General features: G+C 47.1%; 2 protein-coding genes across 4 annotated transcripts; one reads left to right on the top strand and one right to left on the bottom strand.

Annotated features, from left to right (window-relative positions):
* Positions 1-114204: 114204 nt before the first annotated feature.
* LOC147692641 (DNA-3-methyladenine glycosylase-like) lies at positions 114205-115648 on the bottom strand. Its single transcript, XM_086939545.1, has 2 exons — positions 115581-115648; positions 114205-115192 (listed from the first exon to the last, which is right to left on the bottom strand). The coding sequence occupies exons 1-2, from the start codon at positions 115646-115648 to the stop codon at positions 114349-114351; spliced, it is 912 nt and encodes a 303-aa protein (XP_086795671.1). The 3' UTR covers positions 114205-114348.
* A 49-nt stretch (positions 115649-115697) lies between these two features.
* LOC147692640 (uncharacterized) lies at positions 115698-350211 on the top strand. Of its 3 annotated transcripts, XM_086938820.1 has the most exons (6): positions 115698-115916; positions 140961-141165; positions 199057-199191; positions 242053-242187; positions 289987-290194; positions 347962-350211. In XM_086938820.1, exons 1-6 carry the CDS (start codon positions 115828-115830, stop codon positions 349767-349769), a joined length of 2580 nt encoding a protein of 859 aa, XP_086794946.1. In that variant the 5' UTR covers positions 115698-115827; the 3' UTR covers positions 349770-350211. The 3 variants fall into 3 exon arrangements, with proteins under 3 accessions (XP_086794946.1, XP_086794949.1, XP_086794947.1); XM_086938821.1 differs by lacking the exon at positions 242053-242187 and having other exon boundaries at positions 115699-115916; XM_086938823.1 differs by lacking the exons at positions 199057-199191; positions 242053-242187.
* The last annotated feature ends 226505 nt before the right edge of the window (positions 350212-576716 follow it).

The following is a 576716-nucleotide window of genomic DNA, read 5'->3' as shown; positions in this document are numbered from 1 at the left end:
CTACCAAGCCAATTCTTTTACTGGAATGGAAACAAGCTTCCGGGGACCAGTTTCTGGCATTACAGCCGTCTTCGGCCCGGCTTGCTTGAATCCTGATGGTGGAGTGAGCAAGGGACTCATGTCTGAGCATACCCTTCCACGCTTATGGTGGACAAAACGATTCAGAAAAGGGGGTGGTGATGGACAGAGTATCTGAATTAAGCAGAACACTCCTACCCAGTCAACAGATCAGGGCTTGATCCATCATCGTTTTTTAGCTCACTGCACCATCCCAGCTCAGAACCTGGCTACATGCAAATTAGTCTGTCCCTGGTCCAGTGCATCATGGGAACAGGGCAGACCAAACTACCAAGCCGATTCTTTCACTGGAAAGGAAACAAGCTTCCGGGGACCGGTTTCTGGCATTACAGCCGTCTTCGGCCCGGCTTGCTTGAATCCTGATGGTGCAGTGAGCAAGGGACTCATGTCTGAGCATACCCTTCCACGCTTATGGTGGACAAAACGATTCAGAAAAGGGAGTGGTGATGGACAGAGTATCTGAATTAAGCAAAACACTCCTACCCAGTCAACAGATCAGGGCTTGATCCATCACCGTTTTTTTAGCTCACTGCACCATCCCAGCTCAGAACCTGGCTACATGCAAATTAGTCTGTCCCTGGCCCAGTGCATCATGGGAACAGGACAGACCAAACTACCAAGCCAATTCTTTTACTGGAAAGGAAACAAGCTTCCGGGGACCGGTTTCTGGCATTACAGCCGTCTTCGGCCCGGCTTGCTTGAATCCTGATGGTGCAGTGAGCAAGGGACTCATGTCTGAGCATACCCTTCCACGCTTATGGTGGACAAAACGATTCAGAAAAGGGGGTGGTGATGGACAGAGTATCTGAATTAAACAGAACACTCCTACCCAGTCAACAGATCAGGGCTTGATCCATCACTGTTTTTGCATCATGGGAACAGGGCAGACCAAACTACCAAGCCAATTCTTTTACTGGAAAGGAAACAAGCTTCCGGGGACCGGTTTCTGGCATTACAGCAGTCTTCGGCCCGGCTTGCTTGAATCCTGATGGTGCAGTGAGCAAGGGACTCATGTCTGAGCATACCCTTCCACGTTTATGGTGGACAAAACGATTCAGAAAAGGGGGTGGTGATGGACAGAGTATCTGAATTAAGCAGAACACTTCTACCCAGTCAACAGATCAGGGCTTGATCCATCACCGTTTTTTAGCTCACTGCACCATCCCAGCAAGGGAACCTGGCTACATGCAAATTAGTCTGTCCCTGGCCCAGTCCATCATGGCAACAGGGCAGACCAAACTACCAAGCCATTCTTTTACTGGAAAGGAAACAAGCTTCCGGGGACCGGTTTCTGGCATTACAGCCGTCTTCGGCCCGGCTTGCTTGAATCCTGATGGTCAGTGAGCAAGGGACTCATGTCTGAGCATACCCTTCCACGCTTATGGTGGACAAAACGATTCAGAAAAGGGGGTGGTGATGGACAGAGTATCTGAATTAAGCAGAACACTCCTACCCAGTCAACAGATCAGGGCTTGATCCATCACCGTTTTTTAGCTCACTGCACCATCCCAGCTCAGAACCTGGCTACATGCAAATTAGTCTGTCCCTGGCCCAGTGCATCATGGGAACAGGGCAGACCAAACTACCAAGCCAATTCTTTTACTGAAAGGAAACAAGCTTCCGGGGACCGGTTTCTGGCATTACAGCCGTCTTCGGCCCGGCTTGCTTGAATCCGGATGGTGCAGTGAGCAAGTGACTCATGTCTGAGCATACCCTTCCACGCTTATGGTGGACAAAACGATTCAGAAAAGGGGGTGGTGATGAACAGAGTATCTGAATTAAGCAGAACACTCCAACCCAGTCAACAGATCAGGGCTTGATCCATCACCGTTTTTTAGCTCACTGCACCATCCCAGCTCAGAACTTGGCTACATGCAAATTAGTCTGTCCCTGGCCCAGTGCATCATGGGAACAGGGCAGACCAAACTACCAAGCCAATTCTTTTACTGGAAAGGAAACAAGCTTCCGGGGACCGATTTCTGGCATTACAGCCGTCTTCGGCCCGGCTTGCTTGAATCCTGATGGTGCAGTGAGCAAGGGACTCATGTCTGAGCATACCCTTCCACGCTTATGGTGGACAAAACGATTCAGAAAAGGGGGTGGTGATGGACAGAGTATCTAAATTAAGCAGAACACTCCTACCCAGTCAACAGATCAGGGCTTGATCCACCACCGTTTTTTAGCTCACTGCACCATCCCAGCTCAGAACCTGGCTACATGCAAATTAGTCTGTCCCTGGCCCAGTGCATCATGGGAACAGGGCAGACCAAACTACCAAGCCAATTCTTTTACTGGAAAGGAAACAAGCTTCCGGGGACCGGTTTCTGGCATTACAGCCGTCTTCGGCCCGGCTTGCTTGAATCCTGATGGTGCAATGAGCAAGGGACTCATGTCTGAGCATACCCTTCCACGCTTATGGTGGACAAAACGATTCAGAAAAGGGGGTGGTGATGGACAGAGTATCTGAATTAAGCAGAACACTCCTACCCAGTCAACAGATCAGGGCTTGATCCATCACCGTTTTTTAGCTCACTGCACCATCCCAGCTCAGAACCTGGCTACATGCAAATTATTCTGTCCCTGGCCCAGTGCATCATGGGAACAGAGCAGACCAAACTACCAAGCCAATTCTTTTACTGGAAAGGAAACAAGCTTCCGGGGACTGGTTTCTGGCATTACAGCCGTCTTCGGCCCGGCTTGCTTGAATCCTGATGGTGCAGTGAGCAAGGGACTCATGTCTGAGCATACCCTTTCACGCTTATGGTGGACAAAACGATTCAGAAAAGGGGGTGGTGATGGACAGAGTATCTGAATTAAGCAGAACACTCCTACCCAATCAACAGATCAGGGCTTGATCCATCACCGTTTTTTAGCTCACTGCATCATCCCAGCTCAGAACCTGGCTACATGCAAATTAGTCTGTCCCTGGCCCAGTGCATCATGGGAACAGGGCTGACCAAACTTCCAAGCCAATTCTTTTACTGGAAAGGAAACAAGCTTCCGGGGACCAGTTTCTGGCATTACAGCCGTCTTCGGCCCGGCTTGCTTGAATCCTGATAGTGGAGTGAGCAAGGGACTCATGTCTGAGCATACCCTTCCACGCTTATGGTGGACAAAACGATTCAGAAAAGGGGGTGGTGATGGACAGAGTATCTGAATTAAGCAGAACACTCCTACCCAGTCAACAGATCAGGGCTTGAGCGCGGGAACAGTCAAAGCAGTCACGTGCCTGCACTCCAGAATACTTGCGAGCACCTTGCTGCCCCTAGCGCGCCTAAAGGCCCAATGGGAGACTGACCTGCAGCGAGAGATCCCGGATACGACATGGGCCCAATTGGTTCAGAGGCCCAGGAAGAGCACTAGAAACGCCCGATTCCAACTAATACAGCTATATATCCTACACAGAGCCTACCTTACCCCGAATAAAATAGCACGATACTTTGGAGCAGTGGACGCAGTGTGTCCTAGATGCGCGCAGATAGAGGCGGACTTGCTACACATGCTGAGGGACTGCCCGCACTTGCAGGACTTCTGGAGAGAAGTGGGTGACACCCTGAACGAGGTCACGGACAGGGAAATACATTACGATGGCGCAACTACACTCTTACACTGGTTTCCACACACACGTAAGACTAACCTGACAAGCAAATTCATAGACATGGGCCTACTCCTTGCGAAGAGGGAACTCACCAGGGGATGGAAATCTAAGGTAGCGCCGACACACCGGAAATGGCTAGATGAGTTTCAGAAATGGGCGGCAGCAGAGAGCACGATCAGGTATCAACTGGCACGACGTGGACCTGACGGGAAGGCTCAGGAAGCAGCACTAGCGTGGGAAATTCTAGTCCAGGCACTCAGGGATAGTACAGTGGAGAGTGAGGAGGAGGGGGACGCAGAAGACCCGGGGGTTCCCGAGGTAACGGTGCCAATCCCAGCGCCTACCACGGACACACACACTCATTAACCCACTACAGACTCCGCAGGTCACCAACACACTTCAGAATACTGCAAACCGGGCACGGGACGCCATAGAACACCAGAGGGGTGGGGGGGGTGTTGAGAGGGGGGGGGGGGAGTGCAGCAGCCCATCGACATCGTATTTTGCAGATCACCCTGGCCGGAGGCTGGATGGGGGGTGTAGGGGGAAAAAATTAAAAGCAGACAGCGGTAGATCACTGGATACGCCATCGAGAAATGGCGGCAACGATACACTATGTGAGACAATTGCCACCCGGCCCCAGGGATGCGGGTAATAAGGCTGTGTAAATAATTGTTAGCAGGAGTGTGAGACATTGGGATCCCGCATATACGTACTTGCATACTAACTGTACTGCTTAACTTGGAATCTGCAATAAAAATTGTTTTACAAAAAAAAAACAGATCAGGGCTTGATCCATCATCGTTTTTTAGCTCACTGCACCATCCCAGCTCAGAACCTGGCTACATGCAAATTAGTCTGTCCCTGGCCCAGTGCATCATGGGAACAGGGCAGACCAAACTACCAAGCCAATTCTTTTACTGGAAAGGAAACAAGCTTCCGGGGACCGGTTTCTGGCATTACAGCCGTCTTCGGCCCGGCTTGCTTGAATCCTGATGGTGCAGTGAGCAAGGGACTCATGTCTGAGCATACCCTTCCACGCTTATGGTGGACAAAACGATTCAGAAAAGGGAGTGGTGATGGACAAAGTATCTGAATTAAGCAAAACACTCCTACCCAGTCAACAGATCAGGGCTTGATCCATCACCGTTTTTTAGCTCACTGCACCATCCCAGCTCAGGACCTGGCTACATGCAAATTAGTCTGTCCCTGGCCCAGTGCATCATGGGAACAGGGCAGACCAAACTACCAAGCCAATTCTTTTACTGGAAAGGAAACAAGGTTCCGGGGACCGGTTTCTGGCATTACAGCCGTCTTCGGCCTGGCTTGCTTGAATCCTGATGGTGCAGTGAGCAAGGGACTCATGTCTGAGCATACCCTTCGACGCTTATGGTGGACAAAACGATTCAGAAAAGGGGGTGGTGATGGACAGAGTATCTGAATTAAGCAGAACACTCCTACCCACTCAACAGAGCAGGGCTTGATCCATCACCGTTTTTTAGCTCACTGCACCATCCCAGCTCAGAACCTGGCTACATGCAAATTAGTCTGTCCCTGGCCCAGTGCATCATGGGAACAGGGCAGACCAAACTACCAAGCCAATTCTTTTACTGGAAAGGAAACAAGCTTCCGGGGACCGGTTTCTGGCATTACAGCCGTCTTCGGCCCGGCTTGCTTGAATCCTGATGGTGCAGTGAGCAAGGGACTCATATGTGAGCATACCCTTCCACGCTTATGGTGAACAAAACGATTCAGAAAAGGGGGTGGTGATGGACAGAGTATCTGAATTAAGCAGAACACTCCTACCCAGTCAACAGATCAGGGCTTGATCCATCACCGTTTTTTAGCTCACTGCACCATCCCAGCTCAGAACCTGGCTACATGCAAATTAGTCTGTCCCTGGCCCAGTGCATCATGGGAACAGGGCAGACCAAACTACCAAGCCAATTCTTTTACTGGAAAGGAAACAAGCTTCCGGGGACGGGTTTCTGGCATTACAGCCGTCTTTGGCCCGGCTTGCTTGAATCCTGATGGTGCAGTGAGGAAGGGACTCATGTCTGAGCATACCCTTCCACGCTTATGGTGGACAAAAAGATTCAGAAAAGGGGGTGGTGATGGACAGAGTATCTGAATTAAGCAGAACACTCCTACCCAGTCAACAGATCAGGGCTTGATCCATCACCGTTTTTTAGCTCACTGCACCATCCCAGCTCAGAACCTGGCTACATGCAAATTATTCTGTCCCTGGCCCAGTGCCACATGGGAACAGGGCAGACAAAACTACCAAGCCAATTCTTTAACTGGAAAGGAAACAAGCTTCCGGGGACCGGTTTCTGGCATTACAGCCGTCTTCAGCCCGGATTGCTTGAATCCTGATGGTGCAGTGAGCAAGGGACTCATATCTGAGCATACCCTTCCACGCTTATGGTGGACAAAACGATTCAGAAAAGGGGGTGGTGATGGACAGAGTATCTGAATTAAGCAGAACACTCCTACCCAGTCAACAGATCAGGGCTTGATCCATCACCGTTTTTTAGCTCACTGCACCATCCCAGCTCAGAACCTGGCTACATGCAAATTAGTCTGTCCCTGGCCCAGTGCATCATGGGAACAGGGCAGACCAACTACCAAGCCAATTCTTTTACTGGAAAGGAAACAAGCTTCCGGGGACCGGTTTCTGGCATTACAGCCGTCTTCGGCCCGGCTTGCTTGAATCCTGATGGTGCAGTGAGCAAGGGACTCATGTCTGAGCATACCCTTCCACGCTTATGGTGGACAAAACGATTCAGAAAAGGGGGTGGTGATGGACAGAGTATCTGAATTAAGCAGAACACTCCTACCCAGTCAACGGATCAGGGCTTGATCCATCACCGTTTTTTAGCTCACTGCATCATCCCAGCTCAGAACCTGGCTACATGCAAATTAGTCTGTTCCTGGCCCAGTGCATCATGGGAACAGGGCGGACCAAACTACCAAGCCAATTCTTTTACTGGAAAGGAAACAAGCTTCCGGGGACCAGTTTCTGGCATTACAGCCGTCTTCGGCCCGGCTTGCTTGAATCCTGATGGTGGAGTGAGCAAGGGACTCATGTCTGAGCATACCCTTCCACGCTTATGGTGGACAAAACGATTCAGAAAAGGGGGTGGTGATGGACAGAGTATCTGAATTAACCAGAACACTCCTACCCAGTCAACAGATCCGGGCTTGATCCATCATCGTTTTTTAGCTCACTGCACCATCCCAGCTCAGAACCTGGCTACATGCAAATTAGTCTGTCCCTGGTCCAGTGCATCATGGGAACAGGGCAGACCAAACTACCAAGCCGATTCTTTCACTGGAAAGGAAACAAGCTTCCGGGGACCGGTTTCTGGCATTACAGCCGTCTTCGGCCCGGCTTGCTTGAATCCTGATGGTGCAGTGAGCAAGGGACTCATGTCTGAGCATACCCTTCCACGCTTATGGTGGACAAAACGATTCAGAAAAGGGAGTGGTGATGGACAGAGTATCTGAATTAAGCAAAACACTCCTACCCAGTCAACAGATCAGGGCTTGATCCATCACCGTTTTTTTAGCTCACTGCACCATCCCAGCTCAGAACCTGGCTACATGCAAATTAGTCTGTCCCTGGCCCAGTGCATCATGGGAACAGGACAGACCAAACTACCAAGCCAATTCTTTTACTGGAAAGGAAACAAGCTTCCGGGGACCGGTTTCTGGCATTACAGCCGTCTTCGGCCCGGCTTGCTTGAATCCTGATGGTGCAGTGAGCAAGGGACTCATGTCTGAGCATACCCTTCCACGCTTATGGTGGACAAAACGATTCAGAAAAGGGGGTGGTGATGGACAGAGTATCTGAATTAAACAGAACACTCCTACCCAGTCAACAGATCAGGGCTTGATCCATCACCGTTTTTGCATCATGGGAACAGGGCAGACCAAACTACCAAGCCAATTCTTTTACTGGAAAGGAAACAAGCTTCCGGGGACCGGTTTCTGGCATTACAGCAGTCTTCGGCCCGGCTTGCTTGAATCCTGATGGTGCAGTGAGCAAGGGACTCATGTCTGAGCATACCCTTCCACGTTTATGGTGGACAAAACGATTCAGAAAAGGGGGTGGTGATGGACAGAGTATCTGAATTAAGCAGAACACTTCTACCCAGTCAACAGATCAGGGCTTGATCCATCACCGTTTTTTAGCTCACTGCACCATCCCAGCAAGGGAACCTGGCTACATGCAAATTAGTCTGTCCCTGGCCCAGTCCATCATGGCAACAGGGCAGACCAAACTACCAAGCCATTCTTTTACTGGAAAGGAAACAAGCTTCCGGGGACCGGTTTCTGGCATTACAGCCGTCTTCGGCCCGGCTTGCTTGAATCCTGATGGTCAGTGAGCAAGGGACTCATGTCTGAGCATACCCTTCCACGCTTATGGTGGACAAAACGATTCAGAAAAGGGGGTGGTGATGGACAGAGTATCTGAATTAAGCAGAACACTCCTACCCAGTCAACAGATCAGGGCTTGATCCATCACCGTTTTTTAGCTCACTGCACCATCCCAGATCTGAACCTGGCTACATGCAAATTAGTCTGTCCCTGGCCCAGTGCATCATGGGAACAGGGCAGACCAAACTACCAAGCCAATTCTTTTACTGGAAAGGAAACAAGCTTCCGGGGACTGGTTTCTGGCATTACAGCCGTCTTCGGCCCGGCTTGCTTGAATCCTGATGGTGCAGTGAGCAAGGGACTCATGTCTGAGCATACCCTTCCACGCTTATGGTGGACAAAACGATTCAGAAAAGGGGGTGGTGATGGACAGAGTATCTGAATGAAGCAGAACACTCCTACCCAGTCAACAGATCAGGGCTTGATCCATCACCGTTTTTTAGCTTACTGCACCATCCCAGCTCAGAACCTGGCTACATGCAAATTATTCTGTCCCTGGCCCAGTGCATCATGGGAACAGGGCAGACCAAACTACCAAGCCAATTCTTTTACTGGAAAGGAAACAAGCTTCCGGGGACCGGTTTCTGGCATTACAGCCGTCTTCGGCCCGGCATGCTTGAATCCTGATGGTGCAGTGAGCAAGGGACTCATATCTGAGCATACCCTTCCACGCTTATGGTGGACAAAACGATTCAGAAAAGGGGGTGGTGATGGACAGAGTATCTGAATTAAGCAGAACACTCCTACCCAGTCAACAGATCAGGGCTTGATCCATCATCGTTTTTTAGCTCACTGCACCATCCCAGCTCAGAACCTGGCTACATGCAAATTAGTCTGTCCCTGGCCCAGTGCATCATGGGAACAGGGCAGACCAAACTACCAAGCCAATTCTTTTACTGGAAAAGAAACAAGCTTCCGGGGACCGGTTTCTGGCATTACAGCCGTCTTCGGCCCGGCTTGCTTGAATCCTGATGGTGCAGTGAGCAAGGGACTCATATCTGAGCATACCCTTCCACGCTTATGGTGGACAAAACGATTCAGAAAAGGGAGTGGTGATGGACAGAGTATCTGAATTAAGGAGAACACTCCTACCCAGTCAACAGATCAGGGCTTGATCCATCACCGTTTTTTAGCTCAATGCACCATCCCAGCTCAGAACCTGGCTATATGCAAATTAGTCTGTCCCTGGCCCAGTGCATCATGGGAACAGGGCAGACCAAACTACCAAGCCAATTCTTTTACTCGAAAGGAAACAAGCTTCCGGGGACCGGTTTCTGGCATTACAGCCGTCTTCGGCCTGGCTTGCTTGATCCTGATGGTGCAGTGAGCAAGGGACTCATGTCTGAGCATACCCTTCCACGCTTATGGTGGACAAAACGATTCAGAAAAGGGGGTGGTGATGGACAGAGTATCTGAATTAAGCAGAACACTCCTACCCAGTCAACAGATCAGGGCTTGATCCATCACCGTTTTTTAGCTCACTGCACCATCCCAGATCTGAACCTGGCTACATGCAAATTAGTCTGTCCCTGGCCCAGTGCATCATGGGAACAGGGCAGACCAAACTACCAAGCCAATTCTTTTACTGGAAAGGAAACAAGCTTCTGGGGACTGGTTTCTGGCATTACAGCCGTCTTCGGCCCGGCTTGCTTGAAACCTGATGGTGCAGTGAGCAAGGGACTCATGTCTGAGCATACCCTTCCACGCTTATGGTGGACAAAACGATTCAGAAAAGGGGGTGGTGATGGACAGAGTATCTGAATGAAGCAGAACACTCCTACCCAGTCAACAGATCAGGGCTTGATCCATCACCGTTTTTTAGCTTACTGCACCATCCCAGCTCAGAACCTGGCTACATGCAAATTATTCTGTCCCTGGCCCAGTGCATCATGGGAACAGGGCAGACCAAACTACCAAGCCAATTCTTTTACTGGAAAGGAAACAAGCTTCCGGGGACCGGTTTCTGGCATTACAGCCGTCTTCGGCCCGGCATGCTTGAATCCTGATGGTGCAGTGAGCAAGGGACTCATATCTGAGCATACCCTTCCACGCTTATGGTGGACAAAACGATTCAGAAAAGGGGGTGGTGATGGACAGAGTATCTGAATTAAGCAGAACACTCCTACCCAGTCAACAGATCAGGGCTTGATCCATCATCGTTTTTTAGCTCACTGCACCATCCCAGCTCAGAACCTGGCTACATGCAAATTAGTCTGTCCCTGGCCCAGTGCATCATGGGAACAGGGCAGACCAAACTACCAAGCCAATTCTTTTACTGGAAAAGAAACAAGCTTCCGGGGACCGGTTTCTGGCATTACAGCCGTCTTCGGCCCGGCTTGCTTGAATCCTGATGGTGCAGTGAGCAAGAGACTCATATCTGAGCATACCCTTCCACGCTTATGGTGGACAAAACGATTCAGAAAAGGGAGTGGTGATGGACAGAGTATCTGAATTAAGGAGAACACTCCTACCCAGTCAACAGATCAGGGCTTGATCCATCACCGTTTTTTAGCTCAATGCACCATCCCAGCTCAGAACCTGGCTATATGCAAATTAGTCTGTCCCTGGCCCAGTGCATCATGGGAACAGGGCAGACCAAACTACCAAGCCAATTCTTTTACTCGAAAGGAAACAAGCTTCTGGGGACCGGTTTCTGGCATTACAGCCGTCTTCGGCCTGGCTTGCTTGAATCCTGATGGTGCAGTGAGCAAGGGACTCATGTCTGAGCATACCCTTCCACGCTTATGGTGGACAAAACGATTCAGAAAAGGGGGTGGTGATGGACAGAGTATCTGAATTAAACAGAACACTCCTACCCAGTCAACAGATCAGGGCTTGATCCTTCACGTTTTTTAGCTCACTGCACCATCCCAGATCAGAACCTGGCTACATGCAAATTAGTCTGTCCCTGGCCCAGTGCATCATGGGAACAGGGCAGACCAAACTACCAAGCCAATTCTTTTACTGGAAAGGAAACAAGCTTCCAGGGACTGGTTTCTGGCATTACAGCCGTCTTCGGCCCGGCTTGCTTGAATCCTGATGGTGCAGTGAGCAAGGGACTCATGTCTGAGCATACCCTTCCACGCTTATGGTGGACAAAACGATTCAGAAAAGGGGGTGGTGATGGACAGAGTATCTGAATTAAGCAGAACACTCCTACCCAGTCAACAGATCAGGGCTTGATCCATCACCGTTTTTTAGCTTACTGCACCATCCCAGCTCAGAACCTGGCTACATGCAAATTATTCTGTCCCTGGCCCAGTGCATCATGGGAACAGGGCAGACCAAACTACCAAGCCAATTCTTTTACTGGAAAGGAAACAAGCTTCCGGGGCCCGGTTTCTGGCATTACAGCCGTCTTCGGCCCGGCATGCTTGAATCCTGATGGTGCAGTGAGCAAGGGACTCATATCTGAGCATACCCTTCCACGCTTATGGTGGACAAAACGATTCAGAAAAGGGGGTGGTGATGGACAGAGTATCTGAATTAAGCAGAACACTCCTACCCAGTCAACAGATCAGGGCTTGATCCATCATCGTTTTTTAGCTCACTGCACCATCCCAGCTCAGAACCTGGCTACATGCAAATTAGTCTGTCCCTGGCCCAGTGCATCATGGGAACAGGGCAGACCAAACTACCAAGCCAATTCTTTTACTGGAAAAGAAACAAGCTTCCGGGGACCGGTTTCTGGCATTACAGCCGTCTTCGGCCCGGCTTGCTTGAATCCTGATGGTGCAGTGAGCAAGGGACTCATATCTGAGCATACCCTTCCACGCTTATGGTGGACAAAACGATTCAGAAAAGGGAGTGGTGATGGACAGAGTATCTGAATTAAGGAGAACACTCCTACCCAGTCAACAGATCAGGGCTTGATCCATCACCGTTTTTTAGCTCAATGCACCATCCCAGCTCAGAACCTGGCTATATGCAAATTAGTCTGTCCCTGGCCCAGTGCATCATGGGAACAGGGCAGACCAAACTACCAAGCCAATTCTTTTACTGGAAAGGAAACAAGCTTCCGGGGACCGGTTTCTGGCATTACAGCCATCTTCGGCCTGGCTTGCTTGAATCCTGATGGTGCAGTGAGCAAGGGACTCATGTCTGAGCATACCCTTCCACGCTTATGGTGGACAAAACGATTCAGAAAAGGGGGTGGTAATGGACAGAGTATCTGAATTAAGCAGAACACTCCTACCCAGTCAACAGATCAGGGCTTGATCCATCACCGTTTTTTAGCTCACTGCACCATCCCAGCTCAGAACCTGGCTACATGCAAATTAGTCTGTCCCTGGCCCAGTGCATCATGGGAACAGGGCAGACCAAACTACCAAGCCAATTCTTTTACTGGAAAGGAAACAAGCTTCCGGGGACCGGTTTCTGGCATTACAGCCGTCTTCGGCCCGGCTTGCTTGAATCCTGATGGTGCAGTGAGCAAGGGACTCATATGTGAGCATACCCTTCCACGCTTATGGTGGACAAAACGATTCAGAAAAGGGGGTGGTGATGGACAGAGTATCTGAATTAAGCAGAACACTCCTACCCAGTCAACAGATCAGGGCTTGATCCATCACCGTTTTTTAGCTCACTGCACCATCCCAGCTCAGAACCTGGCTACATGCAAATTAGTCTGTCCCTGGCCCAGTGCATCATGGGAACAGGGCAGACCAAACTACCAAGCCAATGCTTTTACTGGAAAGGAAACAAGCTTCCGGGGACTGGTTTCTGGCATTACAGCCGTCTTCGGCCCGGCTTGCTTGAATCCTGATGGTGCAGTGAGCAAGGGACTCATGTCTGAGCATACCCTTCCACGCTTATGGTGGACAAAACGATTCAGAAAAGGGGGTGGTGATGGACAGAGTATCTGAATTAAGCAGAACACTCCTACCCAGTCAACAGATCAGGGCTTGATCCATCACCGTTTTTTAGCTCACTGCACCATCCCAGCTCAGAACCTGGCTACATGCAAATTATTCTGTCCCTGGCCCAGTGCATCATGGGAACAGGGCAGACCAAACTACTAAGCCAATTCTTTTACTGGAAAGGAAACAAGCTTCCGGGGACCGGTTTCTGGCATTACAGCCGTCTTCGGCCCGGCTTGCTTGAATCCTGATGGTGCAGTGAGCAAGGGACTCATATCTGAGCATACCCTTCCACGCTTATGGTGGACAAAACGATTCAGAAAAGGGGGTGGTGATGGACAGAGTATCTGAATTAAGCAGAACACTCCTACCCAGTCAACAGATCAGGGCTTGATCCATCACCGTTTTTTAGCTCACTGCACCATCCCAGCTCAGAACCTGGCTACATGCAAATTAGTCTGTCCCTGGCCCAGTGCATCATGGGAACAGGGCAGACCAAACTACCAAGCCAATTCTTTTACTGGAAAGGAACAAGCTTCCGGGGACCGGTTTCTGGCATTACAGCCGTCTTCGGCCCGGCTTGCTTGAATCCTGATGGTGCAGTGAGCAAGGGACTCATGTCTGAGCATACCCTTCCACGCTTATGGTGGACAAAACGATTCAGAAAAGGGGGTGGTGATGGACAGAGTATCTGAATTAAGCAGAACACTCCTACCCAGTCAACAGATCAGGGCTTGATCCATCACCGTTTTTTAGCTCACTGCACCATCCCAGCAAGGGAACCTGCTAACATGCAAATTAGTCTGTCCCTGGCCCAGTGCATCATGGGAACAGGGCAGACCAAACTACCAAGCCAATTTTTTTACTGGAAAGGAAACAAGCTTCCGGGGACTGGTTTCTGGCATTACAGCCGTCTTCGGCCCGGCTTGCTTGAATCCTGATGGTGCAGTGAGCAAGGGACTCATGTCTGAGCATACCCTTCCACGCTTATGGTGGACAAAACGATTCAGAAAAGGGAGTGGTGATGGACAGAGTATCTGAATTAGGCAGAACACTCCTACCCAGTCAACAGATCAGGGCTTGATCCATCACCGTTTTTTAGCTCACTGCACCATCCCAGCTCAAAACCTGGCTACATGCAAATTAGTCTGTCCCTGGCCCAGGGCATCATGGCAACAGGGCAGACCAAACTACCAAGCCAATTCTTTTACTGGAAAGGAAACAAGTTTCCGGGGACCGGTTTCTGGCATTACAGCCGTCTTCGGCCCGGCTTGCTTGAAACCTGATGGTGCAGTGAGCAAGGGACTCATGTCTGAGCATACCCTTCCACGCTTATGGTGAACAAAACGATTCAGAAAAGGGAGTGGTGATGGACAGAGTATCTGAATTAAGCAGAACACTCCTACCCAGTCAACAGATCAGGGCTTGATCCATCACCGTTTTTTAGCTCACTGCACCATCCCAGCTCAGAACCTGGCTACATGCAAATTAGTCTGTCCCTGACCCAGTGCATCATGGGAACAGGGCAGACCAAACTACCAAGCCAATTCTTTTACTGGAAAGGAAACAAGCTTCCGGGGACTGGTTTCTGGCATTACAGCCGTCTTCGGCCCGGCTTGCTTGAATCCTGATGGTGCAGTGAGCAAGGGACTCATGTCTGAGCATACCCTTCCACGCTTATGGTGGACAAAACGATTCAGAAAAGGGGGTGGTGATGGACAGAGTATCTGAATTAAGCAGAACACTCGTACCCAGTCAACAGATCAGGGCTTGATCCATCACCGTTTTTTAGCTCACTGCACCATCCCAGCTCAGAACCTTGCTACATGCAAATTATTCTGTCCCTGGCCCAGTGCATCATGGGAACAAGGCAGACCAAACTACCAAGCCAATTCTTTTACTGGAAAGGAAACAAGCTTCTGGGGACCAGTTTCTGGCATTACAGCCGTCTTCGGCCCGGCTTGCTTGAATCCTGATGGTGCAGTGAGCAAGGGACTCATGTCTGAGCATACCCTTCCACGCTTATGGTGGACAAAACGATTCAGAAAAGGGGGTGGTGATGGACAGAGTATCTGAATTAAGCAGAACACTCCTACCCAGTCAACAGATCAGGGCTTGATCCATCACCGTTTTTTAGCTCACTGCACCATCCCAGCTCAGAACCTGGCTACATGCAAATTATTCTGTCCCTGGCCCAGTGCATCATGGGAACAGGGCAGACCAAACTACTAAGCCAATTCTTTTACTGGAAAGGAAACAAGCTTCCGGGGACCGGTTTCTGGCATTACAGCCGTCTTCGGCCCGGCTTGCTTGAATCCTGATGGTGCAGTGAGCAAGGGACTCATATCTGAGCATACCCTTCCACGCTTATGGTGGACAAAACGATTCAGAAAAGGGGGTGGTGATGGACAGAGTATCTGAATTAAGCAGAACACTCCTACCCAGTCAACAGATCAGGGCTTGATCCATCACCGTTTTTTAGCTCACTGCACCATCCCAGCTCAGAACCTGGCTACATGCAAATTAGTCTGTCCCTGGCCCAGTGCATCATGGGAACAGGGCAGACCAAACTACCAAGCCAATTCTTTTACTGGAAAGGAACAAGCTTCCGGGGACCGGTTTCTGGCATTACAGCCGTCTTCGGCCCGGCTTGCTTGAATCCTGATGGTGCAGTGAGCAAGGGACTCATGTCTGAGCATACCCTTCCACGCTTATGGTGGACAAAACGATTCAGAAAAGGGGGTGGTGATGGACAGAGTATCTGAATTAAGCAGAACACTCCTACCCAGTCAACAGATCAGGGCTTGATCCATCACCGTTTTTTAGCTCACTGCACCATCCCAGCAAGGGAACCTGCTAACATGCAAATTAGTCTGTCCCTGGCCCAGTGCATCATGGGAACAGGGCAGACCAAACTACCAAGCCAATTTTTTTACTGGAAAGGAAACAAGCTTCCGGGGACTGGTTTCTGGCATTACAGCCGTCTTCGGCCCGGCTTGCTTGAATCCTGATGGTGCAGTGAGCAAGGGACTCATGTCTGAGCATACCCTTCCACGCTTATGGTGGACAAAACGATTCAGAAAAGGGAGTGGTGATGGACAGAGTATCTGAATTAGGCAGAACACTCCTACCCAGTCAACAGATCAGGGCTTGATCCATCACCATTTTTTAGCTCACTGCACCATCCCAGCTCAAAACCTGGCTACATGCAAATTAGTCTGTCCCTGGCCCAGGGCATCATGGCAACAGGGCAGACCAAACTACCAAGCCAATTCTTTTACTGGAAAGGAAACAAGTTTCCGGGGACCGGTTTCTGGCATTACAGCCGTCTTCGGCCCGGCTTGCTTGAAACCTGATGGTGCAGTGAGCAAGGGACTCATGTCTGAGCATACCCTTCCACGCTTATGGTGAACAAAACGATTCAGAAAAGGGAGTGGTGATGGACAGAGTATCTGAATTAAGCAGAACACTCCTACCCAGTCAACAGATCAGGGCTTGATCCATCACCGTTTTTTAGCTCACTGCACCATCCCAGCTCAGAACCTGGCTACATGCAAATTAGTCTGTCCCTGACCCAGTGCATCATGGGAACAGGGCAGACCAAACTACCAAGCCAATTCTTTTACTGGAAAGGAAACAAGCTTCCGGGGACTGGTTTCTGGCATTACAGCCGTCTTCGGCCCGGCTTGCTTGAATCCTGATGGTGCAGTGAGCAAGGGACTCATGTCTGAGCATACCCTTCCACGCTTATGGTGGACAAAACGATTCAGAAAAGGGGGTGGTGATGGACAGAGTATCTGAATTAAGCAGAACACTCGTACCCAGTCAACAGATCAGGGCTTGATCCATCACCGTTTTTTAGCTCACTGCACCATCCCAGCTCAGAACCTTGCTACATGCAAATTATTCTGTCCCTGGCCCAGTGCATCATGGGAACAAGGCAGACCAAACTACCAAGCCAATTCTTTTACTGGAAAGGAAACAAGCTTCTGGGGACCAGTTTCTGGCATTACAGCCGTCTTCAGCCCGGCTTGCTTGAATCCTGATGGTGCAGTGAGAAAGGGACTCATGTCTGAGCATACCCTTCCACGCTTATGGTGGACAAAACGATTCAGAAAAGGGGGTGGTGATGGACAGAGTATCTGAATTAAGCAGAACACTCCTACCCAGTCAACGGATCAGGGCTTGATCCATCACCGTTTTTTAGCTCACTGCACCATCCCAGCAAGGGAACCTGGCTACATGCAAATTAGTCTGTCCCTGGCCCAGTGCATCATGGGAACAGGGCAGACCAAACTACCAAGCCAATTTTTTTACTGGAAAGGAAACAAGCTTCCGGGGACTGGTTTCTGACATTACAGCCGTCTTCGGCCCGGCTTGCTTGAATCCTGATGGTGCAGTGAGCAAGGGACTCATGTCTGAGCATACCCTTCCACGCTTATGGTGGACAAAACGTTTCAGAAAAGGGGGTGGTGATGGACAGAGTATCTGAATTAAGCAGAACACTCCTACCCAGTCAACAGATCAGGGCTTGATCCATCACCGTTTTTTAGCTCACTGCACCATCCCAGCTCAGAACCTGGCTACATGCAAATTAGTCTGTCCCTGGCCCAGTGCATCATGGGAACAGGGCAGACCAAACTACCAAGCCAATTCTTTTACTGGAAAGGAAACAAGCTTCCGGGGACTGGTTTCTGGCATTACAGCCGTCTTCGGCCCGGCTTGCTTGAATCCTGATGGTGCAGTGAGCAAGGGACTCATGTCTGAGCATACCCTTCCACGCTTATGGTGGACAAAACGATTCAGAAAAGGGGGTGGTGATGGACAGAGTATCTGAATTAAGCAGAACACTCTTACCCAGTCAACAGATCAGGGCTTGATCCATCACCGTTTTTTAGCTCACTGCATCATCCCAGCTCAGAACCTGGCTACATGCAAATTAGTCTGTCCCTGGCCCAGTGCATCATGGGAACAGGGCGGACCAAACTACCAAGCCAATTCTTTTACTGGAAAGGAAACAAGCTTCCGGGGACCAGTTTCTGGCATTACAGCCGTCTTCGGCCCGGCTTGCTTGAATCCTGATGGTGGAGTGAGCAAGGGACTCATGTCTGAGCATACCCTTCCACGCTTATGGTTGACAAAACGATTCAGAAAAGGGGGTGGTGATGGACAGAGTATCTGAATTAACCAGAACACTCCTACCCAGTCAACAGATCCGGGCTTGATCCATCATCGTTTTTTAGCTCACTGCACCATCCCAGCTCAGAACCTGGCTACATGCAAATTAGTCTGTCCCTGGCCCAGTGCATCATGGGAACAGGGCAGACCAAACTACCAAGCCAATTCTTTAACTGGAAAGGAAACAAGCTTCCGGGGACCCGTTTCTGGCATTACAGCCGTCTTCGGCCCGGCTTGCTTGAATCCTGATGGTGCAGTGAGCAAGGGACTCATGTCTGAGCATACCCTTCCACGCTTATGGTGGACAAAACGATTCAGAAAAGGGGGTGGTGATGGACAGAGTATCTGAATTAAGCAGAACACTCCTACCCAGTCAACAGATCAGGGCATGATCCATCACCGTTTTTTAGCTCACTGCACCATCCCAGCTCAGAACCTGGCTACATGCAAATTAGTCTGTCCCTGGCCCAGTGCATCATGGGAACAGGGCAGACCAAACTACCAAGCCAATTCTTTTACTGGAAAGGAAAAAAGCTTCCGGGGACTGATTTCTGGCATTACAGCCGTCTTCGGCCCGGCTTGCTTGAATCCTGATGGTGCAGTGAGCAAGGGACTCATGTCTGAGCATACCCATCCACGCTTATGGTGGACAAAATGATTCAGAAAAGGGGGTGGTGATGGACAGAGTATCTGAATTAAGCAGAACACTCCTACCCAGTCAACAGATCAGGGCGCGATCCATCACCGTTTTTTAGCTCACTGCATCATCCCAGCTCAGAACCTGGCTACATGCAAATTAGTCTGTCCCTGGCCCAGTGCATCATGGGAACAGGGCTGACCAAACTACCAAGCCAATTCTTTTACTGGAATGGAAACAAGCTTCCGGGGACCAGTTTCTGGCATTACAGCCGTCTTCGGCCCGGCTTGCTTGAATCCTGATGGTGGAGTGAGCAAGGGACTCATGTCTGAGCATACCCTTCCACGCTTATGGTGGACAAAACGATTCAGAAAAGGGGGTGGTGATGGACAGAGTATCTGAATTAAGCAGAACACTCCTACCCAGTCAACAGATCAGGGCTTGATCCATCATCGTTTTTTAGCTCACTGCACCATCCCAGCTCAGAACCTGGCTACATGCAAATTAGTCTGTCCCTGGTCCAGTGCATCATGGGAACAGGGCAGACCAAACTACCAAGCCGATTCTTTCACTGGAAAGGAAACAAGCTTCCGGGGACCGGTTTCTGGCATTACAGCCGTCTTCGGCCCGGCTTGCTTGAATCCTGATGGTGCAGTGAGCAAGGGACTCATGTCTGAGCATACCCTTCCACGCTTATGGTGGAGAAAACGATTCAGAAAAGGGAGTGGTGATGGACAGAGTATCTGAATTAAGCAAAACACTCCTACCCAGTCAACAGATCAGGGCTTGATCCATCACAGTTTTTTTAGCTCACTGCACCATCCCAGCTCAGAACCTGGCTACATGCAAATTAGTCTGTCCCTGGCCCAGTGCATCATGGGAACAGGACAGACCAAACTACCAAGCCAATTCTTTTACTGGAAAGGAAACAAGCTTCCGGGGACCGGTTTCTGGCATTACAGCCGTCTTCGGCCCGGCTTGCTTGAATCCTGATGGTGCAGTGAGCAAGGGACTCATGTCTGAGCATACCCTTCCACGCTTATGGTGGACAAAACGATTCAGAAAAGGGGGTGGTGATGGACAGAGTATCTGAATTAAACAGAACACTCCTACCCAGTCAACAGATCAGGGCTTGATCCATCACCGTTTTTGCATCATGGGAACAGGGCAGACCAAACTACCAAGCCAATTCTTTTACTGGAAAGGAAACAAGCTTCCGGGGACCGGTTTCTGGCATTACAGCAGTCTTCGGCCCGGCTTGCTTGAATCCTGATGGTGCAGTGAGCAAGGGACTCATGTCTGAGCATACCCTTCCACGTTTATGGTGGACAAAACGATTCAGAAAAGGGGGTGGTGATGGACAGAGTATCTGAATTAAGCAGAACACTTCTACCCAGTCAACAGATCAGGGCTTGATCCATCACCGTTTTTTAGCTCACTGCACCATCCCAGCAAGGGAACCTGGCTACATGCAAATTAGTCTGTCCCTGGCCCAGTCCATCATGGCAACAGGGCAGACCAAACTACCAAGCCATTCTTTTACTGGAAAGGAAACAAGCTTCCGGGGACCGGTTTCTGGCATTACAGCCGTCTTCGGCCCGGCTTGCTTGAATCCTGATGGTCAGTGAGCAAGGGACTCATGTCTGAGCATACCCTTCCACGCTTATGGTGGACAAAACGATTCAGAAAAGGGGGTGGTGATGGACAGAGTATCTGAATTAAGCAGAACACTCCTACCCAGTCAACAGATCAGGGCTTGATCCATCACCGTTTTTTAGCTCACTGCACCATCCCAGATCTGAACCTGGCTACATGCAAATTAGTCTGTCCCTGGCCCAGTGCATCATGGGAACAGGGCAGACCAAACTACCAAGCCAATTCTTTTACTGGAAAGGAAACAAGCTTCCGGGGACTGGTTTCTGGCATTACAGCCGTCTTCGGCCCGGCTTGCTTGAATCCTGATGGTGCAGTGAGCAAGGGACTCATGTCTGAGCATACCCTTCCACGCTTATGGTGGACAAAACGATTCAGAAAAGGGGGTGGTGATGGACAGAGTATCTGAATGAAGCAGAACACTCCTACCCAGTCAACAGATCAGGGCTTGATCCATCACCGTTTTTTAGCTTACTGCACCATCCCAGCTCAGAACCTGGCTACATGCAAATTATTCTGTCCCTGGCCCAGTGCATCATGGGAACAGGGCAGACCAAACTACCAAGCCAATTCTTTTACTGGAAAGGAAACAAGCTTCCGGGGACCGGTTTCTGGCATTACAGCCGTCTTCGGCCCGGCATGCTTGAATCCTGATGGTGCAGTGAGCAAGGGACTCATATCTGAGCATACCCTTCCACGCTTATGGTGGACAAAACGATTCAGAAAAGGGGGTGGTGATGGACAGAGTATCTGAATTAAGCAGAACACTCCTACCCAGTCAACAGATCAGGGCTTGATCCATCATCGTTTTTTAGCTCACTGCACCATCCCAGCTCAGAACCTGGCTACATGCAAATTAGTCTGTCCCTGGCCCAGTGCATCATGGGAACAGGGCAGACCAAACTACCAAGCCAATTCTTTTACTGGAAAAGAAACAAGCTTCCGGGGACCGGTTTCTGGCATTACAGCCGTCTTCGGCCCGGCTTGCTTGAATCCTGATGGTGCAGTGAGCAAGGGACTCATATCTGAGCATACCCTTCCACGCTTATGGTGGACAAAACGATTCAGAAAAGGGAGTGGTGATGGACAGAGTATCTGAATTAAGGAGAACACTCCTACCCAGTCAACAGATCAGGGCTTGATCCATCACCGTTTTTTAGCTCAATGCACCATCCCAGCTCAGAACCTGGCTATATGCAAATTAGTCTGTCCCTGGCCCAGTGCATCATGGGAACAGGGCAGACCAAACTACCAAGCCAATTCTTTTACTCGAAAGGAAACAAGCTTCCGGGGACCGGTTTCTGGCATTACAGCCGTCTTCGGCCTGGCTTGCTTGAATCCTGATGGTGCAGTGAGCAAGGGACTCATGTCTGAGCATACCCTTCCACGCTTATGGTGGACAAAACGATTCAGAAAAGGGGGTGGTGATGGACAGAGTATCTGAATTAAGCAGAACACTCCTACCCAGTCAACAGATCAGGGCTTGATCCATCACCGTTTTTTAGCTCACTGCACCATCCCAGCTCAGAACCTGGCTACATGCAAATTAGTCTGTCCCTGGCCCAGTGCATCATGGGAACAGGGCAGACCAAACTACCAAGCCAATTCTTTTACTGGAAAGGAACAAGCTTCCGGGGACCGGTTTCTGGCATTACAGCCGTCTTCGGCCCGGCTTGCTTGAATCCTGATGGTGCAGTGAGCAAGGGACTCATGTCTGAGCATACCCTTCCACGCTTATGGTGGACAAAACGATTCAGAAAAGGGGGTGGTGATGGACAGAGTATCTGAATTAAGCAGAACACTCCTACCCAGTCAACAGATCAGGGCTTGATCCATCACCGTTTTTTAGCTCACTGCACCATCCCAGCAAGGGAACCTGCTAACATGCAAATTAGTCTGTCCCTGGCCCAGTGCATCATGGGAACAGGGCAGACCAAACTACCAAGCCAATTTTTTTACTGGAAAGGAAACAAGCTTCCGGGGACTGGTTTCTGGCATTACAGCCGTCTTCGGCCCGGCTTGCTTGAATCCTGATGGTGCAGTGAGCAAGGGACTCATGTCTGAGCATACCCTTCCACGCTTATGGTGGACAAAACGATTCAGAAAAGGGAGTGGTGATGGACAGAGTATCTGAATTAGGCAGAACACTCCTACCCAGTCAACAGATCAGGGCTTGATCCATCACCGTTTTTTAGCTCACTGCACCATCCCAGCTCAAAACCTGGCTACATGCAAATTAGTCTGTCCCTGGCCCAGTCCATCATGGCAACAGGGCAGACCAAACTACCAAGCCATTCTTTTACTGGAAAGGAAACAAGCTTCCGGGGACCGGTTTCTGGCATTACAGCCGTCTTCGGCCCGGCTTGCTTGAATCCTGATGGTCAGTGAGCAAGGGACTCATGTCTGAGCATACCCTTCCACGCTTATGGTGGACAAAACGATTCAGAAAAGGGGGTGGTGATGGACAGAGTATCTGAATTAAGCAGAACACTCCTACCCAGTCAACAGATCAGGGCTTGATCCATCACCGTTTTTTAGCTCACTGCACCATCCCAGATCTGAACCTGGCTACATGCAAATTAGTCTGTCCCTGGCCCAGTGCATCATGGGAACAGGGCAGACCAAACTACCAAGCCAATTCTTTTACTGGAAAGGAAACAAGCTTCCGGGGACTGGTTTCTGGCATTACAGCCGTCTTCGGCCCGGCTTGCTTGAATCCTGATGGTGCAGTGAGCAAGGGACTCATGTCTGAGCATACCCTTCCACGCTTATGGTGGACAAAACGATTCAGAAAAGGGGGTGGTGATGGACAGAGTATCTGAATGAAGCAGAACACTCCTACCCAGTCAACAGATCAGGGCTTGATCCATCACCGTTTTTTAGCTTACTGCACCATCCCAGCTCAGAACCTGGCTACATGCAAATTATTCTGTCCCTGGCCCAGTGCATCATGGGAACAGGGCAGACCAAACTACCAAGCCAATTCTTTTACTGGAAAGGAAACAAGCTTCCGGGGACCGGTTTCTGGCATTACAGCCGTCTTCGGCCCGGCATGCTTGAATCCTGATGGTGCAGTGAGCAAGGGACTCATATCTGAGCATACCCTTCCACGCTTATGGTGGACAAAACGATTCAGAAAAGGGGGTGGTGATGGACAGAGTATCTGAATTAAGCAGAACACTCCTACCCAGTCAACAGATCAGGGCTTGATCCATCATCGTTTTTTAGCTCACTGCACCATCCCAGCTCAGAACCTGGCTACATGCAAATTAGTCTGTCCCTGGCCCAGTGCATCATGGGAACAGGGCAGACCAAACTACCAAGCCAATTCTTTTACTGGAAAAGAAACAAGCTTCCGGGGACCGGTTTCTGGCATTACAGCCGTCTTCGGCCCGGCTTGCTTGAATCCTGATGGTGCAGTGAGCAAGGGACTCATATCTGAGCATACCCTTCCACGCTTATGGTGGACAAAACGATTCAGAAAAGGGAGTGGTGATGGACAGAGTATCTGAATTAGGGAGAACACTCCTACCCAGTCAACAGATCAGGGCTTGATCCATCACCGTTTTTTAGCTCAATGCACCATCCCAGCTCAGAACCTGGCTATATGCAAATTAGTCTGTCCCTGGCCCAGTGCATCATGGGAACAGGGCAGACCAAACTACCAAGCCAATTCTTTTACTCGAAAGGAAACAAGCTTCCGGGGACCGGTTTCTGGCATTACAGCCGTCTTCGGCCTGGCTTGCTTGAATCCTGATGGTGCAGTGAGCAAGGGACTCATGTCTGAGCATACCCTTCCACGCTTATGGTGGACAAAACGATTCAGAAAAGGGGGTGGTGATGGACAGAGTATCTGAATTAAGCAGAACACTCCTACCCAGTCAACAGATCAGGGCTTGATCCATCACCGTTTTTTAGCTCACTGCACCATCCCAGATCTGAACCTGGCTACATGCAAATTAGTCTGTCCCTGGCCCAGTGCATCATGGGAAGAGGGCAGACCAAACTACCAAGCCAATTCTTTTACTGGAAAGGAAACAAGCTTCCGGGGACTGGTTTCTGGCATTACAGCCGTCTTCGGCCCGGCTTGCTTGAAACCTGATGGTGCAGTGAGCAAGGGACTCATGTCTGAGCATACCCTTCCACGCTTATGGTGGACAAAACGATTCAGAAAAGGGGGTGGTGATGGACAGAGTATCTGAATGAAGCAGAACACTCCTACCCAGTCAACAGATCAGGGCTTGATCCATCACCGTTTTTTAGCTTACTGCCCCATCCCAGCTCAGAACCTGGCTACATGCAAATTATTCTGTCCCTGGCCCAGTGCATCATGGGAACAGGGCAGACCAAACTACCAAGCCAATTCTTTTACTGGAAAGGAAACAAGCTTCCGGGGACCGGTTTCTGGCATTACAGCCGTCTTCGGCCCGGCATGCTTGAATCCTGATGGTGCAGTGAGCAAGGGACTCATATCTGAGCATACCCTTCCACGCTTATGGTGGACAAAACGATTCAGAAAAGGGGGTGGTGATGGACAGAGTATCTGAATTAAGCAGAACACTCCTACCCAGTCAACAGATCAGGGCTTGATCCATCATCGTTTTTTAGCTCACTGCACCATCCCAGCTCAGAACCTGGCTACATGCAAATTAGTCTGTCCCTGGCCCAGTGCATCATGGGAACAGGGCAGACCAAACTACCAAGCCAATTCTTTTACTGGAAAAGAAACAAGCTTCTGGGGACCGGTTTCTGGCATTACAGCCGTCTTCGGCCCGGCTTGCTTGAATCCTGATGGTGCAGTGAGCAAGAGACTCATATCTGAGCATACCCTTCCACGCTTATGGTGGACAAAACGATTCAGAAAAGGGAGTGGTGATGGACAGAGTATCTGAATTAAGGAGAACACTCCTACCCAGTCAACAGATCAGGGCTTGATCCATCACCGTTTTTTTGCTCAATGCACCATCCCAGCTCAGAACCTGGCTATATGCAAATTAGTCTGTCCCTGGCCCAGTGCATCATGGGAACAGGGCAGACCAAACTACCAAGCCAATTCTTTTACTCGAAAGGAAACAAGCTTCTGGGGACCGGTTTCTGGCATTACAGCCGTCTTCGGCCTGGCTTGCTTGAATCCTGATGGTGCAGTGAGCAAGGGACTCATGTCTGAGCATACCCTTCCACGCTTATGGTGGACAAAACGATTCAGAAAAGGGGGTGGTGATGGACAGAGTATCTGAATTAAACAGAACACTCCTACCCAGTCAACAGATCAGGGCTTGATCCATCACCGTTTTTTAGCTCACTGCACCATCCCAGATCAGAACCTGGCTACATGCAAATTAGTCTGTCCCTGGCCCAGTGCATCATGGGAACAGGGCAGACCAAACTACCAAGCCAATTCTTTTACTGGAAAGGAAACAAGCTTCCGGGGACTGGTTTCTGGCATTACAGCCGTCTTCGGCCCGGCTTGCTTGAATCCTGATGGTGCAGTGAGCAAGGGACTCATGTCTGAGCATACCCTTCCACGCTTATGGTGGACAAAACGATTCAGAAAAGGGGGTGGTGATGGACAGAGTATCTGAATTAAGCAGAACACTCCTACCCAGTCAACAGATCAGGGCTTGATCCATCACCGTTTTTTAGCTTACTGCACCATCCCAGCTCAGAACCTGGCTACATGCAAATTATTCTGTCCCTGGCCCAGTGCATCATGGGAACAGGGCAGACCAAACTACCAAGCCAATTCTTTTACTGGAAAGGAAACAAGCTTCCGGGGACCGGTTTCTGGCATTACAGCCGTCTTCGGCCCGGCATGCTTGAATCCTGATGGTGCAGTGAGCAAGGGACTCATATCTGAGCATACCCTTCCACGCTTATGGTGGACAAAACGATTCAGAAAAGGGGGTGGTGATGGACAGAGTATCTGAATTAAGCAGAACACTCCTACCCAGTCAACAGATCAGGGCTTGATCCATCATCGTTTTTTAGCTCACTGCACCATCCCAGCTCAGAACCTGGCTACATGCAAATTAGTCTGTCCCTGGCCCAGTGCATCATGGGAACAGGGCAGACCAAACTACCAAGCCAATTCTTTTACTGGAAAAGAAACAAGCTTCCGGGGACCGGTTTCTGGCATTACAGCCGTCTTCGGCCCGGCTTGCTTGAATCCTGATGGTGCAGTGAGCAAGGGACTCATATCTGAGCATACCCTTCCACGCTTATGGTGGACAAAACGATTCAGAAAAGGGAGTGGTGATGGACAGAGTATCTGAATTAAGGAGAACACTCCTACCCAGTCAACAGATCAGGGCTTGATCCATCACCGTTTTTTAGCTCAATGCACCATCCCAGCTCAGAACCTGGCTATATGCAAATTAGTCTGTCCCTGGCCCAGTGCATCATGGGAACAGGGCAGACCAAACTACCAAGCCAATTCTTTTACTGGAAAGGAAACAAGCTTCCGGGGACCGGTTTCTGGCATTACCGGCCTGGCTTGCTTGAATCCTGATGGTGCAGTGAGCAAGGGACTCATGTCTGAGCATACCCTTCCACGCTTATGGTGGACAAAACGATTCAGAAAAGGGGGTGGTAATGGACAGAGTATCTGAATTAAGCAGAACACTCCTACCCAGTCAACAGATCAGGGCTTGATCCATCACCGTTTTTTAGCTCACTGCACCATCCCAGCTCAGAACCTGGCTACATGCAAATTAGTCTGTCCCTGGCCCAGTGCATCATGGGAACAGGGCAGACCAAACTACCAAGCCAATTCTTTTACTGGAAAGGAAACAAGCTTCCGGGGACCAGTTTCTGGCATTACAGCCGTCTTCGGCCCGGCTTGCTTGAATCCTGATGGTGCAGTGAGCAAGGGACTCATATGTGAGCATACCCTTCCACGCTTATGGTGGACAAAACGATTCAGAAAAGGGGGTGGTGATGGACAGAGTATCTGAATTAAGCAGAACACTCCTACCCAGTCAACAGATCAGGGCTTGATCCATCACCGTTTTTTAGCTCACTGCACCATCCCAGCTCAGAACCTGGCTACATGCAAATTAGTCTGTCCCTGGCCCAGTGCATCATGGGAACAGGGCAGACCAAACTACCAAGCCAATGCTTTTACTGGAAAGGAAACAAGCTTCCGGGGACTGGTTTCTGGCATTACAGCCGTCTTCGGCCCGGCTTGCTTGAATCCTGATGGTGCAGTGAGCAAGGGACTCATGTCTGAGCATACCCTTCCACGCTTATGGTGGACAAAACGATTCAGAAAAGGGGGTGGTGATGGACAGAGTATCTGAATTAAGCAGAACACTCCTACCCAGTCAACAGATCAGGGCTTGATCCATCACCGTTTTTTAGCTCACTGCACCATCCCAGCTCAGAACCTGGCTACATGCAAATTATTCTGTCCCTGGCCCAGTGCATCATGGGAACAGGGCAGACCAAACTACTAAGCCAATTCTTTTACTGGAAAGGAAACAAGCTTCCGGGGACCGGTTTCTGGCATTACAGCCGTCTTCGGCCCGGCTTGCTTGAATCCTGATGGTGCAGTGAGCAAGGGACTCATATCTGAGCATACCCTTCCACGCTTATGGTGGACAAAACGATTCAGAAAAGGGGGTGGTGATGGACAGAGTATCTGAATTAAGCAGAACACTCCTACCCAGTCAACAGATCAGGGCTTGATCCATCACCGTTTTTTAGCTCACTGCACCATCCCAGCTCAGAACCTGGCTACATGCAAATTAGTCTGTCCCTGGCCCAGTGCATCATGGGAACAGGGCAGACCAAACTACCAAGCCAATTCTTTTACTGGAAAGGAACAAGCTTCCGGGGACCGGTTTCTGGCATTACAGCCGTCTTCGGCCCGGCTTGCTTGAATCCTGATGGTGCAGTGAGCAAGGGACTCATGTCTGAGCATACCCTTCCACGCTTATGGTGGACAAAACGATTCAGAAAAGGGGGTGGTGATGGACAGAGTATCTGAATTAAGCAGAACACTCCTACCCAGTCAACAGATCAGGGCTTGATCCATCACCGTTTTTTAGCTCACTGCACCATCCCAGCAAGGGAACCTGCTAACATGCAAATTAGTCTGTCCCTGGCCCAGTGCATCATGGGAACAGGGCAGACCAAACTACCAAGCCAATTTTTTTACTGGAAAGGAAACAAGCTTCCGGGGACTGGTTTCTGGCATTACAGCCGTCTTCGGCCCGGCTTGCTTGAATCCTGATGGTGCAGTGAGCAAGGGACTCATGTCTGAGCATACCCTTCCACGCTTATGGTGGACAAAACGATTCAGAAAAGGGAGTGGTGATGGACAGAGTATCTGAATTAGGCAGAACACTCCTACCCAGTCAACAGATCAGGGCTTGATCCATCACCGTTTTTTAGCTCACTGCACCATCCCAGCTCAAAACCTGGCTACATGCAAATTAGTCTGTCCCTGGCCCAGGGCATCATGGCAACAGGGCAGACCAAACTACCAAGCCAATTCTTTTACTGGAAAGGAAACAAGTTTCCGGGGACCGGTTTCTGGCATTACAGCCGTCTTCGGCCCGGCTTGCTTGAAACCTGATGGTGCAGTGAGCAAGGGACTCATGTCTGAGCATACCCATCCACGCTTATGGTGGACAAAACGATTCAGAAAAGGGGGTGGTGATGGACAGAGTATCTGAATTAAGCAGAACACTCCTACCCAGTCAACAGATCAGGGCGCGATCCAGCACCGTTTTTTAGCTCACTGCATCATCCCAGCTCAGAACCTGGCTACATGCAAATTAGTCTGTCCCTGGCCCAGTGCATCATGGGAACAGGGCTGACCAAACTACCAAGCCAATTCTTTTACTGGAATGGAAACAAGCTTCCGGGGACCAGTTTCTGGCATTACAGCCGTCTTCGGCCCGGCTTGCTTGAATCCTGATGGTGGAGTGAGCAAGGGACTCATGTCTGAGCATACCCTTCCACGCTTATGGTGGACAAAACGATTCAGAAAAGGGGGTGGTGATGGACAGAGTATCTGAATTAAGCAGAACACTCCTACCCAGTCAACAGATCAGGGCTTGATCCATCATCGTTTTTTAGCTCACTGCACCATCCCAGCTCAGAACCTGGCTACATGCAAATTAGTCTGTCCCTGGTCCAGTGCATCATGGGAACAGGGCAGACCAAACTACCAAGCCGATTCTTTCACTGGAAAGGAAACAAGCTTCCGGGGACCGGTTTCTGGCATTACAGCCGTCTTCGGCCCGGCTTGCTTGAATCCTGATGGTGCAGTGAGCAAGGGACTCATGTCTGAGCATACCCTTCCACGCTTATGGTGGACAAAACGATTCAGAAAAGGGAGTGGTGATGGACAGAGTATCTGAATTAAGCAAAACACTCCTACCCAGTCAACAGATCAGGGCTTGATCCATCACCGTTTTTTTAGCTCACTGCACCATCCCAGCTCAGAACCTGGCTACATGCAAATTAGTCTGTCCCTGGCCCAGTGCATCATGGGAACAGGACAGACCAAACTACCAAGCCAATTCTTTTACTGGAAAGGAAACAAGCTTCCGGGGACCGGTTTCTGGCATTACAGCCGTCTTCGGCCCGGCTTGCTTGAATCCTGATGGTGCAGTGAGCAAGGGACTCATGTCTGAGCATACCCTTCCACGCTTATGGTGGACAAAACGATTCAGAAAAGGGGGTGGTGATGGACAGAGTATCTGAATTAAACAGAACACTCCTACCCAGTCAACAGATCAGGGCTTGATCCATCACCGTTTTTGCATCATGGGAACAGGGCAGACCAAACTACCAAGCCAATTCTTTTACTGGAAAGGAAACAAGCTTCCGGGGACCGGTTTCTGGCATTACAGCAGTCTTCGGCCCGGCTTGCTTGAATCCTGATGGTGCAGTGAGCAAGGGACTCATGTCTGAGCATACCCTTCCACGTTTATGGTGGACAAAACGATTCAGAAAAGGGGGTGGTGATGGACAGAGTATCTGAATTAAGCAGAACACTTCTACCCAGTCAACAGATCAGGGCTTGATCCATCACCGTTTTTTAGCTCACTGCACCATCCCAGCAAGGGAACCTGGCTACATGCAAATTAGTCTGTCCCTGGCCCAGTCCATCATGGCAACAGGGCAGACCAAACTACCAAGCCATTCTTTTACTGGAAAGGAAACAAGCTTCCGGGGACCGGTTTCTGGCATTACAGCCGTCTTCGGCCCGGCTTGCTTGAATCCTGATGGTCAGTGAGCAAGGGACTCATGTCTGAGCATACCCTTCCACGCTTATGGTGGACAAAACGATTCAGAAAAGGGGGTGGTGATGGACAGAGTATCTGAATTAAGCAGAACACTCCTACCCAGTCAACAGATCAGGGCTTGATCCATCACCGTTTTTTAGCTCACTGCACCATCCCAGATCTGAACCTGGCTACATGCAAATTAGTCTGTCCCTGGCCCAGTGCATCATGGGAACAGGGCAGACCAAACTACCAAGCCAATTCTTTTACTGGAAAGGAAACAAGCTTCCGGGGACTGGTTTCTGGCATTACAGCCGTCTTCGGCCCGGCTTGCTTGAATCCTGATGGTGCAGTGAGCAAGGGACTCATGTCTGAGCATACCCTTCCACGCTTATGGTGGACAAAACGATTCAGAAAAGGGGGTGGTGATGGACAGAGTATCTGAATGAAGCAGAACACTCCTACCCAGTCAACAGATCAGGGCTTGATCCATCACCGTTTTTTAGCTTACTGCACCATCCCAGCTCAGAACCTGGCTACATGCAAATTATTCTGTCCCTGGCCCAGTGCATCATGGGAACAGGGCAGACCAAACTACCAAGCCAATTCTTTTACTGGAAAGGAAACAAGCTTCCGGGGACCGGTTTCTGGCATTACAGCCGTCTTCGGCCCGGCATGCTTGAATCCTGATGGTGCAGTGAGCAAGGGACTCATATCTGAGCATACCCTTCCACGCTTATGGTGGACAAAACGATTCAGAAAAGGGGGTGGTGATGGACAGAGTATCTGAATTAAGCAGAACACTCCTACCCAGTCAACAGATCAGGGCTTGATCCATCATCGTTTTTTAGCTCACTGCACCATCCCAGCTCAGAACCTGGCTACATGCAAATTAGTCTGTCCCTGGCCCAGTGCATCATGGGAACAGGGCAGACCAAACTACCAAGCCAATTCTTTTACTGGAAAAGAAACAAGCTTCCGGGGACCGGTTTCTGGCATTACAGCCGTCTTCGGCCCGGCTTGCTTGAATCCTGATGGTGCAGTGAGCAAGGGACTCATATCTGAGCATACCCTTCCACGCTTATGGTGGACAAAATGATTCAGAAAAGGGAGTGGTGATGGACAGAGTATCTGAATTAAGGAGAACACTCCTACCCAGTCAACAGATCAGGGCTTGATCCATCACCGTTTTTTAGCTCAATGCACCATCCCAGCTCAGAACCTGGCTATATGCAAATTAGTCTGTCCCTGGCCCAGTGCATCATGGGAACAGGGCAGACCAAACTACCAAGCCAATTCTTTTACTCGAAAGGAAACAAGCTTCCGGGGACCGGTTTCTGGCATTACAGCCGTCTTCGGCCCGGCTTGCTTGAAACCTGATGGTGCAGTGAGCAAGGGACTCATGTCTGAGCATACCCATCCACGCTTATGGTGGACAAAACGATTCAGAAAAGGGGGTGGTGATGGACAGAGTATCTGAATTAAGCAGAACACTCCTACCCAGTCAACAGATCAGGGCTTGATCCATCACCGTTTTTTAGCTCACTGCACCATCCCAGCAAGGGAACCTGCTAACATGCAAATTAGTCTGTCCCTGGCCCAGTGCATCATGGGAACAGGGCAGACCAAACTACCAAGCCAATTTTTTTACTGGAAAGGAAACAAGCTTCCGGGGACTGGTTTCTGGCATTACAGCCGTCTTCGGCCCGGCTTGCTTGAATCCTGATGGTGCAGTGAGCAAGGGACTCATGTCTGAGCATACCCTTCCACGCTTATGGTGGACAAAACGATTCAGAAAAGGGAGTGGTGATGGACAGAGTATCTGAATTAGGCAGAACACTCCTACCCAGTCAACAGATCAGGGCTTGATCCATCACCGTTTTTTAGCTCACTGCACCATCCCAGCTCAAAACCTGGCTACATGCAAATTAGTCTGTCCCTGGCCCAGGGCATCATGGCAACAGGGCAGACCAAACTACCAAGCCAATTCTTTTACTGGAAAGGAAACAAGTTTCCGGGGACCGGTTTCTGGCATTACAGCCGTCTTCGGCCCGGCTTGCTTGAAACCTGATGGTGCAGTGAGCAAGGGACTCATGTCTGAGCATACCCATCCACGCTTATGGTGGACAAAACGATTCAGAAAAGGGGGTGGTGATGGACAGAGTATCTGAATTAAGCAGAACACTCCTACCCAGTCAACAGATCAGGGCGCGATCCATCACCGTTTTTTAGCTCACTGCATCATCCCAGCTCAGAACCTGGCTACATGCAAATTAGTCTGTCCCTGGCCCAGTGCATCATGGGAACAGGGCTGACCAAACTACCAAGCCAATTCTTTTACTGGAATGGAAACAAGCTTCCGGGGACCAGTTTCTGGCATTACAGCCGTCTTCGGCCCGGCTTGCTTGAATCCTGATGGTGGAGTGAGCAAGGGACTCATGTCTGAGCATACCCTTCCACGCTTATGGTGGACAAAACGATTCAGAAAAGGGGGTGGTGATGGACAGAGTATCTGAATTAAGCAGAACACTCCTACCCAGTCAACAGATCAGGGCTTGATCCATCATCGTTTTTTAGCTCACTGCACCATCCCAGCTCAGAACCTGGCTACATGCAAATTAGTCTGTCCCTGGTCCAGTGCATCATGGGAACAGGGCAGACCAAACTACCAAGCCGATTCTTTCACTGGAAAGGAAACAAGCTTCCGGGGACCGGTTTCTGGCATTACAGCCGTCTTCGGCCCGGCTTGCTTGAATCCTGATGGTGCAGTGAGCAAGGGACTCATGTCTGAGCATACCCTTCCACGCTTATGGTGGACAAAACGATTCAGAAAAGGGAGTGGTGATGGACAGAGTATCTGAATTAAGCAAAACACTCCTACCCAGTCAACAGATCAGGGCTTGATCCATCACCGTTTTTTTAGCTCACTGCACCATCCCAGCTCAGAACCTGGCTACATGCAAATTAGTCTGTCCCTGGCCCAGTGCATCATGGGAACAGGACAGACCAAACTACCAAGCCAATTCTTTTACTGGAAAGGAAACAAGCTTCCGGGGACCGGTTTCTGGCATTACAGCCGTCTTCGGCCCGGCTTGCTTGAATCCTGATGGTGCAGTGAGCAAGGGACTCATGTCTGAGCATACCCTTCCACGCTTATGGTGGACAAAACGATTCAGAAAAGGGGGTGGTGATGGACAGAGTATCTGAATTAAACAGAACACTCCTACCCAGTCAACAGATCAGGGCTTGATCCATCACCGTTTTTGCATCATGGGAACAGGGCAGACCAAACTACCAAGCCAATTCTTTTACTGGAAAGGAAACAAGCTTCCGGGGACCGGTTTCTGGCATTACAGCAGTCTTCGGCCCGGCTTGCTTGAATCCTGATGGTGCAGTGAGCAAGGGACTCATGTCTGAGCATACCCTTCCACGTTTATGGTGGACAAAACGATTCAGAAAAGGGGGTGGTGATGGACAGAGTATCTGAATTAAGCAGAACACTTCTACCCAGTCAACAGATCAGGGCTTGATCCATCACCGTTTTTTAGCTCACTGCACCATCCCAGCAAGGGAACCTGGCTACATGCAAATTAGTCTGTCCCTGGCCCAGTCCATCATGGCAACAGGGCAGACCAAACTACCAAGCCATTCTTTTACTGGAAAGGAAACAAGCTTCCGGGGACCGGTTTCTGGCATTACAGCCGTCTTCGGCCCGGCTTGCTTGAATCCTGATGGTCAGTGAGCAAGGGACTCATGTCTGAGCATACCCTTCCACGCTTATGGTGGACAAAACGATTCAGAAAAGGGGGTGGTGATGGACAGAGTATCTGAATTAAGCAGAACACTCCTACCCAGTCAACAGATCAGGGCTTGATCCATCACCGTTTTTTAGCTCACTGCACCATCCCAGATCTGAACCTGGCTACATGCAAATTAGTCTGTCCCTGGCCCAGTGCATCATGGGAACAGGGCAGACCAAACTACCAAGCCAATTCTTTTACTGGAAAGGAAACAAGCTTCCGGGGACTGGTTTCTGGCATTACAGCCGTCTTCGGCCCGGCTTGCTTGAATCCTGATGGTGCAGTGAGCAAGGGACTCATGTCTGAGCATACCCTTCCACGCTTATGGTGGACAAAACGATTCAGAAAAGGGGGTGGTGATGGACAGAGTATCTGAATGAAGCAGAACACTCCTACCCAGTCAACAGATCAGGGCTTGATCCATCACCGTTTTTTAGCTTACTGCACCATCCCAGCTCAGAACCTGGCTACATGCAAATTATTCTGTCCCTGGCCCAGTGCATCATGGGAACAGGGCAGACCAAACTACCAAGCCAATTCTTTTACTGGAAAGGAAACAAGCTTCCGGGGACCGGTTTCTGGCATTACAGCCGTCTTCGGCCCGGCATGCTTGAATCCTGATGGTGCAGTGAGCAAGGGACTCATATCTGAGCATACCCTTCCACGCTTATGGTGGACAAAACGATTCAGAAAAGGGGGTGGTGATGGACAGAGTATCTGAATTAAGCAGAACACTCCTACCCAGTCAACAGATCAGGGCTTGATCCATCATCGTTTTTTAGCTCACTGCACCATCCCAGCTCAGAACCTGGCTACATGCAAATTAGTCTGTCCCTGGCCCAGTGCATCATGGGAACAGGGCAGACCAAACTACCAAGCCAATTCTTTTACTGGAAAAGAAACAAGCTTCCGGGGACCGGTTTCTGGCATTACAGCCGTCTTCGGCCCGGCTTGCTTGAATCCTGATGGTGCAGTGAGCAAGGGACTCATATCTGAGCATACCCTTCCACGCTTATGGTGGACAAAACGATTCAGAAAAGGGAGTGGTGATGGACAGAGTATCTGAATTAAGGAGAACACTCCTACCCAGTCAACAGATCAGGGCTTGATCCATCACCGTTTTTTAGCTCAATGCACCATCCCAGCTCAGAACCTGGCTATATGCAAATTAGTCTGTCCCTGGCCCAGTGCATCATGGGAACAGGGCAGACCAAACTACCAAGCCAATTCTTTTACTCGAAAGGAAACAAGCTTCCGGGGACCGGTTTCTGGCATTACAGCCGTCTTCGGCCTGGCTTGCTTGAATCCTGATGGTGCAGTGAGCAAGGGACTCATGTCTGAGCATACCCTTCCACGCTTATGGTGGACAAAACGATTCAGAAAAGGGGGTGGTGATGGACAGAGTATCTGAATTAAGCAGAACACTCCTACCCAGTCAACAGATCAGGGCTTGATCCATCACCGTTTTTTAGCTCACTGCACCATCCCAGATCTGAACCTGGCTACATGCAAATTAGTCTGTCCCTGGCCCAGTGCATCATGGGAACAGGGCAGACCAAACTACCAAGCCAATTCTTTTACTGGAAAGGAAACAAGCTTCCGGGGACTGGTTTCTGGCATTACAGCCGTCTTCGGCCCGGCTTGCTTGAAACCTGATGGTGCAGTGAGCAAGGGACTCATGTCTGAGCATACCCTTCCACGCTTATGGTGGACAAAACGATTCAGAAAAGGGGGTGGTGATGGACAGAGTATCTGAATGAAGCAGAACACTCCTACCCAGTCAACAGATCAGGGCTTGATCCATCACCGTTTTTTAGCTTACTGCACCATCCCAGCTCAGAACCTGGCTACATGCAAATTATTCTGTCCCTGGCCCAGTGCATCATGGGAACAGGGCAGACCAAACTACCAAGCCAATTCTTTTACTGGAAAGGAAACAAGCTTCCGGGGACCGGTTTCTGGCATTACAGCCGTCTTCGGCCCGGCATGCTTGAATCCTGATGGTGCAGTGAGCAAGGGACTCATATCTGAGCATACCCTTCCACGCTTATGGTGGACAAAACGATTCAGAAAAGGGGGTGGTGATGGACAGAGTATCTGAATTAAGCAGAACACTCCTACCCAGTCAACAGATCAGGGCTTGATCCATCATCGTTTTTTAGCTCACTGCACCATCCCAGCTCAGAACCTGGCTACATGCAAATTAGTCTGTCCCTGGCCCAGTGCATCATGGGAACAGGGCAGACCAAACTACCAAGCCAATTCTTTTACTGGAAAAGAAACAAGCTTCCGGGGACCGGTTTCTGGCATTACAGCCGTCTTCGGCCCGGCTTGCTTGAATCCTGATGGTGCAGTGAGCAAGAGACTCATATCTGAGCATACCCTTCCACGCTTATGGTGGACAAAACGATTCAGAAAAGGGAGTGGTGATGGACAGAGTATCTGAATTAAGGAGAACACTCCTACCCAGTCAACAGATCAGGGCTTGATCCATCACCGTTTTTTAGCTCAATGCACCATCCCAGCTCAGAACCTGGCTATATGCAAATTAGTCTGTCCCTGGCCCAGTGCATCATGGGAACAGGGCAGACCAAACTACCAAGCCAATTCTTTTACTCGAAAGGAAACAAGCTTCTGGGGACCGGTTTCTGGCATTACAGCCGTCTTCGGCCTGGCTTGCTTGAATCCTGATGGTGCAGTGAGCAAGGGACTCATGTCTGAGCATACCCTTCCACGCTTATGGTGGACAAAACGATTCAGAAAAGGGGGTGGTGATGGACAGAGTATCTGAATTAAACAGAACACTCCTACCCAGTCAACAGATCAGGGCTTGATCCATCACCGTTTTTTAGCTCACTGCACCATCCCAGATCAGAACCTGGCTACATGCAAATTAGTCTGTCCCTGGCCCAGTGCATCATGGGAACAGGGCAGACCAAACTACCAAGCCAATTCTTTTACTGGAAAGGAAACAAGCTTCCGGGGACTGGTTTCTGGCATTACAGCCGTCTTCGGCCCGGCTTGCTTGAATCCTGATGGTGCAGTGAGCAAGGGACTCATGTCTGAGCATACCCTTCCACGCTTATGGTGGACAAAACGATTCAGAAAAGGGGGTGGTGATGGACAGAGTATCTGAATTAAGCAGAACACTCCTACCCAGTCAACAGATCAGGGCTTGATCCATCACCGTTTTTTAGCTTACTGCACCATCCCAGCTCAGAACCTGGCTACATGCAAATTATTCTGTCCCTGGCCCAGTGCATCATGGGAACAGGGCAGACCAAACTACCAAGCCAATTCTTTTACTGGAAAGGAAACAAGCTTCCGGGGACCGGTTTCTGGCATTACAGCCGTCTTCGGCCCGGCATGCTTGAATCCTGATGGTGCAGTGAGCAAGGGACTCATGTCTGAGCATACCCTTCCACGCTTATGGTGGACAAAACGATTCAGAAAAGGGGGTGGTGATGGACAGAGTATCTGAATTAAGCAGAACACTCCTACCCAGTCAACAGATCAGGGCTTGATCCATCATCGTTTTTTAGCTCACTGCACCATCCCAGCTCAGAACCTGGCTACATGCAAATTAGTCTGTCCCTGGCCCAGTGCATCATGGGAACAGGGCAGACCAAACTACCAAGCCAATTCTTTTACTGGAAAAGAAACAAGCTTCCGGGGACCGGTTTCTGGCATTACAGCCGTCTTCGGCCCGGCTTGCTTGAATCCTGATGGTGCAGTGAGCAAGGGACTCATATCTGAGCATACCCTTCCACGCTTATGGTGGACAAAACGATTCAGAAAAGGGAGTGGTGATGGACAGAGTATCTGAATTAAGGAGAACACTCCTACCCAGTCAACAGATCAGGGCTTGATCCATCACCGTTTTTTAGCTCAATGCACCATCCCAGCTCAGAACCTGGCTATATGCAAATTAGTCTGTCCCTGGCCCAGTGCATCATGGGAACAGGGCAGACCAAACTACCAAGCCAATTCTTTTACTCGAAAGGAAACAAGCTTCCGGGGACCGGTTTCTGGCATTACAGCCGTCTTCGGCCTGGCTTGCTTGAATCCTGATGGTGCAGTGAGCAAGGGACTCATGTCTGAGCATACCCTTCCACGCTTATGGTGGACAAAACGATTCAGAAAAGGGGGTGGTGATGGACAGAGTATCTGAATTAAGCAGAACACTCCTACCCAGTCAACAGATCAGGGCTTGATCCATCACCGTTTTTTAGCTCACTGCACCATCCCAGATCTGAACCTGGCTACATGCAAATTAGTCTGTCCCTGGCCCAGTGCATCATGGGAACAGGGCAGACCAAACTACCAAGCCAATTCTTTTACTGGAAAGGAAACAAGCTTCCGGGGACTGGTTTCTGGCATTACAGCCGTCTTCGGCCCGGCTTGCTTGAAACCTGATGGTGCAGTGAGCAAGGGACTCATGTCTGAGCATACCCTTCCACGCTTATGGTGGACAAAACGATTCAGAAAAGGGGGTGGTGATGGACAGAGTATCTGAATGAAGCAGAACACTCCTACCCAGTCAACAGATCAGGGCTTGATCCATCACCGTTTTTTAGCTTACTGCACCATCCCAGCTCAGAACCTGGCTACATGCAAATTATTCTGTCCCTGGCCCAGTGCATCATGGGAACAGGGCAGACCAAACTACCAAGCCAATTCTTTTACTGGAAAGGAAACAAGCTTCCGGGGACCGGTTTCTGGCATTACAGCCGTCTTCGGCCCGGCATGCTTGAATCCTGATGGTGCAGTGAGCAAGGGACTCATATCTGAGCATACCCTTCCACGCTTATGGTGGACAAAACGATTCAGAAAAGGGGGTGGTGATGGACAGAGTATCTGAATTAAGCAGAACACTCCTACCCAGTCAACAGATCAGGGCTTGATCCATCATCGTTTTTTAGCTCACTGCACCATCCCAGCTCAGAACCTGGCTACATGCAAATTAGTCTGTCCCTGGCCCAGTGCATCATGGGAACAGGGCAGACCAAACTACCAAGCCAATTCTTTTACTGGAAAAGAAACAAGCTTCCGGGGACCGGTTTCTGGCATTACAGCCGTCTTCGGCCCGGCTTGCTTGAATCCTGATGGTGCAGTGAGCAAGAGACTCATATCTGAGCATACCCTTCCACGCTTATGGTGGACAAAACGATTCAGAAAAGGGAGTGGTGATGGACAGAGTATCTGAATTAAGGAGAACACTCCTACCCAGTCAACAGATCAGGGCTTGATCCATCACCGTTTTTTAGCTCAATGCACCATCCCAGCTCAGAACCTGGCTATATGCAAATTAGTCTGTCCCTGGCCCAGTGCATCATGGGAACAGGGCAGACCAAACTACCAAGCCAATTCTTTTACTCGAAAGGAAACAAGCTTCTGGGGACCGGTTTCTGGCATTACAGCCGTCTTCGGCCTGGCTTGCTTGAATCCTGATGGTGCAGTGAGCAAGGGACTCATGTCTGAGCATACCCTTCCACGCTTATGGTGGACAAAACGATTCAGAAAAGGGGGTGGTGATGGACAGAGTATCTGAATTAAACAGAACACTCCTACCCAGTCAACAGATCAGGGCTTGATCCATCACCGTTTTTTAGCTCACTGCACCATCCCAGATCAGAACCTGGCTACATGCAAATTAGTCTGTCCCTGGCCCAGTGCATCATGGGAACAGGGCAGACCAAACTACCAAGCCAATTCTTTTACTGGAAAGGAAACAAGCTTCCGGGGACTGGTTTCTGGCATTACAGCCGTCTTCGGCCCGGCTTGCTTGAATCCTGATGGTGCAGTGAGCAAGGGACTCATGTCTGAGCATACCCTTCCACGCTTATGGTGGACAAAACGATTCAGAAAAGGGGGTGGTGATGGACAGAGTATCTGAATTAAGCAGAACACTCCTACCCAGTCAACAGATCAGGGCTTGATCCATCACCGTTTTTTAGCTTACTGCACCATCCCAGCTCAGAACCTGGCTACATGCAAATTATTCTGTCCCTGGCCCAGTGCATCATGGGAACAGGGCAGACCAAACTACCAAGCCAATTCTTTTACTGGAAAGGAAACAAGCTTCCGGGGACCGGTTTCTGGCATTACAGCCGTCTTCGGCCCGGCATGCTTGAATCCTGATGGTGCAGTGAGCAAGGGACTCATATCTGAGCATACCCTTCCACGCTTATGGTGGACAAAACGATTCAGAAAAGGGGGTGGTGATGGACAGAGTATCTGAATTAAGCAGAACACTCCTACCCAGTCAACAGATCAGGGCTTGATCCATCATCGTTTTTTAGCTCACTGCACCATCCCAGCTCAGAACCTGGCTACATGCAAATTAGTCTGTCCCTGGCCCAGTGCATCATGGGAACAGGGCAGACCAAACTACCAAGCCAATTCTTTTACTGGAAAAGAAACAAGCTTCCGGGGACCGGTTTCTGGCATTACAGCCGTCTTCGGCCCGGCTTGCTTGAATCCTGATGGTGCAGTGAGCAAGGGACTCATATCTGAGCATACCCTTCCACGCTTATGGTGGACAAAACGATTCAGAAAAGGGAGTGGTGATGGACAGAGTATCTGAATTAAGGAGAACACTCCTACCCAGTCAACAGATCAGGGCTTGATCCATCACCGTTTTTTAGCTCAATGCACCATCCCAGCTCAGAACCTGGCTATATGCAAATTAGTCTGTCCCTGGCCCAGTGCATCATGGGAACAGGGCAGACCAAACTACCAAGCCAATTCTTTTACTGGAAAGGAAACAAGCTTCCGGGGACCGGTTTCTGGCATTACAGCCATCTTCGGCCTGGCTTGCTTGAATCCTGATGGTGCAGTGAGCAAGGGACTCATGTCTGAGCATACCCTTCCACGCTTATGGTGGACAAAACGATTCAGAAAAGGGGGTGGTAATGGACAGAGTATCTGAATTAAGCAGAACACTCCTACCCAGTCAACAGATCAGGGCTTGATCCATCACCGTTTTTTAGCTCACTGCACCATCCCAGCTCAGAACCTGGCTACATGCAAATTAGTCTGTCCCTGGCCCAGTGCATCATGGGAACAGGGCAGACCAAACTACCAAGCCAATTCTTTTACTGGAAAGGAAACAAGCTTCCGGGGACCGGTTTCTGGCATTACAGCCGTCTTCGGCCCGGCTTGCTTGAATCCTGATGGTGCAGTGAGCAAGGGACTCATATGTGAGCATACCCTTCCACGCTTATGGTGGACAAAACGATTCAGAAAAGGGGGTGGTGATGGACAGAGTATCTGAATTAAGCAGAACACTCCTACCCAGTCAACAGATCAGGGCTTGATCCATCACCGTTTTTTAGCTCACTGCACCATCCCAGCTCAGAACCTGGCTACATGCAAATTAGTCTGTCCCTGGCCCAGTGCATCATGGGAACAGGGCAGACCAAACTACCAAGCCAATGCTTTTACTGGAAAGGAAACAAGCTTCCGGGGACTGGTTTCTGGCATTACAGCCGTCTTCGGCCCGGCTTGCTTGAATCCTGATGGTGCAGTGAGCAAGGGACTCATGTCTGAGCATACCCTTCCACGCTTATGGTGGACAAAACGATTCAGAAAAGGGGGTGGTGATGGACAGAGTATCTGAATTAAGCAGAACACTCCTACCCAGTCAACAGATCAGGGCTTGATCCATCACCGTTTTTTAGCTCACTGCACCATCCCAGCTCAGAACCTGGCTACATGCAAATTATTCTGTCCCTGGCCCAGTGCATCATGGGAACAGGGCAGACCAAACTACTAAGCCAATTCTTTTACTGGAAAGGAAACAAGCTTCCGGGGACCGGTTTCTGGCATTACAGCCGTCTTCGGCCCGGCTTGCTTGAATCCTGATGGTGCAGTGAGCAAGGGACTCATATCTGAGCATACCCTTCCACGCTTATGGTGGACAAAACGATTCAGAAAAGGGGGTGGTGATGGACAGAGTATCTGAATTAAGCAGAACACTCCTACCCAGTCAACAGATCAGGGCTTGATCCATCACCGTTTTTTAGCTCACTGCACCATCCCAGCTCAGAACCTGGCTACATGCAAATTAGTCTGTCCCTGGCCCAGTGCATCATGGGAACAGGGCAGACCAAACTACCAAGCCAATTCTTTTACTGGAAAGGAACAAGCTTCCGGGGACCGGTTTCTGGCATTACAGCCGTCTTCGGCCCGGCTTGCTTGAATCCTGATGGTGCAGTGAGCAAGGGACTCATGTCTGAGCATACCCTTCCACGCTTATGGTGGACAAAACGATTCAGAAAAGGGGGTGGTGATGGACAGAGTATCTGAATTAAGCAGAACACTCCTACTCAGTCAACAGATCAGGGCTTGATCCATCACCGTTTTTTAGCTCACTGCACCATCCCAGCAAGGGAACCTGCTAACATGCAAATTAGTCTGTCCCTGGCCCAGTGCATCATGGGAACAGGGCAGACCAAACTACCAAGCCAATTTTTTTACTGGAAAGGAAACAAGCTTCCGGGGACTGGTTTCTGGCATTACAGCCGTCTTCGGCCCGGCTTGCTTGAATCCTGATGGTGCAGTGAGCAAGGGACTCATGTCTGAGCATACCCTTCCACGCTTATGGTGGACAAAACGATTCAGAAAAGGGAGTGGTGATGGACAGAGTATCTGAATTAGGCAGAACACTCCTACCCAGTCAACAGATCAGGGCTTGATCCATCACCGTTTTTTAGCTCACTGCACCATCCCAGCTCAAAACCTGGCTACATGCAAATTAGTCTGTCCCTGGCCCAGGGCATCATGGCAACAGGGCAGACCAAACTACCAAGCCAATTCTTTTACTGGAAAGGAAACAAGTTTCCGGGGACCGGTTTCTGGCATTACAGCCGTCTTCGGCCCGGCTTGCTTGAAACCTGATGGTGCAGTGAGCAAGGGACTCATGTCTGAGCATACCCTTCCACGCTTATGGTGAACAAAACGATTCAGAAAAGGGAGTGGTGATGGACAGAGTATCTGAATTAAGCAGAACACTCCTACCCAGTCAACAGATCAGGGCTTGATCCATCACCGTTTTTTAGCTCACTGCACCATCCCAGCTCAGAACCTGGCTACATGCAAATTAGTCTGTCCCTGACCCAGTGCATCATGGGAACAGGGCAGACCAAACTACCAAGCCAATTCTTTTACTGGAAAGGAAACAAGCTTCCGGGGACTGGTTTCTGGCATTACAGCCGTCTTCGGCCCGGCTTGCTTGAATCCTGATGGTGCAGTGAGCAAGGGACTCATGTCTGAGCATACCCTTCCACGCTTATGGTGGACAAAACGATTCAGAAAAGGGGGTGGTGATGGACAGAGTATCTGAATTAAGCAGAACACTCGTACCCAGTCAACAGATCAGGGCTTGATCCATCACCGTTTTTTAGCTCACTGCACCATCCCAGCTCAGAACCTTGCTACATGCAAATTATTCTGTCCCTGGCCCAGTGCATCATGGGAACAAGGCAGACCAAACTACCAAGCCAATTCTTTTACTGGAAAGGAAACAAGCTTCTGGGGACCAGTTTCTGGCATTACAGCCGTCTTCGGCCCGGCTTGCTTGAATCCTGATGGTGCAGTGAGCAAGGGACTCATGTCTGAGCATACCCTTCCACGCTTATGGTGGACAAAACGATTCAGAAAAGGGGGTGGTGATGGACAGAGTATCTGAATTAAGCAGAACACTCCTACCCAGTCAACAGATCAGGGCTTGATCCATCACCGTTTTTTAGCTCACTGCACCATCCCAGCTCAGAACCTGGCTACATGCAAATTATTCTGTCCCTGGCCCAGTGCATCATGGGAACAGGGCAGACCAAACTACTAAGCCAATTCTTTTACTGGACAGGAAACAAGCTTCCGGGGACCGGTTTCTGGCATTACAGCCGTCTTCGGCCCGGCTTGCTTGAATCCTGATGGTGCAGTGAGCAAGGGACTCATATCTGAGCATACCCTTCCACGCTTATGGTGGACAAAACGATTCAGAAAAGGGGGTGGTGATGGACAGAGTATCTGAATTAAGCAGAACACTCCTACCCAGTCAACAGATCAGGGCTTGATCCATCACCGTTTTTTAGCTCACTGCACCATCCCAGCTCAGAACCTGGCTACATGCAAATTAGTCTGTCCCTGGCCCAGTGCATCATGGGAACAGGGCAGACCAAACTACCAAGCCAATTCTTTTACTGGAAAGGAACAAGCTTCCGGGGACCGGTTTCTGGCATTACAGCCGTCTTCGGTCCGGCTTGCTTGAATCCTGATGGTGCAGTGAGCAAGGGACTCATGTCTGAGCATACCCTTCCACGCTTATGGTGGACAAAACGATTCAGAAAAGGGGGTGGTGATGGACAGAGTATCTGAATTAAGCAAAACACTCCTACCCAGTCAACAGATCAGGGCTTGATCCATCACCGTTTTTTAGCTCACTGCACCATCCCAGCAAGGGAACCTGCTAACATGCAAATTAGTCTGTCCCTGGCCCAGTGCATCATGGGAACAGGGCAGACCAAACTACCAAGCCAATTTTTTTACTGGAAAGGAAACAAGCTTCCGGGGACTGGTTTCTGGCATTACAGCCGTCTTCGGCCCGGCTTGCTTGAATCCTGATGGTGCAGTGAGCAAGGGACTCATGTCTGAGCATACCCTTCCACGCTTATGGTGGACAAAACGATTCAGAAAAGGGAGTGGTGATGGACAGAGTATCTGAATTAGGCAGAACACTCCTACCCAGTCAACAGATCAGGGCTTGATCCATCACCGTTTTTTAGCTCACTGCACCATCCCAGCTCAAAACCTGGCTACATGCAAATTAGTCTGTCCCTGGCCCAGGGCATCATGGCAACAGGGCAGACCAAACTACCAAGCCATTTCTTTTACTGGAAAGGAAACAAGTTTCCGGGGACCGGTTTCTGGCATTACAGCCGTCTTCGGCCCGGCTTGCTTGAAACCTGATGGTGCAGTGAGCAAGGGACTCATGTCTGAGCATACCCTTCCACGCTTATGGTGAACAAAACGATTCAGAAAAGGGAGTGGTGATGGACAGAGTATCTGAATTAAGCAGAACACTCCTACCCAGTCAACAGATCAGGGCTTGATCCATCACCGTTTTTTAGCTCACTGCACCATCCCAGCTCAGAACCTGGCTACATGCAAATTAGTCTGTCCCTGACCCAGTGCATCATGGGAACAGGGCAGACCAAACTACCAAGCCAATTCTTTTACTGGAAAGGAAACAAGCTTCCGGGGACTGGTTTCTGGCATTACAGCCGTCTTCGGCCCGGCTTGCTTGAATCCTGATGGTGCAGTGAGCAAGGGACTCATGTCTGAGCATACCCTTCCACGCTTATGGTGGACAAAACGATTCAGAAACGGGGGTGGTGATGGACAGAGTATCTGAATTAAGCAGAACACTCGTACCCAGTCAACAGATCAGGGCTTGATCCATCACCGTTTTTTAGCTCACTGCACCATCCCAGCTCAGAACCTTGCTACATGCAAATTATTCTGTCCCTGGCCCAGTGCATCATGGGAACAAGGCAGACCAAACTACCAAGCCAATTCTTTTACTGGAAAGGAAACAAGCTTCTGGGGACCAGTTTCTGGCATTACAGCCGTCTTCGGCCCGGCTTGCTTGAATCCTGATGGTGCAGTGAGAAAGGGACTCATGTCTGAGCATACCCTTCCACGCTTATGGTGGACAAAACGATTCAGAAAAGGGGGTGGTGATGGACAGAGTATCTGAATTAAGCAGAACACTCCTACCCAGTCAACGGATCAGGGCTTGATCCATCACCGTTTTTTAGCTCACTGCACCATCCCAGCAAGGGAACCTGGCTACATGCAAATTAGTCTGTTCCTGGCCCAGTGCATCATGGGAACAGGGCAGACCAAACTACCAAGCCAATTTTTTTACTGGAATGGAAACAAGCTTCCGGGGACTGGTTTCTGACATTACAGCCGTCTTCGGCCCGGCTTGCTTGAATCCTGATGGTGCAGTGAGCAAGGGACTCATGTCTGAGCATACCCTTCCACGCTTATGGTGGACAAAACGTTTCAGAAAAGGGGGTGGTGATGGACAGAGTATCTGAATTAAGCAGAACACTCCTACCCAGTCAACAGATCAGGGCTTGATCCATCACCGTTTTTTAGCTCACTGCACCATCCCAGCTCAGAACCTGGCTACATGCAAATTAGTCTGTCCCTGGCCCAGTGCATCATGGGAACAGGGCAGACCAAACTACCAAGCCAATTCTTTTACTGGAAAGGAAACAAGCTTCCGGGGACTGGTTTCTGGCATTACAGCCGTCTTCGGCCCGGCTTGCTTGAATCCTGATGGTGCAGTGAGCAAGGGACTCATGTCTGAGCATACCCTTCCACGCTTATGGTGGACAAAACGATTCAGAAAAGGGGGTGGTGATGGACAGAGTATCTGAATTAAGCAGAACACTCTTACCCAGTCAACAGATCAGGGCTTGATCCATCACCGTTTTTTAGCTCACTGCATCATCCCAGCTCAGAACCTGGCTACATGCAAATTAGTCTGTCCCTGGCCCAGTGCATCATGGGAACAGGGCGGACCAAACTACCAAGCCAATTCTTTTACTGGAAAGGAAACAAGCTTCCGGGGACCAGTTTCTGGCATTACAGCCGTCTTCGGCCCGGCTTGCTTGAATCCTGATGGTGGAGTGAGCAAGGGACTCATGTCTGAGCATACCCTTCCACGCTTATGGTGGACAAAACGATTCAGAAAAGGGGGTGGTGATGGACAGAGTATCTGAATTAACCAGAACACTCCTACCCAGTCAACAGATCCGGGCTTGATCCATCATCGTTTTTTAGCTCACTGCACCATCCCAGCTCAGAACCTGGCTACATGCAAATTAGTCTGTCCCTGGCCCAGTGCATCATGGGAACAGGGCAGACCAAACTACCAAGCCAATTCTTTAACTGGAAAGGAAACAAGCTTCCGGGGACCCGTTTCTGGCATTACAGCCGTCTTCGGCCCGGCTTGCTTGAATCCTGATCGTGCAGTGAGCAAGGGACTCATGTCTGAGCATACCCTTCCACGCTTATGGTGGACAAAACGATTCAGAAAAGGGGGTGGTGATGGACAGAGTATCTGAATTAAGCAGAACACTCCTACCCAGTCAACAGATCAGGGCATGATCCATCACCGTTTTTTAGCTCACTGCACCATCCCAGCTCAGAACCTGGCTACATGCAAATTAGTCTGTCCCTGGCCCAGTGCATCATGGGAACAGGGCAGACCAAACTACCAAGCCAATTCTTTTACTGGAAAGGAAAAAAGCTTCCGGGGACTGATTTCTGGCATTACAGCCGTCTTCGGCCCGGCTTGCTTGAATCCTGATGGTGCAGTGAGCAAGGGACTCATGTCTGAGCATACCCATCCACGCTTATGGTGGACAAAACGATTCAGAAAAGGGGGTGGTGATGGACAGAGTATCTGAATTAAGCAGAACACTCCTACCCAGTCAACAGATCAGGGCGCGATCCATCACCGTTTTTTAGCTCACTGCATCATCCCAGCTCAGAACCTGGCTACATGCAAATTAGTCTGTCCCTGGCCCAGTGCATCATGGGAACAGGGCTGACCAAACTACCAAGCCAATTCTTTTACTGGAATGGAAACAAGCTTCCGGGGACCAGTTTCTGGCATTACAGCCGTCTTCGGCCCGGCTTGCTTGAATCCTGATGGTGGAGTGAGCAAGGGACTCATGTCTGAGCATACCCTTCCACGCTTATGGTGGACAAAACGATTCAGAAAAGGGGGTGGTGATGGACAGAGTATCTGAATTAAGCAGAACACTCCTACCCAGTCAACAGATCAGGGCTTGATCCATCATCGTTTTTTAGCTCACTGCACCATCCCAGCTCAGAACCTGGCTACATGCAAATTAGTCTGTCCCTGGTCCAGTGCATCATGGGAACAGGGCAGACCAAACTACCAAGCCGATTCTTTCACTGGAAAGGAAACAAGCTTCCGGGGACCGGTTTCTGGCATTACAGCCGTCTTCGGCCCGGCTTGCTTGAATCCTGATGGTGCAGTGAGCAAGGGACTCATGTCTGAGCATACCCTTCCACGCTTATGGTGGACAAAACGATTCAGAAAAGGGAGTGGTGATGGACAGAGTATCTGAATTAAGCAAAACACTCCTACCCAGTCAACAGATCAGGGCTTGATCCATCACCGTTTTTTTAGCTCACTGCACCATCCCAGCTCAGAACCTGGCTACATGCAAATTAGTCTGTCCCTGGCCCAGTGCATCATGGGAACAGGACAGACCAAACTACCAAGCCAATTCTTTTACTGGAAAGGAAACAAGCTTCCGGGGACCGGTTTCTGGCATTACAGCCGTCTTCGGCCCGGCTTGCTTGAATCCTGATGGTGCAGTGAGCAAGGGACTCATGTCTGAGCATACCCTTCCACGCTTATGGTGGACAAAACGATTCAGAAAAGGGGGTGGTGATGGACAGAGTATCTGAATTAAACAGAACACTCCTACCCAGTCAACAGATCAGGGCTTGATCCATCACCGTTTTTGCATCATGGGAACAGGGCAGACCAAACTACCAAGCCAATTCTTTTACTGGAAAGGAAACAAGCTTCCGGGGACCGGTTTCTGGCATTACAGCAGTCTTCGGCCCGGCTTGCTTGAATCCTGATGGTGCAGTGAGCAAGGGACTCATGTCTGAGCATACCCTTCCACGTTTATGGTGGACAAAACGATTCAGAAAAGGGGGTGGTGATGGACAGAGTATCTGAATTAAGCAGAACACTTCTACCCAGTCAACAGATCAGGGCTTGATCCATCACCGTTTTTTAGCTCACTGCACCATCCCAGCAAGGGAACCTGGCTACATGCAAATTAGTCTGTCCCTGGCCCAGTCCATCATGGCAACAGGGCAGACCAAACTACCAAGCCATTCTTTTACTGGAAAGGAAACAAGCTTCCGGGGACCGGTTTCTGGCATTACAGCCGTCTTCGGCCCGGCTTGCTTGAATCCTGATGGTCAGTGAGCAAGGGACTCATGTCTGAGCATACCCTTCCACGCTTATGGTGGACAAAACGATTCAGAAAAGGGGGTGGTGATGGACAGAGTATCTGAATTAAGCAGAACACTCCTACCCAGTCAACAGATCAGGGCTTGATCCATCACCGTTTTTTAGCTCACTGCACCATCCCAGCTCAGAACCTGGCTACATGCAAATTAGTCTGTCCCTGGCCCAGTGCATCATGGGAACAGGGCAGACCAAACTACCAAGCCAATTCTTTTACTGAAAGGAAACAAGCTTCCGGGGACCGGTTTCTGGCATTACAGCCGTCTTCGGCCCGGCTTGCTTGAATCCGGATGGTGCAGTGAGCAAGTGACTCATGTCTGAGCATACCCTTCCACGCTTATGGTGGACAAAACGATTCAGAAAAGGGGGTGGTGATGAACAGAGTATCTGAATTAAGCAGAACACTCCAACCCAGTCAACAGATCAGGGCTTGATCCATCACCGTTTTTTAGCTCACTGCACCATCCCAGCTCAGAACTTGGCTACATGCAAATTAGTCTGTCCCTGGCCCAGTGCATCATGGGAACAGGGCAGACCAAACTACCAAGCCAATTCTTTTACTGGAAAGGAAACAAGCTTCCGGGGACCGATTTCTGGCATTACAGCCGTCTTCGGCCCGGCTTGCTTGAATCCTGATGGTGCAGTGAGCAAGGGACTCATGTCTGAGCATACCCTTCCACGCTTATGGTGGACAAAACGATTCAGAAAAGGGGGTGGTGATGGACCGAGTATCTGAATTAAGCAGAACACTCCTACCCAGTCAACAGATCAGGGCTTGATCCATCACCGTTTTTTAGCTCACTGCACCATCCCAGCTCAGAACCTGGCTACATGCAAATTAGTCTGTCCCTGGCCCAGTGCATCATGGGAACAGGGCAGACCAAACTACCAAGCCAATTCTTTTACTGGAAAGGAAACAAGCTTCCGGGGACCGGTTTCTGGCATTACAGCCGTCTTCGGCCCGGCTTGCTTGAATCCTGATGGTGCAGTGAGCAAGGGACTCATGTCTGAGCATACCCTTCCACGCTTATGGTGGACAAAACGATTCAGAAAAGGGGGTGGTGATGGACAGAGTATCTAAATTAAGCAGAACACTCCTACCCAGTCAACAGATCAGGGCTTGATCCACCGCCGTTTTTTAGCTCACTGCACCATCCCAGCTCAGAACCTGGCTACATGCAAATTAGTCTGTCCCTGGCCCAGTGCATCATGGGAACAGGGCAGACCAAACTACCAAGCCAATTCTTTTACTGGAAAGGAAACAAGCTTCCGGGGACCGGTTTCTGGCATTACAGCCGTCTTCGGCCCGGCTTGCTTGAATCCTGATGGTGCAATGAGCAAGGGACTCATGTCTGAGCATACCCTTCCACGCTTATGGTGGACAAAACGATTCAGAAAAGGGGGTGGTGATGGACAGAGTATCTGAATTAAGCAGAACACTCCTACCCAGTCAACAGATCAGGGCTTGATCCATCACCGTTTTTTAGCTCACTGCACCATCCCAGCTCAGAACCTGGCTACATGCAAATTATTCTGTCCCTGGCCCAGTGCATCATGGGAACAGAGCAGACCAAACTACCAAGCCAATTCTTTTACTGGAAAGGAAACAAGCTTCCGGGGACTGGTTTCTGGCATTACAGCCGTCTTCGGCCCGGCTTGCTTGAATCCTGATGGTGCAGTGAGCAAGGGACTCATGTCTGAGCATACCCTTTCACGCTTATGGTGGACAAAACGATTCAGAAAAGGGGGTGGTGATGGACAGAGTATCTGAATTAAGCAGAACACTCCTACCCAATCAACAGATCAGGGCTTGATCCATCACCGTTTTTTAGCTCACTGCATCATCCCAGCTCAGAACCTGGCTACATGCAAATTAGTCTGTCCCTGGCCCAGTGCATCATGGGAACAGGGCTGACCAAATTTCCAAGCCAATTCTTTTACTGGAAAGGAAACAAGCTTCCGGGGACCAGTTTCTGGCATTACAGCCGTCTTCGGCCCGGCTTGCTTGAATCCTGATAGTGGAGTGAGCAAGGGACTCATGTCTGAGCATACCCTTCCACGCTTATGGTGGACAAAACGATTCAGAAAAGGGGGTGGTGATGGACAGAGTATCTGAATTAAGCAGAACACTCCTACCCAGTCAACAGATCAGGGCTTGAGCGCGGGAACAGTCAAAGCAGTCACGTGCCTGCACTCCAGAATACTTGCGAGCACCTTGCTGCCCCTAGCGCGCCTAAAGGCCCAATGGGAGACTGACCTGCAGCGAGAGATCCCGGATACGACATGGGCCCAATTGGTTCAGAGGCCCAGGAAGAGCACTAGAAACGCCCGATTCCAACTAATACAGCTATATATCCTACACAGAGCCTACCTTACCCCGAATAAAATAGCACGATACTTTGGAACAGTGGACGCAGTGTGTCCTAGATGCGCGCAGATAGAGGCGGACTTGCTACACATGCTGAGGGACTGCCCGCACTTGCAGGACTTCTGGAGAGAAGTGGGTGACACCCTGAACGAGGTCACGGACAGGGAAATACATTACGATGGCGCAACTACACTCTTACACTGGTTTCCACACACACGTAAGACTAACCTGACAAGCAAATTCATAGACATGGGCCTACTCCTTGCGAAGAGGGAACTCACCAGGGGATGGAAATCTAAGGTAGCGCCGACACACCGGAAATGGCTAGATGAGTTTCAGAAATGGGCGGCAGCAGAGAGCACGATCAGGTATCAACTGGCACGACGTGGACCTGACGGGAAGGCTCAGGAAGCAGCACTAGCGTGGGAAATTCTAGTCCAGGCACTCAGGGATAGTACAGTGGAGAGTGAGGAGGAGGGGGACGCAGAAGACCCGGGGGTTCCCGAGGTAACGGTGCCAATCCCAGCGCCTACCACGGACACACACACTCATTAACCCACTACAGACTCCGCAGGTCACCAACACACTTCAGAATACTGCAAACCGGGCACGGGACGCCATAGAACACCAGAGGGGTGGGGGGGGTGTTGAGAGGGGGGGGGGGGAGTGCAGCAGCCCATCGACATCGTATTTTGCAGATCACCCTGGCCGGAGGCTGGATGGGGGGTGTAGGGGGAAAAAATTAAAAGCAGACAGCGGTAGATCACTGGATATGCCATCGAGAAATGGCGGCAACGATACACTATGTGAGACAATTGCCACCCGGCCCCAGGGATGCGGGTAATAAGGCTGTGTAAATAATTGTTAGCAGGAGTGTGAGACATTGGGATCCCGCATATACGTACTTGCATACTAACTGTACTGCTTAACTTGGAATCTGCAATAAAAATTGTTTTACAAAAAAAAAACAGATCAGGGCTTGATCCATCATCGTTTTTTAGCTCACTGCACCATCCCAGCTCAGAACCTGGCTACATGCAAATTAGTCTGTCCCTGGCCCAGTGCATCATGGGAACAGGGCAGACCAAACTACCAAGCCAATTCTTTTACTGGAAAGGAAACAAGCTTCCGGGGACCGGTTTCTGGCATTACAGCCGTCTTCGGCCCGGCTTGCTTGAATCCTGATGGTGCAGTGAGCAAGGGACTCATGTCTGAGCATACCCTTCCACGCTTATGGTGGACAAAACGATTCAGAAAAGGGAGTGGTGATGGACAAAGTATCTGAATTAAGCAAAACACTCCTACCCAGTCAACAGATCAGGGCTTGATCCATCACCGTTTTTTAGCTCACTGCACCATCCCAGCTCAGGACCTGGCTACATGCAAATTAGTCTGTCCCTGGCCCAGTGCATCATGGGAACAGGGCAGACCAAACTACCAAGCCAATTCTTTTACTGGAAAGGAAACAAGGTTCCGGGGACCGGTTTCTGGCATTACAGCCATCTTCGGCCTGGCTTGCTTGAATCCTGATGGTGCAGTGAGCAAGGGACTCATGTCTGAGCATACCCTTCGACGCTTATGGTGGACAAAACGATTCAGAAAAGGGGGTGGTGATGGACAGAGTATCTGAATTAAGCAGAACACTCCTACCCAGTCAACAGAGCAGGGCTTGATCCATCACCGTTTTTTAGCTCACTGCACCATCCCAGCTCAGAACCTGGCTACATGCAAATTAGTCTGTCCCTGGCCCAGTGCATCATGGGAACAGGGCAGACCAAACTACCAAGCCAATTCTTTTACTGGAAAGGAAACAAGCTTCCGGGGACCGGTTTCTGGCATTACAGCCGTCTTCGGCCCGGCTTGCTTGAATCCTGATGGTGCAGTGAGCAAGGGACTCATATGTGAGCATACCCTTCCACGCTTATGGTGAACAAAACGATTCAGAAAAGGGGGTGGTGATGGACAGAGTATCTGAATTAAGCAGAACACTCCTACCCAGTCAACAGATCAGGGCTTGATCCATCACCGTTTTTTAGCTCACTGCACCATCCCAGCTCAGAACCTGGCTACATGCAAATTAGTCTGTCCCTGGCCCAGTGCATCATGGGAACAGGGCAGACCAAACTACCAAGCCAATTCTTTTACTGGAAAGGAAACAAGCTTCCGGGGACGGGTTTCTGGCATTACAGCCGTCTTTGGCCCGGCTTGCTTGAATCCTGATGGTGCAGTGAGGAAGGGACTCATGTCTGAGCATACCCTTCCACGCTTATGGTGGACAAAACGATTCAGAAAAGGGGGTGGTGATGGACAGAGTATCTGAATTAAGCAGAACACTCCTACCCAGTCAACAGATCAGGGCTTGATCCATCACCGTTTTTTAGCTCACTGCACCATCCCAGCTCAGAACCTGGCTACATGCAAATTATTCTGTCCCTGGCCCAGTGCCACATGGGAACAGGGCAGACAAAACTACCAAGCCAATTCTTTAACTGGAAAGGACACAAGCTTCCGGGGACCGGTTTCTGGCATTACAGCCGTCTTCAGCCCGGATTGCTTGAATCCTGATGGTGCAGTGAGCAAGGGACTCATATCTGAGCATACCCTTCCACGCTTATGGTGGACAAAACGATTCAGAAAAGGGGGTGGTGATGGACAGAGTATCTGAATTAAGCAGAACACTCCTACCCAGTCAACAGATCAGGGCTTGATCCATCACCGTTTTTTAGCTCACTGCACCATCCCAGCTCAGAACCTGGCTACATGCAAATTAGTCTGTCCCTGGCCCAGTGCATCATGGGAACAGGGCAGACCAACTACCAAGCCAATTCTTTTACTGGAAAGGAAACAAGCTTCCGGGGACCAGTTTCTGGCATTACAGCCGTCTTCGGCCCGGCTTGCTTGAATCCTGATGGTGCAGTGAGCAAGGGACTCATGTCTGAGCATACCCTTCCACGCTTATGGTGGACAAAACGATTCAGAAAAGGGGGTGGTGATGGACAGAGTATCTGAATTAAGCAGAACACTCCTACCCAGTCAACGGATCAGGGCTTGATCCATCACCGTTTTTTAGCTCACTGCACCATCCCAGCAAGGGAACCTGGCTACATGCAAATTAGTCTGTCCCTGGCCCAGTGCATCATGGGAACAGGGCAGACCAAACTACCAAGCCAATTTTTTTACTGGAAAGGAAACAAGCTTCCGGGGACTGGTTTCTGACATTACAGCCGTCTTCGGCCCGGCTTGCTTGAATCCTGATGGTGCAGTGAGCAAGGGACTCATGTCTGAGCATACCCTTCCACGCTTATGGTGGACAAAACGTTTCAGAAAAGGGGGTGGTGATGGACAGAGTATCTGAATTAAGCAGAACACTCCTACCCAGTCAACAGATCAGGGCTTGATCCATCACCGTTTTTTAGCTCACTGCACCATCCCAGCTCAGAACCTGGCTACATGCAAATTAGTCTGTCCCTGGTCCAGTGCATCATGGGAACAGGGCAGACCAAACTACCAAGCCAATTCTTTAACTGGAAAGGAAACAAGCTTCCGGGGACCCGTTTCTGGCATTACAGCCGTCTTCGGCCCGGCTTGCTTGAATCCTGATGGTGCAGTGAGCAAGGGACTCATGTCTGAGCATACCCTTCCACGCTTATGGTGGACAAAACGATTCAGAAAAGGGGGTGGTGATGGACAGAGTATCTGAATTAAGCAGAACACTCCTACCCAGTCAACAGATCAGGGCATGATCCATCACCGTTTTTTAGCTCACTGCACCATCCCAGCTCAGAACCTGGCTACATGCAAATTAGTCTGTCCCTGGCCCAGTGCATCATGGGAACAGGGCAGACCAAACTACCAAGCCAATTCTTTTACTGGAAAGGAAAAATGCTTCCGGGGACTGATTTCTGGCATTACAGCCGTCTTCGGCCCGGCTTGCTTGAATCCTGATGGTGCAGTGAGCAAGGGACTCATGTCTGAGCATACCCATCCACGCTTATGGTGGACAAAACGATTCAGAAAAGGGGGTGGTGATGGACAGAGTATCTGAATTAAGCAGAACACTCCTACCCAGTCAACAGATCAGGGCGCGATCCATCACCGTTTTTTAGCTCACTGCATCATCCCAGCTCAGAACCTGGCTACATGCAAATTAGTCTGTCCCTGGCCCAGTGCATCATGGGAACAGGGCTGACCAAACTACCAAGCCAATTCTTTTACTGGAATGGAAACAAGCTTCCGGGGACCAGTTTCTGGCATTACAGCCGTCTTCGGCCCGGCTTGCTTGAATCCTGATGGTGGAGTGAGCAAGGGACTCATGTCTGAGCATACCCTTCCACGCTTATGGTGGACAAAACGATTCAGAAAAGGGGGTGGTGATGGACAGAGTATCTGAATTAAGCAGAACACTCCTACCCAGTCAACAGATCAGGGCTTGATCCATCATCGTTTTTTAGCTCACTGCACCATCCCAGCTCAGAACCTGGCTACATGCAAATTAGTCTGTCCCTGGTCCAGTGCATCATGGGAACAGGGCAGACCAAACTACCAAGCCGATTCTTTCACTGGAAAGGAAACAAGCTTCCGGGGACCGGTTTCTGGCATTACAGCCGTCTTCGGCCCGGCTTGCTTGAATCCTGATGGTGCAGTGAGCAAGGGACTCATGTCTGAGCATACCCTTCCACGCTTATGGTGGACAAAACGATTCAGAAAAGGGAGTGGTGATGGACAGAGTATCTGAATTAAGCAAAACACTCCTACCCAGTCAACAGATCAGGGCTTGATCCATCACCGTTTTTTTAGCTCACTGCACCATCCCAGCTCAGAACCTGGCTACATGCAAATTAGTCTGTCCCTGGCCCAGTGCATCATGGGAACAGGGCAGACCAAACTACCAAGCCAATTCTTTTACTGAAAGGAAACAAGCTTCCGGGGACCGGTTTCTGGCATTACAGCCGTCTTCGGCCCGGCTTGCTTGAATCCGGATGGTGCAGTGAGCAAGTGACTCATGTCTGAGCATACCCTTCCACGCTTATGGTGGACAAAACGATTCAGAAAAGGGGGTGGTGATGGACAGAGTATCTGAATTAAACAGAACACTCCTACCCAGTCAACAGATCAGGGCTTGATCCATCACCGTTTTTGCATCATGGGAACAGGGCAGACCAAACTACCAAGCCAATTCTTTTACTGGAAAGGAAACAAGCTTCCGGGGACCGGTTTCTGGCATTACAGCAGTCTTCGGCCCGGCTTGCTTGAATCCTGATGGTGCAGTGAGCAAGGGACTCATGTCTGAGCATACCCTTCCACGTTTATGGTGGACAAAACGATTCAGAAAAGGGGGTGGTGATGGACAGAGTATCTGAATTAAGCAGAACACTTCTACCCAGTCAACAGATCAGGGCTTGATCCATCACCGTTTTTTAGCTCACTGCACCATCCCAGCAAGGGAACCTGGCTACATGCAAATTAGTCTGTCCCTGGCCCAGTCCATCATGGCAACAGGGCAGACCAAACTACCAAGCCATTCTTTTACTGGAAAGGAAACAAGCTTCCGGGGACCGGTTTCTGGCATTACAGCCGTCTTCGGCCCGGCTTGCTTGAATCCTGATGGTCAGTGAGCAAGGGACTCATGTCTGAGCATACCCTTCCACGCTTATGGTGGACAAAACGATTCAGAAAAGGGGGTGGTGATGGACAGAGTATCTGAATTAAGCAGAACACTCCTACCCAGTCAACAGATCAGGGCTTGATCCATCACCGTTTTTTAGCTCACTGCACCATCCCAGATCTGAACCTGGCTACATGCAAATTAGTCTGTCCCTGGCCCAGTGCATCATGGGAACAGGGCAGACCAAACTACCAAGCCAATTCTTTTACTGGAAAGGAAACAAGCTTCCGGGGACTGGTTTCTGGCATTACAGCCGTCTTCGGCCCGGCTTGCTTGAATCCTGATGGTGCAGTGAGCAAGGGACTCATGTCTGAGCATACCCTTCCACGCTTATGGTGGACAAAACGATTCAGAAAAGGGGGTGGTGATGGACAGAGTATCTGAATGAAGCAGAACACTCCTACCCAGTCAACAGATCAGGGCTTGATCCATCACCGTTTTTTAGCTTACTGCACCATCCCAGCTCAGAACCTGGCTACATGCAAATTATTCTGTCCCTGGCCCAGTGCATCATGGGAACAGGGCAGACCAAACTACCAAGCCAATTCTTTTACTGGAAAGGAAACAAGCTTCCGGGGACCGGTTTCTGGCATTACAGCCGTCTTCGGCCCGGCATGCTTGAATCCTGATGGTGCAGTGAGCAAGGGACTCATATCTGAGCATACCCTTCCACGCTTATGGTGGACAAAACGATTCAGAAAAGGGGGTGGTGATGGACAGAGTATCTGAATTAAGCAGAACACTCCTACCCAGTCAACAGATCAGGGCTTGATCCATCATCGTTTTTTAGCTCACTGCACCATCCCAGCTCAGAACCTGGCTACATGCAAATTAGTCTGTCCCTGGCCCAGTGCATCATGGGAACAGGGCAGACCAAACTACCAAGCCAATTCTTTTACTGGAAAAGAAACAAGCTTCCGGGGACCGGTTTCTGGCATTACAGCCGTCTTCGGCCCGGCTTGCTTGAATCCTGATGGTGCAGTGAGCAAGGGACTCATATCTGAGCATACCCTTCCACGCTTATGGTGGACAAAACGATTCAGAAAAGGGAGTGGTGATGGACAGAGTATCTGAATTAAGGAGAACACTCCTACCCAGTCAACAGATCAGGGCTTGATCCATCACCGTTTTTTAGCTCAATGCACCATCCCAGCTCAGAACCTGGCTATATGCAAATTAGTCTGTCCCTGGCCCAGTGCATCATGGGAACAGGGCAGACCAAACTACCAAGCCAATTCTTTTACTCGAAAGGAAACAAGCTTCCGGGGACCGGTTTCTGGCATTACAGCCGTCTTCGGCCTGGCTTGCTTGAATCCTGATGGTGCAGTGAGCAAGGGACTCATGTCTGAGCATACCCTTCCACGCTTATGGTGGACAAAACGATTCAGAAAAGGGGGTGGTGATGGACAGAGTATCTGAATTAAGCAGAACACTCCTACCCAGTCAACAGATCAGGGCTTGATCCATCACCGTTTTTTAGCTCACTGCACCATCCCAGATCTGAACCTGGCTACATGCAAATTAGTCTGTCCCTGGCCCAGTGCATCATGGGAACAGGGCAGACCAAACTACCAAGCCAATTCTTTTACTGGAAAGGAAACAAGCTTCTGGGGACTGGTTTCTGGCATTACAGCCGTTTTCGGCCCGGCTTGCTTGAAACCTGATGGTGCAGTGAGCAAGGGACTCATGTCTGAGCATACCCTTCCACGCTTATGGTGGACAAAACGATTCAGAAAAGGGGGTGGTGATGGACAGAGTATCTGAATGAAGCAGAACACTCCTACCCAGTCAACAGATCAGGGCTTGATCCATCACCGTTTTTTAGCTTACTGCACCATCCCAGCTCAGAACCTGGCTACATGCAAATTATTCTGTCCCTGGCCCAGTGCATCATGGGAACAGGGCAGACCAAACTACCAAGCCAATTCTTTTACTGGAAAGGAAACAAGCTTCCGGGGACCGGTTTCTGGCATTACAGCCGTCTTCGGCCCGGCATGCTTGAATCCTGATGGTGCAGTGAGCAAGGGACTCATATCTGAGCATACCCTTCCACGCTTATGGTGGACAAAACGATTCAGAAAAGGGGGTGGTGATGGACAGAGTATCTGAATTAAGCAGAACACTCCTACCCAGTCAACAGATCAGGGCTTGATCCATCATCGTTTTTTAGCTCACTGCACCATCCCAGCTCAGAACCTGGCTACATGCAAATTAGTCTGTCCCTGGCCCAGTGCATCATGGGAACAGGGCAGACCAAACTACCAAGCCAATTCTTTTACTGGAAAAGAAACAAGCTTCCGGGGACCGGTTTCTGGCATTACAGCCGTCTTCGGCCCGGCTTGCTTGAATCCTGATGGTGCAGTGAGCAAGAGACTCATATCTGAGCATACCCTTCCACGCTTATGGTGGACAAAACGATTCAGAAAAGGGAGTGGTGATGGACAGAGTATCTGAATTAAGGAGAACACTCCTACCCAGTCAACAGATCAGGGCTTGATCCATCACCGTTTTTTAGCTCAATGCACCATCCCAGCTCAGAACCTGGCTATATGCAAATTAGTCTGTCCCTGGCCCAGTGCATCATGGGAACAGGGCAGACCAAACTACCAAGCCAATTCTTTTACTCGAAAGGAAACAAGCTTCTGGGGACCGGTTTCTGGCATTACAGCCGTCTTCGGCCTGGCTTGCTTGAATCCTGATGGTGCAGTGAGCAAGGGACTCATGTCTGAGCATACCCTTCCACGCTTATGGTGGACAAAACGATTCAGAAAAGGGGGTGGTGATGGACAGAGTATCTGAATTAAACAGAACACTCCTACCCAGTCAACAGATCAGGGCTTGATCCATCACCGTTTTTTAGCTCACTGCACCATCCCAGATCAGAACCTGGCTACATGCAAATTAGTCTGTCCCTGGCCCAGTGCATCATGGGAACAGGGCAGACCAAACTACCAAGCCAATTCTTTTACTGGAAAGGAAACAAGCTTCCGGGGACTGGTTTCTGGCATTACAGCCGTCTTCGGCCCGGCTTGCTTGAATCCTGATGGTGCAGTGAGCAAGGGACTCATGTCTGAGCATACCCTTCCACGCTTATGGTGGACAAAACGATTCAGAAAAGGGGGTGGTGATGGACAGAGTATCTGAATTAAGCAGAACACTCCTACCCAGTCAACAGATCAGGGCTTGATCCATCACCGTTTTTTAGCTTACTGCACCATCCCAGCTCAGAACCTGGCTACATGCAAATTATTCTGTCCCTGGCCCAGTGCATCATGGGAACAGGGCAGACCAAACTACCAAGCCAATTCTTTTACTGGAAAGGAAACAAGCTTCCGGGGACCGGTTTCTGGCATTACAGCCGTCTTCGGCCCGGCATGCTTGAATCCTGATGGTGCAGTGAGCAAGGGACTCATATCTGAGCATACCCTTCCACGCTTATGGTGGACAAAACGATTCAGAAAAGGGGGTGGTGATGGACAGAGTATCTGAATTAAGCAGAACACTCCTACCCAGTCAACAGATCAGGGCTTGATCCATCATCGTTTTTTAGCTCACTGCACCATCCCAGCTCAGAACCTGGCTACATGCAAATTAGTCTGTCCCTGGCCCAGTGCATCATGGGAACAGGGCAGACCAAACTACCAAGCCAATTCTTTTACTGGAAAAGAAACAAGCTTCCGGGGACCGGTTTCCGGCATTACAGCCGTCTTCGGCCCGGCTTGCTTGAATCCTGATGGTGCAGTGAGCAAGGGACTCATATCTGAGCATACCCTTCCACGCTTATGGTGGACAAAACGATTCAGAAAAGGGAGTGGTGATGGACAGAGTATCTGAATTAAGGAGAACACTCCTACCCAGTCAACAGATCAGGGCTTGATCCATCACCGTTTTTTAGCTCAATGCACCATCCCAGCTCAGAACCTGGCTATATGCAAATTAGTCTGTCCCTGGCCCAGTGCATCATGGGAACAGGGCAGACCAAACTACCAAGCCAATTCTTTTACTGGAAAGGAAACAAGCTTCCGGGGACCGGTTTCTGGCATTACAGCCATCTTCGGCCTGGCTTGCTTGAATCCTGATGGTGCAGTGAGCAAGGGACTCATGTCTGAGCATACCCTTCCACGCTTATGGTGGACAAAACGATTCAGAAAAGGGGGTGGTAATGGACAGAGTATCTGAATTAAGCAGAACACTCCTACCCAGTCAACAGATCAGGGCTTGATCCATCACCGTTTTTTAGCTCACTGCACCATCCCAGCTCAGAACCTGGCTACATGCAAATTAGTCTGTCCCTGGCCCAGTGCATCATGGGAACAGGGCAGACCAAACTACCAAGCCAATTCTTTTACTGGAAAGGAAACAAGCTTCCGGGGACCGGTTTCTGGCATTACAGCCGTCTTCGGCCCGGCTTGCTTGAATCCTGATGGTGCAGTGAGCAAGGGACTCATATGTGAGCATACCCTTCCACGCTTATGGTGGACAAAACGATTCAGAAAAGGGGGTGGTGATGGACAGAGTATCTGAATTAAGCAGAACACTCCTACCCAGTCAACAGATCAGGGCTTGATCCATCACCGTTTTTTAGCTCACTGCACCATCCCAGCTCAGAACCTGGCTACATGCAAATTAGTCTGTCCCTGGCCCAGTGCATCATGGGAACAGGGCAGACCAAACTACCAAGCCAATGCTTTTACTGGAAAGGAAACAAGCTTCCGGGGACTGGTTTCTGGCATTACAGCCGTCTTCGGCCCGGCTTGCTTGAATCCTGATGGTGCAGTGAGCAAGGGACTCATGTCTGAGCATACCCTTCCACGCTTATGGTGGACAAAACGATTCAGAAAAGGGGGTGGTGATGGACAGAGTATCTGAATTAAGCAGAACACTCCTACCCAGTCAACAGATCAGGGCTTGATCCATCACCGTTTTTTAGCTCACTGCACCATCCCAGCTCAGAACCTGGCTACATGCAAATTATTCTGTCCCTGGCCCAGTGCATCATGGGAACAGGGCAGACCAAACTACTAAGCCAATTCTTTTACTGGAAAGGAAACAAGCTTCCGGGGACCGGTTTCTGGCATTACAGCCGTCTTCGGCCCGGCTTGCTTGAATCCTGATGGTGCAGTGAGCAAGGGACTCATATCTGAGCATACCCTTCCACGCTTATGGTGGACAAAACGATTCAGAAAAGGGGGTGGTGATGGACAGAGTATCTGAATTAAGCAGAACACTCCTACCCAGTCAACAGATCAGGGCTTGATCCATCACCGTTTTTTAGCTCACTGCACCATCCCAGCTCAGAACCTGGCTACATGCAAATTAGTCTGTCCCTGGCCCAGTGCATCATGGGAACAGGGCAGACCAAACTACCAAGCCAATTCTTTTACTGGAAAGGAACAAGCTTCCGGGGACCGGTTTCTGGCATTACAGCCGTCTTCGGCCCGGCTTGCTTGAATCCTGATGGTGCAGTGAGCAAGGGACTCATGTCTGAGCATACCCTTCCACGCTTATGGTGGACAAAACGATTCAGAAAAGGGGGTGGTGATGGACAGAGTATCTGAATTAAGCAGAACACTCCTACCCAGTCAACAGATCAGGGCTTGATCCATCACCGTTTTTTAGCTCACTGCACCATCCCAGCAAGGGAACCTGCTAACATGCAAATTAGTCTGTCCCTGGCCCAGTGCATCATGGGAACAGGGCAGACCAAACTACCAAGCCAATTTTTTTACTGGAAAGGAAACAAGCTTCCGGGGACTGGTTTCTGGCATTACAGCCGTCTTCGGCCCGGCTTGCTTGAATCCTGATGGTGCAGTGAGCAAGGGACTCATGTCTGAGCATACCCTTCCACGCTTATGGTGGACAAAACGATTCAGAAAAGGGAGTGGTGATGGACAGAGTATCTGAATTAGGCAGAACACTCCTACCCAGTCAACAGATCAGGGCTTGATCCATCACCGTTTTTTAGCTCACTGCACCATCCCAGCTCAAAACCTGGCTACATGCAAATTAGTCTGTCCCTGGCCCAGGGCATCATGGCAACAGGGCAGACCAAACTACCAAGCCAATTCTTTTACTGGAAAGGAAACAAGTTTCCGGGGACCGGTTTCTGGCATTACAGCCGTCTTCGGCCCGGCTTGCTTGAAACCTGATGGTGCAGTGAGCAAGGGACTCATGTCTGAGCATACCCTTCCACGCTTATGGTGAACAAAACGATTCAGAAAAGGGAGTGGTGATGGACAGAGTATCTGAATTAAGCAGAACACTCCTACCCAGTCAACAGATCAGGGCTTGATCCATCACCGTTTTTTAGCTCACTGCACCATCCCAGCTCAGAACCTGGCTACATGCAAATTAGTCTGTCCCTGACCCAGTGCATCATGGGAACAGGGCAGACCAAACTACCAAGCCAATTCTTTTACTGGAAAGGAAACAAGCTTCCGGGGACTGGTTTCTGGCATTACAGCCGTCTTCGGCCCGGCTTGCTTGAATCCTGATGGTGCAGTGAGCAAGGGACTCATGTCTGAGCATACCCTTCCACGCTTATGGTGGACAAAACGATTCAGAAAAGGGGGTGGTGATGGACAGAGTATCTGAATTAAGCAGAACACTCGTACCCAGTCAACAGATCAGGGCTTGATCCATCACCGTTTTTTAGCTCACTGCACCATCCCAGCTCAGAACCTTGCTACATGCAAATTATTCTGTCCCTGGCCCAGTGCATCATGGGAACAAGGCAGACCAAACTACCAAGCCAATTCTTTTACTGGAAAGGAAACAAGCTTCTGGGGACCAGTTTCTGGCATTACAGCCGTCTTCGGCCCGGCTTGCTTGAATCCTGATGGTGCAGTGAGCAAGGGACTCATGTCTGAGCATACCCTTCCACGCTTATGGTGGACAAAACGATTCAGAAAAGGGGGTGGTGATGGACAGAGTATCTGAATTAAGCAGAACACTCCTACCCAGTCAACAGATCAGGGCTTGATCCATCACCGTTTTTTAGCTCACTGCACCATCCCAGCTCAGAACCTGGCTACATGCAAATTATTCTGTCCCTGGCCCAGTGCATCATGGGAACAGGGCAGACCAAACTACTAAGCCAATTCTTTTACTGGAAAGGAAACAAGCTTCCGGGGACCGGTTTCTGGCATTACAGCCGTCTTCGGCCCGGCTTGCTTGAATCCTGATGGTGCAGTGAGCAAGGGACTCATATCTGAGCATACCCTTCCACGCTTATGGTGGACAAAACGATTCAGAAAAGGGGGTGGTGATGGACAGAGTATCTGAATTAAGCAGAACACTCCTACCCAGTCAACAGATCAGGGCTTGATCCATCACCGTTTTTTAGCTCACTGCACCATCCCAGCTCAGAACCTGGCTACATGCAAATTAGTCTGTCCCTGGCCCAGTGCATCATGGGAACAGGGCAGACCAAACTACCAAGCCAATTCTTTTACTGGAAAGGAACAAGCTTCCGGGGACCGGTTTCTGGCATTACAGCCGTCTTCGGCCCGGCTTGCTTGAATCCTGATGGTGCAGTGAGCAAGGGACTCATGTCTGAGCATACCCTTCCACGCTTATGGTGGACAAAACGATTCAGAAAAGGGGGTGGTGATGGACAGAGTATCTGAATTAAGCAGAACACTCCTACCCAGTCAACAGATCAGGGCTTGATCCATCACCGTTTTTTAGCTCACTGCACCATCCCAGCAAGGGAACCTGCTAACATGCAAATTAGTCTGTCCCTGGCCCAGTGCATCATGGGAACAGGGCAGACCAAACTACCAAGCCAATTTTTTTACTGGAAAGGAAACAAGCTTCCGGGGACTGGTTTCTGGCATTACAGCCGTCTTCGGCCCGGCTTGCTTGAATCCTGATGGTGCAGTGAGCAAGGGACTCATGTCTGAGCATACCCTTCCACGCTTATGGTGGACAAAACGATTCAGAAAAGGGAGTGGTGATGGACAGAGTATCTGAATTAGGCAGAACACTCCTACCCAGTCAACAGATCAGGGCTTGATCCATCACCGTTTTTTAGCTCACTGCACCATCCCAGCTCAAAACCTGGCTACATGCAAATTAGTCTGTCCCTGGCCCAGATCATCATGGCAACAGGGCAGACCAAACTACCAAGCCAATTCTTTTACTGGAAAGGAAACAAGTTTCCGGGGACCGGTTTCTGGCATTACAGCCGTCTTCGGCCCGGCTTGCTTGAAACCTGATGGTGCAGTGAGCAAGGGACTCATGTCTGAGCATACCCTTCCACGCTTATGGTGAACAAAACGATTCAGAAAAGGGAGTGGTGATGGACAGAGTATCTGAATTAAGCAGAACACTCCTACCCAGTCAACAGATCAGGGCTTGATCCATCACCGTTTTTTAGCTCACTGCACCATCCCAGCTCAGAACCTGGCTACATGCAAATTAGTCTGTCCCTGACCCAGTGCATCATGGGAACAGGGCAGACCAAACTACCAAGCCAATTCTTTTACTGGAAAGGAAACAAGCTTCCGGGGACTGGTTTCTGGCATTACAGCCGTCTTCGGCCCGGCTTGCTTGAATCCTGATGGTGCAGTGAGCAAGGGACTCATGTCTGAGCATACCCTTCCACGCTTATGGTGGACAAAACGATTCAGAAAAGGGGGTGGTGATGGACAGAGTATCTGAATTAAGCAGAACACTCGTACCCAGTCAAAGATCAGGGCTTGATCCATCACCGTTTTTTAGCTCACTGCACCATCCCAGCTCAGAACCTTGCTACATGCAAATTATTCTGTCCCTGGCCCAGTGCATCATGGGAACAAGGCAGACCAAACTACCAAGCCAATTCTTTTACTGGAAAGGAAACAAGCTTCTGGGGACCAGTTTCTGGCATTACAGCCGTCTTCGGCCCGGCTTGCTTGAATCCTGATGGTGCAGTGAGAAAGGGACTCATGTCTGCGCATACCCTTCCACGCTTATGGTGGACAAAACGATTCAGAAAAGGGGGTGGTGATGGACAGAGTATCTGAATTAAGCAGAACACTCCTACCCAGTCAACGGATCAGGGCTTGATCCATCACCGTTTTTTAGCTCACTGCACCATCCCAGCAAGGGAACCTGGCTACATGCAAATTAGTCTGTCCCTGGCCCAGTGCATCATGGGAACAGGGCAGACCAAACTACCAAGCCAATTTTTTTACTGGAAAGGAAACAAGCTTCCGGGGACTGGTTTCTGACATTACAGCCGTCTTCGGCCCGGCTTGCTTGAATCCTGATGGTGCAGTGAGCAAGGGACTCATGTCTGAGCATACCCTTCCACGCTTATGGTGGACAAAACGTTTCAGAAAAGGGGGTGGTGATGGACAGAGTATCTGAATTAAGCAGAACACTCCTACCCAGTCAACAGATCAGGGCTTGATCCATCACCGTTTTTTAGCTCACTGCACCATCCCAGCTCAGAACCTGGCTACATGCAAATTAGTCTGTCCCTGGCCCAGTGCATCATGGGAACAGGGCAGACCAAACTACCAAGCCAATTCTTTTACTGGAAAGGAAACAAGCTTCCGGGGACTGGTTTCTGGCATTACAGCCGTCTTCGGCCCGGCTTGCTTGAATCCTGATGGTGCAGTGAGCAAGGGACTCATGTCTGAGCATACCCTTCCACGCTTATGGTGGACAAAACGATTCAGAAAAGGGGGTGGTGATGGACAGAGTATCTGAATTAAGCAGAACACTCTTACCCAGTCAACAGATCAGGGCTTGATCCATCACCGTTTTTTAGCTCACTGCATCATCCCAGCTCAGAACCTGGCTACATGCAAATTAGTCTGTCCCTGGCCCAGTGCATCATGGGAACAGGGCGGACCAAACTACCAAGCCAATTCTTTTACTGGAAAGGAAACAAGCTTCCGGGGACCAGTTTCTGGCATTACAGCCGTCTTCGGCCCGGCTTGCTTGAATCCTGATGGTGGAGTGAGCAAGGGACTCATGTCTGAGCATACCCTTCCACGCTTATGGTGGACAAAACGATTCAGAAAAGGGGGTGGTGATGGACAGAGTATCTGAATTAACCAGAACACTCCTACCCAGTCAACAGATCCGGGCTTGATCCATCATCGTTTTTTAGCTCACTGCACCATCCCAGCTCAGAACCTGGCTACATGCAAATTAGTCTGTCCCTGGCCCAGTGCATCATGGGAACAGGGCAGACCAAACTACCAAGCCAATTCTTTAACTGGAAAGGAAACAAGCTTCCGGGGACCCGTTTCTGGCATTACAGCCGTCTTCGGCCCGGCTTGCTTGAATCCTGATGGTGCAGTGAGCAAGGGACTCATGTCTGAGCATACCCTTCCACGCTTATGGTGGACAAAACGATTCAGAAAAGGGGGTGGTGATGGACAGAGTATCTGAATTAAGCAGAACACTCCTACCCAGTCAACAGATCAGGGCATGATCCATCACCGTTTTTTAGCTCACTGCACCATCCCAGCTCAGAACCTGGCTACATGCAAATTAGTCTGTCCCTGGCCCAGTGCATCATGGGAACAGGGCAGACCAAACTACCAAGCCAATTCTTTTACTGGAAAGGAAAAAAGCTTCCGGGGACTGATTTCTGGCATTACAGCCGTCTTCGGCCCGGCTTGCTTGAATCCTGATGGTGCAGTGAGCAAGGGACTCATGTCTGAGCATACCCATCCACGCTTATGGTGGACAAAACGATTCAGAAAAGGGGGTGGTGATGGACAGAGTATCTGAATTAAGCAGAACACTCCTACCCAGTCAACAGATCAGGGCGCGATCCATCACCGTTTTTTAGCTCACTGCATCATCCCAGCTCAGAACCTGGCTACATGCAAATTAGTCTGTCCCTGGCCCAGTGCATCATGGGAACAGGGCTGACCAAACTACCAAGCCAATTCTTTTACTGGAATGGAAACAAGCTTCCGGGGACCAGTTTCTGGCATTACAGCCGTCTTCGGCCCGGCTTGCTTGAATCCTGATGGTGGAGTGAGCAAGGGACTCATGTCTGAGCATACCCTTCCACGCTTATGGTGGACAAAACGATTCAGAAAAGGGGGTGGTGATGGACAGAGTATCTGAATTAAGCAGAACACTCCTACCCAGTCAACAGATCAGGGCTTGATCCATCATCGTTTTTTAGCTCACTGCACCATCCCAGCTCAGAACCTGGCTACATGCAAATTAGTCTGTCCCTGGTCCAGTGCATCATGGGAACAGGGCAGACCAAACTACCAAGCCGATTCTTTCACTGGAAAGGAAACAAGCTTCCGGGGACCGGTTTCTGGCATTACAGCCGTCTTCGGCCCGGCTTGCTTGAATCCTGATGGTGCAGTGAGCAAGGGACTCATGTCTGAGCATACCCTTCCACGCTTATGGTGGACAAAACGATTCAGAAAAGGGAGTGGTGATGGACAGAGTATCTGAATTAAGCAAAACACTCCTACCCAGTCAACAGATCAGGGCTTGATCCATCACCGTTTTTTTAGCTCACTGCACCATCCCAGCTCAGAACCTGGCTACATGCAAATTAGTCTGTCCCTGGCCCAGTGCATCATGGGAACAGGACAGACCAAACTACCAAGCCAATTCTTTTACTGGAAAGGAAACAAGCTTCCGGGGACCGGTTTCTGGCATTACAGCCGTCTTCGGCCCGGCTTGCTTGAATCCTGATGGTGCAGTGAGCAAGGGACTCATGTCTGAGCATACCCTTCCACGCTTATGGTGGACAAAACGATTCAGAAAAGGGGGTGGTGATGGAGAGAGTATCTGAATTAAACAGAACACTCCTACCCAGTCAACAGATCAGGGCTTGATCCATCACCGTTTTTGCATCATGGGAACAGGGCAGACCAAACTACCAAGCCAATTCTTTTACTGGAAAGGAAACAAGCTTCCGGGGACCGGTTTCTGGCATTACAGCAGTCTTCGGCCCGGCTTGCTTGAATCCTGATGGTGCAGTGAGCAAGGGACTCATGTCTGAGCATACCCTTCCACGTTTATGGTGGACAAAACGATTCAGAAAAGGGGGTGGTGATGGACAGAGTATCTGAATTAAGCAGAACACTTCTACCCAGTCAACAGATCAGGGCTTGATCCATCACCGTTTTTTAGCTCACTGCACCATCCCAGCAAGGGAACCTGGCTACATGCAAATTAGTCTGTCCCTGGCCCAGTCCATCATGGCAACAGGGCAGACCAAACTACCAAGCCATTCTTTTACTGGAAAGGAAACAAGCTTCCGGGGACCGGTTTCTGGCATTACAGCCGTCTTCGGCCCGGCTTGCTTGAATCCTGATGGTCAGTGAGCAAGGGACTCATGTCTGAGCATACCCTTCCACGCTTATGGTGGACAAAACGATTCAGAAAAGGGGGTGGTGATGGACAGAGTATCTGAATTAAGCAGAACACTCCTACCCAGTCAACAGATCAGGGCTTGATCCATCACCGTTTTTTAGCTCACTGCACCATCCCAGATCTGAACCTGGCTACATGCAAATTAGTCTGTCCCTGGCCCAGTGCATCATGGGAACAGGGCAGACCAAACTACCAAGCCAATTCTTTTACTGGAAAGGAAACAAGCTTCCGGGGACTGGTTTCTGGCATTACAGCCGTCTTCGGCCCGGCTTGCTTGAATCCTGATGGTGCAGTGAGCAAGGGACTCATGTCTGAGCATACCCTTCCACGCTTATGGTGGACAAAACGATTCAGAAAAGGGGGTGGTGATGGACAGAGTATCTGAATGAAGCAGAACACTCCTACCCAGTCAACAGATCAGGGCTTGATCCATCACCGTTTTTTAGCTTACTGCACCATCCCAGCTCAGAACCTGGCTACATGCAAATTATTCTGTCCCTGGCCCAGTGCATCATGGGAACAGGGCAGACCAAACTACCAAGCCAATTCTTTTACTGGAAAGGAAACAAGCTTCCGGGGACCGGTTTCTGGCATTACAGCCGTCTTCGGCCCGGCATGCTTGAATCCTGATGGTGCAGTGAGCAAGGGACTCATATCTGAGCATACCCTTCCACGCTTATGGTGGACAAAACGATTCAGAAAAGGGGGTGGTGATGGACAGAGTATCTGAATTAAGCAGAACACTCCTACCCAGTCAACAGATCAGGGCTTGATCCATCATCGTTTTTTAGCTCACTGCACCATCCCAGCTCAGAACCTGGCTACATGCAAATTAGTCTGTCCCTGGCCCAGTGCATCATGGGAACAGGGCAGACCAAACTACCAAGCCAATTCTTTTACTGGAAAAGAAACAAGCTTCCGGGGACCGGTTTCTGGCATTACAGCCGTCTTCGGCCCGGCTTGCTTGAATCCTGATGGTGCAGTGAGCAAGGGACTCATATCTGAGCATACCCTTCCACGCTTATGGTGGACAAAACGATTCAGAAAAGGGAGTGGTGATGGACAGAGTATCTGAATTAAGGAGAACACTCCTACCCAGTCAACAGATCAGGGCTTGATCCATCACCGTTTTTTAGCTCAATGCACCATCCCAGCTCAGAACCTGGCTATATGCAAATTAGTCTGTCCCTGGCCCAGTGCATCATGGGAACAGGGCAGACCAAACTACCAAGCCAATTCTTTTACTCGAAAGGAAACAAGCTTCCGGGGACCGGTTTCTGGCATTACAGCCGTCTTCGGCCTGGCTTGCTTGAATCCTGATGGTGCAGTGAGCAAGGGACTCATGTCTGAGCATACCCTTCCACGCTTATGGTGGACAAAACGATTCAGAAAAGGGGGTGGTGATGGACAGAGTATCTGAATTAAGCAGAACACTCCTACCCAGTCAACAGATCAGGGCTTGATCCATCACCGTTTTTTAGCTCACTGCACCATCCCAGATCTGAACCTGGCTACATGCAAATTAGTCTGTCCCTGGCCCAGTGCATCATGGGAACAGGGCAGACCAAACTACCAAGCCAATTCTTTTACTGGAAAGGAAACAAGCTTCCGGGGACTGGTTTCTGGCATTACAGCCGTCTTCGGCCCGGCTTGCTTGAAACCTGATGGTGCAGTGAGCAAGGGACTCATGTCTGAGCATACCCTTCCACGCTTATGGTGGACAAAACGATTCAGAAAAGGGGGTGGTGATGGACAGAGTATCTGAATGAAGCAGAACACTCCTACCCAGTCAACAGATCAGGGCTTGATCCATCACCGTTTTTTAGCTTACTGCCCCATCCCAGCTCAGAACCTGGCTACATGCAAATTATTCTGTCCCTGGCCCAGTGCATCATGGGAACAGGGCAGACCAAACTACCAAGCCAATTCTTTTACTGGAAAGGAAACAAGCTTCCGGGGACCGGTTTCTGGCATTACAGCCGTCTTCGGCCCGGCATGCTTGAATCCTGATGGTGCAGTGAGCAAGGGACTCATATCTGAGCATACCCTTCCACGCTTATGGTGGACAAAACGATTCAGAAAAGGGGGTGGTGATGGACAGAGTATCTGAATTAAGCAGAACACTCCTACCCAGTCAACAGATCAGGGCTTGATCCATCATCGTTTTTTAGCTCACTGCACCATCCCAGCTCAGAACCTGGCTACATGCAAATTAGTCTGTCCCTGGCCCAGTGCATCATGGGAACAGGGCAGACCAAACTACCAAGCCAATTCTTTTACTGGAAAAGAAACAAGCTTCCGGGGACCGGTTTCTGGCATTACAGCCGTCTTCGGCCCGGCTTGCTTGAATCCTGATGGTGCAGTGAGCAAGAGACTCATATCTGAGCATACCCTTCCACGCTTATGGTGGACAAAACGATTCAGAAAAGGGAGTGGTGATGGACAGAGTATCTGAATTAAGGAGAACACTCCTACCCAGTCAACAGATCAGGGCTTGATCCATCACCGTTTTTTAGCTCAATGCACCATCCCAGCTCAGAACCTGGCTATATGCAAATTAGTCTGTCCCTGGCCCAGTGCATCATGGGAACAGGGCAGACCAAACTACCAAGCCAATTCTTTTACTCGAAAGGAAACAAGCTTCTGGGGACCGGTTTCTGGCATTACAGCCGTCTTCGGCCTGGCTTGCTTGAATCCTGATGGTGCAGTGAGCAAGGGACTCATGTCTGAGCATACCCTTCCACGCTTATGGTGGACAAAACGATTCAGAAAAGGGGGTGGTGATGGACAGAGTATCTGAATTAAACAGAACACTCCTACCCAGTCAACAGATCAGGGCTTGATCCATCACCGTTTTTTAGCTCACTGCACCATCCCAGATCAGAACCTGGCTACATGCAAATTAGTCTGTCCCTGGCCCAGTGCATCATGGGAACAGGGCAGACCAAACTACCAAGCCAATTCTTTTACTGGAAAGGAAACAAGCTTCCGGGGACTGGTTTCTGGCATTACAGCCGTCTTCGGCCCGGCTTGCTTGAATCCTGATGGTGCAGTGAGCAAGGGACTCATGTCTGAGCATACCCTTCCACGCTTATGGTGGACAAAACGATTCAGAAAAGGGGGTGGTGATGGACAGAGTATCTGAATTAAGCAGAACACTCCTACCCAGTCAACAGATCAGGGCTTGATCCATCACCGTTTTTTAGCTTACTGCACCATCCCAGCTCAGAACCTGGCTACATGCAAATTATTCTGTCCCTGGCCCAGTGCATCATGGGAACAGGGCAGACCAAACTACCAAGCCAATTCTTTTACTGGAAAGGAAACAAGCTTCCGGGGACCGGTTTCTGGCATTACAGCCGTCTTCGGCCCGGCATGCTTGAATCCTGATGGTGCAGTGAGCAAGGGACTCATATCTGAGCATACCCTTCCACGCTTATGGTGGACAAAACGATTCAGAAAAGGGGGTGGTGATGGACAGAGTATCTGAATTAAGCAGAACACTCCTACCCAGTCAACAGATCAGGGCTTGATCCATCATCGTTTTTTAGCTCACTGCACCATCCCAGCTCAGAACCTGGCTACATGCAAATTAGTCTGTCCCTGGCCCAGTGCATCATGGGAACAGGGCAGACCAAACTACCAAGCCAATTCTTTTACTGGAAAAGAAACAAGCTTCCGGGGACCGGTTTCTGGCATTACAGCCGTCTTCGGCCCGGCTTGCTTGAATCCTGATGGTGCAGTGAGCAAGGGACTCATATCTGAGCATACCCTTCCACGCTTATGGTGGACAAAACGATTCAGAAAAGGGAGTGGTGATGGACAGAGTATCTGAATTAAGGAGAACACTCCTACCCAGTCAACAGATCAGGGCTTGATCCATCACCGTTTTTTAGCTCAATGCACCATCCCAGCTCAGAACCTGGCTATATGCAAATTAGTCTGTCCCTGGCCCAGTGCATCATGGGAACAGGGCAGACCAAACTACCAAGCCAATTCTTTTACTGGAAAGGAAACAAGCTTCCGGGGACCGGTTTCTGGCATTACAGCCATCTTCGGCCTGGCTTGCTTGAATCCTGATGGTGCAGTGAGCAAGGGACTCATGTCTGAGCATACCCTTCCACGCTTATGGTGGACAAAACGATTCAGAAAAGGGGGTGGTAATGGACAGAGTATCTGAATTAAGCAGAACACTCCTACCCAGTCAACAGATCAGGGCTTGATCCATCACCGTTTTTTAGCTCACTGCACCATCCCAGCTCAGAACCTGGCTACATGCAAATTAGTCTGTCCCTGGCCCAGTGCATCATGGGAACAGGGCAGACCAAACTACCAAGCCAATTCTTTTACTGGAAAGGAAACAAGCTTCCGGGGACCGGTTTCTGGCATTACAGCCGTCTTCGGCCCGGCTTGCTTGAATCCTGATGGTGCAGTGAGCAAGGGACTCATATGTGAGCATACCCTTCCACGCTTATGGTGGACAAAACGATTCAGAAAAGGGGGTGGTGATGGACAGAGTATCTGAATTAAGCAGAACACTCCTACCCAGTCAACAGATCAGGGCTTGATCCATCACCGTTTTTTAGCTCACTGCACCATCCCAGCTCAGAACCTGGCTACATGCAAATTAGTCTGTCCCTGGCCCAGTGCATCATGGGAACAGGGCAGACCAAACTACCAAGCCAATGCTTTTACTGGAAAGGAAACAAGCTTCCGGGGACTGGTTTCTGGCATTACAGCCGTCTTCGGCCCGGCTTGCTTGAATCCTGATGGTGCAGTGAGCAAGGGACTCATGTCTGAGCATACCCTTCCACGCTTATGGTGGACAAAACGATTCAGAAAAGGGGGTGGTGATGGACAGAGTATCTGAATTAAGCAGAACACTCCTACCCAGTCAACAGATCAGGGCTTGATCCATCACCGTTTTTTAGCTCACTGCACCATCCCAGCTCAGAACCTGGCTACATGCAAATTATTCTGTCCCTGGCCCAGTGCATCATGGGAACAGGGCAGACCAAACTACTAAGCCAATTCTTTTACTGGAAAGGAAACAAGCTTCCGGGGACCGGTTTCTGGCATTACAGCCGTCTTCGGCCCGGCTTGCTTGAATCCTGATGGTGCAGTGAGCAAGGGACTCATATCTGAGCATACCCTTCCACGCTTATGGTGGACAAAACGATTCAGAAAAGGGGGTGGTGATGGACAGAGTATCTGAATTAAGCAGAACACTCCTACCCAGTCAACAGATCAGGGCTTGATCCATCACCGTTTTTTAGCTCACTGCACCATCCCAGCTCAGAACCTGGCTACATGCAAATTAGTCTGTCCCTGGCCCAGTGCATCATGGGAACAGGGCAGACCAAACTACCAAGCCAATTCTTTTACTGGAAAGGAACAAGCTTCCGGGGACCGGTTTCTGGCATTACAGCCGTCTTCGGCCCGGCTTGCTTGAATCCTGATGGTGCAGTGAGCAAGGGACTCATGTCTGAGCATACCCTTCCACGCTTATGGTGGACAAAACGATTCAGAAAAGGGGGTGGTGATGGACAGAGTATCTGAATTAAGCAGAACACTCCTACCCAGTCAACAGATCAGGGCTTGATCCATCACCGTTTTTTAGCTCACTGCACCATCCCAGCAAGGGAACCTGCTAACATGCAAATTAGTCTGTCCCTGGCCCAGTGCATCATGGGAACAGGGCAGACCAAACTACCAAGCCAATTTTTTTACTGGAAAGGAAACAAGCTTCCGGGGACTGGTTTCTGGCATTACAGCCGTCTTCGGCCCGGCTTGCTTGAATCCTGATGGTGCAGTGAGCAAGGGACTCATGTCTGAGCATACCCTTCCACGCTTATGGTGGACAAAACGATTCAGAAAAGGGAGTGGTGATGGACAGAGTATCTGAATTAGGCAGAACACTCCTACCCAGTCAACAGATCAGGGCTTGATCCATCACCGTTTTTTAGCTCACTGCACCATCCCAGCTCAAAACCTGGCTACATGCAAATTAGTCTGTCCCTGGCCCAGGGCATCATGGCAACAGGGCAGACCAAACTACCAAGCCAATTCTTTTACTGGAAAGGAAACAAGTTTCCGGGGACCGGTTTCTGGCATTACAGCCGTCTTCGGCCCGGCTTGCTTGAAACCTGATGGTGCAGTGAGCAAGGGACTCATGTCTGAGCATACCCTTCCACGCTTATGGTGAACAAAACGATTCAGAAAAGGGAGTGGTGATGGACAGAGTATCTGAATTAAGCAGAACACTCCTACCCAGTCAACAGATCAGGGCTTGATCCATCACCGTTTTTTAGCTCACTGCACCATCCCAGCTCAGAACCTGGCTACATGCAAATTAGTCTGTCCCTGACCCAGTGCATCATGGGAACAGGGCAGACCAAACTACCAAGCCAATTCTTTTACTGGAAAGGAAACAAGCTTCCGGGGACCGGTTTCTGGCATTACAGCCGTCTTCGGCCCGGCTTGCTTGAATCCTGATGGTGCAGTGAGCAAGGGACTCATATCTGAGCATACCCTTCCATGCTTATGGTGGACAAAACGATTCAGAAAAGGGGGTGGTGATGGACAGAGTATCTGAATTAAGCAGAACACTCCTACCCAGTCAACAGATCAGGGCTTGATCCATCACCGTTTTTTAGCTCACTGCACCATCCCAGCTCAGAACCTGGCTACATGCAAATTAGTCTGTCCCTGGCCCAGTGCATCATGGGAACAGGGCAGACCAAACTACCAGGCCAATTCTTTTACTGGAAAGGAAACAAGCTTCCGGGGACCGGTTTCTGGCATTAAAGCCGTCTTCGGCCCGGCTTGCTTGAATCCTGATGCTGCAGTGAGCAAGGGACTCACATCTGAGCATACCCTTCCACGCTTATGGTGGACAAAACGATTCAGAAAAGGGGGGTGGTGATGGACAGAGTATCTGAATGAAGCAGAACACTCCTACCCACTCAACAGATCAGGGCTTGATCCATCACAGTTTTTTAGCTCACTGCACCATCCCAGCTCAGAACCTGGCTACATGCAAATTAGTCTGTCCCTGGCCCAGTGCATCATGGGAACAGGGCAGACCAAACCACCAAGCCAATTCTTTTACTGGAAAGGAAACAAGCTTCCGGGGACCGGTTTCTGGCATTACAGCCGTCTTCGGCCCGGCTTGCTTGAATCCTGATGGTGCAGTGAGCAAGGGACTCACATCTGAGCATACCCATCCACGCTTACGGTGGACAAAACGATTCAGAAAAGGGGGGTGGTGATGGACAGAGTATCTGAATTAAGCAGAACACTCCTACCCAGTCAACAGATCAGGGCTTGATCCTTCACCGTTTTTTAGCTCACTGCACCATCCCAGCTCAGAACCTGGCTACATGCAAATTAGTCTGTCCCTGGCCCAGTGCATCATGGGAACAGGGCAGACCAAACTACCAAGCCAATTATTTTACTGGAAAGGAAACAAGCTTCCGGGGACCGGTTTCTGGCATTACAGCCGTCCTCGGAATCGTTTTGTCCACCATAAGCGTGGAAGGGTATGCTGAGATGTGAGTCCCTTGCTCACTGCGCCATCAGGATTCAAGCAAGCAGGGCCGAAGACGGCTGTAATGCCAGAAACCGGTCCCCGGAAGCTTGTTTCCTTTCCAGTAAAAGAATTGGCTTGGTAGTTTGGTCTGCCCTGTTCCCATGATGCACTGGGCCAGGGACAGACTAATTTGCATGTAGCCAGGTTCTGAGCTGGGATGGTGCAGTGAGCTAAAAAACGGTGATGGATCAAGCCCTGATCTGTTGACTGGGTAGGAGTGTTCTGCTTAATTCAGATACTCTGTTTATCACCACCCCCACCCCCCTTTTCTGAATCGTTTTGTCCACCATAAGCATGGAAGGGTATGCTCAGATGTGAGTCCCTTGCTCACTGCACCATCAGGATTCAAGCAAGCCGGGCCGAAGACGGCTGTAATGCCAGAAACCGGTCCCCGGAAGCTTGTTTCCTTTCCAGTAAAAGAATTGGCTTGGTAGTTTGGTCTGCCCTGTTCCCATGATGCACTGGGCCAGGGACAGGCTAATTTGCATGTAGCAAGGTTCTGAGCTGGGATGGTGCAGTGAGCTAAAAAACGGTGATGGATCAAGCCCTGATCTGTTGACTGGGTAGGAGTGTTCTGCTTAATTCAGATACTCTGTCCATCACCACCCCCCTTTTCTGAATCGTTTTGTCCACCGTAAGCGTGGAAGGGTATGCTCAGATGTGAGTCCCTTGCTCACTGCACCATCAGGATTCAAGCAAGCCGGGCCGAAGACGGCTGTAATGCCAGAAACCGGTCCCCGGAAGCTTGTTTCCTTTCCAGTAAAAGAATTGGCTTGGTAGTTTGGTCTGCCCTGTTCCCATGATGCAATGGGCCAGGGACAGACTAATTTGCATGTAGCCAGGTTTTGAGCTGGGATGGTGCAGTGAGCTAAAAAACAGTGATGGACCAAGCCCTGATCTGTTGACTGGGTAGGAGTGTTCTGCTTAATTCAGATACTCTGTCCATCACCACCCCCCTTTTCTGAATCGGTGAGAAGGTCTTGGTTCACTCTTGAAACAAAAACAAGGTGAACAGGAGGTCACCATAGCCTTTGCTTCGAGGTCGTTGAGGGGTGACGAAGGGCACTACTCTACCATTGAGAGAAAGGTTCTTGAGGTCTATTGGGCGATTAAGACATTCATAAAGTTTTTGTGGGGTGCTACGTTCCTGGTGTGTACTAACCAAAACCTTACAAGAGGTCTTTGAAAAGAGGACCCCATCGCAAGACCTCTGCAACTCCCTCGCCTCATACTTCCACAACAAGATCACGGACATACACAGCAGTTTCAACAACCAACCAACGCACACCACGACCGACCAGCCACCCCCCCCCCCCACCACCACCCTCCACGCCTGGACCCCGATCAGCACCGAAGACACCATCCGCACGATGAACTCCATCCACTCCGGATCACCGACCGACCCCTGCCCTCACCACGTCTTCAACAAGGCCGACGCTGTCATCGCACCCCACCTGCGAGACATCATCAACACCTCCTTCGACACCGCCATCTTCCCTGAAAGCTGGAAACACGCCGAACTCAGCGCTCTACTCAAGAAACCAACAGCGGACCCCACCGACCTCAAGAATTACCGCCCCATCTCGCTTCTCCCGTTTCCAGCCAAAGTCATCGAGAAGACCGTCAACAAGCAGATGGCCGCCTTCCTCGAGACGAACGGATCCCTCGACCCCTCACAGTCCGGCTTCCGAGCCAAACACAGCACCGAGACCGCCCTCATCGCCACCACCGATGACATCCGAGCCCTGATGGACAATGGAGAAACAGCGGCCCTCATCCTCCTAGACCTCTCCGCGGCATTCGACACGGTCTGCCACCGCACCCTAGTACGGCGCCTCAGCAACATCGGAATCCAGGACAAGGCGCTGGAATGGATCATCTCCTTCCTCGACGGAAGAACACAGCGAGTCCGCCTACCACCGTACAAGTCAGAGGCCTCCGAAGTCATCTGCGGCGTCCCCCAAGGATCATCCCTGAGCCCCACCCTCTTCAACGTCTACATGAGCCCCCTCGCGGCCATCGTACGCAAACACCACCTCAGCATAATCTCCTACGCCGACGACACCCAGCTGATCCTCTCCCTGACCAACGACCCCGCCGCCGCCAGAGCCAACCTGCACGAAGGGATGAAAGAGGTAGCCGAGTGGATGACGACCAGCCGCCTGAAACTGAACTCCGACAAGACGGAGGTCCTCATCCTGGGCTCCTCACCCTCCGCCTGGGACGACTCCTGGTGGCCTCCCGCCCTGGGCACCGCACCCAAACCGACAGACCATGCACGAAACCTGGGCTTCATCCTGGACTCCTCCCTCTCCATGACCAGGCAAGTCAACAGCGTCTCCTCTGCGTGCTTCAACATCCTACGCATGCTACGGAAGATCTTCTGGTGGATCCCCACAGAGACCAGGAAGACAGTCACCCAGGCCCTCGTCACCAGCCGACTGGACTACGGCAACGCCCTCTACGCCGGGACCACCGCCAAGCTCCAGAAGAGACTCCAGCGGATCCAAAACGCCTCAGCCAGACTCATCCTCGACATCCCACGATCCAGCCACATCTCCGGACATCTGAGAGACCTTCACTGGCTCCCCGTCAACAAGAGAATCACCTTCCGCCTCCTCACCCACGCACACAAAGCCCTACACGACCAAGGCCCGAGCTACCTCAACAGCCGAGTCAACTTCTACGCTCCCAAACGCCACCTCCGATCAGCCAACCATGCCCTCGCCGCCGTCCCCCGCATCCGAAGAGCGACTACAGGAGGAAGGTCCTTCTCCTACCTGGCCGCCAAGACCTGGAACTCCCTCCCGTCCGACCTGCGCCTGACCCAAGACCACCTCTCCTTCAGGAAGAAGCTGAAGACCTGGCTGTTCGAGCAGTAGCGGCACCCCCCCCCCCAGCGCCTTGAGACCCTACGGGTATGTAGCGCGCTTTATAAGTGTCACTGATTGATTGATTGATTGAGTCTGGATTTTATTCAGATGAGGATCTGCAAGTGGCTTGTTGCATATGGTTCACCATGAAGTTCTGATTGACCATTTGTCGGCCTGCGGGATACATGGCAATGCTTGGAACCTTTTGAAATCTTTCCTGATGGAAAGAATTCAAACTGCGGATTTAGACAAAGCCCGCTCCAAACCCTTTTCCTATCCTTGTGGACTAGCACAGGGCTCCTCCCTTAGTCCCACACTCTTTAAGGTTTATGTGTCACCCTTGGCGGTTCCGATTAGATCCCTCAGATTCCAGTTAACATCCTATGTGGATGACATGCAAATCGTGGTGTCTGTTCAACTTGGCCAGAAGTCAGAGAAAGGAAAAAAGTTCCATGACTGCATGAAAGCGGTCACGTCGTGGATGACCAGGGACTGGCTGAAGTTAAATTACGGCAAAACAGAGGTCCTTATTTTGGGAAATAATGCCAATTTCTGGACCCCTGACTGGTAGCCGGAAGACCTAGACCCTAAACCAACTAGGAAAGCTAAAAATCTGGGGGTTATAGTTAACAATAAACTCACCTTTGGGGGCCAGATAATGCAGTTGCCTCCGCTAGCTTCCACCTCCTTAGAATGATCAAGAGAATTATGCCATTTCTACCGGAAGACAGCCAATGTATAGTATAACATATCTCATCCCCTCACGTGTGGATTATTGCAACAGCCTTTATCTTAATATTCAAAAGCAACATTTAAACAAACTCCAAAATTCCAAAAACTGCAAAATTCAGCAGCCAAACTGCTGACTAGTACACCAAAATGTGCATCTGTTGCGAATAAAATAAAAAGGCTGCACTGGCTTCCAGTCAAACGACAGAAACAATTTAAATCATTGTGGACGGTTTTTAAAGCCCTTCACGGAGTTAGGCCAGATTACCTAAACAGTGTTTCATATGGTATTTCTCCAGAAGAGTTCTTCGTTCATCAGGAGCCAAAGGTGTAGTAATACCCTCCTTTTAAAAAAGTCAACTGGGTGGAAGAAGTTTAATTACCTGTGCTGCAAGGGCTTGGAACGAGCTTCCTTTCCATATTAGGAATGCCAATGAGCTCATGACATTTAGGAGTGTATTGAAAACCTGGCTTTTTCAATGCATAGGTCATTAGGTACTCCTCTGTTTGGAAGGCAGTAGCTACCACCAGGACCCCTTCGGGCAACTGCTGCGCTTAAGAAGTATATTTAACATAACATAACACTGCAGGACTTTTGGTTTGTAGTTTCCTACTTGCCTGGAGTGGATAACAAAGTTGACAATTGTCTGTTCACATTAACACGCAGTTGCAGTGGTGATGATTATGTGGATCACTGATGGAAGGATGATATTAAGGTGTGCTTTGTGACAGGGGGTTGTGTTTCCGAGATTGAATGGGAACAGGAAGTGGAAAAGATGAAGTGGTGAAGGACATAGTCAATTTAGTCTAAGCTAGGGAGAGTAGTTGAAAGAAGCTTGAATGGTTTGCTGGGGCTTTCAGTCTTTGATGAACTGTCAGTAAATAATGGGATTCTTATTGAAAGGTGGCTGGTTGGTTCCCCCACAGGGTATTAGAGAACGCTCGATTCAATTGGCTCATGATCGTCATAAGGGTATCAGCAAGATCAAAAAGCATCTTAGATGCTTTTATTGGTGGCCTGGTATGGATCTCACCATTGAGAGAATTGTGAGGGACTGTTGTGAATACAGGATGAGTGATATTGGCTTGAAAGTAAAAACTTCCCCCATGATTTGCAGGGAGAGTTTTGGAATAGAACTTGATATAATTGAACCCATAAATGTGGGCAGCACTTCAGAGTATGTTTTGGTGGCCATGGACATGCTTTAGCGGTGGCCTGAGGAGGGGGTTACTGAGATTGATACTGCTGCTGTCATCAAGTTTCTAACTGAGGTGTTTGCCAGAGAAGGTAATCCTAGATCGATCTTGACAGATAACAAATTGCAATTTAACTCAAGGAAAATGGAGAAGTTTCTTAGGGAGAGGGGTATTTCTCACAAAAGGAGTGCCCTTTATCACCCAGAAACAAACTGAATGATTAAGAGGTTCAATAGAACTTTGAAGGAATTGATACAAATTGCTACATGCAATGTGTGGATTGGGTCCAATCTATTACGAGAGGGGTGAAGGAATACAGATTCACACCTTCCACCACAGGTTCTAGTCCATTTGTGTTGCTCAAAAACCGCAGACCTTATACAGTGGTGGATCCTCCTTGGGTGGAGAGTTATTGTAAGAGTGGTATGAAGTCTTGAGAAAAACACAAAGGAGAGAGTTGTGTATGCAGGAGAGGAAAATATATGATGCTTTGCAAAGCTGTTAAGCCTTTGCGGATAAAGGTTAGTGATGTTGTCAAGGAGAAGCTGCCGGAGGGAGTTAAATGTATTTCTCAGTTCAGTAGGTCATTTGTAGTGACAATAGTGTTCCATGGTACAGCCAAGTTGGATGATTGTCGCATCTGGCATCACAATCATCTGGTGGTAGTGAAGATTATTTAATTTGGTTTTGGGTGCTTTAATAGAGGAGGCAGGTGTGTGGAAATGTGCATCCTTTGCTATTTTATGTACCTCTGTGGTGCACTTATTCTTTATTCCACAGCGTATTAGTACGCAAATTCTAAGTGGGAATGTATATAGTTGAATGTATGCAGTAAGAGACAGTTATAGAGAAAAGATGGTTTTTAGAAGTCAGAAAATGGGCGCACTGCCAGTATGGAAGCACTATAGGATAAAGTGGAAGGTGGTGCAACTGGGTGAGTGGACAACCATATAACCACTCAAAGGAGAAGTAAGCAAGCTATACTAATCCAAAATTACGATAAGAGACATACCCTATGCACACACTCAGTAAGTATAAGAAGGTCACAATGTGGCCATAAACAAATTTGCAATTAAGTGCAGAGAAACAACAGTAATTCACAAAGTAATAAGTAGTTAGTGCAAATAAATGGACATATATTAGCAAAAAAGTCTTGATCTTCTTGTTTAATGTATCACAGCTTAAGAACAACCAGCCGACACGTGTTTCATCGCATCTCGCGAATCTTCAGGGCTCTGAATGGTTGTGCTTGGACCAAGAAGTCGCTCTTCCGGTGATAATTCCGACCCGGAGGGGCCCAAGACCAGCATTAAATTCAATAATCAAGTGGAATTAATTGGCTTACAAGCGTAATGCGCTCTTATAGGTCACCCGGGAGATAGTATAACGATCAAATAGTGTCAATTCACTCAGTATCAAGTATTCCTACAACGAGGACTGATAGAGGTCGCTCTATGGCCTCGTGCAAGTTGCCGTCTGAAGACGTCTTGTTCCCTTCGTTTCTCCCGGGTCTCTGTGTTCGAAGTGCGAACACAATCTTTCCAATTGAAAATTCCAGTGGATCAAAGAACAATGCACGTTATTTCCTTGCCATCAAAAAGAATACCAGTCTGAATATCTGCCAAGGTGAGCACATAGCCATATGAAACAATGCCAAGAGAATGTTTACTCTGTCACTAATAAAGATGCCTGCTGGCGGTGGGAGGGTGGGCAAATTAGCAGAGAGCTCGCTGTTGCCTGTGGTAGAGGGCCTGCAGTTAATGAACACCTGCAGCCAATGAGAGGCTTGGCAGTCCAGCTAATAGATCACAGCCATGAGATACACCCCCTCCACACCACCAAATGACCTTCCTGGCAGTAGATTCAAGGGCAAAGATGCTGGCTTATCATGGGTCAGGTCATGCAGATGATCAAGACAGCACAAGAAGTACACAATTAAGAGGAACAGCAAGAAGAAAGGAACTTAGCAGAGATGTTAAATTGAGGCTTTCCACATACTACCAAGCAGTCACCCACAGACATGCCCATATCTGAATGGGCCACTGATGCCAAATCAGTGAAGGTGTGTTGTAAATTGTCAGCGATCAGGTTAGCGTTAGCAGAAGCCATCATGTATTTAGAGGCTACTTTGCCCGTTTTGTGGAATCCATTTTGTATTTCTGTCAGCCATTTTGTATGCCATGTGCCACCTCGTGTTCACCATGTGCTCTGACCTACCTTTCTGTTAACTGCTCTTGAAATCAGCCTAGAGACGAGATAAATTTAGCATCTTCCACCTTCGCACATGCTCAGTTGATCTTGCAGCTTTCTTTGCAGCTGCCACTAGAATGCAACTGTCAGGATGTGTTTGCCAAAAACAGCCACTGTTAGCTCCTCCCACTTGTTGACTGTGCATTTTCTGTATGACCATATATGTACCTAAAACCAGCATGTACTTGTAACGCCTTCATTTGAGCCCATGTGGGTTTAAAAAGTCCAAGCTCCTTCCTTCAGACATTACCGAAGGGTGCTGTGTGAATGTAGTTTCACCTCATGAGGTTTAATAAATCTTTTATTTTCTATTCCAGTTTCTGTGCCAACTTCTACTCTATGGTCTGAGGACTCTGTGTAGAGAAGGGAGAACCCCTAGCACTGGTAGGCCTTGCTGAGGCCCATCACCACAAATTGGCGCTTCCAACGCGGGGCTCATCGGCAACTCGGATGCCCGAAGGACTGGTCGAAACGAAGGATTGAAATTCCTCTTTGGATGCGATCGCTGCATGAGGAGACCCGAGTCTTGGCAACCACAGCATTTTTCCTTTCTTTCTGATCTGACCATCCAGGTGGTGCCGGTCCTCGACTGAGATCTCTTCTGTTGATTCGCCGTGCAGTGATCATTTGGTCGATTTGAGAACTTGGCACATGGAACCTGGACACCATTTGATTGGTAAGAGGCGTTCTGCGGCACTTGCTTTTGGTTTTTGATGCCTTGGATTGGTAAGGTAGTTTAGTAACACTTACTGTGGCTTTTGATTTGAATGATTGGCCAATATTGGTATTTGTATGTATGTAATATATAAATTGCAATTTATATAGGCAGGTAATGAGGAGATTTTTTCTCTATTTGAATTTGTTTGAACTGCGCAACGTACGAAGAGTACCTTAAGTGCTACTTTAATTATAATACTGAATATTTTGCACTATTTTTGGCATGCCTGTTTCTAGCACACTTCATAGGATGTGTTGCTTTTGTAGAGGTACCAGTTTGAGACTCTATGAAGCACAGCCGCCCATTAACCCCCCCCCCCGAGGGGACGCCTAATAGGGACATGTATATTAAGTATGGTATTTCTTCTATAATGTACAGCACTTTATGGAATAAATATACTCATAAGGATCCTGAGTTGCGTTGGCCTATGCATGGGTCATTTGATTTGCGAAAGACTCAGGATGTAGAAAAATGTATGTTTAAGCGAAAGACTAGGCAAGATATGTTTGACTGTGTGAATGTGGGAGAAAGAAGTGCGTGAACGAATGAAGCATGAGCAAGAAAGAACAGCGATCCAGTGACCCTCCCCCCCTAACACTGCTTACATGGAACGTACATGGCTTGGGAGATGAAATAAAGAGGGGCCTGGTACTGCAGGCCCTCAAACGTCAGGCCCCAGTGCTGGCCCTCTTACAGGAAACACACCTCACTGGCACCTCATGTAAGGCACTAGATAGGTGGGGATACAAGATGGTGGTGTACTCGGAGTTCTCGTCTGGCTCCAGGGGAGTAGGCATATTGATACAAAAGCATGCCTCTTTCATAATACATCACACGAAAATGGATGATCAGGGGAGATTTGCAGCCCTTCATGGTCAATGGGAAGGCAAACCTGTTAATGTGGTGTCGGTCTATATCCCCCCGGCTCTGCATGCGGTGGCTTTGCCAGCCCTTGGCGAGTTTCTGCTTGCTCTGCCGGAGGGTGATCTTATAATCGGGGGCGATTTTAATGCCACGATGGATAGTAACCTGGACAGATACCCAGTGAGGACGCACACACCAGTCACCTCTCGCCTGCAGGGTTTCACAGAGGCATTTGGGCTTATTGATGTCTGGAGGCACCGCCACCATGCAACACGACAATACATCTTTCACTCGCATGTACACAATAGCCTATCCAGAATAGAATATTTCCTGACCTCCGCAAGTAGTCTGCAGAGTGTCGACAACATAACAATAAAACCCAGAGGCATTTCAGATCACTCGCAAATTCTGTTGACTTTCTCGCACCACCATGAGGTTCGTAGACGGCTCTACCCTATATACCCGGGCTACCTGCAGGTCCCGAAAATCCGAAAAGAGCTCCGCAAAACCACAAAGCATTTTTTCGAGGAAAACACTCCATCTGTTAGCTCCACGACAAATCTATGGGAAGCTTATAAGACCGTAATTAGGGGACAGACCCCACGCCAACATCTTCGCATGCACTGCGCCATAAACAACAACAATATGTAAATGTAAATGTAAATGTATTGGCATTTATATAGCGCACTACTTACCCGTAGGGTCCCAAGGCGCTTCGACCGCTGCTAAACCCTTCCTGGCTTCCCTGAGAGATGGTCCCTTAAGGGTATCTCCAGGGTGAGACCAGGCATCCCCGGCGGTCTGGTGGGGCCGTTAGTGAAGATGAGGCAAGCTAATGCCCAGAGTTGCCGAGTGTGATCGCTGATCAGAGTGGGCACCGAGGCGAGAGAATTATCGAGTCCGCTGACCCTGGTCCAGAAACCTGCCGCGCCGGGAATCGAACCCTGGTCCCGGGCCGTCCTCTGCTCTCGGGTCTGCCGCCTCTAACCAGTGAGCCACACTACTGGTGTGGTTTACCATTTAAAAGAAGTAGTCTCAGCACAGCTCAAGTCCACCAGACACAGGGTATATGATATAGTGGACAAGGCTGGAAAACTCTTTGCATGGCTAGATAGACGGGAACAGGGAACTAAGGGAATAGCACAACTACGGACAGCGGAAGGGCGGCTAACAACAGACCCACAAGAAATAATACATATACTGGCAGGGCATTTCCGGACAAGTTACACACCAACATCAAACATTACAGAGGATGAAGCTGCAACCGCCATTAAAGATATAGTTATGCCCAAGCTAACTCCAGAGGCTGCCCTGGAACTGGAGGCCGACCTCACGGAGGAGGAACTGCAAACCGCGATCCGATCACTGCAGTCAGGCAAAGCAATGGGACCGAATGGGGTCCCAATCGAATTGTATAAACATATGACAGGCATTGTTACTCCGCACCTATTGCAAATGTACACTGACAGCTTAGATAGGGGAGAATTGCCGCTCGACCAGCGATTAACCACGATAGTGGCGATCCCAAAACCTGGGAAGCCTCCGACTGACTGCGCCTCTTATCACCCAATCTCATTGCTCATTGCAGAGGGTAAAATACTTGCTAAGGCACTGGCCAGTAGGCTAACACCTCATCTCTCACATCTAATTCACTCAGATCAATACGGCTTTATGTCGGACAGAAACACTGCATTAAACCTCAGACGCCTGCATGGGGTACAAGATCCCAGCCCTGCAGGAACCGGCGGTGGTGATCTCCCTGGATGCGAAGATGGCCTTCGATATGGTTGAATTGAATTTCCTCTTCGCGGTCCTTCACCATTTTGATTTTGGACCCAAATTTTGTGCATGGATCCGCCTCTTATATACCAGATCTTGGCGTGTGTGGCGGCTAACGGTCATCTCTCTGATAACATAGCACTAGCTAGAGGGACGCGCCAGGGATGCCTCCTATCGCCGATACTTTTTGCTTTGGCACTGGAACGCCTGGCGGCTTGGATTAGGGGAGAACCACTGATGAGAGGCATTCAATGGGCGGATGGGTGGAAGGACCGTGTCTCCCTCTACGCAGATGATATTTTGGTGTACTTGACCGATCCTGAGCATTCCCTGCAGGTCCTCCTTAAGATTTGTGATAGTTTTGGAAAGGTGTCAGGATACACCATCAACTGGTCCAAGTCTATTATGTATGTATTACGCGGCCCCACGTCTCACAGCAGATTGCCCACTTCTTGTTTCGCAGGACTCATTTAAATACCTTGGCATTCATATCACACCTAACTCTGCAGACTTTTTTTCTAAAAATTTGGCGCCCCCACTGAAGCGTTTGAAGAGAGATGTGATACACTGGGAGTCGCTCCCCTTAACATTGTTGGGGAAGGCGGCGTTGTTCAAAATGATGGCTTTGACTCGTTTTTTATACGTTCTTGAGAACACGCCACTTCCAGTGCCTCTGAGATAGTTTAAGCAAATAGCGGCTCAGGTGTCTACGCTACTATGGGGCAACAAGCCAGCACGAATTGCGCAGGCAAAGCTCCACAGGGGGTGGTACGATGGAGGAGTGGCACTCCCTAACGTCCAATTGTATTACTGGGCAGTACATCTCAAAGTTATAAATCAATGGATACACGCCTCTCAGGGTGATCCAGCATATCAGGCAGACAGGTTTCAGCTGGGTAAGGGAACTGTACTGGCGGCTCTCTATAACAAAGGCCAGACTTCAAAGCTAATAGGTCCCACAAAGCCCACAGTCATGATATGGCACATAGCGCAGACACGGCTGGGATGGAATGGAGTCATTACACGGCACAACCCGCTTTGGGATACTAAACGACTAGGGCACCTGAGAAACAGCAAGGGCTTTGACCAATGGGAAAACATAGGCATCTCTACAGTGGGAGACCTACGGGACAAAGGGAAGGTAATCCCGTTTGAGCAACTCAGGCAGCAATACGAGCTTGCACCATCCAAAGCTTTTCGCTATGCACAGATTAGACATGCACTATTAACGGTGCTACCGCCAGACACTGACGTACCAGAGGCCTCTCCGTTAGAGAACAGACTTCTCACAGAATGCATGCAAAAGCGAGCCACATCCGTCACCTATTGTAAGATGATTAATAACTTACCCGACCCGACAGTCGCCCTCCGAGAGAAGTGGGTATTGGACGTCGGGGAGTTAGACGATACAGAATGGCAGGAGGCATTGTCTTCATCTAAAGAGGTGGGTATACCCTCATGGCTTAGGCTGGTGCAGCTCAAAATACTACACCGCACATATCATACTAGGTACAATCTATATAAAATGGACCGAGCACAGCATCCATATTGTCTGAGAGGTTGTGGGGAGGAGGGATCCTTCTTTTACACATTGTGGGACTGTCCCAAGATAGCCGACTATTGGAAAATGATATCGAGAACAGTGTCACAGACGGTAGGGATATCGTTGGTCCCAGAACCACGCAGATGCCTGCTAAATGTGTGGGAACCCAATTTTCTTTCGCGCCATGCAAAAACGTGGGCCACCATGGGATCAATGTTGGCTAAGCACAATATAGCGCAGAAATGGGGAGCAGTGGAGGGGCCATCGCTGACTGCTTGGTGTACGGACATGGACATGGCGATGCTAGCCGAAAGAACATTATTCATAAATCGGAGATGCCCCCAGAAATGGAGCAAAATATGGGGACCATGGAACAAATATCGGGGGATGTATGCGTGCCGGTGCCAGAGTGGGATGACGACAGTTCTGAAGAGGAGGGATAATGTCAATATGGGGAATGGTTTTACCGGATTGTCCAATGTGTTGGCCGCAATTAGCCAAAATTGTACAGGTGTTAAAAGTGCATTAATATGGTGGTTATGTAAACTCATTGTAACATGTGATCATGTCCAGCCTGTCTTTATTGCTGAAGTTGTTAATGAAAATAAAAACTGAATTTACAAAAAAAGAAAAAACAGCAAAAGAACATTTATGCGAAAGCAGTAAGTTAAAAAACTAGGAAACAAAAGAACTAAAAGAGAGAGAGGATAGGGAGCGCCATTTACAGGTAATTGGCCAATACGCTGTTAGGCAACCCCTTTATCCTATCCTTAATAAACCCCAAGATGATTTCTTGTTATTAGATTGTTCTCCACCTCCGTATATTTTCCCTTCCGCTCCTCATAAGTCAGATGAGGAATCTTATACAGATCAGGATAAAGCACGAGAAACTTGTTCTATGTTGCCCACTGCGCGTCCTGCAGAGCTTAGATCTGCTACTCGCAAAGCCGCCCGTAATACTGCTTCTGCCTCTGAACTTTTGGATGACATGAAAAATTGGCAGGAAAGGGAGCAAGTATATTTTACAGAGGTGTTTGCCGCAGAAGTAGTTGAACGGTTTAGGAAACATTCTGAGGAATTGGAGCCTGTTGATATAGCAAATGATTGTAAGCAAATTTTTGAAGGTCTTTTTCTCTTTTCTCAGGTGGCTGACTATCAGGCGTTTGGTTAAATTACGTGATGAGGCAGTCCGTTTGCGAGAGGAGAAAAAGGCAGCAGACGCAGCTGCACAAACATCTCAGACTAGCGTGGCACAAGTTTCTATCTTCGGAACAGATAAGACTATGATAGTTCATGCAAAACCTATGCAGGAAGCCGCGCCTTTGTTGGTTCCTCCTAGAGGAGAGGGAACAGATGATGATAAAAGTTCTGCCGATTTGAAGGGTTACTTTATTTATAATTGGGTCTATACTCCTTGGAATAGAGCAGATGTAATGGCCTTTAAAAATGCATAGCCTGATCCGCGCAAAAATCCAGCAGCTTTTTATGAGGAAGTTGAGGGTGCCATTAGCTCTTGTACCATGACTTTGCCTGATATTCATTTGTTTTTCGGATTGATATTGCCGCCTGACATGTGGAGAACTGTGCGTAAAGTTGATGATCGTGCAACTTTTGGGGCATTATGGTAAGAGTAAGAACAAATTGATGTAGAGCGGGAGCCTGCACAGAAACTGTGTAAATTGCTTTTAGATCTCCCTACAGCTATATTAGTTAAGTTAAAGACTATTATTACCCCTAAAAAGATAGAGTGGACTGTATTAGCGTCGTGTAAGAAACAGGCAGATGAATCGGTTTCAGATTTTTTTTACACGCTTTGAGGAGGCATTCCACGATTTCAGTGGCCAGTCATTGACAGAAAGACACGAGTAGGCATCTGTCGATAAAAATGTTGCAAACCTTTTGCCAGGAATAGCTAGTCGCCTAAAGGCCAGTGAGAGTTCATGGACTACCTCTTCTCCGGTTTCTCTTTTGACTATTGCTCAGTATTATGAACGCCAGGAATTAGAAGCGAAGGGTAATGAGGATAAAAAGACTAAAGAGTTGAAAACAAAGGTTATGTTGGCTCAGGCTTATTGTCCGCCTTCTAGAGGTAATGATAGAGGTGGACGTGGATCTTATGGTTCGTCTTTTTCTTCTTATGCTCGTCCGAATGTCTATTGACCAGTGTGCGTACTTCAAGAAATGTGGGAATTGGATTTCTGATTGTCCAGTGCTGCGTGCTCAGCAGTGTCCACCTGGTCGGGGACAAATGAGAAATCGTTCAGGATATCCAGGGCCTAGAGGAAGCACAAATGATCGTGCTAGGTTTGATGCTAATACACGTGGGCAGGATGGGTTTAACACTTTTGCTAGAAGGAACCAATATCAATGTCCGACTATGTGCCGCCTGATTTTCAAGATTCTGCTTATGCATAGGATTGCCTAGGATGGGGTAAGGAATCAGTTGAAGTTCCAGTAGATCAGAGGGGTCCTTATGTTACAGCACATGTTTTGGGTTCTACTGATAGTTTCTGGTAGATACAGGAGCTACTCATTGCGCCTTATCTAAACAATTGGTTCCAAGGGCTCCCATGTCTGGCTCAACCATTACATCGATAGGGTTCGATGGAACGCCTTCTCTTAGCCCATTATCACAACCACTCGCATTCCATGTTGATACATTTACTGCTCCATGTCCATTTGTGCGCTCTCCGAACACACCAGACAATATTGTGGGTCTTGAAATGCTCAAGTATTTCAGGGCTACGATACAATGTTCTTCTAAAGGAGTGCGTGTTATTTTGACTACCCCATGACTGAGATCTTGTTTGGTTAAAGAAGATACTGCATAAGCTTCACTCCCTAGTGCTTTGTGTGATACTTCAGACACTGATGTAGGACAAATGGTTATTCCACCAATGCATATTAGTGTCAAGGAGGGCGCTTCATTGCCGCGCGTGCCTCAATATAAAATTTCTCAGGAAGGCGAAGAAGCACTCATTCGCATTGTCCATGATTTGGTTAAAGTGGGGGTTGTGGAGGAAGTCCCTTACAATGTTTGTAACAGTCCTATTCTGCCCATTTTGAAAAAGGATACGGATACTAGGATTTACAGATTCATTATTGATATGCGAGAAGTTAATAAGATTGCAGTACCACAATACCCAGTGGTTTCTGACATAACAACACTACTTACTTTGGTTCCCCCGACAGCGACTACATTTAGCGTGATTGGTTTGAAAATGCTTTCTTCTCGATCCCTATTCATCCTGATAGCAGATATTTGTTTGGTTTCACTTTAATCGATCATACAGATTTTGTAGAATTCCTCAAGGGTACACTGAGAGTCCTAGTATCTATAGCCAAGCACTGAAAAGACAACTTGATTTTTTCGTCTTACCTAAAGGGGTGGCTCTCATTCAATATGTCAATGACATCTTGTTGGCAGCCGATACGACTGAACTATGTGAAGAGTGTACTTTATCTTTGCTTTCTTTTCTTTCTACACACCATCATAAAGTGTCACGAAAGAAATTGCAATATTGTAGACCGAAGGTAACCTACTTAGGTCACCTTCTGTTCAAGGAGGGTCGTGCACTTACATCATATCGCATTCAAGCAATTTTAGACACACATGTACCTTCCACTCAGAAAGCTGTCCGTGCATTCATTGGTCTGACCTCGTTTTGTAGGCAATGGATATTAGGGTTTTCTCACATTGTAAAACCCTTGCTAGCACTTTTGACGAAAGATACTCCAATGCCCCTCCCATGGACAGATGAATGTGCTTTTCGACAGTTACGTCAAGCTCTTTGTTCTACACCAGTGTTAGGCACTCCAGATTACACGAAGCGTTTTACACTCTATGTACGCGAAAAAGATGGATGTGCATTGTCAGTTCTAGTACAAACACACGGTGACAAGCAGTGTCCCTGTGCATATTTTTCAGCCGTCCTTGATCCTGTTGCTCGTGCATTGCCTGGGTGTTTTTGTTCAGTTGCAGCAACAGCTAGGTCCATACGTCAGAGTGAAGGAATAGTGTTGTCACACAAACTGTTGGTGCTATTACCCCATGCAGTAGATGCCCTTTTGAATCAGACTAAGACACAACACTTAACTAGTGCTCGCCTCACAGAATATGAATTGACACTGTTAGCACCTCATATTACCTTGAAGAGATGCGCGACACTGAACCCAGCCACTTTGTTACCATATCCTGTGACTCAGTCTCAGTCAAAGGAGCGTCACGATTGTATATTCCTTACTCAGGAACAGACAAAGGGTTACATCGATTTGCAAGATACCGCCCTTCCAGATGTAGATGGGGAACTGTGGGTTGATGGTTCCTGTTTGAAGTTACCAGATGGCACGACCTCAGCTGCATATGCAATTACGACACTTCAGACAGTAGTGGAAACAGCTCGCATACCTCAGAAGTCGGCTCAAGCAGCTGAGTTAATAGCTTTGACACAAGCGTGTGAGCTTAGCACTGACTGGTGTGTGAACATCTATACAGATAGCCGCTATGCTTTTAGAGTGGCCCATGATTTTGGCCTGCTTTGGAGGGAAAGAGGCTTTCTTACATCCCAAGGGATGCAGAGAATGCATGGAGAATTAGTGCATAACCTTTTGACTGCACTGACATATCCGAAGAAGATAGTGAAGTGTAGCTCACACAAGAAAGTGACTGACAAGACAGGACAAGGTAATGATTTTGCTGATCGGGTAGCTCGTGAGACTGCAATGCAACGAAGCACTACTTCTATGTACGTAGTGAATTGTCAAGCTGAGCGATGACATGATGCTAGACAGGAAGTGTTAGATGTACATAGATCTGCTTCTGTAGCAGAACTTGAGCAATGGGCTAAAGAAGGAATATTGGACGATGAGGGTTGTTGGCACAACAAAGACATGGATAAATGTAAATTGTCTGCAGCCTATTTACAACCTATTGTTCAAATGGCACATGGGTTGGCACATGTTGGAGCTCTAAATTGCTTACTCAAATTTGGGAGCATCCTGAAATTGCCAGCACAGCTAAAAGAGTAGTACAGTCCTGTTTGATCTGTTGGCAGTATAATCCTGGTAAAAGGACACGAACTCCTACAGGAGGGTTTGCTACACCAACTGCACCTTTTGAAGTTTTGCAGATGGATTACCTCCAACTTGAACGCTACCATAATCTGAAATACTTCCTAGTGGTGGTATGTGCCTTCAGTAAATGGATAGAGGTATACCCTACAAAGGATAATACTGCTCTCACCACAGCGAAGGTGCTTCTAAAGGAGTTTTTCCCTAGATATGGTGTTTGTAAACTTTTGTGGAGTGACAACGGATCTCATTTTATTGGGCAAGTTGTTGAGCATGTCCTGAAAAGATTAGGGATCAAGCAGAAATTCTATGCAATCTTCCACCTGCAATCAGCAGGATTAGTGGAGAGGTACAACGCTACTTTGAAATTGAAGTTGGCGAAAATACTGGCTTCGACGTCTTTAAAGTGGCCAGGTGCACTACCCTTGGCATGGTTGTCCATAAGATCGGTGCCACATTCACGATCTGGTCTTACCCCATATGAAGTGGTCTTTGGGAGACCAATGAACATTTGGAGAGTTCCTAAGCCACGCCCCATACATGATGTTCCATGTGTTCTGAAGAATGATTATTTGGCACAGTTAACCTACAGTTTGATCTCTATTCATCAACAGGTTCGAGAAGCTCTTTCTGACAGATCTACAGGTGAGGCCGATGAACTAAATCCTGGCGACCACGTGATGGTCAAGGTCTTCGACAGATCTAACAGTTTGGAACCGAGGTGGCGAGGACCGGAGCAAGTGCTCCTTGCGACAAGGACTGCAGTTTGAGTGATGAATCGAAAGAATTGGGCCCATAGTACTCACTGCAAGAGAGTACTACCTACCTTGGTGGAACCTGCTGTGTTGACCGACCATCGAGAGATTCTGGAGATGGAGAAAGGTCAAGCCATCTCACCCGACGAATCTGCGGAAGTCTTCCCGGACCACACGATCGCTGGAGAATCCCGATATCAGCTGAGACCAAGGAAAGAATTTGCTTTGCCGAAAAAGACTGGTTGAGCTACCGCCCTGGGTTAGTGAAACGGAATGCCGATGTGGCAAGGGGGGGGGGATCAGTCCTGCATAGTGTAGTGACACCCGTCTTGGCCCGTGGTGAAGAAATCAACGACTGCCCAGGGATAAGAGCTTCAACGAGTTTGTAGAAAGATCAATCATCGCTGTTGCTAAAATGTATAACAAAAGAATCATTTGTGCTGTAGGGTTTGTTGTTGCTCTGGTGGTTATGGCAATAATCACCTGGTTTGTTGAGTAAGTGGCTTCTGCTCTACAGCTTTTTGTTGCCACTACTACAGTACCATTGGAACATCACTACTTCACGCTTCCTTATCACGAGGAAGCATCGACAATCCTACTTAAACAACACTTTTATTCAAATGTTGCATCATACACATAATGCCACGAATACCACCAACTGTTGGGTGTGTGGGATGATACCTGCTCACCAGAAAAAGGGAGGAACACCTTTTGTTCCTTTGCCGTTTTCCCATAATGGTTCATGTCAAGCTTGGTATGCACTTTTGTTTGCTTCTGGAAAGCCTTCAGTAGGTGGGATTAACTTCCACCTTAATTGAGTATGCTACCAAGATAAAGAAGATTATCCAGAAGCTAAAGGGACAGAATGGGAAGAGTATCAACCTGACAATATTTCGACACTAGATGTCTTCACGAATATGAGAACTATTAAGAACAATGGACCTTTTGTAATTTCTGTTACTAGAGCTAAAGCAGATTTGTGTATTAGTAGTTTTGGGAGAATTCCAGTAGGAAGGAGTGAGTGTACAGTGGTACTGACTATTGAAGGTGCCAATAATAGCAGTTTTACTGCCTCGCGTAATACTTACTTAGTGTGTGGCAATAAGGGAAATTATCAACTACCTGTTGGGTGGTCAGGGATTTGCTATGTATCCTTTCTATTGCCCCCTGTGTTTCTGGCACCTGCATCTTATCACAGAGAATATAAACTTTATAATAATATCTCTAAGAACCGAAATAAGAGAACAATAAGTATGGACGAAGTCAATCAAACTGACACTGCTCTACAACAATGCGTCTATTTTAACTTAGGATTGTTCTTCTTTGTGGGTGCTGCATTGAACAGCAGAAAGATAAGGCGATTGACTCGTGTTGTGGAAGCTGTTACCAATCAGACAGCTATGGCACTTGGAAACATTACAGAGGAGCTACAAGTTGCGAGGAATGTGGCACTCCAAAATCGCCTGGTATTAGATGTGATTCTGGCTGATCGAGGTGGTGCATGCCGGATCATTGGCAGCAGCTGTTGTGTCTTCATTACGGATCACTCGCCTTCAGTATATGATGCAATCTCTAAACTGCATAAGATTGCTGCAGAAATTCACCCAGAGACTGGTACATGGACATTTTCAAACTGGATATGGACACTCTTTATCCTTTATCGCTTGGGGCTGGAAGCTACTGACTGTTCTATATATACTATTGGTGATACTATTTACATGCTGTGTATTTATACAATGTGGTCCCATGCTTTGCTCTATTTGCATTACTGCTTCTACACCTGCCAAAAGAAATGTTTCAGAAATGAAAGCCCAACAAATGCTAAATAAAGAGATCACTGAACTAATGAGCAGCGATGTAGAGGATGCACATCCAGATTACCCCAGATAAACGAATGTCTTAAGCGAATGCTAAAAGGGCTGTCTGTTGTAAATTGGCAGCGATCAGGTTAGCGTTAGTAGAAGCCGAAGCCATCCTGTATTTAGAGGCTATCTTGCCCGTTTTGTGGAATCCATTTTGTATTTCTGTCAGCCATTTTGTATGCCATGTGCTACCTTGTGTTCACCATGTGCTCTGTCCTACCTTTTTGTTAACTGCTCTTGAAATCTGGCTAGAGACGAGATATATTTAGCATATTCCACCTTCGCACATGCTCAGTTGATCTTGCAGCTGTCTTTGCAGCTGCAACTAGAATGTAACTGTCATGATGTGTTTGCCAAAAACAGCCACTGTTAGCTTCTCCCACTTGTTGACTGTGCATTTTCTGTATGGGGAGAGGTGTGGCGCTGCGGCAAGGGTGACTGACTCTGGAATCTGGGGATCATGGTTCGATCCCCGGGGCCGGCGGCAGATTAGCCCAGCACCATGTGACTCTGGGCAATAGCTTGCTTAATCTTCCCGACAGCCCTCAGCGACTAGAGACCCTAACGGGCGATGGTTTGAGCTTTACAAATGTGGATTATTATTATTATTATGACCATATATACACCTAAAACCAGCATTTTGTACTTGTACTGCCTTCATTTGAGCCCCTGTGTGGGTATAAAAAGGACCAAGCTCCGGGGAGACTATCGCAAGGGGACTACTGCTGGAACCTACCCTGACCCGGGCAAAACCACAGCTGGGCATTGCGCTCACAAGCGCTCCTTCTTCTTCTGGGCACTTCGGTCCCCCCCGCCGCCACCTACATCTCGCGGCCGCAGAGCGGGGAGACTACATCCCCCAGAGTTCCCGGCGGCCCTGCCCACACACGCCGGCTGACGCGCACGGAGGCGCTTAAATCATCGGCGCTCCCCTGCAGGAGCAGGAGACTATCGCGAGGGGAGTACTGCTGGAACCTACCCTCAACATCATCTCCTACGCAGATGACACCCAGCTGATCCTCTCCCTTACCAACGACCCCGCCAGAGCCAACCTTCACGAAGGGATGAAAGAGGTAGCCGAATGGATGAAGAACAGCCGCCTGAAACTGAACTCAGATAAGACGGAAGTCCTCATCCTGGGATCCTCACCCGCCGCTAGGGACGACTCCTGGTGGCCCCCCGCCCTAGGCAGCGCACCCAAACCAACAGACCACGCACGCAACCTGGGCTTCTTCCTGGACTCCTCCCTCTCCATGACCAGACAAGTCAACGCCGTCTCCTCGTCGTGCTTCAACATCCTGCGCATGCTACGTAAGATCTTCCGGTGGATCCCCATCGAGACCAGGAAGACGGTCACCCAGGCCCTCGTCACCAGCCATCTGGACTACGGCAACACCCTCTACGCCGGAACCACCGCCAAACTCCAGAAGAGACTCCAGCGGATCCAGAACGCCTCAGCACGACTCATCCTGGACATCCCCCGTCGCAGCCACATCTCCGGACACCTGAGAGATCTGCATTGGCTCCCGGTCAACAAGAGAATCACCTTCCGTCTCCTCACCCACGCACACAAAGCCCTACACAGCCAAGGCCCAGGATACCTCAACAGCCGCCTCAACTTCTACGCTCCCAAACGCCAGCTTCGATCGACCAGCCACGCCCTCGCCGCCGTCCCCCGCATCCGTAGAGCCACCACAGGGGGACGGTCCTTCTCCTATCTCGCCGCCAAGACATGGAACTCCCTCCCCACCCACCTCCGCCTGACCCAGGACCACCTCGCCTTCAGGAAGCAACTCAAGACCTGGTTGTTCGAGCAGTAGCAGATCCCCCCCCCCCCCCAGCGCCTTGAGACCCTCTGGGTAAGTAGTGCGCTATATAAATGCAATGATTGATTGATTGATTGATTGACCCGGGCAAAACCACAGCTGGGCATTTGCGCTCACGAGCGCTCCTTCTTCTTCTGGGCACTTCGGTCCCCCCCGCCGCCGCCTACATCTTGCGGCCGCAGAGCGGGGGGACTACATCCCCCAGAGTTCCCGGCGGCCCTGCCCACACACGCCGGCTGACGCGCACGGAGGCGCTTAAATCATCGGCGCTCCCCTGCAGGAGCGGGAGACTATCGCAAGGGGGCTACTGCTGGAACCTACCCTGACCCGGGAAAAACCACAGCTGGGCATTACGCTCACGAGCCCTCCTTCTTCTGGGCACTTCGATCCCCCCCCGCCGCCACCTACATCTCGCGGCCGCAGAGCGGGGGGACTACATCCCCCAGAGTTCCCTACGGCCCTGCCCACACACGCCGGCTGACGCGCACGGAGGCGCTTAAATCATCGGCGCTCCCCTGCAGGAGCGGGAGACTATCGCGAGGGGACTACTGCTGGAACCTAATTTACAAGGTTACGCTCTCGCAACTACATGTGCGGTAACAAACAGAGTACAATGACCAAAAGGAAAAGAGGCACAGAATCAGATTCTTTGGTGTATATCTCCTTGTCACAGCAAGATGTAGGTTTAATTTTCTCCAGACTTGAGAAATGTTACATTCGCCGACACGTGTTTCGTCGTGTGCGGTTGGGTCAACACGACTCTTCAGGGCTTAAACTTCAATTCCAAATGTTAGGTTTGGAGTAAGTCTGGACCTTGTTATCTATGTTCACTATGTAACTAGTTAGACTCGGAATTATCAATAAAATGGAAGCGTTACACCAGTAAGGTCATACGTGTGGTGAGTATTTCATCTGGTTATGATCCCGCCTCACTGGTAGGTGATGAGTCTCGAGTTTAGGCGCTGAGTACGTCTGCGTCTCAGGCGGAAAGCCGGGAGGGGATTCTTCGGTTGTGCTCACGAAGGAAACGGGTGCGTCTCCTCTACGGCGGTGTACCGTTACTGCTGGAACCTACCCTGACCCGGGCAAAACCACAGCTGGGCAGTGCGCTCACGAGCGCTCCTTCTTCTGGGCACTTCGGTCCCCCCCCGCCGCCGCCTACATCTCGCGGCCGCAGAGCGGGGGGACTACATCCCCCAGAGTTCCCGGCGGCCCTGCACACACACGCCGGCTGACGCGCAAGGAGGCGCTTAAATCATCGGCGCTCCCCTGCAGGAGCGGGAGACTATCGCAAGGGGGCTACTGCTGGAACCTACCCTGACCGGGCAAAACCACAGCTGGGCATTGCGCTCACGAGCGCTCCTTCTTCTGGTCACTTTGGTCCCCCCACCGCCGCCTACATCTCGCGGCCGCAGAGCGGGGGGACTACATCCCCCAGAGTTCCCTACGGCCCTGCCCACACACGCCAGCTGACGCGCAGGGAGGCGCTTAAATCATTGGCGCTCCCTGCAGGAGCGGGAGACTATCGCAAGGGGACTACTGCTGGAACCTACCCTGACCCGGGCAAAACCACAGCTGGGCATTGCGCTCACAAGCGCTCCTTCTTCTTCTGGGCACTTCGGTCCCCCCCGCCGCCGCCTACATCTCGAGGCCGCAGAGCGGGGGGACTACATCCCCCAGAGTTCCCGGCGGCCCTGCCCACACACGCCTACTGACGCGCACGTTGGCGCTTAAATCATCGGCGCTCCCCTGCAGGAGCGGGAGACTATCGCGAGGGGACTACTGCTGGAACCTACCCTGACCCGGGCAAAACCACAGCTGGGCATTGCGCTCACGAGCGCTCCTTCTTCTTCTGGGCACTTCGGTCCCCCCCGCCGCCGCCTACATCTCGCGGCCACAGAGCGGGGGGACTACATCCCCCAGAGTTCCCGGCGGCCCTGCCCACACACGCCGGCTGACGCGCACGGAGGCGCTTAAATCATCGGCGCTCCCCTGCAGGAGCGGGAGACTATCGCAAGGGGGCTACTGCTGGAACCTACCCTGACCGGGCAAAACCACAGCTGGGCATTGCGCTCACGAGCGCTCCTTCTTCTGGTCACTTTGGTCCCCCCACCGCCGCCTACATCTCGCGGCCGCAGAGCGGGGGGACTACATCCCCCAGAGTTCCCTACGGCCCTGCCCACACACGCCAGCTGACGCGCAGGGAGGCGCTTAAATCATTGGCGCTCCCTGCAGGAGCGGGAGACTATCGCAAGGGGACTACTGCTGGAACCTACCCTGACCCGGGCAAAACCACAGCTGGGCATTGCGCTCACAAGCGCTCCTTCTTCTTCTGGGCACTTCGGTCCCCCCCGCCGCCGCCTACATCTCGAGGCCGCAGAGCGGGGGGACTACATCCCCCAGAGTTCCCGGCGGCCCTGCCCACACACGCCTACTGACGCGCACGTTGGCGCTTAAATCATCGGCGCTCCCCTGCAGGAGCGGGAGACTATCGCGAGGGGACTACTGCTGGAACCTACCCTGACCCGGGCAAAACCACAGCTGGGCATTGCGCTCACGAGCGCTCCTTCTTCTTCTGGGCACTTCGGTCCCCCCCGCCGCCGCCTACATCTCGCGGCCGCAGAGCGGGGGGACTACATCCCCCAGAGTTCCCGGCGGCCCTGCCCACACACGCCGGCTGACGCGCACGGAGGCGCTTAAATCATCGGCGCTCCCCTGCAGGAGCGGGAGACTATCGCAAGGGGGCTACTGCTGGAACCTACCCTGACCCGGGAAAAACCACAGCTGGGCATTACGCTCACGAGCCCTCCTTCTTCTGGGCACTTCGATCCCCCCCCGCCGCCACCTACATCTCGCGGCCGCAGAGCGGGGGGACTACATCCCCCAGAGTTCCCTACGGCCCTGCCCACACACGCCGGCTGACGCGCACGGAGGCGCTTAAATCATCGGCGCTCCCCTGCAGGAGCGGGAGACTATCGCGAGGGGACTACTGCTGGAACCTAATTTACAAGGTTACGCTCTCGCAACTACATGTGCGGTAACAAACAGAGTACAATGACCAAAAGGAAAAGAGGCACAGAAGCAGATTCTTTGGTGTATATCTCCTTGTCACAGCAAGATGTAGGTTTAATTTTCTCCAGACTTGAGAAATGTTACATTCGCCGACACGTGTTTCGTCGTGTGCGGTTGGGTCAACACGACTCTTCAGGGCTTAAACTTCAATTCCAAATGTTAGGTTTGGAGTAAGTCTGGACCTTGTTATCTATGTTCACTATGTAACTAGTTAGACTCGGAATTATCAATAAAATGGAAGCGTTACACCAGTAAGGTCATACGTGTGGTGAGTATTTCATCTGGTTATGATCCCGCCTCACTGGTAGGTGATGAGTCTCGAGTTTAGGCGCTGAGTACGTCTGCGTCTCAGGCGGAAAGCCGGGAGGGGATTCTTCGGTTGTGCTCACGAAGGAAACGGGTGCGTCTCCTCTACGGCGGTGTACCGTTACTGCTGGAACCTACCCTGACCCGGGCAAAACCACAGCTGGGCAGTGCGCTCACGAGCGCTCCTTCTTCTGGGCACTTCGGTCCCCCCCCGCCGCCGCCTACATCTCGCGGCCGAAGAGCGGGGGGACTACATCCCCCAGAGTTCCCGGCGGCCCTGCACACACACGCCGGCTGACGCGCAAGGAGGCGCTTAAATCATCGGCGCTCCCCTGCAGGAGCGGGAGACTATCGCAAGGGGGCTACTGCTGGAACCTACCCTGACCGGGCAAAACCACAGCTGGGCATTGCGCTCACGAGCGCTCCTTCTTCTGGTCACTTTGGTCCCCCCACCGCCGCCTACATCTCGCGGCCGCAGAGCGGGGGGACTACATCCCCCAGAGTTCCCTACGGCCCTGCCCACACACGCCAGCTGACGCGCAGGGAGGCGCTTAAATCATTGGCGCTCCCTGCAGGAGCGGGAGACTATCGCAAGGGGACTACTGCTGGAACCTACCCTGACCCGGGCAAAACCACAGCTGGGCATTGCGCTCACAAGCGCTCCTTCTTCTTCTGGGCACTTCGGTCCCCCCCGCCGCCGCCTACATCTCGCGGCCACAGAGCGGGGGGACTACATCCCCCAGAGTTCCCGGCGGCCCTGCCCACACACGCCGGCTGACGCGCACGGAGGCGCTTAAATCATCGGCGCTCCCCTGCAGGAGCGGGAGACTATCGCAAGGGGGCTACTGCTGGAACCTACCCTGACCGGGCAAAACCACAGCTGGGCATTGCGCTCACGAGCGCTCCTTCTTCTGGTCACTTTGGTCCCCCCACCGCCGCCTACATCTCGCGGCCGCAGAGCGGGGGGACTACATCCCCCAGAGTTCCCTACGGCCCTGCCCACACACGCCAGCTGACGCGCAGGGAGGCGCTTAAATCATTGGCGCTCCCTGCAGGAGCGGGAGACTATCGCAAGGGGACTACTGCTGGAACCTACCCTGACCCGGGCAAAACCACAGCTGGGCATTGCGCTCACAAGCGCTCCTTCTTCTTCTGGGCACTTCGGTCCCCCCCGCCGCCGCCTACATCTCGAGGCCGCAGAGCGGGGGGACTACATCCCCCAGAGTTCCCGGCGGCCCTGCCCACACACGCCTACTGACGCGCACGTTGGCGCTTAAATCATCGGCGCTCCCCTGCAGGAGCGGGAGACTATCGCGAGGGGACTACTGCTGGAACCTACCCTGACCCGGGCAAAACCACAGCTGGGCATTGCGCTCACGAGCGCTCCTTCTTCTTCTGGGCACTTCGGTCCCCCCCGCCGCCGCCTACATCTCGCGGCCGCAGAGCGGGGGGACTACATCCCCCAGAGTTCCCGGCGGCCCTGCCCACACACGCCGGCTGACGCGCACGGAGGCGCTTAAATCATCGGCGCTTCCCCCGCGTCGCGGGACGAGCCGGGCGAAGCCCGGGCAAAGGGCGGGCCCTCTGTGGCCCTCAGAGGCCAGAGGAGGTCGGGCGGGCGCACCCCTCTAACATCATCAATTAAGGTACCCTAAACTACCTCTGACTGTTTGACATTTGTGGATGAACTGTGGCATACTTTCACCTTCTTCCCACATATGCATTGAGAGGGTCAAACCGCCAACTTATATCCAATTGACTTGCTTTTCTTGAATTCCATTGAACTATATGGTGCACGGCCCATTACGTTGCATCAATTGTTTCCTGTCCTGCCTGAACAGAATTATTATTAGAACCTACATTGTGAATTGATTAGTATATTAGTATTCCTTTACTATGTCTTCAAGGGGCACCCGCTGTAAAACCGTAGCCGGGGGAGCTCCAGTGATTGGTCCTATAGACAACTTTATAACTAGAGCTAACGCTGCCATAGACCAGGGCATTTTACTCTTGGAACGCAGGGTCTCGCAAGATCGAGCCCAAGTGAAACGATCATCCCTTGGTCTTATTGCATCGGCAATTACACCTACCCAGGCTAGACCTAGTAATATTAGACCCTTAATTGATGTACGTGCTGATATCCACACTATACCAAACGAGGTAAATCTATCTGCATCAATCCCATTGATAGATTCTGAGACAGACACAAGTACGGATCTGGAGAAAACTCCCAACTTACCTATCAATCCTACCCCAGAAGAAATATCCGTAGACAGCACGAGGCAATTAAGAGGTAGGTGGGAGGGTGCTATTCAAAAACAATCATAACATGAATCAAAGCCCTGTACGTCTAAGGTTAGGAAACATAGTATGCTTAAACGAAAGACTAGGAAAGGTGCTAATCTTAACCCCCACCTAAGTACGAGCAGGACAAAGGAGACTATTGAGGTAGACAGTGAGGAGCATCAAGGGGGGATGAAAGGCACTGATGGCAAACTTGATGCCAACACATCAAATGACCGCTTGCTGGAAAGAATGGGTGAACTACTTAGCATCTATTTGTCACCTATAGAAAGTAGGCTCACTCGTATAGAAAAACAAATAGCTGAATTAAGTATCCCTATCAAGGATATCTCCAGAGAGGGTGCTGCCAGTGGTGCGGGAGCTAAATCAAGTTCCTCAAAATCTGTATGCACCAAACCTAAGAACCCCCAAGAGCCAACCATAAATAAAATACCCAAACCTCCGCAGGTCTTAGATAAAGGGACTACTGGTAATCAGTCAGCAGTTAACCCTAGCACTACTAATGTAGCATTTGAGTCAAGGAAGGACAAAAATACTGAACAACCGAAGGGGATCTCTATGAGTCATTCCCATAACCCTTCTAATGATTCCCTTATGGTTCAGCCTCTCCAAAAAACTACTAGGCAGATTCCATCACGCATTAATTTACCACCTGAGTGCGGGGCATACGTGTTGGTCCTAGTCAATGTTTCAAAACTAAGGAAGGATCAAGAAGAAACCCCCATATCCCTCAAAAACAAAACTTTACACTGGCTAATTGCAAATTGCAATTTTCCTATAGAAGGGAGATCATCCACACCCAGAGAGTGGGCTGGATAGGCCCACTGAGAAAAAAGATTGAGGGGGGACTGCATAACATAACAATAAATTTTAAAAACTCCCAATGGGCGGAAAAAACATTGGCTAGCGCCCCATTACCCTCACCATGGGAATTTAATACTACCCTCCTTCCATTAGGCTATTTTTACAGACATCTGATATCCCCTAAACAAACTATGGCGAATAATTTCGTAATCCCGCATCAGGATTTGAATTTTGGAGCAAGGATTAAGTCTCCACTTTTTTCCCAGAATCAAGATTTTAACTATCTGAATGGCCCTACCTGGCGTCACCAGGCCCCAATGCCAGCACATCCTCTGCACTATCCACAACTCCCAACCATGCCCCACTATGACCACAGGGAAAGGTCATATCCAGTATTTACCTCCAATCAATACACACCGATGAATGAAGCTAGGCCACTATTTAATATTCCCACTCGTAATCGGTTTGAATACTTTACCAATCTAGATGAGCGGGACTGACTGGATAAAACGGCCGATAGTAATACCAGTAGTCAAGATTTAAATAACAGAAATGAGGGACACTTATCATTAGCTGCAGGATGTATAAATCAGAACAACCCAGCGAATAATATGAATGCTGATAGTGCCCCACTAGTAGTTGTCAATACCATTAAGGACACACCGAGGAGTGTTGGGAGTAAGCCCACCAATCATCGTAGTATCCATGGGTTATCAATCCTCAGCTGGAATGTGGCTGGGCGGGAACCTAGGCTTTCAGACCCCGCATGGGCTGAGATAATTGACGGCATGGACATTCTTATGTTCCAGGAGACATGGGCTGTTGGGAATTTATATATAGAGGGCTACCACTGTTTTAGTATAACATCTTCCAAACCCAGTTTTGGTCGAGCAGTGGGCGGCTTGTTCATTGGGATTAAGATCTTGGCCGGTGGTTCAATCAGAGACTTGTCCAGTGATAATTCGAATATTCAAATCCTTGAATATAAGCTAAAGTCAAAGACCAGGATTTATTTAATTTCAATTTCAATTTAGCTTTATTCGATTTAAAAAATATAAATCATAAAAGCATACAGATTATTAAAAACAGTCACAATAATTACATCTCGCTAAAAATAATTGTTTACACAGTTAAAAAGAAACAGTTTTTTACAAAGTTTAACATCAAATCAGTTAGGGGCTTCCCCTGTCTAAATTAATGTATTCGGGGAAAGTAAACATGGTTTGAAGTCGGCATTTTATAACCATATTGTACGTATACATTTCTGACCCTCTGATGACTACTCTCTACTATTGGTCTTGACGGGGTGAGATAACACGCCCTAGGATAAAAGTCATGTAATTGCCATGTGGATATAGGGCCATCTCCCAGTTGGGGCTGCCAGGATTGTAGATAGGGGACGACATTATCATTTCTAAATCTTACCAGGACAAGGTACCCTTTAATGTCCTTAGGGAGCGGTCCCAACCAACCCACCCTTCTGACGCTTACTATCGAGCCGTCAATATTAGGTGGCAAGGGTCTATTTTTCGTTAGCCAAAAGATGACTTTGTTTCTTAAGTCGTGCTGTCTCTCAGGTATTCCTTTCTTAAGTACTGGGACACCCGAGAGAACACATACAAAAGGGGCGGCTATTGGGGGTAAATTTATATGGTCACTTCTGCCGGAGTTGATACCTTTGTTGTCGGCTATGACAGTGTGAGGGATTGGGCCTAATGTCGACCTTACTTTGGGGGTAAGCCTCTGGGTTGTAGTGGATCGGCTACCTGCGTTTTGATTTTTCCGAGTTGTCCTATGTTCAACCATTGTTTTATTCCCACTGTTATTGCTTTGAGTAGCTGATTCGTGCACCACAGTGGCAGGTAGAACGGGTTCCTGGCTGGGTTCTGCCATGTTCTTTATTAGTGATGTACTGGGACTAATTTTTGTCTCAATTTCACTGAGCTTTTCTCCCAGACTATTTATTCTTGCTATCAGTGGGGATATAATAGAAGTAACAAGCCGTTCTATAAGGTCCAATAAAATTGCCTGGGAAGTAGGAGCAGGAAAATCTAAACTATCATGTCTCTTAGCTGCTGATGGGGTAGGTGTAGTCGTTGCTAGGGGGCTTGGACACAGTTTTCGTTGTTTGGCTTCATCCCCCAAGCGTGTAGTCCCGTGTCGCTTCCTTTTGGCGGGTGGGATGTGAAGGGGCGCTGCATGATTACTGTTAACTGTTACAGACGAAGATGGGGAGAGAGCATCTGATGTATTACAGTCTATCAATAATGGCGTAGTGGACTGGGCATTTGGGGTTACTAGGGGGCTAACCAGGACGTGGAGTGTCTCGGTTACATAGTCTGCAGCGACATACTGGGTCTTACAAAGGGCATTCAGTTCGTCAAGCAAGGTGGATCCATATACCACATCAGACGTCTGTGTGGCAGTGAGATTGCAAAGCACGTTTTCTGTGGGAAAGCGTTGCTCTAATCTGTCTAGTTCATGAGTGATAGTTGAGGTTACCCTTTCTAGATAGCAATCCATGGGCCCAGTGACCTCACTCCTCTGCGTACTACAGCTCTTAGAAGCCACCTTAGGTGACATGGAGGTAGTAGATCAACAGGACAGTCTCAAAATGAAATAAATAGCGAGGGCTTTAGAATGGGCATGTGACACCTTTTACCTTACAATCGAAAACCAAGGGGACAGGCCCGGTACGGTCTCCTCTGGCCTCTGAGGGCCACAGAGGGCCCGCCCTTTGCCCGGGCTTAGCCCGGTCGCGACTCGCGGTGCGAGAGGTTCTCCTCACTTTTACCCGCACCTCCGGGCGCTCCGCTGACGTCACCCGACCGCCAGGGCACCTGGGGGATGTAGTCCCTTGCCCTCGCGGCGGTCTGGATGCTGGCGCTATTGTCTCAACAGCCGTTCCCATCACGGCAACAGGGTTATGCAGCAGGTCCTCCCCAGAGCGTCCACCTCACCAGTGACTGCTTCCCCAACAGCGCTCGGCTCTCCTCACTTTTACCCGCGCCTCCGGGTGCTCCGCTGACGTCACCCGACCGCCGGGGCACCTGGGGGATGTAGTCCCTTGCCCTCGCGGCAGTCTGGATGCTGGCGCTGTTGTCTCAACAGCTGTTCCCCTCATGGCAACAGGGTTATGCAGCAGGTCCTCCCCAGAGCGTCCACCTCACCAGTGACAGATTTATTTAATTAATTTTTATAATAATGATTTTGACCATGTACCGAAAAAGAATTTTCTGGCACTGTCAAAGGTTCTAAGCAAACTAGAATGCAGTTTATCATCTGATACAGAGTCAGAATTTTAATTGGGGGTGATTTCAATGCTAAATTAACAAAGAATCATGGGATTGAGGATAGGACTTACCAAGCGGAACGCAGGGGCACTGAACTAGTTAATATATTATCTGAATTTGCCCTTGATGACGTCATGAGAATAGGTTATAATCCTAGTGCCCCCCATGCCCCCACGTTTATAAGTAGGGATAGCAGCTCCACTATTGACTATATATTCATGTCACCCCATTTAATAGATCAGTGACGGTGACATCATTCAGTGATCATAATCCATTGATAGTAACCCTGAACCTTGCACCCAGCCCTGTTTTTATGAATATGAACGGTGCAAGGGATATTACACCCTCAATTGATGGCTTACGTTTAAAATGGAGGGGGGTTGACTGTGGGGCAATTTTGGATAGCGTACAAAACTCACTCCCACACTTGATTAAGTTTTGCCTGTCTATGAATGGTAATCATGATAAGATAATCGCTGATTTTGAAGTTCTGTGTTCTACTATAAAAATTCTTTTGTCAGTCCCATTACCTAAGGAAGGTAAAGATCCAAGGTGGTTCGACTCAGCCTGCTCATTGGCTAATAAGGAACTAAGAAAGGCACTTAATGCCAAACCTAGGTGCAAAATGACCATCCAGATAGCCAGGAAACAATATAAAACTAAAATAGCAGAAAGAAAGGCAACACTACTCTCTGAACAGTGGGAATCACTGGTGATCAGCGCAAATTTGGGCGGCAGCGGTCCTTTTTGGTCCGCTGTTAGGAAAACAAGAGAAATGGGTAAGAAGCTTACTCCAATTAGCTGCAATATAATCAGCAGTCTATGGGAGACCCACTTCTCTAAAATGTACGCAGCCCCACCAGAGGAGCCGCTTACTTCAAATTTAGGACAATTGGGCGGGCTACAGATTGAAGCCCATGAAGTTGAAATAGCTATAAAAGAGAGCCTTGGTAACAAGGCACCTGGTCCTGATGGTCTGCCCATAGACATCATCAAATACAACTCTGATTTATGGGCGCCAATTCTCCTTAATGTTTTTAATAGCCTGCCAACAGCGGCTATGCCGGCCACATGGGCAACTAGCGTTATCGTCCCAATTTTTAAAAAGGGAGATAGGACAGAACCAGCTAACTACCGCCCGATCTCCCTTTTGGATAACACCTTAAAAATTCTGGGACGTATAATCTATAATAGAGTACTTGAAAGGACTGAAGACACAGACTTATTGGATCCATGTCAGATGGGATTCCGGAGTGGGGTAGGAACAGTGGAGCAATGCTTGAATCTGAAACTAATAATTGATAAGTATAGCATTGATCGATCATCTCCTACCTACCTTGCTTTTATGGATCTCTCATCCGCCTTTGATCTAGTGAATAGATCCAAACTCTGGACATTCCTTTCAAACAATGGTTTAGACGACACCCTTGTCAGGTTCCTTGCCCATCTGCATACTGACCTGAAAGCACGGGTCAGAATCGGGATGGGTGGTGAAGTCTCAGGAGCCACTGACATAGGCAGGGGGGTGAGACAGGGGTGCGTTTTAGCACCCCTGTTGTTTATTATTTATATCAATGGCCTATCCAATTGCCTGAAAAAAGTCACTACGGATGTTCCGACAGTCTTAGGGAAACCTTTACCAGGGCTTTTATATGCAGACGATGCGGTGCTTATGGCCCGCACACCTAATGCTCTTCGTCTACTTGTTCATAGCTTTGTTCATTTTATGGAGGGTCTAGACCTGCGGGTCAATTTAAAAAAATCTTTTATTATGTCTTGCGGTCCCAGCAAAAGGAAGCTCAACACTATACAGATAGGCACAGATAAACTTGAATCTGTTCCCATATTTCCTTATTTAGGAGTGGTTTTCGCTGCGAACGGCTCGTGGAGTGGGCATTTGGCCCACGCCACGAGCAAGTTCTCGAAAGCCACCAATTCTGTTTTGAGTCTTCCTCGCCCATCGAAAATTGGTGCCACTAAAGCTATTTTAAATTTTTTTAGATTACAGTGCTCACCTGTTGCCTCATATGGAGCGGAGGTTTGGGGGTCGGGAAGCAGCCACTGCATTCAACGGGAGGAAAGCCGTTTTTGCAGGAAAATATTGGGCGCCCCGATCTCATCCTCTGATTACATTTGCCATAGCGAATTAAAACATTCCATACATAAGTGATTTTATTAGAGCCAGACCAGCACTTTTCTAGATCAGAGTCTGGAGGAATAACGCTGCCGTCCTTACACAAAACATTATAAAATACTGTTTAAACTGTGACCACGGGATGGCGATTCCATGGCTCTCAGAAGTTTTTAAAACACTGAGTGCAGTGGATAGAGGCAATTTATTTACTGATCCTACTACAATTGAAACTAAGGATAATGCTGAGGTTAAAAATGCACTGTATGCACTTTACAATATTGAACGGATAGGAAGAGAATCCCAGAAATCAACTGTTGCAAAATATCTAGGGAATGAACTGTGTAGACAACCTCTCCCGCCCTATCTCTCCCTACCTATGACTAGCTGGGAGAGATCTCTTTTGTTTCGCCTAGGAGCGGGTACAGTGAAATTTTTGTTGTCTTTCCCATTGGGGCATCGACATAGCACTGACTTTAATCCGTGCCCCTGTGATGGTGTCAGTTCACAGGATGATTTGCACTTCCTATTCTTTTGTAAATTTTATCTTGGATATATCAAATGGCTTTTAACTCCTTATTTTAAGAAACATAGACCACTCTCACTTAATGAGTCCTAACAGAATGTTGGTTTCCCTGGATTCTGATGAACTAATTTTCCGCACCAGCACTTTTCTGAGACTGATTACATGAGTGCGCAAAATGATGGAAAATCCCTGAAATCAGAAATTAGTCTTACTGGAGCTGAATTGTATGGAATTTTAAACTGTGATATTTTTAAATTATAAAATTTTCTTTATGAATGTATATTGTAATGATTTGTTGTTTTTAACTGCGGTACTTTTATGAATTTTATGAAATTCGAATAAAGGTCTTTTGAACTTGACCAAGCTCCTTCCATTCAGGGTGCTACTTCATACATTACCGAAGGATGCTCTGTGAATATAGTTCCACCTCATGAGTTTTAATCTTGTATTTTCTATTCCAGTTTCTGTGCCAACTTCTATTCTATGGTCTGAGGACTTTGTGCAGAGAAGGGAGAACACCTAGCACTGGTAGGCCTTGCTGAGGCCCATCAGCACAGGTTGATTCACTGAAGGTGAGAGAGAACGCACCAGTGCCTTCTGTGGACCAGGTATAGGTGCACAACCAGGGACTGCTGTGTGTGGCATAGCCAAAGCAATGGTGAACCATGCTAGGCCCGAGACTGATGCAACAGATTATTTTTCACCTAGCAATGGCTCATGCTTCACCCGGGCTGCTCAAAGGGCTGTAAAAAGTGCATTAGTGTTCATGCTGGGTTTGTGGTTCTCATTTTTCCTACCATGCCTTCTGCAGTCCTAGTAGTGGAACAGGATGGCTTGGCTTAACGCTGCCTCCAAAGATACCACTTATTTCCTGATGCCTATTGACCCCCAACTGTCCTGGCAAGGGGGAACAGAATATTTCTTTGCAGGGAGGAGTGTTGGACCTCACGGCAGTTAAGAAAACTACAAAATTTGCTAATGGCACACAGCTATGGCTCAGGATGAAAAAGCCTTGCTACTTTGTATTAACGCCCTTCACAGCAACTTGAAAGAAGAACTAGCATCATTTAAGTTGTTGTCAGAGTCTTGGCAATAGAAAAGATGGAAAGAGTGGAGCGGTGGATGGATACTTGTGCTGGAGGGGTCGAGATGAAGAGATTGATGGGCTGCTAGAAGAGCCAAAGAGATGAGACCAAGTCTCTAAAAGGGACTTGTACTTCCCGAAGAAACTAAATCGAGACACTGGACGATCTGTGAACAAGTACACAATGATAAGGAAGACTGCTGAGATTTGTGAAGTCCTTCCTGGGAAATCCAACTAGGTCCTTGATCCAGTGATCGATAAGTGTTGCATCGCTGGGAAGATGCCTGGAGTGAGGGGAGGCAATAGTGACCGAAGAGACATTCATGCTAACAAGTTAATCCTATTTGTGCCCCTTTAGCACCACTATGTTTATTGTAGGGTTATGCTAAGATGGGAATGATCATTTGTTATTCACGGTACCAATCCATTTGGGGGGCCAAATTCATGGCAAAAAATGACCTACTGTGATGTATTAGGCAGTTTGCTTTGAGACCTTTCTCATGAGCATCTTTTAACAAACACATTAAAAAAACAATCATTGGAAATGCAAAAAAATGCTTTGGGAGCCTTCTTCACAAACATTGTGCTGCAACCTAGGCCTTTTGAAATCCACATACTTATTTACTAATCATGGTTAGGATTCTTACAACAATGTTACTAGAACCAATATATCTAAATTAAATGTAGCCCAATAATTTATGGCGTACAGTAGTATGCAAGAGATTTCTGCTTTTGTTATTAAAGTGTCAAACCGGACATCAATGTAAATTATTTATTTTATTACAAAAAGAGCCCGAGGCACAACAGATGAATTGTACAAAAAAGTGGGGGGTTTGTTTAAACAATTAAAATAAAAACACAGGTTTACAAATATTAGATTGAGATAATGCAACTAAAAGTAGATATCCCTCCTCTCAAAACGTTTCCAGAATAATTCTGCAGTATTTGGAGCTCAGGTGTGACCTTGAACAAAGTACAATGATAATTCAAATAACTGCAATAGAAATGTAAAAGCAATTTGCTGTAGCTGTTGGATCAAACTAAATTGAGGGCCGTTCTGAAACCTGACAAGAAAATAGCGGAAGCAGAGCATCCATACATCGCAACAAAACACTCCACATTTTTTTTATGTGGATGGGTCCCATGCCTGCTTGTATATGTAGATAGTTGCGATTCAAAGTTACAACCAAGACAGTTGACTGATAGAAGTTCTGTGAGCTGCATTTTAAAGTTAATTGGCCCTTAGTTTGTCAACTATCCCGTAAATCACTGCAGTCGGTAAACAGCAGGGTACAGAATTACTTATTCCTTGCAGGGGGACATACAATAAACCTGTGAATACGTCTGAGGATCAAATACACATTTTGTTCTTTTACAGCTCTCCGCAAGGTTCAGTGCCGGTCTAGCTGCAATAGCGGCACAGGAGAGATCTCTGAAGAATACATGGCTGGAAACCTTGTGGCCAGTAAATTTTGTGAAAGCCTGGTAGATTTATTTTTACGTTACCTTTGTAGACCATCTGTCGCCTTAAGCTAAGGACACGTTGGAAGAGGCCTAGGCGTGTTCCTAACGCTCAAAAGGCAGTGGTAAATGCTAGGCCAATTTATTTTAAACCCGGAACCCAAAGGCTGGGTTGTCGAGTGGAATTAAAAAAAAAATTGTTACGTTTATTTTTTCCAAATGCGAAAATGTAACGCAATAAAGCTATAAACGGTATTTCCATAGGTCAATATTCTGAATTATTTCCACTGTACAGAGTACGTTTTAAGAGGCTCATCCTCCCTGTAGGCGCGCCGATCCCTAGCTGCTCTCCTGCTCGGCGCTCTTGTTCCGCACACTCACGCTGCGATTGCCCAGTAGATAGAAACGTATGGCTTTGGTCGCCCACTCTCCAGCCGAGCTGCCGATCCCGATACGGGTCGCGCTCACTATAGCCGCCTGAGGGTCCTGATCAGATTCCACCCAAGCGTCTGGATCACTGGTCAGGTCCCTGCGATCGAAGCTCTTGTCTATGGCTAAGGCTTGACAGATCTTTGAAGGTCCGTTGCAAAGCTCCCAGTCCCGAATAGGCTTGCAAGCCTCCTTCTTGCGGCGTGCACCCCGGGCTTCCCGCATGCAGTCCAGGCCCTGCAGCGGCTCAAGCGCCCGCAGCAGCACGGCTGCCCCGTCACCCTGGCTTGACACGTTCAAGCAGTAGTACATGCCATAAATCTGGTAAACGTACATGGTCCCAGGTGCCATGAACATAGCCACGTTCCTGCCCGTACGCCGTCCACCCGCGGAGTGCGAGGCCTTGTCATCCCCGCCTAGATAGGCTTCTGTCTCCACGATGCGGCCGCGCAGCTCATCCCCACCAGGCAGCCTTCGCGTCAACACCTGCCCTAACAGGGCTCGAGCCAGGTTGACGCACGGACGATCAAAGAACTCTGGTCCGAGTCGCGAAGTATTGATGACTGGCCTGGGAACAGGTGGGCTGACAGTATCCCTGTTCTGAGTCGACAAGCAAACGGTATTCGAAGCCGGGACATGCGACTTTTTTCCTGGTTCGGTAAAAGCAACAGGCACAGTTTCCGAACGCGCAGCACATCTTCCCCTTCTCGCTGTTAACTTCTGACAAGCGCGGCCATCTTGTAAAAGAACGTCTCTAAGGCCCTGTATTCATAGAGCTAGAAGAGAGACTATCCTGATCATCTGTTCCAGGCGCTGACATTTGTTAAATAAATGTAACTCCTAACAAAGACCTAACTAAAATAACTGGTAGTGAAGACGGTGCAACAGCTGCGAATATGACGTGGGCCTCACCCCTTTCAACCTTGGAACATGCAACACGGGAAAATCCGCACCCAATATAAACCCCACCCAACTGTTGCATCAATCAAACGTCTAGTCAGTTACGAAATTGTGTCCGGCAGACCGTTTAATGACGGCTGAACGTGGGGCTTTCTGTGATTAAATACGCAGAACTGGTCAGTCTTCAGAGCAACAGGCTAACTAGTAAATCCTATTAAAGGTGCCTCAATGACATAGTTTACCGTGAAAAATTAGAATGAATATTTATGCACTGAAGTTTCCAAATTCTTTCGCCCAAGATAGTAGCCATATTGGAACGGGGTGAAAGTAGTGTGTCTTCTCTTTTCATGATGGCTATCATAGAGATGACAAAGGAAGATAGTGGCCGAACGGAGTAGCCATCTTAGGTTAGTGCAGTGACTGTACTGACCTATCGAGTTGTTTCTACGCAGTATATGCCCCCTGTAGCGGGGTTAGCAACGATTTAAAATGCCACAATATTGCGTGGCTGTAAATTGCAGAAATCGCTGTAAATCCAGATGTCTGGATGCACAGGGGAGGCCCATCACCTTTCATAGGTAAGTTCCAACACTTTTAGCATCATTTGGCGTTACGTCTGTCTATTAGTCTGCGTCATCCAGCATGAGTTAGTTGAGGGAAGCAAGAATAGCGCAAAAGCAAACGGAATTCCGAAGAACAGTTCAAGACCACGTATAGGGATTTTGACAACATTTGTGCCTTTTCATAAGTGGGTGGTGGTTTGTTGTTAATGTAGAGATAGTGATCGCAGATTACTTTATAAGTGTTATAAGTGTTGTCACTGTCCACATCATTGTTTTCGTTATTTTTATTAAAGGATGTATGTGTGCCCACTGTAACCTTCGTGGTTGTACACCACAAGTTACATGCTATGTGTGTACATAGAATCCCCTGCATCTGAAAGGGGTTTATTATTAGTACACCATGTGTAATAAACTGTATGGCTTTCCAGAATAAGACAGTTGTTTTCATGCTTATGTGTGTACATAGAATGCCCTCATCTGAAAGGAGTATACACTGTGTAATAAACTGTATTGCTTTCCAGAATAAGAGATTTGTTTTCAATGTATGCGAAATGCGTACTTATAATTGCTCCAAGGACAGCTTTGAGCTGTCTGTTTGGAAAATAACTCTTGCGGACCTTACTAAAAACTTTTATAGTAGGCTTGAAGCTCTCCCATTGGTAGGATTTTGTTATCACTTTTAGTGTGCTTGCTTCTTATTCGATTTCTTCTATTCCTCTCTTCTTGTGTTTTGTTCCTTCCCCAAAGCACAGCTTATTCACCATCTTTAGATTGACTTGTATTCTTCCACTACTCACATATATTTTAGTTTCTTTAAGCACTCCATGGGGATCGTCCACCACTCGCTGTCTCCGTTGTGGGATGGGTTTTGTTCCATACCTGACCCCATCCCATATGTTCCCTGGTGCTCCTTCCTTGACTTTTTAAATTGTTGAAATTTTTTTTGGTAATTCTCCCTACCCCAAAACCCCCAGCGTCAAGGTTGTCCTTTGCTCCCTGCACTCCCCCTCCGTTGCTCACTGCCAACTTGCAGTCTCTATAAACATGCATATTAATAAAAAGGTTAGTAATGTTAGATGAAAACTGTATTGTGACTGCTGATGCATTTATCTTGGGTTACAATAAAGTAGGTTGTTGGAAAATTGCGGGTACTATACCCTAATTGTGTCGTTTTACCATCCTGTAACTCGGGATGGAACCTGATTGAATTATTATTATTATTATTATTGCATTTATTGAGCGCACAGCTACCCGGAGGTTTCCCGGCGCTTGCCTTGGGAACCCGTCCTGGCTTTTCCCTGTGAGATAGCCCCTACAGGGCATCCCCAAGGTGAAAGCCAGGCATCCCGCCGCAGGGGGGCCGTTGTGGAGATTAAGCAAGCTTAATGCCCAGAGTTGCAGAGTGAGAACCCATGATTAGAGCAGGCACCGAAGCGAGAATTATCGAGTCCGTGGACATTTGAGCTCAAGACCCTGCCGCGTCGGGAATTGAACCCTGGTCCCGGGTCTGACCTCAGCTTCCGGGTCTGCCTGCTCTACACCGTGAGCCACACTTCTCCGCAATTATATACATGGAAAACATCGAACCACTACTATTGTTGCACATTCATATACATGAGGTATTATACCCAATTTAATCCATTGACATTGATGTAATTAACCAACCTGTCGCTGTGTCCTTTGATGAACCGATCTGTAAAGTTTTTCTTCCATTGAATGTAACTTTATTGGAAACACTGTATTGGACATGACACTGACTCCGTGTATGATTACCAGATAAAATGTTAATGTGTCAACTAGAACGCTGGATGTCTAAAAATCACAATTAATGTTATTTTGATATTCATATTCACGCCAAGAATTGTTAGTTTTGTGGATGTATAGTACCACACTTTGTTTATGTTCACTAATTGTTGCGTTGTGCCCGATGCTGATTGTAATACCTTTAAGAGCCCCATGGCCCCTGTCAGGGGTTATGTGATCAAGATCACGGCTGTGGTTGAAACGCGTTTTCTGTCTGCTGAACGAACGCCTTTACCGCTGATCAGTGTGGCTGAAGAATCATCTATACCTGTGATTATTCTTGTGAAACATATATATGTATATATATATATATGAGGCAAAGAAACGTCTTCAGGTAGCGTAGCAATGAGACACGGCGAACCCGCTGAATGGTGCAATTTTCTTTTATTAAATGCTCGACACCAAAACCGCTATCACGCGTTTCAGCCCGAGAAGGGCCTTGATCACATGACAACATTGAAAAGGCGGAGCTCTCTTTTTAAAGTTAAATAATTAATGACATATTAAAATGCTAATAGACATAGAAAGCATACTAGTGCTTTTCTTAAAGCCGGGTGTCATCATCATGTGCCAGAATATATAACTGTAAAATACATAGTTACAGAGCATATTGAAAACGTTGGAAGTCTCAATAAGTTAGCAGCATATTGAATAAATATAAAAGCCTATAAATAAATATATATGTTTTAAAATTCATATAAATACCCACATTTATGCTGGTAAAACTCTGTTGAATTCTGATCACAACAACTCATATTGATAAATACAAAGATGGTTGGGAACTAATAAAGCTCATATATAAAAAAACTTCAATCTCCCTCAAACTATCCCTATTATTTAAAATTCATATGAGTGATGTTTGATGGAAACCCATACACATATATTAAAAAAAGGTTAGTAATAATTAACAAGCACTGGCATAGCCAATAGGTCTAGCTTTTGGGACCTTATAAGTATTTAGTTATGCAGCACAATATCCTTGGTGCAACAACATCAACTGTTGCATGGCTAAACACTTATAAGTTCCCAAAGGCGCGACCTATTGGCTATGCCAGTGCTTTTTGGGAATGTGGATGTACTGGCATGTGGAGATAGGCATCCCTGAGGTCGATGGAGCACAGAAAGTCCCCTTGATGCTGTAGAGGGAAAAACTGTTTGTAAAGTCACCATCTTGAAGATTCGATGGGGAATTAATTTGTTGACCCCTTTCAAATCCAATACAGGATGAAAGTCCCCTGAAGCTTTCTGTACTAAAAAGATTATGGAATACTAGCATTAGTGCAGAGGAACCAATCTGATTAGGGCCTTCTAGAGTAGTAGGTGGATGCCGTAAAACAAAGTCGGCTAGTGAAGTACCAACTGAGGAACTGGAGTTTGACAGAAGTGCTGTGGAGGCTGACTTTGGAAAGGCACAAGATAACCTCCTGCAATGACCTCTAATGCCCAGGCGTGTGTGTCGGAGACATTGCATACATCTATAAACTGCTGAAGTCTCCCTCCACTAGTGTCACTTTTGGATAGTCAAGCTTTGAGAGGAAACTGGGTGGAATTACTGGAAGTGGAAGGGACTGGAACCGGGATTTCTCAACAGACAGGGAGCTCTGGCCACAGCCCTTGCCTCGAAAGGGCTGACCACCCCAAAATGATCTTCCCCATTGCCCCTTAATGTGAAAATCCTCTACCTCTTGTGATACAACGAACTGGAGCCAGTAACTTCTTTTTCTTCAAAGATTTTTTTTTAACAATTTCCTCCAGCTGCTGTCCAAAGACCTTCTCCCCCGTGAAAAGGGATCTTCATCAAGATTGCTTTTTGTGAAGCATCAGTTTTTCATGACCGCATCCAAATATGGCGCTGTGCTGCAATAGAAGCACGCTGCTGCACAAAGATTATCAAAAGAAATGTCCGAAAGAAATCAAACTTGTTTCTCCATTAAATACATCACTGCAGAGCAATTTGCTACCTCGTTCAACGGTTGGCGAGCGACTGAAAGTCGTTTAACAGGGACTGCACCGGGTATGTGGTATACGCATTGGCATGAACTGCAAAATTAGATGCAACGTACACCATTTTCTTTCTTTTACCCACCGGATCCGTGGGTAATATGTCTTCAGAAACTACCATACCCTGGGTAGCCAGCCCAGCCATCAGGTTATCCAACTTGACAGATGTTGAAAATTCCTACAAAAATGCTTCAATAGGATACCTCTTCATTAAAACCGGAGGGAAGGATTGTTTCTCAAAATCGTTCCACTACTGGGACAAAACCCTCTAACCTGCACCATGTAATGGAAAGGACTCTGGTTCTATACATTGGTCCTGTAGAAAAAAATCTCTTCTGATGAGGGATGTAAGGGGGCTCAAAACCAAAATTCGCCTCTCCCGCCAACCCTCCTGCCTCTACCGAGGCAAGTTCCATTGCTAAATGATTCCAGAAGCGAGTGTGTTGCTGTTGTACTCCCATATATTATGGCAAAGGGAACTCTCGGGAAGACGCGATAACGCCATGCCAATATGGGATAAATTTGCCTGAAAAGCATAACCAGGGAAATATCCTACCACGCATACCCCACCTCACAGAGGGACAGAGAAGGCAATGCAAACCTAATGACTGCCACGCAAATCATCGATTGGGCACACACGGTCCCATCAGCCCAGGGGATTGTGAAGACCATGCCTACAAATGTACAAGGAAGTCGCTAGAACAGAACCCCAATGAAAATAAAAAGAAATAAACTTAAAATATCTTCATACTGGGCAAGACATCATATGTTCACAGAAGAAACAAGTTTGACTAGGAGAGGAGGATGCAGCAGGGGGGAGAGGAGAGAGGAGAGAGGAGGGGGCCTGCGCCTGTTTCCCAGAGGGAACTATCTGTTTGCAAGTTAATTACAAACAGATGTTTTCAAAGCTCGCTCCCGCAAGGGAATCGGCAAACGTGCACGTGTTGCCATTGAAAGCAATGCAATGCTGCATGTTTTTGGGAGCAAAACCAAACCGATTTCAAGAGGTCTCCTCCTATGCAGCTCATGCGCGCGCTGCGTAGGCGAGCTCTAAAAAAGGTTAGTGATGTTCTAGTTTGGTGAAAATGTCTGTTTAAATGTAACGAATAAACTAAAAAATACTCTGACATTCACCAGTTATATTTATTTCAAGTAACTATAACTCACGCCCCGCCATGCACAGTGTTGTCGGCAATGATGCCCTTCCAGAAGTCGTATTTATGTTATCAAAAATGTGATAGACTATGTCATGAGTGATGTAATATGAGTGATGTAATATGTGAGGTCATAAGCAGTGCATGGTGAGGGTGTGAGTTATAGTTACACTCGCTTTTTTTTATTGGTTTCTGCAATCCCCCCGGGACACTTGCTGGAGTCAGCAAGCTTTCTTTGCTCCTGTGAGAGAGTTGCATGAGAAGGGGAGCCCTGCTGGCTCAAGCGAGTGTCCTGCAAGATTGCAGCAACCCCCAAAAAGTTTTTAAAATAAATGTGGGGGTCTATCTGGAACAGAGTTCCCATGTCCTGGAATTGTAGCTGCAACATTTTTCCTCATATTGCAGCCAGCCAATCGCAGAGTGAGCTCCCTTGTGACTCGGGGAAGCCTCTCACTCCCACGGGAGTGAGACAGCAGACAGGAAAGAAGCCCCCTCGGCCAATCAAATCACACTTTTATTTGAAGTTGCGTGTCTGTGGGTCTCACGCAGAAGAACCCAATCGCCCAGTTATATATATATTTTGAACCTTTATTTCTTAAAATCCACTAATGGATTTACACTAAGAAAAAGCATGCTTTCTGTCAAATTCACAGGAAAATTATGTTTGGCATCAGCCCTGGCTTGAAGGATCACCCTGAAACTTTCAAGGAAGAAGCTGAGATGGATGTTTTTTTTTTCAAAAGTTTTGTGAAGATTCATCAAACGACACCAAAGTTGTTAGTAAACCAAAATTGTGTTTTGGGACCCCCTTTTTAGGGCTCGCACCTGCGTTGCAATGCGTAGCATTGCTCGCGCAGAGAGAGCCCTTTTGTATGGGGTTTTAAAAGCTGACCACACGCTTGTGCGTGTGATCGCTTTCGCCGTCGTGCATTGGCTTTTGCATGTTTTTTTGTTTTTTTTACAAAAAAAGGCACGCGATTGGGCAAAGGCGGGCTTATGTCCCGCCTTTGTAACGTCCATTCCAGACGGTGGCTAGCACTCGCAGTAGCGCGCGTTCACCTCGCTGCCGCGCTCCCTCCCCCGCTCCTCTGTGGTCCACCACACTACTTCCGATTCCCGGCCCTGCTACTCTGTGTTGTGCGTGCACCACTGGTTGTTCCCTAAGTATTAATGCTTATTTAAAGCAGCTCAGTCGCGTGCCTAGGCGTAGCGCGGACCTCCACACTGAAAACAGTCCCAGCAGAGCACACTCGCCCCGTCAACCGTCGCCGTGTGTCCTAGTTAGGCATGGCACAAACGTGTTGTGTATAAGTTAAAAGTATGGCCAGCATGCTGCTCTCTCTCCTTGAAAGAGCTCTGTTTGTTTTGGTAATAGCGGCCGTTGGTTGCACTCCCCGGGCAGCCTCCTTCCCCTTAACCTGGTGGGAGCGGACCAGGCAATCTGCCCATTGTCGGCCTGCATTCCCCTGTCTGTCGGGGCAACTGACAAATGGGGTATTTAGGTTCAGAATTCCAGCCTCCTGCCCCCTGGGCGATACCCCGTCCCAGAACCCTGCCAGCGCCTCCTGCCCAGCTCACGCTACCAATAGCCCTCTCTAGCAGTGTATCCGATGGTGCAGCCCACCCCCATCTCGCCACTTTTGGATAGTCAAGCTTTGAGAGGAAACTGGGTGGAATTACTGGAAGTGGAAGGGACTGGAACCGGGATTTCTCAACAGACAGGGAGCTCTGGCCACAGCCCTTGCCCCGAAAGGGCTGACCACCCCAAAATGATCTTCCCCATTGCCCCTTAACGTGAAAATCCTCTACCTCTTGTGATAGAACGAACTGGAGCCAGTAACTTCTTTTTCTTCAAAGATTACATTTTTACTTGACTATTTGTCTGTCTGCGTGCTGGACTGTCTGTTCGGTGGTCTCTCTATATGTCAGCCGGACTGTCCCCTCACCCCCTTAACTGCCTGTCTAGCTGTCTGTCACTTTGTCAAATTGCCTGTCTGCCAGTCACTCGGTCATCCTTCTCACGGAGCGTCTCGTTAGGCCAATCGTTCCTGTGCCCCTCTGCTCGTACACACTGTGCCTTTGCACCCTACTGTCCCACTCCGTGCATGCATGCTGTGCCTAGCACCTCTCGCTTTCCATCCCTCTTCATACACTGATTTAGCACCCGCCTCCCAAACCACCACCCAGTGTACCTCTGCGGACACATACTGAGCCATGCACGCTGTGCATGACACCTCCCGTGCCCTTTTGGCATTCCTCTGAATGCACACTGGGCGTGGCACCTCTCTCGTGCCTCTCCCGGTAACCCACTGCATGCACAGTGCCTGGCACTGTATCGTCTCCTCTCCTTTTGCACGCATGCAGTGCCTTGCACATCTCCCCCCTCAGCCCCTCTACGTGCATCGCTGTAGCATCACCTCCCTCTCTCTTCGGGCACACACTGTGACTGGCACCTCTCATTTCCCTCCGGTACGCCTCTGCGTGCATAGAACTGTGTTGCCCCTCTGGTTATGCATGTGATGCCTACCACCTCTCCGCTCCTCTGTGTGTGTTTAGCTGTAGTCCTCTCTGCAAGCACACAATGCCTGGCACCCTTATTGCCCCTTTCTAACTGTGAATGCAGTTCGTGCCTGGCACCTCTCGGACCCTTCCCCCATGCCAAAGGCGCCCCCTCCCCGATGGGCGCAGGGTGCGAGGCCTGTTTACAACGAGTGCAAACAGTGTGACAGCTGCTGGCCCCGCCAGCCGCTCAGCTCACAAAGCGCTCATTATGGGGAAGGGAGCGGCGAAGTTCTGGCACTCTACCTGCATGGGTACATTTGAAAGGCAAGCAGACGTGCCTGCTCCTTCGGGGCCTTCTCTCTCTCACTCGGCTGCAGCGGGGTGGGAACAGCCCTTTCTCACAACTTTCCCCCTATCATGGGCCGCCTGCCTCCTGTAGCACGTCTCAAGGCTTATCTGTGAAAAACAAAACCCACCGCCCCTCCCCCCAACCCTCCCCATGGGGACAATACCACTGAATTCTATGAGACTGTGCCCCATAAAAGTATCATCCACAAACATAACACGCATATGTGGCAATAAAGAGTAGTTTCTCTGTTGCTGAATGTTACATTTTTAGATCAACATATTTATCTCTGGGACGATGTGTGTTTGTAGGGAAGCCGGTGGGTTGGTTCTTTGGAGTGTTAAATTATTGGGAAGTTTGAGACCAGTCCAATTAAAACAAGCATTTGCAATGCAATAGGTCTCGCATTTGCGAGAGTTTCAGCTATTAGCATTGCAAATGACAATGCCTTTTATTTGTTTTACACACCAAAACATAAATAAAAGACATTGTCATTTACAATGCCAAAAGCTCAAACTTACGTAAATGTGAGTCCTATTGCATTGCCAACTCTTGTTTTCCTCAGCCCCTGCTTGAGGGATCACCCTAAAACTTTCATGGAAGGAGCTTAGATGGATGATTTTTTTGTGTGGAAAGTTTCATGAAGATTCATCAAATGGCGCCAATGTTATTAGTAAACCAAAAAATGTTCTTCCTATGGTAACTAGATCCTAACTATACATACACAGTGGCGACTGCCACACTTATATATTAGTTATAGTTAGGGTTCTTAGAGATGGGAAGCCCTAGGATTTTTGCTTGCTAATAACTTTGCCACCATTTGACAAATCTTCTCTAAACTTAACAGACCTATTGCTTTTTCTACATTAACAGATGATGCAAAGTATTGCAGTGATTCGTTAAGGGGGTGCAAAGAAAAAGATCGGGTCTCGAAATGCATTTTTCCACCAGTGCATTTTACATAGACTTTATACTCTGCCATACAGTAAAATGGCTGAACGGATTTTAATGAAAAGTGGCAGAAATATTGCTTGTGGTCTGTAGATGATCCCTTTTGGTAGTAGATATAGTTTTAAAATTATAAGGCATTTAAACTTAATGATGTATTATGCTACGGTATAATGCAGTATTTTCATTGTATTCCGCAGTACCTGCCGATGACAAAGCAGTATATGAATGGTAAATAATCTAAACCCTTTCGCCTACAATAATACATAAATTATTATTGGACATTACCGTAATTTGTCATTATCTTTGACAAATATACTCTTTTTCCAGACACCTCCATCTGTGTTGCTATATATGAATGATTTATTTGTACATACTTCTTCAAATCAAGCTACAAATTCATCCATAAAACTGCAGTTACACTGTCCTCATATAATTATCTCAATAAACAGACGTCCCAAAGCATATTTTCCGCCGAATCAGTCACAAGATAGTCCTCTTTCAGTTCAGTATAGCAGTTGCCTAATATTCGCATACTAAACATCCGATGTCATTAGGCCGACAGTCTTTGAATTAATCGTCTTTTTTCAATTATCTCCGTGGATCCCTCCCATTATGTAGTCAATGTGTTTCGGCCCATTGATCTCAGCTTTTAAAATGAATCATTGTAGGTCATATCCTCAACTTCTTGAAATGTGTATATACATTTATATACACATATGCTTACACCTGTGCATTATGTATGACAAAACAAATACATCATATAGACAGCACGTCAATAAATCCCTCCCTTAAACAAATTTCAGCAGAGCCAACCCAACCTCTAGAACCAATGTAAAGATATCGAAGACCGTGGTTAAGTCAGAGATGTCGTGCAAAGAATGTATCAAACTCTTAAGTTTATCAAGGTGATGTAGAACATTATATGTAAATTTCAAGTGTACGACCACTTGTTACTAAAAGTAAGCAAGCGACCACGTGCTCCTCCGAGGTTTAAATACACATGCCTCTTGAATTCAATCTTAGACTAGTTACCTGGAGTGGCTCTTGGCTAGTAATATTCTTCACTTTGGGATATAGGTCTTCACAATCTCTCGCATCAGCTCTCCACGCAAAGATAACATCTCATGAAGACAATTTTACTTTAATATCTGCAGCGCAAAAAAATTGTAAACCCTTGTTACTAAGGGTCAGAAAGTAGTATGTTAGAACACCTCAGAGGGTAAACAATAATTTGAACAGAAACTCTAAATTGGGTTACCGGCCAATGTGTCACCTTGGCATCCAATTACAATATTATGAAGAAATGCTGTGCAAGTTACAGTGCATATAATTTGAGTTCGAAAGGAGACCGTGTAGGAGTGCGTGCAATTTTGAGGCTCAGCGTCTTTCCAAGTATATCTACTGGCTGCTTAGTTCAGTACAAAAACTATCAAACGTCCCTAGAAGTAAACCTAACTTCTGTCTGTGACAAAATGCAAACCAGTGGTCTTGAACGCCACAAATAAAACTGTCCATTTGATATTGTTGTCTGTGTGTCCCATAGATTCAAAGTGTTGTACCAGTGGGGCCCCGGTGTTTTGAGACTAATACGTAACCTGTGTTGTAATATCCAGTTCTTGGCTGGTTGGCTGGTTTAGCCAATGTATCGTTTGTAACATGGACAAAAGGTACAATAAATCACATTTTTGGTGTTAGAGTTAGAGAATATTTGTTGGTATAAGGCGTGTCCATTAACTGCCATTTCTTTAGTATTGGTTATGAAGTTGCAAGCCATACAGTTCCCACACTAAAATGCCCTATTATAGATGGTAATCCTAACATTGCAATAAGTCTAGCTTGATTCTTTTTGGCTGATTTAACCAGATGCTGCTACAAAGTTTTTACCCCTTTTGAAGTAAAACAGAGACTTTGGAATGGTAAGAGGACTAAAGGGGTAGCCGTTTCTCTTTGGGGGGACAACAAGCTTTCCCAGGGGGTAAATCCCACCCCATCAGAGCATTCCTGACTCATTTTTTGAGGTACCCTCTATTCATGAGCTTCTTACAAAGCACCTCTATTAGCGAAATAGTCCTTTCCTACGGGAACAGTTCCTACAAATTCTTACGTAAGGCAGATCTTCTTTAAGGTATCTAGAATGGCTTCTGTCAAAGTGAAGCATTGTATTCCTATCAGTCAGTTTGGTGAACAGATTTACAATTAACCTTTAGTCATCTACTGTAATCCAAAGATCTAAATAAATGAGTGTTTTTCTACTTGATGACACCATGAAGTGTAGGTCTGATGATCTAGCATTTAGCCAAACATACAATTCAATCAAAGTGGTGTCAGAGCCTCGCCACATGAGAAAAATGTCATTAATATATCAATGCCATGTAACTATTTGTTTTTGTACATATTGTCATCTACATAATCCATTTATCTTCCAAATAAGACATGAAAATATTCACTATTTTGGGTGCAAAGGCACAACCCATAGTTACTCTCTTTACCTGCAGAAAGAGTTCATTTTTAAAGAAATTCTTCTTCAGGCATAGGATAGCATGTTCTAATAAAAAAATCAGTGGGCACCATGTGTGGCTGAGCTTTCTTATTCAGGATGTGTCTCATAACTGCAAGAGTTTCGTCCTGTGGAATATTGGTGTATAAGGACTCAATGTCCAATGATACCAATATTTCTTTATGGTCAATGGGCCATATGTATCAATGTTGGGTTTTGCGATTCTCAAATAGCGATTTTTAGAGAATCGCTATTTGAGCAAAACGCTATAAAAGTGGGATTTGCAAATAATTTTGCGAATCCTACATATTACTTAATCGCGAATCGCAAATTGCAATTCGCAATTAAGGAATACCTCCCCATTCCTTCCTATGGGCCTAGAGGCCCCTAGGAATGAATGGGAAGACATTCTTAATTAGAAAATTGCAAATTGAGAATGCAATTTCAAGGGTACAAGGGTGTCAAAAGGACACCCTGTTGCTCTCCTGAAATAAGCATGGGTGCACATGTGGCGCACATACATGCCCTAAGAGCATGTATGTGCGTTATGTGCATTTAAGGAATCGCAAATTGTGATTCCTTAAATGCAATCGCAAAATAGGGAATCGCAAACTTTGCGATTCCTTATTTTGTGAGGTAGTTTTGCCTTAATACATACCACTAAACCAAATTGCAATCACAAACGCTGAAATTCGCAGAATTTCAGTGTTTGCGATCGCAATTTTGCTCGATACATATGGCCCAATATCTTTTGCTTCATATTTCAAAATAAAATCCATGGAATCTTTGATAAATGCTTTAGTCTCTCCTACAAAGGGTTTTTAGAAAAAAGTCAATATATTTTGCCAATATTTCTAAAATTGAACCGCATCCTCGTCCTGAAATGAGTGAACATCAAGGCGGGTCTTGTGTGTTCTTATGGATCTTTGGCAGCACACAGAAAACCGGGATGCGGGTTCTTTTTTTATTTAGAAATTCAGATTCTTTGTTAATGGTTCTTTGATGATCCACTGCTATCTTGGTGATGTCTAGAATTTGGTACCATAATTCTACTGTAGGGTCGTTCGTTATCGTATGGCAATGTCCTTTGTTATTTAAGTTGTCTCAAAACGTCATTGTCATATTTGACACAGCCTAACGCCTTTGTCTACCGGCTTGATCACAATATTTGGATTAGTACTCAAGGACTGTAAAACTAACTGTTCATCACCGAGAGGTATTGTTGTACAAAATGGTGTCTCTGATACAAAGAATCAGCCTCTCAGAGAATAGTTGCCTCCAAGATAATCATCTCCGGAGGCACGGCCGTTGTAGGGTGGCAGTAATTAGATGTATTCTTAAATCCCATTAAATTCCTATCTTCACTATTTGTGAAGTAAATCTGGAGTCAAAGTTTTTTCAAAAATTGTAAAATTTCTATTTTATGATCTTGGAGCATATCCGGTACAGCTGACAAACCTTTACTCAATAGCGATTTTTCAACTTTTTTTAATGTTTGAAGGGACAGATTATATATAGGAATATCATTGGGGGGGTGGCTAAGCAGGCTGAGATGGCGGACGTGCTGGGTTAAGGCTCCGTCATCGGGCATGAATCTCGCCTGCTGCACCCAGGTGGCTGAAACTGAACCTGTAGCTGTCGGAACACCACAGGGGATCGGCACTGGGCTCCTCACCGAGCCAGCACAGAGCAGAGAAAACAAGTCCTGGGCAGCAGCGGAACCAAAATGGTGACCGCCGGACTCCGGGGCTGACGCCCTTCCCTGCAGGCCACCTCATCGGGCTCTGGCCCTGCTGCGACACCCCTCATGGGCAAAAACTTCACTGTTTCAGCTGTGAGAAAGGTGAGGAACGGGGAACCGTAACTCGACCTTCGGCAGACGGACACTGGTGCCCGCTAGAAACCCTGACCCTCCCCCACATCAGAGAGCAGTAGGTGCGAGAGCGCGACCTGCCGCATAACATACAGAAGCGCGCCTTAGCACAAACAACCCATGTCGGCGCCCTAGTGGATGACAGGGGCCCCTTGACGAAGAGGTATTGTTGGGGAAGTATCGTGCACGCCGAGCCCAGACGCTCCTGGAGTCAAAATGACAGCCATCGAGCAGTGGTGGTGATCCTGAAACCCTCTAACACCCCCCTGGGTGGCAAGAGGCGCCACAGAGACAACACCCAGATCATGACAGGTCCCAGCGGCAGCTCAGCCTACAGTGGGTGACCGTGTGCAAGGGAAGAACCAACATGTAGCACACAGAGGTCCTCAGGTGCTTTTCTGTCGCCCCCCCCCTTCCCCACATCAAGTTACAGCAAGCACAAGAGGGCAGGTGCCCGCATAACACAGGGAAGCACCACAGAGCAGGGGAAACCCATGCTAGTGCCCCGGTGAATAACGGGAGTACCCCCTGTGAGGAGCAAGGAACTATGGCCAGACCTATGGCGGACGCATACTGGCGCCCGCCTGTTGCTCTGACCTTCCCGCCACATAAAAAAACAGCAGGAGCTGGAGCGCAACCGGAGACATAAAATACAGAAGTGCTCCTGGGCCCACACGGCCCACACCGACGTCTTAGTGGACTGCGGGGGCCCCTCGATGAAGAGGCAGATCACGACAGGTCCCAGCGGCAGCTCAGCCTACAGTGGGTGACCATGTGCGAGGGAAGAACCAACACGTAGCACACGGAGGTCTGCAGGTGCTTTTCTGTCGCGCTGCCCCCACTCCACATCAAGTTACAGTAAGCACAAGAGGGCAGGTACCCGCATAACACAGGGAAGCACCACAGAGCAGGGGAAACCCATGCCACAGCCCCAGTGAATAACGGGAGTACCCATGTGAGGAGTGAGGAACTATGGCCAGGCCTCTGGCGGACGCATACTGGCGCTTGCTTGTTGCTCTGACCTTCCCCCCACATAAAAAAACAGCAGGAGCAGGAGCTGGAGCGCAACCGGAGACATAAAATAGAGAAGTGCTCCTGGGCCCACACCGACATCTCAGTGGACTGCGGGGCCCCCTCAATGAAGAGGCACCTTTGAGGGAGGTCCCTACACACGGTGCCCAGGCACGCCTGGAGTCAAAATGGTGGCCATCGTGCAGCAGGGGTGATCTCTGGGTTGGTCTGTGCCCCCTGGATGGTGAGAGGCTTTTCAGGGACAACACCCAGTTAAAGACAGGAACCAGTTGCAGCCCGGCCAACGTCGGGTGGAAGTGTGCAGGGAGACATTCAACACGAAGCGCACAGAGGTCGTGAGTGCTCTCCCGTTGTGCGCCCCCACCACATCATCTGACAGTAAACACAGGTGAGTAGGCACCCGTGCGACACAGGGAAGCATCACATAGCGGGAGAGGCCCATGCCAATGCCTCGGTGAACAACAGAAGACCCCCGAGAGGCCGAGTCCAGGTATGCCACACACTTTGACAATGGCCATCACTGGGCACCGCTGATTCCTGAGACTGATGCTTACCTCTGGGGGTGACGAGAGGTGCCTCTGGAACTGCACTTTGACTGTGAAGAGGGCCCGCCGCAGATAAAGCAGCGGGAGGCGGTGACCGCACAGGAGAGTAACGCAATACGCCATCTGGATCAGAGTCTTACCACACAGCGACCATCCCCACCTGAGAGGGGGCACGACTCCCCCGACCAACCAAGCAACACTCAGCCAGAGAACATGGGTAAGCATCGCGCCACTGCAGGCCCGGCAACGTCCGTGGCAACACAAGACACCTCTACAGGCGTTAGACCACCACAAAAAGGCGTGATGACCCCACTAGAACTGACCCTCTCTGAAAAGATGGATAAAGAATTGGCAGCCATCGAACATTCGAGAGTATCAATGGAGGAGAGGCTTGGCACCATAACCACAGACATCACTCTGCTCAGGGATGACCATCGCAAGTTTGTGGACAAAGTGTCAGATGGCGAGAAAGTAATTGCTATCATGCAACCCTCAATCAAAACTCACCAAGAGACCCTGCAGACCCTACTAGGGCGCATAACAACCATGTATGAACGCATAGATGACCTTGAAGGCCGCTCGAGGCGATGCAACATCTGTGTCCTGGGACTCCCGGAGGGAGTTGAAGGCACTGGCTCCATTGCATACATGGAAGCATGGACTAAGTCCTTAAAGCCGGTCACAGATCATACCGCATTTTCCTCTATCGAAAGGGCTCACAGAAAACCGGCGCAGAAGCCCCTGCCGGGACCCCTCCTCGCCCGATGCGGGCAAAATTTCTGCATTTCAGAGACAGCAACGCGCTGTTCAGAGCAGCCAGACAACACAGCTCCATCCAGGTCGAGAACAAACAAGCAATTCACTTCCCGGACTACTCCCAGGCGGTGCAACACCAAAGATCTTCATTCCTTGACATCAAACGCCGACTACGACTAGGGGGAATACAATACTCACTGTTCCCAGCCCGGCTTAAAATTATGCACGAAGGGTCCACCATATTTTTCAGCCGTCACCTGAAACGACAAAGCAGAAGAACCATTCCTGACATGAATGCCCAATCCATGGGATCCCCAGATTTGGAACAAATCATAGCCAAACATCGGAGGGTCATGCAGGCTTCTGTGGAGCTCCGACCATCATCACCCGCTACAGACTCAGACAGAGGTCCGCACATCTTCTCGTCAGGAGAGGAGGAGGGCAGTGAAGGGACAATATTGCGTGTGGACTCAGTGGCCCCGCCACTGGTCACACTACAAACTGCTGATACACTGATATGAACAACAACCAGCAGATCATGTGCACAGGGCAACCCTGTAAGCCACACTACTATGTAATACGAGGTATGTGGCAGACCGAGCAGCTCCGATAGTGATAGCTTGTCTATTCTTAGCCCACCAGGCGCAAAATGATCCTGCAAATGCCACCAGCGAGTGTCACCTAGTAATTGTGTGCCAGCACCCTCCTAATACTTCATAGTATTAGGAGGGTGGCTGCGAGGGCCCCCCGCAGTACACTAGAATGAGTTTGGACGTATCGCCAGTTGCAATAGGTTCCGAGTATTGGGATTTTTCCCCACTTGTTGTGCTCCCACACAAAGTTATACTTCACTGCACTGTACACGCCTACGCACATAGATGAGGTGCTACTGCCATACCTGGGCTGCAGGATCAGACAAAGCTAGGGATGTGGTTCACGGTTCGGCACTGCGCCTAGTCACACTACCTTCCCTGGACCCCCCCTTACCAGTACATGGCACATAAGGGAAGTGTCCCCATCCTCACCCTGAACGTGTTAGGTATGCACACAGCACGCAAACGATATGCAGTATATACATTCATAAAGCGGCAGGATACACAGATCGCACTGCTGCAAGAAACCCACTTGGTAGCGAGTGAATTAGAAAAACTGCGCTGGCACAGGATATTCTGCACCACAACATATTCGGCCTATGCACGGGGACCCTTAAATGCAACGCCCAGGGATTCCATTCCAGCAGCTATCCAGAACAATAGACACAGATGGCCATTATGTTCTCCTGCATGAGCTTTTGGATGGCCAACCAGTGTTCCTGGGAAGTATCTATGTGCCAAACACTGCCCAGGGAAAATTTTGGGACTCACTCTCGCACACATTAAGCTCATATACCCAGGCCCCATGGATGTTGGGAGGGGACAATAAGTACATGCAAAATACCTTCCTAGACAGATCCTATGTGCAGCACCCGGCCTCCCCTATAGTAGCGCATGTCAAACGCTTCACAGCATGGGCAACACACTGAGCTTTGACTGATGCATGGCGCTCCAAATATCTGGGCCTTCGACTCTATTCATTCCACTCGATCCCGCACGATCTTAGGGTCCGCTTGGACTGTTTCCTCTGCTCCTTCTCCATTTTGCCCAAGATACAGGAGACTGAATATCTGGGTATGATGCACTGGGCCAGGGTCAGACTAATTTGCATATAGCCAAGTTCTGAGCTGGGATGGTGCAGTGAGCTAAAAAACGGTGATGGATCAAGCCCTGATCTTTGGACTGGTTAAGAGTGGTCTGCTTAATTCAGACACTCTGTTCATCACCACCCCCTTTTTTGAATCATTTTTGTCCACCATAAGCGTGGAAGGGTATACTCAGATGTGAGTCCCTAGCTCATTGCACCATCAGGATTCAAGCAAGCCGGGCCGAAGACGGCTGAAATGCCAGAAACCGGTCCCCGGTAGCTTGTTTCCTTCCCAGTATAAGAATAGGCTTGGTAGTTTGGTCTGCCCTGTTCCCATGATGCACTGGGCCAGGGTCAGACTAATTTGCATATAGCCAAGTTCTGAGCTGGGATGGTGCAGTGAGCTAAAAAACGGTGATGGATCAAGCCCTGATCTTTGGACTGGGTAAGAGTGGTCTGCTTAATTCAGACACTCTGTTCATCACCACCCCCCTTTCTGAATCATTTTTGTCCACCATAAGCGTGGAAGGGTATACTCAGATGTGAGTCCCTAGCTCATTGCACCATCAGGATTCAAGCAAGCCGGGCCGAAGACGGCTGAAATGCCAGAAACCGGTCCCCGGTAGCTTGTTTCCTTCCCAGTATAAGAATTGGCTTGGTAGTTTGGTCTGCCCTGTTCCCATGATGCACTGGGCCAGGGTCAGACTAATTTGCATATAGCCAAGTTCTGAGCTGGGATGGTGAAGTGAGCTAAAAAACTGTGATGGATCAAGCCCTGATCTTTGGACTGGGTAAGAGTGGTCTGCTTAATTCAGACACTCTGTTCATCACCACCCCCTTTTCTGAATCATTAGGGTCCTGTCCGACCATGCCGCCCACTCGAATACCTTGACGTGGCCACCACCCAGGTCCCCAGTCCCAACTTGGTGCCTGCCCAAAGAATGCCTAGATGACCCATTCTTTAGACAAACTCAAGTGACACATATACAAAATTTTTTCAACGAGAATGCGCACACAGCGACCACCAGCACAATGGAATAGAATGCATTCAAAGTGGTAATCCAAGGCATATGCATACAACACATCTCAGAGGGGCGCAAAACCCTAGAGCGGGGCGTAGTCGAAAAGGAGCACGCATTGGCCACTTTAACGCAAGCAGCAGATAGAGGGGAAGCCACCCCGAGTAACTGGCGCTAAAACCGCATATGCAGAGACGCTAGCAGACATCCGTAGGTATAATTTTAAAGCACATGCAACTAAGGTACACAAGGAATAGAACAAGGCTGGCGTGCTGCTGGCTTGGCTTGTGAAACAAAACACTACCCTCCCACCGATCACTGAGATACGCAGTGTAGCTGGTACCCTGGTACATCCTAGAAGTCTTTCAGCAACACTACAAACAACTATATGCTGCCCCAACCACAGTAGACTCTGAACCATTCTAACTATTCTACCGATTCTTAAGCATACTCCCCCTTATATCTCGGACTGATCGACGTACGCTAGACGATAAAATCACTGCATCGGATGTCACGCAAGTACTTCAGGTGCTGGCTACATGCAAAGCACCCGACCTGGACGGATTCCCCCTAGAGTTTTTGCGTACCTTCTCTATACAACAGGTGCCTCAGCTGGTAAAATGATACCAGTTGACTTCAGATGAGGGAGAGCTACCGCAATCCATGCTTGAATTAGTAATAGTTTCCTTTCTTAAACCGGACAGGGACCCCCACCATGCATGATCACACCAACCTATATGCCTGTTACCAGCAGACTGCAAATTATTTGGGACAATACTGGCGGATAGATACTCCCCAGTCCTCCGTACACTGATACACCCAGACGAAATTGGGGTTGTGCTGCGGAGGAACACCTCCTACAACATTAGACACCCTTTCCATGTCCAGGATCGGGTCCACAATCATTTCCCGCACATCACATGCCTGGTCCTGGATCTGGATCAGGCCTTTTACACCCTGTGTTGGCTCTATCTCCTTCTGGGTCCTACAGAAGATGGGAGTGGGACTTCACCTGCTCACATTCACTAAGCTCTTATACACTAGACCAACTTCCAGAGTGAAACTAGGGCCCTACTTGTGGCCATCATTTCCAATACTTGGGGGCACAAGGCAGGGCTGTTTGCTCTCCCCCCCGGCGCTTTGTGATGGCAATGGAGCCCTTCGCTATCCGCCTTCACAGGAAGGGAGAAAAATGGGGCATACCAATTGCGGGCATGGTCCACGAGGTGTCATTATACGCAGATGATGTCCTCATCTACATCCGTGACATCACATCAGACCTCACCCCTTTACTTACCCTACAAGACTTCAAAATGGTGGCATGTTTACGGGTCAAGTGGACTAAGCCCACAATATACCCACTCTCAAGCGGTCCCCCCCCCATCCCCCAGCAACTGCGAATGGGTGGACACCACATTCCATGTAGCTCCCAAGCATTTCGATACCTAGGAGTACGGTTGTACCACATGCCACAGGACATGTACAAGGGAACCCATCGTAAGACTTTAGCCAGGTCCTCCGTGAATTTCTGGAAGGATCTCCCACTGGTTCCCATAGGGAAAATTGCAGTGGCCAAGATGATACTGGTCCAGCGACTGCTATATTACTTTACCAATCTCCCAGTGATCCCCCCCCCCCACCCCTTTTTCCGGGAACTGAATACCCTCTTTGTTACCCTCATCTGGGGAACAGAACGCTGACGAATAGCCCTAGCCAAACTACAGCGCCTATGGATCAGGGAGGTCTGGGTGCTCCCTCCTTCAAGGCATACTTCCTGGTGGCTCAGCTGCAATGGGTGTCACAGTGGACTGCAGGCCGCGCAATGACAGAAACTCACACAATTGTGGGACCTGTTACAGTCCCAACTATACATCATATGCTGCTACAGGGTGCAGAGCCTATTCAAGATGGCCCACTCCAGATAGCAGTGGCACAAGCATGTCTGAAACGCGTACACAAAATGAGCTGCACAACTCCTATGTATTCCCCTATACAACTACTGGTGGGCTTTCCCAAAGGCCGAAGTCACTACCCAGAGCGCGCATTACGCACGTGGACTGAGCACTCTATCACAGAAGCGGGAGCCCTGTTTACAAACGGGCAACTGCAGATGTTTGCAGAACTCGCCGCTGATACAGACCTCCCAAATGGACAATTTCTCACACATAGGCAGCTACTGGTAGATTGCCGCAGAATGTGGCACACTATAGACACGGAACCGCCCACGCACCCAGTCTTGCATACAATCATGCAGATGGGTCCTGGGTGACTTTTAGTGACATGGCTGTACAAAGCACTGTGGGTACTGGGCGCGACCACTCTTAACATATGGGAAGCAGAGTTCCAAAGGTCCCTCCACGATAAAGAATGAGAAGACGCACTTGAGTTCCCTAAAAAGGAGTCCTGCAACTACTGCTTCAAAAACATACAATATCACATACTGCACCGTCCATATCTAATCCCTAGCTGCTACAATGCTATTACCCAAACACACACCTCACCTGCCCCAGATTCCCAGAACCCAGTGCTTCATTCCTCCATATGTTTTGGGATTGCCCGGCACTTCGCACATACTGGGCCTCGATGCACACCACCCTACTAGAGGTAACAGGGCTTACAGATCTTAACACATGGGAGGTCTGTTCACTGGGTATAGCCAGGCGTTGAAAGCACCAAAAGGTGGAGGCACTGTTCGTCTCCCTAGCGATCCTATTAGCGAAGAGATGTATAACAATGCATTGGAGAGCTCCAGGAGGGCCATCGCTTGCGGCTTGGATGGGAGCGGTTAACAAGTGGGGAGCCTCAGAAGAGGAGGTGCTTAGGTCTGAAGAAATTCGAGGCACTCTCTAACACCACATTTCCATTCAATGGGCGACACAATTCTATGTACACAAACGGGAGGCAGCAGTTGAGCCACCCGCACAGACCACCCCGCCTCTTACAGAGGAGGCGCGTTGGGTAATGCGCAGAGCACTCCCCCCCCCCCCCCCCTAAAAAAAAATGATATTTAGAAAGGCGTGGCCTCCCAACCTGAACATGAATAACAACTAGCATATCCCATGCAGACACCCCGCGCCACGCAACCTAGAGTCTGACACCGACCAGATGGCCTACAGGCCCTCACAAATATGTGATAGCTCCTATACAGTGAATCCCAGTTCTTGTTACTCATGTTGAAGAGTTATGTTCCCCCCTTTAAAATAAAACACAACAAGCGGTGTTGTCTAACACCGGCACGGTAGGTCAGCACAAGAACAACGGTACGTCATACAGGCAACAACATATGTTTTCACGCCTCCCCTAGGAACAAGGATGTTTGATATGTTATAATTTATGCCCACGCCTAATGTTACTGCACCCGTAAACTGTATGGCAAGCGGAAACTGTACTGTATACCCTCAATGATCTTTCACGGTGTATGTAGCCTGCATAATAACGAAATGCCATTAAAAATATTTTACCCCCCCCCCCCCCCCACAAAAATATAGAAATATCATCCACCTCTACCAACATTTGGTCTTCCCGTGAGTACTGGTGTACTTTAAATTTAAAGACATAAAAAATACCATGTACTACACTACATTTCTCAAATATAGTGTACTACAATGTATTTTCAAGTTTTTACTCATGTATTTATTTATTTTAATTTACAGAGGACCGCGGTATTACATAGCAAGTACTGCGGTACTTACAAAAAGGTAAAAGTATATTAAGTTTGTAAAAAAAAAAAATTACATTTCACTATACTATATTTCGCAAATATAGTGTACTAGAGTGTATTTTTAGTTATTTACATATTTTTTTTCCAGTAACTACCACTGTAATTTCTAGGTACTAGCGCAGTACAACGTAAACGTCACAAAAATATATTAAGTAATAAAACTACTCTTGCTTACCTTTGCCTACTTATCTAAACTGCTTCATTCCTTCCTATGCACTCATACAAGGAGCTTCACTGTTGTGTGGCAGAAAGGTAGGGAGCAGAATCGCCTGTCAGTTTATTTTAGCATCAGGTAGCAAGTGTCCGACAAAGTTTTATTTCAAGAAAAGTTAGCCATGGGATACTAATGAAATCCCCAGATGTGAGTGGACTAAGCTCTGCATCACCATTTTGAGCACAGACTCGATGATCTGTGTAACAAGCATTGCAAATTCAGTAGTTCTCCACTCCAAAAGGCCCTGCTGTTTGCTTTGTGTAGGAAAGTACCCTCTTCTGGCATGGTTACCCCCACTTTTTGCCTGGTACAAGATGTGATTTTGGCTGGAAGTGCACTGGGTTGCTGCTAACCAGGTCCCCAGTGCCAGATCTCTTTCCCAAAATTTAATTGTTCCCCCAATTGGCAATACCTTTAGCACCCTCTATAAGTCCCTAGTAAAATGGTACCATTGGCACCTAGGGCCTGAGGTACTAAAGAGAATCCCCCAAGGGATGCAGCACAAATTGTGCCACCCTAAGGTATCCCTCACCAAACTCAGGCAGGGATGCTATCGCAGGCTGCGTGGTCTGGTTCAGACAAAAGTGAAAACATGACCTGTCACACATCCCAGTGTGCCATGTCCCTTAACACTTAAAGGGCTAAGGCAGGTTGCTTTATATTACATGTGAGGGCATACCTGCATGAGCAGATATGCCCCTGTGCTGGTCAGTCTATTACTACCAGTGCAAGTGAACAGGGAAGCCATTAAGAACATGTATTGGACACTGGTGAAAATGAATTCCCCCGCTACATGATGACTTCACTGAAAATAGGGATGTTTTGCATCAAACATCTCATATTCTCAAGCCCACCCTGATTCCAATGGCGGATTTGTGATTACATGCACACAGAGGGCACCTTAGAAGTGCCCCCTGAAAACCTGGAATCAAGCTATCCTGGCTGAAGAGGGGGAAACCCTGAAACCGGTCCTAGGATGCTTGTTTCCGGTCCAGGGAGGACCTGGCTTGGCAGTTCGGGCTGGGCTGTTCCCATGAGGCACAGGGTCAAGACTGATTTGCATATGGCCAGGTCTAAACTAAGGTGGTATGGCGAGTAAAAGAATGATGGATTTAACCCAGATCTCTTTACTCGGGGTGAATGTTTTGATTTGTTCTGCATTCCGTCCATCAATTATGTGTCTTTTGCTTTCTTAGTTCACTACTGGCATAGTTTTCAGGGTGCGGGATGAATCGATGTTTCTGAATTTATGTTTGAAAACTATCACTTAAAAAGAAATTACTTCTCAATGAAATGATTTAATCTGATGTACTAAGATGAAATGGCTCTGAATGTTAATGAAATACTTTTTTGGATTTATAAAGAGATCTTATCATATGTTTACACTTTTGCTGCAATATGTCCTTAAAACCGAAGTTGTTCCTGAAGTTAAAGGTGCAGGACAACCTAGTTATTTCCTTTCTTGAACTTTAATTAACGTTTAAATAAAGACTTGCCTGTTTATCTAACATCTTTATAGGTCAAGCATTCAAGACCTCTTGTATATACTTTAGTATGTACTTATTATATACTTATATGTGTATGTACTTTGTGGGCTCTGGAAATCCGCTCTAGAACTTGTCTGCTTCCGCTTAGGGGCTTTTTTTCTGTTCAACTGTCTCTGTTTAACTGTCTTGATAGAAAACGACCAGCAGAGGTCAGTAAAATACCGGAATTGCTTTCTGCTGAGGGACTTTCTTTTTTTAAATTTTTCTGGCAACTGCCTCTATTTAACTTTCTTAATAGAAAACGACCAGCAGAGGCCAGTAAAATACCAGAATCACTTTAGCATTCTCTAGATTCCAGTCCATAGAAATTGTCTTCCACGAGCACCCGTAGACAATAATATTTTTTTCAAATATTGTTTTTTCAGTGATATAACCACCGAAGGCCCTGATTTTATAATAAAAACAGTGTTTTGGACTATACCATTTCCCACTGAAAGGCAATATTTCTCTCCATGTGTTCCCTTACCTTGCGTGTCACGCAGTTTGGTGCTTACTTTCCCTCCATGTTAAAGAACAGTAGATGTTTCAGCACCCAGGCTAATGTGCTGCATAGCTAAATGCATATAAGGTCCCAAAGGCGAGATCGATTGCATTGCAAATGCTTGTTAATCATACTTCTGATTCAGAGTAACCAGCAGCCTAGTCCTTCTGTTGACCAGGGGGCCGCATGTAAAGGTCAGGGGGGCTGCATGTAAAGGTCAGGAGGGCTGCATGCGGCCCCTGGGCTGTACTTTGAGTATCACTGCTCTACACGATTCTTAACCCGTTAACCCTGGCGAATATTTCACCGCAGTGCGGGTGTTCCACGGAGTGGGCGGGGCTGCGTCGGCCGTTCGCAGCACCAGGGAGGTAGTGCTTGCGACGGCCGACGGGAGCACGGAAGGGGTTAAAATGTGTTCAGAAACGATAGTGGGATGTTGATCTGCTTCTGCTGAAACACTGAAACAAGTTACACTTGCAGTTTAAAGTATAAACCCTTTCCAGTTTTCTGGGATTCCGAGAAGTTAGAATCTTATGACTTGAAACAGTATTTCCACTTTTGAGTTTTATGGTTGGGGTATTTCAGTAATGTAGGAGAGTTCTATAGCTCGAGGTTGAAAAATAATGGTAATTTGGGTAGTCCTCATTTAAATACTATTAAGCACTGTTTATAATGACGTACATCTGCATGAAATCCATTCTCATAATGGTATTTCTACTTATTACTGGTAGCGATCATATGTTTCTATTGTGTACGTTTTGTGTTTCAGTGATACAAAATTATGTTAGCTGTTTTAAATGTCTACTGCAAAATAATACTTGTAAGACCCTTCGTTTCAATGTTTCTGCATCACCATATGAGGGTATGCTTCAAATTTCTAGCAGCGGTTTCTTTTATTTCAGTGATGGTAGAGAAATCCTTCATTTGTGTGTTCTAGATTCCCAAATGAGCCCGATAGAAGGCAGCAATGGATAGCAGCTGTTTGCCGGACTGGCGAAGAAGAGAAGCCCTGGAAACCCACAGCTTGCAGCTGTGTCTGCTCTGTACATTTCACCGAAAGCTGCTTTGATACAAGTGGAAAAGCTGTTCGAATTCGGAAGGATGCTGTTCCGACAATTTTTGACTTTCCAAAAACAGATGAGGTTAGTGATGAATAAAAGTCCTATGAACGTGCCCCTTGTTATACATAGCTAATAATTGGCTTCACTATCTCTGGCCCCATCATTTAAACCAGGGGTCTCCAACCTTTTCTGTAATAAGAGCTACTTTTGTTCAATTTAACTCATCGAGAGCTACCACTATTGTTAGTGTTGTAATACTGACTACAACAGACAATAATGCATAAGTGGGCACCTATGCAAGACATAGAAAGTAAAAGGAGGACCCCTTATCTCTCAGATTTGGGACAGGGGAAGTATGATGTAAAACAGAGATGTCCCACACATTTGCCACTAAGTTGGTAAGGAGTGGAATAATGTTACTAAATTAGTTGTTGTTGTTTAGCAATACCAATCGCACAGATGTAGATGGAAAAAGGAGTTACATTACTAGACATAGGCCAACCATTATAGTCATTTAACAACCGGCAAATAAACCAATATATGACATATAGCATTTAAATTCAAGTCAGGATTAAAACAGAAAAGAGAAAGCCAGAAAATTGTTTTTTGGAAAAATATATATCGTTTGAATATTTATTCAAGTGTTTACATTTTATCGCAATCATAACAAAACATTAAAAATTACACATACAGTATATTATACATTTCATTAAAAGCATAAAAAATCACCAAAGTAGACAAAACAAACGTTGGTTTAAAAGTTCGTAAGAACAGGGGTCGACGCAGCGTTTCGGTTAAGAACTAACAATAAACCCCCTTCTTCAGGACCAAGTTCTAAAAAGAAACAGACAATTACTTTTTTGCGCATACATTTTTTACAGACACAACATATCTCCAAAAAAACATTTCTAGTTGGCTAAATTTTTAGATTTTTAGGGGTTGGCACTAGTCAGAAGCCTAAATGCAACAAACATACCGCATGCATTAAGCGGTATGCACAGCGGCTATTACGCTGGTCCGGAACATTATTGTAGTTCCAAATCCTCAAGATATAATTGGCCAAACGCGATAAACACACCGCATACATCAAATGGGCTGCACAGCGTTAGTTACGCTGTCCAAAACGCTACCAATATATAGAGTTAAACAAACGAGGCTTCACGTGACAACCCGTTACCCAATCAATAAGCAGGATACTGCCCGCCCAATTAGGAATGCGGTGCTATAAATATTCCAATACAAGCGTCTTCCTGCTACTTTCAATTTCGACCAGAATCCCGGATACGCTGACGGAGTAGGAGCAGGGAGGCCTAATCTCATTTCCCAGGTAAGCTGAAGGCGACAGACCACGTTACTTTCGAACTCGCCCCGCGCCGAGCAAAGTCCGGTTAGCATTCGGGCGGCTCCGCGCTTTATTACGCATTAGGTCTTGATCTCCTGAACCTGCTAAATTGGTGAGCGGAGCCCTACATATTTAACAAATCTTTATCGAGTGATGTGTTATCATTTCTTGAAGGGCTATCAGACAAGCCGGCGGGCGGGCTTCTAAAGACACTAGACTAAGCCCTAGCGAACGGATTTTTATACACACACTTAATGATTGAATCTTGCAGTGTCCTTGCCCTGTGGTTATATAAATTGCAATGCAATGTTACGTGTTATACACAGAACAAAGAAGTAGACACGTTATATAACTACACGCCACCATAGGATATCACTACTACCATTGCTAAGAGACATATGGTAGAAAAATTGGTCCTGATAAAAACAAATTGAAGCACTACATTGATAGTTCGTTATAGGGCAATATGGCCAGAATATTGGGCGCTACTGCACCGCTATGCCTTAATTACAATATAGAACTAACAGGCTAGTAACCACTAAAATCTTCAGCAACACCAATAGTACGAGGTTGCACATTAAATAATAGAGTTAATGTCTTGATACCCTATGGTAATAATATACAGGACAAAGACTAAATGAATAGTGACTCTAATAATAGTCCCTTCCTTTATATTATCAGCGGCAGGTGAATCCCCGCCAGGGCAGGAACGCCATATCTGCAAGACAAGCAAATTGAAAAGCTCGTGAAAGTTCTTAGGTGCCAGTAAATTAATACCTGGGTAAGTACGAATAACTACAACCACATAGGATATTTGATAATCACTCTTTTATTTGCACTATGGTAACAGAGGTATATTTATTTACAGCACTTTTTAAACCAATATCGGTGGCTCCTACTACCAGAGCGTGAACCCTCCCAATATGAACACAAGGTAGCTATGTGCTATATTGACTAGTACTACCAAAGAAAAATATAAGCACATTAATGATTTATCCATACTTTCATTATCACCCACAGAGATCAATATTGTGTATGCTATATCAAAAGCACTACGAATTCAATAAAGCACTGTCCGGATTTCTTAATCGGGCGCAGGCACTCCAGGATATATCTGGAAGCCAATGCTAAATACAGGTAATTGTGCTGTCTTTTGGACATGATGAATAAGATGTCTTTGCCATAAAATTGACACATTAATAGACTCTGGGATCCTTTTATAATTGACCCTATTGATTGGATAGTTGCTTTAACAATACCAATAAAATTAAAAAATACCACCAGCTTCTGACTAGTGCCAACCCCTAAAAATTTAGCCAACTAGAAATGTTTTTGGGGAGATATGTTGTGTCTGTAAAAAATGTATGCGCAAAAAAGTAATTGTCTGTTTCTTTTTAGAACTTGGTCCTGAAGAAGGTTGTTTATTGTTAGTTCTTAACCGAAACGCTGCGTCGACCCCTGTTCTTACGAATTTTTAAACCAACGTTTGTTTTGTCTACTTTGGTGATTTTTTATGCTTTTAATGAAATGTATAATATACTGTATGTGTAATTTTTAATGTTTTGCTATGATTGCGATAAAATGTAAACACTTGAATAAATATTCAAACGATATATATTTTTCCAAAAAACAATTTTCTGGCTTTCTCTTTTCTGTTTTAATCCTGACTTGAATTTAAATGCTATATGCCATATATTGGTTTATTTGCCGGTGGTTAAATGACTATAATGGTTGGCCTATGTCTAGTAATGTAACTCCTTTTTCCATCTACATCTGTGCGATTGGTATTGCTAAACAACAACAACTAATTTAGTAACATTATTCCACTCCTTACCAACTTAGTGGCAAATGTGTGGGACATCTCTGTTTTACACCTATGCAAGACTACTTACTACCAGCGATCACCTGAGTGCATCAGACATGGTTGCAAACAGAAATGTATGGAACACTTTGTCAATATGGAATGCCTCTACATGGGTAGTACATAACAACCATAGCTGTGATGACTCTGGCACCAAGAAAATACGATTTGGAAAAGGTCTTCCCAATGCCACATTATTTATCACTCAAATATCAGCTTTAAATATATTTTGGAAATTCAGCCATTCTTCTCCAAATATCAGCTTATGAGCTTCTAAAAATAAGAACATTTTTGTCTCAACTATATACTCTAAAGTTTGGTATACATATATTAATTCAACCAAGTAAAAGCTTCAAAATTTAGTAGTCTGGGTTGCACCCAGGAGAGCTACTTACAAGTACCCCGAGAGCTACCAACAGCTCACAAGCGACTTGTTTGAGAAGCCTGATTTACACACTAGCAATGATCGTTGCACACCTAAGAGGTGCAAGAAGTTTATGTTGGTATGGCAGTGCTTAATTTGTAAAAAATTAAGTGCCAGGGCCCTCATCAGGAGGCCACTGCAGTCTACACCACCCATTGCACCTGCCAGCGCTGCCAATGACAGTACCAAACCTACTAACCATCACACTCCTCCAAATGTGACAATTCAGACTATTGTAGATCCCCAACGCTATAAGATTAGCATGGGTGCAGGTAACAGTCATTTTTACGTATATTGAATTAGTACACAACTGTTGTACTCACTCTAAATCGGACAAACAGCCCACCATGTGGCAGACTGTCATAAGTGCTGGTGCTGAGCACAGGAAACCACCGGCTCAAATTAAGCACTGCGGTATTGACTGGGATTATGTTCTGCCTTCAGTCTGCTCTGTCACATGACTGTACAGTAATCTCGATTATTTGTAGAGGCTGCAAAAGAATGGTACGGGCTGCACTGAAGGTTGAGTTGTCTTTGGGGATGGCATATTTGTAACTCTTCCTGTAACTTCACACCACCTACAGTGGAGTTCAAAGACAGTAGATGTATCATCGGGAAGTGCACAGTGTAAGTCTGCAGTACATCAGTAGAGTTCTTTCCTGCCTTAAGAATGCCACTGGGCTGAAAACCTTATCCATGGCACTTTGTTTTGTCGATGTATTTTTAAGCAGGAAACAGTGCCACTCATTACAACAGCATTATTCTTGGTCGATCTATTTCATTCACTAGGCATAATACAATGCATTTGAAGACCCTCTGATAATAACATGAGTCCACCGCCTTCTACCCTCCCCCAGAACATAGAGGGATCAACATTGCATTGTTAAAGCAAGTACCTTCATTCAAATCAATACAGAGAGGAATAAGTTATGTCAATATGAATGCTTATCCTCCTAGGTTCCTCGCATCATCTGTCAAATAGTCCCATTGATCTCCATCTAGAGACATGCGAAACTCGAGGCTCCATTCCTCAGAGCATCCAATTGTGGTCTCTATTTAACCGCGAAATTCAAATGTGTACGGTCAACATTACTTATTGAGCATTCCAGTATCAAGATTGACCCTAGTCTGTAGTACCACAGTGATACAAAGGGCATATATCTTTTTTTCCAGTATGAAGCCTGGGTTATTTTTGTTGCCCCAAGCACTGGCGCGTTACATACCATGTTTTTCTCAAGACATTTGTTAACTTGCGGTCTGAGTCCCAGTGTCACAAGCGATGGGTCCTTGCGGCAAGGGGTGACCCAATGACAGCTACTTTATGTGCAGCACTTTTAAAACGGTTTTAGCATATGGCATTTTCTTCATATATGCAGTGTTGTTCCCTGAGTTCCACAGCATCCCCAACAGCTGGGACTGACCCCCCCGATACTTTCTTTTAAAGCACAGTTGGGTATAATGCCATTCATGCATTATTTAATAGTGGACTTCTCTATTTTTAATACTCACCAAGCTTTTATGCAGGTCTTGCCTTAATATTACCCTATGTTGCGGTGTAATCTCACTGTCCAGGGCTTTTCGTCACTTACATATGTGAGACCATGTTGTTATTTAAGATGTCGTCTGGAGAATCGAATGGAGATCTCCAGTAGGAGATTCAGCTTTGGTGTTCGTGTTTCAAACGTTTTTCTTTTCTCTTGTTGCTGCTTCTTTTATTACCTCAGTCCCATCCACCTGTTTAAGTCTATTTTGCATTGGTTAAAGCATCAAATCTTCCCTTTCACTAACATGTTTGATTTACAGCTTCCCTCTCTCCATTTCCCACAACTCCCCTTATGTAACTCCGAAGTGCAGGCAGAGTTAAACAGAATCTGGGTACATGGTGAGGGAAATGTTGTCACTTTTTTTTCTCTTAACTGCTTTATCCCACACTGTCAGTGTTATCACTACTGTTGAACTTAAGTATGCGTTGGGTGGTCTATGTGAATTTATAGCCATACATTGTCCCACAGAGGCCAGCCTGTTATCACATGATCCATATGTAACCAAATTCTATTCCACCATTTTAACCATTCCATAATAATTCTGAGTTGGGTAGCCTCGTAGTATATGTGCAGACCCGGTAACACCATGTGCCTTTGCATTCTGGCTTATTGCAAGATTCTTCTGGAAATGATGGATTTAGGTTTATGCCATATGACTCTTGTTACTTGGTTATTACCGTATTTGCTCCAAGAAGACACCCTCCACCTGAATAGGGAGAGCATGAAACTTTGTGCAAAAATCTTGGCAAGGCATTAATTTCAATTCTGTTTATTCACCCTATCCATAAGACATATAAGGGTGCCCACCTGGGGTATTCCTTAAATTAAATGATTCACCTTGAACAGATCTTGAATGGCCAGAGTGAGCTTGACCCCCAGATATTTAATACATCGTCCTGCCCACTTAAATTTACTGTGATTAGTCACCATTAGGGAGATTTTTGATAATTATGTTTACTTTTTCGACCAGGTGTCCTGGCCTTCGTAAATTGTCATGGGTCTACTGGTCACCCACCCCTACCTACCCACTTTGAACTGGATGTACCAATTCTGGAAGTATCCGCTCCAACCTCATTGCAAATATCTTTGTATGTAATTTGGTATCTATATTAAGAAGAGTTATCGACCTGTAGGGTGAGCATAGTTATTCGGCCTATCTGGTTTGGGGAGTACCATTATCATTGCCTCTTCCACTGAAAGTGCTATAACACTCTCCTCCACACAACAGATAAACAGCCTTGTTAGTCTAGAGATTAGTTTCTCTGCATATAGTTTGTAGAAGGCTCCAATAAGCCCATCAGGACCTGATACCTTCCTTATAAGCCTTGAGCACTTTTATTGCCTTTCCTACTTCTTCCACCCCTATTTTTGGAGGGTTGTAATTTGAGGTAAACTAGCCTTTTTGATATATTTTTTAACACCTTCTGGTTGCATGTGTCTCTCGTATATAAGGAGGCATTAAATCAGCAGAACTCCTCAACTTTTTTAGCCTATGATGTCGGAGCCATTCATTAGTAGCTGTATTTATTTTAACATAGTCCCTTTCTTGTTAGGTCTCGCCTGTCGATGCGCATGCGCATCGAGCAAGCGAGACTATGGGGGCTTATCCACTCTTTGTCCAACTTGCAAGGAATCGTGGCGATTCCTTGCAGTGCCCGTGACTTTTAAGCTCAATGCGCATGCGCATTGAGCTTAAAAGCGCGTGCACATGCCCCCAGCCGCCTGCCTTGCCTACTCTCCCGCCCCCTCTCTTCTTGATTGCACGGCCGCTAGGCCGTGCCTCCCCTACTCTCCTCCTCCTACTCTCCTCCCCCCTCCCCTTATCTGGCCTTCCCTCCGTCTGTTCCCTCTCCCCGCTCCGCCCCCTCCCCTGCCCGCCGTGTCGCATTTTTTTTTAAATCACCACTTACCCCCTACCCCCCAGCAATTCCAACACTGACGCCGTGCTGTATATGACGCTTTGGGGAGACGTGTATGCGTAACCACATCCACAGAGTGTTATTGTATTGCAGTGTGTGGTAGCGCTGCAGGAGAGATTTTTCCGTCGTAGCACTAACACTGGGAGGGGAGCCTGCAAGCAGAGTGTAAGCTCTTCCTGTGGCTCTGGGGACCGGGAGGCTGTTGTATTGCAATCCTTCTCTGTGGAGTTAGAGCACCATGCGGCAGTGTGAGCCCCCAGGGTTACAGGACAAAGGTGACCACTCTCATTGCGGCTGCCTGTTTGTGCCCTGCCTTTTATTTATTTATTTTATTTATTTATATGCTTCTATAGCGCCTGAATAGACCCCCGAAGGGGTATCTCTGCGCTTTGCCATCCAGGCGAAATCTGCTACTGTACCCGGACAATACCAATAGATAATGGGGAAATAAAGTTAAATGCTAGAAAAGAGGTAGGTTTTCAGGGTTTTACGAAAAAATAAGTGATCAGAACTGAGTTTTAGTGAAAGAGGAAGGGTGTTCCACAGAGCAGGCCCAGTATAGGCCAGAGCCCTACCTCCTTGACGGGCTTTTTTAATCTTGGGAACCTTGAGGAGTTGGAGATTGCTAGATCGTAGTGCACGGCCCGGGACATATGGTGTAAAGACTGTGCTGAGAAATTTCGGGCCTATCCCCATCAGGCATTTGTGAATTGTACACAAGATTTTAAATTTGGTCCGCAGTCGCACTGGCAGCCAGTGCAGTTCCGTCAACAGTGGCTGGGAGGGAGTCCTAGGTGGAGCATTCATGACTAACCTCGCAGCCGTATTCTGGACCACCTGTAGCTTGTTAAGTTGGCCTTCATTAGATGACAAAAGAAGGCCATTACAGTAGTCCAGTCTGCTAACGACCAGAGCCTGGACCAAGGTCTTTCTGTGGTGATCTGGGAGAAAAGGAAACACCCTTCTCAACAGAGAGATAACCCCAAAGCAGGTACCAGCAACCTGGTTGACATGATCTTTAAAAGTCAGTGACTGATCAAATAACACTCCTAGATTTCTTATGGTCTGCTTGGGGATTGGGGTGGGTCCTAGTTCACCAGGCCACCAATCACTGGACCATAATGTTGCTGCTTCCCCGTAAAGTACAACCTCGGTCTTAGTCACGTTGCACTGTAAGCAGTTGTTGGCCATCCATTTGGAAACTGCCCTCATTCCTTCTGCAAATGTTCTTTGTAAAGCAGGGGAGAAGGTCTTAAAGGGGAACAGAAGTTGGGTGTCATCGGCGTAGGACACCGGTATAAACCCAAACGATCTCACTAAGTTAGCCAGGGGGGCCACATATACATTAAACAATGTGGGGCTCAAGCATGAGCCCTGTGGCACACCCCTGGTGAGCTCCCTGGGGAAGGATTTGTGGGAGCCCAATCTGACTTCCTGAGATCGACCGGAAAGAAAGCTCTCCATCCAGGACAGGGCCACACCTCCCAGTCCTATCTCTCTCAGCCGGCAGAGAAGCAAATCGTGAGACACCGTGTCAAAGGCAGCGGATAAGTCCAATAGCACCAGAATCATCGACCCTCCACTGTCAAGCGTCATCCTGATGTTATTGGTGACAGCCAGCAGGGCGGATTCGGTGCTATGGTTGGGCCTAAAACCCGATTGCGAGGGATCTAGGCCATCCGCTGTCTCGATATAGTTGGAAAAATGGGTGTTCACGTGCTTCTCTGCTAACTTGCCGATGTAAGGCAGGAGAGAGATAGGTCGGAGGTTAGTTAGATCCGCCCAGGGTAGGGTCGCCTTCTTCCTAATTGGGTTTACTACCGCAGTCTTCCATTCCATGGGGACTTGGCCTTTGGCTAGGGAGGTGTTAATAACTGCCTGGATCGAGGGGCCTAAGATGGAAATTAAAGGGGCCACCATTTTAGCCGGAAGGAGGTCGTTGGGGGAGCCTGTTTTCATATGGCCAATGAGGGTTGCCAGGTTTTGATCTGTGACGGGAGGAATGACAAACAGGGAGTTTGTAGCCTGAATACTGGATTTAGCTTGGGGAATGGATGTAGAAGCCCCAAGTTTAGAAGTTAGAATTTTATCATAAATCAGGTTAATTTTTTCTTCAAAAAATACCGAAATTTCATCACAAAGTGATTGAGAAGCATCTTCAGTGCTCTCAGTGGCTGCAGGTTTAATAAAATTTTGCAAAATTTTGAATAGTTCACGCGGACAATTTCCAGCCTCTTCCAGTTGTACGGAGAAATGAACTTTCCTGGCTAGTTTTATTTTTTTATAATATGCTGACTGAGCCTCATGAAAGGCTTTCCTGGCCTCTTCATTTTTAGATGATCTCCAAGTTTTTTCTAAACGCCTGCATTTCTGCTTTTCCTTTCTCAGATCAGCTGTATACCACTTCTCCTGTTTGGAATGGGGGAATTGCTTGTGTAGTTTGAGAGGAGCAAGGGTATCGATAGCGGTTTTTAGGGATTTATTAAATTTCTCTAATGCAGACTCAGCAGTGTCTGCATCCGTAACAATAGGTTGCACCCAATGTTTGTGTAAGTTGGTCGCTGAGATTTTATGCCACTCTCGCCGAAGAATTGGTGGGAGCAGGGTTTTTTGTGGTCGTTTAATTGGACCAGCCAAATAAAACTCCACCAGAAAATGGTCTGACCAAAAGATCTTTTTTGCAGGCAGACATCGTACTTTGGTGCTGTTAGAGAATATAAGATCCAGGGCGTGGCCACCTGTGTGTGTGGTACCGTTGTTAATTATTTTAAGCCCCAGATTCGATAAATCAGTTGTTAAGTGCATGGTTTCAGGCAGTTCTGGAACATCCATGTGTATATTAAAATCCCCGAGGAGGATAAAATCTTCTTTTACTTTTATGTGGGGGGCAAGTGTTTCCAGAAGGAGCAGGGAAAAATCGGGGTTAGGGATAGGCGGACGGTACAAAAGGGCTCCTTTCCAGGATATATTTCCTAATGTGATTTTAAAAATCATTATTTCCATCATTGTAGTACATATTTTATCTAAAATAGTAGCCTTAAACATGTCCTTACATATAATTGCCAATCCACCCCCTGTTTTATTGGGTCTATCCACATGCATGATTCTGTATCCTGAAGGAACACCCAACACCACAGCAGGTGTTGTGTGGGGTTTCATCCAGGTCTCAGTGAAGAAACATAGATCAGGTTGTTCCGTGTGAATAAGGTCCCAAATCTGTAGTTGGTGTTTTGGCATAGAACGCACATTTAAAAGAAGGCATTTGAGTTCCGGGGGAGTTGTGGTGATAGCAGCTGTGCCCTGAGTGCAGTCCTCGGTCAGGTCTGACTGAAAACGGCATTGTAGGCATGAAAAACTCCCCTCAAGCTGTTTATATTGTAGCCGTGTATCACAGCTCACCCTAGGCTGCAACAGTCGGAGGGTTTGGGGTGTATACGTGATAAGGTTAGTACCTTCAATATCAGGAAGCATAGTTGGATACTTTGCGACCACCGCGCCTCTGTCTGCCTCGTCCTGTCGCGGACGGGCGCAGACGGGCAGCTCTTTGGCTGGTCTTCGGCGTGGCCTCGGATATGCTGCGCGCGATCGCTGCGCGCTCACAGGGGGCGATGGCTAAATAGGCCCTCCAGATTGGTGCACTAGAGCGCTAACCGCTCGTGGAGTGTCCCAGCAGGAAGTGACTTCCACTGGCAAGTAGACCTCTGCTGTGTATGGAGGGGGTGGAGATCCAGCATGGCTTTTCCAACTCACCCGGCCAGATCTGCTTTCTCAGCCCGCTCTCCTCCCCCTCTGTGTCTGTTGGGATCTTCGGCAGAAGTTGGTACTCCTGAAACTACCTCCCCACCCTCACAGCTGGATCGTGGCTGCCAGAACTTGGATGACCCCTTTCTATCAGTTATTGCCCCGCCTCCCCTGGCCCAACTGGTCCCCCAGTGGTGGTGGCTTTGGAGGTGGCGTGTTATCGCTGACTGCTAGCATTTGCCGTTTTATACAACAACATTTGGTCATTTAAAATGTGAGAGATGGTAAAAGCCTGTTGTTTTTTTTTTACCCCATGTTGTCGTGCCTCTAATCAAACTTTAACGTGAAAGGAGAGTACGTCTGCGCTACATCGATTTCAGAGATACCACGCAGAAATGCATTTACTTTTATTGTCCAACGGAGTCACTAAAGCAGGGAGAGTATGTAACAACAACTTTCGCTCGCACTCCCCCAGAATGTGCCCTCATTAATTGGATGCACTATGCAAGAACTTTCCAACTCTCGCATTGTAAATCGTAGTTCAATATCTCTACTTGTGCTCTTGTCATGTTAACTCTAATGTCATTTCTGTTTCCATTAATTCTAAAGGGCTACAACAACTGATAATTTGCTACTGGTAGCACGCTTGCACAGGGTATTTTTTTATTTTTTTATTTGAGTATTATTTGTTCCACCTTAGATCTTAATTCTTTAATGGTCCATACCTTTTGCAATCAAAGTAATCCTTTACTCACCCTCACCCTCACCAACCTCAACCCCTCACCCTCACCCTCACTCACCCTCACCCTCACTCACCCTCACTCACCCTCAACCCCTCACCCTCACTCACCCTCACCCTCACTCACCCTCAACCCCTCACCCTCACCCTCACTCACCCTCAACCCCTCACCATCACCCTCACTCACCCTCAACCCCTCACCCTCAACCCCTCACTCACCCTCACTCTCACTCATCCTCACTCACCCTCAACCCCTCACCCTCACTCACCCTCAACCCCTCACCCTAACTCACCCTCACCCTCACTCAACCTCAACACCTCACTCACCCTCACCCTCACTCACCCTCAACCCTCACTCACCCTCACTCAACCTCAACCCCTCACTCACCCTCACCCTCACTCACCCTAAACCCCTCACCCTCAACCCCTCACTCACCCTCACTCTCACTCATCCTCACTCACCCTCAACACCACACCCTCACTCACCCTCAACGCCTCACCCTAACTCACCCTCACCCTCACTCACCCTCAACCCCTCACTCACCCTCACCCTCACTCACCCTCACCCTCACTCACCCTCAACACCTCACAATGACTCACACTCACCCTCACACACCCTCACCCTCACACACCGTCACACACCCTCTGCATAACAACACCTCTCACACCCTCACTCACCCTCACACACACTCACACTCACGCAACGTCACACACCCGAAGCCTCACACCCCCTCACTCACACTCACCCTCACACCCCCTAACCCGCACACCGCCTAACGCTCACACCCCCTAACGCTCACACCCCCTAACGCTCACACCCCCTAACAATCACCCCCTCACTCTCACCCCACACCCTCAACCCCTCACCCTCACCCCCTCACCCTCACCCTCACCCCCTCACCCCCCCACCCTCACCCCCTCACCCTCCACCCTCACTCACCCTCACACCCTCAACCCTTCACCCTCAACCTCTCACTCACCCTCACTCACCCTCACTCGCCCTCAACACCTCAGCCTCACCCTCACTCACCCTCAACCCCTCACACTCACTCACCCTCACCCTCACTCACCCTCAACTCCTCACCCTCACTCACCCTCACTCACCCTCACCCTCACCCTCACTCACCCTCACCCACACTCACCCTCCCTCAACCCCTCACCCTCACTCACTCTCAACCCCTCACCCTCAAACCTTCACCCTCAACCCCTCACTCACCCTCCCTCTCACTCACCCTCACTCAGCCTCAACTACTCTCACTCACCCTCAACCCCTCACCCTAACTCACCCTCACCCTCACTCACCCTCAACACCTCACTCACCCTCACCCTCACTCACCCTCAACACCTCACCCTCAACCTCAACCCCTCACCCTCACTCACCCTCACCCTCACTCACCCTCACCCTCACTCACCCTCAACCCCTCACCCTCACTCACCCTCAACCCCTCACCCTCACACAGTGCAATAGGTCTCAGACCATTTCAGTTAGAGCTTTAAGAAATGTTTATGGCTTTTTTTATTTGTAATTCTTTAGCATTGGCTACAGGAAACAAAAATGCTAAACATTTACAAAAAAAACCCATAAACAATTCTAAAAGCACTAACTCTAATGGTGCGAGACCTATTGCATTTCCAATGCTTGTTTTTCTCTTTAAATTCCCACTAGTGGTGTTCATATCTTGTCTCTGGGGACAAATGGCAATTGTTTCAACTGTAGGAGGATTACTTCGACCTTCTTGGTGTATGCATCACTCAATTGCCCTCAAAGTGTTAGTACCCTCTGGCGCAGGGGTACTGAAGGATGCGCCTTATATTGGATTTCCACCTTCTGAAATTCCTCTTCTAGTCTTTGGGTTGCATAGGCCCGAAGTGCTCAGAAAACAATATCTTTCCCCTGAATCACAATTTTTTTAAATAGAATTTTCAACTTTGGAATAGCATTTTTCCGACGTAGATGTAGTGCAGTGGGGATCTGTTCCCTGGTAGCCAGTGCTCCAGTCAGTAAGTAGAGTCTGTAACAGAAAACTACGTCTACCATCACTGGGCCACCGTCATACATTATCTTACAGCAATTTGCAAACCTCACCCAGGTGGGCCCCTGTCCCATATGACTATACTGAAGCTAAAACCTTCTCTGGGTTATACATCAGGTGGTAAAATCTTAGGTGTGACAGTCCGGCCCGCCTGAGAAGTACATGCTAAAGTCCATTCTGAGTGTCTTATCTGGAACAGTCTGGTCTTTCCCCAGTTAACACTTTCGTCCAAAGGTGCCTAGAATCTCCATGATTATCAGCCCAGAAATGTCTCGCTCTCCAATGTATATCAGGAGGTCATCAGCATAGAGGGATACCCTGTCTTCGTGAGTGTCTGACCGCTGAAAGTCCTTCAACTGGTAGCCATTTCTGAGCAAATGTGCCAAAGGGTCCACCGACAGAGTGAATAGCAAGAGTGACCGTGAGCAGCCCGCCATTTACCTTCTGTAGTTAAAAGGGGGAGGAAAGAACTCCCCTCAATTTAACTCGGGACCAGGGTGACTTGTGTATTATCCTAATATAAGAAAGCTATGTGGGACCGAATCCAAGGTGCTCAGTAGAGCAAATAAGTAAGGCCATGACAGAGTATCAAGTGCCTTTTCAAAATCCGTTCATAATATGGCCGGAGGGTAGCATGATCGGATGACCATTGAGATGGCTTTGTGCAGTCTGTGAATGTTATGGATGGTATAGCGGCATCCCATAAATCCACTCTCGTCTATGTGTTGCAGGTCTGTCACAACAGTGACTAGTCTCATGGCCAGAATTTTGGCCAATATTTTCGCCTTGCTATTAATTAGCGAGATCATTCTGTACAATGTACAGTGGTGTGCTTGTTTCCTGGGCTTCAATATAGGCACAATATGTTATTCTTCCAGATTGTGCGTGAGGGAGCCAGCTTCTCTGGCTGTAGTTTAGAGGTCTACGGCAATTGAGCAAGTATGCCCGTTTGGCATCTACAGAACCCCATAGGAAAGCCATTGAGGGCCCAAGGTTTTTGTTAGGAGCAAGATGACTTTCGTTTCGCCATCAGCTGTTAGGGGTTCATATAGTGCCATGCACTGGTCTGACGTGAGTTTTGGGCAGTTAATAGTGGATATATAGTTGCTCATAGGGTCTGGTGTTGCGGACGAGGAATCAGTTTACAGGGATACTGTCAGGGTGCCCCACAAGATTACCTGTTTCTTGCAGAGAGACCTCGCAGAGACGACATGAGCTATCGCCCTCACGCCCACCTTACCCCACTTTAGAATTTACAACAAGTTAGGATGAAGATGGGAATGGGGAAGGTAACTAAAAATGGCATGATGATGTCAGGAAGGTAGTAAAGGATGTCCCTCTGTTCGGATGAACCGTGGACACCAGCTGGACAGGGAGATAAGGGAATACCTGTTACTGATTTGCACAGACAAACCTTCAACCAATCATTAACATAAATTCATGCGGAAGTCAGCGGTTACCTCATTCTTTGACATCATGGATCAATAGCCATCTTGAGGATAGAACAAAAAGGCGTGCCACAGGGACTAGCGCTTCTGCGTGGTGTACAGAAAACCAAACAGCGCTCCTGCCAAATGAACCCAAAAAGCAAACAGCGCTCCTGCGCAATGTACCAATGTTCAAACAGCGCTCCTGCGCTATGTATAAAAACCCAAATGAAAAACAGCGCTCCTGCGCGGTGTGGCAAAAAATTAGGAAGAGAAAGAATGCGTTCTAGTGCTTCAGGGTAAAGTAGCAACACAAGGGCACTAGCACTGAGGCAAGATCAATAAGCGCTCCAACACTTCATCGTAAGGTCATCCGTACACAAACAAGCGCTCGTGAACGGCAAAGCAGAAGTGCACTCCAGTGCTTCAAGGCAAGACAGACTAGCGCAGTAGTGCGGAAAAGGCAAGGTCATGGGCACATCAACAAGCGCTCCTGCGCAGTTAGTTGATGAGCTAACAAGCACTCCAGCGCGGCGAGGATTACCTGAAGGACGTTCAGGAACACGGCAGGCATCCGGCAAGGAAACTTGCGAAATCCGAAGCGCTGAATCGGGGGAAAACGCTACTGTTATCCGTATTCCCCCGGAAGCGCTGGTGACGTGGTAGCGGTTCCGGCAAGGAAAGCTGGACCGCTAACCACCGGAAACCCCAGAAGTGAGAAGGCTCACTTCCCGCATGAGCCGCGATCAGCCGCACACAAGCACCCAGGTAACAGGGAGAAGGGTGGGCACAGACGAACCATGACCGCATCGCCGCCCAAAACAGAACCCCTACCCTCAACAGCAGAATCACACAGGGGTGGCAGGACGAGGGCTAAGCGGGTAACTGACATGGAAGGCGCGAACCAACCTGGAAGTGTGGCGAACATGTGACAGACCTCTCTTCCGGACCATAACCCTTCCAGTCAATCAGGTAAAAGAGCTTCCCCCGGTTACGACAGGAACCAAGAATAGCCCAGACCTCGTATTCAATGTGATCATCCCAGAGAACAGGAGAAGGAGGGGAGGGCACATTGCGCACAGGGTGAACGGGACGTAGAAGGGAGACATGGAAGACAGGGTGTATTTTAATCTGAGAAGGCAACAAGAGTTTCATAGACACACGGCTAACTACATTCTCGATCACATAATGTCCCACAAAACGGGGCAGCAGTTTTTTGGGGCCATGCACATTCAGATTCCGAATGGAGAGCCACACCCTGTCTCCCTTTTTGTAGGTGGGTTCCCTCTTCCTGTGTTTGTCCGAGAACTGTTTATAGTACTCCTTGGCCTTGGCTAGCTCAAACTGGGCATGCTGCCAGAGTGTACAGAGCCTGGCATGGTACGCCTGAACCGTAGGCAAAGGACTGTTCTGTGGTTCTTCCCATGGCATAGTTCTAGGATGTTTGCCCTGGAGGCAGTAGAAGGGAGACATACCGATGGCAGAATGCTTGTTGTTGTTATAAGCGAATTCCACCATCCACAGCACTTATACCCATTCCTTTTCAGCTGACAGAAGTAAGCAATTGAGATACTGCTCCATGGTGTGGTTGGTTTTCTCGGCTTGACCGTCAGTCTGAGGGTGGTATGCCGATGACAAACGAACGTTCAAATCCATGGTGGTGCATACCTCATTCCAGAAACGAGACACAAACTGCGAACCCCGGTCTGTTATCACCACAGACGGTATGCCATGAAGCCTCACCTTGTTTTGCTGGAAGACTGCTGCCATTTCGGCTGCCGAAGGTAGTCTCTTCAGTGGTACAAAATGAGCCATTTTCGTGAGATGGTCCACTATGGTAAGGAAAGTAGTGTACCCTAAAGAGGTGGCTGGCAATTCTACTACAAAATCCATGGAAATGGTGTGCCAGGGATGTGGAGGAACAGGAATGGGGTGTAACAGCCCAACGGATGGCCTGGATATGTTCTTTCATTGAGCACACGTTGCACAACGCGCAATATGAGTTCTGGTGTCGTCTTACAACGTGGGCCACCAAAAATGTCTCTGTAACAGATCAACGATCTTGTGATATCCCGGATGGTTGGACATAACATAGTCGTGACACATGTGCAGGACCTGTTGTTGGGGGGCTACCAGAGGAAGGTAGTACTTGTCTTCTTTATACAAGAACCCGTTCTGTGTGGTTACACCCTTGTGGTCTTCTACCAAGGACGACTGTTTAATCTGTGTGATGTCGCCATCGAGTTGGGAGAGGAAATCGGAAGATAGTACAATACCCTGGAAACATTGCTCAGGAATGATTGGCAATGGTTCAGCGGCGAACACAGAGTCGTTGGTGTCCTCAAGGTGCAAAAGCATGTCTGCTTTGGCGTTCTCCTTTCCCGGTCGATACGTGATGCGGAAGTCCTACTCATTGAAAACCAGAGTCCATCGTAATTGTCTGGATGTGAGGGCATGGGCCGAGCAAAGGAATTGCAGGTTCCGGTGATCAATATAGATAACAACAGGATGTTTGGCGTCTTTCAGGTAGTGGCGCCACTCTTCGAACGCTGTATTGATGGCCAGTAGTTCTCGACTTGAGATGGTATAGTTGCGTTCGGCTGGTAGGAGCTTTCTGAAATAACACGCTACAGGGTGTAGGAGACAGTCTCAGTATCCCTTTGCGATAACACACCTCCTAGAGCGTCCTGTGAAGCATCAGCCTTCACAGTAAACGGTTGTTCGGAGTCGGGGTGCCTCAGTACAGGAGCCGTGGTGAATTTTCTTTTTAGGTCCTGAAAGGCGTGCTCAGCTTTAGTATCCCAGCTGAATTTGACCCATTTGCATAGCAAGCGAGTGATGGGATTAACAATTCTGGAAAAGCCTGTGATGAAGCGCCGGTAGGAATTGGCAAATCCCAAGAACCTCTGGATGTGCTTCACGGTGGTTGGAGATGGCCAGTGCAAATAGCTTCTACCTTCTTGTTGTCCATTTGAATACCAGCTGGAGTGATGACCTGACCCAGGAACTCCACGGACGTGGTAGGAAAGATGCTTTTCTCCAGTTTAACGTACAAACTGTTTCGTCCCAGCTGTTTGAGGACGGTGCGTACGTGTTGGACGTGGTCTGCCATGGTCTGTGAATAGATCAGTATATCATCGATATACACTATACAGAAAATATCGATGTAATCCCTCAAAACCTAGTCGATGAAGAACTGGAAAGCCGCTGGAGTGTTGCAGAGTCCGAAAGGCATGACCTGCTTTTTAAAGAGGCCGAATTTGGTACGGAATTCTGTTTTCCATTTGTCACCCTTCCGGACTCTGACCAGATGATAAGCCCCCCTGAGATCCAGTTTGGTGAAAATGGAGGCGTTCTTCACCTGGTCTAGTAGACTGGAAATCTGAGGCCATGGGTACCTGTTTTTGATGGTGATGGCGTTCATAGCCCTGAAGTCTATGCATGTTCTGAGACCCCACCTTCTTGCCCACGAAGAAAAGAGAAGAGGATACAGGGGTCCTAGAATGCCGTATGAACCCGTTCTGTATGTACTCATCCAGGTAGGAGCGGAGGTGCTCATTCTCCTTTTCGGTGAGTGAGTAGATCCGACTACAAGGAAGCGTAGAGCCAGCGATCAGATCAATCCTGCAGTTGAGTGAACTGTGAGGAGGTAGGGTCTTGGCTCTCTTCTTGTCAAACACTGCAGCAAGGTCACGGTATGCTTCCGGGACGTTGTCTTGTGTTGTCATGCCTTTTCCTGTCATGGGTAGGGTGTGGGCCTGGATGGCGCGCACACATGAGGAGTCCGTAGAGTATAACAGGAGGCACTGCAGTAGGCTGAATCCAAGACTAGGATTTCGGACGTCCAGTCTATCCGTGGGTTGTGGCGCACCAGCCTGGGAAGACCCAAAATAACTCTGAACTGGGGGGCATCGATTACATCGAAGGCAATGTTTTCCGTGTGTTCATTCTTGAACGCCATCCTCAGGTCTTGGGTCTGGTTACGGATGAGACCAGAAGTAAGATCAATGCCATCCACTGCCTTCACTGTCTCTGGTGTTGTCTTTTGTACCGTGGCCATATCCAGGTTCTTCATATACTGGGTGTCAATAAAGTTGCCGGTGGTTCCTGAATCGAGAAGGGCGGTTACCTGTCATACCTGCCCTGTCCAGGCTCGTAGGACCACCTCTACACCCAGGTGGTGGTTGCCACTGAAAAAGGCAGGGGTCATCGTCTTGCTGGACGAAGAACCCAGTAGCTGGACCCTGCTACCTACTGGGTTTCTCAGTTTCCCGTCTTGTCCATCTTGGATACAGGCAGGGCAAACGGTCTTCTTCCTTTAGTTCGGGTAGTTTCACTGGGCATTCCCTGACGAAGTGCCCGTTCTTACCGCAGTACAGGCACTGGTTCTGTCTCCTCCTTTTCTCTCTTTCCTTGTTGGTAAGAGGTCCTCGTATACCGCCTATCTGCATAGGTTCAGGCACGTCGCTGGAAGGAGTCGGCTCATCCTTAAGTTTATCCTTGAAGGACAGGAATCGATTGTCGCCTCCGTTTGTTCTTTAATTCCTTCGCTCCTGTAATCTGTAGTTTACTTTGACCACCAGATCGATGAAAGGGCCTATCTCATCCGGGGGGTCAGGCATCTGTAAAATCAGGTCCTTTAAGTCATTGTGTAGACTCCTGTAACACACAGATCCGTTTTTGGTCTCGGGCCAACAGGCTTCTATAACGAGCCTACTGAAGGTTGTGATATAATGAAGCAGGTCGGAGTTGCCTTGTTTCAGAATAAGCAGTTCGTTGTCCGCGGCTTGAACAAAGGTGTGACGGGCAAACATTAGCCACAATGCTTCCTTGAATACTGGCAGGTTTTATAGCATGGGGTCGTCGTTCTCCACCAGTGAGATGGACCATTGAGCGGCGTCGCCACCCATGTAGGAGAGGATGAATGCTATCTTGGAAGCATCGTCCGGAAATGCGGTTGCTCTAGACATAAAGTGCAGGTGGCACTGGTGAAGAATGACACTGTATTTGGTGCTATCGCCATAGAAGCGTTCGGTGTAGCTAGTTGTACAGGGTGGGGAGCTATAACCTGCATGGCATTGTCATGTAGTGTGGTGGAGGAGGTCCCCCATAGATGAACAAAGGAGGTCGTAGCAGACCCACCTGCCTAACTCTAGCAGAAGGAGAAGGACCCCTGGGACCCGTAACCCCAGCTGCTACCTGACCCTGTAAGGCTGTCATGTCTTGGCGCAAGCTGAGGTTTTCTGCCTGTATATTTGCAAGCATAGCTGCTATGTCTTGCAACGTGATCTCGGGATCGCTCATGTTGTCCGGGCGAGATAGATAACTTGGGCTTCGGATTATGTCAGGGTTCCTCACAAGATTACCTGTTTTTTGCGGAGAGATCTCGCAGAGACGACATGAGCTATTGCCCTCACGCCCACCTTACCCCACTTTAGAATCTACAACAAGTTAGGATGAAGATGGGAATGGGGAAGGTAACTAAAAATGGCAGGATGATGTCAGGAAGGTAGTAACGGACGCCCCTATGTTCAGATGAACCGTGGATACCAGCTGGACAGGGAGATAAGGGAATACCTGTTACTGATTTGCACAGACAAACCTTCAACCAATCATTAACATGCACTCATGCGGAAATCAATGGTTACCTCATTCTTTGACATCATGGATCCATAGCCATCTTGAGGATAGAACAAAAAGGCGTGCCACAGGGACTAGCGCTCCTGCGTGGTGTACAGAAAACCAAACAGCGCTCCTGCGCAATGTACCAATGATCAAGCAGCGCTCTTGCGCAATGTACAGAAAACCAAACAGCGCTCCTGCCCAATGCATCAAAAAAGCAAACCGCGCTCCTGCGCAATGTACTAATGTTCAAACAGCGCTCCTGTGCTATGTACAAAATCCCAAATGAAAAACAGCGCTCCTGCGCGGTGTGGCAAAAAATAAGGAAGAGAAAGAATGCGTTCTAGTACTTCAGGGTAAAGTAGCAACACAAGGGCACTAGCACTGAGGCAAGATCAATAAGCGCTCCAACACTTCATCGTAAGGTCATGGGCACATAAAGAAGCGCTCTAGACAGTAAAGCAGAAGCACACTCCAGTGCTTCAAGGCAAGACAGACTAGCGCAGTAGTGCGGAAAAGGCAAGGTCATGCACACATCAACAAGCGCTCCTGCGCAGTTAGTTGATGAGCTAACAAGCGCTCCAGCGCGGCAAGGATTACCTGAAGGACGTTCAGGAACATGGCAGGCATCCGGCAAGGAAACTGCCGAAATTCGAAGCGTTGAATCGGGGGAAATTGCTACTGTTATGCGTATTCCCCCGGAAGCGCTGGTGACGTGGTAGCGGATCCGGCAACAAAAGCTGGACCGCTAACCACCGGAAACCCCCGAAGTGAGGAGGCTCACTTCCGCATGAGCTGCGATAGCCGCACCCAGGTAACAGGGAGAGGAGGGGCACAGACGAACCATGACAGACACATAGTAATTGGCAAATGCCTCTGCCTTGCTTCAGGGGTATTAAGGAAGGCCTTGATTGTGCCTTCTATATGCACAATGGCTAAGCCAGTGCAGCAGTTTCCTAGTTTTGTTGCCATCTTCTTAGAGCCTACTCTACAAAGCCTGCCAAAGTTTCTCTGCTTCCTCAAGTTGGGTCTGCTTCAGGTCTAATGTGTCACTGTAAACTTTGTGAAGGGTTGGCGGAGAATGCTCCCGTAGATATTCACCCTGATCTATTGCCACCACTTCCTCAATTAATGCATCTTTTTGTGTTTGTGAAATGGTATTTTGGAGATTATGTCTCCCCTCAACACTGCTCCATAGCCTACCCATAGGATTCCTGGTGACTCTACTGGGCCCGCATTATGCTGGAAGGATTGGGTTGACGTTGACGGAAGTGCTTCTTTAAAGGGTTGCTCCATTTCCAAAGTAGTGTGTGATGGGGGAGGAGTTGAGGGCTTTCATCATGTGGAGCTCTGGTGAGGCATGGGCTGAGAGGTCCTGTGCATGGGATATGATATTTGCTATTTGAGCAAGGTACGTGTAGGGGACAATGAAGTAATCAAACCTTGAAAAGGATTTATGTACCATGGGGAAGAAGGTGTATCCACCCATTGGATATGTTATAGTGTTGCCAAATTTTACAGACACCCGGGTTCCTCACAAAGGACTTCAGCAGGCCTCATGCTGGTGGTAGTGAAAGCCGTAGTCCCACCCAATCTAGATCTGCATTGACGAGGCAGTTTAAATTGCCTCTGATTTTGGGTGTCCCACCGGCCAGGTAGGGAATGTGGCCCCAAGGCTCAGTGAACTCGCTGAATCACCAATCATTAAGAGAATTATTTTTTCAGGATAAGAGATTTCAGCCATTCTGATAAGAAACCTACACGGTCCATGTTCAAGACTCCCTCCGGGAAACCTATGAAACAGAGATGTTTCCTATGAGCAAAGCCCTCTGCATCTTCAGCATGCATGGCCGGGTCTTTGGATTCAGATGTGAGCCGTGTCACTATAGATTTGAGCTCTCCTACTGTGTCATCCAATTCAGAGATTTGCTACTTTGCCTCGCCTACACTCGCAACAGTGCCCACCTTCCCTATATTTGTCTCTAGTGCTGCCTTAGAATCATGAATGGCATGTGGGGTCTGGAGCTTCAGGGCTTGCAGGCCCATCTGTTGCCTATCCTCCTGCTCCATGGCCACAGTGGAGTCCATCCCAGCTGAGGGAAACATCAGTGGCTGAGTATTTTTGTCTATTTATTTGTTCTTGGGGGCCGCCTGTGTCCTATCTTCAACAGGTGACATTGATGGCAACAGTCGACATGTCTCTCCAGTCAGACGACATAAGGACAGTTGTTGCTGTAAAGACCACACTAAGATATTATGTATGCTAGGGGTCGGGTGGGTGGGCTTAGCGGCAAGAAGATCTGAAGATCTCAGCCAAGCAGCAAAGGCAATCCTAGTGATGATGGTGCTACCAGGTCAGCCATCATGCGCCAAAAGGGGGTGAGTGAAATGTAGCAGAGCTAGAGAAGTGGGAAAGTCCACCAAGGTCTTCACTCACTCGGATGGGAGGGTGGGAATTGCCATGTTCCTGGGTCCTAAATGCGCTCAGCAGACAGATGTCTCCCCCTAGGATGTCAGCATTTGTAGATGCTTGTAACCGGAACTGAGTCACATCATGCAGATAACAGGGTGAATCACCTTTGGCCGAACTCCTCATCCCATAAACCTCTCACCTTCACTGCGAGGTTGGTAGCAACCATGCACCCATGCACCTCACAGGCCTGTTTTTGTGCTCAGTGGCACCCTGGAGCCCCCTCTAAGTCCACTTCTTCCCGTCTCGCAGCCAGCACACAGTATTATCCTAACGGGGCACGCATGCACCCGGCTTGCTTATCACATGTCTGATAGGGATGTTTCAGTGGCAGCATGAAGGAAGCAGGCAGCCCGGAGCGCCACAACAATTCAGTCAGCTCCTCCCTCCATGGCACCCACAGGCAGTAGCTCTCCACTGCCATCCACTTCTCACTGGCACTTGGCAGCCCATCCAGACACTCAGCAGTGTGGATCAGCCTCAGTGCCCGTCTTACACCAGCCTGCTGATTGCCACTGCAGCAGGCCTCTCTCTGCCACCACCTCCACCACGCTGGTCTGGCCACCAAGGACAAGTTGCAGGGGCACATTGAAGTCAGCCAGCACTGGTGCAGCCGATGGCAGCGTGACGGCGACCAAACGCAGGTACTCGTCCTGCAGGTCTAGTACCTTGCAAAATCTCCTTGACCTAACTGCAACCTACTTGACTTCCGTCTCTGAAAGCGGAGCAAATGTGACAATATAACAAGATTTAAAGGCATCTTTATTGCTCATTCGCTTTGTGAGCAATAAAAATGCCTTTAAATCTTGTTATCTTGTTACAGTTGCTCCGTTTTCAAAGACGGAGGACAAAAGTTAGTTTGTTTTCCTACTTGCCAGAAAGGGCGAGTAAGACCTAAAAATAGCTCGTCCTCATTAATTCTAGCTCGCAAATGCGAGCGGGCGAGTTGATTTGTCGAACCCTAACAAAACAAAAATGTGTGTGGAGGGTCAAGGGGAATATTTCACGACCTGTCTACTCGCTCCCCTACTGTCAAATGCAAAACACACAACAGAGCAGACCAGGTCTGGGAATGGTGTATAACTATGCTAATGACTGTAGGACAGTTGGATGTATGCGTATGACAACTGTTGAGAAACATGCGCTAGAACCAGACCCATCAGCCCAACCTTTATGCTGGAGTTTACGTCATGTGGGGGTTTTCTGGTCATTCAACACCACAACCGGACCATGTAGTGTCGGTGCGGAAATGAATGTCAGTACTCTAGCCATGTAGCTCACAGTGAAATGGCACTGACTGACAAAGTGCAGTGCTCAAGTGATGGTGATGGATAAAATTGACTACACAGATTCAGCACAAAGGTTCTAATGAAAGTCTATGAGTCAAAGTTAAAAACACGCCCAGTAGTAAGACTACCCTATGGCGCTGTGCAGGACGGTCAACATGTTTCAGCCTATTGGGGGGTTGCCCCGGCTTTCTTCAGGACCTAAGACATGGAATGGCTACTGCAACTACAACAATATGTGTAAAGTGAAAATGTACTAAGAAAAAGTTACATATCTGTCAGGAGCTTTTAGCAATTGTGTGTCCACTGGAAGGAAAGAAGCATGTCTTCTTCCCAGCTTTTTGTGGGTGATAACCTGACCTCACCTCACCCGGCAACCGCTCGGGAGTATGAGGCCCCGCTCTATCCGTCGGTACCTCCAATTTTGAGCCGAACGGGAGGGTGGATTTGTCGAACCCTGCACAGAGCTCTCTCTGCTGCAGAATTTTGGAGGATAGTATGGTCTTGAGATAAAGCGTTTTTAAAAAGCGTCTACCATGTTGAGGACCTGGCCACACCCCCTGAATCATTAGTTGACGGCGTCCCATACACCCCTTATCCCCACCTCTCCATTCTTCTTTAAGTTAGACTAATTCTGTTTGGAATAAAGGATCTCACAAGATATATGGATGCATCTTTCATATTCTTTTTCAGATTTTTGAGTCCCATATGAAGATCTACCTGAATAGGGGTATGATCTGAGACTGAAATTGTCTCTATGTAAGCTGTATTTGTCATTGGTACTAGGGCATACTCATCAATATGTATTCAGTGTGCAAGTACCTATGGGGTATGGGGGAGTAGTAAGCGTAGTTCTTATCCATATGTAACTCCCTCCAAATGTCTCGCAGACCTTTTATAATAGTTTTAGAGAAGGCTCCTGCTTGCCTGTGCCCTTGTTTGATCTATCTCTCTGTGGGCCCCATACTGCTTTGAGCTTCTCTGCTATAGTAGTATCTCTTCTGGTGAAGCCATCTACAACAGGCCTCGACAAAATCATTAAAATGTTTAAAAATTAAGGTCTAGTGACTTGAATAATCTACTCAAAATGTTTATTAAGATCATAATCTTTAAACAAATGTAAAAAACAGTGCTATGAGTTTAAAATATCCACATAAATATTGATAAAATCATTAAACAAATGCTCCAGTATTGATTAAAGACTCTTACCCACCCTCATACATTTCATAACATCCATATAAATTTAAAAAGATAAAATAAATTATCTCCTTTAAAATAGTCTCATTTCTTTACATCAAGTATATATTTCATTATTTGAGAAACATAACATCCTACTGATTACTCCTGTCCTCTTACTAGGCTCTGTACCTCCTTTATGTATTTACCTATGGCAATTGCAACATCGATTGTGGGCATTTCAGTTAAGAGGATAGCCGCCTGCGCCCTTGTTCTTATATTGTGTTTTAAAAATATTGGGCGCAGCCATAGTTTCCGCTGTTCTAATAAGATTAGGCAGTCAAGAAGAATATGTACAAGGTTGCCTTTGGAGCCCAGGTTACACCTGCAGCATCCTTTATGGTCTAACATTGTTGATTCTAAGTTTTTGTTTATTAACCAGGGATTGGTCCCAATCCGCAACCTTAATATCTCCTGCCTATAGCAGCGGTTTGGTAAGATGTCAAGGTAGGGAAACCCATTCTCATTTGACCAAGCGTTCAGCATGAATTCTACTGATTTTTTCTTTACCAGGTAGGCCATGTCAGTCTTCCTCAAGACTTCCTTACCATTCAATTTCAGCTCACTCTTTGAACAGACTAGTTGGTACGTGTCCTGGTTTACCTCCACCTTTAACCTTTTGCAGATCTGTGTCATTTTTTCTCTACACATTTTTGCCCATTTTAGGTCGCTGTTTTGGATTTCCTTCCTGCACCATTGTGCTATTTTTTGACCTTCTGTCTCTTCCAGACGTTTCCAGAGTCTAATTAACGCAGATTGTATTTGTACCTCCCAAGAGATTGTGCCTATCTCTATTCTTATGGCTTGGACCATGGCTGATTGTGGTAAAGATAAGAGATTTTTGAGGCATTTCCCTTCTGTCAGGTCCCAGGCTCCCTTACCGCTCAAATAAAGGATTTCTGCTCCGTATAAGACCTGTGCGGGTAACATTGCGTTATAGACTTTCAAAAGTGGGCGGTGCGACATATCACCGTAGTCCCGGTTAAACATTTTTAGACCACAAATTGATGTATGAGCTTTTGCTCTTTGTGCTTCCAAATGAGTTCGCCAATTTAATAATTTATCGAACCATATACCTAGGTAACGATATTCTTTTACCGTCTCCAGTTTAAGATCCCCTAGGTACCAGGTGAACTTACTTGTCTTTTTCCCAAAGCATAAGGTTTTTGTTTTATCTAAGTTTACTGTCAGGAATTTTCTCACACAGTATGCCTTAAATGCGTTCAGCTTTCTTTGGAGGCCTATCTCGGTCTGGTCTACTATTACCAGGTCATCTGCATAAAGTAGGCAGGGCACCTTTTTTCCGTCCATTCTTGGGCTTGCACTACCTTCTACCTCTAGGTGGGCCGGTAGATCTGACAGAAATATGGAGAACAACTGTGGTGCCAGAACGCAACCCTGTCTTAGGCCATTATCAATGGGTATTTTTTGTGTCAATGTTCCCACGGTATCCCTAATTACTTGAGCCCAGTTTCCTTGATGTAATTCCTTTATTATAGTTAGGAGATCTTTGGGAATTTTTACCTTCGTTAGTGTTTCCCATAGGCAGTCCCGATCTACTGAGTCGAAGGCGGCTCGGAAGTCAACGAAACAACAGCATAATTTGCCGTTTTGTTCCGTTGACTTCTTTGCCATTGCCCACAGTGCGACTCCATGGTCTATTGTCGAGTGCCCCTCCCTGAATCCACCTTGTTCTATTGGTATGATTTGGAACTCCTTGGCCCATGCGTTAAGTTTATTTAGCACAATTTTTGAGAAAACCTTCTCTCCTATATCTAGGAGGTTAATCAGTCTGTAGTTTTGTGGTGCCTCCATGCTCCCTTTCTTGTGGATTGGTCGAATTACTGCGCCTTTCCAGTTGGGTGGCATTTTACCCTCTGTTAATATTATATGGAACATCTGGGCAAAGAATTTTGCCCACCACTTTACTTCTGACTTTATTATTATTGCGGGCAGGTTGTCTGGACCTGCCGCTCGAGTTAACTTAAGCTCTCTTATTACCTGTTCTACTTGCTTCTCGTTAAACTCGGATTTGAGGTCTTCAGATATTTCATGCCATTTTTGGGGCTCTACATGGTTTTGGGGAGTTCGTACCCCATACAATTCCTTTATGTACTCCTCCCAGGCTGCCTCACTGACCACACATTTCATTTCTCCGTCTATCGGACCAGAGGCTGCCTTTACAATTTTCCAGAATTTCCTTAAGTTTTTTTCCTCAGTTGCTTCTAGCAAGTTTAGCCAGCATTTTTCTTTATATGACCTCTTTGCATCACTTACTATTTTTCTAAATACTGCTTTCAGCTTGTTTATACGTTTCTGTCTCTCCAAGGTGAAGTTCTTTTTTTGTCTTCTTTGTGCTGCTCGTATCTCCCTTTTTTTAGATTGACACTCAGCCGAGAACCATTTCACTCGGCTGACCGGGGGTTTTGGGTTGTTCTTTTTGTCCTTTTTTAATTCTATTTTTAGACACTGGACTACTTGATCTAACTTCTCTATATACCATTCCAGGTTTTTACCTTCCAAATGTCCTAGTTTCACCTTTGCTTGCATTGCCTTCAGTTTTTCTTGGTATTCCTCAGTAAGTCGTGTTGTTACCCGTTTAGGGTACTCGACCTCCTGTGGGATCACTTTGCTTCTAGACATCTTATTTCCCCCAGATATCCTTAGGAGCAAGGCATAATGGTCACTCAGTTCTTTTTGTTCTATTTTAAAATCCCGTACTAGATGGAAATTCCAGGCTGGCATAAACATATAATCAATTGGGCAGTTCTGTAGGCCTATTTTAAAGGTCTTCCCTGCTGGACAGTCTGTCTTCATTCTGCCATTCAGACATTGGAGACCCCTACCGCCTAGGAGATGTATTAGTTCTGATTCCTTTTTCGTGGGTTCACCTGCTGGGAAACTGGCGTGGTTTATTCCATACTCTTCTAACAGTTCTCTATTCCAAAGATCAACCTTCTTTGGATTTAGCTTATGATTAAAGTCTCCCATAATTATCAATGTATCTGAAGCATATATTTCTAAAAATAGATCCATGTCCTCCTTAAAATATCCCATCTCCCTCTCATACTCTACTGTGTTATCCCACTGCATATATACATTCATCACAGTCAACATTTTGTAATTCATTTCCAAGGTCAACAGTTCTAGTCTACAAGCTAGGATCCATTTACATTTCGTTTTAAGTGAAGTTACTTCTCTCAATACATTTGTTGAGACTAGTATCATTAGACCCCCAGACGGACGACCAAATCTTTTTCTCGTGGCTGGGCAGTTTAATTGTAGATAACCCTCGATGATTGGGGTTTCGTCGCATGTCCAAGTCTCTTGTAGGCAGGCAATTTCCACTTTATTTACTACTTCTTTGATGTATTGAATAATCTACTCGATCTAACTGTAATGCTCCTGACCCATAAACTAGTCTCAAATTGTGCAGTCTTAAACACGTTTTTTTATTTCTTGGAGCCACCTTTTTCTTCTTTCACCTATGAGAGTACCTTTAAATATGTGGTCTTTTGCTCCATGTATAATCAGAATCTAGTTAACAACCAACTATCCGTTGCTGAATCTGAAATGCTTAGAAAATGTTGGGCCAGCCGAGTGATTGATTGTAGTTGTGCAATTGTTACCCATTACCTGACTGACGAATATGCCTAGATTAGCACGCTCATAAAATGTAGAGTGGCTCCAGTGCTAAGAAAATCATTTTTCTTATAAGATTCTGAAAACCCTTGTATAATCCAGAGGGCTGCTACATCGTTGTTATGATTGACTCCACGGGCACCACTATTGTCTTGGAATCTGTCTGTGTGCCTACCCTGATAGGACTGCTTTCCTGGCTTTGAATTCCAGATTGCTGACTGAGGCTGACACGTCTAAAATAGTGATTGGGAGCCCTATACTTGAACCTCATCATGTTGAGTCTCTACCATAAGGTCAATGCCAATCATTTGATAGTGTTGCTCAATGTTAGTGGGACCACTATCTGCAAGTCTCGTGGTGACTGGTCTACTGTATAGATAGAGACTTTGCCTTTGTATTCTATGCTTGTATTTATTGATCAACTATTTTGTTGTATCTGACAGTGTATTCCCTGTTGAGTCCCTTCTGTTCTGTTCGTAAGGGTGGCATCTCCTAGCATTCACCAGTAGGGATTGGACTTGATCTGGGCCATGTCACTTCTCTGTCAGAGAGTCAGAGAATAAATATATTCAAATTGGATTCTAAGAAGGATGCTTCTTTGAATGGCAGTCTGAATGCTATTCTATACTTTAATAAAGAGTCTATCTAATTAGCTTAGACTTCATAGGCTGCGGAGAAAGCCACAATACAGGGTTGCACGATGATAGAGTTGGCTATTCGGAAAAGTAATCTTCAATTGGAACAAATTAGCCTTGAGGATGGCATTGAGACCTGACTGGGCATTATAATAAAAATGGTTCATTTGGTGCATGGCAGACACTGAAGAAAAACAAATGTTACCTTAATTCCCTTTTTATCTTCAGGACAGAGTACGCCCTATTGTATTGCCTTATTGTTGAAGAAGCAACACTATGAAGAAGGTGAAAAAGCAAGCGTCTCTTGGCAGCCAACTAAAACATTGGGAGGCACAGTCTGTGATCCCATCAATCTTCCTTGACTAAGCATATTCACCAGTCACTCACCCTGTGGATGTCAACAACACTTTTGTACCACTCTGCACAGTCTGCAGCTCTAGCTACAGATTGTGTTCTTCAGAACCAGAAGGTTACCTACCTTCACATCTGAAGGTAAACATTTCTGGATGGTAAATAAGTACCAAAGAGATATTGAAGTCTTCTCCTTCATGAAAACATTGAACATCCCAGACAGCAGTGACCTTCCTGCCGAATTCTACAAGATCAGTAACTTAATTGACACAGCCCTACTCTACACTGCCTTTAAACGAGGCAAAACGATTGGATCTGTGCCACCTAAAATGTAATAGTGCCATTGTAAGTTTTCTATTGAAACATGGGTGAGATCTGAAATTGTATGTCCGCTATCACCCTACCTCTCTAATAAATGACGTTTTTAAGACATTGGCAAAAGTGCTGGTGAATCAGTTGTGTAAGGTAATTCCTAACCATGGGCCAGATGTAGGAAGCCCAATACCGGTCGGTAACGGCCGAAATTGCCGAATTTCGGCTGTTACGGAGCGGTATTTAGGGTTTGGGATGTAGGAGGCATCTTTTTGGATTCGGCAATTACAGCCTCCTTAAGGAATCGCTAAAATACTGATTCCTTATTTTAAGGAATCTGCAATTACCGAATCCAAAAAGCTATGTAGGAGGCACTCAAGGGAGTGCCTTCTTGCATTCAGGATTCGTTATTTACCACCAACTACAAGTTGGTGGTAAATATCGAAAACCTTTAAAAAAGCAAATTTGTGCTTTTTTAACTGTGCCATGTGGCAGACATACATGCCCTTAGGGCATGTATGTGTGCCACATGTGCACACATGCACGATTCAGACACCCTGCCACCCTTGAATGTGTTCCCCAAATTACTGAATCGGTATTTACCGATTCACTAATTCCCATTCATTCCTATGGGCCTCCAGGCCCATAGGAATGAATGGTAATTACCGAATCGGTAAATACTCCAGCATGGGCATTCAAGATCATGCTATATGCAGATGACATCCTGCTCACTTTTTCTTGCTTCCGGATTATCTCTTCCTCAATGATGTTTGTCATTGATAGCATTGCCTCTATCTCACACCATAAAGTCACTTGGGGTTAGACCAAAGTATTACTGTTGTCAAGGGGAGCGAGCAGAGCTTTTGTTGTTGGATATAATTTAAAATGGATTACGGCAAAATGAAATATCTTTGGGGAATACTAAACCAAGACTTAGACAGAATGAAATTAGACAATGTTGAACTGTAGATGGCAAAAATTAAGAATGATTTATTTAGACGGTCGACCCTACATCTGTCTTTCTGGGGCCAAGTACAGATTGTGAAAATTATGGTAGCTCCGATCTATGATAACCTACATCTGTATGACTCCTTCACCCATTCTTCCTACTGCTGAACAGGACCTGGACAGTTCCACCAACAGTTTACAGAAAACAGCTACATAACAAATCACCCTTCTCAGCACAAAAGTAGTTGATCATGGTCAGCTGATATTGCTGTCATAATTTCACCCTCATTCACACTCTTAACGTTCGAATAGGATTCACTTGCTATGCCTTTCACGGGTTCTCCTCCTACTGGTCCAATGACACCAGTCGGTTCACATGGACTTCTCCAAGTCCCTCAATGTGCATATCAACTAAAGTGTTTCCAAAGGTTCTGCCTTTTTGCCTTGTCATTTTTAACCTCTAAATCGAATCCCTTGAGACTTATTTACTGATAACAGCATCAAAATTGGCAAATACACTAATGAAGCACAACTCCATTTGAAAATGTCCTCTGCTCCAGGCATCCGATGCCTAAAACATTGCCTGCACCTTATCCAGCACTGGATGTCTTACTTGAAGTTCAACCACCATAAGCATTATTTCTGCAGGAACAAGCAGTAACTTGTCCAAACCTGTCTCAACACAATGAATATGTACAGATTCCAACCCCAGTTATCACCAAATGGCAAGTCAGTAGGATTGATCAAGGACAACAGCCTCATTACCATAGAAAACATCTTTGAAACAATTTTTAACACATTCTTATTGAACATTTACTCTTGACATCATGCAATCAACAATGCAGATACTGTTATATTCAGGCACTATTAAGGTTGTCTCGCTCCCAGTTTCCCCCTCTATTGACAGATCTCATGTCTTGGCTCCATTGCTTGTATAGTTCTTGTCGGTGCCCTCCACCTCCCTACTGTCCGCCCATTGTCATCAATGACCCTAACTGAGGTAGGAGCTCAAACCTGCTGCATCATCTCATCTGCCTCCTTCATGAGGCCAAAGAAACTCCCCCCCCCTCCCCTTCCTCTCCCTGCCAGGCGTGTCCTATGTAGCAGTAGTCAAACCTCATTCGAGGAGTGTTACGTGTCTCAGGTCCCTCAGTCTACCATGTAGTTCTCTAGCCCTCATGCCTTTTATATGTGCTGGGGCCTCCACCTTCCCTTTCCTGTCCTTCCCACCTCTAACCATACCGATTCATAGGTTATGATCTCCTGCTTCCCTGTCCTGGACTTCTCCCTGCGGCATTTCCTCTGCCTCCTCGGTCTCTGAAGGCTTAAATAGTTCCACCAGTCCTTGCATTGCTCAACCTGCTTCCAGCAACTTCTCACTGCCATTTTTCTTGGCTATCCACAACCTTACTGCTCCCTCGCACCCTGCCCACTTTATAAACTCCCTCTTTCACCGATGTGCACTAGGACCCCCGTATTTTTTAGTGGTTTGTGATGTCTCTCTTTGCTAATATAAGTCCCAAATCCTGGAACTTACTTGTCAACTTATTTTTAGCCGTGTGGGGAAACCAATGCAGAAGACAGTACCCAGCATTGTGGCTACCTCCTTTTCTGTCACCTCTGCCAGCACCGTGGTCACTGCGCCCCAGAAGTCACCCATGCCTGGGCAACTTCAGAACATATGAAGAAATTCCTCCCCCTCTCCATTGCAGTGCAGGCATACCGCTATTCTTATATTGAAGTATCTATTAATGCAAGCTGGCGTGAGGTATGCTCTCTGCAGGATATAAAAGTGAACAAGTTGAAATCTAGTGTTTCTGGTAGCCTTGGTTGCTCGTTCTACCAATTCCCCCCATGTTTTTTCGGCGATTGGCTCTCCTAGATCCTCCTCCCTTCTCTGGGGCAATGTACTAAGGTTGTGGAAGGTCGCATGGCTGAGCTGCCGGTATAAGCAGGTGACCGCTTTGTATGTCCCCACCGCGGATACCACATATCGACACCCTTCCGACGTAGTCGGCCTGAGAGTCCCCCTCCCCATTATTTACTTATCACCGCGGTGAGGGCGGTATGTAGTAGGAAGTCCCCCCCAGGTATGTCGTACCTCTCCCTTAAGTCATTAAAGGTAGCAAGGTTCCCTCTTTGTATAGTGTCCCTACAGTGGACACCCCCACTTCCCTCCAGCCCTCTAGTCCTCGCCAGTCTCCTCCATGCGGAAGGGCTTCAAATATAGTCAGTGGAATATCCGGGGCATATGGGTGCTTAGTGCAGGACCTCGGCAGACTTCTGTTCTAGCATTTCCGAATTAGTTTTAGTTCAGTGGTCATCTCTCCCTCCTAAATGGGGAGCCTCAGCTTCACACTTGACAGAAGACGTAGACTTGGTGTTGCATCACCTTGTTGCGTTGTCCCTCTCACCCGACTCGCTACTCATTATGTGAGCCATTGCAGCTGGGCCACTATATAGTAATACTCAAAGTCTGGCACTGCCAGTCTTCCCGCTGCTTTTGGTCTCATTAGTGTTGTGAGTGCTACTCTGCGTCACCCCGTTCCCATAAAAATGCCGCCATCAATGCCTGGAGTTATCGAAACATCCCCACTGGAATCCACACTGGGAGCACCCTGAAATAATATAATAGTCTCTGTAAGGTCACCATCTTTAGCAAGGCAACTCTACCTGCTACTGATAAAGGAAGGGTCCCCCAGAAATCACTCCTCTTAATGCCCTGTCCACATTACCCTCTAGGAGGTCTGCCTGGTTATAATATATCTGGACTCCAAAATACGGCAGGCAACGATTCTCTCACAGGACTTCCTCCATCTCCTGTTTTCTTTCTCTACCTTCTGTGGTGGGGAAGAGGCATGACTTCGTCCAATTTGCCCTAAGGTCTGCCCCTCCCTCCAGTGCTGCTAACTGTTCCCTGGCGCCCCGGAGTTCCTCCCTCTCATTTCATGGCATACATCTTCAAGACAGTGAAGACAGCCGACCTGTACTAAAGAAAGTGAAGCTATTGCTCTCTGTAAGTACTTTCTGCAGTACCATTCAGTCCTCATATTCATATGGATGGTGGCTACAGCGTGCTGCATAACAAGAGCACTACATACTAAATTCCCCAAGGACCCCCTGTTAAGGTCACCATGACTATATTGATTACCAGCTTCATCATCTACAAAACTATCACAACTGGCCCCCCTGTGTATCTAGCCATTGTAAACTTGCTCCAGTTTAGGAAAGAGAAGAAGGCACAGTTTATTTTAAAGAAAACGACTTCACAACAAAGTAACAGTTCACGTCCCCACTCAGAACCCAGCTACTGATCAATCAGTCATTGACTGTATCATTGCCATTTATTCTGCAAGCCACTCTCCTGCCTTTAGGCTAGGTGCCTGCTATATAAACGCCACATATATATATATATATATATAGATATACTTGATGGACTAGTTTTGCCAGGGCTAATCATTAATTAGTGCTTGCACAATCATACAGAAATGTTATTGGGAATATGATGCTTAATCCCCAGATGATAAAGCGTCTGTTATTTCAAGATTTTCACCGATGTGTTTGACAGTGCTGAGCTAAGAGTGGCAAACTCTACTTTTAAACTTCAATTGATTAACAAAAAATGGAAAAGCCAGTTATGTGCCAGCACCTACTATGCCTGTAGGCTAAAAACAGTTGTTGCATAATATGGGTACCAAAACTGCTTGGACGGTTTATTTGTCTTCTGCTGAAGATACTAGTAACCATTTAGGTTATTTTGTAACCTGTGGAGGAATTTCCTCTTCTGGACTTTTCTTTCATGTTGGACTTTTTTCCATATAAGTATGCATTGCCAGTTCACCCGAAAGAAAGCACATTCGAATTCATTGCATTGCATAGTGTAGCCATGTACCCAAAAAGTGGCTATGCTATATATAATTTTTGCAGGAACCTTTTAATAGGCATGAGTACACAGTTCAAGGACATACACTGCTTGGACAGACAGTCCTATAATACATGTTTGCCTGTTTCCTGCTTCCCACTTCTCAGCTTATAATTGTTTAATGCATGTGAAAGGGAGGAGGCATGAAGTAAAAGTAAGAATTACTTTTTAATCTACGAGGATATTTACTGTATTCCAAGTCAAATGTCTTATCAATTTAAAATCTGCAATCCATTTACTGCTCCAGTTACAACTTACTCATCTAGTTGTGATTGTTTGAATAACTATAACTAGGCTGAGCACAATCCTGTTTCTTCTCTTTATTTCGTCTCATGTTTTTAGGTCTCGCCTGTCGATGCGCATGCGCATCGAGCTTGCGAGTCTATGGTGGCTTATCCACTCTTTATCCAACTTGCAAGGAATCGTGGCGATTCCTTGCAGTGCACGAGAAATTTAAGCTCAATGCGCATGCGCATTGAGCTTAAATGCGCGTGCACATGCCCCCAGCCACGGCCGCTAGGCCGTGCCTCCCCTACTCTCCTCCTCCTACTCTCCTCCCCTCGCCGTCTGTTCCCGCACTCCTCCCACACCCCCGCTCCGCCCCCTCCCCTGCCCGCCGTGTCGCATTTCTCCTCCCCCCTCCCCACAGCAATGCCCTCCGCCGGCCGTACTTTCACTTTGACGGCCGCAGGCCGTCTCTCGTGTTTCTCCTCCCCCCTCCCAGTGTACTTTTTTTTTTCTTAAACTTGTTTTCTTTTACAATTATAAAACACAGTCTTTAATTTTCAAAGCGCAACATGCCGAACTTTCACTTAAACAATTGTGGCTGCGTGCCTTTTCTTTATCCGCGGCTCTATGTGTTCACTTTTAAAAAACATCAGGTCTTTATTAAAAGTTCCACTTTCACTTTAGGCATGCCTTTATTTTTCATAATTGGTGCCCCTTGCAGTGCTGATCACTGCTCGTTAACACGCCTTTACTTCTGCACGATGTCTTGCAACTCCTCCCTTGTTAACTGCTTCCCATTCCGAGCAGCTGCTCTTCGCTCCCTCTCCTCGGCCACAACTGCCTCCTCCCTATGCTTCTCCTGTGCCATTGGAGCTTCAAAAGGATGTGACGAGAAAGCTGGTAATTATTTTTTTATCAAGTTTAAAGGCACATTCCTGTCACAATGACAACATGCCATACTTCCGTTTCAAAGGTGGAGCGTGTAGCAGGCCAATGTCCGCAACGTAAATTTATCGAAGCATCTCGAACAATCAGCGCCCTATTGACTCATAATTAAATGCACCCTATACAGAAAGCGCAGCTGAAACGAGTACTAGTAAAACATTTAATTAGCACATGTAAATCAGCTGCACCCTTACGAGGCTCTGCCATGCTACTGGATTGGACTAATGAACCAAATAACAGTAATTTGTAATAAAAGGCCAGACTCGAGACCTGGAATCCAGATAACAATCCCTCCCCTTCTCTCTCTTCCCTCCGCATTTCTCCTCCCCCCTCCCCTTATCTGCCTTCCCTCCGTCTGTTCCCTCTCCCCGCTCCGCCCCCTCCCCTGCCCGCCGTGTCGCATTTCTCCTCCCCCCTCCCCTTCTCTCTCTTCCCTCCTTTCCCCCACCCTACAGCCATTAACACGGTTTCGTCTTTTTAGTAATTACAATCCTTGCATACTGCAAAAACTGTCCAGCCCACTCTAAATGTCTCGCAGGCCTCCTGAGGTGTTAGGAATTCCCCCAACCCACCTCCTCTCCAGGTAGACGTCTTTCAGTATCATGTATCCCTTCCCTCCACCACCAGCCGATCACCAACATGCCCTCCACGATGTGTTGCACGCCATGAAAGTGCTTGCTTTTACCAGCTGTCTCCCTTGTGTACTTCTCTCCAGTTGCTCTGTCATCCATGTGCTTCTCCCGGCCCCTTTCCATGTTGCGCTCTCCCTCGTGCACTTCCCTGGTTCTATCTCGTCTGTGTCATTCTCCCAACTCGCTCTATGTTGTTTTCTCACCTATTGCTTCTCTTCTCCACCCGCACCACCCCTTCGCGCCCATTGGCATCGCCAGTGCTTGTTTAATAAGGGATAGCAGGAGTTTGAGCGCAATGTCGCAGGAAACTGACTTGCGGGAGGACATCTACAGGAAGCCATGAAAGACAACATTCCTTGTAGCAGGACGTTTTCTCAGGTAGACCTCCGGTATGTGAGCATGGGTGTATGTATACCTGCCTTAAGTAGGGTTTAGAATCTCTGCTTTTGTCTGCTTTACGTTTGCGATTAATTGACTTTCTTTTTAAAATGTATAAAGGCTTAATTAGACTTATTTCCTTTGTCGCTTCCTTTTTTTAAATTTTATTTAAATGTGTAGTTCTTAGATTTCATAGACCAGACCAGTGTGTGCAGGTTCCTTGCTGTAGGCCAAGTACACCCGCCGCCCCTCCCACACAAGCGCCTTCAAATTAATTCGGGGTGAAAACCCATCAAACGACACACTGGCGAACCGTTTCGCATTCAGCCTTGCAGACATGTCGGATATTGTTCGGCGCCTAAATGAGTGTTGCCATGGACTCGGCCGTGCTGCTTATTAATCCAGACGGTGCCCTTTGACTCCGGGGCCCAGCTGACGTCAGCCCGATGTCACCCTCACTCACCCTCAACCCCTCACCCTCACTCACCCTCACCCTCACTCACCCTCAACCCCTCACCCTCACTCACCCTCAACCCCTCACCCTCACTCACTCACCCTCAACCCCTCACCCAACCACCCTCAACCCCTCACCCTCACTCACTCACCCTCAACCCCTCACCCTCACTCACTCACCCTCACTCACCCTCAACCCCTCCCCCTCGACCCCTCCCCCTCAACCCCTCACCCTCACCCTCACTCACCCTCAACCCCTCACCCTCAAACCCTCACTCACCCTCAACCCCTCACCCTCAAACCCTCACTCACCCTCACTCTCACTCATCCTCACTCACCCTCAACCCCTCACCCTCACTCACCCTCAACCCCTCACCCTCACTCACTCACCCTCAACCCCTCACCCTCAACCCCTCACTCACCCTCACTCTCACTCACCCTCACTCAGCCTCAACTACTCCCCCTCACCCTCACTCACCCAAAACCCCTCACCCTCACTCACCCTCACCCTCACTCACCCTCAACACCTCACTCACCCTCACTCACCCTCACCCTCACTCACCCTCAACACCTCACCCTCAACCTCACTCAACCTCACTCACCCTCACTCACCCTCACTCTCACTCACCCTCACTCACCCTCACTCACCCTCACTCACCCTCACTCACCCTCACTCACCCTCACTCACCCTCACTCACCCTCACTCACCCTCACTCTCACTCACCCTCAACCCCTCACCCTCAACCCCTCACTCACCCTCACTCACCCTCACTCACCCTCACTCACCCTCACCCACCCTCACCCTCACTCACCCTCACCCTCACACAGTGCAATAGTTCTCAGACCATTTCAGTTAGAGCTTTTAGAAATGTTTATGGCTTTTTTTATTTGTAATACTTTAGCATTGGCTACAGGAAACAAAAATGCTAAACATTTACAAGAAAAACCCATAAACAATTCTAAAAGCACTAACTCTAATGGTGCGAGACCTATTGCATTTCCAATGCTTGTTTATTCTGCTGCAATTTTAATCTTCCTGTTTAGGAAGCAGCATAGGCATATAGCAAAAGCTAGATCAATGGCCTCCTTTACCTCACAGAGGTTCTAAATTCTTCGTGTTTGAAAAAAGTAGGCAAATTCCTTGAGAAAATAAGTATCTAAGAACAAACTCATTTTTAAGTACTTGAACTCGTCGACTAAGAATAGGCCATCCACTCGAATATTTACTTGGGGAAATTAAGGACGCATATATACAAACAGAAAACAAGGCTTTAGTAGTATAGAAAAGATACTCAACTCAACCATAGGTTCCAAATTTAGTTAAGAATAATACAATTCTAGCTAGTGTGTTTTCTCCTAAAATTCACCTGTATGTTACAATGGTACTTCACTACAGATAAAGTAACATTTAAAAACAAAATGCTCATCAGAGACAGCAAAATAAGTTGGTCCTTCTACATGAGTATATTGATCGAAGATGGTAAATTGAACATTTGCTCATTCCGTGCTGATTTATTTAGTTGTAAATGAATATTGTAGTGAATGTTAGTGTCCTGAGAAGTAGGGAACAGTGGATAGGGGAGGCGGAATAAGAAGTGAGTTGGAGCATAGTAAAATTGACATAGAGAAATTACTTTCACAGCTCTTACTTAGCCACATTCCAGTTCTGTTGCCCAAAACGGTATACAGTGTCTGCCTTGTGTAGAGAAATGTCAAGCAAACACTTAAGGAGACATTGAATGTTCACAAGTGGTGCCAGTCTACTGCATAGTTTAAAGCCCCCAAAATGCACAATATCGCTCTGTATAAAAATTCATAAGTATGTTGTTTTAGGAACATCTTACAGAAGATAGGGTTTCGCTCCCTCCTAAAGCAGTAGTGTTCTTGCTTTCGTCATAGAGCTGGTGGCAGTGTATTTCAGGTAGGATTTCAGAGTTTGCTATCGCCACTTTTCTTATTTCTGATTCGAAGTTGTGGGTCTGTTAGTAATAATGTAAAGGTTTGGCAACGTACCATAGGCCCAACAACAAGATGTAGGCAATGTAGAGCATCTTGAGGATTAACTGGTGTCCATCGAGCAGCCAGCATAAGTCAAGAAGGACTGGTGTAACTTCTTACCAAGGACCAGTCTTGCTGTACAGTCTTGTATGGTGTGGATTATTTTTTCATTGATGATCTGAGAATTGATTTATGTGTTTTTACAGTAGTCAAAAGTGCAACTGCAGTACTTTACGGACAAGTGTAATAGAATTGTTGCATTGGTGTGACTTTGCTAAGCAACCTGGAGTGGAAGTTTGTGCTCTGTCATGCCCTTTTAGCACTGTATGGTAGCTAACCCGGATTTAGCTTGCCAACGAGTATCATTTTGGCCTTTGAGCAATTGTTTTTGGGAGTGAGTAAGGCAGTTAGCAATTCCCTGGCTTTCATGCTAAATCGCTATATGATACAGCTGCAATTACCTGGCTCTTGTGCTAAATCGCTATATGAGACAACCTGCAAGAGTGGATATAGGAACTCCCTTTGCTGTTTCTGCTTAATTTTTTAAAACTTTGCTTTCAGTAACCTAGATCTTGGAGCTGGTAGTTCTAGGCAAACTCCTTTCTCTGTCTAGACATGTACTCGCCTGGTGTAGTCTAAAGAATGCAGCAAAAGAGTGCTGAGTCAGGCATTTTTGGGGGGAGATCATCTCTACCCAATGAACATTATTATTGGGAGACTGTGGTTTGTTTTATCACCCCTTTTCATGGTATCCTCCTGATATAACAGTTTGTGGAAGGCCAGGTAGTTGGATATGCTCCTGCTGATTTGAGGGGAAAGCCATTTGTTGATGAAAGACCATTTTAATGTTTCTAGATAGAGAGAAATGGTAGTGTTAGCTTCCCTAATATGACGTTTCAAGCATTTATTCACTAGTGCGAAAACTCCTGCATGATTCCAAATCATCCTCATGCACTGGAACAAGCCAGCTACATATAATGTGGCAGCAGAGTTGAGCCAGTAGTCTTTAGCACTATATAAGAGTATGGTGTTGTGAGCTTATGCTAGTCTTTCAAGAGCAGAGAGAAAGTTCAAAAGAAACCATGAAAGAAGGGCCTCTCAGTAGTCACAGAAGAACTCTTATGCACAACTATTGTGACAGCCACTATAATGAGAACCAGAATGTTACCAATATGTGACCTATCAGATAAACGATAGGCAATAAAACATTTAATAACGAGTTATTCTCTCCATGCCTTATAATTTAGAAGCTATTAGAGAATAATAGAATAGTGATACTTTCATTATCAGTAATTAAGTTGATGACAAATGTATTAAAGAATTCTTCTATGAAGAACAGTACATCACAATGTATTTACCGTCCATAACCCTGCTACCTTTTATACCACTCTTTAACTTTATGCTGGTGTTCGACCCTGTATAGCTCTCCTGTGTCTTTTGGCCAGGTACACGTTATAGAAATGTGATGTACATATATACTGACGTACATATATACTTACATACATAATACATATATTCATAAATACATCTCCCTCCACCAGAAAGGGATTTTGGAGGAAGATTTATAGGACGTGGTGGTCAACTGATATCCAGTAAATGGTTGCGACCTGATGCTGTCCATTTCCCTCCACCAGGTAAGTAGCTAAAAGGGAAAAGTAAGGGAATTTGCAGGCCCAAAGCGTCCACTGTTAATACTTCATATGCATTTCTCCTGACTTTTGACAGAAAGAAGACCCAGCAAACTATTCACAACAGCAGATCCAACAGAAAATAAAGATACATTCCCAATGATCAGGATTATGCCCCATGCTGGTGCTCTTTTCTACACACCGTGACACACTAATGTTGATACAAGACTATCAGCTACAGAGATATAATGAGTGCTTTGTGTGGTTGTGGCTCCATGCTCGGTTGTACTTGTTAATTTCTGGCCGTGTAATTAGTACAGAGTAGTGTGGTTAATCGGGAATGCATACATTCACACAGTGATCTAAAGCCCAACAGTTGCTTGTGGCAGATGCAGTATCTGCCCACAGTGAGAGTAACATATCTTCCTTTTGTCTGCTTTTGTTAATATATCTTTATCAAAATATAGTTTTTTATTAACTTTAACTTTTATTTTCACATCAACATCGGTGACTAGAAACTTTGTGGGTTGTCTCTGTTGACTAATGGTTCGGAGCAGACGTAGAGCAGTTTTGATCCAAGTGCTTTATGACTTCCAAGTTCCCAGTGTCAAGGTGCCCATTCTTTTCACATCGTCATCACAACTGGTATATCTGCCACCATTGTTTGGGGTACCTGTGTTACTGTGTACACACATTGGACCAAGAGATTGCACTATTTGGTACACAGAAATGTCATTTATGGTCCATGCCCTATCATGGCCTCAAAACCCTGTGCCACTGTAACCTTAACGGCTATAAACAAATGGACAGTAGTTCAAGAATCAAGGTGATTAGTTTGAGCAAATGAATAGTACCCCACTGCTCCTCTGGGGCTCGAAGCAAGCGCAAACAGGTTCTCCCAGAGTCAGATAGTAGGTGGATCCCTCGATGCTTACTTTCCACATGCCTTGTCCCATCCCTCTAGATATACAGACTCTTTTGGAATTGTTTTAGTCGCTAGATCTTACAGGCTTCTTTATGGCTCAGTTCCTCAAGGCTTCCTTGGAAAAGGTGTCAGACAGCTGTCCTTGCTTCTGGATCTTCCTAGTCAGGAGACTGACGCTTTTCACACAGAGTATTCCTTTTTAGGTCGAGCTGGAGAAAGCAATGCGAAGCATTGCATCCAGCTCGACAACTAATGTTGCCCGCCTCCTGGGAATCTGAGACAGGGGTCGGGCACGCGCGGCGATTGGTGTCTGTGGACGCGCACGTCCAGGCCGGCACTGTGCACATCTCCTCCCTCAGATTCCCTGAAGTGACCAAACACACACATACACACACACACACAGGCAGGCACACACGAAGGCAGGCACATACAAGCGCACACGCGCACACACACACACACTCACCCCCCCCCACGGGCTCACGCGCACACACACAGCCACGCACGCACCCCCCTCACCACTCACGGGCTCACGCGCACACACACAAGCACACAGACACACACACACACATATCCCCCCCTCCACTCACCGTGCTCTTTTGTCACGTCGCCTCGCTGCGCTCTACAGGCTCTGCACTCCCCTGGCGTTTTCTCCGCCGTATCACCATACGCAGGGCTTCCCTCACGCTTGGGAGCCCCGCGTCACCGCTGCTCTCCGTGGGCCAGGCTTCCAGCAAAAAACGGAAGTCCCGCCCCACGACGTGACGCTCCGGAACTTCTGTTATTTTTACTTTGCGGGATGCCGTGCCAGGAGTCCAGCCAGAGGCAGCAAAAGGAGCCGCGCCCAGGGGTTGGCGGGCGCTGGACATTGGATGGGACCCCGCACTGCTGGCCACCCTCCTGGGGGGTCAAGCCAGGTCAGGTGGCCTGTGGCGGCCGCTGAAGCTGCTGGCCTGCGCCAAGCTGCACCCTCTGCTGCGTAAACCCAGCTGCTCCGAGGAGTAAAATGAGTGTGCGATGAGCCACAAGGCGCATCATTTGCAGGTAGGCGCTTTGCACGTTGTCCCCAACCGTCCCGATGGACCATTGATTGCGTGGCACCTCCACTAGGCTTGGCTCTCGCCATTAGACCTTTGCATTCTGACCGTGTAGATTCCTTATTGTCTGTGTTAAAGACACTTTCCATTCTGTGGCTTGTGTTTTTTTTATTGTGCATGCTAATATGGGTCTCCAAGACCCAAAATACAGTGGGCTGTTGGCAGTCAGCCATGACTGTTTGAATATGTCATACATGCAATGATGCCTCTGGCAACTATGTTTGCATTGCGAAGTGGGAAGAAATATGTTTTGTGGTGTAGATTGTATATTGGAGAGATAACCACATAATTGCTGTGGGCTGTTCGCAAGTCTTTTACATATATCGTTGGCAGCCTCTGGTTTGCGGTTTTGAAGCACTGTATTCATTGGTGTGGCTGTTGTCTAACTGATTCTATCATCTTTAGTAAAACACGTCTTTCTGAGTTTTACCCACGTGATGCTTGCGATCTGCAAGTTGTGTTCAAAATTCTGCAGCAGATACATTAACTTTGTAATATATCTTCTCACAATAATTGGACCACTATGAGTCAACATGTGAGCGGGCAGTTTGGACTACCTTTTCCTTGCCAAGTTGTCACTGCACTGCAGAGCGATTTATCCAAATATCGGCACGCTTCTAACAATCCTTCAACATTGACTCCGACATGTGCCAGCCCTGCTTTATGTTTTTTTCTCCTACTTTGTCTATATATTAAATGAATTTCATTAAAATGTACATGGATCGCATCTCACTACCTTGGTGACAGATCCAGTTTCCTACAGCATAACACCTCATTCTGTAACATATACTTACGATACCAGAGCATTTTGCACCTCTAAGATAACTTTCTATTCCATAGCATAATTTGGCATAGTACATCAAACATAACAACACAACAAGATGATGGATAAAATGCTGAACCTTGTCAAACATTCACCCCCAGTAACATCACTCCGCACTACCACAGCACCACCACAGCACCACCACAGCACCACTCTGCACCACCACAGCACCACCACAGCACCACTCAGCGCAACCACAGCTTCACTCAGCGCAACCACAGTATCACTCCGCACCACCACAGCATCACTTGTTCAAATATGTTCTGTCAATGTTCCAAGCTTTATTACAACTGTCACAAAAAGATGTTAATATTTCACTTCGGTTCTTGGATTTTCGTCACAATAAAATACACTGAACATAATCTTCACAAAAGTTATTTACAAAAGTTTAAGCTATTGCCATTATAAATTACAATCACTTTTATTTAAGTATTAATTATTTAAAACAATTAAAAGCCATTGTTATTTGTAATATCAATACATCTAAGTCATGTAAATACAAAACATGTTGTATTACAAATGCTATAGGTGTCACATTTGCGAAAGTTATAACTATAGGCATTGTAAATGACAAAGCTATTAATTTAGCTATTTTCAAAAACAGCACATAAATTAAAAAAAAATCATTTACAAAACCAATAGCTCAAACTTTCCTAATGCGAGACCTATTGCATTGCAAATGCTTGTTTTACTTGTTGTACATAGCCTTAAGGAAAACAACAACCAGCATAGTCTTGCATCAGACACATATCTCTCTCACCTGATGAACACACTCTTCTTGCAAAACCCAGGTGAAGTACAACTGCTGGGTGGATCAGGCCACCACTAAGTTATCAGGCTCCTTATTGATTTTTCTATCATTTCTCTACAAGGGAATATAATGTTCGAGGCATATGAGCTGCAGATTACACACTGTGCATAGATGGCCACCTAGTGTTGGGACCGGATCTTTACAGTTGTTTTTTGTTGTAGGAAAGTCTTTGGAAGTGACAGGACAGGTGACTCCTCCTTTGGATCATACTGCGCATGGGCATTGGCTCCATTCCCAGATTGTGTTTTTCCGCCACTGAGCTTGGATGTGTTTCCAGCACTCAGTGTTGGAACTGATTTCCTTCGACGTGCAATCCTCACCAGCTTCCAGAATTTAGTTTCGAACGCGTTTCCAGTTGATGCTACTCTTCAACATCGAAGATTTCGATTCCGGTCCCAGACGACAGCCGTCGGGCCTAACTAGGCCTCGACTCCAGTTTATGGAAAGGATGCCATTTAAAAAGTGTCCTCGATGTGAGTCGAAGTTTCCCCACACCGACCTTCATGAGGTGTGTAACCTTTGCCTCTCCCCGGAGCACGAGGCCAGAGACTGTTCCGCTTGTGCCTCCTTCCGCTCAAAGAAGACGATCCGGGACCGAAGAGCTAGAAGAACAACGGCTCGATCTTCAGCTTCGATTCCAGACGACATCTTCACAGAGGGCGTCGACGTCCCAGGACAACATGGCGTCAACAGCAACTCCGAGGCAGAAGATTCCGAAGTCGATAACATCACTCCAGCACAGCGGGTCGTAAGTAAGACCGTCGACCCTGACTCTTCCTCGACACAGTCAAAAAAGGCTCCGGTCACACCCTTGCCCTCGGACTTGGGTGCACACAGAGACACTGCTTCTACTGCCCCACCTTCGGGCCCGGCTAAGAAGCTAGCTAAGCCTTCCGGCGAATCGGGCTCGAGTCGGCCTCCCCACGGTGCCAGCGCACACCTACCGGCACCGAAAAAGACAACATCACCTACCACACCGGCATCAAAACAATCGCCGCCGAAACATACCGCTACTCCCTCTGCACCGAAACCCAGGTTGGAACCAAGCAAACATGCTTCGGATTCAAAAAGACCACCGGGACCGAAAAAACCATCGGATCCGAAAAATGCACCAGAACCGAAAATACCATTGGAGCCGAAAAAACCATCGGAGCCGAAAAAGACTCCTGCTTCTCCTGTTAACCCCTTAAGTGCTGCTGTCGGCCGTTGGACGTCGTGAGCACTACCTTTGTAGTGCTGCGCACGTCCATCGGCCGACGCGGCCCGCCCGTTTTTGAGGAAATGCCGCACTGCATCAAAATCGCAGCCGCGGCCAACGGGTTGAAGACATTGCCAAAAAATCAAAAGAAGCTACTTCGGTGCCAAAACCTCCCTCCGCACCAAATAATCAGCCTCCTGCAGAGGACTTATTTCACCTAGACCCTGCACAAAAGACTCTGGGTAAAGACCCAATCACTGGTCGATAAACTCTAAGTTAAAAAAAAAGACCACTGGATACACCTGCACCGGCTCCTCATCCATAAAAAAAGGACATGGCTACCTCTCTAAGAGCTCCTTCCCCTCCACCTATGCCTTCACCACCTGTGCCCCTACCACAACATTCCCCTACATCCTCTATCATACCAGATGATGACAATAGGGATGATAGCTCTGATGATATAGGGGGTAACCCATATGATCCATCTATTCCTCCAGGCTCACCTGACCCGTGTGTTGATTACAACACCCCAGACATCCCAAATGTCCCTCAAGATGACATATACCCCTCTAGGCCTTCCCCACCAGAAGACACTATGGGCTTTAATCAATTAGTACACAGAGCTGCGCAGTATCATAGGGTGGACATGCATACAGACCCTGTAGACAAAGACTTCCTAATGGATACCTTTGATAATGCACAAAGATCCTCATCCATTTTACCCATGCTTAAAGGAGTGATTAAGCATGTTCTTGAAGTCTTCAAAGACCCAGTTAGAACCCGGGTCATAAACCCACGAATAAATATAAAGCCGCCCCTTCAGACCCAGCATATATTAAAGGCCCAGTACCACTAGACTCGCTTGTGGTTTCCAATGCACGCAAAAGAGCAAATTCACAAACATCAGGTGAAGCTCCCCCACCAGATAAAGAGTCCAAGCTCCTTGACGCATTGGGAAAAAGAACAGCACCTCAAGCAGCAAACATGTGGCGTATTGCCAATACACAAGCATTATTGGCAAGATATGTTAGGGGACATTATGATGAATTATAATCATTAATGCAGCACCTCCCTGATAAGTACAAAGATAGAACAAATGAACTTATCCAAGAAGGGAAAAATATCACAAACACCTCCATTCGTTGTGCACTTGATACAGAAGACACTGCCTCCAGAGCAGTTAAGACCAGTGTTTTGTTGCGTAGACATGCCTGGCTACGCATATCAGGGTTCAAACCTGAAGTCCAATGTGCTATACTTAACCAACCCTTTAATGAGCAACACTTATTTGGACCCAAGGTAGATGTATCCCTTGAAAAGATGAAAAGGGATACAGATACGGCCAACTCTATGGGAACCCTGCAGTTTCAGACTCCCAGACGTTCATTTCACCTCTCATCTTACAGAGGCGCCACCAGGGGATACTCTTCGGACACACCTTCTACCTCGTACAAATCCCCCACACAATCCACCTATAGTAGAGGCTACCAAAGGGGTGGTTACAGAGGTAACAACAATAAGGGCAGAGGTAAAAACAACAACTCCCGCTCTGCCTCTACCCCTGCCCAATGACTCCCCTCCCCTTCCCCCGCCCCATTCCACTCCCTTCGGGGGAAAACTACAACACCACTTACCAGCCTGGGAAAACATCACATCAGACAGGTGGGCGCTTCAAATAATCCAGTGAGGTTACTGTCTAGAACTAACATCTACCCCCCAAACATACCACCCAGGCAGCGTACAATGTCACAGGAACATTTGTCACTGCTCAGGCAGGAAGTGATATCCCTCCTGCACAAAAATGCAATAGAAATAGTCCCAATGCATCAGCAAAATAAAGAGTATACTCCCTATATTTTTTAATCCCAAAGAAGGACGGATCTCTAAGACCTATTCTAGACCTCAGACCTCTAAACGTTTACATACAGTCCGATCATTTTCATATGGTCACACTCCAACAAGTCCTTCCGCTCCTGTTACAAAATGACTTCCTTGTCACTCTAGATCTCAAGGACGCCTACTTTAATATTCCTATCCACACAGCGCACAGAAAATATCTCAGATTTGTGCTGGACGGGCAGCACTACCAGTTCAAAGTGCTCCCATTCGGAGTCACAACAGCACCAAGGGTGTTTACCAAATGCCTAGCAGTGGTAGCAACACACTTAAGAAGACAGCATATTCACGTCTTCCCATACCTAGATGACCTGCTCATAAAAGCCAGCTCATACAGCCAGTGTGTACAATACACTCACGCTGCAATTCAACTGCTCCACGACTTGGGATTCACAGTAAATCACATCAAGTCACATCTGCAACCTTCACACGTACAACAATATCTCGGCGCTACAATAAACACCCAACTAACACTAGCCTATCCCTCTCCAACCAGGATAACAAGTGTACAAACTCTCCTAACAAGATTCAAGCTACAACACTCGCTTCCAGCTTGAGTGTTCATGCAGCTAATAGAAATGACGGCATCTTGCATATTTACAGTACCTCATGTAAGACTGCAAATGCGTCCACTTCAAGAGTGCCTAGCACGCCAATGGAACCAGGCTTGTGGTCAATTAACAGACCTAGTGTTGGTAGACAGTTGGACTCATCGCTCTCTGCAATGGTGGAGCACCAAAAATCTTTCAAAGGGCCGACCGTTCCTAGAGCCAGTTACTCAGATAATCTTGACAGTGGACGCATCGCTCTCCGGCTGGGGAGCTCACCTACTGCATCACACCATGCAAGGCAGGTGGACACCGCAAAACAAAAGTTACTCCACATCAACCACTTGGAGTTACTAGCTGTTTTTCTAGCCCTAAAAGCATTCCAAAAGCAAGTATCAGGCAAAGCTGTCTTAGTCCGCACAGACAATATGACAGCCATGTACTATATAAACAAACAAGGGGGAACACACTCTCTGCAGCTCTCTCAGTTAGCACAGCAGATATGGAGATGGGCTATACCACTAAAGATCTTCCTCTTAGCCCAACACGTTCCAGGAGTACAAAACAAAATGGCAGATCTGCTAAGTTGACAGACACAGCAGATCCACGAGTGGGAACGTCATCCACAAGTTCTTCAACCGTTCTTTCAAATGTGGGTACAACCTCAGATAGACCTCTTCGCCACCCACGAAAACGCAAAATGCCCAAGCTTCGCCGCCAGATATCCGCACCCACTGTCCACAGGCAATGCGATATGGATGAACTGGTCCGGAAAATTTGCGTACGCTTTTCCTCCTCTCCCACTACTTCCATTAGTGGTACGCAAGCTACAGCAACATTCCCTAACACTCATTCTAGTTGCTCCAACTTGAGCCAGACAACTGTGGTACACCACGCTGCTGCAACTATCTGTGGTACCACACCAGAAACTAAGCCTATCTCCACGCCTCTTAACACAGAACCATGTAGAGATCAGACACCCGGACCCAGCTCAGCTCAACCTAGCGATCTGGCTCCTGAAGTCATAGAGTTTGGTTACCTCAACCTTCCTCCAGAATGCATGAACGTTATTAAAGAAGCTAGACGTCCCACTACTAGAGCATGTTATGCTGCTAAGTGGAAACGGTTTGTGATGTACTGTCATAACAACCACATAAATGCCTTAGATGTGTCTATTCAACACGTCATAGGATACCTATTACACCTTCAAAAGCGTAATTTAGCCTACACGTCTATCAGACTACACCTTGCTGCCATTGAAGCATATTTACAAAATAGACAACATCTATCTCTTTTTAGAGTACCTGCTATAAAAGTTTTCATGAAAGGACTCAAAAGAATAATCCCTCCCAGAACGCCACCTTCACCAGTGTGGAACTTTAACATTGTTCTCACACGGTTAATGGGACCTCCCTTTGAACCGTTACATAAATGTGAATTGCAATTCCTAACTTGGAAAGTAGCTTACCTAGTAGCTATTACTTCTCTCAGAAGAGTTAGTGAACTACAAGCATTTACCATTCAAGAACCCTTTCTGCAAATGCATCATAACAAAGTGGTTCTACGCACTAATCCTAAATTCCTTCCATAAGTCATTTCACCATTCCATCTAAATCAATCTGTTGAGCTGCCCGTATTTTTCGCGCAGCCACAAACAATCACAGAAAGAGCTCTAGACACCTTAGATGTCAAAAGAGCATTACTGTACTACATTGAAAGGACACAAGCTTTTCGTAAAACTAAACAACTTTTTGTGTCTTTTTCACCACCATATAAATGCAACCCCATATCAAAATCGGGGATAGCTAGGTGGATTGTTAAATGCATACAAATATTTTACCAGAAAGCCAAACGTACGTTAACAATTCCTCCAAAAGCCCATTCTACAAGGAAAATAGGGGCTTCAATGGCATTCTTAGGGAACATTCCCCTAGATGATATATGCAAAGCAGCTACATGGTCTACACCGCAAACATTCACAAAACACTATTGTGTATATGTGCATACTAAACAACAAGACACTGTGTGCCAGGCTGTACTAAAAACTCTGTTTCAAACAACTGCAACAGATACGGGTAGTCGCCGCTAAAGGTGGGTACTGCTATACAATCTATGCACAGTGTGTAATCTGCAGCTCATATGCCTCGAACGGAAAATGCTACTTACCAGTATGCATCTGTTCTTGGCATGTAGAGCTGCAGAGTTACACATGCCCACCCGCCTCCCCGGCTGCCTTTATCTGTTTCAGTATTATCTTAATTAGATACAAATCACATGGACATCACTAGTCTTGTACAGCTCCATCACTTCCCTAATGGTGAAAAACAAGCTGGCCATGCACAATATGATCCAAAGGAGAAGTCACCTGTCCTGTGACTTCCAAATACTTTCCGACAACAAAAACAAACTGCAAACATCCGGGCCCAACAGTAGGTGGTCATCTATGCACAGTGTGTAACTCTGCAGCTCTACATGCCAAGAACAGATGCATACTGGTAAGTAGCATTTTCCTTATAAGTAGGAGAGTACGGGGAAAGTGAGAAAGTTTAATTGTTATAGTTTTCTGATTTGGGTTTATCAATGATAAGACTATAGGAAATATGTGTTACCATGTAGTTTTCATTGTGTTTACTCCATGTACAATACAAATTTTAAAAGTTGCTTGAACGCTCTGCCTGTGAGGGCAGATTACATCTTTTTGACTTTACCAATTCTGGAGGAATGCATAGAGAACAGCTAGTGCCAGCAGTCAAGTCTTTGTGTATTGGCTGTGACTGCCGCCAGACAAACTCTGTTGAAGTCATCAGGTTCGTAGCGACACCAAGTACGACACAATTTGGTTTTGGGGGAGTGAAACTCTGGTAATCTGGCAGGCAGACAATGGGCTGGCAAGCAGCAGATTTACGTTTATTAAGCCCACTAGGCACCTAGTTTAGGCATACAGGAACTGTTTCCATGCAGTTAGTAATGTCCACAGGAAGGGGAAGACAACCTGAAGGAACCCCCCTTTAGTACAGGCACTCACTGTGTCCTATATGATTACGGACACACAATCTCTCTTTCTCGTAGCATCACCACTTACCACACGCTATGTGTAGAAAGGTAGGACTCCAGTTTTTGTGGCGGAATAGACTGCCTAAGGGAGAGGCCTATGAACTCTTTCACCTCTAGCAACGCAGGTAAAAATGCCTTTGCAGGTGGGGTTAAAATTAGCTGCCATCAACCATCAGTTGTCCATACATTTTGTGGAAGTGGGGAGTAAGCTACCCTTAACTAAAGGTTGGGGCGTAAGTACACTTTGAGTGCACCCCTTGTGGCAGCGGAGCCTGAGCTCTCCTGGAGACTGTGTCAGCAAGAACATGGATCTCTTCCAGGGGATTGTCTGATTGCAGAGGGCAAAATGCAGGGAAGACTAGCAAAATGTAGAATCACAGGTTTACTAAGCTTTCCAAGCCGTGTGGATGCTTTTGTTCTTGTACGCTGCGTGAAGGGCTTGTGATTTCAGTTCCATCCGCATGAGTCTCAGTGTGACCTACCATGATCACATCACAACTAAACTTAAAAGGTTGCACCTGCTCCACATTGCAGAGAGGGCTTAGTACAGGCTTCAGCTACTGTGATTCTGGCATATATCCATTTAAAACAACAATATTTTGGAATAAACATGTACTGCAGATTCTTTGGGTCTATAGAAGCACATTAGGAGGTAAAATGTTGCAGGTAGATGGTTCAGAATGTGAATTAAACTTTTGGGAGGAGTTAAAAAGGGATACAGCATTCTACTTTAAGAAGAATCTAAAGTCCTCTCTCTTTAACTACTCCAGCCACAGTAGTACAGCTACATTGCCTTGATACTTTTAAGATTTTGGCGCTATAAAAATAGAATAGAATGGACTGGACTGCTGCACCTTTTTAGGTCTCGACCTAGCGTACACTGCGCAGCAGTGTTGGCGCAGGCCGAGATTTTATGTTAGTATAGTATTGGGGACTTGAACCCGCCCCTTCTTCCATTGGCTAGCTCCATAAATGGAGGCTAGCCATTGGAAGAGATGGTTATCAATCACTCTTTCCCGCGTCACGACGCGATTCGTGGCCGTTTCTGGGTCTTTTTTTAAGTCCCGCCCCTTTTCTCTCCGTCATTCGGAGGTAGGCGTTTACTCATTTTCCCCGACCGCCGCCCGCCGGAACAAACCGTCCAGAAATCGTCCTCGGGTGCACAACGCGATTTGTGGGCGTTTCTGGGTCTTTTTTTAAGTCCCGCCCCTTTTCACTCCGTCATTCGGAGGTAGGCGTTTACTCATTTCCCCCGACCGCCTCCCGCCGGAAGAAATCGTCCAAAAATCGTCCTCGGGTGAGTGCTTGTTGTTGGAACTGTTTCCGATTGTTTTCCCATTATGTCCTACGAGCAATGTTTTCTGTTTAAGAGCCCGATGTGATCTAGGAATAGTTCCCAGAAAGCAAACCTCAGTGAGGCATTCAAACTACATTTCCCACCACGCAAAGGGATTCGACAGACTACGCAAAGGATCTGGGGATAAGTACGTTTTGTTTCTGACGGTGCCATTCACAGGGCATAGGCTCAGCCCTCGCTTAGGACTTCCTTTCCCACGAGCTCCGTGACGCGGCCTACTCCACGGAGACATTTGCGGGCCCATTCTCCAATATGGCAGCTTGGGGAAGAAGGCGGCTGGGAACGGGTGCAGGGAAAGGTGAGGTGACGAGTGGTAGTGGATTAGGGAGGCCTCCAGCACTGGCATCTGGGGCTGGGGGTCTTCCGCTTGTGTGCATAGTCGAACTTTAGGGACTTAAGGTTAGACAAAGACGGACAATTGTGGCCCAGGTCGTCGCTTTCTCGAAGGGCTGCGGGGGTGGGATTGTATGCCCTGACGGGAGAGGTACTGATTGACCCTCACAGTACGGTGTCCTAAAGGGACGGACAAACGGGCACTAGTTCGATCGAGGGTTGTCCTTTCCCTTGGTACTCCCCTCTTACTTGTCTGTAGCCTCCTTCTCCTACTACTGCCGCTCCCCTTTCCTTACTTTGTGCACCCCTCTTCCTCCAGTGCCATTTCTCCCCACACCTGAGAAGTTCCTTGTTAAACCCTCGTCTATTTCTAGAAGACCCACTGTGCCTCAAACCGCAGCCAACTTTGGAACGCACTTCTCAATCTCCCACACTTCTCATGTACCATTTTATATACCCAATGTCTGTTGTTCATTCTATGTCCTGTTTAATCACTGCGTTTACCCCTGCCTTTTTTGGTGTCGCTTTTCACGCTCGTCGATTTCCCGTCTCCCCACTTCTCCCCACTTAAGGGGTGTCCTCTTTTGATATTTCCACACCCTCAATGTTAGTGTGGCTCTGAACCCCTGAATCACCCCTCATTCAAGCTGGACCCCTTCTCTGACGCCCATGAAGCTGGGTCCCATGGCGGGCTCCTGGTTTCTGTTCCACGGTGCCGGGACATACTTTAAAAACCCTGCCCAGTGGTGCGTCCGCAGCCTCGCCCCTTGTTTCTCTGCCTAGCACACTCCCGCAGGGACCATTGCTGCAAAACACTGCTACTGACCGCTGCCAGCTCCTAATGTGCGTCATTTTCATTTACATTTATTTAATCTAACAGCCTCCACCAGAGCCCTCAATGACTCACCCATCAAATGGCTTCATTTGAATGTTTCTCGTCTGTATCGGTCAGTTGCCTTATACATCAACGTGTCCGTATGTGTTGCAGAAGGCACAGCTATTTAATAGCCCCACCCGCACGGGTGAGTGAGTATGTGTACTCGGAGAGTAGAGAACAGCTATGGTAAGAGTCAAGATTTCTGCTCTGGATGACAGGAAAGGTGGCTGTCTGTCAATGTGTGTGTGTGTGGGGGGGGGGGTTCTGTCTGTGTGTGTGTGTGTGGGGGGGTTCTGTCTGTGTGTGGGTCTGTGTGTGGGGGGGTTCTATCTGTGTGCGTGTGTGGGGGGGTTCTGTCTGTGTGTGTGTGGGGGGGGTTCTGTCTGTGTGTGTGTGTGGGGGGGTTCTGTCTGTGTGTGTGGGGTTCTGTCTGTGTGTGGGGTTCTGTCTGTGTGTGTGGGGTTCTGTGTGTGTGTGTGGCTCTGTGTGTGTGTGGGTGCATATGGCTCTGTGTGTTGCTCTGTGTGTGTGTGTGTGTGTGTGTGGGTGCAAATGCAATAGGTCTCACATTTGCGAGAGATTAAGCTATTGGCATTGTAAATGACAATGCCATTTATTTATCTGTTTCAAAACCAACACATAAATAACAAGCATTTGCAATGCAATAGGTCTCGCATTAGGAAAGTTTGAGCTATTGGTATTGTAAATGACAATTTTTTTTATTTAAGTTTTTGTTTTTGAAAATAGCGAAATTAATAGCTTTGCATTTACAATGCCAATAGTTATAACTTTCGCAAATGTGACACCTATAGCATTTGTAATGCAATATGTGTTGTATTTACGTGACTTACATGTATTGATATTACAAATAATGGCTTTTAATTTGTTTAAATACTTAAATAAAAGTTATTTTAAGAGGGTGAGAGGGTGAGGGTGGCTGAGTGAGGGTGAGAGGGTTGTGAGGGTGAGAGGGTGAGAGGGTTGTGAGGAAGAGGGTGTGTGAGGGTGTAAGTGGGTGAGAGGGTGTGTGAGGGTAAAAGGGTTGTGGGGTGAGGGTGAGGGGGTGTGAGGATGAGGAGGTGTGTGGGGGGTATGGGGGTGTGAGCGTGAGGGTGTAGGAGCGTGAGGGGGTATGAGCTTGAGGGGGGTGAGTGTGAGGGGGGTGAGCATGAGGGGGGTGAGCGTGAGGGGGGTGAGCGTGAGGGGGGTGAGCGTGAGGGGGGTTAGCGTGAGGGGGGTGAGCGTGAGGGGGTGAGCGTTAGGGGGGTGAGCGTGAGGGGGTGAGCGTGAGGGGGGGTGAGCGTGAGGGGGGTGAGCGTGAGGGGGGGTGAGCGTGAGGGGGGGTGTGAGCGTGAGGGGGGGTGTGAGCGTGAGGGTGGGTGTGAGCGTGAGGGTGGGTGTGAGCGTGAGGGTTTGTGTGAGCGTGAGGGTGAGGGTGGGTGAGGGTGTGTGTGAGGGTGAGACTCGCGTAAATGCAACACTTTTTACATATCTTTACTGGTGCAAAACGCATTGGTACCAGCATGATGCACAGAAGATGGACGGGGTTGGTTGTAATTGGTGTGCAGAGGAGTTAGAGGGGGCTTCGAGACAACATGTTCTTTCCACTAATTCGGTGCATTTAAAAAGCCACCTCTTTAAATAGCAGCAACCAAAATAAAAAATAAAATCTCCAAGTCGCACATGTATTATAGCTACAGCGTGACTTATGGCATTAGTAAAGCTGTTGCCAAGGGAGTCAGGCTACTAGCAGCCAACAAGCGCGTGTTTTTCACTTTCTGACTAAGAACAGAAATTTTGGGAGAAAAAGTAATCACGTTTACAACTTGAACAGGATAACGAAACAGGCTGATTAAGACAAAGCATTTCCGAGGGCGGGACAGGGCTGCGGGCGGCAGGCGCCATTGTTGTGTGCACATGTGATGTTGATGTAAAATTTAAACTAGCCCTTTCTTTTACATATTTCATAATACTATCATTTTTGTACAAGTGTGCTAAAATGTCAAAAAAACACCAAACATTAGTGAGACACAAACTGGCGCATAACTTAATTGCATAATATGGCCTTCCATGGCGAATAATTTAGTGAATATTGCCACATACCTCGAGCTGTTGCAGGATTCTAGTTTGTACACCATGTTACAAAAGCATTGGGGATGACCATGTGGGCACCTACCATATTGTTTTCATGTGAAAAGCTAACGCTACCTGAAATTGAGAACAGACCGGTTATGAGATAAGATGTAGCACCTGACCCAGCGTGGAACAGTAAAAGAACTCGACTGCACCTAAACGTGAACAACTCAATCGAAAAAAAAAACAAGGCGGAAGAAACGCGAGACGCCAGCGGCCAGTCGCGTGCACATCTCCTGTTGTTGTAGTGATTGGGAGAGTGCCGCCGCGCTGCCCGCGGCGACCCGGAAGCTCGTGGCCGGCCGGCCAATCCGTGGCTTGCCGGCGCATGGAGCGCCCTGCCGGTCCTGGGTAGCCCGGGTCCCCAGGAGGGGGCCGGAGAGAAGGAGCAGTGTGGCGCCTGTTGCGGGGCTCCTCTGACCTGAGGGAGCCCCGATTGAGAAGAGGAGACGCGCCCTGAGGAGACCCGCCGGAAGAGTGCAGTCGGTGAGTGGGGCCCAGGGCTAATGTAAAGTCAGTGCGTGCCTGTGTGTATGCCTGTGGGGGAGGGGAGGGGGCGGGAGTGTGTGCGCGTGTGTGCATGTGTGTGCGCATGCGTGACTGTGTGTGATTGAGAGAATGCAAGGCAGGGGATAGTGTGCCGTGTGCCTGTATGTGTGCCGTGTGCCTGCGTGTGCATGCGCGCGCCTGTGTGTGTGTGTGTGCGTGCGTGCGTGCGTGCATGCAGAGGGGTGGGGGCTGCCTGTGTCTGTGTGTGAGCAAGGGCTTCGCTCCGCGCAGGCGCAGCTCAGACGCGCGCTCCCGAGGTGAAATCTGACAATGGGAAAGCGCGCGTCTGATTGCTGTCCACTTTCCTAAATACGGGCAGCATAAGTTGTCGAGCTGACAGCATTCATGCTTCGCATGAATGCCACATCAGCTCGACCTAAAAATGTTGTCATTTACAATGCCAATAGCTCTAACTTTTGCAAAGGCGAAACCGTTGCATTGTAAATGCTTGTTTGATATTCCTCACAAAGTCCAGCACTAAAACATTTGCAGATTGAAAGGAAGTCCTTGGAATAAGAGCTTGTCTTCATTAATACTAATACTTGCTTTTCAGTGTTTTTCTAGGTTTTACTCTGTGAAACAAGAGCTGCCACTTGTTTTCCTGAATTTTCCAGCATTTGGTGATGATTTCTTGAATTCATGTTTTTTTCTCACACAGAATATTATTCCTTCACCTAAAGCTGAACAAGATTCAATAGAGGTGGCTATAGAGTCATTTACCAACTTCAGTACCAGTGGTGAAGGTGCAACAACAAGACAATATTCAGAAAAAACGTCTGGCAAAGTTCTAAAGGTGAATCATTCCTTAATTCTTCAAGACACGCTTATATTTTATATTTACATTCTATGACAGGTCTTTGGTCATTATTGGATAATTGCTTTGCAGGTGGTAACACAGATCTCCTTAAGTGCCATATTCTCAGCCACAAAATTATCTGTATTATACGCTGTCTTGAAGTGTGGTGGGGAGGATTGCATGCAAATAATTTGTTGTTATGATGATCTGAATTGCCGCGTCTAATGGGCGAATTATGTTAAATGTCTCCTTTTCTGTGCTACAACAAAATGTAATAAAAAGTGTCATAGCAAAAAAAGATGCAAAGTGAAGTCTGATTACACCAACCCTGGAATTGGATTATGTATGTAAGTGCCCCTTTTTGACTTTCACCCCTACTTTTTGCCTGGTATCTGATGCAATTTTGACTGAAGTGCACTGGGTTCCTGCTAACCAGGTCTCCAGTGCCAGTGTTCTTTCCCTAAAACGAGATTGTTCCCCAATTGGCAAGACCGTTAGCACCTCTGTAAGTCCCTAGTAAATGGTACCTTTGGTACCTAGGGCATGGGTACTAAAGAGAGTCCCTAAAGACTGCAGCAAATATTGTGCCACCCTAAAGGACCCACCACCAAACTCATGCAGACTGCCATTGCAGGCTGCACCAAATGGTGCAAACAAATGTGAAAACAGGGCATGGCACACACACTGTGTGCCTTGCCCACAGGCACTGCATGCAATATATGTAAGTCACTCCTACAGAAGGCCTTACAGCCCTAAGGCAGGGTGCAGTATATTGCATGTGAGAACATATCTGCATGAGCAGACACACCCCTGTGCTGTCTAGTTAATTTACTAGATAGTACAAACTGCCAAACTGGTTTCCCAGGCCAAACCTGCAGCCTCTTTTCGACCGGACGGATCCCCATTGACTAACATTGGGTACCTGACGCCTTAACACAGCTATTCACCCAGATGCTCCAGAGGTGACCTGTTGGTGTGGCCTTGGACCTTGCCCAATACTCACCTTAAATCCAGGACATTGGTCCCATAAGTCGCTGTGAATTGTCCAAATGCAGTACATGTTTTTCCCCCATAGATAACTTAGGGCATCTGAGGCTGAAACACACCTCTGCACCCAGACGCCCCAAAGCCTCCCAAGGGAACCTGTTGGTGTGGGCTTAAACCTTGCACCATACTCACCTTAGGTCAAGGAGATTGGTCCCGTAAGTCGCTGTGAACTGCCTGAATGCAGTACGTGTTTCCCCCCCACATAGGGTTACATTGGGCACCAGACGCTGAAAAACATCTCTGTACACGGCCTACCCAGTGCTACCCAAGGTGACCAGTTGGTGCTGCTTTGGACCTTGTCCCTTACTTACCTTAAGTTCAGAAGATTGGCCCCCTAAGTCACTGTGAAGCTCCTGTATGCAGTGTATTTTTTACCTCCATAGGATAACATTGCCGCCTCTGAAAATTGCCCTGTCAACTTTTGAAACCTAAAAGTATTTCTATTTTGAACCTTACTTACCTGATTTTGATGATCTTGGTGCTAAAACTTATATAAAGGTAAGAGTTAGTTTTGTAAATTGGTGTGGATCGCCTTATTGAGTCGTGTACAACATTTATTGACTGGGTGTGTATTGCAGATGTCTAACACTCCTCTTTGATAAGCTTAAGACTTCTCGACCACAGTAGCCCCTACAAGAGCACCTTGGAATTGCTAGATAAAGCCCCTGTCCACTTATGTTGAATCACCTGGACTCTTTGCACAGTATATCTCTTTTTGGTATACTATTTAAAGAGTCAGCTTCCTACAGTGGGCGAGCAGTTTAGGCTTATCAGAGGATTGTGTTAAGCATTTGTTTTGCACACAGGGTCAATAAATGACACACACACTCAAGAAGAAACTCGAGACCAATTTAGAAAAATATCATGTCTTTATATATATATATTTTTTAACACCAAGATCTTTGTCATTGTGTAGGTACTTTTCGCGTTATCAATTTTTATAATTAAGCAAACATGTCACACAACTAAAGTCGGGGATCTTTGGGTACGGGGAAAGATGTTCACATTTGCGCAACTCCCATCACAATATGAGATGGCATCAACAGAGCAGTTCCGTTACTACCTAATAAAACACGCTTTTGAGGCAGCAATTCCCCCCCTGCACTAACCTGCCTGAGGCCTCACCACTAGACTACTCACAGAATAAATGAACAAGAAAGCAATCTCCATGACGTATCAAAACAAGCATTTACAATGCAATGGTCTCGGCATTATTAAAGGTAGAGCTATTGGCATTGCTCATGACATCTTTTTTTATCATAAATAAATAGCATTGTCATTTACATTGCCAATAGCTTAATCGTTAAATAAATGGCATTGTCATTTACAATGCCAATAGCTTAATTGCTCGTATATGCATGAGCTATTGCATTTGCACCCACACAGAGCCACACACACACACATAGAGCCACCCACACAGTCATTCACATAGAGCCATCCACACACACAGAGCCACCTACACAGAGCCACCCTCACACACACAGAGCCACCCACACATAGAGCCACCTACAAAAAAAGCTATCCACACAGAGCCACACACACGCACAGAGACACACACACACACACAGAGCCACACACACACACAGAGCCACACACACACAGACATGCTGCACACCACTCCTGATGCTGTGTCACACATGCCAACCTAGGTTATTCTGCAGGGATGCATGTATGCCCCAGTGCAACGGAGTCCTCGACCTAAAAAGGGGGCACACACGAGAATTCATTATTCCAGCCAGTTTAATGAGGTTAGGTCCCACCGCACTCTGCAGAAAAATCACTGAGACGCGTTTCGGCTGTGAACAGCCTTTATCAATCAGCGAGTCATCAGATTAAACACTGCTTTTAAAACCACCCTGATCATGAAAATAAAAACCGTACTAACATGGATTTCACCGAATGAAAATAATGAACAGGAGGTGTAAAAATGTATATACACTTTGCAATTGTGCGCATAAACATTTTGCCCTGCATGTATATTGTAATACTGATTTTGAGCCTCAGCGACCTTTCAATGAAATACCGTTGCCTAACGTGTAGCGCAATTGCAATAAACTCAATCCTGCCAATACTACAGTCCAAATGATCTAGATATATACAAACTGAAGATTTGTCATTACAGTCTGTTTGTGTGGCGTGTTCCACCAAAATTTGAAAAGTATTGAACATATATTTGCGCTCTTTCAAATGAATGTTTCTGTTGCGTGAAACGCAAGTTGCAAGTTACACAAACACTTCTTAGTACCTATGCATTTAAGCGCTATGCGGGAATAACTGTGAGTAACATAATGTTGCCACATTGTTGCCAATAGGATGCAAAGTTCTCAGAGAACACCAAATGCTGATCACAGCACAGCAAAGGAACAAACAGTAATATGTGGCATATAGTCTAACAGGAAGGGAGCTATTGAAGTCTTATGCCGGGCATGGAGGCAGTCACCAACAGTATCGAAGCCGACCATGAGCACACGAGGGAGTGAGCAACACGAAGTGTGGTGGTGAAGCAGATAGAGAGCAGCACACGAGGGAGAGAGCTACATGAAGTGATGTGGGGGAGAAGCAGACAGAGAGCAGCACACGAGGGAGAGAGCAACATGAAGTGTGGTGGTGGAGGAGAAGCAGATAGAGAGCAGCACACGAGGGAGAGAGCAATATGGAATGCAGGTGTATGGAGAGAGCCACATAAGAAAGACCTGCACAAGAGGGAGAGAGCAACACAGAGCGCAAGCGCCGAGGGTGGGGGGGGGGGGGGGTTGTTTGGATGAGGAAAGCAGCTCACAACCGAGGGAGCTAGAAAGCACATGGACACCCATGGAGCACTGAAAGAAAAAGAAAAAAAAGTAGTTGTCCTACTGTGAGCAGTGGAAGGATACAAGAAATCAAATCAAGAGGATGAGGAAGAGACTGTGGTCATGGGGAGGTAGAAGCAGAAGAATGAGAATGCAAGCCATGATCAAGGAAGAAGCGAGCAACTGAGAGTGACAATAAAGCCAACCAAGGAAAGAACACAATAGGTCTTTTGCAACCAGGTAGGTGCGCTGTGTGGACGGCGATACCTAAAAAGAGAGTCCTTTAAGTACACAGTGAAAAGATACACGCCATCCAATCACAACACTGGAAGACCAGAATGCTCCTGGCCCAGGCACACACATGTATAGAGAGGAAAACCATGGATCAAGAGCAACAACTCAGACAGGCCCAAGGTCCACTCTAAGTATATATTTTGCGTTGGAAATAATAGGTATGCCTACAGTCAGCTCGAGCCAAAACTCTCTGTAGCAGAGACCTAAAGACAGATAAACAACAAACGGCTCCAACACATATTAACATTAAAGTATCAAAATGAAAACACAAAGGCTTCTCAATGGTACTGCGCTTGTAAATAGCGCTCTGTGTAGATCTGCCCCACGAGGCCTCCCTACCAGGCAGGCATGAGACTTACGAGAAATGAAAAACGGACCTTCTAGTCCCCTGTGGCCCTCGGGATTGAGCTGCACAATGTACCTGGTGTGTTTTGTAGAAACTGCAGGGCCAAAACGGAGACGTTCCTCGGCAGTGCGGGGGTCCGGCTGTGGAGAGGCGCCGCAGGGCAGGGCGTCCAGGCGGGACCTTGAGGGGCTCTGCCGGGGTCTGTGTCGTCGGCGATCCTTCGTGGCAGGCCAGGGAGCCCCGAGGCAGCAATGCGGCACCGAGCGGCCCTGTACGCTTCAAGGGTACAGGGCGGCTCTGTAGTGCGGCGCGGCCTCAGGGGGAAACAATGCCAGGTCACGAGGGCGGTGTGCGAGCCGTACCTTCCAGGCTCTCTGGGGGGATTAGGGACAGGGCGCCGGTGTACGCTTCAGGCGTACGTTCGCGGCGTACCGGGCACAGTGAAATTCCTCACGCTTCTAGCGTACGGGGCGTACCTAGACACAGTGCAATTGTTCACGCTTCTAGCGTATGCGGCGTACGAGGCGTACCTTCAAAGTTTGTGCAGGGACTCGAGGCGTACTGGGGTAGTAGGCGATGCCGGTCGAGTCGCACCAGTAGAGCGGGTACTTCGGGGGAGAGGTGCTGTGCAGGGCGGCTGGTACGCTCCAAGCGTACGAGTCGCACTTGGTCCTGCGAGGTGGCAGATCTCCGGTGGCGGCCGAGTTAGGGTCTCAGGGCGGCCCCAGAAGTGGGGGTCCAGCGGCGGGTCAGCGAAGCAGGCTCTGTGGTTTCAGTGAAGGCAGCAGGAGAGCCCAATGGTCCCTGAAGAGGCGACCTCACAGGGGACGGGTTGGTGCAGGCTAGACGGCGGGAAAAATGGCGGACTCGAGCTTCCGATATTTTTCGGATTTGGGGGCGTGGTTTTGCTGTCCTGAGTGACGGGCTACGTCACGAGCTAAAGAACAGCAAAAATGACGCCCCCAAATCCGAAAAAGACGGAGCCTATTTGGAGTGAAGTCTCTCTCCTCCAATGGCTGGCCTCCATTTAGGAAGCCAGCCAATGGAGAAAGAGCAAAAAGAGGGAGGGATAAATGCAGCACTCTAAGAATCATTAAATCTCTGACTTCCGGTTTCTGCCTTACGGCAGAACCGATAGTCCTCGACCTAAAAATTATTTAAGGTTTCAGACAGCTATCCTTGCTTCTGGATCTTCCTAGTCAGGAGACTGACGCTCTTCACACAGAGTAGTACTTTTTCTCCTTATTGTACATAGCCTTAAGGAAAACAGAAACCAGCATGGTCTTGCATCAGACGCATATCTCTCTCGCCTGACGGACACACTCTCCTTGCAAAACCCAGGTGAAGTACAACTGCTGGGTGGATCAGGCCACCACTAAGTTATCAGGCTCCTTATTGATTTTTCTATCATTTCTCTACAAGGGAGTATCATTTATAAGTAGTAGAGTATGGGGAAAGTGAGAAAGTTTAATTGTTCTAGTTTTCTGATTAGGATTTATCAATGATAAGACTATAGGAAATATGTGTTACCATGTAGTTTTCTTTTTGTTTACTCTATATGCCATACATATTTGAAGAGTTGCTTGAACGCTCTCCCACTGACAGCATATTCCATCTTTTTGACTTTACCAATTCTGGGGGAAGGCAAAGAGAACAGCTAGTACCAGCATTCAATTTTTTGTGTATGGGGCTCAGGTCTGATGATGCTCGAGGACACCTTTGGTCCACTTCCACTCGGGCCAGGATTGACTGGTGTAGAGGGGCCTTGAGGTGTCGCTTTTTTCATAGCCGAGCCCCTCTCGGTCAAAGGGGGGGGGGGGGGCTGCACAAAGAGGCTGCAGGCCACGTCGCTACCCCTCCTAGCAAAGCCAAGATGGGCTTCTTCTCTGGAGGACCACACTGAAACCGTTGGCCCACTTTAATTTGGGCTTGGAGCAACAAGTGCAGTGGTGCAGACCAGTGTTGGGGTTGGTTTGGAGTCCTTACAGTTCTTTCTTTGATATCTGCAGGGAAGCAACTCCGCTGTTCCACTGGAGTTCTAGAATCTTGGCAGAAGCACTGGTAGACCTTCCAGGCTTTTGGAAGCACAGCAGGTTACAGGTTGAGTCAACTTTGGAGCAATTGTCGGGAACAGCGCACAGGTTGGTAGGGTTTGAGAGAAGTCCGTTGCTTATCCACAGTTCTTGCTTTTTGCGGCTCTTTGGTCCTCCTTATTTTAGTTCTGCAGGATCTGATTTCCTGGTGCCAGGGGCACCCCTAAATACTAGATTAAGGGGTGTTACCGGTGTGTAGGGTAGTAGCCAATGGGCTACAGACTCCTGGGATCACTGCGCCCCCTATGTGACTATTTCCTGTGGCAAGTGGGCATAACCCTGACCCAGAGTTGCTATGTTTGCCATCACAACAATGGCAGACATCTGATTTTCGCTTTCACTTCATGTAGCCCGCCTTCGGGGTGTAACTAGCCTGAAGGTGAGCACTCCTCTCTGACTACTTATTTTCCCGCTTGTCCAGGTCCAAAATAGACAGGGTGGGGGTAGGCATCCTCTCCTGTGAGGGGAGCCAGATTTGGATACCAAAGGTGGTGGGCTCTTTAAAGCCCCCTGCTTGGAATTCTAATTTGCAGGTTGTCTTGTGGGCGGCGGTGAAAACACCCTCTGCCAGAACAGGCTTTGTTCCTAACCTCCTGACAGCAAAGGCTCTCACCCCTGGGGGTCAGAAACTCATCAATGGTGGGAAGCTGGCTAGACATGTCCGTCAGTACACTAGTAGTTGGTAGGATTTCAGGGGGTACCTCTAGGTGCCCTCTGGGTGTATTCATTATTAAATCCATCACTGTGGGTTTATTAATATGAGATGTTAGACACCAAACATCCCTGGTTTCAGTGAAGCCATCATGTAGCTGGGGCACTCATTTTTACTAGCGTCCAGCACATGTCTTTAAACATGGCTTCCATGGTCACATGTACTGGCAGTAATTGGACTGGTCAGTACAGGAGCATATCTGCTTGTGCAGTTATGCCCACACATGTAGCATATTGTACCCTGCCTTAGGGCTGTAAGGCCTGCTGTAGGGGTGACTTTCTTGTACGACATTTAGTGTCTGCAGGTATGGCACCAATGGCTGTGTCCAAATAAGTGATATAATGCACACCATTATGCTTAATTTGTTCAAAGTTGCTCTCACATGCAGACTGGGCTGGTTCCCTGCCCCAAATGCACACATACATACATACATAAATACATTTGTCAGTTCTGGAGCGCAGTTGCGCCCCAGTTCCAGTCGCACAGCGTCATCCATAAGTAGTCACAGAGACTCTATTTTCATTATGTAATCCATTTTGACAATTTTATTCTATTTTGTCCAAAATCTTTACATTACTTTCTCCATTCAGATGTAAGGATTTATGTAAATCAGCATGGTAATAGAAGGGTGTGGTCACGTTTGTGAGTTTAAAAGGGAAGTGTCACGTGGCACATGGGAGTTAAGCACTTTCACAAGGGAGGAGCGGAAAGCGGCTGAAGCTGTTTCACTGTTACATGGAGGATGAATATTTTGCAGGTACACATGAAAGCTTAGTTTGTTTTGTTCTTTTGAGCTAGTTTTGAGTCCGGTGTCGGAATTGATTTGAACCACACACCGTGTAATCACATAGGATGATTTATTTACACAGGGCTGTGTGCCATATTGTGTTTCCACTTTTGTCTACACCAAGACACGCGGCCTGCAATAGCAGTCTGAATGAGTGTGGTGATGGGGCCTTAGGGTGGCACAATGCGTGTTGCAGCCCTTAGGGATCTTCTTTAGTATTCGAGGCCGTAGGTACTAGAAGTACCATTTAAGGAGAAAAAGTACTACTCTGTGTGAAAAGCATCAGCCTCCTGACTAGGAAGATCCAGAAGCAAGGATAGGTGTCTGACACCTTTAATAATTGTTTGATACGTCATGGAGATTGCTTTCTTGTCCATATATTCTGTGAGTAGTCTATCTTCTAGTGGTGAGGCCTCAGGTAGGTTACTGCAGGGGGGGGATTGCTGGGTTCATGAAGGCCAAGGCGGGTTCTTGCCTGCATGCAGCACGGCTTAAACCTTCGACGGTTAACCCACGTACTTCATGAGACTACAGGAGTAGATCAAGACATTGCGTTTATATCAATTGACCTAGATATGGCCTTTGAAACTATCAATTGGAGTTATCGCATGGCAGTTATACGAGGAATGGGTTTAGGCCCAGTCTTTTGGGACTGGGTGCGACTACTATATACGATTCCCATGGCCCCTATCAGGGTGGCATGGGAGGTCTTGGAGGCCTGGTCTGTCGAGAGGGGCACCCGAAAGGGTTGTCCCCTTTCGCTAGTCCTATTTGCACTGGCGGGGGAGCCTGTGACAATTTTGCTGCGCAGGAAGCTGGTGCCCTGGGAAATACGGGTGGGAGAGCAGAATCACATCCTCTCCATATATGGAGATGATGCGTTGATTTATATACAATCACCTGCAGAAGCGTTGTTCCAACTGATGCGACATATAGCGGACTTTGTTCTGATATTCACGCAACAAGTCAATGTTAGGAAGATTGTGTTGTTACCACTAGGGAGACAGGAATGGTTGCCCTGATCTTGGGCTCCTATGGGAGGTGGAGAGCTCTTGTAATTTGGGGTTGTTGGTCATGCACATGACAGCAGTGCATGGGTGCCTGAATGTGGATTGAGTATTAGGGGCCTGACCAGTTCGATTGAATGCTGGAGGACATTACCCCTGTCGGTTATGGAATGAGCGGCTATCGCTAAGATGATCTTTCTTCCGAGATGTCCATACCTGGTCTAGAAATCGCTGTTTCCCCTTGGAGCAGACTTTTTTCAAAAACAGTTTGCTGATCTCTCTGATGGGTGGGACAGTGCAGCCGGGTACGGTCTTGAAAAGAGACCCGGAAGGGAGGGATGGTTTGGCATTCGCAGACATGCAACTCTTTTATTTTGCAGCACGCCTGCAGCATGCAGCCCAATGGCTGATGTAAACTGATCATTGGGAAAAGATACTGCTACGGGGCATGCTTGGGGACGATACACTAGTGTGCCTACTGATGAGAGGAGGCCGCTCCAGCGTGCCTGTTCCCTACTTGATACAACTCACAGCACAGATATGGGGGACTCTAGTAAAGAAGGTCCTGCATAGGGCCCCCTTCATCTGGGAGGTGCAGCTCTGGGACCTTGAGCCCTTTCGATCCATAGAGCAGGGTATGTCTATGGACAGATGGAGGAAGGGTGGTGCCACCAAACAGGTGACCTATATCCAGGAGAAGTTTTCCTCATTTTCCAGAAAGTTCAGGACGCATTTAATGTGGAGGTAGGGACACTTCCTCTACTATGCCGTCTTAGCAGTCATTTTAAAATTAATCTTGGCTTGTCAGACGATAAGGCCATCAGAAGTCATCTGGCAAATATGAAATAGGACTATGTGTTTCTCAACATGCCACTCCCTCTTGAAAGGCTATAGGGCTGTAGAAGAATCAGTCAATTATTCCAGAATTTGTATTATTCCCAAATGTGTGTGTCGCACAGCTACACCGAGGGTGTTCCCAGCACCAGGCGAGAGTAGGGAGAGAAAGAAAGAGGGAAAACATAAAGAGCTTGATTAAAACAACCAGGTCTTTAAATCCTTACAGAAAGCGAGAAGAGAGGTCTCATCTCTCAAGGAGGCTTGCAGGGAATTCCATAAAGTTGACCCAAAACAGGAGAAAGACCGGCCTCTCATACGGGCCAGTCAGATTTTAGGAACCACAAACCGGATCTGTTGAGCAGAACGCAAGGGGCAAGATGGGTGGTACAGCTGGACCAGATCCTTCAAGTATGTAGGGGCCGATCCTGCCTTGATTTTAAACATATAACACTGAACTTTGAACTTCACCCGATTCGACACAGTCAACCAGTGTGAGACTCGTAGAATCCCTGAGACTGAGGCAGACTTGTGTAGGCGATTAAGAAGCCTTGCTGCTGCATTTTGCACTAACTGCAGCCTCTGAATGGTTAAGTTATCCGCTCCCAGATACAGGGCATTACCTTAATCCAGGCTTGAGGTTACAAGAGCCTGGATAACAGTTCTTTGTGCTTGGAGGTGAATCAGCCATAGAATCTTCTTTAACCATTTCAGGACTGCAAAGCAGGTAGATGACACCTTGGCTACTTGTTGTTTCATAGAGAGAGATCCATCCGCAATGAATCCTAGGTTCTTAACGCTATTTACAGGTGCGGGCAGAGCTCCCAATTCGGGGCGGGGGGGGGGGCAGTGCTGAGGTTCCATAATATCATCTCTTTTGCCTAAGATCATAACTTCGGTCTTATCTCCATTTAATTTGAGCAGGTTTCTGCATCCAAAGGGCATCTTTGCTCAGTCCCAAGTTGAGGTCTGAGGACTTGTGTCCTTTTGACGAAGAGAGAGAAAACACAATCTGTGTGTCGTCGGCATAAGAGAAGAGAGACAATCCTGCACTTTCGGCCATCTCCACTAGAAGGCAGACATATATATATATTAAATAACAGCGGACTCCACACCGAGCCCTGTGGGACTCCATAGAGGAAGGTGTGGGAGTTGGAATTTGCCATGGCAGAAGAAACCTGGAAGGTCAGGTCTTTGAAAAAGGAGTGAAACCATCCGAAGGACATTCCGTCCAGGCCCAGTGTCCGTAGAGCTCTCAGCAGGATGTAATGGGACACCGTATTGAAAGTGGCGCTGAGATCCAATAGAATGAGTGCTGCAGTTCCGCCTTCATCTAAACTGTGTCTTCGCATTTCTGTAACCCCCAAAAGGGTGGATTCAGTAAAGAAATCAGCTCTGAAACCCGATTGAGAGGTAAGAAAAAATGTCTTGGTTTCAACAAAGAAGGCCAGCTGTCCATTAACGTGTTTCTCCAGAATCTTTGAAAAAATGGGGACCAGTGAGATAGGGCGGAAGTTGGACGGAATGGAGGGATCGGGATTTTTTGCTTTCTTTAAGAGGGGGAGGACCATGGCATGTTTCCATCTTTGGGGAACTAGACCCTCCTTCAGAGAGGCATTTAAAAGTTCCATTACCATCGACAGTATGGGAGGATCCAGCTGCTCCAACACATGTGGAGGTAGGGGATTAAGGGGGGAACCTGATTTGATGTTGTGGAGAATGCGATTGAAGGTAGGTAACGTCCAGGGGGCCCAGGTGTCAAGTTTAAAAGAGAGTCTGATCCTAACTATGGGGTTGGTTACATAGGGATTCCGCCTAGTGTTCGATGAGTCTGTACCTCTAGCAAGGCATCCTGTGATTTTTTGCTTAGCATCAGGGAATGTATGTTTTCGACTTTGTCAATAAAGAAAAGAGCGAGTTATTCACATTGACTGTGGGATAGGGCAGGAGAAGTCGTCGATTTCCCTGTGCCAGATAGTTCTTTTACTACTTTGAAGAAAGTTTTGACACAGTTTGAGCCTGTAAGATCATTTGAGAGTAAAACTCCGCGCGGGCGGTCTTACTAAGGCTACGGTATTTACTTAAGGCCTTTTTATATGCAAATTTGGTTTCTTCAGTGTAGTGTTTCCTCCAGTGCCTTTCCAAAGTTTTGCACTTAGTTGTTTCACATTTTAGCCTAGCTGTAACGCAGGGCGCCAGGGGCAATCGTCTACTCGTGCATTTAATTGAAAGAGGGAGGCAAGTTTCTACTGCTCCCATAAGCCAATTGTGGATGAGCTCTTGATCTCTTATAGAGATTTGTTTGAGATCATGTCGGCTATCTTCCAGGATCTTATAAAATGTTGGAACATTCAGCTTTGCTCAATTTCTAATTTTTCTGGTCCGACCCCGAACAGGACTGCGGGAGTGGGAACACCACTTTCAGCATAAAAGGCGCCGCAAAATGACCAGGGGAGAGGGAGGGGAGGAAAGCTGAGAAGGTCTGACAAGTTAGAAACGAGAATTTACAATGCAATAGGTCTCGCATTTACTAGAGTTTGAGCAATTGGCATTGTAAATGGCAATGCGTTTTAATATATCTATGTATGTATATATTTTTATATCTATACATATATTATTTGTAATATTATAAACTATATACATTTGCATATATATATAATATATATATATAATTGCATATGTAAATGCATATAAACAGATGCATGTATATTTGCATACAAATATACATATATATATTGTTTTTTTAGTAAAAAATGTACAAATATACACCTATATATATATATATAGATATATATGTACATTTGTGCACATATTTGTAAAGGCATTTACGTTTATATAAATATGTATATGTATTTACATGTGTGTATATATATATATATATATATATATATATATATATATATATATATATATATATATATATAAGATTATGCACATATATACATACGCATGTATATGAAGGAAGCTATATTTTAATATGTACACATATATATGTGTATATGTATATATATATATAGATATATATATATATGTTCATCAAAGTTACCCTTTGCAGGTGAGAGGTCACACAGCAACACTCTGCCAAACGGCTCTGATATGCAGACAGCCTTTCCCAAACTGCCATTCATTATCTCACCGACGTGTTTCAAGGCAACAAGCCTCTTCTTCATGGGCTGCAGCTTAACACATTGAGGATTCGCATTTTTCCATTTGCTGACTTTCTTTATTTCCAGGACCCCACCGTGAGCGTGATTTGCTATTAAGTCCATAATAAATTATGGGGCATGAAGTCATAGGTGCGAGTTTCATTTAATACTTTAGAATACAAGTCCTCCAGCAGAGGCTTACAATCTAACCCCCTCCATGAGCAACGTAGCCCCCAACAAAAGAACACTGTTTACTTACTGTAACTTCAAGGAATATTACAACTAGAACACACACAGCCCCATTCACTGCGCGGGCAACAAGCAGAAGCCTGTCAAGTGGGCCATGTTTACGCTGCCTTGTAGGCAAATAACCTCTTTGGAGACAGACCTTATTAAATGAAAAATATGTTAAGTTATCAGGCGTTACGTAAACATCTCCACGTGGAAGTGTGAAACTACATGTAATGTGACCACATAGCTTACTTACCACGCTTCGTCAATACGTAATTGCACTCCTTTGCACCTGCAGCACAAGTACACGTGTGCGCACGCACAAAGGTACAAAAATTCAGGTAAACAGTACGAAAAGGACACACTGGTGTTGAGCTCTTCTAAACTCACAACTCGGCACCTTCTACCACCAAAGCAAACAGGTCTTTATGGGGTCCCGCGTCTCTCCATCCAGGGCAAGGAGGGGTCACCGCGACCTTTGACCCGGAGACCCGGAGTCCAGATGCCCGGCGCACGGATGTGGACCCATGGACAGGTTGCCAGGATCCCACATCACGCCTGGCAGTGGCCCTGGGCCTGGCCAGGGCAGCATTTAGCAGCCTTGTCCTGACGCACTTAAGGTGTTAGGAGTAGGGGTCAGGGGTTGTGTCCTAGGAGCTTGGGTTGACCGTACTTTCTGTGTGTGTGTGGGGGGGGGGGGGCACAGTAGAAATCTGGGAGGCGGAGGGGCTGTTGGAGGGACGTGGGCTCAGCAAGATGGGCGGATGACGGGGGATTGTTGGGGATTCAGTGGAAGTTAATGACTCTGAACTAGGAGAGAGAGGGGGCAGCGAAAGTAGGGGGGCTGTTGTAGGAGAGTAGGGTCTGCAATCCTATGATCACCCCAGATTTCTGCTTTTTGCTTCACTGGTTTACGACTTCTCTGGCTGTGGGCCTGCTAATCAGACCCACAGCCTTGCTGTTCTCTCACTAAATTGACACGTGTACCTTAGGTGCATTTACCAATTGGTACTGGGCCACCTTATCAGACCCTGTAACTCAGGGCATAGGTGTACCCAGGGCCTACCAGGGGCTGCAGCATGTATTGTGCCACCCCTGGCTGGCCGTCTAAATCTGACACAACTGGCTGCACGACAGCTGGGGCAAAGTGGTGTAATCACCCTTTGCTGTAGATATAGTATACCTATATCTAACCCTAAAATGGACACATAGATTCCTATCAGTCACTCCTATGGCAGGCCTTAACAATCCTGAAGGCAGAGTGCATGGAATCATGTGAGATGGTGCTCTGTCATGAGCTGAGCCCGTCTGCAGCTTGCGGAACCAAGGCCTAATAGCTGTTCTATGATAACGCGTACCATATACTCTTAAGTGCATTATAATCCTCGCGGTTATTTGCTATCTTTGGTATCGCTTTATCAAAACATGTCGAGTAAGGTGTCATACGAATTGGAATACTAACCCCTCGCCAATTCTGGCGACGGGGTTAGCATTCCACCCTTCTAGAGGGACACGACATGTATGTAACTGTGAACCCCGGTTAAAGTTAATTTGAGCCTCAGCATCACAAAATGGATGCTGCCACCACAGACACAAGTCTGACCTCCTGCTGCTGGGAGTCCTTCCAGCGAGGAGAGCTTGGACAAAGGGGCTAGCACCGACCCAGACAGGGTTTTGTGTATCCTAGGTAGGCAGGGCTGAATAGGAAGGTGACTGCAAGTGGCACCCCGGTTCTCACTATGCATCTGCCAGTCTAAACCGGTTCCAGGGGCACACCAGCCCCTGAGCTGGGGAAAGTCTGGCAGGGGAGAGGGGTGTAACCACCCCCCTTCCTGGTCCCACCCATGGGCAGGACCTAGTCCCGTACCAGCCCCTTTCTTTAGTATAAAGGTGGGAGCGGGGACCCCTTCCAAATTAGATAATTCCAAATCTTGATGACTTTCCACGAAAGAACTCTTGAACCTTTCAGAAGACTCTCCCTTGTGGCTAAGGCGTAGCCACCCTGCACCCGCAGGCACCATCCAAGCATCGCGGCCTGCTGTAAGTCCCTCCTCCGGATCAAGACTGCCCAGCTCGACGAGAACCGGCTTCCCTGGCACCTCTGACCTCTACCTGCATCATCAGCCCAGCTGAGATTCGTGGGTGTGACGAGACCTCGAGGGACCGGCCATCTTCAGGACTGCACGACGCTTGCCCAGCATGACCGCCGAGGGATCCTCGAGTGAGTGCTTTGGGGTGTGAGAAGCCCCAACCCTGAGCAGCTCCAGCACCGAAGTCCAGCCCCCCAGCATCCACGAGATCTGCGTGGGGCCCTTCTGCTCTTTGCTGCTCACCGCGTTGTCTGGCTACTTGCCTGCTGGCTTGTGGCCTTCCCGACGACGAACAACGACATTTCCAACGCTGGTCTGGTTGCTCCAGACTGGCCCTTGCTCCCCTCCAACAGAGGAGCACCCCGGACCCTCCTGGTCCACTCCAGACGCCATTTTGAGTCCACCGCGTGGGCTTGCATTTGCCAAGACTTGTTGCCCTAATCCTGGGTCCAGCGACGTCGACAGCAGATACCATCGTGGGACAGCTCGCACCTCCATCCTGGTCGCCGACAACGCCTCCTGGTCCGTGAGACTGCAGAGCCCAGCGTCGCCCACTCACCTGGTCGAGGTGACTCCATCCGGTGCCATCCTGGTGCCCATCTAATCACTGGCTAGTGATTCAGAACTTGGTCCCCTCTGCTTACAGGTGTCTTCCATCTTCGATCCAGGCTTGGATCACTTCGAACTTCAACACTGGTCGCCTGCCAGAAACTTCTTCTTTCAGGCTCCATAGACTACAACGAGGATTCCCGACGTCACTTCAGACCTATGCATCCGCAGCCCCTGGGCTAGGTAAACGCAGCATTTCGGTGCTCCAGCGTAGCTTTGCTATCCAAAGGTCCAGATCCTTTTTCGTTTCAGCTCTACCTAGTCGGATTCGTCCGATAACACTAACTTTACGAAATCTAGCATCCATAGACTTTGTCCCGCATCCCGCGTGAGAGTGCACACTCTGCACCCAATCTCCCTAGGCCTCCTGCTAGTAATCTGAAGGTTCAGTAGTCAAGTCCTAGCGATCCTAAAGCCTATTAGAGTAGTACTTACCTGCTAGTAATTTCGCATTCCACTTTTAGAGTATATGGTTTTTCGTGCCCCTCGGGCATTTGTGTAAATTGTGCAACTTTGCGTATTTTCTTAAGAGCTTTGTATTGTGCTTAGCGCCCTGTCCTCATAAAGAGTCCAGGGCTGTTGTGTTCTAAATAAATATACTTTATTTTCATAACAACTTGTGTGGTGTCCTTTCACTTGGTGTTCAAGGGGTATATGTGATGGTATAACAGTTGGCTTAACACGCCCTCTAGAGTTTTGCCTAAAGACTGCTCTTGTCCATTCTACTAGGATAGCTGGTCTAACGGTTGACTTACAACCAATCATCAATAAGGGTCGTTTGGAATGATACACAGTGATCACTAGAATAGTGAGCACTATATCAGGCCAACTTCTCACAGCTGTCGACTACAGGGGTTCAGTGGATGTTTGGGTGCCACCAATGGAAATGAATGTCTGAGAGTCGGGGTCATACGTCAGGGCCCTGGGGACAGCATAAGGTTGACATTGGCACGAGTGGGAGTGAAGTGGCAGAGCTGGGGTTAGGGTTCGACCGGGGAGGGGGTGCACTGGTGTTTGCAAGAGACCCAGGGGAGGCAGGAGTCGGGGGCTTTGCATGGGAGCCAGAAGTCGGTAAAAGTTTGGGGTGCGCTGAAGTTGGTATATCTGCAAGAGTTCCGGAGTCGACAGAAGTTGGGGTCTCAGTGGAGTTAGAAGCATGAGAGGGGGCACAAAATCCAGATGACATGATGCCGCGTTCTACGGCGGCCTTGCGTCTGGGTGTTCGATCACTGGCTCACGCTATTCGTTTACTAGGAGTTGTACTTTATACAGAAATTGTGACACCATGGTACAGAGACGAGGGCGCTGGGAGTTGTAGTCCCTCCAACGCCCTTTTTCATGGGTTCTGCACGGCTTGGAGCTTCTGCGGACTACGAGTCCCAGTGAGACGCTCTGTTGACCGGCTCACCTTGGCCTCGGTTACCGTGGTGCAGCAGAACCTGACAACCAGTCCACTTGGAAGAGTGCCGAGTAGGCCAGGAGTGGGGTAGGTGATGCCTGGAGCAGGGTAATAGGTAGGGGAAGTGGGCTTGGGTCTGGTGTGGCGAACTCGAGAGTTTAGCAGGGAGAATTAATCAGAGGAAAGTAATGCTGTCACTTACTGGAGTGAACGAGCTTAGATTTTTTCCATAGAGTGTAACACTGGGTACTTACCTCCTTTATAGTGTGGCGCCCAGCTCTATATACACCGGATGTAGTGGAGTATATCTAGATGGGGTCTGTCCATCATGTACGTTGGCTCCGATTTTCTAAGAACTTTAGACATATACCTTTTGTCTTCTTTCTTGTAAATGCCCACGTGATCGTTTGATTTAATTCCTATATATGCTTATTTCTTGCTTGATGCCCTCCAGTTGCGCACTGTATCGGTTCACTTGGGGGCTTGTCTCTTGCTCCCTTTATGTCCGATTGACCACTGAAATTAAGAGGGAGCTCTGGTAGTACAGTGACTGCGATCCTGACACTGCAGAGCGATTTATCCAAATATCGGCAGGCATCTAACAACCCTTCAACATTGACTCCGACATGTGCCAGCCCTGCTTTATGTTTTTTTCTCCTACTTTGTCTATATTTTAAATGAATTTCATTAAAATGTACATGGATCGCATCTCACTGCCTTGGTGACAGATCCAGTTTCATACAGCATAACACCTCATTCTGTAACATATACTTACGATACCAGAGCATTTTGCACCTCTGAGATAATTTTCTATTCCATAGCATAATTTGGCATAGTACATCAAACATAACAACACAACAAGATGATGGATAAAATGCTGAACCTTGTCAAACATTCACCCCCAGTAACATCACTCAGCACTACCACAGCACTACCACAGCACCACCACAGCACTACCACAGCACCACTCAGCACCACCACAGCACCACCACAGCACCACTCAGCGCAACCACAGCTTCACTCAGTGCAACCACAGTATCACTCCGTACCACCACAGCATCACTGGTTCAAATATGTTCTGTCAATATTCCAAGCTTTATTACAACTGTCACAAAAAGATGTTAATATTTCACTTCTGTTCTTGGATTTTCGTCACAATAAAATACACTGAACATAATCTTCACAAAAGTTATTTACAAAAGTTTAAGCTATTGCCATTATAAATTACAATCACTTTAATTTAAGTATTAATTATTTAAAACAATTAAAAGCCATTGTTATTTGTAATATCAATACACCTAAGTCATGTAAATACAAAACATCTTGTATTACAAATGCTATAGGTGTCACATTTGCGAAAGTTATAACTATTGGCATTGTAAATGACAAAGCTATTAATTTAGCTATTTTCAAAAACAGCACATAAAAAAAAAAAATCATTTACAAAACCAATAGCTCAAACTTTCCTAATGCGAGACCTATTGCATTGCAAATGCTTGTTTTACTTGTTGTACATAGCCTTAAGGAAAACAGCAACCAGCATAGTCTTGCATCAGACACATATCTCTCTCACCTGATGAACACACTCTTCTTGCAAAACCCAGGTGAAGTACAACTGCTGGGTGGATCAGGCCACCACTAAGTTATCAGGCTCCTTATTGATTTTTCTATCATTTCTCTACAAGGGAATATAATGTTCGAGGCATATGAGCTGCAGATTACACACTGTGCATAGATGGCCACCTAGTGTTGGGACCGGATGTTTACAGTTGTTTTTTGTTGTAGGAAAGTCTTTGGAAGTGACAGGACAGGTGACTCCTCCTTTGGATCATACTGCGCATGGGCATTGGCTCCATCCCCAGATTGTGTTTTTTCGCCACTGGGCTCGGATGTGTTTCCAGCACTCAGTGTTGGAACCGATTTCCTTCGACGTGCAATCCTCACCAGCTTCCAGAATTTCGTTTCGAACGCGTTTCCAGTTGATGCTACTCTTCAACATCGAAGATTTCGATTCCGGTCCCCGACGACAGCCATCAATCAGGCCTAACTAGGCCTCGACTCCACTTTATGGAAAGGATGCCATTTAAAAAGTGTCCTCGATGTGAGTCGAAGTTTCCCCACACCGACCTTCATTTTTTTATTATTAAATTTGTTTTTATTGCAGAATTAGAAACCACAGAATACAAGTAGTCAACCAGTCCACTCGTGACATCCCCCCCGATCAACAGTAAAGCGTATAACATACACAGCCATTCAGCCCGCATCCCGGAGGCCGGGCGGCATAATACTCTACTCAGTAGGAAAACATCACGGTGAGCGTCCCATTGGGACCATGGTCGAAAGATCGTTTTACGTATCTGCATTTTACCCCCGACCCTCAACAATACCTTCGTCAGCCATTCCGCTTGCGTGATCTATGCTACTGTCCGTCCCAGGGCCCACCCCGAGCGCTATAGAACCTAACATGTCAGGCCGCTCCCCCCCACCATTTCTAGCTCCGCGCGGTGCCTAACTGGCCTGCTTAACTCGGAGTCGCCCTTGCAGACAACCAGCTTCCCGGCTGTCGACCCACCCCAAACTCCCACTGAACAACCCCCCTATGTCCCCACCCCGGCAACTGCTAATGGTGTGTGCGTCGTGCTGATGTGTTGGATGGATCCACTACAGTGTCAATGACAACTCTGTGTTCGTTGCCCCGCAGTGTCCACTGGTCCTATTCCCTCAGTCCTCATCCCCCACCAAAGAATCACGCAAAGCCTGCACCACCAACTCCCACGCACGCGCTGCATCCAAAGCCTTCTCATTACCAAGCTTGACAGCCTGCTTCATCCGGAGCACACTCTCGCATTCAGACCACCGCAGCAATTCATTCTTCCATCTCCGCAGGGGCGGCCCACCCTTGAACTTCCAATGCCATGTTATTTCTCTCTGCGCCAGTATCAGACCCAGATCAATAAATTTGCTCGTCACCTTGGTGTGTTTGGTGTGCGGGAACCAGAGCAGCAAGCACGCCGCCATATCAAATTCCACCTCCCTGTCGGTCACCTCGTTTAAGAGGTCCCCCACCTCTGCCCAGTAGGCCTCCAAATGCGAGCACCCCCAGAGCAAATGATCCATGTCCGCTCCTAGAGACGAACACCGCGGGCACCGGGCGTCCTGTACCTGGAAATACCGCCGTATTTTCTCGGGGGTCAGGTAGGCCCTATGGAGCACATAGAAATGCACTTGCTGGAAGCGCGCATTTCTCGTGCCCTTCCACGTGCGCCGCAAGATGTGACTCCACGCCGTGTCTGGAATGGGTCTGCCCACACTTTCCTCCCATTTAGCCTTGAGCCCCTGGAGCGGTTCCAGTCCCTCGTTCAGTATCCTATTATGGAGGCATGTCACAGCCTTAAACGTGCCCGCTGCCATCACCACATACTGGCACGCCATAGTCGTGGCCGGTTCCATGAGCCCCCCTTTCCAGTGCTTCTGTATAGCCGCCACCACCGCCGCGTGCAGGAGAAACCCCCCATCAGGCAGCCCGAACTGTTCCCGAAGCACCTCAAAGGGTACCAGGGCCCCATCGATGTACAGGTCTCCTACCACCTGCAGGCCCGCCTCCTCCCAATCCAGCAATGGGGACCAGTCACCCCCGTGCGGCAAGGCCGTCAGCATACCTATCGGGATCTCCGGCGCATAAGGCCGTGTCGCCTTTGCTCTCCTAAGGCTCCTCTGCCAGCACAGCCTGAGTGTCCGTTCCTCCATAGTAAGGCCCCGCAACTCAAGTCTCTGCTGCATGACGATGTAGGACAACACATGGCGTTGTATCCCCTGCTCTCGGTCCGCCTCCGGCCCCCTAAACACCCTGGCCACGTTCTGCGTGAGGACCTGCAATTGCGCAGCTAAATAATATAGCTCAAAGTCGGGTACAGCCATGCCCCCCTCGACCTTGGGGCGAAGCAGCGTGCTCAGCGCCACTCTACGGCGGCCATGCCCCCATAGGAACCCAATAATCATCGTCCTCAGATCTCTAAAGATCCCCTGAGGAATCCAAATAGGCAACGTCCGGAAGTAATACAGGAGGCGGGGGAGCGCCACCATTTTTAAAAGAGCTATCCTACCTAGAACCGTCAGCGGGAGGGTCGACCAGAAGGCCATGCTGCCCCTCAGCGCCCGAACGCACCGACCGATGTTGCCCTCCAATAGGTCCGCGGTCGCGTGGTAGATGCGGACTCCCAGATAAGTGAAGCAAGATGGCTCCCAGAGCACCCCCAAATCACGAGCAGGGCTGGGCGACTCCGCTCTCAGCGGGAACACACAAGTCTTCGCCCAGTTGACCTTAAGTCCCGACAGCCGGCCAAACTCCGCCAACAGGTCCATCGCTCCTTCCAGGGCCCGCGCCGTATCATCGAGATACAGGAGTAGGTCGTCCGCATACAGCGATATGTGATGTTGCTGCCCGCCGCTGGTTATTCCCGCATACTGGTCACCCGACCTCGCATGGACCGCCAAGGGTTCCATCGCCAGTGCAAACAGTAAGGGGGGAAAGGGAGCACCCCTGTCTCGTGCCCCTACCCACTGGGTATGACGCAGACACCAGCCCACCCAAACGCACCCGCGCTGTCGCCGAGGCATATAAGACCTTCGTCCAGCGGCGGAACCCCTCACCCATGCCAAACCTCTCCAGCACTCCATCCAGGAAGGTCCATTCCAGGCTGTCAAAGGCCTTCTCGATGTCCACGGACAGGACCGCTTGGGCCCCGTCCCCATCCAAGATGGCGTCCATTATCCCCACCAGGCGGCGAATATTCAGCGCCGTGCTCCTCGTGGGGATAAACCCAGCCTGATCCCTGTGCACCAGGCCCGTCATGTGTGGGGCCAATCTGGTGGCCAATATCCGGCTCAGGATCTTGTAATCCACCGTCAACATGGACAGCGGGCGATAGGACCTCACGTCCGTTGCATCCCTGCCAGGCTTCGGGAGCGGGACAATCAAGGCCTCACGCATGGACCTAGGCAAGCTTCCCGACTCAAAGGCTTCCGTGTACACCAACAGGAGCCTGGGGGCCAAACTGTCGACATACTGCTGATAAAATTCTATTGGTAACCTGTCCACCCCGGGCGTTTTATTACGAGCCATATGTTTAATAGCCACCCGTATTTCAGTGAGCGTGATCGGGCCGCCCAACTCCTTCGCGTCCTCTTCATCTAGGACCGGAAGCTGCCTCGCCCCTAGGTACTCCGCTATGTCCTGGACCTCCACTCCCAACTGACTCTGATACAATTCCTGATAGTACACCCGAAAGCACTCCAACACCGCTGCCTGGGAATACACCATCTCCCCCTGTGCGTTGCTAATGCTAAGGATCGGGCAACCCCTAAGTTCCGGGTTAGCAAGTCTGGCCAAGAGTGTGCCCACCTTGTCCCGTTCCGCATGCGCTCTAATGGTGTACTGCCTGTAGTCGTAACACCTCAACCGTTCCGTCTCGGTGGCGACCACTTCCTTCGCTTCCAACAACTGGGTCTGTAAGTCCGGGCTGGCCGGCCTGCGGCGCTCCAAATCTCTCAAAGTCTCTTCCGCTTTCATAAGTGCATTCAACACAGTCGTGCGAGCATTCGAAAACCTACCCAGACACACCCCTCTCACCACCACTTTCATTGCATCCCATTCAGTGGACCGATTCGTGGCCGTGCCCTCATTCTCCTCAAAGTAACGGCCGATACCCTGCTGGACAGCGTCATTGAATACTGAGTCCTCTAGCGTCTCCGGCCGAAGCCTCTATGTTGGTATCGCCGAGCGCTCCCGCTGCCACTGGATGTGTACCAACAGGGGGTTATGATCTGAAATAGTTCTGGCCAAGTACTCCGTATGAGAGATCAACGGGGCTAGGGACCCACCACAGGGCACCGAATCTATCCTCACATGCAGAGCGTGGAGAGCAGAGTAAAAGGAGTAATCCCTGGTGTCCCTGTGCTGTTCCCGCCATACATCCAGCAACCCCCATCTGTCCTGCCAATCCTTCCTGTGCATGGCCAATTTGCGCACCGGGGAGTCTACTAGGGGGGGATGGGACCTATCCAGAGCCACATCCGTAATCGAGTTGAAGTCCCCCCCCCTAACACTATCGGGCCCGCTAGGAAAGAAGCCAAGGACCCAGAGAGGCCATCAAACTATCGAGCCTGATCAGTATTTGGCGCATACACACAGCAGAGAACCACATCCCTTCCATACAACCTCCCCTCCACTGCTACGAACCTACCATCAGGGTCCACCACTTGATTCAGCACCTGGAACGGTATCCCCGCTCTCACCCAAATCAGCACCCCCCTGGCATATGCTGAGTAAGTGGTGCCAAACACCTGGCCCCACCATCTTTTCTGCAACGCCGCGCACTCTTTTTTAGTCAGATGGGTTTCTTGCAGCATAGCAATCTGTACCCCTCTTCGCACTAGGTATGCGTGTGGCGTTTAACCATAGTTCGCAGCCCCCGGACATTCCACGTCAGGCATTTCAGGTTAGGTAATGTCCCCATACCAACATCGAGCAGTCCGATCCAAATAACAAAAGTTCACATCTCTCTCAAAGCAGTTGCCCCCCCCAGAACACCCCCTGAACAAAAAAACACCCCAAACCCCACTCCCCAGGACAGAGCCTACAAACCCAATGTCAGCCCCAATCCAAACCTCGAACCAACTACCCATATTCCTACCCTGTGGTCTCCACCACAGCAGGCCTTAAGGGCCCATGGGGGGTGAGTTATCGCCGACCCCAGCTAGCGGAGCCCGCACCCCGCGCCCTCATCCCCTACTGCGCTCTCAGCCCCCCCCCGGCAACCCACTCATCTTCAACAGGATACCGCCCTACCAGTAGGTCTCGAGCAAGTCCCAACACAGTCTCAACCGCAAAATATTCCATCAAGAGGTCTGGGGGGTCACCACCGGCCCCTTCGAGCTTTCCGCCTCCGAGAGGTCTTCGCCCGTTCTGCTGCCTTCTCCGCCCGAGTCCGTTTCCACCCGGTCACTGTTCTGTTGCGACCCCGTGATGGCCGCCGTCGCTGCGAGCGCATCTCTCTTTTCCGCAGCCATTTGAGCCTCCCGTTTCTCCCGCTGGCGCCTGTTGCGGGACCTGATGCGCTGCGATTGTCTGATCCGGGGTTGCTTAGGCTGATCACGCCTACTTTTATGTGACCTGTCCGTCCCCGCTCTATACGACTCCAGCCATTGCCAAACTTCGTCTGGGGTCTGGAAAAAGTGCGTAGTTTCGTCCAGTATGATCCGCAGCTTGGCCGGGTAGAGCAAGGAATACTGGATGCCTTCCTCCCAGAGCTCCTTCTTCACCGCTAGGAACGATGCCCTGTTCTTCTGGACCGCCTGAGTGTAGTCCGGGAAGATCGTGATCTTGCTGTTCTCAACCTCATACGGGCCCGACATCCTAGCCCGCTGGATGAGGAGATCCCGGTCCTTATAATGGAGGAGCCGCACCACCATCGGTCGGGGGGGGCGGCCAAGCCCTGGTGGGCGAGCAGGCACCCTGTGGGCTCACTCCAGAGTAAAGAAAGGAGTAAGCCCCTCCGGTGCCACCACTGTGCGAAACCAGTTCTCCATGTAGGCCACCGCATCCTCCCCCTCAATTCGTTCCGGCAGGCCTACGACCCGCACGTTGTTTCGCCTGTTGCGGCCTTCTGCATCCTCCGCCCGTCGTTCCAGCGAGTCCTACCGGGCTAATATATCCGTAATCCTGTGTTCCGCGGTCACCACTGACGGCTTCAGGTCCAACAGCAGCTGATCATGGTCCTTGACCCTATCTGCCAGCTTCGCATGGTCAGCTCGCAGTAGCCCCAGTCCCGTGGCCACTTGTGCAATGTCCTGGTGCAGCGCCTCCTTGGTTGAGGTGATCGCATCGAGTATGGCGTCTAGACGTCGGTGCAGCCGCTGCTCCTGATCCAACTCCGGCGGGGGAGTCTCACCCATCCGGGACGATGCCGCCAGGTCCCCCTCAGCGCGCTCCTCGGCCACCAGCCCTCCGGCCGCCGCCATCTCAGGATACTGCGTCACAGGCCAGCAAGCCGACCAGCTTCTGCGCTCGTAGTCCGGCGCGAACTGCCTGGCACTGAGCAGGGTCAAGCGCCGCCACCGATGCCCTCAGGACCAATGGCCAGTGTGGCGGGCACTGTTCCACCGGTCCCCTCGGAAGCCTGAGGGGGGAAGGAAGGAGTCAAAAATGGCGGCCAGCGAGGGACCACAAGGCCCGGGCGGAGCGATTCACTGTTCCCCGACCTCAGGAACTGGCGCCTCTGTCCCCAATGTCTCGATCTATCCGCTGCAGGGCCTCCCGCCAGCCGGCGACAACTCGGCCCAAAGTCGATGTCCGGGGCTGCCCGTCCTCATCGGCGCCATTTTCTTCTCACTCTCGGCAACACCTCGGCCGTCGCCCAGCTCGGTCTCCTCGGGGCCAGCAGTCCCCCAGCAACTTTCCGTCTGTGCCCGGCTGTCCCCTCACCCTTCAGAGGGCAGGAGCGTCGACCTCGGGTCGCCCAGGGTGCCAAAGACAGGAGAATTAGCGGGATTCCGCGCGGAGCTGCGAGCTCACGCCGCCATCCCGATCGGCGTCCAAGCCACGCCCCACACCGACCTTCATGAGGTGTGTAACCTTTGCCTCTCTCCGGAGCACGAGGCCAGAGACTGTTCCGCTTGTGCCTCCTTCCGCTCAAAGAAGACGATCCGGGACCGAAGAGCTAGGAGAACAACGGCTCGGTCTTCAGCTTCGATTCCAGACGGCATCTTCACAGAGGGCGTCGACGTCCCAGGACAACATGGCGTCAACAGCAACTCCGAGGCAGAAGATTCCGAAGTCGATAACATCACTCCAGCACAGCGGGTCGTAAGTAAGACCGTCGACCCTGACTCTTCCTCGACACAGTCAAAAAAGGCTCCGGTCACACCCTCGCCCTCGGACTTGGGTGCACACAGAGACACTGCTTCTACTGCCCCACCTTCGGGCCCGGCTAAGAAGCTAGCTAAGCCTTCCGGCAAATCGGTCTCGAGTCGGCCTCCCCACGGTGCCAGCGCACACCTACCGGCACCGAAAAAGACAACATCACCTACCACACCATCATCGAAACAATCGCCGCCGAAACATACCGCTACTCCCTCTGCACCGAAACCCAGGTCGGAACCAAGCAAACATGCTTCGGATTCAAAATGACCACCGGGACCGGAAAAATCCATTGGATCCGAAAAATGCACCTGAACCGAAAATACCATTGGAGCCGAAAAAACCATCGGAGCCGAAAAAGACTCCTGCTTCTCCTGTTAACCCCTTAAGTGCTGCTGTCGGCCGTTGGACGTCGTGAGCACTACCTTCGTAGTGCTGCGCACGTCCAACGGCCGACGCGGCCCGCCCGTTTCTGAGGAAATGCCGCACTGCATCAAAATTGCGGCCGCGGCCAACGGGTTGAAGACATTGCCAAAAAATCAAAATAAGCTACTTCGGTGCCAAAACCTCCCTCCGCACCAAATAATCAGCCTCCTGCAGAGGACTTTTTTCACCCAGACCCTGCACAAAAGACTCTGGGTAAAGACCCAATCACTGGTCGATTAACTCTAAGTTAAAACAAAACGACCACTGGATACACCTGCACCGGCTCCTCATCCAAAAAAAAAGGACATGGCTACCTCTCCTCTAAGAGCTCCTTCCCCTTCTCCTCCACCTATGCCTTCACCACCTGTGCCCCTCCACAACATTCCCCTACATCCTCTATCATACCAGATGATGACAATAGGGATGATTGCTCTGATGATATAGGGGGTAACCCATATGATCCATCTATTCCTCCAGGCTCACCTGACCCGTGGGATGATTACAACACCCCAGACATCCCAAATGTCCCTCAAGATGACATATACCCCTCTAGGCCTTCCCCACCAGAAGACACTATGGGCTTTAATCAATTAGTACACAGAGCTGCGTAGTATCATTGGGTGGACATGCATACAGACCCTGTAGACCAGGGGTACTCATAGTACGGCCCGCGGGCCGCTGGCGGCCCGGCAAGCCTTCTCTGGCGGCCCGCGGACCTTTCAGACATCTACCCGAGTTTTTTTTTTTTTTTTTAAAAAGGCTGTCTGCAACCAGAGCTGACTCAGGGACTCTGCTGCCTGTGGGGGCCGGGCGATTGCCGCCGTAGTCAGAGTGGGGCTGCAGGGGCGCTGAGAGGTGAAAATAGCCTCATTAACATGTTAATGGTGACCATTAACATGTTAATGAGGCTATTTTCACCTCACAACGCCCCTGCAGCCCCACTCTGACTACGGCGGCAATCGCCCGGCCCCCACAGGCAGCAGAGTCTCTGAGTCAGCTCTGGTTGCAGACAGCCTTTTTTTAAAAAAAAAAAAATGAAGGAGACGGAGGGAGGGAAAGCGAGGGAGGGAATAGTGCTACATGGGCCTAATTTGTGCCGGAGCTTTCCGTGAGCACCGGCACTTATTTTTCAGGGCCGGTACAACAGCTTTATTCATGCTGTCAGGCCATCCTCAGATAGAATGTAACATATAGTCCTAACGAACCAACCAACCATATCCCACGTTTATCAAAACACTTCCAGGAAAACATATTTTGCGCAATGCGTTTTAGAGGGCTTGCACATTCATGCACGAAACAAAGAATACAATACCCCCTTGGTTCAGGCACTACAACATCACACGAAACGTCACTTAAGGAGTTACGGCCGCCTTTTATTTACAGATCACGCCCGAGTCACGTGCCTGTGATTAGCTCAATATCCGGCTCCTGCATAGCGCACAGACTCCCGGCTGAACAAAGGTAGGAAGTGCGCTTCGGTGCTCATTGTGGCTTGTAGCAATTATAAGATCTGCTGCATGACTTCCAATATGCATGCCCTGGAAAGGCATTTCCCCTGAGCACGGGTTGACAGTTTTATACGCAGGAGCCCCTTTGAGCAATGCTAGCAGGAAACTTGGTGTGTGTGTGTGTGTCAATCTACACTACTACAGACTACCTTCCATCTGGAAACAGACAGAAGTGGGCCCGTATTTTGGTCCATGGTTTGTGGCCCTACAGGTCACACTCACTCTCACTTAGTTTTGGAAATTCCTGCAGGCCCTGCACCGATCGCCTGCCTCTCAGCAGCCTTTCCCTCCCTGGCGTATTACGTGACTCAGGCAGCCTCGCCAGATAGAGCTGTAATATTCACCTGCCTTCCATGTGGGGACCAAGGGGACACACAATTGCACTGAGGAAGGCAATTTCAGCACCTAGAGAGCAGCACAGGTCCTCTCAGACCCTCGGAGAGTCACGCAGATTGACCCCTCCCTTCTCGGGCCAGGTCCTTTGAAAATGATACGAAGGTCCAGGTCCAGGACGATGGATTTACAGCAGTGCTGCAGTGCTCAAAGAGAGTGTCTTCTTGGCTGTCTACTCCCAAACACCGTTAAACCACGAGCATAAGGGACACACTGGAACTGACACTTGTAAGTATGTATAGCAGCAGTACCTCAATTGCTGTTAATTTCTTTTGGCATTTGGCCTCGTGCAAAATGTACATGTAAGCAGAGCAGTTTTGATGTACTGATGCTTTGCGTTCCATGGCAGTATGTTATAGTAGCAGTGGGCTGCATCAATATCTGGTGTATTGTAATTTGGGATTACCGTTTCCACATTTCGGGCGGGAGCCAGCCAAAATAAAGCACTTTTTGGCTTTAAAAATCAGGAGTCTCCCTTCTTAATCGGGAGACGGAGACAGAGGGAGGGAGAGCTAGAGAGAGGGAAAGAGAGGGAGAGGGAAAGTGAGGGAGGGAAAGGGAGCGAGGGAGGGATGGAGAGGGAGGGAGGGAAAGGGAGGCAGACGGAGACAGAGGGAGGCAGGGAGACAGAGAGAGGGAGGGAGACAGAGAGAGGGAGGGAAAGAGAGGGAGAGGGAAAGTGAGGGAGGGAGAGCGAGGGAGAGCGAGAGGGGAGGGAAGGGATGGGGAGGGAGGGAGGGAGAGTGAGGGAGAGCGAGGGATGGAAAGCGAGGGAGGGAGGGAAAGGGAGGCAGACGGAGGGAGGGAGACAGAGGGAGGGAGGGAGACAGAGGGAGGGAGGGAGACAGAGGGAGGGAGACAGTGGGAGGGAGGGAGACAGAGAGGGGGAGGGAGACAGAGAGAGGGAGACAGACAGAGGGAGTGAGGGAGACAGAGAGAGGAAGGGAGACAGAGAGGGAGGGAGAAAGTGAGTCAGAGTGAGTGAGATAGAGGGAGAGATGGAGAGAGAGAGAGTCAGAGGGAGACAGAGTCAGAGGGAGACAGAGAGAGTGAGAGGGAGAGAGAAAGGGGGAGGGAGAGGGAGAGGGGGGAGAGTGAGAGGGAGAGAGAGGGAGGGAGACAGAGAGAGTGAGTAAGACTGAGTGAGAGAGTCAGAGTGAGTGAGACAGAGGGAGAGATGGAGAGAGATGGAGAGAGAGAGAGAGTCAGAGGGAGACAGAGAGTCAGAGAGAGGGAGAGGGCGAGGGAGAGAGGGTGAGAGAGGGAGAGAGAGGGGGAGAGAGGGGGAGAGAGGGAGAGGGAGAGAGATGTGTGTCTATGCCGGGTTTGGTGGCTCAGTGGACGAAGGAGTCCGCTGCAGGGACCTATGATCAACATTATGGTCACAGTTTTTTTGTTACTCTAGCCCCGCCCCTTTCCCACTGACCCCGCCCCCACCGGTGCGGCCCTCGGACACAAACCACACTGTAAATTTGGCCCCCGAGAGAAAGTTTGTGAGTACCCATGCTGTAGACGAAGACTTCCGAAAAGTGACTTGATGTCTAAATGGGGCCTAAAACCCATTGAGGGACACCATAGGTGTGGGAATTGTATCGCGTGCGATACAACCATTGAGGGCACGATTTTTCAACATTCCAACACATCTTGGTCTCATACCAATTTTACCAATTGCAAGACAAAAAATGTCGTCTACGCTATAACTTGTCCCTGCAATAAAATCTATATTGGCAAGACCAACCAGCAGGTCAATACCCGCATGACACAGCACAGATCACGGGTCAAAAACAAAGTACTAACTGCGCCCCTTGTGCAACATTACGTCGACAAACAACACGGTGACAACGAGTTCAAGTGGACCGTGCTCTTTAATATCAATCAACTTAAAGCAGGAGTGAATGCAGACCAAATCTTACTGAAAAAAGAAGCTTATCTAATATTAAAATTCAATACTACCCAGACGGGGTTAAACGCACTTTCCGAAATTTCAAGACTGTAATGTTCCCCTGCTGAACCACAATTCCCAGAATGTCCCGCACCTGGTTCACTATGATGTAAGAGCCCGCTACAGCCACCAGGCGTTTTCAACGCAAGCATTTCCTGGTTCGCCTGTGCGATAGTAAGGTGAGTGCGAGTCACGCTCCGATGAGATGACACAGTATTCCATGGCAGCGCTCCGTGGCAAAGATTAAGTTAACCCTTACCCTTCCCACTCTTGTTTTATAGCGCGACTAAGCAGCGCTGCTGAAAAGGACAGGGAACACTCATTCCCGCTACTAATTGAGTTCGGATTCAACAAAGAAACCAAACACACGGCATGGCGACCGCCGCCCTGTGCAAAAATCTGAAACCTTAGGTATGTGTCTTTTAAACAATTTCACCTCACTTCCATTAATGTCCAAGTGTCATAATGAAGACTGAAACTGAGCGCGACCTTCATTTTTTATAGGTCGCACAGACTAAGCAAAACGAGCCGAATGAGAAATTGATGTAGAGATCAACGCCAGACTCGATTGAGGTATGAACGTGCCGCTTTGGGTCTGTAGTAGTCACTCGGTTCTGCTTTAGATGGCCTTTTAAGTCTGTGAATTAATGTTTTACAGAATTAGAGCTCCATCTTATTTGATTTGTGATGCACAGCCTTTCGTGCCCAATCTGACCCACGAGAGCCCTCCGCACCTGATATAAAGGTAAACCGACCTGTTTGAGCACAGCAATAGCAGGGGGTCTTTTGCAATAATGACTTACAAACTTTTAAAACAAACTTCGTTTTTCATTTTTTGTGCAGAATCAAAACACTGAGAGAGCCCTGAGGAGAATCTGTAACTAATCACAGATTCGAAACGCGTCGGCAAAACGGCAGATAAATTCCTGAATCAGTACCCCTTTTTGGGTTCAATCATTTTGTGTTGGAAATAATTTGATTTGTCTTCTGATTACTGCCGTAGACATTTCTTGTACACCTTTTCTGGTTAACAGTGGTTTGACTAGCTCTCAAAAATCAATTATTTTTTCTTCATAGAGTTGAGAAATACCATTCGCATGAGAAGTTTGTTGCTTATTGGTTGACGCACAATATATGTGATACGTGTCTAGTAGGTGTAAATATGTGTAAATGTTTTTTGTATTTTTTGTAAATGTTTTTGTAAGTGTTTATTAAGTGTTCTTCTTGCCCATGAAATTGATAAATTTCAATAAAAAATATGAGTAAAAGGGTTAAATAATATTACCCATACAAACAAATTGATCTGGCCTTTTGTTTGTGAGTCTCATGAGCTGTAAGCGAGACGAAATAAGTGGGAGGGCTAGCAAATTGTCTTTTGTATTGCAAAGGAGTGATTAAGCATGTTCTTGAAGTCTTCAAAAAACCAGTAGAACCCGGGTCATAAACCCACGAATAAATATAAAGCCGCCCCTTCAGACCCAGCATATATTAAAGGCCCAGTACCACTAGACTCGCTTGTGGTTTCCAATGCACGCAGAAGAGCAAATTCACAAACATCAGGTGAAGCTCCCCCCCCAGATAAAGAGTCCAAGCTCCTTGACGCATTGGGAAAAAGAACAGCGTCTCAAGCAGCAAACATGTGGCGTATTGCCAATACACAAGCATTATTGGCAAGATATGTTAGGGCACATTGTGATGAATTATAATCATTAATGCAGCACCTCCCTGATAAGTACAAAGATAGAACAAATGAACTTATCCAAGAAGGGAAAAATATCACAAACACCTCCAGTCGTTGTGCACTTGATACAGAAGACACTGCCTCCAGAGCAGTTAAGACCAGTGTTTTGTTGCGTAGACATGCCTGGCTACGCATATCAGGGTTCAAACCTGAAGTCCAAAGTGCTATACTTAACCAACCCTTTAATGAGCAACACTTATTTGGACCCAATGTAGATGTATCCCTTGAAAAGATGAAAAAGGATACAGATACGGCCAACTCTATGGGAACCCTGCAGTTTCAGACTCCCAGACGTTCATTTCGCCGCTCATCTTACAGAGGCGCCACCAGGGGATACTCTTCGGACACACCTTCTACCTCGTACAAAGCCCCCATACAATCCATCTATAGTAGAGGCTACCAAAGGGGTGGTTACAGAGGTAACAACAATAAGGGCAGAGGTAAAAACAACAACTCCCGCTCTGCCTCTACCCCTGCCCAATGACTCCCCTCCCCTTCCCCCGCCCCATTCCACTCCTGTCGGGAGAAAACTACAACACCACTTACCAGCCTGGGAAAACATCACATCAGACAGGTGGGCGCTTCAAATAATTCAGTCAGGTTACTGTCTAGAACTAACATCTACCCCCCCAAACATACCACCCAGGCAGCGTTCAATGTCACAGGAACATTTGTCACTGCTCAGGCAGGAAGTGATATCCCTCCTGCACAAAAATGCAATAGAAATAGTCCCAATGCATCAGCAAAATAAAGAGTATACTCCCTATTTTTTTTTATCCCAAAGAAGGACGGATCTCTAAGACCTATTCTAGACCTCAGACCTCTAAACGTTTACATACAGTGCGATCATTTTCATATGGTCACACTCCAACAAGTCCTTCCGCTCCTGTTACAAAATGACTTCCTTGTCACTCTAGATCTCAAGACGCCTACTTTCACATTCCTATCCACACAGCGCACAGAAAATATCTCAGATTTGTGCTGGACGGGCAGCACTACCAGTTCAAAGTGCTCCCATTCGGAGTCACAACAGCACCAAGGGTGTTTACCAAATGCCTAGCAGTGGTAGCAACACACTTAAGAAGACAGCATATTCACGTCTTCCCATACCTAGACGACCAGCTCATAAAAGCCAGCTCATACAGCCAGTGTGTACAATACACTCACGCTGCGATTCAACTGCTCCACGACTTGGGATTCACAGTAAATCACATCAAGTCACATCTGCAACCTTCACACGTACAACAATATCTCGGCGCTACAATAAACACCCAACTAACACTAGCCTATCCCTCTCCAACCAGGATAACCAGTGTACAAACTCTCCTAACAAGATTCAAGCTACAACACTCGCTTCCAGCTTGAGTGTTCATGCAGCTCATAGGAATGATGGCATCTTGCATATTTACAGTACCTCATGCAAGACTGCAAATGCGTCCACTTCAAGAGTGCCTAGCATGCCAATGGAACCAGGCTTGTGGTCAATTAACAGACCTAGTGTTGGTAGACAGTTGGACTCATCGCTCTCTGCAATGGTGGAGCACCAAAAATCTTTCAAAGGGCCGACCGTTCCTAGAGCCAGTTCCTCAGATAATCTTGACAGTGGACGCATCGCTCTCCGGCTGGGGAGCTCACCTACTGCATCACACCATGCAAGGCAGGTGGACACCGCAACAAAAGTTACTCCACATCAACCACTTGGAGTTACTAGCTGTTTTTCTAGCCCTAAAAGCATTCCAAAAGCAAGTATCAGGCAAAGCTGTCTTAGTCCGCACAGACAATATGACAGCCATGTACTATATAAACAAACAAGGGGGAACACACTCTCTGCAGCTCTCTGTTAGCACAGCAGATATGGAGATGGGCTATACCACTAAAGATCTTCCTCTTAGCCCAACACGTTCCAGGAGTACAAAACAACATGGCAGATCTGCTAAGTTGACAGACACAGCAGATCCACGAGTGGGAACGTCATCCACAAGTTCTTCAACTCCGAACACCTCCACTTCCAAATCCACATCGACCCCAAGACCACACTCAGAGGCACCCTCCTCTACAGACCACCAGGACCTCGCGCAAAATTCAGTGAAGACATCACGGACTTCATTACTCCACACGCGCTCCCCTCCAAAGACTACATCCTTCTGGGAGACCTCAACTTTCACCTTGAAAAGATCAACGACCGCAACACCACCACCCTCTTAGACAACCTCGCCAACCTCGGACTTAAACAACTGGTCACTTCCCCCACCCACATCGCAGGTCATACTCTCGACCCTATCTTCACCTCCAGCAATCATGTCTCCTTCAGCCACACTACGGATCTCCTCTGGACCGACCACAGCTGCGTTCACTTCACCTACAACAAACCAATACCCATCAACCACCTCCAACCAACTATGCAAAGAAACTGGAACAAAATCACCATCAACCAGATCTCCTCATCGCTCCTTCTAAACACCCCAGCCCACTCCTCGAACCCAGACCAAGCCGCCGCCAACTTCACTCTATGGTTATCCAACACCGCCGACACCTTAGCACCACTGAAAAAACGACAAAGCAAACCGGGCAACAAGAAGGCCTCATGGTTCAACGATGATCTTAAGAAGTCCAAGAAACTCTGCCGCTCCCTTGAAAACACATGGAAAAAAGACCCAACCACTAGCACCAAGGACGCCTTCAAAAACGCCACCCGCACTCACCACCAACTAATCCGAAAGGCCAAGAAAACAGCATTCAAGGATCGACTCGACAACAACGCCCACAACAGCAAGGAACTTTTCAACATCGTCAAGGAATTTTCCAATCCCTCGGCCAACTCCAACGACATCACCCCCTCTCAAGCCCTCTGCGACTCCCTAGACTCATTCTTCCACAACAAAATTGCAGACATCCACAACAGCTTCGACAACCAACCCGGAGACCAACCCACCCAACCATATGCTGAACATTCTCCTCCCATGAACACCCTTAACGACTGGAACCCAATCTCCACTGAGGATACCATCCGCCTGATGAACTCTATCCACTCAGGATCCCCCACAGACCCATGTCCTCACCACATCTTCAACAAAGCAGACTCCGTCATAGCACCGCACCTCCGAGACGTCATCAACTGCTCCTTCAACTCCGCCACCTTCCCGGAAAACTGGAAACACGCTGAACTCACCGCCCTCCTGAAAAAACCCACAGCGGACCCCACCGAACTCAAAAATTACCGCCCCATTTCGCTCCTTCCTTTCCCGGCCAAAGTAATCGAGAAAGCTGTCAACAACCAGCTCGCCGCTTTCCTCGAAGCCAACAAATCCCTCGACCCCTCACAATCTGGCTTCCGAGCAAAACACAGCACTGAGACCGCCCTCATCGCAGCAACAGACGATATTCGAACTCTTCTGGACAATGGAGACACAGTCGCCCTCATCCTCCTCGACCTCTCTGCAGCATTCGACACAGTCTGCCACAGCACCCTTTTACAACGCCTCAGTAACATCGGAATACAAGGAAAAGCACTGGAATGGATCACCTCGTTCCTCACCGGAAGAACTCCGAGAGTCCGCCTTCCACCATTCAAGTCCGAGGCCACTGAAGTCATCTGTGGCGTACCACAAGGATCCTCACTCAGCCCCACCCTCTTCAACGTATACATGAGCCCGCTCGCGGCCATCGCCCGCCAACACAACCTCAACATCATCTCTTACGCGGATGACACTCAACTAATCCGTTCCCTCACCAATGACCCAAGCACCGCCAAAACTAACCTACACGAAGGAATGAAAGAAGTTGCCGAATGGATGAAACTCAGCCGTCTGAAACTAAACTCAGATAAAACAGAAGTCCTCATCTTAGGTACATCCCCCTCTGCATGGGACGACTCTTGGTGGCCGGAAGCCCTTGGAAAAGCACCCATCCCGACAGACCACGCACGGAACCTAGGCGTCATCCTGGACTCTTCACTCTCTATGAACAGACAAGTCAGCGCCGTATCCTCATCCTGCTTCAACATTCTTCGCATGCTCAAAAAAACATTTCGCTGGATCCCAACCGAAACCAGGAAAACAGTCACCCATGCTCTGGTCACGAGCCGACTGGACTACGGAAACACCCTCTACGCAGGTACTACCGCAAAACTCCAGAAGAAACTCCAACGAATCCAAAACGCCTCAGCCAGGATCATACTAGACATCCCGCGCAACGAACACATCTCTGGTCACCTGAAAGACCTCCACTGGCTACCCGTCAGTAAGAGGATCAATTTCCGAATGCTAACCCACGCACACAAATCACTCTACGACATCGGACCAGAATGCCTCAACTCACGACTGTCCTTCTACACCCCCTCCCGCCAACTACGTTCTTCCAGCCAAGCCCTCGCCACTGTACCTCGCATCAACAAGACCACCATGGGAGGCAGATCCTTCTCATACCTGGCTGCTAAAACATGGAACTCACTCCCCACTTACCTTCGCCTTACCCAGAACCACCTAGCATTCAGAAAGCAACTCAAAACGTGGATATTTGAAAAGTAATCCTCCTCCCCTCCCTAAGCGCCTTGAAACCCTATGGGTATGTAGTGCGCTATATAAATTCTTTGACTTGACTTGACTTGACTCTTTCAAATGTGGGTACAACCTCAGATAGACCTCTTCGCCACCCACGAAAACGCAAAATGCCCAAGCTTCGCCGCCAGATATCCGCACCCACTGTCCACAGGCAATGCGATATGGATGAACTGGTCCGGAAAATTTGCGTACGCTTTTCCTCCTCTCCCACTACTTCCGTTAGTGGTACGCAAGCTACAGCATCATTCCCTAACACTCATTCTAGTTGCTCCAACTTGAGCCAGACAACTGTGGTACACCACGCTGCTGCAACTATCTGTGGTACCACACCAGAAACTAAGCCTATCTCCACGCCTCTTAACACAGAACCATGTAGAGATCAGACACCCGGACCCAGCTCAGCTCAACCTAGCGATCTGGCTCCTGAAGTCATAGAGTTTGGTTACCTCAACCTTCCTCCAGAATGCATGAACGTTATTAAAGAAGCTAGACGTCCCACTACTAGAGCATGTTATGCTGCTAAGTGGAAACGGTTTGTGATGTACTGTCATAACAACCACATAAATGCCTTAGATGTGTCTATTCAACACGTCATAGGATACCTATTACACCTTCAAAAGTGTAATTTAGCCTACACGTTTATCAGACTACACCTTGCTGCCATTGCAGCATATTTACAAAATAGACAACATCTATCTCTTTTTAGAGTACCTGCTATAAAAGCTTTCATGAAAGGACTCAAAAGAATAATCCCTCCCAGAACGCCACCTTCACCAGTGTGGAACTTTAACATTGTTCTCACACGGTTAATGGGACCTCCCTTTGAACCGTTACATAAATGTGAATTGCAATTCCTAACTTGGAAAGTAGCTTACCTAGTAGCTATTACTTCTCTCAGAAGAGTTAGTGAACTACAAGCATTTACCATTCAAGAACCCTTTCTGCAAATGCATCATAACAAAGTGGTTCTACGCACTAATCCTAAATTCCTTCCAAAAGTCATTTCACCATTCCATCTAAATCAATCTGTTGAGCTGCCCGTATTTTTCGCGCAGCCACAAACAATCACAGAAAGAGTTCTAGACACCTTAGATGTCAAAAGAGCATTACTGTACTACATTGAAAGGACACAAACTTTTCGTAAAACTAAACAACTTTTTGTGTCTTTTTCACCACCACATAAATGCAACCCCATATCAAAATCGGGGATAGCTAGGTGGATTGTTAAATGCATACAAATATGTTACCAGAAAGCCAATCGTACGTTAACAATTCCTCCAAAAGCCCATTCTACAAGGAAAATAGGGGTTTCAATGGCATTCTTAGGGAACATTCCCCTAGATGATATATCCAAAGCAGCTACATGGTCTACACCGCAAACCTTCACAAAACACTATTGTGTATATGTGCATACTAAACAACAAGACACTGTGTGCCAGGCTGTACTAAAAACTCTGTTTCAAACAACTGCAACAGATACGGGTAGTCGCCGCTAAAGGTGGGTACTGCTATACAATCTATGCACAGTGTGTAATCTGCAGCTCATATGCCTCGAACGGAAAATGCTACTTACCAGTATGCATCTGTTCTTGGCATGTAGAGCTGCGGAGTTACACACGCCCACCCGCCTCCCCGGCTGCCTTTATCTGTTCCAGTATTATCTTAATTAGATACAAATCACATGAACATCACTAGTCTTGTACAGCTCCATCACTTCCCTAAAGGTGAAAAACAAGCTGGCCATGCACAGTATGATCCAAAGGAGAAGTCACCTGTCCTGTGACTTGCAAATACTTTCCGACAACAAAAACAAACTGCAAACATCCGGGCCCAACAGTAGGTGGTCATCTATGCACAGTGTGTAACTCTGCAGCTCTACATGCCAAGAACAGATGCATACTGGTAAGTAGCATTTTCCTTATAAGTAGGAGAGTATGGGGAATGTGAGAAAGTTTAATTGTTATAGTTTTCTGATTTGGGTTTATCAATGATAAGACTATAGGAAATATGTGTTACCATGTAGTTTTCTTTGTGTTTACTCCATGTACAATACAAATTTTAAAAGTTGCTTGAACGCTCTGCCTGTGAGGGCAGATTACATCTTTTCGACTTTACCAATTCTGGAGGAATGCATAGAGAACAGCTAGTACCAGCAGTCAAGTCTTTGTGTATTGGCTGTGACTGCCGCCAGACGAACTCTGTTGAAGTCATCAGGTTCATAGCGACACCAAGTACGACACAATTTGGTTTTGGGGGAGTGAAACTCTGGTAATCTGGCAGGCAAACAATGGGCTGGCAAGCAGCAGATTTATTAAGCCCCTAGGCACCTAGTTTAGGCATACAGGAACTGTTTCCATGCAGTTAGTAATGTCCACAGGAAGGTGAAGACAACCTGAAGGAACCCCCCTTTAGTACAGGCACTCACTGTGTCCTATATGATTACGGACACACAATCTCTCTTTCTCGTAGCATCACCACTTACCACACACTATGTGTAGAAAGGTAGGACTCCAGTTTTTGTGGCGGAATAGACTGCCTAAGGGAGAGGCCTATGAACTCTTTCACCTCTAGGAACGCAGGTAAAAATGCCTTTGCATGTGGGGTTAAAATTAGCTGCCATCAACCATCAGTTGTCCATACATTTTGTTGAAGTGGGGAGTAAGCTACCCTTAACTAAAGGTTGGGGAGTAAGTACACTTTGAGTGCACCCCTTGTGGCAGCGGAGCCTGAGCTCTCCTGGAGACTGTGTCAGCAAGAACATGGATCTTTTCCAGGGGATTGTCTGATTGCAGAGGGCAAAATGCAGGGAAGACTAGCGAAATGTAGAAGCACAGGTTTACTAAGCTTTCCAAGCCGTGTGGATGCTTTTGTTCTTGTACGCTGCGTGAAGGGCTTGTGATTTCAGTTCCATCCGCATGAGTCTCAGTGTGACCTACCAAGATCACATCACAACTAAACTTAAAAGGTTGCACCTGCTCCACATTGCAGAGAGGGCTTAGTACAGGCTTCAGCTACTGTGATTCTGGCATATATCCATTTAAAACATCAATATTTTGGAATAAACATGCACTGCAGATTCTTTGGGTCTATAGAAGCACATTAGGAGGTAAAATGTTGCAGGTAGATGGTTCAGAATGTGAATTAAACTTTTGGGAGGAGTTAAAAAGGAATACAGCATTCTACTTTAAGAAGAATCTAAAGTCCTCTCTCTTTAACTACTCCAGCCACAGTAGTACAGCTACATCGCCTTGATACTTGTAAGATTTTGGCGCTATAAAAATAGAATAGAATGGACTGGACTTCTGCACCTTTTTAGGTCTCGACCTAGAGTACACTGCGCAGCAGTGTTGGCGCAGGCCGAGATTTTATGTTAGTATAGTATTGGGGACTTGAACCCGCCCCTTCTTCCATTGGCTAGCTCCATAAATGGAGGCTAGCCATTGGAAGAGATGGTTGTCAATCACTCTTTCCCGCGTCACGACGCGATTCGTGGCCATTTCTGGGTCTTTTTTTAAGTCCCGCCCCTTTTCTCTCCGTCATTCGGAGGTAGGCGTTTACTCATTTCCCCCGACCGCCGCCCGCCGGAAGACATCGTCCAGAAATCGTCCTCGGGTGCACGACGCGATTTGTGGGCGTTTCTGGGTCTGTTTTTTAAGTCCTGCCCCTTTTCACTCCGTCATTCGGAGGTAGGAGTTTACTCATTTCCCCCGACCGCCGCCCGCCGGAAAAAATCGTCCAGAAATCGTCTTCGGGTGAGTGCTTGTTGTTGGAACTATTTCCGATTGTTTTCCCATTATGTCCTACGAGCAATGTCTTCTGTTTAAGAGCCCGATGTGATCTAGGAATAGTTCCCAGAAAGCAAACCTCAGTGAGGCACTGAAACTACATTTACCGCCACGCAAAGGGATTCGATAGACTACGCAAAGGATCCTGGGATAAGTACTTTTTGTTTCTGACGGTGCCATTCACAGGGCATAGGCTCAGCCCTCGCTTAGGACTTCGTTTCCCACGAGCTCCGTGACGCGGCCTACTCCACGGAGACATTTGCGGGCCCACTCTCCAATATGGCAGCTTGGGGAAGAAGGCGGCTGGGAACGGGTGCAGGGAAAGGTGAGGTGACGAGTGGTAGTGGATTAGGGACACCTCCAGCACTGGCATCTGGGGCTGGGGGTCTTCCGCTTGTGTGCATGGTCGAACTTTAGGGACTTAAGGTTAGACAAAGACGGACAATTGTGGCCCAGGTCGTCGCTTTCTCGAAGGGCTGCGGGGGTGGGATTGTATGCCCTGACGGGAGAGGTACTGATTGACCCTCACAGTACGGTGTCCTAAAGGGACGGACAAACGTGCACTAGTTCGATCGAGGGTTGTCCTTTCCCTTGGTACTCCCCTCTTACTTGTCTGTAGCCTCCTTCTCCTACTACTGCCGCTCCCCTTTCCTTACTTTGTGCACCCCTCTTCCTCCAGTGCCATTTCTCCCCACACCTGAGAAGTTCCTCGTTAAACCCTCGTCTATTTCTAGAAGACCCACTGTGCCTCAAACCGCAGCCAACTTTGGAACGCACTTCTCAATCTCCCACACTTCTCATGTACCATTTTATATACCCAATGTCTGTTGTTCATTCTATGTCCTGTTTAATCACGGCGTTTACCCCTGCCTTTTTTGGTGTCACTTTTCTCGCTCGTCGATTTCCCGTCTCCCCACTTCTCCCCACTTAAGGGGTGTCCTCTTTTGATATTTCCAACCCTCAATGTTAGTGTGGCTCTGAACCCCTGAATCACCCCTCATTCAAGATGGACCCCTTTTCTGACGCCCATGAAGCTGGGTCCCATGGCGGGCTCCTGTTCCACGGTGCCGGGACATACTTTAAAAACCCTGCCCAGTGGTGCGTCCCCAGCCTCGCCCCTTGTTTCTCTGCCTAGCACACTCCCGCAGGGACCATTGCTGCAAAACACTGCTACTGACCGCTGCCAGCTCCTAATGTGCGTCATTTTCATTTACATTTATTTAATCTAACAGCCTCCACCAGAGCCCTCAATGACTCACCCATCAAATGCCTTCATTTGAATGTTTCTCGTCTGTATCGGTCAGTTGCCTTATACATCAACGTGTCCGTATGTGTTGCAGAAGGCACAGCTATTTAATAGCCCCACCTGCACGGGTGAGTGAGTATGTGTACTCGGAGAGTAGAGAACAGCTATGGTAAGAGTCAAGATTTCTGCTCTGGATGACAGGAGAGGTGGCTGTCTGTCAGTGTGTGTGTGTGTGTGTGGGGGGTTCTGTCTGTGTGTGTGTGTGGGGGGGTTCTGTCTGTGTGTGTGTCTGTGTGTGGGGGGGTTCTGTCTCTGTGTGTGGGGGGGGGTTCTGTCTGTGTGTGTGGGGGGGGTTCTGTCTGTGTGTGTGGGGGGGGTTATGTCTGTGTGTGTGGGGTTCTGTCTGTGTGTGTGGGGGGTTCTGTCTGTGTGTGTGTGGGGTTCTGTCTGTGTGAGGGGTTCTGTCTGTGTGAGGGGTTCTGTGTGTGTGGGGGGGGTTCTGTGTGTGTGGCTCTGTGTGTGTGTGTGGGTGCATATGGCTCTGTGTGTTGCTCTGTGTGTTGCTCTGTGTGGGTGCAAATGCAATAGGTCTCGCATTTGCGAGAGATTAAGCTATTGGCATTGTAAATGACAATGCCATTTATTTATCTGTTTCAAAACCAACACATAAATAAAAATTTTGTCATTTACAATGCCAATAGCTCTAACTTTTGCAAAGGCGAAACCGTTGCATTGTAAATGCTTGTTTGATATTCCTCACAAAGTCATCCCGCACTAAAACATTTGCAGATTGAAAGGAAGTCCTTGGAATAAGAGCTTGTCTTCAGTAATACTAATACTTGCTTTTCGGTGTTTTTCTAGGTTTTACTCTGTGTGAAACAAGAGCTGCCACTTGTTTTCCTGAATTTTCCAGCATTTGGTGATGATTTCTTGAATTCATGTTTTTTTCTCACACAGAATATTATTCCTTCACCTAAAGCTGAACAAGATTCAATAGAGGTGGCTATAGAGTCATTTACCAACTTCAGTACCAGTGGTGAAGGTGCAACAACAAGACAATATTCAGAAAAAACGTCGGGCAAAGTATTAAAGGTGAATCATTCCTTAATTCTTCAAGACACGCTTATATATTTCATATTTACATTCTATGACAGGTCTTTGGTCATTATTGGATAATTGCTTTGCAGGTGGTAACACAGATCTCCTTAAGTGCCATATTCTCAGCCACAAAATTATCTGTATTATACGCTTTCTTGAAGTGTGGTGGGGAGGATTGCATGCAAATAATTTGTTGTTATGATGATCTGGATTGCCGCGGCTAATGGGCGAATTATGTTAAATGTCTCCTTTTCTGTGCTACAACAAAATGTAATAAAAAGTGTCATAACAAAAAAAGATGCAAAGTGAAGTCTGATTACACCAACCCTGGAATTGGATTATGTATGTAAGTGCCCCTTTTTGACTTTCACCCCTACTTTTTGCCTGGTATCTGATGCAATTTTGACTGAAGTGCACTGGGTTCCTGCTAACCAGGTCTCCAGTGCCAGTGTTCTTTCCCTAAAACGAGATTGTTCCCCAATTGGCAAGACCGTTAGCACCTCTGTAAGTCCCTAGTAAATGGTACCTTTGGTACCTAGGGCATGGGTACTAAAGAGAGTCCCTAAGGACTGCAGCAGATATTGTGCCACCCCAAAGGACCCACCACCAAACTCATGCAGACTGCCATTGCAGGCTGCACCAAATGGTGCAAACAAATGTGAAAACAGGGCATGGCACACACACTGTGTGCCTTGCCCACAGGCACTGCATGCAATATATGTAAGTCACTCCTACAGAAGGCCTTACAGCCCTAAGGCAGGGTGCAGTATATTGCATGTGAGAACATATCTGCATGAGCAGACACACCCCTGTGCTGTCTAGTTAATTTACTAGATAGTACAAACTGCCAAACTGGTTTCCCAGGCCAAACCTGCAGCCTCTTTTCGACTGGACGGATCCCCATTGACTAACATTGGGTACCTGACGCCTTAACACAGCTATTCACCCAGATGCTCCAGAGGTGACCTGTTGGTGTGGCCTTGGACCTTGCCCAATACTCACCTTAAATCCAGGACATTGGTCCCATAAGTCGCTGTGAATTGTCCAAATGCAGTACATGTTTTTCCCCCATAGATAACTTAGGGCATCTGAGGCCGAAACACACCTCTGCACCCAGACGCCCCAAAGCCTCCCAAGGGAACCTGTTGGTGTGGGCTTAAACCTTGCACCATACTCACCTTAGGTCAAGGAGATTGGTCCCGTAAGTCGCTGTGAACTGCCTGAATGCAGTACGTGTTTCCCCCCCACATAGGGTTACATTGGGCACCAGACGCTGAAAAACATCTCTGTACACGGCCTACCCAGTGCTACCCAAGGTGACCAGTTGGTGCTGCTTCGGACCTTGTCCCTTACTTACCTTAAGTTCAGAAGATTGGCCCCCTAAGTCACTGTGAAGCTCCTGTATGCAGTGTTTTTTTTACCTCCATAGGATAACATTGCCGCCTCTGAAAATTGCACTGTCAACTTTTGAAACCTAAAAGTATTTCTATTTTGAACCTTACTTACCTGATTTTGATGATCTTGGTGCTAAAACTTATATAAAGGTAAGAGTTAGTTTTGTAAATTGGTGTGGATCGCCTTATTGAGTCGTGTACAACATTTATTGACCGGGTGTGTATTGCAGATGTCTAACACTCCTCTTTGATAAGCTTAAGACTTCTCGACCACAGTAGCCCCTACAAGAGCACCTTGGAATTGCTAGATAAAGCCCCTGTCCACTTATGTGGAATCACCTGGACTCTTTGCACAGTATATCTCTTTTTGGTATACTATTTAAAGAGTCAGCTTCCTACAGTCGGCGAGCAGTTTAGGCTTATCAGAGGATTGTGTTAAGCATTTGTTTTGCACACAGGGTCAATAAATGACACACACACTCAAGAAGAAACTCTAGACCAATTTAGAAAAATATCATGTCTTTATATATATTTTTTTTAACACCAAGATCTTTGTCATTGTGTAGGTACTTTTCGCGTTATCAATTTTTATAATTAAGCAAACATGTCACACAACTAAAGTCGGGGATCTTTGGGTACGGGGAAAGATGTTCACATTTGCGCAACTCCCATCACAATATGAGATGGCATCAACAGAGCAGTTCCGTTACTACCTAATAAAACACGCCTTTGAGGCAGCAATTCCCCCCTGCACTAACCTGCCTGAGGCCTCACCACTAGACTACTAACAGAATATATGGACAAGAAAGCAATCTCCATGACGTATCAAAAAAATTATTTAAGGTTTCAGACAGCTATCCTTGCTTCTGGATCTTCCTAGTCAGGAGACTGACGCTCTTCACACAGAGTAGTACTTTTTCTCCTTATTGTACATAGCCTTAAGGAAAACAGAAACCAGCATGGTCTTGCATCAGACGCATATCTCTCTCGCCTGACGGACACACTCTCCTTGCAAAACCCAGGTGAAGTACAACTGCTGGGTGGATCAGGCCACCACTAAGTTATCAGGCTCCTTATTGATTTTTCTATCATTTCTCTACAAGGGAATATCATTTATAAGTAGTAGAGTATGGGGAAAGTGAGAAAGTTTAATTGTTATAGTTTCCTGATTAGGATTTATCAATGATAAGACTATAGGAAATATGTGTTACCATGTAGTTTTCTTTTTGTTCACTCCATATGCAATACATATTTGAAAAGTTGCTTGAGCGCTCTCCCACTGACAGCATATTCCATCTTTTTGACTTTACCAATTCTGGGGGAAGGCAAAGAGAACAGCTAGTACCAGCATTCAATTTTTTGTGTATGGGGCTCAGGTCTGATGATGCTCGAGGACACCTTTGGTCCACTTCCACTCAGGCCAGGATTGACTGGTGTAGAGGGGCCTTGAGGTGTCGAGTTTTTCATAGCCGAGCCCCTCTCGGTCAAAGGGGGGGGGGGGGGGGCTGCACAAAGAGGCTGCAGGCCACGTCGCTGCCCCTCCTGGCAAAGCCAAGATGGGATTCTTCTCTGGAGGACCACACTGAAACCGTTGGCCCACTTTAATTTGGGCTTGGAGCAACAAGTGCAGTGGTGCAGACCAGTGTTGGGGTTGGTTCGGAGTCCTTACAGTTCTTTCTTTGATATCTGCAGGGAAGCAACTCCGCTGTTCCACTGGAGTTCTAGAATCTTGGCAGAAACACTGGTAGACCTTCCAGGCTTTTGGAAGCACAGCAGGTTACAGGTTGAGTCAACTTTGGAGCAATTGTCGGTAACAGCGCACAGGTTGGTAGGGTTTGAGAGAAGTCCGTTGCTTATCCACAGTTCTTGCTTTTTGCGGCTCTTTTGTCCTCCTTATTTTAGGTCTGCAGGATCTGATTTCCTGGTGCCAGGGGCACCCCTAAATACTAGATTAAGGGGTGTTACCTGTGTAGGGTAGTAGCCAATGGGCTACAGACTCCTGGGATCACTGCGCCCCCTATGTGACTATTTCCTGTGGCAAGTGGGCATTACCTTGACCCAGAGTTCCTATGTTTGCCATCACAACAATGGCAGACATCTGATTTTCGCTTTCACTTCATGTAGCCCGCCTTCGGGGTGTAACTAGCCTGAAGGTGAGCACTCCTCTCTGACTACTTATTTTCCCGCTTGTCCAGGTGCCAAAATAGACAGGGTGGGGGTAGGCATCCTCTCCTGTGAGGGGAGCCAGATTTGGATACCAAAGGTGGTGGGCTCTTTAAAGCCCCCTGCTTGGAATTCTAATTTGCAGGTTGTCTTGTGGGCGGCGGTGAAAACACCCTCTGCCAGAGCAGGCTTTGTTCCTAACTTCCTGACAGCAAAGGCTCTCACCCCTGGGGGTCAGAAACTCATCAATGGTGGGAAGCTGGCTAGACATGTCAGTCAGTACACTAGTAGTTGGTAGGATTTCAGGGGGTACCTCTAGGTGCCCTCTGGGTGTATTCATTATTAAATCCATCACTGTGGGTTTATTAATATGAGATGTTAGACACCAAACATCCCTGGTTTCAGTGAAGCCATCATGTAGCTGGGGAACTCATTTTTACCAGCGTCCAGCACATGTCTTTAAACAAGGATGATTTATTTACACAGGGCTGTGTGCCATATCGTGTTTCCACTTTTGTCTACACCAAGACACGCGGCCTGCAATAGCAGTCGGAATGAGTGTGGTGAGGGGGCCTTAGGATGGCACAATGCGTGCTGCAGCCCTTAGGGATCTTCTTTAGTATTCGAGGCCCTAGGTACTAGAAGTACCATTTAAGGAGAAAAAGTACTACTCTGTGTGAAAAGCATCAGCCTCCTGACTAGGAAGATCCAGAAGCAAGGATAGGTGTCTGACACCTTTAATAATTGTTTGATACGTCATGGAGATTGCTTTCTTGTCCATATATTCTGTGAGTAGTCTATCTTCTAGTGGTGAGGCCTCAGGTAGGTTACTGCAGGGGGGGGATTGCTGGGTTCATGAAGGCCAAGGCGGGTTCTTGCCTGCATGCAGCACGGCTTAAACCTTCGACGGCTAACCCACGTACTGCATGAGACTACAGGAGTAGATCAAGACATGGCGTTTATATCAATTGACCTAGATATGGCCTTTGAAACTGTCAATTGGAGTTATCGCATGGCAGTTCTACGAGGAATGGGTTTAGGCCCAGTCTTTTGGGACTGGGTGCGACTACTATATATGATTCCCATGGCCCCATATCAGGGTGGCATGGGAGGTCTTGGAGGTCTGGTCTGTCGAGTGGGGCACCCGAAAGGGTTGTCCCCTTTCGCTAGTCCTATTTGCACTGGCAGGGGAGCCTGTGACAATTTTGCTGCGCAGGAAGCTGGTGCCCTGGGAAATACGGGTGGGAGAGCAGAATCACATCCTCTCCATATATGCAGATGATGCGTTGATTTATATACGATCACCTGCAGAAGCGTTGTTCCAACTGATGCAACATATGGCGGACTTTGTTCAGATATCCACGCAACAAGTCAATGTTAGGAAGATTGTGTTGTTACCACTAGGGAGACAGGAATGATTGCCCTGATCTTGGGCTCCTATGGGAGGTGGAGAGCTCTCATAATTTGGGGCTGTTGGTCATGCACATGACAGCAGTGCATCGATGGCTGAATGTGGATTGAGTATTAGGGGGCCTGACCAGTTCGATTGAATGCTGGAGGACATTGCCCCTGTCGGTTATGGAATGAGCGGCTATCGCTAAGAGGATCTTTCTTCCGAGATGTCCATACCTGGTCCAGAAATCGCTGTTTCCCCTTGGAGCAGACTTTTTTCAAAAACAGTTTGCTGATCTCTCTGTTGGGTGGGACAGTGCAGCCGGGTACGGTCTTGAAAAGAGACCTGGAAGGGAGGGATGGTTTGGCATTCGCAGACATGCAACTCTTTTATTTTGCAGCACTCCTGCAGCATGCAGCCCAATGGCTGATGGAAACTGATCATTGGGAAAAGATACTGCTACGGGGCATGCTTGGGGAGGATACACTAGTGTGCCTACTGATGAGAGGTGGCCGCTCCAGCGTGCCTGTTCCCTACTTGATACAACTCACAGCACAGATATGGGGGACTCTAGTAAAGAAGGTCCTGCATAGGGCCCCCTTCATCTGGGAGGTGCAGCTCTGGGACCTTGAGCCCTCTCGATCCATAGAGCAGGGTATGTCTACTGACAGATGGAGGAAGGGTGGTGCCACCAAACAGGTGACCTATATCCAGGAGAAGTTTTCCTCATTTTCCAGAAAGTGCAGGACGCATTTAATGTGGAGGTAGGGACACTTCCTCTACTATGCCGTCTTAGCAGTCATTTTAAAATTAATCTTGGCTTGTCAGACGATAAGGCCATCAGAAGTCATCTGGCAAATATGAAATAGGACCATGTGTTTCTCAACATGCCACTCCCTCTTGAAAGGCTATAGGGCTGTAGAAGAATCAGTCAATTATTCCAGAATTTGTATTATTCCCAAATGTGTGTGTCGCACAGCTACACCGAGGGTGTTCCCAGCACCAGGCGAGAGTAGGAAGAGCAAGAAAGAGGGAAAACATAAAGAGCTTGATTAAAACAAGCAGGTCTTTAAATCCTTACAGAAAGCAAGAAGAGAGGTCTCATCTCTCAAGGAGGCTGGCAGGGAATTCCATAAAGATGACCCAAAACAGGAGAAAGACCGGCCTCTCATACGGGCCAGTCAGATTTTAGGAACCACAAACCGGATCTGTTGAGCAGAACGCAAGGGGCGAGATGGGTGGTACAGCTGGACCAGATCCTTCAATTATGTAGGGGCCGATCCTGCCTTGATTTTAAACATATAACACTGAGCTTTGAACTTCACCCGATTCGACACAGTCAACCAGTGTAAGTCTCGTAGAATCCCTGAGACTGAGGCAGACTTGTGTAGGTGATTAAGAAGCCTTGCTGCTGCATTTTGCACTAACTGCAGCCTCTGAATGGTTAAGTTATCCGCTCCCAGATACAGGGCATTACCTTAAATCCAGGCTTGAGGTTACAAGAGCCTGGATAACAGTTCTTTGTGCTTGGAGGTGAATCAGCCATAGAATCTTCTTTAACCATTTCAGGACTGCAAAGTAGGTAGATGACACCTTGGCTACTTGTTGTTTCATAGAGAGAGATCCATCCACAATGAATCCTAGGTTCTTAACGCTATTTACAGGTGCGGGCAGAGCTCCCAATTCGGGGCGCGGGGGGGGCAGTGCTGAGGTTCCATAATATCATCTCTTTTGCCTAAGATCATAACTTCGGTCTTATCTCCATTTAATTTGAGCAGGTTTCTGCATCCAAAGGGCATCTTTGCTCAGTCCCAAGTTGAGGTCTGAGGACTTGTGTCCTTGTGACGAAGAGAGAGAAAACACAATCTGTGTGTCGTCAGCATAAGAGAAGAGAGACAATCCTGCACTTTCAGCCATCTCCACTAGAAGGCAGACATATATATATATATATATTAAATAACAGCGGACTCCGCTCCGAGCCCTGTGGGACTCCATAGGGGAAGGTGTGGGAGTTGGAATTTGCCATGGCGGAAGAAACCTGGAAGGTCAGGTCTTTGAAAAAGGAGTGAAGCCATCCGAAGGACATTCCGTCCAGGCCCAGTGTCTGTAGAGCTCTCAGCAGGATGTAATGGGACACCCTATTGAAAGTGGCGCTGAGATCCAATAGAATGAGTGCTGCAGTTCCGCCTTCATCTAAACTGTGTCTTCGCATTTCTGTAACCCCCAAAAGGGTGGATTCAGTAAAGAAATCAGCTCTGAAACCCGATTGAGAGGTAAGAAAAAAGTTCTTGGTTTCAACAAAGAAGGCCAGCTGTCCATTAACGTGTTTCTCCAGAATCTTTGAAAAAATGGGGACCAGTGAGATAGGGCGGAAGTTGGACGGAATGGAGGGATCAGAATTTTTTGCTTTCTTTAAGAGGGGGAGGACCATGGCATGTTTCCATCTTTGGGGAACTAGACCCTCCTTCAGAGAGGCATTTAAAAGTTCCATTACCATCCACAGTATGGGAGGATCCAGCTGCCCCAACACATGTGGAGGTAGGGGATTAAGGGGGGGAACCTGATTTGATGTTGTGGAGAATGCGATTGAAGGTAGGTAACGTCCAGGGTGCCCAGGTGTCAAGTTTAAGAGAGAGTCTGATCCTAACTATGGGGTTGGTTACATAGGGATTCCGCCTAGTGTTCGATGAGTCTGTACCTCTAGCAAGGCATCCTGTGAGTTTTTGCTTAGCAACAGGGAATGTATGTTTTCGACTGTGTCAATAAAGAAAAGAGCGAGTTCTTCACATTGACTGTGGGATAGGGCAGGAGAAGTCGTCAATTTCCCTGTGCCAGATAGTTCTTTTACTACTTTGAAGAAAGTTTTGACACAGTTTGAGCCTGTAAGATCATTTGAGAGTAAAACTCCGCGCAGGCGGTTTTACTAAGGCTACGGTATTTACTTAAGGCCTTTTTATGTGCAAATTTGGTTTTTTTCAGTGTAGTGTTTCCTCCAGTGCCTTTCCAAAGTTTTGCACTTAGGTTTTTCACATTTTAGCCTAGCTGTAACGCAGGGCGCCAGGGGCAATCGTCTACTCGTGCATTTAATTGAAAGAGGGAGGCATGTTTCTACTGCTCCCATAAGCCAGTTGTGGATGAGCTCTTGATCTCTTATAGAGATTTGTTTGAGCTCATGTCGGCTATCTTCCAGGATCTTATAAAATGTTGGAACATTCAGCTCGGCTCAATTTCTAATTTTCTGGTCCGACCCCGAACAGGACTGCGGGAGGGGGAACACCACTTTCAGCATAAAAGGCGCCGCAAAATGACCAGGGGAGAGGGAGGGGAGGAAAGCTGAGAAGGTCTGACAAGTTTGAAACAAGCATTTACAATGCAATAGGTCTCGCATTTACTAGAGTTTGAGCAATTGGCATTGTAAATGGCAATGCGTTTTAATATATCTATGTATGTATATATTTTTATATCTATACATATATTATTAGTAATATTATAAACTATATACATTTGCATATATATATATATATATATATAATTGCATATGTAAATGCATATAAACAGATGCATGTATATTTGCATACAAATATACATATATATATTGTTTTTTTAGTAAAAAATGTACAAATATACACCTATATATATATATATATAGATATATATGTACATTTGTGCACATATTTGTAAAGGCATTTACGTTTATATAAATATGTATATGTATGGAAGAAAAGGTTGCCACCTAGGTGGGAATGCACTTACAGGTAGGAATTAATGCCAGCGCAAGGGCGCGAGCTGCGAACAGAGTCCCTTTCCTGCCAGACGCGTTTCGGGCCAACGCCCTCTTCAGTGGCAGCACATGTGACATGACGGCAGCTGCAGGCACCAGTAAATACCCTCAGTGATTATGCACAGGTGTGAAACCTGAAGCAATGCTATCTGGGACTGGTGGTTCGATAAAACCCAAGTGGGTCGCTGCCGCCATTCGCATGCGAAAAAAGTTTTAAAGGGATTGCCAATGTCCCCGCAAGCACCCCGCAAGTAAAGGCACCTCCTGTACCACAAAAAGCTGCCCAAATGAGGCAGCCGTGGACCCGCAGTTATATATAAGATTATGCACATATATATATATAAGATTTTGCACATATATACATATGCATGTATATGAAGGAAGCTATATTTTAATATGTACATATATATGTGTGTATATGTATATATATATATATGTTCATCAAAGTTACCCTTTGCAGGTGAGAGGTCACACAGCAACACTCTGCCAAATGGCTCTGATATGCAGACAGCCTTTCCCAACCTGCCATTCATTATCTCGCCGACGCGTTTCAAGTCAACAAGCCTCTTCTTCATGGGCTGCAGTTTAACACATTGAGGATTCGCATTTTTCCATTTGCTGACTTTCTTTATTTCCAGGACCCCCCGTGAGCGTGATTTGCTATTAAGTCAGTAATGAATTATGGGGCATGGAGTCATAGGTGCGAGTTTCATTTAATACTTTCATCAAATCCGGGATTCAGATCTCTCCGGCCCACGACCTGGCAAGATTTGTTGTTCTTTGTCAGTAATTTCCATACCTTTTGTTGTTCACTGTATCCTCTCACACATGTTCCGTGTGATTTTACAATGACACTCTTGCGCTTTCGAGCAAATCTCGATTAAGTTGTGCCCAGCGCCTTGACGCCCACGAGGGTTCATACCCGCTACACTAAACTATCAATATAAATACAGGACATTGGCGTCCTACACTCACGAGCACAGGGCCCAATACCCATAACTGCGGGGTACACAGGCCAAGTGTATAAGACACTATACACACAACGAGAGAGGGGGAGGGCCGAAAGGCCAGAGACCAGACCGTGTGTAGTGCAGAGTTCAGAAACAAAGGGCACCTTGTGCGTGTTCACAAGAAGCAAGTGAGCCATTAGTGTGACCTCTCCTTCCACCAAGGGGAGGGGCCTTCCTTCTCAGGGGGGGCTGCACCCGGTGCCCTGAGCTCCGTCCTTATCAGGGTGCCCTAGGCACACGAGCACAGAGGCGTGGCACTCAGTGACACCCAGATATAGCTAGCTTCAGGGCGCTGCACAGAACACAGAGATGGAACAGGGGAAAGAGTTTACATCTCACTCCTGCACTGGACAGGGAGATTCACCTTCACACCGCACCACGGAAGGGGTACAGTATCAAGAGGTTACATCTCATTCATACTGCAGGAAACAGGCAGCTTAGGCTGCGCACACAGGGAGAGTGAAAGGCGCTAGAGTGGAAGCCCTCATGGAGTAGTATACCTCCAAGAAACAAACTCAGTGTCAGAAGAAGAGGCGCTTTAACTCTGGCAACAGCTGTCCACAGGGTCTGTCTGATGCAGGCACTGCTGACACGAGCAGGATTGGGTAGGAGTGGGATCCTGTGATGGACAGAGGGGAGGGTTGTGTGATGGATGGAGTGACGAGTTGTGTGATTTACAGAGGGAAGGGTTCTATAACAGAGTGACGGGTTGTGTGACAGAAGAATGACGGTTGTGTGACGGACAGAGTGACTGGTTGTGTGGCGGACAGAGTGAAGGGTTCTGTGACACAGTGACGGGTTGTGCGACGGAAGAGCGACGGTTTGTGTGATGGACAGAGTGAAGGGTTGTGTGACGGACAGAGAGAAGGATTGTGTGACGGACAGAGAGAAGGGGTGTGTGACGGACAGAGAGAAGGGGTGTGTGACGGACAGAGTGAAGGGTTGTGTGACGGACAGAGTGAAGGGTTGTGTGGCGGACAAAGTGAAGGGTTCTGTGACAGAGTGACGGGTTGTGTGATGGAAGAGTGACGGGTTGTGTGATGGGAGAGTGACGGGTTGTGTGATGGAAGAGTGACGGGTTGTGTGATGGAAGAGTGACGGGTTGTGTGATGGAAGAGTGACGGGTTGTGTGATGGAAGAGTGACGGGTTGTGTGATGGAAGAGTGACGGTTTGTGTGACGGAAGAGTGAAGGGTTCTGTGACGGACAGAGTGAAGGGTTCTGTGACAGAGAGACGGTTTGTGTGAGGGAAGAGTGGCGGTTTGTTTGACGGACAGAGTGAAGGGTTGTGTGGAGGACAGAGTGAAGATGATGCAGATGATGATGCTCACAGAACCCATGCCATAAAGGATGCTCTGACCCCGCCTCGGACTCCTGCCCCTGCCCGCGAGCTCTTCCCATATGATCGATATGCACAGACTGATGCCTTATCGATCAGGTACTCATTACCAGCAGTCTCGGTTGCACAGTGCACACCATCAGTGTGTGATGTGGGACACCCCGTGCTTGGGACTGCACAGCGAACAACTCTTCTAGAACCGAGACACCGGGATCTGGTACTGAGGGTGTAAACTTCCGCCAGACCCGGGTCTTTAACAGTCACTACTCGATGAACGTCTCACCCCTGACACGAGACGACTGAACGTAACACCCCTGACATGAGACAACTGGGGGTCTTACCCCTGATATGAGACAACTGGGGGTCTCACCCCTGACATGAGACAACAGGGGGTCTCTGGAGACGCGAAGCACAGCCATTAGAATACAAGTCCTCCAGCAGAGGCTTACAATCTAACCCCCTCCATGAGCAACGTAGCCCCCAACAAAAGAACACTGTTTACTTACTGTAACTTCAAGGAATATTACAACTAGAACACACACAGCCCCATTCACTGCGCGGGCTACAAGCAGAAGCCTGTCAAGTGGGCCATGTTTACGCTGCCTTGTAGGCAAATAACCTCTTTGGAGACAGACCTCATTAAATGAAAAATATGTTATTAAGTTATCAGGCGTTACGTAAACATCTCCACGTGGAAGTGTGAAACTACATGTAATGTGACCACATAGCTTACTTACCACGCTTCGTCAATATGTAATTGCACTCCTTTGCACCTGCAGCACAAGTACACGTGTGCGCACGCACAAAGGTACAAAAATTCAGGTAAGCAGTACGAAAAGGACACACTAGTGTTGAGCTCTTCTAAACTCACAACTCGGCACCTTCTACCACCAAAGCAAACAGGTCTTTATGGGGTCCCGCGTCTCTCCATCCAGGGCAAGTAGGGGTCACCGCGGCCTTTGACCCGGAGACCCAGGGTCCAGATGCCCGGCGCACTGATGTGGACCCATGGACTTGCGTCTGGGTGTTCGATCACTGGCTCACGCTATTCGTTTACTAGGAGTTGTACTATATACAGAAATTTTGACACCATGGTACAGAGACGGGGGCGCTGGGAGTTGTAGTCCCACCAACGCCCTTTTTCATGGGTTCTGCACGGCATGGAGCTTCTGCGGACTACGAGTCCCAGTGAGACGCTCTTGTTGACCGGCTCACCTTGGCCTCGGTTACCGTGGTGCAGCAGAACCTGACAACCAGTCCACTTGGAAGAGTGCCGAGTAGGCCAGGAGTGGGGTAGGTGATGCCTGGAGCAGGGTAATAGGTAGGGGAAGTGGGCTTGGGTCTGGTGTGGCGAACTCAAGAGTTTAGCAGGGAGAAATAATCAGAGGAAAGTAATGCTGTCACTTACTGGAGTGAACAAGCTTAGATTTTTTCCATAGAGTGTAACACTGGGTACTTACCTCCTTTATAGTGTGGCGTCCAGCTCTATATACACCGGATGTAGTGGAGTATATCTAGATGGGGTCTGTCCATCATATACGTTGGCTCCGATTTTCTAAGAACTTTGGACATGTACCTTTTGTCTTCTTTCTTGTAAATGCCCACGTGATCGTTTGATTTAATTCCTATATATGCTTATTTCTTGCTTGATGCCCTCCAGTTGCGCACTGTATCGGTTCACTTGGGAGCTTGTCTCTTGCTCCCTTTATGTCCGATTGACCACTAAAATTAAGAGGGAGCTGTGGTAGTACAGTGACTGCGATCCTGACTCTTGATATGTGGGTTCTTGTAAGTTTTTTTATGTAGTATATATGTGTGTTTGTTACTTTACATTAGGCCCTTGAGCCCCGTGAAGTGTGGCTGGCCACCTTCTCAAGGAGCAGTGATCTTAGTGCTTGCATTGGACATCGGTTAGGTTTTCGTGATACTCTTGTTATAGGTTTAATTTATGTACACGTTGTCTTTCTTTTCATGGGGGATGAATTCATTGACTTAAACTCTTTTTCTTTTTCTTATCTCTTGGTGGTTGCACTTGGTGTTTTTTTTAAAAAAATTGTTCTTTCATACTCTTGTTTCAACACTTCTCTTACTTTGTTAGACACGGAGGTCTGTGTGGTTCTACATTCTGATAGGGGTTCTCCAGCATTTGAATCTATTCAGGATTTAATTTCTTTATTCAATTCTTCCAATTTCTTTTTGTAGAAAAGAAATTTGAAAAATTGAATAAAGAAATTAACGAGTATAGAGATAACCTGACTCAACAGAAAGTCCAAAAGTTTCACAAGGACTTAAAACGGTTCTCTTTCGTAAAAGCCTACCCATACTCTGACCCAGAGTGCACTACACCAGCCAAACCAGATAATGACTCTGACGCATCCAGCAACACCTCAAATGGCAGCAGCGGGTCAAGCACAAGTAATGGTAGACAAAGACAAAGAGGTGGATATAGGGCACAGAACCATTGGCCACAATACAACCAACAAGCCCCACCGGTCTTTCAGGGACCTTACAATCAGCAACAGCATTACCCTCTGTATGGATGGCAACCACCCTTCCAACCACCGCCATTCCAGCCAAACTCATTCCGACCTCCTTTTTTTAGGCCGGGGCAGATGTGGCAGAGGAAGAAAGAAATCAATGAACCAGGTACACTGGGGAGAAGAAGACCCAGTCGGCAGCTACACCCGGAGCAAGGCCGGAACGAACAGCACCAGAACCTAGTAACCAATCTGTCTTCTAGACCTCTCTCAGCTATCGAAGAAATTGTCCTAAACAAAGGATTGGGCTTCGTGCCCACCGCCCGTCTTGACAAATTCCAACTTCACTGCGAGTTGGCCAATTTCTTCAGAAAATTAAGACTGAAAGCAATCTTTGAAAAACAAGGAGAACCTTCCACCACTGATAATCCTAATGAGACGGGACTAAGGATAAAATCGACCTTCATACCCCCTCCTCACACCATCCCAGTGGAGGTGATAGCTTTTGAACAAGCTGTGTATAATGACGTGGAAAAGATGACAGTCACATAAACTTCCAAAACATGAGCAAAGCTGAAAACACTGCTTTATCACAACTCAGATCCTGTGAGACCATCGTCATGAAATCCGCTGACAAAGGTGGTGGCGTGGTAGTGATGGATAAAACAACTTATCGAGATGAATGCCTAAGACTCCTAAATGACACCAGGAACTACAAACCTTTACAATCTGACCCTACCAATGAGCTCAAGATGGAAATCAAGCACCTGGTAGAAACGGCTGAGCTGGCTGGAAAAATATCTAAACAGGAAGCGGACTAGACCCCACCAATGAGCTCAAGATGGAAATCAAGCACCTGGTAGAAACGGCTGAGCTGGCTGGAAAAATATCTAAACAGGAAGCGTACTACCTTTGTAAATCTGAGGGCAGAATTCCCTACTTCTATATCTTACCCAAACTGCACAAAGGCAAGATCCCTCCTCCTGGTAGACCCATAGTCTTGGGGATAGATTCCCCTTTTGAACCACTGTCCAGGTTTTGTGATTTTTTCTTAAAAACAATTGTACAATCAACTTCAACATACTTACAGGATACTAAGAGCCTACTTAGACTCCTACAAAACATCACAGTGGATGAAAATACAATTTTGCTGAGCTTTGATATTGAAGGCTTGTATACAAGCATACCCCAGGATGACACCATAACTGTCCTGGAGAAGACTCTGAATAGTAGCACTTGGACCTTTAACACACCCAAGGCATTCATATTGGAATGCGCCAAACTCGCCCTCAAAAGAAACTATTTCGAGTTTGAGGGTTCTCTTTACTTACAGACAGGGGGTACATCCATGGGCAGCATTTTTGCCCCCAGTGTGGCAGGACTTTGTTTTTGATTTCGAACAGAAATTCATTCTAAATGATCAGAATCCATTTTTCAACCACATGAGTTTTTGGAAACGGTACATAGATGACGTCCTTGCCATCTGGCAAGGACCCCTGGAAACTCTACATGAATTTATCGCATGGATCAACACGTGTGACCAGAATCTTAGGTTCACCAACTGTTTTGACAGAATCACCATGGTTTTTCTGGACATCATTATAACCAAAGACAACACTCGTCTTGAAACAAAAATATATCACAAACCTACTGCCAAAAATAACCTTCTGCGATTCGAAAGCTTTCACCCCCGCCCATTAAGGGAAAATCTCCCTTATGGCCAATACTTGAGACTCCACCGCAACTGCAGCAAGACCACAGACTATCACAGCCAAGCAGCTGAACTGACTGAGAAACTTGCTGCAAAAGGCTATCCTAACAAGATAATCAAAAAATGCCAAAAAAGAGCTAGAAACTGTAATGATGTATAAATGACATCATAATGTTAGATGTAAAAGAATGTCAAGAATAAAGAATGTTGAGGAAACATTCATGGGACACACCAGGACAGATATGGAAGCTGATTTACAAGCTCCATTAAAGATATGTTAATTAATTATATTTATTGTGTCTAATGGATTTCTTTACATTGGCGACGAAGGGAGAAGAACATTTATAAAGAAAGTGAAGATTTTCCACAAAAGGAACATATTATGGACATTTTATAGAGGAATTCACATGACTGGCTATTCACTGGATTTACATAAATGACTGCTGATTGCTTGGAAACATCAAATAAGCTGTGGGCTAAAAAAGGAAAGTCATTTTAAATTGTGAAAATTTATACAAAGAAGGAATTACTGGAAATTTCACCCCCTCTTGATGATGATTTCAAACTGTAAGTAATTTTAAAAATTGACTTTACAAAAGTGTATTTGAATTACAGGTATATATATATATATATATATATATATTTTCATCACGCACAGCTAAAGGATAAAGAAACTGACTGAAAATGCATGAAATTATTCTTTAAAAACCGTCTGAGTTATCTGCAAGTGTGAGAAGAATTTAACTACTTTGAATGCTGTGTGACTGCTATCAAGCAAAAGGAGACAAATTAGTGGTGAAGAAAAGCTACCGTTTCAGTATAAATAAAGTTTCTTGTGCATATATCAATCAAGTGTGACAGCTTTATTTAAAAGTAAACAACAGCAAGTTAAGAAATCACAAACTAGATTTCACCCAATGCCTTTGGAAGTTACAAAAATACATGGCACAGCAATGACTGCAGAAAATGATAGCAGAACAATTACAAGAAACAAGTCTTTCTTCAGGAAAGTTGCAACAGGCAATGTACAGAGTAACATACAACCAAATGATCAACAAGATGAGTCGATACAAAGGAGATCAGAAAGAATTTCAAAAAGACCCGAGAGACTAATTGAACAATGTTAATATTGAACAATGTTAATCTATTTATTTGTTTAAATTATTTCACTTATTTTAGGGGGGAGGGGGGAGAATGTAATGATGTATAAATGACATCATAATGTTAGATGTAAAAGAATGTCAAGAATAAAGAATGTTGAGGAAACATTCATGGGACACACCAGGACAGATATGGAAGCTGATTTACAAGCTCCATTAAAGATATGTTAATTAATTATATTTATTGTGTCTAATGGATTTCTTTACAGAAACCAGCCCAGAGAAGCACTTTTGGAAGAGAAAGTGACTACGAACAACAACATACCGTTAACATGTGTCACAACTTTCAATGCAATATCCAATCAAATGAGTAGGTCTGTGAATAAACATTGGTCAATACTGAACACAGGTAACTTGCATTGGGAAAAACCCTTGTTCTATTTTAAGAAATCTCGTAGCTTAAAAGATACTCTGGTGAACACCAGACCCAAGGTCGCCAACCATAACAGGGAACATTAAATCACCAGAGCCTGGGGACTCCCAGAGATCAGTGGACACTTTCGCTGCGGCAATTGCAGTGTATGCCACCTGACTAATAATACGAAAACTCTAGATCTGGAGGAGGGCAAAATTTGGAAACGACTGTCCCACACCAATTGCAACAGCACTAATGTGGTTTACCTAATCAAATGTACATGCGACAAATCATACATCGGAATGACAACAAGAAAAGTCAAACAACGGATCTGTGAACATCGAAGTACTATCCGATGCAGAAAAAGTGCTACCAGACTGACAAATCACTTCTTGGAAGCTAACCACACTCCAAATGACATGAAGTTGTCCGTGATTGAGCAGGTCAAGGCTGGGCCCAATTTACAAAAACGCCTGTTTGAAAAGGAACAGCGATGGATCTACAGATTATCCATGGATATATCAGGTTTGAACGATAACATCCCTTGGGGCTCTGTCCTTCAGAAATAACCCTGTTACTTTCTGTATATCTCTGACAAAGTGATTCATTTTATCTGATTGTCCCACTTGACATATCATCCCAATTTTGAATTTATGCTCTCACCTCCTTTAATTGAATTTCTAAGACTGATGTGAGCTCCACCAGTCAACTAATGACAATTTGCCCTTTTTTCCGTAGCCCCCACTATCTACCTTATATTAAGACCATTCACCTCCGTTAGACATTGTTTCCTTGCTTATTCTAAGTTCTAATATCTGTTTCTCACACATTGTTACTTTAACGATATTCATACATTGAGCTGGTCTATTTGGCTGCTCTTTTAGACATTGTTTCCATGCTTATTCTAAGTTCCAATAACTGTTTCCCACACATTGTTACTTTAACGATGTTCATACATTGAGCGGGTCTACCTGCCTGCTCTTTTCTTCTTTCTTAAGCGCATTCCCATTTACGGAGCCTTTTTGGCAACATCGGACCACCATACCTGTGTTCCGAACGGTTGCCAAGCGATGCAGGCAGCGCGAGCCTCACGCAGCCCCGCCCACACCCAGAAGCCACAGCTAGATAGTCTCCATGCCGACGGCCTCACAATGCTGCGGGGACACCAGAGAGGCGCGTAGGTACTCTGACCACGAAGTTCATAGAAACCGTAAGTTTTCCTTTAAACTCTGATGACGCTTACCGTCCTGCTCATACAATTTTGCCGGCAACGAGCATTACCGCATCGGTAACATCACTGACACGCTCGTATTGAGCCTCTTATGTGTGTGTGTGTTTTTCATTCATTAACAACACCCCCACAATGTGTTCTCTGACCTATCTGTTCATACTCCACAGAATAGGTTTCTTCTTGAACAAGCCTTCCCTCTACCCCCATGAAGCAATCGAGACCCACAACAGGAGTAAGATTTCTCCCCTTGACAGCTGTCTTATTATTTTGGATACAATTATATATGCATGCATTTATATACAACTCACTTAAATCTGTGTGAGTTTTGATAGTCACCTTACCACAAAATTTTTTGTGTGTGTGAGTGACTCCATTTGATAATATTTTAAAGCCACCACTTACACTATTATTGATAAGTGTGACTGAGTGAGCTCATGTTGATGACTATAATATAGCACCACTTGACAACGATATACGGCTATCTAGCACTGTATTACCAGATACAAGCATGTGTTCACGCTAGTACTCACGTCACTGGCACAGTATTTGTCTTCAATTCATTCTGAATGGGATTCGCATGAAGCATGCAGATATTTGAGAACCTACACTATGTTACAGGCACGTATACTGTTTGTTTGTGACTGTCTTTATTTTTCTCCCGCAGGTTTCTCTTTTTCCCTTGCCTATTTTAGGTTTTTGAAGTTGCCTACTGTAGATTTTTGCAGTACGGTCTTAGGAATCTTGGACTGGATACACGTTAGAGTGTGTAGACCACCCATTTTCCTTTTCTGGTCCTGACGAAAACCTGGGATTTACCACTTACAGGTTGAAACATGTAGACCCTTTTAAATAAGAATCACATAGATACTCATGGTCATTATAACCTATTAGTATCTGCACTCTGTTTTTAATATTGTCCAGTAGCTTATGATTAAAGTTTTTTCAACAAGTTATACCAGGACAATGTTTAACATCACTTTTTTTGCACTTCACATACTCAAATAAAAACCGCTCCACTGTAGTCAGGTGTCGCAGCACACCCGGATGGCACTCAGCCGTCTGGGTGGACCCCGATGATGAAGCATGTCACCAATCAGGTTGGTGAGTGAAGGTTTTCTAAAGAAAAGGGAATTATCCTTTTGTTTTGTTTTCTGACATCCCATTTAGAACCTAAAAGGTCCTTTTGGTGATACTCCTTTTTTTGTTAATACTATATTCAAGTCTCGGGTACTAGGAGTACCCTCCGTTCACATATGTGAAGAATACCTTACTCTCCCTTTTTGTTAATACGTAAGAGGAACTGCACCATGAAAGAAATGACAAATTGTAGATCGGCCAATGTGGTCTATCTCATATTATGCCCATGCCCTAAGGGATATGTAGGCGAAACGGGCCGTGAGTTTAGAATCCGGCTTAGTGAGCATAGGTCTGCCATTAAGAACAACAAAACAGGGGCTCCTCTAGTGGCACATTGGCAGGACAAACAACATTCACTGTCCAACTTGAAATGGAGAATCCTTGAGAAGATCCATAAACCCCAAGATAATAACATCAATGGCCTGAGAGCAAAAAGAGAGGTTTTCTGGATTTACACTTTACAGACAGCGGTCTCAGGTCTTAACGAATCCATTCCTTGGCAGAATGCACTGTTATGACCATAGAACATCCTAGCTGTGAGCTGTTATGCTTGACATCCTTTTTTGGTTTTCATCCGTGCCATGATTAGGACTGTAGTTTGTAACTTACCATTAATAGACCATCGAGTTTTATCTAGCGCCGGCAACTTTTTTTACTTTTATCCAAATTTTTCATGGGGGATGTTTGGACCCTCAGGTGTTTCCCTCGATTTTGTGATCCTTCTTGGTCATGGGCTGTAGGTTCCGCTTTGTTCATGTATTGGTTCGGTCCTATTAGGTTCCTTAGTATTTATTTGTGAACATTTAGATCCTTTGCCATTCCCGATCTCTTGTTTTTCGGCTTCTGACAGGTAATTCATGTATGGATGTATGTTTAATGTTTGACCTATATGACTTTAAGATATGACTGCTGTGCAGTCCTTTGTCGTTCTATGGCTTAGATTTATTTATTTTTGTGAGTTCATGCTTCTACCTCCGCCTGTGCTAGGTAACGTATTCTTGCCTGCCTTCCTTGCAGGATGCCCGGGCATATTGTTTTATTGCGATTAGTTCCGTTTTTGTTTGATCTTCACCCAATATGGCGTCTGGGTAGGACTCGTTTGGCCCGCTTGTCCTTTCTCCATATCAGTGATCTCCCTTTCCAGGGCCTAGGTAGTATAAACTAGTTAGTGATCCTCTTCCAAGATGGCGTTTGGCAGTGTCGATAGTCTCACCAGTCCTCCCTCTGTGTTGGGGATCCACTGTTACCCACAGGTGGTGTGTATTGCCTGTTGTTGATAGGTATTTAAATGGGGGCGTATTGTAGGTGTTTTCTGATCTTTCCGGCGTTCCATTCTTTCCGGCTTTCCATTTTTTCCGGCGGTTATCTTGAAGAAATTCTTGACATCGAGGACAGAGACACTTAGTCCCAGGTATGAAAACCGCAGTTCTGCCATTTTCGTTTGGAGTCTCTGCCGGGTTATGGGAGGACTCGGCTATACGGGTGATTATGTGCTTGTCGAGCTTTGTACATTGATCCGGTGGTTGATGACGTTTCTTTGTGTCTCCCTTCAGTCCCCCGCTTTGTGCGGGAGAGTCGGTATACTTTGGACATTTCCTGGACTCCCTGGACCATCTATTGTGAAACTTCGCGAAATTGATTCCTTGTGTATACATTATTATTACAGGTATGTCTATCTCCCTCCTTGGGCCTTTTTTGTTTGTATTCCCCTTTAGCATGTGGGATTAGTTTAATTGTTTCTTTAAAAATATATTTCGTGTGTTTTTTATATCTTTTGTGCAGTACATTGGAATTCACATTTAGGGAAGGTATAGCCTCCAACCATTAGTGGGCTCGTGGGACATATCTTGTGAGGGTAAGTCACTTCTGAATCCATTTGTACCACGAGTACTTCGTTAACACTGGGTACTTACCTCCTTTATAGTGAAGCGCCCAGCTCTATATACACCGGATGTAGTGGAGTATATCTAGACGGGATCTGTCCATCAAATACGTTGGCTCCGATTTTCTAAGAACTTTAGACATATACCTTTTGTCTTCTTTCTTGTATATGCCCACGTGATCATTTGATTTAATTCCTATGTATACTTATTTCTTGCTTGATGCCCTCCAGTTGCACACTGTATCGGTTCACTTGGGAGCTTGTCTCTTGCTCCCTTTATGTCCGATTGACCACTGAAATGAAGAGGGAGCTCTGGTAGTACAGTGACTGCGATCCTGACTCTTGATATGTGGGTTCTTATAAGGTTTTTTATGTAGTATATATGTGTGTTTGTTCCTTCACATTAGGCCCTCGAGCCCCGTGAAGTGTGGCTGGCCACCTTCTCAAGGAGCAGTGATCTTAGTCCCTGCATTGGACATAGGGTAGGTTTTCGTGATACTCTTGGTATAGGTTTAATTTATGTACACGTTGATTTTCTTTTCACGGGCGATGAATTCATTGACTTAAACTCTTTTTTCTTTTTCTTATCTCTTGATGGTTGCACTTGGTGCTTTTTTTTTAATTCTTCTTTCATACTCTTGTGTCAACACTTCTCTTACTTTGTTAGACAGGGAGGTCTGTGGGGTTCTACATTCTGATAGAGGTTCTCCAGCATTTGAATCTATTGATCAACTTTTGAGTTCTGTATATATTTGCTTATTCCTGAAACTCTTTTTTTCTTTTTCTTATCTCTTGGTGGTTGCACTGGGTGCTTTTTTTTTTATTCTTCTTTCATACTCCTGTGTCAACACTTCTCTTACTTTGTTAGACAGGGAGGTCTGTGTGATTCTACATTCTGATAGAGGTTCTCCAGCATTTGAATCTATTGATCAACTTGATCATCTATTGATCAACTTTTGAATTCTGTATATATTTGCTTATTCCTGCTATATATTGATCTCAAGATTGAACCCCCCAGTTTGGTTACTTCCTGAACTATCAACCTGAATTATCAACCTTATTATAAGTGAAGAAATCGACTCTTCGAAAGAAATTATACATAAAGTGTTTTGTGCCCTGACGAAGGAACTGTGGATAGTTGTCCTTTCCGAAACGCGTGTCGGCGCTTTTTGCTTGGTTGCTTGTGTTAATCGATTACCATTTTATTGTTTTCTTCCTTCTTTGTTTTTACCATATTGTATTGTGAATTTTTGTGTAATTGTGTATGGTTGCTTGGCTGATTGCGAGGATGTTTTGCTGTTTCAGGATGATTGGGGGTTGTGTTGTATATTTATATTGGTAATTTATTTTGAATATTTCTATGAAACTGTTTTTGTGTATATCTAAAAGAAATAAAATAAGAAATATGTTTTTCAAATAACTCTTTTGGTGTGGGACAATGTTGATATATACTAATCTATGGATGTATCGCCTTTAGATTTATTGGGTTTTCTAGGAGAGGTTTTGTGTTTTTGTTTGTATTTGCTCCCTGCCTCCTTCTCCTAGTATTGCTATCAGGGACCCTCGCTTGTTGTTGATGTTCAAAGTTGCTTGCCAAGATTTTGCTGTTAAAAATGTAAAAAAAAAAACACGCCCGCTAGTGGTGCGCACGCGCGTGCCACTGCGAGGCATATGTTTTCAATTATCGCGCTCATGTCTGGGCACGATAATTGAAAACATATGGGCTTTGGTGCGCGTAACAGACACCAATAGGCCATGGGCGGAGCAACGCGACCGCCTATGGCCTATTGCATGTTCGGTTACAAAACAACACGCACTCCAAGCCCAATCAGAAAAGACCATAGGAAAAACACACGCACGAGCGTGTTCATTTCCACGGTCCATTTCTGAAACCCGGACAAAAGGACTCTCGCTGCGCGAACACTGCTGCGCAGTGTAACGATAGGTGCGAGACCTAAAAAGATGTCCAGCTACATGGGTGGGGCTAGAGTTGCACAGTCTTTTTCATTTGATGAATCATCTCGCCAGAAGATAAATAGATTGTCTGATCTATTCTAAGAAATTAAGCTTGCCGATCCTGAGGAGAACACCTCTAATTGAGTTTGGGTGTTCATAACGCGTTGAATTTGGTATGGTAGAAAATGTTAACGATCCTTAATAATCCATTCAAATGGTTCTTGTGGAAGAATACATTTTGATTGATTCAAAACTGAGTTGAAAAAGGTCTAGTGATCACGTTGTTTGGTTTCAATGTGATGCGTTTAAAAAGGTTAAACTGGTTATCAGTACTGGCGTATTATTTTTATTAAAAATTATAAAAGATACATCAAATTCATACAAAGATTCACGTTATATCAGTCAGATTAATGAAAGTTAAAGAGCGCGTCTACCAACTTATGGTTGATACTGCTCCAGTACTGCTAGAAGCACAATCTGATGTAGCCATCTGGAGATTTCCTGATAGGCTGGTGCCCTTGATACACTGTAAATCTTGGGCGGTGTCATCCTTTTACTTGTGTTTTCAAGAGGTCCCAAAAACTGGTGCATTCATAGCACCTGTAGGTAGTGGACATCATTCCAGGCATCAGCACGTCCCACTAGTGTGCATCATAGCTAATGTGGTGGGTGAGGGACATTCAGACTCTACCTTTCAAGTTTAGTAGCCCTGCTAACTCAGAGGTGCTGTCACTAGACCATTAGAAGGTTAGCTGCCAAGCTTCAAAGAATTATAACTCTTTCACCACAATAATTGCTGCTTTTCTGTCCTGGAAATGTCTTCTTAAAGAAGCCTACCAGCATGTGGAGAATTCTAATAATGTGCCATTGAAAGCATAACACTAATTAATGAAAGTAATGCTCCACTAATAAGCTAGGTACTCTTGCTGCATATTGCTGGTGGAGATCCATTAAGTATAAAGCAGCCTTTCTGTTCAAGGCTATCATTGTTTCTTAAGAAGGTACGGCACCCCAGCTAAGAAATTGTGATACAGTACCATTAAAGGCATTGCATGCCTGTACAGAAATGTTAACAGAAGAACAGAAGAGATTAGGAGAATATACTTCTATAACCATCAAAGACTGGCATATCCTTATGTCATACTCCAAGAGTATTTTTGGGTGGACCCCTGTATTTTTTTTTATCATCCTGGATTGCTGTGCGTTTGATCTCTGAGGTATGAGAAGCTGTTAAACATTCCCTCAATGCAAATCCCTTTCCTTAAATATGGTACTCTTTTAGCTAGAGTCACCTGCAGACATGAATGTTCTGTAAGTCTGCCTTAAGTGAACACAAACTGTGCAGGCAAAAGAGACATTAAATACCCAAGGTGAGCCAAATTGTAGACCAGAAACCTAACACAATATAGATATGTAGTACTGCAGGCCAGGCCTGCTAGTGGATTTACAATCTAAATACATGTTAGGTATTCAATTATTATTTGTGTCATTTGTTCAGTATTCTCCATACTTTGTTCCAGCAAAGCCCGGCCAAATAATGTTCAGAATTGAAACATTTGAGCTAAACCCCCTTGCATGCATAAAAGAGCAACATGGACACAAAAGACCATGTCATCAAGGAGACTATTGCAGTTTTAATGTTGGAATCTAGTACAGTGCCTAAAAGCATGCTTTTTTTTATAACTTAGTCATTGGTGCACTTAGATTTTTACATGTCACAAGATGACAATTTGTGTGTGATAGCCATCAAGGAAGTCAAAATGTTACTGGTGAAAGGCTTGGGCAGACAAAGAACTGATTTGTTATTCTGGCCTTCCGTTTTAGAAATCTCATGTCCGAGAAAGAGTGATAATTATCAAAATCCAACGCAGAGAAGCATCCTCCCTTTTGTGCTGACAGCCACATGCCAATGGGGAACACCCCCAGTGGGCCCTACTGAACTACGAGCATCACACTGATAGCCAGTCACTTCACTGCTTGTGAGGTACAGCTAAAGATGCAAAGAAATGGCCTTTTAGTTGAGCATGAAGGAGGCTGCAGGAGAGGGATTGAAGTGGAGTTAGGGAGTCTGGAGAGGGAGTCTCAGGCAAGTATTCCCTCTGCAATATGGGATACTGGGATACAATGCATTGTGTAATTGTTTTGTTTATAAGTCACATGAACTATTGAGAAATATAGAGGATAATTCAGGAATTTTAAAATACTTTTAGAATAGAGTTAAGACAATCGCTAAAGGGTCAACCATCTAAAGTACTACTCCCACCATTATCATATTAAGGGGTTGTTGCAGTTAGAAAAGACAGAAACTATTGTGTAGAATTCATGTCTGCTTGGTGGAGGATCTAGGATGGTATATCAACTACCCCATGGACCTCTGCTTCTAAAGGCTAGTATCTGTGCTAATAAGGAGAGGAGATGATTCCACTTGTCTTGCAAGAAGAACCAAGAAGATTGGTTGTTAATGTACTTTCGCCTATGGTTCCAACTGAAAGTGGGCAAAAGGCTTGTTTTCCACTTCTGTCCATGGTCTGATGTCCAAGGATCAGCCACTGATGATTTGGGAACATTTGGTGCATCAGAACTGAAGTTCTAGAACGTTTCCCGCAAATTCTAAAGGTTTTCAGTTCTTGAGGGCAAAGACAACATACAGAAGGTACCCAACAAACATGTACCCTTGGCAGACAAAATTTCCAGGTTTGACCCCTCTCAAAGCTATCTACTGCAAAAGACGAAGGCACCATCAGATTTTTTCAGAGAAGATAGCTGACATCTTGGAGCCCTGTCCTGCGGCAATCTTCAGCCTTGTCCCACTAACGGAAAAATCTATTCTGAGGAAAATGTGATAGCTGGAAAAGCAGCTACTGTTTCTAACAATGGCGCAACACCATTGCTACAGTATTAAGCTTTGTACTACGGGTTGGAGCTTCAGCAGGACCACAAAACCAGCATATCCAGTCTTGAGGAACCCATCTCAGTCTCAACCTTGTTCCATGGGCAGGATTTGATCGTCAAGAAAAAAACAGCTAAGACATGCCTGGCGTCTTTCCAGCAGCAGATGACTGCAGAGGGTTGCTATGTCCTTGTCTACCACACCCCATAGAATAGCAGTTGCTTTATATAAGCATTTTCATAATTTGAGCCCTGTAACCAAGTTTTGGTGTCTTTAAACATGAAGGGCAACTCTCTTTAATTAAAATTGTTTTTGTATTTTCAACTTTATTTTTTTAATAATAATGTTGTTTTTCATGATGATATTCATGCACAACACATTTATTTTCTCTGAAGAAGGCCTCGCTGCCAGGATTCCTCACAGAAACCAGTATTTACTTCTAAGCACTAGATTGTCTTAACTGTGTGGGAGCTTGGCCACAGCTTACAGCAAGATTGATTTCCTATATCTCATAGTGTAACAATGCAGTTTCTTACACATGCTTTTGTAAGATCGCTGTACATCTGTAGTTGTTCATGTTTCTAGTCAGCCCTGCTATGTACTATATTAGTAAATCCAATATTGATGGAGTATACCTTATTAACCTGCTCTTTTCTATTCCTCAACTCCAGAGTGCTAGAGCAAACACCAGTCATTTCACAATATCCCAATACTACTGATCTGAATAGGCACTTGACAACCATAAAACATTATTTGTTGGCTCCCTTCTAAGTCAAATTATATAGTTTCTTAAACCTGAACAGTTGGATGTAAGTGGTATGATTATCTGCCACTAGGTGGTTCAAAATACATGAAAGGAGGATAATCCCCTCTTCTCGTGCTCATCTATTTAAAATTCTCTATTTACTTAACAGGCTCCTCCTCTCTCTTTCCACCTCTCTCTTTCCACTCTTTATTTTCTAATATTACTCCTTCCTAAAAGCTAAGTTTGGAGATTGCTCTAGTATTCTCCACTCCAGGTTTCAGGTGGTTGATTTGAGAAGATATTGCTGCATGTATAGAGATCATAAAACCCTATAGGTCAGTAGCAGAGGGAAACATATAGCTAAGATTAAATGTATTTAGATAATTGGGTTCATCATACTCTTCTATACTTAAGTGGAAATGAAAGATTATTTCACACACACTTGTCAATATCCCCGGGTTGTTGACATGTTATTTTAATTCAATTTCAAGTGTACAGTTGTCGAGATAGTTCGATGTTCTATGTCCCTTCAATAGAAATTGACTACTTTCATCCTTTTTTCCGGGATCCATTTCCCATGTTTTTTGCTCGCTCACTGTTTTATCCCTTTTAGATTTGAACATTATCTTTGGTTTGTACCAATGGGAGTGAAAGAGATACTGTAGCAGTAAAAGAGATATATGCAGGGACGAGCAGCTTGTTTTCTTTAGGAAATGTTGGTGAAATTCTCAAATTATTTTGCTTTTTACCGTTTCCAGTTAATTTGCGTGGACCTCATTTTTTTCTTTTGCTTGTCCGACTTTTAATCAAGTCCAATGGCTGCACAGTACCACTCTTATATTAGCATAGCTCACCACAAAGGCTGATTTTCTGCCTGACCATTTAAAGGCGTATCAACCTTCTCTGGAAACTCTTCTTTAATTGTGGGGTTTAGCTCAAATTGTCTTCTAATTATGCAATTAAAGCAAGCTGATTTCTTCTCTCCTAATTAGACGCACTGTTTGTATCATCATGTATGATTGAATCTACCAAGGAATTAATAACATTTGCTCTTTGTGGGCATGTATGCTAGCATTTCTTTAAAAATATTTTATTCAGCAAAGTGACAGTAGCATCGGCATACATGCAACAGAGATAGTGATGAAAACCCTCCAGTACCAAACCTGGGCTGCAAATACAGTAATTCAACATTTTTAACACAGCTGGGATAGTAACAGCAATGGATTCTCTGACACTCTGGAAATTTGTTTCAAATGGAAAAGAAGGGTCTGAGAGAAACAGAGCCTAACGGCTAGGGCGCTCGACCTCGGACCTGGGGATCTGGGTTCGAGTCAACAACGCCAAAACCTCCTGTGATTTTGGGCAAATCACTTAATCTCCCCGTGCCTAAAAAATGAATGTGTGTCCTCATGTAACATAACTGGTGCTATGTAAAGCGCTCTGTTAACCGATTCGATTCAGTTCGCGCTATATAAAACTCTGCAAAAAAAAAAAAAATATCTCAGGCTCTCTCAAAATGGTTTGAAATAGCCTGGGGACAAAATGGAAAAGGTTTTCAGCACTGAGGACTCTAGCACTTGGTAGTCTTCCTTATGTGCCTGATGTGCAAGTACAAAATTGCATTGGTTTATTTGTCACCCACTTCACCCACATCTTTACCCTTAGGAGAAGCCGATGATGGAGCACCGGATCTCCAGTAGCAGGGGGACAGTTGTATACTATTTTTAGCCATACTTGTGAGAGTTTGAGTTGACTTGGCCCAAGGTTCTGAACTAGAAAGCTCAACATATGGTCAGGGTGCCTAGCTAGAAGGTAGGGGACTGGGCAGGAATGTGTTCACACCCTCTTTTGAAGCCTTGTGGAATTTAGGAGTTTTCAACTGAAAGAGACAAACCTAAGATGCTTTGGTGGTTTATTTCCTTCAGGGTTTGCAACTTTACTATGACTCATTAAGCAGGGATGTTGAAAGGGGTTCGAAAAATAGCTGAAAACTGTTGGGAATACACGCAGTGGTTACACCTTGCTCCAGCCTTAATTGGACATGGTTCAGAACAGACCTAGTTATTACTACAAACTAAACCAGTGTCGGGAACAGATTCAGACCAAACCCTCTCATCAGCTTTATCCTTAGTCCCTCTTTTGAACTTCAAATGTTTCCATTCATTGTACTGTTTGAGCGGAATACCCTTAACCTAGCAGAGCATTACAAGTTAGCATGCAGTCCCTGGGAAATCGTTGTTTTAATGATCTGCTTGCATTTCTTTTTCACTATGATGGCACAGTACAAGTATGGGAAAATGTGAACCCTAGAACAGTTCACGTCCATATTTCTGTTCTGCGTGGAAGCTCTGTTGTCAGCTTGCACTGCCTTGGGTTACCCAACTCTACTTTCAAGGTGCCCATTCCAGCCTCTTCGTTGAAGCAGCTTAACATAAGACTTCAAGAGAAACTCATCATAGTCGCACATATATTACTGTTCCCCTCCAAAATACCACACTATTGTCCCTCAGCTTTTCATTCTTAGTGGTGGTAAAAGTGGGACTCCCCACATTCTTCCCTTTTGCAGCATTTCCATAATTTTCCAGATAGTTCCCTTGGATACTGGGTGATTGATTGACTGCACAACCTTCAAATCTCTGTCATGTCTAGGCTCTGCCCACCTACTCATACAAACCTTTCTCATCTAAGGACTCCCATCTTTCTTGGTTTGACTTGCATACCCTGATTTCCGCCAATGAATCTTCCATACAAGAGATCTTAACGTTCTGTGTGATTCTTGCAGGTCTTTTCATGCAGCTATTCTTATTGATTCTCCCTGTGTAAGCACACCCCCTATATTTACTGTCAGTGCAGAATAACCATCATAGGATTCCTTGGAGGTGGCAGACCCCAGGGCAAAAAAAACCACCTTTTTTTACGGACACTGCTAGTTTTCTTTGTTGGGTATTGTGATAAAAAAGTATAGGTGCTGCAAGTCATGACAGGAAAAACACCCATGCAATTCACCAGTTGCTCATTCTTTCAGCACACCTCTATGCACGATCCAAAGGTATATCCTGCAAATTGGGGGATCAGCAACGTACCATTGAATTTGTACCTCCATTCATTCTCAGTGACTTGATCTTTCACCTCTTCTCACTCCAGTTCAACTAGAGGGGCACATGCACACTCCCGGAGCTCTGCCACTTTTTTTCTGGGTGGAAACTGCATGGCTAGAGGCTTGATTACCCCAAACTTGGAAGTTCGCCAGAGACACTTTATTTATAACGGAATTGGTCGGACCCCATCATTACCTCTTGTATATGTTATACATATTTATGTATTGTCGGATCACTTATGTATAAATGACACTTATTCACTAATGTCACCCTGTCACTTTATCCACTCTATTTTATGTCACCTATGTCATTTGATGTGTTTTCTGAACTCTGATAGCCATATAAGAATTTATGATCTATAGAGAAAAAGTAAAAAACTGACTTCTCTGCCAAAATTGTTTGTCTTTTGTGTTCCAGTTAAATCTATACAGAAATGTATGACATTCATTTAAATTGTTTTCATATGACTAAGACTTCATGACCTTAAAAGCATTTATCTTACCCGACAGAACCATTTGTAGCTTGTTATCGTTATACCCAGGTTCTGAGGGACACAGGGTCGCCCTATTGTTTTTTACTTAACCATCACAGATGTGGCACACCACAGTCAGGCTACCCTCTCAGTCTTATTTCCTATGCACAGCTCTGAAAAAGGTGCAGCACTGGAGCTCCAAAGAATGGCAGCCTTCTCCGGCAAGCTCCGTCCTTCATCTTTAGTCTTAAAATACAGAAAGATAATCCTGTGCTCTCTTGATAAACCTCGTGTCTCCGATACTGGCGGAGGAACCAAGTTGAACATGTGTTTTTTAAACTAATCCTGGTATTCCAATAAATTGTTCTCTTTGTATTTAAATGTAGGCAGAGAATGAGGGAAAACATCTGTTACACCACGGCTCAAACCACTCTGTACCTTAATAGTGCGGTCTGACTCACGGATGCCTCTTTACAACGCATTCCTTTACCACACAAGTTGTTACAATGACTTGCCTTAAGGAAAGCTTTGTTGGTTTGATGTTGAAATTTAAGTTCAATGCTTAAAGTGCTGTTGCACAGACTGGAGTTGGAATAGTAAATTATACTACTCCAACTCCAGCGCTTTCCTTAAGGCAAGTCGTTGTAACGACTTGCGTGGTAACGGAATGTGTTGTTAAGACCCATTCGTTGTTCGGACAGTTTTTTTTAAAAACAATTGTGTTTGACGCCTGCGTGGTTCCGACATACAAGCAAAAAAGTAGGGCTGCTAAACGTTCAAGAGTTGATGTATGCTGCCTGATGTTTGAAAAGCTTTTCTACCTTGCAGTCTGCATTGCACATTTTGGCTTGTTTGCTAAGGCTAACAAAATTGAAAATAGACATTGCAAGTTGCAAATGTCTTCACGTCTCATATTACCAACATTGTCATTCATTGCCAGTTGCAAGAAAAAGGAGCCTGCAAAGATGCATTGCACTTCCTTGTAATTCTCCTGGAAATGTATTGTGTGTGCAAATGCTTCTGTAGTCACAAAGCATTGAAAGGTTACTTACTGCCATTGGTAACTGGCAAGATTTAAACTGTCCATGGGGGCAATTTCCACTCTGAGAATGATAGCAGTGGCCATTGCATTGGGTAGAGGGTCGTCCATGAACCAGTGCATGCTCCTTCGGTGTCTTTTTCATAGTGTCCATTTTTTCTGCCTTCGTAAAACCTATTTCTTTAAATTAGAGGATTTGCAATACTGGCACTTTGAGAATTGAACAATGTATTTCTTTGGTACCATTTCTGCTTTTGCAGCTGATGGCAATGATTCTCAGACTGATATCTCTCTCATTAATGTCCTGCAAATCCTTTCAGCTATCCTTCCTGCTCTGTGGTAGATTGATACAACAGACCATTGCAAAAACTTGGCCTGGCCGCATCACTGCACATACCAGACACTGCAAACATAGCGCAGCGATGCAAACTGACCAATTATATATTTTGTATGTGTTTTTAATCCGTGTTTGCTTTTTAAATTGCATGAGGGCCTAACATTAAATATAGAGTTTAAAGCATTCACAGAGGCATTTCAGGGTTCAAAGTCATAGCTGTACGAGTGGTTATTTTCACCATTAACATTTACATTATGTTGTGGCTGTATATCTTGCTCCGAGTTGTAGAGTGCAGGCTCAAAATATCTTCTGGTCTGATAAACTCAAAACTTTGAACTTCTCCGGTAAGGTGACAGCTTCTTCTCCGGTGCCTCTTGCCTATTATTATTTTTTTTTAATGTGTTTATTAGGTTTTACAATGAAAAAGTTTTAAAGGAAAAACCCTTGTATGAAAAGGGAAGAGATAAGTACTGTAAAACAAATATAAGGAATCCCTTTTCATATATTTTAGGTAAAGAGACTGCAGTCTCTTGGGGATCCGTATCAGTGAAGGGTGGTGACACACTAAGTTGTATCTAGGGTTGTATCAGGATCGACACATTTACAATTTCAACAGGATAGATCAATATCAAGCATTTTGAAACATGATTTCAGTTTAGCAAGTATGGATCTAGAGAAAATGGTGGACACAAGGAGGTTGTTGGATCAACAAATAGTATTTAGGCCTGTACGATGGTAATAACAAGATAACACATATTACCATATAGAGAAATTAAATGTTTAGCTTAGAATAAAGAATAATCTAGAAAATTTTACAACAGCAATTTAAGAATGACATGGAGAATGGAGGGATTATAATGTGTATCATGCATAAATGATTGAGTGTTGTAATAATGAATATGAGAATAATCCAGTTTTTATAGCAAGTATTTTATATTTTTTGTTTTAACTCCAGTGGTTTTAAATTTGAAAATTGTCCTGAAGAAGGTGACCATCTGTATCACTGAAACACCGCGTCAACATATTTTTCCTTGTGTAATTGTAACATTGTTTTTAATTATGAAATGTTTTTTAAGAATAAATGTGAATTTTTAAATGATCTGTATAGAAATACACAGTAAACTTTGGAGAACATTTTTTCGACAAATCCCTTTGTCCTAACATTCTCTTTTGCTAAACTGAAATCATGTTTCAAAATGCTTGATATTGATCTATCCTGTTGAAATTGTAAATTTGTCGATCCTGATACAACCCTAGATACAACTTAGTGTGTCACCACCCTTCTCTTATACGGATCCCCAAGAGACTGCAGTCTCTTTACCTAAAATTTATTAGGTTTTACAACATAAGAAACAGAAGCAACCAGACGTACCATCTGGCATGACTTGCCTAATAAGCATTCAAATTGGTTACATAGTCATGTAAGAAAACTTGAAGTTGCTACAGGACTTCTATTTAAAGATTGACTGTACTTACAGCAGAGGGCAGGTGAATGTTACTGACATACAGTTGCAAAGGTGTCAACGAGGGGGGAAGTGGAGAACTAAGGAGAAATTGGGGCAACAATGGGGTTGGGGCTCGTGAATGTATGTGTGTAGGCTTGTCAAGCGGAGGCCGTTTAGGCAGGTGGTGGCATTATGTCCCATGGGGAATCGCGGTTGTGAGATGGGTTGTGTCCAAGGAGAAAAGACCCATCCCCCTGATATGCAATTGGGGGGAGCACAGCTTATTGGCCAAGGTTGGAATTGCAGAAAGGATGTCCTTCCACATGTGCAATCCGGGTATAGCGCGTGTGGATGACATGTGGGGCTTAAGGTGGGAGATCATCGTACCCCCACATGTTGCAGAAATTGAATGAGAAATGTAGTCCATTGTGGAGGTATAGGTCATTTGCGCAGGTGTTGGACCTCTTCATAATGGAGGGCCTCCTCTTCTGCCCTCCCCTATTTGTGTATTGCTCCCTGCCAAGCTACCACTCATGGTGCCATCGCAGATTTCCACGGGAGTGTGAGCACGCATTTGACAAGAAGAAGCGCCAGGCAGCAAAGTAGAAGCTCACTTAATGCTGTTTCTTACGTTTAAAGAGGCCTAAAGCACATGCTTCACATGTATGAATATCTGACAGTTCTGTGACCACTTGCAGTTTGGTGTGTATCAATCAACTGCCAGTAGCTCTGCAGGACCAGACTGGACCATGAGTTATGGTCAAGATCTGCATCTGGTGTATGACAGCCTGGGCAGCTAAGCTGTGCTTTAGGGAAATAACGATTTAACTGGGCAGGGGTCAGGTAAGCCCAGTGGAACATAAAGAATTGTATATTTTTGAAGCAAGCGTTTCGAGAAACAAGCTGGGGAAATGCGCTTGTTCCCATTCTTTGTCATGGAGTTCCCTCCCAAAATTGTCTTCTCACTTGTTTCGCCTCACTGTTAGAGGGCTACTCGTAAGCTAATGGATGACCTTGTATAGCTAAATAATAAGGTTGTTTCCCTCGCCCATGGCAAGTATGGTCTGCAACACTGGGTATGTGGTGGGTTCTGCTTCCAGCGTGCTACAGAGGCTCCAACAGATAGTATGAAGCTGCCTGTGGATGAGGAACTGCCCTGGTGAAAGGCCATGGTCTACGGTGAGTTGTTTGAGGGTGAAGAGATGTTGTCACTGAATAGGTCCCCCACAGTGACCAGCAATGGCTCTCCAGACCCTTTGTTCTCTGGATGAGTAAAAGCCTATAAAGTGAGGGAGACCTATCATAGGGATTACCGGAGCATATGTGGGCGTATCACGTGTGAGGCGATGCAATCGGACCAAAGATGCGGGCTACCGCCACCAGCAATGGCCAGGAGATGGTGGTAAAACCTTGGGAAGGAGGAAGGCTCAGACCGTGTACGGTGGTAGGAGACCCCACCCATTACACTTTTCTCATAGATGGCATCCAGCATTTTTTTTTAATTTCAAGTCGTTTTTATTGAAGTAGAAAACAAAAGGAAAAACAATACAATAACTCTTCCATCACATAGATTACTTGATTCAGTTATTGATAGACAGTTACAAAAAATGAAATGAAATATAAAGTAAATCAACTCTTGCTTGCATCATTGTAATACAGATACATACATAACACTCAGTGTGTGGAGGCAGCAGGATAGGACTCAACGGGCAACAACAAATGTACTCTCGGATAGCACAGGCTAATGTATCAGGAACACATACAGCACATCAGGGAGGTTCGTAGTGGAACGAGGATACGTCTAATGATTTCCACAGCTTTCTATTGGACGGGCTCCATGTGGCTGCCTGTAGCGCAGGATTATTGGCACCTCTCAGAAATGTTAACCACTCCTGCCAAATTTTGAAGTTCACCTCCTTAGCACTTTTCCACTTGCACAGAATCACTTTACATGCCAACGTTAGCATTAAGTCTAAAAGCATGCGGTCCTGGTCATTTGATAACTGTGGATCGAGCGCCCCCAAGAGTACATATACGAAGTCCTGTACAGGCCTTATCTTAAATACATGGTGAATGCAATCAAATATTTTCCCCCAGTATACACTTAGAGAAGGACAGTTGAATAGCATGTGTGCTAGATCACCGGAACCTGATTGGCAGTTCCAACATGTAGGAGAATCTCGTAATTTACATTTAAAGAGCTTATCTGGAGTCCAAAATGCCCTGTTTATTAGCATGTACTTTGTCTGGAATAGGATGGGCGAGACTTTGTGGGCAAGAGCCGTTTTATGAATTACCTCCCAGTCGAAATCTATGCCTGTTAAATTAGGCTCAGCCTCCCATTTCAATTCCACATTCCTGTGAGCTTTCTTGGGCAAGGGCAATAAAAGTTTATACACCTTCGAGACGAAGTGACCCGCATGCATAAGACGTGGAAGATGAGTTATTAACCATGGTGTGTAGGGAGAGAAATTACGTGCAGTCAGAATAGCTTTAATTTTCAGGAAATCATAGAAATCCATCGGAGTAAGACCATGTTTCCGCTGCAAAGTAGAGAACGGGAGTGGTTCCTTTTCTTCATATAGATCTCCTGCCAAGTTAATGCCTTTCTTGGACCACGAGTCCCAGAAGAGACTATTACCGTTGTGCTTGAGATAGGGATTTTTCCATAAGGACATAAAAGATGACTTAGCGAAAGTCAACTTGGTTTTGTGTGTTTGGTCAAGCCTAAGCAGTGCCCGCCTAGTATTTAGCATTATATATTTGGAGTGTGGTAAGTGTGACAGGTCCATAGTGATGGCATCCAGCATGACAACTACTGTAGTTGCGCTGCCAGAAAGTTCCCTTGAAGGGGGGGAGGGGCATGGGGGTGTTTGTCCACCTTGACTTACCGGATGTTGCAACTTTTCTGAGCGATTCGACGATTTTTGTTACCCCCATATGAGGACACAGAGTAGGGAATCATGCTCACTGAAGAACGTCTGCGGCGGGTATGGGAAGGTTTGCAAAATGGTATAGGAAAGGGTGAAATTCACGAGATTTAGAAAGGGGCGGACTATTGCAGTATATATAAAAGTTGACACTTCCAGTCCCTCTAATAATATGGGTCCTATAAGCCTAATAGACATCTTGCAAAAATTATTTGCAAGGCTGGTACTAGGCAGACTGCAAACTTGGATGGATGACAATAGAATTTTGCCATCTCTCCAAGCAGGTTTTCGTGCCAAAACCAGTACCTGCGTTCAGGTTTTTGGGTATATGTTGCTGTATTGGAAAAATGCGCAGCACAAAAATCAAAAATTGCGTGTTGCATTTTTTTTTTTTTAACAACTTTGACAGGCAGGAATAATAATCAAACCGTATCATACATGCATACGTGTGTGCTTACATTTTGTACAGTTACTTTTCGTAAGTGGCAGGAATCATGGCAGTAGGAAATTCTGTGACGTATTAAGCCCTGGAAGATTCATAGATGCATTACATGTGTTCCAATCGTATGTACTGTAATCTGGTGTCGTTCCCCCCTGAATACTATTCAATCGTAACATTGCTTTCATATTATAGAAATAATCAACATCCCTTTCCCCCCCAAACATGTGTCATCATTACCAGTGTGCTTCCACCCATTTTCTCAACCAGCAAGATCCTTAGTGTGTTCAACGTTACACAGCCAGGTCAGTGCAAGAAACAATGTACTGATGTACCGCCGAGGTGAGTACCACCTTTCTGTTTCGTTACTCCTCCTCCCCCTCCGAGTCTGGGTCGCCCCCCTCTGGCAAAGGGTCGCAGATCTCTCCTCTGTAGGCATTCCACGCGGCCCATACCTTGTTCCACTTGCGGGGCGCCGCACGGAGGACGTATACCGCCCTTTCTGTCACCATCAGGATGTCCATGTTCTTAGCCCACTTACTCGCAGTGGGTAGTTCCGGTGCGGCCCACTTCTGCGCTATATCTCGCTTGGCCACGGTCATGGCCAAAGTTGCCCAAATTAGTTCGTACCTACCCAGGTCATTGGGGTCCCAGATGTTCAAGAGGCACTTGCGTGGTTCAGGCAGTACAGAAATTTTAAGGGCCTGGGAGATCGTGCGCATTATTTGCCTCCAGAATTCCCGTATCTGTGGGCATTCCCATAGTGTGTGAAGTAATGTTCCCTCCTCCCCGCATCCCCTCAAGCAAAATGGATGTGGCACTCTCTGTATTTTATGAAGTAGTGTCCTGGTGTAGTAGATGCGGTGTAAAATTTTAAGTTGCACCAGTCTGAACTTACTCGATATGCCAACCTCTCTTGGGGAGGCCAGCGCCTCATTCCATTCAAATTCATCCGCCTCACCTATATCCCCCTCCCACTTGTCTTTGAGCTTCAGTGTGGGGTCTTTGAGATTATTGATTAGTTTTTTATACGTGAGTGAGGTCGCGCTTTGGATCATGAATTCTGTTAGTAATCTATCTTCTAATCTATCTTCTAATGGAGAGGATTCCGGCAGAGGAGTACCTGCAGGAATCGCCCTGAGTAATGCGTGTCTAATCTGCACATACCTGAATGTTTCTGTGGGGCCTAGGTTGTACTGTTGCTGCAGGCGTGGAAATGGTATGACTGTGTCGTCGTCCCAGAGGTCCCCCACAGTAGTGATTCCTATGGAGTCCCACCGCTCAAATCCCTTACAGCTTCTGAGGTTTCCCAACGCCTTTGTGTCCCACAATGGTGTCATTTTGGTGATTCTACCTGCCCATCCCAGTCTGGCCTGTGCCATGTGCCATAGGGCCGTCGTGTGTCGTGTCGGGCCGATTAGACTCTTGAGTTGCGATTTATTGTAAAGCACTGACAGCATGCAGTCCGTTCCGAGCTGTGACCAGTCTGCCCTATAGGCCGGGTCTTCTCTCGGGGCATGGATCCAAGAATTTACTATTTTAAGCTGGGCCGCCCAGTAATACAGCTGAATGTTAGGTAGTGCTATTCCCCCTTCATACCAGCTTCTGACCAGCTTGTCGTACGCTATACGGGCCAGGCCAGTATCCCAGAGCAAGGTAGAGACCAGCGCTACGATCTGCTTGAAGTATCGCGGCGGCACTAGGTGCGGGGTATTTTCTAGGACATAGAGGAGCCCTGGGAGTGCCATCATTTTGTATAGCGCTGCCCTGCCCAGTAGGGTCAGGGGCAGGGCCGCCCAATGTTTAACATCCGCTCGTAGGCGATCGATAGGCGGTTTTAAGTTATAAGTAAAAAAGTTTGCCTCCTCACTCGTGATGACAATACCTAGGTATTTGAATGAGACTGTTGTTGCAATCAGAGGACAGTCCTCCTGCAACCTCGGTGCCGGGCCTTTTAGCGTATACATGACCGATTTTGACCAGTTTAGGGTGTAGCCCGACGAGTGCCCGTGGGTGTTACAGAGTTCTAGCAGGGCGGGGACTCCGTCGTCAGGTGCAGTCATGTAGATGAGCATGTCGTCGGCGTATAGTGAGACTTTGTCCTCCCATCCTCCCTCCCATTTAATGCCCGCAAATAAGGGTGTGGTCCTGATCTGAATAGCCAGGGGCTCCAACACTAGCGCAAAGAGTAAGGGGGATAAGGGGCAACCCTGTCTAGTCTCCCTGCCTAAGTGGAACCTCGGCGATATGTGGCCATTAGCCACTACTTGCGCGACTGGCTTCCTATAGAGCAGTCTTATCCATGCGATATATTTCGGCCCAAATCCCATACGTTCGAGTACCATGAAGAGATATTCCCATTCTACGAGGTCGAACGCCATCTTTGCGTCGAGGGAAAGAATCACAGCCCGCTCTGAGAGGAGGTGCGCACGGGCCATCACACTATGCACTCTCCGTAGATTCAGCGCTGTACTCCGGTGAGGCATAAAGCCTGACTGGTCGGGGTGGATCAGTGTACTGAGGTGTGGCATCAAGCGGGTGGCCAGAAGCTTAGCCAAAATCTTGGCCTCAATATTGAGTAATGATATCGGGCGATACGAGGTACATTCAGTCGGGGGTTTCCCTGGTTTGGGTATCGTCACAATCGTGGCCGTGCGTTGATCCAGTGGTAATTCTGCTTTTTCCCTGCTTTCCAAATACATGGCCAGCAGTGGGGCACTGAGTTCCGGAGCCATGGATTTGTACCATTCCACGGGTATCCCATTCGGACCCAGTGCTTTTCCAGACTGTAATGCCTGGATTGCTAGCTGAATTTCCTCTGCCGTCAGGTCTACTTCTATGGCTTCCATATCCTCCTGCATGATGCAGGGGACGGCTATGTCCGCTAGCGTCGCTGCCGCCATTTGCCGTGTGACAACCCTGTCTGGGGTGTATATTCTTTGATAGTGCTGCGCCAGGGCACAAACTATGTCTTCTGGGTGCGTCAAGGTCCGTCCGTCCTCCGTGCGCAGTCTCTGAATACCTTTCATTCCACTTCCCCTCTTATCCAACCACGCCAGCATTTTACCCGCTTTGTCCCCCACATCGTATATTCTGTGTGCTGTGCTTGCGATGTACCCCTTCTCTGTCGTTGTAAGGTGAGCCTGGTATTGCTGTTGCCGAATCGTGAGGGTGTGTGTCGTGGACGGGGAGGGGTTTGTCATGTGTGCAGTGTTGGCTTTGTTGAGTGCCAGTTCTAATGCTGTGAGTTCCTTCCGGGAGTCCCGCTTGTGCCCCGTTATGGCTGCAATGGCCGCCCCCCGGAGGACTGTTTTGTATGCTTCCCACAAGATTGACGGGGACGCCACCGTCCCTGTGTTTTCAGCAAAGTACTGCGTCGTGACCAATTTAAGTTTCTTCCGAATCTTCTGGAGTTTTAAAAAGTTGGGGTAAATTGGGTAGATCCTAGCACCTTTTTTCCCCCCTGTGGTAAGAGATAGAGTAATCGGAGAATGGTCAGAGATGCCCCTGGGCAGGATGTCTACTGCTTCTACCATTCCCAGTCCCAACCCCAGGGTCAGAAAGTAGTCTATACGGGACAAACTATTATGCACAGCTGAGTAGTAGGTGTATTGACTATCCTCGGTATGCAGATGCCGCCAGATGTCTACAAGGCCCAGGGCTTCTACAAAATCTGAGAGTGATGCAGTTCCCCGTGGTCGGGTCCTAGAGGGAAAGGTGTCCATAAGTGGATCCATAATGGCATTGAAGTCCCCCCCGATAATCGTGTCCCCTTCAGGGAGGTTAAGGAGAAATTTGCCTAGTGCAGGTAGGGCCACGGATTGTAACGCTGGGGGAATGTATACTGATACTATATTGAGAGATCTGCCCTCCCACTGGCCATGTAGTGCAGCAAAGCGGCCTTGGTCATCCGCCTCACGATGTGTTATGATAAAGGGAGATGTTTTTTTTTACCAGTATTCCTGTCCCCCTGGAGCCGGTAGTGAATTCTGCATGGATCGCCATTGTGTAGCCGCGCCTATCAAGTGCCTTGCAGGTGGACCCCGCGAGATGAGTTTCTTGTAGGAGGACCAGATCTGGGCTTTGTCGCTTTATGGCCTGCAGTACCAAGCCTCTTTTTATTTTGTCTCCCAGGCCTCTGACATTCCAGGTTAGCATGCGTAGTGGGGGAACCCCTATCGTCGTCCCAGGGGAGCCCTCAGCGGGCAAGTCATGAAGCGGCCTGGCCATGGAGTTGATGTGAGAATGTCGCATGTAGTGTGCCCGCAGGACAGGCACAAGTATTGCATCGCGCCACACTATGTAGGAAGCTGGCGATATTCGGGGTGGTAGAAAAGTGTGCATGCTGAGTGATGACAACGAACAAGAACATGAATTCTAACAAAAAACTAACAGTCCCAACCCCCCTCCCTGCTACCCTGCTCCACGGACAGACCCCCGCCCGTTTCCCCAACTTTGCAGAGTGCTTCAGTCCTTCCCCAACCATCTTACTTGCTCGTGGGGTTGGTGAGTCTCTTACGGGCACTGCCTGTGCCCACCCTACTCAGCTACGCCAGGTCCAAGGCTTTCCGCATTACACTCAGTCCCATATGAGTACAGTCCGGCTTCAGACCGGAGCCAATTGTCCAGAGTCCAGCGGGTCTCTTTCAAGATCCGATTCCGTTTCTTCCGCTCCGTCTTGACGGGGCGATTGGGAGGTCTGGTTGTTCATCGACTCACCGGCACGTTGTGTCGGCCGGTCCCGCTGCGAGCGATGTCGCCGTCCTGCTGGCCTCCAGCCATTCCTGCGCTACCTCCGGCGTGTCAAAAAACCATGTCTTTCCCTCGGCCACAATCCGCAATTTAGCTGGAAATAGCATGGAGTATGGCAATTCTCTGTCTCGTAGTGCCTTTTTCACCTCCGTGAACGATTTACGACGCCTGGCCACCTCCGCTGTGTAGTCCGGGAAGAAAGCTAAGGTTGCATTTTGGATCTTCACCGGTGGTGAGGTTCGCGCCGCCTGTAGGATCGCGTCCCTGTCTCTGAAGTTGAAAAGCCGTGCCAGCACAGGTCTCGGTGCTGCGCCCGTCTTGGGTGGACCTCCCGGAACTCTATGCGCCCTCTCTACCGAAAAGAAGTGGGACAGGCTTTTGGGCTGCAGTTTGTTCTTTATGAGATCTTCCACGTAGAGGTCCATGGCCCCTTTTCCCTCCGTTTCCGGAATTCCAAGGATGCGCACGTTGTTGCGCCGCGAGCGCCCTTCTTGGTCGTCCAGCTTATCGTGCAGGAGCTTGGTGACTTTCTGCATGCGCTCCATGGCCACTTGCAGGTCCGATGTGTCTTCCACAAGAGATTTCGTGACCACCTCCACCTGTGACACCCTTTCCGCCATTTTGTGAAAGTCCGCCCGCAACAATGAGACCTCAGAGGAGATGGCGCCCACTGTCGTTTTAACCTCTGAGAGTGTTCTCATAATGTCTTCCAACGTGATTTTTTTGGTTCCTTCTGCGTCTTGGGCATTACCCGTGGAGTTGCGCCCTGCACTGTGTGGCTGCCCTTGCTGTCCATAGGCAAATTTGTCCAGTTTGGCCTGTGTGGACCCGCTCCTAGTTCCTTGGCCCGCCATGGATCTGGGGCTCGTGGAATCCGTAGCCTTGTCCTACTGAGTCGCGATCAGCGCTCCGACCTGTCCCGCAGTCCTAGTTGCCAACCAGGGAGCAGTAGGCTGGCACGCGTTAGTTGGAGTATCACCTTGCCTTTCTTTACTTTATGGGCCTCACCAGCCGTGGTAGTGCTGCCGGATAGTGCCAGCGGTCGCTGCGCGTGCTCCTGTGCGCTGCACTGTGGGTCGCGTCTTGTGGTCTGCGTTCTTGCCCCTCGATAGACCCCGCTCGAGCAGGGACAGTCTCAGCGGCCCCCAGTTGGGGCCTCTTGGGCAGGGCCTCCTCGCGTCTGTACACCGGATGGTAGAGGGTCCGGTTCTTGGCGGTTGCACCCCCTCCTATGGGCCAGGCAGGCTGCAAGCTCTCCCGCCTGGTGGATAGGATCTGTATCCCCCCGCACCAGGCTGATGCGTCTGGGTTAGTATGTGGGCCCCGAGCCTCCTCCGTGGGTCCCTGCGTGGTTTCACTACGTGTCTCCGTCCCCCGGGGGCACCAATGTTTCTTACCCCTGATCGGGGCTCGTAGCTGCTTACACTGCGACCCTGCTGGCAGATGAGGCGCGAAGGTCGCCGTAGCTGTCTCGTGCAATACGCCAGGCCTCCGGGGGGGGGGGGGGAGGTGAGGATTCGGCACCGCGTGGCGCGCTCCAGTCCATGTCTGCTCTCCCACGGAATGGGTGTTATTGCCAGCCCTGCACAGGTGACGTGTCGATGCCTGTGTGAAGTCCGTAGGGTAATGCCACTCGTTGATAGCCCCAGGTAGTGTTGCGGTTTGCCGGGCGGGAGCCGGGATGCGTCCACCCGTCCAGGCCGGCTCGGTCTCACTTCCGCCGGGCCTGCGCACCACGCAAGGCCGGTGCTGTCTTTCCGCTGGTAGGCCCAGAGTCGGTCGCGCGGAGTTCGGCAGGCTCCGGTCTTCTCATTCACTTGAAAGTCGGACCGGTGACACCGCTTCATGTCCGGACCCGATCGCAGCCGCTTCAGGTGAGCAAGATAGCGGATGAGTGTGTCGGATTTAGGAAAAGGCCACAGTGCCCTCAGGAGCTCTCACGCTAGGCTGCCTCCATGCTTGGCTGCTAGCCACCCGCCCGCGTGTTGCATTTTTAGACTTGAGTGCAGCATTTGATCTTGTGCCCTATGAAAAATTGTGGGAAGTATTAATCAAAATGGAAGCCCCTTTGAGTCTGGTGAATCTGATAGCTAGACTTCAAGTGTATGATTACGCTCAAGTGAGACGGGGAAACAGGAAGAACTAACTAGCAGAATTCCTATCCTGCATGGTGTACGACAAGGTTGTGTTGTTGCACCTACCTTGTTTTCTTTGCACATCAACAACGTGGTTAGTGAATTCGAGGAATGCATCAATGACTCTCCTGTCCTAAATGGGGGAAAAAATCCCAATATTGCTCTTCGCTGATGACTCATTACTCATCTTAAAGACTGCAATAGGTCTCCAGAATCTGGTAGATACGTTTTTGTCTTTTTGTTCTTCCAGAGAATTAGAACTTCACACATCTGTGAGGTTTGCTAATGCTGGGATAGCAAGAAACCAGAGAAGAAAGTATAGTGGCACTGAAGGGTTTATTCAAAGTCCAGCACTGAAGGGTTTATTCAAAGTCCACATGTTTACAAAACTGTAGGTCAAACATAAAGTAGATTCCTCCGTCAGGCCAGGGGTCCCGGGTGGTACGTCTGAAAGGCGTCTTCTTACTCCCAGGTGGCGTGGCGTCTCTTCGGGCAATTCGGTTCCGGGTTCCTTCCGTCCAGCGGCGAAGACGTCCGATGCTTCCTGGGCTGCTCCAGCGTTCGCGCCCTCCTGTTCGAAACCTCGCGTTATCAGCGCCGTCGTGGAAGATGATTGGACATCAGGGTACGACGTCACCGCCGAAGGCCCCGCCTCGGGGTAAGCCCAGGCGGCTGTGGAAGGTGCACGAACATCCTGTGTCCGCCGAGGCGGAAACGAAGAGGGACAAACATCAGTAGCAGAGTCGTGGCAGGTAGGAACCCCCTGACAACATCCAAAACAAAATGTATGATATTTGGAAAGGGTAAATCTAGAACCAGTACTGTTAAAGTCGCTGAAGAGCCTCTTAAGAGGGTGCATAGTTTTGATTAAATGGGCATTGGAATGACTGACCAATTGTACTGGGAATCACAGCTCTGTAAAAGCAGAATCAGTCACGTTCATGAACTCCAGCATTGGAGCTCTACCGCACCAGAGCACAAAGAGCTCCACTATTTGGTGCTAGAATCTAGGGCAACATCAACACCCACAGATTGGCAATGGATGAATACACATTTATGAGAGCCCTCATTTCGGTCCCAATTAGTACACCTCTCGTCCCTTTGTTTTTTTGACCTGGGGACAAAAAGAATCTCAGATTTTGCAATTTTAAAACCATTGATTTATTGGTTACGCTTATGGTCCACACCCAAGCTAATTGGCTATCTGGAGACATTAAGTGAACTCTTGATGAGAAATACTGCCATCAAAATCCCATGGCTGAAACTTGGCTGAAACATATTGCAAATTGGTGTAGGGCACTTGGGTTGCCCAGACTATGGGACGCCCCAGAGGACATCATTAAGGCAGAGGTAGTAGCCTTAAAAATCAAGTATCGGGCATTTGTGCACAGCAGATATGCCGCAAACTCTACCTCTGTATGTCTAACTGGTCAATTTCTGAGTTTTCAGCCATGTTCTCAGTTTGACCCTTTACTAGATCTGATCTCCCCACCCCTAGCGAGAAGTTGGTATTTACGATTTCGTTAGGGCTGTTTACCATTAGGGAGCTTTGGTAACTGGGTTAGAGACCAGGCCTAGGACAAGTGCCCTTCATGTGACCTGACTTTGAAGACGGAAGAACATGTGGTGTTCTTCTGTACTGAGTAACGTCATCCACGTAGAAGGTGGATCGGCCCTGTTTGTCTACATTTAAGAGTAATGCATTATTTTGTTGCACACAGAATTTTAAAAACTGATAATTCGGGCTCAGAAGTTTTTCCATGATTCAGAAAAGGGGGTGGTGATGAACAGAGTGTCTGAATTAAGCAGACCACTCTTACCCAGTCCAAAGATCAGGGCTTGATCCATCACCGTTTTTTAGCTCACTGCACCATCCCAGCTCAGAACTTGGCTATATGCAAATTAGGCTGACCCTGGCCCAGTGCATCATGGGAACAGGGCAGACCAAACTACCAAGCCAATTCTTATACTGGGAAGGAAACAAGCTTCCGGGGACCGGTTTCTGGCATTTCAGCCGTCTTCGGCCCGGCTTGCTTGAATCCTGATGGTGCAATGAGCAAGGGACTCACATCTGAGTATACCCTTCCACGCTTATGGTGGACAAAAATGATTCAGAAAAGGGGGTGGTGATGAACAGAGTGTCTGAATTAAGCAGACCACTCTTACCCAGTCCAAAGATCAGGGCTTGATCCATCACCGTTTTTGAGCTCACTGCACCATCCCAGCTCAGAACTTGGCTATATGCAAATTAGGCTGACCCTGGCCCAGTGCATCATGGGAACAGGGCAGACCAAACTACCAAGCCAATTCTTATACTGGGAAGGAAACAAGCTTCCGGGGACCGGTTTCTGGCATTTCAGCCGTCTTCGGCCCGGCTTGCTTGAATCCTGATGGTGCAATGAGCAAGGGACTCACATCTGAGTATACCCTTCCGCGCTTATGGTGGACAAAAATGATTCAGAAAAGGGGGTGGTAATTTTTTATTAAACATCTGCTCCAAATGGTTAAAGATTGCGTCCCGATAGTACTGGCTATAATGAATAGCCAGGGAAATTGGACAGTTTTAGTTTTTGTTTACTGTAGATACTACTTGATTGAACATATGTTATTGAGGTGAATTTAGTGCTTTTTATTGTCTGTTCTTTTATTGTATATATCATCCTACACAAATCTTGTGCCAGTCACTCAAGGTCGTTTCTAATGTATTTATAAGCTCATCTGCTTTATATCATGTGATCAATTGTGAATATACCTAGTACAAATGATTGTGTTATATTGTATTATTTATATATATACTTGATGGTTTGTGTGCTTTGATGGTCTTTTTAAATTGTATATCCACTTCGGCGCTGATGACGAGTTCAGCTCGTCATGAGGTTTACCTGTCGTGCGCTCATGACGAGCTGAGCTCGTCATGAACCGCGGGATTTCGCATGTTCAGCGGGAAAATGCGCCGCAGCGATGCGGATAAAGATTTATGACTGGTATAGGAGGCGAGGGAGGGTAACCATCTTCACCAGCGATATCTTGCCTATTGGGGCTAGAGGCAAATTCTTCCAAAAGTGTACTTGCGATTTAATGCAAGCCAAAGCGGTACGAAGGTTTCCCTTGTAGAGATCAAGCGGGGCATGGTAAATGCAGGTTCTCAGGTTGCGCATTGCTTCCCTACAACAGTGAAGCTGTGCCTCACCGAGGCGTATTTCTCATGGTAGCTGGTCAGGGCAAAGCGGATAGACTGATGATTTCAACCAGTTCCCACAAAGCCCTGTGCTCTAGCAGACTTGGTCAAGGAGTCATGCCCTTTATGTAACCTACCAGGGGATGGGCAAAAATAAACTCCAGTGGGTGATCTTTTATGTTTAAGTGCTGAGCCAGTTCAAACGGGTCCATGAATTATTTACTTCCTCCAACACATCTACTTCTGATGCTCCCTTATTTTTGAAACAACATGCCATAACTGATTGACAGTTTTCCTTTCTTATGGGGGGTGGGGGGAGACATCATGATTATAAGCATCAATGTGAGCTCTCTTTCGTGCTTTTGATTCAAGATCATTTCTTTCCTCTCGCCATTTCTTGGCTTAGTACTGGCCTCTGTCAATGTTTATTGCTCTATTTAAACACGAACTTGTTGGTATACCAATGCAAAATGTAGACCTGTCTGTTCTTATGTATTTTTTACGCACCTTACAAAGAGTTCATTTGACAGTATAAGCTACTAATGGAACACAGCTTTTTAGGCCTTTTACCTACCTTTTTGATGGTTTTCACTTGCAACATATGAAGTTCTTATTACTTGCCTTTGTTGTACCATGTAAGCGATTTGCAGAATAAATTAATATCTCCTGACCAAGCAGGTGTTCTGCCAGCATAATTTTCTAATCCCAGCCTTTTAATTTAAGAGTGGTTGCATTCAATTTAAATAATTTATTTCGGTCGGCGACCATAAAAGCAATACAAAATAGAAACCACATTGTGATATTAGCCAATTGAATACAAGATAAATATATTCCAGGTAAAAGGACCATAATGTAAAATTGTAGATTAAATACAATCTCTGCATAACTTTAAATTTAAAAAATAGAACGTGATTTTAAAAACAGAACTGCATAAAAACAGCATTTTGTTATACGATTCAAAGGTTCCTTGGCTGGTTATATTTAATAGTAAGATGGGTGAGGATGTACAGTGCCAACTATTATGATTGTTCTCAATGTTTGAATTCTAGCGTTTGCATGCTTGTGAGTGGTAGTATTCAATTTCACTGCACTTGCAGTATGCTGCAGCAGAATCACAGGATCACAAGCTACAGAAAATAATATGGTCAACGCTAGCAAAATACACTCCTTGGATGTCATGGTCTAATAGAGCTCCGCTCTCTGCGCCTCCCGAATAGTTTAATGAGAGTTTGTATTTTTGCAGAATATCTTGTCAACACAGCTCCTGAGCATCACACAATTTATTTGTAGTATCTCATAAGTGTAGTGTGCAATTTATTTTGTAAACAGTTACATTTCGTTTTAGGAGCACAATTATTATTGTGCCAGCAGTCCCAAATCTCTGAAACTGGCCTTGGACAAATCCATGGAAATGGAACAAAAGCTGTGGAACAAGTTAGGTAATTTGGTAAAGCTACAGAAACGTCTTACGAAGCGTGTTTCCCAGCTTCTGCTGCAGTTGGGGAAGGACGGACTAAGTGATGGACCAGCTAATCTACAGCAACTGTACTCTGGTAATGGTTATATTTTCATAGCATATGCAGACGTTTGTTGCCTAGAGGCAAAATTCGTATTTCTGGGGTCTGTGTGTGCAACCTATCTTATCCCAATTTCAAGTGATACCCACTGAGCACAAAATATAAATATTGTTGTTTACCATACTTTTTTAAATGACGTAAGAAACAAAAATTTCAATTACATAACCAATCAATAGCAGTTTAAATAAGCAAGGGAATTTTCCAGAAACTGAAACTAATAAAATATCAAATCGCCATTAACAATGATAAGAATAGCTCCAACAATATAATCTTATTTTAAACAGGAGCCCATGAAGCAAGGACACTGCCTGAAATACCAGACAAGAGTTTAGTCAGTGAAATGTTCTTGTAATATCTTGTCTCCTTGCCTGCACTGTTCACCCACTCCGGCCTAAGAAAATAACAAGTGTGAAGGATCTAAAAGATACATAAGTAGGCCATCTGAAAAGTACCTGTGCATCTAAATATTCTAAGACTTCAGACGGTACAAAGCAAAACTGTGTTGAAAAACAGAGCAGTAGAATGCTTTTCTTCCCTTGCAATGTGTAGCTTTCCAAATGCTTCCGAGTCTCCAGGGGACATAATACACAAATGGTGAACTTTACCTGTTGCGCCACAGCACACCGTTTATAGAGAATACGCTGCCCTCAGGGTAGCCGTGAGGTCGCACAGCCCTGTGGCAGCGCATTCAAGTGAAATATGGAGAGGCTGCTTCAATCAGCTTCTCCATGGTTTACTGTACAGGTGGCACCTGTCTTCACTTTTTAGAGGGTAGAGCGATGCCCTTCCAGGCGGGTGCAGTGAGTGATTCCACCCTCCTGCAGGGGGATGTGTGGGTGGTCCATGGGACTCCCTTTCACCTCTCGAGAGGGGAGACTCAAGGAGGCGCACTGGCTGTTTGCCACCTTTTTGCGATGCACTGTTAGTGCGCCTCTTGACGGCATGTTTGCCAACCCAGGCAAACGAGGCAAAGAGATTCTCTCATTAGCATGGGGCCACGCCCCATACAAATGAGGGAATGCTCTCTCGAGATAGCACTGGTGCTTTATGTGCGCCAACGCTATCAGTATTACATAAGGGGCCGCACAAGTGTCTGTGGCCACTTCTGTAATGCCAAAGTGCCCCGGGGGGAGCACAAAACTTGCACACACTCCCATTGCCCCCAACCATGGCCCTCTGTGTAATACGCTTCAGGTGTAATTTCCCAGTAATATACCCATTTCTAGTTGGCGTGCCTCAAGTTTCAATACTAGATCACACTTACTTGCCATGAACACTAATTCACAGGATGATACTGTCTAAGTGATCTTTTATTCATGGAATTGTATTCTCTTTAACGTTTTTAATATCATCTATAAAGAATAGATACTCTGATCTTCTTGTTCCATTCCTAAATATGTCCCTTCTCCAAACTGATATTTCTGTGTTCAGCAGTTAGATTTGGGGTGTCCCTCTGTACTCTAATGCTCTATCATAATTTCCAATTTCCCTTGCCACAATCGCCTTTGACTCCCCTATTGTATTTTCTGAATAATTCATTAAATGATTAAACTAGCACTAGTTACTTTGTAGGCCATTAATGCTTGTAATTGTGCGGCGTCATTACAGCTTTTTACTGATTGGGCCTTCAATACTTGTTCTTGTGTGGTTTCATACAGCACTTTTTTGCTTAATCCAGTGCGACTCACTAAGTGTGACTTGTATGCCCAGACTTGGGTGTTGTGCTCACTTTGTACTGGAAACATCATGCACCCAAATCAAGAGCCCTGCAAGGGAGAAACTGGTCTTGTGTTGCTTATGTCTCTTCATGAGGACCTGGTTTGGCAATTCAGGTTGGACTGTTCCTATTGGAGCAGGGTCAAGACTGATTTTCATATAGCTGGGTGCAAACTGGGGTGGCAGGGTGTGCAAAATAAGGACGGCATGAGATGCGGTCCAAGTGATTTTTAGTGACTGAGGTTAATTCAAGCATTCCGTCCATCACAGTTTTGTTTACTTTTTAGGTTGCCCTAAGTGGAACAAGTCTGCCCAGACGTGGGTCCCATGCACACTGTGTCACTGGAACTAAGCTGTACCCTGCTGATGAGCCCATACCTAGAGCGAAAACGTTCCTGGGTTGCTTGCTTTCTGGTTCACGGAGGACCTGAGTTGGCAGTTTGAGCTGGATTGTTCCATTTGGAGCAGGGTCAAGTCTGATTTGCATACACCTGAGTCCAAACTGAGCTGGCATGGTGTGCAAAGAAACAATGGCTTGGGATGCAGCCTGAGTGATTACTAGTGGCAGAAATTAATTCAGTGTTTTTGTCCATCAGTTTTCGTATACTTATTGAGGCGCCGTAAGTAAGACAGGTATGCCCAGATGTGGGTCCATGCACACTGTCATTGGAACCAAGCTGTACCCAGCTGATGAGCCCATAACTAGGGAAGTCCAGAATCAAGGTGAATGTGCATGAGGCAGTGCCTGTTCTGAGGTGGCAGTTTGGTCAAAAGAATGATGGACTGGGATGCTCCCAGAGTAATTACCAGTGGCTGATATTATTTCAAGCTACCCACCCATCAGTTTTTTTTTTATTTTTATGAATGTACTTTAATGAGTTTTTCCTTTTTGCCAATATCATGCTCTAGATGCCACTCAAGAAATGACAATCACTTAATTTACCAATGTGACCAAAATCAAACAGAACACACAACCAGCTGCGATCGAGGCAGGATGAAATTCTAACTTTTCAAAATAGTCCAGTCCCTGGATATTGTCTCGGCTAATCTATGCCATCAGTAATTTGGTGACAGTATATGTGAAAACAGCATTATAAATGGGGTAGCACCTCCATATCCAGTAAGGTGGGTGGAAGAGTCGAAGGGGTCAGTACAATTCCTCTATAGTTCCTCCAGCGCTGCCAAATACTAGCGTGTTTCTGAGGGCAGCCCTGGGCCTTGAAGACCGGATCTTCCAACAATACTCTAGACCCCGTTTCTAAGCCTCTAATAGTGATGCAGATGGTGTTTTCCAGGAGTGTGCGATCTCTTGTTGGGCCAGGGTTAAAGCTAAGAACAACAAATGGCGCTTATATCTATTGCCACCAATGTCTTCAGCAATATGAAGTAGAGCTAGTCGTAGTGTATTGCCTATATAGTCCATCCCAATACCTCAATTAAGCATCTATGAACTCCCTTCCCGGATCTGTCTAGAACTCTAAATGTCCGCACTGTATGTAGAAAGGTGGCTTCCTCCACTCCACAGCGTAAATATGTAAGGGACGCAATAAGCCTGGCTCTATGAAGCCTTACCCGTGTAAAATATATTCTATACAAATATTTTATTTGTACTAGCCGCAATCTCTATGAGATGGCAGCTCCTCGGGGGGACTCCAGAGCCTCTCTCCAGTCATCATTATCGATCGGGCTGATATCCGCCTGCCAAGCTTCTCCAAGCGGCTCGAGCGAAAATGATCTGTGGGTAACTAGGGTTTGATATATTTTAGAGATTTTGTGATCTTGTAAGTCACCCATTAGAAGTTTTCCCTCCAGTGGGTTGAATTCAGGGAGATCCGTGAGATCTTTGAGGCAGGGGAGAAGTGTGTGATGGAACTGTAAATATTTAAAACAAGCATTTACAATGCAATGGTTTCGCCTTTGTTAAAGTTAGAGCTATTGGCATTGCTCTTGACATTATTTTTATTTATGTATTTTTTAACATAAATAAATGGCATTGTCATTTACAATGCCACTAGCTTTATCTCTCGCAAATGACACACACAGAGCCCCCCCCACACACACAGCCACACAAAGCTCCCCACACACACAGCCGCACAAAGCTCCCCACACACACAGCCGCACAAAGCTCCCCACACACACAGCCACACAAAGCTCCCCACACACACAGCCACACAAAGCTCCCCACACACACAGCCACACAAACCTCCCCACACACACAGCCACACAGAGCCCTCCACACACACCCACATGGCACAAGCAGGCAACAGGGGCACACTGAGGGACAAGGAGAGTGACTGGCGAAGGCTAGCTAATAAAGGCACCGCCACCCTCAATGCCAACAGCTCAAACCCTCACAACCGCGAGACCCACCGCACCGCAAATGCCCGTCTAGCAGGGAGGTGTGTCTGAAGAGAGTTTATTGTGCATGTATGTTTGCCAAACTATAGGTTTGATTACACGTGGAGTTTGTGTTCAAGTGTTCACGTGGAAATCTATTGGCAAGAACTCGAGCCTGTATAGAGTTATATGGCAGTAAACTGTGTCTTCACGGGGATACAGCCGCATGGAGCTGTGCCCACAAACAATTGTGCCTGCAGGATACTGAATGCGCAGAGCAAGCACTTTGTTTAGTCGCCAAAGAACACTTTGTATAAGCACAGATAGCTGTGTTGTGTCATCGAATAATAGTTTCCAAAGATATATGCACCAACTTGCCTAAAAAGTGGAGGCCCACAACGCTTAAATTCCGCTCACAAAAAATGCCTCTCCATTAGGGCTTCGATTGTACAAGGGTTAATAAATGTAAAGAGCTGCGCCAGCATCTGAACTGTCTATCATAACTCATACTTGTCTGAGATCACATATTTTTCTTAACTCTAAGTACAGTGATTTAATATGCATGATAAATAATGGGCACGAACGATGAAGGCTGCATGTTTGATTGAGACAGGTCAAAAAACACGAGAGCTCACTCAGTTGTGGCCAGCTGCCAAAAGAGAAAGTGCACTCAAAACAACCCTGTATGCACACCACACGTGCAGGAGCTCTCCCCATACCCACCCTGCCACGCTCTGCCCACAAGGTGGCACCTCGGGGACCCGGAGCCTCCGCTCCTCCGCAGTCCGCTCCGGGGTCAGAGACATCTGCAGGCTGTTCGCCACATCCAGGACAAACTCAACAGTATGCGCCCCACTACTACCCAGAGTGACAAGTGCGGCTCCACCTCCTCAAGCTGCACGAGAATTGTTTGCCTGTTCCAGAGTTGACAAAGCCGATGAATGCAGCAGCCCGCCCAGCCCTCGACCACTCATCCCTCAAGAAAACGAACTCTAAGGTTTTCACAGATCACTTCCCTCCAAAAAAGAAGGCCTAATCACTCTCGTGTGACAGCACTTCTCTGTCCAACCCATTCCTGGTCACGCCCCCTCCTCGGACACAGGCACAGCACATAAACAACGCCACTTCAGAAAGGAACACCAGTCCAGCAAGCAAAACAAACCGACGGAACCAGCCGAGTGAATTTGGGGGCGACTCGACTCACGAAGGCCGACAGCAGAAATAGTCCTGCACATGCGGTGCAAACGGGGAATACAGCAAGAAAGCATCAAGTCCCGTGTAAAGGGCGTGGCGATTATATTTGATTTATGTGACTTTACACATTTTTTCAGCATGAAATGTTGCTGTTATGAGGCTTCAGCAGCTGGTGATAATTAGAAATAGCTGTACTTTAATATGCAGTGAGCACTTTATCATCACTTCGCACTTTAGTAGGGCAGTTAAGAAATATGGACACTAAGCACTTTAATTAATTTTTTAATGAATATGAATCTGTTATAGGTAAAATTGAGTCACTTGGTATACAAAGTATGAAGAGACTTTTGTGAATTTACACGCAATGGCATAAACCAACTTCAAACACAATGCACGTGGCCGAGCAACAATTCACCACAGACGTCTATGTAAACTAAAATATACGAGCATAATAAAATAAGCACGAGCTTGAAATAAATTTGAAGTAGACGTTTGTATCCAACCTCGATGTGGGCCAGGATGTAGCGCACAATGACCTTCACAAAAACACCAGATGAATTTCCCAAAACAGACAGTGCACAGACACCGCGTGCACAGTCACCTCACTTTCTATTGGTAGTGCTTGCACTACCTTATCTGCTGGCGGTGCCCTTTCATGCTGGCCTGCTTCTCTGCTGAAAATATATAAACTCTCCTCTGATGGGAAATGAAACATTTCATAACTCTGAGGAGCAACCACAAGAACAGAACAACAACTGCTGCAGCAGCTGCTGGCCTTTCAAAAACAAAACTACTCAGAACTGACGGCAAAAATGTGCAGACTCATAAGGAACAAACGAGGGTTCCTATTTTTCAATACATTTGTTACCTCATAGAACAAGTGCATTCGAATTCGACTTTAAACAATCAGCCTGCGCTTTGGAACACCTGATACAGATTGTTTTTGCTGCCGAGCACACGGGGGAACGTTCACATACAAGGCACGTCAGGCTGTGAACAAAGAACCCACATGGCTCTGTGTATTTATTCCAACGGTTTGATGTGCAATGTGCACAGTAGCATTTTTAGTTCACAAAACAAGAATTTGCACTCATCCACCGTTTTACCACATCTAATGTTACACCTAAAAAGTACGATTTCAGGAAGGGTTATTCTGCTTTCCGGGGAAGGAAGTGGGCGTTCCAACCGTACGGCTTTGTTAGCATTCACATACTTGAGAAAGGGACGCTCCCTCACAAGAGTAGAAGTAAACCTAGAGTTGGAAAGGGGTGTAAAATACACAAAATTGGTTGGGATGCAAGAAAAACGGTTACTCCTAGAGGACAAAAACGTAAAACTGCATCCTTTCTAAGCATTTACACTTGCGTGGATGTACACCATGTACTCCGGGAATATTTTGAGTTCTCCCTAAAAATTGTTAATTTACTTTAAATTTTCTTTTACAACTACTGTAGTAGGTTTACATATATTTGTAATCAGGCCCGGGGCAATGGCCCTGTTACTAGAGTAAAGAAGCTGCGGCTCCATGACCAGGATAAAGAAGGAAAAGATACACAAAAACTGATTTGAATAAAGACTCGTATCTCTAATTTACCCATATCTGTTTAATTCAGAAACACTTGCATGCATTAAGTATCCATGGAGTAACTCATCTAAGACAGTATAAGGAATTCATTAAACAAAGGGCGGGCATCTGAGACCGCGTCATGATGCTCATTCCACCCATGTTGTCCCAATCATATACCTGCTGACTGGAAAGGACTGCACACTATACACGCCCGGCAGGCCTCCCCAACTCCACCCAGCATGCCCTCACAACAATCCACGATCCAAAACAGCCCTCCAAACAGCGCACCCTGACCGGAGAGACCACTGTGCAAGGAACCGCAGCGTCTTTGCATCCCACACCCCAGTCCCGGCCCGCTCTCCTCGCTCCCATCGGCAACGACCTCAATCGGCGGAATTCCCTCTACACAGCGCCGCTGCCTCCCCTGACCCTGTGCACCAACACAAAGGGCAATGCAATCGCGCGACCACGCGCCAAGTGGCAAACGTGCCCCAAACCGAACCATCGCTAGACCCGAGGCCCGCCTGCCACGAGAAGGAACGACTCACCGCCACAGAACACACGACGACCGCAGGAAACGGGAAGACGCACAACGGCACCGGATCAGCGCAGAGCCCAGGGAAAACAAGCGGGAGGGGGAGCAAGGGAGGTGCCGGCAATGCCGGACCAGACACGGGGGCGTTCCCGGCGTCCCGTGACGTCGGCAAAAGCCAAAGAATGTCGGGAACGCCCCCGTGTCTGGTCCGGCATTGACGGACAGGCCCCTCGTCCAATGGCAAGGCTCCGTTTACGGAGCCAGCCAATCAACGACGAGGGCCGAACCAAAGCACCCTACGGTTCTCAACAGGATTTCGCCTGCGCGGAAAAGCTGCGCAGAGCGCAGCTTCCGCTAGGCGAAACCTAAAAATTGGGTGCATGGCATGGAATATTCCCTCTGTATGTCTGAGAAGGATTTAAGAGTAGTGCCCTGTAGGACCCACCCATCAGTTTTTGATTACTTCAGTGTGACGCCCTAAATACGACGGTATGCCCAGATATGGTTCTGTAGTAGGGGATCTCTGTGTATAGTCATAATCTAGTGAATAGTCCCACCCATGTGCGTGGACCCCGGAGCAATTGAAATAGTCTATTAAGTTGTCTTCTTCTGCAGTCCTGCATAGACACTTAAGGAAAAATCAAAGACAAATAATGCAGCCTAAAACCAGGCTACACTGGCCAGCACTTCCTCTTGAAGTGAAAAAAGATAGCCAAATAATATTAAATTTTATACACTTTGTTAAAGTTTCACACCTAGAAAAACTCCCCTTCACAAAAATCCTTTGTCATGATAGAGAGGAAGGGTTGGACAGACAAGCCCCATAGGCTGCCATTATGTGTCTGGAAAAGGGATACCGTGCCTTTAAGGAACTCTCCAGAGACCCTCGGTATCCCAAAATGCACAACCAAAGGCATTTTACTTCCAGTTCTTTTTTCCGGCTACTGCTAGCAGGACCCTGGAGCATTGAGCTCTACCTTTTTGGGTATATCTTCAATTTTTGGAACTTTTTAGTGTTTTGAGTGTTTCACTCGACGTCTGGGGTCTTCCTCTTCCAGTTGTTGTGTTTTTTGACCAGTTTTGCCACTTCGAAATGCCAGCTTTATTCGACAAGTGCCCTGAGTATGGTAGGAAGACGGCTAAATCTGACCCCCACAGAGTGTGTATACTCGGTCTCCCTTCTAGCCATGTCCCTGACTCCTGTGATATTTATCACTCTTTCTCCAGGAGGACCCTGCGTGACAGGGAGAAGATCCGCCTCCAAGGCCTGGAGCAGAGGAGACATCCAGAAACAGGTGGTACTTCTGGGCATGGAGGGACTCTATCTTCATCCTCTGCCCGTGCATTCGCCTCTGGCGGGCTCCCCTGCCAAGAAAAGGCCCAGAAAAGGCACCAGTCCCGGTCTATGTCGATGGCTTCGACATTGGCGTCGAGAGGTATGACTACCATCTGCTCCCTGTCGACCCAGGGCTCTGGGTCGAAGCGACGTGGCCGTTCGGCATCGAGGGGTAGGACGCCGAGACCTCGGACGAGGTTGACATCGAGGAGTTCACCGGTGTTGACACCCCATCGACGTTGTGATGATTCCCGAAGAGGCAGGCGCTCTCTGTCGAGGCGACACCGCCATTCGTCGTCGACGCGAAGATCAGCATCGAGGAGAGAAAGATCGCCGTTGAGGCGAAGACACTCGACGTCGTGGAGTTCGTCGACGTCACGAAGGTCGACGTCGAGAAGAGAGACGTCAAAGAGATTGACGTCGAGGAGAGAAAGGTCGACGTCTAAAAGGAAGTTGAGGGCTAGAACGGTGTCTAGTGCCTCTGTGGTGAACGTTTCATCGTCATCAGCGAGTCATCGGTCGCGGCGGCGCTCGCGCTCAGAGAGGTCAGCCTCCAGAGTGTCCTCCCCGAGGCCTGCTCGCAAGAAGAGAAGAGCACCGGAATGTGATTACTCCTGGACCTACTCGCCCTCAAGACCCAGGACGCCTACTCTTCCTGTTCTGCAGCTTCCTCCGCCTTCTCCTCCTCCTCCTCCTCCTCTTCCAGCGCCTCCACCACCTCCTCCTCTGCCACCACTGCCTCGGCCTCCACTACCGAGCCCTATGGTTCCGGCACTGCTTGTTCCGCTTGCGCAGCCCCCGGGGTCGGTGGTTCGTGCGAGGCCCAGAAAGCCAAGTTCAAGATCCAGAGGAAGGCATCGCCCTCGCATTGAGCCTCGATCCTCGACCAGGTCACGCTTTCGTCGGCGGATGGACAGGTCACGGTCCAGGTATACGGACTCATCCAGTGACGAGATATTTTCCCATTTTATCGGACTCTCCTCCAACGAGAGTGTCCCCAGTGGATGACATTGTGACTTTCCAAGGTGTGCTGCTGAGGGGGGCAGCGAAGTTGGGGATCACATTGACTGTGCCCACCCCTACCACTTCTGTGATCTTTGAAACGTTGCAACGCAGGCACCTCTCTCGCCCCTTGCTGCCCTTGGTGCCAGGACTGGAGAACCGGCCATGGAGCTGTTTCTGACGCCGGCCGCAGTGAATTCGGCGCCATCGAGACTTCAAAAAAATAAAAGTACAGGCCCCCGGATTCTGATCCAGCTTTCTTGAGAGCAGATCCTGTACCGGATTCTGTCATTGTGCCAGCGGCCAAGAAACAGCACTCTACTGCCCCTTTGTCTATGGTCCCTCCGGACAAGGAGAGCAGACACATGGATTCAGCAGGAAGGAAAGTCTGTAGTACAGCTGCCACTTCGATGGGGTGGCAGAGTGGGCTAAAGAACGTTGATGGATTAAACCCAGATCTGTTGATTGGGTGTGAGTGTTTGATTGGTTCAGATGCTCCGTCCATCACCACCCCCTTTTGTACAGCTTTGTTCGCCATAAGTTGGCAGATCTGAAAGAGACACGTTAGTGATAGATTCCTTACCTTAGAATATCCCCAGGCGTCAGACTGGATCCGGAAACTTTTGCGTAGCAATACCCCTGCGCGCCGGTAGGCGTCGTCTGCGGCTCCGCGTCCGTCGTCGGCGTCGTGAGCGCCGGGATGACGTCGTCGGAGTACTTAGACGGCGCCCATGCGCGCTGACGTCAGTTTTTCTTTTTTCCGCACCAGGTAGCGCAGATCCGGAAGAAGCTCTACCCCCAGTCACTTTTTGACTGAAAATTTTTGATCCTTTTGATCTTCTCTTTAGTCGACTATCTCGACTATCGGTGCCAGGGATGCCCGGGTTCAAGCCTTGTTCGAAGTGCGGCCGACTCATGTCGGTCACGGACCCCCATCGCCGGTGCCTGAAGTGCTTAGGCCTCGACCACGACGATCGATCCTGCTCCGACTGCCGGGCCCTGACGTCGAAGGCTAGGCGGGAGCGGTCCCGCAAGCGTCACGAGCTGAGGCAGTCGGCCCCGCGCCGCTCCAGGTCCCGGTCCCGGTCCCACGGGAGGTCGAGGGACAGGTCGCGAGGTCGGAGTCATCGACGTTCCGGAAGTGGACACCGATCGTCTGGTTCCAAGTCCTCAAGTAAGAGGCATGAGAGGTCGGAGCGACACCATCGATCCTCCGACCCGCCCCGACGCTCCCACGATGCGGCCGGGGACTCGGGCGACACCGCCCACGCGGCTCCGCGGGAGTCGCAAGCGTCGCCGCCTGCCCCACACCTTCGGGTCCCTGGGCACGGCGCGTCGCAGGAGGAGGTCGAGAGGTACCTCATGGCCATGAGGGCCCTCCCTCCTCAGTCGGTTCCCGTGGCGCCTTCGGGCCGATCGGTTTCGTCTGGAGGTCCTTCCGGGTCGGGCGCTTCGGCCCCGACGACGTCGGGTGCTTCGGCCCCGGCGCCGCTGGCGACTTCGGTCCCGGCGCCGCACGACCTCGCTGGATCCGGCTCCGGATCCGGGACCTCGCCGGTCGACCTTACGACCTCGCCGGCGCCGTCCCTTCAGGTGTCGTCCCCGGCAGCCGATGTGGTTGCCGCCCCCAATGTTTCCTACGGTCCTACTCAGGAGTCGGAAGGGCGCCGCTGGGCGCCGATTCCGTCGGCCTTTGGAGACTTTTATCTCCACGAGGAGGCCCTGGCTGTTAATCCTGGTCTCCAGGAGCCGGGTGACGAGGAGCAATGGGAGGGGTCCGAGGACCCTCTGGCACGTGATTGCCAGTCGCAGCAGGACTGGACATATGAGCTTGGGGAGGCCAGTGGTATTGACACCTCGCCAGACACTGGATTTACGTCGCCCCCGACTGTGGCTTCGGAGGCGGGTTCTGCTTACAGCGTAGTGTTGACGAAGGCAGCTAAGGCCTTAAACCTTCAGCTCCCCGTCGCGGCCGTGAGGACTAATCTCCTCACTGAGGTCCTCAAACAGCAGTCAGGTTCCGCGGAGCCCCTCCTGCCGTTCAATGAGGCCTTGTGTGACGTTCTTCTGGGCACTTGGTCCAAGCCCGCCACAGGCCCCCCTGTGGACAGGAACGTGGCCAGACGCTACCGCCCGGCACCGGGCGACCCATGCTTTTTGTCCACCCATCCCACCCCCGAGAGTCTGGTCATCCAGGCCTCAAACTCCCAAACCGCATTCCCGTCGGCCCCGCCCGACAGGGAATCCAAGAGATATGAACAGTTCGGGAAGAAGGTTTTCTCGTCTGTGAGCTTAGGGCTGCGGTCTGTGAACACCGCCTGTCTCTTGGGCCGCTACACCCACACCCTGTGGGACACGGTTGCGGAGGTGCTGCCTAGATGCCCGGAGGAGGTCCAGGCTAAACTCAGCCAAGCCCTGGCGGACGGCCGAGATGCAGCACGCTTTTCTATCCGGTGTGGGCTGGATACTACGGACTCACTGGGCAGGGCGATGGCAACGACGGTGGCGGTTCGACGCCACGCCTGGTTGAGGTCCGCCAACTTCTCGGCCGATGTCCAGGCCACCCTCCTGGACATGCCGTTTGATGGCCGTCGCCTCTTCGGCGACAAGGCAGACCATTCGCTGGAACGTTTCAAGGACTCCAGGGCTACGGCCAACTCCTTGGGCCTTACGGCCCCACGCCAGCAATCGGGTGCCTTTCGCTCCTTTCGTGGCCACGGAAGGGGCGCCCCACCACGTACCGTCAGCCACGCGCCGCAGAATGTTCAACAACGCGGTGGCGGACGTGGGAACCGCCGTGGCAGTGGTCGGGGCCAGCGGCGAGGCCAGTCCACACCTCCCTCAGCAGCCCCTGCCTCAAAACCTTCCTAGTCCGAGTTTTCAGGCCCATGTGACGCCTGTGGGAGGCAGGGTTCGCGATCACCTCTCCCACTGGCATACAGTCACTTCGGACAGGTGGGTGCTGCAGATTGTCCGAAGGGGCTTCTCCCTCCCCTTCGAGTCATCCCCTCCATCCATGCCTCCTCAATACCACCGTGTGTCGGGGGATCACTTGCAACTTCTGCAAGAGGAGGTTTTGGCCCTCTTGGCCAAGAGGGCCATCGAGCGCGTTCCTGGGCCAGAAGTAGGACGTGGTTGTTACTCCCACTACTTTCTGGTGCCCAAGAAGGGCAAAGGGGGCCTACGCCCTATCTTGGATCTGCGGAACGTCAACGGCTTCCTCCGGACGGAGAAGTTCAAGATGCTCACTTTGGCTCAGGTCCTGGCTGCCCTGGACCCAGGAGACTGGATGGTAGCGTTGGACTTGCAGGACGCCTATTTCCACATCAATGTGCCGAAGTCACACCTGTGTCCCTCTCAGAAGCTCCTCTTCATCAGAGCGGTTCTCGACTCGGCGCAGTTTCGGGTTTACCCACCCGAGCAGCGGGTTCGGGATATTCAGGCTCTGGTTCCCATCTTCCAGCCGTTATCCCGGGTCTCGGTCAGGTTGACGCTGCGGCTTCTGGGACTGATGGCCTCCTGCATCCTTCTGGTGCGTCACGCCAGGTGGCGGATGCGGGCTCTGCAGTGGGACCTGAAGTTTCAATGGGCCCAGCATCAGGGCAACCTGTCCGATCATGTCCTGATCTCAGAGGGCACTGCGAGACAACTGCAGTGGTGGCTCACGGACCGCGACTGGGTCAGAGGCAGACCCCTCTCCCTACCTCAACCGGAGCACGTAGTTGTGACGGACGCGTCCCTCCAGGGCTGGGGAGGCCACATGGGAGAGGCGGAGATCAGAGGCCTCTGGTCTCCGGCGGAGTCCCGGCTCCATATCAACCTTCTGGAGCTGCGGGCGATTCGTCTAGCACTGAAGGCATTCCTCCCCTCTGTCCGGGGGAGCGTAGTGCAAGTGTTCACCGACAACACCACCGCCATGTGGTACTGCAACAAGCAAGGCGGAGTGGGGTCGTGGACCCTCTGCCAGGAGGCTCTGCGCCTCTGGCAGTGGCTGGAACATCAGGGCGTGACCCTGGTGGTTCAACACCTGGCAGGCTCTCTGAATGCCAGGGCGGACGAACTCAGCCGCCGGTGCATGATGGATCACGAATGGCGTCTGAACTCGGACGTGGCGCAAGGTCTCTTTCAGCAGTGGGGAGAGCCTTGGTTAGATCTATTCGCCACAGAAGAGAACGCGCAATGTCATCAGTTCTGCGCGTTGGAATTTCCAAGGCGGCACTCGCTCGGAGACGCTTTTCGTCGCGAGTGGAGCTGCGGTCTGTTGTACGCCTTTCCGCCTATACCACTTCTGCCCAGAGTGCTGAAGAAGATCAGGCGCGACCGGGCCCAGGTTATCCTTGTGGCTCCGGACTGGGCACGAAGATACTGGTATCCCGAGCTACTCAGCATGTCAGTCGATCCCCCGATTCGTCTGCCTCTTCGGGAGGACCTTCTGTCGCAGCAGCAGGGGACGGTCCTGCACCCGAACCTGTCCAGTCTCCACCTACAAGCTTGGAGATTGAGCGGCGGCAGTTGAGGCCATTTGACTTGCCTCCTGAAGTCTGTGATATCATTCTGGCAACCAGGCGTCCCTCCACAAAGTCGGTATACGCCTGCCGGTGGAACAGATTTGTGGCATGGTGCACAGCAAAGGCTGTGGATCCTCTCTCGGCACCCCTTTCGGAAGTGCTGCTCTTTCTTCTTTCCCTTGCCCAGCAGGGCTCTGCTCTGGGCACTCTTAAAGGGTACCTTTCTGCTCTATCAGCCTTCTTGAGGCTACCAGATCAGCCTTCTTTATTCAAGTCCCCTATTGTAAGTAGATTTCTGAAGGGCATCACGCACATGTTCCCTCCTGTTCCCTTCGTGATGCCCCAGTGGGACTTGAATCTTGTTCTCACTTATCTGATGTGTGCTCCCTTTGAGCCACTGCATAACTGTCCTCTTCGTCTCCTTACTCTGAAGACTGCCTTCCTGGTTGCCATCACCTCTGCCAGGAGAGTGAGTGAGCTCCAGGCTCTTTCTTCTTCTCCACCTTTCCTGTCTGTTCATCCTGACAAGGTGGTGTTACGTACACGACCTTCCTTTCTGCCCAAGGTTGTCACGGCCTTCCACATCGGGCAGTCCATTACCTTGCCCACTTTCTTTCCGCCTCCGCATCCCTCGAAGGAGGAAGAGAGGCTCCACCGTCTGGATCCAAAACGTGCGCTCTCCTACTACCTAGATCGCACACGCCAATTCCGGGTGGATGACCAACTCTTCGTTGGTTACGTGGGCGCGAAGAAGGCTAAGGCTGTGCACAAGAGGACCATCTCTAGGTGGATCATCTTGTGTATCCAAGCATGTTACTCCATGGCGAGGAAGGAGCCCCCGGCTGGATTGCGGGCTCACTCCACTCGGGCCACGGCAACGACAACTGCCCTGGGCCGAGGTGTCCCCCTGCAGGACATCTGTCAGGCAGCCACGTGGGCCTCGCTGCACACGTTCGCAAGACACTACTGCCTGGACAGTCAAGTCTGGAGGGATGGCTTCTTTGGCCGTTCCGTCCTCCAAGACTTTCTGGTGTGATATTGGTTCGCAGACCCACCACCGGGGTTGGTATTGCTGGGGTATCTATTCTAAGGTAAGGAATCTATCACTAACGTGTCTCTTTCAGATGCACAAGTTACTACTTGTGTAACGATATATCTGTAAGAGACATTAGTTAGTGATAGATTCCTTACCGACCCACCCATCCTCCCCGTTCTGCGAACCGATATCTAGGGTTAAGGTCATCCCCTTTCAGGGCCCTAGTTTCATGGCACCAGTGTTAGTTCTAACATGGCTCTGCGTATCTGGCGCGGAAAAGCTGTGTGTCAGAACTGACGTCAGCGCGCATGGGCGCCGTCTAAGTACTCCGACGACGTCATCCCGGCGCTCACGACGCCGACGACGGACGCGGAGCCGCAGACGACGCCTACCGGCGCGCAGGGGTATTGCTACGCAAAAGTTTCCGGATCCAGTCTGACGCCTGGGGATATTCTAAGGTAAGGAATCTATCACTAACTAATGTCACGATATATCGTTACACAAGTAGTAACTTGTGCGGTATGCTCAGACGTGAGTCCCTTGCTTACTTTGCCACTGGATTCAAGCAAGCCGGGCTGAAGACGGCTGAAATGCCAGAAACCGGTCCTCGGAAGCTTGTTTCTGGTCCAGGGAAGGCATGGCTTGGCAGTTCGGGCTGGACTGTTCCCATGAGGCACAGGGTCAGACTGATTTGCATATAGCCATGTCTGAACTGGGGTGGCAGAGTGGGCTAAAGAACGGTGATGGATTAAACCCAGACCTGTTGACTGGGTGTGAGTGTTTGATTGGTTCAGATGCTCCGTCCATCACCACCCCCTTTTGTACCACTTCGATGAAGGCAGCTAGTGCATCAGCGCTTTTGGGCAGATATGATCGCTCATTGTGGGAATTCCTGCAACAATTTATTGAGCTCCTCCCGAGATACTGGAGGGAAGACTTCCAGAAGATTCTGAATGAGGGCATGATGGTCTCAAATCAGGTTATCAGTTCTGCTGCGGATGCCTCTCTCCTGGCCGCGCATGGGTACTGCCATGGCATTAACCTGAGGTGACATTCCAGGTTGCGCCTAACCTCTCTTAAGCCTGAGGCACAACAGAGGATTGTTAATTTTCCCTTTTCAGGATCCACCTTCTTTGGGGCTCATGCGGACGAGGAGATGGCCCGCATGAAGGCGGAAGTAGAAACGCTGTATGCTGTAGGTTTGGAGAAACCGAAGGAGCAGCTGGTGTCGTGCCGTCCCTTCCATAGGCATTACTCTTCCCAGAGGTATCAACGGTGGCAAGGTCGCCAAACTGGCCAACAGCAGCAGCAGCAACAGCAATACTAGTGACAACCATTCCAAAAACGCCAGAGGGGCAGAGGCGGACAGCAGTCTTCCTCGGCGAATAAGGGCCCGGCCGGGTCTAAGCCCTGAGGAGTTACTTCCTCCTCATCCGTTACCCGCTCCGGTGGGGGGAAGCATACTGAATTACTTGGCAGAGTGGAGAAAAATTACTCGGGACAAGTTGGTGCTGAATATTGTTTGCAATGGATACAGTCTTCGGTTTGTCAGCCCTCCTCCAGCTATTCCACTGGTACCTTAAAACTACCAGCTGCGAGAACTGCAAGCGGAGGCCGATACCCTGTTAAGAAAAAGGGGGATAGAAGACGTCCCTCTGTCTCAAAGAGTAAGGGGTCTATACTCGCGGTTCTTTCTGGTATGCAAAAAGGACAAGAACGAGTTCAGGCCCATTCTGAAAAACCAGTGGATTCGCAGGGAAAAATTTTGCATGCTGTCCTTGCACCAGATTTATCCTCAGCTGCAGCGAGGAGACTGGCTTTGCGCAATAGATCTACAGGATGCATACATCCATGTGCCCATTGCACTGGAAGTTCATGCGAGTCCTAGTCAGCACCAATCACTATCAGTACACCGTACTAATGTTTGGACGGAAGTCTGCACCCAGGACTTTCTCAAAATGCATGGCAGTGGTGGCAGCGCACCAGAGAAAGAACAAGGTGTTTGTCTACCCGTACCTGGACGACTAGTTTATTTATTATTTATTTTATTTATAAAGTTTTGATCAAAGCCTCCACCTTCCTTGAAGCGCAATTGCATTTTAACAGGACGGACGTTCTGATGAATAAGCTGGGTTTGCACATCAACATGTCCAAGTCCGTTCTGGCTCCTGTTCAGTACCTGCAGTACTTGGGAGCCTCCATCAATACTATCAGAGCAAGCGTATCTCCTTTGGAGGAGCGCCGCTTATCGATCCTTTGGAAGGCTCAGGCTCTCCTGTCGGTTCCATCAACGACAGTAAGGACGGTGTCTTCTCTTCTGGGGTCGATGGCCTCTTGCATCTTCCTCAAACCACATGCACGCCTTCAGGAGTGTTTGGAGGATCAATGGGACCAGAAACGAGGGAGCTGGGACGACAGAATCCAACTGTCTCTACACGCTCAGCAGTCTCTGTGATGGTGGTGTTCGGCAGAGAATCTCCTCAAGGGGGTCCCTTTCCACAAGGATATGCCCACACAGACTATTGTCACGGATGCGTCTTTCCATGGCTGGGGAGCGCATTCAGACCACCTTCAGATCGAGGGAACGTGGTCCCAGGTGGAATCCACGTACCACATCAACTTTCTGGAACTCAGGGCTGTTCATTTGGCACTGAAAGCCTTTCATCCGTCCTTCCAGGCCAACTCCTTGCTTTTACAGACGGACAATACGACCACAATGTATTACCTCAACAAGCAGGGGGGCTCTAGATCGCGCACACTGTCTCAAGAAGTGCAGGCGATCTGGCACTGGCTGTTCGCCAGAGGACTGACGATAACGGCGACCCATCTACCAGGTGTGCAGAATGCACAAGCGGACGCACTCAGCAGGCTTGTTCAGGAGAACCACAAGTGGGTCTTAAACAACGAGGTGCTAGGAAACATCTTCGAAAGATGGGGCACTCCAGACATAGATTTGTTCGCCACCGCCGAAAACCGCAAATTCCGAGACTAGTCTCCAGGTTTTACCAACCAGGGACTATGGGGAAAGCGCTATGGATCAGCTGTTCGAACAGCTTTCTGTACGCTTTTCCACCCATTCCCCTGATTCCGGCAATGCTCATCAAGCTGTCTCAGTCCAGGCCGTGAATGATCCTCATTGCTCCGGAGTGGCCTCGACAGTGGTGGTTCACAGACCTGCTCCACTGGTCTCTCCAACCCCACCTGCGGTTTCTATGTCGGCCGGACCTTCTGACGAAGTTCGGTTGGCAGATGGTGCACCCCAACCTCTTATCATTGAGTTTGGCGGCATGGCTCCTGAGATAGTACAGTATGGACACTTGAACTTGCCTGACGACTGCATGGAGATACTCAAGGAGGCTAAGAGACCTTCCACCAGGACTTCCTATGCCTACAAGTGGAAGAGGTTCTGCATCTGGTGCACGTCCAAGAATGCTGCTCCTACCTCCTGCAAGGAAGATGTCATCCTTCCATATCTCTTGCATTTCGCTCAATCTTGCCTTAATTTCCATTCTATTAAGGTTCACATCACAGCATTAACTGCGTATAGAAAAAAGCCCTACACAAACATCCTTCTTCCAGATTCCTGTGATTAAAGATTTTTTGGAAGGATTGAAGAAAGTGTTTCCTCCTGTTAGGCGTCCGTCGCCTTCATGGGAACTGAATGTGGTGCTGTCTCGGTTCATGAAGGCGCCTTTTGAACCCATTCATAAGGCTTCTCTGCAGCATCTTTCCTGGAAGTCGGCCTTCCTTGTGGCTATAACTTCGTCCCGCAGGGTGAATGAGATTCAGGCCTTGTGTTGCAACAAGCCTTATACAGTGTTTCATGCTTCTAAGGTTGTCATGAGGACTCACCCTAAGTTCCTGCCTAAAGTGATTTCTGATTTTCATGTCAATCAGACAACAACTTTACCTACGTTCTTTCAACATCCTTCCTCTCCGGTGGAGAGGTCTCTTCATTCCCTGGATGTAAGAAGGGTGTTGAAGTTCTACTACGATAAGACTAAGGACATTTGTAGGTCAGACCAATTGTTTGTCAATTATGGTTCGGTCAGGACTGGTCTTGCCACATCTAAACAGTCCCTCTGTAGGTGGATAGTGTCCTGTGTCCAGTTATGTTACCAAACGGCTTATAAGACCTTAAGGGGTAAGCCTAAGGCCCATTCTACCAGGGCCGAAGCAGCTACAACGGCTTTGCTACGTAATGTTCCCATTGCAGATATCTGCAGGGCTGCCACTTGGAAGTCGGTCCATACCTTTGCTAAACACTACTGCCTCGACTCTGATGCCCAGGTTGGGCAGGCTTAGTTGAGAAATCTGTTTGCACAGTCATAGTTTTATCTGTTTCCTCCACCGCTAGTTTGGTTTGTGCCATTCTATTCACTAGATTATGACTATACACAGAGATCCCCTACTACAGAAGGAATAGTTTCTTACCTGTAACTCCAGTTCTGTAGTAGAGGTATCTCTGTTATAGTCATAAGCGCCCGCCCTCCTCCCCAGTGGATGAAATGATAACGTACTGAATGCTACAGGCCTAGCTTTATACACCATCAAAAAGAACTGAAAGTAAAAGGCCTTTGGCTGTGCATCCTGGGATACCGAGGGTCTCTGGAGAGTTCCTTAAAGCCACGGTATCCCTTTTCAAGACACTTAATAGCAGCCTATGGGGCTTGTTTGTCCAACCCTGCCTCTCTATCATGACAAAGGATTTTTGTGAAGGGGAGTTTCTCTAGGTGTGAATCTTTACAAAGTGTATAAAATTTAATATTATTTGGCTATCTTTTTTCACTTCAAGATGAAGTGCTGGCCTGTGTAGCCTTGTAGTCTTAGGCTGCATTATTTGTCTTTGATTTTCTCCTAAGTGTCTATGCAGGACTGCAGAAGAAGACAACTTAAGAGACTATTTCGATTGCTCCGGGGTCCACGCACATGGGCGGGACTATTCACTAGATTATGACTGTAACAGAGATACCCCTACTACAGAACTGGAGTTACAGGTAAGAAACTACTCCTTCCTGTACTTACTATCCCACTAGAACTAAGCTGCACCCAACTGAAGAGCCTCAACCAGGGCAAAACCAGTTTTGGGTTGCTTGTGTTCCAGTTCAAAGAGGACCTAGCTTGGCAGTTCGGGCTGGACTTTAAATATTGGAGCCGGGTCAAGTATGATGTGCGTATGGCTAGGTCAAATCTGACGTGGCATTGTGGAGTAAAGAACAATTGACTGTGATGTGGCTGAAAGTAATTCAAGCCCCCACCCATCATTTTTTTTCAGTGTTCTTGTGTGGGGTCATTAATATATATTTACTGTCAATTAGATAATACCTGAGGCCATCGATGCATAAACAGCATAGAACCTCTAATGTATTTAGGTTCTAGAACCGTTGGTGCAGGTTATTGCTTTTTCCATTGATTCAGGTGATCAGGGGCTCTAACATATTACCCTCCTGTACAATTGGTGCTCATTACTATATGTGGTTCTGTACACATGGTGCATATTGATGGGGCGTATATCTCCTCCAAGTCCGTCTGAGAGGCTGCCTTGCAGACTCAGAGAGGAGAGGGACTGGTGCAAGTGACCATAAGATGTGTATGCTGATGTACATACTTAAAACAACAAGCATTTGCAATGGAATAGGTCTCGCATTTCGAGAATTTGAGCTAGTGCCATTGTAAATGACAATGTCTTTTATTTATGTGTTTGGAGAACCTATAAGTGGTGCCTAAACACGCACTTTGTGCTTATAGTCCTTGCTTATGAACAGCAAGGCTGGCAGTAAAAGAGGTGCGTAGTTACTGCCAACCTTGCTTCTCATAAGCAACAACTATAAGTAAAAAGTACAAATACAATTAGTCGCTTTGAAATGTGATAAAATAATTATTATATTCATTCCAGATTAGGTTGTATTCTATGTGAAACGGATGAAGGGAAATTTACAGAAGGTCTAATATGTGATGTGGTTGGTGCAGTACAGCAATCTGCGCCTATATGGCCTTAGTGAGCCAGGCACCAGCACTGCTTGTCTAGGTGCAGTAGCACGAGCTGTGCCTAGAGGTCCCTAGTGAGCATCATAGACTTTGAAGATATAGTAAATCTACCCTACCTATAATGCATTGCATGCAAGACAGTAACACAAGTACATTCAAATAGCTATGTCCATGTATACAATTAGTAGCTTTAAACTGTGACAAAATAATTATTATATTATTTCCAAATTAGGTTGCACTCTATGTGGAGCTGATAAATGGATATTTATAGTAGGTCTAATATAAATGTGAGATGTACTAGCAATTAACGTAATTACTGCCAATCTAGTTTAGGACTAAGTGAGTGTCCTGTCTGAAGGCCTTTAAGAAAGTTGTGCCTTGAGACTGAAATTAAAGCCTTGGGTGTAACAACACATGTAACAGGGTGTCCTCATGGGAGGTTACAAGAAGAGACAAGGCGGTACTAAGGAGGGACTATAAAGCCTAATGACCAATGAAAAGCCACTATTTACAAATGACAGGAGCCATTTAAAAAGATGGGTGGGAAGTAAGTGGAGCTTTATCCACATATCCTGAAAACAGCATGTCTCGAAGAGACGGCGTAAGTGCTGCCTAGATGAGACCTAAAAACAACACTTGATGGACAGAATGCTGAACAATATCATGTATTCATCCCATGCAGAGATCTGGCCCTAAATCCATTGTGTACATGGTTAGCCAGTCTTGCTGCGAAACCAAGGGTTGATGGATGCATGGAATTTGTAGGGCAGGTGGGGCAAGGTCAAACCTTTTGCATCTATGTGCACTTTGTTCTCATTTTTAGTAACTAGTCTTACACAAGGCATCCTGGAAGATTTTCGTCTAATTGGTTTTATGTTTGGTGGATGGATACTTTGTCACGAAGGTGATGGTTATCCTGTCCACCTTATTACAAGTACGTTTGGACATAATGCACTTGTAATAACGTGTATGGGATATCGGTCATGTTAGTGACTGAATAGCCATCTGCAAACCTCTAAATCTAGCTTAGTTGTTATTAGCATTTTAAATTTGAACAACCATATACGGAAAGCTTTGCACAACAAATAAACACACAAACATTGTACATTAAACAACAGGATGTGGGAGCACACCTCTGACCTTTCAGGCAAGGTTCCCCCCTAGCATTCTGGGAAATGCAGTCTCTTGTAGCTCGCGCCGATATTTTCGAGTATTTCGTCAAGGTTGGTGCAGATAGTGCTGATCTCTAGACATGTGTGTCTGGTTTATTAACCGTCATCTGTAGAGAATACAGTCTTGTATTTTGGGGTTTGCTGAGTAGGCTGTCAAACATTGTATCTGTTCCGGTACCTCTCACTGGCGCGCAGGTGCTTCATCCACGAGCTTGTCAGCTCAATGACTCACGGGAGCACTTTAAATAGACAACAGGATGTGGGAGCACACCGCCGACCTCTCAAGCAAGGTTCGCCCCTGGCAAACATTGTACATTAGGCTACACCAGTAGCAGTTTGTTAAAAGGAGTGTTAGGTCACAAGTTGTAAACAAATATGCTGGATATGTCTCATTCAAATTGAACATCTGCAATGTGTAGGTGTTCAACTTATTGTCTGGGCACATATCCTAGTGCAAATTTTGCCTCCGTCCCAGTTTTGGTTGGGCATATCTATTGGAAGCCCTATCTTAAAATGGCCTCCAACACTCCAGGAGTAAATCTACAGTGACATCTTGCAGCCTTGCTAACAGAACACAGCCTGGGTGCATTAGGATTCAGTATACAAAAAAAAGGAATACTACTGGTCTGGCAAAAGAAGTGATAAACGGCAAGATCAGAAACTATAACTACTAAACCTGTGAGGCTGGAAAGGAATTCCATCAGCCCACCAAATAGCGGAACTTCATCACCTGGGATTTGAAAAGACCAATACTTGATAGCACAGCTCACCTTGTGAAATCGAGAGCTGTCCTACAACAAACCACCAGTGATGGATCCAGCCATGATTGTAGAGTCTGTGGTGCTGAAAAACAATTTTTGCAGTGATACTAAATATAAAAGGAAAATCAAGAGTGCAATTTAAAATTGTCTACCATGATAACAAAGATAACTTTATTAGGTGCTTATCACAGTGTCAAAACTAAAAATAGAGTGTAGATAGTTTGTCAAAATAACTATCATCAGCTGGTTAGGCCGGTCTACATGTTTCAGCCATCCTTGGTACAGGAACCTATGGCTTTCTTCAGGACCGGAGATCACACTACTGCAAAAAACAACAACCAACATGTGTAGTGAAAAATTAAATAATAATGATACATCCTACCATACTTTATGATTCCATTGTGATACCTCGGGCTAATCCTTCCCTTCGGTTTAGGATTAGCCCGAGGTACCGACAGACAGAGCGGGGCCTCATCACCTGAGCAGTTGCCAGGAGAGGTGAGGATTACTCCCATGCATTACTGGGAAAGAATCTAAGATTTTTTGTGAATACTCGTCCTACACAATGGAATCATAAAGTATGGTAGGATGTATCATTATTATTTAATTTTTCACTACACATGTTGGTTGTTGGTTTTTGCAGTAGTGTGATCTCCGGTCCTGAAGAAAGCCATAGGTTCCTTTACCAAGAATGGCTGAAACATGTAGACCTGCCTAACCAGCTGATGATAGTTATTTTGACAAACTATCTACACCCTGTTTTTAGTTTTGACACTGTGATCAGCACCTAATAAAGTTATCTTTGTTATCATGGTAGCCAATTTCACTCTTGATTTTTCTTTTATATTTAGTATCACTGCAAAAATTGTTTTTCAGCACCACAGACTCTACTATCATGGCTTGATCCATCACTGGTGGTTTGTTGTAGGACAGCTCTCGATTTCACATGGTGAGCTGTGCTATCAAGTATTGGTCTTTTCAAATCCCAGATGATGAAGTTCCGCCATTTGGTGGGCTGATGGGATTCCTTTCCAGCCTCACAGGTTTAGTAGTTATAGTTTCTGATCTTGCCGTTTATCACTTCTTTTGCCAGACCAGTAGTATTCCTTTTGTTTTTGTATACTGTAGATTGGAGATAGTATACTACTTGGTCTATACAAACTTTCCCTTGGAACCCCTATTTAACTGTGTGTATTATGCATTAGGATTCAGCCCTGTGCTTCCAGATCCAGAGACTGGGTGTCAATCAGCAAGCGTGCCCCTTACCCAACTCATCACAAGCAGACTGGGAACATCAAGTTGGGGAAGGTTGGGGTTCATGCAAGACTGACCACCTGCCACTGTCTATTAGGAAAAATGGATTGTGAACGAAGGTGTGTGTTACCTGGTGTCATCAATGACAAACGGTCACATGTAAACAAATACACTGGACATGTTTCATGTAAACTGAACCATGTGCAGTGTGTGTCTGTTCAGCTTACTAGTTGGGTGTGTAACTGTGCTGGCCATAGAACAGAGTTTGAGCTCATGGTCACCATTTTCTTCCAAGAATTGTTGCGTGAGCACTCTGGGAGCACTCAGCCTTTTTGGGATGCCCCTTCATGTAAGTGGTATGGAGCTGGAAATCATTTATGGTGTCTAAAGTCTTATGTCAAAAGCCGGAGTGGCAGTCATCCCCACAGAAAATATCACAGCCCTTTTCTGCATGACAGAGCTGAAGGAAATTGCTGCCTTTTGCAACAAGCACTGGCGTTGCCAATAGGTCTCGCAGTAGGAAAGTTGGAGCCATTGGTTTTGTAAATGACATTTTATATTTATGTTTTGTGATTTACAATGCCAATACTTTTAACTTTAGCATATGTGACACTTTTAGTATTTGTAATGTCACATGTTTTGTATTGCCTTTACTTAGATGTATTGATATTACAATTAACATTGGCTTTTAATTTTTTTAAATAATTAATACTTAAATAAAAGTGATTGTAATTTTTAATGGCAATAGCTTAAACTTTTGTAAATAACTGTTGTGAAGATTATGTTCAGTGACTAAAATCCAAGAACAGAAGTAAAATATTAACATTTTTTTGTGACATTTGCAATAAAGCTTCCAACATTGAGAGAACATATTCCCCGATCCCTGCTCCTGTTGTTGAAGACCCATTCATTGAAAAAGGAACATTCGAGCTTGTGGTTGAAGCATCCCCATTGGTACTTGTCCTTGTTAACGTTCCTCCCTTGGCTCAAGGTGAGCGGGAAACAACATCTTCTCTAATAAACAAATCCTTATCATGGCTAACCAACAACATGGTAATCACTCCCTGGGGAAAGCAGCAACTCTCTGAAGAGCTCGTCAATGCAAGAAGGGTACAGTGGATCGGGGACAGGGTGAAAAAGTTCAAAGGGGAGTGCGTCGTTCTCCACTTCTCTGACCCTGGGGTCTTGCCTAACATCTTACCTAACATTTTACCACCACAAAGGAGAGAACATATTTGAACCAGTGATGCTGTGGTAGTGCTGACTGATGCTGTGGTAGTGCTGAGTGATGCTGTGGTGGTGCTGAGTGATGCTGTGGTGCCCCTGAGTGATGCTGTGGTGGAGCGATAGATAGATAGAGGGCGATAGATAGATAGACAGAGTGACGGCGATAGATAGATAGACAGAGTGAGGGCGATAGATAGACAGTGAGGACGATAGATAGAGTGAGGGCGATAGAGTGAGGGCGATAGATAGATTGATAGAGAGTGAGGGCGATAGAGAGATAGAGTGAGGGCAATAGATAGAGTGAGGGGAATAGATAGTGAGGGCGACAGATGTGTGTGTTTGTGTGTGTGCGGTTGTGTGTGGTTGTGTGTGTAGTTGTTTGAGTGGTTGTATGTGTGAGTGGTTGTATGTGTGAGTGGTTGTATGTGTGAGTGGTTGTATGTGTGGGTGATTGTATATGTGGGTGATTGTATGTGTGGGTGGTTGTATGAGTGGGTGGTTGTATGTGTGGGTGGTTGTATGTGTGGGTGGTTGTATGTGTGGGTGGTTGTATGTGAGTGGTTGTATGTGTGAGTGGTTGTATGTGTAAGTGGTTGTATGTGTGAGTGGTTCTATGTGTGAGTGGTTGTATGCGTGTATGGTGGTGGGGTTGTGTGTGGGGTTGTGTGTGTGTGGGTGTTTGTGGTTGTGTGTGGGGTTGTGTGTGTGGGGTTGCGTGTGTGTAGTTGTGTGTGGTTGTGTGTGTGGTTATGTGTGTGGTTTGGTGTGTGGTTGTGTGTGAGATTGTGTGTGAGATTGTGTGTGGTGTGGTTGGGTGTGTGGTTGTGTGTGTGGTTGGGTGTGTGGTTGTGTGGAGGCTAGCCAAAATGACTATGTGAAAGTTTTAGTGATGGAAAAACGACTTTAATAAATGGCCCAAAAATAAGCTATACAAATGACATAATTAGTTGGCCACAAACCAGCAAACCTTCTGAAGTGAGAAACCCCTAAAAAACTGCAAATTGTGTTCTGGCCTAGTTCAACTGCTGATTGCCATCTAATAGTCTTTATTGATATTTGAGTGCCTTCTCGTTGCCCAGCAGCAGGCAGTCCCAAGGACTGATCCCAACCTCTGCTCCTGCTGTGTGATGAGCACTGACACGAACTTCAAAGGACCTGGATATGCTTGCAACCATTATTTTCTTTGGTGGTTGCTGAGGTTGTGGCTTTCTGTTTGTTTGATGCTTATGGTCATATTCAGTCAGTGTATTGGCCAACAACACCGTACTTGTTTCCACTGTTTGTGCATGTCTGCATAGGGAAAGATGCATGTTTAATAGTAACTATGGAAGGTTCACTGCATATCATAATATCCTTACACATCACGCACACCTATTAACGCTGTGTCTCATTGTAAGGATCTTCACGCGTTCCTGTTTCCGCGCCTCTCTTGCACGTCGTCTGCATAGCCGCATGCGCGCGCATCCCTCACTGGGTATTAGCTGTATGAAATGATTACATCGATTCTTCTCAAGCATCTAAAGGGTTTAATGGAGTCGGTCCCAGCCCACTTTTGCCTGCGCTCAGTTAATTGAGGATCGTCTGTGTTTTGAGAGGAGGAAGCCTCTTCGGTCCCCAGCAGATGCTGACACCTCATTACCTCTCGGAGAAGCCCCGCACAACTTCAAGTAGATTAATACATTTCATAAAAAGGATAATGCTAATGGATAAAGTGGTTTGTATTCTGTCTTGGGTTATGCTTTAATAAGCCAGGAAGTGAAAGAGTCAAGCAAATACAGAAAACAGAAAAGAGAGCGATGAGGGTTGACAGCCTGGCACATATGATGAAAGAAAACAAAGGGACGAACAAGACCGACAAACTGAAATGAAACAAACGGGTAGGCAAATAATCTGGAGAGAGACACAGTTGACACATAAAGATATAGAGAAAGAGGGAGCTGAGAGAGAAAACAGTACAAGAGAGGGCAAGTGATCGCGTGAGAGAGAATTAGGGAAACAAGAGCGGCCGGGAAACTGAAAGTACGGCCGGCCAGCCATGAATAACAAGCAAATGCAGAAAAGAGAGCGATGAGGGGTGACAGCCTGGCACATATGACGAAAGAAAACAAAGGGACGAATAAGACAGACAAACTGGAATGAAACAAACGGGTAGGCAAATAATCTGGAGAGAGACACAGTTGACACATAAAGATATAGAGAAAGAGGGAGCTGAGAGAGAAAACAGTTCAAGAGAGGGCACGTGATAGCGTGAGAGAGAATTAGGGAAACAAGAGCGGCCGGGAAACTGAAAGTACGGCCGGCCAGCCATGAATAACAAGCAAATGCAGAAAACAGAAAAGAGAGCGATGAGGGGTGACCGCCTGGCACATATGATGAAAGAAAACAAAGGGACGAATAAGACAGACAAACTGAAATGAAACAAACGGGTAGGCAAATAATCTGGAGAGAGACACAGTTGACACATAAAAATATAGAGAAAGAGGGAGCTGAGAGAGAAAACAGTACAAGAGAGGGCACGTGATAGCGTGAGAGAGAATTAGGGAAACAAGAGTGGCCGGGAAACTGAAAGTACGGCCGGCCAGCCATGAATAATTGGGGGAGGAGAAGCCGCAGAGCACACGCTGGTAGAAGCCCCTTGATGTGGTGGCGGCCGTGAAAAAATGCAATTAGGAGGGAGGCTGATGCGCGTGCTTGTTTGGTCACGTGATTCACATGAACTCGAAGAAAACTGCACAGAAAAAAGCCTTAGTTTGACGAGTATTTTGAGCACTAGAATTCTCTCCATTTTCCATTCCTGCGGAATGGAAAAGGCGAGACCTATAAAGGTATATTCCTGCTGGTCTCCCAAATTTCAGAGTTCGAAAGTACAAATCAGTCAGAGACTGCTTTTCCAGTGACACAGAAGTAGGTAATTGTCCAGGAAGGCCTGAACCCCCTCCTAGAGTTTTGGAGTAGTGTAACTTTAGATGTATTTGTCCCTCACCAGAACCGCAAATGTGAACAATTTGCCTCTTGGATAGCTTGTGGAAAAGATCCCTAGGAGACTGCCTTATACCAAGTTAAATGTCATGTACTGCTTTATACTGCTTTAGAGAATTTTCTCTGATTTGGAGGTTCCTCTAGAAAACCCGAAAGGACCCAGTGTGCTCTGCTATCCTTGTGGTTCCATCTCGGCTTCTCTGCTTCTAGTTCCCTAACATTTTCCAAATGCTTCAGAGGGACTACGTTTACCTCCACTGGATGAAAGACCTCCTGACTATGGAGGAAGTAAGCCAGGGAGAACATAGTACCTGTCCGTACCATTGCTTAGCCTCAGCCCTTGTTTTCTGAGGGGCTTATGTTGCCCACCTAAGTGTCTTTTCATAGAGCCAAAAGTTCCATGCAACTATCAGAAAGTCATCTACCAGGACTTTTCACAGTAGCAACAACGAAAAACATCTATGGGCTCACCTGCTTGCTGAAAAATGTTATGCTATTCTTGCCTCATCTGGATTAGATAAGGGTGCAGGTAGACACCCATAAGACTTTCTTTGGGCCATTAGAGGCTTACTGCTACAGACTTGATGAGTACATGTCTATGGCCAATGATGCAATCAAAAGGCAACGGTAAGTGATAGTCCAAATGCATCAGCTCCTCCTATGTCCTCCTGGGACCTCACAATGGCCTGAACAGGCTTAAGGATACATGTTACTGATTATTGGCAAATGCCTTAAAGCTCCTTATACAGGAGAGCAGCCAAATCTTCAGCCAGGAGAACAAGTCGGCTGCAAGCCTTTTGTGCAGTGAGGCTTTTCCTCCGTTTCTAAATGAACATAGTGGTTCTCAGGACTCATCCCTTCTTGCTTTAAAGGGTACTGTAGGATTTCCATCTAAGCACGGAGATTGTTCTTTGAACTTTTTATGTTTGTTTTATGCTTTCTTAGTTTAGATGCCATGTAATCTAGACTTCAAGCACACCCTGCATGCATAGTGTTGACTGAATCAGGAGTTTGTGTTCTACTGAGCAACACTTTGTAACTTCTGGCACAACTGGTGCTAAGTTCACCGTTGCCAGAAGAGTACTGACATTCTTTGTCTATTGTTATACTGTGTCTGAAAAACAGCAGCGGTAGTGGCATTCTGAACGCATGTCATGATACTGTGCTGTTGGGGATTTCTTCTAGAATTATGCAACATTTAATCAGGCAGATCCCTGCAATGTGTTTGCCTTGGTCTTAGCTGTCTGACACCATCTACAAAGTCTCTCATTCTCATTTGCTGAAGAATCTACGCAAATCGTGAATGTAAAAGAGCCACGATGTAGGAATAAGATACAGTTACTCTCATGGCGACACCATTACCTAATAGGCAGTTTCCAAACATTCATACTCACACTACATCTGTCAGTCTTTGACCTAAAATACACGAATTGGTTTCTTTTTTCAATGAGGCATTGTCATTAGCACACGTGCATAGGAGTGGTGCCATTAAAGACATACATAATCCTGTGAGGTGTAATTGAGCAAAACTTGGAAATTAACAGCTATAGAGCAATTTCCGGTTGCATCAGTAGCCAGCAGTTAAAGGTAATTTTTTCCTTTCATTGCCACAGTTTCAGTTATGTGAATCCACAACTAAAGAGAGCAACTAGTCCATTTGTAAAGAGAAATCTGACACCTATCTTCCATAGGATCTTCTGCCAGTGTTTCTGGCCCTTTGGAAACAAAACCACTTGGCCTGAGCATATACCTAGTCCTCCCTCTCTGCATTATTTCCAACATAAATTAAGAAATGCTAGGAATTCTATCCTTGGTATAATATCATCTACATAGGACTTTAAAGCCTATTCCTGATGCCTGAGGGGGCCCAGATTCCTTTTTTCCCCATTCTTATGAAGTTCATATTTCACAATGTTTTAGCTGTTACCTTTCATTATCTCTTTCTAGTCCACTGTTCCTTTAGCTTGTCTTCCCTGTCATTGATAACATATGGCTAGATGTACTGTTTATTGGTCACACAATACTGTTCACAAATTTCGACCAGTATTATTTGTGACCAGTTAAGGGTTTTAAAAACCAATCCATAAACGAATCATAGTGTGTTGCAATCTGAACTATCTAATGAATGTTAATGAGGCTGCTTGCAAATTGAGACTTGCTACAATTGGTGGCTATTACAGGGACGGTAGTCTGGTGGTGACTTTAAATAAAATAAATGTTATTTTCTTTACATGCATCCTGTTTTCCTTAAGGAAAATATTTGCTTTTGTTTAATTTGTGTGAGAGTTTGCAGTAGTCCCATCAACCACTGCCTACACCCAAGCATTTTTTTTAACATTCACTAAGGGAAAAGAGTTGCAAAGGGATTTCTTCTCTTGGTGGTTAGTAACTTTCCAAAGTTATACGACTTCTATTTCAGTCCTAAATCATTGGTACATGTGGATGGGAATCGTTATCTGAAAGGAGAACCTAGAACACGTCCCTTTAAAATAGTGATTCTTTATCCATTTGTGAACCCATTTTAGCAGTTGATAAAAAAGTTACCATCTCCTAAAATAGGTTAAGCACAATAGTAAAAGAAGTTCTTGTCCTAAACTCCGAATCTGAGCATTTGCGACTGAACAACTACTTTGTACATCTCACCCACAGTTCTAGAAATTTCACATATGATACCTTCCATCCCTTGTGCAGCCAGGAGAATTTTGGTAGGGGTTATGTCTTAAAGTAGGAGTTGAAAGGTCTTCTGTTCAAAGCTCATGCATTTGAATTTAGTTAGAGGTTCCAGAAGGAGCTAAAGCAAATTCTTCTTAGTCTTGGTATAGTGAATTTAGTTGCTTAGGCCTATACATGAAATGTATTCTAAAAATATCATTTTAGAGGGGGGGTAATCTTCAGAGGTCAACAACATTTAAAAAACATTTTTTTACAAACAAATTGATTTTTGTGATCTAAAACCATTTAAAAAAAATCCTAAAATAGATGCCACTGTTAAAACAGTATCTAATTTCTGCATTTCTAAAAAGGCTAGACGGCAGCGTTTCACATTAATTTCCTTTAAAATTGGGATAATAAATTTCCAACGATGCAATACATAAAATTTACAGAAGAATAAAATATGAATGTCCGTATGAACTGATATATCATCACACGGGCATTTAATTAAATCATATGACCAGGAATTCATAACAGAGAAACTGAGAACTCTAAAAAGAATATTTAACCTAAAACGTGTCAGGAAAAACCTCTCATAATTACTCATATGTAAGGTTAAGTACGGCTGTGATTTATCCTAACTTAAAATCAATTGATGTGAGCATACAGTCTTTTTTATTTGTTTCCTCGCTTGCTCTTTTGTCTTCCAGGTACCTCATACATTGTTTTTTTAGTACTTTCCTTGGGATATTGCTCATTGAGGTAGGATCATCAAAGTATTTCTGGCAGTCCATTTTCACTAGAAAGTCTTTTACATAGACAAGCCATTTGATCCTGCTCACATGTTCTAGATTTAAAACATCCATCATAATGGTTCGGTTCAGTATACACTCTTCAGTAGTCAAGACCCTATACCAGAGTATAGGCTGGACTTTAACTATATCTTCGATGTATGCCTGACCTAATTCCGTATGACAAACGTAACTTGAGACACTCTCAGGTACTGCTAAGATGTATCTCAGAAACGTGTTTTCCATTAGTTGGATGGATTTTATGTTCGCCTATCCCCAAATTCCTGAGCCATAAATAGCAATTGATGTACAAGTGGCATTAAAGATTTTTAAGAGTTCTCTGGCTTTTTTTTCCATTTGTTTTGTAAAATTTTTCAAGGCCATTATCGATTTAGAAAACATAAGACTTCTTGCTTTTATAGCACTTGCCCATGTAACAGACTCATGGAACAAAATGATCAAATAAGAAAAAGTAGGAGTGCAATCCAGGGGTCTTTCCTTGATAAACATGTTTTTTCTCCTTCGGTTATTACCAGGGCCACAATACATTGTAGAGGTTTTTGTGCAGTTAATTTTCAGATCTAGGTTTAACATGAAGGTGTTAAAACATGTTAACAAGCCCTGTAGGGCTAAAGGGGTCCGTGCCATTATGACCGCATCATCTGCATATAAGAGTGCAGGGATTGATCTTTAATACATCATGGGCATATCCCTGCACTCTTGCAGTAGAGTTCTTTCAAGCTCATTAATGTAAACCAGGAATAGAAATCCCTGGCGTACCCCACGGCCTATCCCAAATGATCTGGAGCACTCTCCGTTCTTCCCATAGCGAACGGATGCAGTGGCACCTGAATATAATTCCCTTAGAAAGCGAATAATAGTTTCTTCCATCCCCAAGGTTTCTAATATCGTCCATAGTTTACTGTGAGAGACGCAGTCAAATGCTGACGTTAAGTCAACGAATGTAAAGTATATGCGTTCTCCCCTTGCCCTGGTATATTTCTGCTGTAGAATAAATAAATGTAGGCCTTGCTCTATCGTTCCTACCCCTTTTTGGAAACCATATTGCAAATCGCTGATTATCATATTATCTTCAGCCCAGCTTTGAAGTCTCCCTAAAATAACTCTCCCAAGGATTTTTATGGATGAATCTAGTAGAGAAATGGGTTGGTAACATGCACAATTTTGCCTATCTACCTTCTTGAATATGGGCACAATTACGGAGGTAAACCACGAGGCAATAAGGCCCTTCTCCATGGCAGCATTAAAAACTTGTACCAAAATAGGCACCCAGAGCTCAGTGATATTTTTTAACAAATCCGCTGGGACGCCATCTGGACCTGCAGCTTTTCCTCCCCGTGTTGCTTTAAGGCTCACCATTACTTCTTTCAGGGTGACATCCAATTTCTTGCCCATAACCCTTTCTTGCCCAGAAGTATGCAATAGCATCTGATGTTCTCCATGTGTGGTACTATAGAGATGGGAGAAATGGTTTACCCATTCATCCTCAGTAATCGCTATTTCTATGCGTGCCTTAGTATTGTCATATAGGAAAGGAGCATTCACCGCTTTCCAGAAGGCAGCTGAATCTCTACTGTCCGAGGCCTCACTCAGTGTCTCCCAGGCGTCCCATTTTATTGCAGCCTTTCTTTGTTTCTACGCCTCATTAAAATTTTTCCGCAACCCTCTCAACAATGGGAGGTTGCGCGGAGTCCCGTGTAGAGCATTCTTGAGCTCCGAAAGTGCCTTTGTGCAGGATTGATCAAACCAACTCCTTTTTATTTCTCTACGATTCTTTAATTCAACCCATAAACAATCCTTGATACGTGAAGTTATAGTATAAAAGTGTTCAATTATCTTCTGGCTATCAGCATCCCCATCCAGACAGATCAGAACACTGTTATAACATTTTGTCATCAATTTGTGTAGGAATTTTTCTGGGGCCAGTTTACTCCACTTAAGGGAGTAACCATTTTGTCTACCAAGCATCACATCTGGGACAAATTGCCTTGATAACTGCTCTCTATCTAAATCACGGAATGGGTTTACGATCTCCATAGTCAATGGTCGATGATCGCTAAACACAATATTAAGAGTCTTAAAAGTTTTAATCCGGTGTCCATACCTGACAGAGAATAGAATAAAATCAATTGTAGTGGACGCACCCCTACCGATAAAGGTTGGTGCAAAAGAAGTCTCTACTTGACTAATTTCATTTGCGTAACCCAGATCACAGGAGAACAGGATGTCATTCAAGGAGTCCCCACATACGGAATGTTCAAAATGTGTTAAGGTAGTATCCTGATCCAGCATGATACCACAGATGCCTTGTTGACCCCGCCTACATAGAGCACAGTTAAAATCCCCCCCCTCCCCCCCCCCAAATGACCGAAATTTCATTATTGGATATATCCATTTCATGTTTTAAATCGGCACCCAACTTTTTTAATGTTGCTAAAATATCAATAACTGGGATGTTATTGTAAAAATTGACAATTATAAAACAAGTCGCCTTATTGATCCCTATCTTGACCAGTTGGTAATAACAGTTGTGGGATAGTAATTGTGCTTTCTCATATTTGAGCTGATTTGACAAGTATAAGCACAAACCTCCCTTAGCCCTGCCGTGTAACCTCCCCACAGCTGGTGTAAAGATGGTACCCACTGAGGTGTAGGGGCTCTGTTACTCATGTCTCCTGGAATCCTAGAATGTCATACATATTTATAATATTTTCCCATGAGGTATTATGTAATTTTGTAATTTTGATTTTAAACCTGAGACATTCCAAAACATGAGGCGGCACAGTTCCCCATTTTCAGTGGTACTAATAGAATTCCCAGCAATATTAGTTACGGCAAGCACCCCTCCCCTTGCCAGATTACCCTCTGTAGCTGTATTTCTCAATAATCCTACTTGTCCAGCATTATCTATCATAGCTTCAGGTGTAAAATGTAATAGTTCCCCATCTTTCAGAAGACCTTTCTCTAATGGGTCCTGTACTGCATGATATGACTCGGTCAGCTCCTCATATGGCACACTTACTATCATTTGTGCCCCTTTAGTCAGGCTTTCTGATGGAGTTAAATTTCCATTAGACTTCAAAGTGTCCCTGGTAAGTCAGTCAACGGCTTCCAAGCCTGAAAATATATCAAACCGGTTGAAGGTTGGAAAACTATAGCAATTTAGGCTAGGACCTAGCAGTCTACCTAAATAGGGGTTTCTTATTTGTCTCTCAAAGGGGATGGGATGGGGTCTGGGATAAAAATAGCCCAGATCCCACGTGGATATACATCCATCTTCTCTTTGAGGTTGCCAAGATAGGAGATAAGGAATCACACATCTATCCTTAAAGTTAACAATAACCAGATCACCTGGAATGTCCTTTGACCTGTGTCCCAACCATCCCACTCGCCTGACATGAAGAATTTCCCCATTGATGTTAGGTGGGAGTGGTCTGTTTTTACGTAGCCAAAAAATTACTTTATTTTTATAGCTCTTGGTACCCTTCTACTCCATCCGCTAGTTCCGGCACCCCGGACAGAACACTAACAGAAGGAGCTGCCTCTGGGAGTAGATCAATGCGAGGTTGAGATCTCTTGGGTCTAGCTAGGTTCCTGCCTTCCTTATCTGTACTTATTTCCTTAGTTATCTGCCCTGCATTACCTGTCTCCGTATATGATAAAACGTTTCTAGAGGTCAGTAATGGATCCTGTAAATTTAATGATGGTAATATCAGGGGGGCCGGCTCACTTGGATTAAAAGTTTTGGTTTTTTTTGTAAAAAATTTTTTTTTGCATATAACAAGAAGGAAAAACACAAGAAAGCCACACCGAGGCGCCGCACATGTCCCCACACAGTGGGAAAAGAAGCAAATTAAAACTGTGGTGACACTACATTGCAAAGATAAAGATCAGTCAATCAGTCCAGGTACCTGCAAAAAAAAGGCCATAAGAAAAAGCCACATTGGTGCTGAGTCTTGCAAAATCAAAATGTCCCATCAAGCAGGTCTTCAAGCTATACAAAACCATGGAAATGTACCATCCGGTGAAAATAGGCACCTCGGTTGCAACACAAGGAAAGAGAGAGAAAATACAACTCCCCAGCCGCCCCCCCCCCCCCACCCCCCCCATGACGGTGACGCATACATACCACATTAATTCAGCAGGCACACTAAATTTGGAAGAGGTGTAAGGATCTCAATGATGCTGGGCAAACAGCCGAAGGCAAGCCAGTAGATAGGAAGGTTACCAAGGGACCCCACACGTGCTTAAAGTTCTTGTAGTTACCGAGGAAGATGTCCGCCATTCTTTCCAGGCTCAAAAGCCTCCAGAGTCTCGTGTGCCAAAGGGATATCGCTGGTGCCTCCTTTCGTTTCCAAGCCGCCGCCAGCGTGAGCTTGGCTGCCCCCAAGCACAGCCACAGAATCTTTTTATTCGAGCGCGTCTGATGTTCAAGACCGGGGTCCCGCAGGCCCAATAGTACAAATGCCATAGAGTCCTCAATAGGATATTGAAGGATATCCTTGATATGGGAAAGAATTTCATCCCAGTACGGCCTGATCACTGGGCAATCCCACCAAATGTGGCGGAAGTCCTCCAGAAGTCCACATCCCCTCCAGCACTTATCCGAGTCAGCCGGATAGATACGGTGGAGCCGAGTCGGACAAATATACCATTGCGTGAGAGTCTTTAAGTGAGCCTCCCGTAAGAGGATCGAGTGGTTATAGTGGTTCATATCTCTCCAAAGCGCTGACCATTCGGCGTCGGTGACATCCCTTTCCACCATCTCCTCCCATTGCTCCATATATCGTGGCCTAGGCGACAATTCAGATTGAAGCAGTAACTGATATAGGAAGGAGATGGCTCCCTTCATGGTAGACGTCCTTAGCAGAAAAGCCTCAAATTTCGAGGGAGGCCTCGTAGCTGCCTCCAGCACTCCTGGCGACGTGGCCCAATGTAGCAATTGAACATGCCTATACCTATCAGTCTGCGGCACCTGGTAGTCCCGCATACAGTTAGCAAAGGTCAAAGGATCAGAGCCATGAAACATTTGAAGCAGCGCCCTGCACCCACCCTCTCTCCATGCGTCAAAGGGTCCCTCGGCTAGCGCCGGTGGGAAGGCCAGGTTGAAATGCAATGGCGTGAACGGAGATGGGGAGGTCGTCCACCGCTCATCGCCAGCCAAGGTGTCCCAGACCTTCAATGTAGTGCCCGTGGGGGTACTGATGTAGGCATTCAAGGGGCGGTCTTTCTTCGGCTTCCAGGCTAAATCCCAGATGGACCGACCCGCCACCCTCCGGTCCATATGCAGCCAATGTTTTTCTGATAGCTGCTGCGACCATTCCACCATGACCCTCAATTGGGCAGCCTTATAATATAGGTGCAGGTCCGGGAGACCAACCCCACCCTCCGACCGAGGCCGCCGCATAACTGTGAAGGACAGACGGGCTCGGCCCCCTTGCCAGATAAATTTCAGTATCTGCGTTTTGAGCTTTCAGAAGTAGGCGCTGTCCAGCGGAATAGGTAGAGCCTGGAACAGGTATAAATATTTGGGGAGAAGGAGTATTTTAATCGCATGTATCCTACCTAACCAGGACAGGAATTTAGGTTTCCACCTCTCCAATTCTGCCCGGGTCTTCGTCAGGAGGGGCGGGAAGTTGGCCGCGAACAGCTTACACACCGTCGGGGTCAGGTGTACTCCCAGATAAACAATCGAACCGGATGCCCACGCCAATGGTGTCAACGCCCGTACTTGAGCCACGTCAGATTGCGATAAAGTCAGATTCAAAATGTAAGACTTGCCATAGTTTACTTTAAATCCCGCCACACCCTCAAATTCAAGCAAAATCTCCCTGACGCAGGGCAAGGAACCAGCTGGATCCGCCACCGAGAGCAGGACGTCGTCCGCGAAGAGCGAGATTTTATGTTGCTCTCCCGTGAACGGTATGCCCTTCACTCCTTCATGTTCCCTCACCGCCACCGCCAGAGGCTCAATACTGAGCGCGAACAACAAGGGAGAGAGGGGACACCCCTGTCTGGTGCCCTGCGAGTGTGAGAAGAAGGCCGATAGGTGGCCATTCACCGCCACTCTCGAGCGTGGGCTGCAAAAGTTTGCCTTTACCTTAGTGATGAACTTGTCAGAAAAGCCGAAGGCCAGTAGCGTATTAAACAGAAAGCCCCAATCCACTCGGTCGAAGGCCTTCTCCGCGTCCAGGCCCACCAGCACAGCCGGTATGCGGAACCTGTCCGCCTTTTCGATGAGGTGAACCACTCTACGGGTATTATCGTGGGTCTGGCGACCTTTAATAAAGCCAGATTGGTCTGGGTGGATAATCGCCGGCAACAGATCCTGTAGGCGGCTCGCCAAAATCGCCGAGTATAGCTTTGCGTCAATGTTAAGTAAGGCTATGGGGCGAAACGAAGCACAATGCTCCGGGTCCTTCCCTGGTTTCGGCAAGACCGTGATCACTGCCTCGGCCAGGGTCCCTGTGTTCATTCCGGACGACGCCATATCCTTAAAGAGAGCAACTAGAAAATCACACAGCTCGGTAGCATACGTCTTGTAAAAGATCGCAGTGTAACCATCTGGACCCGGGGCCTTGTGTAATTTAAAATTTTTGATGGCGGTGAGAACCTCTTCTCTAGAAATTGGCGCCTCCAATAGGTCATTCCATTCTCTAGACACTCGGGGTAACGGCAAACGTCTCAAGAACTCTCTTTGTGTGTCCGCATCCAGGTCGTCACCCGTATACAACTCGGCGTAAAAGCGTCCAAAAATGTCCGCCTTCGTTCCGTCCCGTTGTTGCAGCACACCTGCAGTATCTCTGATCCCTCCTATGTATTCCCGCTCCCTCCTATCCCGCAGTTGCCGCGCCAGATGTTTACCAACCTTGTTACCGCATGAATATGATTGTCGCCCCAGTCGCAAAAGCGTAAGCTCGGCCCTATTGGCATAGTGCGCCTTTAATTTGCCACTCAGCGCTGTCAGCGGGCGGAGAGTCACCCTCGAGGGGTTGAGTTTGTGAGCACGTTCGAGCTCGACCACCTCAGCTTCCAAAGCCTCACGTTCCTTCCTCCGCAGGGCGTTAATCTGCGAATTGAGTCCCAGACATGTGCCCCTGATCGTAGCTTTAAAGGCGTCCCATGTGGTCGACAGTGAGGTGTCCGACGGGGGGTTAAGGTCAAAGAATTCTCTGATAGCAAGTCGCAAGGCTTGATTAGATATATCGTCCCTGATTACCGACGCCGGGAAATACCACTTCCGATGCGACGCACCAATTGGCGACCAACGAAGGCTAAGCACCAAGAGACTATGGTCCGAAACAGAGATTGGAAGAATGGGGCATCCACCACGTCCCCGCGTAGAGATTGGCTAAGGAAAATAAAATCGAAACGGGAATAGGAGTGATGCACGTGGGAGAAGAATGTGTAATCCTTTGTGGTAGGGTGGAAAAACCGCCAGCCATCAACTAGCCCCAGCTCCCCCACTCCATGCTGTGCCGAAGCAGAAAACACCCCCGTGCCCGCCATATGCCCCCCTGAGCTGTCCATATCCTTGTCCCACACCAGATTAAAATCCCCCAGCAAGAATAGATGACCTTCCGCAAAATCCCCAACCTTCAACAACAGATCCTGCAAATACTTATTCTGACCAGCGTTGGGTAAATACACCACCACAAAAGTGCACAGTCGACCTTGACTAAGCCCTTTGACCATCAACCAACGGCCCTCCTTATCGTGACGCACCTCCTTAGGTTGAAAGTGCAACGCAGCTCGGAAAAGGAGTGCCACCCCCCTGTGTTTCGTAGCGGCGGAAGACCTATAAATAATGGGGTAAGCCCTATGGCGGAGCCGCATCTCATCTTTCCGTGCTAAGTGGGTTTCTTGCAACCCCACTATGTCAAGGTGATGATCCACCACATATTTCCACACCTTCTGCCTCTTCTCTGGGGAATTCATGCCCTTAATGTTCCATGTCCCTATGCTAATCGGCATTACAGAAATGGACCCCAAGAATCTCTCCTGTCACTCCAATTGTCCCCCTCCCCATACATAGACAACCCCGATCCAAGGGACGTCCAGGGGGTCCGCCACCCTCCCCCCTCCATAACCCAAAGCTCGCCATCCAACCACAGCAATGTAATCCACGATGCCAACTCGCACGCACACCAGCAGCCATCCCTCCAGCAGCCTCCCTTTCCCACCGTCATGGGACCCCCCCAACACCCCAAACTCCCCAACTCCAACCCCCACCCCCAGCCGAAAAACAACCAATAGCAAGAACAAAAGCAAAATTGTGAAAGCAAAAACAGTACTCATCGTGTCCAGAAGTCCAGAGTCCGCAAGGGGCCTTCCTTTCAGGAAGTAGGCCGGGGGGACCAATACAGTATCCCCTATGGCCACGGTCAAGGGCGTCTCCTCCAAGAGTACATTCATACCCCCAGACCAGGAGGCCAGAACCCCTCCGGCGCCGATCCATCAGCAAGAAAGAGGTCACGCCGCTCCAGAGCTTTGCTGCGTATCAGTCAATGTAGCCGAAGCCACCGATGCCACCGCGTTGCCCCGCTCCCGCAGGCTGGTAGTGAGGTCTGGTCGCCGCCGATCAGGGGAAGCGCCCACTCTGTGCCAGGAAGACGAGCGGTGGCGCCTCCGAGACGGAGAAGTAGCTGCTTCCTGCGATGGCGGTACATCCTCCAGGCCCAGGAGGTCCTTTGCCACCTGGAGCGAGCGAATCTGTGCGAGCTGATTCTGCCACCGAAAGATGATTCGAAATGGATGCCCCCAGGAGTAAGCGATGCCACGCTCTCTCAGAAAGGCAGTCACTGGGCGGAACTCCCTTTGTTTCCGTAGTGTGGAGGCCGCTAAATCTTGATACAGCTGAGGGCGGTGGTCCCTGAACTGCAATGACGTGATTGCCCTGGCTTTGCGGAGGATACGCTCTTTCACCTGATAGTCGTGGACACATACAAGAATATCAGGAGGGGGCCCCTCCCCCTCGCCTGGGCAACCCCACTCTATGCACCCTGTCCATTCGAATTTCCCGCGTATCCTCTTCATCCAGTATCTGGAGGAACAGGTCTTGGACATATCCACGCAGGTCTCCCGCCTCACCATCCCAGGGCACAGCTCTGATACTAATGTTGTTCCTGCGGGGAATATTTTCTAAGTCCTCCGTGTGCGTCTGTAAGTCCAGGTTCTGCTCGGTGAGGCGGATGATATCCTGCTGCAACAAGTGCACATCGTTGGCCATACTTAGATCATGGTCCTCCAGAGTCGCCACCCTCTCGCCTATACCGTCCACATCCCTCCGCACCTCCCGTAGATCGGAGGCCAATTGCGCGCGGAGCTCGGAGATATCTTCCTTAATGGAGGCAAAGAGTTCGGTCATAAAAGTCTTCGTCACCGGTGCCTCATCATCCGATTGCTTTGAGGAACCACTAGCTCCTGGGGATGCCGGCTGCTGGGAAGATTTCGAAGTGCCATCCTTCCCCGGGCGCCCCTTGCGCTGCACGTTAGACATGGCGGCAAGCAGCACTCCACCCAGGGGCCAGGCGGCCAATCAAGATGGCGGGCCCTGCCGCTCGACCCAGTCTAGAACTTAGGCCCGTGATCCCAATGGCCAAGCCTCGGACTATAGGCCGTAGTACGTCTGAAAAATGCTCACGGCCCACACAGCAGCCCGGGTCTTCACTCCGCAGACGTCACAGGCGACCAGGGTAAAGCTCAAGCTTGCGGACGACCAAAAGTCCAATGGCGGCCATGCATGAATGCCGCCGCTATCCCGTAGGCCGCGTCCTCCTCATACGCAGATCCGGCCTCACCGAAGCCCGCCGACCTGGCACCGCTCTCCACCACCAGTCTCGCTCGGGGCCACTGCCCAGTCTCACCGCCACCTGCTTCAGATGTCTCGGGCCTCCTCTCGGCGAACACCGCCGGGCGCTGTTAAACCTCCACCTCCAAGCCTCGTGGGCCCGCTCCACGCCACAAGCTAAACGACTCCAAGCCACCCCTGTAGCAAGATCTGCCGGCTCGCCGACTCAGCGCGGTTCTCCACCTTCCACTAGCTCCGGAGCCTCCAGGCGGGATCTCAGGAGCTCCGCCCTCCTCCTACATCGGCCGCCAAGACCCAGGAAAGGCTGGGGTCGCGCAGGCCACGGAGCTCAGTCGGCCCCGTGGTCGATCTTGAAGTCTCTCCGCCCCACCGACGGCACCAAACCTCTCCGCCATGCCCGGGGGGCTTCCGCAGCACTTTTGAGGGGAAACCGCTCCCTCAGGACCGTGCTATAAGATGCTTTGTCGGATCAGCGCCGGAGCGGCTCGGGAAGGCGTCCTACTCCGCCGCCATCTTGGCCACGCCCCCTGGATTAATAGTTTTAACCGACTCGCTAGTTTTGCCCGTCTTATTCTGTGTGGGGATCTGGAATTGTGAGTTATCCACTAGTTTCTTAATGAGTACTGTATTAGACTTAATTGCTTCCTCGATGGTCCCTACTTTCTCCCCTATTCTTTTCGCTCTTTCAACCAACGGCAAAATCAAAGATTTCACTAATAGTTCGATTTTGCCCAATAGATCTTGAGTTGAGTTTGAAGGGGGCTTTGTGGAGGTAGATCTGCCTTAGTTTTTGGGGTTCGAATACTACTCTTAGGAGGACTTATATGTATTTTTGCAGCTTTCGCTGATCTACCCCTATGTATAACCCCCCCATGTTTCCTTTTAGAAGATGCGCCCTGACCATGCTGGATTGATTGCAGGCTATCTTTAGTTCTAAAGGTTGGTGTTAAACCTAAAAAACTCTCTTCAGATATAATTTCCAAGCAGGGCTCTATACTCAAGTCTTCCCGTGTGGTTTCCCTACTTGGGCCCCTAGCGGTATCATGGACCATGCATGGCGAGGTACTCAAGGTATTACTTGGATCCTTTTCATCCCCAAGTGCAGTTGGTGTCAAGGCTAATTCAATTAATCCCAATGAAGAACGTTTGTTACATATAGATTCTAGAGATAGGCGTCGCTCTGCCTGAACGATGTCGCGTTCTATGGCCGTAGTAGCTCGTGTAGTGAACTGATCTAGAGTCTCCTTAAGTGTTCCTCCTACTGGGATATTTCTCTGATTACCTGCTTTTGTGGTCATTTTACAAATGCTATGACTGTTAGTAGAGATGTATAGCGCCTATCTATTCAGTATACATTTAACTAGCTTGAACAGAATTTATCCATGTAAAAGTCAATATTAGCAGTCAGTAAATGATTCTTACTTCTTCAAATTTTAGTCCCGACCGTAGAGGGTTGGCCCAGCCCGGCCTCTTTCGGCCGTAGACGGCCCCGCCCTTGTCCCGGGCTTCTCCCGGCGCTTCCCGCGCGCGTTCCCACGACGTGGGGGCTCTGCGCGTTTTCAGGGCGCCTCCGGGCATGGGAAGTGATGTGGGCGGCTCCCGTCGCTAGTGGTGCTGGGAACCGTAGTCCCTCGGCGGCCGCAGTGGTGGCGTGTGCGGCAGCAGGAGGGCTACAGACAGTCACCGCGGGTACCGTTCATGAGCCAGCAGGTAGGGATTCGAAAATTATGCCCCCACCAAGGTTGCAGCACCCGCTCCACCGGGGCTGTGCGCGTTTTCAGGGCGCCTCCGGGCGCGGGAAGTGTAGTGGGCGGCTCCGGCCGCTAGTGCTGCTGGGAACCGTAGTCCCTCGGTGGCCGCGATGGTGGCGTGTGCGGCAGCAGGAGGGCTACAGACAGTCACCGCGGGTACCGTTGATGAGCCAGCAGGTAGGGATTCGAAAATTATGCCCCCAACAAGGTTGCAGCACCCGCTCCACCGGGGCTGTAAGCGTTTTCAGGGTGCCTCCGGGTGCGGGAAGTGAGGTGGGCGGCTCCCGCCGCTAGTGGTGCTGGGAACCGTAGTCCCTCGGCGGCCACGGTGGTGGCGTGTGCGGCAGCAGGAGGGCTACAGACAGTCACCGCGGGTACCGTTCATCAAGTCATAATCATATGGAACATGTTATATTAAAGAACAGACTTAAAATTTAGCCTTTAGACTACTTTAGGGAACTCTTCTTTAGCAGTAGCAGCTGTCCAGCATTGCAAATGTAGGTATAGATAAGTCTAATTTGGTGCTGCATATATTTGCTAAATACATGTTAAGAGGGTAGTGATTACTGAGGCACTCCTTATGTTAGAGGTTTAGGTGTATAGACAGAAACAAGCCAATTTTGTTGGCTTTCCCTTGAACTCTAGAGTTGTCCTTGAGATGCTGGGAACGGAACAGGCCATCCAGTGTGTCAAAGACTGCTCAGGGGTTAAGCGTAACATTTCAAGATCATCAGCAAAGATAGATGGATTTAGTAGCTAGCTGATTTGTAGTATTAGTTAACCAATCATCTGCGTGGTAGAGAAAACTGATAAGCCCATTGGGCGCTCTCTTCCGAAATGTCTAAAAACTTTCTAGCACAGTAGCTGCATGACCTTTTCTGTACATTTGTGGATATTTCACTAAATACTTGCCAGATCATGTTTTTAAAAGATGCATGGGTGACTCACACGGAGCACAGGGGACAAGAACAGGAGGCCTGTTCTTGGTATTATCAGTAAGTATGGTATACAATCTTCAGCATTTTTTATTTATTTTATTTTAATAGTTATTTTATAGCACACACATGACCCTTGTAGGTATCAGAGTGCTTCACGAATTTAGATAGCTGAGCAGTAATAAAAATAATATATTTGAACAGAAATACAGGAGAGGGTAGTACACATAAAAGGGAGGGTACGTTTTACAATGATCAGAAAACAAGGGAGATAAACCATTAAAAACTAAATATCATAGTCCAGACAACTGCAATTAATAGGCAGTGTTGAGAAGAAGAATGGTAAAGTAAGTACTGATAAGTCTAAAGCACTAAGGTAGCCTGTGAGATATAGTCATGCGTGTGATTGGGATCTTGGAATCTAGGGAAGAAATTTGTTGATAAGGAGTACTGTGAATTATTTCTTGAAGGATACAATCGAGAGATTCATTCTGTCTTAGGAGGTAATGTGTTCCAAATTCTCTGGGCAATCCCAGAGAAAGATTGGTTGTAAGTTTTTTTCTTGTGGAATCTCTGAGGTTTTGGAAGTAAGGAGATGGAGCTCTGGATGATCTGGAGCCAGCAGAGAGTTTGAGCTTCTCGGCAAGATATCTAGGCGATTTGAAGTGGAGGGCTTTATGCATCATGCATGCAATTTTTACCTATATTATTGCTTTGTAAGGGCGCTTGTTGAGGGATTTCACATCAGGGTGATGAGGTTGTTTCTTTTTCAGCCGATGATGAGCCTTTCGGCAGAGTAGAGCGGCCCTCAGTGGAGCCAGTTTGGATCTGGGTAGCCCTGAGAGCGTTGCATCTCCATAGCTCAACCTTGAAATCACTAGAGTTTGCACTGCATGCTTGCAGTCGTTGGCGGAGGGATGTTAATTTTCTTAGAATGTTCAATTGGTGATTTGCTCCTTTGGTGGCGGTACGGATGTGCTTCTGCATGTTGAGTTGCTTGTCAAGAGTTAATTCCAGTGAACTTGTGGAGTCAATGATTTGTGATATGCAGTTGGGGGCTGTTAGATGTTTCAACCATTCGTCGATGACAGGGGAATGGGTGGGTGGGGTGATTAGGAAGAATTCGTTTTTTTGAGTATTTAGTTTGAGGGGATTGGTTGCTAGCCAATTTTGAGTTTTCTGTAGAATTGTGTTGAGGGAACTGATGTCTTGTGGGGGGAGACTTTTAGGTATAGTTTGGTATTGTCAGCGTACATGTTTCAGTGGATGTTGGCTGAGCTCAGAATTTCCGTTAGAGGCTCCATAAACAGGTTGAAAATAGTGGGTGAAAGAGATGAGCCCTGTGGGACCCTTAATGTGACCGGAGTGGTCTGTGATAATGAGTGATTAATCTTGACTCTTTGAGTCCTTTTTTGGGTTTCGCCTGCCGAAGACTGCGCTCTGCGCAGTTTTTTGGCGCAGGCGAAATTCATTGATTACAATAAGGACTTCAGGAACGTCCCCCGGCTCCCATTGGCTAGCTCCATAAATGGAGGCTAGCCATTGGGTGACGTATCTGTCCGTCAAGGCCGGACCAGATTCGGGGGCGTTCCCGAGAATTTTTCTCTTTTGGCCACGTCATGTAGCGGTGGGCGGGGCTTTTTTTTTGGCTGGTTGAGGTTTGTTTGGGCCATTTGGCGGCTGACCACCGGCCGAGGAAGTCCAGGTGAGTGGTTCCTTTCCTATCCGTTCCTTTCCCGCCCCCCCCTCCCGCTGTCCATTTCTTTCCCGCCCCCCCTCCCCTCCCGCTGTCCGTGTCTTTCCCGCCCCCCCCCCCCCCCCCTTGTGAAGCTCGGTGCACTGTAGGTTTTACAACTAACTGCAAGTAGGGAGAGTCACGCCGATTGCTCAGGAGATGCGGACGCCCAGAGAAGACTGTCACAATACAGACACCCCACCGCGGACTCTCTCGCACTACCCCGCCTTTCTGTGCATCTCCGGCAGAGGCTGCCGACCGGCGCTGGGTGGGGCGGGGAGGAGCCGGGCAAGTTATGAAACTCTTTTTCAGATCCGCCTTAATATGTAAAGGGAAGAGGAAGAGGTCAGTAGCTGCGCAGGTCAGGTGTCCCAACCCGTGTGGGCTTCACAAGCAGACACACTCATGTGACCTTTGTGCAGCTCCGCGCCACCAATGTAATGAACCCAGGGGCTCACATAATAGAGCGGAATAAAAAAAATCCATTGGCCGCAAGTGCCGCCCAAGAAAATACAGCATGACATGGAGTGCGTGAACCCTGCCAGCATTATCACCTGCACCATACAAATGACCTGAAATGCGAAGAAAAAAATAATAATAAAATAAATAACACAACAGAGCCATGATGCAGAAACTGAACGCTGTGCGGCAACGAAGGGCATGGGGTGTTTCTCGTCACCGCCACCCGGGCCAATAGCAGGCAAAGCAGCAGGCGGCGTCAACATACTGTATAGCTCTATGGATGTATATATGTGTATATTCATGACGTAGACGCGGGGGGGTGGGCGGGAAAGACGAGAGGGCGGGGGTCTGTCATGTATTTACTTTGGCAATACTTGTCTGACTTGTCGTGCCAATAAAGTAGATTGTATCATGTTGTGAAGGATGGGCGGGCAGAGGAGAAAAAAAGGGGAGGAGGCAGGGAGGGTAGAGGAGTAGAGAGGGCAGAAAGGGGGCGGCAGGGCAGTGCAGGGGAGGACAAGAGGGAAGGAGGAGGGCAGAAAGGAGGGGAGAGGAGAAGGCCACGAGAGGGAGACAGACAGGGGAGGTTGGAATGAATTGCTCGTCTTGCCAGCTGGAAGGCTCGGCTCCCTGAAAGTTTTTTCGGTGTCCTTTCGCTTGTTTTCTATCGGAGCTGGCCCTCAAGGTGCACTGTAGGTTTTACAACTAACTGCAAGTAGGGAGAGTCACGCCGATTGCTCAGGAGATGCGGACGCCCAGAGAAGACTGTCACAAGATGCATGGACTAGAATACAGACACCCCACCGCGGACTCTCTCGCACTACCCCGCCTTTCTGTGCATCTCCGGCAGAGGCTGCCGACCGGTGCTGGGTGGGGCGGGGAGGAGCCGGGCAAGTTATGAAACTCGTTTTAAGATCCGCCTTAATATGTAAAGGGAAGAGGAAGAGGTCAGTAGCTGCGCAGGTCAGGTGTCCCAACCCGTGTGGGCTTCACAAGCAGACACACTCATGTGACCTTTGTGCAGCTCCGCCCCACCAATGTAATGAACCCAGGGGCTCACATAATAGAGCGGAATAAAAAAATTCCATTGGCCGCAAGTGCCGCCCAAGAAAATACAGCATGACGTGGACTGCGTGAACCCTGCCAGCATTATCACCTGCACCATACAAATGACCTGAAATGCGAAGAAAAAAAATAATAATAAAATAAATAACACAACAGAGCCATGATGCAGAAACTGAACGCTGTGCGGCAACGAAGGGCATGGGGTGTTTCTCGTCACCGCCACCCGGCCCAATAACAGGCAAAGCAGCAGGCGGCGTCAACATACTGTATAGCTCTATGGATGTATATATGTGTATATTCATGACGTAGACGCCGGGGGCGTGGCCGCCACTGTACAACCACCGAGCCTGTCCTGTAGAAGCACGCCCTTCAACTTGGCCTGCCTCGCGCCCGCCTCTGCCGTTCAGTCACGGCTCGAGTGCAACTCTGGCACCGCTCGACTGCCAGCCGAGTAAACACACACGCACATACACACACGTATTGAGAACACGTATGAAGGGGCGCGGGGCAGTGCGCCCTGGGGGCCCTGCAGGGGCGGAGGATGAAAGTAGGGGGGTGGAGGATGGGTGAGAGAGGAGAGCGGGAAAGACGAGAGGGCTGGGGTCTGTCATGTATTTACTTTGGCAATACTTGTCTGACTTGTCGTGCCAATAAAGTAGATTGTATCATGTTGTGAAGGATGGGCGGGCAGAGGAGAAAAAAAGGGGAGGAGGCAGGGAGGGTAGAGGAGTAGAGAGGGCAGAAAGGGGGCGGCAGGGCAGTGCAGGGGAGGAAAAGAGGGAAGGAGGAGGGCAGAAAGGAGGGGAGAGGAGGAGGCCACGAGAGGGAGACAGACAGGGGAGGTTGGAATGAATTGCTCGTCTTGCCAGCTGGAAGGCTCGGCTCCCTGAAAGTTTTCTCGGTGTCCTTTCGCTTGTCTTCTATCGGAGCGGGCCCTCAGGGTGACATCTGGCCCGCCCCACCGGCTCCGCGGCAGTGCACACGCCCCTTAGCCCCGGCACCGACCTGCCAGTCGGGCTCCCCCGATGTTGCTCGAGCGCTGTGCCCGGCTTCCCACCTGCTCTCCCGGGCCCGAAGGCGCCTCGAAGCCTTGTTCATCTAGGCTGCATCAAATTGTTGCCAGGCTTCAAACCTCCGATTGGCACAAGTCTTACTGTATTTAACCAGCTTGTCTTGCTTACGCCCAGTTCTTCTCTTGGATACTTTATTCTCTGCGTGGGTTTATTTCGGGTGACGCGCGCTGCTGCGTATCTCCCCTCGTAGCTTGGACCAGCCCGTGGGTTGCAGGTTATATATTTTTTTAATAGAATTTATTTTCTGACTGCCACCGACCCTCCGTTTTCTTTAAACTGGATTTATTTCAAAGATTTCCGGTGGAATGCACGTTCGCTAATCGCCACCCTCAGCCCCTGGCACGGAGCGGCCCAGGGTCCTAGGGAGTGCCCGGACCTCCTCGTCGCTTCAGTGGATATCAGTCTGGGGCGGGAAGGCTGGCTGCAGTGCTATGTAGTGCTAGAGAGTGCCTAGGGAGTGCTATGGAGTGCTAGAGAGTGCAGAGTGACTAGGGAGTGCTAGGGAGTGCTAGAGAGTGCAGAGTGACTAGTGAGTGCTAGGGAGTGCTAGAGAGTGCAGAGTGACTAGTGAGTGCAGATTGCTAGGGAGTGCTAGAGAGTGCAGAGTGACTAGTGAGTGCTAGGGAGTGCTAGAGAGTGCAGAGTGACTAGGGAGTGCTAGAGAGTGCAGAGTGACTAGGGAGTGCTAGGGAGTGTTAGAGAGTGCAGAGTGACTAGTGAGTGCTAGGGACTGCAGAGAGACTGCTACGGAGTGCTAGGGAGTGCAGAGTGACTGCAGAATGCTAGGGAGTGCAGAGTGGCTGCCGAGATTAACCTAATGGCAATGTAAATGACAATGCCATTTATTTATCTGTTTTCAAAACCAACACATAAATACAAATTTTGTCATTTACAATTTTATTTATTTATTTAAGAAGTTTTATATAGCGCTGGCTGGACCCAGGAGTATCGGAGCGCTTTACAAGGTGTTTCAATACAGGTACAGTGTGTATAAGCATAGACAATGGAATAATAAAAGAGCAAGTCCACATAGGAAACATGACATTCAGATAAGCGAGTAAAAACAAATTGCTAGACATTATGAATAATAGAAAATAGCGGTCCCAGTTTGGCAGGAAGCCTCACTTAAGTATACAAAAGAAAACATGCAAGAGAACTGAGGGTCATGAGGAGGGGAGGTAGGTGATCATATAGAAGGAAAGGGAGTTGGCCAGGCGGGAGGTCACAAGTCATATGCGGAGCAGCTAGTCGGGGTGATGCAGAAGGGCGAGGCTACCGGGGAGTGATTATAAACCCCAGTATTTATTGAGGAGAAGTTTGAGTTCTTTTTTGAATCTGGGGTAGAACTGGTTACAGCGGAGGTCTTTTGGGAGGGCATTCCAAATAAGTGGGGCATTGCCTGAAAAGGAGCGTGACCGAGTGGAATTCTTTTTCTGAAGGGGGGGATAAGTAGGAGGGTGTTGGAGCTTCTCAGCGATCGCGTGCAGCCTGCTTTGGTCAGTTTGTTGGAGAGGTATGTCGCTGTGTTTTGGTGGAGGATGATTTTGTGTGTAATGCAGGCTGTTTTATAAGTGGATCTACCTTCAATGGGGAGCCATTTAAGGGATTTAAGGGCGGGAGAGATGTGTTTAAATCGTTTGCAGTCTGTGATAAGCCTAGCCGCAAGGTTGAGCACAGATTTAAGAGGTGCCAGGTGGGATTTGGGAATTCCGGTGAGGGTGGCATTGCCGTAATCAATGCGCGAAAGAACAAGCGATTGGACTGCCAGTTTAAAGTCATCAATTGGGATGAAGGGCTTAATTTTCTTACGTTTACGGAGGGTAAAGAGGGCTCCTTTGGCAGAGTTGTTGATGTGTACGTTGAGAGTTAGGCGGTTGTCAAGGGAGATGCCCAAGGATTTGACTGAGGTGGCTAGGGACAAGGAGCAGTTGAGGGCGTTAAGGTCTGTGATCCACTTTTGGATAGGGAGCTGGTTGTTTTTTGGGGAGAAAAGAATATGCCAATAGCTTTAACTTTTCCAAAGGCGAAACCATTGCATTGTAAATGCTTGTTTGTAGATAGGAGGAGAACCAGTTAAGGACTGACCCTGTCACGCCCATATGGAGTTCCAAAAGGTCTAGTAGGTTGTCATGCTTTACCACATCAAATGCTGATGATAGGTCAAGGAGGAGTAAAAGACAAGCTTGGTTCTGATCCAGCATCTTTAGTGCATCGTCCACTATGTGTGTCATAGTAGATTCTGTGCTGTGCTCGCACAGAAGGCAGATTAAAATTGGTCTAATAGTTGGAATTGATCGATGTGGTTAGAGAGTTGGATGTAAACACATTTTTCAAGGAGCTTCGCCAGGGTAGGGGTACTGGAAATATGTCATAAGTTATTTCGGTCAGTTTGATCTGCTTTTGCTTTTTTAGGGCTCGACCTCTGCCAATGCGCAAGCATTGCAGATGTCGAGACATATTATGGCCTATCCAGAGCTTACCCAAAGGGGCGATTTGATGCTGTGCCCGCGAAAAAGCTCGTGCACAGCATCAAAGCCACCAGCCTCCCTCCCACAAGCTGTCCCCAGCGTGAGCTCTGGCATATCTCCTCCCCTAATTATTCACTGCCCACGGCCGGCCGGCACATCAAAGGCTGCTGCTCCCCGTGCGTCTCCCCTTACTCTCCCCTACTATCTAATTATTTTCATACTGATGGCCGCTGCTTTAACTTTAAGCACAGCAACAGCTTTAATGTATTTTTAAATTATTTTGTGCGTCTCCCTATTCTTCCCTTCGTTTCTAATTATTTTCATACTGATGGCCGCCGCTTTAACTTTAAGCACAGCAACAGCTTTAATGTATTTTTAAATTATTTTGTGCGTCTCCCCTTACTCTCCCTATTCTTCCCTTCGTTTCTAATTATTTTCATACTGATGGCCGCTGCTTTAACTTTAAGCACAGCAACAGCTTTAATGTATTTTTAAATTATTTTGTGCGTCTCCCCTTACTCTCCCTATTCTTCCCTTCGTTTCTAATTATTTTCATACTGATGGCCGCCGCTCTAACTTTAAGAACAGCAACAGCTTTAATGTATTTTTAAATTATTTTCATGCTGAGCGGGATGGTAAATGCTCTGTTCAACAGCCGCACGACTCTCAACTCAAGCGCTTCAGTGCACGCAAAGCTGTTGACAGAGAAGCGAAATCAAGGACATGAGGTGATTTACCAGGGATCACACACTTTGATCGAGTGGGGTAGCCAGGATTGTAAAACACTGGTCTTGTATTGCGCACGACTCTCAACTCAAGCGCTTCAGTGCACGCAAAGATGTTGACAGAAAAGCGTTTTGAATGCATTAGTGAATCAACTAACAAACACCTACAAATAAATAAGTGCATGAAAGAATGACAGGTTAAACGAATCACACAGTGTGCTTCACGCACGCAGTTAAAGCCTCGGTGCCGGCTGGTGATCATGGTTAGAGCAGCGGAGGGACCGATTTAGAATTTGGGCACTTTAGTGAAAGATGCTTTTTCAGGAGCCCTTAACGTCAAGGCCTCTTTTCAGAAAACAGTATTCAGTTGGATCAAAGTACACAATTAGAAACTGTTCAACTCTGCTGTGTACAAAAGTTTATTGATGTGTTTTTTTGTGCTCTTTCATGTGCACCAGGCGCAAAATGAAAACAGTCTTAGAAGTACAGGAGACATTTTATTTTGTGGCGCAGAGGCACTGTGAACTTACAGCGTCATCAATGCTGCAGACACACAACATATTTACAGGTTTTTTAGGTCAAGCTTGTGCTCATAAGTATGTATCCCGGACTAACTTTTTGTGTATGCGTATATGTATACTTGTCTCTCTTCGAAAGAAAGTGTTTGTTTTCAGGTATCTGTGGTGACCTCCATTGGTGTGTGTGTTCGTGTTTTTGTTTAGGATGTGATATGTGACTGTAAGTGTGTTTGAGGTCTTCTTTTGCTTGTTTCGACTTGTTGGTAGAGTCACTTAGTAATTTGTAGAGCGAGGAGACAAGCTCCTCCCCGAATGTCTGCCTTTCAATTGAAATGACGTCAGCCCAAGTTAAAATGCAGTCTGGCACTTTGAAATGCCCTCAGTGAAACCTGGAGTCTGCTGAGGCTGTTCCCCTGAGCTCTGTGTACAGAAACCAGGTCGGCCCAGCTGCCCACGTGGGTGTCTGTTTTACCAGACATCTAAGTTCTCGGTCACTCAGCACATACTAGTTACCACACCAATGTCTTCCTTTCTTTCTTTCTTCCTTTCTTCCTTCCTTTTTCTTTCTTCCTTCCATTTCCTTCCTTCCTTCCTTTCTTTTTCTCTCTTTCTTTCTTTTTCTTTCTTTCTATTTGTTTCTTTCTTTCTGTCTTTCCCTTTCTCTCTGTTTTTCTTTCTTTCTTACTTTCTTTCTCTCTTTCTTTCTTTCTCTCTTTCTTTCTCTTTCTTTCTTTCTTTCTTTCTTTCTTTCTTCCATTTCCTTCCTTCCTTCCTTTCTTTTTCTCTCTTTCTTTCTTTTTCTCTTTTTCTTTCTTTCTATTTGTTTCTTTCTTTCTGTCTTTCCCTTTCTCTCTGTTTTTCTTTCTTTCTCTCTTTCTTTCTCTCTTTCTTTCTCTCTTTCTTTCTTTCTTTCTTTCTTTCTCTTTCTTTCTTTCTCTCTTTCTTTCTCTCTTTCTTTCTCTCTTTCTTTCTCTCTTTCTTAGTTTCTCTTTCCCTATGTCTTTCTTTTTATTTCTTTCTCTTTCTTTCTCTCTTTTTTCCTTTCCCTTTCTCTTTCTTTCCCTTTCCCTTTCTTTCTTTCCCTTTCTCTCTTTCTTTCTTTCTCTTGAGTCAATGGGTTTAAAGAGTAGATAAGGGGGTGGGCAGGTGGGATAGAAGTGGTGTCACCACACTGTAAGGCATACTGACGCATGTTTCTATTCCACCAGCTAAATACAGGGTCTTTCCTGCGTTCCAGTCACACACTAGTGGGGTTCAAGCGAAGTTCAGAAAAGTTGCACCCACTCTATCGATCGCCCTCACTCTATCTATCTATCGCCCTCACTCTATCTTTCTATATCGCCCTCCCTCTATCTATCGCCCTCCCTCTATCTATCTATTGCCCTCACTCTATCTATCTATCGCACTCACTCTATCTATCTATCGCCCTCCCTCTATCTATCTATCTATTTATCGCTCTCCCTCTATCTATCGCCCTTACTCTATCTATCGCATCACAACAGCATCACTCAGCAGCATCACTCAGGGGCACCTCAACATCACTATGGGCTACCACAGCAGCACTGAACGCCACAGCATCACTCGTCGCCACCACAACATCACTCCGCGCCACCACACCATCAATCTGTGCAACCATTCAACAACAGCTGGTTCAAATATGTTCTCTCAATGTTTCAAGCTTTATTACACATGTCACAAAAAGATGTTACTATTTCACTTCTGTTCTTGGATTTTCGTCACAATATTATGCACTGAACATAATCTTCACAAAAGTTATTTACAAAAGTTTAAGCAATTGCCATTATAAATTACAATAACTTTTATTTAACCCCTTCGACGCTCATGACGAGCTCAGCTCGTCATGAGTTACGCCTGTCGTACGCTCATGACGAGCTGGGCTCGTCATGAACCGCAGGATTTTAAAAAAGTCAGCGCACAGCGGGAAAACGCGTAGCGCGCATGGGGTTAAGTATTAATTATTTAAAAAAATTAAAAGCCATTGTTATTTGTAATATCAATACATCTAAGTCACGTAAATGCAACACATATTGCATTAGAAATGTGATCGGTGTCGCGAAAGTTATAACTATTGGCATTGTAAATGGCAAAGCTATTAATTTAGCAATTTACAAAAATAACACCTAAATAAAAAAAAATCATTTATAAGACCAATAGCTCAAACTTTCCTAATACGAGCCCTATTGCATTTCCAATGCTTGTTTAGGATGGAGGTAACCAGACCAAACTTTAGGCAGTCATGAATAGTGCCTTGAAGGAGGGAGGCATTAACAATCTTGGTTCAAATTGTGAATATTGCGTGTATGATCTCCTTGAAGAAGTTAGAAGAAAGTGGGTCATTGAAGTGGTTTGGGGTTTTCAGCATAGTTAGGATTTTATGAATGAAACTTTCCTCAAAGGTTCTGAAAGAGTTCCATGAGGCGTTGTTTTTGGGGAAGTGCCCGGGAGGACACGCAGGAACAGTAGTACAGGGGCCGTGGGCCTGGTTTGAGGGGGAAGAGGACATGGTTCCAAGGCCGTCTGATGAACAGTTCTCATGGTTTCTGTCTTCTTTAGATAGAAGGTGGCGAATTATTCGCAGTTTGGTAAGGGACTAGATCCAGCAAGTGAGATTGGGTGCGCAGTTTGATGGTGCTTTTATGAGTTCAAAAAGGTTTTGGGGATGAAATTTGTTTTTAATATTCTGATGCTTTTGTAGTATCCGTTCCTCGATCTCAGGTGCTTGAGGTGCTCAAGGGATGGTGCTGATCGCCACTGATTTCAGCTAGTCTCAAATTGTGTCTTTTTGTATTGAGACTACAATTGTAGCAATGTTTAGAATTTTTAGTGGACACTCTTTTTAGTTGTAATAAAGCGATCGAGTCAAGAGCGTTCTCCATGGAGAGAGTGTTGTGATTTGTAAGATCATGGACATCTGATATCTCTCCAGGGGGAGGCAGGATGTTGTGGCTGAGAGAAGACAGATCAGTATGGTTGATGTTGTGCATGTTCCTTTTCTAGATTCTTGGCTTAGACAGTAGAGCTGTGGTGGTGGTTATTACAACTTCCTTGATGAGGAATGTGATGCGGTGGTGGTTGGTCCAATCACAAGGGAGGATAGACTTCAATTGAATTGAGTTGGGCGTTGCAATGATAAGATCTAAGGTTGGCCCTTTTATTGTGAGTGGGTTTGTCACAGAATTGCATAAGGTTAAGGTCCTCAAGGAAGATTTTAAAGGTGTTGACTACTGGATCATTCAGGTCATTCCACTACAGGTTGAATTATCTGAGAAATATTTGAATACAATGCTGACGTGTTTGTTCCAATGGTTTCCATGATATGTTCAATGAAACCCAGATTGTCTCCTGAAGGATGGTATATTGTGTGTAGTTTGCATAGAGGTCTGCTGCTGAATGAGATATCAAGACATAGGTATTCGCAGGTGAATAAACCGGAGTTTGTGCATTTTTGACTGACAGGTTGAGGCTGTTTATGCAAGCGATACCTCCAACTGGTCTACTGAGTCTATCCAGTCTGGTATGCCATGGTTAGGAGGGACTAGAATGTCAGTGATAGGAGCAGAACTGTCATTTAGCCAGGTTTCAGTCAGTATTAGTAAGTTAAGATCATGTGTGAGGGTCAGGTCAGCAATATCTCCTGCATGTCTTGAAGCGGATCTGCATTTGATTAGCATGCATTTCATTTAGGGTTTGCAGTGTGCTGGGACAGACAGTGCGAGGATAATTTGTCTGAGGTTATGCTTGTTGACAGCTCTATATTTGAGCCTAGCAGCTCTGTGAGGGTTCGTCATAATGGAATGGATTATTTCCTGATTATCAGTGTTATCTGGATGTGAATACTTGTACGTCAGGAGGAGGGTTTGGATATTGTTATCGGGTAGTGGGATTTTCCATCTAGTTGCTTGCAAGGGCGCGTTGGGATAGGGTCTCATTCGAAATCTATTGTGAGGCCAGTAGGGAAGAAATGGTCAGGTTAGAAGGGAGGTGTGTTGGAGATATAGTGGGTGGCTGGAGGGTTGGTCATGTGTGAGAGTATGCATCCTGAGGTTCGTGTTAGGCCCCTGAGAGTTGGTCATCTCTGTTGTGGAGTGAATGAGTCTATGTAGGTCTGCTCTGAGGTCTTGCACGTTTTTTGTAATCCTATCCAGTCTGGATCGAAGTGAGTTGTGGGGGCAGATTGACAGGTCTTGAGGAAGTGAAATGGGAGCAAAGTGGTGAGGATGGAGCTAGGGTGTTGATATATTGAGGGAGAATGTGTTGGAGAGGGAGGATTGGGGGGGTGAAGTAAGTCACCCTTTGAAAGGGGAGAGCTTGAGAGATAGGAGCGAGGGGGTGCTAATGGTATATCATTGGGTGGTATAGAAGGAGCATCCTTCGGGGAGACAGAAGTTGAGGTAAGTGGGGTATAGGCAGGTGAGGGAGGGGGTAGCCTGGCTTTGTAAATCTGGAGTAGTTGCTCTGGGATGAGCCAGCATTCTAGCGTGGTGGGCAGTCAGAGGTCTTACACATGCCATGCTTATCCTCTTTATAAGAGTTTCTTTGAAAAAATAAAGCTGTCAGATTAATTCTTAAATTCATTAAAGAAGATAACAAGCGATATATGATGTTTAATTTTATTACAGTATGTTAAATATAATTTCCAAAATGTGAGTAGCCTGTTTTCGGGGTTTGACTTCACTGCAGTGTTCAAAAGGTATAAATTTAACTCTTATTAAATAACCTGTTGGTTTCAGCCAACTGATTATAATTCCAACAGTTTTTGAATAATTGTTAAGTGTTTAAATAGTCATAAATTGCCTCCATCTCACTAGAGATCAGTACACAAAAAAGATCATTTAGGCCGTGTGTACGCTAAGCAGATTGCCTCTATCACATGATAGAACGTAACTGAAACAGACCATTGAGCAGTGGGTATTTCGAAAGTCTGTATTGTTTGTGATCATTTGGAGAGAAAAAGATCCTAATCATCAAATGTGCATATGTTGTTTTTGAAAATTAATAGAAGAATTGTGTGTTTTGTAACTTCTCTGCAGCTCTGACTATAGTTTATAAGATTTTCTTAATCTGGTCATAAACTTATATATGAACATTATTTTTATCCCACAGAGCGAACACAAGGGTGCGTAGATATGGATACTAGCGACATTGCTAGTCCTGTTGATTTGGATTTTGGTGAGATCTCTGGAAAAGACGGGGAGCCCTTCTCCTATTTAGAGCTTGAAAAACCCAACAGGCAAAGTGGCAAATTCCAAAGAAAGTCTAGAAACACTGCTGAAAATGTAAGCCATCCATCTGTAAAACATGAAAAAAGTGCTCACAAAACATTACCTTCAATAAAGCAACCAGTTATACACAAAGAAGAAAACACGGACACTTGCAGTGAATGTGGCAATAATATTATCAGTAATCAGAGGACCGAGACTGGAAGGCAAATAAATCCTTTTATTGAAAGCAGGTACAATTCCAGACAGTCTGGAACCATACCAAGAAGACAATGGATACCTACAAAAGAAAAACTCTATGTATGTGGCGAATGTGGAAAAGGTTTCAGCATGCTTGCAAGCTTGATTGTACATCAGCGTGTACATATAAAGGAAAAGCAATATCCTTGCATGAAGTGTGGGCAGACCTTCAGCCAAAGCTCAAATCTTACCAGACATGAGACTGTTTCTTTGGTAAAAGAAGAAGACTTGGAGTCAAGTCAGATGGATCATCCTGTCTCAGAAGGAGCATGTAGCACCAGTCCCGACCCAGGGCTTGCTCGAACCACACCTAAAGTTTCATTCAGCATTAATCAAGAGGGTGTGAACTATTTGATGGATCTTCATCATTTTGAAGATAGAGAAAGTATTAGAAGTCTTACAGATCATCCAGTTGTGGCAGCTGTGTTTCTGGTTAGTGTAAATCAGCAAGGTGAAGCCACATTTATAGAACTGGAGCCTCAGCGTTTAGGAGACTTGGCAGAAGCTGCATGTGGAGATCTAAGTGCCATACCCTTTTTACCCCCAAGTCTGAATTTAAACACTGAGCCAAACTTTATTGGTGAGATCGCTTCTCAAGGAGCCTCCTTGTGTGATAGAGCCACAAAAAGTGAAGATGGATTATCTGTAAAAGGTGTCAAAACAATAATAAACAAACGAGGAAGAGTGTTGGATAAGCCTCCACCTGGAGAGGCACGATTAAATGTTCTCCACAGCTCTTTTGATGAAATGGATGATAGAAGCCTGCAATGGGAACAAAGTGATTTTGTGAACGCAGAACAGTTTAATTTAGATCAGGAAATCCTGGAAGGACGACAATTTGATAAAAGTGATGATTATGCCTGCAATGTAAATAATGTTAAACGCCATTTATCAAAGTCAAACATACTGAAAAAGCTGAAATTATACTCCTGTACTGAGTGTGAAAAAATCTTCACAAAGAAGTCAATTCTCACTGTCCACCATAGAAAACATTTGGGAAATAAACCATATCAATGCACTGAATGTCAGAAAAGTTTCTGGAAGAAGTCTTTTCTTACTGGGCATCTACGGACACATTTTAGAGAAAGGGCTTATCACTGCACTGTATGTGATAAAAGATTTTGGAGGAAGTCCATTTTTGCTGGACATCTAAGAATACATATGGGAGAGGGATCGAATAAGTGCATTAATTATAAAAAAGGATGCTGGCAGAATTCCGATCTTGTACTCAATAGAAGACATACATCAGAAAGTAATTGGTGCACTGAATGCAATAAAGGCTTCATTCGCAAGTCACAACTGGTCAGACATCAGAAAATCCATAACGGAGAGATGTTGATTTGCACGGTATGTAAGAAATGCTTCAGTCATAGGGGTCATCTCATTAAGCATCAGAGAAATTATCATAGTATGAGAAGAAACAAAACTATTAAAGCTATAAACCCACGATGATTGCTAAAGGAACCCTCAATTAATCATTGCACTAACATTTCTTTGACTGGTTGTAACCGTGTCAGACCTTTTGCTAAGATGTTTGATAATGGGGAGCCTCTTAATGACCCATAAACAGCAACCAGTGAAGAAAATCCACAAGCCAGTTCTTGACGCAGGAATGAATTAAGTGAACATTTGGTAGTAGAGAGGTTTGGTGTTCTGTTGTAGTCCTGCATAAAGTTGTTCTAATATGCACCTTCTGAACTATGATGTTCTTTTTTGCCATCAGGTTTATGTAACAATGTAACCTTATTTAAATACTGACACAGAATGGACATGTAAATACAATCTATATATGCAAAAAGATTTACTTTTTATGCATCTGAGTAGAAGTCTGGTAAATAAATAATATAAATACAGATTGTATAAAATAAAGTAAATTGGAATAACAAATGCAAAATCAGCATGACCTGAGCTTTTAATGAAAACAGGATTGCAGAGATAAAGCACTAAAACGGTAAGGAAGTAAATCAAATACCTGCAAAATTGCAAAATAATGTAAACTTGATTCTTGATAGTACCAAAGGGAGAGATTCAAAAGATGGTATGAGAACGAAAAAAACAAATGTGGAACAGTATGTGTTTTGGTATACAGGTAGATCAATGGTAAACCTGAATACACTGAAGTAATGATAGAACAAAGACATTGAGAACAAACAGTGTGACATGTCTAATTTCATTACAAATTCATTGTCGGATAATAAAATGTGATGTTAACAAATATTTGAATGCCAAAATCATCAAGAGCTAGTTAGTTAATCTAGTTGAGGATAGAGGCACTGTTAGAACCTGGGATGTCAGGTCACCTAGGGTAGCCTGGCCTAGGGTAAGACATGCATTTCAGAGGCACAAGTGTGAAGGTTGCAAACCACCCAGCAGTAAATCCACGCAATAATACTTAAAAAGGACACTACACCAATTTGTTATGAAAATATGTACTGGTTTATAAAAATAATATCTCTGCTCTTTGGTTTCAAAATTTACAATTTAGGCATTTCAATTTGTCTTGGAAGCAATTACTATACTCTTGAACTACTAACACAATTTAGCAACCAGTATTTACAGTACCATACATTTAGTCACACATCATAACCCTGTCTGGCAGGTAACACTTACACATCCATAGGCCGGTTAGATATGGCCTGTACTCTACAGTTGGTCTCAGAAATAGCGATTATACTTTTGAACTGCTATGCAAGTTATCAATTAATGTTAACAGTACATTACATATAGTCACGCACCATAACCATATCTGGCAGGTAACCCTTATCCTTTCATAGGCCAGTTAAATATGCATTGTGCTTTGCTTTTCTCCTCAGAAATTCTACTCCACCCGGGGGGGGGCAAGCTGTCATGAATTGTCAAGAGCCCGGGGTTCAATGAGGCCTTTATACTTCCTTCACCCCTCAGGTAAAATCAGGCTTCCTGAATCGGTGAATTTTTGTAAGTTATGCCACTCGTTTTTCAGGCCCTCCACCCCCTTCTTCTAAATCAGTGCTGCCCCGTGTGGGGAAGAAGACAGACGATCAGGAGGCCTAACTAGCTCTCCCTCGCCACCCCTCACTCTTCCCTGCTTACTTGCGAGGGTGGCCAGCAGGCGGTTCTTCCGCTCACCCCCTTTTCCTGAAGACGCTTCTCCTCCGGTGGTCGGCCTCCCCGCCCCCTTCACAGAGGAGCGGAGGCCCTCCCAGGTGCAACCCGGGCCGCTGTTACGGTGATTCAGCCACTCGAGTGGCGGCTCCTCACCAGCAAGGATCTGTCCCTCGGCGCTCAGATCGGTCCTCAGCCACTCGACGAAGACTCCTCCTCTCAGTTCCCCTCAGCGGCGAAAGTCGTCGTTTCCCACACACGAGGGTTCTTCCGCGCATGCGCGGAGGTATAGTGTCTCCGCACTGGGCCTGCTCGGTCCTAGGCCCCTCCTGCAAGGCAGTCCCCCATTCAGTGGGGAATTAGCGCGCTGGCGTCGGGCATGAACACTATGCCCTCACTCTTCTGAGCCCACCGGTGCGCTGTCACAGAGCGCGGTAGGCGCCCACGGGGTCCCGATCACGGCGATAGCCTACCAGACTTCCCAGGCTAAATGGGACCTTTCTCCACTCTCCACCACCTTGACAGTTAGAAGAGTGTCGGCTCACTACCAGTCCTGACACAGGTAAGAGGTGCCCAGCGCCACCCAGGCCAAAAGCTTGCTTCTTGCCCTCAAAAGGGAGGGGGGGATCAAAGGGGCTTCCACAGGATTAAGCCACAGTGCACTTTTCCAGCACTAGACCACCAGCCCTCCTTACTGGACAGATAAGGGAGCACAGGAGACCTCTTAATTCAGTTCCTAGATCACGAATGTTAACCCCTACCTAACTGTCCAGGGTCAGCAGGATGAACTAGCTTGGCTAGGACAACAGGAATGGGCTGTGGAAAAGCCTTGACAGAGGGCTACTCTTGTAGAGCAATCCACCCTTCAGGATCCTACCCCTACCAGACCTCAGCCTTCACTCTAACTGCTCCTCACTGACAGACAAAATGGCTGCCCAGCATTCCGCCTTATATAGGCTGACCCTCAGTGGTCCAGAATGGACCAGAAGGTTCTGGAACGCCCTATACTAGTCTACGGGCAAGTTCTAGGTTTGACAGTTAGGGCAGTTGGTAGCCACCATTTTGTGGTTCCAACTTTTCCTGTCAGAACAGGCCTCTGGGCCTGAGGTGAAAAACTATGAGGGGAAAAAGAACACCTATCCCCTTGGCCAACACCTAGAAAAAGTCAGTGGACAAAAATTATTAAGGGTATGAGGGGCAAAAAGGGGACAAAATAAATAATAAATTGGAGGGACTACGCAAAAAGCCAGACAGGTCTAACAGGCACCAACCATGGAGGTTTCTAGGAAAATGTTAATACATACTCAAAAGAGGGAGAGCATCTTGGATGTCGTGTTGGTGCCGTCCGGAAATAGCTCACTCCAAGAAAAAAAAAAAACATTGGATTCAAAGCAAACATGTTCTGACAGCATGGTATCTTTAGCATAGATTAAAAAAAAGACTATTTGAGTTTCGTAAGTCCTTTACCTTCCCTCTCATTACAGCTCAGGACACTGTCGCAGGCTTTAAAAGGACTTTTAGAGAGAAGGTGGAGTCACTTCTTTGCTCTAAATTGCACTTTTATTGGCATTGTGCCAAGTTCAAGAACAAATGATAGCCAGGGAGGTTTGGGAATTTTCTAAAACTCCTTAGCATTTGATCAAAAGCAGTTGGGGTTTTGGCCAGGGTTAGGGAGTGAACTATCCTGGTGTCATCTTGGGTGATGATTATGTGACAGCAGGCGTTCTGTTGGACTTTTATTCATCTTTTAATCCAGTGGGCCATGCTGTACCTGTCCTAAGACTAGACAACATTGGCTTCAAAGACGCCATATAGAAATGCCTCCATTACATCTGGTAAAGGCCCATCTCAATGTTATCCCATCTGCTTTTTAAGTCTGAGTGGTTGGCAGAGCAATAAGCTGTCCCTCCTAATTCAACTGCATGTATGTTGTTTAGCTTGTATATTCTTCCACTTTGCCAGCTGATCAGCCCTTTTGGCTGCAGGGCCCTGCTGTATGCCAGTGGCACACATCATATTACCCAACTTGACAGACATGCTATTTCCTATTGTGGAATTAAGGGCGTTTTCTACCTTCCAGCTATGGATGGGCCACACCGTTCTCAAATTAAATGCAAGTAAGACTAAGCTGTTGAATGCAAGAAGGCCTTCTGGAATTGTACCCCGTTACCCACCATTTAGAGTTCCCTTCCTTCTGCAGTGCAGAAAGTGTAGTAGTGACTTATGGTCGTTCTGAATTAAGTTCTTTCCATGATGACCCCGATCATTACAATGTCCACTTCTTTCTTGCCTTTTTTCAGTCTTATTAGGAATGTCCTATCTTTTATTCCACAGTATCGACATTCCACAGTGGTTGACTCAAGCATACCTTTGCACCTAGATTATTGCAACACCTTTTATGGTGGCCTGCTAAATGGCACACCTGCCAAGTTGCAAAGGGTGCAAACCTTTGCAGTTTGCGTTATGCTGCGTTTGGGTAAGTTTGATTGTGTGTCAGAATCTAGTGAAATCATGCATTGTTGGCTGTAGAAAAAAATAAATACAAATGTCTGGTCCTCGAGTGCTTTTATGGAAAGGAGGTTTCAGACCTGGCCAGCCACATCAAGCACTATCTTTCTGATGTGTCTTCTGTGCTCAGAGAGGCCCTTATCTTAACTTTTCCTTTAATCAACAGTGCCAGCTGCAGTGTGCGCCATCTGATATATCTTTGGGCCAATGTGTGGAAAACCATTACCCTGGAACCTGGATAGATATAGAGTGAAATTGGATTTTAGGAAGGCTTTAAAGATTAACTCGTTTTGCTAGCAAGTTCAACTGGACTAAGGCTTTCTCTTTTGGGCCTGCCGTTTGAGTCTGATTTAATTTTTTTATGTCCAGCACCTAGAAGCCACAGAGTGTTGCACACTGCACTCCATACATAGTGCAACCAATTCAAATAAAAATCTAACCCTTTAAGACTGCAGCTATTTCAGCTATTCCATTACTGCTAGAAATAACATTTCTGAGACCGTCGCAAATGCCAGAATCCCTACATAAATCACAATGAAGATACATAATAGAAGAAAATAAGTGACAGATGGGTGAATGCAGTGTATTGACATTTGCAAACACAAGTAAATCCGCCATGAACACCGTTCAACATTCTGTTTTCACCCCCCAGGCTTAGTGTGCAAGGCCCTATACTACTTTAGCTCTTGCCTGCTGGACAGGCTCCATTTGGTCCAGTTCAAATCCTCCAGTACCTGTGAAGTAACATCTATTAGGGCTCTTTCTTAAGTGCTATATTTTTCAACCCATTCATATGACCCCTGAAGGTCCTCATACTAACTAAAATGTCACAATACAATGATGCAGCATCAAGTATCATTTGTAGCTAAAAGTGTCATCTGCAAACAAGAACATTACTCTGAGGTCATTCTGTTCCTTTGCATATATCATGGATGTAAACTATATTTCTCATTTTTTTAAAAAGAATTTTTATTGCAGACTTATAATACACACAATGCTTCCATGCAGAAATGATACCTATGGTATCAACTGGACTCCAGTCTCTGTTCAGTTCCGTACACAGCGATTAAGCCCACATCCCAGAGGTCGGGCGGCGTTAAGTGGGAAAGTGTCAGAAGCCTAGGTGCCATACAAAGCTGTAACTAGACTGTAAAAAGTTCTCACGTCCGCTTTTTCCTTTTTTCACCCCCCCCCCCCCCTTCAGCTCCTAAACTGTCCTCAACTACCCACCCCCCTCCCCCGAATCTCACCACCTACGCATATGAGCTTGTCTAGTCTACATCTGTGAATGTTATTAGGAGCTAATGATTGTCGATGTGCGTGATGTGCCTGGTGTGTCTTGGGGAGCTCCATTATCAGCGTCGTGTCCTTCTCTGTCGTCTCGCGACGCGCAGTCACGTAAGGCCTGCACCAATGCTTCCCACGAGCTGCTGCGTCCAGTGCCTTGTCGTCTAATCTCCGTCGTGCGATTTGGTACCGAAGCGTGCTTTCGCTAGCGGCCCATTTCAGTAACTCATTGAGCCACCTCCTGTATGTGGGACCTGATCTCGTTTTCCAAAGTCTCGTGATTTCTCTTTTGGCCAGGAGAAGGCCCATGTCAATAAATTTACTTGTGATCTTATTTTTGGGAGTGTGCGGGAACCAATGCAGAACACTGATAGCCATGTTAAATTGTATTTGTCTCTCCGTGACCTCGTTCAGCGTGTCACCAACCGCACACCAATAGTGCCCCAATGCAGGGCAGGACCACATCATATGGTCCAGTTCCGCCCCCTCTGTAGTGCATCTGGGACACGCTGCTTCGGCTGCCCCGAAATGTTTCTTGATTTTGCCAGTTGTTAAATAGGCTCTGTGGAGGATAAAGAAGTGTATCTGCTGGAAGCGTGCGTTCCTCGTGCTCTTCCTTGCTCGCCGCACTATCTGCGCCCAGGCTGTCTCAGGGATCTCCTTATCCAGATCAGTCTCCCACTTGGCCTTTAACGCCGTCACTGAGCATTCTAGAATACAGGCATGTGACTGCCTTGTAGGTCCCTGCCGCCATCATGGTGTATTGACAGGCCATGGTCGTTGTGGCTCTAATAGTCCTTCTTTTCAAGCGCTTGCATAGCTCTAGTGACCGCAGCATGCAGTAAGTACCCTCCCCTCGGGAGGTCAAACCTCTCTTGAAGTGTCTGATACGGTAATAACGCCCCATCCTCGTACAAGTCACCAAGAACCTGCAGCCCCGCGTCCTCCCAGACCTGTAGCTGCGACCAGTCCCCTCTGTGGGGAAGCGCCGTTATCATCCCGAGAGGTATCTCAGGTGCATATGGATGCCGTACGCCCGCTCGCCATGGGGAGCGATTCCAGCAAAGCCAAAACGTCTTCTCCTCAAGGGTTAGAACACCAGTGGCAAGCCGCTGCTGTAGGGTTATATAGGCAAGAATATGTCACGGAGTACCCCCCTCTCTCTCGGCCTCCGGTCCTCGAAAGACCCTCGCTACTTCCTGCGTGAAAAGTTGCAGCTGGGCCGCCAGGTAGTAAAGCTCAAAATCTGGGGCTGCCAGGCCCCCCTTGTCTTTCGGACGGGTAAGCTTTGTTAGTGCAACTCTGCTCCTGCCCGACCCCCCGATAAGCGAGGTCTGCTGCGATTTCAGTTGTCGAAAGATGGAACTGGGTATCCATACGGGCAGCGTGCGGAAGTAGTACAGAAGGCGCGGCAGAGCGATCATTTTCAGTAGGGAGATTCGGCCTGTTGCCGAGAGCGGGAGGGTGGCCCAAAAGGCCATGCTACCCTTCAACGCTCGCATACAGCGGCCCACATTGCCTTCCAGCATATCTGCTGCCGTGTGATATACATACACCCCCAGGTATTTCAGGCAGGTGGGCTCCCAGTTGAGTAAGGGACGAAAGGCGGGTCATACCTCCCCCTGTCGCACAGGGAATAAGCATGTCTTGGACCAGTTAACTTTCAGACCCGAGAGTTCTCCATAGTGCAATAGTAACCTCTCTGCTCCCGCCAGCGCCATCTCCGCATCCTCAAGGAATAATAATAGGTCATCCGCATACAAAGAAATAAACTGTTGTCCCTCTCTGCTACCTAAACCCTTAAAGTATTTCTCCGTCCGGACCTCTGCTGCTAGAGGTTCGATCACCAGAGAGAATAAGAGGGGGGACAGCGAGCACCCCTGTCTCGTTCTTCGCTCCACTGGATACTGATGCGAGATGAGCGAACCCACTCGCACTCTTGACACTGCCGAGGCGTAGAGCACTCTTGTCCACTGGATATAACCTTCTCCAAGCCCAAAGCGTCCCATGACTTTATATAAGTACTCCCACTCCAAGCTATCAAACGCTTTCTCAATGTCTATTGACCGAATCAGAGGTGTCTGCGCCTCCGGATGAGTTTCATCCAATAGTCGTATAAGCCGTCTGATATTTGCAGTCGTGTTGCGCGTAGGAATGAATCCGGATTGGTCTTTGTGGACAAGGCCGGTCATGTGCTGCAGCAGTCTGGCTTCTAGTATGTTACTTAAGATTTTATAGTCCGTGGTTTGCATAGATAACGGTCTATACGAAGCCGTGCTGCGGCTCTCCCTCCCTGGCTTCAGCAAGGGGATCACTAGCGCCTCTCGTATTGATTGGGGCAAACGGCCAGCAGCCCTAGCCTCTTTATACACCTCTTGGAGACTCTGTGCCAGCAAGTCCACATATTTACTGTAAAATTCTATGGGCAATCCATCCAGTCCCGGTGTTTTGTTGCGGGCCATTCGCTTAATGGTCCCCCTACTCTCCCCCAGGTCTATGTCTCTGCCTAGGTCCTCAGCCTGTTCCTGGTCCAGCCGTGGAAGAAGCAGCCCCTCCAGGAAAGCGTCCATATCGCATTTACCTCCCTCTAATGTGCTCCTATACAGTGTTTCATAATAGCACTGAAACCTCTGTAGTATTTCAGTTTGAGTATAGATCGTGTGTCCTCCTTCCCCCTCTAATGCCAGGATAGGGGAGCTTCATTTAGTGGGGTTAGCCAGCCATGCCAGCAGCGTCCTAGCCTTATTCCCCTCAGCATGTGCCCTTAGCGTGTAGGTCTTGTAGTCAAAGCTACACAGTCGCTCCACTTCGACCGCTACTGCTTCCCTAGCCGTACTAACCGCCTCTTGGAGTTCAGGGTGGTCTGGCCGCGCCTCTTCCGCTTCTCTCAGTTTGTCCTCTGCCTTGTCGAGATCTAACCAACAAAACTCTCCGTACCCCTGCACACTTCCCGATACAGCGCCCGCCTGACAACTACCTTGAAGGCGTTCCATTCCGTCGCCCTGGATGCCGTTGTGCCAGCGTTTTCCGCGAAATAATGAGTTATCCCCTTCTCTGGTGCTGCGTGAAATAGGGGATCGTCCAATGTCTCAAGTCGCAACTTCCAGGCCGGAACACACGAGACCGCAGTCATCCAGTACAACGTGACCAGCATGGGGTTATGATCTGAAAATGTCCTGGCGAGATATTCAGTCCGCGCAACAGTCGGCATCACTGACTGGGAGCACAGCACTGCGTCAAGTCGAACATGTAAGTCATGCAGGCCAGAGAAGTGTGAATAGTCCCTTTCATTTGGGTGCTGTGTACGCCAAGCATTTATCAGGTCCCATCTCCCTTGCCTGTCCAGTCTGCCTCTGGTGAGTCGGTGTACTGGAGAGTCCCCCAGCGGCGGGTGAGATCTGTCGAGAGTAACGTCCGTCACTGAGTTGAAGTCCCCTCCTATCACTACAGGGCCCGCCAGATAGTGCGCAAGCGCTCCTGAAAGCGCCAGATAGTACGCAAGCGCTCCTGAAAGTATCAGTGTTTGGTGCGTATATGCTACATAAGGCTACATCCCTGCCCCTAAGTTTGCCCTCGATCGCTACATACCGGCCCTCAGGGTCTATCGTTTGCCTGTTCATCTGGAATGGAGTACCCACCCTGATCCAAATTAATGTGCCTCTAGCAAATGCGGAGTAAGTAGTGTTAAATAGTTTCCCTCTCCACCTGCGCTGCAGTGCTATTCCCTCTTATTTTGTCAGGCGTGTTTCCTGAAGGAATGCAATATGCACCCCCTACGGATCAGATAGGCATGTACTTTGTGCCTCCTCGCCATTGTGTGCAATCCCCTCACATTCCAGGTCATACATCTCAGTGTGCCTGTATCAGCCATTGTCCAGTAACAACAGATGCAGTGTAATCCAGTTTCCTGTGCAAGTGGTGGTGTCCCTCCAACCTGTTTCCAGATTCTCACGTGTCCAACCCACCTCCAGAACAAAAACAAGTGGTTCCCAGTGGAGAGCATCCCCAACAATCCTCCCCTCCCTCCCCCCCAGAACAAAACCCAGTTTCAACCTATCAGTTCCCATCCAAACTCAGAGAAACAACCCAACCTCCCACCTATTCCACAGTCGTCACTGTGGTTGCCTTAAGGGCCAGTGGAGTGCGGCTCTAGACCGGAAGGTAGCTACGCTAGCCCCCAACCCCCGCACCCTCGATCCCCCTATAAATAGCAGCGGTGAACCATCCTATGTTGCAACAGACACCCACATCACATAGCATAAACTCCCCCAGTTACCAGTATTGTCCGCCACCTTCTGCTCCCATATTAGGCGTCCAAGATTTCCTCCGCTGTCTTTGGCGTTACTAACGGGCCTTTGGTGCTGTTTACTTCCGACAGGTCCGTTTCCAAGCCCGTGATGTGGCCCTCCAATTCCGTGCCCCGTTTTCATGGGGAAGCGTCAGTCCCTGAAAGTGCCACTACCGCTTGTAACGCCGCCCTCCTCTCCCCATCCGTTTGGGACACCGAAGGTTTCCGAGATCCCTGCCGTCGCCTGCGGAGTCTCTGTGATTTCCGCGCCTGCGTTGTTCGCTGTTCTTCCTCCTCTCGGCATTTTGCTCCGTCCGTGCCCGCCTTGTACGTTTCCCACCACGCCCAGGCATCTGCTTTGACGTAAGGAAAAAGATCGTCTTGCCATCCAATACCACCTGTTACTGGCCGGGAAGAGCAAGGAGTACTGTATGCCTTCAGTTCTGAGTTCTCGTTTAATGGACAAGAAGGAGGCTCGCAGCCGCTGCGTCTCATAAGTGTAATCAGGGAATAGTGTCACCTTGCTATTGGCTACTTGGAATGGCCCTGCATCACGGGCTCTCTGGAGCAGCAAGTCCCTGTCCTTGTAATGCAGTAGCTTGATTATTACCGGTCTAGGCGGCTGACCCGGTCTGGGAGGCCTAGCCGGGACACGGTGGGCGCGCTCAAGCGTGAAGAAGGGAGAGAGGCCTTCTGGCGCTACTGCCGTCTTGAACCAAGTGTCCAGATAACCAATTATATCTCCTCCTTCAGTTTTTTCAGGTAGGCCCACTAAACGGACGTTGTTGCGCCGGCTTCTGTTTTCGGCGTCTTCGCCCCTTCTCTCCAGTGATTGTATTCGGTCCAGGGCGTCCGCTAGCTTCACCTCCAAAGTTTTATGAGCAGGGGCCAACTCCTGCAGGGTGTCTTCTGTGTTCTTGACCCTGTCTTTCAGTTTGTCGTGGGCCGCACGCAGGAGCCACTTGAGCGATATCCTGCTGTAAAGCGTCTCTTGTTGCCGCAATGGCCTCTAGTATGCGGTCTTGGAGTTGTTGCAGGTCTGTAGGCCCCGGGGCGGAGCCCTCCGGTTTTTCCAATGTCGCAGCTCCATCCGCCTTCCCCTTGTTCTTCACCATGGTTCTGTTGCGCCTGCCGGGCCGTTACACTCCACAGTGTGAGGGGTGCATCCGTAGCCTTAGGTTTTGTGGGGGTTCGCAGCAAAGGTCCCTGTTGGACCGGTGGCTCTCCAAGCGTGATTTTGAGAGCAGCTTCCGTGCCAGTCACATCCAGTCGCGTGGGGTCTGCCAGTTCGAGTACCCCTGTCTATGCGCAGTGTGCTAGCTCCCACCGCCTCAGCTCGTGGGTCTCTTACTAGCTATGCCTGAGTTCCACGTGGTTCCCCGCAATGGGATGGTCCAAATCCTGGGCTGGTATCGAGCTCCTGGCGAGCACTCTGGGTTGGTTCCGTGCGGCACCAATGGATAGCACAGACCTAAGCGCTTCTCACCCCAGCGGCGCTCAACTGCCACACCTGGTTATCAGCGCGCCCCAGCCTGTGTTCCAGGGCCGTCTTCAGGTGCCCCCACGGGCCTCCAACGCCACCGAGCACCAGCCTGCCACTCCCCCCGACTTTCGCGCTGTGGTGTTTCTAGGACGCTGCTCCGGTCCGTCTCAGCCTCGATGGAGCGATTCCCGGCGCGGAGCCTCAATCGACATGCCCTAGTCATCCACGCAGTGCGTGCTGGCAGTACTGTTCAAATGCATGCCCTAGGGCCCTATAGAGGCTAAGCATGTAGCGGGGGCCCTCTCTCTCGTGGGGCCAATCAGTTGGCTCTCCCCTGTTGCTGCGCCGGCTCACCTGCTCCGTGCACTGTTGGTCCTGTGTGCTCCCGCGATCACCAGGCTAGTCGATTTCCCCCTCCGGAGTTCAGGCGATGCCCCGGGGATTAGTTCACTGCTAAGGCTCTCAATCTCTCCCTGAGATGCTAGCCGCCACACAGCCCGCTCCGTACAGGAGCCCGGTCCTGCGAGCTGCCGTCATTGTCAGCTAGGCGAAGAAGAAGGCCGATGCAGCACCGTGCGTCCGCCTCTTCAGCACCCCAGGGATCTTCTCCCCTGTTTGCGCCACGTTCCGTTGGGGCTCAGCAGCATCGGTCGTCCATCTCGGTAATGGCTGCCATTGCCGTACGTCTCCGCCCTCAGGGTCCGCAAGTCCACAGCCCGGTCCGATGTGCCACTGGCAGGTACCCTTCCTCGCTCACAGGGGTGCTGCTACGAATCCCCCTGCTATCGGCGTGCAGATGTGCGTGTTTGCGTGGGTCACCGCACTGTTATCAGGATTACATGGGGGATCGGGCGCGGAGCCTCTAGCTCACGCCGCCATTCCCTCCGGCGTCCAAGCCACGCTTCCATATTTCTCATTATGAACCCCACCAAAGCAATGTAGTGTTAACACCAGAATGGCGCCGCCCTCTAAGGCCCTTAAATTTACTGCTCACCAATCCTGACCTTACCACCACAGGCCAGCGTAGTTGACCGGCTAACTGGCCCCCCTACCCTCCTACACTGAAAGGTCATGCCTTGTCCTTAAAAATATACTAGGCAAACCTTTATATTTTAGTTCGACTATCAGGCCTCAAAAACTCACTGAAAGGTCATGCCTTGCCCAATACCCCACTAACTAGGCAAGATGATTCTCTGCGATAATCCCTACCCCTGATGTGGACAAATGGACGCCGTCTTTTAAGAAGCACGACTCTCCCCAGATGCCCCCCTGGGCTATAGTCTGTACGTGTCAAGCTTTAGCTAGCCTCACCAGTTTGTTACTAGTTATGTTTTCTCAGTGGTTCCTCACAGACTCGGTTCCCCCAAATTGGAATCTCTGGAGTCTCTGTGCCAGGGTGTACCCCATGCACAGACATGTCGACCCACCCTTCTACCCAGGCATGCCCAGTCATTCCCCCCCCAAGTGCGGGATAGAGATACTAGGGCTGTGTAACTCAGGCAAAGTGGACATACCGCCATGGGGCCACAAAATGGGCTCCATTGATGTTATTACGCTGTGCCTGATAAGACCTGTCACCCCTGACAGTGACACTCATTGTTGGTGTAATTGGAAGGTTACCCAGGGAACCACAAGCCCTAAGATCCCCCATAAGCATATCATGAAGTCTGTGAACTACCTACACCTGACCACTATGCTCTGGTAAATGTTTTGCGTATGCCTACCTCCCTACTACCGAATATCCCAACCACGCATTGTCCACTACCATGGCACCCGCGAGCACAGGCGCTGTAAAGGCAGAATACTGTTTCCCGACGAGGTGTGTTGCGGTGCCTGTGAAACAGCGTACTGCTATGTAACTGCGGCTGGCACAACCAAAGGTTAATGCACCTTTTAAACAACGAATACAGTGCTGGCATCTCTTGAGCCCTTGATTGATCGCCCATTACACTTGACGCTGTCGCTTGCCACTTGCGTTCTGGATCTACCGGTCCCCTTGGCTGTCCAACTCTTGCAGTTGTTGCGGTGTGGAACACTTTCCGGGTATCCGCCATGGGTCCAGTCGTACATAAATGAAAACAAACACAAATGATTAGTGTTTATTTGGCTTTCAGACGAAAGATACAGTTCACATGCCAGCCCTCCTTCATGAGACTGACCCCTCTTTTCACTCGCACCCCAGCCTAGGGTGCATAGGTACTGTTGCGGCACAACCCAGATATCTAATATGCCGGTCGACGGCTGCATCGATACTGCGTGATACTACACCTGTACCCTTTGCTAAATTGTACGTGCCCGATGGCTCGCAGGTATTGTCTGACAACACAGGCAACCAATTTGCCCAAGGCCCCCCGGGGAATCGGTGCCGTGCAACAACAGCACGAGGTAGGATGCTTAGGCGTACAGGCCCCAGGATGTCAGTAGTGTGTCCCCCTACCTGGACACCACACTATATAAGTGTTCAAGCACAGGGTGCAGAAATACCGTGTGACACCCCCCCCCCCCCCATTCCCCCCCCCAGGCATATGATGCTTCTTTGCACAAGCAAAACGGGGGGAGGGGTGGGGGGCAACCGTACTGTGTGATGTCACACGGCCATTGACTGCACAGGAGCCCAAACATTGGTGCAGAGGTACTGTGGCACAATGTACTATTGTGCCTAAGTATATGCGCACATGGGTGTATAGAGACCGTGTGACACCACCGTTATACTGCGCATGCGGGTATAAGCGGACCGGTGCTATAGCACTGCGTGACATAACACACTTCCGAAACACATGTGTACCTATAATTGGCGCCTAGGCGCTTTTGACACATACCCTTAATCCATGTGTGCAACCGCACGTGCATGCAGAGGCACTCTTGAAGGTGTGACAACCAGGCCTGGAATGTACTGCTTTGACATGATAAGTGTTGGTAATGTACTTGAGTGACCCCCCCAGGGCCAGTGCCTCGCAGCACTGACCGCAAAACCTTGGAATCTGTTGCTGTAATATGCTAAGTGTAACCCCCCCAGTCTGTATTAAACTGAATATATAGTTTGTGCTTCTTGTGACCCGGTCCCAACTCAATTTAACCGTGAATGTTCCTTGCCCTAACGTTTTAATTTGAGAGGCTAGCATAGCATTAGTTGTATTACATAAAGATCATTGGAATCCGACATTCAAGGAGAGCGTCCATCCTAGCACTAATTGCATTACCAACCGACTATCAACTGAGAGCGCTTAGCACCACACCATTTATATTACCTGGGGAACATTGAAAATTAGGCCTACAGTGAGGGTGCCTAGCATTGCCCCAGTTGTATACGCGGGGACCTCTTCATAAGTAACCACAAGAGATTAAATGCTTTCCCCAGCATTACTTGCGTTGATGTCTTGTCTAAGTCATGACCCATAGCTGGCAACACTGGGACAGCTCAGAAACTGGCCCCCTTTTTGTGAACAGACAACAAGTTCTATTCTCAAGCACAGGCATTTTGATGCACTGTACCCCCAACAGAGCAACTTGACAACGTTTGCAAGTGGCAATTGCTTAGCCGTTTGGTGTCCATGTTAATAACCAGCATTCTACTAAAAAACGCCAGAATGGCTCAGTGACTTGTGGGATTGTTGTTGACGAATTTGAAGTCCGTCCTTAATTTAATGTACTGTAGGTGAATTTATCACCTATATTATTTGAGGTGCTTAAGAGTTTACTTAGAAGCAATAGATAAAAAGACAATTTGTGGCTAAGATCATGAAGTTGAAAGTCAGCCATGCCCACCATGGCCAAGGGTAAGTGTACAGTATAGCTGCAGAAGTCTTAAGATTTAGACACCTCTTAGTAGTAACCCAGTATAAAAGCACATGTACTACAGTGCCATGATAAGGCCCCTCACAAGCTAATAAACGCTTCTGTTTTAAAATGTCCAACTGCTGATGCAGCAACTTCAACCTTTCATACCTACTACCACCAACAGGGGTATCAAACATTATATCACCATCAGCTATCAGTGCGTGTTCACCTACGTTGTAACAGCTGAGCAACCCGGGAAGCACATCACAGCAGATCAATTCTCTGTTGGTGACACTGATCCTGCGCTGGCCCATCCGCCCAGCCTCTTCTTTCCTCCGGTGGTCAAGAACCAGCGACGTGGGTCTTTTCACGACAGGGCTGCTCACACCACGTTGAACCCAGATTGCTTGTAACCTATAATACAGCAAGACAACAGGCAGGGTGATGCCTCCGGAGAGGTTGAGGAGCAATCGTGCCTCCCATGATCTAGGAAAGATTGGTTTGCTAAGGGTAAACGCACCAGGATCCGCCCTTGATGCTTGGTGCTAACATAATGGGGGATACGCCACCCCCACATCGCCGCCCGATGTTCTACACCCACACTGTAAACTATACCCTGCGTTTAAAACTTGCCCTCAAGAGCATAGACACAAAATTCATTGAGCATTGGCCACTACAAATTACATTGAGCATTGGCCTCTACAAAATACATTGTGCATTGTGTGGCACAGCCAAAGAGGAAAGAGGCCATCATTAATTTTTTAATTAACCTTTGCTTCCTAGATCTTTGTTTCTACATCTCGAAAAAGATTTTTTACAAGCATCCAGTAAAAGGGGGGGTTTCAGGTCTGCCTGCTGCGAGGAAGCATTTGCAGGGAGCTAAGTTCATCGCCTGCACGCTTCGTCCAGTGAAGAGCCCTGGACATCGGTTAGGAGAAGCTTAGTGTTCTTGTTACTGTGCCCATATATCGCCAGCAACAAAAGCCTATGTGATTTGTGGGCGGGAGGTGCCCTGTTCTCGCTCGGTCTGTATTCTATTGGGAGATGGCGGCATACACGACAAAATTTCATTTAATTCTTATGTTGTAAATCGAGTTACCACTCTTTTACAATAGCTATTCACCTCCCACATATTTTCACGAAGTGTCTTCCCAAAAGACAAATAATTATCTATTACATCGGAAAAGCATTTAATTACAAAATCATTTGCGAATTCCCCTACATGACCACTAGAAGGTAGCTCAGGCAGCTAAATTTAGTCTCCTGTATGTGGAAAAGGATCCCATCCTAGACTCTCGTCCATTTCATTGACATTTTCTCTGTTTTTATGTAGCACGGACTTAACCTGAAGGTGACAGAGCACTTCACAATAGGAACAGCAGCATTACATGAGGCGAAAATTACAAATGGGCATGATACAAAGCAACGTGCCTGTGTGGGCAAAGACTGATGCATCGATAGCATCGGTACGCCAACAGTATATTATATCAGTCCGTGCTTGGCTTTAAAATTGGACGTATAAGCCCACTGTTCAAATAAGCTGATTTAAAAGAAAAACCCATTGAGGCGGATTTTCTTCCCACTAAAATACACTATCTTCCTATTATGTTTTCCAGCAAGCAGGGTCAGTCTGATCCCTTCTCACACTCTGCGGAGGAAGCAAACTTCAGTAATGTCTTCCGCACTAGAGGGGAAGCACATGGATGCATCCCACATGGGGAAAGGGGGTGGGCAGCCAGAATATCCACACCAAAGCAATGGCGCAGGCGAAAGGCAGTAATTCTGCCCCATTGAGACGATGTGCCGTCCTCCAACGCCACTCTCATTATTGTTCCAACAAGATGGACCCCACTGAAGACTCACGCATCCTATTGATTTTTCATTGAAGGTACTTGCAAAGACCTCCCACATCTCTCTTCCAAGCTCCCCCGCCACCTGCTTAATCAAACTCTAATTTTCTCCCCAGAGAAGCAGGACGTGTCTGTAGCCCATGTCCTAACCCTATCAACGCGGCAGGATGGCCGATAGAGGAGCGTGCACATGCGAGAGGTGAAAGAATGGAGATGCTTGGACATCACCAGGGAGTCTTCGACTGGAAGCGCAATTAATTACCTGTGCCACGCGAAGCGCTGTGCATGCCAATGTTGGGAATAAGATAACTGCAGTTCCACGCTGGCCCCGCACACTCCGAACCATTCTGTGTGCTCGCTTAACAGGGGGACTGAGGCCACCCGCTTCATCACGCATGACTTCCGGCACTGTACTTTTTACAGCAGCTTTAACTACACAGTATTTGAGTCTGAGATGCAATCATTAGAGAACAGTAGTGATGACCGAGGGTCACTACCTCCGAACCCTTTTACAACAACCCTGCATCAAGGAACCCACCTAGATTTCAACAACAAAATCCGGGCCATACAGACACGGTTCAAGTATGTCTTCCCACGAATGAGCGTGCTTCTAGTCTCCGCGCAACTCGCAATCCGGGCCTTGGACTCCACCCGTTAACCTTGGGACCTCACACATGTCTATGCCAATACTTGCCCCCCTTTCTTTACCCACAAGCGCGCGTGTACCCACCGCGGGCCTTGTCTGTGCTCCACACAACCGCTGATCTCCTCCCCTTTCTCTCCACTGCCGAGCACCCTCGAGGCCTCCGAGCACCAATGGGGCGCGTAGCGGTCTATGCTCCCCCGAGCAGCATCGCGACCTGCCCCCGTCTAAGCTCCCTCATCGATCATGCAGCTCAACCTTCGCTAGCACACACCGATAGTTCCTTGCCCTTGAAGCGCCTCGTCTCAGTTCCTCTAGATCCTACATGGATGTACGACCTGCAATGGGCGAAAAAAGGAAACCACAAGTTACGGGCCCCTCAACGGCCTGTACCCCTATGCAGGGGAGCAAGAACAAGGAAGAAAAAGAATGACAGCCTCCTAGAGGCTGGAGGGGCAGGCCGTGGAGCACGGAGTCAAAGAGGCAGCCTCGGAGGCTGTCTTGTTTTCGTCTGTCAGATTCCTTCTGACAGTGGTGAGTTTTTGGATACCGAGGCAGCAGCCTCATTACTCCACGTTAATTTTAAATGTTTTTAGTCGCTGTTTAGGTTGATTTATTGATGTGTGACGCTTTGTCACAGTTGAGGTTGTATCACATGGTCAGCTCAGTGATGGGCCGCGGGTAGCGGTCAATTGAGTTTGCAGAATTGTCAGCATGTTTACTCAGAGAGAGTCTTGTCTTTGTCTATCTAGTGCCTTCTGATAGTGTTGAGTTTTGGGTGCCTGCCACGGCGATTATGCCATCAGACAGCGAAAGGAATTTGGTGGCTTGCCGTGGCGATTATGCCATCTGGCAGCTGAAGGGTTTTGGTTGCTGTTCTGACATGGTTTTTGGCTCTATTTCGGAGTGATGATGACTTTAAGCTTGCTAACATCTTGAATCTGTATTCTTACCTTGTGTTGGCCCTTTTAAGCCCTTTTTTCCAGACCTAGAAGCATAAACTAGAGGATAGCTGCTTAATATGATGATAGATCCCTTATTCTTGACTCTAATCCATCTATTGCCTATTGGCTTTGACATAATTATGTGTCCTTTCATCATCCTGCCTATAGTAGAGGGTGGATCCTGTAGTCCTGACTTTATATTACATATTGGTATGGTTTGTGTAGGTACTCAGCTAGAGCTAAGGGTTATTTCATCCTTCTCAGGCCTACAAGGCCCAGAACTAGAGAGACTCCATTTTGCTTTCTATCCCTGCAGAACTGAGATGCTTGCAGGGTAAAGGTAATGTTTTAGTTTTGAGCTGTTGTTCACTTGGAGAGAACCTGTCTGGGCCAGCCCTTATCGGTAGGCTGTATTATTCTCTGTGTGGAAGACACCACAAAAGGCCGGCCGGCTGGGTGTGTGTCCTTGACGCGGAGTGGTGCAGAGATCTGATGGGCGGCAGGCTGATGGCTGAAACTTTCCATGAGGAGACAGCATTCCATATTAGTGAAGTGCAGAGGCGGAGTCAGTTAGTTGAGTTGGATTGGAGCAGAGGAGAGGAGTGCAATTGCAGAAGGAGTGGAGAATCAGAAAGAGTTTGAGCTGGAAGGAGTTGAGTTGGATTGGAGCAGAGGAGAGGAGTGGAGTTGCAGAAGGAGTGGAGAATCAGAAAGAGTTTGAGCTGGAAGGAGTGGAGTTGGATTGGAGCAGAGGAGAGGAGTGGAGTTGCAGAAGGAGTGGAGAATTAGAAAGAGTTTGAGCTGGAAGGAGTCGAGTTGGATTGGAGGAGAGGAGTGCAGTTGCAGAAAGAGTGGAGTTGGATTGGAGCAGAGGAGAGGAGTGCAGTTGCAGAAGGAGTGGAGAATCAGAAAGAGTTTGAGCTGGAAGGAGTTGAGTTGGATTGGAGCAGAGGAGAGGAGTGCAGTTGCAGGAGGAGTGGAGAATCAGAAAGAGTTTGAGCTGGAAGTAGTTGAGTTGGATTGGAACAGAGGAGAGGAGTGCAGTTGCAGAAAGAGTTGAGTGCAGAAGGAGAGGAGTTGGAGCAGAGGAGAAGAGACAGAAGATGCTTGGAACAGAGAGAAGACAGACAGACAGTCAGTGAGCTGGAACTGAAGGAAGCAGTCAGAAGCAGTTACTTATCAGGAGGAGTTGTGAACAGCTGGAGTCTGAAGTAATGCCTTTTGGAAGAGACTGAAGTTATATCGTGGATTAATCTGTGGGAGCAGCTGGGGTGAATTGGACATTGGAATAGAGACAATTAGACAGAGTGAAGAAGCTAGTGGATCGAACGGTTATCAGAGCGGCAGAAACTATTAGACTGAAGTTGGAAGGTGGAGAGAGTTCGTGGGGGAGAGGAATCCAGTGCAGAGTGATCAGCGCAGATGTGTGTCCAAGAGTGCAGGAGAGGATCTAAGACGAGCTAAGGCACAGACGAGAGAGGAGCCCAGATGACAGCTAGAGCAAGACCTCACACTCCTCAGGTGATATTGGTCCTTAATCTTTAAACATTAACCTTGTCCCTATTGTATGTCTAATCCTTTTTCTTTCAGCCCTGTTAGTCACATGTGGATGTAGTATAGTAATAAAGCTTTACAGAGACCCCGCAGATCTGTGTATGTGTGTATTCCCATTTTATTGTTATTGTAATAAAGATACCCCAGTTCTTAGTGAGCCAGTGTGCATGTGTTGTTCTTATGATAGAGCTAACCTTTCTTCTAACCAGATGCTGTGTAGCAACTGATGGATCAAAAGGGAGTAGGAGCGCTTAAATCAGGGAATAACTTTTGCATACAGTGTGTGTCTCTTGTTCTTATAGTGCAGGTAACCTTTTCTTCTAGTCAGGTGTTACAGCCAGAACAGATGCTACCCCTGATCAGATACGTAGCCACTGAATAATTAGGGAGAGAGAGGAGCCCTTGAGCTAGGAGAATAAGTTATACACTAAGTAATTCGGCCATTCCATAATAATATTGTAGTAGTGAACCTCTAGTGAATAGTGAGATAAACTTCCCAACATAGAGAGAGAGAGAGCTGAAGGTATTCATAGGAAAGAGATCGTCGTTGTGTAGCGGCATTAATGAGAGCACCGGGGGGATACGGTGTGTAGTGAGATCGCTGCTAGGGAAGGTGGCGTTATTGAGAGCACTGATTGTGGTCAGTGTGTATACCCACAAGATTGTGGCTTGTGAGAGCACCGGAGGGACACGGTGTGTAGTGAGATTGCTGCTAGAGAGAGAGTGGCATTAATGAGAGCACTGACTGAGGTCAGTGTGTATACCCACAGGATTGTGGATTGGGCCCTGGATGAAATAGTGAGAGCACTGGGGGGATACAGTGCCTATCTTGAGCGAGCACTGGGTGTAACCAGTGTGTAATGGTAAATAATCAGAACTGCCCCAGGGTAGATTAGTCTGGACCCATGTGGTCGCGAGACTATGAGGTATGAGTGTGGTGTAGGTGTTAAAGCAAAAAAAATTTATTAATAGGGACAAGAAGAAGGGCACATACAAGGTTTCAAAAGAAAGTGGCTTTATTGCCAATAAAGCTGCAGCTGAGACAATTTGCGGGAGTGCAAAGTGATCTGTTTTTTTCAGAAAGCAAGCCAGTTCTTATATACAATTTTCAGAACCTGGATGCATTAATCATTAATAAATTACATCATGGTGTGATCATGCTAGAATTAGGTCCACGTGTACATTACAGTATCAAGGTGCATTTCAAAAATATGTCTACGTTCACAATTTACATTATTTGCGACACATCTGACCATGCAGCTACAGGTTAATCTTTAAACTACCACCTCCTGACTTTCAGCCTTGCCTTGGCCGGTTATCTTGAAATGTCAATGTGCAATGTTGATCTACTATCAGCAGAGGCCCGTGTTTTCTGCTTTCCAACACAAATGACGCACTTGCTATCTATGCTATCTGTGCTGAACAAACAATTCGCCTCTTCACTTAACGGGGCAAGGGCAGGCCAAACTTGTCACGTCCTAGGTCAGCGAACGATTCCTAGAAAGGGCTCGCTGGACTGACTGAACTGGCTCTGTACATAGGTGAACGGCTAGTGAATCATTAAACAACTTGGAGCTACAGCAGAATGGGCACGTTCATGTTCACTTGTCATTCTTTTCTGGTTTCAGCTGAATTTCAGACAACTTAATTTAACCCTCTGTGCACCAGCTGTGCACCATGGAGCAACATTTCATTATGACTGGTGGGCTCATTTTATTTGCAAGCAGGTTAACAGACAGAAATTAATATAAACTACGGTTCAATTTTAATATTTTCGTTCAACAAAGGGCAAATTAATTTTTCATCTTTTACAAATCGACCCTTTGAACCTCAGTTTAAAATAATTTCATCACGCAGCATATCACAATTTAATAATTATATTGTTCATTCTTATCATTGTCAGAAATGTCTATGTTCATTAACTCAGTAGTGACTGTTTGCATCAGCATTCTTTCTTTTTCCTTTAATTTCCTCACTTGGCATTTTGTCAGCTGTCCCAATAGTTGACAGCACATTGGCAGGCAATTAACTAATAGACAACAGCCTATTATTAGTAGGAAAATTGTTATGAACACCATTCCTATCTTCCAACCCCATGCCCTCAACCAACTCCAAAGTGAACCTCCTATATCCCATGTACCAGAATCCTGATGTGCTTCTACACCTATATGATGCAATCTTTTTATTGCTTCCCTGACAGTAACAGAGGAGTCCGGGACATAGGTGCAACAGGACGCCCCTATAATTGCACAGACTCCTCCCCTTTCTGCTAGCATCATGTCGAGAATCATTCTATTTTGTAACGAAACTAATCTCACAGCTTGAAGCTCTACTGTAATATTTTCAAGTATACTTGTTGTTTCATTTATTGTTGCTTCTAGTAGCCTGGATAATCTACGTATATCCCTGGAGTTGATAGCTGGACCAATCCATGGTATCACTCCTTTAAATATGTCACCCGCTATCTGTGATGCTGTATCTCTTTGATCCACATCCACACTTCTCCTGCCTCGCCATGGTGCATGTCTTGGCATGTCCCTTCGAACTTCTTTTGTGTCTTTTATTGCTATAGCAGGTAATACAAAACCTAGGTGACAACAACCACCCCATTTTGTTGGAAGCCATGTATAAGCCTTCTCTCCACAAATGAAATAAATTGAGTCACCTACGTAGAGTGGAATGCTAATATTTCCGGCCGTCATTTCAAATGTCATGTTAAAATTTGTGCTATTTCCCACCTGATAGGTCCCATTACTCTTAATACATATACTCCCTATTGCGTTGTGTTTACTTAATTTTAACTTTAAAAATGGTATATTCTTATTTGCTTCTTTTGATGGGCCTGCTATCCTAATGCTTGTATTCTTATTTGGAAAGAGCGGAGTAAAGATGTCAGACAGGGGAAATGTTGCGTTTTGTTCTATCACTTCCGTGCAGTTCCCTAGTGTCAGAACATCTGCCATATATTTGTTATATAATGTTCCTGCAGGTGGGGCCATAGTTGTCCCTGCACCAGCAGTACTTTTCTTTAAGTTCTGCAAAACAGCTATCAGTTCTATTTTTACTATTGTTATGTAAATGGCATAACAGGATGCTGCAAACGGTAGTGGGACTTGAACCAGGGGCAAACTTTGGTCTACAGAAGCTGGGAATTGCAAACATATCCAGCAATCTCCCCTTGTTAATATCTTATTGGTATGATGCATCAAAGTCACAAAGGAATTGTGGTGCATATCTTCTCTGTGGGCTATTTCTTCAGGTGACAAAGTGTATGCAGGTATTGTAGCAGGTGTTGTTGGTGTTGGGATCAACTTTTCCATGGGATAGAACACATCTAATAGATATACAGTAATTAATGCTAATAATAACAGACAGAATATCACCCCAGATATGCACATTTTAGACTTGTACCATTTTCTCTTCATTTTTAGAACTGTATTTTCCCTATCCATATCTATCTATTCTTATACTTTCTTTAATTGGATGTAGTGCTATTGATGACACTATGTTGTGAATTATCACTATGAATCTTTACTATAATATAAGCTAAACACACAAAAAGCATAAACACATATAAGGTGAGGCTGTAGTATAAAATATATTGCGAACAGCTATTCGTTAATATTTCAGATGGTCTCTGAGTATTTTTTGGTACTTCTCTCCTCCCAAAGATATGCATGTAATTCCTATAAGACACGACCCTTTGATCATGAATATCAATTGTTAGTGCAGCCACATTTACATTTACAGGAGTGTCCACTATACCTCACCCCAAATGTATCTTTCTGAAGCTGGCTGTCCTGATGATCTAGGAAAAGTCCTTTGCTGGTTGCTGCAGCAGCACGGGTGCTCGCAGTGACAGAAGGTCCCGCAAATTCCTTCTGGATCAGTTCATCTACTAATTACTGCAGTGGCACGGGCACTATGCAGTTACAGGAGGACTCGCAAATACCTCCTGGATCAGTTCATCTACTAAATTCTGCAGTGGCACGGGCACTATGCAGTTACAGGAGGACTCGCAAATACCTCCTGGATCAGTTCATCTACTCAACGTTGTACTGGCCCACTTTTTACTAAGAACTTCCCTGATGAATTGTTGTAGTCTCTTCCTGTTATGCAGACAGGCTGTTATTCCTGGTGGTAGTGTGCAATATACCCTACTTTATTTTTCTCAGTCAGCAAGTACTCTATTCAAGGCTTCTTGTAATGCTATATTATTTAAATCTTGCATTAGTTGGTATTCTAGCTGACTAAATACTTCCTCAAGGTAACTGAGTGCGTCTTCGTTGTCTTCTTCACTGCTATTCTCAAAGTCAAAAATTGTTGTCAAAATATCTGTTAGGATAATATCTAATAGTAGTACTTCATCTATTTCCTGCAGAAGATCAGGTACCAGAATTACTGACATTTCATCTCCTTCTTCTTTGTAGACCTCAAATTGTACCTTTTTTCTTCTTTGATCAGTTCTGGTGTTGGCATGTGCTGCTGACCTGGGTCTTGGCTGGATGCAGTCTCAGGAGGTGCCAGTTTTATATGGCTGGCGTGGATCCAAGATTTGTTGTTGGTGCACTTCACCTCTGTCTTTGTTGCGAGCAGCACCTGCTGCGGTCCCTTCCAGCGAGCTTGGAGGCAGTTGGACCTCTGGAATGCTTTGATGAGCACCCAGTCACCGGGCTTGAACTTGTGCCCCTCGACCTGCAGCGGCTCTGGAAGGGCTCCCTTCACGTGCTGGTTGATAGAAGCAAGAGTACGTGTAAGTGACATGCAGTAATCATTCAACAGTTCATTCGTCATCATAGGCAGAGCATTTTTGTCTGGAACTCCCCAAGCTACCATTGGCAACCCAGTGACAATTTCATGTGCACTGAGTTTGGTCTTGGCATCTGGTGTGCTCCTCATGCTCATTGGGGCAATAGGTAAGGCATCCATCCAGGTCAATTTTGTGTCATACATATTTTTGCTATTTTGGCTTTGAGCACGCCATTTTTTCTTTCCACTGCGCCAGCGGCCTCTGGATGGTAGGCGCAGTGTAGCTTCTGCTGTATTCCCAAGGCTTTGCATGTAACCTTTATTAGTTCATGGGGGGGCGCTAGAGGGCGCACTGCAGAATGGCCGCACTGCCGTGAGGCTCCTGCTGCCCGGAGCTATTATCCGTTTATTGATCCTGCTAACCATCACTTCGCCCTGATCTGACCCCAGGTCTCTGTTGGTATACCTGCTGGCCACCCACGGTCCAACTCCTGTGCCGATCGGTGCTTGCTAGCCGAAGTTACGAGGACTCCAAGTTTCCCCGACTCGCGCTCTGGATGTCGGGTGCTCCATAGCCCGGCGCCACTTCAATTCAATTCAATTCAATAATGACTTTATTCGGTAGTTTTACAAAAACACCATAAAAGTTCAGAAAAAAACAGTTACAAATTTATCAAAAAAGTTAAAAACAGTTAAGTATGCATTTGTTTAAAAGAAAGCATATAAAAAATGGTAAGTACTTCTCAGTTCAGTTTGTGCAAGTTTTTCGACATTTATCTTACCATACAGTTTTCCTGTTATCTTAGTTTCTTTCGTTTGTGCAAAATAGCAATGTTATTCGTACTCATAAATTCGTGCAATGACGTATACAAAATTTAAGATAAAATACGATCGCTTTAGCATAGTTTTCATTTTCAAGGTACTGAAGTGCCAGATACGCTGGACGACATTGACGAAAACCCCAGAATTTCAAAATAGGCAGTATCCAGCGTTTACGAGGTTCAGTAAAGAATTTACAGAATAACATTGTATGTATCGTTGATTGTGAGGACACTAGATCGCAAGGGCACATAGGAAGTGTGGATGTCCTAACATTTTGCTTTGGAAATGCAACCAATAGATGAAACAGGTCAAGTCTGAAACGGGTGAGCAACATTTTTTCAAACTGTGTTAATTTAAAGTTCAAGTAGGGTTCAACGGTAAACACAGTCTGGACTAATAAGGAGTGTTGGACAGATGGTTTATGGACCTCGGATAGTAAGCGTAGCTGGCGCAGATGAACAAGGCACTCCCTTTTTAGGTTCTTTTTTGGGATTTCTTTTATCAGCAATGGATGATCAAAATACTTCCTATATCCTAGATCTGTTAGTAGCGCTTTGACATAGGACAACCATTTGATCTTCTTAGAGTAGTCTAATGTTAAGATGTCTTGAATGATCGCCCTAGTCAAGTGACATTGCTCAGTGACCCATATTCTGCGCCACAACATTATTGGCTGCAATTTTATAATGTCTGTGATGTAATCAATGCCCAACTCAGTGTGGCAGGCGTAGGTGGAACAAGTTTTTGGTACCGCCAACAAATATCTCAGGAAAAAGTTCTCTATTCTTTGTATTGAGTCCACATTTGTAAAGCCCCAAATCCCCGCCCCATATGTTGCTGTACTTACACATTTTGAGTTATATATTTGCAGTAATTCTTTAATTGGTCGCTGCCCCAATCTCTGTGAGAAGGTTTTTAGCGAAGATGTCTCTCGGAGGAATACCAATTTCCTTGCATTAATAGCTGGGCTCCATTTAAATTTTTCGTCAATGACGATCCCTAAATAGGGATAGGTTGTGGTCCTATCCAGATGTTCACCCTGTACCAATAGTTTCCTGTGTTTTGCATTTCTTTTCTCCCCTGCATGCATTGTATAGGTTTTTTTTGCATTTAATTTCAGATTCAAACTTGCCATAAAGGCACAATATCTGTTCAAGGCCAGCTGTAGTTCATTTAGTGTTCTTGCTAAAATAACAGCATTGTCGGCGTATAGGAGTGCTGGTATCTGCCGACGAGCTATTAAAGGAAGGTCCTTACTGCCTTGTAGCTTGGCAGCCTCCAAGCCGTTCGTATAAAGGGTGAATAGAAAGGGGGCCAGGACGCACCCCTGCCTGACCCCCTTTTCCACCCTAAAGGTGTCAGTGAGCTCACCCCTCACCCCGAATCTTACCCTGCCTGTGGTGCCTGTGTACAATTCTCGGAGAAAGTCCACAATTGGGGTAGGAACTCCCATTTTCAAGATAGTTCTCCACAACGTTGAGTGTGCCACACAATCAAACGCTGCGGAGAGATCGACGTATGCCATATGGAAAGAAGACCCTTTAGCTTCCAGATATTTGCCCGCCAGTAAGGACAAGTTTAGGGCCTGGTCAACTGTTCCTAGTCCCTCCAGGAAACCGTATTGTAGGTCTGAGATGATTTTGTGATCGGTAGCCCACTCCTGGAGGCGTTCGAGGAGTATTCGTCCTGCCATCTTGCCTAACGAATCCAGGAGGGAGATCGGCCTGTAGCATGATGGACTGTTTCGATCTCCTTTTTTAAAAATAGGTACCAACGTTGATGTTTTCCAAGAGTCCAAGAGGCCCACTTCAATGGTGGCGTTCAGGACGTTGGTCAGTAGAGGGGTCCAAAGATCTGGGAGATGTTTAAAAACGTCAACGGGGACACCATCCGGGCCTGGGGCTTTAGCTATTTTTGAGAATTTTAAGGCTTTTTGAACCTCTTCATGGGAAAAATAAAGGTTTAAAGGATAGGCGATGTGTGGCAGAAATTCAGGTTGATCTGTGTCTTCTGTCGGATCTTTCGCAAAGACTTTTGTAAAATGGCTCACCCATTCATGATTACTTATAGCAACGTCAATTGATGGAGAATTGTCTTTGTCTGTTAAGAATGGGGAACGAACTACCTGCCAGAACAAGGCACTATTTTTTAATTCCGAGCTTTGGATCAGTGTTGACCATAGTTCAGCTTTCACTTCTTTTTTCCTATTATTTAAGGCAGCCGTGTACTCCTTTCTGAGTCTGATGATTTCAGCTCTGTCCCTATGATCACTATTTAGAGCTTCCTTTAAACGTGTAGATGCTTTTGTGCATGCTGAGTTAAACCAACCTTTCTTTAGCTGGGGCCTTTGTTTGTGCATCCTGGTGCAGGAAGCTGGGAATTCGCGCCCCCCCCCCCCCGCCTGTCGCTGATACGGAGCCGCAGCCACAAGCCCCGGACTTTCAGCAGATGATGCAGGAGATGAGGCAAGGATTTGCCACTATAGTGGACAAAGTGGACAAACTGTCATTGCGCATGGATGCGGTGGTGCAGAAACTAGATGTGCATGAGGAACGCCTAACATCGGCGGAACAGCGCATCTCTGACCACGACGATACTGCTGCCACCCATACCACCCAGTTGGCGAGGATTGACAATATATTGCGGGTGATTGCCGCTAAGAATGAGGAGTTGGAGGCGAGGAGTCGGCGCAACAACGTACGCATAGTAGGTGTGCCGGAGACGACGAATGTTGGGAAAATGGAGACATATGTGGAGAGACTCCTTGTTGGTGCCATTGGTACGGAGGCCTTCTCGTCGCAGTTCATCGTTGAGAGGGCGCACCGCTCACTTGGGCCTAGGCCGGCCTCTGGGGCTGCGCCGCGCCCTATAATTGCACGGCTCTTAAATTACCGCAACCGGGACGCTGCCCTCAGAGCTGCCCGCACTAATCGTACCCTCTCTTTTGATGGGGTTAACTTTACCGTGTACCCGGATTTCACGCCGATGGTGCAGGACCAGCGTCGTAAATTTCTAGGGGTAAAGAAGAAACTTCGAGACCTTCAAGTGGACTACGCTTTGCTTTATCCTGCTAAGCTGAGGGTGACCCATCAGGCAAAGCAGCACTTTTTCACTAACCCGCAGCATGCTGAGGACTTTGTAAAGCGTCTCAAGCGAGAACGATCTGCTGCGGATCGGAGAGGTGACCGGGACCCCGACGGCGACCATTCGGCGGCTGAGGAGGAGGTCGCTTGAATGGGGTGATTTTACATTCATGAGACGTTGATGGCGCCTGCTTTGCGCGCCCATGCGCTTGACTGTTTCTGTGGCCTCGGCGCTACCTTGCCTTGTACTGATGGGGATGATCGTGGTGGATTGCCGATTTGTGTTTGAGTGACGGTCCTTGGGGACAGTATGGGAACGATGGTTGGCGCCTTTTTTGTGCTCCGGGCACCCACCCCCGCACTGCGCCTGGGCCGTGTGTGACTCGTTGGCTCGGCGACTGGCGTGGTGTGTGCGAGTGGTGCTGTGCACCTCTAGTGGGTACCCCATAGGGTGTTCCCCACTATTACCTTTGTTTTGGTTTCTAGTCCTTTGTTGGTTGACTGGATGGATGTTTGGGGATGGAGGGGGGTGGGTGTTTGAGTGTCCTGATAGTTGGGGATTCATCAGGTGGGAGGTGGGGGAGGGGGCTATGTGGGTGACACGTGATCGGCCCGGTCCTTTGGATTGTGGTGCCCTTTGCTCTTGCTGTGTGCTTGCGCGGATACGGACACATTTCTGCTGCACTGGCTGGTCCTTTGACGTGCTGGACCTTAATGGTTCTGTGACTCGTGCCTCCGTGCTCCTTGGGCCTGAGTGTCATGGCCGCTATCTCCGTTTGCTGGATGGACGTGAGCGTGCTACATGGGGAACGCGCGTGCGTGTTGAGGACCGGGAGAGATGTGTATGCTGCGCATTGTGTGTTGTACTTCTTGCGTGCCTGTTGCACGGATGGTGCTGTTTGGGGATGGGAGGTGGGTTTCTGGTTGGTTGGTTTGGAGATGGCTGGGATGTCTGTGGAGTGTATGTAGTGGGGCGGTTGTGGTTTGGGCTGGTGACTTGTTGTTGTCTGACACTGGGAGTTTGGTACACTGCCCCGTATCACTGGGTCCTATGGTACCCGGATCATGGTTGATGTCGACTGAAACTATAGACAAGATATCAATATTGTCCTGGAATGTACGGGGTCTTAATGATGCCAGGAAATAATAATAATAATAATAATACTAGTATTTATAAAGCGCGAACAGCTGCCTCAACTAGGAGGCGTCCCGGCGCTGTGAGGGCTCGACAAGAAAGCTAGCTGGGAGTCTGCAACTTATAGATGCTCCGAGAACAGCCACGACTGTGTCGAAATGTTCTACAGTATTTGGATAGGCATGCTGTTCATGTGGCCCTCCTGCAGGAGACGCATCTGCGGCGTGGGCCTGCTCCTAGGTTTGGTGGGCGGTGGGCTGCGGTTAGGGTATTTGCATCGTACTCCTCGTATGCTCGTGGGGCTGTTATTCTTGTTAAAAGATCGCTCGCCTTTCAAGAACTGGGGTCTGTGGGGGATCCTGAGGGGCGCTATGTGCTGTTATGGGGGCGGCTTGGGCAGATCACTGTGCTGTTTGTCAATTGCTATGCTCCTAATATTGATGCACCAGCTTTCTTCCTTACCCTGTGGGGCGCATGTGCTTGCTGTCGATGCTTCCCATATTGTGTGGGGGGGTGATTTCAATTTTGCATTTCAAGCTCTGCTGGATAGGTCGGAAGGATGCCCTCAGTACAATGTGCAAGCTAGGGATGTTTTGCGGGGTATTGTGGAGGAAGCTGGATTGATTGACAGTTGGAGGTATGCTCACCCTGCCACTAGGGAGGGCACACATTACACTGCGCATGCACGCTCATGGGCGAGGCTAGACTATGTCTTTCTCTCCAGGGGGCTGGTAGCTGGTCTGCGGGAGGCGGTACATCTGGCTCGGACATACTCAGATCACTGCCCGGTGAGGGTTGTGCTTTCTGTGCCCGGGCTGCACAGGCCGCGCCCACCTTGGCGACTCTTCCCGACTGCCCTGCTGGACCCTGTGTTTAAAGCGGAACTTGGCGAGGAGGTGGAAGCGTTCTTCCCGAGGAACAAAGGCTCTGTTGATAGTGTCGAGGTGATATGGGAGGCTTTTAAGGTTACAATCCGAGGTGTCACTATATCCAAGAGTTGTGGGATGCTTAAATTGATAGTTCGAACTCTCGAGGGCTTGGAGGGGGATTTACGACGCTTGGAGCGCAGATTGCAGGCTGGTTCTGATCCCGATCTATTGGGCCAGTTCCGCACCAAGCTCTCCGAATATGAGGAAGAGGCTGCCAGGGAGGCTAAACATAGGGGGAAGTACTGGACGGCGAGGAGATACTGTGAAGGGGAGAGGCCGGGGAAGGTCCTTGCTGCGCTTACTAGGCATCAAAGGTATGGTTCGGACGTGCTGGAATTGGTTTTGCCGGATGGCACTCGCTGTCGGGACACTGTGGAGATTCAGCATACATTTATTCACCATTACACCCGACTGTACACAACACAGCAGTCAGGGGAGACACGATATGGCGGATTCCTGGATGATTTGGCGCTCTGTTGGTTGTCTGACGATCATCGGGCGTTCTTGGGTAGACCTCTTGAGGTGGAGGAGATAAGGGGTGCCATCATGTCTCTGAATAACGGGAAGGCCACTGGCTTGGACGGCCTTCCTGCTGAATTCTATAAATGTTATGTGGATATTATGGCCCCCGTGCTCCGCGAGGTTTTTGAGGAGTCCCTGGAGGAGGGACGGCTGCCATGCTCCATGAGAGAAGTCGCTATTACCTTGTTACTCAAGCCGGGTAAGGATCCCCTAGACGTGGGCTCCTATAGGCCCCTCTCATTACTTAATAGTGATGTCAAGATACTCGCAAAGGTTTTGGCGGTCAGATTGTCTGAGCTCATGCCTGTTATTGTCTTGCCTGACCAGTCAGGGTTTGTGCCTGGCCGCGCCACTTCCCACAATCTTCGGACTTTGTTTTCCCTTATCCCGACTATTGCTCCTGAGCTCCCGGTCGCCGCCATCTTCCTAGACGCCACTAAGGCGTTTGATTTGGTGGAGTGGGGTTACCTTATTGATGTCCTATGCCGGATGGGGTTTCCTCGGATCTTTATATCTTGGGTCAAGCTCTTGTATACCGACCCGGTGGCGAGAGTGGTGGTGAATGGTGTGGTTTCCCCCCAATTTCCTCTTACTAGGGGAACCCGACAGGGATGTCCCCTTTCGCCCCTCTTATTTGCCATTGCCATAGAGCCCTTAGCCTGCAGGATTCGCCAACGACACCAGCAGAGCGCGTTCAATTGTTTTCAACGCCAGGTCGGGATCTCTTTATATGCGGATGATGTCACGCTCTATGTGAAAGATCCACAGAACAATCTTAATGCGCTATTGCGTGAGCTGGTCGCTTTCGGGGGTGTTTCCGGGATACACATCAACTGGCAGAAATCCCAACTCTTCCCGCTCACTGCGGCGGTTTGTAGATTTCCTCTTGATTTCCCTTTGGAGTGGTGCGATTCAGAGCTGCGGTACCTCGGTATTGTAGTGTCATTGGACAGGGGAGAGACTGTCAGGCTTAATTACGGCGTGGCTATTACTAAGCTGGCGGATGACGTCAGTAGATGGATGTCGTTGCCTCTTTCCATGGCTGGTCGGGCGTCCCTTATCAAAATGGTGGTCCTGCCCCGGTTTCTGTACCTTTTTCAAAATATTCCGTATCACCCTGGGGCTTACTTTTTCCGTAGGCTCCGTTCGGAGCTCATCCGATTGTTCTGGGGGTGCAAACAGCCACGTGTGGCGTGGGCTACCCTTACGTTACCCTATGCCGATGGGGGATTTGATGTCCCTGATTTTGATCTTTACTACCTTAGCGCTCAAACGCACTATGCTTACCACTGGATGCGCCCCACGCCGTTTATGCCACAAGTTGCGGCTGAACATTGGGTTGCCCATCCGCTCCCACTGGAGGGAATGGTGCTGGGCAATGTGTCCGATGTGGACACGCATCAAACGACGGTGACATGCACAGTAGACGCTTGGAAACGGGTGGCGCGATTGTTGGGTGTTTCCTTTGTCTACTCGCCGGCACTGCCCCTAGCCTATCACCCTGATTTATCTCTGTTGCAGGAGACGGGGTTTCAACGTCTTTGTAAGCGGCTTGGCATCCTTACGTGGGGTGGCGTTTTTCATGAGGGTGCTTTCCGTACCCAGGCTCAGTTTTTTGGACCTGCCGACTGTTCCCCTTTGGAGCTGTTTTATTATGTGCGTCTGAGACAGGGCTTATGTGCCTTGTTGCCGGATTTCCCTTCGGAACCGGAGGTGACCCTCCCTCTCCATGTACTCTTGGTCTCAGATGGGCGTCATTTAGTTTCGAAGTTGTATGGTGCCATTCGGCGGCAACGGTCTGTCCCGACCAGCCGGGTGCGGGAGCAATGGGATGCTGAGCTGGGCGTCACTATTACTGACGAGCAATGGACGTACTGCTGTGGTCTTACTGCCAATGTCTCCTCCAGTTGCCGTCTGAAAATCATACATTACAAATTCGTCCAAAGGTTTTATTACACCCCGGCGAGGAAACTTCGGTTTCATTTAGCGGAAGATGACAGATGTGCTAGGTGCCGAGCAGAGGGTGCCGACTTTCTGCATTTGGCGTGGGGATGTGCGGGTGTTCTGGAGTATTGGGTTCAGGTCCATGCGGCCCTTCAGATTATGACTGAGGATGGAGTGTTGTTCGACCCCTTAGTGCTGCTGCTGGGATATACCAGGGACGTACCTGCCCTCCACCGTAGATTTGCTGACGTGGCCTTATTGTTGGCTAAACGTAGAGTGGCCTGTTGTTGGGGTCGTGGCAGGGTGCCACAGTTCAAGGATTGGCTACGTGATCTCATTTATTGTCAGGACCAATATAATGTCTACGCGGAGCTGATGCCCGTGAGGTGTAGGCCCAAGGATTTTTGGAGCCCGTTACAGGTGTACCTCCTCACTAGAGCGGTGCAGGACTCTGAATCTGAAAGTGAGGACCGGGTTGGGGTTCGTTAAAACCGGCGTGGAGTTTGAGATATTACACTGCATTTGCTGGTCCTCTGGCGTTGGTTGGGGGGTGGATTATATCCTTCTTCTGCTGAGATGAGGGATTTGTATGCCCTTCTGTGACACTCCTGTGACCGCGATGGTGGTCCGATGCCTGTCTGCTTACTGTTGGTGAACGGGGGGTGGGCCTGTATGGACTACATCATGCTTGGAGGGTGATTTCTCTGCTGGTACGGTGGGACTCTCCCTTTCATTTGGGCTTGTGCTCTGACAGCTTCTGCTCCTGCCATTGTATGCCATTCTGTTAGGATGTACTGTGTAATGCCCATTTGTGATCGCTACTTGCCTTTATCCATTGCTGTCTGCACTGTTTTATATGTCGACCTGTATTCCGGACTCGCTGATTGTATCGCCATTTTGTATTGTCCTTGTACGACTGTATGTATCATGATTGCACTGCCTTTTCTCTGGCTTATCTCCAAATAAAGGTTTAAAAAAAAAAAAAAACTTTTATTAGTTCATTACAGAAGTGACTGCCATTGTCTGAAAATATTGTTTTTGGGACCCCAAAACGTGGGATCAGTTCCTTTATCAAGCACTTGGCTGTTGAGATGGCATCATTGTGTTTCACCGGATATGCCTCTATCCACTTTGAATACATGCACACCACCACCAGGATATACCTATACTTATTTGTAGGGGGCATCTCCACATAGTCTATTTGCAGGGCTTCAAATGGCATTGTTGGTTTCTGAAAGTGGCCTTTGGGTACTGGAGCAGTCTTACCCACATTATACTGTGCACATACCATACATGTTTGACATATCTCCTGCGCTATTTTTCTTATGTTCTTGTTCACCCAGAATTTGTCCATGCAATTTACAATTGCATCCCTGCATATATGTGCTGGGCCATGCATGGCCAAACACATAGAGTAGACCATCCTGTCTGGTAACATATATTTATCCTTGGCACCATTCATCCAACATCCTTGAACAAATGACCCGTTCTTTGACCAACTCATCTGTTCTTCTGTGGTTGCTCCTTGTTGCATTAGTCTTATACCTTCACTTGTTAGATCTAGTGACTTCACTTCATCTGGTAATTCTTGGACAGTTAGTACTAGTGCTGAATTATTTCTTGCTGTCTGTTTTGCTGTTATGTCAGCAAATGCATTTCCCTGGCCTACCTTGTCTGTAACTTTTTTGTGAGCGCTGCGTTTAACTATGGCCAATTTCTTTGGAAGTGCCAGGGAGTTAAGTAATTTGGTGATAAGCACTACGTGCTGTATCTTTGTGCCTTGTGAGGTAATGAAACCTCTTTCCTTCCATAGTCTTCCAAAGGAATGTGCCACATTAAATGCATATTGGCTGTCTGTATATATGTTAACACACCTTCCTTCAGATAATTCACAAGCTCGTGTGAGTGCCACAAGTTCTGCTGCTTGTGCAGACAACTCAGGTATCTTACAGGACTCAACTACAGCTTTATTTGTTACAACTGCATAGGCTGCTGATGTATTTCCATCCTCTGTTCTAAGGCAGGAACCATCCACCCACAATTCTCCCTCTGCATCTGCATAGGCTATGTCCGTCATGTCTATTCTCCCTTTTGTTTGCTCTTCAGTTAACAAAATACAATCATGGTCTGAGTCCACTGGATCATCAGTGGGAATAGGTAACAGAGTGGCAGGGTTAAGCACATTACATTTGTGAAGTGTCACATGTGCTGCAAATAAACAGATCTCATACTGTGTGAGCCTGGCATTTGTGAGGTGCTGAGTACGTGTCTTATTTAGTATCAGCTCTACGGCATGTGGAACATAGACATCAACTTCATGTCCCATTATTATGCTTTCTGCACGTTGTAGTGCTAAGGCGGTTGCTGCAACAGAACGTATACAGGAAGGTAAAGCCTTGGCTAGAGTATCCAAGGTGGCAGAGAAATATGCGCATGGTCTTTTGTGGTCACCAAACTGCTGGCATAGAACCCCAAGAGCACTCTCGTCAGACTCATGAACATAGAGTTGGAAAGACTTAGAATAGTCTGGTAGGCCTAAAGCAGGAGCAGAGCAGAGAGCTTGCCGAATGGCAAGGAAGCTTTGTTCATGTTCTGGCAACCACTGAAGGGGTTTGGGCGTGTCCTTGTGGGTCAGGGCCAATAAGGGTTTTGAAATCAAGGAGAAGTTAGCAATCCAATGTCGACAATAACTGGCCATGCCTAAAAAGGCTCGCACCTGTTTTTGGGTGCGTGGCACTGGTGTCTGTAGAATCAATTTAATGCGCTTATCATCCAATCTTCTCTGCCCTTTCGACAGGATGTGTCCTAGGTAGGATACTTCCTGTTGAACAAATTGAATCTTTTCTGGTGAAACTTTGTGACCACGTTCAGCTAAGAAATTTAACAAATTAATGGTGTCAGTTGTACATTGTGCCTCAGAGATGCTACCAAGCAGCAGGTCATCAATATATTGTATTAGCACAGAGTTAGGTGATAAATTGAATGTGTCTAGTTCTCTCTTTAAGGCCTGGTTGTAAATGCTCGGGCTTTCTGTGAACCCTTGAGGGACCCTACAGAAGCAATAAGTTCTCCCGCCTATAGAGAATGAAAAGAGGTACATGCTACCTTCATCTACTGGAATTGAGAAGAAGGCATTCTTCAAATCCACTACAGAAAAATATGCCATTTCTGGTGACAGTGTTGACAATATTGATACTACATTTGGGACAACCGGGAACTGTGGCACCACTATTTTATTAATTTCTCTTAGATCAACTATGAATCTGTAACTTTTTTCATTAGTATTTCCATTGCTCTTTTTTAAGACCGGAAGAATAGGGCTGTTACAAGGACTGCCTGATATTTCTTTAACAATCCCTTCTTTTAGTAAGTCAGCTATTATATCCTGCAATCCCTTTAGACCCTCTGGAGCTATTTTGTACTGTGGTATTCTTGGTAATTTTACATTCTGTTTGACTGTAATTGTTACAGGTGTGATGTTCATTTTCCCTGTGTCATTTTTGTGTTTTGCCCATATCCTTGAATCTATCTGATCCATTATTTGTGCGGCAATATTTTGTATTCCTATTGATAGGAAACAGTTGCCCATTTCCTCTGTCATTGGTCCATCTACTTCCAAGAAAACTCCGTCTGCAGTGCACTTAATAGTGGCATTCATCTTTTTTAGCAAGTCCAATCCCAACAAATTAAATGCACATTTGTCTGATATGAGGAATGAATGCGTGTCCTGAATTGGGCCTATACTGTATTTCAAGGGTGCTGAAATTGGGCTTGTTACAAGTATGTTGGTGAATCCCACTGACTTATTTATTTTTCCCGAGAGAGGAACATCTGGAAACTTTTTCTTGGTCAAGGAGGAATTGGTGGCCCCTGTATCTATTAGTAATTCCACAGGTGTACCTTCAATCTTACCCCTCACATATGGTCCAGTGGGATCTACAGGGATTACCATCCTCTGTATTAACTCTCTCGGGCCCCCCTATTGTGCATAATAGTCCCATTCCCCTTGGGGCCCTTCCTGATATATTCCATCATAAGGGTGATGCACCTGCATTTTTGGTATTTGTTCATTATCAAAGAAATTTGTGTTTGGGGGGTACTCTGTAGGGCCATGTTGTGAGTCACGTCCTTGCTGTTGATATCCAGCTCTTCCCATGCTCCTTCCCCGGCCTCTTGATCTTCCCATCCCACACCCTCTTTGTGACTGCTTGACGGGGTGTGGGCATTGAGCTCTCCAGTGATCCTGACCCCCACAATTAAAGCATCCTTGTGTGTGTGCTTGTTCATTTGTGGTGGTATGCTGTGTAGGGGGAGTAGAAAATGACCTTTGTGGGCCCCCACGGCCTCTTCCTCTACCCCTGCTTCTTTGTCCTCTGCCGCTATACTGATTTGCTTGCTGAATCAAAACTTTAGTTTTTAACTCTTTTAATTTGTTATTTTTACTTTCCAACTCCTTTTTACCTAGCATTTCGTAATACTGTGCTAATTGTAAAACTTCTGTTAGCGGTTTGCATGACCAAGTAGGGTTGTACTCTAGATTCCCTTTTTTTATTGATGGTTTTAAATTATTTACAAAACAAGAGACAAGTGCACTTTGTGTTGCTTCCTTTTCAGTATCTAAACCACTTGAAGCTGTGAAGACTTTCTGTATTCTAGCGAAAAACCCAGATACTGTTTCTTCAGTGTCTTGAATGCATGCATTTAATTTTGACCAGTCTATTTGTTTTCTGGGTACCAGTGTATTTACTTTAGCCATTATTTTTGCTGGTAAGTCTCTAATATCATCTGATATATCATCTCCTCCTTTCCTTGTTACTGAAGTTATATCTTCCCATTTTATTTTTAAAAATTCATCATCCTCTCTCCTTATTTTTCCCCAAATGTCTGGTGGCAATATTATAGAAAACATTTGTTCTATGTCATCCAGTGTGAGAGTGCCAACTCTTAGTATTATTTCTGTCTGTCTGTACCATTCTTCTCTGTCTTGTCTAATGTCTGGAAACTGAAGTGCAAATCTATGTAATTCAACATTTGACCATGGTGTGTGAACTTTAATAGTGGGCTTCCCTTCCTGACTACCTGGTACTTCTCTTAATGGCATGGCAAGAGTAGGAGAATGAGTACTAGCTTCCTCATCTTTACTTTTTTTAAGTTTAGTACATTTTCGTTCTAGTATCAGAAGTGTATCTATCCATTCAGCTAATATCTGGACAACATTTAATATTTCTGTGCTTGTTGCCCCTATATCCTCTATTGCTGCTGAGATTGTGCTGTTATGAGCACGGGACAATCTGTCAGGTTGGGGGTAGCTGTCTTCCTCAGGCCAATGTTTGTCACATTCTTTGAACCAGTTGTAACTTTTCTTGTCCAGCTTTTCCAAAGCACTGCGTTGTAGTGCAGGCGTGAAATCAGTAGGGAAGCGGCTTTTTGCACTACGCCATGTAGAAGTACCATTTTTCATAACCTCCATCACCCACTCGTGTATTATTTTCTGTTTTTTTCTGATATTTTTGTTTGAAACCCTTGTCTACCAGAGGTAGAAAGAGGTGTATCTTGAAGTTGTACAGGTACTGTCTTACTAGTTGGTGATGTAGCTTGTGGTGTGCGTGTGTGTGGTGCTGATGAAGTTTGTGAAGTTTGCATTGTTTGCGGGCTGTATGGTGGTGGAGTTGTTAATAACGCTTCTATTACAGGATCCTCTGTATCCTCCTGTTCTAAGGGAGCATTAGGTAGAGTGGGGTACACATCTGGTATAGGCTTGTGAACTGTAAGGCATTTGTCCATTTCCATTTCTTTTTCCCTACAACTTGTTACCCATCTTTCTTTTGCCTTCTCCCTGTCATGTGCCAAAGCTTTTCCTTTCGTTGTCCTAGGTTCCCCTGGCCATCTGTTAGCGGCGTATGACCGCCATGCATCCCACTGTAATAAACGTACTTTCTTCCCTTTCTTTTCACGTTCCCTTAAACAATCTTCTAAATAAAGCATTTTAGCTCTGTCAAATGTCCCATATTCTGGCCACTGTAGATCAGGATTTTTCCTGGTATAATGAGTCCATTGATCTAGATGAATAGCTATATGGTACCCTTTTTTCCGTGACACGTACCATGCTGGTGTGCCACGAGGAGGTGTTGGTTGAGTGACATCTAAGGCTGCCCTGCGGCCCTTAGCTGTGCTCAAAAATAGTTTGCTAAGCATTTTGAATTTTATTTAGTTACTTATTTTATTATTTTTCCTTCTATCACTTTTTATTTCCTTTTATTTTAAAGTGCACTTAAAATACACTATTTTACACTACTTTACACACTTTTTTATGCTATATTTCAACACTTTTGCAAGATACAGTTGTACGACCTATTTCAACAATATGCATATGTACTTTTAATTTTTAGACGTCTTTCTGAAGCATGCTCTGTCTAAAGGCGACCACCCATGGTCCCTCTCCTAAAAGCGACCACCCACGGTCCTTCTCCTGTCCTTTGGATCCTTAAGATCTTTCACAGGTTGGACAGTCCTCCTCAGGTACCTATCCTAAAGGCGCCCTCAGACCTCCCCTAGAGACCCCTAATGAATCTCAGTTTGTACTTTCTGATGTATTTTAGAAAAACACTATTCAATTGATAAAATTGAGTTCAGTGCAATTAAGCACTGCCTACCTGATCATCAGACCAATTGTATGCCGTTGTATGCACCCTTCTTAGCTGTGGCAAAATCACCTGATGGCTCAAAGGAAGCTGGTGGTGTCTTTTGTCAAAGGCTTATCAACGGGAGCCTTGTCATCTGGGCGTGTCAGGAAACAAGTCCTCTCAGTAGCTGCGCAGAATACACCGAGACAGGAAGGCTCCTGAAGAATCCAAAGACAGCAGTTCTTTATCCCCTGCAGAGACCATCAGTTCCTGTAGAGTCACGGCGCCATCTGTTAAAGCAAAAAAAATTGTATTAATAGGGACAAGAAGAAGGGCACATACAAGGTTTCAAAAGAAAGTGGCTTTATTGCCAATAAAGCTGCAGCTGAGACAATTTGCGGGAGTGCAAAGTGATCTGTTTTTTTCAGAAAGCAAGCCAGTTCTTATATACAATTTTCAGAACCTGGATGCATTAATCATTAATAAATTACATCATGGCGTGATCATGCTAGAATTAGGTCCACGTGTACATTACAGTATCAAGGTGCATTTCAAAAATATGTCTACGTTCACAATTTACATTATTTGCGACACATCTGACCATGCAGCTACAGGTTAATCTTTAAACTACCACCTCCTGACTTTCAGCCTTGCCTTGGCCGGTTATCTTGAAATGTCAATGTGCAATGTTGATCTACTATCAGCAGAGGCCCGGGTTTTCTGCTTTCCAACACAAATGACGCACTTGCTATCTATGCTATCTGTGCTGAACAAACAATTTGCCTCTTCACTTAACGGGGCAAGGGCAGGCCAAACTTGTCACGTCCTAGGTCAGCGAACGATTCCTAGAAAGGGCTCGGACTGAACTGGCTCTGTACATAGGTGAACGGCTAGTGAATCATTAAACAACTTGGAGCTACAGCAGAATGGGCACGTTCATGTTCACTTGTCATTCTTTTCTGGTTTCAGCTGAATTTCAGACAACTTAATTTAACCCTCTGTGCACCAGCTGTGCACCATGGAGCAACATTTCATTATGACTGGTGGGCTCATTTTATTTGCAAGCAGCTTAACAGACAGAAATTAATATAAACTACGGTTCAATTTTAATATTTTCGTTCAACAAAGGGCAAATTAATTTTTCATCTTTTACATAGGGCATGGACGTCCTTAGTAATCAGTGAGTATTCCTAGTAATCCCTATAGATTTAGTGGTGTTTCTGATGATATGAGCTTGTATATTGTGAGTTCCCCATCCTCAGGTAGGTACCCAGGTGCCTGGATAGATGGGTCCTGAGGAGGGAGGTGGTTGCGTTTCGGCTGGGTTGGTGGTGCTCTGGTGAGCTGATTCTATCTGGTCTGAAAATCCTGCCATCACAGTTGCTTACCGAGGCGATTATGCCTTCTGGCAGTGGTGAGTTTTGCGTTCCTGCCGGCGTTTGCCTTCAAGCAGTGAAGAGTTTGTGGAGGCTGCGTTGATGTTTCAGTTTCGCAAAGTTAGCGCTTCAATGGGTCGCGGGTAGCGGTCAAATGGGTTTGTAGAGATGTCTGCGAGTTTCCTGATCAGTGGGTTTTCCTTTTGATCTAATCCTTTGTAGAATTTCCTGTTGAGTTTGAGGAGATGGTTGTCCAACATCTCAATGCCTAGGTCTCTGTGGAGGTCTGCTGTTCGTGTGAACATAGGTGCACCTGCTGCAATCCGCAAGGCCTTGTTCTGTAGTTTCTGTAGGTCTTCCCGAAGCTGCGGGCGGCAGCCACTCCAAACTGGTGAAGCGTATGTCATTGTTGGTCGAATTATTGCAGTGATTGCTTGCACCTTGCTCTGCATGGGCATCGACTTGGTCTTCAGGAGTGGGTATAATGCAGCCAATTTGCTGCTGCTTTCTGGCAGGTCTTCTCTATGTGGTTTCTCCAGCTGAGTTTAGAGTCCAGAGTCACCCCAAGGTAGGAGCTGCTGTTTTCCCATTTGATCTCATCCCCATTGAGGAGGATCTGTGGATGTTTTCTGTTCAGCTTCCTGGTGAATAATGTTGCTGTGGTTTTACTTGTGTTGAGGGTGATCTGCCAGTCGCTGTACCATTCAGAGAGACTATTGAGTGATGCCTCAAGGTTCTTAGACACTTCTATTTCGCTGAAGGATTGGGAGATGACTGCAACATCATCAGCGTAAAGAGCCAGATCAGTCTTCTTTAAGTCTGTGGGGATATCGTTGGTAAATATGTTAAAGAGAAAAGGTCCGAGAATTGATCCCTGAGGCACTCCAGCGAGGATAGGGCGCGCTCATGAGCATTCCTCCCGTACCATCACGTGGAAGGTCCGTCCTAATAAGTAGTTAGAAAGTAGTTTAACCAGGTAGCTTGGGAACTTGAGTTTGATGAGTTTGTAGATCAGTCCCTTGTGCCATACTCGGTCGAAGGCTTTGGCTACATCCAGGAAGACTACTCCTGTTGACTTGTGGATGTTGAATCCATGGCTGATGATGTCCACAACTCTGAGAAGTTGGTGATTTGTTGAGTGGTCTTTCCGGAACCCAAACTGTTCTCTGGAGAGGATTTTTTCGCTTGAGGCAAAGTCAGTGAGGCGAGCGAGTATAACTTTTTCAAAGAGCTTTGATAAGCCCGATAGCAGGCTTATGGGTCGGTAGTTTGCCGGGTCTCGAAGTGGTTTTCCAGCTTTAGGGAAAACAATGACTCTTGCCTCTTTCCAGGCTTTGGGGAAGTACTGCTGCTGCATACATGCATTGAATATCTTTGTAAGTTGATCCACTGCAGCATCTGGGAGCATCTTGATGGCTTGGTTTGTTATTCCATCCTTTCCTGGAGCCTTGCCATTTTTTAGTGTTTTTTTTAGGGCTTGGACTTTGCCTGTTGAGCATTCCTCAATGGTTGAAGCTTCGGTTTCTGGCGGGTGCTCCAGGTGTTTTGTGACCTCTTGTTCGACTTCTGCCGCCATTTTGCTTGCCTGGTTGGGCCTGAAGGATGCCTCCAGTGCTTCGGCGAGGATCTCAACCTTGTCCCTGTTGCTGCATGCCAGGTGTGTCTTTCCTTGAATGGGTGGGTTTGGTTCTTTCTTTCCAGTCAAGCGTCGGGTCATTCTCCATAGAGAGTTGTCAGAGTCCTTTAGGTTAGCTGTTGCTGCTTCTCATTTCTCACCTCTGTGCTGGCTTATTTGCATCTTCAGCTGTTTTGTCAGTTCGTTGTATCTTTTCAGCAGATCAGGGGTGCGGTACTTTTGCCACTCTCTCCGGGCTTTGTTTCTGACAGCTATCGACTTCTTGATGCCATTCGGCCCCGCCTTTCTCTGAGTCAGGCACAAAGTGGAGGATACAATCTGGCCAGGTCGTGGGCCCTCACTGGGGAAGCCCTGGATAGGTACAGCAGCAGGTGAGCAGGCAGAGATTTTTCGTCTTTTGTTTTGGGAGAAAGAAGCACAAGCAGGAGAGGATGACCCGGGGCTGCCGAAGCACTCATCGCACCAACCGCTGATCCAGGTGGGGCATGCCTCGGGCAACGTAAGCCCATCCGTCCCAGGGCTGGCACAATAGCTGATAGGGGTTGCACCAGCAGGGCAGGAAGGGGGCCCTGTGCCCCTCTCAGCCCAAACGGGCCCACGATTCTGCAGGCCACAGCCCAGAGGGGCTGCGGGAGCATGGCGCAGTGCCACAAGCCTGTCAGACTGAGGAGACTCCCAGGGTCGATGTGGGCCACAGGGGGCAGAGTATCAACCCTGGGGCTGACATGTTTCTGTGGCTTGGCACCCGTAGCTGTCCCTGACCCCTCCACTTTGACTGCAGGGATCCAGACGAGCCCGATGAGGGGTGTGGTCCCAGCGGATCTGGGCGGACCTGCCACGGCCCGTTGTGGCGAGGCATCCGAGGCAGTGCTGGGCCCTGCTGTCCCCAAGCAACAGGAAAGGCACGAAATTCGAAGTCCCTCAGTAGCCACAGTCCTCCAGGGCAGCAGCAAGATTCAGTATTCACTGCGTGAGGCAATGATGGCAGGGACTGAGGATAGTGAAGGGCCGAAGCCTACGGAGCCTCACAAGATTGCTGCCATCCTGGTGGCCTTGATAAGGATACACGAGGTCGGATTGAATTTGGATGTGGCAGCTGACACAATGAAGAGGTGGTGAGGGGGGGTAATAATAAAAAAATCAAAAACACTTGCCTGAAGTTGCGGGCTGCATCGCTCCTTGCGTCTCAGTGTTCTGCTGTGCTTCTGCCTGGTCCCCGCAGGTGCTGGGGCAGTATCAGACTCCCTGTGCAATCCCTGCGCTGCTCTAATTTCTATGAGAGCAGCGCTGGGATTAGCCTTAGCGGGCTGAAAAGACACTATGCTCAGGACAGAGAGTCTGTGTTGTTTCTTCAGCCAGCTGTTCAATATAGCCGGGTTGGAGAACCCTAAGTGCGCAAGTGTATTTGGCTAGCCTGAGAAGGCCGGCCAAGCACACATGCGTACTTAGCAGTGCTTAACCACTCCTCCTCCCCTCTCAAATGCCCCGGCCCCGCCCCTCCCTGCACAAGCTGGCTCAGAGCCGGCAAATCTATATAAATAAAAATGTAAATGTTCGTTTGTTCAAAATCGTAAATCTCCGAAAGTTCTTCACCGATTGCTTTGAAATTTTGACACAACGTTGGATTCGAATACGCTCGTATTTTTATACACACAATGTTGGATTTGAATACGCGCGTGTCGAATACACGCATGTTTTTAATTGAAAGCCTGAACAGACACATAAAAATGTCAATGTTCGTTTATTCAAAATGTTAAATCCCCGAAGTTCTTCACCGATTGCTTTGAAATTTTGACACAATGTTGGATTCGATTAAGCGCGTGTTTATATATAAACCATAGCAAAATTCCTTTTTTCTACCCTGCGACGAAGTTGATATCTATTCCTCAGGGGGTACTCAGCCCCTCCTTTTACTGTTAATGTTTTGCAAATATAAATGGTTCCTCCCAGATCTCCTACCCCAGGCTCCTTCTCTTGCTGCACCTCTGTTAGAACCTGAAAAGTTGCACCTGGGCGTTCCCCACTGGATTTTCCTGCACCTTGTCCTCACCCCCTACACCTAGCACCCCATCCAAACTTCTGCTTCGATCCTCTGGGCATTGAGCAAGTGGCAGTTTTTCCATCTGCCGATCCTCTTTCCCACCGATCGTGCAGCTTACCCAAATGCCATCTTCACCTGGGGGAGCGATTCAGAATTGCGTCCTGCAGCCCTCCTGAGTCTCCTGCGCTCCCCTTCCACGGAGAGACGGTGTTCTGAAACCTCCTCTGAGGCCTCCTCCAACCCGGAAATTGATTTGCGCTACGGCCGCCACCACTCTCTGCCACAATTGCTTACGGCGTCCGGACGGCCCACCGTTCTCAACCGCTGCTGCCACAGTTACCTTAGTAACCGCTACCTCCGCCTCTGCATCCACACCCATGCAGCCAGTTAAAGCAGTATTACAGAAAAAACAGAAGAACAGAACGGGTTCAGTAAGTGGCAGGAAAAATGTAACCCGCAACACGTCTCCATAAAATACCTGCTAATATGCGTTATCACACTGCCTTTGATGTTGTGTGGGCTCTATACACTCCATTCCTCGTCGCTGGTCTCCATCATTGCCTCACTGCTACGGGAGCTCCCGCGACCGTGGTCAGCCCTCTGCCATGTTCCTCTCCCAAGTCACTATGTTGAATGTGGCAGATGAATGAAAGACTATTAAAAATCCCGGAGGGGGCGGAAGGGGAAGACCTAAAAACTTTAATATGTCTGATCCTCAGGGAAGGAATCCTTAAAGACAGGCCAGATATCGATTTGGTGAAGGAGATCCAGAGGCACTAAAAACGATCACAAGCAGGGAACAGAGGCACTAAAATCTATCACAAGCAGACCTATTTTATTTGCACCCACACACGGAGCCACACGCACACGCACACACACACACACACACATACACACACACACACACACAGCTACACACACACACACACAGAGCCACTCACACACACAGAGCCACACACAGCCACACACACACAGCCACACACACACACAGCCACACACACACACACAGCCACACACACACAAGATGTTAGGATTAATGAGTCAAGGAAAGAATGGATGAGTGAAAGGGAGGGTGGATAGAAAGGTGAAAGGTTGGATTAGTGAAAGGGTGGATGGAAGAGGGGAAGGATAAATGGTTGATGGCTCAAAGGGTGGATGGATGACTGAAAGGAAGAATGGCTGAGTAAAAGGGTGGATGAGTGTAAGATTGAGAATGGATGTGTGAAACAGAGAATGGATGGAGAAGTGAAAGATTGGTTTGCAAATATCTCTTCAAGACTATTGCAGAATTGTCGTATACCAGTGAAAATTGTCTCACGCTCTTGGGCTTGCATGTAGATTTGCTTGATCCGGCCCCAGAAGCCTCATGGCCTCATTCTTTTATAAAAGAATCAGGGGAGAAAAAAAATGATCTACTCACTATATCTTGATGCAGGGTACAAAGCAATTCTCCACTAATTTCTGTTTTCTGTCTGCTTCGTGTTCCATTGTTCGTACAGTGTCCAAGTGTGTCAAGAAAGGCCCTAAGAACTGTGTTTCTACCAGTGCAGCAAAGTAAGATTTCTGGTCTTCCTTTTACCCTGAGAGGATCACTGGCTCTGCACTGCAGCTGGTAGAGATTCTCTGGTACCTTGCCTTCCCTAAGAGAGGCCACTAAAGCCTCTTCCTAAGGCTGTCCTAGAGATTCTCTAAGCCATCTGCCCTTCCTAAAACTTTGTGCGAGTGGTGCTACCTCACACCATGACTGCAAGAAAGTGTCTCTCTTTCCCCTGTTTCCCTAACAAGACTATATTCTGAGCAAAGCCTAAATACTTCACACTGCGAACTTGGCTCAAACACAGTACTTACCCACAAAGAGACGGTTCATTGGCAAAATAGCTTTCCAACACCAAAAGTACAGTGTTTTTCTCTCGTGCCTCCATTCATCCTAATTTGGGCTGTGGGCCCCCATGCCGGCCCAAGTCAATATGCAGCCCTTTTGATACATTTGGTTGCTGCTGTGGCATGAGAAACCCAACCTCCTACATTTAATTTGGAGATTTTCTGGTTAATCTTGACCAATATTCTATCCTGCCTGATAATAGCAGCTGCTATGATGGCAAAGAAATGGAGAAATTTCCCATTTTATCTTCCGACCCACCTGTCACTGTACATATGCCGAGAATCTACAAGAACCCCCTCTGTGGTGTAAAGTTTGAAAAATCCCAAAGTATTAACACAATTAGTTTAAAATAGGAAAAAAAAGAAGGGAGTTTAGATATAATCTAAAGGGCAAAACAGAGAGGTCACAACAAGTAGAAGGGTGTGTGTTAAGGGAATGTAAAGGATTAGTGTAAAGGAATGAGATGGCGGCAGTACATGGGTTAGTCTCAGGGTTCAGGCACTTCACAGCATGGGGCAAGCAATGGGGTCACTGCTAGGATTAGAGAGCAGGGTTCACGGTCAGCCTGATAGTGTGAGTAACGGTTAGCGTAACATTTTAGGGAGATGGTCAGCTTTAGAGGATGGAAGTTGGGCTCAGTGTTCCAGTATTCAGAATAGGCGTTACTCAGAGTGCGGGGTGCGCACACGAGCCACAGGAAGCCTGATCAACTGCACCCAGGAGATTGGTATGTCTGTGTACTACTGTGTTTCTCTGCATGTAACATACTTGATTCTATTGTACAGCGCTCTGACATCTTTCGGTAAGGTCCGCGCTATATAAAATTGCATAAATAAATAAATAAGGGCACCACCTTGCCCTTCCCTGCTCTGAATTTAAGATACGCCCCCTCCCTCTTTTCTGGCCTTTACAGTGCCTGGCGAATCTTATGTCCTGCGGAAGGGGCAAGGGCTGGGGGGGGAGGGGGCGCAGCCACCCTGACATTCACAGCAGAAATTAAAGAACCGTCTGTGAACAAACACTTTGGAACAGTCTCGTGTGAAGGGCACGATGCTGCTGACCCAATAAATGCCATTCTTTTGAGTGCGCCCAGGATCACACGGCGGGACCGTCTCCAGCCACTCACCCAGAAACAGGAGGCTGCTAATGAGGACGACGCTGCCCTTTTATGTAAATAATGCGCGTCAATAGTAGGGCACGTTTGACGTGAGTGATGGCACTTCACACCAAGCTGTAAAGGCACTGACTCGGTGTCTGGGAATTGACGTATTTATATGTTAACAGAAATAAAATGTGCCTTAGTGTACACAACAAATGTTTTGCTTGGATCTTCAAACATGATGCATCCCGACATCCAAAATGATAGGCGGCGCTATACAAAACCATAAATTAAACAAACATCGGCTACTCTGCGGTGTCACGTACCATTACAGGCACATTACAAAGGTTTTTCGTTTTTTTGCCATTTTTTTATACCTCGACCCGAAGTTATTGAAGTGCTTTACACCAGCACCATTTACGTTACACAAGGAAACATTCATTTTATTAGAGGGTGGGAGATTATGGGGCATATTTATCAAATAGAGAGGCTTTAGATACCTGGTCAGCACGCATTGAGCAAGAGATGTGTAGGGGAACAGAAGGCAAGCTGAAGATGCCATGCACACCACCGTCTTTCTCCGAGGCGAAACAGAAATGCCTCGGAGGAAGCAGCGTAATTTTCGGATTCGGGGCGTGGTTTTCTTTCTCTCCTCTTCCCATTGGCTGTAATGTAAAATTCCAGCCAATGGGAAGCCATTGGCTATATAAAGAGAATATAAGCTTAGGACAGGAGGAAGTAGAAAGATGGTTAGAATTAGTAACGCTTCCCCAGTTGCCGGAAGAATGTTGTGCCTTTTTAGGTTTCGACTGGGGAACGGAGCGCAAGCTCCGCCCCCAGAGAAATCTCTAGTGTTCAGTAGGGACTCTTGGAATACACCCTCTGTCCCATTGGCTAGCTCCATAAATGGAGGCTAGCCATTGGAACAGAGAGGCGTCCGTCATGGCCGGACCAGATTCGGGGGCGTTCCCGAGAATTTTTGGCTTTTGGCTACGTCATGCTACGTCAGCCAAAAGCCGGGAACGCCCCCGAATCGGGTCCGGCCGGGCCGTGCTTGCTGCTGTCCTGCCTTCCTCTGTGTCCCTCCTCCCGCCGTCCCCCCTCCCCTCGCTGTCCTGTGCACGTTTCCCGCCTCCCTCCCGCCGTTCGTGTCCTCTCCCACCCCCTGTGTCCTCTCCCGCCCCCCTCCCGCCGTCCGTGTCCTCTCCCGCCCCCGTGTCCTCGTAGGTGCTTGTTTGTTTTTTTTGCACTGGTAATGGATTTGGGAGTCCGTGCGGCTCGCTGGTTTTTACAATGCTTGTTTTTTAATTACTATCCCATCACGCTTAAACTCTCTTCTGCGCTGGCGCTGTAGCCACGGAAAGCAGCAAAGGAGGCAGGAGGCAGGTGCAGAGCTGCTCTCCGTGGCTCCCGCCATCTGCAGGCAGAGCAGTCACCCGAGGCACCACATCCAGAGCAGCACTGGGACCGATGTATTGGGGCGGAGGCATCGTGAGTGTTTTTCCCCGGCACGTTTCCCGCCTCCCTCCCGCCGTTCGTGTCCTCTCCCGCCCCCCTCCCGCCCCCTGTGTCCTCTCCCGCCCCCTCCCGCTGCCCGTGTCCTCTCCCGCCCCCCGGTGTCCTCGTAGGTGCTTGTTTGGTTTTTTTGCACTGGTAATGGATTTGGAAGTCCGTGCGGCTCGCTGGTTTTTACAGTGCTTGTTTTTTAATTACTATCCCATCACGCTTAAACTCTCATGGTCGGGATCAACAAAGTGCTGCCTCACTCTCGTCGCTGAAGGCTGCTGTAGATGAATGCGCCCAGTGATGTTGCAATTCCGGTCGGGTGTTTTGAGCCGTATGGTAGTGGCGATACAATAGGATACAGTGGGTTAATCTTGGAAGCCTGCTGTGTCTCGACTCCTCTCATTTTCTGTGCCTCCCCGCAGGTCCAGCGACAAAGCATGTATCAGGGGCCCGGCATAGCCCGTAGCTTCTGCACCACATTCATCTGCTCCCTTCTGCGCTGGCACTGTAGCCATGGAAAGCAGCAAAGGAGGCAGGAGGCAGGTGCAGAGCTTCTCTCCGTGGCTCCCGCCATCTGCAGGCAGAGCAGTCACCCGAGGCACCACATCCAGAGCAGCACTGGGACCGATGTATTGGGGCGGAGGCATCGTGAGTGTTTTTCCCCGTGTTAGACTTATATTTGCATGTAATATGTATGCCTACCCCTGGCCTCTTGCAGCTTAACACAATATGCCCGACCACCATCCCACGGTGTGTTATGCTTTAGGCTACATCCCTGTCTTGATCAACAAGACTTCAATTTTAGCGGTACACTTAGTGCTATAAATGGAAAATAGCTACTGCGCACACCCACAAATTAATTGGGGGTGGGAGAGTTGACATGATGGAGTCAGAAAGGGGTGATGTAATAAGGAGCAAAGTTCACAACAGTAAGTGTGTTGTATGTGTGAGCGTGGCAGTTGATTTGTCTAATGTGCTCTGTTGGTGTAGTCGAAGTAACTAAAACTAGACTTACGTTTTCCATTGCCGTGGCAATGCTTTGGTGGCTAATTGACCTGAAGCCACATTGTGCTACACGCTTGTCAAATATGTAGTGTTTGGGTAATGTAAAGACTTACGTAACGGAGTTTTATCAACATAATATAGCTGTAAGTTGCATCCAGGACCATTTCTTTGTGTGAGATCCTGCCTGTAAGCGACAGATGCTGCTTCGTTTGAGAACTCCAAAACCAATGTTGCAGTATTTGTGGTAAAGCCTCTTCCAGTTAGAACACGCTTATCAGTGTTAGGAAATTGTCATGACTGCACCTAAATATTGTGGTTTCTGTTACACGAACACAAACTCGTTTTGAAGAACTTGACTGCTTTTAGATTTCATGGTATTTGAAATACTGTGGTAGCTGGTTTGAGTGTTTTTAAATCGCATGTATGATGAAATATAGGTTATAGTTTTCATTTAGGATGGTAACATCAGTTTTTGTTAACTCGTTTGGTGTTCTTACAATATTCAATTTCGTGGCAGCCCAGTCTGGTTTTGTGATCACCCTTAACGAAGACAGAGACACACCACAGTGCAGCTCAGGGGGGGGGGGTCCTGAACTGCACAGTCACACGGTGAAACCATCTCAGCTGAGGGACAATTAACCCCACCGTCCGTGAAGTGGCAACAAACGTATACACATCTACGTGTGCAATGGTAAACACTGTAAACCTCAATGGTGGGTCAGTGGGAGCCTTCCGCCGCTGCCTTCCACGACTCTTCCGCGCCTCTTGTTGGGCTAAGCTGTCGTGAAGCCAGCAGCATGATGTAACTGCAGCTAGCAGACAATGTAAATTTGCGCTGCCCTTCCTGTCCATTTGCTCGTTCCTGCCCCCCCCCACCCCCCTCCCGCTGTTCGTGTGCCGCCCACGACACTGCCCCCCCTCCTCCCCCCGGCGACCGTCCCTGCGAACCACGGAGAGCTGAATCCCGGCAGCCCCATCAACCCCGCGTCAAATTGAATATTTCACTGTGGCTAACGTTTATTATGCGATTGATCCCGACAGGATACCATGTTTGTATTTTGAATGTTCGAAGCCCAGGTGTTGTAGGGTGATTTGGGTATACCCCTAGATGTTTAAAAGTAGAGCACATGCTCTGCATAGGCTAATTTTTTTAATAAAGTTTCCCAAACTTGCGCCTCTTGTTGGGCTAAGCTGTCGTGAAGCCAGCAGCATGATGTAACTGCAGCTAGCAGACAATGTAAATTTGCGCTGCCCTTTGATAGAAAAAAAATGTGAACTGCAAAGTTGTCTGGTGGATAGGTCAGAAACCAGGCTGTCTTTTCCTCGCATGTGGATTGCAGCATCTATTTGTCGCACAGTGTGTAGATCAAATTGAGGTTTTAGGGACCATCTACAATGTGCTTACCTTCCCCCTTATCCTTGATTGTAAATAGGTCACACCACCCAAAGCTTCCTGCATTTCTACACCCTTGTATTCTATGTGTAATCACTGATTTTCCTGCAAGAAAATGGTGCCAGCCAAGGTATTCTTCCATTCTTTATGGATCGAGTTTCTGTGTCTTTGCCTATAAGTCTCATTCCTGTTCAGGTTTTGATGGAAAAGCAATTGTTGGCTAAGTATTTTTCAGTGCGTGGTAGATGACAATAACGGGGTGGCTGGCCGTTGCTTTTTCCTCAGAAACCGTAAATTAGCAATGTATATGGTTACTTGCCTTTCCTCAGAGTCAAAGATTTTGTGTGTTTTTGTGTTAGTCCTAGATTTTTCTGTGAAGAGAGGTAGGGAGAACGTAGCAATACACACTTAGGCCCCAAATATATTGTTCAAACAGCAAGAAGTGAGATGTGGGCTGCCCTGCCTCTGGGTGGGTGTGTGTGTGTGGGGGGCTCTGGGTGGGTGTGTGTGTGGGGGGCTCTGGGTGTGTGTGTGTGTGGGGGCCTCTGGGTGTGTGTGTGTGGGGGGGGCTCTGGGTGTGTGTGTGTGGCGCTCTGGGTGGGTGTGTGGGGGGGCTCTGGGTGGGTGTGTGTGGGGGGGCTCTGGGTGGGTGTGTGTGTGTCTCTGGGTGTGTGTGTGTGTGTCTGTCTCTGGGTGTGTGTGTGTCTCTGGGTGTGTGTGTGTGTGGCTCTGGGTGTGAGTGTGGCTCTTTGTGTGTGTGGGGCTCTGGGTGTGTGTGTGGCTCGGGGTGTGTGTGTGTGTGTCTGTGGTAGTAATTGCTGTCTGCTGAGCTCGTCCGTAGGGTACAATAGGTCTCACATTGCGAGAGATTAAGCTAATGGCAATGTAAATGACAAAACCAACACATAAATACAAAGTTTGTCATTTACAATGCCAATAGCTCTAACTTTTCCAAAGGCGAAACCATTGCATTGTAAATGCTTGTTACAAACTGGTATTACAGAAGGAGAGATCCGAGTTCAATGAAGAAGAACAACTAGGGGAAAGGCAGAGGGTCCAGATGGGCTCTCCAGTGAGTTTTACTTAGGGGTTTTGGAGAGTCTAATACCAACTTTGAAAATTCTTTTCAATAAAATATATATGGACGGCAAAAATACACCGGGCTCATGGCAGAAGCCACTGTTACATTAATACTAAAACCCAACAAAGATCCTCAATCGATAGAGTCCTATAGACCGATATCTTAATTAAACTCGGATTACAAACTTTTTACTGGTATATTGGCGGCTAGATTGGAAAAGGTTATTAAGACGGTAATCCATTGGGATCAGAGAGGTTTTATACCGGGAAGGCAGCTTAACGAACTGACATTTCCCTGACAATAGTAGCTATAGACGCTGCTAAAGCGTTCAACCACGTTAATTGTCTATATCTTTGGGGAACCTTAAAAAGATGTTGTTTTCCCCTTAATCTGGTTCAAGCAATTAAGAGTGTTTACCTTTGCCCCAAAGTTCAAGTTCAAGAATTTATATAGCGCACTACTCACCCAGAGGGTCTCAAGGCGCTTGAGGGAGGGAGGGTGCATTACTTATCGAAAAGCCAGGTTTTTAGCTGCTTTCTGAAGGAGAGGTGGTTCTGTGTAAGGCGGAGGTGAGTGGGTAGAGAATTTCAGGTTTTGGCCGCTAGGTAGGAGAAGGATCTTCCTCCCATGGTGGATCTGTGGATGCGTGGAATTGCGGCGAGGGCTTGATTGAATGATCGTAGTTGGCGGGTGGGAGTGTAGAAGGACAGTCTTGTGTTGAGGCATTCAGGTCCTAGGTCGTAGAGGGCCTTGTGAGCGTGGGTGAGGAGACGGAACGTTATTCTCTTGTTGACGGGGAGCCAGTGGAGGTCTTTCAGGTGACTGGAAATGTGAGCTTGACTAGGGATGTCCAGTAGGAGTCTTGCTGAGGCGTTTTGGATGCGTTGGAGTTTTTTCTGTAGTTTGGCAGTGGTTCCGGCGTAAAGGGTATTTCCATAATCTAGTCGGCTGGTGACCAGTGCGTGGGTGACTGTTTTTCTTGTTTCGGTGGGGATCCAGCAGAAGATTTTTTTGAGCATGCGTAGGATGTTGAAGCATGAGGATGAGACGGCGTTGACTTGTCTGGTGTTTTGGCGAATGGAATGTTGATAGATTGGTTTAACATCGGGAGAGGCACAAGACAGGGGTGCCCTCTGTCACCACTTTTATTTAATCTTTACATTGAACCTTTTGTTACTTTTGATACTGTTATTCAGCCCTATAGTATGGGGGGGTTAGAACTTAAAACTGCTCTCTATGCAGACGACCTGCTCCTATATACTGCGAATCCAACAGAGACCATTCCACGGTTATTTGAGACGGCTGAAAAATTTGGACAGGTCTCAGGCTATAAAATTAACAAAGAAAAGATGGAAATAATGGAGTGGAACCAACCTAACAGTTATCAAGGGGTGAAGGGCCAAATGAGGTATTTAGGGGCCCAGCTAGTGCAGAACTTGGAGGGTATTCCAAAAGTTAATTGGAGGAGGACCTCAACAGAGGTTGCCAGTTTACCTATAAGATGGGCCAATCTCCCCTAAACATCTTTGGGAGTGTAAATCTTGTAAAAATGATCATTCTGACGAAAATTACCTTCCTATACAACGCAATCCCTTTAACATTTAAGATAGAAGATATAGCCAAATTGCAAGGTAAAATAGGCACCTTTACATGGGCAACAAAAATTTCCAGGATAGCCTGGAAAAAAATGAGGAAACGCCTTGAAGGTACCCAGCCAGATTTATTAATCTATTGTTATGCCTTCCACTTTAAAAAATGTAGGATCCTGGCGAATAAACTCGACTCTTCACCATTAGGTCTTTTGTTTAAAGCAATGCTAAAGGATGTGGTTCAAGGGCAGGGGTCCTTCCTATACAAATATGGTGTCCCTAAATTCTAAAAAAAAGTTAGGTTAAAAATATTTACTACAGCACTAAAAACGTGGGTGTTTATTAGAAAAAAAATGAATATCCCGTATTATACCACGCAGGCGCCAGTTTGGGACTCCCCTGGCACTTCAGAGTGCCTACAAGATCAATTGAGTCTGCCACTAAAAGTAGGCGGAATAAAGTGTTGGGGGGACCTACAAGATGGTTGTAATCTTTTGAGTTGGGAGTCATTAAGTAGGTTAACCCAAGGATCACTGACAAGGTTTAAATACGATCAGATCTCATCTTGGTGGTCGATGCAGAGTTGGCAGAAGGAGGATATTAATTCAAATGAGTTAGATCAAGTGGCAAGAAGTGGCACTGGAAAAAGAAAATTTCTTATTGGTATGCAGCAATTTTGAACACTGAAGATCTGGGAGAATTGGAAGTACGTAGACTATGGGGGGAGGAAAATGAAGGGAATGGAATGGATGTACATAAGGTGTGGTCTGATTCCTTTGTTATGTTACAGGACATAGGAAAACCAGCAGCATTGCATAGAAATTATCTATAGACGGTTTATAGAGTATATTGGTCTCCTAAAAAGTTGTTCAAGGTGACTGGGATGGCTTACAGCTGTCCAAGGTGTAAACATCCAGACGCAGATGAGATGATGTTCATATATTTAAGGAATACCCAGAAATTAAACTTTATTGGGCGGAGGTTTGTGATTTTTTGGAACCTGTATTGGAAAGACCAATCGATATAAGTACCAGCCTGATTTTCTTTGGTTCACCACATGATTACCACATGAATACACCTATGTTTAATTTTATATTTTATGCGAGAGAAATCTGCAGGGCTTGGAAATCGGAACATCCCCCGACTTTCTCAGAATTTTTAAGAAATGTTATTTGTACTAGTGAAACAGACATGGCTTGCGATCAAAAAAGTAAGGTGAAGACCTGGGCAGATCTGCTAAACTGGCGAGAAAAGGGCACAGGGTCCAATGATTAAGCCATTACACCGTCGGACCTAGCCTCCTCAGTAACTTGGACGGAAGCAACCGGACAAAGTGAACAGGAGCGGGAAAAGGTAACGGTGTTATCTTGGAGGGAAAGCTCTATCTCTCTCCATTGCCTCTCCATAGGGCCGGTAAAGAATGGTATGGACTAGTTGGAGGTATCCCATCTTGAGTTTTTGGCAGTATGAGGACACAAAAAAAAAATCGAAAAAATATATATTTTGTTTAAAATAGCAAGCAAGGTCCTCACATAATCCTAAATCTAGTAAAAAAAGTGCACCATCCCGAATGTTCACCTTTTGGTAGCGAAAGCAGAATCTGTGGGGTAATATAAGCAGTCATTTACTATCATTAGATGAGCTGCTCTCTAATTTGAGTGCACACAGGCTGCTCCTAAACCCCCATCAAACTGTGACTTAAAACATTTGGATACTGCTATTGTTTTTGTTTGCCACTCCACATGCAACCCTGATTCATCTATGTGATATGTCTGAAGAAGGTGTATGGGTAATGTTGGAGCTGATAGAGCAGTCAGGGCAGACCCACCATCTTGAATATAGCCACTCTTCCCATAAGAGAAATGTAAATGTAAATGTAAATGTGTGTATACTTGTAAAGCGCACTGTCGCCCCATCTCGGGGCATCCTGGCGCTGTATACCGCTGTGGAACCCTTCCTGGCTTTCCCTGTGAGATGCCCCTTCCTGGGCACCCCCAAGGTGAAGCCAGGCATCCCAGTGCTATTGGGGCCGTTGTGGAGATTAAGCAAGCTATTGCCCAGAGTGGGGACCAGTAGGACAGTTCCATTTGCATTTTAGAAATTTGGGGCAAGATATTGTTTTCCCACGCCCTTTTTCGTCACAGCTAACATATACCCCAAAGTACATGAAACCCTATAAGGATTTTTGCAGAGCAGAGGTCTATTGAATGTATTCTGCTATAGCTCAGAAGTTGTATAGTACTATTTTATTGGCGTTGATCTGGAGACACCGTGAGTTTGCTGAAAATCCGTAGCATCTTGAGGGCTCTACCTCCAGGCTCTTGCTGGTCCCGGAGAAATATCAGTAAGCCATCTGCATATAGTTACACCTTATCTGGAGTTTCATGAGTCTACTCTGCTTCTGACTTCAACCCACCAGGTACCCAGTGCAGGTCTGGGAGTAGAGGCTTAAGAATAGCCATATACAGGCTCCCCAACACCTTTTGACTTAAGTTATTCGTACCAAAGTGACTATTAGATTGGGGGTTGTATCCACATGGATGAGGAGACATCACACATTGTGTCGGGTAAAATAAACTATACAAAGCAGACATGATAGGCCTATATGTCACCTTCAAATTACTTTGACTGAATGGGAGGGGCCTTAACGTTCCAATAACAGTCGCAGGCATTGGCACCAAATTTGGGTATAAGTGGCAGTTCTTTTATTTCTACAAAAAACTTACCTCCGGCTTGGCTATCAGGTTACATTGGGAATGCATCAACTTCACTAACGTTTTGTAGTGGAATTTGTATTGCGCATCCTCTTAACGACGAGTTTGCTCCATAGCAATGGACATTATCCTTTTTCTATCAGATTCGTTCTTGAAAAGGTTTTGCTGCAGACCGCTTGGACTAGTTAATGTGAGGAAAATTGCAATGCTGACTTAACTGTCAATGATGTTTGAAGCTGGTCCTTGGGTGACCATTGTGCATGACTCTATCGGGCATGATGTGCAGGCTTTGCCATTCCCCGCCCCATGCAGTTGTAGTATGTATCTTGCTTTTTGTATCCAATGTATGAAACTGGCATTATTTTTCATAGCCAATATTGTTACTTAATGTACAATTTGAGCTTGAGGCTTTTCTGGTGCCATCATATAGGAAAGAGTCAGGCTCATCATCGTCGTAAATTCCATATGATTTTCAATCATCCTTTTTCTTGCAGGAGGTGAATTCCAGAATTTAGTAGCTTTAACGCAGAAAGATTTACCATCAAAACTTTTCTTTATGTAAGGTGAGATGATTAGTTGTGGTGCAGCTGTTTTACGGTGTTCGTTCCTGTGAGCATCTTTTAAGCTTTTATTGTAAAAATGCCATTGAGGACTTTATATGTAATAGATAGGACTTTGACTGTAGATCTTCTGGTAACCAGAAGCCAGTAAAGTGCTTCCAAAGCTGTGAATATGATCCTGTAGATTTTAATGAAGGAGTCTCTTGCCCCAGCATTCTCAGTTCTTTGAAGCCAACTGAAAAGAGATGCCATAGTGCAGATCATTTGGATAATCGATAAAAGATGCGAGGAGAGAGATAGTCACTTGGATCTTCTGTGTAAATCCGTGATGTGGGAATATACGTTGTAAGTGTCGGCATTGTGGAAAGGCACTCTTATCACTTGGTTTATGCACGAGGCCATGGAGAAGTCCAAACCCTGTTAAGGCTGTTGATGGTGTCCTAGGTTTTTTGGGCCAGATTGATAGAGAATCGCTGTGTTCTCTGGGTCCCCATTGGAGAATCTCTGTTTTGGATGCATTAACCCCTTCCATGCGGCGGCGATTCTGCGCCTGTGCGGCAGAATCGCGAGTGGGTGGGTTTATGACGCCCCCCAGCCGTCATCAGCACACGAGCACCGTAGTGCATGATGGCTGGAGGCCGTCATCAGCATGGAAGGGGTTAAGTTAAAAGTGATGAGTTAGCATCAACTGGTCAGCTGCTCAGAAATAGTGATCAAGTTTTGTATTATTAAGATTGCATTGGAATTTACAGTTTCAGGACGATCTGCCCGGTGCTCAGATTTGAATAGTTCCCAGAGTGGGCTGAGGTGCACATTAAAGAGGAGAGTAGAAATACTTGCCGGCCTTAATATTGTAAAGTGAGGAAGTAAATAGAGGTACCAAATGATGCTTGATTTATAAGGGAGGTAGGAAGTAATCCAGTCTACAATGGTACCATTAACCTTGGTTTCTCTTAGGGAATGGTGATAAACTGTGTTGAAAGCGGCAGATAGATTTAGCAGCTGGCACACCATTCTTATCTGCTGTTGTTTTTAAGCATCCCGATGGAGAACAGGGTGACCTCTGTATCTCTCTGAACAAAACAAAGTTTCATGGTCTGTTGGTAACTTATTTCTGGTAAGGGATTTGAATATGTTTGTGAAAACTGCTGATTCAATCAGTTTTCCAAGGAAAGGACCATTTGTAGTTAGCCAGAACCACTGGGATGAGGAGTGGTCTTGCATAGGCTGTGATGAGCTATTGTGGTAACATGCATGGGGTTAAAGAATTGTTGATTATTTTAATTGCGGCTATTGTGGTTGTAGTCTACAGCAGGATATTCTTGAATGTTTGTGGCATGCAGTGTTCACATAATGGACCAGCTTCTCCATTAGCCTTTACCAGGTCATATAATTCGAGATGTCGGAGATACTTGAATAATGTAAGTATAGGGTGGTCTTTCAATGTTTTGATCCTTTTCCATTTGGGCTCGTGATGGGAGCACAGTGTCTTGTGGCAACGTAAAGTTCCAGTGCTTTGGCTTTTGTATTGAAGTGTTCTACGATGGAGTTACAGAACTTTTGTGATTGAGGAGTTGTTCCAGAGGTACTCTCAAAATCTAAGAGAATTTTATGGAACTGCTAGGAATACCTGGCATTTGAGATCCTTTCTGAATTGGGAGCCCCTTTTGCTCTCCTGATGGTAGATTTCTACATTCTGTTGAGTCTTTGGAAGTGAATTTTATCAAAATTAGGTGGAATATCTTAGGGAGGGGAGGCGAGAGACCAGATCCCCTTGAAGATAGAGTCCATTCACTCTTCTATCCGGATAGAGAGCAACTTCCATACTACTTGCTCGGCACTTGCAGCATTTCCTGCCTTGACTGCTTACCCGCCCGCCACTCTCGCGATTCCCGTTACATGGGGATCGAGCCCTCATTACTTTCGCAACCACTGGCCTTTTGCAACGTTTTCACCCGTTCAGAACAGGGTTGGAAGTATCACTGGTTTCCCGATCCCTTTTAATATTGGATTCATTCAGCCCTGAAGAGTCATGGGTTAATACCTGATTGACTAAACACGTGTCGGCTGGTTTCTTATTGGAATCTCCTCTTGGAGGAGGACCACGGTTACATAAAAATAGAAATAATCAACCACTACTTGTCGACCTTGTCTTCATATTCCTGTTACTACTTTTGGAACTGAACGAATGTTTAATAATTGTGGCTTGAAATATCTGACTTAATGTGTGCTCAGGACTTTGTGTTTGCAAGTTTTTTTACATACCTTTCCGTCACATGAGTGATGCAGGAGCATCAGGTTGTAAATCCAGTTTTGGTGCATCAGGTCAGTAGTCCTGCTATTCAAGGACCCGGAAGTACTCGCACCACATCCGCTGGCCAGGCATGGCAAGAGGCTTTAATTAATGGGGAATGAAGCAATCGGAGTTCACTCTGAGACCAAGGGAGTATGTGTGTACCGTGTCGTACTTAGAGCAAGGGGCATCAGCATCACAATAACACCCCAGCATCACACAAGCAACGAGAGTGGGATGAGCCTTGCGCACCCCCACCACCAAATACTTGGAAGGAGGAATCCTGACGATCCCCTGCTGTGACGCAAACACCAACCTGTGGCATCTAATAGTGCTGCATGAGGTGCAGCCAAGGCACGGTGTGGAGTGTAGCTGTCGAGCAGCTGGAAGTACTACGCCTGAAGTGGGCGCCCTCTCTATTCCAAGCCACCTGGGGACCGGGGAGGCAGCTGAATTGACTCCAGGACCAGCAGGCGGCGGTGTAAAAGGCACAGCAGTTAAGACTCCGGTAAGTGCGAATAAGCCCCACCCACCGCACAACACGTGCGCACAGGCCGTTTCCAGCACAAGAGGAGACTGCACAAGAGAGAGCGTGCTCCGCACACTGCAGGCTTGTGCCATCCAGACTAACAATAGAAAAACAAGCAGTCGCAACTGCAAATGGAAAAAAACCTGAGAGTGGAATAAGAAGAAAAAATAATATAATAAAACAAGTGAGAAAACACTGGTATAGTAGTAAGCAATAATACCTGCAATACATACACCTGGGGGAAGGATCAAATCGAATAACACAAGAAGAGGCACACAGAGACTGGGACCAATACCACCACTAGTAGCACCATGAAACACAGGACAAGAGACCAAGTAGACCTCAAACCCAGCCAATATGGCAGACAAATTACTACCTCAACAGCTGACTCCCACAAGTTATGCCCTCACAAAGATGCTACCGCTGTTCAGCGAGGTAGCAGACCCAGCAACAGCATCTCCAAAGATTGAAAAGATGGATTGGGCGGCTGGAAAAATACTTTGTCACCACAAGGGAGAAAGACAGCACTGTCAAGAGGTTACTGCTCCTCCACCACGCAGGAGAAGGAATATATAAAATGTTTAAACATCTGCTGGAAACTGGACGGGCCACAGACTACGATGCAGCAGTCAGGGCACTCAGCGCTCATTGCGAACCCAAGCTAAATCCAGTGAGAGGGAAGTCCACCGATATTTTCTACACGGAAGACGACCAAATTAAGAAAATCTGGGCCCAATTGATTCAGGGATGCAGAAACAAAACCTTATGGAGCCTAATCACCAACGAAACATTAGTCTTGATGACATCCTGATCCTAGCCAGCCGCATGACCTGTTGGCAGCCAGGGCCAATGAAACAGACCTGGCCATCACACAAACTCCAGAGAAGCCACCAAACGTCAAGACCGAACGGACCAAAGGGAGGGGAGACAAGACCAAGGGGAGAAAGCCCCAGCAGACAAAGCAAAAATGCAGATATTGTGGCAGCAAAAAACACCTGATCAGTGAATGCCAGGCACAAGGACGCATCTGCTCCAACTGCAGAATCCAAAACCACTTTGCCTCAGTTTGCAGAAAGAAGCTTGGGAACAAAGGCCCTAGGGACAACAGAACACCATCCAAGATGGTACTCCAACTGTCTCTCATAAACGTGACAAGGCTAAACGAAGTGAAACACCAGCGAGACAGAACTACTACCACAAAGACTCGTCCCTGGAAGAAGAGGAGGCATTTCTAATCTCCTTCACAAGAGAGCTGAAGCGCCGCCGGAGACCACAAGCCACCTGCACTGTGCAAGTAGTGGGATAAGAAGTCTAAACCATCATTGACATCGGAGCATCAGTCAACGTGATGAAAGTGCAACAATACAACCGCCTTTGGCTCAAACCTCAACTGGTGCAGTCTCCCACCAATATCTTTGTATATGGACACCTCTACCTCTCCGCGGATGAATGTCAGTTCCCGTACGGCAGAGGATTAGGAGCGGATGACAACATTTCACATCAATGACCAGGAAGCTGACACACTGATTGGCGGCCACACAGCAAAGGACCTCGACCTAGTATCTTTTGCCAAAAGAGTAAAATCACACCAAGTGGATGACTTGTTGGACCAGTTACCAGAGTTGTTCTGAGGGCTCGGCTGCCTGAAGCCCCCCATGAAACTGCACATTGATCCTTCAGTCAAACCTGTGGCCTTCTGGCATCGCCGCATCCCATTCCATCTACGACCACTGGTGGAGCAGGAGCTCGAAAGACTCGAGGACCAAGACGTGATAGAAAAAGTGTCAGGGCCCTCCTGCTGGGTCTCTTGAATGGTGATTGCTGAGAAACCCAAGCAACAGCGAAAGATCCGTCTGTGTATTGATATGCGACTCCCCAAATGTGCCATTAAACTGGAGCAGGACATCACCCACACCATGGATGAGATGATAGCCGATGTCAAAGGCTCCCGCTGGTTCATAAAACTGGACCTAAAGGCTACTACTCGTGGAGGGAAGCCGGTACATTACGACATTCAGTACAGACCTTGAACTGCGCCAATATAAGTGCCTAAATTTCAGTATCTCCTCAGCCGCTGAAGTATTTCAGAATGCCATAGGAAAAACGTTGCCTGGCCTCCCAGGCAACCTGAATGTCAGACACGACATATTAATCCATTCGCCACTGCTTCTGAATACCACAGGCACCTAAAAGCCACCCTCCAACATCTCGAAGAACATGGAGTGGTGCTGCACAAAGACGAGTGATTTTTCTTCCAGCCCTCCATTGAATTCTTTGCATATGTCTTTAACCAACAAGGGATACAGGTTGACCCTCGTAAATCACAAGCAATCAAGCAAGCACCAGCACCCACCACCATCCCAGAAGTGAGGAGCTTCCTAGGAATGGCCATGTATTGCGGAATGTTCATCCCAGACCTTGCAACTGAACCCTTAAGGTCCCTCATGAAGGGAGACGCAAAATGGTCTGGAATCATCAGGAAGAAAGTGCCTTCCAGAAAATCAAAGACGGTCTTCTGGACAACACCACACTCATCTACTTCGATCCGGATAAGCGCACCGAGCTGTTGGTCATCGCCAGTCCGGTGGGGTTAGGAGCAATACTAGCTCAAGAACATGACCCAGGTCGGTGGGCTGCATTAGCATTTGCCAGCAAGGCATTGACACCTACAGATACACAATACACTCAGAGCGAGCGAGAAGCGTTTGCAATCAAGTGGGCCTGTTGGCATTTCCATTTATACTTGAGCATCCTACCTTTTCAAGTAATTACAGATCACAAGCACCTTATACCTCTATTCCGAAGGTTGGCTGCTCTTCATTCACCTCAACGCATCAAAGGGTGGGTCATCCAAATGCAGCACTATCAGATAGAGGTCGTATATCACCCCGGATTAAAGAACCCAGCTGACTTCCTGACTAGTTATACGAAACTCTCCAGCATCCCAGACAGCCCAGACGGGGTGGAGGACTATGTCAGAATGATCTCCGATGAGGCTTGTCCCCACGCTCTGCAGCTATAAGACATCCAAGAGGTCACTGAGACAGACCCCGTCCGCACCCGAATACGAACAACAGTGCAAGGTGACACTTGGCGGAATTTCCTTCTAGATGCTAACGACTAGCCTGGCAAAGACAAAGAGAGCCTGACCAAAACGTTGCGGGTGCAGAACGAATTCAGCACTTTCCCGGAGGGACACCTCGTACATAGGTCTCGTATTGTAATCACAAAAGCAGTAAGACACCACGTTACGCAATTAGCGCGCAGAGGGCACCAAGGCACCACAAAGATAAAAATTAGATTACGGGAGAAGGTATGGTTTCCAGGGCTGGAAGAAATGGCTCACGTCCTTGTTCGCAAATGCCCCGTATGCCAACTGATGGCCTCGACGAAGAGGCAAGCACCAGTAATTACAGAGGAACCCTGTGGGCCATGCTAAGAATAGATTTCGGGAGCTTCCCTGATGCAAGGTCCACCCTGGTCCTGATGGGTGACGGAACTATGGTGATAGCCAGGAAAGGACAAGTGGTCTTGAGAAACCTATCATAGTTAAAAAAAAGTTGAGAATTCACCGCAACAAAACCCTCCCGGAGCTAACGAAGAGCACACAGAGTGGTCTGAGTATCGAGAAGAGAACAGGCTGGGAGACGAAACCCTGGGGCTGGAGTCTGGTGGACCCCGAAGAAGGCTGGCAAACCGACATGAAAGCCAGCCTTCAATTCAGTGACTGGCCTACTTGTAACCAGCCCCATTGGTACAATCTTTGACCCAACCCTCAGCCCAACCAATGACTCAAGGACTTTGTGTGTCAATTAAGAGAACTATGACTTGCAACACCAAGTTGCAGAGGGGTGTAGCAGGTCAGTGGTCCTGCTATCTGGGGACCTGGATGTACTTGCACCACATCCTCTGGCCAGGCATGGCCAGAAGCTTCAAATAACGGGGTGTAAACCGCTCAGGGTTCACTCTGAGACCAAGAGAGTACGTGTGTACCGTGTCATACCTAGGGCCAGGGAGCGGGGCCCACACACTTGTGGCACCGACATCTCAATAACACCCCAGCATCACAATAGGGACACACATAATCTCCAACTCTGCGTGCTTCAGAAGTTTACACCAAACCCAAAACGTGCAGTTTACCGTGTTAATTTCTATTGTCAGCTTTTTATTATCAGCCCATAGATCAGTGCTCAGCTGCTGTGTTTGTGGGTGGTCGGAATGGTGATGAGTGTACTGTACCCAATAGTGGAGATAATGCGGCTGTGCAGTTAAATAGTATAATTCAAAGTCTAAGGCTGCCATGCCCTCTCCCACCCACTTATAAGGAAACACCAGTGTCTCCCATTTCATGCAGGGTTGCTTGCCCACCCACGTCAGCCTTGTCAAAGCGGATTGCAGTTTGCTAAAAAAAAAGCTGCTGTAAAAGGGATAGGTATGTCATTAAACAAATAGTGGTACTATGGCAAGAGCACCATCAGTGCAAGGCGCCCAGCAAGTGACAGTGGCAGTTTTATCCATCTATCAATTTGTTACTCCATTTTGGTAATCAATTTACCATAACATTCTCGAGCCACCTCTTGCATGTCCTTGCACAAAATGATCTCCAGATATCAGACAGGCGTGTCTTCCCATCTAAGCGGGTATTCCATAGCTCCCTCTACCATCTGTCGAAGGCATTATGGACAATTGACCCCGATTAATTGTTATGCCGGATAGGCCAGTGAAACATAAAAACTCCCGAATTATCAGCGTCACATTAGTAGATGGGTTCTTTATATATAAAGTGACAAAATCAACATATAGTGATATTTTTAAATGCTGAGCAGTGAAACTGAGGCCCTTCTCTGCATAGTATTATCATAGCAGAGCTGCAAGGGGTTCCTTTGCCAAGACAAAAAGAACTGGGATAGTGGGCAGCCCTGCCTCGTGCATGGCTATAGGTATAGGGTCAGATATCATGCTGTTTTGATAAATTCGTATTGTTGGCCTCTCACAGAGTAGGCAAATCAACCGCAGCATCTTTTTGCCATTTCACAGCCACTGTAAAACAAAACAAATACATTCTAGTGAATCAAACACTGTAGTTGCGTCTAGTAAGGCTGCTGCCGCCACACACTCAAGTTATATTGGTTTAGCAGTGCAAACAACGTTCTACATTTGAATGGGTCAGATCAAGAGAAGGAGTAACGGGTGCACTCTGTTGGCTATCAATTGAGCTAGGATATTATTGTCCATAATGATCAAGGAGAGAGTCCATCTATGTCGGACACTTGCCGTGCTTAAGTAGCATGATCATAAGGGCTCCCTGCATGGAAGGAGGCCGCTCACATCATGTATAGGCCTCCTCATAGACAGCTAGCAGTCTGGGGACCAGGAGGTGCATATATTATATATAGAATTGAGAGCGCAGCCCATTGGGCCTAGGGCCTTTAGCTGCTGGTAGCTTTAATGACTCAAAGAGGTGACACTGCACTCTTGTCATCCCTCAGAGCAATAAGTCATCTTTATCCACATGGAAAGTCATCTTTGATTTCAATAACAAAGTAGTCAGATGACACTGACATGTTATATTTTGTTTTTCAGAACATTTCTGTAATCACATCATGTATATCCAGTCACCAAAGATAAATCATTCCCCTATCTATAACTGTCTACACTTTAGTCCGGCTTGTGGGCCTGTGTCAGTGTTTGGAGCTTAAATAGTTGTTGCCATCCTGAAATTGCACATTGTTTTTTGTGTGGTTCTCATATCACCTTGAATAAGCAAGCACCCTCCTGATCTCATCTGCCCCTCATGCTTTTATTGGGGTCTGATTTCAATCTATGTCTGCGCCAAGCTACCACCCAACACCATACATCAAAATCTGACCAAGAGGTATAATCTTCGGACATCATGGTTTTCCGTCCAAGAAATTCCAAAATGTCCCTGACTCTGTCTTCCACTTATTCCAATTAATCATTTCCCTAAAACATCTCACTGAGTTCCACCATTTACACCAATTTGGGGGTAGGGGTTGTAACCACCGTTTATGTATCTCCCTCCTAGCCAGGAGGATCAAATACAATATCTACTGGCTTTGCGGCTTTGAGAGGCCACCAGAACCAATTCCTTGCTGTACCATACCAAACATTATTAAAGTGGGTTTTACCTCTACTTTCAATCCCAGGATGTCAGAGATTGTTTGGAATTGACAACGAGTTTCGGAATCTGTTGAGTAAGATCTATAGTCTGCCATGTGCTCAGATTTAAGTTAAAGGCGGTCTTACTTCTCCAGTCAAGATAGGTAGGGGGACTAGACCGGGCTGCCCTCTGTCACCTATTCTTTTTGATTTATATATTGAACCCCTGGCACAAAGTTTGAGGTTAAACAGCAAAATAATGCCATTCACAGTGGGATCCTTTCTAGAAAGGTAGCCTTATATGATGATGACTTGATGTTATAGACCTCAAATATAGAACAAGCTTTACAATGTCTAATGGCTGAAGTGAAATCTTTTGGGAAGCTGTCAGGTTATGAAATAAATTGCGACAAGATAATGGTATGGAACCAGGACATCACGGCATGATAATAGTAAAAGAACTAAGATATTTTGGGGATAACAACACTACAGGATCTGGAGAAGGTAAACTAAGAGAAAGTTGTTAAAGAGGTAGCTATGATTTTAAGGAAATGGCAGAACCTCCCCCTTACCTTATATGTGTGAGTATATCTGGTTAAGATGTCCATTCTACCTACGTTTTCATATTCGTTTGATAGTATACCGCTACAATGCTGTAAAAAGGCTCTTATGAGAATACAGGGAAGAATCACATCTCTTATTTGGGCTATTAAGGGGGTAAGACTCTCTTGGAAGAAGTTGAGAAAGAGGATAGGGAGTGGAGGATTAGGGCTTCCAGAATTTAAATGGTATTGTTGGGCGTATCAACTAAAGAACAGTAGAATGTTTATGTTCTGCCTTGATACCTCACTGGTGGGTCTTATGTGCTGTGCTATGCTGAATAATATGTCACAGGTTGTCTTTATGTATAAGTTTTGGGCTCCCACATTTTTCAAGAAAGTGCAGCTGAAGGGTTTATAGGATGCAACAAAACTGTGGTATGCGGTTAGGTCCCTTTGGGGATATCATATGATAGTAACTGGGCACCAGTGTGAGGGGTTCACTCGTAACTCCTGAGTGTTTATTGAACAGCTTGGCAAAATCCCTGAGGGATAACATGTTGGGGACAGATGTGGAAGGCAGCAAGGGCCTTTCTTGGGATACTTGGAGGGAATTGACTGATGCAACACTTTCCAGATTTAAGATTTATCAGATATCATCCTGACTCAGAAATCAGGGGTCGTTGGATGCTGGATTAAACTCTCTGGAAAAGGATCTTGAGGATCCAAAACCAAAAAAGAAAGAGGTTTCATGTTGGTATGGACATATGTTGACAGCCACAGAAGAAGGCATGAGATTAATCAATCAATCAACCAATCAATCATAACATTTGTAAAGCGTGCTACTCACCAGTGAGGGTCTCAATGCGCTAGGGAGGGGGGGAGATTCTACTGCTCGAATAGCCGAGTCTTGAGTAGTCTTCTGAAGGCTATCAGGTCCTGGGTCTGCCGTAGGAGGATGGGGAGGGTGTTCCAGGTCTTGGCGGCAAGGTGGGAGAACGATCTGCTGCCGAAGGTCGCTCTACGGATGCGGGGGACGATGGCGAGGGCGCGGTCGGCGGAGCGGAGCTGGTGGTTGGGGGTGTAGAAGGTTAGTCGTCTGTTGAGGTACGCTGGTCTGGTGTTGTGGAGAACCTTGTGTGCGTGGGTGAGGAGCTTGAAGGTGATCCTCTTATTGAAGGGGAGCCAGTGCGTGTCTCTTAGGTGGGGTGTGATGTGGCTGCGGCGAGGGATGTCGAGGATCAGGCGTGCGGAGGCGTTCTGAATACGTTGCAGTCGTTTTGGGAGTTTGGCAGAGGTTCCTGCATAGAGGGCGTTTCCGTAGTCCAGCCTGCTGCTGTGGGGATCCACCTCTAAATCTTTCAGAGCATGCGGAGGGTGTTGAAGCAGGAGGACAAGATGACGTTGACCTGCTTTGCCATGGAGAGAGTAGAGTCAAGGATAAACCCCAGCTTGCGTGCGTGGTCGGTGGGTGTTGGGCCTGTTCCCAGTGTGGTTGGCCACCAGGAGTCGTTCCAGGCTGAGGGGGTGGAGCCGAGGATTAGGACCTCTGTCTTGTCCGTGTTCAGCTTCAGCGGGCTGTTCTTCATCCACTCGGCGACGGCTTTCATTCCTTCGTGAAGGTTGGTTTTGGCAGTGAGGGAGTCTTTGGTGAGGGATAGGATCAGCTGGGTGTCGGCGTAGGAGATGATATTGAGGTCATGTAGTTGGGCGACGTGGGCAAGTGGTGCCATGTAGATGTTGAACAGCGTCGGGTTGAGGGATGAGCCCTGGGGTATGCCGCAGATGATCTCGGTGACTATGGAGCGGAAAGGGGGGAGGCAGATGCTTTGGGTACTGCGGGAGAGGAATGAGGTGGTCTAGTCCAGAGCCTTGTATCGGATCCCAGCGTCGTGTAGGAGTGTGCGTAGGGTGCGGTGGCAGACAGTGTCGAAGGCGGCTGACAGGTCCTGAAGGATAAGGGCCGCGGTTTCGCCTTTGTCCAGCAGAGCCCTGATGTCATTGGTGGCGGTGATGAGTACAGCTTCGGTGCTGTGGTTGCTGCGGAACCCGGACTGGCACGGGTCCCGGATGCTGTTCTCCTTGAGGTAGCAGGTCAGTTGTCGGTCTTCTCGATGACCTTTGCAGGGAACGGGAGCAGGGAGATGGGACAGAAGTTCTTGAGGTCCTTGGGGTCAGCTCTGTTTTTTTTTGAGCAAAGCGTTCATCTCTGCGCGCTTCAAGCTCTCCGGGAAGGTCGCTGTTTTGAAGGAGATGTTGATGGTTTTCCGGAGATGGGGTGCGATGGTGGCGCTGGTTTTCTTGAAGATGTGGTTTGGGCATGGGTCTGACGGAGATCCGGAGTGGATGGTGTTCATGATTTTCATGGTTTCATCTTCGCTTATGTTGGTCCAGGAGAGTAGGGGATTGGTGCGGATGGTGGTCGTGGGGATGGAGGTCTCAGTGGTTGTTGGGGTGGTCGTGACTTTGAGGCTATTGTGGATGTCTGCGATCTTGCAATTGAAGAAGGTGTCAAGGGGGTCACACAGGTCTTGCGAGGGTGGGATGTCGTTGGTTGGAGCTAGGGTTGGAGAGTTCCTTCACGATGTTGAAGAGCTCTTTGCTGTTGTGTGCGTTGTCGTCTAGGCGGTTTTTGAAGGAGGCCCTTTTGGCGGATCTGATGAGTTGATGGTGTCTGCGGGTGGCGTTCTTGTGGGCTGCAAAGTTGTCCGGTGTCGGTTCACGGTGCCATTTCTTCTCTAGTTTTCTGCATGTTTTCTTGGAGATCCCCTCATCTGGTCTGGGAAGGATGCTTGCCAAGTGCGGAGCTGGAATAGTTACAGCAAGTACAGCAAGTATCTATTAGCATGATTTATTCTGTAATTAAATCTGCTGCATTAAGGAGACACCACTTCTTTACCCTACATAGAGTCTACTGGACCCCGGCAAAGCGGTGCGGTATTCAAGATGTTGACGATATTCATATGTCTGCCAGTTGCCCCACTCTGGAAAGCTTCTGGAAGAATGTGGGCAAATGCAAATTGTTGTCAGTGTACACCCCAATTCACATTATAGCTCACACTGCTAGGTTGTTAAAATATGAAGATATCACAATTATGCCATAAGTTTCATCATTGGGCGTGCTACAACACCCCTGCGCAGACCAATGCTAGGGGAGGAATGAGTTGTTTTGCCACTGATGTACTGAAGTGTGAATCTCTTCAAGGGCTTCATTTCAACTACAAAAAACCTTATTGCTCCACCCCTAGCGTTGGCCTGCGCAGAGATTTTGAAGCACATTCAACCGGTTGAGGAGTAGTACCTCTCGCCCCTTTTTCTTGTGTGTATTATGACATCACAATCATGTCACATTCAATCCTAGAAGTTTCATGTAGTAAAACCAGATGAGTCCGTGCATGATTTGACCACCACCTTCTGATGTGACGTATTTTCAACAAATATCTTTTGCAAATATTTCTGCAATTTTTTTAAAATGAGTGTCATCATACATGTTCAAAAAACATTAAGCTGATCAACCACAGTAAGGGCATGACTAATGTTGCCACAAGTAAAGTCAAATATTATGTGTACTGGTCTGTGTGCATGCATCTAAGTGTATGTAGTGCATACCACTAGTAAATGACTGTACACACCAATTCCAATGACTCCTGATTTCCGTGGCTCCCTTTGCTATGAGGAGCCTCACTTAGCTCTCCCCTTCTACCCCTCCACTTTACAGCTTACTTGACCATATCCCAGTCACCGCATTTACAGTTTCCAGTTTAAAAAAGGTCACTAAAGCAGGACTCCAAGATAATCAAAATCAACATAATAAATAAACAAACAAATAAATAAGGAGATCATCAATGGACAAGACACAGCTAAGGGGCTTGGGGCGCAGGAAAAGGCACGGCATCGCACAGCGATTATAAAGCCGTACAAGCATAGACACTATATTTTTAACATTTTAACAGCTCAGGACTCCTGGGTAAAGCCTATAACATCAAGCCTTCAATATCTAAGCCAACAACACCAATATTACCAACATCCATATTTTCATACAACTGGATAGGGGGGTCTACTCATCAGCCAACCGGAATTCAACCTTACCAATGAGATCAATGCCCCAGGCAGGACAGCCCGCGCAAGTCAAAACAGCGATTCGATATAGTCAAACGAGGTGCAGAAGTCAGGAGAGCGGGCCAGAGATTGGGTGCGCAGGGTAAGGGTGCAGGCTTCCGCATTCCACACCAATTGGAACTATTCGCACAAGATATTTGTGGCTTGTAGGAATAGGACTACCGCTAAGATCTCCTCTAGGAAAATGAGGAGTGCAGGATCCGTCAACAAGGACACAAGGGTGCGGCAGTAACAGGGAACAATAAGAGGACAGAAAAGCTTGCAAGACCTGGGTAACCCTTTAAAGGGGGGCCTCCCGATACATCAATATTTCACAAGGCTGAAGACAGAATCCCAAGGCGACCACACAGGTTGTATGGTGGAAGAGGGGGTCGGATGAGACATCAGCCCCAGCCCTTTGTTAGCTAGCCTGGAGGCAGCAATTCCGCGAGAGGCCCCCCTCTTATCCCAAATTGTACAGGTCAGGATAACCTGGGAGAATCGTTAATCATAGAGATTGCAAGACTCGCAGAGATAGCAGACACGGTTACGGCCAGCATGATTCTCTAAATACCATCAGCAAACAAAAAAATCACAACATGGCAGAACATCGGACAGAGCTAACTGGGAATATTGAGATATCATCAACCATAAACGACGGACTCTTTCGAAATAGAGGCCCTCATTCATCACATAAATGACCAGCAACAGGATGCACTGGATGACTCTATTAACCTCTGTGGCCGGGGGACTAATCAGATTTGCTCCACGCCTGTTAACAATCTTGGAAGGGCGCAAACACCACAACAATTTGGTGACCTTTGCATTCCAGACTCATGATTTACAGAGTTATTGAAAACAAAAGCAATATCAGCCAGTAAACCACAATCAACGGAAGAGGAACCCACAGGAGTTGTCATGGACCAGTATCCCGGAATCCAGTGTGATGATCAAGATTCAACACATAAGGATGGCCCGGAATATATTCAAACACAATAAATTCATCATTTCTGGCAGCAGTAAAGGCACTCACCTGTCAATCCCACAAATTAGAGATCAGGTGGATTTATTACACATGCTTGCACAAAGTGTCTTGACAATTAACAAAAAGGTGGACATGATTAATTCTAAAATTGATCATTGGACTACCAGAGAAAATGGCCAGGGGGGCACCACAAGCCTAGTAAAAAGCTTTAGTGAAGCAATAGTGGAAAGATTAACTACACTGCCTGACTTGCTAACAACTTTAATAAATGAATGTAGTGAAGCACGGCTAAATAACATAAAAAACAGGAAAAACTCTGAAAAAGAGGAACCATACCCTGGGGCAGTAATGACATCTAAGGAACCAGAAGTAATACATGGCACAGCCGTTACAATCAATAAAATACTCCCGGGCAAAAGTGGGAGCCCCGCAACCAGCACAGATGGTTGACAACAAAGCAAGAAAACTGACCAAAGACCAATTGAAGGGCAGCTGACCAGACGGCAAAATAAAAAATTACGGAAATCTCAGAAAAAAAATAAAAGGAAAAGCGGGACAACATTCATACAAAAAAAGTATGAAAGGACAACTTTTTCAAAACAAGTCTCCAACCAGCCCGACACCGGCGCAGACAGCACCGACAATGCCCATTGAACTATCCCACCTTCCAAATGAGAAACAGCATTATAGTCAAAGCTTCCCAAGCGAACAACTGCCAGGAAAAATCCATCCCAAAATATCCGAACGTGAAGCACATAGAAGATCCGCACAAGGCGAATTCAATGCACTCCAACATCCACACTGTTCTCAATCCTCAGGTACAATCCTTTGCCAAGGTTGCAAACACCAATCACAGAAACAACACTAAAAGAACAGATATTTGGGAGGCAAGCGCACTGCCGGAGACCAGCAAAAATACGACAACTCGAATAACAGGACAGTGGTCTACGGAAATACAACTGTGTGAGAAGATGGAGATGTCAACACCAGCAGTAGAGCTGGAACCTTGCTCGTTGAAGGTACACCTACCTTAAACGGAAACGCATTGCAAAGGCCAAAACATAGTAACTACACAACTTACATTAGCATGGAAGACATCAGTGCTCGACCAAAGGGTCCAGACACTTGATCAACCTTTTAATTATAAATCAGATGGAAAACACAAGCTGTGCCTTGCTGGAATAATGGCCAAACAGGGATTCCAGATCAAACAACTTTGCACGGTGGACAGAGACACGAGTTTGAGGGAAATAATTTGGGAAAAGAACATCTGGCAGACTCAGAGCTGACAGTGATCCTCACCCCTGAATTGGAGACAAGAGGCCTGGGTGACATTTTAAATCACTCAGATATCCTATATCTCCTGTTATGTATGCCCTCATCGGCCTATTTAACATCAGCCCATCTTGCATCGGTGCAATTTAAAAATTACAACTGGATAAGCCATAGGGAGTCAACACTAACAAAGTGGACCAACAAGCTAGACACTCAAAACATAATGGCAGAAAGAGATCAACTCAAGGATTGGGGCATCCGTGTAGATAAATGTCCAATGGAAAAATATCCCCAAGTACTATTACAGAGGCTGTATCAACAAGCGGCGCCAGCACCACATAAAAGTATACTAAGGGGCATACAATCAAACCTGAGTCAAATCTGTGACAACATTAAAATCAAGCTTAAGAAGGGCGATGCTAACAGACATTGCATGGAGGTAAGAGCATCTCAGGACGTCATATCAGAGGACTGGGCCTGGATCTCATGGCACTGCATACCAACGGGAGGGCGAATCCCTAGCAGAAGAAATCTTTCAATCTTGCCCGGACTCCAACAACACAGGTTACTAGGGAAAGCTCAAACCAACAATCTTGGAGGCACACAATAGGCGATCACAAGAACCAAGATCAGACTAATAAGTTGGAACGTGGCTCAAATCGACCTTAGCCATCAAATAAGAAGCATGTATTTTCGCAAAACAGGAGATATTTTATGCTTGCAGGAAACATGGATGGTAACACCAAATTCCATTAAAGGCTTTCAGGCGATCCACACATTGACCAACAAGAAAAGCATATTTGGAAGACCGACCGTGGGATTTCAATCGTTGTAAAATTAAACCTACAAGTACGAATCGAGGAATGGCCTACGCATTCACCTGACGTTCAGATCACAACTATAAAAGAAATTGGATTAGAGGGTATTTGGACCACAATCACAGTAATTAACCTCTATGTTAATCCAAACAAAAAGGCAAACATCGCAAACACCAAGATGATCACCGGACTGATTAGAGAATATCTCTATGAGAATCCACGGCACAAATGTATCATTACCGGGGACTTTAACATGAGCGATCTGTGCCACCTGCAAGAAAGCCAAGGGGATAGTGGACGGAATATCATGGAAGCCTGCATCAATGAATTTAACCTGGAGTCTGTGACCAAGTAGGGCAGCCAAATAGGAAACAGCAACCTACATTTAAAAGCACCTCCACACTAGATTACATCTTTCTGAGCAAGAACCTACTAAAGAGGTGTGAAGAAGGTGACACACACTACTGCAAGCTATCACCATCCAATATCCACACCAATCTTCTCAGAACACCCCTCCTCCCCCAACTGCTCCCCACATATCTTGGCTCTCTCTCCGCCTATCTCGCCCCACATTCTTAGCACTCCCGTCCTGCCTAGCCTTCACCCCTCCTTCAACCTTTCACCCCGCACTCTCACTCCCCACTATCCCTCCTCCTCCCCCATTACTTCCAGCCTCCACACCGCCCTCATTCACCCTTCCCCCCCTAGCACTGATGCCCCTCCCGACAACGCCAACACCATCCCTAACATCTATCCTCTCTCTAACACTCCCAACCTCTTCACCAGCTCCACTTCCCCATCCCGATCCTCACCCGTCTCCAACAACCTATTCGCCGGTTCATCGCCTGTACCCCTCCCCAACTCCGCGCCGAACACCACGCTCGACATGATCATGTCCTCCCTCCTCCAATTGAAAGAAGAACTACACTCCATCAAAGAGTTGCTCATCACACACCCCAGACACCCCTCTACCACCTCCACCTCTACACCTAATAACACTCTCCCCGCGCCTCCTACACGCCTTACCACACAACACACCCCACACCGGACTTCTATCCCCTCTCGCAACTCCAACAATCACAATACCAATCACAATTGCATTACCACTAATCGCAATACTCCCTCTACACCTAACAACACTTCCTCCTCGCCGCCTACTCGCCCTGTAGTGTAGTTCCTAGTTTCCCACTAGGCCCTGCGCATTGGAATAACATAAACAGTAGTATCGACGTGGAACTGCGGATATTCCAGGCCTCCACTGACTGTGCTAAACTTAATTGGGTTGTGTTACCAACTAGCTCAGAGGTCACTGGAAACTTTCTTCTCTGCATAGGAAGTGATCAGCTTCCTTGGCACAGACAAGAAGGGATTCAGTTTTCCAACAACCGTGCAACATGACAACTTTGCTCCTCAGATCAAGAGTCAATCTCTAGGGTCGTGTGAAACAATAGACATAGATTTCACTCAGTCAGTCTAGTGCAGTTTACTTTCACGAGATGTAGAGAATAGAGAGACGGGCGTGTATCAATAAAGGGTTAACATTTATTGAACAGTCTTTCTTCTCGTACAAGAGAAATGTATTGCCACAATTGCAATAATTGTTATTATAAAAAGTACGTACAGTAAGATAAGGATTGCGAAATAGAACTGTAAAAGCATTGATATGGTTTCTTAGCCATACAATGGTTTAAAAGTAATAAAACATATATACAGTCATATATACATTAGGCTAACATACTCAACTGGTGCTTCTAACTAAGCCTACCCCAGTGTGCCTGACCTAAGCCTAACACGTGAAAGGGGAGTAAGTAAGTAGCTTTAAGTTAAGTTGGTTTTGCCAAGGTTTGTTTCAAGAATTCTCGTCTAAGGGTTTAGTCAACACCATACCTCTGAATAGAATGATGGAGGATTGGTATCTCCTTCAGGGGTCTCTCTCGATATCCCAGTCACCCGCGAGGGTAAACCGGAAGCGCCGGGACTGGATTTCTCTGCACGAGAAAGGCAGCGGCTTCTCTTCAGCGCGTCGAGGAAGGAGGCGGGACAGCGTCCGCGGGCAGCTGGAATCTGCTGGATGTCTTCGCAGAGGGACGGCTGTTCAGCTCCTTAAGCGTACTGCACCATAGTTCGCGCTTTAGCGGCGATAATGGTAATCAGCAGCTTCACCACCACAGGATAGCAGGCTGCAGCGACAGAGTGCTAGATTTACCAACACAGGGTCATGCAGGCAGCTGGCATCAGCAACAGGCAACGAACATTGCTTAAGGCAACGTTGGTAATATTTATACCTGACAGGTGCCGGGTTTGACGCAAGTTTGCTGGACATAAGACGTCAATTAAAGATGTCACTAGGAAGTGATAGTTATCAGTTGCTCATTAGAGTTCCATTACTAATCAAAACATAGCAAGCGGGGATTTCCAGGTTTGCTAAGTTTTTATCTTGTTGAAGAACTCGGAGTGTTATCTAGGAATATCAGATAGGGACTGCTGCACTGTCATTGCACTAATTGGTCGCAAAGGAAGTAGCAGAGAGTCATGCTGGAATGTGGCTCTGTTCGTGTGAGGCCAGAGATGACTTTTCAGAAAATCGCACTTGAACGGTTATGCCAATATAGGGAATAAATGGATTTATAGCCGAATAGGGGCATAAGGTCACAGTATCGATCAGGAACCTAGATAAACACGCAACAGCCCTATCACACAACTCCCCCCACACTGGACCTCTATCCCCTCTCGCAATACCACCAACCGCCCCAGACGCACTGCCAATACGTTCACAGACCATGAGACACACGCCCTTCTCCAATCTTACGTCCCGGCTCCCCAAAATCGCTTAACCACCAACCACCTGCCCATCCCAACGATCATCTCTAACCCCCTCAGGCACCAAAAGGATAACAGAGGCGCCGTCCCTAACAACCTCACTAATGTGCCCATCACTACAGAACCTGCCTCCACCCTCTGCGCCCCTAGCCTCAAATGCATACTTCTCAACTGCAGATCGGCCCAAAAACATTCCGCGGGGGTCGCCGAGCTCATCATGTCTCATGAACCGGATCTGGCCATTCTGACTGAAACTTGGTTGTCAGATTCCTCTACACCTATCCTGGATATACTAGTCCCCCCCAACTACTGTATAATTAGACTTGACAGGCCCATAAAGACAGGCGGTGGAATTGCCTGTATCTACAGAAGCAATCTCTCTGTTACTAAAGCGTCCGCCCCTTCTCTTACTTCCTGTGAATACCTCTGCCTTGATGTCATAAGCGAAAGCAAACCGGTCTGCTCACTTCACATCATATACCACCCACCTGGAGACAAGCTCTCCTTCTGCCAACAACTCATGGACACAATAACAACCAATTCAGGACGACAAAATACCCAAGTTTTCCTTGGCGACTACAATCTCCATTGGAACGACAGCAGTGACACAGTGGTTAATAGCCTCAAAAGATTCCTCAACGCCCTTGATTTCACCCAAATATGCAATAGCCCGACTCATGAGAAAGGTGCTATCCTCGACCTTATCATCGCCAAAGAGGACGCTATTCAACTGGAGTCAATTCAACCTTGTGACTGGTCAGATCATCATATTGTCTCCTTCCTTATCAATGAAAAAAATAAATTTAACCCACTGCAACCCTCTAAGCCCAAAGTCTGGAAAAGGGACATGAAAAAACTCAACCCAAACTCATTACCGCCTAACAGCTGCAATCTACTACTTCCCCCGTCCGGCGCTACGGACGTTCAACTCCTGACTGACCACTATCTAAATGCTATGTCCACAATAATCAATGAGGATGCACCCATGCAACTGAAAAGAGTCTCGTCCAAGATCTCCAACCCATGGTATGACGGGAGCCTCAATGAAGATAGACGGGCCATGCGAATGGCAGAGCGTACTTGGAGGTCAGACCCCTCTGCACTGCACCTAGAAAGCCTGAAGAAGCAGAGAAATGCCTACTTCAGGAAAATAAAACGCTCAAAAAGAGACTTCTTCAGCCTCCAGCTCGCCCAAGCAAAAAACTGCCCAAGGAAATTGTTTGAGCTAATCAGAACACAATCCAAAGAACAACCCCGGACAATCAGCACCATGGGCATTACACCTTCCTGTGAAGAATTCTCTGCTTTCTTTAACCAAAAAAGCGACAACATAAGAAGCGATCTCCTCAATGACGCAATCCTTTACTCCAACCCCCAACTCACAGCAGCGCCTGAACCAAAGAACAACACTACATGGTCATCCTTTAGCACCTACTCCGAAGAAGAAATTGGCAGATTGCTCAGCACCCTGAAACCATCCAATCACCTAACTGACCCCCTTCCTGCAAGCGCTGTAAAAGACTTTACCCCTTTGCTCCTTCCACTCTGGACTAAAATCATCAATAGCTCTCTTCAACAAGGATCCATCCCTGATGCCCTCAAAGTCGGACAAGTCACACCTCTACTAAAAAAACCAACAGCAGACCCCACTGATCTAAACAACTACCGCCCTATTACAAATATTCCCACCCTCGCCAAACTGTTGGAAAAATGCGTACAGCTACAACTGACTAAACACATAGACCAGTTTGATCTCCTCAACGCTCATCAATCAGGCTTCCTTGCAGGGCACAGTACCGAAACAGCCATGACGCACATAGTGGACGACGCCCTCCAAATCCTAGACCAAAACGAAACCTGCCTCCTCATCCTTCTGGATCTCTCCTCAGCATTCGACACAGTTAAACATGAGAACTTACTCGAACTGTTAAACACAAGAATGGGCATCTCAGGGACTGTTCTCAAGTGGTTCACCTCCTTTCTACACAACCGCTCACAAAGATTCAAAAGCAACAACCTGATGTCCTCTCCGGTACCTGTATCACTAGGCGTCCCACAAGGATCCTCCCTCTCGCCTACACTGTTCAACCTAGTTATGGAACCTCTCACTACTTTGCTACAGACATCCAATGTTCACTTCCACATGTATGCCGACGACACCCAACTCTATCTCAAAATACAATCCCCCAAGGACATCATGCTTCTGAACACCACGATCAGAAACACCCAGTCCTGGCTTGCAGAGAATCACCTCAAACTCAATGCCCTGAAGACTGAGTTCCTCCTGATCTCTCCTCCCGCAAAAATCTCCACGGCTCAAACATGGCTTAAGCAGTTAACAGCTTTAAATGTACAACCTACCGTCGTAGACTCAGCAAAATCCTTAGGCATAACACTTGATGCCAATCTCAACATGCAGCAGCACATCAGCAAGGCAACCAAAGGAGCGAACTTCCAAATCAATACCTTGAGGAAACTTAAAGCCTTCCTTCCAGCCAAAGACTTCCAAACTGGAGTACAATCTATAGTCATCCCGCACATAGAATACGGAAGCACCGCCCTCTGCGGGCTCCCACTAACAACTACGGCACCCCTTAGAGCGTCCCTTAACGCTGCAGCGAGACTCATCACTGGCTCAAAAAAACACTCGCATATTTCCCCTGACTTTAAATCCCTGAACTGGCTGCCTTTTGAAGCCAGAATACATCTGAAAATCGCCTGCATGACTCACAAGGCTGTACACCACAACTCGCCCAGCTACCTCACTCAAAAGCTGACAATCTCGGGTGGCTCTAGAACTACTAGAAGCACAAACAATCTTCTGCTGAAACCTCGAAGATTCAGAAAGGAAAAAACCTATAAACGCTCCTTTTCAGGAATGGCGCCCAGGATCTGGAACTCACTCCCTCCTGAAACCAGGCTCATCTCCTCCAACAAACTGTTTAAGAAAGAAGTAAAAGCGATCCTCATGGCTAAATACACATGATCTATTAACCTGTATCTCTCATGAATCCGCTCCGTAATACCGGCCTGACCCCTTGGTCTACTAGTACTATTTGTATTATGACTTATTTGATTGTATATGTTCCCTCTTTGTACTACTTGTACCACTGGTATTATGACTTATTTGATTGTATATGTTCCCTCTCTGTATTTTGATGTACTACTGACGCACCTGTCTGACTTGCACACTGTACCTACACCACCTCAACCATCCCTACTTTTGTACTACTGATGCACCTGTGTAACTTTACATCCTGCACGCACCTACCTCAACTATGCCCACCTTTATGTTATCTCCAAAAACACTTGCAGCACGTTTAAATAAGTATATGCATACTTTTGTACTTTTATATTATTGGCGCAACGGTTTGACCATGTACCTTGTACTGACACTACCTCACCTATGATCTACCTCCGGTTTTTCTTTGACCTACCTATGTAACTATGCATATTGTACCTAACTACCTCAACTGCTACATGCTATTACTTCATCTTCCCCTGTAAAGCGCTCTAATATCTGCAAAGATCTTGTTCGCGCTATATAAAACTTTCAAAATAAAATAAATAAAATAAATCCATCCTTGTCAATGTAAGTACCATGATGCATGAGGAATACCTAACTGCTGGTAAATTGCTCAATTCAAATAATAAAAGAGCACCGATAAAACAAATTAAGTGGGGACCCATAAGCCAGGCCAGACAGATTATACGCACAACTGGCCCTCAGAAAGGTTGGCCAGAAATCATATCCTCGCTATCTAATGCTCTGATTGCAGGAAGGCAACCCACATATAAAGGAAAACGCACTGGAAATGGGCCGGCCAAACTCATCAACATCAAAGCACTCAGAGAGAGCAAAAAGCGGTGCCATCTGGCAGAGTTACAGTATAGGAGAGAAAAGCGCCCACTGATGGACACATTTTTGAAAACATCTAGAAAACTGAATAAAAACACTGTCTGGCAGTTGAAACAAACCAACACTGAAGAAAAATGGAAACACATCTATGCTCTGCTAGCACCCATTAAGAACAGGGAGTTTTGGAGCTATATTAATGGTCGAAACCACATCCATAATGCTGTACCTGCCAACAAATGGGCAGCCCACGCAACAAGGCTATATGTCGACCATGACAAACCCATGGCAAAAACCATGGAGTTAGAAGGCAATCACCCTGATGAGAATCAGGTAGAGGACCTTGCCCCAACAAAAAAGAAATTCTAACCACCCTCAAGGGAATCAGGAAGGATGGGGCTCCTGACCCTAATGAGCTACCAGGCAATATCTTCAATGACGATCGAGATTTTTGCCCCCCCCCCCCCAAATGTAAAGCCTATTTAACCACTGCTACAATGCCTCAGCAGTACAGGACTCATGGAAAGATTCCATCTCGCAACCCATTAATAAAAAAGGGGATGCTTCACAGCCGTAGAACTAAAGACTGATCGCATTATTAGATGTCGATGGGAAGGCATTTGCAAAAGTGCTCTTGAAAGAGTTAGAGGTAAGGATGACAAAAATCAAATCATACCGCAATACCAGACAGGATTTAGGCCAAACTCATCGACACTGCACAATGCCATTGCAGTATGATATCTGGCAACAAAGGCCACAGAGGTCGCCACCCCTCCACTATATGCATGTTTGGTCGACTACAGTGCTGCCTTCGATGGCATTGACTGCAACATACTGTGGGCAAAACTCGCAAAGTGGGATATTCCAAGGAAACTCCTGGCGGCCATCATGTCACTCCATACCGGCACTTGGGTCTGCACCAAGCTCACACAGACATGTGCTACAGCCAAGATCTACACAAACAAGGTGCTAAAACAGGGTTGTGTGATCGCACCCACACTTTTTAACATATACACTGTGGATCTGGGAGAAGCACTTCTAAAAACCAACATCTTTCTCTCCAAACTGGGCCATCTTAGACTTCCGATCATGCAGTACACGGATGACCTTGTTGTTTTGGATCAAACTAGAATAGGCTTGAAAAGGGCATTGGAGACATTACATCTTTACAATATGGAAAAAAAACTCCAAGCCAATGCAACTAAAACTAAGGTGCTGGTTTTTGGCCATTTCAGCCCGTTAAGAATGACTACTGCCAATAAGTATACTTATATCGGAGTACAATTCTCAGACACTGGCAGACTAACACTGCAGGCCAAAGCACTTGAGGCAAAAGCGGCTAAGGTTACACATGCTCTATGTAAATTAAATCATAAGATTCTAAGCCACTCAACTGAGGGCACTCGACAAGTAATGCAAGCCAAGCTAATTCCAACACTGAGCTATGGCCATCTAGCTTTCCCTGGCTTGTTGACCGAAAAATTGGAGCGCCTGCACACCATGGCTTTTACAAAGGTTTTCAAGCTTCCATATTCAACAAGGCGCACACTGATTCGCCTAGAGTTCAATATTTCAGCAATGGATATAGAATGCAAAACAGATATAGTTAAATTTTATCATCATGTGATTAAGGCAGGTCCTGGTACAATCAGGGATGCACTACAAATAGTCTTCACCGATAACACTAGTCGCTGGGCAAGGTCCTCTTGATGGCTAACAAGTCTGCTATCTGATCTCTTAACGGACATACAATTAACAATGGCCGGCCTAAAAAGCCTGCTAAAAAAGCAAGGAAAGATCACTTCAAGACAACAGGATCTCGAACGGATCAGATTTATTTGTGGCTCAGAGGACCTTGTCTACTCACACGAAGCTGCCTCATGTCAACCATACCTGAAAGTAGGATTGGGAAGGCAAGCCCTACAGAATGTTCTGAGGACTAGGCTCCTAACATTACCAATACAGGATTACAGAGCTCACTGGAAAATACACCGTCAAGAAACAGTGGATGTCGATTGTGCAAATATCATATAGAATCTGCTGAGCACGTTATCTGCTGCTGTTAAACCAGAGCGCCTATATTTAAGAACTAATTTAATTCAAAATGGAGTAAGAGCATGCAAGGAGGCTCTAATGTTTATCTACACCACACCAGTGCCGATGGAGCTCGCACGAATTGGGAAGTTCTATGCGGTAGCTGCAATGACTCTGCAATCAACGCAAGAACTGATGATGACGGCAAAATAATACACGAGCCACAGATCATCAACTGCGGCAGCAAAATTGGCATCATGACTCTGCACTTTGCCCATTCACAATATTATTCCTCTTTTAACAAATATAGATCGCTTTGGGCGGTGCAATGTCCCTCAAGTTATCTCACATGCCTATGAATATAAAAATCATATGCATGCTTCTATGACACTTTTCCGCATGCTCACACACTCATGCCTCTCAGTCCTTTTCGGTGACGTCGCTCCATCTTCTTTTTACGTCCTTTTATTGTTCTCTCACGGCTCACATATATTGCATTCCATCCGTCCGTGACATCTTATTACACGTCTACGCTCTCATGCCTTTCAGTCTCGCTCGCTTTTTCTGCTGCATTTTTTTTTTCTCTCTTTTTTAGAAGTTCCTAAATATTTTTAGACCTTTAAACCAACCAAATATACTTATTTATGACGTAACATGTATTGTACTTGTAAATGATTTTAGGTTATCATATTGCAGAGGCTAGTCTGGCCGGTCTGTGCTCTGTTGTAGTGCTGTCAGAATTACATCCCAGTGTGCGGATATAGGTGTATTCCTAAGTCCCATGGTTTCTTCACGTCGGATCACTATACTCTCTGCTCTAGCCCATGCGAGCGTGGAGCGTCTCCATGCATCTATATGTGGGGGATTGGCCGCCTTCCAGCAAGAATGTTACTGTTGACTGTTTTATGTAAATCTGGTAGCTGTCCTTTGATGTGTAAGATACTTTAGAGAGTATATATTTTTGAATCTTTGTAGTGGTTTCTTGAGAACTAGTGATTGCCTCTTTTAAATCTTGAAGTACATGCCTTACTTCAATTTCAGTGATATTTGGGGTGTGGTTGTGTTCCCGCAAATTAATAATAACATGCTTTTTTGTAGTAGCCCTCCCATGGCATGTATTAGAGTAGTATTTTGTACATTTCCAATTAACGTTTTGGGTGCTTTCTTGGCTGTACATATAGCCCGTGTGCAAGATAATTGTTTTCCTTTCAGTGAGGTGTTATATCTTACTCTTTCAGAAAATTTTAATAATATACTTAAATAAATTGACATTATTTTACTTATGCCTTGCTAATGTACATACGATATTACGACAATTGGTTTGCATTTTATATTGACATATCTGTTGTTGATTGCAATTACAATTGTTTTTCTGTTCTCCATTAAAGGTGTTATAATGTTGCTCAGGTGCGTTATTTTCTGCTGGGGGACTTTTCTATGTTAGTTATATTTTAAACATTCATTTGTGGCTAGTTTGTTTGGTTTGAGAGCATTTTATTTCATTTTTCACATTTAAGGTTTAGCTGATATTTACAAGTGGTTTCTTTTTAATTGCTTTTTATATGCCCTTTTCCATGAGTTCAATTGTTGAACTTTCTTGCTTGGTCTGTAAGTTGTCGATGATTTTGTACTTCTTCTGTACTACCTAAAGTTTGTTAGATAAATAACTATAGGAGGTTTGGTTAGTTATTTTTATTTTAACATTTTTTTTAAATAAGTTACTTTCACCTATGTTAAAACAAATGTTTTATTTAATTGTGATGGTAGTTTTTCTATTTTGGTTTTGTCTTGGCAATCCGACAGAGTTTCATTCTCTTGCAGCTTTACTCTTTTTGGTGTACTAAGTGGAGAAATATTCTGATTCTTTTATATTGTATGTTTAATTAATTTCCTTTTTTATTGGTTAGTTTTCTTTACAGTTGTGTTAATTGGTTATGGTTTGTTTAGTTAGATTTTTTTTCTCAGTTATTACCTTTAATTTAGGATGGTAATTAGTGTCGCTGTTTTAATGTGAAAGACATGTTTCTGAATTTTATGTGTTATTTTGGATATATTAGTTATGTTTAATTACATTTTCTAATGTTTATTTGTTATATTACATGAATTGCTAACAGTAGTTTTTGTTTGTCAATTATTTAAAATTTTAAAATGTATTTTAATAATTTGTGTATTTGTACAGTTTATTTTATTGTTATAAATATTTAATAATGTAGTTAGATGATTTCTTGATTTATGTAGTTTAATTTAATTTTTTTATTTAATTAAAATAGAGTTCTATTATTTTCAGATATTTACCTTTGTATTTTGCGATATTAGAGTACTCAATATTGTGTGTTTTAATATTTTTTATATGTATTTATAGGTAACAGACTAAGTGAGCCTACTTGCAGGATATGGGCTGGATCACTTCTAAAGTTCGATGTTACAGATACGAGTAACTCCTTTAACAATCTGATATCCAATAAACCATAAACCTTTACTTCACTGCAGCGATATAAAGAGATTAAAATGTAGTGTTAGAGGATGGGGAGCTAGTGTAAGACGTGTTCTCCAAAGACCAGCCATGCAGCTGAAGGGAGTGTGGCTCTAAGTGAGAGAATGTGATGTAAGAGAAGTCAATGAGTAGATCAGTGCCTTGATCAGTGTCGTAGGACTAACGCTTATACTTGTCTTGGTCACAATGTATCAGTAACACATTGCTCAAGCAAAAGTGTTCCTGTGGACGCACATCAGCAAGTGGATGAATTATCCTGAAACTAATTGGTTTGATTGTGATATACCGAGTTTTTGTGACACATAACATTGTTGCAATTTTACACTGCCTCTATCCTTCTGAGAAGAGGCAGTAAAATGATGCTTTGTGTTGGCTGGTCTCCTATCCAAACCATTAGTACAGTTACACAGATATTGAGGCAGGTTGTCTTGTACTGGTGCCAGGGCACCCCAAATCTTAAATGCACACATTAGATTATCCAGAAATAAAAATAATTAAATACATTGCAGAATCCTCAAACTCATTATAAATGGCCATACTAAGCCCTGGCAGCATAGCCCAAATAAAGATAGGGATTGTTAGATTCTAGCATAGGACATTAAGCCCAAGGATAAAGAGAAATACACTGCAATTTAACCCTATACATTATATGAGTTTTGGGAAACCTAGCCACATACCTAGGACTAAAATGATAGGTGTTTTACATTAAGCTATCTATTTCACCCTTAACTGACAGGGGGGACAGACCTCAAATATCGGCACAATTCTTCAAAAATGTGAAGCACCATTGGATATATTGGTGTTTGACAGGGATTGCAATTGCAAGTGGTGTGATGTTTCAGTCAAAACTGTCAGAATTTAACAAGTGAAAAATGCCAAATAAATACCGGGACATTCATATTTCATGTGTTAAGCACCAAAATCCACATGGTGTGCCCCATTTTCAGGGCGGAGCTCGGAATAATAAATAATTAGAGCACTTGAATGATTCTGTACACCTATAGGTCCGATTTTATCAAATGCGATAAGTATTGCATCCAACCCGATGTGCTTGTAATCAAGACCATTATTGTTTCATTCATTATTCTGCAACTGGACTTATTACACGTGCAAGCTTTACAGACACAGCTGAAACCAACAAACTGTTTCTCATGGTGAAATGACTTGCTGGATATATATTTTAATTCTACTTTGTAAGAAAATTCAATGTTCATTCAATATTTTTTTCTTCAGATTTTAATTAGAAGTATGAGAAGCAGATTGATTGCAATGTATGAGTAAGTAAATTAGCTATATTCCATTATTACAAAATGGTGTGAGAATCAAAAATAGGTACTAGGACAAGTCTGCTCATCCCGCTTTGCCAAGATCGCCATTAAAGGGGTTTAAGAGGTCGTCTCTTACTCTTTACGGTTTCAGCTTGTGGGTCCAATTGAAAGAACCCGCACTTCAAATACAACAGATATATATTACATATGTGAATTAGATTAATCAATACGTTTTTTTACTACTCGGTAATATGTTCTCTTCTAAAGCCGCTAGAATGTAGATCACTCACAAATGACACAAAAACGCTTCCCAAGGTCACAACCATGCACTCCCCCACTGTGTAGTGTGGTATGTAACCAAAAATACACTTTAACGCCCAAAAGAGGGTATGAAGAACTACATAAATTATACAATGTGATATAATACGCAGAAGATTTTTACAGATCTGAGTACATGGCATAGCTGTCTTTGAGCCAGTAATAAATGGTGACAGCATTAACAACAATTACATAAACAGAAAGATAGGACTCAAACCTGCCTCTTTGTAGGACACCATGTTGACAATTCTAGTTCTTGTTTGATTCCAAGTTCAGCTATTTATCATAATCGATTGCACATGGTCTAATGTAGCAAGGTGGAAATATTATGTGGTATGATTGGGAGACATTACCATGTAGTATTAACACAATACCAAAAAGTGGTCCTCAGATTCACACTAGTAATCCTTAGCTCAGTCCTGGTAGAGTGGAAAAGAGCAGTCGGGCTTACTTAGACGAACATGTGTTCAGAATTTCAGAGCACCAACATGGATGATACGTAATTGACTTGACTGGAAAGAAATCCACCAATTTATAAAAATAGACCACATTGTTATATAAATGTAGACACCAAAACTAAATCAATGCAAGGTGTATAACCAGAGTTATCGATTTTAAAGTGTTCCGAAAAGTTCTTGCCCAGTGAATCCTGGTGTCTTGGTTGTCCTTGGTGGTGAACCGGGAGCCTTAGTAGCTGCAAAAACACACTTGTGACACTCAGGTCCTTATTACAAGTTTGGCAGTCCTAAACTAGCGGTGTAGGAGCTGTGGGGGTTGGGGACCGGCGCACCAGCAGTCCGACTGCTGTATTTCAAGTACTACAATCGGAGGGCTTTAGGACCCCCTCAACCGCCAGGGATCCGTGATCCCTAGTGGTCTTGCAGCAGGCAGGGGCAGCAATATGCTTGGTGGTGCCTCTGCGGACCCCCAAGCATATTATGAGTTTCCCCATCGGTGAGCCCACCATGATATAATAATAATAATAATAATAATAAAGGATTTTGTAGAGCGCTCCCTTTCCTTTTAAAATGAAAACAAAACTTACAGTTTTAAAATAAAAGAACTATACACAAAAGGCAATAATGTTCATAACTAAGGGATGAAAGTGAATTCAAAGCATCACCAAAGAGAGAACAAAGCAAACAAGAAAAGATGGGCATAATACGACATATTAAAACATGCATCAAAATCCCCCATCCTCCCTCATGAAAGTTGAAGATGGGCATAATACGACTTATTAAAACATGCATTAAAATCCCCCATCCTCCCTCATGAAAATTGTTAAGATTAATTAGATGAAAAACATCAAACAATGTCAAATTGGGAAGGAAAAACAGCAATATTGCATTTTCAAACTAGCAACAACCCATCCTTTCCCAAAAAACACAAAAGAAAGAGATGTAGTGAAGGATGCACACACCTCACAAGAAACACCCGAGGCCAGGAACAGACAACAAGGGTGAAACAATACTACAAATACATGTGTACCACAATATGGACCACAGAGAGGGTACACACAGTGAGGCGCAGGGCGACTTACACACGACAACAACTGAAGCGCGGGCGACTTACACAGTACAACATGTGACGAGCAGGGTGACTTACACACAACAACACCTGAAGCGCAGGACGACTTACACAGGACAACACGTGAGGCGCATGGGCGACTTACATACAACAACATCTGAAGCGCAGGGCGACTTACACAGGACAACATGTGAGGCGCAGGGCGACTTACACACATACAAACATATAAGACGTGCAGCGCAAGGCGACTTACCAACACAAGAAGATGGAAACCACCCACCAAGACCAGAATCACCCACAAGTGGGGATAACATGTGATGTCCACCCTCCAGGAGACTATGACGTCCCAACCAATTATACGGTGTAAAACTGTGGAATCACGCAATATAATAACATTGCATGGTGAATACAAGTACAATTCAAATAACAGTAGAACACTAATAAACTGTGTCCAGCGCCGGTGAGTGACCCCCTCACCCGAGTAGTACTTGACAAGAACATCCCTTGCATAAAGATACCTAAGGTCACTAGATAAAAGTGCAGATAAACCTATGACTCAATACTATGTGTAAGGGGTGTAACAACAACTGTAGAGATGTATACAGACACTGACTTATAAATAGACCCCATGCCTCACTTAAAGATTAAATGATTAATGCTTCTTGGACCTGTGCCACTGATAGAGCGCGCGGGTCACCCGGCTCACTTAGATTACCAAATTTTCCACGCACTGGGCCCTGGCGTGCATATGATGACCGTGTTTTGCAATGAACCGGGTGAAACCTCTATCACGCTACTATCAGTAATCGAGTGGGTGACTCCTACACCACTCACTATTCATGTACCCGACTTACCGCAGGCACATTACTCCTGACGGATCAGGAGCTAGCAGTGGACAGGTGATAAGGGTTTTCCTAAAAGGGAAAAAATTCTAATTTACACATTTAATACCTTTAATATTACTTTAATGTATAATGACCACAGACACCTTGATGGTTTTAAGGGTTTTATATAGTATAAGTTTAGAACGAAAATGCCATTACAAGTAGGCAAATGCAAAGTAATACATCAATGATTAGTATTAGGACCAGAATGTAACTATGGATTAAAGTGAGTATCATAGAGTAAAAGGAAACACTATAGGGCATGAATCATAATGAACATTTATCTAATACAGTTTAATCTAGGGCAAGGACGTGAGGAAGACCTAATGTGTGACCTAATAATTTTATACTACTTCCTAAACCTTATGCTATCTTTCTAACTTCACGGCAACCATACTAAGGGAAAGGGAATAAGTGGAACAAGCTAGATAAACAGTCGGGTTTAACAATGTCCTATAGGAGGAAGGGTAAAAGTGGAACATTTACTAATAATCAATTGCATGAAATTACATTCAAAGGAGAAATGGAGAATATCACAGGCAAAGATTGCTTTAATCAGAGGAGGAAAAGTTGAGGGTATAGTATAGACAGACACCTATGCCAATATTTACCTAGGTGAGAATGAGGACTAACCCTGGCCACGGGTCAGTTGGGAAAGAACGGGACAAGGACCCTCAAGGATTCAGGAAATACCAGAAGGTGAGCAGGTACAGCTCATGGACAGTCAGGACAGGATACCCCTCAGGTCTGGGTCAGGACTGGGTTCACCAAGGCACGACCAACCCCTCACAGCATCGGATGCAACGCCAGCGTTACCCCCTCTTCTGCACGGAATCCGCCAATAACCCCGATTGGGTTTTCGAATCTCCCAGCAAAGTGCTTCGCTTAGCACTTAGGACTAATTTCCACCCCTTGGAGTTTGTGGAAAGTTTCAGGCAGAATGCTCCGCAGCACTCTGTATCAGGCACCTATAGAGTTCGTAGGGTCAGTGACAGGTCTGCTACTCGGACAAGTCGGACGATTTCTCTAAGCTAAGCTAGGCTATATATACAGTTTTAAGTCCCCAAGACCACCCATAAATGTTGCAAAATGACAAAGTCCCATCTTCTGATTGGTCAAGGGAGGTGGTTTAAGACATTTGTCACCACCTATATTTCTATTACGTATTTCACGTGACATTTCCCTCCCCCTAACATCTGGGTTCCCAGGCATACGTGTGGGAAAGTACAATAGTGAAACAAAGGTTTGCAACATTGTTGCGCATTTCAGAGTAAAAATAGCAGGTCTTCAAGGGCAAAGGTGCGCCTGGAAAGGACAGTCCCCTTTTCAATGGCCAACTGGCCAGGTTCCATTGCTGCACGTCCCAGATCTTTGATCACGTGATGAGGGATACGTCAGCTTCAAAATGGATCTCATCCCCACTTCAAGGCCCTCATTTACGCGGTACATGAAAAGTAAGCGAAAACAAATTAATAACACAGAATAAAATGAATACACTGTACACCATGACCAACTACTCTTAATCCCTTATTTCAAAATACTTATAGCATTAAGAGTTAGTGCAGAAAAGATGCATAGACAAAAAGCGGCTTAAGATAGCATGAAGCATGATTAGTGACAAGCGGCCATTTTAACACCACTGCGCATGAGCGAACTTTTCCCTCCAGATTGCGAGTGCGTCACATCACATGGGTATGACCGACGCATGCGCAGACTGGATTTCTGCAAAGCGGCCATTTTATTAATGTGCAAGCTTGATTACGATGAAAAACACATAGGCAAGCCTCCTAGGGACACCCGTGTGTTGGGGAAATACAAATAAATGACAAACAATCGGAGTTAGTACCGTTATGATTTAAGGCGAGGTTCATGAAAGAGAGCAAGTCGCGTTACGTGCGAATCCTTGCTCCATCAATCCCCTCTTTGATGATATTTACTATCATCACTACACATGAAAACAGATGCCAACTTCATTCATCCAATTCATCCATCTCAATCTCAATGAACTTATTGTTGAGCTTTCTCTCCGCCTCTCTGTGTGTATGGTTGTTCTTTATTTTCTTATATATCTGGTTTCTTAATTCTTCTAATTCTAAGTCTTCAGCCTTTCGCTTTCCTCTTTTATTCACTATATATTTTCTGCATTTCTGGCACTTGCAACAGATGAATATGATCAGAACAATCAAACCTATTCCAGCTATTGGCATCAGTATTTTCCATATAAGACTTTTACCTAAGTTAGAGAACCAACTACCTACAGAGGAGAGACCATCAGTCAGTCTCTTCCAGGCACTGTCAACCTCCAATGGTTTGAGTTCCTTTTCCAAATTAGTAATGTTTCTTATATACTTCTTAATTTCGACACTTTTATCAGGAATGTAAGTGCAACAATGTTGTGCCCTCAGCATCCTGCAGACTCCGCCCTCTTTTGCCAATAAGGTATCAAGAGCAAGGCGATTCTGTAAAACCATTAATCTGATCGCAACCATATCGGTATTGATCATCAGAAATCCAGCAGCAGTGTCAGTTGATAACCGATCCACTACTGTAGATAATTTGCAGATTCTATGAGTATTCAGAGCTACCCCCATTCCAGGTATCAGTGCACTAAAAATATCACCTATAATTTCTCCTACACTTTCACGTTTTCTACGCACTAAGCCATTAGTAATCTCATTGCTTCCAGCTGCATTGTTCACATGGTATATTTTCGGAAAGACAATGCCAAAGTAGCAGCTTCCATACCAGTGATCCGGTAATTTGAAATAAGCCTTGTTTCCACATATATAATAAATCCCTGGAAACACAGGTTCTGACCCATTTTTGAAACCCCAACCTCCAATTACCTTGTAATTATGTTCACACTCGCTGGAACCAATGAATACATTGTTATAATAACTAGTCTTTTCTCTATGAAGACATAGTTTCCCTTTCCGTTCAAAATCCAGCAACAGAGCAGGAGTAACTTCGCTTTGTGAGGTGTTATCCATGTTTTCTGCCCATCTAGGGGTTCTGTTCTGTTCGTCATTTGCCTTTTTCTGAAACTTTTCCCTTCTCTTCTCTGCCATTTTCAAGAACATTTTCTCTTGTGCGTGTAAGGAACACGTCAAGTTGTCTCTACGAGCTTCATTCAGATCTATGTCACCTATAGTCAGGAAATATTCCCCCATGTAGCGAGTCACTCCACCAAGGGTATGTACAAGGTTCAGATTCCCTCTAATAGGAAGTTCTGAAAAGATAACGTCAGTGTTTGAGTAATAATACTGTAAAGTGCTTCTATAAAATAAACTAGCTAAAATACTACAGGAAATTCCATAGGTCAGGGGTAAATGGTGGTATGTCACGCCTTCAGCTACTGAAGTAGGTAGCATCATGCAGACATAGCAATCTTCTATTTCCATAGCTTCTACATAGTGCACTAAAAGGTTTGCGAAAACATTTAAGTGTGTCCTGTTCTTCATTTGGTGATAATGTAGTTCTCCCTCATCTGATGCTTCTAAGTCAGGTCGTGTATGTCTCAGACTCATTGCATTGTCACGTCTTTCTACTCTTCGTGGTGTTTCTTCAGTATGTACAACTTCTGCGTCTTGTGTCGTCAAGTCTGTAGGATATATGTTAGGGTCTTTGCTTATCATAAAAGGTATAAACACTGTTAATCCTATCCATATCATTACTAGCACCACTACACTACAGATGCATATTTTACAGCAAGTTCTGCAACAGCTAAATCTGGACCTTCCAGTGACATTTGAATCAGACATTTTATCTTACAGGTGGCTTTCTCAACCCCTCTTCGTTTCTTCTCAGCTGAGGTTTTACTTCGCTTCACGTCAAGGAGGGTCTTCGTCAGAACTCCGATCAGCAATGGACCCTTCGTCGCTTTTGCCACAAGCTTCGGGCTCATCAATTTCTTCCAACACCAAATAGGTCCACTCAGGGCTACGATACAGTCTGTTTTGTTTCTTTACTCTGCCGCCCTTTCGGATGGACTTTCCTCGGGCTTCTTTTCTTTCACTTTCAGCCCTTTTTCGGTCCTTTAGTTTTTCTTCGACTGTTTTTATTCTTATTCTTAGTCTTTTTACATATCGGGGTTCATCCTTCTTTTCGATCCTGTTTGTAGTCGAGGAAACTTGCTCTTCCTCGTGAACTCTTTTGCTTTTTCTTCTTTGTCGCACTATTGCTTCAGCAGTGTCTTTTTCCCTTCCTGTCTGACTAGTTCCAGGTCTTTCATCTCTTTCTTCTGCCTGGTCCTTAAGCTGACCTAGTTCAGGTTTAGACTGTATTTGATCTTCGTTTGTGAGTGATTCACTGGACTCTTCTTCCTGAACACGTTCATCTATCACTAACTGGCCTGGTTCATGCTCTTCGATTTCTTGATTTTCTTCCGCATGAACTTCTGCTTTGACTACTATCTGTCCCTTTCCAGTCTCCTCTGTCTCAGAAGGAGTGTTGATGACTTGATCTGTCCCTACTTGGCCTATTCCCTGATCAGATTTTATGATGGCTTTGATGATCTGACCTTCTCCTTCTTGTTCTGACTCACCTGCACTGTCCCACTCACTACCTAGGTAAGAGTATTTCCTGGTTCTTATTGGATCAAGAACCTGGTCATCAGCAGGAAACCATTCAACTTCTTGACTTGTGCCTGGTAGTTCGATGTCAGCGGGATCCGGACCCTCTTCTGGAGTCTCCTCAGCTGGTCTACCTCCGGCTTCAGTCGCGTTTTCTCCAGTCACCTTCTTCGTGTGACTTGCATGGATCCACTTTGGTACACCAGCACACTTCACAGCAGTTGTGGTGACAAGGATCACTTGTCGAGGCCTGCCCCACTTCGGTCCAAGGCAACTCGTCCGGGTGTGTTTCTTTAACACCACCCAATCACCTGGTTTCAGATTGTGTGCTGGAGTTGTAGGCCATTCGACAGCAGTCTCTCCAATCTGGTGAGAGATAGAACGCACTTGGTCACCCAACTGCCTGCAGTATTCTAGCACCATATCATCAGAAATACTTAGCAGTTTGTGTCCAGGTACCCATGCCTGTCGCATCATTCTTCCCATCAGCACTTCATGGGGGCTCAGGCCTGTCTTTCTGTTAGGAATACTTCTCAAGCTCATCAGTACCATGGGCAAAGCTTCTATCCAATTCATTTTTGTGGAGTCACACAGTTTTGCCAGCCTGGACTTGAGAGTGCCGTTTATCTGCTCGACTATTCCAGAAGCCTCTGGATGATAGGCACAGTGCAGCCTTTTCTCCATTTTGAATGCTTTGCAGAGTTCTTTTAGGACTTCGTTTGAAAAATGTCCACCTTGGTCTGTTTCAATTGTCTCAGGAATTCCAAAGCGGGGGATCAGTTCCCTAAGTAACAATTTAGCTACCGTCAGGGCATCATTCTTCTTTGCTGGGTAAGCCTCCACCCACCGGGAAAACAAGCAAACTCTGACCAGGACATATCTATATCCTTTGCACAGAGGCATGGTTATGAAGTCTGCCTGCATCCTAATGAAGGGACCTTCTGCTCTCCCAATGGTACTTTGCTCCACTACTGTCTTCTTTCCTGCATTGAACTGTTGACACACTAAACACCTCTGACAAAGTTTGTCTGCTGTGCTCCTGAATTTTGGACTGTAGAACACCTTTTCAAACATTCGGCACATGGCATCCCTCCCAATATGTGTTGGTTCATGTATTATCCGTGCCATTGCGGTAACCAGTCGTTCAGGTAGTACAGGCTTACCAGTCACGTGAACCACAACACCATCTCCTTCCCTTGGTCGACATTCATCCTGCCTCCACATGTCCTTTTCTTTCCTGTCTGTGGTCTGTTGTAGTTCTCTTAATTCATCCCATGTTCCCAATCTTTCAAACAACATCAGTTGGCAGCTGCTTTCACCTCCCCATAATTTAATTAGGAGGGACATTTTGTGTCGGGCGCAGTACTGGGCAATTTGGTCAGCATATCTGTTTCCGGCTGTCACCTTGTTATTTCCAGATCGGTGAGCCGCACACTTGACCACAGCCAATTCTTTGGGCAATTGGATGGCTTCTAGTAAGTTTTGTACTGGTTTTCCATTTCGGATAGGAGAACCTGAGGAAGTCATGAATTCTCTTTGCAACCAGAGCTGGCCGAAGTCATGAACAACCCCATAACAGTACTGACTGTCAGTATAAACAGTTACTCTTTTGTTTTTCCCTATTTTACAAGCTCTTGTTAGAGCAATGAGCTCCGCTACTTGAGCAGATTTAACTTCGCAAAGATAGGAAGCTTCCAGGGTCTTTTCCAAAGTGACTACAGCATAGGCAGCACTCAAACCTCCATTCTCATGTCTCAAGCAGGAACCATCCACAAACATTTTGAGGTTTTCATCAACCAAGGCCTCTTCTCTGATATCAGGACGGGGTTTTGTGCTAAATTCAGTCAAGTCTATGCAGCTATGGTCAATTTCATCTCCTGCCTCTACATCAATGGGAAGGGGCAATAGAGTGGCGGGGTTTAGAGTATTACATCGGGAGATTATTACATTTTCTGCACCAATGAGAATCCTCTCATACTTAGTCAGCCGACTAGGGGTGAGATACTGTGTCTTGGTTCGGGTGAGCAAGATCACAACTGAATGTGGAACAAATACAGTGACAGGATGTCCCATCACAATGTTCTCACTCTGCTCTAGGCTTGTACAGGTAGCAGCTACTGCTTTCAGGCACCCAGGTAATCCAGCAGCCACTGGATCTAGGGCGGCTGAAAAGTAGGCCACGGGAAGTCTAATCAGACCATGTTCCTGGGTTAAGACCGAGAGCGCACAATTGTCTCTCGTGTCACAGAACAGTTCAAAGTTCTTGGAATAGTCAGGCATTCCTAAGGCTGGAGCTGTGCACAGACAGTTCCGCAATGTTACCCAAGCAGTCATGCATTCATCATTCCAACAAACTGGGTCTTCCGCTCCTTTCTTTGTCATGTTAATCAAGGGTTTAGCTATAGCCGCGAAACCCACGATCCACTGTCTGCAGTACCCAACAACTCCTAGGAACATTCTTACTTCTTTCTGGGTTACTGGTAGTGACATTTCTCGAATTATTTTAATTCTTTCTGTAGTGACTTTCCTGATCCCTTTCTCTATCTGGTGCCCCAGATATTTTACGGAAGTTTTGCAGAACTGTAATTTGTCTGGTGAGACCTTATGTCCTCCCTTTCCTAGGTGATTCAGCAAGGCAATGGTATCAGAGACACAGTCGTCTTGACTTCTAGACGCTACCAGCAGGTCATCTATGTACTGTACCAGGACAGACTCTTTAGGCAGTACTAAGGATTCAAGACATTTCTTTAGAATCTGGTTGAAAATCGATGGACTTTCGGTGTACCCCTGGGGGACACGATTCCAGACATAGACCTGGCTGTTGAATTCAAAACTGAAAGGGAATTTGCTTTCTGGATGCAATGGGATGGAAAAGAACACATGGCACAAGTCTATGACAGTGAACCATTCCGCATCCCAAGGAATTTGATACAGTATTACTGCGGGGTTTGGCACTATGGGACAGCAAGGTACTACAATTTGGTTTACCTTGCGCAGGTCCTGCACTACCCTATATTTTCCGCTAGGCTTCTTAATTCCAAGTATGGGTGAATTACAGGGACTACTCATCACTTCCTGAATGATGTTTGCTTTGAGCAATCTGTTTAATTCCTTTGCGACTCCTTCTTTCACTTCTGCACTCATTTTATACTGTTTGGTATTTGGGTATACAGCATTTGCTTTTATAGTTATTTTAACTGGGTCTACATTTGCCATTAAGCCTACATCTTTTCCAGTAAAATCCCAAACTTCAGGTATTACGCTCGATTGGAGTTCTTCAGATAGACTTTCAATGGACATGGGCTTAATTTCTGTGTCGGGCCTCAATAACATTAATTTATACAGGCCATCTTCATCTGGGGTCTGGATTTCAACACCATTTGGTGAGCAAAAGATGGTGCAACGCATTTTGCATAGCAAATCTCGTCCCAATAGGTTTACAGGACTGGAATCACAGACCACAAATCTGTGCATTTCCTTGAAATTTCCTATGGAAATTTCCATAGGTTCTCTTACTGGAGTACTGATTATCTGATTTGAAACTCCCACTACTTGGATAGCTTCTCCCGAGAGGGGTAGGTTAGGAACGTCCGCTGTTCTCACAGTGGAACGGGTAGCACCAGTGTCCAACAGAAAGGTGACATCTGTCCCTTCAACCTTTCCTTCAATGTATGGTCCAGTCTGGTCTACCGGTAAGGAGGCGCCAAGCACGCACTCCTTGTCCTCCCCTCTCAGGCCCCGTCAGTATTGATCATCGCAGAGAAAAGTATCGTTTAACAGGTACTGCGGAATGGGTGCATTTCTTTCATTCTCTCCTTCCCACACTTCGACCCTTTCATTCTGTTGACCCTGATTCCTATAATTTTGTCTAGGAGCGCGTGGCACTGGGGGTTGATTTACCTGCTGTTGGGTCTTTCGGATCCCCTCTTTCTGCACCTGTGGATTTAAACCATTTACGGAGGCATTACCAGCCTGCGAGTGCGGACATTTATCTCTCCAATGCCCCATTTGACCACATCCGTGACAGGGGAATTTTTCCATAGCCTCTTCCCTACTCATTTTTACCCGGGGCCTGCCTCCACCCCCAGCATTCGGATTTGGAGCATTATTACTGCTAGTCATTTTACTTAACTGTTTTTCTTGTTGTTCAGCTAATTTCACCTGAGCCCACATTACCTTCTCCTTTAGGGCTTTCTTTTTGTTCTCGATCTCATCTTCGCAGTATTTGGCATATTTGAGAACATCATCAATGGGTTTCCCTTGCCAACTGATTTTGTTATCCCTAATCCACTGGGATATTTCAGGTCTCAATCCTAACACGAATCGATAACAGAAATGTGTCATATCTTTCATGTCCACATTATCGATTCCACTGTAAGTTTTGAAAACCTGCAGTAACCTTTCATAGTAGGAGTGGACTCATTCATCACGCTCTTGGGTAGTTCTATCTATGCGGGTCCAATCAGTTTCTTTTGCGGGCACCTTCTTCTTGAGGTACTGTATGACTTGCTCATACTTCCTCATTACTTCAGGTGCGGGAGCTCCTGTTTGCTCGTCTCTCGCATATTCTTCGCTAGGCCAATCAATTTCAATTTTGCAGTCGGTCCACAAATCTACAGGGACCACAATGTCGAAAAAACCATCCAGGTCTTTCAGAAGACATTTCTGAACTTTTATGAAGCGTTCGACCTGTCGGTACCAATCGACTGGTTTCTCCCGTAATTTTGGAAAGTCATTGGTAAATAATACTATATCTTGTCTGGACCAAGGGACATGGACATATTTTCCCCCTGGGACTTCTCTCATGGGACATAATTTTTCTGGTTTGTCAGCTTCTTGTAAGACGTACTCAGCAGTCCGTGGTCTCTCCTTGCTATCCTCCTTTTTCTTTGCCCACCTGGCTTTCCACTTGTCTAGATCTCCCCATTTCTGTGCTAAGTTTATCAGTTCTTTAATCTGCGTCTTCTTCCCTGCGGTATTCAGGTTTTCTAGATCTTTGTCTGAAAATTCTACCCTATAGGATTTCTGCAGTACCTTGGATCTGCTGATATCTATTCCCATACAAACTGCCGTGTCCATTAATTTGTCATAGTATATTTTTGCGTTCCGAGTAAGGTGTTTGCACATGAACAACAACTCATCTTCCTCCCGGACATTCAATCGTTCTAAACCCACATTCCCTGCGCTCAGTTCCTCTAGCTCTATTCTTAGCTTATAAATATCTAGTGGTTTCGGATGAGGGGTTCCCTTTTCTAATTCTCGGGTCCATCTTTCTATTTCCTCTGGAGTTACCACTGTCGCACTTTGAGTTCCTGATGAAGACTCTATTAGTACGTCTTTGTTCCCAGTCTGAGTTCCCATTCGAGACATACTAGGTCCCTGCTCCCTGTTAGGCAGATCCATCAAGGAAGCCATGGACTCACATTCACTTGCTTGGTCATCAATAATGAGTGGTTCCCTTCTGGGCGGGGGCATCATCGGGGTTATGACTGGAGTTTTAGGAGTATTCATTCTGTCCCCATATAGAGGAAAAACTGGACCAATGGTTACTGGAATCGTCAGGGCTTCAGGATTTGGATTTATCTGAGCTATGGCATGTATGAGATCATTCCGCTGTCCTCTCAGGGCATCCCTTTCCTGCTCATGTAATACTCGATTCATGGGGGGATCCTGTATCATTTGGGGTACTAGAGAAGGATATATATTCGGAGCAGATGGAGTGGATAAAACTGATCTTTCCTCACCAAAGGGGTTGTAATTCGGGACCACGGGGTCGGGTCTACCAAATCCCTCTCCTCCCGCTCTTTTCTGTTCTATCCCTGTGGAATCGGCTTCACTAGTGCTTCTTCTTCCTGAAGGTCTCAATGGAGTAGTTAAGCTTTGAGATCTGGTGTCTTCATTATACGGCGGGGGACCTTTCATAAATAAGTCCTCTAAAAATTCATCTTCCGATTCACCCAGGGGCATCATGTGTCGGGTTTTCTCAGTACATTTCTTCCCTCCCACCATTTCATTAGCTCCGAACATGGGGAATAACCCTTCTACCATCATATTTTGTCTCCACTGTTTCAATTTCTGCTCCTTGGTTTCCTTTACCATTTTTGGATACCATCGGGTCACTCCCTTGTCCATTCGGGGTCTGTCTCGCTCTAGAGCCTCAATTTCCCATTCCTCTAAAGCTTCGTACTGAGTTAATCTAGGTCTGGGATGTAATTCATTCATTCGGGTCCTCAGGTTAAATAGGACTCTCCCGTTAAAAGTACCATCAATGGGAAAGGCTAAAACTCCATCCTCCGCAGTGTACTTTACCCAGTTCTCTAACCATACACAGGTATGATACCCTTTTTCTAACATCATGAAAGAGGCTGGAGTATCTGGCGGAGGAATGATCACGCCCTCCCTAGTTCGTACGGGTTTGTCAGTTTTGAAGAAATTCTTTATTTTGCTGGCAAATGACATTTTTCTCTTTCCTCCGTACATGTTGTGAGGTCTGCCTCTGCTCATCAACTCTTTATGACACCCTAGATTTCGTGGATCAGGCAGAAAATCAGGGTACCACATACACCGCTCGTAACAATCTATAAGCTCGGTGCGGAACATTTTTACTTCGTTTGTGCTTCCAATGCTAGCGCGACTCCAATTTCTCAACAACCAATCAGTGCAGAGGTTGCAAAGGTTCTCGACCAATGGGTGTGCGGCCTTTTCGCGAGACGCGTTCTCACGCTCAGGCACTCACCCCTCCCTTACAATTTCGGCTTCACTACCCACCCGCTGGTTTAACCAATACCAGCGCGGCACGGAGTGACGTCAGAGCAGCCCTTCGGCTGTCTCCCTCCTTTACAAGGTAACGGAAACTTTGTATTTTCTCTAAGGTGCTATTGTTAATTTTAGTCAACAACGTGTAACATTCGCCATTGTGTAGGAGTGTTCTAAAGAGATAGAAAGTTCTTCTTTTACTGCAAGTAAACCACTTCTGTCTACTTTTCATACACTTCGGATAGACTTCTCTTGCCTACCCTCACGCAAGCATTAGAAAACCTGCTATTACCCAGTCTCATCCACTTCTTTCCGGGATATATACTAAGCCTGGGGTTCGTCAGCGTTTCCCTTTGCTATCATACAAGCTCCGATGACTCTATTACTCCCTTAGTGTGACCCTTACTAGGTGATATCAGACCAAGGTTTCTATCAGCAGTCCCGTCACTGTCATTCATACAGTTTTCCGAAAAAGACCTAATTAGCGCTTCCAGTTCCACTTGAACCATGCACTAACCTTTCCTCCTACAAATGACCTCAGAACGCGATGGATTCTACTCACCATCCGTTATACAATTCCCCGGGGATTTCAGACAACACTCAACAATCACACACAATTGGTTAACAAAACATATAATATTTAGCAGCAATACATATATAAAATCATTTAACACAATTTTGAAATCGATTTCTTTTGCAATAAATATTAAGTAACACAATCAATATTAAAATTTTAGCAGCACATTTATTTTTCACGGTTTCTTTTCTAACTATCTTATCTACCTATCTTACTAGTCCTAACCATTCCTCTGCTTACCAGAAATTACTGATAGAGCGCGCGGGTCACCCGGCTCACTTAGATTACCAAATTTTCCACGCACTGGGCCCTGGCGTGCATATGATGACAGTGTTTTGCAATGAACCGGGTGAAACCTCTATCACGCTACTATCAGTAATCGAGTGGGTGACTCCTACACCACTCACTATTCATGTACCCGACTTACCGCAGGCACATTACTCCTGACGGATCAGGAGCTAGCAGTGGACAGGTGATAAGGGTTTTCCTAAAAGGGAAAAAATTCTAATTTACACATTTAATACCTTTAATATTACTTTAATGTATAATGACCACAGACACCTTGATGGTTTTAAGGGTTTTATATAGTATAAGTTTAGAACGAAAATGCCATTACAAGTAGGCAAATGCAAAGTAATACATCAATGATTAGTATTAGGACCAGAATGTAACTATGGATTAAAGTGAGTATCATAGAGTAAAAGGAAACACTATAGGGCATGAATCATAATGAACATTTATCTAATACAGTTTAATCTAGGGCAAGGACGTGAGGAAGACCTAATGTGTGACCTAATAATTTTATACTACTTCCTAAACCTTATGCTATCTTTCTAACTTCACGGCAACCATACTAAGGGAAAGGGAATAAGTGGAACAAGCTAGATAAACAGTCGGGTTTAACAATGTCCTATAGGAGGAAGGGTAAAAGTGGAACATTTACTAATAATCAATTGCATGAAATTACATTCAAAGGAGAAATGGAGAATATCACAGGCAAAGATTGCTTTAATCAGAGGAGGAAAAGTTGAGGGTATAGTATAGACAGACACCTATGCCAATATTTACCTAGGTGAGAATGAGGACTAACCCTGGCCACGGGTCAGTTGGGAAAGAACGGGACAAGGACCCTCAAGGATTCAGGAAATACCAGAAGGTGAGCAGGTACAGCTCATGGACAGTCAGGACAGGATACCCCTCAGGTCTGGGTCAGGACTGGGTTCACCAAGGCACGACCAACCCCTCACAGCATCGGATGCAACGCCAGCGTTACCCCCTCTTCTGCACGGAATCCGCCAATAACCCCGATTGGGTTTTCGAATCTCCCAGCAAAGTGCTTCGCTTAGCACTTAGGACTAATTTCCACCCCTTGGAGTTTGTGGAAAGTTTCAGGCAGAATGCTCCGCAGCACTCTGTATCAGGCACCTATAGAGTTCGTAGGGTCAGTGACAGGTCTGCTACTCGGACAAGTCGGACGATTTCTCTAAGCTAAGCTAGGCTATATATACAGTTTTAAGTCCCCAAGACCACCCATAAATGTTGCAAAATGACAAAGTCCCATCTTCTGATTGGTCAAGGGAGGTGGTTTAAGACATTTGTCACCACCTATATTTCTATTACGTATTTCACGTGACATTTCCCTCCCCCTAACATCTGGGTTCCCAGGCATACGTGTGGGAAAGTACAATAGTGAAACAAAGGTTTGCAACATTGTTGCGCATTTCAGAGTAAAAATAGCAGGTCTTCAAGGGCAAAGGTGCGCCTGGAAAGGACAGTCCCCTTTTCAATGGCCAACTGGCCAGGTTCCATTGCTGCACGTCCCAGATCTTTGATCACGTGATGAGGGATACGTCAGCTTCAAAATGGATCCCATCCCCACTTCAAGGCCCTCATTTACGCGGTACATGAAAAGTAAGCGAAAACAAATTAATAACACAGAATAAAATGAATACACTGTACACCATGACCAACTACTCTTAATCCCTTATTTCAAAATACTTATAGCATTAAGAGTTAGTGCAGAAAAGATGCATAGACAAAAAGCGGCTTAAGATAGCATGAAGCATGATTAGTGACAAGCGGCCATTTTAACACCACTGCGCATGAGCGAACTTTTCCCTCCAGATTGCGAGTGCGTCACATCACATGGGTATGACCGACGCATGCGCAGACTGGATTTCTGCAAAGCGGCCATTTTATTAATGTGCAAGCTTGATTACGATGAAAAACACATAGGCAAGCCTCCTAGGGACACCCGTGTGTTGGGGAAATACAAATAAATGACAAACAATCGGAGTTAGTACCGTTATGATTTAAGGCGAGGTTCATGAAAGAGAGCAAGTCGCGTTACGTGCGAATCCTTGCTCCATCACCACAACATTCACTGTAAACATGAAAAATAATGCAACAACCATTACCTGAAAGAAAATGAAAAGCAGAAAAAATTACATAAATATAAATATGCTGCTAACAAGTAGAGAAGGTAACGTTGCTATCATAACTCTCTTTAAAATTTAGACTGACCCTACTATTTAAATCGATGTCAATTCAAACAGTGTAATACGATTTCTGCTGAGCCCCCTTACAATGCGAATCTTTAAACACTGTGTAAACACATTTCCACATCGTCAAAGAAATATCCTGTGGAAACGTCTCTTCTGATTATTGAGCTTACCGGGTGCGAAAAAGTTCAGTGAGACTGACAGTTCTCCTCACGTGAGCACCTACACAAACAAACTTTGCGTTGTCCCCAGATTCCAATATGTTTTGTGCAACTTTATTGCACCAAGTACCCGCAATGTAGTGGGCAGAAAATGGAGAACACTGTGAAATACTATGTGCCACCACCAACCCAAAGATGACGGCACATTTTTTTTTACGTGGTGCGGGGTGGTTCACGGTGCGTACAAGCATGCAGGCGTCTCGAAGTAGCAAAACACCACAAACAAGAAGGACGTCAGAGGGATCCATGGAGACACAGGCTTCGGGGACATCAGCAAGATGACAATAGGTGAGTGCGCGCTGAATGTTACTTGCGCCTCTGTTTTTTCAAGGCATGACACAGGTTGGGGCCTTCCGATGACAGGACACCCTTGCCTTTTACTCCATTCTGCTAATTGTATTTTCCTTTCTTTTTTCTTTGTAGTTGTGCTGGTGTCTATGTAATCTCTGGGTTTCTGTTAAATCCATTTGTAGGCTTGGGTCCAGGTCCGCTCGTCGCCAAAAATATGTTGTACTTTGTATAGGAAGACACTGGTAGCCAGGTTGTAAGTTCTTAAAGTCTTCTTTATTAATCCATGTCAAGTGGTATCAATTAAGGATCAGCCATGTAACAGCTCTCAACCCAGCTCCCATATCTTCTACGCCAGCCCCACCAGGAGCAGCCTGCCTAGCTGCTCAGACCATCTCCAACTGTCACCACTCAACCACACAGGCACCCAGGCATTCCATTCATCACAGTCACACCAACATTCCGTCACCATCTCTCGCTCTGGCTTAGCAGCTAGGAGGACCTAGGCTTATTTACATATACATGTAAACCTTAGGATATAACAGACTTATAAGGGACTTATGTGTGTATGCAGAGAGGAAGTGGGCTCTATATATAGTGCTGAAGCCAGAAGATAGACAGGGGCACCAGGACCTGAAGCACAGTCACTTGAAGGATGCTCCAGCCTCCCTGCACTTTCACTAGCCCCTTCAGGCTCACAACCGAAGGTCTGCAAAACAGAAAGAAATCTTCAAAGATCAGTTAGAGAAATGATTGAGGGCCCAATACCCTACTTTCAATTTCCTTACTACTCGTGTCCTTGGGATTATTTTCAGGAAAAGGGCCTGTAAACTCTTTTTCATGTGTACAATGAGTGAATGAAGAAACAGTAACAGGAGGCAGAAAAGCCTAAATGTAATGTAGCTCCACACTTAAGGACTTCTGTCCACGCTATGTATCACCAGGATGTAAAGCCACATGCATATTTCTGAAACGGTGGGTGGGACTCAATAACGAAGATGGACAGAAATCCTATCCTGAACACAGAACCTTTTATATAAAAGAGATTATGGAACTTGCAGAAAAGGAGTTGGACAATTACCACTCCTTTTACAAAGCAATAAGGGGTGAGCAAGCGTAAATACAAATCCAAGTCTGTGGCATGAAATCCACTCAGGAGAAGCTGGAAGACCATATGTCACCTTAGGGGCAGATTTAGGGCTTGTGCTTCAACTGCACCGCCTCCTCCCTATATATTCCCCAAGATCATTTAAACCACAAGAGAAAGAGCACAGAAAGCCCAGGGCGGAGGATTGGTTGAATGTTTTCCTGACTCTGGGAGATTGTGCTGGGGGTGTAGCTGACAGGGGCACCTGAAAATGGAGGAGTGCTTGTAGGAATGCCGGCGGCTGGAGCGCAAGGAAGTAACATGTAAGTGAGCACTGTTATGTGACTGTTTGAAAGTGGGGCACCCAACAGAAGTGTATGGTTAACCTGATGAGACACAGACTTTAGAACGGTGGAGCAGTCTAGACTGAGAGTTGGGTTTGTTCCGCTGGGCATAGAGCGCAGCCCCACAATTACCAATGAAAGAAGCGTCCACTCCCTATAGTGATGCAAATGATCCATCCCTGAAAGCCTCATCCATACCTGAAATCCTTCTTCGCTTGAGAGACTACTCCACTCCCAGCGCTAGGGTCCCTGTCCATGTTCCCAGCAATCCTTCTGATTTGATAAGAATTAGGAAACAATTCCCCAATATTAGAGAAAACCCCACCTAATTCCTTGCGGATCTGCAATGCGTGTTTGAAGTACACAGGTCGAATTGGGCGGATGTGGCTCAGTTGTTGCGTTTAGTGGTATTCGGTGAAGTGAGGGATCAGTTGGTTGAAAGTCGGCTTTGTGAAATCAGGACCCCATGATGATGAGATGATGAATACGGCAAAGGATGCGTTGCTGAATGCGGTTATGGATGTGCACCTGGTGAGAATGGATTGGACCAAGATTTCAAGCTGCAAACAAACTCACCAACAGTTTATCTAGACAGTTTTAAGGATGTTTTTGAGCTGTGTGCTGAAATTGCCCTTTGGACAGAGTGGGCTCAGGAAGAAGTGGGTGGTGTCTTTGAGTAGCGAATGTTGGTGAATGTGAGAAGCATGTTAATGGAAAGGTGTATTAAATTGCAAACTAAGAAAGTAGCAAAATTCCTGAGCATTGCCAATCATTTTGTTGCTTTGCAATTAAGAAAAAAAATGCAAATCTAAACTAATGTCTTTAAAATTGCGGAACATGCAGCAGAATGTGAGGTGAAGAGTGTGCAGAGCCCCAATGAGGAGGGAATGAAGGGAAGGAATGAGAAGGGGAAGGGGGAAGAAAAGCGGGAAGGGGCAATGGGAGGGGCAGAGAAAAAAACCCATGTGTGGGAGGGTCATGTTGTGCACGTGGTGAGCTCGGAAAAGGGATTACCCTAACACTGTTTCAAATGTACCCAGTCTTGCTGACTAGCACAACATTGGAGTTTAGCCCAACATACCTCAACACAGTTACAATTAGCTGTTGGCACTTCTTTGAGTGAACACACATTGTCAACCTGTTCTAAATTATACTAAACTGATACCAGTCCTAACTGGTTTACTTTCCCAGGAGCCTTCCACAGTGTTGTAAACAGAGTTAACTTATGTGGGATGAATTTCTTCAATGGAACCCTTGAAAATCAAGCTCAACCCACAGAAGAAACTGATTTAGATCTGTCATTACCCCCTTAAACCCAAGGCTAAGACAGGAGTTAATCCTTTCATTGTGGACTTCATAAAGCACGGAATTTTGCTAAGGATTGTCAGCCGGTGTAAAAACCTGATTCTCCGAATCAAAAAGGGAGGAAATGGGGTTATCCCAAATGTCCCTGTGCTCCCTAACCCTGCTACCACCTTTTTTTAATTTCTGCAAATGCTTAATGATTTACTATGGTAGATCTTAGTTCCGCCTTCTTTTTCATACCTCAAGGATTTACAGAATCCAATTTGTCTTTTGCCAAGCTCTAAAGAAAGATTTGAACAATGGTCTTTCCAATGGAACTCTACTTTAGTGCTGCATGTTGATGATTTATTGGTGGTGTCTATTACTTTAGATCGCTGCAGCGTCAGCTCCCACGATCTCCTTACAGAACTAGCTGAGGGACATAAGGGTCCAACTGAGAAACTGTCTTGCTTCTCCCAAAAATCTTGATCATGAACTCTCCTCTGGATAGCGTCACTTGTCACCCAAGCAAATTGAAGCCCTTTTCCTATCCAGTGACTTCTTCCTGGGTAAAACCTTTCATGGGTATGACTGGGTCCTGTAGAAAATGGATCCTAGACTACGACACGATGGCTAAGCCCTTTCAAGATTATGTCAGAATAGACACCCCTAAGCCCTTGCCATGGGCTAAAGAGGCCGAAAACTGATTTGTAAGATTAAACAGGCCCATACCTCTGCACCTGCTTCGGGGCTCCCTGACTATATCTAACGATTTACTCTGTATTGTCATAATGGTTTTGCCTCCAGAGTTTTGATACAAGATCACAGAGATCAGAAAAGGCATGCAGCTTATAATTCTGCTGCTTTAGACACAGGGGTGGCTGCTCCCCTCCTTATTTCTGCTCTGTAGCCACTCCTGCCCATCTTTTGAAGACTCTGAAAATATTATACTGAACTCTACTCTGATTGTCACTGTGCCAAGTGCTGCAGTTGCTTGTTCCCTCACCATTAAAACACAACACCTTTCCATTGCCAGATTGTCTTGATATGAAACTTTAGCTGCAGTCCCCATCACATATCACCAGTGTCCATTATCCCACGTGGAACACAGCATCTTTGGTCTCTACCAGTGAGGAGGGAGAACCTCATGATAGTCTTGGTGTAACTGAGCATGTAACCAAACGCAGTATTGAAGTAATCAATCAATCAAGACATTTATATCGCGCACTACTCACCCGGAGGGTCTCAAGGCGCTGGGGGGGGGGGGGGGGGGGTCCGCTACTGCTCGAACAGCCAGGTCTTGAGCTGCCTCCTGAAGGCGAGGTGGTCTTGGGTCAGGCGGAGGTGGGTCGGGAGGGAGTTCCAGGTCTTGGAGGCCAGGTGGGAGAAGGACCTTCCTCCTGTTGTGGTTCTTCGGATGCGGGGGACGGCGGCGAGGGCGTGGCTGGTCGATCGGAGCTGGCGTGTGGGAGCGTAAAAGTTGAGGCGGCTGTTGAGGTAACTCGGGCCTTGGTTGTGGAGGGCTTTGTGTGCGTGGGTGAGGAGGCGGAAGGTGATTCTCTTGTTGACCGGGAGCCAGTGCAGGTCTCTCAGGTGTCCGGAGATGTGGCTGTGTCGGGGGAGGTCGAGGATGAGTCTCCCTGAGGCGTTCTGGATTCGCTGGAGTCTCTTCTGGAGCTTGGCGGTTGTTCTGGCGTAGAGGGTGTTGCCGTAGTCCAGGCGGCTGGTGACGAGGGCCTGGGTGACCGTCTTCCTGGTCTCGGTGGGGATCCACCGGAAGATCTTACGTAGCATGCGCAGGATGTTGAAACAAGATGAGGAGACGGCGTTGACTTGTCTGGTCATGGAGAGGGAGGAGTCCAGGATGAAGTCCAGGTTGCGTGCGTGGTCTGTCGGTTTGGGTGCGGTGCCCAGGGCGGGGGGCCACCAGGAGTCGTCCCAGGCGGAGGGTGAGGAGCTCAGGATGAGGACTTCCGTCTTGTCTGAGTTCAGTTTCAGGCGGCTGGTCATCATCCACTCGGCTACGTCTTTCATCCCTTCGTGTAGGTTGACTCTGGCGGTGGCGGGGTCGTTGGTGAGGGAGAGGATCAGCTGGGTGTCGTCGGCATAAGAGATGATGTTGAGGTTGTGTTGGCGTGCGATGGCTGCAAGGGGGCTCATGTAGACATTGAAGAGGGTGCGGCTGAGCGAGGAGCCCTGAGGAACGCCGCAGATGACTTCGGTGGCTTCTGACCTGAACGGGGGTAGGCCGACTCTCTGTGTCCTTCCAGCGAGGAAGGAGATGATCCACTCCAGTGCCTTCTCCTGGATTCCAATGTTGCTGAGGCGCTGCACTAGGGTGCGGTGGCAAACAGTGTCGAACGCCGCGGAGAGGTCTAGTAGGATGAGGGCCGCTGTTTCTCCGTTGTCGAGCAGGGCTCGGATGTCATCGGTGGCAGCAATGAGGGCAGTCTCTGTGCTGTGGTTGGCTCTGAAGCCCGACTGTGAGGGGTCGAGGGATCCATTCGTCTCGAGGAAGGCGGCCAGTTGCTTGTTGACTGTCTTCTCGATGACTTTGGCTGGAAACGGGAGGAGCGAGATGGGGCGGTAGTTTTTGAGTTCGGTGGGGTCCGCTGTTGGTTTCTTTAGTAGAGCGCTGAGTTCGGCGTGCTTCCAGCTCTCAGGGAAGGTGGCGGTGTCGAAGGAGGTGTTGATGATGTCCCGCAGGTGGGGCGCGATGACGGCGTCGGCCTTGTTGAAGACGTGGAGAGGGCAGGGGTCGGTTGGGGATCCGGAGTGGATGGAGTTCATCGTACGGATGGTGTCTTCGGTGCTGATTGGGATCCAGGTGCTGAGGGTGGTGGTGGGGGGCGCTGGTGCGGTCGTGGGGAGCGTTGGTTGTGTGCTGAAGCTGTTGTGTATGTCCGCGATCTTGTTATGGAAGTAGGAGGCGAGGGAGTTGCAGAGGTCTTGTGATGGTGTGATGTCGTTGTATCCGGCGTTGGGGTTGGAGAGCTCTTTCACGATGTTGAAGAGTTCCTTGCTGTTGTGTGCGTTGTTGTCCAGCCGCTCCTTGAATGCTGTTTTCTTGGTGGCGTGGATCAGTTGATGGTGCTTTCGGGTGGCGAGCTTGAGGGTGGTCATGTTGTCTGGTGTTGGGTCTCTACTCCATGCTTTCTCGAGGGCTCGGCAGTTCTTCTTGGAGCACTTGAGTTTGTCGGTGAACCATGGGGCCTTCTTGCTGCCGGTTCTGCTGGGCGGGGTCCTCAGAGGGGCGAGGTCGTCTGCGCAGTTGCTGATCCACTTCGTGAGGTTGTCGGCGGCCTGGCTGGGGTTCGCTGAGCTGGCGGGAGGGTGCTGGCTCAGGGATGTGGCAAGCTGGCCGGCTGTGGTCTTGTTCCAGCTTCTTCGTGCAACTTGTTGCTGATGGTGGTGGATCGTGGTTCTTCTGAAGCTGAAGTGGATGCAGCTGTGGTCCGTCCAGTGGAGTCTGGTGGCGTGGCTGAAGATGATGTCCCTGCTGGATGAGAAGACGGCGTCAAGTGTGTGTCCGGCGAGGTGGGTGGGGGTGGTCACCAGCTGCTTGAGTCCGAGATTGGTGAGGTTGTCAAGCAGGGTGGTGGTGTTGCGGTCGTTGTCGTTCTCCAGGTGGAAGTTGAGGTCCCCAAGGAGGATGTAGTCAGCGGAGGGGAGGGCGTGCGGGCTGATGAAGTCTGCGATGTCTTCGCTGAACTGAGTGCGTGGTCCCGGGGGTCGGTAGATGAGGGTGCCTCTGAGGGTGGTCTTGGGGTCGGTGTGGATCTGGAAGTGCAGGTGTTCGGCGGTTGTCAGGGTGTCGTCGGTGTTGGTTGAGATGCGGATGGTGTTCCTGTGGATGATGGCGATGCCTCCTCCCGTCTGGTTTGTTCGGTCCCTCCGGGTGATCTTGTAGCCCTCCGGGATGGCGATGGCGATGTCGGGCGCTGAGGAGGCGTTCATCCATGTTTCCGTGAGGAAGGCGACGTCTGGAGATGTGGTGTCGAGGAGGTTCCAGAGTTGGACGGTGTGTCTGTGGACGGAGCGGGTGTTGAGCAGGATGCACTTGAGGTGGTTGCTGCTGGTGTTCGGCTTGGTGGGTGCGGGTGCAGGGCAGGTCCGGATGCAGGTGAACTTGCAGGAGTGGCAGCTGAAGGGTCCGTGGGTGCGTCTCGGGGTGGCTCGGAAGCATCCCGGGATTCGGCCGGTGTTGAGTGCGTTGAGGGTGGCGGCGTCGTACGTCCATCGGGTGGGCTGGGGTCTGCGAGGGCAAGGGGTCCTGGCGCTGGGCGCGGTCCAGGCACGGACGGGTGCAGACGGGCTTACCTTTGGCGCACCTTCGGCGCGCTTCGGGCGCGCCCGCTGCGCGTCAACGCTGCGCGTCTGCACGGTCGCCATATATGGCGAAGTGTGAGGGAGGGAGGAGCTGGGAGGCGGGGAGCGGGGAGGGTACACAAAGGAAAGGGGCGTGGCCGCTGGCAAGGCGGCGGGAAGCGGGGAGCGGGGCGGGGGTCACAGGGGAAACACGGGGAGGAAAAGTGATTAAATCGCAGGCTCAGGGGGAGAAAACACGAACAACAGTGGACAATGCAGTGACAGAAAAATGCAAACACAGTTGAAAAATTAGCACGGCAGCACACAGGCGGGGAGAGCGATCCCGCTGGGGCAGCGGGGGCGGGGAAGAGGCGGCAGGCTCAGCGAGGCTGAGAGAGGCAGCGGGCAGGGGGGCACACGCAGCAGCTGGTGGCCGTGCGGTGCGGGGGTGTCCTGTGAGCAGGTCACACTCACCTGCACTGCACGGTCACCATATATGGCCAAGTGTGAGGGAGGGAGGAGCTGGGAGGCGGGGAGCGGGGAGCGTACACAAAGGAAAGGGGCGTGGCCGCTGGCACGGCGGCGGGAAGCGGGGAGCGGGGCGGGGGGCACAGGGGAAACACGGGGAGGAAAAGTGATTAAATCGCAGGCTCAGGGGGAGAAAACACGAACAACAGTGGACAATGCAGCGACAGAAAAATGCAAACACAGTTGAAAAATTAGCGCGGCAGCACACAGGCGTGGAGAGCGATCCCGCTGGGGCAGCGGGGGCGGGGAAGAAGCTGGGAGCGGAGAGCGTACACAAAGGAAAGGGGCGTGGCCGCTGGCACGGCGGCGGGAAGCGGGGAGGGGGGCGGGGGGCACAGGGGAAACACAGGGAGGAAAAGTGATTAAATCGCTGGCTCAGGGGGAGAAAACACGAACAACAGTGGACAATGCAGCGACAGAAAAATGCAAACACAGTTGAAAAATTAGCGCGGCAGCACACAGGCGGGGAGAGCGATCCCGCTGGGGCAGCGGGGGCGGGGAAGAGGCGGCAGGCTCAGCGAGGCTGAGAGGCAGCGGGCAGGGGGGCACACGCAGCAGCTGGTGGCCGTGCGGTGCGGGGGTGTCCTGTGAGCATGTAACTCATGAACCCATACCAAACTGTAAATTAATGTATTTTTTGGATGCTTCAGGCCTCCGAAATTATGCTGGTGTGCTGATTGCAAGTTATGCAGTATGTATTGTATTTCAGATTGCCACCACCTGCCCCATGTAAAGTCTACGCAGGTTGCTGAGCTCATTACACTTTCTCAAGCCTCATCCTGCCTGACAAAAAGATTGTGACTGAATATACGGACTTATAGTATGCGTTGGGAGTGACTCATTCTTTGGGCTGCCCTAGATGCAAAGATGATTATTGGCATCTGCTGGTGCCCCCATCAATAATGGTGTGAATGTACAGAATTTGTTGGTTGATGTCTTAATGTTGCAGTAGTTCAAGTTCAAAAGACTTTTATTCGAATTTCATAAAATTCATAAAAGTACCACATAAAAACAACAATTCATTTGCATTACACATTATTACAGAATTATCAAGTTTAAAAATATATTTGATACAGTACGATGCAGTTCTAGTGAGGCAAATTTCAAGGATTTTCCATCATTTTACGCACTCGCGTTAACAGTCTCAGTAAGGTGCTAGTGCGAAAAGTTAGTTCATCTGAGTCCAAGGAAACCAACATCAAGTAAGACTTTTCCAGCGAAAGGGGTCGATATTTCCTAAAATATGGAGTTAAAAACCAGTTAATTTATCTTAAATAAAATTTACAGAAGAATAGGAAGTGTAAATCATTCTGTGTGCTAACACCATCACACGGGCATGGGTTGAAATCAGTGCTATGTCGATAGCCCAGACGGAAGGACAACAAAAATTTCGCTGAACCCGCTCTTAAACGAAACAGAAGTGATCTCTCCCAGTTGGTCATGGGTAGAGTGAGGTAGGGCGGGAGTGGATATCTGCACAATTCATTTCCCATATATTTTGCAACAGTTGATTTTATTGATTCTCTTCCCATCCTTTCAGATTTAAAAAGTGCATACAGTGCATGTTTAACCTCTGTTTTATCCTTAGGCTCAATATTGGAGGGGGTCGAAGAAAAGATCAACTTTGCCCACGGCACTTAGTGTTTTAAAAACTCCTAAGAGCCATGGGATCTTCATGCCCCGGTCACAGTTTAAGCAATCTTTTATAATATTTTGTGTGAGGGTGGCTGAATTATTCCTCCAGACCTTAACCCAGAATAATGCTGGTCTAGCCCTGATAAAATCACATACATAGGGGAGGTTTAATTCATTATGGCAAATAAAGTCAGAGGATAAGATTGGGGCGCCCAATACTTTTCTGCAAAAGCGGCTTTCTTCCCGCTGAATGCATGCGCTATCTCCCAACCCCCAAACCTCTGCTCCATAAGAAGCTACTGGTGAGCACTGTAATCTAAATATTTTTAAAATGGCTCTAGTGGCACCTATTTTATTTGGGCGGGGCAAGCTCAGAATAGAATTGGTGGCTTTCGAGAACTTGCTCGTGACGTGGGCCAAATGCCCACTCCACGAGCCGTTCGCAGCGAAAACCAACCCTAAATAAGGAAATGTAGGGACAGATTCGAGTTTGTCTGTCCCTATGTGTATAGTATTGAGCTTCTGCTTCCCAGGGCCGCTTGACATGATAAAAGACTTTTTAAAATTTACACGCAGATCTAGTCCCTCCATATGTTTAACAAAACTTTGAATAAGTAGACGGAGGGCATTTGGTGTGCGAGCCATAAGCACTGCGTCATCCGCGTATAATAAAACTGAAAGAGGTTTCCCCATAATTATTGGTACATCGCTAGTGACTTGTTTGAGGGTTCCGGATAGGCCGTTAATATAGATGATAAACAACAGGGGTGCTAAAACGCACCCCTGTCTCACCCCCCTACCAATGTCAATGGCTCCAGAAACATCTCCGCCCATCCCAATCCGGACCTGTGCTTTTAGATCAGTGTGTAGATAAGCCAGGAAATTAACAAGGGTCTCATCTAGTCCGTAATTCAGTAAGATAGTCCAGAGTTTTGATCTATTCACTAGATCGAAAGCGGAAGAGAGATCCATAAAAGCAAGGTAGATGGGAGACGATCGAGCAATATTCTACTTATCGATTATCAATTTTAAATTCAGACATTGCTCTACTGTCCCCACCCCGCTCCTGAATCCCATCTGACACGGGTCTAATAACTCTGTATTTTCAGTCCATTCAAGCACCCTGTTATAAATTACTCGTCCCAAGATTTTTAGGGTGTTGTCCAAAAGGGAGATTGGACGGTAATTTACTGGGTCCGACCTATCTCCCTTTTTAAAAATTGGGACGATGGTGCTAGTTGCCCAGGTGGTAGGCATGGGAACTGTTGGGAGACTGTTAAAGACATTGACTAGAATTGGTGCCCATAAATCTGGGCTATACTTAATGATATCGATGGGCAGACCATCGGGGCCTGGGGCCTTGTTTCCGAGACTTTCTTTTATAGCTGTTTTACCTTCATAGACATTAATCTGTAGGCCGCTCAGCTGTCCTGGGCTGTAAGTCATTGCCTCCTTAGGTGGGGCAGCATAAATGTTTGAGAAATGGGCCTCCCAAGCACTGCCAGTTATGTTACAGCTGATTGGTGTTAACTTTTTACCCATTTCTCTAGTTTTCCTAACTGCGGACCAAAATGGCCCACTGCCCCCCAGATTAGCGCTGGCGACCAGTGAATCCCACTGTTCTGAAAGCAGTGCGGCCTTTCTGCCTGTTATGTGAGTTTATACTGTTTCCTGGCTGTTTGGACGGCCGTAGGGCACCTAGGATTAATGGAGAGTGCCCTTCTTAAGTCCCTATTTGCCAGAGAGCAAGCCGAGTCGAACCATCTTGGTTCTGTCTCTACCCTTGGTAGTGGGACCGACAGAAGAGTTTTTATGACTAAACATAATTTACCAAAGTCGGCAATCATCCTTTGATGATTGCCGTCCATGGATAAACAGGAGTTAATCAGGTGGGGTAATTAACTTGTACAGTGTTCAAAGTTGCCCCGCTGTCAACCCCTCTCCATTTTAATCTCAGGCCATCAGACGAGGGTGTAATATCTCTTGCGCCATTTATATTTGAATAAACAGAACTAGGGGCTACATCTAGGGTGACTAATAATGGGTTGTGATCCCCAAACGATGTCTCCATCACTGTAGATTTAACTACACAATCTATTAGATGGGGCGTCATAAAGATGTAATCAATGGTAGAACTGCAGTCCCTACCTCTAAACGTAGGAGCATGGGGGCACTTGGATTATAGCCTATTTCCATGGCGTCACCGAGATTGAACTCAGATAAAATATTCCCTAATTCAGTGCCCCTTCCTTCTGCTTGGTCTGAATAAGTCCAGTCCTTCATCCCAGAATCTATGGGTATCTTTGCATTGAAGGCACCCCCAATCAAGATCCCTGTCCCAACGTCTAGTTGTAGGCTAGATTACAAATTATGTAAGATTTTTGAAAGAGCCTCGAAGTTTTTGTTTGGTACACAATTAAAATCATTATTGTAAAAATTAATTAAATAAACCCTGGTCTTTGTTTTATATTCCAAAATTTGAATGTTCAGATTCCCTCCTGACAAATCTCTGATGGTGCCACCAGCCAGTGTCTTAATTCCTATAAACAAACCGCCCACTGCTCGGCCAAGGCTGGGTTTCGGCGCTGTTACGCTAAAACAGTGGTATCCCTCGATGTAAAGGTTTTCAACAGCCCAAGTCTCCTGAAACATCACAATGTTTATATCATCAATTGTCTTAACCCATTCAGTGTCTGAAAGCCTTGTTTCTAACCCAGCTACATTCCAGCTAAGGACTTTCAGACCGCTATGGCCACGGTGTCTAGTAGGCTTAGACCCAGGATTCCTCAATATATTCGCATCCAGATCAGGCGATGATGTTCCCGGATCAGCATTACTTGGTAATGCGAATAAACATTCCTCGTTGCTGTTACCAACTGCTGTGTGACCACTATTAGCTTCCATAGCACCAAGTAATATCCCCTGGATTATAGTTTATTCCTCTGTTAGGTGGCACCCCATGTAATCATTGCTTGTGGCTGTACTTCCAGTATTGTCACCTGCCCCGGTAGCCAGTCAATCCAGGTCATCTAGATTTGAGAAGGCCTGTTCATACCTGTTGTAGGTTGGGATATTAAATAGTGGCCTTACTTCATTTTGATACATGAATTGGTTGGGGATAATTGTAGGGTAGAATCTATCCCTGTGGTCGTGCTGGGGCATTGTGGGAGGATGAGTGTGGTACAGTTGATGTGCTAACATTGGGGCCTGGTGACGCAATACAGGGCCCATCAGGGAATTGGCGTCCAGGTTCTGGCGAAAGGGTGGGGGCCTATTCCCAGCACCATAATTTATGTTTGAGTCCCAGGAGGGCACAACAGTGTTATGTGCCATATTTGGCTTGGGGGGATTCAAATGTCTATAAAAATAGCCCAATGGGAGCAGAGTGGTATTGAATTCCCATGGTGAAGGTAATGGTGCACTAGCCAAGGTTTTTTCAGCCCATTGAGGATTTTTAAAATTTACAATAATACAGTCCCCCTCAAACTTTTTCCTCAGCGGGCCTACCCATCGCACTCTCTGAGTGTGGATAATCTCCCTTGCCCCTTCCATTGGGAAATTGCAATTTGCAGTTAACCAGTGTAAGGTCTTATTTTTAAGGGATATTGGAGTTTCTTCCTGGTCCTTCCTAAGTTTGGAAACATTTACCAGGACCAGCACGTAGGCCCCGCATTCGGGCGGCAGACTAATGCGTGGAGGGATCTGCCTCGTATTAGTTGCCATATCTTGGGCGGGATGGGCCCTTGGGGGATTTTGGGTGGAATTATTAGGTTGACTAGTTTGACTAGTTTGGATTTCCTTGCTTTGGGCGGTGTTTGTCCCCTTCCCTGGCTGGGTGGTTACCATGGTCTTATGGGAATTGGCAGTGGGATTAACAGTAGTGATAGTGTTTGCTGCTGGTTGTTTAGCAGCAGTTCCCTTACATGGGGGTTGTGGTGTTTTAGGCTTTGCACCCGTAGTGGGGGCTGTGTTATTCTTAGGTCTAGATTCCATAAGGTTTGGGGCATTATCACTAGGAGTGTTTTTAGTGGGTGCATTTAGCTCAGCTAGTTGTTTTTCAATCTGTATGAATATAGATTCTATTGGGGACAAGTAGATGCTAAGATGTTCACCCATTCTTTCCAACAAGTGGTCATTTGCAGCATCTATATCAGATTTGTCCCCTGTGCGCTGCGGCGCCCCCTGTGACACTTCATTTTCTATTTCTATTACTGCGTTCATTCCCTCTACATTTGTATGTAAATTAGCTGCTTTCCTGGCCTTTCGCTTTGGAGCGCTGTGCTTTCTAACTTTGGACCTGCTTGGCTGTGTTGTGTGTTTAGTTTGTTTCCTTACTTCGCCTTCCCGATTGCCCCTCAATTGCCTTATGCTATCAGCAGCTACCTCAACTAGTGTGGGGTCAATAGGCAGGTCCGGTGTCCTTTCCAGGTCCGTAATAGAATCTAGGTCAGAATCTATTAGAGGGTTTGATGCAGATAAATTGACCTCATTAGGTATACTATGGATATCAGCACGAACAGCAGTTGTAGGGCCGGCGTTGGTATTTGTGGCCTGGACTGGTGTTCTTGCTGATGCAATGGAGCCAAGAGATGATCGTCTAGCTGAAGCTAAATCTTGCGAAACCCTAAGCTCCAGAAGTATAATGCCCTGGTTTATAGCGTCATTTGCCCTTATTATGAAATTATCTATTGGGCCTGTCACTGGGACCCCCCCAGCTGCTGTTTTACTCCTGGAGCCCCTAGTAGACATAATGATAGTTTTAAGTGTGTTTTCTATTTAACACAGGTAAAAAGTAACACAATTCCAAAAACGGAAAATATTATGCTAAACTTGGGCCCTCGCGCACTCCTTACTGGGAAGCAATAATGGTAAGAGAAAAGAGACCCCTATAGGGTAGCTTTTATACAGAGGGGATGTATCTGGGCAAAGCCAGAAGCGCGCTAATTGTGATGCAAGGTGCAAGTGCAAATACAATATGAGCAGTGGGTATAGACACTCAGGTGGAAAAACAACCGAAGCAGAAAGGAATATACCATACGGTGGGGACTATAGAGTCAGCAAGTGTGGGGTGGTATATGTAAGACAGTTGTGGACCCCGCGACTGGAGGTTTGAAAATATAATAGTCTGAAAGTCAATCCAAATCAGGCAGGAAATATAACCGGCACATACCTCAAGAGGCAAAAGAAGGCAATGTTAAGGTGGGGCGCCCGACCCGGCCTCCGCGTCCTCGGAGGCCCTCAGAGGGCCCGCCCTTTGCCCGGGCTTAGCCCGGCGTCGCCAGCGCGCGTCCCGCGACGCGGGAGGGCGGCTTGCTCTTAAGCACCTCCGGGCGCGGTGACCTGGCGCTGACGCTGCTCCCGGCGTCCTCGGGAGGACGCACTGCCCGCTGGGGATTGTAGTAACACAGGGACGCTCCCCCCTCTCGGCGGCCGCTGGTTCGAAAGCGGCGGCGGGGGAGAGCGAAGCTTGCTGCCGCGGTATCCTGGGCACAGGTGGGTGTGTTGGCAGTCCCCCACAGAGTTTGAAATGTTGCAGTAGTGAACTATGCTTCCCAACGAATCACTGACAGAACATCGACAGACAAAATATCGAGAGGTCAAAATATCGAGGTCAAAATATCGACTGCAAAAATATCGACTTCCTATCTTCAAACAGGTAAGTACAAAAATATCGACTCCAAAATATCGAGTGTAAAAAATATAGACTGTCAAAATATCGAATTTTTTAAATATCATAAAAGTAAATTAAAAGTAATATAATAATAAATTAAATTAATTTAAACATATTTAAAGTACTTAAATAAACGTAAAATTGAGAAATAATTAATGTAACTTTAAAAAAATATATATTTTTAATACATATATAAATATGTATACATATTATTTACAAAACATATACAATATTTTTACCGTAGGATAGCGAAAGGGTTACATTTACTGTAACGACTCCAGAGAGTGCAACAGTAGGGAAAGCGTTGGATAGCGTAGGGGTAAAAATTACTATTTCCACTCCAGAGAGTGCAACAGTAGGTAAAGTGTTGGATAGCGTAGGGGTTAAAATTACTATTCCAACTCCAGTGAGTGCAACAGTAGGGAAAGCGTTGGATAGCGTAGGGGCTAAAATTACTATTTCAACTCCAGAGAGTGCAACAGTAGGGAAAGCGTTGGATCGCATAGGGGTAAAAATTACTATTCTCACACCAGAGAGTGCAACAGTAGGGAAAGCGTTGGATAGCGTTGAGGTAAAAATAACTATTCCTACTCCAGAGAGTGCAAAAGTAGGGAAAGCATTGGATAGCGTAGGGGTAACATTTACTATTACCACTCCAGAGAGTGCAACAGTAGGGAAAGCGTTGGATATTGTAGGGGTAAAAATTACTATTCCCACTCCAGTGAGTGCAACAGTAGGGAAAGCGTTGGATAGCGTAGGGGTAAAAATTACTATTCCCACTCCAGTGAGTGCAACAGTAGGGAAAGCATTGGATAGCGTAGGGGTAAAAATTACTATTCCAACTCCAGTGAGTGCAACAGTAGGGAAAGCGTTGGATAGCGTAGGGGTAAAATTACTATTCCAACTACAGTTAGTGCAATAGTAGGGCAAGTAAATACTTTTTATTTAAATATAAATAATATAAATAGTAACACCAATTTCAAATTAATTAAAATATTTTACAATTGTTTAAAATATAATAAATAATCAATTTAAAATACAAATAAAAAGTATTTAATAATAAAAATTACCTTCTAATAGTAATTATTTACCTATTAAAAATAAAATAATTAACAATTTAAAAGTATTTTTAAAAATTAACTCACATTTTTTTATTCAAAAATGTAATTACTTACAATTAAATTACTTCACAAGCTATTCCCCTAAAAACACACAACCCACTACAGAAATTAATTTAATAAAAGTGACATAATTATATATTATTCAATTACAATAAATTTCAAAATATATTTTAATTAATTACAAATTAATAATTAATTTACGATTAATTCTAAATAAATACAAATAATTAAAATAACATATTTAAATAATTATAATTAAATTACTTCCCACCCTATTCCCCTATAAACCCACAACCTGCTACAGAAAATACATTACTAAAATTAACATATTTATCAATTAATCAAAGAAATTTAATTACCAATTATATTTTAATTAATTGCCAATTAATAATTAATTAACAATTAATTCTAAATAAATACCCCAAAATTAAATCACATATTTAATTATGATAACATTAATTCCCACCCTATTCCCCTATAAACCCACAACCCACTACAAATTAACATATTTATCAATTAATCAATTAAAATTAATTACCAATTATATTTTTATTAATTGCCAATTAATAATAATTAACAATTAATTCTAAATAAATACCCAAAAATTAAATTACATATTTAATTAATTATAATCAAATTACTTCCCACCCTATTCCCCTATAAACCCACAACCCGCTACATAAAAAAATTAATAACATTAACATATTTATCAATTAATCAATTAAAATTAATTACCAATTATATTTTAATTAATTGCCGATTTTCAATTAATTAACAAATAATTCTAAATAAATACCAATAACTAAAATAACATATTTAATTTATTAATATGAAATTACTTCCCACCCTATTCCCCTATAAGCCCACAACCCGCTACAGAAAATAAATTACAAAAAATAAAATATTAATCAATTAATCAATTAAAATTAATTGGAAATTATATTTTATTTAATTACCAATTAATAATAATGTAACAATTAATTCTAACTAAATACCAATAAATAAAATAACATATTTAATTAATTATAATTAAATTACTTCCCACCCTATTCCCCCTATAAACCCACAACCCGCTACAGAATTATATTACACAAAAATTAAACATTAATATTAACTTACCTTAAATTCGATATTTTTGTTGTCTATATTCTGTCTAGTCGATATTATGTCCATTCTATATTTTTGATTCGATATTATTGCTATTCTAGTCGATATTAATTTTTTCTAGTCGATATTTTTGTAGTCTATATTATGTCTAGTCGATATTATGTCTATTCTATATTTTTGACTCGATATTATGTCTAGTCGAAATTAAAAACTCTATATTTTGACTAGTTACCCTTCCCAACAATATCCAGATGCTGAGGTGTCTAAAGAAATGCCCTCACTGATTCAGCTGCTGGAAAAGCTGCTTTGTCATAGACCAATGATGCTGCTATGTATGTTTTCTCCATTTCTTTGTCACTTGTCAGTACCACAATGTTCGGAAAGGGATGAAGACCACCCCACTGCTCAACCACCTTATTTTGGACCTTCCTCCCCCTCCATATGGACTCTATCTAAATACGTAGATGTGCCTGGTATTGTTATGTGCTAGTGATTGTATGTTTTCAGGGTAGGTATAACTTTACCCCTTCACAAGAACAGATGCTTTTACAGTTGCAAAGCACTTGCTCCTGGGCTTCAATCATTTCATAATCCCGAGTTGTCTATCAAGTGACCTAGGTACACACTCCATCTCATCTGTGGTGCAGGAGATTGGCTAAACTCTAAGAATTGATCAGCGCTTCCACCGCACCTATCACTACCCAGTCAGCTGGCAAAGTGGAGAGAAGTAACAGTAAATTCAAGAACAAGTTATGGTGGATGTATGTCGTTACAACGCATACTTTTACAATGCATACCTTTACAACGCATTTTTTACACTGCAACATCCATTACAACGCATTCCATTACAACGCATGTCATTACAACGAATTCTTTGAAACTACCTTTACAACGCATTCCACTACAACGCATACTACATTTACAACGCATACCATTACATTGCATGTATGGTAAGTATTGGATAGTGTAGGGGTAAAAATTACTATTCTAATTCCAGGGGGGTGCAACAGTAGGGTAAGTGATGGATAGTGTAGGGGTAAAAATTACTATTCTAACTCCAGGCGGTGCAACAGTAGGGTAAGTATTGGATAGTGTAGGGGTAAAAATTACTATTCTAACTCCAGGGGGTGCAACAGTAGGGTAAGTGTTGGATAGTGTAGGTATGCGTTGCAATGGTATGCGTTGTAATGACATGCCTTATAGTGGTATGCGTTGTAGTGACATGCGTTGTAATGGTTGCGTTGTAATGGCATGCGTTGTAATGGATGTTGCGTTGTAAAAGTTTCATTGTAAAGGTAGTGCGTTGTAAAAGTTGTGTTGTAAGTATTGTTTCCCAGTTATGGTAGATAGGTTCTGAAATACAATTGAAATGGCCCAAATGCTTTGCCCCTAGCTCTATGGGCCAGTGGGGATGCACCAACACATGAAACCAAGCTTAGCTTTTATGAGATCATTATGGGAAGTCCTATGCTGCTACCCTCAAATTTTCCCATCTCATCTGCTAAACTAGACCTGAAATTGAATTATAATGTGGTCTTCCAATATTGCAGAAAGCTTATGCAGTATCTAGAGTTTCCATTGCCAGACTCAAGCTGCCTTACCTAAGCGCCAACTGAAGCCTGGAGACAGGGTGCACATATGGGTCATAAGGTGCATCACCGGCACAGTGGTCACATTTTGTGAGTTGGCAATGTGTGTCCACTCTTCCCAGTGCAAGTGTGTTGATACTAACCAAGACATCTGCCTACCTTACCCGATCCATGGATCTGAATCAAGCCACGGGCCGGAGTCCTGTCTTCTGGATACTGGATCCTCCTGTGGACTGGCCTGCTATCTTTGTTCCTGCCCTCAGTCTTTGGCTCTTTGTGGGATGCATTTTTGCTGTGTTAAAAAGTTAACTGTACTCCACCAGTCTATGAGTAGAGCCACCACTCTGTATTAAAGCAACTGCTACTTGCTTTTGTTTGAGAAACACCACTAAATGATACATCTTTCTTCATACTGGATCTGTATGCACTTGCCCAGTGATGTTTTGGGGGTTATGCATTGGATCGGAGTGCCCCACAGCAAACAGCCAAACTTGCTTTGATCTGTTCTATCATGGGCACAGATTGCCGAAATGTTCTGGCACCCCACCCCCTCCCCCCCTCCCTCAAGAGTCCTTACATGGCCTGCAAATTACAATACATCTGGCCGCTATAAACCTACATCTGGCCGCTATAAACCTGATGTTAATCGTCTTGCCTTTTCTGAGAGAATCCAAGTATTGTGAGCATCGAGAAACCACAAAATAGAATGTCTTTGTAGTCCAAAGTAATTGTGACACTGTTGTCGAGACTATACCTCATGAAAGAACCCTCTTATGAACATCGTCTTCCTACAGGCAAGCTGATTCAAAGACATTGATATCAACAAGACTGTGCACATTTTATTTGTAGCAAGAAGACCGATCCCTGGCTACCTTGAGAGTGGGCTGGGGTCAGTTACATCATTCCCTTCCATCAGACATTCAGATGTTTACCCTCTTTAGCAGCCGTCAGGGTGCTGCAAGGTCTCTGTGCCAAACAGATTCTTCTCTAGCTTGTTTCCTAATTGTGGCTATCCAAAACACTAGACACAATACCCCGATACCGGAAGAAGTCGTGAAAGACACCCTGTTCTTAGGGTTGATAGTAGATCAGATAGAGGTTTAGGAGACTATGCAACTACAAAATAGAATGTCCTCAGATTATAACTAGAGCAAAAAGAACAAATGATGGATGGAATGCTGAACAAATCAAACAGTATCCCCCAGTCACAGTTCTGGGTTTAATCCATTGTGTTCTTGCTCACCACACCACCTCAATTTGGAAACAGCCATATGCAAATCAGTCTTGGCCCTGCTCCCCGTGGAAACAGTCCAGCCCGTACTTCCAGGCCAGGTCCTCCCTAGACCGGAAACAATCATCCTGGGACCGGTTCAGGATGATCTTTATTCGGCCCAGGACCTGGACTGACAAGTTGGGCTGGACTGTTTCCACAGGGAGCAGGGTAAAGACTGATTTGCATATGGCTGGTTCCTAACTCGGGTGGTGGGTGAGCAAAAAAACGATTAATTTAACCCACATCTGTGACTGGGGGTGAATGTTTGACAATGTTTAGCATTCCGTCAATCATCTTTTTGTGTTGTTCTATATTATATCTAGGCACAGCCGAAATGTATATTACTCTGGTGTAACTCACATATTTGTGCAATTTCACTTCATGCGTGTTACGTGAAATTCATGAAAATGCACCAGTATGCCATGTCCTGTACTTATGCACTGTTCATTGTAAATTTTACCACAAGCACGAACAATGTGAATTGGATAAAACACAAGCAGCTGTTGCTTGCAGCACTTGTGTTTTTATGTACATTTTTTACGTGAAATGTGTCCTTGCGTCAAATATTGATGCAAGGACTCATTTCACTCTGAAATATTGTGCTAAATGACAGATTTGACTTTTGCGTAACTGCGCAACATTTTGCTAATTTTTCCACAATTTAGTGTAATTACACATAAGCAAATTACACACACATTTCCCGAATTTATGATGTTACAACGCATACATTTATAACACATGCCTTTACTACACAGTTTTTACACTCAACATTCCTTTCAACGCATACATTTATACCATTACAAGGAATTTGTTACAACTACATTTACAATGCATTCCATTACATCGCATTATACCTTTACAACTCTTACCATTACAACGCATACTATTACATTGCATTTAAGGTAAGTGTTGGATAGTGTAGAGGTAAACATTACTATTCTAACTGGAGATTTCACTTGTACTCTGAGCTAACTATAACTTACATCCCGCAATGCACTGCTTATTACCTCACTTATTATATCACTGATGACATGGTCAGTGACATCACTCATGACATCTCAAATGACATCACTGATGACATCATCCACAGAACCAATCATACACTCACTCACACCCTGATAGAAAGTCTCATACACCTACTCCCACACAATCCCTCACATACCCTTTCACAGACCACACCAGTACTCACACAACCAATCACTCATCCATAGAGCCATTCACACATCCACACATTCATACAGCCCTTATGTGATAAAAAGTACGAACCAACGACCAAGGGGCTAGTATATAAGCCCCTTTGTTCGAGAATGTTTCATCTTGTATATTATATCTCTGGACTGCTGTTGCTGTGGAAGCGAATGGAAGATTCTTGACTACCTTAGAAATGGGTTGCTATAAAATGTTTCATGACAATCACACTTCTGATTTGTCCAAAATGTGCTATTGTTTGTCATGCTATGCTGAATCTGCAGTTTTGCTTATTGTCTTTGCGTGAAATGTGTATAAAAATGTCTGGTTTTGGGGGTGAGCATGAAGAATTTGAGTTTTCCTCTGAGAACTCTGTCAAATTATTTAGAGAATGTTCTTTTCCATTAAGATGCTGTCAGAATTCTTTATGAGTTGGACATTTAGATTTTAGAGAGAATTTACTGCTAGTAAAGTTAGGACTCCTAACTTTAGGACTCCTAAACTGAGAAAAATCCTAACTTTAAGACTTTCGGTATTCACAGAAGGCATTTAGGAGTCCTAAAGTTAGGACTCCTAACTTTAGGACTCCTAAATTGAGAAAAATCCTAACTTTAAGACTTTCGGTAATCACAGAAGGCATTTAGAAGTCCTAAAGTTAGGAGTCCTAACTTTACTACTCCTAAACTGAGAAAAATCCTAACTTTGAAACTTTCGGTATTCACAGAAGGCAGTTAGGAGTCCTAACTTTACTACCCCATAACTGAGAAAAATCCTAACTTTGAGACTTTCGGTATTCACAGAAGGCATTTAGGAGTCCTAAAGTTAGGAGTCCTAACTTTACTACTACTAAACTGAGAAAAATCCTAACTTTGAAACTTTCGGTATTCACAGAAGGCATTTAGGAGTCAGAAAGTTAGGACTCCTAACTTCTGTGAATACCAAAATGAGTAAGTGCTTTCGCTGAATACAAAAATGGTAGTAAGTTTAGGATTTTGTCTTAAGTTAGATCTGTGAATCAGGTCCACAGTGCCAGACTGGCCTGCCATGGAATCCACATTTCCAGACTGGGGAACAGAAACAGGGGACTAGGGGAACCACCAGACAATGGCTTCCTTATTAAAGAAACCACCATTAGTGGCTGAGAGGCCAACTGACGATGAACCTTGAAAGGCATCTGCAACGCATCTGTTGACTCGTCTTACTGATGAAGAGAACCCACGTCTATTTGAGATAAGGCCCCCCTCTGCTCTTCACCAACACCAGGTGCAAAGGCACTTGCACAAATTGTAACACAGTGCAGGAGTAGATGAAAACACTGTTCTCCAGTTAGTAGTACTCCCAAGTAGAGGGTATGTGACTTAACTCTTTCAAGCATTTAAAGTGAAAACTGCATGACTTAAACTTGGAGCACTTTAGCATAAGCTTCCTCTCTTTCTCTGTCTGTCTGTATCTCTCTCTCTATTTTTGGTTGCTGGGCCTCCTTCTATACGTTCCAGAGGACTGGAGACAAAGGCAGTGGTTCTTGACCCTCAAAACAAGACTCCAATGGCTCTTGCCCCCTGAGGAAATACATGATCACATAAATGACCAGTCCAGCTCTGACTTCAAATATGGGAACCGGCTGCAGTTTAGAAAGTACTGCAGTTTAGAAAGTACTGCAGTACAGATATTGACTAATGGAGCAGTCGCTAAATAAGCAAAGGCCATCACTGTCACATGGGACTACCTCAGAAGGTAAAGCGGAATCTTTGTAATACAGCAATGATGATGCAGGCAGGAACTTGATGCTGAAAATAAAGGTCCTGTGGTGAAAGAGAGTTAACTTTGACAGCAAGCAGTGGCGACAACTAGTCATCCATACTGCTTTGTCCCATCAACATTTAGTGCCCGATTCTGATCCGGAAAAAAATTCCGCTGTACGAATCGTATCCGCAGCCCTTTCCGTATGAATCGTACCCGTCCGTCCGAGTTGCGTAGTACGATCCGCATTCCGTGAATCCGTCCGAATCGTCGCGATCCGTACGTATTGCAAGGCTGAAACCGTGAACCGTACGACTGGTACACACGCCGTACGACCCGACGAGTACGATCCGGACCCGGGAATCAGGACGCGATTTGTACGGTCCACGTCAGGTAAGGGCGATTTGTACGGAAAAGCGCACAATCACATACACGCCTACCCCCCATGATCGCAGGGGTACGGAGCGTACCCCTGCGATCATGGGGGGGTACGTGCCGTACCCCGCGATCGCAGGGTGTACGCACCGTACACCCAGCAAACATGGGGTATGGCGCGTACACTCCGAGATCGTGGGGTAAGGTACGTACCCCCCATGATCGCAGGGGTACGCGCCGTACCCCTGCGATCATGGGGGGCAGGCGCTATACCGGGGGGGGGGGGCATTCCGTACCTGTTTCGGGGCGAACTCAGCTTTTACGGCACTTTCCAGCTCCCTTAGAAAAAGGGTCGTATGGAGCATATCCTACACGAATCGTACTTGCCGGGTCGTACAAAGCAGCTGCGAACCGTACGAACGTCGCGTACAGCGGGTTCCGAGGGCGATTTGTACGGGAATTCTTTTCGTACGGTTCCTGGTACGATTCGTATGGATAGCTGCATTGGGTGTGGATCGTACTACGTCGTTTGTACGGGGACTGTTACGGCTACGATTCGTACGGGAATTAACGCTCTGAACGGCTATTCGGAGAGCTTTTTACCGGATCGGAATCGGCCCCTTAATGTTGTTGACGATAAATAACACAGTCCTATTGACAGGGAGCTTGAGCTAGTGTGACCTCTCTGCTATTGGATGGCCATCAAACAATCCATCAAGCTCATGGCTGATGGTAGTTGCTTGCACGTGAAGCCAAATCAGCTGTGTATTAAAGGTGTGCTGCAGAGCATAGCAGTCAGGGATCTTATCAACTCAGAGAGTCAAAGCACATGGATCTTGAATAATATGAGGGTTTCTTAAGGAATAACCTTGAGGAACATCTCAGTGAACTATCACCCTCTTGGATCTGAAAGCAGAGGGGAAAAAAGTCTGGAAAGTGTCTTTGAGGATGGTTTGTAACCACTGAAAGGAGGTGCCTCTATTTCCTGTCTCTGCTTTTTCTCTGTATCAAATGCTGAAGGTACATTAGAGCATGAAAAGGATAAAAGATGTAAGAGAAAAACGATCTGATCCACACCAATAAGTGGAAAATAGGCAACTGGGGAGGTGACAGCCATGTGGGGCGTGTATACATATAACATAAATCTTTATATAATGTATCAAGAGGGCAAAGCTTTGGAAGATTTTTTTTTAGTTTGCTATCAGTATGTGTTTCAAAGTGAAGAAAATTAAGATTTTATTTTAATGAATTTAGATCAGTGAGGTGGAATTTTTCTTTTTTTTTAAACAACCTTTAGCCAAGTCATTGCAGGGTTGCTTCAGACTGTTAACAGTGTTTTTACAACTGGTCTCGTCATCGTCCGTCGAAATCCCCCCACCCGCTGCTGTGCATGAGACTGATAGAAAAGCCATTACATCTCTGAGTCTTAGAGACGAACCTTCAAAAGTAGGGGGCAATTTACAAGACTCAGGGGTCCATCCAGAGGCCACACTTTGCAACCGTTTCTGAGATATTAGAGTTTTCTTCCTGCACCCCAATAAGCTTAAAAACAAATTGTCAGACACCCCAACTATTTTAATGATGGAGCCAAACAGAATGGACGCTGACAGAAATGATGGGGGACGGGCTACACTTAGGGGCTGATTAAGATGTTGTTCACAAACTAAACTGCCCGACTCCTTGATGGAATCAGTTCCAACCGACTCGCAGTCAGAGGTTCTGCCCGACCGATTACAATGCTTCCAAACATCGTTCGAAAGGACTCCCATTGACTTCAATGGGAGCCTGTGTTCCGACCGACAACTCAGGCTTCTATGGGGAAAATGGTTGTCTGAGGAAAACCTTGCGCCCTGTCGCAGGCACCACATGGTGCCTGCCACACTGTGAATGGTTTTATAAATGGGGTCCTTGGGTACCACCTCAACCCCCAACCGGAGGCCTCAGGATGAAGGGGGGCCTGCTAGGGGCCCCAAAGTCAGTTTCCGATAGCCTTGTTGTGTCGGACAGACCAAGTCGGAAAGGCTGTTGGAATCCGACTTTGTAATCGGTAGGTCGGAAACGCTGTCTGTTGAGCTCTATGCCGGGCAGAACCGATTCAGAATGACAGAACGTTTCCCCTTTCGACTGCGAGCATCGTAATTGGTTGTTCAGAAATGTTTCTGACCGAGTTGGGCGGATGGGTTGGACACTGTCTAGGAAAATCCAACTGTCGGCCGTAGGCTTGCTGACTGACATCATAATCATGCCCTTAATTGTGTGACTCGCTTTCTGCCAGCCACAAGTTTATCTGAACATTTTTCTTGATGGTGGAGCTAAGGTGGACAGAGGCTTCACCATCAGAAAACCCCAAACCGCTGGGGAGCATGGCAGGAAAGTTATCTAATTTTGGTAGAAGTTCAATCCTCAAAAATAAGGGGCTTTCCACCACTTTTTGTCAGATGACCCAATTCAAATTACGCCGATATATTGCTAGACTGGTATCCGCCCTTCCCCATAGCCATATTCTGTAATATGCGCATGCGCTAACACACAGGCACACACATGCAAACCTTACTTGACAGGCATTCCAAAAACAAGCATTTACAATGCAATGGTTTCGCCTTTGTTAAAGTTAGAGCTATTGGCATTGCTCTTGACATTATTTTTATTTATGTATTTTTTAACATAAATAAATGGCATTGTCATTTACAATGCCACTAGCTTTATCTCTCGCAAATGACACACACAGAGCCCCCCCCACACACACAGCCACACAAAGCTCCCCACACACACAGCCGCACAAAGCTCCCCACACACACAGCCGCACAAAGCTCCCCACACACACAGCCACACAAAGCTCCCCACACACACAGCCACACAAAGCTCCCCACACACACAGCCACACAGAGCCCTCCACACACACCCACATGGCACAAGCAGGCAACAGGGGCACACTGAGGCACAAGCAGGCAACAGGGGCACACGGACGCACAAGCAGGCAACAGGGGCACACTGAGGCACAAGCAGGCAACAGGGGCACACGGAGGCACAAGCAGGCAACAGGGGCACACGGAGGCACAAGCAGGCAACAGGGGCACAAGCAGGCAACAAGGGCACACGGAGGCACAAGCAGGCAACAGGGGCACACGGAGGCACAAGCAGGCAACAGGGGCGCACAAGCAGGCAACAGGGGCACGAAAACTGAGGCACAAGCAGGCGACAGGGGCACACGGAGGCACAAGCAGGCAACAGGGGCACACGGAGGCACAAGCAGGCAACAGGGGCCCACATGTCAGCTGTTGGTTTATATAGCTGGATGCAAGAACAGAAAGCACAGCAAAAACCAAAATACTGGTTGGGTGATACAACCCCCCACCCCCCAACCTCCAACTTTTTTTTCATGCCACTTAAAACTTTGAGCTGCAGATACAGGAAAGCCTGAACACACTGACTGCAAAGGGGCATCTTCAGAAAGTGCGGGTAAATGACAACATGAACTACGAGCTTAGCAGGCCACCCAGGGAGATGGCATATAGAGATGAACTACAGAGAGCTTAGAGGTCACCTACAGACTCTGCGTGCAGCATAGGAATTGAAACAAACAAATCAGAAGGTAATCTCGAGACCAGCTGCAGAAGAATCACAACCACCTAGCCCGCAGGAGTCATGATTAGAGACTGTTAGAAGAAGGTGGTGCCGTGGTACCCGTAGCTTAGTTCACCTCCAGAGACTGCAGCCAGAGTAGGAGGAGGATATTCCACCCATACAGCTGGAGGTCATCTCTAAAGATGGCCTGCAATGAAGGCGCTGAAACCCACATAGTGACAATGAATCAACCTCAGGGAGAAAACTAACTTCCAGAGGCTAGAAAGCTACCTCAAAAGACTGCTAGCAGAAAAGGGGCAGAACTCGCCTACAGCTCAGAATATTAGCTTCAAAGGACACACACAGCCACACAAAGCTCCCCACACACACAGCCGCACAAAGCTCCCCACACACACAGCCGCACAAAGCTCCCCACACACACAGCCACACAAAGCTCCCCACACACACAGCCACACAAAGCTCCCCACACACACAGCCACACAGAGCCCTCCACACACACCCACATGGCACAAGCAGGCAACAGGGGCACACTGAGGCACAAGCAGGCAACAGGGGCACACGGACGCACAAGCAGGCAACAGGGGCACACTGAGGCACAAGCAGGCAACAGGGGCACACGGAGGCACAAGCAGGCAACAGGGGCACACGGAGGCACAAGCAGGCAACAGGGGCACAAGCAGGCAACAAGGGCACACGGAGGCACAAGCAGGCAACAGGGGCACACGGAGGCACAAGCAGGCAACAGGGGCGCACAAGCAGGCAACAGGGGCACGAAAACTGAGGCACAAGCAGGCGACAGGGGCACACGGAGGCACAAGCAGGCAACAGGGGCACACGGAGGCACAAGCAGGCAACAGGGGCCCACATGTCAGCTGTTGGTTTATATAGCTGGATGCAAGAACAGAAAGCACAGCAAAAACCAAAATACTGGTTGGGTGATACAACCCCCCGCCCCCCAACCTCCAACTATAGAGATAAATATTTGAAGGTGCATCCTACACATATAACATACAGATATTGTAGTGTCTCCTGCATGGTTTACACACCCAGTCATGTCTAGGCACTCACTGTATGGAGGGACTGATACGGTCTACGTCTCATATGAAATCAGACTCACGTAACTTACCGAGGTTGTAGTGCCTCATGCTTCGGCTACATAACAAATCACATCAAGGCACTAGTATTGTAGGCATGTACCACAGCCACTTAGAAACGTGAGTTGTCGCCGCATAATGGGTGCCCATTTGCACTGCGCTACGGACAGGCATCTCTTGACGGTTTGACCCAGGGACTACACACATACACGAGCAGGTAAAGCAGTGTACACAGACACATTCTTGGAGGAACAGCGAAGTGTGCGTGCGCGGAAGGGGGGTGCTCACACGCCGCTGCCGGTAAATGCTGTATGTCCGGATGAAGCTGTGAGTGGGGAATTTAAACTGCATCCCTGACCTTTAGAACGTGCCACCTTCCAGGAAGGGAAGCCAGTCTCGAGTCATGGGCAGTACGGCAAGAAGGGTTTGTGGGACTGGGGTCACAGTACACAAAGTCGGGTACAATGCCACTACTCACTATGCAGCGATCACCTACACTAAAGGCACACACGGAAGCTGATGGCATTCGGCCACCATCCAGGCATTACTAATGCCCATCCAGGGGCTGGCAGCCCAGCTCTGCGTCAGTATGGTGGTACCTCACCGGCGGCACAAGGCAGGGGGCACTGCTCCTACTGTAGGACCAGTCGAAAACATTTCAGTCCTTAGCTTATGGCTGGGAGTAATGCCCCAGGGCACGAAGTTTATCCCTTCAACATGTTCCAGCTGGCATCAATGTGCCGCTCCCTTGGTCTGGGGCTCCTAAGCCGGTCCCCCTCGATCGGGCTGTTGTTCCCACCCTCAGTGCGGATCCGAGTCGTTACCCCTCTTCAAACTATATGGCTGGCTTGCCCCGAAGACCGCTGTAGGGGTGGCCTCCTCGCCATCCCTGCCCCACAGGTAGTATTACTGCCCCCTCCGTAGGGGTTACCTGGCGCTCCGAAGTATGTGTGTAGTTGTTATGAAGTGTCACTCACACGGTGTAGATCTCTCACCACTCACTGCCCCCTCCCGCCCTCGGATCTCTACCTGCCCCGGCTCACCTTGTCCTGCTTGGCCGGCTCCGGAGGGGGCGACGTCGGGGTCGTCTTGTTGGCTGCTGCGGGGCCAGGTGATGGGGCCCCAGGGGACACCGGGGGTGCCGCCTTCTCCGCCTCCACTTTAATGAGCCGGCGGTTGGGGGACAGGAACCTGCCGTCCGGGGCCCCCCCGGGGGCGGACGGGTCGGCGCGCCCCCCCGGAGCGCTGCTGTAAGGGTCCTCAAAGTCCCGCTCCTTCTGCAGCTTGTAGGCGCTGACGATGTCCGGCTGCGGGGCGGGGGTGACGACGGCGGGCTCGCGGGGGCCCCCCGGGAGCGGCTGTCGGTAGTCCGGACGGGGCGGCGCCGGGGGCACGGGTTTGGCGCTGCTCTTGAAGCCCAGGTGCTCCTTGAGCCAGCGGGCCATGCCGGCAGTGCATTGCTGTCCCGTGCTGTGGGCCTGCGGGGGCCCCGGCTGGGCCGCGGGGCTCTGCGGGGAGGCGGGCACGGAGGAGCGGGGCGCCGGGGCTCCGCTCAGCAGCATGTGAGCGGCGGCTCTGCCGAGCAGGAAGCGGAGACATGTGGGTCTGGAGCCCGGGATCGCGGGGATAGAGTCAGGGCAGGGCGTCCTCTGGCGGCCGCGAGCGGTACTGCGGCGAGCGACCGAAGGGCTTATGTGATGGGATGAGGGCCAGTGTGGCACAAGGAGGGAGCGGGGGTATGCCTTGCAGTGGTGCCAGAGAGAGGCGGGCTGCATAGGGGGAATCCGGGAGATCTGACGGCCCTGAGGGGTACTACTCTGCGCCCACCCAAGGTGTGGGAGAGGTGTTTATTTAATTTATACAGTTTTATATAGCGCAGGCATTACCCAACTATGTTAGTGCGCTTTACTATACTATTACATATGACAAATAGATGACATAGTCATAAAGAATGCGTGGAAGATGCAGGAAGGCGGCCATGAGGAAACAAGCGGGAGGGGGCGGGAAAGGGGGAGGAGAGACGGAGCACGAAGGAAGACGCTGACGACGGAAGGCGGGTGCCGGCAATGCCGGACCAGACACGGGGGCGTTCCCGGCGTCCCGTGACGTCGGCAAAAGCCAAAGAATGTCGGGAACGCCCCCGTGTCTGGTCCGGCATTGACGGACAGGCCCCTCGTCCAATGGCAAGGCTCCGTTTACGGAGCCAGCCAATCAAGGACGAGGGCCGACCCAAAGCCACACTAGTGTTCTCAACAGGATTTCGCCTGCGCGGAAAAGCTGCGCAGAGCGCAGCTTCCGCTAGGCGAAACCTAACAAGCGTACAAACTTTCAAATTGAAATATTGCGGACGCTCAAATCGGAGTGCCTAAATGAGCACCTCTACTTCGGTAACTATTTGCAAATTCAATAGTGTCGAAATAACTGATTGGCACATACATGCTATCATGATTACTTCGTGGTCTGGTGGTCAATACACGATTCTGACTTTACATTGAGCCAACTGTAATCTTATTTTTTTAGCCTTCACCTGATCGGTCAGGTTAGCACCCTCAGGATTCTGCTGAGAAAATACCCCCAATTTTTCCAGGACTGAAGTTGAAATAAAGTTTTTTTTGCGCAATTATTCGACCAGACCAAATGGAGGCTCTGTTTTAGAAATTTACTGACACTGAGACGCATACGTAGGACTCTGTTGCCACCTAGTGGGTATCTTGAAATTAGCTCAAGCATTTTCGAGGCAATAACATACTCAATGCAGGCCGCGCTTTGGGTCATTTACTGTACTGTGTTTTAAAGGTATGTAATGTGAGACTGATTTCAGGGTCGGCTCAACGCTGTTGGCACCCATTGCGAAATTCCTTTTTGGTACCTCCACGACCTCCTCCTCGGATGCCCTCACTACCACCGGACCAAAGTGCCCCTCATCTTTCCATAGCCCCTCTCTTACATAGATTTAATTTGTTTTGAAGCATTGGTAAAGGCTGGCTTTACTAATAAGTATGTATATCTACTTAAACAAACTCTTTTCAGCAACATTAGGGCTAGTTAATGAAAGACTGGGGAAAAAACATAACTTCCTATCCTATTTCGTGCAGTTTGCATATATCTCTTTGATGATAGTTCGTGACAGTCACTGTTCTGTGTTAGGGTTGTATCTTATGAACTGCAGAGACAAAAGGATCTCTGTGACTAAAGCAAGTAATCACTCAACTAGCCACATAAAATACAGATCTGTGATCTCTACTGTAGTGTTCTCTGCAGCAGGCATACAAAACCCTCTTCTCTACTTTATGGTGAGTCAAAACTGTCACTAGACAAAACTCCGATCTCTCTCTAGCAGGAACATTAATCACAAGAGCTATCTTGATATTTTTAATGCTGCCTGAAAACTGATCAAACAAGGAACTCTACTTCAGTTTTTTTTAAATCGCAAGTTATTGCTAAACACAGCGCCCCCCTCCGCAGGTCAGTGCCCAGTGCAGCCACACTGGTCGCTGTGCCCTGACTGATTTGTTCTTTGCTAAGTTGCTTGGGTGTGACATACTCTTGAATTTCAGAGAGAAACCTCTCTATCTGACGGGAAAGGAGTTAAAATCAGTGAAGTAGTGTGGCTCACTGGTTAGAGGCGGCAGACCCGAGAGCAGAGGACGGCCCGGGACCTGGGTTCGATTCCCGGCGCGGCAGGTTTCTGGACCAGGGTCAGCGGACTCGATAATTCTCTCGCCTCGGTGCCCACTCTGATCAGCGATCACACTCGGCAACTCTGGGCATTAGCTTGCCTCATCTTCACTAACGGCCCCACCAGACCGCCGGGGATGCCTGGTCTCACCCTGGAGATACCCATTAAGGGACCATCTCTCAGGGAAGCCAGGAAGGGTTTCGCAACGGTCGAAGCGCCTTGGGACCCTCCGGGTAAGTAGTGCGCTATATAAATGCCTATACATACATACATACATACATCAGCAAATTCAATAAAGTTGATTCAAAAGTTTCGGAACTCATAAGGGCTACTTCGAAGGAAGTTGGTCATTGGGGGCACATTTACTATTTTTTTACTCAGGGCAGCAAGCAAAGAATTTCTGCTGTCTCCTAGCGCTGGCATGCAGTGTTCTGCCTAGAGCCAACGCAGGCACCCTTACACAATGGTGCAAGGGTGCCTGGGATAAAGACTGGATTGTTTTTGTTCAGGAAAGGATACCTTCCGGCACAAATACAATCCTTAGAGCTATTTTCTTCTTTCTATGTGTGCTGCAAAATACAGCACATGTGGACAGAGGATATAACAAAATAAAGCCTTTTCTTCTCATCACGTTTCACTGGGGAAAGGGTAACATTTGAACACATGGAGGTTTCACCAAAATCACCAAAATTCCAGGGGTAAGGAAAGGTTCCTTGTGACTCCAGATTATGTCACAAAAACATCTTTGAGCTAGTGAGATCAGAACAAGTGACATCATGTGACCTGTGAGACCCCATGATGTCACAGGAAATGATATGGCCTGACCTAGAAATCCCAATTTCTCACGAAAGAATCCTGTCATATGCAAAGATCCAAAAGAATAATACTTGCTGCATAATAGAAACATTACTATCTGCTCTGAATTGCAGGTCATATGTTGGAATCCCTGTAGGGCCAACTCCTATTTCCACCCAATGGAGTTCAGGGCACTAAGTGCTCTTAAACTGAGTTATCACAACTCCTGATGTATACAGCTGTTAGAAAAACAGATGAAGTGCGTTCTTAATTTCCATATGAAAATATATTGTAATTATGTGTTAACTCTCTATGGTATTGGTGCAACGTTGACCGCATACGTTCTCTAGAACAGACATAGCGCCATCACACCACATTTTATGGTTAGTGGAGTACTGCGAGTGTACAGAAATATTCCTGCAACTAGAGATTTTTTTGTGACATGACCTGTTAGTACAGGGTTTCTCAAAGTACAGCCCGGGGGCTGCTTGCTGCCCTCCTGATCTTTACAGGCAGAACTGAGCTGCTCTGTAGTTTACAGAGCATTAACACTCAGAAAGCTGTTAAACGAGCACCCATTCATTTACATGTTAACCAAAGTAAAAGAAAAGAAGAAAAGGAGGTGTCTTGCATCACTTATCTTTAAGAACCCATTCATTTATAAAGACATTGCGCAACAAACATGTAAAAATAAGATTAACCTTTCAAAATTTGGAAAAATTTACTTTGTTATTACTTCATCATCAATCAGAAGTGTTTCATCAGATTATGTCACTGCATTGAGAGACATTTGTTAGATGTGATAGTTTTCAAATATGACCTTGGAACAATTCAAGTACCCCAACACCTGACAATAATATAATGAGTGAACCAAGAGGCAAATAATTTGTCCTTCATCCTGTACATGACCTAGGTTTTTTTTATACTTAGAACATTATATTTTATTAAATCAAGCCACATGAAGGCTCGGTTTGGTTTGGGCTCGAGGACTCAAGAGAACCTTGAGCTGAGCCAGAGCCGGGCATCTGACTCAAGGTTGGCTTGAGCCTTCTTCGGCTCGCACACTTCGATCACTTTACGGCAATTAGGAAACAAAGTTGTAATAAGGATATGATTTGACCCTCAAAATAACTTCACAGCTCACTGTCCACACCATGTACATGCTTCGCTTCCCCTACGCCCACCTTACACCACTCGAACCTCACCCTGCAGGCATCAGTGCGGCCCTCGGTCAGGCCACAGACCATCCTTTTCGGCCCCTGTGAAAATGTTTGTGAGTAACTACATATTAGTACATAGATCACATTGCAAAAGGCAGTGCACAAACAGTTCTCAGTTTGTGAACACCATTTGTGACCTGTCTCTTAGTCCATTTGGACATTAGTTCTTAATTTCATATTTGGGTTTACATTACAGCCTCTGCCTGATGTCTCCTATTAGGCCTCTATTGAACCACCAACTGTATTCAACTGCCAGGCTTCACCCAGCACATGGACCCCAACATTCCATGTACCATCACATTCTTCAGCACGTGCAACATCCTATGGACCACAGACATATTACATTACTACATCATTCTCTTTCCTTACGCATAGGATGACCGAGTAGTGAACTTCTTTTATGACAGGTTACTCCTTCTCCTCCTCATGTTAATAGCACCAGAAATCAGGTTACAGGTGCACTCATGTTCATAAATCCAAATTCTCATGTTGCAACAGGTGCTCACCATCCCCACATATGCAACACCAGAACAGTAGAAAACACTAGTAACGGAGGACTGCTTTTGCCTAAGTTCACACCACTATAAACCAAGACACAGACATCTTGTTTATAACTCCAAAAACACATAGATGAAACTGCACTTCCCTAAGTTGCCAAAAACACTTGCATATTTCATCTATGATTATTGTATATTCCACTCCCTAGGCCACATAAAGATTACAAGTATTAACCTTTCCCAACCTGATACAAAGAAACATACATTTACAATATTAAACAAGCATTTGCAATGCAATCAGTCTCACCTTTGGGACCTTATTTGTATTTAGCTATGCAGCACATTAGCCTGGGTGCTGAAACATCTACTGTTCTTTAACATGGCGGGAAAGTAAGCACCAAACTGTGTGAAATACCAGGTATGGGAACAAATGGAGTGAAATATTGCCTTTCAACAGGAAATTGTATAGTCCAAAGCTCTGTTTTTAATATAAATCGGGGTATTCGATGGTTATATCACAAAAAATACAAGATTGGTATTGTTGTCTACGGGTGTTCGTAGAAGATCATTTCTATGGACTGAAATGTAGGGAATGCTATAGATATTCTGGTATGTTACTGACCTCTGCTGGTCGTTTTCTATCAAGAAAGTTAAATAGAGGCAGTTGCCAGAAAAAAAAAAAAAAAAGAAAGTCCCTCAGCAAAAAGCAATTCTGGTATTTTACTGACCTCTACTGGTTGTTTTCTATCCAGACAGTTAAATAGAGGCAGTTGAACAGAAAAAAAGACCCTAAGCGGAAGCAGAAACGTCCTAGGGCTGATCCACAAAGTACATACACATATAAGTATATACTGAAGTATATACAAGCGGTCTTAAATGCATGATCAAAAAAACACAAGATATATAAGCATTCCGAGGCTGGTGCATTTTTAGCAAATATCAGACCACAAAACAGCATGGAAACATACCCATTTCCATTAGTTCTAACCAGGTGTAAGTAATGCTGCCCTGAAGAGATGTGCTAAGTGCTATATGCAGTGTATATATATATTATACGTCTTATATACATAAGAATTATGGAAATATTTTAAAAAGTTCTAGAATTGCCTTATTAAAAGTATAGAAGAGTAGCAGAGTAGAACAGATGGTGATCTATTGAATCTGTATCAGCCTTCTGGAGAAGTACAGAAGCTTTTCCTTTGAAGGTATTGTAGCCCTGGTGAGAAATGTATTACTGGCTGGGTGTGAAGATATGACCCCCATCTTTGCAGTAGGCACATTGATTTCCATAAATATGGGCCTCATTATGATGTTGGGTGGAAAGCCATCTGATAGTTCGCCGGAGGCTTTCCGCCCAACATCAGAGGTTTCTGTCTGACAGCTGTATTACAATACTGGCGGTCAGAGGGAAAACAACTATGGAATTCCGCTCTGCTTCCGACGGGCTCAAGGAGCCTATCGGGGTGTCGGTCAGACAAATAATCCCCAAATGGCGGCACCACCGTCAGGATTATGATGTATGTTTCTGACAGCCTTTCCATGTCGGCCTTTCTGACATGGAAAGGCTGTCGAAAAGTGACTTTGGGGGCCCCTAACAGGGCCCCTGTCCCTCCACGGCCTCTGCTATGAAGGTGAGAAATAAATCTTTTGATTGTGTGTGTTTGTGTATGTGAGTGTGTGTGTGCGTTTGTGTATGGGAGTGTGTGTGTGTGCGTGGCCCAATGGCGTAACTAAAGATTATGACCCGCCCATGCAGAAAGTGAAGAATGGCCCCAGAGTATCCCATATCTCACAGCTGTTCATTTGTCCTTTGCTGAATGGTGCGCCTTCAAGGGTTGAGGGCCCCCTAAAGGGTTGGGCCCTCCTGCTCCACAGAGGCTGCTGAGGCTTGTATTACACCCCTGACCCTGGCATATTGGTGGTACATTTGGTTCCATTCATGGCAGGAAGAATCCTCACCCATGGGAAAATGCAGGACTTTTGTGGGCCATATGTGGCAAGAGGATGATCCTTAGTCTTTGCCAAAGCGTAGGCCTTCGGGTTGGCACTTTAAGGATAAGGCTCAGAATGACCGAGACCCAGACAGGACTTCAGTTAAGAGAATTGTGCCTTTTTTAGAATGATGTAATCTAGTGAAAGCGGCAGTGATATTCAAACCAGGGTTTTTGCTACCATTGAACAGACAAATATTTTGGTAGATCAAAAGAAACGAGTGCCTGTGTCCAACATTTTTTTCTAAAAAATATGAGATCAGATCCAAAGAAATGGTGAACAAAATGCTTTGAGTACCTCCAACCACGAAGTCACTCTACCAGCCCTACTAATTTCAAAAGCCTAGGGCTGTGTCCTTTAAAAAAAAATAAACTATTGAGGAACAGACCACGGGCAAATAAGAAGAAGGATAGTTAACTGGTTTGGGACCATCAGAGTGGTCTGTAGATAACCTTAGTTGTAGAGAGTTAAATCCCTTTGGGTATCTACCCAAAGGGATTTAACTGTCTACCACTGTATAGTGCCCTATTCCTTTTGGGTGTTAAGGGCCCCCTCTTTTCTTGATAGATAACCTTAGTTGCCACTGACCATGCAGCCTGAATATTCTGGTGGTACATGGAGCACTCTCCTGCAGTTATCCACTTAGATCATGGAGATAAGTTGTGGGTGGGATTTGAGAGTGAGGGCTAAATGCCATATAAGTGGCAGTCCATTAGACTTTATCGCCGAGAGACGATCTCTTCATGGTTTTATGAAAAAAACACAAGTTTTAACAATTGGATTTATTGATTTTGATCAGATGTGAGACTGAATTGATGATGAGTCAAATGGTCTTGATTTCTGTATACAGTAACTGATAAGTGATTGAGAAGACACAAAGCCATTAGATAGTGATGCTAACGTATCTATACTACTATTATAAAGGAAGAACTTTGAACCTTTGAGGCGGGTAAACTCGGGAACCACAGCGCCAATCCACACACCCGATACATCGTTGTAATTGTCAGGGTGTGCAGATGGACATAGGCTATATAAATTTAAAAAATATAAGTTATTTAAAAAATGTACGAGAAAAAAAGAATTAGTCCCATCGAAGTAGCGCCGGCCACGACGTGCGTGCTGACATCAGGAGCGCAGGGAGGAGTGGCGTCGAGGAGCGCGAGGAGGAGCGGCTGACATGAGGACGGGGAGGAGCGGTGGACAGGCGGGGAGGAGCGGTGAGGAGCGGCGGACAGGATGGGAGGAGCGGCGAGGAGCGGCGGACCGGTGAACTTAGGAGTGCGGGAAGGTGCGGCGGATGAGGTAAGGCTCAGGGAGACCCACGGACAATGTCGGGGCGGGTGGGGGCCCTGAAGCCAAGGTCGGGACGGGCTGCTACTCCGGGGGACCCACGGACAATGTAGGGGCGGGTGGGGGCCCTGAAACCTGATTGCTCCCAGACAAGGTCGGGACGGGCTGCTAGTTATTATATAAAGCAAGTACGCTGGTCCAAGAGAATGCAGCAAATGCACCAGTTGCCATCTTGAAGAGAGTTCCAGAGCATTATTCCTTCACTCCAAAAATATAAAAGGGAAAAAGGAAAAGGAGGTGCGAGGATAAAAGGAAGTGAATTGGAGGGCGGAGGTGAGCAGAGGAGGAAATGCTCTGTGAAGTGAACGAGTCTTCACTATTTTTCTCAAACATTTCCTGGAAGGAGAACCCCAGCCAAATCTTCCACAAGATATCAGAAACAGATATTCTCAAGAATGTCAGGGGATGCTACATGTTAACATTGCAAAGACCTTCTCGGCTCTTTCATATTTAAGATGAACAGAATCCAGTAGTGCATTTGCGACAATCAGGCTGAGTTTGCGCTGAACCCAGTGAACTCAGCAAAATTCACCACCACTGGCAGTGGCGGGCAGTAATATTTAGAATTGGAGAGGCTATGGAGTGGAGTGGATGTTAACCCAGTAACAGGCACTGTGATAAGTGATATCGAGAGCTCTGAACTTGAGGCTGAAGGCAGTGCGAGATTTTCAGTGAGTCAAAAAAACTAAATATTAATAAAACAAAAATAATTACTTACTCATGTGTCCTCTGTGTTTTCTTTGGCAGTCCTAGCGCGAGTCACGGTGCCTCAGCGCCCCAGATGTTCTCATGCTGCTGATAATGTTAATTAAACAACAGGGGGTGGTGATAATGTTAAGCAGCGTAAGAGGAGCACAAGGATTGGTTGGAACGGGCTGGCTCGATGCTCTTTTACAGAATGGAGACCTGTGCTTTCTCTCTACGACAGCTCGGGTTGGAGAGGTTTAAAGTGCGCATGTCAGACTGGCCGTCGAACGACAGACGACCAAAGTGACATGCTCATTTAAAGAGGAGTGGGCATCACTCTTCACCTGCTGCAATTAAGCAGCAATGGAGCCGCCCTGACTCTTGGCTCAGGCTAAGATGAGCAGTGAAAAATAAAATGATAATAAATTAATTTTAACACCATTTTATTTTTCACCTCTGTTGCTCTTGCAGCAGAAGAGCAATGCTCCTCCGCCCAAATGGAGGAACAACCACTGACCACTGGCCGCATTCACTCCAAGAGCTTCCTCAAGTCCTCTGAACAATGGAACCAGTAAAACATCCAACTTTCCAATTGAACCCTGCCCAACAGCATTTATCAACGACTACATTGAAAACCAGGCCTAAATGTGGCCTGGTTGCTGAATGCTTTCCTTTAGCAAGACATAAACAGGGCACGCACCTTTGACCCTTGCTTAGGGGGGCCTCAACATGGCAATGACAACCACTTGGTTCAGGGTTCTCTCTGTTTTATATGTGGCTCCACTGAACCCATCTTCAATCCATGGTGTAAATGGACTCAACATCCCGCATCAGGACCTACGCAAACCCCATTATCCACTGCTCTGCACCAATATCTAAAGCCCACAGAAACGCACACTCACAGATTCCTCCTCTCACTCTCTCCATATTCATTCTTTGCCTCTCCCCTCTCTGTATTATTCACTTATAGAGGAAACACCCATTTGAAACAGCTTCACCTGCTTTAAACTTTGCAAGAGAACCTCACCCCAGCCATTGGGGCACCACACAATCCCTGAAGTCTGTGCTCATGCTTCACCTAAAATGTTTACTTTGACCCTTACAGGACAAAGAGCTAAAACAACACCTGATCAGGCTGTTACATTAAAAATATACAATGTGAACAATAACAATAACTACCTGGATACTGTTTATTCTCAAACCATTAGATGCAGTCAAATAAAGGCAAGGACAGGGGTAGCATCTTATGCAAGTTACACAAGCGTACACACACCAGGGCGGGACGTGTTTTCAAAGTACTAACCATCCACAATTGTGGGGGAGTGGGGAAGGAGTAAAATACACTTTATTGTCATTATTGCATTATTGCAAGGCTTTATCAGAAGAATATTAAAGGCCCAGGTGTAGACAGAAATAATTAGTATTTTTTTTCCTGAGGTTCTACACACACATTGTATTTGTGAGTACCACTCATAGACCAGGATGAATTGTGTATTTATTATTCTAAATCAAGACTTCATGTAGAAAAGAAATGGTTATTAATTTTTTTTTTTTTTTGCGAAAAATAAGACATTGCAAGTTGAGGTTCACAGTTTGATATGTAAGTGTGTAGCTAGCTTTAAAACATATGCAGGTATATTTACAAATTACTGGTTTGCGATTTTACGATCTGTAAAATTCAAATAAAACAAACGTTGTTATTGATTTTAAAAGCACAAAACTCAAACATACAGTACAGACGGACATCGAGCTGTTGAGACCTTACACCCCCAACTCTTTTGACATCTTTCCTTTGGTGTCAAGGTTACATAACCCAAATATAATTCATGTACTTCTCTCTACCTTGCTCCCTTCAGTAGTCGTGATAGCCACCTCAGTCCAAAGTGTCTAGGGGCATATTATCAAGACAGGCGATAAAATGATCGCCGTTTTAGCGGCAGAAAACTGCCGCTAAAACGGCGATAATGGGCTTGATAATATGCTCTAAGGAATTCCAATTGAAGCCCATGTTAAATGTGAAGGACATCTAACATGGGCTTCAATTGGAATTCCATAGAGCATGTTATCAAGCCCATTATCGCCGTTTTAGCTGCAGTTTTCTGGAGTAACTAATATAAGTATTGATGAGATAATAAAGCAAAGGTATGAGGTTTAGAGACCAGATAGTGACTGCCACCAGAAGGGAGGATACGTCATCAACAGGTGGTGGACCTAGCTGAGACACCACAGCTATGCCCCTTGGGCAGAAGATTGAATACACTTTTTAGCCTGACACTAAAGCTGATATTAACAGCACTGACACATATGCACCCCCTGTGCCGGTAAGAGTCCCCAGCTCATAAAATGGCCATAAACAACTGTATTATATCACATTGGGAATTCTCAAATGCCATTGTGATATTTACTTCTTTCATATCGGCATTCTCACAAAAACGATGTTTTAAGGAATTTTAGTTTGTCATATGTGTAAAGTGTTTTAAGAACTTGAACTTTAAAAAAAAGTTAATATTCAATACAGACAAGATTAGGACTCCTGTACAGATTTCTAGTACTCCCTTAATGATGCACACAACTGTTGTTTAAGTTAATTATTTGTGTAACATCCCATAACAACATACATATTTATTAAGGTATTTAAAGCTGTAACCTTTATAAAGTTGTTTTCAGGTAGATTATTGTTTAATCCTTTGATTTGTAATAAATATGCTGCAAGTCATGCAAATAGCCATTTTACGATGTCGTGCTTGAAGTGCGCATTAGTTGAATTGCTACATGGACTATGTACTTCCGAGGTATACTACATATCTAATGTATGCTCTCCTCATAGGTGGAAGTAATGTATTGGCACCCGAGAGGACAGTAGAAATGGAGACTCAAAAAAGGACATTGATACAGAGGTCTCAAGTAGTTCTGGAGAAGGTTAAACATTTGCACCAGTGATGTCTAGTCCAACAACAACAGCTGGTTGGGATACTACAGCCACCTCTGTCTTATCATCAACACCTGCAACATCAACTAGTCACTCAGGGAAACATTTATCAAGCTTTCACGCAGCGCAACACAGCAAGCCACTTTGCTGTTATGTGAAACTGTTATATTCTGAGCTCAATACTCAAGTTAGATTAAAAAGGGTGGTCTCAGACCCCTTGCCAGCTCGTAGGGGGGTGGCCAGACAAGGTTAACCACTATCCTCAGTCTTCTTTGCCCTGGCCATAAAATCCTTATTGAGACTCATTAGATGTGATGCTTGGATTCAGGGCTGGATCTGGGATAGAGTCACTGGGAAAAGGATGGCACTCTACGCGGATGATGTACTATTCGTCCTAGCTAATTCACAACTCTCTGGGCCTAGAAGTTCTGATGCTGTACATACGGCCTTTCAGTTTCTGAGTAAAAGTGGGGCAAGTCCCTGTTGGCCCTCTCCAAGAGTCCACATCCTGGCGATATTGCGTCCCTATAAAAAGACTGATGAGAATATTTAACAAATAATCATGTAGCGAAGCAAGTCACCTTGCTGCACTGCATGATAGGGATAGGGCAGGAATGCGCCGTCTTTAACAATATACAGTGCATGTGCTCATTTTCCAGCACTGGAACACATTGTGCTGCTGGTGCAAGGGTGCCTGTGCTGTAAGGAGGACACCTTCCTGCACAAAAACAATCCTCTGAGGAATTTTCCTCTTTCTATGTGTGCTGCAAAATGAGGAAGTAACAAGGAGAAATAAACATATTTCTCCTCGTTACGCCTCACTGGAGAGGCATAGCATTTTGACACATTCCCAGGTCTACCTCTAATGGTAAATCTGGGAAAGCGCCAAAATCCATGGGTGGATGCATGTGAACACCAACGCTCTACCCATGGAAAGCCTCACTGGGGCAGAGTAATGCAATGCTGTGATTTGCACTGGGTTGCGGTACTCTAAATGTGGTAGCCTTGCATGGCTTGATAAATCAAACTTTAGAGTTGCATTGCTCTTATGCCCCACTGTTTGGCACAAGGACGACATAACTATTTCATGAATATGCCCTGAGCTTCCAGTGCCTGGGCATATATTTATTTGGAGATCCTAACTTCACATGCTGTCTAAACCTTCCTCCTTTATTTGCCAGGAAGGAGAAGGAGCTCCACAAATTGGAGCAACCACCCTCCATTTGTCAGAGTGCCCTTATTTAAAACGATCATACATTCATGCTTTCTATACATCATCCAAAATTTCGCAATCGGAATTTCAAGCCACTGGTTCATGGAACTCACTTCCACAATCTGCTCCTGTTTGTGGGTAGGGCGTTAGTAATAAAGGACTAGTTGAGCATGGGTTGGGCGATCTGACATATTGCTCTGATTTGTCACTCCACAGACTTAAATGTCTGCTCTATGGTAACCTAATCCCTCAGCACCTTTTAGAAATCGTAAAGGTCATCTACCATCTGCCATGTGGGCCTTCGCTTCCTATCTCCACCTGGATACAGTTAACGCTCATGCACCAAGATTAGGTCCACTGACGATATCCCATCTAGCATACGACGATGATATTGTGCTGTTGAGTCATACAAACATTGGACTCCAAAGACTGATGAAACAAACAGCTATGTGTACAAAACTCAACAAATTAGAAATAAATATTAACAAAACAAAGGATGTGCCTATCGGGAAGAATCCTGGTGCTTCCCTAAAGATCGAGCTGGATAATCTAACCATAGAAGAAGTTAGTACTTACAAGTATTTGTGGTTTCATTTTGATAAAAAATCTTGATTTTCAAGCACAACAGCATTATATGGTTAGGAAGAACAATGCCTTAATACATGCATTCAGCTTGTTAGCAAAAAAATTAGATGGTCCCTCCTATCAACCATTGCTTTCAGTAATCAAAGCAAAGTAGCTCCCTTCTTTAACTTATGCAAGTATGGTGATGCATGGTAGGGATGCTAAAATGTTAGACAGTTTACAAACCAAAACTTATAAGCAGGTATTCCATCTGCCCGTAATGCCTCTCCAGCTCAAATGTGTTAGGAATTTGGACTAACACAGCAAAATATAGCAAGAAGGTATCAGTTTATTAAAACCATGCATACAATATGAAACAATCAATCCAGTGTTTTAGTCAAGGCGTTATGGGAAGCCTTGGTCAATGATGCTAATTCATCTTACAGTAAATACTTGTTTTCATCATTACAATCAACAAATGCGGGTGATCTGTGGGACTTAAACTTGCTGCATCCTACGTTTTGCCAGGCCATGAACAAAGTGGCAAAAATCCACTCACGTATGTCACATTGCAACCTGCAACTTACCTTCAGCTAACCTATCCGGTGCACTTCAAGAAACAACTATTGGCTATGCACCTAGGTGATCTGCCGTCTTTGTCAGACAAACCACTTTCGCAATACAACAGACCAAAAAACATGTAGACTATGTGAGGGCGCGGATGAGGACTTTGTGCATCTGGTTTGTATATGCCCTGAATGAAGAATGCGCGTCGACTACATTTAAAGTACTTATTTAATGAGCGAGGGATCCGTACGTGCAGAACAGCCATCATGAGAAGCTTGGATTCTCCTGACCCTCTGCTTTATTGCAAATTAGTGACGTTTTTGCAATCTCATGATAAAGCAGTAAAACAGGCTTGCAAGTACTATCAAACAACACATGCTACAATACCGTATGACACTGATAGGAGGATAAAATTGCAGCAAATGACGATATCTAGAACCGTCGAATCCTGTTCGCTACAGCAAATGCATACTCTACATTGTGAAAACTGCAAAGTCCCTGTAATTATGCCCTGAATATATCTTATAAAATAGTATTTTATCATTCATGTTATGTGATATACCAATATTTATTAATGTTTTCATGAAAACGGAGTAATATCCTTTTAACATGTATTTAACCTGTATTTGCATTGTGATGGTTTTTATGAACTAAAAACAATAAACAACAATCAATCAATCAACCTTCGCTTCCTAGGTTGGGGAGCGAAACCAGCGCAGCTCATCCCACTCTGGCAAGAGAAAAGGTTCACCCACGCAGATTGGGTGAAGGAGGGTTTTACAAGGTGGAACAAAATGGCTCTAATAACCTGGGAGATGTATGGCAAGGTGGACATTTGTGCTCGTTCAGGATCTTCAACTCTACTTCTCCCTCTCACAGACCCAGTTCCACAAATGCCTACAGCTCAGCCATGCCCTCACAAGCCATTTTTCGCGGATGTCCGACTTTCCCTGAGCACAACATGCGTGAGACCAAACCACTTATATGGCGACTGGATAGGGGGCTATATCCCAAATATACCGAACTCTCATTGCTAATGCTCTTGATACATTTCATATTTTTAATCTGAAGTGGGAGGAGTTGGTGGGACCCTTGCCAATGCAGACTGGTGTGAAATCCTATGAAATTGACATTTCCTATTCCCTCCAAATGTTTCAGATGAATTACTTGCATGCCTTTGGCAGGTTGGCATGATTCCCCATCCCGCTTACTTTTGATGCACACACGCAGATGAAGACTTCTTTCACGTGGTTGGGAAGAGGCTGGTCTGGGTCCGCAGTCAGCGCATGGATCTGACACCATGGGTGGTGCTAGGACCCCCAGGTGACCGTATAATGATCGGGGTGGCAACAATGGATGTCAAACATTATATTGCATGCAAATTGATGCCCCCACATCCACTCACCCTGCTGGAATGGCAAGGGGGAGTAGATTGGTATGTGGAGTAGCCCATTGCCCCCAGAAAACATTTCAGGATATGGGGTAAATGCAGTGGCGGCTTTTAAGCAGTGCAAAGTAGAAACATAAAATGATAATAACTTTGCGTTATTATCATTTTATGCTGGTGCTGCTTTGCGGGCAGGCGGAGCTGCTCTGCTCTTGGAGCATTATTGGAGAGGAGAGGTTTGCCCACTCCTAAATGCACAGTGACTGTTTGGTCGGCCCGCACCAGTCATGCACACTTTCCCCGTTCTCAATGCAGGCTGCATTACAGCCTGCATGAAGAACATGCTAGGCCCCCATTTCCCTGGTTAAGCGTCGAACCAGGACGCTCAAAACCAATCACAACGCTGCATTACAGCATTGTGATTGGTCAAGGGAGCCTGGGTGCTTACCAATCACACGAGCAGAGACACGGGACCTGGTGGCAAGGTACTTTTTTTTTCCTATTTGCCCCTCCGCAACCCCTTCCGGTGCCCTCCAGCCTCGCCCGCCACGCCACCCGCGAGCCATGCCGGCCGCCGCTGGGTAAATGGTGAGCACATTACGGGTTGGTAAATAATTAGTGACTGTTAAAGAGTAAAAATGTTGACTAATGATGTTTGCAGGTCAATTGTGTATTAAATCTGGAAAGCACAATTTTGTTGCTTCTACAGTAAACTTCAATAAAGTTTATCAAAAAATCCAAGGGGCGGTATTATTGTAAACAATATTTAGGTGAGCAGTATTTTTGTCAGTCAACATTAATTTTACAATATCCCAATGCACACCCATATCCTGTTACCTGCATTTCATTGTTATTCTTTTCAATAGAAACATAATCAGTAACTTTAAAGTTCCACAGCTGACTATTCGGGAGGGACAGATTCAAAGTAACTAATATTAGTTTTGCTACACTTATAGCAATATAGGGCCACATGTATGAAAACTTTTTGAGGTCGGGATCGGCCCGTTTGCAAATGCAAAAACGGTTTCTCACATATATCAAACCCAAATTGCGATTCGATATTAGGGAGGGGAGTGTTTAGGGCGTCCCTTCTTACTACCGGATCGCATCAGTATGTTTGAATGTTTTGCGACTGAAATGCGGTCGCAAAACATTCGCAATTTACTAATTTAAGTAGGTGGTAATCCATTCACAAATGGGAAGGGGTCCCCAAGGGATCCCTTCCTCTTTGTGAATGTTTGTAAATGCATTTTTAAGAGAATGTGGTGGTCCAACTTACCACTGCCTGCTCCTAAAAAATGAAAGGAAAACTTTTAATTTTCTTTTTTTGAAGCATCCTTTTTGAAGCATCCTGTTTTCCTTTTAGAAAAACTGGCTGCTTTGGTTGTATCTCATTACATCGCATACAAAGGCATGCGTGGTAAAGCGATACTCATGGTTAACGTTTACCAGGTAATTGACTCTACCCTACCCTACTCTAAACACTAATATAGTACCCCTGAACAACCCTCCCCAGACCCCAGTCCAATCCCTACAATAACCCTACAATACCCTGCACAACCCCCCCCAACAGTTCTCTAAAACACTACACTACACAACACTACCCTAAACCCTAAAACACTACACTACCCTAAACCCTAAAACACTACACAAACACTACAGCCCAACCCTAAACCGTAAAACACTACACTACACAAACACTACACTACCCTAAACCTTAAACCACTACACTACACTACCCTAAACCCTAAAACACTACACTACACAAACACTACAACACTACCCTAAACCCTAAAACACTACACACACTACCACACTACCCTGAACCCTAAAACACTAAACTACAACACTACCCTAAACCCTAAAACACTACACACACTACCACACTACCCTGAACCCTAAAACACTACACTACCCTAAACCCTAAAACACTACACAAACACTACAGCCCAACCCTAAACCGTAAAACACTACACTACACAAACACTACACTACCCTAAACCTTAAACCACTACACTACACTACCCTAAACCCTAAAACACTACACTACACAAACACTACAACACTACCCTAAACCCTAAAACACTACACACACTACCACACTACCCTGAACCCTAAAACACTAAACTACAACACTACCCTAAACCCTAAAACACTACACACACTACCACACTACCCTGAACCCTAAAACACTAAACTACAACACTACCCTAAACCCTAAAACACTACACTACACAAACTCTACAACACTACCCTAAACCCTAAAACACTACACTGCACAAACACTACAACACTACCCTAAGCCCTAAAACACTACACTACAACAGTACCCTAAACCCTAAAACACTACACTAAACAAACACTACCCTAAACCCTAAAACACTACACAAACACTACAACAATACCCTAAACCCTAAAACACTACACTACACAAACACTACGAAACTACCCTAAACCACTACCCACACTACTCCCATCCCTACACTACCCCAACCCTAAAACACTACAACACTACCCTAAAGCACCCACTACCCACACTACTCCTACCCCTACACTACCCCTAACCCTAAAACACTACGACACCACAATACTACCCCAAACCACCCACTACCCACACTACTCCCACCCCTAGACTACCCCTTACCCTAAAACATTATGACACTACTACACTACCCTAAACCACCCACTACCCACACTACTCACACCCCAAGCACAATGACCCTCACCTCTTTCCTCGTGGTTCCAGCGTCGCCATCTCTGCTCCCGGGTCCTGCTTCCTGCTTCTTGGGGCGTGCACGTTGTTGTGAGGAAACGGAAAAGCCCCAGTTTCCTCACAACGAGGTGGATCGGCATTACATCGCATGCATTTTAACAGTGCATGCGATGTAATAGTATGTGTAGTAATGGCTACATGTAGTTACATCGCATGTGTTGTAACGCACGCGATGTAATAGTACGCGGAGTAAAATCCGCGTTGTGATGGCTGTTCGCCGGCTGCTTTACCAAAAAAAGATTGCTTTATATAAAAGCAATCCCGGACATGGTGGCATGCTAAACTCAGCAGGCCACCATCCCTGTGATTATTGCGATTCTTAATGGGTCGCCAATTGTGGCCTATCTCATTAATAATTATGAGGTATGGTATTTACGACCCACTGGGAATTGCAGAAAGTGTTCAAAACACTTTCATAAATGCCGTTTTGAGATTTCCTAATTGCGATTTGCAAGGATTCGCAATTAGGGAATCGCAAAATGGTTTCTTCATACATCTGGCCCATAGATCTATCTACCATCAGTCTTAAGATCCATCTTCTCCACTATAATTTTCTCCTTCAGTGGTCTGTGGGGTGTGTGTGTGGGGGGGGGGTGATGTGTGTGTGTGTGTGCTTGCATGTGAGTGTTGGGGAAGATGATTCCTTGCACAGAGGATGCTGTTGAAGAAGCCCTCAAACTACTTTGTGGAATATTGTACTTTGAAAGTGCTTTCAGGCCAGCTGTGTTACACTCCTTTGAGGAATTCCTAAGAGAGCAAAATATAGATCAGGAATTTCAGTCAATATTTTCGTTGTACAATGTTGATTATAATGCACTAGCATGGGCTACTGAGCTAAAAGACTGAATATAACGAAGTTAGGAAAGCTAAACGTTATGATGCACAACTACACGGTCCGGGCGTGCAACACCCACAGGCAGGGCCGGTCCTAGGCATGGGCGGTATGGGCAGCTGCCCAGGGCCTCGCGCTCAGGGGGGCCCCTGCCGGCCCCGCAGAGTAGGGAAAAGCGCACTCGCGCAGGCAGTAAGGCACTTAGAGGGGCCTCACATCTTCCCTTTCGCCCGGGGCCTCAGAAGGCCTCAGAAGGCCTAGGTCCGGCTCTGCCCACAGGGCTAAAAGGGCTTTAGCCGATCGTGTGTCTCAGCCCGGGCTGATTCAGCTTCAGGAAAAACACAGAGGACTTGAGCTGCTGTGGGCTTTATGGGCGTGGCTGGCACCTCATCTCAGCCTCATCTGAGCATTTCACAGCACTTTAAAACCATTTACATGCTATCAAGGCTTTCTGTTTTTTCACTGGTTCTAGTACCCCCTGCGTCCCCACTCTACCTATTCTATTCTTTTGGTAAATAGTTTTGCTGCCAGAGAGGGAGAATGCACTTCCTAAAAAGGAACTTGAGGCATATCGGGTTGTCACCTGGCCGGTTTTCTACTGGCAACCCATTATTTTGATATCTTGGCTGCTACAAAACTAAGCGCAATTGCTTAAACACTGTATTTTTAGCCCTTATCTTTGCATACTTCAATCAGCAAATATAAACAGAAACCACTATTGGAATGTCTTCTAGAGCTGCATTGACGATCCTTGACTAATAATTAAACATGGGCAGGAAAATCATTTTACAAATTAATACATGCAATTTTGTTTCAATTTAGGGGGTCATTAGGATGGCGAGCGGACTTAGTCCGCCCGCCATCCTATCGGTCTTTGGGACCGCCCGCCATAAGGGCGAGGGTCCCGTGGGGGTCATTAGGATGGCGAGCGGATTGCCCCCGCCAGGCCGGCGGTGGCTACCCCAGCCTGGCAGGGGCAATCCGCCCGCCATAAGGGCGAGGGTCCCCTGGGGGTCATTAGGATGGCGAGCGGATTGCCCCCGCCAGGCTGGCGGTGGCTACCCCAGCCTGGCAGGGGCAATCCGCCCGCCATCCTAATGACCCCCTTAGTTTCACTTCCGGGCCTTAAAGACTCTTAAAACAACAGCAAATGGCCAGTATTCTTCTCTTGGAAAGTTGGCAACTCAATAGGCATAGCAAGAGGCTGAAAGCTTATTTCAGGTTCTGCAAATCATGTATTTCCTCCACCCTTCATCCCTGACTGATGCCATAATACCAATGGTTTAAATTATATCTGAAACCCCACTCGATAACCATGGATAAAATGTTGAGCTCAGAGTATCTGGGAATGCAGCTTGTAATCATTCTCATTGCTCACCCTTCGCTTTCAAGCTCAGGCGGCACTCACAGCGGTCACACAGCACTTACACTGCGAACCATGCACTCACGGCATTCACCCTCCTCTTTACCTGCACTCACCACTCGCCCTTTACTTACATGGCACTCTGCTTACTTGTCACTGTCACCGCTTGCCCTACTGTCCCATGGCTCACCCTGCACTGACAGAGATCACACTGTACTTACACCACTCACCATGCACTCACGCCGTTCTCTCTGCACCCATGACATTCACCCTTCTCTTACCCTGCACTCACATGTGCATACTGCTCACTCTGCACGAACATGGCATGCCACTCATCTGTCACTCTCACTGCTCCTCACCCTGCAGTCATCATATACTTTATTCGGTTATTACGACCATAAAAGTGCAAGTGCTTACAATACATGCATCCGATGCTGTATACATGGCAAGTATTCCTTAAATACAACTCTTCAATTGCCATTTAATCTGTGAAGTCAAAGATTAAAAGAATTTTTTTAAATACAATTAGGACGATAAAACGTACTGTACCAAAGACCTACACCCCAATTCTGGTTCCTAAAAAAAAGACCCATCGTGCAAACATAGCATTAAAAATTAATCAATTTGCAGGATTAAAAAGACTTAAAATTGTCATTTTATACATAGACTAAAAAGTTAAATAGTAGATGTATAAGCACAAGCTAACGCGTCTTGGACACGTACCTTCTGATAATCCACATTTTGCTGAGGAACTTGGCAACTCCACCGGCAATTGAGGGCCTACATTCGGATTTAAGCATGCGCAAATGCTTCTTGGTAGTATTGGGTTCCTAACAGTCTGCAAACAGGGGCTAGCCATTTCTTTCTTGGGATAGTATACAAAGGGCAAACAAAGAAATAGGGCTAATTCTCTCAGCCGCTAAAGGGCAACCTGGGAAGTACTGTAATGCAGAGGAGGACCGATGCCAAGCTCATGTAAAGGAGTTCACGGGAAGGGAGCCAAATCTAAATTGGATATAGAGCTTCCTCTCCCTTGGAATAGCAATGCCCTCCATAGGCTGTCCGTAGGAGCTCCGCAGTTTGAATTCCATTAATTTTGTTGTAAGACGGCCCAAGGACAAATGAGTGTCAGAGGTCGGTGCTTTTCAGTTCCAGTATTGAGTTTTGACTAACCCTTTGCTGGGCAGTAAGCACCCTGCAGTCTCACTGATTGCCCTGCACTCACAGCGATCACAATGTACTTACACCGCTCACCATGTACTCATGCCGTTCACCTTGCACTCACGCTGTTCACGCCTACTTTTACCCTGCGCTTACACAAACACACCACTCACCCTGCATTCACACTCCACTCCACTCAACTCTCATTCGCAGTGCTCACCCTGCAGTCTCACCCCTCACCCTGCACTCAATATTGAACAAGCACATCACTCATCATACAATCCTTCTTCACAATCTGCTCGTTCAGCCGGACCCAAACTTAAATGAGCACATCACTTACCTTGCACTCACTCCTCTCACTCTGCTCTCACACTGGCACATCGCTCATCCTGCACTCACGCAGGCACTCAGAGAGCTCACCCTGCACTCAAACAGGTACACTGTTCACCCTGCAATCATACAGGTACTCCATTCACCCATCACTCATGCAACTCACCCTGCTTGCACACAGGCACAATAGTCTGCCAGAACTCACTGGGACACACCACTCACTGTGCAGTAACTCCTTTCAATTCAATTCAATTCTTGCTTTATTTCGACTTTGGTTGCAAATCATAAAAGCATACAATAAAATGATCATACATAAAAACATACAATAAAAATACCGTACCTAAGTACAATAAAAAAAAACATGATATTTACAGGTTAAAAAACATATGCCCCACCTCGTCTTTTTACAAGGAAACAGAAAAGGGCATATGCATAACAACTAATTGATCTTTAGTTAAGACGATTCACAAACAACAAAATAAATCCATAAAAGTAAAAAAATTACATTACATGTTTATGTTAATAAATTTCAGAACTGTTCTCCGTGCAATATTAATCTAAGTTCCTACGATGGCGAACAATACATTTAAGAAAGCTAACTACTATAAATACCAACTGCTCTCCCTCCAACATCTGTAAAAAAAGTACAGCTGGGCGACATTGTCTATAACCAATACGCCTCAGGAACGGAATAAGCCATTTTTTCCTGGGTTCAGTATAAAATTTACAGAAAAGAATGGTGTGCAAAGTCGATTGTAAAGAAGTGTCATCACAGGGACAGCAAGAAAGTCCTTTAGCCCAGTTGTTTCGAGCTGGAAATGCAACTGTTCGATGGAAAAAATTCATCATGAATCTTACCAGAAGGTAAGGCTCGTAACGCGTGGTGTTATAAGTGAGGTACGGCTGTATAGTGGGTACCAATTGTATTGTTAAACTGTGGGTAAGAGAAGGTTTGGAGGCTTCACTCATCAGTCTCAGCTCTTCAAGATGGGCGAGACATTTCTTTTTTAAGACCTTCCTCGAAACCTCACGTATTGCGGAGGGATTATGATAATATTTATCCCAACCCAAATTATGATAATATTTATCCCAACCCAAATTATGACAATATTTATCCTTACATCAAGCGCTCACCAGGCACTCCTGCAGCTCACCCTTCTCTTTTGCTGACTACACTCACATAGGCACACTGGTCCCTCTTTTTTTACATTGTAAGCTGGGTCTGAAAATACCAGATGCAAAGTGTTACTGGATAAAAAACATATTTGGTTTAGAAGTCAAGCATTTCATAGGATGAATACTGTGACATTAATTTTTAAAAAGTGGCTTAGTTAATGGTGTTGCTGTTTGATTCACATGTGAAACCAAATATAAACCCTTTACAGCTATTCTAAGGAAGTGCACTCTTTCATTCACATCTTACTTGTAACAAGCATTGATAAGAACATATTATATAATTTCTGATTTGTGTACAGAGAAAGTGTTTTTACTAAGCTTCACTAAAAGACTAGACAGGTATAACAGGGATGGCAACAGTGCAAGACTTTCTAATGCAATACCAGCAGATTTCACTAATGGGAGTGTGAGCAGCAGCACATGTGTGTGTGTGAGTATGACAGAGTACAAATGTACAACTGAGTGCAAGAGATATAATGAGAATGAGTGTGAGTGTGTGAATGAATGAGCCTGTGAGAGAATTTGTATGTGTATGAGTGCATGTTTGTGTGTAAGTGTATGTGTGTTGTCCTCACAAGTGTGCTGCAGGTCTGGAATATTGGAGGTTAATCTTGCCTTATGGATGAAGGTACTAATGATGTATGAATGGGAGGTGTTACTCGTGGCAGAATGCATGCTCTGACATGCTGTACATAATCCCTAGCATATGCTGGCCATAGCCACATGATAAATCTGACATTTGAGGCAATTCTTATCATGAGAGACAGTGTTCTCATTTTATAGGGGTTCCAATGGCAAACTTCTGACCCCTGAACATCGGAGATATTTTTTGGATGTAGCATCCATGGTAAAATTCTGGCCCTAGCATATTGTATGTAATCCTTGTTATTAGGGGCCCACCGATGAAAACATGCAGACTGTGGTATGGTGAAAGTAATTTCTGACTTATGACATTTGAAGAAATGGGATCTCCTTTTAGGAAAGGCCTGGCTTCTCTCAAGAACTTTGAAAGTACTGGACTATTTTATAAATGCCCTTTCAGGTTCTATGGTGTTTTAGCAACTTTGACCCCAATTTCCTTTTATTCTCTTGGGAGAAGCCCAGTCTCCCCGTAACCACCGACAAGAAGTCTCTTTACTTGTTTTGGGCACAGGAATTCATGAGAAGTATTATCCCCGCCACTTACAAAGATCTTTGGCCAACACTAGTAAGCAGAATTGGCTGGGTGCAGTTTAAGAGTAGAGTGCGCACTGTCTCTGCCAAAAGAACAGCAGCAGTGATTTGGAAATGAAATAACAGCATTGTCTAATCGTAAAATGGATATATTTGCTTGCATTTTAAAAGTGACTAAGCTAGTCGCTCTCTTCTATTATAATCAATATTGGGCCATGTGGTCTGGACTATCCCAAGCACTAGTGAATCTGGCTCCCATGGCTGGGGGAGCTGGCCATGTGTGAGCTGCTGCAGTTAGGGAGAGTGAACTGAGACAGTGGGTAGGTGCGGGAGGAAGGATCGACATGAGACTGTTGAGGCTGCAGCAACTGGTGGGTCTGTCGGAGTGATTGGATGGGAGGGCAGAACAAACTGCTTATTTTGCATGGCACAAAGTTAAACGTGGAACAAAAAAACATGCACAGATGCTTTTGCAGCATTACGGAGGCTGCCACACCCATTTTGAAAGAAGCTGGACCCTCCTGAAGGTCTGTTTGCCAATAGGATTAGCCTATCAATAAAAACATGGTCCACGATGTAGTTAATGCACAGTGAGCATGTCATGAAGCTTTAGAAATATTATTAACCAATACTACAGCGCAGTAGATGAGTCTTCCCATTGTCAACTGCCACCTTGCTACGTATTTTTTGGTGGCGAAATTCCCTTCAGGAGCCAACAGGATTACGACAATCACTGTTTCTCAATGGCAGCACATTCCCCTTTTGCCCATACAAATACTGTGCTCAAGGTAACCAATATGTGGGCCTAGACAAAGCCCCTCTCCCAGGTTTGCTGTTTAAAGCTCTTTCCGTTTGATCGCATAAGGTCAGGTGACTGGGGCACTGTGAAGCCAGACCCAAAAAGTAAATCTCTGAATCTCAGAAATTCTGAAACACATCCATTAACTATGGTGTTGTAATTTAAAGAGCATCACAGTTGTACACAAGTATCTTAACTTTTTCAGACTGCCGCATGGATTTAAGTCATGGGTTGCCAAGAAATAAGTCATTATCCAGAAGTAGTGCAGTGTTTTTTTTAAACTCTTAAGATTGATTGGAAATCATATTGTTTTCATTTCTTTCATGCATTTATTTCACAGTTCTTATTTCACATATTGTGCCATTGACTGCCATTGAAATCTTAGTAAGTGACTGACAGTGACTACATGGAGCTAGAGAGTTCACAGTGCACTATTGTCCTGTCGGAATATGTATTCTTTCTAGTAAAGAGCATTTTTATGCAACATTATATTCTTCCGAAATGAATATGAACTTTCTCATGTTTGTTCACTCCGTATATGTTTAGTGGACTCTGTTAAATGTGTCATTGCATGGTTACTAAACAGATGTATATTTGTGTCTCAATTTCATCATTAATGTATAATCATTGGTGTGAGCGGCTATTCCTGGACCCACGACCAGCGCTACTTTTCGCGACACCCGCTTCGCGGGTGCCGCTCATTAGCATACGCGCCGTGTCTGCCTGGTGTGAGCGGCTTCACAATCGGTGAAGATCTAACGCGCTCCCAGGTGTGCCACAGAGCGTTGGATTGTGCGTTGAGCCGACCGGAGGACTGCGAGGACCAGCAGCCCTAGCTGACTCAGCTGGTGCCTCTTCCCCCGGCGACCACGCCCCCTGCCTCACGGAAATAAGACCGCCTGAGCCGGAACATCGAGTGGGTGCTTCTGGGGCTGCTACCCTTTGTGGAGAAAGACAGACTTGCTGTATTCCTGGACCCACGACCAGCGCTACTTTTCGCGACACCCGCTTCGCGGGTGCCGCTCATTAGCATACGCGCCGTGTCTGCCTGGTGTGAGCGGCTTCACAATCGGTGAAGATCTAACGCGCTCCCAGGTGTGCCACAGAGCGTTGGATTGTGCGTGGAGCCGACCAGAGGACTGCGAGGACCAGCAGCCCTAGCTGACTCAGCTGGTGCCTCTTCCCCCGGCGGCCACGCCCCCTGCCTCACGGAAATAAGACCGCCTGAGCCGGAACATCGAGTGGGTGCTTCTGGGGCTGCTACCCTTTGTGGAGAAAGACAGACTTGCTGTATTCCTGGACCCACGACCAGCGCTACTTTTCGCGACACCCGCTTCGCGGGTGCCGCTCATTAGCATACGCGCCGTGTCTGCCTGGTGTGAGCGGCTTCACAATCGGTGAAGATCTAACGCGCTCCCAGGTGTGCCACAGAGCGTTGGATTGTGCGTGGAGCCGACCGGAGGACTGCGAGGACCAGCAGCCCTAGCTGACTCAGCTGGTGCCTCTTCCCCCGGCGGCCACGCCCCTTGCCTTGGTCCACTTAATCCACCCCAGCCTAACCGCGACGCGGGACGCGCGCGGGGCGGAGCTCGGGGCGAAGACCGGGCAAAGAGCGGGCCGTTTGAGGCCGTTCGAGTACGGGAGAGTCCGGTCCGGGCCCCCCCTCTTTGCCTGCCCCATCGAGACCACTGATACCCAGAACAATGTGCACACGGGAAACAAGAAGTAAAACATCTTCCCTCGCTGCAGCTGGAGCGGTCAAAGGCCCAATCGACACTTACTTTGCCAAGGCTGGCTCACTCCTGATCGAGGAGATCCAAGTCCTGGAACGAAGAATTTCACAAGAAATTGATTGGGTAAGGAGATCGTCTATGGGACCGATGGCACTAGCTAGAACGCCTGAAAATAGTTCAGGAAGGCCTATCATGCATAGTTCCGATCAGACACCATTTCACCCCACGGACACACTAACAAACAGCCCAGAAATCACTATTGATGTACCAAGCGATATAGAGGACATGAGCCTAATGGTGCTACCCAACACTCAAAATACCCAACCTATACCATCACAGAACACTGAGGTAGCTTCAACCGTAGAACCCATCAATGATAACAATAAGGGAGCTAGAGAGGGAGCGATTCCAAAGAAAAAGCAAGGGCCACAAAATCAAGAAGAACCTAGGAATAAAACCCCCAAACCTAAACAAACTAGAGGTAAGGGGAGGAAATTAAACGCCCCTGCCGTAATGGTGGTCAGATCAGGAACTCCATCCACTCCCAGACCACCTAAATCAACCCCACCCCTACAATCTACTGACAATCCCCCACTAGATACCTCCTCGGATGACATCACTCTGGAGGACATAGGTTCACTGCTGAGGTCTCTATTAAGCCCATTAGAGGCAAGACTGATCAAGATCGAAGCAAGACTAGTGAGCATCGAAAAGGCAACGGTGCAACTCGCTGATGCTAGGAAAACCGATAGCAATATCACCAAGACATTAAAGGAGGGTACAGGTTCTAATTCTGCCAAAAACAACAACCTGCAGGCTGTATCAAACTCCAAACCACCAGACCCAAAACCTGGATCTACACAACATGCAAAAAACAATGCACTAAAGCCTACTGTTACACTTACAGTTCCGACACCCTCACAGCAACCTAATACCATTACTCCCAAACCGGCCTCTTCAACAAAACCAAACCAAACTCCTCTGACCAAAACCAAGGACAACCCCCCACTTGAGGGAGAGAAGCCACACTTCAAACGAAAACTACAATTTGTAAACCTCCCACCAGAAGCTGCCCCCTACACTGTAGTTTTGGCTGGGGTACCAGAACTTGACCCCCCCACATTTGAATCATACACCTCACTGAAGAATAAAGTAATAAATTGGCTCTCGGTTAATAGACCACTACCGAGAGGTACTGCGAGTGACATATCCACGACAAAGAGAGTAGCATGGGTGGGGCATACTAGGAAGTCCATCAGAGGAGATTGCATTTTGGTCTCTTTTAGAGACCCCAACACAGCTGCATATATTTGCTCCTGTGCTACTGATGAGGACTTCGGTAATACTATCCAAACACTTCCCCTCTCATTTTTCTACCCCTCCAATCTTTATGACTCAGAGGATCACAGGTGGGGGCACCATCAAGAGTTATTGGAGGGTTGGGAAACTCGTCACAGAGACATTAACACCTATCCTCCTTATAGGGGGAGACCAACTGAGTATTTATCTGGTTACGGGGATGAGGCGGGGTGGGAAACTGTCACTAGGAGGAGGAGAGGGGGTGGTGGTCATAGGAGGGGAATATCTGGACCATATAGAACGCACTACCCCGCTTATCTATCAACACAGAATCGATACAGCAACTTAGATATGATAGATTGACAGATGGCTGGAGAGGGGAACGTTGCTCCTGCAACCTACCCAACTACCACTAACACTCCTGCAGTCTACATATGTGATATAAATTCACATACATTGGCGGGTACACTAATAACAAGTCCAGGTGACTCGACCCAGACGCCAGCCATGATGAACCCTCCCGTACCCATTACCACTAGTCCATTGGTCATCACACATCCATCCTCAACTCATAGGGCCCACCAAGAGCCCATTGATAGTGCTGCGAGTCCGCCGCACGCCCAAACACCACACATAACAGCAATTTCGTGGAATGTAGCAGGGCTCTCTAGTAAATTAGATTGTCTAGAATGGGCCTCCTACATTAGTTCTAAGAACTTAATACTCTTGCAGGAAACCTGGGCGCGTGAAGCAATAGACATAACTGGCTTCGCTTCATTTTCCAAATTAGCCAAGTGGGGGGGAAAGGGGAGACCATCTGGGGGATTAATGATAGGGGTAGCAACAGATCTAGGTTGCCAAGCCTCTGATATAGAGACCGCTTCCGACGATCTGTTGGCTGTCCTACTAGAATGGCCAGATTCAACAAAGCTATTAATCATTAATATCTACTCCAGACCGACCCAAATGCATAAAGAGTCGCCTACCATAGAAGAGTTAGCTAGATTCCTGGAGGGTGTTCCGGGTGATCTCGCCTGTCTGGTTGGGGGCGATTTCAATTCCCACTACGAACCCCTGCCCGGACTATGCGATGGCCCCTCCCTAGATGAAGATTGCTGCTGGCTTATACCTGAGACGGCGGCGCCTCCGCCAAGGGCTTGGACTCCCCTAGCCCTACAAATAAATGCCCTTACCCTTAACTTCGGTCTTAGGGCATGTAATGGCCGTTGTAGCTCGGATATACCCAGTAACCCGACCTACAACAAACCTGGTAGTGAATCCAGACTTGATTACATCATGGTCAAAACCTCCATGTGGCCAGCTATAGTTGACTTCAAAGTGTGCCCAAGAAACGATAGTGATCATAATTCACTGGAATTGACTTACTCCATTCCTGGTAGTAAGGACACATCACAGGGATCTGGGATTGATAAGACGGGTCTCCTACTTGAAACTAACCGTAGGAAAGTGAAGTGGGAGAAGCTGGCTAGCAGCACAGATAAACTACCCCGCCTTTATGAAAGGCTAGTTCCCTTACTAGAGAGTGCCTTTGATCTGGGTATTAAAAACCCAGACGAAGACACCAGAAGGGAACTAGCAATAATCCATAAAAATATCACAGATTCCCTCGAACATGACCTGTTTACAACATCCATGAAAAGAAAGGGTTATAAGCCAAAGAACTCTTGGTATAATGCTACATGCAGGAAGGCTAAGGCTCACTTGTTATCTGCTATAAAGGGACGCCTTAGCAGGGAAGTAATTCGCGAGAGAAGAAATAAGTATAAGTCCCTCCTAGTGAATGCCAGGGCGGAATGGGACTACAACTACTGGGAGAATCTCGTGAAGACATTATCTACCAGAGACTCACGCAAATTCTGGCGTATAGTAGTGAATGGTACGGGTGAGTTGTCATCGGCAATAGAACCCAACATAGCCGCCTCGGTGTGGCAGGCTCACTTTGAAGCACTATATGCGGAGAGAGGTCAAGATTCTTGCACTGTGAGTCTTCTGCCTGCATCTACCCCCTCGGGGGCGGCATTTACTGAAAAAGAGGTAAGGGAGGCCATTAAAGGTCTAGCTGCTGGAAAAGCCCCGGGATTGGACGGGGTCCCGGGGGACCTGTTCAAACAGGAACCAGGGATCTGGGCACCGTACCTCACACTAATATTTAACGCCATCCAGGAAGGAATGACTGTGCCCGATACTTGGACGGGAGCAGAGGTAGTCCCAATCTATAAAAAGGGATCCCCCCTGCTCCCGTCCAACTATCGACCTATCAGTCTGATAGATATTTCCCAAAAACTTTTTGGCAGACTGATTTTAAATCGTTTGCAAGCGTGGATCCAAGAAATGGATATCCTGTCCCCTTACCAGGCAGGATTCCGGGAGGGTGTATCCACCACAGACCAAATATTTAGGTTACAACTGCTCTATTGGAGAACGGCGATAATCGAAGGCGGTAGTCTCTATACCATCTTTGTAGACCTACGTGCCGCCTTCGACTTGGTGCCTAGAGCTAGGCTGTGGAATGTCATGAAAGAACTCAATGTCCCTGCCGATATCCTGGCAATCCTGATAAGACTCCACACTAACAATTATGCCCGCGTTAGGTGTGGCAAAGGTGGAAAACTATCTGAGCGGTTCCCCGTTCGCAGAGGTGTAAGACAGGGTTGTGTACTTGCACCCACCCTGTTTTGCATCTTCGTGAACGGGGTAACTGCCCACCTTAACAGGATTGCCAACTCGGACGCCCCCAAGTTGACTGGCAACAGGGTGCCTGCAATTATGTTTGCAGACGACACCCTGTTGCTGTCTAAATCCCCCATGGGGATTCAGCGCATTCTGGACGGCTTCCTTAACTTCTGCTCCGACCGGGGACTGGAAGTCAATCCCCAAAAAACAAAATTCATGATTTTAGATCCTAACTCCCGAAATAGAACCCCTCCCAAGCTAGGCATGGTTCAACTAGAACGGGTGCATAATATTGAATACCTGGGGATCACTATAAATGAACACTTAACTTGGTCGACCCACCAGGCCAAAGTGACCATCAAACTGGCACAGTTGGCGGGTGGCACTCTGCGTCTGGCAAACAAATCTAGCTATCGACCACTCTCCCCAGTTATTCACATATACAAAACACAAGCTAGGGCAGGGGTCACCTACGGGGGAGAGATGTGGGGATACACCCAGTACCCCAAGCTACAGACCACGGAGAATAAGTTTTTGAGACAGGTAGCTGCCCTCCCCCAGAGCACCCCATTACTACCACTCAGGTTGGATTTGGGAATCAGACCCATTACAGAGGAGCTAGGACTAAAACCCCTAAAATTCTGGAGGCGTTTGTGGTCTAGCCCAGATCTTGCAAGCTATAGAGAAGAACTACAAGAATTCCTGGAACTACGAAGCACAAAGAGGATTCCTTGGTTGACTTACGTCAAGGGAAGGTTCGAGGAAATGGGATTCCCGGAACTATGGACAGATCCTCTTAATTCCTGCACCAAGATCCCAAAAAAGGCACTTGCAAATACCTACTACGCCATGATGTTCACCAGAGCCTCTAATGACACTCGCGAGGGGTCTCTGACAAATTTATTCTTGAACATAAAAGACACCTATTCCCTGGAAAAAACTCTAGATGAGATTTCCCCTGTATTAACCAGGAAATTGTTTTTACAATGGCGCTATGGATGCCTTCCCCTAGCTTCGTTTACAGCATCTTGGTCAGCCTGCTCCACCACATCAATTTGCCCAATGTGCGCATACCCAAAGGAGGACGACATGCATGCGGTCCTTTTCTGCAAGGGCTACGAGCGGAGCAGGAAATATTGGCTTGTACCGATGCTCAGGAACTTGGGTTTTAGATCTCACCAAGCCGCTTATAGAGTCCTAAAATCTGATCTCTCCCCTCCTATCGTTTTTGCACTGTCAAAATTTTTAACTTCACTGTGGTTCACCCGTAGCCGAATGATGAAAAGTCTGGTATAAATGGACATGACCAGCGGCTTTCCACAAATGTCTTTTTACATTTTTACTACTTCTTATAAATTTGGATCACACTATGTTTAATAAGTTTTTAAATGTATGTATTGTTTTGCATCTTTTATGATCTGTGATCGAAATAAAGATTAATGAAAAATGAAAAAAAAATAATCATTAAGGTCTATATATATTCTTTCCAATAATTGCCAATGTCTATGCAGCACGCATCTACCGGAATGGCCACTGCTGAACATTTATATGGTAAGCAGCATGGATGTATCATTTTCATTTCTTCTGAAGAACAACACAGGAGTAGGTAGCAGGAAATACTAGCTGGAGCCATGATACCCAATGCCTGGCTTATTTCGGAGAACCTGCCCATTGTCCTGTAGAGATAACCTATGGCTGAAGAGCAGACCATACTCAGGAGACCTGAACATGAGACAGGAAATCTGAACAGGGAGAGCTGACAATGGGCCTCAAGAGCACAAGAAGACAGTTCATGTGAAAAAGGGTCCTCTCACCATAGTACCTGAAGTGGCAGTACCTTAGGACATCCTGATGCCTTGAAAGAAAAGCCAAATGCCTCGAAATCCTTTGCTGTGTATCTGGTACAAATGATTTTAGACCCTGTGCTTCCCTCTCCATCGCTCAATCATTGCTCAATCACAATTCCAGCAGTGTTATGCAGTTTACCAGAAAACACATCATGAAAACAACCACAGTTACTCACCTTTACCCTTGTGAACACGCATGACTTCATCAAGCCTGCAAAAGCTTGTAGGCCAGCACGATCACCGGCAGACCTGTGTCCTGCTCATATATGCAAGAATATCCTCATGAGTATCCCTGCATTTCATTCAGCCAAATGTAGCAACAACTTTTTGAATAAAGATGTATTCTCAAAAGAACTCCCCAAAACAAAGAAGGGTTCAAACAAGAGCCCTTTCTAACACACGGCCAATAACTAAGGGGCCCATTAGGATGGCGGGCGGATTGCCCGCCATTCTTGCTTTAAAGACCCCCTGCCATTTTAACATGGCCGGGAGGTCCGCGGCGGATGGAAAGACCGTCCGCTGCTTTTCCGCCCCGGTCGCCTTGCGACAGGGGCGGAAAAGGGTTGTATATGGTGGTGGTGTCTATCAGACACCGCCAGCCATATTACAATGGATTTACAAAAGGGGGTGGTGATGAACAGAGTGTCTGAATTGAGCAGACCACTCTTACCCAGTCCAAAGATCAGGGCTTGATCCATCACCGTTATTTATCTCACTGCCCCATCCCAGCTCAGAATCTGGCTATATGCAAATCAGTCTGTCCCTGGCCCAGTGCATCATGGGAACAGGGCAGACTAAACTACCAAGCCAATTCTTTACCAGAAAGGAGACAAGCTACCGGGGACCGGTTTCTGGCATTTCAGCCTCTTCGGCCCGGCTTGCTTGAATCCTGATGGAGCAGTGAGAAAGGGACTCATGTCTGAGTATACCCTGCCACACCTATAGTGGCCAAAATCGATTTACAAAAGGGGGTGGTGATGAACAGAGTGTCTGAATTGAGCAGACCACTCTTACCCAGTCCAAAGATCAGGGCTTGATCCATCACCGTTATTTATCTCACTGCCCCATCCCAGCTCAGAATCTGGCTATATGCAAATCAGTCTGTCCCTGGCCCAGTGCATCATGGGAACAGGGCAGACTAAACTACCAAGCCAATTCTTTACCAGAAAGGAGACAAGCTACCGGGGACCGGTTTCTGGCATTTCAGCCTCTTCGGCCCGGCTTGCTTGAATCCTGATGGAGCAGTGAGAAAGGGACTCATGTCTGAGTATACCCTGCCACACCTATAGTGGCCAAAATCGATTTACAAAAGGGGGTGGTGATGAACAGAGTGTCTGAATTGAGCAGACCACTCTTACCCAGTCCAAAGATCAGGGCTTGATCCATCACCGTTATTACAATGGGCATTTGTCAATGCATTTCCGTGGCGGCAATGCCGCCACGGAAAGGCATGAGGAGTCCACATGCGGGGGCACGTTGCGGGCCCCCATGGACTCCAGGGGGATCGGGGGCTGCACATGGGGGGTACCTATGGTACCCCCCTGCTTTTCAATGCACAACATGACAGGCACCGCGCGGTGCCTGTCATGTTGTGCATTGAAAAGCACAACGTGCATTTTTGGCATTGCGGCGGGCGGTGCTTTCAGCAACGCCGCCGCAATGTTAAAAATGCGGGATGCGCCCGCCACTGTCGCAGGCGCATCCTAATTCCCCCCAAGGGACCTCTGCCCTTATGGCAGGCGGTTCAGTTGTCCGATAGGATGGCGGTAATGTCCCCCTAGGTATTCCCCTAGGTATTTTTTAGACAAAAAAATTGAAAGATCGGTGCCAAAACAAACAGCTACATTCATCGGATAACATGGTTCACTGATAGAATATCGATGCCCAAATGTCCCCATACACAAATATCGAGCCATAAATATTGATGTCAAAAATATCGACATCCTATATTTATAATGGTAAGTATAAAAATATCGGGGGGTAAATATTGATACAAAAAATATAGCAATACAAAATATCGATTTTTTTAAAATATATATAAACAAATATGTTAAATATATTAAATAATAAAATTAACTTTTACAATTTTTGGGGGATTTAATATACATTTTAACAAATATAAGAAATACATTTCATTACATTTTTTTAAAACATACATATATAAAATGTAATATATATATAGATTTACTTTAAAACAATAATAAACTATTATTTAAGTTTAATTTTAAATGGTATAATTATATAAAAATGTACAAGTAAATATGTATATATACATACACCTACAACATAAAATCTAACAGAAAATAACATTTTAATATTTAATAGTTTTAAACTTACATTTTGAACTCCATTGAGTGCAACAGTAGGGAAAATGTTGGATAGCAAAGGGGTATTAATAAATATTCCCACTCCAGTGAGTGAAACAGTAGGGAAAATGTTGGATAGCGAAGGGTTAAAATATACTATTCCCACTCCACTGAGTGCAACAGTAGGGAAAGTGTTGGATAGCGGAGGGGTAAAAATAACTATTCCCACTCAAGGGAGTGCAGCAGTAGGGAAAGTGTTGGATAGTAGAGGGGTAAAAATTAATATTCCCATTGGAGTCAGTTCAAAATTAAAAACAAACAAAATATCAACTACAACACAAAAGATTTAAAAAAACAAAAAACAAAAACGTATATAAAAATATAAAAAATTTACAAGAGATAGAAATATATTATAATGTTAAAAAGATGTAACAATTGCCTACAAAGATTTTTTTTAATTTAATAATATTTATTTTTAATAGAAATTATTTATAATCAAAAACATCAATTATTACATAAATGTAATCTTTTTTATTCCCTACCTATAACACCACACAATTCACTATACACATCTGATTAAAAAAAATGTACCACCATAATTAACATAAATAATTATCAATTAAAGAAACATTATTAATTAAAAAACAAATAAAACAGAGAAAAATAAATTTACTCTCCAATCGTTACACCTATAAAACCAAAACCCACACACAAAATAAAAATAAACAATTGCCATAAATATTTATGAATTGATGAATTAATATTAACGATCAACTAATTATTAATTAATTAAACTTAAATTACTTTCCACCCTCTACCCGAATAAACACCACGACCCACACATAAAAATCATTACACAATTTCCATAACTAACTTTACATTATTATCAATTAAAACAACTTAATAATTAATTTAAAAGAATTTACTTCCCACCCTTTACCACTATAAACCCCACAGCTCACATCTTAAATTAATTACAAATATTGGCATATTTAAATGTTAATTAATTAATTGGCATTAATTAACAAATAATTATAAATTAATTATAAGTAAAGTACTCCCCACCCTATTCCCCTATAAACACCGCCATCCACTCCTTAAAAAATAACACAAGTAACATAATTAATTACCAATTAATTCATTATTAAAAATTAACATTCAATTAATACATAACTAATAATAAATTAACTACCACAATTAACACTATAAAGTATAAATTAAATAAATAAATAAAAAATATTCTTGCAAAACGCTGCTGTGGCGGTTCTCCTTTCGAAGCGCCATTGGTGTCGCCTGTGGCTGCAGCAGCCACTCCGTATTTTACACTTTGCTCAATCCTTTCCCCACTGGAAAAATTATGAAGCGACACACCAGGAAACTGAAAACTGCACAACGTATATATTCTGCTACAAAACTCGATAGTTTTGGTGCACAATAAATACTTTGTGCAGTTTCCTGGTGTGTCGCTTCATAATTTTTCCAGTGGGGAAAGGATTAAGCAAAGTTTAAAATAAAAAATATTATACATTTATTATAATTCAATTACTTCTCACCCTATTCCCCTATATACCCACAACCCATTCCTAAAAAAATTACACAATTAACATAATTACCAATTAATTAATTAATTAATTAATAATAAACAACCAATTCATAAATAATTAATAATACATAAGTTCCCACAATTAACACTATAAAATGTACATTAAATAAATATTAATGAATAAAAAATAGTAATTTATTGATTATAATTAAATTACTTCCCACCTTATTCCCTATAAACCCACAACCCGCTACAGAATTAAAAAACGCAAAATGTAATTTAAAAAAATGAATAACTACTAAAACTTTAACACATATATTAAAAAACAAAAGCAATACTTTTACAAAAAAATGTAATACTTTTAAAATACATACTAAAATACATAACACTAATTAAATCATCGATATTTTAAACAACTATATTTTTGCAAACAATATTAATGACTTCGATATTTTCAAAAACGCTATTTCTTCCCTCCAAGTTGATATTCTTGACCACGATATTCTTGCTGTCGATATTTCTGCATCACGATATTTCCAACTTGATATTTGTGTATGTTGACATTTCAAACTTGATATTCTGTCTGTGCACCGAATAACATAGCCTTCACTAAGATTATCAAAACGGATTCTGGTATGGCTGTGGCACAAAAGCATCACTGAATTTCACAATAGGGAAAATGTAATTGTACCTTCAGTCATTAATGAGACTGGACTTGCAACGATAAATATTTCACAAGCAAATTGTCCAGCCATAGAAGGGATCAGTGAACTGACAAAAAGGATATTGTCTTGAAATAACTGCGAAAACTTGTCTTATGTGCTTTGGATTAAAACTGTAGAAGCCGTTTTTAGTTGTCAATGCACTTAATCTGCTTTTAAAGATCACTGTGAGTAGGCTAGGGACAGTATAAAATCTACAAAATCTTGTTCGTTATAATAACAGGTTTGTCGAATATGTTTAAATATGCAGAATTTGTCACCTCTTTTTCTTATATTGGCTATGAGGATAGATTCAATCCCACTTCTGGAAATGCTTGTTCGGCTCCATTGCCGGAAGTGCTAGCCCCTGGAATTTGGGTCTAGTTGTGCCCCTGACTGGTGGTTCCCTAGACAATGAGAGCCCTCATGGTGGGGCATCCAACTTCGTTAGGCGGGGCCTTTCAGTGCCATGGCTACCATGTATTTTCTGTTTGGGACTTCTATAGAGAGCATAGTGTACCCACAATTGAGAAAAGGGTCAATGTCCTGCACACACACGGTTAAGACGCCTGGTACGTCAGGGATATTGGGCCCGAGTCACAAAAGTAATCTGAGACAAAATATTAACTTTACGACTTTCTGTATTCACAAAGGGCATTTAGGAGTAGTAAAGTTAGGATTCCTAACGTAACTACTCCTAAATGCCCTTTGTGAATACCGAAAGTCATAAAGTTAGAATTTTGTCTCAGATTACTTTTGGGAATTGGGCCCATTGATTTTACATTTTTCAAAAACAAAATCTTGCTCGTTGGAAAATCAAAAAATGGCAGCCAGCATGTTATGCCACCACAGCATGGCATGACAGCAGGCATTGTGTGTTTGCACTGAATGTGCCCCAACCAAGACGGCAGAAACACTTTTGCCAAAAAAGCATGCCACACCATCAGCAAACTCAAACTTTGGCAGGTGGGCTGAAACAGGTGAATGTTGTGCCTAGTCACTTGATGGATCGCTTATCACACTCTATACTCGTCCTTGTGTCATTTGTCATGTTTTCAGCCACACCCATAAAAAACCAAACACTCACACACATCAACTTACCTGATGTTTTCTGAGGCCTAGGTCCTATCTTCTTCTTTTGCCCTTTCCTCTCTGCATCCTCTTCAATTTTAACAGTTGCAGCTTTCCTACTTTGGGGTCGATTCCGATTCGGGAAAAAACGCTCCGAATAGCCGTTCGGAGCGTTTTTCCCATATGAATCATAGCCTGCAATGTCCCCCGTACGTACGACGAAGTACGATTCGTACCAGGAGCCGTACTCCGTACGAGTCGTACAAGACACCGTACGACTCTACTCTCCGTACGATTCTCCCTCGGAACCCGCTGTACGTGACATCTGTACGGTTCGCGGCTGGTTTTTACGACCCAGCAAGTACGATACGTGTCGGGTACGCACCGTACAACCCTTTTTCTACGGGAGCTGAAAACAGCAGTGAAAGCAGAGTTTGCGTCGAAACAGGTACGGAACGGCCCGCCCGGGTATGGTGCGTACCCCTGCGATCATGGGGTGTACAAGCCGTACCCCATGTACGATCGGTGTACGAGCCGTACCCCATGTACGATCGGAGTACGAGCCATACCCCCATCGTACATGGGGTACGGTTCGTACACCGATCGTACATGGGGTACGGCTCGTACACCGATCGTACAATGGGGGTATGGCTCGTACACCCCATGATCGCAGGGGTACGGTGCATACCCCTGCGATCATGGGGTGTACGGACCGTACAGTGTGTATGTGTTTGTTTGCTTTTTCGCCCTTACCTGACGTGGACCGTACGAATCGCGTCCTCATACCCCGGTCCGGATCGTACTCGTCGGGTTGTACAGCATGTGTACGAGTCGTACGGTATGTGTACGAGTCGTACGGTTCACGGTTCCAGCCTTGCAATACGTACTTCGCGACTCGGACAGACGGGTACGATTCGTACGGAGAGGGCTCCGGATACAAATCATACGGACGTTTTTTTTCCCGAATCGGAATCGACCCCTTTTTGTTCACCTCCGACATTGCCTTGTTCAAAGTCAGATATCACAAATTATGATCTCACCAATCAAAACAAGCCTTTGCAATGCAATAGGTCTCGCATTTCTTAAAGTTAGAGCTGTTGGTGTTGAAAATGACAATGTTTTTTACTTTAGCTTTTTTATACCATTGGCAATAGTGCTATGCAAATATAAGAACTCCACTGCAAATAAAAAAACAAAGGTAAAAAACATTTTCGAGAGCAACCGCTCTAACTCTAACAAATGCAAGACCTATTGCATTGCAAATGCTTGTTTTGATCTTGGTGCCTGTTACATTTTTCCCACTTCTCAAGTCTGCATTTCTGATTGCAGAAAGAGCTACATGACTGCGTTATTTTTTTAGCAAACACCATAGTTTTCTGATTACAGTTAAACGCGTGGTAAAAGAATGGCTTCACATTTCTTGACACGTATAGAATTTATGAAGCCAAAGATATTAGCATTTCCAAAGACGAATGTATTGGAAAGCGATTCTGATTCATTTGACATAGGGAAAAAATGATCAAATATCAGGCACCTGAATGCGGGTCGAGCAAATCTAGTTTTTTTGTCTAAGTGTTTAAACACGTGCCGACACAGAGATCTTGAGTAAATATAATCTTGTTTGTATGCAAGGGGCTAATTGCTTCTTCTGTATCTTAGCATGGTGATGATGGTGAGCCTTTCTGCTTAACCAATTATTTATAGCCCTGCATTTCCCAGCAGGCAGCTGAGTATTTCTGAGATGCAGGTTATAGTCTGCTGCATGCTGGATATCCCGAAGACTCTGTATGGGAATTGGGTCTTGCAAACGTGGGATCAGTAAAATGTGTTACCGCTACAGAGATCCTCCTGTCCCAGTGCATATGATCGTGTCTTTGCCAGAGTACTGTCAGCGTGTCCTTTCTCAGTGTGCGTCCTTTCTCAGTGTGCATGACACAGTGCGCTGTCATAATCCCTGCCACAGTGTGCTGTCAGTAGTGTCTCTATTCCTGTATGCTGTCCTAGTCTTGTGTACCAGTGTGCGTGTTATTATTGCCTGATCACACTGCAGTGCTTCTTTCTGCACCATTGCATTGCCAGCGTCTCCTATCGCAGTGTCGTGTCCTAGTGTGCGTTTCAGTGTCTCCTGTCTTAGTGTGCATCAGTGTCTTCCTGCCGCTGTGCATGCTTTTCTCCGGTCCCCTTGCCGTGTTAGTTCTGTATGGTCAGGGACACCGACCATTCCCCCTCCCCGCCTTGGGCATCACCACAAGTTAAACAATTAAAGCAATTTAGCCATGAGAGGAGTTTCTTTGGAAGGCGGGGGGTCTCGGGACCCCCGGCCGTATTTATTAAAACATGATAACAAATTAAAATTGAAAAAAAAAATATTTACATTAGCATTTATGCAGAAAAATCTTGACATTAGATTACAATGAATGCAGACAGGTATCAAAGGGCTAACCGTAACAAAAATGTAAATGTAAATGTAGGTGTACTTGTAAAGCGCACTGCGACTCCATGGAGTATCCTGGCGCTGAAGATCGCTGGGGAACCCGTCCTGGTTTTCCCTGTGAGATGGTCCCTTTCTGGGTATCTCCAAGGTGAACCAGGCATCCTCGGCGTCTGTGGGGGGCCGTTGTAGAGATGAGGCAAGCTTAATGGCCAGAGTTGCCGAGTGTGTTCCCTGGTTAGAGTAGGCACCGAGGCGAGAATTATCGTGTCCATTTTTCGACCCTGGTCCACGACCCTGCCGCGTGGGAAATTGAACCCTGGTCCCGGGCCGTTCTCTGCTTACGGGTCTGCTGCCTCTAACCAGTAGCCCACACCACTCATGTCTAATACAGCGTGTTTCCTAACCGAATCTAACATATTTCTTATGACTTTTTCTGCATATCCTTGTTATGGGCCTACGGCAAGGTCGCTAACCGGTGTCAAATCCTTATTAACCAACTACGCCCTCAAGTATGAGTATACATGCGCAGAGGGCCTGTTTACCGAGCGGGTATTTCCCCCCTCCCGGTTACCTCCGTACGCTCCGTGAACTCCATTAACCAAAAGGGGGGCCCTTGCGCTCTGCACCGTTTAATGACGTCATAGTGCACATGCGGGGTGGCTAACCAGCCCAAAGAAAGTGTGACTCCCCCCTCCCCCGCACCCGTCCAACCAAGCGGATGTACCGCCCCTGGAGTTCTAGGACAGACCAGTTGCCCCTCCCCCTGGGCGACCCCATTCAAGAATGGTGACACCCCCTAAGGACCTTAAATTGACTGCTCACCGATCATGACCTTACCGCCTGACCAAAGACTATCAATAAATACGACATTTATGTAACCTGCAAAAGGGGAAAAAGCCTAAGGAAAAAAGGAGTTTACACAAAACAAGTACCGTACAACAGCGAGCATAACTTGCCTACTACCACCTGTAAACGAGAAAAAAGGCCTAAGGAAAAAACTCACTTCAACACAGTTACGGCCACATGCATCAAAGTCCGGTTTTGCGATTCCTTATTTGCGATTTTTAGGGAATCGCAAATAAGGAATCGCAAAATGGGATGCATGATTTAAATCGCATAATATTTGCGAATTGGTAAAAATTGCAATTTTTACCGAATCGCAAATATTATGCAAATTCTAATTTGCGATTTCGCAATTCTCATTGATTCCTATGGGCCAAAAGCCCATAGGAATCAATGGGAAGGCATTGACATTTTGCGAATCTCAATTAGCGATTCGCAAAATGTTAATGCATTCCATGGGTGCAGGGGGGGGTCCAAAGGACCCCCCCCTGCACCCCTAAAATTTATTTTGAAGTGCATGTTTCACACACACATGTCCTAAGGACATGTGTGTCTGTAACATGACAGTGTTTTAAAATGCAATTTTGAGCATTTTAATACATTTTCGCAAATTACCACAAGGTTCACCCTCGTGGTAATTTGCACCCCCTAATTGCGAATTCACAATTTTAAAAGGGTATACAACGTTTACAACAAAGTTTTTACCACGCACTACTACTACAACGCAGGCATTACCACGCATACCATTACAACACATTGCACTGGGGGGCGCTCTAGGATAGGGAATAAGTTTAATTTTATATCCAACACCTTCCCTAGTGTCCACGGGGACTGGAGTTGGAATATAAAATTATACTTACCACTATCCAGCACCTCTAAGCGCTATGCGTTGTAACGGTATGCGTTGTAAATACCGCGTTGTAATGGTATGCGTGGTAAAAGTATGCGTTGTAACGTCATACATCCTTTTAAAAGTAATCATGCATTGCTTTTAAGGAATCGCAAATTTGCGATTCCTTAAAAGCAATCGCATTTTTGGAATTCGCTAAAAATAGCGATTTTTCCAAAAATGTTTGATGCATCCCAAAAACCTATTTAGGAATCGCAAACGGCCGAATTTACCGATTCGCACCGTTTGCACTTCCTAAATAGGTTGATGCATGTGGCCGTTACTGTAAAAACGACCCTAAAATTGGTCCACAACATCTAACACACAATCACAAGAGACTGCTTCAGGGGATGGGGGTGGGCAAATTATCCTGCACCTCGATGAGGTGATGGGTAAGCCTGGGGAGCGCGGGAATAAGAGGGTGCATACCGTGCTCCCCCGGCCTTTTAACCCTTCTGGGGGCAGACCAGTTACAACTGGTACTCCCCCTCTGCCTCCCCACCTTTGACTCGGAAACATTAGATTGCCTTTGGGTCAATGCGGGAGCCAGCACCAATCGGTGATGGGGCGCGCCCGCTGCATCATCAAGCCGTGGCGGAGGGGCACGCCCCACCACCGAGAGTGCAGGGGAAGGAGGGGGTCACTGCTCCGCCATACGTGCGGGGGCTGAGCGGCCCCCTCTTTCCTTATGGTCAGGGACATCGACCATCCCCCTCCCCGCCTTGGGCATCACCACAAGTTAAACAATTAAAGCAATTTAGACTTGAGAGTAGTTTTTTTGGAAGGCGTGGGGGTCTCGCGACCCCCCGGCCGTATTTATTAAAACATGAAAACAAATAAAAATTGAAATAAACAATATTTACACAAGCATTTATGCAGAAAAATCTTGACATTAGATTACAATGAATGTAGACAGGTATCAAAGGGCTAACCTTTACAAATGTCTAATACAGCGTGTTTCCTAACCGAATCTAACATCCTACTTATGACTTTTTCTGCATATCCTAGTTATGGGTCTACCGCAAGGTCGCCAACCCAACCGGTGTCAAATCCTTATTAACCAGCTCCGCCCTCACGTATGAGTGCGCATGCGCAGAGGGCCCGTTTACCGAGCAGGTACTTCCCTCCCTCCCTGTTACCCCTGTACGCTCCATGATGTCAGGACCGGCCCGGTAAATTCCCCCATAGGACTGAGATTTCTTCCAGTGGGACGGAAAGGCCCACTTAGTCACTATTTTCGATCTAATAAGTGGCTACCCAATAGATGGTCAGCTGTGGTGCTCTCCAGGCGAAGATATCCTTTGATGCGGAACTTCAAGATGGCCGTTGATGATGAAACTAGGTTAGCGCTCTAGTTTACTGTCCCAGATTTCAGCGCAGCTGTGCTCGTGATTTCAAACGCGGCTAACTGCGCACTTCAACTGAAGACTCACGGAAAACGGTCGCATTGGTTTTAGCGGTGTTTTCGTGATTATTCGTTTTCAGGATTTTCGTGAGTACTGCTGAATTAACTATCTCTCTGGAGTCTAAGGGAGACAGCGGTAAGCAATTTTTTTGATTCCATAGTTCCAGACTATCGCTTAGAGAAAGGATACTGAGAAGTAATATTCGTGCTTCAGGAACAGCAATAGTTAGTCAAGACATTGCTATTTGTACACATCATTGAAAGAGTAGTGTGTATAAGAGACTATAAAAAGCTTTTTCCCAAACGCTACCAACAAGAGACATTGTTCCTTTTGTTTTGTCGATATTAAGTAATATCGCAATACAATTATTTTGATATATAAGAGACATTTCTGCTAACATCTGAAGAACAAGCCAAGAACTTATCTATTCTACAAGTAGGTGTTGTTATTGTGTATATATATATATATATATATATATATATATATATATATATATATATATATGTATATATATATATATATATATATATATATATGCATAGGCATACTTACCAACCAACCTTCAAGCAGAATTGAAAGACAACTCTTCTAAAAGCTTGCCATCATCTTCCTTCATCAATATTGTTCTAAGAAAAAGAAAAGACAAAGACACATAAGTTTATTGTCAGGTAATAAGGGAATAGAGGTGTAGGTTTAGAAACATAGGAAGGAGGTTTAGAACTAAGTCAAATTTACTTGTGTATGCATTTCTATTATTCAGGTGTTATCTCGAAGAGTGATACCCAATGGAACAATATTCAAATAGACAAGAAAGCCACATTGCTAGGACAGGTAACCACAGTTAAGACTTAAGTATAGAGATAGAGAGCGTGTTTACAGAAATTGCTAAGGTTGCTCTTTTGCAGGAAGTACTCATCAACACAGAAGCAGTACCGTCCAGCAAGAAGATGACGTGGCGTGTCTCTTTCTCTCCCAATGCCCTTTCCCCTTCTTTGTTGCCAGAGTTTACTACAACCTTGGTAACTAAGGGGCCGATTATGATGGAGGATTTTCCGCATCCTCCGGGCCGGCGGTGGCTTCCGCCGGCCCGGAGGATGCGGAAAATCCTCTGCGGACCCATCAAAGACCCACCGCCACATTAGGATGGCTGGTGGGTCTTGGTTTCAGTACGCCGCTTTTCCATCGCGGTTGGCTTACAACCGCAGCGGAAAAGCCCTAATATGGTGGCGGTGTTTCTCAGACACCGCCAGACATATTAGGATGGCTTGCAAAAAATGCTTTTCCGCAGCGGTTTCTGCGCCCTGGAAAAGCATACGGATCTTCACCTCGGGGGCCCGTAGCAGGCCCCCTGGGTGAAGAGGGAGGGTGGGGGGTGCACATGGGGGTACCTATGGTACCTCCCTGCATTTGTATGCAGAAATCGGCAGGCACCGCGTGGTGCCTGCCGCTTTCTGCATACAAATGCAATGTATGCATTTTTAACATTGCGGGGGGTGCAGCTTGAAGCCGCACCCGCCGCAATGTTAAACATAGAGGATGTGACCACCAGGGTGGCGGTCACATCCTAATTGCACAGGAGGGAACGCCGCAGCCCATGCAGACGCTCTCTCCTACTCAGGGCTCACGGACAGACGCAAGTCCGTCCGCGATCGTAATGTGCCCCTTAGTTTGGGAATTGAGGAACATTCATCAGCTCCTGTGGAAACAAGAGATTCTGGGATCGGTACTTGACAGTGAAATCCATTAACCAAAAGGGGGGCCCTTGTACTCTGCGCCATTTAATGGCGTCATAGTGCACGTGCGGTGTGGCTTACCAGTCCAAAGAAAGCGTGACTCCCCCCTCCCCCGCACCAATCCAACCAAGCGGATGTACCGCCCCTGGAGTTCTAGGAGAGACCAGTTGCCCTTCCCCCTGGGCGACCCCATTCAAGAATGGTGACGCCCCCTAAGGACCTTAAATTGACTGCTCACCGATCATGACCTTACCGCCACAGGCCAGCGTAGGTGACCGACTATCTGGCCCCCCTTTATCCTTCTCCACTGAAAGGTCATGCCTACTTAGAACCCTCCTAGCCATGCCAAAATATTATCCATAAAAAGTTTGTTGCCTGCCCGAGTCAGGTGGACCCCATCCTGCAAGAAGAAACGCTTCCCCCAGATGCACCCATGTGGTATATTCTGCAGGTGAGGTGACCAAAATAATTTCTCTATCTTGTTGTTGATCCTCTTTACCGAGTAATTCAACGCCTTAACAGAGTCCCCTCCCCTCCAACTTAGCCTAGGAATCATTTGAGACCACACTATGGTGCAGCCTGGGCGTGTTTTAGCTAACCAGTTCACTACTGAGATTATCTCTTCCATCAGGACCCTCCTGCCCAACTTTACCAGATCGTTGCCACCCACATGTAAGATAACCACTGTGGGGGGCGGGGTGCACCTATCAAGCAATTCTGTAAAGAACCCCCTCAACTGACTAAGGCAAATACCCCCCTCCCATGAAAGAAAACCTTGAAACCTCCCTGTTCCGCCCTCTGTCTATAGCTGCCTGAAAAGAAAACAGATTTAACGCGCTTCACAAATGAGTGACCAACCACCCATACCACTTGTGTCTCTTTCCTATGTTCCTGGGTCTGCCGTGGTGAGGATACTTGCTGTTGGTGATCCGGCAACAGTTTCTGCCCTGCATCACAGGCTGGAGAAACTGAAATAGAAGCAGACAAAGCAGGTGTCAGGGTACGTACTTGTACCATCACAACATGTGCAGCCACACAAAACCCTTGTAACAGTTGGAAGACCATCTCCCAATCCTTTTTACACTGTTCACATGCAGCCCTCTAGCAGTCACTTCGGTGGCCGCCCCTATCCTGAAGGAATGCGTCCCAAAATCCTTTGGATTGAAACCAGCCCTGCCCATTGTCATTTCCAATACTCGTTGGAATTGGAACCTGGTCAGTGGGGTACCGTCTGCATGCATTAACAATGCTTCCTCCTTTTCGCCTGCTCGCTGCCTGATAAAGGCTTCTACGTGGAACACTGGGCAGCAAGGATTATCCCGTGCCCGATGTAGAACCAGCCCATCGCCCCAGGCCTCCTGATCAGTTTTTGATTTACGTATGGTAATCAACAGCGTATCGCCAATACCTATGTATGTTCCAGCCGAAGACCCCCGAACCTGTCTAGCTTGCTGCTAGCCACCAGTTCACCTACCCGAATGCCCCATAAAAGGCCAAAGTAAAGGTGGCCCTGAACAAGAGTACCTCCGCTGATGAACTGCAGGTGTCAGACAAGGCATTCAATAGTGATTCCAGCTGTTCAAAACCTATCGGTTGCCTCGAATATGTGGCTGTTGCTTGTAGGCGCTGCCACCCCTTTAATGCCTTCCGCACGATGAAACTATTCGTGGGATCTCTGGCCCCCTTGAGCTGCGCAAAGAAAGAGACGGCCGCCCTGTGTCTGCTAGCTGTCGCCGCTGAGCGCCCCTACTTATGTAGTGCCTCTAAGTACTGAGTGAACTTCCCCTCCTGAACCCATTTCTCTGCCCAGTCCCGTCCCAAAAAGGAGCACTATGACAAAAACACCCCTTCGTAAGCTGTTCTGGTCCTGAGCGCTAAGCTAGCTGCCACGAGGTTCTGTAGCTGGGGGCACCAATTTGCCAGAGTGTTGCTGGGAAGTGTGCAGGCGTTGCCTCTGCTGATGGTAAATGTTCCCTGAATACCTGCATCTTAAAGCGAGAGAGTGCATCAGCTGCATTATTTAACACCCCAGGGACATGTTTGGCCCTAAACTGTAGATTGAGTTTCATGCAAACCAGAACAATTTCCTTCAGTAGGCGGAGTATAAACTTACACTGTGCCGCCTGCTGGTTGATACAACCGACTACCGTCATGTTATCAGACCAAAAGATTACAGATTGATTACACAACTGATGAGGCCAAACTGTTAATGCAACCCAGATCGGAAATAGCTCCAAGAAACCGATGTTAGCTGTCAGGCCGCTCTCCTCCCACCACACTGGCCACCGTGGGCCACCCACTTGTTTCCAAGTATGGCGCCAAACCCCACACTGCCCACAGCATTGGTCCGTAGACCTAACTCTGCAGACGTCGTGGGGGGATCGCACCACACTACTATGCCGTTGAAGCCCTCCAGAAATGCGATCCAAATACGCATGTTCTGGCCGACCTCGGCTGGCAATCTAGTGCGATGGTGTTTCTCCCGCAGGCCCGTCATGGCGTGCGAGATTGAGCGGGAGAAGGGGCGCGCCATGAATATAACTCTTCGTGCGAAATTCAATTGGCCCACAGTCTGCTGCAACTGATGTAGCGTCACTTTGTCTTTGGCCAGACATTGCTGGAGATCTGCTCTAAACTTCATGATTTTGTCTTTCGGTAAACTGAAACAACCGTCCACTGAATCCAATTCTATGCCTAAAGATTCCAATGTGGTTGCTGGACCCACCGTCTTTCCAGGTGCCAGCGGGATCCCAAAAGCCCGCATGAGCACGTAAAATTCCTGCAATGCCCATGCACACTCCTGTGAGCCCGCTGACCCAAGAAGGAGAAAGTCATCTAGGTAATGCATGACATAATTGTGTCCTGTCGTTTGCCTAAAAGTCCATTCCAAAAAGGAACTACATTTCTCAAAATAAGCGCATGTAACAGGGCAACCCATGAGCATATACATATCCATATAGAATTTACCTTGAAAAGAGAAGCCTAGCAGATGCTGATCTAGTGGATGAACCGGCAGTAGCCGAAAAGCAGATTCGATGTCTGACTTGGCTAGCAAGGCCCCCGGACCGAGAGACCTCAACATAACCACTGCCTGGTCAAAAGACGCATATTTAACACTACAAATCTCTTCATTTATTGTGTCATTTAACGATGTGCCTCTAGGTGCTGACAGGTTATGAATGAGCCTGTACTCGCCCTCCTCCTTCTTTGGTACTACGCCAAGGGGCGAGTAAACAAAATTAGGCACAGGGATGTCAATGATAGGACCCGCTATCCTGCCCAGGCGTAACTCTTTGGAAATTTTTGTCGCCACCACCTCTTTGTTGTGCCTAACTGACAATTGATTCCTGCATCCTTGTGTTCCGGTATATCCCACCGCTGGGATCCTAAATCCCTGCAAAAAACCTTCTTGCAACATCCTCGCAGAGGCATGTCAGGATACATGTTCAGCCAAGAAGTCATAGCCAGAACGTCGATGGGTGAATGAGCTACCAGCTGGCCGCACCCCTAATCCTGTTTCTTTCTTCCCCTGTTTCCAGAGGCGTTACCTTTTGAGCGGCAGGTTGTTTCAGGGTGGGAAGGGAGGTTACAGATGGAGCATGCGTGCCTAAACTTACAAGTGCCTGGTGCCCTGGTGCATGAACGCTTGTTAAAATCCCAAAACACCCCTTTTTGCCTACCACTGCTCCCTGACTTAGTGGCTGTGCCACCCCCCTGTACAGGCCGAAAGGGCTGCTGGGGTTTGACGGGGTGATTTTTGTTCCAACTTGGCCCAGCGTACCCTGGTTGCCCTGCTGCTCTGCTAAACTGGCCATACCAAGAAATAGAATCCACACAATCCCATGACAGTGAGGGGTAAAACTCTTTGTCCTTCCTGAAATTCATGTCATACTCCTTCCACCCATCCCCCCCCCATAATTTTCACTAAAAGTTGTGATTCTACTCTGGTAACATGCCATTTCTGCCTGTAAATTAGGGGAACGCTCCGCTGTAATTGCCATGAACACTGAGAAGGCCCTGATCCAATTGATCAATGTCTCCTCCACCCTGAACCTTGCCATTTCTCCCCGCCATTCGCTAGGCAACATCCAGTCTTTCTGTTTCCTAGCATACTCCATTTCCCTGTTATCCACTAGCAAAGAAAAGATATTGACATATTTGCCTGCCCAGATCAAATCCTTCCCTTCTTGTGTGACATGTTGGGCCACATTTTCCCTCCTGGAGGGTATTGTACCTTCCCCTAGTACTGGCAATGCCGCCTCCTTACCACTTTCAGCGACTCACGTTGGTTCAACAATCTTTTCTTCTCCAGTTTCGCTGCCCGAACATGTTGCTTGTGGAGAAATAGGCGTGCTTGCTTGCGCGTGCTTATTACTATATCACCCCTCATTAAACAGTGCCACCACCTACTTACATCTATAATGCTATTATTAAAACACACCCCTGCACTGATTTGTCAGAATTGAATTCACTGGCCTGCACAGCTTCTTCCAGTACTTTATCTGTCCCTGCGGTCTCCCATCCACGTATTAACCAACCCTGCTTCACCTTCACGATCGGTTTGAAACCTGTGTATTACTGTAATGATCAGGCTGGATTACCCTTGAAACAACAACCCTATGCGTCGTTCACATTGCCAGTACTGTAATGCATGTCTTTTCCTTTTTACGGTAAGAAATTGCGGCCCATACGGAGTTCAAACCAGCGACCTTTGTTTTATTATCACAAATGTTCAATACAGCGTGCCGGGCTCTAACTAAATGAGCAAGCCGGCAATTTCACCTGAATTTCATTTCCGCTCCTTAATTAAGCGCCCGGTCCCGCGGGAAATTCACTCTTAAAAAGATCAGCACCATGGCATTATCTTTCGCGCTGACGATCGGGCGCGGCTTACGCTGCCCGACAAGCGTTTCCAATTGCCCAAGGTAGCCCGAGCCCCCCGGTAGCGCGCCCGCTCTTACCGCGTCACCCCTGAAAAAATTGCACAATCCCGACCTCACTCTAGCAAGTACACCAAATTCGGCCCGTGCAGGTAGCAGGGTGCCGCAGACCGCCTCTCGCTTTCCCCACCCGACTCGCTGGGCTCCTGCCGCTCCACTCTGCCACAGAGTGCTGCTAGCCAGTTCCGCTCAATGACGAGCCGTGCTGGACACTCCATACCTATAAAACGAAAGAACAAATTATCCTGCGCCTCGATGAGGCGATGGGTAAGCCTGGGGAGCACGGGAACAAGAGGGTGCCTCCTGCGCTCCCCCGCCTTTTAACCCTTCTGGGGGCAGACCAATTACAACTGCTCCGCCCCTCTGGCTCCCCCCCTTTGTCCCGGAAGCAATTAGATTGCCCCAGGGTCAACGTGGGAGCCAGCACCAATCGGTGATGGGGCGCTCCCGCCGCGTCATCAAGATGAGGCGGAGGTGCACGCCCCACCAATGAGAGAGCAGGGGAAGGGGGGTCGGTGCCCCACCATACGTGCGGGGGGCCGAGCGGCCCCCCCTTTCCTTTCCAGTGACTCCCTGTCAAAGTATGCTTAAGGGCCTCCCTTCTCCAGTGAGCGTATTGGTGCTTCCTTGTGCCATTGCCTGTCACTGTCCCTCTGTCTCTGCGTGCATTTCAGTGCCACCTGCCTCAGTGTGCGTCTGAGTCCTCATGGCACTGTCATGCCCTGTGGCAGAAAGAACTGCGTCTCGGTCCCAAAGCGCGTCAGTGTTTCACCAACACAGAGCATGTCTCCTCTCCCTTTGAACATGTCAGTACTTCCCATGAACGTGCGTTATCACTGTTTGGGAAAATGCAGGGAGAAAATGAAACTGCAAGACTCTTAAACTAAACCCACCATGGAGACGCTACGGTTTGCTAATGCAAAAACAGGCTAAAAACGTAAGAACTCCCATATGGATAGTAAATGCGTTGTGGTAAAGTAGTAACTCGCATTTACAAGCTAGAAAAACAAACCAAAGCGCCGTGCTCCGGCATAGTAAAAGTGGCATGAGATGTTACAGCCCGTTACCAGAAAGCTGTTTCCCATCCAGGAGCGTGCACATCTCCTCTTCGAGATGATCTGGAGCCGACGGAGCGGTGCACGTGCACGTCGCCTGTCCGGGCGCGTGCACAGCTCCTGTCCCCCTTCCGAACACGACACTAGGATGCTGTTCGCTATGTTACCCTGCGTGTGACGTTGCCAGCTGCATCTAAACCGGCCTTTAGATGGCACGATGCAACTTACTCACCCCCAATAAAAACAAGCCCTTAGACCCACTGTAGATGTTTCCATTTATAACACCATCCTATGAATGTTATCTAAACTGCATGTTTAAAGATTACTTTTAAAACAAAGTCAATGAATTAATGGTATGAAATACAGCAAAATTACCTCCTTGTTTGCGGCTATGTCTGACTGTTCTGCTACTTCAGCATTACTATAGCTGATTAGATTACTGGTTCGTATTAGCTGGTCTGGCACGGGAATAAGGGAGGTTACCTATTTGGCACATGCGCAGAAAGTATTAGCAGGGAGTAAAGAAAGTGAAAGCATGCCATGCGCGTGTTCTGCAGAAACACCGTCAGGAGCCGTAAACGTGCACATCGGCTGTCTGGGTGAGGACGCCGTAACTCTGCAGGCTCTATGCTGAGGTCCCGGCCCCATTGGAGGGACCGGCTGAACAGCGATTCAGACTGTATGGCACCAGAGGCAAGACGGGGCTCCCAAGTGGTGAGGAGAGCCCAGCGACGTGAGATGGTCAGACGCCATGAGTGGCAGACTGCAGGGGCTCCTGAGTGGTGAGGAGAGCCATGCAGCGTGAGCCAGTGAGTGAGAGCTTGGATGGGTGCATTGCCGGCGCCCATTGTGTTAGCGGACCCATGTCACTCGCTCAAGTTCACACCATTGCCTGACACTCCTGAATGTAGCACGTGGGCGAGTAGGAACAAAAGAAATCACGTCTCCATCACTTTAAATGTTTGTGTTCTGGTTGCCTCCTAATTTCGAGATGGTATCATTGTTTTTGTTTCAGTTTCCGTTGCTTTATTTGGTCCGCAGCTTTCTGTGGTTAGTTTTCGGCTTTCACTGGTTATACTTAAGCAACTGTGAGATGAGCGAACAGGGAATGTGACTGGTTCTAGGCAGGGAATTGAGGGGGCAGCCTGTTGGAACAGAAGGAAAGCGCGCTAATGAACAATAACACCAAAGGACACAGACAGAAATTAAAATAAATTTATGATTGGATCAGGCACAGGCATAAGTCAAGTCAAGTCAAGTCAAAAAAGGCTTTATTTCGACATATAAAATATCTTAAAAAGCGTACATACAAGTAAAATTCATTTCAAGGCATTTAAAGATAAAAACGTATTTAAGAAAACCCCTTGCATGATCTAAGACTGCAATTTTTACTATTAATATTTAGGGGAAGAATAATTAAATTACCTAAAATAGGCATGGTTTTGAAACAGGCCATATAAGTAAAAGCATAATTAAACAATTTGTCTAAGTCTTTTTGACCGAATCCGCCATGCCCACCCAAGGTACTTCGAGGTGGCGCATGCATAAAAAGTACGAGTGTCTGAAAGAAGAATCCTTAGTGCCACATTACAGTGTCTAGTTCCCAGTGTGCGACACATGGGTTTTAGCCATTTTGACCGTGGGACTTTATAGGCAGGACACTCGAATAAAAAGTGAGGGACAGATTCATGGCGCTGTGGGCAGAAGGGGCACCACGGAGCAGTCTGGTAGGGAATTTTCCAATGACTAGTAAGTTCCATTACGGGGAGAAGACCAATTCTGAATTTGAAATACAGAGATCTTTCCCAAGGGGCTGAGATAATGTCCAAATACAGTTCTCTAATGGGGACATCTTTGGACTCCATAAAATTTCTGGTCGACTTACAAATCACGGTAGAAGAATTCCTTCTATTTGCCACCCAGTTCCAATAAAGCTGTTTTAGCGTTGATTTGGGCGGGGCTGTCTGTTGGTACCATGCTTCTTCCAGCCCCAGATTGGTGAGTAGTGCTTTGATATCCGTTAGCCACTTTATTTTCGCCCAACCTGTTGATCTTAATATCTCCCGCAGACCATCCGCATAGCTAGAGAGCTCAGGGACTCTCCAGATGCGGGCCCACAGAAGCAAAGGACGTAGCTTTGCTTGATCTTCAATCGCCCGACAGCCCATGTCCAATTGCAGTGGCAAGATGGGGACAGAAGGGCCGAGGGACATCAAGCTTCTCAGGAAGGTGTTCTCGGCTCGAGTAAGATCTTTCAGGTTCGACATTCCCCATAGTTCCGCCCCGTACAGAGCGGCGCTTACTCCTCTGGCCGAGTAAATGTCCAAAACTGCAGCTATAGGTTTAGTTGAGGCTGCTCTCTGCTCTTTCAGCAGGGTCCCGGTTACTCTTTTCAAATTTAGCAGCATTTTGGTCAGATGCTGGTCCCATTTCATAGAATCCACCAGCCGGATACCCAGATAATCGAAGGTCTTGGTCCTATCCAGTGCAACGGAGCCCAATGTTGGTGGAGGGCCATGTTTTTGCGGGGGATTCAAGATGAGATACTTTGTTTTGTCTGTGTTTATACAGAGTCCTCTTTGTTTACAAAAGCCATCAAAGCCAGAGAGAAGCTGTTGTAGGCCCATTGGCGATTTTGACAGAAGCAAAGTATCGTCCGCAAAAAGCAGGGTGGGAATTAAACGACCTGCCAGGCGAGGTGCATCTGCTGGTATCCTTGACAAGTGGTCCACCACCCCATTAACATAGAGCGAAAAGAGTGTAGGGGCAAGAACGCACCCTTGCCGCACGCCTCTATTCACATCTATTCTTGAGGTCTTTTGACCATTCGGACCCCAGCGAATTTGGGCATAGTTGTTTTCGTGGAACTTCATAATCAAGTGGAGCAGATAAGGTGGCAGGCCAAGATCACTAAGAACCTTCCATAAGTTGTTTCTGGGGACCAAATCGAAGGCCGTCCGGAGGTCGATGAAGGCAAGGTATAAAGTGCCCTTCCCAATCGTGACGACCTTCCAGTGAATCATAAGTAGCCTTAACGACTGTTCGATTGTTCCTGTACCAGTTCGGAACCCTGCCTGGAGATCCGAGAGTATCCTGTTTTCATCTGCCCACTGCTGTATTCTGGTTAGGAGGACCTTGCCTGCTACTTTTTGCGAACAATCTATCAGGCTAATCGGCCTGTAGTTCGCTGGGTCTTCTCTTGAGCCTTTTTTGTGCAGAGGGACCACTTCGGCGGCCATCCAGGAGGCGGACAGAGGAGCACCCGCCATGGCAGCGTTCAATACTGATGAAATTAACATACTCCAATCGCCTAGGACTGCACGGAGCAGGTTGCCCGGGAGCCCATCGGGACCAGCCGCTTTGCGCGGAACGAGAGATTTTATTGCACCTTCCGCTTCTTTCTTGGTAAACAGACTTTCCTCAAGTCTCTCCTCACCTCGAGAGAACTGTGGTAATGCGAAATCCATCGCTTCAGCTACAGATGCTGTATACAATTTCGAAAAATGTGAGTACCATAGATCCTCAGTTATGTTGCAGGTGATGACTGTATCAAGGGGTCTGTTTTTCTTACGTAATAAGTCCCAGAAACCTTTTGCGTTTTTTCCAACACTGGCGATTCGGAGTTCCTGCCAAAATTCATCTTCCCAGTCTCTCCTTGCTGTTTTAAGCTCCGCTTTATAGCTCTTTCGTTTGGCGGCTATTAAGGTTGTATCTCCACTTTTTACAGCCAATATCAGTGCTCTCTTTCTAGCACGACACTCCTTCGAGTACCAACCAGGTTTGCCCTGCCGCTTATCGCGGTTAGTGTTTCCTTTTTTTACTTTAGCCTTGAATAGGTCCCCAATTGACAGCGAGACCTCGCAAAACATCGCTGTAATCCGATTTGGGCTGACAGGCTCGTTTTCTAAAATGGCGCAGGATGTAGAAGTAACAGCTCTGATACATGATAGTTTCTCATCATCTATTGCCACTTTGTCCCATTTCAGGCGTCTTAAGCAGTTTGATGGAACCACCCCTCCCAAAAGCCCTGTCGCTGGTGTGTCATGGTTTCCACAAGCTGGGTGAATCTCCCTCCACCAGTATGATAGGGTCAAGGAGAGTGCGTTATGGTCACTATCCAAGGAAGGTAGGACTATCATGTCCTTCATGTGAGCCCACAAAGAAAAGTTTAAAAGGATATAATCTATCCGGGATGAATGACCAACCCTGTTATATGTGTGTGCCCCCGCTAAGTCTGAGGGTGTCCTCCCGTTGGCTGCTCTCAGGCCGTGCTCCAGTGTGAGGGAATTTAGCTGGATGATTCTGGGGGTCCAACTGTTTATGATTGGAAGATCAAGTGACGGGACACCTCTCCTTGAATCTTCGTCATATAAGTCCAGGGATTCGTCGGGCAACAGGGGCTCGAATGTACAATTAAAGTCCCCCATGACCATAATTAACGAATCGCTACTGCACTCACCCAAGACTACCTCCAGGTCCGAGAGCGTTGGTGACAAGGCTCTCCCAGAGGCCCCTCGTGTGTAGATGTTAATAATCTCCAGTTTTTCAGCTCTCCTCGGGCATGTTACGGTGAGGCGCATCAAATCTGGAGATTTTTGGGGGTGATGGTGTACCCTCCATCCCAAGGAAATATCTACCCAAACTAAGAGACCTCCATAGGGGCGACCTCTTCCCGATGCTGGAATATCTGCCGGGACAAAGAAGGAGGCATGACCCACTCGGTGCCTTGGTTCTACGCACCACGTCTCTTGGAATGCACAGACTGAGTGGGGTTCGATGAGCGCCACCCAGTCCGGGACATCTAGCTTGCTGTTTAAGCCTGCCACGTTCCAACTAATGGCTTTCAGGGATGCATGATGCAGGGGCTCAACGCATCCGGCATTCCCACCCTGTGTACCGGGAGTTTGAGCTCCATCCACTAACTCAATATTCTCAGACCCATCGCCTGAGAGAGAGGGCATAATTGGGTTAGGCGGGGATTGGGACACAAAAATGTTGGACGAGGGTACCCCCCCAACTATGCGTGGTGTATTGACCCTAGGGGGGGAGGCATTGGTTGCCGCTAAATTGTCAAGTCACCAGCCCCAACCCTGAGGAGGGGCTGCTTGGGTAGGTGTCCATGCCCTTGCTCTGGGGTCCAAAGTTGAATAATGAGGGAACCAAGCTCCTCTGCCCCCATCTTGTAAAAAAAATTTTGGCCCCATAAGAGGAGGGGGGTGATAGAAGTACCCCAGGTCCCTAGTTTGAATGTCGCAGAAATTGTAATGCGACTGCTGGCTACAGATCATTCCTGCTGCTCTGGGGTCGTTGAAATTGATCAACACACAGTCCCCAGTAATATCCTTACGTCTGTTGCCAATCCAACCCACACGTCGGACAAAGGCTATTCTACCATCGATGTGCCCTGGGAGGGGTCTATTGGCTTTGAGCCAGGAGAGCGTCTTGTGTTTAAGGTCAGAGTATGACTCACAAGAACCCTCTTCAAGCTCAGGGACCCCCGTTAAAATTACCACATAAGGCTTACAGCCAGGGGGAAGGCTAGCATTTGGCGTATGCCTCCTTACCCTGTATTTAGCCGGAGATTTTGCCGTGGTTTTTGCTGGAGGTTTGGGCACGGCCTGTTTGGCAGGAGTTGGAGGGGATGGGGTTGTATCACCCTTCGTTGAGATCACTGTGTTTCCAGGTACCTTGGTGTTAGACACTATAGGCTTGGAATTTGCGGCAAAATTAACCTTAAGTGCCTTGGGTGCCTGGGTACTAGCTTTGTTCCTTGGTCGGGCCAGACTAGACTCAGGAGTAGGAGTTAGTGGTGAGGGTGCGGATCCGCTGTTGGGATGCTGCAATTGGGGAGCCTTTCCCAAGCCGGGCGACTTTTGGCAAGATGTGAGCTCAGGGTGGGCTATAGTGATAGAGGGGACTAAGGGGACAGCACCACTCCTTAGCCCTCCATTTTCAGGCATAAGTGATGATCAAGAAGTGGAACAGTGGAGGAGGAGCTTAGCGCACATCCAAGATGGTCGCGTGAGCTGTGAGCTCCCGAGACCCTCGCTGCCTCCACCGACTATCCTGGCACTAATCCTGGTTTAGACGACGGGTTCTTCTTGCCGCGACTCTCCTGATCTGGAAGACCCTTTTCAGAATTTGATTTGGACGCCGGATGCCTGACTTGCTCCTTCTGGAGCCTCGAGGCCTACATCGTGACTTATCCCGGACTTTGGGCATTGGGAGCACCCCGAAAGTAGTTGAACAACAACGGCCTGTGGCAGGAGACGGTTGCCCGGGACCTACTTTCGGTTTCGTTTCTCCTTGGCCGCGAGGATTGGAGATAGCTGATTTCGACCCTGCTGACGACTGCAGCTCCCTGCTTGATCCCCACTACGCCCTGTGTTTCAACACCTTGTGGAGTTTTCCTTCGAGGGAGCCATTTACACCAGATATCGAAAGCCCCGGCGGGGCGGGCAATTCACCATTGCGGCTAAGTCTGAGGGTGACAAACGGTCTCTCAAGACTGCAACTCGTGGTGGCGGGACCCAAGCTTCCATTATGGACAGATTTGCACGGAACAAGGGCTCGCCGAGTGGGACAGGAAAAACCTCGGAGGGCATGGGTAGTGGCACCCCGGAGTCCGAAGAACCGACTCTACGAGACATCATGGGAGCCATCGCCAGCATACAATCGTCGATGGGCCAACAATATGAGACCTTGGCGGCCAAGGTCGACACAGTGGCGGTGGACGTGGGCCTGATCAGGGCAGATCTGGGAAAAAACAACGAGAGGGTGAAGTCGTTGGACATTAAAACTGCCAGTCTCACCTCAGATGTATCCGAGCTCCAGACCGAGGTCCGCACCCTTCGATCCTCTAGCGAACGGTTTGCTCGCCGCCTCGAGGATTTTGAAGGTCGTGCTAGGCGAAATAACATACGCATTGTCGGAGTTCCGGAGACATCGGCAGATCAATCAACGGACCTTCTTGTTGAGGACCTGATCGTTAATCATCTTGCCCCTAAAGGCTTGAGCAAGCTTTTTGCTGTGGAACGCGCCCATAGGATTCCGGGCGGCAGACGAGCACAGGGGACGGCCCGCGGCCCATCATTGCGCGGCTCTTCAATTATAGAGACAGAGACACCATCTTGCAGGCTTCGAGGACCAACGGTCCCACCAGGTTTGAGAATACCTCCGTTAACTTTTACCCTGACGTTACTCCCCTGGAGCAGAAGCAGAGACTGGCGTTCTCCGGGGTGAAACGTAGGCTACGAGATTTGGGCATGAAGTATGCCATGCTTTTCCCCGCTCGACTGCGCATTGAACACAATGAGCGGGTGCTCTTCTTCGATATGCCTGAGATGGCCAGTGACTGGTTGGACACTTTATCTACGCCTAGAGACAATGATGACCACACTGGTGGTGCTGAAGGTGGCCAACGGGAACAGGAGGAGTAGAGGCACCGGCGTATGCTTCCATTGTACTGTGCTACGATGGTTTGTTCTCCTTCTTTGGGTCGATGACTTTTATAATTTGGACCCTGGGGCGGCGGGGTGTTCGGGACTTCTCCTCCTCCGGGGGTGTTCTTCCTTTTCATCTGTAGTTTAGTTCTTGGGGTAGGGCGACAGGCACACTGCTGAATGGGGTGGTTTCTTGGTTCCTTGCAGGGGTGCAGGGTGGGGGGTTGTTGTTCTGGGGCTTGGGGGGAGGGGGGTTGGGTTTTCCTTTTCTTGTTAATACTGCATTTGGGGCTACACATTGTTGCATTTTCTGTGTTTCCTTCGTGGGGTTTGGTGGACTTGATTTCTTACGTCGGGGATGGGGGGTAGGGGCTACGGGTCTTGTCTGGAATGTCAATGGCTTGGGGGACAAGATAAAGCGGGGAATTGTACTCCAATATGTGAAACGTCATTCTCCCGACATCATACTCCTGCAGGAAACGCACCTGGTTGGGAATACGTTTCATGCTATGAATCGAAGAGGCTACAGGTTGGTGGCACACTCAGGGTTTACTTCGGGCTCCAGAGGAGCTGGTATTATGCTTCGTAGTTCCCTTCCCTTCGAGATTGACGACACGATATTGGATGACAGGGGTCGATACTCTGCAATTGTTGGGAGGTGGGAGGGAAGAACTGTAATTGTCTATGTCCCTCCTGGCCTGCAGGCTACCACATTTGTTGACTTGGGTAAATGGTTCCTGGGGCTTCCTGAAGGGCTTCTAGTGATGGGAGGAGACTTTAACTCGGTGATGGATGGTTCGCTGGATCGACATACTCCCAGAGTGCTCACACCATCCAAATCTGGTCTTAGTGGGTTACTAGATACGTTTGGTATGGTAGATTGTTGGCGGATGCTGCATCCGGGTCAGGCCCAATATACCTTTCACTCTGGGGCACATGGGAGTCTGGCTAGGCTTGATTATCTTCTTGTGCCCGCTGCCCAGGCACCGACGGTGCGAGAGGCCCGACACTTGCCCAGAGGCATTTCGGACCAATCCCCGCTGTGGGTTCATATTGATCTCCATCTGAATGCTGGGGGTCGAATCGCCCCAGTCAATCCCTGGCATCTCCGGACTCCAGAGACTAGAGCGGGGTTGGTCAAAGCCGTGGCATTTACTTCGCGGAGAATGTGGGATCTGTTTCGTCCTCAGTGTTCCTCTGGGAAGCTTTTAAATCTATGATACGGGGCCAGGCGCTATCGCTTATTGCTAGCTCTAAGAGGCGCCACAATGAGGAGGTTGAACGGCTGGAGGCCGAGGTGGTCACTCTAGAGAGAGAACTTGAAACTGGAGTCACGCAGGGGAAGTTGCACGTTCTGCAGTTAAAACAGTCTGACTATAAGACCTTGGTCACGAATGCTGCGAAAGCCATGAGTCGGGAGCAAATGGGCCGTCTGTATGATGTGGGCGATAAAGCCGGGAAGTTGATAGCGTGGTTGGACAAACGAGAGAGATTGAGTCGTGTGGTGCCTGTGATTGAGCGAGTGGATGGGGTACGTGTGACGGATCCACTGGAGATAGTGGAGGAGTTTGCCTCCCACTTTTGAAAGGTGTATGCTCCGGTCTTGGACCGGCCAGAAGAGGATTCCCGTCTTTTGCTTCGGGATATTGCCTTGCCTGGTCTGTCTGAATCTGATAGGGAGCTAATGGAGGCGGATTTTTCCACGGATGAAGTAGCGCTCGCTATTCGCTCCATTCGCTCGGGTAAAGCTACGGGACCAAACGGCCTGCCCATCGAGCTGTACAAGTTGTGCCCAGACAAAATGGCGTTGTATCTTCGCGCAATGTTTTTGGAGTCTAGAGAGAGAGGCCGGCTTCCCGTGATCAACGACTCGCCTCCATTGTGGTGATTCCCAAGGAGGGTAAACCACGTGAGTTCTGTTCTTCTTACAGGCCTATTTCTCTCCTAAATGTCGAACCCAAGGTTTTGGCGAAGGTGTTGGCCAACCGATTGATAACCGTGATAAGTGATCTGGTGCACCCGGACCAATCCAGTTTTATTCCTGCCCGTAACACTGCGCTGAATCTACGTCGCCTTCATGGCGTGCTGGCGAGGGCGGATACACTGCGTGAGCCGGCCATTTTGGTCTCGTTAGATGCCACTATGGCGTTTGACACTGTGGAATGGCCGTACTTATGGGCGGCTTTGGCTAAGTTTGGCTTTGGGCTGGTGTTCATTGGTTGGGTCCGTTTGCTATATGAGGAACCCTTGGCCCAGGTGGTCGTTAACGGTAGAGTGTCGGCTCCCTTTGCTTTGGGTCGGGGTATGCGGCAGGGATGTCCCCTTTCCCCGTTGCTTTTTGCGCTGGCTCTGGAGCCTTTGGCAGCCTGGTTGAGATGGGAGCCATCCCTTAAGGGCATGAGGTGGGCCCCCGGTTTTGAAGATCGCATCTCGCGCTATGCGGATGATATTCTTCTTTACCTTACTTCCCCGCGGAAATCCTTGGGAGTACTATTTGATGTCCTTAGCTCCTTTGGCAGGAACTCGGGACTAGTCATTAATTGGGCCAAGTCCTGTGTATACTCGCTTACGGATGATGTCCCGTTAGTGCCAGGTACTTGTCCGATACAGATCTCGTCCACAGGATTTAAGTATTTAGGCATCCACATTTCATGTGACCCGACGACTAGATACCGGCTCAATTTGCTTCCCCCGCTCGCTCGGCTACGAGCAGACGTAAAGGCGTGGAGCAGGCTGCCTCTGTCCCTGGTGGGTAGGGCAGCCTTATTCAAGATGATGTCTCTTCCCAGGTTTCTGTATGCTCTCCAGAACACTTTAGACCTAGTGCCCGCCAGCTACTTTCATGAGATAGAAAGCTTGCAAAGAAAACTGGTGTGGGCTGGCCGTCCCCGGATTGCCTTGGCCAAGCTTACGCTACCATGGTACGATGGCGGAATTGCGTTACCGGATATCCAACGGTATTACTGGGCTTCACAACTGAGCCCGGTTAACCATGCTATGCACGGTCCGGCTGCTAATCCGGCCTTTGCTATGGATGAATGGTTGCTTCCGGGCGGAGACTACAATAGGGCACTTTATTCAAAACGGTCTGAAGTGGACCTGACCGGGCCTACAAAGGTCGCGGTACGGGTTTGGTACAACGCCACCGCTGCCACTGGTTGGTCGGATACCCTCACTCGGGCGACTCCACTCTATGCGTCTGAAAAGTTGGGTAAATTGTGGACGACTAAGGGGTTCGATAAATTGGACCTTATTGGAATTAGTGTGGTTGGTGATCTCTTGTGGAAGGACGAGATTAAATCTTTTGAGGAGCTGCAACGCCTTTCTTCTGTGATGGTGCCTGGGACGTCCGTCCCGGACTCCTCGCCCCTGGAGGATAGGGTACTAGATGGGCATATCCCGGACAGTACGATTTCTCTAATATATAAGAAATTAATAAACCATCGGGTGGACCTTCTCTTACAGCTCCGCACGTCTTGGACCGGCGATGGAGTGGAGCTTGACGATGAGGACTGGCAGGCGGCGATATCCTCTCCAAAGGAGGTGGCGATCTCGGCTCGTTTGAGATTGGTGCAATTAAAAATCTTACACCGAGTGTACATGACGGGTCCTCGATTGTTGCGGATGGGGTTTGTTTCTGATGCTTTGTGTAAGCGTGGCTGGGGTATGGAGGGTACATTCCTCCAGATCATATGGGAATGTCCTGCGGTTGCCTCATTCTGGACCCGTGTGCATGGTGTTATGTCTGAGGTGACGGGTGTCTCGCTTCTGCCTGAGGCCCGGAGATGTTTGCTGAATGTATGGGAGCCCAACGACTATAATGTTGCCCAAACGGAGTGGGCCACCTTGGGCAATATGATTGCTAAACGTGACATTGCGCAATTGTGGGGGTCGGCAAAGCCACTGAGTCTGTCGGCCTGGTCTAGGAACATGGATTGGTGCATGTTCCATGAGAAAACAGTATATATTGCCAGGGGCAGGCCCAAAAGGTGGGGTAAAATATGGGGTCAGTGGAATCAATACTGTGGTGAGATATGCACCCCTCCCTTTGAGCCGCCACCGGAACGTCTTCAGTCCCCTTAACATGACATTCCCTCTTTTCCAGGTTCTCTTTGCGTATTGTTGCCTACTACCTGTTCCCTCTTTCATTCCATTCCGGACACTCAGTTTGTTGACAATATATCATTGCAGACACGGTACCCCTCTCCAGAAGGATCCACCAAGATTGTTCCCTTTTTATTTTGAGCCCTTGCAGTAGTTTTCTTATGTTTGTTGGTTGGGGGTTGTTTCTCAAAAAAGATAAAACCAAAACCTTCTCTTTTCCTTTACATGTACATATGGCTGGACATGGGTTTCCATTTGTCGCCGGGCCCTATGGGTTGTCGGCTGAAGGGCTGTGTACTTTTCATCCTGTATTGTATTGGAACAGTTGCCAGCCGACCCACAGTGGCTGTATGTTTGCTTTTGTATCTTCATGTCTTTTTCAATAAAGGTTTAAAAAAAAAAAAAAAAGTGGAACAGTATGAATTAGTAGAAGAAGAGCTGGAATTTAAATAAAGGGGTGCAGGAGAATAATCTGTCCTTGTGCTGCTCTCTTCCATGCATAATATATTCTATGAGCCTGGCTCAATGCAATCAATAATTAAATATGCCTCTCCCTCGTAACCTAAACACAACAGGTATCCTTCACGTGTCGAGACGAATGCCTTTGTGAGCAGAAGGGTAGTAAGTGAGGAAAACTGTGCAGCGTCATTGTCGCAGCATCGTGGTGTCCAACAGCTCGCCAGGGCATGAAGGCACGGTAGGGGTCGCCATTGTTTTGCCCAGTGCCCAAGTTTTGATATTCATAGATGGTCTTTGAGAATTCTCTACCTTTTTGGAAGTTTGCTATTTTTAGAACCCTGTGGGTGCTGCACATGCTCTGGAGCATGTGGTTGTATGCACAATACGCATAATGGAACAAATGTTAAGGTTCTATGTGGGTTAAATATGTGCCTTGCATGAGTTGCTGTACACGTTTCTTTCCCCTGCTCCGCACTCTATTTTTAGTTGCCTATTGCAGTCCACCAATTCCGGTGGTATTGGTGTTGACGCCCCGTCTGTTAGGCACACGCTAAAGAACACGCCATGAGCGTGCACATGGCATGTCCGGGTGCCGTAAGCTGTGCACACATATGGTGCGAGCAGGCCTTGTGATAACGCCACGAGCCGTGCCATACACGTGCACAGCTGATGTCTCACGTGCGTGCACCTATCCAATTCCAATTCCAAAAATTCTTTATTTCGGCCGCATGGGCCATAAAAGATACAGTAAAATACAGTACATAAATACACAATAAAATGGAATGCATATGTTACAGAATATTTACATATAAAAAGGCTAGAGGATCTGCATGGGGTAAGGAACACAATGGCACCAATTCAGGGGGACATTTTCTTCCTTATTAACCAAGCTGCCATTAGGAATTTTGATACCGCAAAGACAATATGTCCCAGGGTATTGGTTTTCATAACCCTGTATGCTTGTAGGTATTCCCGAAAACCCAGGTTCCGGCACAGCGGAGCAATCCAACGCTTCCTGGGATTCCGGTATGCGTGGCAAACAAACATTATGTGCAAGTCATCTTCATTCTTGGTTTTACAACAAGGACAGAGTTTGTCACCCCCAGTGCGCCATTTGTGAGTAAATACTTTAGTGGGAAGTGTGCCAAACCTCCATTGCAGGAACAATTTCCTCGCCAAAAGAGGAAAGATAAAATCCATAAAAGGTTCAAAGAGGTAAGAATTTTTGGACTCCATAAAACGACTCGTAAGGGTGCCGGTGCTATGAGCATTATCCATGTCAGCCAAATTTTTGTTTTTGTACAGCTGGGCAAGAGTTTTGCGTGTGATCCTTTGACAACCCTGAACTGGATCATCCCAGAGGTCTGGCAAGTTCAAACTGGACAATTCTGATTTAATAAAAGCCAGCCAGGGGATTTTGTTACTGCCATTCAACCTCAGTACATGGATAAGGTCCTGCCTGTAATGATGCAGTTCCTCAGTGGACCATATCCGATGCCAGAACTTCACGGGTTTGGATAAAAGATCTTCAGCGATGGAGTATAGGCCCAAATCCAATCTTAGGGGGAGCAGTGGCGTTCCCTGCGGGAGAGCAAGCAGGCGTCTCAAAAATGTATTTTCCACCGCTAACAATGCCTTCCCTGCTTTGAAACCCCACAGCTCGCTGCCATACATGGCTGCTGCCTTCGCTTGAGTTCTATAGGTTTCAAGAGCCGGGCTTACAGGCTTAAAGGTGGATTTATTTGCCACCTTCAGGAGTGCGCCCGCTAGCTGGGATAGCTTCAACCTTGATCTCGCTATCTGGCAGTCCCAGGCCAGGTTTTCTTGTAGTGTTACCCCCAGATAGACAAAGGTCGAGACCCTCTCAAGGCTAACTTCCCCCAGTTTTGGGTTGGGTCTGGTTCTGGCTGGGGGATTAAAGATCATAAACTTAGTCTTTTCTGTGTTGACCTCCAACCCGTGTTGCCGACAAAAAAGGCCAAAACCATTTACAATCCTCTGGATCCCCATGGGGGATTTGGAAAGCAGGAGGGTATCATCAGCAAACATGATTGCCGGAACCCTCCTGCCTGCCAAAACCGGGGCATCATTGTCCTCGACAGTGTCAAGATGTTGAATGACACTGTTAATGAACAGGCAGAAAAGGGTTGGCGCCAGGACACAGCCCTGTCTGACTCCTCTAAGGACAGGGAATTTGCCCGAAAGCTTACCATCCCTCCCACACCTTACTTGGGCATAGTTGTTCTCGTGAAGCCTGATGATAGTACTAAGAAGGTGTGGGGGCACTCCTAGCTGATGCAAAACCTCCCAAAGTTTCCCTCTAGGGACTAGGTCAAAGGCTGACCTCAGATCCACGAAGACCATGTACAGTCTTCCACCCTCTATGGTGACAGTCTTCCAATATAGGAGAAGAAGGCGGAAGATCTGATCCATGGTCGACGTGTTCTTTCTGAAGCCAGCCTGAAGGGGGGTCATGATGTCATTTTCCTCCACCCAGTCCAGGAGGTGATTAAGGATGAGGCGCGCAAAAAGCTTTTGGGGGACATCTATTAGGCTAATGGGCCTGTAGTTGACGGGGAGCAGAGTAGATCCCTTCTTATGGATCGGAACAATCTCTGCCCCCAGCCATGACCCGGGGATTGACATACCTCCTATGATGGCATTAAAAAGAACAAGGAGGTATGGGCCCCAGATGTCCAGGTGGTGCCTAAACAAATCCCCAGGTAGCCTGTCTAGACCCGGCGTCTTCCCCGCTGGTAGTTGCTTCAGGGCTGCCTCCACTTCCCCCAGGGATAATTCCAATTCACGGTCCTGCATGCCAGAAGGCGCATCCAGAGCTGTGACAGGACAAGGATTGGTTTCTTTATAAAGTTCCCCGAAATGGGCCTCCCAGACCTCGGGGGCAATATTGGGTTCTACTGCGTTTTTGAGTTCCCCTGTGCCATTATTAACAAGAGCCCAGAATTTACGGGAGTCCCTAACTTTTAGGGCATCACAAAGATCATGCCAGTGGTTCCAGTCCCACTCGGTCCTGGCAGACGCCATCACTGTTTTATAGTGTTTCCTATGGGCACGCACCTCGGCCTTGTTTGACCCCTCTTTTATTGCAGCAATGAGCTCAGACTTTGCTGCCCTACAAGAGGAGGTATACCAGGTGGGAACATGGGTCTTTTTCTTTCTATTTGGCACCAGCGGGTGGAATACCTCAGCCAAATCTCTTACAAGACCCTGGTGGATGTCACCCAGTTTCTCATTGTATTCCGGGGTTCTTGGTGCGTTTAGCAGTGCATCCACCTCCATAAACCTTGGGATTGCCAACCCGTATAATTTGCTAATGGGCTCTTCTGAGCTCACAAGTTTTCCCCACTTAACCCGTCGCCTGCTGGTTGTGAGAACCAAATCCCCCTCCTCTCCCCCTGAGTTTTCTACCACTTTTCCCGCTACATGGGGAGGCCACTGGATATTTAAGCACAGGGCGTTATGATCGCTATCCGACCTGTTTATTACCCTGAAATCGTGGACTTTAGGCCAGAGTGAGATATCCACCATGATGTAATCTAGCCTCGACTCATGACCCCTCCTATTAAAGGTGCACACTGAGGGAGTATCGGAGATGGTGCGCCCATTACAAGCCCTCAGTGCGTAGTTCAGGGTGAGGGACATAAGTTGTATTGCAAGGGGGGACCAGGCTTTAGGATATGGGGAGGACGAAGGTGGGACTCCCCAATAGTCATCTTCAGCCGTGAGGGCACCCTCCGACATGCCCTCAAGGGGTTCAAAGTGGCAGTTGAAGTCTCCTCCAAGCACCACCTTGAGGTCTCCCGGCAGCTGCCCCAGGAAGGAGGAGAGGTCGTTTAGGGTGGGGGATTCGTCAGGCGCGGCAACCGGTCGAGAGTAGACATTCACAATGGCCCATGATGGTTTGCCAGGCCATGTGAGCCGAACACACTGGATGTCCTGCGAGGACGTAAGTACCTGTTCCGCCTGACATCCAGTGTGACTCGCAATCCAGATTGCCAGCCCGCCCGACGGCCTCCCCCTCCCACCCCATTTGGCAGGAATCTCAAATACATCAAACCCATTCCTGGTTACAGTGTCCCGTGCCCACGTTTCTTGAAGGAGGAGGATGTCGCTACTGGCCAGTAAATGGTCCCACTCCGGTGTGCCTTCCTTGTTTGCAATACCCGATACATTCCACGAAACAATTCTCAGGCCCTGATCTATGGGTAGAGCGCCTTGACCCGCAGTGGGGGATTGCGTATGGACGGTAGGTGGATGAGTTCCTGGCACGATGGTAGGTGGACCAGCCAGCTCGTCCCCCCCGGGTTGCAGGATGTGGCCAGTCCCGGTGTTGTGAGAAGTCCCCTGTAAGCCCAAACTGTCACCGCTGTTAGGTGGTCGATCACTAGCGTTAACCTGCGGGGCGTATTCTATTACGGGGGCTGCAGTCATTCCCACCCGACTTTGCGCTTTGCCTTTAGCATTAACCTGGGAGCCAGGTTCAGCTACAGGGGTTCTGCTCTCTCCCACCCCCCTGGGAACCTCATCTACCATCTTTCCCGAGCCAGACGAGGTGTCACTGATTTGTAGTCAGTCAACCTGGTCTAGGCAGGAGAATCTGTTGTAATGTATGAAATTTGCCTGGGCATGCGAAGGGTGGTGCCTTGGTCTGTAGTGTGAGCCATCCACAGCATAGCCCACCCTAGTCCACCCCTTCTCCCCCCTTGCCTCTGTGCTGCTTGCATTTGGGTAGAAGTACGAGAGGGGGACTAATTCTATGTTGGACTTGTCAGGCCTAGCAAGCCAATTAGAAATGTAGTTGGCTACGTGGGGGCTTTTAAAACTTATGATGATACAATCCCCAGCCTTGTTCTTTGGGGTGTAACCAATCCAAGGGATCCTCCTAGCCATCAGGACCTCGCCTTTCAGGTTAGGGGGCAGCGGTCTGTTGATGCTAAGCCAGCTTATCACCTTGTTGCGTAACGAGTCTTGGGGCTCCCTCATATCACCAGTTAGCTCAGGTACTCCCACCATGATTACCGTATAAGGGACCGCTTCTGGGGGCAGGTTGACCACCCTACGCCTATCACATTGGGGAGCAGGACCATCAGTAATGCCATTTGTAGGGATCACGGCTCCCCCAGTCTGTGGCGCTGGAAGTTGCTTTGATCTCCTTGGGGCCGGAACAGGGGGCCTGGGAGCCGAGGGCAACAAAGGGGGCGCCTGAGGAACAGGCGCCCCGACCGTGCCTAGCAGTGCCGCATTAGCCCCCTGTGACGGTGTACCGGACCGCAGGCTATTCACCAGGGAGGCCCGGGGGACTGGAGTGGGGTTGGTCATATTTCTATCTGTCCCGGGGCTTTTCCTTAGGTGACTGCTTTCCAGGGCCTTCAATCTGGACTCTATGGCGTCCAGTTTAGCTGCAATGGGAGTTAACAAATTCCTCATAATATCAGTGAGTGTGTTGACTAATGAGTCAGTGCTGGTAGAAGTAGAAGTTGCCCCACCAAAAATGAAAGGACCCGTGTGCAAGGGTAGGGAAGCAGGAGCTGGAGAGCCCGTGCGAATCGGCCTGGACCCTGATAGGTTGAGGTCAGGAGAGGCAGAAATGTCTATGCTGTCAGTCTGGTTTAGCTCTACTATGTCCACTTTGGCCCTCTTTGCCTTCTTTGCTTTCCTAACCCTTTTCCTTTTGGGGGGGTGCTGTACTATGCTACCTACATCATCTATGGGCAAGTCGGCCTGACCTGCATCTTGCAGGACTGTTCCTCTGCTTTCCGGAATGGTAGTATGATCAGAGATCCCAGATAGCCGGGAGGAGTTCCTGTCCCTCTGCGTCAAGGGAGTTCTTAACTGCTGAAGGACCGACTCAATCGTCTGATCAATGCTGTCCATTAGTGACATGTGGGTGACATCCAGTGTGAGCGGTGTACTCGCCTCTGTAGAAAAGGTATCTCCCTGATCCAGAAACACACTTTCCGGGCCCATCTCAAGGTGGGCCTCAGGGATTGACGAGCATTTACTAGCTAGGTTACTCGTCTTTGGGAAAAATGTGTCCAGAGTGCTTGTACCTTGCTGGGCAGACTTGCTTCGTGAGGTTCTGGTCGCCATGATGGAATATGTAGGGGGAGGTAAAGAAAACCCGAGGCGTCAGAGGGGTGGCCCGGTCCGGTCTCTGCCGGCCTCTAACGGCCTAGAACGGCCCGCTCTTTGCCCGGTCTTCGCCCCGGTGACCGCCCCGCGCGCGTCCCGCGATGCGCGTTGGCAAGTTCACCTAAATGTGACAAGGGGGCGTGGCACTGGGAGGGGGCGCGGCGCGGCGGGAAGAGGAACCAGCTGACGATGGCAGATGGGCTGCTGGTCCTCGCAGTCCCGCTCGCCTGCGCCTCTCACCTCCGCTGCGGCCGGTCTCACTATCGGTATCTCCCCAGTAGAAGCAGGCGTAGGCTCCCAGCCAGGCAGTGGCGAGCGGACAGCAGGTAAGACTTCTGCACACGAGCGGCACCCGCGGAGCGGGGGCCGCGAGGAGTTAAGTGCACCTTCAGGCGGGGGGGCGCGGCACTGGGAGGGGGCGCGGCGCGGCGGGAAGAGGAACCAGCTGACGATGGCAGATGGGCTGCTGGTCCTCGCAGTCCCGCTCGCCTGCGCCTCTCACCTCCGCTGCGGCCGGTCTCACTATCGGTATCTCCCCAGTAGAAGCAGGCGTAGGCTCCCAGCCAGGCAGTGGCGAGCGGACAGCAGGTAAGACTTCTGCACACGAGCGGCACCCGCGGAGCGGGGGCCGCGAGGAGTTAAGTGCACCTTCAGGCGGGGGGGCGCGGCACTGGGAGGGGGCGCGGCGCGGCGGGAAGAGGAACCAGCTGACGATGGCAGATGGGCTGCTGGTCCTCGCAGTCCCGCTCGCCTGCGCCTCTCACCTCCGCTGCGGCCGGTCTCACTATCGGTATCTCCCCAGTAGAAGCAGGCGTAGGCTCCCAGCCAGGCAGTGGCGAGCGGACAGCAGGTAAGACTTCTGCACACGAGCGGCACCCGCGGAGCGGGGGCCGCGAGGAGTTAAGTGCACCTTCAGGCGGGGGGGCGCGGCACTGGGAGGGGGCGCGGCGCGGCGGGAAGAGGAACCAGCTGACGATGGCAGATGGGCTGCTGGTCCTCGCAGTCCCGCTCGCCTGCGCCTCTCACCTCCGCTGCGGCCGGTCTCACTATCGGTATCTCCCCAGTAGAAGCAGGCGTAGGCTCCCAGCCAGGCAGTGGCGAGCGGACAGCAGGTAAGACTTCTGCACACGAGCGGCTCCCGCGGAGCGGGGGCCGCGAGGAGTTAAGTGCACCTTCAGGCGGGGGGGCGCGGCACTGGGAGGGGGCGCGGCGCGGCGGGAAGAGGAACCAGCTGACGATGGCAGATGGGCTGCTGGTCCTCGCAGTCCCGCTCGCCTGCGCCTCTCACCTCCGCTGCGGCCGGTCTCACTATCGGTATCTCCCCAGTAGAAGCAGGCGTAGGCTCCCAGCCAGGCAGTGGCGAGCGGACAGCAGGTAAGACTTCTGCACACGAGCGGCACCCGCGGAGCGGGGGCCGCGAGGAGTTAAGTGCACCTTCAGGCGGGGGGGCGCGGCACTGGGAGGGGGCGCGGCGCGGCGGGAAGAGGAACCAGCTGACGATGGCAGATGGGCTGCTGGTCCTCGCAGTCCCGCTCGCCTGCGCCTCTCACCTCCGCTGCGGCCGGTCTCACTATCGGTATCTCCCCAGTAGAAGCAGGCGTAGGCTCCCAGCCAGGCAGTGGCGAGCGGACAGCAGGTAAGACTTCTGCACACGAGCGGCACCCGCGGAGCGGGGGCCGCGAGGAGTTAAGTGCACCTTCAGGCGGGGGGGCGCGGCACTGGGAGGGGGCGCGGCGCGGCGGGAAGAGGAACCAGCTGACGATGGCAGATGGGCTGCTGGTCCTCGCAGTCCCGCTCGCCTGCGCCTCTCACCTCCGCTGCGGCCGGTCTCACTATCGGTATCTCCCCAGTAGAAGCAGGCGTAGGCTCCCAGCCAGGCAGTGGCGAGCGGACAGCAGGTAAGACTTCTGCACACGAGCGGCTCCCGCGGAGCGGGGGCCGCGAGGAGTTAAGTGCACCTTCAGGCGGGGGGGCGCGGCACTGGGAGGGGGCGCGGCGCGGCGGGAAGAGGAACCAGCTGACGATGGCAGATGGGCTGCTGGTCCTCGCAGTCCCGCTCGCCTGCGCCTCTCACCTCCGCTGCGGCCGGTCTCACTATCGGTATCTCCCCAGTAGAAGCAGGCGTAGGCTCCCAGCCAGGCAGTGGCGAGCGGACAGCAGGTAAGACTTCTGCACACGAGCGGCACCCGCGGAGCGGGGGCCGCGAGGAGTTAAGTGCACCTTCAGGCGGGGGGGCGCGGCACTGGGAGGGGGCGCGGCGCGGCGGGAAGAGGAACCAGCTGACGATGGCAGATGGGCTGCTGGTCCTCGCAGTCCCGCTCGCCTGCGCCTCTCACCTCCGCTGCGGCCGGTCTCACTATCGGTATCTCCCCAGTAGAAGCAGGCGTAGGCTCCCAGCCAGGCAGTGGCGAGCGGACAGCAGGTAAGACTTCTGCACACGAGCGGCACCCGCGGAGCGGGGGCCGCGAGGAGTTAAGTGCACCTTCAGGCGGGGGGGCGCGGCACTGGGAGGGGGCGCGGCGCGGCGGGAAGAGGAACCAGCTGACGATGGCAGATGGGCTGCTGGTCCTCGCAGTCCCGCTCGCCTGCGCCTCTCACCTCCGCTGCGGCCGGTCTCACTATCGGTATCTCCCCAGTAGAAGCAGGCGTAGGCTCCCAGCCAGGCAGTGGCGAGCGGACAGCAGGTAGGACTTCTGCACACGAGCGGCATTTTTAGTTGCCTATTGCAGTCCACCAATTCCGGTGGTATTGGTGTTGACGCCCCGTCTGTTAGGCACACGCTAAAGAACACGCCATGAGCGTGCACATGGCATGTCCGGGTGCCGTAAGCTGTGCACACATATGGTGCGAGCAGGCCTTGTGATAACGCCACGAGCCGTGCCATACACGTGCACAGCTGATGTCTCACGTGCGTGCACCTATCCTGTCCCGCATCGCTAAGCAAAGTGGCATCAATAGATCTTGCTTACGCACACAGCGCATGGCGCTGCATCGCTAGGTGAGACCTAAAAACGAGCAATTGAAAAACAATCTTGTCAAAACATTAAAGGTACGAGACTGCAAATTGGTTCGATCCCTGCATTTTCTTCTGTGGTACGCACACAAGTGAACTGCAGAAGATGTGAGAATGTTGACAACTCCAAAAAGTCAAGTGGACTTTTTCTACACACAAAGACTGGGCTATTCTGTCTTCACTATTCGGACAGGCTAGGTCTCCAGTTTGAGAAGGCTCAGCACAGGCAGATTGATTATTATGGATCGTCTTATTTCATCCTCCATTTAAATGAGGCATTAGTTTATCAAATGTTTGTTCTCAGCAGATCTTGTCACAGTGAACCAGGCATGTGTTAAATCTACTAGAAGCAATTGCGAATGTCACCTGAGAGTAGATGCGAGGATGCAATCTTTGTTTGTAGTAAAAGTGTGAATTTAAAAGACTGTGTTACAAAACTGTAGAGACAAAAAGTAGAAAATTATACTGCAAAAAAAGAAATCCACATATATTTGTTCTAATGTTGTGCAAAAATATATGGGTTAAATCATGGCTAAGTTATAGCGTTAGACTATAGAGAATGGTATGGTGAAATGAATGAAATAAGGTGCACTGTTAGGCTTAGAATAGGGGCATGGATTATGGTTTGGATTATAGATGAGTTATGATTGGGTGAGGATGGGTTGTGGTTAGGCTAGTTTTAGGGGTCAGGTTTGGGTAAAATGAATGGAAGGTGTAAGAGATTATGTAAGAGGAAGGAGCAGGATAAGGGCAAGCTAAGTGGAATAGGTTGCATGAGCACTTCTTCCCCCATAAAAAGGCAGAGCCTACATTGTGTGAGGGAAAAGGTTAGACCTAAGGAGAGCTCAACATTTAAGGGTTAGGGTACGAGTTAATATATGCCTATGTATGAGTCACAAATATAATGGTAACAATACAACTCTTTTATTTTACATTTTTTAAATGTACTTTTTTATATTCTCTTTTTTTACATACAAGCATGAGATCCACAAGTCGTCAATGAGTTTGGTCTTTCCCACTCAAACACCCTCACATTGCCCTGCTGGAGGAATCCGCACAATAGTATGTGCATCTTGTTTAGCCTCTGTGTACATGACATATGCTTTTATTTTTGGGATCTGTAGGAAAAGAAGACATGGACTGTTCCGTCTTTGAACCAAGGCGCTAGAAATAGGGGAGTGGGAGTGCTAGAGCACCCCCATAAATAACCATGCTGCAGTTCAGAAGGTGAATGAGAAATAAAGATGCCTTTACATTTTTCTTTATTTTGTCACATTTGCTATGCTTTTAAAGACAGGGGGCCAATATTAAGCTTTGTATTCTGCCACACTGCTGCTTATTCCTTTATTATGCTGACTGGTGATTACTTTTATTCTCTGACTACAAAGGGAGATTTTTTTAAGTGAACTATGTGACATTGTTGCTGGAGTACAAACAGGGAGGAGGGTGAAAGGAAAGGCAAGTGATGTTATGTTTGTCTAATTCTGTAAATCGACTTCACGAATATCTAAAATATATATGAGCAGGTAGTAATCACAAATAAACCACTATTTGTAATTTTGAAGTGAGATGGAAAAACATGTTAAGAAGATCAAAACAAATTAAGACAGGTATGTGCTAATGAAAATTATTCACTGAAACCCTATTTCCACATATTGTCATTTGTGCACGCACGGTGCCGCAAGCCATCTGGCTGCGCCGCACAGTGTTACTTTAGAAGTAAAGCGATGCATCATATCTACAATGATATGACGGATCCCTTAGCTCGCCCCTGCGCTGGCACACAATTGGCTGCCATGACCGATGCAGGCACCCTTACACCATATTGCAAGGGTGCCTGGGTTGCGGGGAGCTTGTTTTTGTGCATGAAGGGACACCTTCCTGCACAAAAACAATCATGAGAAGTGCAGCACGCATAGAAAGAGGAAAAAACGAGGAGAAATGAAAACATTTCTCCTTGTTGCACCTCGTTATGCCTCCCCTGGGGAGGTGTAACATTCTGACGCATTGCCATGTTTACGAAAAGTTGTAATTCTGGGAAAGCTGCAGAAGCCATTGGTGTTGTTTGGGAAAACCCACAGCGACACCCATGGCATGTCCCTTTCACGCAAAGTGCTGCGCAAAAAGGGGCTGTATTTTACAAGGACACAAAAAGACATGCTGGGTGGCTTTACGTGTCCTTGACAATATGGGGCAGCAAAATGTGCCGCCGGTGCATCACAAAAAGTGACGCACTGGCGGTGCAAGGGGCTTGTAAATAAACCCCTGCATCCTTACCACTACCCGGGTGAATGGATGTGGCTCATTTGCCAGACGTGTTCTCTGTGTGGCACTTGGATTTTTCATAACCCCTGTAACTTGAGTGATGTAACACTGATGGCAGCACCCCAACTCTGCAAATTGTTCCAGCACAACTGTCTTTGAAGTAATGGACGGGTCCAGCCTTTTATTCCAGTTTACAAAGAGGTCTTCTTTCGTGTGATTAACGCATGTGACTCAGTTGCTATTCTGTTCCAGAGCCCCGACCCTGAATATGGTACGTTCCAAATCTCACAAGTTAAATGCTCTCCAAAATGCCTTTTTCCCTCAGCTCCGGAGCTACGGCCATCTCCTCCCGAGCCACTGGTAGCGTTAATCGATGTACAGCATCTGTGTACATGATTGATGGATGATAACTGCTGGTTCGAGCAAGCAGCCCGAATCAGCAAATAACGACCGCGAGAGATATCCCGCTTCCGCCTCCCAGGCGTCCGCCCAATGAGCAAGTGCTTGATCCGCGCGGACGTTTACATCAAGGAAGAACGTTGGTGATAAGGCTTTGCTGGACTGCCACGCGCTAACAGGCCGTCATTAACGCAGGCGGACAGATGATATGGCATGTGATAATCTCAGCGGATATTTCTTAGCAATCAGTCTTGGCAGTTGTTTGGGCTGGGGACTGCTCCACTGGCGTAGTGAGATAACAGATTTCATTAGCTTGCGCACAGTAGGGAATGCAGGCCTCACAATGGTAATACCGCAGTCATAACACGCTTTCTTGTGGTTCTGTGAACAGACATCCTGGCTGTTCCGAATACCAGTAAATGGCACAAAGATGCACTTTTTTTCTGCAACAAGCTGAATAAATGGCCCGCACTCCGTGCCGAAATGACATTTGGTACAAGTTGAACAATAGGGTTGCTTGTGAAATCTGCTGATTTCTTGTAGAAACCACAGTTCTGTTAAGCAATTAAAAGAAGGGTTTGTGCAAGCAGCACTAACATGTAGCATATTCTTCATGTTTACACAAGTTAACAGTTTGAACAATACAGCTACTTTATGAATATTTAAAGATCTGTTTTGTCTGGATGGTGTGATCATTTATTTTTTCACTTATGTGCTCATTTAGAGTTTAGTTTATGGTCTTCTTGCTCACCAGAACCAAAGGGGATGATGGACGGAGTGTTGAACATTGCAAGCACTCACCCCCAGTTAACTGATCTGGGTATAATCCATCATCATTCTTTAGCTCACTCCGCCACCCCAGTTCAGACATGGCCATATGCAAATCAGTCTGACCCTGTGCCTCATGGGAACAGTCCAGCCCGAACTGCCAAGCCATGTCTTCCCTGGTCCAGAAACAAGCATCCTGGGACCGGTTTCTGGCTAATCAGCCGTCATTAGCCAGGCTAGCTTGAATCCAGTGGCCAAGTGAGCGAGGGACCCAAGTCTGGGCATACCCTGCCAACTTAGGGCGATCAAAGCGCCATGGGGCACAGGGTCAAAGCCCGAAACCGGTCCTAGGATGCTTGTTTCCAGTCCAGGGAGTACCTGGCTTGGCAGTTCGGGCTGGACTGTTCCCATGGGGCACAGGGTCAAGACTGATTTGCATATGGCTGGGTTCAACCTGGAATGGCATGGTGAGCAAAAAATACAATGGATTTAGGCCCAGTTCACTGAGCTGGGGTGAATGTATGACATTGTTCTGCTTCCTGCCATCAACTGTTGTTTTTGCATTTGTCACTCCGAGTGGGATGGGTATGCTCAGACGTGAGTTCTGTGCTCTCCATGCCACTGGAATCAAGCTATCCTGGCTGATAAGGGCTGAAAGCCCGAAACCGGTCCTAGGATGCTTGCTTCCAGTTCAGGGAGTTCCTGGCTTGGCAGTTCGAGCTGGACTGTTCCCATGGGGAACAGGGTCAAGACTGATTTGCATATGGCTGGGTTCAAACTGGAATGGCATGGTGAGCAAACAATACAATGGATTTAGGCCCAGTTCACTGTGCTGGGGTGAATGTATGACATTGTTCTGCATTCTGTCCATCAACTGTTGTTTTTGCGTTTGTCACTCTGAGTGGGACGGGTATGCTCAGAAGTGAGTCCCGTTCTCTCCATGCCACTGGAATCAAGCTATCCTGGCTGATTAGGGCTGAAAGCCCGATACCGGTCCTAGGATGCTTGCTTCCAGTCCAGGGAGTACCTGGCTTGGCAGTTCGGGCTGGACTGTTCCCATGGGGCACAGGGTCAAGACTGATTTGCATATGGCTGGGTTCAAACTGGAATGGCATGGTGTGCAAAAAAACAATGGATTTAGGCCCAGATCACTGTACTGGGGTGAATGTATGACATTGTTCTGCATTCTGTCCATCAACTGTTGTTTTTGCATTTGTCACCCGAGTGCGACGGGTATGCTCAGACGTGAGTCCCGTGCTCTACATGCCACTGGAATCAAGCTATCCTGGCTGATGAGGGCTGAAAACCCCAAACCGGTCCTCGGATGCTTGTTTTTAGTCCAGGGAGTTCCTGGCTTGGCAGTTCGGGCTGGACTGTTCCCATGGGGCACTGGGTCAAGACTAATTTGCATATGGCTGGGTTCAAACTGAAATGGCATGGTGTGCAAAAAAACAATGGATTTAGGCCCAGATCACTGTACTGGGGTGAATGTATTACATTGTTCTGCATTATGTCCATCAACTGTTGTTTTTGCATTTGTCACCCCGAGTGCGACGGGTATGCTCAGACGTGAGACCCGTGCTCTACATGCCACTGGAATCAAGCTATCCTGGCTGATGAGGGCTGGAAGCCTGAAACCGGTCCTAGGATGCTTGTTTCCAGTCCAGGGAGTACCTGGCTTGGCAGTTTGGGCTGGACTGTTCCCATGGGGCACAGGGTGAAGACTGATTTGCATATGGCTGGATTCAAACTGGAATGGCATGGTGAGCAAAATATACGATGGATTTAGGCCCAGATCACTGTGCTGGGGTGAATGTATGACATTGTTCTGCATTCTGTCCATCAACTGTTGTTTTTGCATTTGTCACCCAGAGTGGGACGGGTATGCTCAGACGTGAGTCCCTTGCTCTCCATGCCACTGGAATCAAGCTATCCTGGCTGATGAGGACTGAAAGCCCAAAACCGGTCCTAGAATGCTTGTTTCCAGTCCAGGGAGTACCTGACTTGGCAGTTCGGGCTGGACTGTTCCCATGAGGCACAGGGTCAAGACTGATTTGCATATGGCTGAGTTCAAACTGGAATGACATGGTGAGCAAAAAAACAATGGATTTAGGCCCAGATCACATTTACTGGGGTGATTGTATGACATTGTTCTGCATTCTGTCCATCAACTGTTGTTTTTTGCATTTGTCACCCCGAGTAGGATGGGTATGCTCAGACGCGAGTCCCGTGCTCTACATACCACCGGAATCAAGCTATCCTGGCTGATGAGGGCTGAAAGCCCGAAACCTGTACTAGGATGCTTGTTTCCAGTCCAGGAAGTACCTGGCTTGGCATTTCGGGCTGGACTGTTCCCATGGGGCACAGGGTCAAGACTGATTTGCATTTGGCTGGGTTCAAACTGGAATGGCATGGTGAGCAAAAAATACGATGGATTTAGGCCCAGATCACTGTGCTGGGGTGAATGTATGACATTGTTCTGCATTCTGTCCATCAACTGTGTTTTTTCATTTGTCACCCCGAGTGGGACGAGTATGCTCAGACGTGAGTCCCGTGCTCTCCATGCCACTAGAATCAAGCTATCTCGGCTGATGAGGGCTGAAAGCCCGAAACCAGTCCTAGGATGCTTGTTTCCAATCCAGGGAGTACCTGGCTTGGTAGTTCAGGCTGGACTGTTCCCATGGGGCACAGGGTCAAGACTGATTTGCATATGGCTGGGTTCAAACTGGAATGGCATGGTGAGCAAAAAATCGATGGATTTAGGCCCAGATCAGTGTACTGGGGTGAATGTATGACATTGTTCTGCATTTTGTCGATCAACTGTTGTTTTTGCTTCTTGGTCACCACGAGAGCAGCAGGCTATGGCCTTCACTCACCTGGTAGATGACTACCTACCATCTTTATAGACCATGCCTGATGCAAGGAAATCTCTGTGCCTTGATTGAAGTTGCTGCTCCACGATTTATCCACTTGGAATGTTTTTTGTTTTTTATTCACAAACTTCCACCTTTAAAAACAAAATATATTATGGCCCTTTTGTGTTTTCAGATCACCAGGCTTTTCCTTACAGTCCCAAATAAGAAAACGGTACATCAGAAAGACTGTTGTAAATGGGGTCAACGTTCTAGTACTTTGATGGCCCTGTGGTCCGTGGGCCATTGGTCAAAGATTCCCTTCAGCAGATCCAGCTGAGGTGGAAACCTGGTGCTTCCTTCATCTCCTAAGTAGAGGGAGTGGACTGCTGGTTAAGCAGGAAGGAATCTAATCGTGCTTGGTGGATGCCGCACATCTGCTAGCTAAACTCTAAATGAAGGCCTTAGTTCTGATCATTATGCTTTTCTAGGTTTATGAAATATTTTTTGTGTGGCTGTACAGGTAGGGTTCACAGTAACCTAGAAGCTGTCCTGTAGAAAAAGTGCATTGGGCCATGTGGGGAGAAATGCCAATTGTGGAACTAATAGATTGAGGCCCTAATCATGGCTTTTCTACTTTAAAAATAGGGCCCGATCCTCAGAAAAGTAGTAAGGGTCTGAGTGAGAAAATCATTAATCACCTGGCTGGACATAGCATCAGAATCCACTGCCATCACACCAGCAAAGTGGAAATGGGCAATGTTGCTGATTGCAGTGTTCACAGTGTTCACAAACTAAAAGTAGAGGGTCACCTTTGATTGTGACACGTGGCAAGAGGGAAGGAGAAAGAAGGAGATCAGATTCTTCAGCTTTCTCCCCTTTCTGAGTGTTTATAAGGCATAAGGAGACAAAATATTTTGACGATAAGCGTTGAGAGGAACTCATTCCAGCCATCAGGTTTCTGCACCCTGCTTTCAGATGCTCAGCCAATGAGAGGAAGGGCAAGGTAGTTAAGTGGGACAGTGAACACTGGGCCCTGGCCTATGTATGAGCTGTTAGTGCTTAGCCATATCTCAGGTTCTGAATGTAAACGTCTGAGGCCCAGGTCACGCCACATGCCAAGATCAGGTGGTTGAGCTCGGAGGTAAAAAGATAAAGGCATTGGCCAATCTTGTAAATTTCGGGTAGTTTCCTGTTTGCATAAATGCTTATGATCCTTGTGTGTGGTTGTGTTAGTGTGTTAGCCTGCCTATGTATTTGTGTGCAGTTGTGAAAGGCGGATGAATGTCTTAAGAGACAGAGAGAGGAGGCATCCTTGGAGTCTGGAGTAATCCCTAGCATTATATTGACCATCTGTGATACAGTGGAGTTTATTCCAAGCACTCTGTCATAAAGCGGCATACCTGGTCCAGTGTGGGGATCCTTTGTATTTTGGCTGCTATCTTTGCATAATGGGGTCATTCCAGCCAAAGTAGTATTTATCCCTGCCATAAGTGGGCTTGGTTGCCATACTTGGCAAAGCATGTGCTCTTGCGGCTTGGTATAATGTAGTGTGGCTACCATGTTCAATATAATGTGTATGGAGGTGCTCGAGTTATAATAATTTGAAGATATTGCGTAAATGATACATTTAAGGTATGACTATAACTTTTGAATTTTTAAGGTTTGTGTGGTTTGTTTGGTTTGCATAGAAAAAATAAATAATGTTTTCCTAACTATAACAAAGGTTTCACCTTTATTTTTTTACCCCAAATTATTTTTTTTTGTAATAAAAATGTGCTTTAAATTGGAGAGTCCGGTGTCATCGAGTGGAGTGTTGTTAAGTAGAGTGTTGTACAGTACAGTGGAGGAGAGTGTCGTAGAGTGTAGTGTCATAGAGTGATGTAGAGTTAAGTGGAGTGTGGTACAGTGGTGTGCCATACAGTGGAATAGCATATACTGGAGTGATGTAGAGTGGAGTGACATAGAGTAGAATAGCCTACAGCATGGTGGCATAGAGTGGAGTGTCATAGACTGAAGTGGTGTACAGTGGAATAGCGTACAGTGTAGTGGCATAGAGTGGAGTGGCTTAGACTGGAGTGGCGTACAGTGGAATAGCGTAGAATAGAGTGGTGTAAAGTGGAGTGGTGTAGAGTAGAGTGGTGCAGAATACACTGGCCTGGAATGATGTGAGGTACATTGTAGTGATATACAGTGGAATAGCGTAGAGTGGATTGGCGAGCAGTGGAGTGCTGTACAGTGAGTGGCGTAGAGCAAAATAGCATAGAGTCGAGTAGCATAGAGTGGCGCTGCTTACAGTGGAACAGCGTAGAGTGGAGTAGAGTAGAGTGAAGTGGAGTACAGTGGAGCGACATAGACTGGAGTAGAGTAGATTAGAGTGGCATAGAGCAGAATAGCATAGAGTGTTGTGGTGTAGATTGCAATGGTGAAGAGTGGAGTGGCATACAGTGGAATAGTGTACAGTGGAGCGGTGCATAGTGGAGTGGCATAGACTGGAGTGTCGTTCAGTGGGGTTGCATATAGTGGAATAGCGTAAAGTGAATTAGCGTACACTGGAGTGACGCATCATGAAGTGGCGTGCAATGGAGTGGCGAGAACTGGAGTGGCATAGAGTACTGTGGCATAGAGTGGAATAGCATAGAGTGGAGTGTTATACAGTGGAGTGGCATAGAATGAAATTGCCAATAGTGTAGTAGCGTGTTGTAGAGTGAAGTGTTGCATAGTGGAGTGGCATTCATTGAAGTAGCTTACTGTGGAGCGGTGTAGTGGTGTGGCATACAGGGGAATAGTGTACAACAGAGTTGTGTAGACTAAAGTGGTGCGGAATGGAGTGACATAGAGTAGAATAGTGTAGTTTGGAGTTGCATATAGTGGAATAGCCTAGAGTGGAGTGGCATAGAGTGGAATAGTGTAGAGTGGAGTTGTGTACAGTGGAATAGCATAGAGTGGAATGGCATAGAGTATAGTGTTGTGAGTGGCGTAGACTGGAGTGGCACAGAGTGGAGTGTCATAGAGTGATATAGCGTACAGTAGAGATGTGTACAGTGGCGTGGCGAAGAGTGTAATATGTACAGTGGAGTGGCATGGAGTAGAATGGTGTAAAGTGGATTAGCGTTGAGTGGAGTGTACGGTGGAGGGGCAGAGAGTGGAGTGAGGTGCAGTGCAGTGGAGTGGCGTATGGTGGAATATTGTAGAGTTGAGTGGCGTTGAGTGTAGCAGTGTACAGTAGAGTGGCATAGACTGGAGTGGCATAGAATGGAGCGGTATAGAGTGGAATAGCTTAGAGTGTAGTGACGTAGAGTGTAGTTGCATACAGTGGAATAGCATAGAGTGAAGTGGCATAGAGTGGAGTGGTGTAGAGCAGAATAGGATAGAGTGGAGTTGCATGGAGTGGAGTAGCGGGATACGGGGCAGTAACATAGAGTGGAATAGTGTAGAGTAGAGTGGGTTGAAGTGGAGTGGCGGACAGTGGAATAGCGTAGACTAGAGTGGCGTAGAGTATAGTTGCGTACAGTGGAATAGCGTAGAGTGAAGTGGCATAGAGTGTAGTGCCATACAGTGGAGTGGTGTGGACTGGACTGGATTGAAACAGAGTGGAGTGGTGTAGAGTGGAATAGCATTCACTGGAGTGATGTAGAGTGGCATTCAGTGGGGTGTGGTATAGTGGAGTGGCATTGAGTGAGTAGCATACAGTGGAATAGACTGAAGTAGCATTAAGTGAAGTGGCATACAGTACAATAGCGTAGAGTGTATTGGAGTAAAGATAACAGCGTATAGTGTATTCGGGTAAAGTGGAGTGATGTATAGGAGACTAGCTTAGGGTGGAGTGGCGTATAAAGTAGTGATGTAGCTTGGAGTGGCGTAGAGTGGAATAGAAAACAGTGTAGTGGCATACAGTGGAGTGGCATAGAGTTGAGTAGGATACCCTGGAGTATGGTCGTTTAAATAGACGTAGCGTGAACGTGTGTGAATGGATGTATATGTCATGTTGCTGGAATATAGATTATGGAGCATAAGCGATAATATTTGGTAGTATAAGTAGTATAAACGTTGTAAGTGTCAAAACTACTTATATACTGTAGCATACTATGCCGCAGTATACTGCTGTAACTTGGCAGTATAGTCCAGTACATGCCAGTAACAAAGCAGTATATGATTGGCTAATAGCTGTATTTAGAGATCGTAAAAGGCGTTCCATGTAGTTTTAGCACACTTTGGCTGTGTTCTGGTTTAGGGCCTTAGACATAGGTAACTAGTAGGTTTTATTGTTGTTCCCTACCTATTACTACTTTATTAAATTGCTAATAGGTAATGAAATGTATTTATTTTTATATATATTTTTAAACCAGTTTACGGAGAACTGCGGTAATACCTGCAAAGTACTGTGATAGTTCAAAGAAAAAAATAACATACATAGTAACAATTAAAAGTACACTGTACTCCATTATATTGGTGATATATAGAGTAGTACAGTGTATTTATATTTCTTTAAAAAATGTAAATATTTTTTCGAATTTTTTAAAGTAGCGCTTTAATTTGTAGGTATTACAGTGGTACTATATAGACTTTTTTTATAACGAATTAAACATGTAAAATATTGTAAATACACTGTATTACACTATATTTGTGCAACATAGTGTAATGCAGTGTACTTGTAATTTTTATGCGTATTTCTTTTTTTAATTTTCTTTTAACTACTACAGTACTTCCTAGGATGTACCTTACTAGTCAATGACATTTTTTAAAATATATAGAAACTTATAATTAATTTCCCTACATATTACCATTCTAATAAAACCTAATACTTACCTATATGAAAGGTCCTAACCTAGACAAAAAAACACAGGTTCCCTTTTCATGTGGTCTGGGGGAAGAGACTTGCGTCCCTAGGGGGTTACAGAAGGGGCTTGGGGTGAGCCAAAACACGTATTAAAGTTGTTCGAGGATCAACAAATTCACAATCAATTTCAATCTCCATTAACAAACATCATTTTGCTTCTCTGAACATAACTTAAGGTAATGAGGATGTAAACACTATTTGTATAAAAAAGGAATTCTTTATTTATTGTATATATTATTTTCTGTTCATACTGTTTTATAAGACAAGTGCATAAATGTATACATTTAAAAATATTAAAAAACAATTACTGTAACAATTAACTCCACATACATGAAAAATCAAATTTACAGTTAAAAAGGTTCTTCCGATGTAACAAATTTATCACACAAACAAAAAATAGTCGACGCGGCGTTTCGGTGATACTATGTCTTCACCTTCTTCAGGACAGTGTGTAAGTTAAAAACTCTCTAAATTTAAAACACAAAGAATATATTAGCATTTAGTGTCTTTGATTTGTAGTAGAATAGAATTTTACTGTCACCTATGCAATGTCTCCAGCATACATCCTATGTTCACAACAATACATTTTTATTGAGCATTACCATTAACACTCTCCTTATTGTGAGTGTATTAAAAAACAAGCCTATTAGTTATTTGTAAATCCCACAACTTTAGTTTGGTCACACCCTTTAATTTGCATCCCTTCATGCCTCTTATTCTAGGGCAATGGATTGGACATTAATACCTATGTTACTTTGGGTATTGCTTGTTGGTCATCATTGTTTTAATATTATGATGACATTGTATCATTTTAACTATTTCTTAGATGTGGGGTGTTTTTGGTTTCTACGTACCTCCAATTAAGCTGTTGTTTGGTCAGTCGCTTTTTTGCAGAAGAAATTGGCGATATGTGACCATGTCGGAATTCTCGACTTCTAAAAAAATGATTAAATAAAAATGTATACCGGGTCGTTAGATCACCTCTAGATGTTATTTATGTTTTCTCTAGATGCATCTTATTTCTGATTTCTTTTACCTCTCTCTAAAAAGAATTTCCTCTCTGGTAGAGTGGGGTTAGTCCGCCTCTCCGTTATTGTTAAAAATGGACGTGCCTATCAAGAAATTTTATATATTAGTAGTTGCCCTGACTTATTACATCTATTATTAGGCATCTTAGTTTAACTGGCATTAGCCTATCTTAACTCATGCCTCTAAAAATAGAATTGTCAATACCTGGGATTCTCCACAGACAGGTCTTTGTACTTAGATGGTGTCAATTTTCGTCACCCGGTCTTGTTTGGTGAGGTATTTTATCTTAAAAAAACTGGGAAAAAACAATTGATAAGGTTTACCTCGGGACTACAGCGAGGATTCTCACAATGTTAGAGCTCCTATTTCCGCTTTGTTATTACGTTGTCTAACGTTTGCATTAGAATTTATAAGTACCTGATATGATTCATAGAAGGTTCTTGTGCAGAGGACGGCCTTTCTTATCTTCGCCCGGTATTGGTTAGATTATTATTTCTATTATTTAGGGAAACCGGGAAGAACATATGGGAACTTAGTTTAGGAGAAGCGCAAAAAAAATTTCAAATTTTAGTGCTCTGTTTGTTGCTCTAAATACCTTACCTTTGGTCAACTCTTATGGAAGCTCGCACTTGCTTTTGTGGCGAGGCTTGTCATGAAAGCAGGGGAGTAATTCTTAGTTTGTCTAAAAAACAAAGGGGGACGATTATTTTAGTCTATGCTGTGACTCAAGACTAATTTGGTAATTAAAAATAGGCCAGGGTTTGACTATTCTCTAGAACTCAGCCGACTTGCAGGTAATTGTTACTGACCACTGTTGGTTCTCAGGTTTTTATACATCTCTAAATGGGTCAATTATGCTTAATCTGTTACACCTGGGATTTTGATTTCAAACGGGTTCCACTCTTCCGTTGAATGTGGCGGCCATCTTAGCGTTGTAAATTACTCATTGGACACTAGTTTTTATTCTTTTGTTATTCCACTACGGGTTTACTTGTACTGTCATTCCTTTTTTAAAAATTGACTAGATGCAATTATAGTTTTACCGTAAAGAATCGCGTTGGCCCCCGCTTCGGGAATGCATGTCTTAACCCACTCGCAGAGGTGGATATTCTATGCGCATGCGCGGCGGCCATCTTAGAGCATGTTCGGATCCGCCGTTTTCTTATGATTGTCTAGTTCTCCAGAATCAAAAAGAATTTTCTCTATTTAATTTTTGATCGAATTTATTTTATATCTCTGAATTAATACCGACTGTGCGGCGCTGATCTCAAAGTATATTTAGAACCGCTGTTCTGCGCCTGTGCGGCGGCCATCTTAGAGCATGTTCGGAACCACCGTTTTCTTATAATTGTATAGTTATCCAGAATCAAAAATTCTCTATTAATTTTTGATCTAATTTATTTTATATATCTCTAAATTTATTTTATATATCTCTAAATTTATACCGAAGGTGCGGCGCTGATCTCAAAGCATATTTAAATCAGCCGTTCTGGTATCATTGAAAAGTTGTTCGAATTATTAATATGGGATCTAACTTGTTTTTTTTACTCTGGGTTTATAGTCAGTGGCTACACTGGTTTAGGATATCATTAGATTTACGATAGTCATAGTGATCATGTCTATATCATGAGCTTCACGTTTCATTTGAGTTGTTTCCACTTTACATGAGTGTCATGTGGAACAGACTTTCCGTAGTTGCTGGAATTCCTTGAATCTTTAGTTATTTACTAAATATAGGTATCTTGGAGATATTTGCTGAGAGATGGTACATAAACCGTGATTTCTATATAACGTCTGTTTGTTATTTTAGAGTACTACTACCCTGTTTTTATGTTTATCTACGGAAAACCTATTATTCCTGTTTGTTTAAATTAACCATATTAGTCCTGTATGTTAATTTAAAGGATTCTATCCCACTCTTCTTTGCTGTTCAGTCCATTCTTGACGGTATTAAACTTGGACATGTAGTACTGTTCTCTCTTTCTTCTTTTCATGTCCAGGTCACCTCCTCTATTATTTAGTTTGACTACTTCGAGTACACACCATTTGATATCCTCAACATTGTGTTTCAGGGTGTCCCAGTGTTCAGTCAAAGGGGCATTTGCCCGTTTCGATCTAATGGCTGACTTGTGCTCATTCAGCCTTAGTCTTATCTCTCTAGAGGTTTCCCCTACATAGGCTTTTTGGCAGGGGCACTGTATCATGTATATTACATTGGAGGTCCTACAATTCACTAATTCATTTAGTTGATGAGTGACTCCATTATAGGTAGTTTTAGACCCCTTGATAATCAGGCCACAGTTTTTACACAAGCCACATGGGAAATTGCCCACTGGGGTTTTCCCATCTATGGTTCTCAGTTTATTCCTCCTATGGTCATCAGGATATGTGTGCACTAAGCAATTTCTAATTGTTTTATTCCTACGGAAAGCATAGATGGGTTTTGGTAAGGGTGCGCTGTCTTGATTTTGAAGTAGGTTCCAATTCCTATTTATTAGATTCTTGATCTTGTTACTTATATTGGAAAAATTTGTGACGCACACTAGCTGTTGCTCTTTTGAGGACGGTTCTGTTTTGGGCTCAAATATGCTGTCTCTGTTAAAATACTTGGCTCTTTTATATGCCTTCTTGACCATTTTTTTAGGATAACCTCTTTCCAAAAATTTATTGGTTAGGGTTAGGGCGTGTTTTCAAATTCCTTTTTGTCTGTGCAGTTTCTTTTCACTCTTAAAAACTGGCCGAAGGGTATATTGTTCTTTTGGGTGGATGGGTGAAAACTGCCATAATGTAACATTGTGTTACGGTCAGTGGGCTTACTGAAGAGTTCTACTTTTTTTTTTGTAAAATTTTTATTTTGCAGTGAACAGAAAAACAAAAATAAAACATACCACACCGGGAGCACAGATAATCCCACACAGTGGGAAATAGAACGAATCAGGTCTAAGGCAGCGATACAACGCTAAGAGAAGGAACAGGCAACAGGTCCGCACATTCGCAGGGAAGGAATAGCTATATAAAGTGCCCCATAGGAGCAGATTTTTTACGAAATCAAAGAGTCCCTTCAAGCAGGTCTACTGCCAGTCCAAGAGGCACAAAAGAGGCATCGTCCGCTGAGAGAGGGTGCCCCGGTTGCAGCACCAAAAAGAAAGAAACACAACACCCCTTACCCCCCCCCCTCCTTACCCCCCGTGACGGCGACACACACACCCCCATTCATTCAGCATGCACACTAAAATTGAAAGAGTTGTAAGGTCCTCAATGATGCTGGGCACACCAAGGAAGATGTCCGCCATTCTCTCCAGACTCAAAAGCCTCCACAGTCTCGCATGCCAAAGGGAGATCGCCGGTGCCTCCTTCCGTTTCCAAGCTGCCGCCAATGTAAGCTTGGCTGCACCCAAACAGAGCCATAGAATCTTCTTATCCGCACGTGTCTGGTGCTCAAGACCGGGGTCCCGTAGGCCCAGGAGTACGAAAGCCAAGGAGTTGTCAATAGGGTATCGCAAAATATCCTTGATTTGAGAGAGAATCTCATCCCAGAAGGGTCTGATGATTGGGCAATCCCACCAAATGTGGCGGAAGTCCCCCAGAAGGCCACAGCCCCTCCAGCACCTATCTGAGGTAGCCGGGTAGATGCGATGAAGCCGGGCCGGGACCATATACCACTGCATGAGAGTTTTTAAATGCGCCTCCCTCAGATGGATCGAGTGATTGAATTGGGTCAAATCCCTCCACAGTGCCGACCATTCCCCATCGGTAATTTCCCTCCCCACCATTCCCTCCCACTGCTCCATATAGCGCGGCCTAGGAGACAAAGCAGATTGAAGCAGCAGGCGGTAGAGGAAGGAGATGGCTCCTTTCATGGTGGACGTCTTCAGCAAGAAAGCCTCGAATTCGGAAGGAGGTCGCGTAGCTGCCTCCCGCACCCCCGGTGACGTAGCCGAATGTAGTAATTGGATATGCCTGTAGTTATCAGTTTGCGGTACCTGGTAATCCCGCATGCAATTAGCGAAGGTCAGAGGATCAGAGCCGTGAAACAGATGAAGCAGCGCCCTGCATCCACCTTCTCTCCACGCGTCAAAGGGCCCCTCGTCAAGCGCCGGCGGGAAGGCCGGGTTGAAGTGCAAGGGAGTGAACGGAGATGGGAAGGTTGTCCACCTCTCATCGCCTACCAAAGTGTCCCACACTTTCAGCGTAGTACCCGTAGGAGTACTGAGGTACGCATTCACTGGGCGATCTCTCTTCGGCTTCCAGGCCAAGTCCCAGATGGACCGACCAGCCACGCTACGGTCCATATGTAGCCAGTGTTTCTCAGAGAACCGCTGCGACCATTCCACCATGACCCTCAATTGAGCAGCTTTATAATATAAGTGCAGGTCTGGAAGACCTACCCCGCCTTCAGATCACAGCCGGCGCAGGAGTGCGAACGACAGGCGCGCCCGACCCCCCTGCCAGACAAATTTCAGGATCATCGTTTTGAGTTGCCGAAAGAAAGAGCTTTCTAGTGGGATCGGCAGGGCCTGGAAGAGATACAAGTATTTGGGGAGGAGAACCATTTTAAGTGCGTGCACCCTACCTAACCAGGACAGGAATTTAGGCTTCCATCTCTCCAAGTCTTCCCGCGTCTTAGCCAGCAGTGGTGGGAAGTTGGCGGCGAACAATCTACCCACCGTAGGAGTCAGGTGAACTCCCAGATAGAGTATCGAGCCCGAGGCCCAAGCTAACGGCGTCAATGGCCTCACCTGAGCAACATCGGGCTGCAACAAGGTCAGATTCAGAATGTAAGATTTGCCATAGTTAACCTTGAAGCCTGCCACTCCCTCAAATTCAAGCAAGATATCCCGGACACAAGGTAGGGAACCAGCAGGGTCAGCCACCGAGAGCAGGATGTCGTCCGCGAATAGGGAAATCTTGTGTTGCTCACCCGTGAACGGTATGCCCTTCACTCCTTCATGTTCCCTCACAGCCATTGCCAGGGGCTCAATGCTGAGCGCGAATAGCAAGGGAGAGAGGGGACACCCCTGCCTGGTGCCCCGCGAGTGTGGAAAAAAGGCCGACATATGGCCGTTCACCGCCACCCTCGAGCGTGGGCTACAAAAGTTCGCCTGTACCATAGTAATGAATTTATCAGAAAAGCCAAATGCGCGCAATGTGTGAAACAAAAAGCCCCAATCCACTCGATCGAAGGCCTTCTCTGCGTCTAGACCAACCAGTACAGCCGGGATGCGGAACCTGTCTGCCTTTTCGATAAGGTGAACTACTCTACGGGTATTGTCGTGGGTCTGGCGGCCCTTAATAAAGCCGGACTGGTCCGGGTGTATGATCGCCGGAAGTAGGTCCTGGAGACGGCCGGCCAGAATCGCCGAGTAAAGTTTCGCATCTATGTTAAGTAAGGCAATGGGGCGGAACGAAGCACATTGCTCCGGGTCCTTCCCCGGTTTCGGCAGGACCGTAATCACCGCCTCCGCCATAGTCCCTGCGTTCACTCCGGATGTTGCCATATCATTAAAAAGGGTAACCAGAAAGTAACACAACTCAGTCGCATACGTCTTGTAGAAGACCGCCGTGTACCCGTCCGGTCCCGGGGCCTTATGTAATTTCACATTTTTGATGGCGGAGAGCACCTCCTCCCGTGTGACCGGCGCCTCCAACACGTTGTTCCATTCACTAGAGATCTGTGGTAGCGGCAAACACCGTAGAAACTCCCGCTGCGACGCAGCGTCCAGGGCGTCGCCCTTGTATAGATCGGCGTAAAAGCGTCCAAAAATGTCCGCCTTTACCCCGTCGCGATGGTGTAGCACTCCCGCGGGGTCTCTAATCCCCCCTATGTATTCCCTCTCCCTCCTGTCCCGCAATTGTCGCGCCAAGTGTCTGCCGATCTTGTTGCCGCAAGAGTATGATTGACGCCCCAGTCGCAGGAGGGTGAGCTCGGCCCTATTGGCATAGTGTGCCTTCAACTTGCCCCGTACCGCCGTCAACGGGCGGAGGGTCACTCTCGAGGGGTTACTTTTGTGTGCCCGCTCGAACTCGAGTACCTCAGCCTCCAGGGCCTCCCGTTCCTTCTTCCGCAAAGTGTTAAGCTGCGAATTGAGACCCAGGCACGTGCCCCTGATCGTTGCTTTAAAGGCGTCCCAAGTGGTCGCCAGTGAAGTGTCCGACGGAGGATTGAGGTCAAAGAATTCACGGATAGCAAGGCGCAACGCCTGGTTAGAGACATCGTCCCTGACTACCGACGCCGGAAAATACCACTTCCGACACGTAGTGTCAGGCGGCGACCAACGAAGATTGAGCACCAAGAGACTGTGGTCCGACACCGAGATCGGAAGAATGGCGGCATCCAGCATGTTCCCACGGAGGGATTGGCTAAGGAAAATGTAATCCAAGCGGGAATAGGAGTGATGCACATGTGAAAAGAATGTATAGTCCTTCGTGGAAGGATGAAAAAAACGCCAGCCATCAACTAGTCCCAGCTCCCCCACCCCTTGCTGCGTGGACCCAGAAAACACCCCTGTACCCACCCTGTGTCCCCCTGAGCTGTCCAGATCCCTGTCCCACACCAAATTGAAATCCCCCAACATGAACAAGTGCCCTTCTGCAAAGTCACCCACCCTCACCAACAGGTCCTGCAAATACTTATTCTGGCCAGCATTGGGCAAATACACCACCACAAAAGTGCACAATCGCCCTTGTATAAGACCTTTAACCATGAGCCACCGGCCCTCCTTGTCGTGACGGATCTCCACAGGTTGAAAATGCAATGCAGCTCTGAAGAGGAGTGCCACGCCCCTGTGCTTCGTAGCCGCGGAAGACCTATAAATAATGGGATAAGCCCTATGGCGGAGCCTCATCTCATCCTTTCGTGCCAAGTGTGTTTCTTGCAGGCCAACAACATCAAGGTGGTGGTCCACTACATACTTCAAAACCTTCTGCCGCTTCTGTGGTGAATTCAAGCCCTTAACATTCCACGTCCCTATACTAATCGGCATAGCAAAGATAAACCCCAGGAACCGCTCTTAGTATGCCAAGTGTCTCCCTCCCCATAGCCAGGCCAGCCCACACAGTAGCAATAACCAGCTGTCGCCAGCCCATCAGTGCAACAACATCCACAACTCCAATGTACACGCACATCCGCATCCACACTTCAAACGTCCCCCCAGGCCAACCGTCACGGGTCCCCCCCCAACATCCCGAACTTCCCAACTCCCATCCCCGCCCCAACCGAGGCTCAACCAAAAGCAAGAGCAGCAACAAAAAACGAAATTCAAAAACAGTACTCATCATGTCCAGAAGGACGAAGTCCGTAGGAGGCCTCCCGTCCAGGAAGCAGGCCGGAGGGACCAATACACTATCCCCATGGCCATAGTCGAGGGTGTCTCCTCCAAGAGTACTTTCATACCCCCCAACCAGAAGGCCCAAGCCCCTCCGGCGCCGATCCATCAAGATGAGGAGGTCATGCCGCTCTGGAGCTCTGCTGCGAGTCGGCTAATGTGGCCGACGCCACCGACGCCACAGCGCTGCCCCGCTCTTGTAAGCTGGTAGAGAGGTCCGGTCGCTGTCGGGTAGGCGAAGCACCCACCCTCTGCCAAGAAGATGAACGGTGACGCCTCCGAGATGGAGAAGCAGTTGCGGCCTGTGAGGACGGCACATCTTCCAGGCCCAGGAGTTCCTTTGCTGCTTGAAGCGTGCGGATTTGAGCAAGGCGATTCTGCCACCGGAAGATGATCCTAAACGGATGACCCCAGGAATAGGCGATGCCCCTTTCTCTCAGGAACGTGGTCACCGGGCGGAACTCCCGCCGCTTCTGCAGGGTAGAGGCCGCCAGATCCTGGTACAGTTGGGGGCGGTGGTCCCGGAATTGTAGCGACGTGAGTGTTCTGGCCTTGCGGAGGATCCGCTCCTTAAGCTGGAAATCATGGATGCACACAAGAATATCGGGGGGGGGCCCCCGCCGCGCCGGGGCAGCCCTACCCTGTGCACTCTGTCCATCTGAATCTCCTTCGTATCCTCTTCATCCAGTATTTGAAGGAATAATTCCTGGACATATCCCCGCAGGTCCCCCGCCTCACCGTCCCATGGTACCGCCCGTATACGGATGTTGTTTCTACGGGAACGGTTTTCCAAGTCCTCCGTGTGCAACTGCAGGTCTAGGTTTTGCTCGGTGAGGCGAATGATGTCCTGTTGCAGCAGATGCACGTCCATGGCCACACTCAGGTCACGGTCCTCCAGGGACGCCACCCTCTCGCCCAGGCCGTCAACATCTCTTCGCACCTCCCGCAGATCAGAGGCTAA

This window comes from Lissotriton vulgaris, chromosome 9 (genome assembly GCF_964263255.1).
Source record: "Lissotriton vulgaris chromosome 9, aLisVul1.2, whole genome shotgun sequence".
Taxonomy (NCBI): domain Eukaryota; kingdom Metazoa; phylum Chordata; class Amphibia; order Caudata; family Salamandridae; genus Lissotriton; species Lissotriton vulgaris.
The sequence above is the reverse complement of the archived record's forward strand: the minus strand, read 5'-3'. Positions and strand labels throughout refer to the sequence as shown.

What these genes read in the sequence shown, in the direction of transcription:
- LOC147692641 (XM_086939545.1), bottom strand. Translation starts at nt 115,648, where the DNA reads ATGGCTACTATCTTGGGCGAAAGAATTTGGAAACTTCAGTGCATAAAT. An exon ending in ATTCATTCTAATTTTTCACG is followed by an intron (nt 115,193 to 115,580) that starts GTAAACTATGTC and finishes ACAGGGCCTTAG; the next exon opens with AGACGTTCTTTTACAAGATG.
- LOC147692640 (XM_086938820.1), top strand. Translation starts at nt 115,828, where the DNA reads ATGCCACAATATTGCGTGGCTGTAAATTGCAGAAATCGCTGTAAATCC. An exon ending in AGGCCCATCACCTTTCATAG is followed by an intron (nt 115,917 to 140,960) that starts GTAAGTTCCAAC and finishes TGTGTGTTCTAG; the next exon opens with ATTCCCAAATGAGCCCGATA. An exon ending in CGTCGGGCAAAGTATTAAAG is followed by an intron (nt 242,188 to 289,986) that starts GTGAATCATTCC and finishes ATTTCGTTTTAG; the next exon opens with GAGCACAATTATTATTGTGC.